Genomic DNA, 576,716 nt, shown 5'->3' with positions numbered 1-576,716 from the left:
ATATACATGCTTTTGTAAGTGATGTTTTTCCTCAGCAGACTGTATTTTGATGTTCTTTTTCATGTAAGCTTTGTTATTAATGCATAATTTTTAATTGTTTGTGAGAAGGGCTGGGGAAGAGGGGAAAAGGCTGCAAGGATCACCTAAAGCACCAGAATCGTATCCTCCAGATTCACCCATCTCTCACTTCCCTGGTGCACAGAAGCTGGGGAAACATGGAAGACAGGTGGTAGGGTTCCTGAGAGTGTGGCTGAGTTGCCAGATTCCTAGAAATAATATCACTGGACAGAGGGGGTAAGATGGCATCCTGAGTAGAGACATGTAGTGGAGTTGTTCTGACCATCGATCAAAGAATTTACCTCTTGAATACTATGCCACCGAAACGCAAGGGGAAAGTGAGGGTTTTTCCGTCAATCTCGACCCAATTCACTGAACAAGCTTTGATAACGAGCTTCATGTCAGCTGGAGGTGCAGAATTCGGGAGGGAGTTCCCCGCTGTGACAGCACCTGGAGGAGAGACGCCGTTGCCTGGGACAGAGGTTTCACTCAGCCTCCCTGATACAAGACCGCCGTCAGTTAGAGTTGAGCTGCCCACAAGTATACTGCAGCCATCATGGACTGATGAGGTCATCGAGCAGGCGGGTCAGGAAGAAGACTTACTTACTTACTTACTTACTTACTTATGTATTTATTTATTTATAGCTTTTCTATACCGAAGTTCAAATAACAGAGTTAATTATCACTCCGGTTTACATTGTAACCATAAAAAAATGTATTTATTTATTTATTTATTTATTTAATGTATTTATATACCGTTTACCAATACAAATATTGATCAAAACGGTTTACAGCGGTATATTTATAATCAAAAATCTCTAAAGATAAAGAACTAAAAATAAATAAATAAATAAAATAAAAATAACATAAAAAATAACATAAAATAAAATAAAGAAAGAACTAAACATCTAAACAAAGTTTGAATAAAAATACAATTAATGACATGATCAATAACATACAATTTTTAGTGACCTAAAATAGTATATAACTTGGCTGCTACATTACAGAACTAAAAGAAAGAAAAATACAACTATAGTGTTAAAGATATTAATAGCAAAAGCTAAGACTTTATATAGCTGTAAAATTGTTAATTCATACTTTCAATGCTCTCAAATGCTTCCTTAAACAAATGAGTTTTTAAAGCTTTCTTGAACTCTTTTCGAGAAATGCGGAGAGGATCAACAGGGGAGAATGTTGGAACCCCAAATTTACAGCCAGCTACAAGATCTTTGGAAGCAGAATCCGCTATACTGGGTGAGCAGCTTTTACTTCCGACAAAGCTTGCGGTTGTAACGTTGGAGAGCCTGTGGGAACTGGTGGCAGGTCTCTCAATTGCAGTGACAAGAAAATGGATAATTTAACTGTCTCATTTAATAATAAACTGCAAGACCACGAGAACGCTTTGGAAACAGTGAAGGTGTCTGTAGCTAAGGCAGAAATAGACATACAACAAATTAAGAACTTTAACATAGCTACAGTTAAAGATAGAACAGCTTTATCATGACGGTTAGAAATTCTTGAAAATTGTAACAGACGGTTAAATCTGAGATTGATTAACTTTATGTTAAGAATTATGTGAGAATTACCGGAAATAACTTTTAAAAGATATCTACATGAAATTCTTTTAATACCTGATGTTGAGTTTCCAATGATAAATAAAGTTTATTTTATTCCTAGGTGTACAGATGAGAAGTACTATAATGGAACCCACAGCTTTACCTTTAGATATGCAAAATTTAACTTCATTTCTTGAATCGTCGGATATTGAAATTATAGATCGTCCTACTCTCTTGGTTTCTTTAATAGTGGAGCAGGACATCAGTAAACTGATGTCCTGTTACTTTCATCATTTAAATTCCCAATTTCATGGCGCAAATGTAAGAATGTTTCCTGATATATCTAAAGTGACCCAAGAGAGATGTAAAGGATTTCTTTCAATGAGAAATGAAACAATTTCAATGGGGGCATCTTTTTTATTAAGATATTCCTGTAAATACTTGGTTAAAAAAAAAGATGGGGATTCATATATTTTTTTTGCCCCAATTAAGAGCTTTTCTTGATTCTCATAATTTGTAAAGACAAATCCCACAGACTCCAATAAATATGGTAAATATGCACCTTAATCAGGACTATACTTTTTCCTGAAACGTATTACCTAATACTCCTCAGTTATTCTGCCCTCTATGCCTCGTACTCTGATTAAGTAAAAAGCCTGAACTATCTACTGTTTTCCTTATTTTATGTTTTTCCTTTTGTAAACTAGAGATGTTAGGCTTATACGTGTTTCATGAAGATATAATACTTATATGTATTTGAAAATATGATAAATAAAAAAAAGAAATATTATCACTGATACTACCTGCCACTTTTCTGGGAACATGGATGTTTGAATGTTGAGGGAGCTGGCCAGACGGGGGACATTTTGCAGATGCCCCTTACAGTTTAGCTCCATGCCTGGCCTCAGGCCCTGCCTAATTGTAGAATTGCACGGATTGTAGGTATGGAGCATGGAGCTGGGAAATTTCTTTACACTTATTAATTTTAAGGTGTGTGTGTATGCATATATATGTAAATAATATATATGCAAATTATATTGCGTGTGTAATTGGGTACCCATGAGCCAGTATGGAAAAAATTTCCCCGGGCCAATACTTTCCTACAATCCAGCCCTGGAGTGGTATGAACACTCAAAAGCATTATGAGAGCCTGAAGACAGCCACCCATAGTGACAAGAACATCACAAGACTTTAAATGTTGAGACAAGAACACCCAACAAAATTGGTTCAAAGCCCTGGGCTGAGAGAATATAGAGGAAATCTCGGGAAGAGGTCTATTGTGGTCTTAATGAACAAATCAGACTTCAGACCTGCATCTATAAAGGCAAAAGGCTAATAGAACTATCTAGGAGCTTGGAAGATGGGGAACTTACTATCCTTAGGTGGAAGAAGCTAGAAGAAATCCCTGGAAGGAGGCCTGTTGTAGTTTTCCTATGGCATCATTTGGAGAAGAGGCTGGGGTTTCAGGCATGCAGTTGGTCTTCCCCTTTGCTATGGTATAATTCATCAAAGGCTAACTTCCAAATGAGACCAATGTTAGTAAAAACCGTAAGGGAAGAGAGTTTGAAGAAATAGTCCAAAAGGGTATTAAACTGTTAAAGGTAACTCGATAAGACCTGTGTGAAGCATTGGATTGTTACAGCAAGATAAAAAATCAACAATACCACAAGGTAATTTAAAAAGAACCTTGAAGACAGTTAGAGCAAAGGCAAAACCAACCAAAGGTGCCAAGAGAGGCTTGCAACAGTAGCAGCACTGGTGATGAAATCACAAAATATAGAGGCAGAACAACGTAGCTATTGCTATTGGTGATCCGTTTGCGGCTCCACAAACTGTTGCTCTTACCTCCGGGCCTGCCTGAGTTGCGGCAGGATGCCAGCAACACATGCAGCAGGGCACTGCCTCAATCTCAGCTGAACAGACCACCATTCCTTGCTGTAGTGAGATGCCGCTGATGATTCCCACGTGGGCAGCCCTCCCTATGAGCGCACACACTTCGCTTCTCCTTCCTGAAAGGAACCACGGTGGGAAAGTCTTCATGGCCCCTAGAGATAACGTCATTGAGTCTGTCCTATAAAAGGACAACTTCCACCAGCAGCTTTCCTTGGCAACAAGTTTCTACTGCTCAGTAGCATGAGTTGCTCTGTGGTCCTCATCTGCAGTTGCTTTTCCTTGTCTTCATCTTCAGTTCCAGTTCCTTGGCTTTGTCTTCAGTCCCAGTGGTCCTTTTCTTCGTCTTCAGTTCCAGTATCATCATCTTAAGGTCTTTAGTTCTTTTCCTCCTCTGCACACCTGCCTTGTTCCTTGCCTTCCTTCCCTGCCTATCCATCCTGCCTTCCCTTCAGATAGATACCTGGTATTGATCTCAGCCTGCCTCCTGGATATTCCTGAATGCTGCCTATCACTGACCACTGCCTGCCTTATGGATATTCAAAATGCTGCCTACCACTGGCCCCGCCTGCTTCCAAATTTACCTATACTACATTTACTCTGTCCAAGAAACCTCAACGGACCTCCCTACCATCTGCAGATCTCACACTAAGACTTGCTGGACCCACCACTCAAAAGCTCAACCAGAGAGGAACATAGACTGGTAAAGGCAAAGTTCCAGTTGGGCCTCTGTCTTGTCAAACTCCTCCCTACCAATGATGGGACCTGCAGGGCTCCTCCCTGCAAGTTGTTCCAACTTCACTTCGGTCCAAGGGTCCACAATTACAACAGATTGCCGAAGCCATGGTTCCGGTGGACTGGTCTATGCTGAAAGCTATCCCTGGCTTGGTCCATAGACTTCAGGAGCAACATGCGACCTTGGAGCTCATGGCCACTGATATCAATTGCCAAATGACTGGATACCTTGACTGCACCTATTGTTATATCCCTGCCAGTAGCGGTATCAGTTCCAACCCCAGTAACCAACCGGCTCATACCATAGTTACCAGCTCCACCCCAGTATGCTTAGGACCCCCAAAAAGGGTATTTTTGAATCAGTGCCATATGCACTTTTCCCTTCATTATTGGATGGAATGGCCCTAACCTCAGCCTACCCCCTCTGGAAGCATGTGGATTGAAGCTCCAGGGAGGAAGATTCAGAACCAATGTCAGGAAGTATTTCTTCACGGAGAGGGTGGTGGATGCCTGGAATGCCCTTCCGGAGGAAGTGGTGAAGACCAGAACTGTGAAGGACTTCAAAGGGGCGTGGGATAAACACTGTGGATCCATAAAGTCAAGAGGCCGCCAATGAAGAGTGGGTGACTCGCCAGAATGATGGCTACTGCCTGGAGACAATACCCTTATTCAATAAACATACACATGGTTACTGTGACTCCAACATCACTCTAAGCTTCAACAGCAAGAGGAAATGTGGAAAAAAGGATTTGCACTCACAAAGACGGGAGTAGCTGGCTTGTTACGGCGGTTACTACCCCAAACCAAATATCCAAATTACTACCTCCACCTTCCTCTATTCCTGATGCCTTTCAACTAGCTTGATCACTCCATTCTTATACTTCACTTTCAATGCATATCCAGCATAGTTCTCTGCTTCAACAGCAGGGGAAAAGAAAAACTGTTACTTCACACATCCAGCAGAGCTCTCTGCTTAAACGGCAGGGGAGAAGAAAAAAGGGTTCGCACTCACAAAGCGGGGAGTAGCTGGCTTGTTACGGCGGTTACTACCCCAAACCAAATGTACCTGATACTTCACTCTCGACGCATATCCAGCATGGCTCTCTGCTTCAACGGCATGGGAGAAAGACTGATACATCACGAATTTCCAGCATAGCTCTCTGCTTCAACGGCAGGGGAAAAGAAAAACTGATACTTCACGCATATCCAGCATAACTTCAATGGCAGAGGAGAAGAAAAAAGGATTCACACTCACAAAGCGGGGAGTAGCTGGCTTGTTACGGCGGTTACTACCCCAAACCAAATGTGCCTGATACTTCACTTTCGATGCATATCCAGCATAGCTCTCTGCTTCAACGGCAGGGGAGAAGAAAAAAACTGATACCTCACGCATATCCAGCATAGCTCCCTGCTTCAACGGCAGGGGAGAAGATAAACAACCAATAAGGGCTGTATAACATAATCTGGGTAAAAACAAATAAGCATGGGTGTAGCTTGCTTATTGCGGCGGTTACTACCCCTACTACCTCTAACTAATCAAGCTAGATATTTCACTTGGATGCAGCTCCATCACCGCTCTCTACATTAATGGCGGGGGTGGAAGGGAATTAGAACCAAGAGCTAAGAGAAACAGATAAGTATGGGAGAAGAAATGAGTGAAGCTTGCTGGGCAGACTGGATGGGCCATTTGGTCTTCTTCTGCCGTCATTTCTATGTTTCTATGTTTCTATGATCCCTTGCTGAATAATTTGCAGCAACTCACAAACTAGTTTAAGAAAATCTTTGATGAGCCTGGTCATACAACTACCATGGGTTCCAACTTTCTCCAACTCGAAAAAGGCTCCAGGACCCTGGCAAAGTATGCCATAGAATTTAGAACCCTGGAAACAGAGCTGAACTGGTGGGGAGATAGCTTGCTTGCTATATTCTTGAAAGGCCTATCACCAGAAATTAAAGAAAAGCTTGCCACCCGGGAGCTACCTACCTCATCAACCTCATGGGGAAAATAGACTGGTGCCTCCAAGAAAGAGCCCAAGATAGTCTCCCGACACGTAAGAATATCCTAGGGAAACCATATCTACAAATCTCTCTTATACCAGATACTGCTACACCGATGAGCTTTCCACCAGAAGAGTCCATGCAATTGGAACAATGTCTTCTGGCCCCTGAAGATAAGGATCAACACATAGAGAATTCAGAGGAACTCAAACCTCTCCACAGAGCTTCCCAGAGAGTACCCTTAAAGTGGTCTACAAGCAATTATAAGAATATTTGAGTCAAGAGAGATGTGAATGAGAAAGTCTGGAAAAGGAACACAATCACGCCAAGAAAAGGTTTGTCCCTTATGACAAAAAAAGATGAAGAGATACGGATCCTGCCCACCCAACTTCAGCAGAAAAGGGAAAGCAACCCTGTTTAGCCCTACCAGTCCAGATTCTGAAAAGGAGGTAGACATTTACACTCCTGTGCTGAGGGCTGCTCTCCACCAAAACCATCCTGAAGAGACCATCCTTTCACTTGCGACTCAGCTTCTGACTCAGTAATTGAATGAACTATGGGAGAAAACCATTCGTTTGGTTGCAGCAGCTACCACCCGAACCAAGAAATCTGTAGGGATCTGAAGGAATCCTCATTTTAGGTACCCCTGCAAACCCAAAGCCTCTTAAGAGGGGAAGTACTGTTGTGATTGGCTGTGAGTTGCTCCACGGACTTTTGATCTTATCTATGGGCTGGCCTGAGTTGTGGCAGAATGCTGTCAGCACATGCGGCAGGGTGCCAAAAACAATCTCGGCTGGGCAGATAGCGATTTTTTGCCATAGCAAGATGCCGCCAATGATTACTAGCAGGATACCCTTGCCATTTCTCCTTCCTTTAAGGGTCTGTGGCAGGAAAATCCCCATGGTCACTACAGATGATGTTGTCGAGTCTGCCTTATAAAAGGGCAGACTTCCAACAGCAGTTTGTCCCAGAAACAGGTCTCTACTACTCAGTACTGTGAGTTACTCTGTGGGCCTCATCTGCAGTTCCTGTTCCTTAGCTTCGTCTTTGGTCCCAGTGTTCCTTGTCTTCCTCTTCAGTTTCAGTTCCTTGGCTTCGTCTTCAGTTCCTCTTCATCTCCTCTTCATCTCTTCATTGTCTTCATTGTCTTCAGGTCTTCAGTTCTTCTTCATCTCCTCATCTGCCTGCCTGCCTATCTCCTTGCCTTCCTGCCCTGCCTATTCGTCCTGCCTTCCCTTCAAGCAGATAACTGGTATTGACCTCAGCCTACCACCTGGATATTCCGAATACCACCTGCCACTGATTGCTTCCAGATTCACCTGAACTACATCTACTCCGGCCCAATGACCTCAATGCACCTCCTGACCATCTGCAGAGTCTTCTACCTAAGATCTGTCAGCCCCTGCACCCAAAGGCTCAACCTGAGGGGAATGTTGGTCTCTTCTCTTCCTACTCTGCCAACCAACAGTGGAGACCTGCAGGGTTTCTCCATGCAGGTTGCACCAATTCCAACTCAGTCTAAGGGTCTACAACTCCAATAGCAGTAAAATAAGTGGTATCAATGGGTTGAGGTAGGAATGGCATCAAAAGCCCAATGCATCAAACGAGGACAAAGTAATGCCAAGAGAGGCATGAAGAGCCCATGAGTCTGTACAGGAATTGATACAAGCATCAAGTGTGCAAGGTATCGGCTTGCCATGGCAAGACCAAGAGTCAGCAAGTACTGTAAGGATATTTGAAAAGAACCTTGAATACAGTTAAAGCAAAAGCAGAACCACCCAAAGCTACTAAGAGATTCTTGGAGCAGCAGCCTCCAATACATTTAAAATCACAAATGATAGGTGCAGAGCAACACAGCAAGAAGAGGGACATCAAGGCCTTACAATATACAGTGAGGGCTGAGGTAGAAAGAAGAATAGTATCAAAAAACCAAAGCACAAAAAGAGAAGCAAAGCCCCTTTGTTGTAGCATAATATCATCCCCATCAGTATCATCTGCTTCCTGAAACCCCTCCCTGGAAACTGTCTACTGACAAAAGGCCTCAAATTCTCTTCAACTACTAGTTGTTCAATATCCTGTGGGTCATGGAATCCAGGATATGATTCTTTCTCTAAATCTGTTTTTGCAAATACATCTCCATTACCTGCAAAGCAGTAATCATGGAGAAGAGCAGTGCTGGTTTTGAGTGCTGTATTTCTGCTGCCCCTGCCCCTACCCTATTTATGCAACGTCCTATATTTCTGCTGTCTTTTGTCCCTTCTCCAAAGCAAGAGAGAGAGAGGAGCAGGTGGCAGTGGCATATGTAATTATTGTTTTTGTTTTATGTATTGATATATTTTATTATGATGTTTTTTATACTATTCTGTAAACCACTTTGTGTTGTTCAAGGAAGGCGGTATATAAATGTAGGCTAACATAAGATCCTATTTTGATAGTCCTTCTCTGAACTGCTTCTACTCTTTCTATATTCAAGGAAACAATATCTAGTGCATACCCCTAAACTAAATCTCTGATCACTCAACCAAAGAAAATATTCGGATTTAACAAAATCTCCCTCATCATTTTCTTTAATTGGGTGACCAGCAGATTAGATCAGGGACATATTCTAGATATGAGAGATGAGAAGAAATGACAAGGAAAGGAGTCAGGAATATCAGATAGAATAAAACAATCTTAAAGTTAGAAGGTTCAATATAGATATCCTTTAGATAATATGAATGTGTAGATATACGTAAATGTTTAATAGTACATCTATATTCAAACTTATGTGAGTACTTTTAAACTTGCACAACACAAGGTAAACATATGAATTGTGTTTGAATATCAGGTTATGTGGCTAAATGTATGCATATAACTTTACCTGTTATTGGCATGCAGATTATACATGTACCTTTTGTAAATTTATGACATGCATGAATATGCCCAAACCTTTGGGAGCAACCAAGGGTAACAGGTGAATGGGAGTGAGTAGGTGAGATGGAAGGATTTATGATAGTTTGAGTTGTGAAGTGGATCATAGTTAGTAGGAAAGTATGCTCTAAGTAGGTTGCTGTATTTTAAATTACCATTGCTACATGAATTATAGTTTTAAACTTACTGTGGTCCATTTTCAGCCACTGTGCGTCTCAGGTAATTAGCCACTGATGGTACCTTGTTATAAAGTCCATCAAGCTAGGGTGAGAGAACACAGTAGAAATTTCATCTTTTTGAGACTTTCCTCACTCCAAATGACATCAAATTTTCACCAAGATGTACTGTGCTGTTCGTACATCTCACTTTACATGCAAAACTGGCCTCTAAACTCTAAACCACCACCAGCACCTCACATCGACCTATTAGATTGCCCTTCGAAAGAGATATAAATACTTAACTACTATGAGGGTCTTGTAGGTAGTGTCTCTCTTTCTTTCTCTCTGTCCTTAGTGAAAATAGGGATTATCACAGGGTACACTAAGTGATAACATTTTTAAACATATTCATTTTTGTATTATTTATTGCATGTATTTGATGTTTTTCTGCCCATTTGTTTGGTAAGCTGAAGATTTTTAGTTATATTACAGTAGTTTAAGCTGGTTCCACTGTAAAAAAATTTAATAAATGGTCTTCAAGCTGCTGCACTGTAATATTAACATCATCATCATCTCATCATCAGGAGTTATCTTCTACTTTATGAAATCTACCTTGGGCCTACTTTAGGAAAAGGCATGACATGGGTACCCAGGATGTCTTCCTTCCTCCTGCCACCATCCTTAACAATGACATTCCAACAAAAAGATACACACAATTCCTTTTGAGATCAAAAGGCCATAGCTTTATTAACAAGATAACAAGCCAAAAAAACATCTAGATATATGTACCCAAGCTTGAACAGCAAAAACAGCCTCCGTGCTCATCCAACACCCCCCAGCAAGATGCAACCACCCCAAGCCCCACAGGCCTATAGGCTCAATGACAGCATCAGCTGTCCACAATACAGTCCTCACCACAGCCCAGCAAAAGAACCGCCCACCCCTGAGCAACTGAACTCAGTCGCAGCAAAGAAGCCAAACTTCATTTCTGACCAACCAACTATCCCAGCTGCTTGGTCTCTGCAACCCAATCATTAACCCAAGTTCGGGTAACCCGCTCTCCCACCAGCTGCGACATCCACCATCCCCACCCCCCCCCCCCCCATACAGTAACAAAAAACAATTAGAGGGTGGGAGGGTGGGATGTTGCCTGCCAACCCAAGAAATACAAGGGAATGACTGCCTTGCAAATGATAACTGGCCAAAACAAACCAATGTCCCATAATCCTCTGCGGCCCCAAGCCAATCGGTGTCAGCCACATGCATGATTCAAGCCCCAGAAGACCAACAGACAAACCTTGCTTTCCTCCCATGCAAAAATAACACTTTCCTCCCCCCTTTCCAATACAACACTAAATAAATAAACAAACAAACAAACAAATAAATAAATAAATAAACACTCCTATGATGGCAGTCAGGCTGATAGCATAAGTTGGCACCTGGCCCCCATGTCATCCAGACTGACTATGCTATGACTGATCTGCCCAGAATATCAAATGTTTATGAGTATTTATTTATTTCTCATTTCTTATATACTGCTCAACAGATATCAGATCTGGCCAGAGCGGTTTACAGCAATATGCAATGAATATATACAAATTCTAAAACAAATAAGAATAAATTAAACAAATAAAATGCATAATACTCAAAATAAAACAAAGTACTTTAACCCCAGATATCTATGCTGTTCACAAATTATATCCAGCCTGGGCTAAGATGGAAAGAGCCAGGTCTTAAACTTTTTTCCAAAGTTAAGAAAATTCTGCTGTAATCTCACCTCCAATATGAAGGTTGAAAATTCTCGTATGCCAATCTTTCTCTGTTTCCAGATCGTGACCATTTTTTATAATTATTGCATTGCTTTTTCTATCTTTCTCTTGTCCTCATTCTTACCCTTCAGTTCTGGACTAGCTAATTTTCCATCAGACTTTTGAGGAGAGGCTGAAGGATCTGAATATGATATATGTAGTACATATATCATGTACACCTCAGAGGAAAGGAGATGCAGGGGAGATATGATAGAGACCTTTAGATACCTGAAGGGTATTAATGATGCACAAACTTCAAACCTTTTCAGTTAGAAAGGAAACTGCAGATCTAAGGGTCATGATATGAAATATATGGGGAGATGACTCAGACCAACATCAGAAAATATTCACAGAGAGGTTGGTTGATGCCTGGAATGCCCTTCCAGAAGAAGCGGTGAAGATGAGAACAGTAATGGAATTCAAAAGGACATGGGATAAACACTGCAGAAATCCCTAGAGGCTAGAGGATGGAAATGAAGAACCAGGATAACCTATGTTAATTTTAGATGTAACATTTATGCATAGGGGTAACCTGCATGGAGCAGCAGTTACTACCCTCAGAAGGCATGCGGGTAACCTGCACAGAGCATCAATTATTACCATATGCAACTTGCTGGACAGAGTGGATGGATTATTTGGTTTTTATCGGCCATCACTCATTATGGTAATATGTTACTATCAGAACTAAATATTTCACCAGCAAATCTCATTTTCTTTTTGACCAGGTCTTCTACCAGGGTTTTTAGGTCCTATTATATAGTACACTCTATTATTTGAGCCCATGTGCTTCCACCTAATCTGCATTTTTATATAAAACTTATTTTAAATGAATGTTTTTTTTAATTTGTTAAACCTCTTACTATAAAACTGTTTTACTTCCATATACCACCATTGAGAAGATGCATGTACCCAATTGATAGTCTTTTCTTTAGCTTTCAATCTATGGCCCAGATTTATCAAAATGTGGTAAGTATCGCATTGATAGCAAAAGGGGCATGGTTTAATCTAATAGACAGTTTATTGCAACTTGTGCTAATTACCTATGTGAAGAGCTAAGTTAGTGGGGAGAGAGAGAGAGAGAGAAGCTGTAATGCCCTCTCCCTAGATAGGTATTTGTATCCCTATGGGAGGCCCACCTAGTAACGCAAGGTGAGGTTTAGGTATTAGTGTTGGGGGTTAGGGGCCACTTTGACATTCAAAGTGAGACGTACGAACAGAACAGTGCTCTCTTGTGAAGATTTGATGACCTTCGGAGTGAGGAAACTCACTCCAAGATGATATTTGTGCAAGGTCTCTCAACCTAGCTTGATGGACACGCTACCTGTGCATAAAGTCTGTGCGATAGCACTTCACAGACTGGCAAACCCAGCCCACTCCTCCTCTTTTTTGGATTTGCATCACACCATACGATATGGTGCTATTGCATGTGTTAAAGGCGTTTTCGCATGCGTTAAGGGCCTCTCACATGCATTAATGGGGCTTTTCGCATGCGTTAAGCCCTTAACGCATGCGAAAACGCCTTAGCGCATTTTGATAAATGACCCCCTATGTTCCTACTAAGAAACTACCTCCAGTCCCAAAAGGCATTTTTTTGTTTTGCATTCCCAATTCTTTTTAGTTTTGCTAGAAATTGTCCATCTTCTGTGATCCAGCTACCTAGATATATAGATATTATTTAAGTTTCAGTTTTGTTCTGTCAGCAAATACTTATATAACATTTCTACTCTTTTTGCTGATTATCAGAATTTTTGTCTTCTTGCTCATTCCACAGACCTTGCAGGTTATGGATAACCTATTTATCATCTCTAATATGTCTTCTTTCTTAGATATCAGTAATACTATATTACCAGCATACCAAATGTATTGTCAACTTATGCCACTGATGCTAATGTATTCCTGTTTCAAATCTTGCAAGATTAAAAATTCACTGTATAAATTGAATACAATTGTGGACAATATGTATCCTTGTCCAGCTTCTTTTTTTTTTTTTATCTATGGTCTTTTGATTTTCTGCTGATATTTTTTCTTTGGCTATTTGATTCCAGTATAAATGATTAAACTGATTTAGTGTTTACATATGCCAGTTCTGCACATTATTTCATTCAATTTGGTATAATATTTTCTATCAAATACCTTGGCATGGTCAATAAAGCAAAAATATAGCTCTTTCTTCTTTTGAATCATCACTTTCTTACCCGTCATTCCTATTAACTAAATTATATCTCTTGATCTTTTTCTTCTTCTAGATCCTAGTTACTTCTCAACTAAATGCTGTTCAACAATAATTGGTGTGATTCTCTTTTTAAGGGTCTGTAAAACTGTCTTAGGTGTATGTGATATCAAACTTTCTCGAATCTCTGTATTCTAATGATTTATTAATTTTGGGAATAAATATGAGGATATTGCCAAATAAGTCCTCTGTGAATTATTTAGTGATGTGTATTTGATTCATCAGATTTAGGAGAGATTATAATGCTTTCCTTCTTTATGAAGAAATTCTGCAGTTATATTGTCAGCTTCAGATGTTTTATTTTTCAATAAGGTCATACCACATATTTTACTTCCTCTTTACTGATCTTACTTATTCGTCTAAGGCAGGAAGGGTGAGATTCCATCCTGCCATCATTAACATGGAAACTTTCTGGCTCATCCCTACCACCTCCTCCTTTGAGACCATGTCATTGTGGTTCTGCCCATGTGAGGATTCAAATCAAGAACAACCATCAGTTGGTGGATCTCCATGTGGTCTACTGTCTTAGGAGGGGTGGGCTGTTTGCAGTTGTTGCTGGTTTGTGGTAATAGATTGCCCTGCAGCCAGATTAGAGGAAGGGGTTAGATTTTGCTTGAAGTTGTTTTGTTTGTGTGATGCCTTGGGTTATTGATGTTTACATATCAATAAACTGCAGCCTTTATAAATCCATTCATGGGTGTGGTATATGTTTTTTAAAAGGGGAAATGTAGGAGAGGATATTGAAGTTTCCCCCCTACCATATGCTCTATTAATAGTTATAAAGAACTTCAGTTTTCATTGCAGATTACTTTTACAATATACTCCTTTCATCTTTAATTTCTTCCTCTGCCTGTAACAAATTATCTTATTTATCATTCACTTCCAATTTACTCTTCAATACTTATGTTTCAGATTTTTACAGTTTATTTATTACAGTAGAATGTTATGCTTGTCCAGTTCTTGAAGTTATTCATATTTTTGTTGCAAGTATCTTTTGCCACTTTAACAGTCCTTCTGAATTTTATTCCGTTACATTTACTTTTGTTGATCTCATTATTTAACCATTGAAGATTCTTCATTGCCATTTTATTTAGAATTTCAGTGATTATCCACACTTTCTTCTTTCCCTTTCTACTTTTTAGACATTTTTATCTTGCTGCTTATTTTATGCTGGGTTTTTTTTTATCTGTAGCCAAATTTGGTTTGGTTTCTCTTCAAGACCACTTAATTTGAATCTAATTTTTAATTTGCTCTGGAACTCTGTATTTTTTGTTGGATCCCATGACTTACAGATTCCAGTTTATTTTATCATTTTTCTTAAACTATTTTTACTAAAATTAATATCTGTTTTGTACAGAAAATGTGATTTGATCCATAGTTTGTTCTATATATGTTTTTCATGTTCTTTAGAGTATTTCAAAATCTTTTATTAACAATTACTTTATATAACTAATTTGATTTTTAATTTTGCTGATGATAGATGTCCATATAAGTCTTTTTGATATTTTATGTTACAAAGCCATATATTAGTTATAAAAGCTGGTATGTGCAACAGAATACTCTTTCTTTATGATTTCTCTTTTCTAGTCCAACTGGAACTATAATTTCCTCATATTTTTGACTTATGTTGGTGAAAGCAAACTGCTTTTTGTTTCTCTGCATTCTTGTTTGCTTGCAAAGATCATGCCTGTCATTTTTTTAGTAATTTTATATGGACTGTTATGGAAATCGAGATAACTCATGCTTTTAACTAACTTTTACTGCTTCAGGCCCAAACATTTTACTTCTTAATAATGTATGTGGTGTGGTTCTTCTTTCACTTTTTTCACTGTTGACAAAATATTTGTTTTTCAGCTCACCTAAGAGAGAAAGCTCAGTGAAAACAGCCAATACACATTCACTGCATGATTAACAGATCTGATAGGGATATGTGATTTCAAAATGTTGGCACTCACACTTAATCCTTTCCCTTTTACTTGTGCTCCTAACTCTGAAAAACAATTAGGAAGAATTAGGAAGAAATTAACAAATTATTATGTCCTTCAATGCCTGAAAAAACTGATAAATCATGTTGAAAAACAATATAGTTTCTCTTTGGCTTTTGAATCTATGTAAATGTCAATGAGTATTTACCCGGGTAAAAGAGCTTTTTGAAAACTGCCTACCCTGGGTAAATGTTTACATGTTCATGTTGTACCAAAATAAGCATAATTCTACTCAAACTGAATGGAGGCATTCTGAGGACAAGATGAGGGCTGGAAATGAAACAACATGCTGTTTTGGAGGGGGGGAAAGTTATCTGCAGAAAAAAGGGTATCTCTGTGAGTACAAGTTTCCCTAAACATTTTCAAAGGGAAAGTATGTACGTACTTTCCCTTTGAGAACTGATGCAAAACCCAAAGGTAAAAGTTCTTGTAAACATTGAACAAAAATGCTCAGTTTTGAAATTGTTCCTTTAAAAATGTTATGGCTTGGAATATGAAACTCCTGAAAGTTTATCTGAATCATGAGAGATGTGCTTTCCATGTAAAAAAGAAAAAAAAAAAGTGAAGTAGTCTATGCAAACACTGGCTCTGGAACAGTCAGCATTAATAGGAGAAAATAAAGATATTGGGGTAGATTTTCAAAGGGTTACGCGCTTAACCCCCGAAAACCTACCCCTATTTTGCATAGACTCGGCAGCACGCGCAAGCCCCGGGATGCATGTATGTCCCGGGGCTTTGAAAAAGGGGCGGAAAGGGGCGGGGTGGCGGTCCGGGGCCAGGGGCATAGCGCTGATCCGGGGGCAGTCCCAAGTCCTCCAGTGCAGCGGTCGTGCTGGAGGTTCGTGTGCCGGCAGCTGGCCAGCTCGTAAGTTATGCCTGCCTCGGCAGCACGCATGTTATAAAATCGGGTGTACATTTGTGCGCGCCGGGTCTATGCAGTTTTTAAAATATACATATCTCCCTCTCCCTCCTAAAGTATGTGTGCACTGTTTGTGTGCATAAAAGTATGTGCATAGGTTTACATTGTAAAAAGTATGTGAATATTATCTGCACATACTTCCATTTCTGTAAGAGCAGACTGATCCTAAAATATTGTCCCCTGCCCACAAAGATGAATTTCAGCAGGAGGAAAATGGTCAGGCTGGCAGTGACAGACTTCATTGTGGCCAATGAGGATCTCCTGTTCCATACCCAAGGAGTCAGAAGAAATGTAAAGAAGCTAAGCCAGGCCCACTAGGGCTTTCAACTTGAATTTAACCATGGAGAGTCCTACCCCAGAGAGAAATGTGTCTAGAAAGAAGTAGGTGGTCTTGGTACTTATAAGAAAAGGGCATCCTAGGTGCATGTGCTAAATTATATGACCTACATGGACACTGGCACTTAGCATGCTGTTCAGCATAGAAGCAAGGGAAAAAGTCACATGTAAAAAGGAACTTCCTGCCAACTAGACAGATACCTGCAGACTGCATCCCCATATCCAGAGCTGAAGTAGCAACCAAAGTTGTGGTGATTTGCAATCTATTATTTAAAACGGCTACAGTACCTGAAAATTGGAGGGTGGCAAATGTGATGCCAGTTTTAGTAAGGGTTCCAGTGGTGATCTGGGAAACCATAGACCAGTGAGCCTGATGTCAGTGCTGGGCAAAATGGTAGAAGCTATTCTTAAAAACAAGATTACTGACCATATAGATAGACATGGATAAATGGAGGAGAGTCAATATGGTTTTTGCAAAGGCAAGTTTTGCCTTTCCAATTTAATAGATATTTTTGAATATGAAAAGTGTGCCTGTTGATATTTGGATTTTCAAAATACCTTATGAAAGACTCTTCAGAAAATTGAGAGTCAAGGGATAGGTATCAATGTTCTGTTATGGATTACTAACTGTATAAAAGACAGAAACAGAGGGTAGCACTAAATGGTCAGTTTTCCAAATGGAGAAAGGTTGTTAGTGGAGTGCTCAAGGGTTTGTATTGGGATCTTTGCTATTTAGCATATTTACAAAGGATCTGGTGAAAGGAACAATGTGTGAGATGGCCAAAATTGCAGAGTGCACAAAATTGAGTTGATTCATTAAAACAGCAGTGGATTATGAGGAACTATATAGAAGGTCCTTGTGAGACTAGGAGGCATCTAAACAGAAGATGCAGTTTAGTGTGGGAAAGTGCAAAGTAATGCACACAGTGAAAAAGAGATCCAACCACAGGTACACAATGCTGGGTTCTGTGTTAAGGTTCATCAGCCAGGAAAAGGACTTTGGAAACCTTGTGGACAATAACTTGAAATTTGCAACTCAGTGTGTGGTGGAGAATAGAATGTTAGGAATTATATGGAAATGAATAGAGAACAAAACTGAGAATATCATAATGCCTTTGCATAGATTCATGGTGCGATCATACCTTGAACATTGTGTGCAATTCTAGCTGCCCTATTTCCCAAAAGACATAGAAGATATAGAAAAGGTACGAGAAGGGCAACAAAAATGATAAAGGAGATAGAAAAGCTCCTTTGTGGAGAAAGACTAAACAGAGTAGGGCTCTTTACCTTGGAGGAGACATATGATTGAGATTTATAAAATCTTGAGCTGGATGGAATGGGTAAATAGGGAGCAGTAACTTATCCTTTCAAATAAGGGAAATCCATGAAACTAGCAACCAGCACATTTAAAACAAACTGTAGGAAATATTTTTTTCACTCAGCACACAATCAAACAATTGAATCTGTTGCCGGAAGATGTGGTCAAGGCAACTAACATGGTGGAACTCAAAAGAGTATTGAAGAAGGGGATCTAACAGGTACTTATGACCCAGACTGACCACTGCCAGAGACAGGATGCTGGGCTTGAAAGACCTTGGTCTGCCCCAGCATGGCACTTCTTATGTTCTTATGAAAGCCATAAAAAGAGCTTCAGAGAATATCTCCATTTCCCTTATGGCACTAGGACAAACCCTGTGGCACAGGTACAGTGACACATGCAATGACCTGGCTGTTAAAGGGTTTTTTTGGGTTTTTTTTTTGGGGGGGGAGGATCACATAGATTGTCTAAAGGGTCAGTGAAGAGCCACAGATAGGGAAGGGTCAAAATTAAGGTGCCACCTATGGAAACACACTATTGTGGATGCCACTGAACCAGCAACTTACATTTATTAGCATATCAACCAACATTCTATTCTTTACAGGTGGAAGACCTGAAGAAGAGGGCCCAAGAGCAGCATCACATAAAGGGGACTGGCTGTCACTTTCTGCACATGAGGCAGGAGCAGACCAGAGGTTAGTACACATCACTACCTCCTGGAAGGTTTCACCACTGTCTATCTATATGCAGCTTTCACCCCGTATCCCACTATTGTTCAGCCTGTCAACACCACTCTGTCCAAGTCTGAAGCTTGAACTTACCCTCCAGCCACACATTGGTACTGTACCCACAATCAAAAGGCCTCCATTCAGCAAAATGGTGGCTAAGGCGCAATGCCTGAGTCAATGGTAGTCTCGCCAAGAGGCATGACTCTACCACTAGTCATGAGCCAAGTCTAGCTGTAATCAGGGTGTAAATGAGAACTCTAAATACCTTTACCAGTGAATTGCTTTCCCTCCACTCTGGCAAGGTCCCTTTGTCAAGTGGTTGCATCATCACCATGGAGTTCAAGTAATCCAAGTCATCCTTCCAAAAAAGCAGCCTACCACCAGACCAACATCCAAGCCAAATACACTAAATTGTCACTATGCTGTATTGGTTAGCCTTACAGGAGCTTCCATTTCTGATTGAACTAATATCCTACCTTACAATCCCTCATTGCTGAAGGGTGCCCCACAGCTTCTGTCATATTCCTAGCCTTGAGCCATCCCATAAAATGAATTCATGCTTACAGCAAACTCATAGCCATTATGATGTGCCAGCTCACACCTCTATGCACACCAGTTGGTGGCTTTCCATATACTTTTATCTTTTTTTCACTAACACCATCAGCTCCACTTCCTCCTCCTCCTCTTCCAAGGAGTATGACGAGGAGGAGTAGGAGATTGACTAGGCCCCTCCTGCTGAAGCAGCTGCAGTGCCAGTTAGGGATGTGAATCGTTTTAGGACGATTAAAATTATCGTCCGATAATTTTAATATCGTCTTAAACCGTTATGGAACACAATACAATAGAGATTCTAACGATTTATCGTTATAAATCGTTAGAATCGTGAGCCGGCACACTAAAACCCCCTAAAACCCACCCCCAACCCTTTAAATTAAATCCCCCACCCTCCCGAACCCCCCCCAAATGACTTAAATAACCTGCGGGTCCAGCGGCGGTCCGGAACGGCAGCGGTCCGGAACGGGCTCCTGCTCCTGAATCTTGTTGTCTTCAGCCGGCGCCATTTTCCAAAATGGCGCCGAAAAATGGCGGCGGCCATAGACGAACACGATTGGACAGCAGGAGGTCCTTCCGGACCCCCGCTGGACTTTTGGCAAGTCTCGTGGGGGTCAGGAGGCCCCCCACAAGCTGGCCAAAAGTTCCTGGAGGTCCAGCGGGGGTCAGGGAGCGATTTCCCCGCCGCAAATCGTTTTCGTACGGAAAATGGCGCTGGCCATACGCGTATGGCCGGCGCCGGAAAATGGCGCCGGCAGGAGATCGACTGCAGGAGGTCGTTCAGCGAGGGTTCCGGCGCCTCGCTGAACAACCTCCTGCAGTCGATCTCCTGCCGGCGCCATTTTCCGTACGGAAACGATTCGCGGTGGGAAATCGCTCCCTGACCCCCGCTGGACCTCCAGGAACTTTTGGCCAGCTTGTGGGGGGCCTCCTGACCCCCACGAGACTTGCCAAAAGTCCAGCGGGGGTCCGGAAGGACCTCCTGCCGTCCAATCGTGTTCGTCTATGGCCGCCGCCATTTTTCGGCGCCATTTTGGAAAATGGCGCCGGCTGAAGACAACAAGATTCAGGAGCAGGAGCCCGTTCCGGACCGCTGCCGTTCCGGACCGCCGCTGGACCCGCAGGTTATTTAAGTCATTTGGGGGGGGTTCGGGAGGGTGGGGGATTTAATTTAAAGGGTCGGGGGTGGGTTTTAGGGGGTTTTAATGTGCCGGTTTTGCGATTTTTCGATTTTTTTACGATTTTTCACGATTTTTCACGATATTTTACCCCCCCAAACGGCAACAATACGATTCCCTCCCCCTCCCAGCCGAAATCGATCGTTAAGACGATCGAGGACACGATTCACATCCCTAGTGCCAGTGGTAGCTGGACAACATCCACCATCACCACCTACTGGAACCCAGCCAGACCCTATGCTCTGAAGGCAGGGTTACCAACTAGCTCCAGATTTTCAGGACATGTTGACCCAGACCTGGTTTTACTCCCCTGCATACAAGTATTTATAGTCTTGATTTTCTGAGGGAATAAAATAGTTGTCACATAAATACATCCCTCAGAAAAATGACTCAACCATGGATGGGTTTTGGCAGTAAACACCTGCTTTGTGGGTCTAATTTATCCCCAAAAGGGAAAGGGAAATATGAACATAAGAACATATGAAATGCCAGGCTGGTTGACAAATGGTTCATCAAGCCCCAGTATCCTATCTCTGACAGTGGCCACTCCAAGTCACTTGAAAGTATCTTATAGATCCCAATGAGAAAATCTATTCATTAATATGCACTCCTAAAAGTAAGAGGTAGAGGATGACTTAAATAAAAATTGCTCAGGAAAATAGAAACAGAATATGATGGTATATAAGAACTGTAAAGTACATCTAGTATGCAAAATTTAATTCCTGTTGCCATATACTAGGGATGTGCAGTCAGAAAATGTCCCCTTTTTTTTTTCCAGTTCATTTAGGGTTTTCCTGTTTATTTACACTGCACACTAAATTAAAATAGTGCAACCTAACCCATTTAGTGAGCATTATTTTGCTTGCACTTATTTTTTAATATACACCAAAAAATGAAAAAAAAAAAAAAGAATCCACATCCCTAACATAGACCAGTGTTTCTAACAAGCCTGTCTTGGAGGCACACCTAACTGGTCTGATTTTTAGGAAACCCATATTTAATTTGCATTAGCTAGATTTGCATACACTGTATAACCAGTCTATGCAAATCTATTTTATGTATATTCATTGTGGTAATCCTGAAAACCCAACTGGCTAGGTGTGCCTCCAGGACAGGGTTGGGAAACACTGTCATAGACCACAGTTAATCTCTAGATTTTCCCTCGTGTCTTCACGACTAAGGAGTCTCTGAATCCATTATCTGCACTTGAGAGATGATTCCATGCATCTACCATCCTATCAGGAAGAAATATTTCCTGATGTTGAGCCTGAGTCTAACCCCTTGGAACATCATACTGGGGTAGATTTTCAGACGAGCGCGAACAGCCTACTTTTGTTTGCGCTCCAGGCGCAAACAAAAGTACGCTGGATTTTAGTAGATACGTGCGTAGTCGCACGTATCGGCTAAAATCCTGGATCGGCGCGCGCAAGGCTATCGATTTCGTATAGCCTGCGCGCGCCGAGCCGCGCAGCCTACCCCTGTTCCCTCCTAGGCCGCTCCGAAATCGGAGCGGCCTAGAAGGGAACTTTCCTTTGCCCTCCCCTCACCTTCCCCTCCCTTCCCCTACCTAACCCACCCGCCCGGCCCTGTCTAAACCCCCATCCTACCTTTGTCGGGGGATTTACGCCTCCCAGAGGGAGGCGTAAATCCCCGCGCGCCAGCGGGCCTCCTGCGCGCCGGGCCGCGACCTGGGGGCGGGTACGGAGGGCGCGGCCACGCCCCCGGGCCGTAACCACGCCCCCATACCCGCCCCCAAAACGCTGCCGACACGCCCCTGCAACGCCGCGCGCTCCGGCCCCGCCCCCGACACGCCTCCCGACACGCCCACTCCGAAAACCCCGGGACTTACGCGAGTCCCGGGGTTCTGCGCGCGCCGGTGAGCCTATGTAAAATAGGCTCACCGGCGCGCAGGGCCCTGCTCGCGTAAATCCGCCCGGTTTTGGGCGGATTTACGCGAGCAGGGCTCTGAAAATCCGCCCCACTGTGATCTTTTTGTTCTTGAACATTATTTCCTCTGCAAGGTTTATTTTGCATGTATATCTTTGAAGTATTTGAATGAGTCTGTTATTTCTTTCTCTATTTCTCTTCTCCCCCAGAGTGTAAGTAGAGACACCATCAATTTCCTCCCCCCTCCCCCTCCCCTATTTTGGAGTAAGGAATATATAGGATGTTCACAGTATCAATGAAAAAGCAGTTTGCAGTCATTTTCTGATCCACCACACAGGACAGGTCTTTGGATCAGCTCTGGCAACATTCCAGGTCTGTTTTCAGCATATACTTAGACACCTTTTACTACATCCTTTCTGCTGCTTGCCATGCTAGCGTTCAGAGGAATATATCATTAGAATGGAAAAGCTTTCTGTACTTTTTCTGGGGTGTTAGAAGGTATGGTGTGAAGAATAATACAGCTGCAGTTTTCTGAAGAAAGGAAAGCATAGTACATGTTACATATTTTGTTGCATAGGCTGTATCCTAAAGGGCATAAAAGATGTTGTTTTGGGGGCTATCTCTTCTGCCATGTTGCCCAAGGGATAGGTAATTTATTTTGGGAGAAAGAGAATCTTCTATGCCAAGAACAGAGGTGACTCTAGTGTAGGGGTGTGCATTCGTTTTGAACTTAAATGTAAAACGCAACTTATTTTTGTTTTTTAACTTAAAAAAGTGATGAGGCGAAAACGATCGGATTTCCAACTTATTCAACATAGCTATGTTGAATACGTTGGAAATCGCGATTGTTGATCCTAAATAAAAATTTAAACCCCTCACCCTCCTTAATCCCCCACCCCCCAAGACTTACCAAAACTCCCTGGTGGTCCAGCGGGGAGTCAGGACGCCATTTCTGAACTCCTTTGCGAGGAGCACGTGACGTCGGTGTCACGTCGGAGTGACGCGGCGTCACGTGATTCCCCGCGCGTTCGCTCCGGGACCCTCGTTGCACCCAAAAGGAACTTTTGGCCAGCTTGGGGAGCCTCCTGATTAAGGAGGGTGAGGGGTTTAAATTTTTATTTGCACGTATGGACATAGACTCAACTTATGGAATTCTCCATATGTCCATATTGACCAAAATTGACCCCCCCTTTCGACTTATGGACTTATGAACATAAACTTTTGCTCTGCACATCCCTACTCTAGTGTATTTGTGTGTGTTATCATAGCTCTATGAGAAAGGAACCATTACAAAGGAGGCTGGATTCACTGGATAGGTATTTAAAACAAAAGAAAGAAATACATAAAATAGGTATCTAAAGACATACAGGGCCCCCAAATTTCACCAAGTCAGAGTGAGCTTCTTGGACCCAAGGAAGTGTAGTTGACCCAGCAGTGTACACTAATTCTGCCTCTACCCTAGAAATTGTGCTGAGCTGGGGGTGGCAACCTGTTCCTAGTTTCCTGCACAAATAGAGCAGAACACTGATCACTTTTGCCGCCCAGAGATGGCACAGCAGAGCTGAGTGTATTGGAGCTGCTTACCCAGAGACAGGATACTATAGCCACATGAGACAGATTTGGGTATTATGTGTTGTGACAATTGAGAAGACCATGAAGTCTAATGGCCAAGACTGAAGAGACATAAGTTATTGTCTGTTTGTCCCACTACTTCAGGCACTACTATATGTGTCAATTTCCTGGCCAAGTTGCTGCTTAGCATCCTGGCTTCCCACAATCTCCCCACCACCTCTGGTAACCACACTAGGGTGAGTGTGTGTGTGTGGGGGGGGGGGGGGGAGGTGCAAGAGAGTAAATGAGGGGATGGTCAGGGGAAGCAGAGATGCATTAAAGAAATTGGTGGACATAGGCAAAATATTGAGGGTGAGGGATTTTACTCCCAATGATGAAACAGCACTGAGCCTGTCCCATTTTGTAGTTGCCTTCAGGTACCTGCCTGTGTTACCTATGGCCACATATGATCCCGGGGGTGGGGGGGGGGGGGGGGGAGGAGTGAATAAAGGGATTGGAGTGAAGCAGAGTGAGGGTAAGGAGAAGACAAAGGGAGTTAATTTAGTGGTGGTGTGGTGTGGTGGGGGGGGGGGCTTGGCATAAAGAACAAGGTCCCCAGTGCAGAAAGGAGGAAGGAGGCTAGAGAAAGGGAGTCCCATATTCTATCTATCCTTCTTTTTACTTTGGTGACCCTACATCTGCAGCCTCCAGCAATTTACAATTAACCTTTGCCCTACAGTGCTTATTGAACTCTTCTAGAATTAGAATGGGTGAGGGTTGAGCACTGCAGGAGGCTGGAGGTGAAGGATCACTGGGATAAGTAAGCAGAAAAGTGTTTTGGCATCTATGTTGTGTATGAATCTGTGCATTTAGGAGGGTGCTCATTCCCTGCCTTCTCCCCAGCTCCACAGTTCCATTTCATTAGGAGCTACAAATTAAGTCCACATCTCATTTTCTTCTCTCCTTCCTTAAACATTCCTCATTACATCACTTCCCTCTGCTTAGGGGGGAAGAAAGCTACTGGTGTTCTTGGTATCTTCTTCAGTGTTCTTGGACATGGATGTGTAGCCTGGTATTGTACTGCATGATCTTCTCATATCCTCCTTTGGTGTGTAATAAAGGGAGCTACAGCTAATGCTGTATGAATTCCTCTCTCTCTACCCACCATCCCCAACTCTTTCAGCTGTTCTCCTTCTTTTCCTTAAAATTGTTAATTCAAAGACTTCCACACTACCCTAGGACTAAGGCACCATCTGCCTGCAGTACCTGGGCAAAGGTTGAGGATCTGACCTTCTAGTGCAAGTGTTTCAATCCCTGGTTATTTGGGGATTCCAGAGATTTCTCATCGTCAGAAGCTTGTGAGAGCTCTGGGTGTTACTTGGGTAGAGGTCATGGTGACCTTCTCCCTGGGAGGACCAGCATATTGAAGAAATGTTCCACTGTGACTTTTCTAGGAAGCAGAGGAATGGTGGGGAGCCACTGCAGCATCTTCTTGTTTTTCAGACATTTTTTTGGAAAGATAGTTTGGTTAGAAGACCCAGGAGTAAGAGTTTGGATGCCCCTTATTCCTGCCCTGACAGAGGAACATTGACGGCTGTGTTTACCAGGGGATCCCTTGCCAATTTGGGATAAGAGAGAGAGAGAGAGAGAGAGAGAGAGAGATTGCAAGACACATTGGAAAACTGTCAGTGGGATCTATATTTATTTACATCCGAGGCCCTTCACTTGCATGCCTTTGTAGAAAGTCATGTTCAGCTAACCACACCTTTCTGCATGCGCTACAACACACATTCTCTGCGGGCAAAGGTTCATGCCAATGCAGCAAGGATTTCTGCACACAGAAAATGTGTGTTTCTAAACAGGAGAACTGCTTAGCGCACTCGCAGGGAAATCCCATGCCAACGAGGACATTAAGCATTACTTCCTGATGCTGAAACATGGGCCCATGTCGTTCAGATACCTAGCAGTGAACACAGCTCTTATTATGATTTCACAGTGTTTTTCTGAGCTAAGTATATCAGTTCATTTTTTGGGAGGTTTTTCAAATCTGCATATAGGTTTTTTGCTGAACCAGATGAATGAGAGCATTCTGTGCCTTACATCTGACACCATTTGTAACCCATTGAGAAGCAGGAGATGGAAGATTGTATCTTGGCACTTTAGAGGCATCTGATGCTGTGTTTATATTGTAAATTTGTTTTTCATTCAAGTTATAAGTATTGAGGAAGTATTGTTCTGAACCTGTGTCTTTTTTTGTGATAGACATTTTACAGGCATATTTAATCAGGTGCTATATTTTAGACAAGTCTGGCACACTAGTGCCACCCACATGCACCACTTACCCACCCCATGTGGGTAGGAGACTACTCTATTAAAAGTGGCCTGCAGATTCTCACAAGCCTGCCTGCTCCTGTGCAGGTTGCGCCTCACACTAGTGTGCGGGAAAAGCCTGCTTTTATTCGTTACCACAAGCAGTCGACATCGCTGATGGTAAAATTTGGCTGGTGCACTAGTGGAGGCATCTTGTCACAGGAAGTTCTGCCCTCACGGAAATGAGCATTCGTGAGCGTGCATGCGCATATATGCACATACATATGCAATCAACTGCGTCCACATACGTGCATTTTACAAAGTGCCCATTTTTGCGTATGCGCATCCATGTATGCACGTACATGGGCGCAAAAATGTATATTTCAAAGTCGGCCTCAAAGTCTTTTAATTTCTTGGCATCACACTTCTTTACACTTGAAATCTTCTTTTCCCCAATTATTACAAATAGCTCAGATTACTCAGATTGAAGAGAGTTCAATCCTCTTTTATACTCTCAAATTTATCCCAAAATCTATCCATTCTAGGTGTAGAATAGAGTCCCAAGAAATTATTAGATCTTAATCCCAGTACTCATACTTTTCCTGAGGCCTTCAGTTATACTGGAGCTCTCCTGTTAAGTACCTGATGGGCAATCTCCTCTCAAGTACCTCTCACCTGAGTTAGCAACATACACATTTCTCAATACCTTAAACTCCTTTTGTTTTATTTTCTGCAATGGGTAGAACTCAGAATGATTCCTCCAATCTTCAGGTTCCTTCAAAGTGAAAGACTCCTCCCTTTCTCTCACTGTAAAAGATATTGAGTCCCTGATATCAAGGGCACTTAGCTCCAAGGAACAAAAATCATATTTAACTCCTACAGGAGAAAAATTAAAGCAGAGGCAGAAAGCATGGAAAAACGTCCTTGTCTACCAAACTAAGGAAATAGTCCAAAAAAACAGTTAAAATTGAAATTCCTCTGCATCGGGTTACTGTCAGGTCCATTCTCTGAAGGAGCGATAGCTCAATTCAGGTCTTTCCTACCCTGTGATTTAGCCTTGAACACAGAAACGCCCCAGTCCACTGCAACAAGGGGACCAGGCTATCACGTGTTATTCTCAAAAATGGATTAAAAGAGGAAAACAACCAGAACCAGGTCATATGGGAGGTTGACCCCACAAGGGGAAAAAACTCCCAACTCCTTTCCATAATTAAAAGAAAATAAAGGGGCAAGAGATAGCAAGCTCCTATCCTCTAGAAAGGCTAACTCAAAATCCATGAGGATAGATGATAAACAGCTTGAACACGCCATCTGCCACTCCCACATAGGGGAATAAAAACCCAAACCTCTATTCACTAAATTTACACTGGACCTCCCCTTGTTTGTAGTACTTTCCTTTTAGTAAGAGAAACCATAGGCTCCATATATCATCCCCTCAGTTTTTTCAAATTTGGCACTAAGATTAGTCACAAATTTACTGTACAGACAATACAAAATATAATATAATATACACATAAATGGAGAGCGTAATTATAATCCATTTCTATTGTAACTATGTACACTTAACACAACAGGCTCTACATCTGGTTTAGGCATGCTATTACAAGGATTCTTCTCCAAATATACTTTATAAAACTCTTAATGATAAATATTAGGGATGTGAATCGTTTTTTGACGATTTAAAATATCGTCCGATATATTTTAAATCATCAAAAATCGTTAGGGCCACGATACAATACCAATTCCCCCGATTTATCGTCAAAAAATCGTAAATCGGGGGAAGGGGGAGGGCAGGAAAACCGGCACACTAAAATACCCTAAAACCCACCCCCGACCCTTTAAATTAAATCCCCCACCCTCCCGAACCCCCCCCCCCAAATGCCTTAACTTACCTGGGGGTCCAGCGGCACACTAAAACACGGCACACTAAAACCCACTAAAACCCACCCCGACCCTTTAAATTAAATCCCCCCCAAATGCCTTAAATTACCTGGGGTCCGTAGCGGCGGTCCATAGCTTAAATTACCTCCGTAGCGGCGGTCTGTAGCTAAATCGGGGGAAGGGGGAGAGCAGGAAAACCGGCACACTAAATCGTGTAGTCTTCAGCCGGCGCCATTTTGCAAAATGGCCGCCGCAAAATGGCGGTGGCCATAGACCAAAACGATTCGACGCAGGAGGTCGTTCCGGACCCCCGCTGGACTTTTGGCAAGTCTTGTGGGGGGTCAGGAGGCCCCCCCAAGCTGGCCAAAAGTTCCTGGGGGTCCAGCGGGGGTCAAGGAGCGATTTCCTGCCGCGAATCGTTTTCCGTACGGAAAATGGCGCCGGCAGGAGATCGACTGCAGGAGGTCGTTCAGCGGGGGTCAACCTCGCTGAATGACCTCCTGCAGTCGATCTCCTGCCGGCGCCATTTTCCGTACGGAAAACGATTCGCGGGAGGAAATCGCTCCTTGACCCCTGCTGGACCCCCAGGAACTTTTGGCCAGCTTGGGGGGGCCTCCTGACCCCCACAAGACTTGCCAAAAGTCCAGCGGGGGTCCGGAACGACCTCCTGCGTTGAATCGTTTTGGTCTATGGCCGCCGCCATTTTGCGGTGGCCATTTTGCAAAATGGCGCCGGCTGAAGACTACACGATTTAGTGTGCCGGTTTTCCTGCTCTCCCCCTTCCCCTGATTTAGCTACGGACCGCCTCTACGGAGGTAATTTAATCTATGGACCGCCGCTACGGACCCCCAGGTAATTTAAGGCATTTGGGGGGGGGATTTAATTTAAAGGGTCGGGTGGGTTTTAGGGGGTTTTAGTTGCCGTGTTTTAGTGTGCCGCTGGACCCCCAGGTAATTTAAGGCATTTGGGGGGGGGGGGTTTGGGAGGGTGGGGGATTTAATTTAAAGGGTCGGGGGTGGGTTTTAAGGGGTTTTAGTGTGCCGGCTCACAATTTTAACGATTTTCACGATACTTTACACACCCAAACGGCAACAATACGATTCCCTCCCCCTCCCAGCCGAAATCAATCGTTAAGACGATCGAGGACACGATTCACATCTCTAATAAATATATAGATTAAAGAACTTTATTCTCCCTGTGTCAAAGAAATTCCAGTTCACCAATAGACTCTAGCATGCTGCACCCCTCAACATCCAAGTCTATCGTCACATCCTTAATGGAAAAGATTTATCTCATAGCCCTCTCCAAAAGTGTGTTACATTACTCTGCACAATGGACCTACACATCAATGGCACAGTTTTAACCAGACAGCCATCCAATAATACTGATACATAGAAAACTTGCCTTAATACAAAGCACTCCCACTGCTAGTCTATGACCAGATTTTGCCACAATCCAGTTGTATCAGGATTCTCTCACCATACTTTTGTTTAAGAAAATAGTTACACACATCACACTGTCCCACTTGTAGCCTGACGAGAGTCAAAGCAGATTAGACAGATGATCCTCCCCTTTCTTAAAAGAGGTTCACTTCACTATCAACTTCAATACAGAATTATACCTGAAATTTATCTTCAAACACACCAGGTTATACATAGAATACTTCACATTGTGTCCATTCAATGGAAACACTCCATACCTGGAACATAAAGAAAACCGAACACTTCACTTTGTAGCAGATGATCTCCATTCACTGATGCCATGGTGCTGTACTCCCATAGACAAATTAAATACTTACTATTGGATTATTTATCTGCTTTTGCTATGATCCTTTCTATTGATTTAAGCTATACTTTACCTGCTTCAAGCTGCTATTATGTTGGCAGGGGGACTCTACCAATATGAATTACCTTTAAATAAATAGCCAGTACTTTTTGAAGCCCTTACCTGTGATTTTGGAATATTTAAAGACTGAACAGTTTAATATCTTTTCAGACAATTTTGCCTTCTTTCACTGGTATATCTCTATCTCCAGAGGGCTCATAATCTCAGGGGAAGATTTACTAAACTGTGGTAAAGGTATAATGTGCGAAAAACATTTATTGCATGTAAAAAATTGTTTATTGTATGATATCCCAACATTGCAGTCATATCATGCAATATTTTGGCCAAATTCCATCCCCTAAAGAAATTAGCTGCTTTACAATGCATAAAATTTAAAAATGCATGCAAAACAGAAAATGGATATGTTATCCTATACTAATAAAATAATGTGGCTTGCTAAGAATAAGGGAAGCCTTGTTATTTTAATGAAAATTGAGGGAGTGTAGATATTTTCTGACTGAAGCCTCACAATGCTAGTGCACATTTCTATGCTCCCTGAAAACCTTCCCCCCCAAAGTGAAAAAATCCCCCCGGGGGGGGGGGGGGTCTAAGAACACTTCCACTGCCTCTAAAGGTGGCCAAGCAGGGACAAAATTTAAAATATGAATTTTAAAATCACATGGTGATACTCCACCACCCCTCTCCTTTCCATAAATATCAACCCCCCATTCTAAATCTCTCCAACCCGCACCCCAAAGGCATCCAACCCTCCTGACCCCCTAAACCTTCTCTCTTCCATAGATGAGATCCCTGGTCTCTAGTGGACCCCACCCATCCTAGCTACCCTGCCTAGATTTCCCCTTATATAAAAAAAACTCTCTGGTGTCTAGTGTGTCCCCACCTGTTGAAGGACCTGTTCAATAGATCCTCGGAGATGGAAATAGTGCTGCAGGATTGGGAAACACAGTTGTGGTCCCACTTTACAAAAGTAGTAGCAGGAAGGAGGCGGGAAACTACAGGCCAGTTAGCTTTATCTTAGTGTTGGGAAAATTAATGGAAAGACTGCTAAAGGAAATGATAATGAACTATATGCAGTCCAATGGGTTACAGGATCTGAGGCAGCATGGTTTTACTAGATAAATGGGTCAAAGATGAGAGCTCAATGTGGTTTATTTGGATTTCAGCAAGGCTTTTGATATGGTCTTATATAAAAAGCTCATAAATATAATAAGAAGCCTGGGAGTGGGTCCCAAGGTGATGGAATGGATTACAAATTGACTGTCAGATGTCAGTGAGTAATGGTGATTGCATCATATTCTGAAGAAAAAAGAATGATAAGTGGAGTTTGTGAAGGATCAGTTTTTGGACTGGTCTATTTATTTATTTTTAAAATCTTATATCCTGCACATTTCTGTGTATTCATGGTGGCTTACAAAAGTATACATTCATAAAATGTCATGACACATAAGAAAACAAAAAGCATAAAACAGCATAACTCCACAGCACGTGTTATCATAAGAAGTAGGCCTGTTTGAACAAATATGTCTTTAACTGATTTGACATAGGATAGGACAACCGATTAGCCATATCTGCTCCAGAAATGAGTTCCAAAAGATAGACCCTGTGATGAAGAAATCTTATTCAAAAGTTTCACCTAGTCATGCACCACAGAGTGATGGCACTTCTAGAAGGCCTTTGCTAGCAGATCATAGTGTCCTTCCAGGGTGGTAAATATATAATATAGAAATCAGGCTGGTTAAATCAGGAGTGTTCATTGCTTTGTGAATTATTGTAGCAACTTTAAATTTGATCCTATATTTAATAGGAAGCCAATGAGTGCATTGAGGATCATGGTGATATGTTGTCTAAAACCTGTATCAGATAGGACCAATGCTGCTGAATTTTGTAAGATTTGAAGAGGTTTAAGATATGAATCAGGTAAACTATGATATAGATTGCCACAATATTCAAAGCTAACAAGGACCAATGCCTGGAACACAGATCAAAAATCTTCAGCAGATAACGCTGGTTTTAAATGTGTCAGCATCTAGATCTTAAACAATGCAGAGTGAATTACATTTCTAATGTGGGATCCCATATTCAGATCTCCATCGAGAGTAAAACCAAGGTCCTGGACTTGCTGGACAATCAGTATTTTACCATCATCAACATCAGAAAAGTGGGAGAGTCAAACATGGGAGTTCTACTCAAAATGATTAAATTTGTCTTGTTGGTGTTTAAAGATAATCTATTATGGAATAGCCATAGTTTATCACAACAAAATAACCCACACCCACTGTACTCCGGTGTACCGAATAGTCTGCCAACAATATTCAAAACGAAAGGTATCACCAGTATATATTTTATCATTTAACACTATATGCAAAAGCCCAAATATATGTAGGCCCCTTACTTACAGAGTCTGTATTGTGTAACAGACACTATTTTTGTATAGGGTCACCTTGCTTTAATTTAAATCAACAATAGTCCATTTTTTGTTCGAAAATTTTTCATTATACTAAAAACTAATGTCACACACTCTGAGAAAGAGGACACAGATACTCATCTACTCCGTGGTAGTAGTGCACCCGACACAGCTGTGTTTCGGACGAAATCGTCCTGCTTCAGGGGGTGTCCTTCAAAATCTGCTTATTTGAGAGCGTCGTAGGGAAGCCTTGTAATTCCTTGGAAACGCATTTTCTTAATAATCCATGGCAGCCCCGTTGGACTGCATCTCCTTTTGAAAATGGCAACCGCCTCCAGTGATAGTTATATACCCTAAGAACGGAAGTCTTAAACCGGAACTTCAGTCTTCTTTCACGTCCGTGTATGACGTCACAAGCTACAGCACAAATCTCACTAACTGAATGAGAGCGCCATTCACGGCACTGAATCTTTACCCAGGCTCCTCCCCCTGGGCGTGGCAAAGGTAGATATGCTGAAAGAATGCAGTCCCATCTCACGGCAGCTACCCAACTATTCCTGACTTGTACATGTCAACAATCTCACATATCTGTAATCAATTCGCTCATTTTACCATTCATAGAGCGTGGGTACGGGCCCTTATTGTCCAGCAATTAGCTATTGGTAACCCTGCGGGTAACGCTACGGGCTCCCCTCTCAGGCAGAAGAAATGAAATGCCATCTAGATCAGCGAATACCAATTCACTCTCTCATTGAGTCCTGTCGGATCCACTGTATTTAAGTTGAAGATCCAAAATTGTTCTCGCATATTTAAACGGGATTGAATATCACCCCCCCGTGGATCTAGACGCACTTGTTCCAAAATCAGCCACCTTAAGTCCGTGAAGTCATGTTGGTGTCTAATGCAGTGTGGTACTATCGGCGCAGATACTTTCTTCGTTCTAATGCAACTTTGATGTTCTATAAGGTGGGTTCTTATCTTCCGTTTCGTGCGACCGATGTACAGCAGTTTACACGGACACTGAATTACATAGATTACTCGCTCGGACTCGCAGCTAGTAGATCCATTTAATTTCAAAATTCTGTCAGAATTGGGAATACGCCATTGGTTCCCTGGCAGGGACAGGGCGCACATGTCACAATGACCACACCCTTGTAGGCCATCGGCCGATCTCGATATAGTCGTGGATGCAAACGTGGATTTAACCACTATATCCCTAATGTTCTGTCCCCTGAAGAAGGCAAATCTTGGTTCAGTCTGAAAGGTGGGCTGAAGGGTCAAAACATGCCAATGCGTTTTGATTATGTCAACTACCCTGCCCACTTGTTTTGAATATTGCAAGGTACATGTAGTTTTTTGGGAAAAAGGGCGTTGCTGGTATTGTAGAAGGAGCTCCCGATTGGCATAGAGTGCCCTTTTGTATGCTTTCTTAATAATAGATTTTGGATATCCTCTTGTCGAGAACCTATTCATTAAATCAACTGCTTGCACGCGGAATTCTTGAGCTGATGAACAGATCCTTCGCAGTCTCAAAAATTGGGAAATGGGCAAGCCATTTTTTAATCCCAAAGGGTGAACACTTGAATATTTCAGATAGTTGACCCGATCCGACTTCTTCCTAAACAAGGTGGTGCTAATACCACATGCATTCCGTTGCACCAAAATGTCTAGAAACGCAATTGAATTGCGATCAAAATGTGCTGTGAACTTTAGATTATTGTTGACTATGTTTAACCACGTCAAAAAGGATTGTAAATTCTCTACTGATGATACCCAAATAAAAAATATATCATCGATATATCTTTTATAAATCCACATATATTGGTACCAATGTGATTTGTAGAGTGTTTGGGTCTCAAACTCACTCATATATAGGTTGGCAATGTCTGGGGCAACTGTAGCCCCCATTGCCACACCCTTGATTTGTAAATACAGAGACTTATCGAATTTGAAAATTTTTTTAAACAAGACCAAATGTAACATTTCAAGCAAAAAGTTCGTGGGGACCGCATGTGGACGTGGACGGGTGTGTAGAATTTTTTCCATTAGCTCAAAGGCCTCCTGTTGAGGTATGTTTGTATACAGCGCGGTGACATCTAGAGTAACCAGCCAGTAATCTTCAGGAAGATCTGGTAAGTCATCCAAAATCCGTAACATATGGGAAGTGTCTTGCAAAAATGATGCAGCTTCCACCACAGCTGGTTTCAAAAAATGATCTAGAAATCTTGATAAGGGTTCTAACAGCGAGCCTTTGCTAGATACAATAGGACGACCCGGAGGGGTTTTAATGTCCTTATGTATCTTAGGGAGGGTATATAAAACCGGAGTAACCGGCTGTCTAACCCTCAATGCCCGGGATTCTCTCGATGTAAGAAAGCCCGCTTGTAGCCCTTTTTCTACCAGGACCTCAATAGTTGCCTGCAGTTCTTCTGTCGGATCAACAGACAAAATTTGGTAATAATCAGTTTGGCTGAGTTGACGTTCTATTTCTGATAGATAGTCTTTGGTATCTTGGATGACAATAGCTCCTCCTTTGTCTGCCGGTTTTATTGTAACCTGTGGATCATCCGCCAGTTGTTTAATGGCCTCATATTGATCATTGGACCAGTCTACTGCCCTGGTTTGCTCATACATAAAGCCCTGTTCTTCCAATATGACCAAATCTCTCAGTACTAATTGTATGAACGTGGCGATGGCCGGATCCATAGGGCCAGGGGGAATCCACGTAGACCGTGGTGTGATGATCGAATTATCTGTTACTGAACAATCCTTGAAAAACAATTTCAATTGAAGTCTTCGAAAAAACCGATATAAATCAATTCTTGTTTTAAATGGATTGTACTTGCATACGGGTATGTAGGATAACCCTTTTTCAAGTGCTTTCAATGTGGACTCAGATAGTGCCATCTGGGAGATATTTATTATACCCGGGCCTTCCTGTTTCTCACTCACCCTCAAAAATTCTGCTGATTGCGATGTTGTGCGCGTGTTGTCGGACCTTGCCAGTTCGAACTTTTCCCGCCTCTGCGTCCTCTGTATGGTCTGGAATGAAAGGGTTCTTTGCCTGCCCCTAAAAAAGATTCTGATATAGTGGTGGACCTGTTGTTTCTATTCTCATTCTCGCTCCCACTATGGCTTGAATCATCTGAGGAGTCCTGGAAAGTGACATGTGGTCGTCTCCTGACCTCTGTATGGTCTGGAATGAAAGGGTTCTTTGCCTGCCCCTAAAAAAGATTCTGATATAGTGGTGGACCTGTTGTTTCTATTCTCATTCTCGCTCCCACTATGGCTTGAATCATCTGAGGAGTCCTGGAAAGTGACATGTGGTCGTCTCCTGACACTCTTTTTATGTTTCCAAAAATAGATATTATCATTTTTGTAATCTGTTTCGTCTCTCTGTAATTTCTGTATTTTAAACTGTTTAAGTTGGTTTTTAAATTGTAGTATGTCTTGTTCGAGTTTGATAGTAGAAGCTTCTATTGTTTCTATGTTTACTGTAGCGTTCAGTTGAGATCGTATTTCTTCCACCTCTTTATTACAATCTTTAACAGACATAGTCAGACGTTCTACGATCAAAACCATCAGATCAAGAGAGCATTTGTTCAGAATGGCTATCCACTGGGAGACAAATTCCTCCTCATCTTGGAACATCAAGGGACCTTTTTGCATTCTTAGGCCCCTTGGAATCATCTTCTGTTTTATGTATTCAACTATCGTGATCTGATGTAGCTCCGCTCTAACTAATTTTTTGGAGGCTGCAGTAAGATCTGCCCAGGTCTTCTGAGCATCAATTACCTCTCCCTTGTCAAAGAGTGACACTTGTTGTATAATTGCTGCTATTTGTGTATCAGAGAAATGGACTATTGTTGATTTAAATTAAAGCAAGGTGACCCTATACAAAAATAGTGTCTGTTACACAATACAGACTCTGTAAGTAAGGGGCCTACATATATTTGGGCTTTTGCATATAGTGTTAAATGATAAAATATATACTGGTGATACCTTTCGTTTTGAATATTGTTGATAGCCATAGTTTAACCATGTTTAAACATATTTCAGTAAAATTCAATGAGTGTTTCCAAGATGAATGGCCTGGAATGAAAAATTGGATGTCATCAACTTACATTTTGAGACACCCTGGCCTTTCAATATTGTACAAAGAGGAAATAAGTAAATATTAAAGACTATGATTAACTCACCCAACACCGATGTTCGTTCCCCTACCCAGGCTTGCTGCATATAGCCATGTGGATATGAGAGGAAACATTGGTAAACAGTGCTCCTGATGCCAATCTCATAAAGCTGGTTTAAAAGTATAGCGTGATTTAGTGTTTCAAACACAGAGGAAATATCTAATAGAACAAGGAGATAACTGGTACCATCCTCAAATCTATGATGAATAGTGTCAAACATTGATAATAATAAGACTTCACTACTCAAACCTTAGAATCCCATACTGCTGGTTATCAAGGCAATGATGTTCATCCAAGTAATCATAAGAACTGCCATCTCCACTATTTTTGCAAGAAAGGGTAACGATGAACCAGGCAATAATTATTAGGATTAGATGAGTCAAAATTAGATTTTTTGGAGAATTGGTCAAATGGATGCTAGTTTCAAAGATAGTGGAAGAACAAGGAAGAGCAAGGATAGATTTAACTATTGCAGTAATAGTAGGGGCTCTATCATCTCGCATGAGCTTGAGTAGCAGGATGACACATGCGTTTAATGGACATGATGAACTATTCATTCTTTGAATGTATTGAAGGATTTTGGTGTTAGATACCATCTGAAACTTGTCCCATTTCTGAGTGGCATTCTGTGAAGCAATTTGGGCATCCATACTTCGCTCAGGAGTGGTGGTATGCTTAATATCAATATCTTTCAGATGATTACATTGAGCATTTATAGTGAGAATTTTCTGGTAAAAAGCTGACACAAAATTGTCAGGATAATAATTTGCTGTTTGGGCCCACTTGGTATCTTGTATTTGGAAGATAGTCTAGCTAACTGTTTCACTATAGAAAAACGTTCTCTAGAGATGTTACCTGCAGAATGTATCTTTCTTAGTTTTACAAATCAAAGAGGAATATTGAGATTGTAGCTTTCTATATTCCATCAACAAATTTTGATTTTTACTTTCCACCATCACCCGTCAGCACTCCTGAGTCTGCATTTAAAAGTGCATAGCTCAGTGGTATACCATGGGTCCACTTAAGACTGTGAGGTTGGATACATTTTTTTGGTGCAATTATTATTGATAAAGAAGAGTCCCAATCATATGATGCTATTTGGACTGATTCAAAACATATTGATGGTAACAAATGTTGTATATGGTGACTCAATGTTTCAGGATCAATATATAGTTTAGTTTATAGAGAGTTTGATTAGTATCCCCAAATGAAAAGGACAACATGCATAAAGACCTCAAGGACAAGGATAGTAATGCATGGTCAGGTGACCGAATTTGAGTTATTTATAGTGACTGACTTATAGTATCAATAAATAAACCAGTTCTGTTTAATATCTTTGTGAGGGAAATTACAGAGGGTTTAGAACGTAAAATGTGTCTTTTTGTTGATGTTACTTCGATCTGCAGCAGAGTAGACGTCTGAAGAAATAGATAGCATGAAAAGTGAGCTAGAAAGGCTCAAGAAGTGGTCTAAGGTTTGGTAGTTAGGATTCAATTCCAAGAAGTGCAAAGTCATGTATTTGGTGTATAGCAATGAAGAAGTTGTATGTGTAGGGGGGCAAAAGGGCACGTACTAGAAGAGAGACCTCGGTGTGATAGTGTCTGATCTGAAGGGGGTGAAACAATTTGACAAGCAGGTAGCTAAGGAAAGGATGATGCTGGGATGCATTAAAAATAATACATCCAGCTGCAAAAAGGAGGCAATAATACCCCTATACATATGTTTGGTGAGGCCTTACATAGAATACTGTGTACCATTTTAGAGACCTCATTCAATAAAGATAAGGCTTAAATGTTTTGAATTTGAGGTTTGTTTGGTTTTTTTTGGGGGGGAGGAGTTATTGTTTTGGGGATGTCAAGCCTTCATCATTTTTTCTTGAACAGGGGAGGAAGTTGATAGTATTTTGGGGCTTCCAAGCCTTTGCTGTTTTTCTTATGGGAGATGGGTATTTTGTTGGTGCTGCCAAACTGCCATTTCTCTTGTGTAAGATGTTATGTAATATAACAGCCCTCACTCCCCACAAGCACAATATGATCACTTATTTTGTAATTGGTGAGGATCATTTCGCATGTGTATGGAAGGTAAGGTATTCTGCTAGCCATGAGTTTCTGTGAAGGCATCTGAAGCAGTTTTCCAATCTGCGCCTACCAATAGGAGGTGTTTTGGTGTTCTATGACATACTGCAATCGTTGCAGGGCTGTTCCACTTGACAGATCTCACTGTAATTTGGAAACAGACAGGCCGATGCAGAAAGGTCAATTCAGCCAAACACACTGTTCTACCTGCATGCAGAAAATGTACATTATAAAATGGAAGTATTGCTTAGCACCCTATCATGGAAACCCAAAGCAAATGAAGGCATTAGTTTGTATTTCTTGATGCTGAGAATAGTAGTTATCTGGCTATCTGGCCGCAGTTCGCTGCTACTTAGCCAGATAAGTCAGTACTGTCAGTCATAACCTTCCCTTTACTGAGTTAAAATGTTTATTTGGCACAGGTCAAGCACACATTTGCCTTTCAACATGCTTTTTTAAACTCCCGATATATTAGCATAGCATTAGATTACAGCATAGGGAGTTTTTAAAAAATGTAATCTGTGCATTAAAACCATACTCTGAAATATAGCACACAAGTTCTTAATACATAGTTTACGACATCGGCTTCAGAGTTTCTTGCCAAGGTGTTAGTAATGATATCAGATTTCACCAAGATTGTTCAAGTGGAAGAGCCTCTGAGGGGTGTTTCATATGGTGAGTTGCTGGGAAAAATGCTCTGTACTTATTGTTAAGAAGGGTTGGTTTCTGGATGCAGAGTATACATTTGCAGAATTGGAGATGCAGGGTTTATATTGTTTCTTATGATGGGCATTGTGTTATAATAATGATACTTTAATCATACTTTATATGGTTTACATGAAGAATGACACCATCCTGTTGAGCATCTCATGAGGGAACTTGTTAAACTCCTTCTGAAAATCCAGATACACTATTTCAACTGAATTACGCTTATCTCTATGTTTGTCTACCCTTATAGAGAAATCTCACAGATTTGTAAGGCAAGACTTCCTTTGCTGAATCCTGGCTGTTCTGCCCATTAGTCTGTGATTATCCAGTTTTGTTCTATAGAATTGTGTTGAGGGTCCCAGCCATGGCAGACCATGGCTGGCACCCCCTACCTTCCCGCTGTGAGCCGGTGCTCCTCCTGGTCGGCATGGTGCCCCCGGCTATGGGGCTGACCGACTGCGAACTCCCATGTGCCTTGAACACCGCTGGCTTGCTTCCTGCAGACAGAGTTCTCCCTAGGTTTGCGCACATGGGAGGCTCCAGCTCTTAAAGGGGCTGCAGTGGGAAACTTCAGCCCAGTCCCAATCGATGACATCATGATTGAGGGATATTTAAACCCTGCCTCAGTCCCCAATTCCTCGCCTTAGCAACAGGTTGTCTCCTCGGAGTGCTAGTTGCTGTGTTTCTTCGCCTCCTGGTTCCTGATCCAGTTCCTGTTCCAGCTTCTGATCCAGTTTCCGACCTTGCTCCAACCCGGTCCTTGCTCCTTCCTTCGTACTCCAGTTCCTGAGTTCCTCTTTGGTTTGATCTCCTGGTACCAACCCCTGGCTTGCTTCTCATATTTGCTCCTTTGCTGCCTGTCTCGACCCCTAGCTTGGATTCCTCGTCTCTTCCTGCCTGTTGCCTGCCCCGGATCCTCGGATTAGACTCTCGTTCTGCTTCTCTGCTGCCAGCCCAGACCCGGACTCCTGACCTCATCTTCATCTCTCTGCTCCTGCTTCGCCAAGGCAGCCTGCACCTGTCCTGCTGGTCCTGGTACCCAAGAGCTCAACCTGCAAGGAACGAGGGCTGGTATAGATGAAGCGCCAGCTGGGTTGACCTCAACTTCACCACCTACCGGTGACAGGAACCACTGAGGGATGTCCCTTTGTGGTAGCACTAACACCTGTCCCAGCCCAAGGGTCCACAACCATAACAACTGTCTCTACCATTTTGCCTGACATCAGGCTAACCAGTTTAGAGTTTCCTGGATTACCTCTGGAGTCCTTTTTATACATGTGCATTCCATTGGTCATCCTCTAGTCCTCATTTACCATTCCTTATTTGAATGAGATAGTAGAAGTTACTAGTAATAAGTCTACAATTTCATTTTTACATTTTTTCAGACAACTGGGGTGTATACCATCTTGTCCTGGTGATTTGCTATTTTTATTTTGTCAAACTATTCTATTACATCTTCCTGGTTCACCATGATTTACTTCAGTTTCTCTGAATCATCATCCTCAAATAATTTTTCCAGCATAGGTATCTCCCCAATGGCCATCTGAATAAAGACTGAAGCAAATAATTCATTTAATTTATTGGCTATGATCTTGTCATCCCTGATAGCACCCCCTTTTATCCCTTGGTCATCTAGTGGTCCGACCAGCTCTCTCACATGCATCTTACTTTGAGTACACCTCAAAAAGTATTTATATGGATTTTCTGCCTCTCTGGCAAATTTATTTTCAAATTCTATTTTGGACTTTCTTATTAATACTTTGCATCCAACTTGAAGTGCTTATGATCTCTTCTATTTTCATTTAGATTCACATTCTAGTTTTTAAAAGATGTTCTTTTGGCTTTAATTGCCTCCTTCACCTTTCCTTTTAACCATGCTAGCAGTCATGATCTTCCAAGATGCTGTTTATAAACAGTGTCCATACCACATATGGTCTTTTAATCTTTGCAACCACTCCACTTGATGCTTTTTATAATTTCCTCATATTTTATAGTTCCTTTTTTAAAGTTAAATGATATAGCAGTGATTCTTCGGTGATTAAGTTAAAATTGATTACTTTATGATCATTGTTGTCATGAGGTCCCACCACTGTTATGCCTCACACTAGATCTTAAATCACAAGGAGGATTAGCTCTAGAATAACCCCCGATCTCACCGGATCCAGAGTCAGCTTCTCCATAAAGCAATCATTTATGACATCTAGATACTTTATCTCCTTAGCATGTCCTGATGAAATATTTTCCGAATGAATATTGGGGTAATTGAAATCACTCATTTTTATTATGCTGCCTAATTTGTTACTTTTTCTAAATTCTGTTATCATTTCTCCATCTGTCCTTTGATTCTAGTCAGGTAGATTGTTAAATACCCCCACTGCTATATTCTTTCCTAACATTCAAGGGATTTTTAACCTTTGAGATTCCACAGTGCATTTTGTCTCCTGCAGGACATTTATCCTGTTTGACTCTGTCATCCTCAACATGTAGTACCACTCCTTCATCATTTTGATCTAGCCTATCATTTTTTTTATAATTGTAATCTTATATCACAGTGTACCATTAGTTATCCTCATTCTACCAGGTCTCTGAGATGTCTATTTTAACTCCATCTTTGTTTAGTGCTATACAGTCTATCTTAGGCCTAGATGCACTAAGCTGCAATGTTTTTCACTGGAGGGTTCCCACTATCATGGCAGGGTGTTGCTGTGATAGTGGGCCTTCCCCTGAAAAGATATTGTGGCTTGATGGCACATTGTTCTGTCTCACACCAAATAACTGCAAGGCTGAAAAAAGTGGCTAGTGGCCCTTTAGGTGCAATAGTGGCCCACGTTTCACAGGACTGTCATCACCTTAAAGGTCCTATGCCTTAAAAAAGAGCCCTAAAAAGAAAAGGTGTAGTGGGAGTCAACGCTGACCCCTGGCTCAACCCAAGGCTGCCACTTGAGGTGGCCCTGACATCCACAATTTTAGAAAAAGATTAAAGTCCTCGCATAGCAATGGACCCCCCAACCCTTACTTCAATAAAGGAAAGTTCCCCACCCCATTCCAAATACATAAGAGCTGTCAATGTACCCCCCACCACTAAGTTCAAAATTAATCATTAGGGGTATAATGGCCTCCCACTATCTCCTTGCCCACCCATCCCCCAAATTTAGGAAAAAATAATTTGTAGTTCATCAGACCCTGAACCACCCCATCCCCTGCACCCCCAAATCTTTAAAAGTAGTAGAGGATCCTGCGATGGGGCCCAAAGCATCCCCTAGCCTCAGATCCAGTTGGTGCCATTTTGAAAAATGGTGCTGAACTGACCTTTCCCCTGTCACATGTTAGGCACAAGGTTTGCAGATCTGACCTAGGCCACATAACTGGGACAAGGTTAGGGAACATCCAGGGCCTCATCGCAAGATCCTCTTCTACTTTTGGAAGTTTTTGGTGTGGGATGGGGTTAGGAGGGTCAGAGAGTCGGGGGGTGGGCCCACAAACTACCAATGATTTTTCCTACATTTGGGGGATGGGGGAGGGGGAGGTAGTGGGGGACCATTATATCCCAGACAATTGATTTTGAATATTGGGGTGGTAAGCAGTGACAGCGTTCATGTATTCAGAAACAGGGGATGAGGGAACTTTTCTTTATTGAAGACAGAGTTGGAGGGTGAGAACTTCAATCGTTGTTTAATTTGTGGGTGTCAGGTCCATCTCGAGTGATAGACCCAGGTTGAGCCAGAGGTCAGCCTTGATCACCACTACACTTTACTTTTTGTCCACAACATTTTTTGTTTAAGTATAGACCTTTAAATCTAATATGGGAGCCTCAGGACCCACATTAGGGTCCTGGAGCACCTAATTTAGATTCAACAATTCCCAGGGAGGTGCTGTTAATTTATCTCAGTCAGACCACTTTCTCAGTCAGCTTCAATAAATTATTAACACAGAATTGCCTATTAATAAGATGCGTTGAATGGATTCGCAAAATTCAAGCATGCATATTACATGCAAAGCAGCTAATTGTAATAGGGGATGGAATCTGGGCAGGGCCATGCAAAATATCACATGTATCATGCGATATATGCTGTTAACACATTCTAGATCCTATTGCAGCTTGATGCATCTCTCAGTTAGTTTTTAGACTTCTGGCATTTGCATAGAAACAATTGAAAGTATGTTTTTAAATTGTATTCACAGCCTGTTTAGCAGTTAAAACACTCCAAACTGTTTATTTTATCTCTGTATGCTCTTAGTTTAAATGTACCTGGGTTACTTCTGCTTCTATCACAAACTCTCTATTGCGATATTCTAATTTCTTTATTATGCCAGTATACTTTGAAGATTCCTCACTCTAAACCATGTGCTCCTGAGCGACTATCAGCTTTTCTTTGTAAACTAGTTGATTAGTAGTTATAGTAGAATAAAAAGATTTGAGATGTAAGTCTCTGGAAGTTGAATAAACACTTTTACTTTGTGGGTGATAAAACCCTAATGAGCCAAATCATGGGTAAAGAATGTTAGCAGCATAGTAATGACAGCAGAAAAAGACCAAGTGGGCCATTCAGTCTGCCCAGCAAGCTTTTTATGGTAGTAACATAGAAACATAGAAACATAGAAATGACGGCAGAAGAAGACCGAATGGCCCATCCAGTCTGCCCAGCAAGCCTCACACATTTTTTCTCTCATTCTTATCTGTTTCTCTTAGCTCCTTGTTCTATTCCCCTTCCACCCCCACCATTAATGTAGAGAGCAGTGATGGAGCTGCATCCAAGTGAAATATCTAGCTTGATTAGTTAGGGGTAGTAGGGGCAGTAACCGCCGCGATAAGCAAGCTACACCCATGCTTATTTGTTTTACCTAGACTATGTTGTACAGCCCTTGTTGGTTTTTTTTTCTTCTCCCCTGCCGTTGAAGCAGAGAGCCATGCTGGATATGCATTGAAAGTGAAGTATCAGGCACATTTGGTTTGGGGTAGTAACCGCCGTAACAAGCCAGCTACTCCTCGCTTTGTGATTGCAAATCCTTTTTTTCTTCACCCCTGTCGTTGAAGCTATGCAGGATATGCGTGAAGCATCAGTTTTTTGTTTTTGTTTTTGTTTTTTTTCCCCTGCCGTTGAAGCAGAGAGCTATGCTGGAAATGCGTGATGTATCAGTCTTTCTCCCATGCCGATGAAGCAGAGAACCATGCTGGATATGCATGGAAAGTGAAGTATCAGGCACATTTGGTTTGGGGTAGTAACCGCCGTAACAAGCCAGCTACTCCCTGCTTTTTGAGTGCGAACCCTTTTTCTTCTCCCTTGCCGTTGTAGCAGAGAGCTCTGCTGGATGTGTGAAGTATCAGTTATTCTTCTCCCCTGTCATTGAAGCAGAGAGCTATGCTGTATATGCATTGAAAGTGAAGTATCAGGCATATTTGGTTTGGGGTAGTAACCGCCGTAACAAGCCAGCTACTCCCCTCTTTGTGAGTGCAAATCCTTTTTTCCATTACCTCTTGCTGTTGAAGCTTTGAGCGATGTAGGAGTCACAGTAAGCATGTGTATGTTTATTTAATAAGGGTATTGTGTCAATAGCCATCATTCTGGCGAGTCACCCACTCTTCATTGGCGGCCTCTTGACTTTATGGATCCGCAGTGTTTATCCCACGCCCCTTTGAAGTCTTTCACAGTTCTGGTCTTCACCACTTCCTCCGGAAGGGCATTCCAGGCATCCACCACCCTCTCCGTGAAGAAATACTTCCTGACATTGGTTCTGAATCTTCCTCCCTGGAGCCTCAAATCGTGACTCCTGGTTCTGCTGATTATTTTCCTACGGAAGAGGTTTGTCGTTGTTTTTGGATCATTAAAACCTTTCAAGTATCTGAAAGTCTGTATCATATCACCTCTGCTCCTCCTTTCCTCCAGGGTGTACATATTTAGATTCTTCAATCTCTCCTCGTACGTCATCCGATGAAGATCCTCCACCTTCCTGGTCGCCCTTCTCTGTACCGCTTCCATCTTGTCTTTGTCTTTTTGTAGATACGGTCTCCAGAACTGAACACAGTACTCCAGGTGAGGCCTCACCAAGGACCTGTACAAGGGAATAATCACTTCCCTTTTCTTACTCGATATTCCTCTCTCTATGCAGCCCAGCATTCTTCTGGCTTTTGCTATCGCCTTGTCGCATTGTTTCGCTGTCTTCACATCATTAGACACTATCACCCCAAGGTCCCTCTCCTGCTCCGTGCACATCAGCCTTTCCCCCCCCCCCATCGAGTACAGTTCATTCGGATTTCCACTCCCCATATGCATGACTTTGCACTTCTTGGCATTGAATCTCAGCTGCCATATCTTCGACCACTCTTCCAGTTTCCTTAGATCCCGTCTCATTCTCTCCACTCCTTCCGGCGTGTCCACTCTGTTGCAGATCTTAGTGTCATCCGCAAAAAGACAAACCTTGCCTTCTATCCCGTCTGCAATGTCGCTCACAAAGATATTGAACAGGACCGGTCCCAACACCGATCCTTGCGGTACACCACTTAAAACCGCTCTCTCTTCAGAGAAGGCTCCATTTACCATCACACATTGTCTTCTGTCCGTCAACCAATTTGCAATCCAGGTCACCACCTCGGCACTCACTCCCAAGCTTCTCGTTTTATTCACCAGTCTCCTGTGCGGAACCGTATCAAAAGCTTTGCTGAAATCCAAGTAGATGACATCTAGTGCTCTTCCTTGATCCAATTCCTTGGTTACCCAGTCAAAAAAGTCAATCAAATTTGTCTGACAGGATCTTCCCCTGGTGAATCCATGCTGCCTCTGGTCCATCAATTCTCCAGACTGTAGATAGTTCACTATGGAGCAGTGGAGCAGTGACTCCATTACTTTTCCCACCACCGAAGTGAGGCTAACCGGTCTGTAGTTGCCTGCCTCTTCCCTGTTCCCACTCTTGTGAAGCGGGACCACCACCGCTCTTCTCCAATCACTCGGCACCACTCCCGTTTCTAGGGATCTATTGAACAGGTCACACAGCGGACCCGCCAGAACATCTCTGAGCTCCCTCAATATCCTTGGATGAATCCCATCAGGCCCCATGGCTTTGTCCACTTTCAGGTTCTTTAGTTCTTCCCACACATTTTCTACTGTAAAAGGATTTTCATCTATTCCCCTTCCCTCCAGTTTCTTGTTGTTTAGAGATGGTCCTTCTCCAGGGTCTTCTTTAGTGAACACAGAGCTGAAGTATTCGTTTAATATTTCTGCCATTTCTTCGTCTCTCTTCACACATTGATCATTACCACCTTTCAATTTCACTATACCACTTTGGACCTTTCTCTTTTCGCTGATGTATCTGAAAAATGTTTTGTCACCATTTTTTATCTCCTTGGCAGTCCTCTCTTCTGCTTGACTCTTTGCCAACTTGATTAATTTCTTTGTCTCCTTCAGTTGATACAAATATTCTTCTTTGTGCTCCTCCCTTTGGGATCCTTTATATTTCTTGAATGCTGTTCTTTTAGCTTTAATTTTGTCAGCCACCTCCTTTGAGAACCAGATAGGTTTCAGTTTTCTTTTGCTTTTCTTTACATTTCTAACATATAGAGCAGTTGCCTTGGTGATTGCTCCTTTTAGATTGGTCCACTGCTGATCCGCCGCTCTGTGCAGATTACCCCCAAACCAGCAAGAACTGAACTTCATAATCTGGGTAAACAAATAAGCGTGGGTGTAGCTTGCTTATTATGCCAGTTACTACCCTAAACCAATTAAGCCTGATACTTCACTTTGAATGCATATATAGTGCTGCTCTCTGCTTCTACAGCAGGGGAAAAGTGGAAAACAGGATTTACATTCAGGCAACAACCAACAAGGCATCGCTCTGAGCAATCTGGGTAAATAAGCATCGGGGTAACTTGCTTGATGCGGTGGTTACAACCTTTAACCATAAGCCTTATGCTCACCTTTGATGCAACTCCAACATTACTCTCTGCATCAATGGCAGGGGATGGCAGGAAATTTGAATCAAACAGTTACCAACAAGAGCCCTGAAGTTGGTGATTGGTGAAACAGATAAGTATGGGAAAATAAATATGGAAGCTTTCTGGACAGACTAGATGGGCCGATTGGTCTTTATCTGCCGTCATTTCTATGTTTCCATGTTTCTATAAGGGTAGAATTTAAAAATCAAAACCGAGCAACTGTCATACCCATAACAAAATTACTGCTAGCAACATTTTTACAGAGTAAACAGCCTTCCTGATTCATACAATGCTGTTGCTTGAAAGTGTTTTGCTTTTGGACTTGGCCACCGCCCCTAATGGGTCCTGCACTTCGCCCCTAATGGGTGCATATCACTACCCCAGACCATAAAAGTCAGGGCCCAGCTTTGGTTGTCATTTGAATCCAATTCCCCTTTTCTCCAATTGGTGTGTGTCTCGTGACTCCATTCCCTGCACATACCAATTTATTTTTTCTGTCTGTGTCTAATGTTTTTGCTTCAAACCCAAATAAACACGTATATGACAGTTAATATTCAGCAAGAACTCTAATATCTAGAAGTATTTGAGAAGTGTAAGCCAAAAATATTGGAGGTGAATGGAGCCCTTCATTGCAAGGGACTTTTGGTTGTGATATAAAGTATGAGGCATTTGCACAAAGGCTGACCCAAGTAAACCAGAATAGCTGTGCTTTTCAGATGCATTGCAAGTTGACTGAAGTCAATTTCCTGAAGGCAGGATGCAAGCAATGATTGCCCAGTCTGATTGAAAGAAAAAAAATAATCATTGCGGCTTTTTAATATGACAATGAATAGTAAAAATCTCAAGTTAGACAAGATAAAGCCTGAAACAAAAAGAAGACTGAATTACACCAAAAGCAGTTTAATGGCTGCAATTACCAATAGGCCTAGTGTCTGTAGCTTCACACCCATTAAAGCCTGAGGTAAAAGATATTGGGGGAAGGGGAATAAAAGCCCTGCCTGCAGATGCAAATCACAGTGCATTCATTTGCAAAAACAACAACAACAACAAAAAAGAATGGATGGCCCATCCACTTTACTTTTTGTAACCTTTTAAGCACAATCATCTAGTTCTCTTGGTGATGGTCACATAACCCCCCCCCCCCCCAAAAAAAAAAAAAAGCTTCTAGCATTCAATCCTCTGCTCAACTTAGTAGTAGGATAAAAAGAAAATAACCTAGCAGGCTTTTCAAATAACATTAAATATATGAGGGGGGGGGGGGGAAGCAAAATAGGTTATATTAAAGCACATTAGTTCAACTGCTGTAGGAATAATGGAAAATGATTCACTGGTTAAGAAAAAAAAGAACAGTTCTTTGAAAATGATATAAACTTGGAACATTAGATCTCAGTTTTTAAAATAATTTATCAATTTTAAATTACAATAAACTTTTGAAATAGGAGCCTTACATAATGATAAATGATTGTGATAAAAATTAGAATAATTTGTGATTTCAAGCTGCATTAAAGCATTGCTTCAGCACAGCTGATCTAAAACTGATTACTATGATATGCTAGCAACAACAATTTGGATTTTTAGCCCAGCCTTCCAAACGATGCTCAAGGAGGATTGCAGAATTTTAAGCAATTCAAGTACAATATGCACCCTAATAAATACTAAGATGGGTTTGGTACCTCTCCTGGGGGTGCCATGCAATATTAAAATTAGGGGTCACGCTGTCAAGGAGGTGCTAGGGTTGATTGAGCGACCCTAGCACCTTCTTGACAGCGGGCGCCCAGGAGAGGTCAGCTGTCTGCTGCTGTTCACCGGTTAAGAAAACGGACGTTGAATTTATCGGTGTCCATTTTCCTAATCGGTGCACAGCCAAGGGTTCGGAAAATGGACGCTGGTTAACTGTGCATCTGTTTCTCGAACTGACCACCGGCATGTTGTAAACAATTTTTTTTTTTTTAATCTTTCGGTCCTCCGACATAATATTGCCATGATATTAAGTCGGAGGATGTACAGAAAAGTAGTATTTTCAGCTTTACTGTACAACTCTTTGGCGGCCTTCAGAAATTAATACCTGCTCTGAGTGCAAAAATGTACGTTTGGATGCACATTTATTTTTTGCATTTGGAGTGACTAATTAATAGCCTCATCAACATGCCTACCCAACCCGCTTCCAACTGCAGGTTAAACAGTGCACTCGGCTGAGCACACTGCCTTGCATTGGTTCCTGGAGGGCTGCTATCTCCAAAAAACCCCCAAAAAACAAAAAAACAAACAAAAAAATAAAAACAGGGGTGGGTAAGAGAATGGGGTAAGGGTGTGGCCTGCTTGTTACAGCAGTTGCTACCCCTAATTGAGCTGGACGTTCACTTGGATGCAGATACGGCGCTGCTCTCTAAATTGGTGGTGGGGTGGAGGGGAATTAGGGCTGGAGGATACTGGAAGCCAATAGTAACAGGTGGGAGAGAAAAAAAGGGGAAAAAATGGATAAAGTGCGTAGCTTGCTGGGCAGACTAGATGGGCCATTTGGTCTTCTTCTGCCGTCATTTCTATGTTTCTATGTTTCTATTTGATCTTTGTACAAAAATATTGGACTCTGGAATATAAAACCGCCAAGACCTGCTCCCCAATCTCCTGGTCAGACCATTATCTGATCCAATGTGAACTGGATGTTGATGGTAAGGTGGTGGAGATTCCCTCCCTCCTACTAAGAGGATGAGACAGCCTTTTATTGAGTCAGAAGCATTACAAACAAACTGGCTTCCAAAGTTATCAAATCTCATGCAATCAGAAGTAGAGGAACTTGTCAAATTATGACAGTCATCTCTTCTGGATTCCCTAAATATTGTAGCCACTGGGAAAACCATGATTTCAGGTTAGCAGCACTCTGCTTCTTGAGTATCTAAAGAAGTTCTTGCCTCAAAAAGGCAGATGCAAAGAACTGAACATGCTTGGAGGAAGTGTAAATTGACAATCACTCAAGAGATATATCATTCTAAATTCAAGTCATATAAAGATAGGATAGATCAGGCTAAAAATGAATATTTCTCTAAGCAAATTGCTTAAGAGCCTTGCATCCAAGAGAATTATTTTCAGATAGTGCATTCATTGGTACATTTACCAGCTACTAGTCAAATAGATACTTCAATATGTGAATGCGATAGATTTGCTTTTTTTTTTTTTTTTTTTTTAGGATATAATCAGTCAATTAGTGTGAAGAAAAGATAAGGAAACCATTTTTTGCCTGCTATATTACTGAGGGTTCAACTATTGGATGAATTCTCTCTTCCATCATTAGTGGAAATTTCCAACATAATTGGACATTTGAAGGATACATTTTGCCCCTTAAATCAATATTCTACAGCCCTAATGAAGTTTCTATGCCCAGATTTGAGAGGCTTCATTCAGAAGTTATTCCACGCTTCATTAACACAAGGTATATACTTCCAACAAGGTTAAAAGCTGCAATAGTGTGCCTCTTTAAAAAAAAATTCCAGTCTTGATGCATCTGATCTAACACATTATTGCCCAGTTTCTTTTTTTTTTCTTTATTAACTTTTTCATTACAACCACAAAGTAATAATATTTTGTAACAAACATTTTGTAACATACAATTTTTCAAAATAATCAACCTAAAAGGAAAATATTCCCACACTCTATCATCATAGAGGAAATTTGAGAGGGGAGGAAAGAAAATAAAGGAGATCAATAAGACGCAATGTAAAACAAAAGGAAAATGGTAGCATGAGAGAAACCCCACAAACATATCTCAATTTGTGATCCACATTCGCTACAAATTAATAGCAGGTCCTGTCATCCTAGCATTCAGGAACTCCCGTATCTGTTCAACAGAAAAGAAAATATATGTGTTGCCATTTAATTTAACTATGCATTTGCATGGATATCTAAGGCGAAAACTTGCACCCAAAGAAACAACTTCGGTTTTCATATTAAAAAAAAAACCTTTCAGTGCATCTGGGTGGTCTTGGCTAAGTTTGGGAAGACACGAACCAAGCCACCCAAATATGGAATATTAATACTCTTGAAATAGGAAGGCATCACCAGGTTCAAATCTTGCTCAGAATAAAAAGTCACTAACAGAGTTATTCTGCCTGTAACTTCCACTGAAGGATTATCTAAGTATTCAGTTAAGTTGGAAAGATTCTCTTCAACATTACGCCGTGGTGGACTTTGCTTCTGAGATAGGAAAACAATCCTCTTAACAGCAGGAGCTACATCTGGGGATATCTTTAATATATCACCCAGATATTTTTTAAAGGTAATCAAGGGTAGTTCACCATACACCTTTGGAAAATTTAGCAGCTGCAAGTTCAAAAATCGAATGGAATTTTCCAAAAATTCCAATCTTCTTACAGAGGATAAACACTCCCGGATAATAACTGCATTTGTGTCCTTTAAATTTTTTACATCTTCCTCCAACTTCTGGAGAGAGGTAAAATGATCCAAAAGAATTGCTGATGATCTTGGGCAACTGTATCCAATTTTGAAGAAACAGTCTCTAAACGATGGGTCTGTTCCTCAAAAGTAGTAGACAGACTTGCTATTAAATCCCATAGGGAGCTTGACTCACTATCCCAGTTCCAGCAGCAAAAATATTCCTGCTAGTTGTAACCGGGAGGACATCTCCAGTATCGCCAACACTCTCCCTGGAAGTCTCCAGCTGCTGGTCAAGAGTAGCAGTCCACACCCAGTCAGGCATCACATTGATAGCTCCGTCCGACTGAGGGAAACTGGTACAGCTTCCTCCCAGCACCTCAGCAAGGGCAGCATCCCCTGAGGGAGAAGCCAACAGTTGCTGTTGTGGATCTGGAGGGCTCAGCGATATTTCCCCAGGTGAAAACAGAGCTCCTTTTTCTGTTTAACCAGCAGGGGTAAGAGCTCTCAATTTCGCTGTGGGGATTGTAAACTCCCAAATTAATCTCTGGTCAGTGGGAGGTCAGGGTTCAGATGGAAAAACCCTGACCTTCCCTTTCCTCTTAGGTGGCATAGCTGTAAAGTCCAAGAAACCAACACATGTAGGATTCTCAAAGGTAACGCTGAGCAGCAGAGAGTAGCTTCCTCTCAGACAGCCATCTTTGATCCACCCCCGTATTGCCCAGTTTCTTAACTTCCTTTCCTGTTGAAAGTGATTTGAAAATGTGGTTTTAAATCAAGTACAAGTTTTTGTGCTACATTTCAGAGAAATGTAGCACAAAGACTTTACTGCTTTAGATGCTTTGCTGGCCTTTTTAGACCTATCAGTGGCATTCAACACTTTAGATCATGGGATTCTGTTAGATAGGACTTTTTCAGTTTTTCATTTGTAGTATTGGCATGGTTTACATCTTTTCTCAGCAATTGCTCTTATAGGTTGATTATTGGGGATGCTATAATAAGAATAGTTTCCCTGGAGACAGGCGTCACACAAGGGTCAGCATTATTTCCTGTGCTATTTAAAATATATCAGCCACCTCTTTGTGGAGTTTTTTCTGAGTTAGGTGTCTCATTTAAAATATATGCTGATGACATCCAGTTTTATTTCCTGGTTGAGTCATCATGGGAAAAAACTCAGGAAAAATTAGCCATCTGTGTCTCCCAGATTAAATGTTGTGTTTCTAGGAATAAATTAGTTCTTAACATTTACAAAACAGAAGTCTTGCCATTGTCTTATCAGGAAACAACTAATATTCTAGCTAACTTTATCTTTGAAGGTACTGTGATTCCCTTTAAATCTCAAGTGAGAAATTTTGGGGTATCGGTAATAAACCTCTCCTTTGTTTTGGCCTTACATGCAGTCTCTGGTTCAGAAGTTGCTTTTTAATTTTCTGCCTTTATGAACCTTGAAGCCTTTCCTACAGATCTCTGATATCCATCTGGTCACTCAGTTGCTAGTGTTGACCTCCTTGGACTATTGTAATTCTCTTTTTCTGGGCCTTCCAAAGGTAATTTTGAAGGCCTTACAAATTATCCAAAATTTGGCAGCCTGTTTAATTTCAGGAGATTCAATACACAATCACATCTCCACAGTTATGATCAACTTGAACTGCCTGCCTATCTTTTGTAGGGTCCAATTTAAGGTCCTGATATTGATTTTCAAAGCTATCCATGGCTTTGTCCAACAGAGTTTTGCTTGTAATATATTTCACTAGCAGCCATCTTGTACTCTTTCATACTAAATATGGGGCTACTGGAAGTTCCATCTCTTAACAGTTTTCCCTGAAAACGTTAGGTGCACAGGCTTTTGCGGTAGCAGGACCAAGTCTCTGGAACGATCTCTCAGAGACTTTAAGAAAGGAAAACGATTTGCTAAGACATAGGAAAGCTCTTAAAACCCATCTTTTTTCCTTGGCCTTCAAGATAGATTAATGGGGCAATTACTTCCTGTTTTTCCCCTTACTTTCTGGATTTGTGTGGTCTGACTGATCGAGGTGGGTGTGTGTGTGTGTGGGGGGGGGGGGGGGGATGGGTTGAGCTCAGCTAAACAATATGTTTATGTTGTTTTTATGTTTGACAGTTATTATGTATATATTCTGTGTTCCTTGCTGAGAATGGCAGATTAGCAGGTTATAAATTTAATAAATAAATAAATAGGTAAGAAGAATTTGTGATGACTCACAGGCATCTGATTCAAAATGCTGACACCTACTTGAATTCTACTTATGTGATGCTGCAGAGCTTAGTTGAGCAGCAGTCACCCCTCCATGATTTGTCTTTGAAAACAGAAGATTGCATTTCTCCATGGAGCATCATGATTGGGTAGTAATGAGGCAGCTGACACAAATATTGAAGCCCTTCAAGGTTGCCATGGAGGATATGAGTTTCTGAAGCACCATGCTATCAGGGTCACCTTTATAGTAAATATTCTGGAGGAAAATTTGGAGGACATCCATGAGCAAGTGGGAATAGAAGCAGAGGTATTGTAGTTTCTGGACACTTTGCAGCAGCAAATGCAAGAGAGACTGAAAATTCTCACAGAAAAGAATATATATATGCTTACCATACTTTGTGATCCACAGTTGAAAAAGAGTATCATCCTCCAATCCCAGCATTTCACATTCACGAGGTGGCAGCTGAGGTGAATGAAAATGAGTGCTAGAGGCAAAGGCGCAATGAGGATATAAAATAGGTAACAGTAACCACTTCAGAGTAGTGCAAGATCAACACTCTGTCAGCTACCACAATTTCCCTCATGTTGCCTGCAAAGAATCCTGAAAAAGGCCACAGCTAAAGCAGATGGAAAGAGAGACCACAGCAGAAATGTCTATGAAAATGCTATCTCAAAGAGCCCATCAAGGACTTGGCATATTAAGCACAAAAGACCGCAGTCTGACCAACCCAAGCCAAGATAGCTCAGCAGCATGCCTAGTGAACAGTCTTCTCAATGGCATGGAATATTGTAAGCCCTCATTTCTCAAGCCGGGTGCCAGATTTGATGGAGATGTTAACCTTTTTGAAAATCATTCTGTCTTTGCTTGGGTTTCCAGAATTTCCTTGTAAAGAGCAAGAATACTGAAAGCACCTTGAAGGACTTACTGCCAATCTTTTTACCTGCCATGTTCCAGATGTACTACCTTAGGACCTGACTGCAACTATGCCTACCTGTCATGCCCCTTATATACCTCCTTAGGGATATTGTTGCCACATGCCTACCTGCCATGTCTCAGATGATTAACCTTAGGGGTCTTCCTGCTACTGCTCTACCTGCCTACCTTGTTCATGATATACCACCTTTGGGGTCATGCTTTTAATATGCCTACATGCCATGCCTATTATGTATCAGCATGGGAGTTTTGGTGCCTCCATGTGATTTGCTGTTTGGATCTCAGCCTATTTCTTCTAACTTGTTTGTTTGTTGGTTCTTCTAGGGTGTTTTGTCTCTGGAAAAACAATATGAAAAAGGAAAAATAGTTGCTATTCCCCTTATGTACCTCCTTGAGGGTCTTGCCACCAATCAGCCTGCCAGCCATACCCAAATCATTACACTTTTGGGGTCTTTCTTCCATTTACCCTTACTGCCAAACCTCATATATTACATCTTTGGGATCTTTCTGCCATTTAAGTTGCTGCTATACCCCTGATTTTATACCTCATGGATCTTGCTGCCAAACTATCTTGCTATCATACTTCACAACTCTTGCTGATACTCTGCAGATGATAAACCCCTCATGCACATCTTGGGGTCTTGCTGCCATTCTGCCTTGCTATCATACCCAGAATTTCTATCTTTGGGGTCTTGCTTCCAGTCTACCTTGCTCCCATACTTCTGACTCTTCACCTTGGTGTGTTCTTGCTAATGAGGATGTCTGCTTTGCACCTCTCATGGTTTCTTGGAGTCTTCATGCAACCTGTTACATGCTGTATAGTCCCTCTACCAATGCTTGGGTTTTAACGTTGCCACCTTTGCTGTTTTGTTCCCACTTCATGGTGACTTAAGGACGTTCATGCCACTGTTGCTGCAATTTTGCCCTTTTTGTGTTGCATTTGGAAGTTCATGCCACTGTTCTAGTGCAGTCTTTTTAAAATTTGGGGTATTCCTGATACTCTTTCAGCTGCTTTGCTCCTCTAATGGTGCCTTAGAGAACTTCTACCACTGATGGAACCCTTTTGCTCCTTTACGGTGCCTTAGGCTTTTAATGCCACTTTTGGTGCCAATTTGCCACAGTTTTGGTGCCTTGGAGTTGTCTTCCCCATTTGATATTGATGCCCCAAATGTTTTATTGGGATTAATTAGCTCAAAATAGGGTATGTTGCTTCCCCTTTGACTTTAATGGGAAAAAAAATGAATAAAAGATGTTTTTTTCATTTGAAAATAATGTAAAAATGGAGGTGAACTACAAAACAAATAAATGATCCAAAATGAAACGTTTGCCTGTGCACATCTCTAGATTAGTGCCAGATTAAGGCATACCAGGGGCTAGAACTAGAATTCAGATTATTTTGTCTTCCAACTACTGGAAATACATGGCTCTTCTCCAGAAGGAAGATTTTCCACCAGGAGAATCAGGTCCTGCTGGTTGAAATTTGACTTGCTCCTGGGGTGTGCGATCTTAGCCGTGTGCTCTATCCACATACAGGACCTGAAACTTGAAGGTATGCCTATAAAAAATGTAGCTATACAAACTACATAGCAACATATGTACAATATGTATCCTGATTTTTGACCAAACTTAGGGCCTCATTTTCTAAAGTATCGCAGGCCTGCACTAGCCGGCTGCACTAGCCGGCAGCGATCACACTGCCACGGTGCGATCGCTGCCGGTTTCACACCCAATAGCGCCACCATAGAAGGTGGAGTTATTGGGTGCGAAATAGGACGTGAAAAGACTCTTACCTTTTCATTGGCAGTGCCGTCTTCGCAGAGTCGGCCCTGGTGACGCCCCAACTCTTCCTCTTCTGGGGCCGACTCCGCCCCGATTTAGGTAGCGCAGGCGTGCGCTACCAGCGCAAGCTATCACAGGCTTGCGCTGTTAGCGCAAATCTGCGATAGCCTTAGAAAATAAGGCCCTTAGTCTGATTTTCAAAACAGTACAGATTACACAGCCCCTGTTTGAAAACCTGAAACATATTTTTGTGAGCTTTATTTATTTATTTATTTATTTATGTATTTACGATTTTTATATACCGATGTTCATTTCAAAAAGAGATATCACATCGGTTTACAATAAGGTACAATAGGTAATTCACTATCCCCTAAAAGGGCTTACAATCTAAAATGTTTGTACCTGAGGCTAAGAGATTACAAAAATAAAATCATCAAAATCAAAGTTCTTAACAATTAAGCAAAAGGTATAACAAGGAGCATATTAAACAGATAACACAAAGGGGTGAACATGGATGACTGCCTATTTAAACATTGTATTTAAAATTTATTTCTATACATGAATACCCAAGTCCAAAAAAAGATGCAAAGAAAAATAAATGGCAGAAATTTTTGAAGTGCTTGTTATAGAAAATATTATTGACCTCATTATAAAACAAACTCATAGATAGGACATTTATTCAGGGAATGGAATGAAAGCAATACTTCATTCTATTAGATCGAACCTTCAAAAGGATGTAACCCAGCTAGAATCAGTTCAGAGTGTGGCTATCAAAATGATTAGTGGTGTTTGTTCTAAAGCATATGGGACAGACTTAAAGATCTGAACATATATACCCGAGAGGAAAGATGAGCAAAAATTTCTATAAGCTACAATTATTGCACCTATTAAAATCATTTCTACTAGCTAATTTGTTTCAAATTTTACTCCAGTCCCTAGTACTTGGACACATTGTCTACTGTATCACTTTATGGATTGGTTTATTGGATAAACTATTGAGGTGTGGTAAAGCTTATACAATATGTTCTGCTCATTTACTGTTGGGATTATTATGATTTGACAATGTTACCCTCACATTAAAGATCCTGAATTGGCTCTCTATAAAAAGTGCATGTACATTTCATTTTATAGGTAAACAAGGGACTTGTTAACATATATTTGATAAGTATACATATTTTTAATGAGCGAAACAGCAACTAGAGAAAAGAAACTAACATTATATTAATAATTTCACAAATGTTTATTACAGTAATGGTGCTCAAATATATATATAATGTTCCAAATGTTACATCATTCGCACAATACAATTGTTGACCACAAAACTATATTGTTATAAACATACCTGACCAATAACTAGATAAGCAGAATATTACATTCCAATATCATACACTATCATAGATTTTAATAACCACACCTCAATACACTCATACAAAAAGGAATGCTATAATATCCCTTCTCAAAGGTACAATATAATATCCCTTCTTAAACATCTATGCCAGCAAACACACCTAATTCTCACACATACAAATCATTCCAATATCATACACAATCATGAGGCATCATCATATGCCATTGCCTCATGATTTGAATGAAGACAATGAGTAGGCAGCATTCATATAGTTTTTATGATTAACCTTTAAGAAAGTCATATGTGGCAATGTTTGACATTACCGGTTAGGAAATACTAGGGTTGAAGTAAAGTGATATTTTTGATTAATTATTTGATATGAAGGTTACCATGTTGAGATTTCATTAAAGGAAATTTATATATTTTGCATGGGTTATTAATTGGATGGTTTAGTATATATTAAAGATATAATGTTTTCTTAAGTGAGTTGATTGCTGGATCAGAGGGTTTACCACACTTTACAGATATCCATTTCGTAGGAGGAATGAGCTAGTCTTCTTTCAGGTCAGATGGTTTACTAATAGCATGCTATAGTTAAGTGTGAAAGAGATAGTGAGGCATCAGTTTCATTCACAGATGGGTGGATTTTTTGTTGTTTTTAGTTTTGACCAATGATATATTATGGATTTGTAGAACATGCTAAAGTTGGTAATGGAATTGGTCTGCTGTTAGTCAGGTAATACGTCATAGAATTTTGTGTTTAACATTGGTTGGAGGTTGGTTTAAAAATTTGGCTTTAAGAACGCCATGGTAGCCCGGCATTTTGTGTCATTTGAGTACGTATATGTGAAGCCTTGTTTTCCGGTAAGAAGAGGTTATTGCTCCTATTTATTGCAGTGGTTATTATTATATTTTGTATGACATTGTACTCCTTATATTTTAGGTTTATTTTATGTTGGTGCTGCTTTGGAAATTTGTATCAGCTTATTTTATAAAATAATTTGGAGGATTTACCATCTCTAAATAATTTATGAACCTGTTTTGTGAATATTCTATATGGCTTGGAGGTAATCAATTTTATTTGAGTAGATTTCTGGGGATGAGATCTGGAGAGTAGTGTTATGTGATATATTTTGTTTTTCCTGTTTTTTATATATAGTCGCTTCATTTCCCTGAAGAAGCCGTTTGGGTGAAACGAGGGTCCCTTGTCGGAATTTGGATGCATTACGAGGAATTTGGACACATTACAAATAGAAAAGTAGTGAATCTGGCTGTTGAAGTAGTTGGGATTGGAATGGAGCCGTGCATATAATAATAGCGGACATCAGAGTGATAATATTTGTGAGAATATTCATTTGGATTTCACCCACCAAAAGGTTAAACTGAGAAGCCTCTTCATCCTTGTTATGTGAGGGTGCCCTTGGGCCTCAGCCCGACCCCAGATGGATCCAGGACTGAATGAAGGTTGACGGCGTGTTCCAGCATGGCTGACATTCTTACCCTCTGCCAGGCCTTCAAGCTCCCAAGGCCAACAACATGATGTTGGAATGTGAATGGTCCTCCGACCATTCCGAGCCCTTTCGGACCTGCCACTTGGAACGGCATGGAGCAGCAGGCCTGGCCTGAGGATGAGGGTAGACGGAGGCCTTGACATGAAGACGTGACACTATGACGAAGATGAAGACATGACACCAAGGCTGAAGAGAAGGTGTGATACCAAGGCTGATGCAACGGCATCAGAGACGAGACGAATAACTTGGAAGGAAGTTCAGACGAGATGAGAAGCTGGGCAGGAAGACATTGGCACTGTCTCTCAGGGCATCCTACTCAGCCCACCTTCACGGGCAGACACAATGGGCTGGTCGCGGACCACACTGTCCTACTGCGTGCCCTACACAGACGGAGGAGGCTGGTCATGGACCATGCTGAGAATGGGATGAGTGCAGGGAAGAATCCAGCCAAGGCAGAACTTCGACGACGGAGCCATGAGTCATCCAGAGCTCCACAAAGGCTGGCAGGACAAGATGGCTCAGGAGCACAGGAACGAATTCCACCTTCAGGCCACTCCCCACTCGGAAAAGACGTCATCTGAGGGGCCAAGGCCTGACAGGACCAGAAGGCTCAGGAGCGCTGAAGACACAGGAGCAGGACACCAAGGAACCGGGAACATGAGGAAGCAGGACGTCCGAAGACAAGACACCAGGTCACCTGGATGAGGACCTCAGGCACGAAGAATTGGCAAGAAACAGATGTGACGAGACGAGGAGCTCCACGGAGAAGACAGAAGGACCTGTCAGAGCGCTGGACAGCAGGAGCTTCTAGAGACAAAGTAACTCCGATGCAAGGCCAGGAACAATGACGAGACCAGCCCTTTTGTAGGGCTGCACAGGAAATCAGTCCTTAGGTGGAGCCAGCACACTTCCTGTGTCTGGCCCTTTAAATCCTAGAGAGAGGCGCCGCCGCACGCTTAGAAGAAGGAAGCAGGGCTGTGCCCGACCGTGGACAGCGGTCCTGCACCGACGTCTGTAGCGTAGCAGCAGGGCTGGGCCTGAACACAGGCCCCGATGATGGCAGCGGCTCCAGTCGCTGCGTGAGGCCCCAGGGGCGGCTCCAGCTGCTAATTGAGCCCGGGGATTGCAGCCTCCTGCCACGAAGACAATGGCGACATCAGCGGCAGCTCTGTGTCGCGATGGGTGGCGGAGAAGTCTGCGGCTCCAGCCGTGGTGAAGAGGACACCCGATAGGCGGCCTCCGGGCCACAGGGAAAGGCAAGTCCGCGGCTCCAGCCGCACGGGAGGGCCTGACTCCGGCGGCATCCGTGCCATGTCAGGCAGGCAGCATGGGATGAGGTGAGCAGTGCCTGCTTGCGGGGGAACCCGCAGGCAGGGTTCCTAACAATCCTGTTATATGCTAAGCCATGAGGCTCCTTATTTATGATGGAGAGATTAGGGTTTTTGCAGCATTTACATATATTTTGGGTATTGAAGATTTCAGACTGTTGTGGTTCTATGAGTGAGGATTTTAAGGATGGTTTTTTTACATTTTAATATTGGTATGTATGAGATTTAAGTGTGCTTGTTGTTATTGTGAGTTATTAAAATTTATTATTGTGTAATGTGTATGATATTGGAATGATTGGTATGTGTAAGAATTAGGTGTGTTTGCTGGCATGAATGTTTAAGAAGGGATATTATACCGTACCTTTGAGAAGGGATATTATATCATTCCTTTTTATATGAGGGAATTTGGGATGTGGTTATTAAAATTTATGAAAGTGTATGATATTGGAATGTAATATTCTGCTTATCTAATTATTGGTCATTTGTTTATGACAATATAATTTTGTGGTTGACAATTGTATTATGTGGATGATGTAACATTTTGAACATTATATATTTTTTGATCACCATTACTGTAATAAACATTTGTGAAATTGTTAATACAATTTTTGTTTATTTTTCTAGCTGCATTTCATTTTATAGTTATCAGGCATAATCTTTTATATGGACAACATTTATGTTCCTTAAAAAAAAGGCCTGCAATTGTATACACCTTCTAGATCGCTCCAATCTATGGCCTCCCATTTACTGCAGTTACCTACATTGAGCCTTGATGCTTTTGATGTAACTGCTGTCCGCTTTGATTTCGCTCTCTACTTTGAAAGTGTGGGGAGGAAAGGGAAATTGGATTCAGAGGACAACTAACTTGGGCCCCCACTTTTATGGTCTGGGGTACCTTTACGCAGCCATAAGGTAAAAAGTACAGGACTTCTTCTATGGCCAAGTTTAAAAGTAGCATCTCAAGCAGCATGGTCTGAATTTTCAAGAAGACTCCTCACCCAATAAAAAGGTTGCTTTGTTAATATATAAGGCTTGGGCATAACCTGCATGGAGTAACAGTTACTATCCTTAACAGAAACATAGAGTAACCTGCATGGAGTTGAGGTTACTACCAAAAGAAACTTGCTGGGCAGATTGGATGGACCATTTGATCTTTTTCTGTCATCAATACTATCTTACTATGTTACAACAGATTTTCAAAGCCCTACGTGCGTAAGGCCTATTTTCAAAAAACCCGGCAGCGAGCGTAAAGCCCTGGGATACGTGTAAGTCCCGGGCCTTGAAAAAAGGGGTGTGGCATGGGGGGCATGGGTAGGATGGTCTGGGGGTGGGGCAGGGGTAGGGCCAGAGCCTCCAGGCACAGCAGCCATTTGGTGCTCTGCCAACGTGCACAACCTACGCCTGACCGGAGGCAAGCGCAACTTATAAAATAAATTTTAGGGGTGGTTTAGGTAGGGCTGGGGGGATGGGTTAGGTAGGGGAAGGGAGGAGTATTAAAATCCAGCCCTGTGTGAGTGCATAGTCTAGGACAGGAGCTTTCTTTATATTTGTCCAACAATATGGAATTTAGACAGCTATTTTATTTAGAGAGAAGTGTTTGGCTTTAATTACACAATTTATTTTGTTTTAATTATTTTAACTGTTGCAATATATAAATGTGTATTTTATTTATTGGTGTTTATTATGTATGTATTTTTGTATTCCTCACTGGACAGAATTGTTTTGGAAGAGGCAGTATCTAAGATTATGAAATACATAAATAAGAAGATATGGGACATATGATTGAAAAATTTCAATACATCCAATGTTTCCATGCACAAGGAGGCAGGTCTCTTTCAAGGGAATGGAGACATTAGAATGAGAGGGTCATAGGATGAGGGTGAAAGGGGAGAATCTAAGAAAAGTTTTCTTTACAGAGAGGGTAGTAGTTGCATGGAGTAGTCTTCCCATGGAGGTGGTAGAGACAAGAACAGTATTTGAATTCAAGAAAACACGTGATAAACCCAGTTGATCTTTGAAAGAGTGGTAGGGATTTTAAAAGGGGATATTTTAGTCTGGATTTGAATACTGGATTTGTCTAATCTGACAGAAAGACAGCTAAGTCAAGACTTGACATGTGTCGATACCATTAGTTAAAACAATACTGGCATTTCCAAAGAAATGAAATTAAATCATGGAAGACAGAAATTGCCATCCATCTTTAATCTTGATGGAAAGCTCACCTTGGATTCCTATGTGCTGAAAAGATCAAAAGCAGTAATGTTATTAATCATGCACACAACCTGGTGGGTAAAGTTCATAGGAAACGGACATCAATCATGGTTACAACAAAAAAAATTGTGGACTGGATTACCCTGCCTATTTATTCTGAATGACCATCCGCAAATATAAAATGAAGAGGTGATGCTGTTGTTCCATTGACATTCTCAGTGTTTGGCTAGGTCACAGCCCTACCTGGAAGCACAGATCTCTTTTCAAAAGATGGCATTTATTTTTGACTGACGTTGGAGAACAGTTCATTGACAGATAAAATGAAGGATGCTAGATTCCTGTTGGCTCAACAAGCAAGCTATAATTTCTGTGAATTATCACATCTCACAACCACTAGAGAGAAAAATAGTTCAATAATAAGTAAATGTTGTGATTTTTTTGCCCCAAATCAGCTTACTAGAAACAGCTTACTGTAAATTGAAGTCTGTTAGTGATTTGCTTGTGTACGTCACATTAAACAATGCAGTTGTGTGAAGAATGCATTTAGTGAAAAAGTTAGGAAAAGGATTTTGAAAATATAACTGAATTGGCAGCACTTTAAATTCTAGACTTGGCAAACTGCACTGTCTAGTTTTGGTACTTTTAAAAAACTTTAATTTAATTTTTTCAGAATTCTTATTGAGTTTGAGTTCAAGGCATCCTAAATAATTTTTAACCAGTAATCTGAATGTTTATTAAATATTTTTTTCATTCAATAATATAGTTGCTAATTTCTGATGGTGCAAGATAATGGGCTAGAAAGTTGCCCCATGATAGCAGCAGCATGGTTTTATGGTTACAAAACTATCCCATAACAACAAAATTAATTTTTTGGAACTCAAATGAAGGCAAAAAGGTTTATCTAATATGTTCAATAGTAGGAATTGCAGTCCCCAAAATTTTGGTTCAGTTTTTTTCATATCAGGGTTCTCTTTAACATCCAGATTTGGTTTGTTTAATTTTTTTGTTCAATCCAAATTGAAAAAAAAAATTTAAATTTAAAAAAACCCCAAACATAAATATATATAGACCCATTAATAAAGGGCCTCTGGCAGGAATGTCTGATCTGTCTCAGGCTAAATAAAGGCCTGGTCCTGGTGCCAAGGATAAGGTTAGGGCAAAGTCTACAGGTCTAGGCCTGGTGCTTGGGCCCTGCCTGGAGGCCTAGTCTGGACACTGGGACCCAACCTTGAGGCCTGGTCTTTGGGTCAGGCCCTGAGACTTAGTCTGAATACTGAGACTAGCCATGAAGCCTGTTTCCATTCCTGAGGCCTAGGTCTGGTACTGGGCCCCAGCCTTGAGGCCTAGTCTCATTTCTGAGGGCTGAGGCCAGTGCTGGGGCATCGCCCTGAGGCCTGGTCCTGTCTTTGAAGGCTAGGCTCAGCCTAAAGGCTAGAATTAGGTTTCCTACTGTTTTACTCTGTCTAGAATCTTCAAAAAATAATGCAGTCTGCTTAGAGGACAGAGCCACTGTGACATCACTGTGATGCCATCTGCCAAAGCAGATGGTGCTATTTATATATGGTCATTGAAATTCCAAACAAAAGTGCCTTTTCCTTAAGCTAACATACAGCTAATAATTAATAATCCATATTTTTTTTCTTTTCTGCAAAAAATCAAAAACCAATGTTAGCAAAAATGTTTTTTGTAATGTGACAAACAATATGTCAAATTACTCAATCCATAGCAGTGTATCGCTAAGTTCAGCATTGTCACTGGATTCAGCACCAAATTTGAAAACCAGAAGTGACAATAGCATGTGTGACATATTAATAAGGAAGTCACCTTGATGTCACAAATGAATGTTCTCCCAATACCAAGTATATTACTGTTTACCATTCTATTTCTAGACTGAATCCTCTTGGGGCTAATGTATTAAGATTAAAGATCCAGAATTGTTCACACAAATTAGGTCTGGTTTTAGAATCGTCTAGAGATGTGAATCGGAACCGGAATCGGTTCGGATTCTGGTTCAGATTCACATGTGGGTTTTTTCCCATCGGGCCCGTTCACGTTTTGTTTATCGGCTGCCCAGCCAATAAACAAAAAACCCACCCCGACTCTTTAAAAGTAACCTCTTAGCTTCCCCCACCCTCCCGACCCCCCCAAAACCTTTTTACAGTTACCTGGTGGTCCAGTGGGGGTCCCGGGAGCGATCTCCCGCGATCTCCCGCTCCGGGCCGTCCTCCGGCTACCGGGCCATCCTTTGCCCTTACCTTGTGACAGGGTATCCGTGCCATTGGACGGATCCTGTCACATGGTAGGAGCACTGGATGGCCAGCACCATCTTGTGCTCCTACCATGTGACAGGGGCTGACCAATGGCACCGGTAGCCCCTGTGACATAGTAAGGGCAAGGCTATCGTCTCCATTTTGGTTCCTGGCACCCGATGGCACGAGTGCAGGAGATCGCTCCTGGACCCCCACTGGACCTCCAGGGACTTTTGGCCAGCTTGGGGGGGCCTCCTGACCCCCACAAGACTTGCCAAAAGTGCAGCGGGGGTCCGGGAGTGACCTCCTGCACTCGGGCCGTATTTCCAGTATTCAAAATGGCGCCGGTGCTACCTTTCCCCACGAATACGAGTACCGAATGGGACAAATCCGTCCCTGCTGCACATCCCTACTTAAGCATTCAATAAATTCCAAAAGGTGATCTAGCGAAGATGTCCAAATAAAGAATATGTCATCAATATATCTGGAAAAAATCCAAAAAGCAACAAAAGGACACTGTGTGATATTTTCAGTGCTGTGACGAATAAGAAACAATCATATCTTGATAGCGATGAAACCGCATCAGCAAATTGCCGTCTGGTCAAATCGTCATTTGCGGTGTTGTTCTTTGAGTCAGAAGACTTTGTTTTAAAGTACTTCAAAATAGCATTTCAGAAATTGTATATATAATTCATCTATTCCCGTAAGCATAAATGAAATATTGGACCCGACAGCAGCCGGTGTTTCGCGACTTAACAGTCGCTTCTTCAGGAGCATATTTTCAGAACAGATGCTGCAATTCAAACCAAACATGCATAAAATGTAACTTTTCACGGAATAAAATAGTATTTAACTTTTGATGTCACAGCGAGACCAACCTTCATCCCAGACTCAAGCGTCTCCAATGATTGTGCTGTAATCAGGACAGAGACCACCCTGAACCGGTTGGCCCTTTAAATAGCCCGCCTGACATGCCTGAATATCTACAGAAGCAGAATCAAAGCATCCCATTACTATGGTAACGTTGCAATGCCAATCCAGAGATTTTCACAGAAAAACTTGCAGTTCTAGCACTGAGTTTAATCCATCGGGCTCCACCGTACCTAACAGGTGGATCCATCGTTGTTCTGCTTGTAATAATCGAGTATTATAGTCGCCACCTCTCCAATTGGGAGATAATTGTTCCAGAACACATACCTTTAATTCATCAAATGTGTGCTGATGTTGATTGCAGTGAGATGTCAGTGGAGCTGTGAGACGGCCCGTGGAAATACAAGATCGATGTTCAATAAGCCGGGTTTTAAGCGCCCGCTGAGTTTTTCCTATGTACCAGAGATTGCATGGGCATTGTATTAAATATATATCCCCTGTTGAACGACAATCTGTAAACTTTCTTAAAATGAAAGTAAAATCGTGCCTTGAAAAATATAGGGATGAAGTATGAATCATTACATGACAAACTGTGCAGGCACCACATGCTGTATGTGCTCCTAAATTGATTGATGGATTAATCATAGATGAATCAGAGTGTACCAAATGATCTTTTAAATAGGAACTCTGTGTAAAAGCAAATCTCGGTGTTTCTTGAAATTCATTATGAATCCGTAATATATGCCAATTTTGATGTATGATACGTTTCATTGTGTGGGTCATAGATGAAAAAAGAAGAACACAAGTTAAAATTTCTGTTGTTTCTATGGGACGTGGTAAAAATAACCAATCTCTGTGTTCATGAATTTTGCTTGAGTAAAAGCTCGTTTAATACAACGCTTAGGATAACTTCTCTTTATAAATCGATCACTCAATGAAATCGCCTGTTGATGAAATTCTTCAAGAGATGTGCACAACCGTCTCAACCGAAAAAATTGGCTGACTGGAAGATTTTCTTGAAGTGAGCGTAGATGTGCGCTAGAGAAGTGCAAAAATAGGTGGGCCCGAGCCGACTGGCCAGAGCCCACCCCCGTAACGGCGCGCCACCCACGATGTGCGGCGGCCGTCAGGGGGGTGGGGGGTGCTGGGCAAGAGGAATGGAGCGAGGAGGGCGAGAGTGGGGCGCATCATCGGCGGCGACACGGGCGCCGCTGATGATGCACCCCATTCAGGGGTGCCGCGTCATTGGCCGGCGACAGCGGTGCCGGCTGGTGACGCGGCGCCCCTGTTAAAGGGCCGCGGTGGGAGTAAGCCCGCCCTTTTTCCTGCGGGCAGCTGGCCGATAGAGACTCGCGACAGCCTGGGAGCAGACGGAGGCCACGAGGAGAGCCACGTGGTACGCGCCGGGTGCCGCTGCAAATCGGGCGCTGACTAAGGCCGCGATTAGAGACGCGTGGAGTGCTCCGGGTGCCGCCACGATCACAGCGGACAGCGAGAGGCGGCAGCAGAGGGAGCCACGCGGTGCCGGACAGTTGCAGAATGGAGCAGAGAGGAGAGCCGGGGCGAGAGGCTGAGCAGCGCGAAGAGTGGGGAGAGCAGGTGAGACCGCAGGACCGATCGGAGGCGGAGCAAGGAAAGCACATGGCCCAGCAGAGACCTCCAAGGCCCTTCGCAACAGCAAGTATTAAAAAAAAAAAAAAAACCCCAAAAAACGATGGGCTGGTCCGATGGTAGTGTTTGTTGCAACTAATTGAGTACAGTTGGTTACAGTTACAGATTTCTTGACTGGGGTCGAGGGACGCTAGGAGGCTTATACATTAGGAAGATTTAAAACTAGCCTAGTGATCAGAGCAGCAATCTGGGAGTCTGGGAAGTCCCAGTGCAAATCCCTCTGAAAATGGGGAGCGGGAGGGGGTAGATGAAGCAGTAAGAGAGGGAGGAGGAATAGCCTAGTGGTTAGAGTGGGGGACTGTAAACCACGAGTTGCCCCGCCGTTGCCCCCCATGACCCTGGGCAGGTCACTGTACCCACTCAGCGGGGCCTTCACACCCCAAGGGCCTGGATTTCTGAATCTCACATGGAGGGGGAGGTTGAAAGTGGGCACCAGTCAAGTTTTGGGGGAGGCATCGAGTGAGGCGCGCCCCTTTGAGTCGAGGCCTATTACTGTGATTTTCTTGTGCAGAACGGGGGCGGGAGAAAAAGGGGCCACTGGCCCCAGGAACTTGGGATCGTAGGGCCACAAGAGGGAGTTGAGGGCCTGGAAGGGGGGGTGCCGCCCCCCCCCCCCTGGCGGATTGGAGGCAGATAGGAGGGATTTATAGGAATGCATGGTGAACAAGATTAGGAGGCTGGATATTAAAAAACAAAAAGAGAAAGGGGCAAAAGGGAGGGGGGGGGGGAGGCCCAAGCACAGCAAGATTAATGATACGGCCTTACGGTCCACTGTTAGATAGGGGGACGGCGCCCATTGTACCTAATAAACAGGAGTTAGAACGACAGAAAAAAAAAAAAGAAAAAGGGGGGTTGCCTGTTGTAATTGCAAGCTGGTAGGGAATGTGTAATAAATGTTATGTTCAGCAGCAGATCAATAGTATGGACGGCGAGTAATAATCCACTGATTTCTTGCGGCAATCATTGGCAACATGTCATCCCGCAGAATGGCAAGAGCCTTGCCGAGGGCCAAGACATCAGGCCGAAAACAGATGGTGACCAGATCCTCAACAGCAGAGAAAGTCAATGGCAAAGGGAGGGCGACCCCCGAAACCACAACTACGAGACCGCACAATGCGAAGAGAACAAGAGGAGCAGGCAGCAGAGGAAGAAGGGGCACCATAAGGGTGCCGGACCAGAGAAGAGAGGAGCAGCAAGTGACAGAGATGGAAGAATCAACAGAATTGGAAGCAGTGGAACCAGTGAGGGAGGAGGAGACTGAGGAGAACATTCGCGACAGCAGGAATGCGAACGAGCCGCGGGCAGGACAAGTGCCCGCGCACATTCGCCGCGCCACGCCAACCGAAGGGACGAAGAATGGCACACATACAGAATGGGTTACCGAAACTTCCAGAACAATGACCCACGTCCACAAGAGCAACAGGGATACGGCAATCAAATGGATCACCGGTGGCAGAATCAGGACGGCACAGTATGGAGTAACAGATCAAAATGGGGCTGGGGTGATCAAGGTCCTTATCACAGCTGAGGTCCGATGAGACAACCATGGGAGGGCCCCCAAGGTGAAATGAACAGCCACCAATTCCGACCTTCGTGGGGACCCTGCTCGGCGCCACCGCTAGGGCCACCACAGTATCAAGAAGGGGAATAAGAACCATGGTCAGCACCTTGGCCCGTCAGAAATGCATATAGCAATGAAGTAAGAGCAGACACACCAGCACAGGCTTTGGATGCCGAAGGGACAGACGGGCAGACCGTACGGAGAGGGGCGCAAGAATATCGACGTGATGAGGAACAACCATCGACTAGTCAAGCAGCACATCAGACGCAGACTGAGCAGGGCAGTACAGGTGAGTACGGGGACAAAGAAGGAGACAACGGGCAAAAGTATATCATCGATATACAGTTTCCACACTTTTATATATTGATCAAAGGGATTGTTAGAAATCCAGCTATCCTCAAAATTAGCCATGTATAAATTGGCCAAATCTGGTGCCATAGTAGCACCCATGGCGGTGCCACAAACTTGTTGGTAAAAAGATCCTTCAAACGCAAACAAATTTTTGGTTAAAGCAATCTCCAATAATAACAGAAAAGTTGAAGGAATCCTTTGTGGACGAGGCCTATCTTCAAAAATCCCGTAGCGTGGTTTGATAAAAAGTAAAAATGACAAGATCAGCTGGACCTGGTGGGAGCATTTTAGATTTATTTCTTAAAATGGAAGTGTCTAAACTGGATGGTGTTTCCACAAAATAATGTTTTATGTATAATTTGTGAATAAATTTAAATAAGGCAATTTCCAATTGAAATAAATCCGCTTTCGGTGTAGGTATAAATGTTAAACCTTGTTTTTGTGTAGATGTCAACTGACAAGTAGAAAGATTCAAAATTAAAGATTCTGCTGGGTCTGTGATTGGGTCTGCCTGGTGTAATTGGGCCCTTCTGTCCATCGACCCCCTCCAGTCTGTGGGGGGCGCCGGAAGCCGTGACCTCAGCCTAAAAAACGATTCTCAGCTGGAAAATCTTTTAAGGCACTGTATTAGAAATGGGGACCGGCTCGTCCCCCGATGAATCATCACTCCCAGAATCGAATGTAACCTTGTTAGGCCTATTCTTTGCTTTTTCATTCATCCAGGGATAAACCCTGGATGAATGAAAACGTGATTATACCCAGGGCTATCATTCATTTATCCAGGGTTTATCCCTGGATGAATTTTTCAAATTTCATTTTTTTTCAAGTCTTCTTTAAATTTATCCAAGGAATCATTAAAGGTTTTAAGTTTCTCAGTGTACAAGTCCAATTCTAAAGAACCTGACAATTTATCTTGAAGAGATTGGATCTCTGTTTTTATTTCTATATCTTTAACTTGTGCAGTTTTGATAATCAAAACCATCAGGTCTAGGCTACATTTATTAAGAATAGCATTCCAATTAGTCAAAAAATCAGAATCTTCTCTATATAAATGTGGTTCTTTCAAAATATGTAATCCCCGTAATCCCCCCCGTAATCCCTGTAATCTCTGGATTGGCATTGCAACGCTACCATAGTAATGGGACGCTTTGATTCTGTTTCAGTAAATATTCAGGCATGTCATACGTCACCATGCTCAAAAAAATGCGGGCTATTTAAAGGGCCAACCGGTTCAGGGTGGTCTCTGTCCCGATTACAGCACAATCATTGGAGACGCTTGAGTCCAGGATGAAGGTTGGTCTCGCTGTGACATCAAAAGTTAAGTACTATTTTATTCCGTGAAAAATTACATTTTATGTATGTTTGGTTTGAAATGCAGCATCTGTTCTGAAAATATACTCCTGAAGAAGCGACTGTTAAGTCACGAAACACCGGCTGCTGTCGGGTCCAATATTTCATTTATGTTTACGGGAACAGATGAATTATATAAACAATTTCTGAATTGCTATTTTGAAGTACTTTGAAACAAAGTCTTCTGACTATAAGAACAACACCGCAAATGACGATTTGACCGGACGGCAGTTTGTTATACTGCCGTTGTCAGGCTTGCTGATGCGGTTTCATCGCTATCAAGATATGATTGTTTGTTATTCATCACAGCACTGAAAATATCACACAGTGTCCTTTTGTTGTTTTATGGATTATTTTGATAGGACTGTGAACTTGGGGCTCTTTATTTTTTTCGTATCAATATATCTGGACCAGTATTTAACATTTTCAAAAAATGGTGACAAATAAAAGAAAGTTTCTTCAAAAAGAGTTACATACTGTTGCGGTTCTGGCCGTGAGCACCGCGACCAGACCCTTACCTCCGTGTTCCTGGACCTGTTCCTGCTTTCATTGGCCTAGTTTCCGACCTGTTCAGCGACGTCCCTGAGAGGACCGCGCCACTGGGAAGCCTTCCATGGACGCCCTGTCTCTAGGCACACGCGCGCGCCACTTGGGCGCTTTTCTAGGCCATTTCCCACCAGTGGTGACTCCGCCCAATTCCTGACGTCAGACGCCGCAGCCTTGATAAGCCCGCCGGCTGGCAGAGCAGAGGTAGTCTGGTCCCTGTGGTTTTGATAGGGGAAAGACAGGCTAACAGAGCTGAGGAAGTCAGGTCCCTGTGGTTTTGATAGGGGTAAGACAGGCTGGCCCCGGGGAGAGTTCCCTTTCCTTTGTGCAGGAAAGGGCTCCCTAGAATGGGTTCGCCCCTAGAGTGTTGTGGTTCTGTTGGTGTCTAGTGAGCTCTCGCTGGTCTTTTAAAATCTGGTGGACGTAGCAGATATACAAATGAGAATTTTGAAGGCCAAGGCAGAGGAGGTTTCCATGTGAACAGTTGTTCTGGTTCAACATGGGTCAGCGAGGGTTGAGAGACAATCTGAGTTCAATAAAATAAGTGCAGTCAAAAAATGCCTGGCTGGCACAGCAGCAAAAACAAACAAATATATTTTTCAATGGAAAAGTCTATCAAAGTAGCTAGCAATTGAATAAATTTGAGACCCTCGGAGAGAGCTCAAAAGCAACAACCTTTTCAGGCAAAACCCTAAAAGAAAGTGCATGCCACGCCGCGTGCTTAAGGTATAAATAGTACAGTGTCATCAGGAACAGCGTCACAGAGCACTGAATGAGAGCGGCAATTGGCTGCATTAGAAAAATGCTTAGCTTGCATTCTCGTCTCCTTGCCAACCTGTCTGACCCATTCTATGACAGGGCTGTGAGGTCACTTATGACTCACAGGAAAGGGCTGGTTTTTGCAATGGATAGTCCCACATGGCCTTCTCCTATTTCAAATGGCCACTAAGAAATCACTGCAAACCAAAAGAATGAAACTAATATGATATGTTTCATTTGTGGGGGATCGCCATGCGTTTCGCGAACCCATGAATCAAACAGAGACTTATGCATTGCGGATTGCATATTCATTGAAAACAAATGCACATCCCTACTATTAGCAATATCAGGGGGCACAGTCAAATTGACTTAGACTCTTCTTTAGTACAATGGCACTATTTCACTGACTTTTGAAACACCAATGAAAAATTGTTAATTAATGAGGTAATTATGTGGAAATAAATTATAAATACTAGGGATGTGCATTCATCCTGTATTGGGAAGCCCAAAATCCGAAGGAATTTTTCCCGAAATTTCGTGAAAATTTTGTTTCTGGTTTAGTGCACACTAAACTGAAATTCGGGTCTCCCAGAATTTTAAAGGCCCGAACTGCGAACCGTGGCGGGCTGAAAACGAAGCCTGAACCAATAGGTTTGGGCTTTGCATATCCCTAATCAATACTATTTGGTTTGCTTGAGGGAAGGAATTTCTACTCATTTTGTTAGAAAATTACCAATCTGGCCCTTCTTTTGAAAACAGACTTCTACCTTTTGATTTGGATTTGGTAATAATCAAATGGAAAAGCACAGGAAACTTTGAATAGCACATCCATGTACTTCATGTATTACAGAAACCTTAGAATTAGTTACTAGTAGTTCATATATTGTTTTACCAATATGACCACTCTGGGCACTTTAAAGAAGAATTACATGGCTGACATTGTAAAAAAGAAAGGGAATCTTTTATGAGATGTCCAATTTTTCCATTATCCTGAAGTGCTAGTGTGAGTTTTATTTTATTTTTTCACTTAGTCAGTAGTTCCTTCGTTAAACATATTTGCATATGCATCTACAGAAAGTATGAACAATTGGAATTCCTGTTCATTGTGAATGTTTTTGTTTTTATATTCTTTTTAAGGGCTGTTTAATATTTATACTTATAGCAAGTAACTTAGGAAGAGTTTTATATAAAAAAAAACATATTTTATTTGAAAAATATATATTTCTGTTTGGCTCCCAAACTCAATATGATATGCAATCAGCAGTAGGTAGTGTATGCCAAGATCTGGTACTGATTATAGTTGTTAAAGTTGTTTGGTCTATGCATGTGAATAGACTTGAGCTGCTAAAGACTTGCCCCTTTGTAAATAGAAGCACTCTATTTTACTAAACATACTTTATATGTACTATTACATTTGAGGGAACTCTTATGCAGTATTAGTAGTGTAATTCTAGTAGCTATATTAGCTTTGCAGAAAGTTGGAATGTTAGTCATATTTTTGAAAGGACCAAAAATTAGATATTATAGTACATGTTTTTATGAGACCACATAGGCCTTTTCTTCCTTTCTATTAGGAAACTATGTCAGTAAGGTATATTATAAAATGAAATACAAAATGCATCCTTAATGCAGTGGTAATAAAGAATTTGATTTCTTCCGTTCCTTTTTAAACAAAGTGTTTGATTTATCATTTAGAGCCAAACTTCTCAAACTCTATGCCATGGCACACTAGTGTGCCTCAGCAAGATTGTTACTGTGCGTGGTGCCAGTGTAGTGGAGGGGGGGGGGCACGCCGGGGGGTAATATTCCCTACAAGCTGCGCACAGGTTTTACTCCCAGGAAGATCGGCAGGGCCATGGTGGAACTTATCCCGCCACAGCCAGGAAGCAAAGACTGGCTGTGAAGGGGGAGGCGGCATGACTGCTGAGACTGGGAGGTCTGGGACGGGAGAGGGGGCGGGGCCTAGGAGAGTAGGACTGCTATTTATTCTGTTTCTCTGAGTTGGGAAGTGGGAAAATTTGATTTTCTCTGTGTCATTTTAGGGAAATGTGCATCTGAATATTTCTATATCTGTACAATACAGTGAAAATGCAGTTGTTTTTATTTATCTGGTGTTTCACTGCAGGCAGAGTCTGGCTTTTTCGGGTTTCCAGTTCAGCTATGTTTCCATGTTTCTCTTTCTAATTTGTTTGTCAAATATTCTGTATTTGGAGAGGGGATAGGCAGTGAGCTGTAAGTAGGTTGCAGTGGTATGTGCAGGTCTGGGAAAAAGGACACATTTAGAATGTTTTTTCTTTCTTTTTCTCCTGATGGTCAGTGTGTGTGTGTGTGTGTGTGTGTGTGTGTGTGTGCGTGTACATGTGACTGAAGCTAATTAGAGAGTGCATCAAACTAGGTAGAGAGTACATTCTACAAATCATCTCCTCTTTTACCTTTCATCACTGCAAATGACAGAGAATCTTTACTGATGACAACTTTGCTGTTCATACCTCTGACTATGTATGTAAAACTGCCCCCAAACCTACCCTATCCCTCAAACCCCATCCAGTGTTAAAAGTGCCCCCTCTTACAGTGGTATAAATATTAACAAAGTTACATATTGGTTCTCTCACTCACTCTCTCTCTCTCTCTCTCATGTGATAAATTTATCACAGATTGCAGAAATTACCTGTGTAATGCAGGAGCAGGGACGTTAGCTTAACCACACCCCCTTTTTTTATCATGGGCGCTATTTTTGCTATATTATTATTTATTCTGTAACACGCTACATAACAAGGTAACTGCTCGTTATGAGGACATTTGTACGGGTTCCGACCCTGAAGCAGTCTTTGTGTTCTGACTGCTCCCCTCTGGACGGCTCCCGTGGTTTATTCTTTATTATGTGTTCAAACCAATTTTTCTTTTTTGCTTTTTTACTTGAAATTAAAAAGTCCACTACCCAATTCTCTCATCAGTATACCCGTATGGCAGACCGACCCTTTACCTTCAATTTCGTCAATACTTATGTGCACTTGCTGCATAAGTTTTGTTAGCTAAATCCAATGAGGCTTAGGTCTGGTCCGCCTGCCCGACACGGTCCATGTTTCGGCAGTTGCCTGCTTCAGGGGCTGCGGGAACTGGAATGGAATCGAGTTTACCTATGGACCTAAGAATACCACTCATATTACAACTTAATAAAAGAACTTGTGCACAATTATTTTAGTATTTCGGTACCTCAATCTAGAGCTGTAACTAATACTCACTGTTTTTCACCGTAATCTCATTCCTATGAGCGGCGCCTTCACTTACAAGTCCGGCGTCTCTCTCTACACAGCTGTTTAAGAACCCTTTTACGTCAACCTGTGGGCCAATCACGATGTCTCCCTGCGATCCTCAGAGGTAGCACCCTAGGGTGCTCTGTTACCATGGGGATGTGACGTCACCTATAGTGGAACTTAAAGTTTCTCATTTCTTCAAAACCCTCTGAATATGGACATGCATGGGTAGAGCCTGCTACTTCGGAACTCAACTATTTCTTATGTGTATTTCTAAATCTATTTTACCTTATGTTTGTTTCTGAATCTATTTTGCTGCTACTTCGATATCATTCTCACCCTGCTACTGACCATATCCTTGTTTTTCGCATTCTCTAGCCTGTGTGATCTGTAAAGACCATATTATCTGCCTATGGCCGGGGTTATGTATACATGAATTTCTATACTGTACGCAACACTATATTTTTTCTTATTCAATGTCACTTTTAACAAACCCCAGCCTTTTATAGGTGAGTCACTGTGGTCTCAAAAAAGGAAAGAGAGACCACCCCCCGTTTTGCTGTATTAAGTAAACCCCGTGGATATTTAATCTTTCAACTCTTTGTCGCCACCTTGTCCATTCGCACCTATTATTTACTTCACCCTAAAATGGACCAATTTATTTCTTTGTTTAATCCATGGGGGGCAACTGTACCCCACGTATGGATAAACCGCTGTTCCATCTGTTCCAATTTCAAATTAAGGTCCCCTCCCCTGGGATGCCTTTTAATTTGAAAGATGACTGCCACTTTGAAATCCTGTATAGAGTGACCAGTTTCCCGCCAGTGGTCTACTAGCGGTGCCCCTTCGGTCTGATGCCGTAGCCTGCTCAGATGCTCTTGGACTCTCGTCTTGATTTTTCTTGTGGTTTTTCCAATATACACTAGGTTACATGGACACCATAACGCGTAGACAACATTCATAGAGTCACATGTGAAATATTCCTTAAACCGAAACACCCTCCGTCCTGGAATATCTAATAGGCTGCCTTGATGCATATGGCAACATATATTACATCTTCTACATATGCCATGTCCCGCTTGGTCCAATGTGCTCACTTCTTCCTGTATTCGTAAGTTTGAGTGGACCACAATATCTTTGATGTTCTTAGCTCGTGTTAAGGCGAACATGGGTTTCTCCTGAAAAGTGGAATGCATCTGTAGGATATGCCAGTGTTTTAAAATGCTTTTCTTAAGAAAATTGGTTTGTGGCGTGTGTGGTAAAACACATACCAATCTAGTGTTTGGCTGTGGCTGTTTTGTGATTAACAAAAGTTCTCTGTTGGCCCATCTAGCTCGTTTGTATGCTTTGTTGATGATCGACATGGGGTATCCCCTTTGGAGAAATCTTTCCTTCATATGTATTGCTTGTTGTTGATATTCTTGTACTGTTGAACATAGCCTTCTGAGTCGTAGAAATTGACCCACCGGAAGATTGTTTTTTAAATGATCAGGATGATATGAGGTATAATGGAGCAACATATTCCTATCCGTAGGTTTACGAAAAATAGAAAAAAAGAACTTACCCTCCATGATTTGTATTTGAATGTCCAAATAGGACACCGTCTGTGTGTGACATTGATGTGTGAATTGCAAATGGGGATTGCGAGTATTCAACCATTGGAGGAATTCTTGTAATTGGTGTTCTTCCCCTTGCCAGATCATAAAGATATCGTCAATGTATCTCTTCCATAACTTTATCTTATCACTGTATTGGTTGTTATCAATCCATTTCTTTCAAATGAGGCTACGTATAAATTGGCCAAATCCGGGGCCATTGTGGCTCCCATGGCCGTACCTTTGGTCTGTAGAAAATACTGTCCATGGAACATGAAATAGTTCTGTTGTAAAGCTAACCCTTGCAATGTCAACAACAAAGTCATTAGGTATTCGCTGTCTAATTTGTTCTGTCGCTAGTACTTCAGCAATGGTAGTAAGTGCCTCTTCTTGCGGAATACTAGTATATAGTGCAGTAATGTCAATAGTGACTAAATATAAGGGTGGGGTCAACTGTGGATGATCTTGTAGGATGGTAATCAAATGGGCTGAATCCCTAACATATGAAGGAATAGTTGGAACAAATTTTCGCAATGCTCGATCCACAAAGCGAGAGAGGGGTTCTAACAAAGATCCCTTTGACGAAACTATAGGGCGACCTGGTGGCTGAATTAGTGACTTATGGACCTTTGGCACCATGTAAAACACTGGGCATACTGGATGATTTACTGTAAGAAAACGTGCCTCTTTTTGCGTGATCCACCCGGCTTGTTGTGCCTGTTCAATCAATTGGTCTATTTGTTGTTTAATACGCCATGTGGGATCTGCATCTATCTTTGTATAGAACGTAATGTCATTAAGTTGTCTATGTGCTTCCTGGATGTACTGTGTTGTGTCCTGGATGACTATGGAGCCACCTTTATCGGCGGGTTTTATGATGATACGTGGATCATCTCGTAGGCTCTCCAATGCTTCCCTTTCCTTGATGGAAAGGTTGGATGTGTGAGGATGTTTCATTTTTTTAGCAAAACTTTCTAAGCGGACTCGTTCAATGAACGTATGAATTACCGGATCTATGGGGCCGGGGGGTACCCATGTAGTTGGTGTTGACAATCTATCAGGTATGTCCCCCAGTGGGGGGGTATTTCCAAAAAGAGTCTGAGACGTAGTTGCCGCGAAAATCTATAGAGAAATTTTTTCTCCTTCAAAGACAGAATATTCATTGTATGGTGCAAAAGAGAGACCTTTATCGAGAAGTGATAGTTGGGCTTCTGTAAGCAAGACTGAAGATATATTAATAACACCTTCCCCAGGGCGTTTCACTACCTGTTCTTTGTTTGGCGGGTGCGTCCATAGGGTCGGCGTGTATTGCTTGCGCCGCCCCTGGTCCGGGTGTCGTCCTTGGGTTGGGCGTCTGGTCCTAAAAAATGCTGACCCTCGTCTTGTGTGGTTGCCGTATTTCCACCCGTTGCTTTTGGTCGTTTATTCTCCTCTCCGGAGGAGTCTTCCGATGATTCCGCAAAGGTGACCTTTGGTTTTTTACTTCTTTGACGTTGGAAAGACATCCAGTTGTAGACATTGCCCTTCTTATAATCCACTTCATCGCGGATAAATTTGGTCAATTTAAATTGTTTCAGTTCATCCTTGAACTTTTCCATTTTCTCTTGTAATCCTTGTAAAGATTGTTGGTAAATTTCTTCTGCTTCTTTTTGTTTAATATCCTGCAAGGTTGTCTCTATTTCTTCCCTTACCTGTACTGCGGTCGTCTGCGCTTTTTCTATAATAAGGATCATCAGATCTAAAGAACACTTGTTCAAGATTTTATTCCAGTTTTGAATGAACTCTGGATCCTCTCCATACAATCGCGGCTCCTTTTGTATCCTTAGCCCACGGGGGGATTCGTTGGATCCGGCAATATTCAATAAGTGTCCCAGCATGTAACTCTGTGCGAATTAATCTTTTATGTGTGGCTTCAATGGATTCCCATTGATCTTGCTGTTGTCCTTCTCGGGACGTAAAGATGGACGGCGCAGTCAATAATGCCTGTAATCTGGCTTCTGAGAAAGACAGGGTGTTATCCCACGACGTGACACTGGTCATATTGGAGGTTGTCTTATCACCAGTGTAAACTATATATCAACCAACCTCGTTGCCTTGTGCAAAAACTCTGTAACACGCTACATAACAAGGTAATAGGGATGTGAATCGTGTCCTCGATCGTCTTAACGATCGATTTCGGCTGGGAGGGGGAGGGAATCGTATTGTTGCCGTTTGGGGGGGTAAAATATCGTGAAAAATCGTTAAAAATCGTTAAAAATCGAAAAATCGAAAAACCGGCACATTAAAACCCCCTAAAACCCACCCCCTTTGTATAGAACGTACTGTCATTAAGTTGTCTATGTGCTTCCTGGATGTACTGTGTTGTGTCCTGGATGACTATGGAGCCACCTTTATCGGCGGGTTTTATGATGATACGTGGATCATCTCGTAGGCTCTCCAATGCTTCCCTTTCCTTGATGGAAAGGTTGGATGTGTGAGGATGTTTCATTTTTTTAGCAAAACTTTCTAAGCGGACTCGTTCAATGAACGTATGAATTACCGGATCTATGGGGCCGGGGGGTACCCATGTAGATGGTGTTGACAATCTATCAGGTATGTCCCCCAGTGGGGGGGTATTTCCAAAAAAGAGTCTGAGACGTAGTTGCCACGAAAATCTATAGAGAAATTTTTCTCCTTCAAAGACAGAATATTCATTGTATGGTGCAAAAGAGAGACCTTTATCGAGAAGTGATAGTTGGGCTTCTGTAAGCAAGACTGAAGATATATTAATAACACCTTCCCCAGGGCGTTTCACTACCTGTTCTTTGTTTGGCGGGTGCGTCCATAGGGTCGGCGTGTATTGCTTGCGCTGCCCCTGGTCCGGGTGTTGTCCTTGGGTTGGGCGTCAGGTTGACGTAAAAGGGTTCTTAAACAGCTGTGTAGAGAGAGACGCCGGACTTGTAAGTGAAGGTGCCGCTCACGGGAATGAGATTACAGAGAAAAACAGTGAGTATTAGTTACAGCTCTAGATTGAGGTACCGAAATACTAAAATAATTGTGCACAAGTTCTTTTATTAAGTTGTAATATGAGTGGTATTCTTAGGTCCATAGGTAAACTCGATTCCATTCCAGTTCCCGCAGCCCCTGAAGCAGGCAACCGCCGAAACATGGACCGTGTCGGGCAGGCGGACCGGACCTAAGCCTCATTGGATTTAGCTAACAAAACTTATGCAGCAAGTGCACATAAGTATTGACGAAATTGAAGGTAAAGGGTCGGTCTGCCATACGGGTATACTGATGAGAGAATTGGGTAGTGGACTTTTTAATTTCAAGTAAAAAAGCAAAAAAGAAAAATTGGTTTGAACACATAATAAAGAATAAACCACGGGAGCCGTCCAGAGGGGAGCAGTCAGAACACAAAGACTGCTTCAGGGTCGGAACCCGTACAAATGTCCTCATAACGAGCAGTTACCTTGTAGGGATGTGAATCGTTTTAGGACGATTAAAATTATCGTCCGATAATTTTAATATCGTCTTAAACTGTTATGGAACACAATACAATACAGATTCTAACGATTTATCGTTATAAATCGTTAGAATCGTGAGCCGGCACACTAAAACCCCCTAAAACCCACCCCCGACCCTTTAAATTAAATCCCCCACCCTCCCGAACCCCCCCCAAATAACTTAAATAACCTGCGGGTCCAGCGGCGGTCCGGAACGGCAGCGGTCCAGAACGGGCTCCTGCTCTGAATCTTGTCGTCTTCAGCCGGTGCCATTTTCCAAAATGGCGCCGAAAAATGGCGGCGGCCATAGACGAAAAAGATTGGACGGCAGGAGGTCCTTCCGGACCCCCGCTGGACTTTTGGCAAGTCTCGTGGGGGTCAGGAGGCCCCCCACAAGCTGGCCAAAAGTTCCTGGAGGTCCAGCGGGGGTCAGGGAGCGATTTCCCGCCGCGAATCGTTTTCATACGGAAAATGGCGCCGGCAGGAGATCGACTGCAGGAGGTCGTTCAGCGAGGGTTCCGGCGCCTCGCTGAACGACCTCCTGCAGTCGATCTCCTGCCGGCGCCATTTTCCGTACGAAAACGATTCGCGGCGGGAAATCGCTCCCTGACCCCCGCTGGACCTCCAGGAACATTTGGCCAGCTTGTGGGGGGCCTCCTGACCCCCACGAGACTTGCCAAAAGTCCAGCGGGGGTCCGGAAGGACCTCCTGCCGTCCAATCTTTTTCGTCTTTGGCCGCCGCCATTTTTTGGCGCCATTTTGGAAAATGGCGCCGGCTGAAGACGACAAGATTCAGAGCAGGAGCCCGTTCCGGACCGCTGCCGTTCCGGACCGCCGCTGGACCCGCAGGTTATTTAAGTTATTTGGGGGGGGGGGGGTTCGGGAGGGTGGGGGATTTAATTTAAAGGGTCGGGGGTGGGTTTTAGGGGGTTTTAATGTGCCGGTTTTTCGATTTTTTCGATTTTTAACGATTTTTAACGATTTTTCACGATATTTTACCCCCCCAAACGGCAACAATACGATTCCCTCCCCCTCCCAGCCGAAATCGATCGTTAAGACGATCGAGGACACGATTCACATCCCTATTACCTTGTTATGTAGCGTGTTACAGAGTTTTTGCACAAGGCAACGAGGTTGGTTGATATATAGTTTACACTGGTGATAAGACACCTCCAATATGACCAGTGTCACGTCGTGGGATAACACCCTGTCTTTCTCAGAAGCCAGATTACAGGCATTATTGACTGCGCCGTCCATCTTTACGTCCCGAGAAGGACAACAGCAAGATCAATGGGAATCCATTGAAGCCACACATAAAAGATTAATTCGCACAGAGTTACATGCTGGGACACTTATTGAATATTGCCGGATCCAACGAATCCCCCGTGGGCTAAGGATACAAAAGGAGCCGCGATTGTATGGAGAGGATCCAGAGTTCATTCAAAACTGGAATAAAATCTTGAACAAGTGTTCTTTAGATCTGATGATCCTTATTATAGAAAAAGCGCAGACGACCGCAGTACAGGTAAGGGAAGAAATAGAGACAACCTTGCAGGATATTAAACAAAAAGAAGCAGAAGAAATTTACCAACAATCTTTACAAGGATTACAAGAGAAAATGGAAAAGTTCAAGGATGAACTGAAACAATTTAAATTGACCAAATTTATCCGCGATGAAGTGGATTATAAGAAGGGCAATGTCTACAACTGGATGTCTTTCCAACGTCAAAGAAGTAAAAAACCAAAGGTCACCTTTGCGGAATCATCGGAAGACTCCTCCGGAGAGAATAAACGACCAAAAGCAACGGGTGGAAATACGGCAACCACACAAGACGAGGGTCAGCATTTTTTAGGACCAGACGCCCAACCCAAGGACGACACCCGGACCAGGGGCGGCGCAAGCAATACACGCCGACCCTATGGACGCACCCGCCAAACAAAGAACAGGTAGTGAAACGCCCTGGGGAAGGTGTTATTAATATATCTTCAGTCTTGCTTACAGAAGCCCAACTATCACTTCTCGATAAAGGTCTCTCTTTTGCACCATACAATGAATATTCTGTCTTTGAAGGAGAAAAATTTCTCTATAGATTTTCGCGGCAACTACGTCTCAGACTCTTTTTTGGAAATACCCCCCCACTGGGGGACATACCTGATAGATTGTCAACACCAACTACATGGGTACCCCCCGGCCCCATAGATCCGGTAATTCATACGTTCATTGAACGAGTCCGCTTAGAAAGTTTTGCTAAAAAAATGAAACATCCTCACACATCCAACCTTTCCATCAAGGAAAGGGAAGCATTGGAGAGCCTACGAGATGATCCACGTATCATCATAAAACCCGCCGATAAAGGTGGCTCCATAGTCATCCAGGACACAACACAGTACATCCAGGAAGCACATAGACAACTTAATGACATTACGTTCTATACAAAGATAGATGCAGATCCCACATGGCGTATTAAACAACAAATAGACCAATTGATTGAACAGGCACAACAAGCCGGGTGGATCACGCAAAAAGAGGCACGTTTTCTTACAGTAAATCATCCAGTATGCCCAGTGTTTTACATGGTGCCAAAGGTCCATAAGTCACTAATTCAGCCACCAGGTCGCCCTATAGTTTCGTCAAAGGGATCTTTGTTAGAACCCCTCTCTCGCTTTGTGGATCGAGCATTGCGAAAATTTGTTCCAACTATTCCTTCATATGTTAGGGATTCAGCCCATTTGATTACCATCCTACAAGATCATCCACAGTTGACCCCACCCTTATATTTAGTCACTATTGACATTACTGCACTATATACTAGTATTCCGCAAGAAGAGGCACTTACTACCATTGCTGAAGTACTAGCGACAGAACAAATTAGACAGCGAATACCTAATGACTTTGTTGTTGACATTGCAAGGGTAGCTTTACAACAGAACTATTTCATGTTCCATGGACAGTATTTTCTACAGACCAAAGGTACGGCCATGGGAGCCACAATGGCCCCGGATTTGGCCAATTTATACGTAGCCTCATTTGAAAAGAAATGGATTGATAACAACCAATACAGTGATAAGATAAAGTTATGGAAGAGATACATTGACGATATCTTTATGATCTGGCAAGGGGAAGAACACCAATTACAAGAATTCCTCCAATGGTTGAATACTCGCAATCCCCATTTGCAATTCACACATCAATGTCACACACAGACGGTGTCCTATTTGGACATTCAAATACAAATCATGGAGGGTAAGTTCTTTTTTTCTATTTTTCGTAAACCTACGGATAGGAATATGTTGCTCCATTATACCTCATATCATCCTGATCATTTAAAAAACAATCTTCCGGTGGGTCAATTTCTACGACTCAGAAGGCTATGTTCAACAGTACAAGAATATCAACAACAAGCAATACATATGAAGGAAAGATTTCTCCAAAGGGGATACCCCATGTCGATCATCAACAAAGCATACAAACGAGCTAGATGGGCCAACAGAGAACTTTTGTTAATCACAAAACAGCCACAGCCAAACACTAGATTGGTATGTGTTTTACCACACACGCCACAAACCAATTTTCTTAAGAAAAGCATTTTAAAAACACTGGCATATCCTACAGATGCATTCCACTTTTCAGGAGAAACCCATGTTCGCCTTAACACGAGCTAAGAACATCAAAGATATTGTGGTCCACTCAAACTTACGAATACAGGAAGAAGTGAGCACATTGGACCAAGCGGGACATGGCATATGTAGAAGATGTAATATATGTTGCCATATGCATCAAGGCAGCCTATTAGATATTCCAGGACGGAGGGTGTTTCGGTTTAAGGAATATTTCACATGTGACTCTATGAATGTTGTCTACGCGTTATGGTGTCCATGTAACCTAGTGTATATTGGAAAAACCACAAGAAAAATCAAGACGAGAGTCCAAGAGCATCTGAGCAGGCTACGGCATCAGACCGAAGGGGCACCGCTAGTAGACCACTGGCGGGAAACTGGTCACTCTATACAGGATTTCAAAGTGGCAGTCATCTTTCAAATTAAAAGGCATCCCAGGGGAGGGGACCTTAATTTGAAATTGGAACAGATGGAACAGCGGTTTATCCATACGTGGGGTACAGTTGCCCCCCATGGATTAAACAAAGAAATAAATTGGTCCATTTTAGGGTGAAGTAAATAATAGGTGCGAATGGACAAGGTGGCGACAAAGAGTTGAAAGATTAAATATCCACGGGGTTTACTTAATACAGCAAAACGGGGGGGTGGTCTCTCTTTCCTTTTTTGAGACCACAGTGACTCACCTATAAAAGGCTGGGGTTTGTTAAAAGTGACATTGAATAAGAAAAAATATAGTGTTGCGTACAGTATAGAAATTCATGTATACATAACCCCGGCCATAGGCAGATAATATGGTCTTTACAGATCACACAGGCTAGAGAATGCGAAAAACAAGGATATGGTCAGTAGCAGGGTGAGAATGATATCGAAGTAGCAGCAAAATAGATTCAGAAACAAACATAAGGTAAAATAGATTTAGAAATACACATAAGAAATAGTTGAGTTCCGAAGTAGCAGGCTCTACCCATGCATGTCCATATTCAGAGGGTTTGAAGAAATGAGAAACTTTAAGTTCCACTATAGGTGACGTCACATCCCCATGGTAACAGAGCACCCTAGGGTGCTACCTCTGAGGATCGCAGGGAGACATCGTGATTGGCCCACAGGTTGACGTAAAAGGGTCACTTGTAAGTGAAGGCGCCGCTCACGGGAATGAGATTACGGAGAAAAACAGTGAGTATTAGTTACAGCTCTAGATTGAGGTACCGAAATACTAAAATAATTGTGCACAAGTTCTTTTATTAAGTTGTAATATGAGTGGTATTCTTAGGTCCATAGGTAAACTCGATTCCATTCCAGTTCCCGCAGCCCCTGAAGCAGGCAACCGCCGAAACATGGACCGTGTCGGGCAGGCGGACCGGACCTAAGCCTCATTGGATTTAGCTAACAAAACTTATGCAGCAAGTGCACATAAGTATTGACGAAATTGAAGGTAAAGGGTCGGTCTGCCATACGGGTATACTGATGAGAGAATTGGGTAGTGGACTTTTTAATTTCAAGTAAAAAAGCAAAAAAGAAAAATTGGTTTGAACACATAATAAAGAATAAACCACGGGAGCCGTCCAGAGGGGAGCAGTCAGAACACAAAGACTGCTTCAGGGTCGGAACCCGTACAAATGTCCTCATAACGAGCAGTTACCTTGTTATGTAGCGTGTTACAGAGTTTTTGCACAAGGCAACGAGGTTGGTTGATATATATATTATTATTTATAGCTTTTTGATTAATCTAAGCCTATGTTTGCAACAAAAATAATGGCTTGGAGATTCTGAAGACCGCTGTTAGGAAATTAGAATATCAGTGGAGGTCTGCAGGGGAATGTGGAAACTGGCTTGGGGAATGAAGCTAAAATCACAAAAATACTGTAATTACATACATTGCCATTGAGTCTTCATGATCCCCATCCGATATTTTTAAACTTGTCTAATTATATTTTAGGCTTTTTAGATGGTTCAGTTTAGTTAAAAGTACATTTTCTGGCATTTTCATGGTCAAATGACCAGTCACCTGTGGATAATGAATATATGATACTTTAGAATTTTGTTCGATGTGCCATGAGGCTCAAACAAGTTTGAAAATGTGCCCAGATATAAAAAAAAGGTTGGCAAGCTCTGATTTAAGGGTTCTAAAGGAGGCCACACTGAGTAACTATTTGAGAGGGTCAGGTGAATTGTAAAAACGTAATTCTGAGCATAAGGTCAGTGAATAGGTCAGTTGCAAGCATATAAGGAGGCAGTTGAAGTTGGGCCAGATCTGAGGAATGGATTGCATTGCTGGCCTTAAAACAATATGCCGGAACCTCATTATGCCCATCTGGTCATGCCAGTCACTCTAATGACATCAATTCCCTACAGGAGAAAGTGGAGGAAGTTCATGGAATAAGCTTATGCCATGCAGTTAGTGTGAAGTAAGGGCAAGAAGTTAAAAATCTTAAGCCTGTCTCATTGGCATACTCTCTTCAGCACATGCCTGGAACCATAGGGAAAAAATAGTAATCAGACATATAAAAAGAAATCACTTTAACAGTGCCAAACCAATTGCCAATGCTTCATCTAATTTAAAAAATAAACTGCTACCATGGTAAATAAGCATATGTCAAATGTCCAGCAATACTTTTCTCCTCAGAAATCTTTGGTTTCATTTACTGAACAATAGCCGCTATCTTGCCATTCAGTCAGTATACAATTCTGGCATTACTCCGCCCAAATTCACTTTGCCCTTAAACTGACCATTCACTTATTAATCTGAAATGTTTTCAGTCTTACACTTCACCCATCCCAATGCAGATTAGTGATGCTGTAGACAATGAGCACTGGAACCTCTTCTGTCATATTCCAGGGCTCCATTTCTGCACCACCCGGACTGAATATGGAGTATCTCCAGCAGTTATGTAATAAAAACCTTGCCTTTTAGATGCATTTCCTGTCAAGACCATCTGAACTTCTCCATCATGATCATTACCCTGATTAAGAAAGTTAGGAAGCCTTTCCCACCACCCACTGTGTGAGATCTGAAAAGGCATACATGACATCAAACATGTTAATAACCATGCTATGTACAAACAAATGCTGGTGGAAAGGAATAAATGTTGGCATTTTTTTTCCTGCCACATATGGACAGGGGAGGTATTTCAGCTGTACCCAGTATGGTCACATATGGTCCTTTCAAAATTGATATAGGGGCAGATTTCAAAGCCCTACGCGCGTCGGGCCTATTTTCAAAAGGCCCAATGGCGCGTATAAAGCCCCGGGATGCTTGTAAGTCCCAGGGCTTGAAAAAATGGGTGGTTCAGGGGTGGGGCAGCCCAGGGGTGGGGTGGGGGCGTGGCCAGAGGCCTCTCCACGGCCTCTGGGCCGGGGGATCGCAAGCCAGCACTTGGCTGGCCCATGCAAGTTACACCTGTCTCTGGCAGGCATAACTTCCACAAGAAAGGTTTGGAGAGGGGGTTCAGACTGGGGGGCGGAACAGGTAGGGGAAGGGAGGGGAAGGTGGGGGGGAGGAAAGGAAAGTTCCCTCCGAGGCCGCTCCAATTTCAGTGCTGCATACTGGGTCTTCTCTTCTTCAGACTGGTCAGGGCTGGGGATGCTGTGAATAAAGCTTTCACAGTCTCTGAAGGGGGCGGAGGACCCAGTCATCACACAACACTGACACCTAGTGGCTAGATTTGGGGCTCATGATTTCAGAGCTCTGGAAGGAGCCCTGGTGCTTGGCCCTGGTTGAGGGCTGTTGCTGTACTATGTAAGTTGGAAGAGGATATAAAATAAGGAAAAATAGGCCTGGATAGTTTGAAATTAACTCAACTTTTTGACAGCATTTCCCAGCCCAGTTTGATTAAAATGGAAACTGAAAAGGATCAGCCAGAAACTGCTAGGATTCAAAAAATGAAAAAAAAAAAAAAAAACCTCATCCCCTCCCCCCAAAAATTTCCCAAAGTTATCATGTGCTAATATCCATTTCCTGACTGAGGCCAACAGAAACCATGACAAAATGAGAAATTTTAACAAAATCTTGTGTTTTATATTGTTCATTTGAAAACAAAATGAAAGAAAAACTAAATTTGTTTTTATTTTCTAAATGTAGCCACCAGCCTGGCCAAAAAACTCAAGTGTCTATGCTCCCATATGCACAGAACTGCTTCTAAGGCCAAGCCCATAAGCAAAACATATCAGCATTGTCTGAATTTTCAGTGCATGGAGTGGCAGTTGGTACCCTTAAGAGAAACATGGAGTAACCTGCATGATGTGGCAGACTGGATCGAACATTTGATCCTTTTCTGCCATCATTACTATGTTACAATGTAAAGCAAGTTGAAGAAGTACAGCAGGTTGGGGAAGGAGAATTAAAGATAACTCCATGCTGGGGCTTCAGCAGTGAGATAGAGAAGGACTAAAATTCTGTGAACAACAGCTGGAGGGAGAGAGCAAGGAGTGAATGTATGCTAGTTGAGCAAGCAGAGGTAGGAAACATCCATTTCTCATGGACATTAGTCTATCTGGGTTTTCAGGATGCATCTAATGAATATGCAAGAGATTTTTATGAATACTGCTTCAATTGTATACACATCTATCTCATACATATTCATTAGGGATATCCTAAAAACCCAGGTGGTTTGGTGCCCATGAAGACTGGAAGCTGTCTTCCACTGTGGGTGGGTGAAGAAGTCAAGGCAAGCAGGAAGGCATGAAAAGTAAAGACATTTATTTAATGATTTATTTAGCACTTCTATTGCTAGGCTGTCTGTGCAGTCAGAGGCTCTTAGTAGGCTACAATATATTCAACACAAAATATAATCAATGAAAACAAACACTACATCCAATATAATTAATAACAATAACAACATTTGTAAAATTCAATATAACTAAGAACATAACAATAAATAAAAAGTGGTATTGCCAAACCAAATACCACACCCGGTATCCAACAGAAGGCAGTCAGCAGAAAATGTAAATAAGATCAGTTAAAAGATGACGATAACAAAGTTTAAATAGTCCTTCCCCCCCCCCAAAAAAAAAAAAAAATGTCCTTTGGAATAGAATTCCCCAGAAAGAGCTCTATACAAGAAGCCTAACTTCCTTTAAGAGAGAAGTCTCTTGAAAGTCTAGAAAGGCATGCTGGAGAAGGGAAGAAGTGAAGACACATTAATGTGTGGGCAATAAAGGTGTGTATGTTGATCAGAAAGAAGACACCCATCACCTCAATCAATCTAAGATAAACATCTCTTTCCTATAGATGACTATTTTTGACTTTAAATTAGATTGGATGAGGGATCTCTTATTTTTCAGTGCCAGGGACCCAAAAAGCCTTTATTTTTTTCCAAAATCCTTCCTATAGAAGAGGATTGCACCAGCAGCTTTGAAGTCTTCAGAAGTGCCAGCTTTTTTTTTGATGCCACGGTTCAGCAATCATAATAGTGTGGCTGTCAGAATAACCCTCTTTTTCCTTGATGTCCCCTCTACATCTACAGGATCTCATTGATGCCTCATTTGTTGACCTACAGATCAGAGTTAAGGTATTTCAGTTTTTGGGGTTTTTTTTTTTTGCAATTTTCCCTTATTTCTTATAGTTTTGTACAAAAAATGTAGTTATTTACCTCTCTATTTGTTTTTCGTTTGACCTGCGGATTGCAATTATAGGCACTGAAATGGTTAATCCTTCTGTTGTCATGGAAATCAAATATAACAGATTGCAATTTTAAAATATCTAACTACAATGCAAAGCTATGTTATTTCATTAGACATACATTTAATGAGCTATCCTGCTATTTAATTATGGATCATGATATATTAATTATGGAGATAGCATCAATTATTTATTTATTTGTAAGCATTTGATATTCCAATATTTGTGTTATCAATTTACTTGTGTTTCATTAGTTTCTAAAAGAAACATATTACTTATCTGTAATATTCATTTTTAAAAAGAGATTTGAAAACAAAATAATAGCTATCAAGGAGTATTTTGACCTGTCTTCTTAATACTCTCTCTCTTAGTATTCTGAAATGTAAGGTTTTGCTCTTCTCCTTACCAAAATCAAGAGTGAAAACTCCAAAATGATTAGAGGTTGATGTTAGAATATATATATAAGCACATGTGCTACCTTGTCTGAGTTAAAAATAGCTAGGGATCATTTCACAATTTGGTGTGGCTGCTACAAATTGCCCATAAGAGGGGCTGTAGGGATTAAGATTGGAAAACTTGAATCATCCTGTCATTGATTTGAATTTTTTGCCCTTCAAAAGACCCTTCAGTAAAATATGGATGGTAGCAGGGATTGATAAAAATACTAAGATGTATATTATGAATTATATGGAGGAGTAAATTCCTGATGGAATTCACTGATTATGTATTTTTTTTTTAGCATGAAAGCAAATGCTGTGGACCAAATATTTTTGTTCATTTGTATAGCTCAGATATCCTGTAAATTTTGAGGCTTTAAAATTTTATAGGGACAATTTATCAAGCTGGAGTAAAAAGAGCTTCTGAAATGGGGATTTATCGTCATACTACTTTCCATTTCACAAATACCCAGCTGGTACATAATGGATGGGATAATAAATATGATAATATGTCTGTCCATCTGTTAATGCCATTTTAGTACAGGGCATCACATGGATGAAGGTTTCCATTTCATGGTATAATTAAGTGTTTAAGAAACACATTTTCTTTTTTAATTTCTTTTTTAACAAAAAAAAAAAAAAAAGAAAAGTTAGAGTTAATGTTAGTTACACTAATTATCCAATATCTATCAAATATGAAAAAATAAACAACCTTGAATGTCCATAAAAGATGACTTAATTAGTTGTGTTGTTATCTACTGCTAGGATGGAGTTGGCCATAGTTAATTAGTTAATTACACCACATGGAACATCATGCCTTGATTTCCAAGAAAGTGTATTAATTGTGTTGATTTGTCAACAAGGCCAATTCTTCCACAAAATCAGGACATCTGCATATATCAAGGACAATTTCTAGAAGGAAAAAGAAGCACTAATGTACAGAAAGAATATGCAGTATTACAAAATTAAAAATATTCTTTATTGACAGCTATCATGCTATTACATAAAATAAATGAGCTTCTGTGTGAAAACAATAACATGTATTCATCTAGTTATGTTCAATTACAAAAGCATTCCTTGACTAAAAAAACTAGAACATTTGCTCAATTCAATATAGGATACAAAAGTATCAGAAGCTTAATACAAAGAAACAATTACACATAACAATCAATCAGTTAAATGTAAAAAAACAACAGTGTCACAGACTTGATATAAGTCTAAAAAAAAAAAGTATTGTGGGCTTGATACAAATGAAACAAATACACACCAATCTCCATTCTATTATGAACAGATTTCCAAGGTGTAAAAATGTAGTCACCAACAAGGCCCTGTTTCGCCAAAAACTGGCTTCCTCAGGGGTAACCCTTGGAGTTACAGTGATCACACTCGTACCAATACAGTACAGTGCGCTCCGTGGAGCGCACTGTTAGCCCGGGTTTGCAGCACACACGTTTTCGATGCGCTAGCTTTACCCCGAAAACGCGCATCCAACCCCCCCGAAACTAATAGAGCCCGCAACATGCAAATGCATGTTGATGGCCCTATTAGTTATTCCCGCGCTATACAGAAAGTAAAATGTGCAGCCAAGCCGCACATTTTAATTTCTGCCGGCACTGGGAAAGTGTACAGAAAAGCAGAAAAAACTGCTTTTCTGTATACCCTCCGACTTAATATCATAGCGATATTAAGTCGGAGGCCCCAAAATTTAAAAAAAATCAAAAATTTAAAAAAAAAAATTTAAATCGGCCGGCGGCCTGAGTATCGGAAGACGGATGCTCAATTTAGCCGGCGTCCATTTTCCGAACTCGTGGCTGTCAGCGGGCTTGAAAACCGACACTGGCAAAATTGAGCATCGGCTGTCAAACCTGCTGACAGCCGCCACTCCTGTCATCCTGTCAAAAAGGAGGTGCTTGGGACGCGCTAGTGTCCCTAGCACCTCTTTTTACCTTGGGCCCTCATTTGCATGTGGGCCGATACTAAATCACGCGCACAGGAGAGTGGCCTGTGCACTCGTCGGGAGAGCGGGCACGCGCTGGCTCTCCCACACTTTTTTCTGTATCGGCCCGTTAATGTGTGGAATACATCTGGACTGTGCTTCTAGGATGGTATTTTTTAACAATGGCCATGCCTCTTGCAAACTTTTTACCTTTGTAGCTGCTCCTTTCAGTTTTTTTCTATTTTTCTCATTTTATCAAAGTTTCCCTTTTGAAAGTTTAGCACGAGAGCCATGGATTTGCTTACTGTTCCCCTTCCAGTCATCATTAATTCCTCAGAGGGAAGTTTTCTTCTGCTCCCCCCCCACCTTCCCCTACCTTCCCCTATCTAACTCACCCCCCAGCCCTACCTAAATGCCCCCCCCTTGTTTCAAGTACAGGCATATCTTGCACGCGCCGGCCAGCTGCTGGCGCGCCATTCCCTGACACAGCCGCTGTGCTGGAGGCCTCGGTCCTGCCCCCGGACTGGCGCCATGCCCCCTTCCCACCCTTCCCGACCCTTTTTCAAAGCCCCGGAACATACACACTTCCCGGGGCATGCGCGTACTGCCGAACCTATACAAAAGAGGCTCATCGCGCGCAGGAGCAGGTTTTCGGGGTTACACTCGTAAGTTATGCGCGTAGCCCTTTTAAAATCTGCCCCATTGCCCCTAGAGGAGTCAAATATAAATTAAATAAGGTGGATGACAATGAGGAGCCCTGAGATAACCCTACTATTATATCTCTCCAGGGAGATGAGACTGACCCTATCTGTACTCACTGAGTTCTGTTATTTAGAAGCAATGTAAACCATTTGATCATTGAACCCCCCCCCCCCCCCCAACACAACTCTTCCTGAAACTCCCCGTAATGCCTTTTTTATCTGGCTAGATTTTAGCCAGATGACTTATCCGGCTAAAATCTAGCCAGATAAAGGGCTGAATATATAAAACCTTGAAATTTAGATGTCTTGTTATCCATCTAAATGGTTATTAAATATTGACCTCCCAGTTATCAATGCTTGTTAGAGTTACCAATGTGCACTAGTTACAAATTGTGCTGCACTTATTGCAAATAGTGCACACAAAAAATGTTGGAAAATAAAACAAAATGTTGTGTATTTTTCTATCACTATCATTTAGACAATGTTGTTGATAATGTCTATGTTATTTAAATGATAGCTCATCCCTACTGCTAGATATTAATAGTGGTGTGCAAAACCTGAACATTTTGGTTCAGGCTTCGTTTTTGGCCCGCCGCAGGAAATATCATATTTCCCGTGGTTCGGGCCTTTGTAATTTGGGGGGACCCGCATTTTGGGTTAGTGCAAAATTTTGGGAAAATTAATTTGGGTTTTTGGGTCCTGAATGATAGCACATCCCTAGCTTATTAATGAAGGTTTATAGCATCTCAGCTTTGGAAACTATTCTCTATTATTTGGCAGTGAAAGGTCTTGGAACTGGATCTGAGTGACCTTGAATTTCAGATGTAAAGGAGGGCAAGACAGGTGATAGGGACATTCTTTCATTTGAAACAAATGGATAAAACACAACAAATGAGTTCATATTCATTTCCTTCATGGCCACCCAAAATTAATAGTGGATACCACAAATTAAATTAATAATCTTTTCTCATTCATTTATTTTTCCCCTTCCTTTTTATGGTTCATTGAAGGCTGAGTACTGCAGAGAAAAAAGTTCTGGTAACTATGACAACATCTCTTGCTTGTGTGACCTCACCACCTTGTCAGAACCAAACCAAGGCAAGTAAACAAAGAAACCACACAGAAGACAAATCACAGTGAAACATCTTTCTATTTTAGCCTATAGCTGCTATCTGCATCAAATAATGTTTATGCCCTCCCTCTGCAAACTTTCAGCATGTACGAGAAGCTCTGTATATACTCTCGCAGTTGGTAGGAATAGACTTATGCTGAGAAGCTCTCATAAAGTTTTTAAAAAGCTATGAAAGTTTGGGATTTGGCACTGGATTTTGGCTGTTTCTGATCTTTTCTGTGATGTAGTGGTCTCACTCACTGTACCAGAATGATGATTTTTCTCTGCACTTGGAGAAGGTTGGAATGGGATATAATGCAGAGACATTTGCAGCAGTGCTAATATAAGTGATTTTTTCATCTCTGTTTGGATACCAGTGAGGTGAGTAGCCAGTGCACATTCAGAGACTAAGGAGAAAAGTCATACCAGGCTGCCAGCATAGTTCCCTCTAAGCTGAGAGCATAAGCAATCACTTATACATTTTAGAGTGCCACTCACAGGTTTTACATGGTTGTTTAGATGCTTATTTTCTTTGTGCTACATACAGAAATGCAATACTAATACTCAGAAAATGGTTTAAAAAATTGTTGGTTACACAAAAAAAAAAATTCGTACTGGCTGCCAGTCATTTTGGTGGTGTTAGTGTTTAACAAGTTTTCTGTGTGGAGTTAGTCAACACTAGTGAACAGAGCACAGCACACAGAAACTATATATATGTCTGTGTATGTGTATGTGTGTGACCTAATTTTCTGCACAGTTAGTGATACTGTAAATGGAGGTAAAGTAACAGAATCACTTAATAAATTCAATTGACATATCTAAAAGCCCAGTAGGCAGTGCAGTTGAAACAATTTCATCATTTCAGGAAAAGGAAGAGGAGAGGATGTTGGCAGGGGTAGAACATGTGGTGCAGAGGCAGCTCAGCATAGTAGCAATGATAAAAAAAAAAAGTCAGCCCTGCCCAAAATTAGAGACTTTTCTGAACACAGAGTGGCAGATGTGGAAGATAGCTCAAGGCTGAAAAATTTGAAATTTGGAGAGCATGTGCCACTGACACCTGTTTCGCTCCATTTTGGAACAGAGGGAAAAAGCAGTAGAGCCATCCAAGGCAGAGAGTAGCAGAGCAGGGGCATGGACTGAGTCAGCAGAAGTGCAACAAATAAAACCAGCTGCATGCTCATCTACATTGGTTACTGTTTCTTAGGCATTGGCTGCAATATTTTCAACAACTGATTCTGATGAAGAATATAGTTTAGGATTCACTGATTCAGAACTTGAAGAGCTAGTAGTTGAAGAAAATTTGGAAGGATTAGTCAGTAGCACTTTAGCCTAGACTTTAATAATGTGATGATACTGATGGTGATGAGGGTAACCCTCAGAAAAAGCAGACAGTGCAGGTAGAGAGAGTGAGCAATGCCCCTGCAATTGTTCCTCTTGTTGTCCCTTGACCGCATCTCCATTGACAGTATCAGCCCCCAAGGATATAAAAAAGAGATCATGGAAGACTTCCCTGATCTGGAAGCAGAGGGATCTCCAGTACTTTGCAACAAACTGAGGACCACAGTCCGAGACGATCACCTGCGGCAGACCGAGGAGATGGAAGACGTGATTCAAGTAGAGTTGGGCAAGTTCAAGGCACAACATGGGCCATTTTTGTAGAAACGGTCTAGTATGACCCAGATTACGGTGTGCCCCTTGGAAGGGGGCAGGTCCACAATGAAGTCTGTAAAAAGACTAGTCCAGGTTTCTGTGGGAGTAGAAAGGGGCTGAAGAACCCCCCACGGACATCCGGTAGGAGGTTTGTGTTGAGCACAGACAGGACAAGAGTCTACATAGTCTCGGGAGTCTTTTACCATACTGGCCCACCAGTAGTGTCTGCGAAGCATCTTGAGGGTTCGGGCCCGGCCGGGATGAACAGCGAGCTGCGAGTCATGGGCCCAACGTAGTACACGCACACAGAGGCGTCGAGGCACCACCGGATTACCAGCTGGCACGGTGGTAGTGACTGTGATGGAGATACATGTGGGATCTATTATATGGGTTGGGGTCTCAGGAATATCTTCCAGCTCTACCAAGCGTGACAAGGCATCGGCATGGAGATTCTTCTCAGCCGGGTGGTAGCGCAGTTCAAAATTGAACCGTGCGAAAAAGAGAGCCCAGCGGGCCTGTTGTGCATTCAGAAGCTAAGCCTCTTTCAAATTTTAAGTTTTTGTGGTCCATGTAAATGGTGAATTTGTGCTGTGCTCCCTCTAGCTAGGGACGCCACTCCTGGAGGGCAAGCTTCATGGCCAGAAGTTCGCGGTCCCTGATGCTATAATTGCGTTCTGTGGGAGAGAACTTGTGGGAGTAAAACGAGCATGGGACAAGGGCTCCTTTTGTGGAGTACTGGCTGAGAACTGCTCTGGTGCCAATGGCGGATGTGTCAACCTCTACGATAAAGGGATGATTTGGGTCCAGATGGCAGAGACATGGGCCGGTACAGAAGGCCTCCTTAAGGACCTGGAATGTAGACTTGGTTTTGGGAGTCCAATCCCGGAGGGTCACATCCCTTCCTAGTCATAGTAGTAAGTGGAGCAGCCAGTGTGAAGTAGTCTGCGATAAAGTGACGGTAATAGTTCTTGAATCCCAAGCACTTTTGTGGAGCTCATGGGCCAACTGGCTGGGGCCAGTCATGAATAACTTGGAGCTTGTCCGGGTCCATAGTGAATTCTTGGCTGGAGATGATGTAGCCCAGGAATGGGAGGCTAGACTGCTCAAAAAGGCTTCTTTCAAGTTTGGCGTAGAGGTGATGGTCTCTAAGTGGCTGGAGAATGGTCTGGACATGAGAGCGATGGGATTCAAAGTGTCTGGAAAAAATCAAGATGTCGTCCAGATAAACTACAATGAAGGAGTATAGGAAGTCTTGAAAGATCTCATTCATCATCCTCTGGAAGATAGCAGGAGTGTTGCATATCCTGAAGGGTATGACTACATATTTGTAGTGTCCATCCCATGTATTGAACGCAGTTTTCCATATATTGTCTGGTTGAATGCGGACTTAGTTATAGGTCCTACATAGGTCTAACTTAGTAAAAATTAGGGCCCCCTGGAGCCGATTGAAAAGCTCAATGATGAGCGGAAGCGGGTACCAGTCCCTGCGGGTGACAGCGTTCAGGCCTCGGTAGTCAATACATGACCTTAAAGTACCATCCTTCTTCTTTACAAAAAAGAAACCAGCATCCACAGGGGAGGTAGAGGGCCATATAAAACCTTTGGTTAGGTTTTCCTTAATGTAGGTGGACATGGCCTGGGTCTTCGGAAGTAAGAGAGGTTACGTTTTGCCCTTTGGAGGTGTGGTACCGGGCAACAGTTCAATCAGGCAGTTAAACTTATGGAGAGGGAGTAAGATGTCGGCTTGCTGTTTATAAAATACATCTTGGTAGTCAGCGTAGGTCGAAGGTAACCCAGAAAGAGTAGTAGATGCTAGCACCAGTATGGATGGGGATACCCACCATAAACAACGTTCCTGGCACTTGGGTCCCCACTGGGTAAGCTGGAGTGACTCCCAGTCAAAATGTGGGGAGTGCAATTGTAGCCAGGGTAGACTGAGAGCAATGGGATGTACTGACTGTTTCAGGACCATGAGAGGGATTTTTTCTTCGTGGACAGTCCCTACGGTCAGTCGGATGGCTAGGGTATGATATGTGATGTGATCAGGTAAGGGTTCTCCATGGATGGAGGCGATTCACAATGGTACTTCAAGGGTTGAGTAGGAATTTGAAGTAAAGTCACCAATTCTTCAAGAATGAAGCTCCCACTGGCCCCAGTGTCCACGAGGGTGGTGGTCAAGAAGGAATATGTCTCCTTGAAAAGGAAGACAGCAGAAGTAGTTGTGGGCCGGTAACTATAGTGCCCTAGCTCGGGACCCCCGCTGGGCTTAGGCTCTGGAGTTTCCTGGATGCACCGGACAGGTCTGGATAAGGTAGCCAGGACTCCCACAGTAAAGGCAGAGACAGGACTTCCAACTTCGGGGGCATTCTTCAGGAGTAAGGCGACTGCAGTTTATTTGCATGGGTTCTTTTGGCAGGGCAATTGCCGGAAGTGCCCTTAATCTGGGGCTGATGGACTGAGGTGGTTCCGAGGTTGGTCATCGGACAGACTTTACTTCCAGGTGCTGTTCCTGGAGGCGGTGGTCAAACCGCCCAACCAATGAGATGAGGTCCTCCAAAGATGTAGGGATCTCTCGGGCTGCCAATTCATCCTTCCGAGCAGGTGACAGTCCCTCAAGATAGAGTGCCCGCAGGCAGTCTTCCTGCCATCCCAATTCCATTGCCAGGGTTCAGAGCTCTACGGTGTATTCTGAAAAGGAGTGGGATCCCTGGTGGAGGTGGAGGAGTTGTGTCCAGCAACCACCTGTCGGCCCGGATCATCGAAGATACGTCAGAATGTGCAAATGAATCAAGGGAGCTGCTGTAGTATGGAATTGGAATGCTCCCAAAGCAGGGAGGCACATGCCAGGGCTTTCCTCTCCAATTGCGATAAGATAAAGGTGATCTTTCATCACTTCATCTGGGAATAAGGAAGGTTGTTGCGCAAACTGCATGTGACTGGTTGATAAAACCTCTGCAGAGATGAGGATCCCCATTAGAAGAGGGAGGAGCTGGGAGGGTCAGCAGTGCCCATGAGGGTGATGAAGTGGAGGAAGCGCTGTTGGCGAGAGTCCTTGGGTTGGCCATGTTGGACTCTTCCAGTTGTGAGCATAGTCTCTCTACCGAGGTGGCCAATGTTTTGAGGAATTGCTGCTGCTCCCGGACACGAGTAACCAGGGATGGAATGGCCTGCAAGGTGGGGAGCTCCGCCAAGTCCATAGCCTTGGCAACTTGTTGTGCAGGATGAGGACCCTTGACCTGGCGCAGGATTGGTATGGCCCTCAGGGAGGTCCCAGAGGGCGCCTAGCGCCAGGAGGCAAAGCACATGAGGAGACAGAGGGAAGCTGGAGTTTCACCAATAACAGTCCAGGGGTTCCATAGGTTGAGCCCTGGGTACCCAGACCACTTGGGCTTAGGTGGGCCTCAGAGGGTCTCCCCGAGATGTAGTGGAGAGGTGTGCCCACCAAGAGCAAGGGTTCATGGCTAGTGGGGAACAGATGAGCTAAACCGGAACAGAGTGTACCGGAGACCACTAGAAGGGAACAGGAACTGAAGGTCCTCTGGGCTGGATTGGCAGTGCCTAGTGGTCTAGCTTGTAGAAGGACACGGGCAGCATCAGATCAGGCAGACCTGGTGGTCACAGGAGAAGCGAAGAGAGTGTCCGAGTGAAGCGCAAGGGTCAAAGCCAGGGTATCCGTCTGAAAGTGGTCAGCCAAAGCAAGGGTCTTTTCCAGATATCAGTCTGAGCGTGGTCAGTGTCAAGAAGAGGTCAGTTCCAGGCAGCAGTCCAAACATGGTCAGTGGTGAGCAGAGGTCAGTTCCAGGCAGTGGTCCAAACGTGGTCAGTAGTGAGCAGAGCTTAGTTCCAGGCAGCGGTCCAAACATGGTCAGTGGCGAGCAGAGGTCAATACCGGGTATCAGTCCAAACGTGGTCAGAGGCAAGCCGAGGTCAGTACCATGAATCAGTCCGAGAGGGTACAACCTGGGTAGCAGAACAGGAATCAGGAATAGACGCTGACACACAGGAAGGACCATGGGGACACAGATTCAGGAACAGTGGAACTAGCACAGGAACGCAGGAGCACTGGAACAAACACAGGAACACAGGAATGCAGGAACACTGGACCAAGCACAGGATCAAGGAAGCAGTAACACAGGACGGCAGCTAGCTTCACATAAATGTTTCGACCCATTTGCCAAGGCAAGGAACTGAGGAAAGGGCCTCGCCTTAAATAATGTGCTTATTTGAAGTCATTGGGAGGCGTCCAAGCCGAGGTTCCCACCCTAGGCCCTTTAAAAGAGGGAGCGCCGGCCGTGCGCATGCCTAGGGATGGGGCAGAGGATGGGGAGCCCCATGGGAACTCCATTAGGAGGAGGCCTGCAAAGCTGGAGGCATTCGGGACAGGCTCTGGGGACGCCGAGAGCTGGCTGCTGCAGCTAGGGAGGACGGAACAGAGCCCATGGAGGAAGGTCCAAAATGAGCAGTGCCGGTTGCAGCACCAGCGCGGCCAGGACGCGCAACAAAAATATGGTAAATGCAATAGAAGATGGGGGCTTAAAAGGTATTTATTCTTTTACACACTTGCTACACTTGGCAGTGAGGGTGCCCTGGAGCTGGGCCCAATGATGACAGGAATCCATTCCTGAAAGATCTGATAGAGAGCTGCAGGAAAATTACAATGCATCACTCATTGAAATCATGCTATCACACATTAATATGGAAACACCAACAATCATCGTAGGTGACTTCAACCTCCATATAGACTCTACCCCCCAGTCTCTCACATGCCAATTTGTACTTGACACCATGTCTGCCATTGGTTTCAAACAAATAGTAAACCCACCAACTCAAAAATCTGGTGACACCCTTGACATAATTTATTTATTTATTTATTTATTTATTAATTTTTCTATATCGGCGTTCATGTATCAAATACATATCACACCAGTTTACATTGAAACAGTGGATGCATAATAGCATTACATAGAACAGGGGTTACGCGGAACTTGGTTCCATGAAGATAATACCTGGGATTAAATACAAACTGCTAATATGATATTCGAGTATAGCACCAACAATAAATTGAATTAAAAATTAACAATAAATATTAAATTAAAGTTACCAATAAATATTAAATTAAAACTTAATATGAAATAAAGAACAAATAATTAATTAAACTAGAGCATACATTGAACTGTAGTCAAAATCAGGATGACAAATCTCGAAGTTATGACAGTGGTGTGAGGGGGAAACCGGTCAAAAGGGGAACCGGGGTAAGAAGGGGGTGGGAGGGGGGAATTTATTACAAGTGTCCTGTTATGAGAAAGGAGAACGATCATCCAATACGGGAGAGAAGAGCGAATATCCATAAAGGAGTGAAGCTCACTGGAGTAGCCAAAATGTTTCAGTCTTTGTATGTGGTAACGATCGTCAGATTAGGGAAATGCTTTGCTGAATAGCCACATTTTGAGCTTTTTTTTGAAGGTCAGTCGGCAAGGTTCTTGATGGAGGTCAGGGGGGGAGAGCATTCCACTGTGAGGGACCAACAGTTAATAGAGCGCGTTTCCTTAAGGAGGTCTTGGCTGGGGGGGGCGTAAAGAGTGCCTTTGTAGAAACTTCTAACAGGTCTGGACGAAGAGTAGGGCCGAAGGGGGATACTTAGATCGAGTGGGGAGAGATTGTGAAAGGCTTTGTGAATTATCGTTAGGACTTTGTAGAGAATTCTGAATTTGATGGGTAGCCAATGAAGGTTTCGAAGGATAGGGGTAATGTGATATCTTTTGTTGGTGTTGGTCAGAATCCTTGCAGCAGAGTTCTGTACCATCTGCAGGGGTCTGATGTTGTTAGCTGGGAGTCCGAGAAGGAGGGAGTTGCAATAGTCGATTTTTGAAAAGATGATGGATTGAAGTACCGTGCAGTAATCCTGAAAGTGGAGGAGGGGTCTCAACTTTTTTAGGACTTGTAATTTAAAGAAGCATTCATTTGTGGTGTTGTTGACAAATTTTTTAAGGTTTAGTTGGTTGTCCAGGATAACACCCAGGTCTCTCACTTGGTGGGAGAAACTTAATTGTGATGTGGGTGGAATGTGGGTTGGCCCGTGGTTGTCGTCCTGGGAGATGATGAGGATCTCTGTCTTGTTGGTGTTTAGGACTAAGTTGAGGCTGGAGAGAAGTTGGTTGATTGACTCAAGGCAGCTATTCCAGAAGCTGAGGGTCTTGGTGAGGGACTCCGTGATCGGGATGAGTATTTGAGCGTCGTCAGTGTAGATATAGTGAGTTAGCTTTAGATATGCAAGTAAATTACAGAGCGGTAGAAGGTAGATGTTGAAAAGAGTTGGGGAGAGAGATGATCCTTGAGGGACTCCCAGGGTGGAGCTGACCGGGTAGGATTCTTTGTTGTTAATTCTGACCTTGAAGAACCTGTTGCTTAGGAATGATTTAAACCAGTTGAGTACAGATCCAGTGATGCCTATTTCTGCTAGACGATCTAGGAGTATTGCGTGGTTCACTGTGTCAAAGGCCGCAGATAAATCTAAGAGAGCGAGAAGATAAGGTTGTCTATTTTCTAGGCTCAGGAGGATGGTATATGATAGTGAGATTAAGAGGGATTCAGTGTTCAATGATTTGCAGAAACTGAACTGAGAAGGGGCGAGGATCTTGTGTTCGTTGAGGTATTCTGTGAGTTGCTTGTTGACGATTTTTTCCAGGAGTTTGGCAATAAACAGTAAGTTAACCATAGGGCGGAAGTTTGAAGGATCAGCTGCCGACAGGTTTGGTTTTTTTAAAAGGGGTTTGAGAATGGCAAGCTTTAGAGAGTCTGGTACTAGACCTTGTGATAGGGAGCAATTTATGATTTCAGCAATGGGTTTAGCGATGGTTTTAGGGATGGATATGAGTAGATTTGATGGTATCGGGTCTGATGGGTGGGAAGATGGTTTGAGCTTCTTGAGGATGTTTTCTATCTCCAGAGATGACGTAGACTCAAAAGTTTTGAATATTGATTTTTGATGGATAGAAGAGGGGAGGGGGGAGGGGGGGCTGGCGATTGGTCGAGATGAGTGGGGCTATCAGGTTGGTAATTTTTTTCTTGAAGTAAATGGCAAGTTCTGCAGCTTTGCTTAGTGCTTGATCATCAGGTATAATTGATTGAGATGGTTTGGTGAGAGCCGAGACGTATGAGAATAGGGCTTTAGAGTCAAAGATAAAGTGATGGATGTTTTGGGCGAAGAAAACTCTCTTTGTTCTGAAGATAGTGTTCCTGTAATGATGCATGAGTGATTTATAGGCGGCCAGAGTCGTTGTGGTGGGGTTTTTTCGCCATCTGTGTTCTTTGCTTCTTAATTCTTGTTTGAGAGTCTTCAATTCCGGTGTGAACCAGGGTTTCCTGTTGTCAGGGTTGCGGTGTAGTACTTTCGTAGTTATGGGGCAGGTTTGCTCTGCCACTTTATTGGTGATATTGAATCAGGAGGTAGTGGCTACAGCTGCATCCGAGAGATCAAGCTGTGCTAGTTCTTTGGAGAGGTGGGAGCTGAGGTTTTACGTGGTACAGGGTTTCCTGAGTTGGACTGTTGTTTTTTGGGAAAGAAAGGGCTGGGAGCTCCGTGATCTCGAGGACTGTAGTGATCATCCAGTGGTCGGACCAAGGGACAGATGAGCATATAGGCTTGGAGGCTATGGTTAGGCCTTCATTTAAGAAGTTTAAGTCCAGAGTGTGTCCCGCTTTGTGCGTAGGACTATTGATAATTTGTTTGAAGCCCATGTAACTAAGGGTGGAGAGTAGTGTTTCACAGTTGGGGGATTGAGGAGTAGCGTCGACATGTAAGTTGAAGTCTCCCAGGATTATAGCTGGGGCATCGGTGTTGATGTGTTTTGCAATATGTTCAATAAGGGGAGAAGGGTCTGAATCTAGGAGTCCCGGAGGGGCGTAGATTAGACATATTTGAAGGTGTTTGGATTTGAAGATGGAGAATTCAAGTTTAGATGCTGAATTTGAAAGATGGAGGGTTAATCTTAGATCTTTCTTGGCAGCTAGAAGTAGGCCACCGCCCCTTTTTTTAGGTCTAGGGATCGAGAAAAGGTTATATAACTGTGTGGGAAGTTGGTTGGTTAAAGCTGTGTCGGTGGGTTTCAGCCACGATTCTGTGATTGTGCATATGTCAGGTTTGGCATCCAGAAGATAATCGTTGATGATGTGGGTTTTTTTCATGAGAGATTGGGCATTGAAAGGGTTAGTGAAAAAAGAGAGAGGCCAAGTAGTTGTGTGAGTGGAGATGTCATAATGGGAATCAGCCTCTTCTGTTGGATGGTATGAAAGGTGTTGGATTTAGTGCGGTTTCTGAAGAGGTTATTGATAATGGGGATGGGGAAGGTGTGCATCTTTATATAGTAGGGATAGGTAGGTTGATGTAGAGGCCCTGGAGATATCCTGTAAGCAGACGTTAGTGAAGGATACAGGCCTGTGCTGGGAGAGCCAGTGGTGTGTTGAGGGCCTAGGCCCAGATAGATGCTACTGCTGCCAATATATAGTTGCTTAAGGGATAGTGTCTGCTAACCCGGTCACATCTAAGGTTGCACTACAGTGATGCACGAAGGGGTGCTGGAGGGAGCTGGGTGAATGCTGGAAGAAGCTGGGTGAATGCTGGAGGAAGCTGGGTGAATGCTGGAGGAAGCTGGGTGAACGCTGGGAACACTGGGTGAATGGGAACACTGAGAGGAGAGGATCACCTTGCTGGTGGCTGAAAGGAATCAGTAAGTTTTTGCTTGGGACATTGTCTTTTTTAAAAGTATTGGGGCAAAGTTAACTATCTGGGAATATTATTTAGTGTGTTTGTGTGTTTGTGCCTTTAATAGTCAGAAAGGCAGTGAATAAACAAGTTAGACTGTATGTATTTTTAAATAGTCAGTCAATAAGGTAGTTAGTAAGCAGTAGGTAGTGTGCTTATTTTTAAAAGTCTGCAGAACTGAGTGTTCTGCAGACTTTTAAAGAATTTAGTGTTTGTATTTAATACAAACTGAGTGTTTGTATTGAAAAAAAAAAAACCCACAAAAAAAAAATCCAAAAGTAGCCAGAAGCTAGAAATAAGCTAGGAGCAGTGTATACCTAAGTAAAAAATAAAAAAGTTGAATAGTTCAGCTCAGTTACTCACCTTGGAAAGGTGTTGAGGTAGTGTGATTGGGTTTGAATAGGGACCAACATTTGTTAATCAAGAGAGCAGTGAGTCACTCTGGCTGACTAAGTGAAGTTAGACTGTTTGATTTTTACCCACCGGTGAGAAGTTGTACATGTGCATGCGATGCAAAGAGCTCCTGGCTCTCAGAGAATGAGTCCGATCTCTGGAGGCTAGAGTGGCAGACCTGGAGGAGCTGAGGCAGACAGAGAGGTATATAGATGAGACCTTCAAGGACATAGTAGTCAAGTCCCAACTTCAGACTGGCAGCCCTGGTGCTGCCTTGGAGGAAGAAGGTCTCATCATGGGAGAACACCAACCAGGTGCAGCAGGAAAGGATCGTGTAGCAAGGACCTGCTCTCCAGGTGATGCATTGTCCTTTTGCACTGAGGATATCTCCCCAAGGCCTACTGCTCAGGAGGGAAGGGTTAGGTCGGCCGTCATAGTTGGTGATTCGATTACTAGGAATGTAGATAGCTGGGTGGCTGGTGGGCATGAGGATCGCCTGGTAACATGCCTACCTGGTGCGAAGGTGGCAGACCTCACTCGTCACCTAGATAGGATTTTAGACAGTGCTGGGGAGGAGCCGGCTGTCGTGGTGCATGTGGGCACCAACGACATAGGAAAATGTGGGAGGGAGGTTCTGGAAGCCAAATTTAGGCTCTTAGGTAGAAAGATTAAATCCAGAACCTCCAGGGTAGCATTCTCTGAAATGCTCCCTGTTCCACGCGCAGGTCACCAGAGGCAGACAGAGCTCCAGAGTCTCAATGCGTAGATGAGTCAATGGTGCAAGGAAGAGGGATTCAGTTTTGTTAGGAACTGGGGATCCTTTTGGGGAAGGGGGAGTCTCTTCCGAAGGGATGGGCTCCATCTTAACCAGGGTGGAACCAGACTGCTGGCGCTAACCTTTAAAAAGGAGATAGAGCAGCTTTTAAACTAGAACAAAGGGGAAAGCCGACAGTCGTGAAAAATTGTTACTCCCGCTGGCCATCCAGTGCTCCTACCATGTGACAGGGGCCGGCCAATGGCACGGATACCCTGTCACATGGTAAGGGCAAAGGGCCATCGGCGCCATCTTTATGAGTGGCAGCCGACCGCCGAGAATGGGAGATCGCTCCCAGGACTACCACTAGACCACCAGGTAATTTTAAAATGTTTTGGGGGGATCGGGAGGGTGGGAGAAACTAAAGGGTCATCTTTAAAGGTCGGGTGGGGTTTTTTTTAATCGGGCCATCAGTGCCATTTTTGAGTGACAGTCAAAATGGCGCCGATGGCCCGAGAGCGGGAGATCGGTCCCCGCGCCCCCACTGGACCACCAGGTACTCATAAAAAGTTTTGGGGGGTTTCGGGGGTTTGGGGGAAGGTAAGGGGTCAATTTTAAAGGGTCAGGCCTCACTAAAAAAAAGTTAACGATGTGAATCGGAACCGATTCTGATTCACATCTCCAGCGATCAGATTTTTTTCTCCCTCCAGCCGAACCCAATCGTTAAGACGATCGGGCACACGATTCACATCTCTATCACAGTGAAGTATTTTGCTAGTCTGACCTATTGCTGACACGGATCTTGAAAAATGAGGGTGTCAGAGATTTGCTTTGCAGTGCTTCTCAAGACATTGTCTGTGCAAAAGCATAGCTTCTGAGTTCTTAGTAAAGTTTTTTGCTGTGTCATAATATATAGCCTCACTGTGCCAGCCCATCAACAACCCATCACACAAGAGAGGAAAGCAAAACAATGAAGCAGCACTGCATCGCAATATCTGTGTCTCTTTGCAGATTTGTTTTGCTTCACTTGCAATTGCTGTTCTGTTTTTCCTTTCTGGTGATTGAAGCCTTAGGTACACTTGAGATTAGTAATTTATTCTCTGTTTGCCTGGCAGTGTGCATAGTGTGGGCAGTGGGCACTAAACAGTTCCGGGCTTTCAGTAAGCAGGGAGGGCAGGGCAGAAAGTGCAGTATAACAAGTTGTATTGTGAAGCCTGTCTGTGTCAGAGAAATAGTTCAGACAGAGCAGATAGTGAGATACTCACTGTTTGCCTGGCAGCAGGCACAGAGTGGGCATTGGGTATTAGGGATGTGAATCATTTTTTGACGATTTAAAAAAATCATCCGATATTTTTTAAATCGTCAAAAATCGTTAGAGTGCACGATACAATATACATTTTCCCGATTTATCGTGAAAAATCGTTACTCCCGTTAGTGTCCACTAACGGGAGTTATTTGAGGGGAGGGTGGGAAAACCGGCACACCAAAACAACCCCTAAACCCACCCCGACCCTATAAAACTAATTCCTTACCTTCCCCCACTCTCCCGAACCCCCCTAAAACTTTTTACAAGTACCTGGTGGTCCAGTGGGGGCACGGGGACCGATCTCCTGCTCTCGGGCCATCGGCGCCATTTTGGCTGCCACTCAAAAATGGCGTTGATGGCCCGATAAAAAAAAAAAACCCACCCGACCCTTTAAAAATGACCCCTTAGCTTCCCCCACCCTCCCGATCCCCCCAAAACATTTTAAAATTACCTGGTGGTCCAGTGGTGGTCCCGGGAACGATCTCCCGTTCTCGGGCCGTTGGCTGCCACTCATAAAGATGGCGCCGGCCAGCCAGTGCTCCTACCATGTGACAGGGGCCAAGCAATGGCATGGATACCCTGTCACATGGTAAGGGTAAAGGGTCATCGGTGCCACCTTTATGAGTGGCAGCCGACGGCCTGAGAACGGGAGATCGTTCCCGGGACTACCACTGGACCACCAGGTAATTTTAAAATGTTTTGGGGGGATCGGGAGGGTGAGGGAAGCTAAGGGGTCATTTTTAAAGGGTCGGTGGGTTTTTTTTTTAATCGGGCCATCGGCGCCATTTTTGAGTGGCAGCCAAAATGGCGCCGATGGTCCGAGAGCGGGAGATCGGTCCCCGCGCCCCCACTGGACCACCAGGTACTCGTAAAAAGTTTTGGAAGGGTTCGGGAGGGTAGGGGAAGGTAAGGGATTAGTTTTATAGGGTCGGGGTGGGTTTAGGGGTTGTTTTGGGGTGCCAGTTTTCCCGCCCTCCCCACAAATAACTCCCGTTAGTGGACACTAATGGGAGTAACGATTTTTCACGATAAATCATGAAAATTTCTATTGTATCGCGCATTCTAACGATTTTTGACGATTTAAAAAATATCGGACGATTTTTTAAATCGTCAAAAAACGATTCACATCCCTAGTAATAACCTGTTCTGATGTCTTAGTATCATGGGCTTGAAAGAGTAGACCTTGGGACCATGGTAATGACTGACAAGGCCAAGGCATGGTAGAGAATCATGAGGCAGAGACATGGTCAGGCAGGCAAGGTCAAGGCAGGGAAAGTCCATTCAGAAGCAGGAGACAAGCAAGATCAGGGAAGGCAGCAGATGGAAGCAATTTCAGGAAGCAGGCACTGTCTCAATTGGAAGACAGAGCAAGAGACAACCAAGTGCAGAGGAACAAAGGATCAGCACCTGATGCTCAGGCATCTGTTGAGAGGAATGAGCTTCCTTTTATGTTAAAGCAGTGCTAATGTCATCAGTCTATGCCACAGGAAATCCTGGGCATTGATCCTATAAAATTGCTGAGTTACTAGTCTACAAGCCCTTACTGAGAGCAACAGGATGCAGCAGAGGAACAGGACACTGGGAGCCATGCCAGCAGGTCCCAGCAGTTTGCAGGGCACAGCGCTGGGCCCAGGACCATGAGGTACAGGATGCCGGCCATGATACAGTACCCTGTGATGCATGACACGTTACACTTTGCAATATGAAATTCATCAAGACAAGTCACATTCAATCAGGTTCATTCCTGAAACTGGGGATATTGATGTGAGGTGACCAGCAATCAAATAATTCAGGCTGACAGTTCTGGCTGCAGTACTCAATATCAAATAAGACCATTTTATAGTAGTTGTGGTCAGAGTAACCAGTTTCCTTTATAGCTTCAGTCAGTCTAAGTCAGTTTAGTTTCAATAATTTAGCTTATCCTTCCAGTTCGGCTAGTGACATCTATATTTCACACTCATTGCAGTGGCCACTTATTCAATTACCTTATTATGAAATTCTGTGATCGCTATCAATACACTGGTACATCTGAATGAAAACTGTATTCATTGAGCAATGTGTATTTAAGCTCCACTTTTGCCCTCAGCTAGCCGACTTGGCAACAAGTTCCGTACATCTCTCGACTACTGTCTTCGTGTTCCTGGGACTACACTATTGGGCATATACGTGAATCCTTTGTGTACCCGCTCCTCAGGGCCCAGTGCATGCATCAGGGACTTGCTCTCCTAGCCTACCTTGCTCCTTGGACTGGCCCCGCGCCTCCTTGATCCTGCCCTGCAAGGCCTCCCGCTCCTCAGGACCATCCCTGGAACACCTCTACAATCTGTGAGTTCTACAACAGGGCTTTCCCGCTCCTCAGGGTTGTGCCTGGGTCCTGTACAAGACTACTTGCACTTCCCCACTCCTCAGGGCCATGCCTACGTGTTACTCAAGTGACTGCCAGACTTCCCTGCTCCTCGGGCTAATGTTCTCCTGCTTCTCTGTGACTGTCAACACCTCCCCGCTCCTCGGGGTCGTGCCTACATACTGTATCAAGACTGCCAGCACTCCTCCACCCTTCAGGGCTGTACATACATCACCAGTAGAGGCTTGGCTCGCGCTTCCCTGTTCTGTAGGTTGGCCTACGGCATTGCATCATCATCCTCTATGCTGCACAGATCCTCCCCTCGGGATTGCCTCTCCAGAGTACCTCCTGCACGGCCAGTCTTGCGCCTCTCACTCTGCGGCCTGGCTAGCACCTCTCCTTTTGGGGTCCCTGCCCAGGTACTGCCTCTAGCCTGCCTCTCTGCTGGGGTATTCTCCTGTTTCCTCGGGACCTCTCCATAAGCTTCACCCAGATCTTCCCGCTGTGTCTGACCTCGCCTCCCGATAGTACGAACCTGTGGGTCCCCTCCCCACAGGTGGTAACAACTCACATCTCGGGACAAGGACCCACATACCCACAAACCTTAACATAAACAAATCCCCAAATTGTGGGAGGCCAATAAGAAAACATACCAGAAAAAACAACTGTAACAATTACAGCATAAGGATAGAAAATGAAAAATAAGAACCATATATACCCTACACATTCCATATAATAGCTACATATCAAATCTGCTTATCCACTAAAAATGTCTCTAGATGAGTAGGTTCTTGGAATATAAACTTGTTCTTCTGAAAAAATAACCATATACTTACAGGGGAATTTTAAAAAGAAAACTGCCCCCCCCCCCCCCGAGATAATACTCTTGGTTTTAACAAAATTAATTGTTTCCTCTTTTTATCCTGCTCACTACAAAAGGATACCAAGAGTGTAGCCCTTATGGGGATATCATCAATAGAAGCCTCCAAAAAGGAAATCAAATAAGGACTATCCCCCTGCAAAATGTCCATCTCCTCTTCCCGTCCTGCTAAACTCACCTTAAACTGAGGGATATAGTATATTTTTGATATAGCCATTTCTTTCGCTGATTAAATAGATAATACTTCACCTATATATTTTCTATACAATTCAAAAACCGACAATAATCTTGAAACTGGAACATTTAGAAAATGTAGATTCCTTATTTGGATCTCATTCTCCAAATTTTCCAGTTGTTTTTGTGACATTAGACTATCTTTAATAAAGGCAGTAGTTGATGATTGTAAAGACACAATTTGAGATGTTGTAGACCTAGAAGTAACTTCTAAGTTATTTAAACATGTTTCATGATCTTCCAAAGTATTTTTAATCTCACTGGAAAATTTACCAAATTGAGATGTTGAAAAAGATAATGATTTTTCCATATTTATAAGAAGAGTCCAAACATCAGCTAAGGTTACTTTCTGGGGGCAAAGAAGCTCTGAGCCAAAACTTCCAGTCTGAGAAGTAACACCTAACTCATGAGACCCAGGCTCCTCTGAAGCTCCCTGTTGCCCAGTTATCCCTTCCACATTGAATTGTGAAGTAACAGTCACCAATTCAGGATTATTTGCCAATATGTGAGTATTATCTTCAAAAGAGCCCATAGCGGGGTGGGTTAATGGTTGTTGGCTTGGACTCTCTGTGGACCCTGAAGAAAATGAAATTTCAGGAATAGAATCTCTCATAGCTTGACTCACCCTTCGAACCACGTGTGAATCCATTGAACCTCTCACAGCTGAAGGACCAGGAGATGATGATGTAAAAAATTTAGTTTTTCTCTTCCTGCCCATAAACCTAAAAGAAGAGAATTAAGCCAAAGAAATGAGTGAAAACCGTGATAACGGGCGCGCCCCTTTGGCGTGCTGCTTTGGCTGCACGCCAGCGGCTGCACGCTGCAACCTCGCTGGTTATATCAGGTCCTCAAGCCCCGATTGATGATGTCATCGGGGGTGGGAGCAACTTCGGAAAACAATGGGGCTCAAGTGAAACAAGACCTTGAGTTAAATCCTCCAACTTGCAGTCCTCTAGCCGGTCTCCCTTTCAGGAGGGCAGTCTCTCCGGATGGCCTCTGAATAATTGCTGCAGCCTCGCTGGTTATATCGGGTCCTCAGGCCCCAATTGATGATGTCATCGGGGGCAGGAGCAACTTCGGAGCACAATGGGGCTCAGATGAAACAAGCCCTTGAGTTAAATCCTCCAACTTGTAGTCTTCTAGCCAGTCTCTCTTTCGGCAGGGTAGTCTCTCCGGATGGCCTCCACAGACAATGGTTCTAAGATTGAAAATATATAAAAGAATATGTTAGACATCCTGATCCATGGTTGTCAACAAACCTTTTCCATTATAAACAATTTAGTAGAACTAGGGGTCACGATTTGAAACTCCATGGAGGAAGACTTAGAACCAATGTCAGGAAATATTTCTTCACTGAGAGGGTGGTGGATACCTGGAATGCCTTTCCAGAGGAAGTGGTGAAGACTAAAACTGTGAAGGATTTCAAAGTGACATGGGATAAACACTGTGGATCCCTAAAAGGCTAGAGGATGGGAATAAATAAAAAAGCTTAACCAGCATGGAGCGGCAGTTACTATCCTTAAGAGAAACATGGGGGTAATCTGCACGGAATGGCAGTTACTACCCTTAAGAGAAACATGGGGGTAACCTGCACGGAACGGCAGTTACTACCTTGGGAAGTTTGCTGGGCAGACTAGATGGACCATTTTGGTCTTTTTCTATGGTCATTACTATGTTACTATGTTACATGGAAACAACTGTATTCTTTCCAAAATTATAGTGGTGGATGTTAATCCTCTGATACAGTTAATTCGAAATGAATGTTGGGCAGGATACTTCCCTAATGAAATAGGAAATCATTTTTTCACATGTTTTTATCTGTAATACTATAAAATTATACATATAGGAGTAAACATTTAACTGCTGAGAGGCTACTTAAGTTAACCATTTAATATACCCAGATAAGTTAGAGTTAGCTAGATATGTGGTATTCGGTTAACTCTAGACATGCTCTATGGTGCGTCTACAGTTAACCGACTAACTCCACTCCTCCCTGGAAAGTCCATCTTCTGCCCTAGGAATGCCCTCAACTTGTCTGGTTAAATTCTAGCCGGATAATCCATTATCCGGCTAGAATTTAGATGGATAAGCCATTAAATATGCAGCTAAGCCATTTAGATGGAAAACTTTCCTGTTATCCATTTGAATGGCTTTTGAATATGTACCCCATTATGTTTATTTACTTATTTATTTATTTAAAAATATTTATAGCCCTCACCTTCTGAATAGTTCATGGGAGAGTACAAGTTACATACTTAATAAGACCTGAACATAATAAAATAAATAGTACAATAAAATTAAACAAATTCTCATGCTGCTTGGAAAGGTCCAAAAACAATGAGACTGAACATGGAAAAATTTTTAATCATAAATGTCAAAGGCCTGCTTGAATAATAGGGTATTTAAGGCTCGCTTAAACATTTTTGGATCAGAAGTAGTGCACAGTACAACAGGCAGGGAATTCCAGTAAAGTGAACCAGCTATTGGGAAGGCATGCTCGTGTATTTCTGCGAGGCAGGCCACCTTAGGGGAGTGAACAATGAGAAGATTTTGGCTTGATGAGCAGAGAGTGCAAGCAGAGGTTCAAATTTTAAATAATGTAATATTGTCTTTCATAGTAATAGACTAATGATTAAACTGTATATGACCCATATTTGCTATAAGGTAAATATGTAAAAGTAACCTGCATATGGGTGTTATGATGGCCCCTATTCATATTAACTATTTTTATCTGTGTTTGTCTGCTCATGATAAGAAGTAAAATTAAACGAGTATCAAGTGCTATTTTATTTGGTTTACATTAAAATATTTTACATATTATTACTGTTCAACAATATACTATATGTAAATACACACAAAGAGACTTACTGTCACTCCATTTTCTGTTGTCATTCCTACTAAACATCACCAGCATTGCAGGTACAAAGGTAAAGTTTCACTAGCGCTGGCAGTCACAGTTCACAGTACAAATGAATCAGACAGAGCATGGACAAACATGAAAATAACAATTTCAGAATTCTGTTCTCTGTGCAATAAGGTTATTACGACTGCAACACAAATTGACCAATTCATACATTACCCAAAATAATCGCTGGCAAAAACAGATGGAAAAAACATGCAATCATTCTCAGGAATGCATTCACATACATTCTCAGTGGATGTTCCAAATACTGCTACTTCTATAATAGACAACTAAAAAAAACTCTGATTCTGCCAAACATGAGAGCCTATTTTTTCATATTGATAAATGGCATCATATAGTGTATGCATTAACCAGATATATAAAAGCAATATAAACAAACACACAGCCATTTCCACATTTAAAAGCATGCACTGTTGCGGTTCTGGCTGCGAGCACCGCGGCCAGGCCCTTACCTCCGGGCTCCCGGACTGGCTCCCGCTTCCAGAGGCCGGGTTTGCAGCCTGTTTGGCGGCATCGCCACTGGGGCTGCGCCGCTGCGAGCTCTCCCATGGATGCCTGGCGCCTAGGCGTGTGCGCGCACCACTTGGGCGCTTTTCTAGGCCGTTTCCCACCAGTGGTGACTCCGCCCAACTCCTGACGTCAGACGCCGCAGCCTTGATAAGCCGGCCGCGACCATCCAGTCTTTGCCTTGCAACGGGTTAGCCTCCCGGTTTCCTGTTGCGCTGTGCCCCGGAGTGACTCGCCTTGCTTCGTCGCTCCATTCCTGCTACAGTACCTGCCTGGTTCCTGCCTACCTGCTACATTACCTGCTTGGTTCCTGCTTGCTTGCTACAGTACCTGCTTGGTTCCTGCCTGCCTGCTACAGTACCTGCTTAGTTCCTGCCTGGTTCCGGTACCCAAATCCTGCTACAGTTCCTGCCTGGTTCCAGTACCTGAATCCTGCTACAGTTCTTGCCTGGTTCCAGTACCCGAGTCTTGCTACAGTTCCTGCCTGGTTCCAGAACCCAAGCCCAGTTACAGTATTGCTACTGTCCTAGTCTGGTTCCAGTTACCTGTCCTGATCCACAACCCGCCTAAGTCCCAGTGGCAGGGCCCCTACGGGCTCCTCCCGGGGGGGCTTCGGCTTCCAAGGGTGAAGCCACCTAAGTCCCAGCGGTTGGGCTCCTACGGGCTCTTCCCGGGGGAGTACCAGCTTCCAGGGTGAAGAGCATCTATGTCCTGCCTGAACATCTGCCTCCCGGCCTGCTATTCATTAGAGACATTGATCACCTTACCCAGTCTCCAGCAGGTCGGTCCAAGGGTCCACTAAACAGAGACTACAATAACATGCACTAGTATAATTTGAGATCTCACACAACACTGTCCAGCACTGAAAAAATCATGGTTTTTTTTTTACCTGTCTGGGGGGGGGGGGGGTGGAGTGTCTTCTCAAGGTTGTAGTCTAGAGGTGACTATCACTGACCGAATCAATCAAGTGAAATTCCCATGCTCTAGATTATCTTGAGGTTCTACTCTAAATAAGCAAGAATACTAAACAAGTAAAGAAAACCTTATCCCAAATCGAACAGAAATTACTCTCACTTGCAGGAATACCCTAAATGCCCAAATCAGTGGGGTTCCCTATATGGGTCAGGGGAGTAAACAGATGGCCCCCACAAAGGAAAAGGCAGGGAACAACCTTTTACTCACCTCCAGGATGTGTTATTCCAGTATTTGCAAAACCTGCTTCAGAAGATGAATCATGTCCTGGATTCCATGAATCACAGAACATTAAACAAATAGTGGTAAAGAGCATTTGGTGTCCCTAGTCAGCAGCAGCTTGGCCTCCAGTGAAGACCAGCTTAGGAAATTACATCAAATCTCCTCCAAGGATTTCCTCTGACGTTTCCCTTCCTAGGACTTTGCAGATGTAAGGTTGGTTAGTGCTTATACAAAAACCATTTGTTTTTCAGTTGGCTTTAATCTGTGGATCTCCCTTACTAAAAAGATGAGATTAGTGGGATAACATTAGAATATTTTGCAAGACTTGGATTTTTATTAAGGTGCTTAATTGATTACTTAGTTACTTTATACCTGGGGCCCTTCCAGTACTTTTTGGGTGATGAAATCTTCCTCTCTGTTCCTCTAGTTCTCTTGTCTCTTAGTGGAGACTCTGGCTGCTGTATTTAGTCAGCAGCAACCTGGGGATTTTCCTGGGGCAGGTTGCTTCTTTCAGGAACCTCTCTACTGCATCTGAAGACATCCCTTCATTCTGGGGTTCCTCAGATGAAGTTTCTTCACATTACACTTCTCTTCTGGATTCTCTGGAGACCAAGGATATCACCCCTCCTGGACTCTTGAATTTCACTCTCCTTTTAGACACCTCCTTGCCCATAAGGACATCAATACTTCAGGCCCTGACCCTGGGGAGGAACATTCGTGCCAAGTGACCTCCATGAGGAGAGACACCTGCTCCCTCAGCCCTGTGCAAAGGCGATGCTGAGCTATTTGTATTTCTATGTCATATGGGCATGGGAGTTTTGTTACATTTCAGACTCATCCAAATGGGGACTGGTGCACTACACTAACATATTAACAATACATTGACCCCATACATAGGGGTGGGGTCCTGACAGAGACCTGTTACACAGCTGGCAGGATAACAGTTGAGACCACAATTGTCAATCTACTAAAAGGCAAACATTACCAGTAAGGGGCACATTTTGGGGTACCCTTACACATTCATGGGGAGAAGGGCCATTTTCAAACTGTGTCTATAGCCATTATGAACTTTTGAAAAATACCCCTAAATATTCTATTACCTATACAGTTTCAAAAGCACAGGATTTAGAGCAAATTTAGTGCATCAGTATTATGAAAAAAAAAAAAGGCAATCACACTGATACATTTGATTGAGTTCCTGTCTTTTTATTTTTATTTTTGTGGAATGTAGAAATAAAGGTAACCAAAAGTTTAGGTTGCTACCTTTTATTGGACTAACATTGCATTTCTAACTAGCTAGTAAGCTATTAAACAATTAAATTAGTCCAGTAAAAAGATAGCTACTACCAGGTTGTTTGGTGACTTTTATTTCTACTTAACTAAGTGGACGAACATGGGACACCACATTACTTTAGTTTTTGGGTAAATATTTGCATTCTAAATAGTCTAAAACTCCTTTATCTAGCAATAAATCCATGTAAATCAGGGTGTAGCTGTTCTGATCCTTATCACAATTCCAAGCAGACAGCACAGTGATGTATTTAAAGCCTGAACCAAAGTATGATCAACTGAAGAGTAAACACAGGGACAGAGACATTTCAAATAGGGTATAAAATCCTAAAAGGATACATTCCCATTGTTTCCAAATATGTACAAATTTAAGAAATAATGTGTATAGGGACATTTCTTATTGTTTTGAAAATGAAACAAAAGTCAAAAACAAATTTTGTACTCATTTTGTATACCATTTTTTTTATCTATTATTTTTGGGAAATCAATAGAGCAATATCTGCATTGTCACTGCTCACGTTAAATATTGGGTTTACATTGGCCACCTTCCTGTCTTCTGGTACAAAGGATGATTTTAATGATGAGTTACAAATTACTAGTAATAGATCTGAAATTTCATTTTTTAGTTCTTTCAGAACCCAGGGTTTATGCCTTCTGGTCTGGGCCATTTGCTACTCTTCAGTTTATCAATCTGGCCTACTACATTTTCCAGGTTCACTGTGATTTGGTTCAGTTCATCAATATCTTTGAAAAACATCTTTGGAACAGGTATCTCCCCAACATCTTCATTTGTAAACACCAAAGCAAAGAATTCATTTATAGTCTTTCCCTGGTGGCCTTATCTTCTCTAAGTGACCCTTTAACCCCTCAATCATCTAATAATCCAACCGACTCCCTCAGAGGTTTCCTGCTTTAGATGTATTTACAAAAGATTTTAATATGAGTTTTGCCTGTACAGCCAAGATCTTTCCTTTTCTTTCTTAGCCTGTCTTATCAGTGTTTTGCATGTAATTTGCCACTGCTTATGCTTTTTCATATTTTCTTCACAAGGATCCTTCTTCCAAAATTTGAAAAAACTTTTTTTGGCTAAAGTAGCCTCTTTTATTTCACTTTTCAAAAAGGCTGGCATGCATTTTCTTTCCTTTCATCTTTCTTAATGTTTGGAATAGATCTGGACTGCACTTCTAAGATAGTAGTTTTAAACAATGTCCACTCCTAATTTTCAAAACCATTTTCATGTTTAAAATTTGGGCTTTTGAAAATTGCTACAAATCATCCCATTGAATTGTCTGTAAGACTTATACACAATGTTAGGTTCCATATTAGGTGCTACTACCCAAGAAAGAGATCTAGGCGTCATAGTGGATAACACATTGAAATCATCAGTTCAGTGTGCTGTGGCAGTCAAAAAAGCAAACAGAATGTTGGGAATTATTAGAAAGGGAATGGTGAATAAAATGGAAAATGTCATAATGCCTCTGTATCGCTCCATGGTGAGACCGCACCTTGAATACTGTGTACAATTCTGGTCGCCGCATCTCAAAAAAGATATAATTGCAATGGAGAAGGTACAGAGAAGGGCTACCAAAATGATAAGGGGAATGGAACAGCTCCCCTATGAGAAAAGACTAAAGAGGTTAGGACTTTTCAGCTTGGAGAAGAGACGGCTGAGGGGGGATATGATAGAGGTGTTTAAAATCTTGAGAGGTCTAGAACGGGTAGATGTGAATTGGTTATTTACTCTTTCGGATAATAGAAAGACAAGGGGGCACTCCATGAAGTTAGCATGTGGCACATTTAAAACTAATCGGAGAAAGTTATTTTTCACTCAACGCACTAGGGATGTGCAGAAGGACGCCATATGTTGCATTCGGAATACATATTCGTCAGGGGGCAGATACGTTGCATACGTCCATATGGCACCCCGATACGGTTATACGTCTAATCCTATTCATTACCTGGCTAAAATTAAATTTACTACAACCACCCACCCTCCTGACCCCCCCAAGACTTACCAAAACTCCCTGGTGGTCCAGCGGGGGGTCTGGGACCCATCCCCTACACTCTCACACCCTCGGTACCAGTTCAAAATGGCGCTGATAGCCTTTGACCTACTATGTCACAGGGGCTACCGGTGCCATTGGTCAGCCCCTGTCACATGGCCATCAGGACCCCCACAAGACTTGCCAAAAGTCCAGCGGGGGTCCAGGAGCGACCTCCTGCACTCGGGCCATATTGCCAGTATTCAAAATGGCGCCGACGCTACCTTTGCCCTCACTATGTCACAGGGGCTGACGGTCGGCCCCTGTGACATAGTGAGGGAAAAGGTAGCGTTGGTGCCATTTTGAGTACTGGCAGCTGCTAGCCTTTGCCCTCACTATGTCACCGACCGTCGGCCCCTGTGGCATAGTGAGTGCAAAGGTATCGCCGGCGCCATTTTGAATACTGGCAATATGGCCCGAGTGCAGGAGGTCACTCCTGAACCCCCGCTGGACTTTTGGCAAGTCTTGTGGGGGTCAGGAGGCCCCCCCTAGCTGGCCAAAAGTCCCTGGGGGTCCGGGAGCGATCTCCTGCACTTGTGCCGTCGGTTGCCAGGAATAAAAATGGCACCGATAGCCTTGCCCTTACTATGTCTCAGGGGCTACCGGTGCCATTGGTCAGCCCCTGTCACATGGTAGGAGCACAAGATGGTGCCGATGGCCATATGACAGGGGCTGACCAATGGCACCAGTAGCCCCTGTGACATAGTAGGTCAAAGGCTATACTTTTGTCAAAGTTTTCAGAACTTTGACTGGCCCCTACTAGGCATGCCCAGCATGGCACTAACCCTGCAGCCAGCAGGGGTCCCCCTTCAGTCTTCTTTTTTCCACTCAGCAGTAGCCTCGCGGTTAAGGAGCTCTGTAGAGATTCCTGTCAGGAATTTTCCTCACGGAATTATAAAAAGTTACATTGCCCCACAGGGGTCCCCCTGTTAACGTTTTTCAAGCTGCGGTACTCCGGTAAGTTTCTACCCGATTTCCATCGATTACCGTCAAGTTTGGCATTCACGGCCTACTGGACGTCGACCGTACCGCGGCTCGATTTTTTCTATGGCCATGGCGTCGGGGTTTCGTCGTGCCCAGACTGTACTCATACCATGTCCATTACAGACCCCCATAAAGTCTGTGTAATGTGTCTTGGATGAGAGCACGATGTCTTGACCTGCACCAAATATGCCCTAATGACACCAAAAGGTCGCAAGGCCAGAATAGAGAAGATGGAACTTCTCTTCTGTGCTCAAACCCCGACTCCGTCCATTGCATCGACGTCGTCCGAATGGGCACCATCAACTTCGTGCCAGTGTCGACCACCGGCCGGTGACCGCCTGGCATCGTTGACTTCTCGGCCTTCGACACCCTCTACTCCCCCTCAAGACCGAGGGGATTGTAGGGAGAAACATCGCCATCGGCACCGAAAGACTCGTACCATTGAGGGAGCGAAATCATCGACCTCGCCATCGTCCGAGCCACCGTTGAAGAAACCCCGTCCAGAAAAGGCACCGTCCTTTTTGGCAATCGGGTCACCGAGCCAACCCTCCCCTGATGGGGCATCGGGAGCCACGACTCCGCCTTTAACAGTGGTCCCTCCGGCTATACCTCTGCCTTCTTCTTCTGTTCCGGAGCCGGGGCTGCTTGCTCCAGGTCTCCAAGAAGAACTGGACAGGATGGTTCAGGAGGCCATCGACAAGGCGATGCAATGACTCCAGGTTCCCCCGGCACTGACACCGGTACCGATAGTGGAACCGACCACGCGTATGGCCGGCGCCATTATCCGTACGGAAAACGATTCACGGCAGGAGATCGCTCCCGGACGCCCGCTGGACCCCCAGAGACTTTTGGCCAGCTTGGGGGGGCCTCCTGACCCCCACAAGACTTGCCAAAAGTCCAGCGGGGGTCCGGAAGCGACCTCCTGCGGTCGAATCGTGTTGGTCTATGGCCGCCGCCATTTTGCGGCGGCCATTTTGCAAAATGGCGCCGGCTGAAGACAACACGCTTCAACAGCAGGAGCCCGTTTCGGACCGCCGCTGGACCCCAGGGTACTTTAAGGCATTTGGGGGGATTTAATTTAAAGGGTCGGGGGTGGGTTTTAGGGGGATTTAGTGTGCCGGTTTTCCTGCCCTCCCCCTTCCCCCGATTTCATTTAAAGGGTCGGGGGTGGGTATTTAGGGGGATTTAGTGTGCCGGTTTTCCTGCCCTCCCCCTTCCCCCGATTTAGCTATGGACCGCCGCTGGACCCCAGGGTAATTTAAGGCATTGGGGGGGGGGGTCGGGAGGGTGGGGGATTTAATTTAAAGGGTCGGGGGTGGGTTTTAGGGGGTTTTAGTGTGCCGGTTTTCCTGCCCTCCCCCTTCCCCCGATTTACGATTTTTTGACGATAAATCGGGGGAATTGGTATTGTATCGTGGCCCTAACGATTTTTGACGATTTAAAATATATCGGACGATATTTTAAATCGTCAAAAAACGATTCACATCCCTAGTGGACAACATGTTGACAGACAAGTTGAGTTGCGCCTTCCAACTGCACGAGTGTTCTCTAAACCCTCAGTAGCGAACACCATCTTCCAAAAATGGGGTTATCCTCAAATAGACCTCTTTGCATCACCCCAGAATCGCAAAGTAGGCAATTTCTGCTCTCTCACTCGCAGCCAACATTATCCACCAAGAGACGCGTTCTCCCTATTATGGGTAACCGGTCTCCTATACGCATTCCCTCCACTTCCACATCTCTCGAAGACTCTCATGAAGTTACGTCAGGACAAGGGAACTATGATCCTGATAGCTCCCCACTGGCCCCGCCAGGTGTGGTTTCCAATACTTCAGGATCTCTCCATTTGCAGGCACATTCCTTTGGGAACAGACCCACTCCTAATCACTCAAAACGATGGGTGCCTTCGCCACTCCAATCTTCAAGTCTTGTCCCTGATGGCATTGCTGTTTAAAGCTTAATCCTTCAACCTCTTAACCTTTCTGATCCAGTTTCCCGTGTCTTGATTGCTTCACGGAAGCCTTCCACGAGAAAATCTTACAAATGGAACAGGTTCGCGTCATGGTGCTCTTCTCAGGCCCTTGATCACTTTACCTGTCTAATCCCGAAGTTTCTAGACTATCTCTGGCACTTCTCAGAGTCAGGTCTAAAAACTTCCTCTATCAGAATGCATGTCAGTGTGGTATCTGCCTTCCATAAAGGTGTTGGGGATGTCCCTATATCAGTGCAACCCTTGTCACATGATTTCTGAAGGGCTTGCTTCACCTCAAGCCTCCATTGCGTCCTCCAGCCCCTTCTTGGGACCTCAACCTAGTTTTGGGTCAGCTCATGAAACCACCATTTGAGCCTCTTCATTCCTGCGACCTTTGCTATCTAACATGGAAAGTGATTTTCCTCTTGGCTATCACTTCCGCTTCAAAGTTAGTGAGTTACAGGCACTAGTTATCTATCCGCCTTATACTAAACTTCTGCAGGACCAGGCAGTACTCCGCACTCACCCTAAATTCCTACCTAAGGTAGTTTTGGAGTTTCATCTCAATCAATTGATCATACTAACTACCTTTTTTCCCAGGCCCCATTCCAATCCAGGAGAGCAGGCTCTGCATTCCCTTGACTGTAAACAAGCTCTAGCTTTCTACCTAGACCGTACAGCTGCCCACAGAAAGAGAACTCAGTTGTTTGTCTCTTTCCATTCTAACAAATTGGGACAGCCTGTGGGTAAGCAGACTCTCTCCTCCTGGCTAGCGGACTTCATATCCTTTTGCTATCAGCAAGCGGGCATTCCACTTCAAGACCGTGTTAGAGCACACTCTGTAAGAGCCATGGCGACTTGAGTAGCACACCTATGATTGGTGCCTCTTCCTGACATTTGCAGGGCTGCCACCTGGAGTACTCTCCATACTTTTCAGCCCACTATTGCTTAGACAAAGCTGGAAGACAAGATTCCATCTTTGGCCAGTCTGTATTGCATAACCTATTTACGACATGACATACCAACACCCTTCCGCCTGCCTGGTGGAGTTCAGGATGCTCTCTCCCAAATTCCACCCCAGCTTTGTGCCTCTGGCACGTCCCAGGGTACATTTGGTGCATGTCTGGACATCCTCAGCTCGGTACTCACCCATATGTGAGGACTACCATCCTGCTTGTCCTGTGAGAAAGCAAATGTTGCTTACCTGTAACAGGTGTTCTCACAGGACAGCAGGATGTTAGTCCTCATGAAACCTGCCCGCCACCCCGCGGTGTTGGGTTCGTTTTCTTATTATATTTTTTGGCACTGCCTGTAGCTTTGTAATGAGACTGAAGGGGGACCCCTGCTGGCTGCAGGGTTAGTGCCATGTTGGGCATGCCCAGTAGGGGCCAGTCAAAGTTCTGGAAACTTTGACAAAAGTGTTCCATAATTGGGCTCCATCCTGTGATGTCACCCATATGTGAGGACTAACATCTTGCTGTCCTGTGAGAACACTTGTTACAGGTAAGCAACATTTGCTATATGTTTACTTCCATCATTGGTATGTGTGACATTGGAAAATACAGAGAAACACTTTAAAAGATCAAAATAATCAGTTATAAAAGAAATTTGGATTTAAAAGCAATTTTTTTTTACAGATTCAGACTCAAATCCATCTGATCCAATCCTGGTTCTTCTGGCAGCAGGCTCCATTTCACTGAAGTGCTGTGTAAAATTCCTATTAGTGTCTATGCAAATGAGCTAGATTCCACTATTTTGTGTGTCATAAGAACATAAGAAATTGCCATGCTGGGTCAGACCAAGGGTCCATCAAGCCCAGCATCCTGTTTCCAACAGAGACCAGAGCTGAAGAAGTGCTATGAAAAAGCTGGTGGACTTATACTTCTGAGTTCCCCACTGATTGATTAATTTAGACACTATCCAAGTCTCTAAGTAGGGTGAAAAATTCCCAAGGGTATATTTCTACAACTCCATACAAGGAAGAGGGGCATTCATTGGCTAAAAGTGGATCAAAACGTCCCCTAAAGTACCCTTGGGAACTATTTAAGCTGAGGTCAGCCCTAGAATACTAATCTCACTGAAGTGCAGCAGTTGAGATGTCAGTCAATCTGGTTTTGATCAAGTGAGAAAGAAGAAGGTGTCAGAACTTATCTATTCAAAGACTGCACTGAAATACCATAAAAACACAAAAATTAAGCAAAGGGAGAATAGGCATACCATTCTCAGAGAGAGAAAGTATGAATGTGAGTGGTTTAGAGAAAGTGTGTTTTTTAGTGGTGTGAACCAAAGGAAAGCAATAGGTTCAGGATAGTCAAGTAATTGTTAAATATTGTGATTGACATGCAGGATTAGAAGTCAACTATTACTAGACAGAGATAGAGTGACAGAAAGTAAGTTAGAAAGTGAGTTAGAGGTGTAATAGATCCACCAATATACGTTCATTCTCACTATAGTAAAAACTGAGCTGTAACGCTTTACTGTTAGGGTTGTAGGCCCTTGTGTTGGAGTGAGATTGACGCCGCCTACTGGGAAGGCCCAATAGATTCTCACTGACAACTGGCAGAGAATTTCCAAGACAAGAAAGAGCAGGGAAGGAGTCTCCTTTTTGGGCTGTGTGGACTGAGAAAAACCCAATCCCAAAGGAAGAGGCATCCATTTCGAGCATGGGGAAATGTCAGGATATCCGAGACAGGTCTCCTGCGTGAAAGCATGTTTAAGCTTCTGAAAAGCCTAAAGTGTTTCCAGAGGCCAATTTTTTGTATCTGCCCCTTTCCAGGTTTGTGCTATGAGTAGGGAAGCCAGAGTAGAATACCCATAAATACATTTCTGGTAATAGTTAGCGAATCCAAGGAACCTCTGAAGTGCTCGCAGACCAACCAGCCAGGGCAAGACCAGGATCACCTTCAGATTTGTTGGATCCATATTGAGCCTGGTACTGGAGATGATGTGTCCCAAGAAGGGCAGGGTCTCTTGCTCAAATACACATTTTTCAAGCTTGGCATATAAGTGGTTTTCATGTAAACACTGGTGACCTGTTTTATGTGTTACAAAAAAGAACCCTGCCCTGGCTGGTGAGGAAGAAGGACAAATGAAGCCTCGGGCAAGGTTAACTTGAATATAGTCACTGAGTCTCTGATTCCGAGAGTGAGTACACCCCTGCCTTAGTCTCTGGTCTTGAGAATGGGTACACCCCTGCCCCATAGAGAGTCCTTGCCTGTAAGAAGCTCAATTGTACAGTTGTAGGAACAGTGATGGGGTAGAGTCTCGGCTCGCTGTTTGGAGAACACATCTACATTATTTATTTATTTATTTATTTATTTATTTATTTATAGATTTTTCTATACCGGGGTACATAAATAACATCACCTCGGTTTACATTCAAACAGTAATTCAGCATTGCGCTTTACAATATAACATGGTAACTGAATGAATACAATACAGAATATAACTTTGTATTAATAGAATATAAGCAATATATGATAGATTGTGGAAGTTAGGAAGAGTAGTTGAGGATTCAGATCATTGATACTCTTCATATTGGGGCAGTTAGTTGATCTGAGCAGTTGCCATGGTAAGGGTGCTAGATAAAAAGTGTAGTAATGCAAGAGTCAAAGCAGGATGGTCCCCAGTGAGCCAGCTCAAGAGTAGACTAATTGATCTTTGGTTGATGCTTTTGCAACCATGGAAGTCCTGGGAAAATGGGGATGACTGCTCGAGGTAGAACGTAAAGTGTAATGGACTCTGAATGAAATAGTCCTCTGTGGAGGGAGAGTGGCATGGTATGGTGTGTAATACTCCCAGGAAGGTGTTCACCATAGACCCAGAAAACAACAAGTGGTGTATTGGTATCTGCTAGCATTTCACTAAGGCTTGGTCTATAACATTTTTTCCAACCCCAGAGTCCAAGAAGGCTTGGGTAGTAAGACAAGTGTCATCTTGGGTGATTGCTACAGGGAATAGGACTTGGGGATCAGAGGATGCCTTATTTAGGTTTATCTCCCCAGCTAATCCTAAGTGGGACAGTTTTCCAAGCCTGTATGGGCAATAGGCCAACAGGTGTCCTGGGGTGGTACAATATAGACACAAGCACTGTAATATACTGCAAGCTTTTACTTGAGCTGACAGTCAGCTGTGTCCCAGTGTCATGGGCTCCTCTTGGGTCTTGGGTTCAGAGGGTCGAGGCACTGATGGAGAACGAGGTCTCTGAAACCAGGATGCCAATGGGGTTGCATGTCAAGTTCTGCACTCCAGGATCCTCTCATGAAGTCTATGGTTAATGCATCCAGACAGGGCAATGAGACCTTCCAAAGAAGTGGGGATCTCCTGAGCTGCTAGCTCATCCTTAATGCAGCCAGCAAGGCCTTGTAGAAAAATGGCTCTTTGACTAGGCTCACTCCAGTACAACTTGGAGTTGAGCATCTTGAATTTGATGGTATATTACACAAGGGAGTGGGTATCTTGATGGATCTGGAGCATATCAGAGGCCCTGGCAATATTTCTTCCTGGTTCGTTGAAGACAAGATGAAACTCATGGAGGAAGGTTGCCAAATTTAGCAATATATGGTCCTCTCATTCCCACAGGGGAAGCCCAAAACAAAGCCTCCAAAGAGTAAAAGGATATATGTAATCTTTGTCTGATCATCTGGAAACTTAGTGGCCTGTAGCCTGAAGTGCTACCGGCACTGGTTTATGAAGCCAAAGCATTGTTTTGGATCCCCCGTGAAATGTAGAGGTGGTGAAAGCTGAGGTACAGGTCTATCAAGGGAGAGAGGCACATAGAGAGAAAGAGTTGTTGGTTTTGGTGTCGCCTCCTGCCTTAAGGCATCCACGGTGACAGCCAACTTTTCCAGGGCCTTGGTAACCTGATTGAGGACTTGTTGCTGTTCCTGAAACCATTCTGCCAAACCAGGAATTGCTTGGACGGAAGTTTCTGGGTTCATGGTCTCAGAAAACTGTTAGAGTTGTGGATCCTTGTATTGGAGTGATGTTGACACCACCTACTGGGAGGGCCCAGTAGGTCCTCACTTCCACCTAGCTACGAGCAGTGCAAAGACAGAAAGGAGCTTTGCCTTTACCAGCCCATTTTCCCACTAGTTGAACCTTTGAGTTCAAGGAGCTGGCAAGTCTTCGGAGAGCATCAAGTAGATGGGTTGACAGCGGCCTGAATCTGAAGATAAGGCTATGGCTATGGCTGTGGCTAAAGACAATGTTGAGGCTATGGCTGAGACAGAAGAAAAAGCTGCAGCTGTGGCTGAGGCTGAAGACAAGGCTGAAAAGATGGCTATGGCTGAAGACATGGCTATGGTTTAAGACATGGCTGTGGCTTGGCTGAAGCAATAGACATTACTGGAGGGTAGTCAGCCCATTATGAGACAGGAAGCATGGGGCAGAGAAGGCTGAATCTATAATGTCATCCGAGGACGCCACAAGTACTTTTCTACTACAGACCCTTTAAATATACCCACGTTCAGTGTGTGCATACCTAGAGGTGCACTAGAAGAGCGCGCTAGAGGAAGTAGGAGTGGTGGTGGCCTACCATGCATCGGTAGTATGCTGCTGCATCTTGAAATGCCTGATGTTTGGGTTGAGTGAACTGGATTTCAGGAAACGTAACAATTAAATATTTAACAGCTTTAAGTGTCCAAATAAAAATTTCCCTGGAAAAGAAAAATCATAGAGGTAAGGATTACATGTGGAGAGTATCACAGTAATTATATGGGTAGTTTCTCTACCTTGATAAACCCAAAAGCAGACTAAAACCTGAGAAATCTGAGAGCTGATAGTGCTGCACAGCCAGTAAGAATTAGGGATGTGAATCGTTTTTGAACGATTAAAATTATCTTCAGATAATTTTAAAATCATCCTAAATCGTCAGAGTGCACGATACAATACAAATGCCCCCGATTTATCGTCATAAATCGTCCTAAATCGTTAAATAGGGCACGGGAATTATTTGGGGGAGGGCGGGAAAACCGGCACACCAAAACAACCCCTAAACCCACCCCGACCCTTTAAAACCAATTCCTTACCCTCCCCCACCCTCCCGAACCCCCCCAAAATGTTAAATTACCTGGTAGTCCAATGGGGGGGGGGGCCCGGCGCAATCTCCCGCTCTCGGGCCATCGGCGCCATTTTGGCTGCCACTTATTAAAATGGTGCCGATGGCCCAATTAAAAAAAAACCCACCCGACCCTTTAAATTGACCCCCCTTAGCCTCCTCCACCCTCCCGACCCCCCCCCCAAAACCTTTTAACATTACCTGGTGGTCCAGGGAGGCCTCGGGGGACGATTTCCCGTTCCCAGGCATCAGCTGTGCTAAAAAAAATGGCGCCGATGCCCCTTTGCCCTTACCATGTGACACGGTATCCGTGCCATTGGCCGGCCCCTGTCACATGGTAGGAGCACTGGATGGCCAGCTCCATCTTTAAAGATGGCGCTGGCCATCATTACTCATCAGCCCCTATTATAGAGTATAGTATAATAGGGGCTGATGAGTAAAGATGGCCGGCGCCATCTTTAAAGTTGGCGCCGGCCATCCAGTGCTCCTACCATGTGACAGGGGCCGGCCAATGGCACGGATACCCTGTCACATGGTAAGGGCAAAGGGGCATCGGCACCATTTTATTTTAGCGCAGCTGATGCCTGGGAACGGGAAATCGTCCCTCGAGGCCCCCCTGGACCACCAGGTAATGTTAAAAAGTTTTGGGGGGGTCGATTTAAAGGGTCGGGTGGGTTGTTTTTTTAGCGGCGCGGGCCTCCCTAAAAAAAAAATTAGCGATGTGAATTGGAATCGGATACGATTCCAATTCACATATCTTAACGATCAGATTTCCCCGCCCCCCCCCCCCCCCCAGCCGAACTTGATCGTTAAGACGATCTGGCACACGATTCACATCTCTAGTAAGGGAGGAGGAATAGTCTAGTGGTTAGAGCAGTGGACTATGAACCAGGAGACCAGGGTTTGAGTCCAGCTGTCACTCCTTGTGACCTTGGGCAAGTCACTTTACCCTCCATTGCCTCAGGTACAAAAACTTAGATTGTAAACCCTCTGGGGATAGAAAAATACCTACAGTACCTGAATGTAAACTGGTGTGATATCTCAATTGAGATTGAATGTCGGTATATATAAATAAAATAAATAAATCGGCCTATTCTGTTAAAAAATAATCTCTGTTTAGAAATTAATATCTAACTTCACTGTAGTACTAATCTCAGAGAAGTATCTCATACATATCTGATGGTAAATGATATGTCAGAGATTTACTAGCTTTGAGGTATCATTGTTTAGGTAAACTTGGTGCATATTGAAAGCTAATCAAATATTGACAGTGCTTTCCATACTAGTATCTGCTGACAGAAAAGTGAACACTTACAAGGGAGATGGAGAGCTGAAAGCAGAATTCTGCTAATAATAGGACTCCTGAGAATAATAATTATACCTTACCTATGATACTGTATAATACATATTACCACTGGTAATATACAATTAAATATTGTGTCAGACAATGTAACCAGAGTAAAAGTGTGGGTGTGCAAGAGGTTTTTCTTTTCACAGCAGATTCTTCTATGCTCTAGCTAAAGTAGGGACACTTAATTATCTTTTTTTTTTCCTCAAACAACAAGCAAACGCTCAATAAGACCTCGTGGATGTACACTTAGGGGCGGATTTTAAAAGGGTTACACGCATATATTACGCGCGTAACCACGAATACCCTCTCCTGCGCACACCGAGCCTATTTTGCATAGGCCCAGCGATGCGCGCAAGCCCCGGGACGCGCGTATGTCCCTGGGCTTCAAAAAAGGAGTGGAGAGTGGGCGGGGAAGTCCAGGGGCAGGACCGAGGTGGTCCGGGGGCAGGACTGAGGCCTCCAACACATCGGCCATGTCGAGGGATCGTACGCCCGGCACTCGGCCGGCGCACACAACCTACGCCTGCCCAGAGGCAGGCGCAACTTACTAAACAAAGGTCGGGGGGGGGGGTTTAGATAGAGCTGGGGGGTGGGTTAGGGAGGGGAAGGTGGTGGGAGGGCGGAAGAAAAGTTCCCTCCGAGGCTACTCTGATTTCAAAGCGGCCTCAGAGAGAATGGGGAAAGCCATCGGGGCTCCCCTAGGGCTCGGCGCACGCAAGGTGCACAAGTGTGCACCCCCTTGCGTGTGCCGACCCCGGATTTCATAACATGCACGTGGCTGCACGCGCATGTTATAAAATTGGGCGTAGATTTGTGCGCGCCGGGTTGCGCACAGAAATTTACGCCCGCACGTATCTATTAAAATCGGGCCCTTAGGGAATATTCATTTAGAACACCTTCAGAAGATAAACGGGAATAGAATATTGGAGGGACATGCTATTATTTTAATTAAAGAATAGAGAGGTAGTTCATTATATATATGGAGACACCCTCAGACCAGTTCAGAGAAAGAACTACAGAGTGTTGCCTGAAACCCTCTAGCTATTCAAGCTATGTTCGCTAACAGCAATTTAGTTAACCATGCCCACTAGCCACAGTAGAGGAAACGGAGACTTCTTCCACAGACTGAATTATTCTAAGTGTACCCTCATCTCAAAGTCTAGCTACACAAAGCAAATCAGAACATTATGGAAAGCTCAAGAAAACACACAAAGAGAGTAGAGAGACACACACACACATTAAAACTGGAAAATATTTAAAAAAATAAAATGTGAGAAAGAGAAAAGAATAATAGAAAACATACAGAGACGGACAAAGAAATTAACCTTGTCTTTACCTGAAATTCCACCTGGAATGCATGCTCAGCTGCACCTAAAAGACAAAGTGTAATACAAAGACTCACATTTCTTAAAGAAACATTAGGCACAACAGGTTATAGTAAAACTGCACCAATTGTTAGCAGAACTGGTGCTCATCAGAGTCAGTGAATTCTGTAACTGAACAAAAATGTGTGTTAATTGTGAAAAACTCCTAGTGTGCATGTAATGTATTGTCACTTGCTATTAACTATATTAACTTGTTTAAATGCATTGGAAATTCAGTTTTAAAATTTGTATTGAATACATCTGAATCCATCTCTTTTTAAATTCTGCCTTTCCTCTCTACTCCAGAAGACTGTCTTAGTGGGTTCTGAGCCCCTCTTCCTTAAAGGAGACCAGACCAGAAAGATAATTTTATTTCTCAGCTCCTCTCTTTGAAGTATATTGGTGACTAAACCAAAATAGCAACTAAAATCCCATTATAGTAATTACCACCATAGTCACCAAGAATGGGAGAATCACCCAGCACCAGAGATGGGAAGGGTAATTTTGGGTTTCCAGATTTGCCATGCAAGTGGCTAGATGAATGAAAGCAATTTTAAGGTCTTGTAGCTGCTCTGCCTGTTTGCCTGCCATGACTCTAATATCTACCAATATTAATCCACAAACGTGGGGGTATATCCAAGGTTAAACCTATCCAAAAACCCGCATATAAAACCCAACTTTCTCTTATCTTAACATATAACAAACATATATTAAAGATAAGAGAAAGTTGGGTTTTATGTGTGACTCTAATATCAGCAATGGGGCCTACATCCCATATCCAGCAACATCCAGTAAATGACTGCATCTGCTTGCTGTGTCTCTAACAATGCCAGTTGGGCCACACTCCTGCAAACACATTATTGCTGCCTCCAAGGCCTGAGATGTCATTACGAGGGCCATAACACACCAAATGCTGGGTCCTACTGTGTCCCCAACACCACCAGTTGGGCCACACTTCTACTAACACACTACTGCTGCCTATCAGGTTCAAGACATAATCTGAGGGCCACAAAACACTAAACACTTAGCCTGTTGTGTTGGGCCACTGCCAGTTGGGCCACTCTTCTGCAAAAACACTGCTGCTGCCTTCTAGGCCTGAGACACTATTCTGAGGGCCACAATATACCATTGCTGAGTCCAGTTTTGTCCCCAACACTGCCAGTTAGGTAACACTTCTGCTAACTCATTACTGCTGCTTTCCAGGCCTGAGATGCCATTTCAATAGCCAGAACACACCCAATCAAGAATGCTGCTGTGTTCCCAACACCGTCAGTTGGGACACACTTCTGCAAGCAAACTGCTGCTCCTTCCCAGACCTGATATGCCATTGTGAAGGCTAGAACACATTGAATGCTAAGTCCTGCTGTGTCCCCAGCTCAGTCAGTTGGGCCACATATATCTAATTTCCTTCTGTCATGTCTTGACTGGTGCGCAGAACACACAAATAATAGAAACAAAAATTATAAATGTATGCTGAGTTAATGTTCAAAGTGGTTGCATGAAATCAATGAATCTTCAATCATTTCAAAGAGATAAGTATATCTCACTGTAAACTGTCCTTTTAATTAGAGATCCTGGATGAAACACAATTGGAAACAAACCCCCAATAATGAACTGGTGAAACAATTGCTCAATAGAAAATGTTTTTATCACTTTGAAATGATTGAAGATTCATTGATTTCATGCAACCACGCTGAACATTAACGTAGCACACATCCCAAACAATACCACTAGGGCCTGACCAATCCTGATTCCTCCTGACATGTCAACAACAACACTGGGCCTGACCCAGCATTCTACATCCTGTCAACTCCCCAACAATAGCACTGGGGTCTGACCATCCTGCTTCCTCCTGCTATCTCCTCAACAACAACCCTGGGGCCTAACTCAGTCTGTTGCCTCCTGTCATGTCATCAACACTGGGGTCTGACCAATCCTGCTGTCTCCTATCACATCCCAAGCAATAGCACTGGAGTCTGACAAATCCTGATTCCTCCTGCCATGTCCCCAACAACATTGTAGCCTGAATTATCCTGCTTCATCCTGACACGTCCCCAAAACAACATTGGGGCTTCATTCCTCATGGTTCTTCCTAACACGTTCCCAACAACAACAACAAGTCTTCACTACTCTTGCTTCTTCCTGACATGTCCTCAGCAATAAAACTGGGGCATGAGTCAGCTTGCTTACTCCTAACATGTCCCCACAAATAACACGGGGGTCTGAAACAAACTGCTTTCTCATAACATCCTAAACAAAAATACTAAGGCTTCACTCCTCCTGCTTCCTCCTGACAGTTCCCCAACATAAAAAATGGGGCCTGACTCAGCCTACTTCCTCCTAACACATCCTCAAAAACAACACTGGGGCCTAATTCTACTTGCTTCTGCCTAACATGTCCCCAATGATAACACTGTGGTTTTACACCTCCTGCATCCTCCCGACAGGTCCCAACAACAATGTGGCCTGACATTTCCCCAACAACACTGGGCCTTCACTCCTCCTGCTTCCTTTTAATACTTCCCCAACATCAAAACTGGGGCACGACTCAGCCTGCTTCCTCCAACATGTCACAACAAAAACATTGGGGCCCGACCCTACCTGCTTTCACCTAACACATCCACAAAAATAACACTTTGGTTTCACCTCTCCTGCTTCTTTCTTACATGTCCCCATGAACAATGTTGGTGCCTGACTCCTCCTGCTTCCTCCTGACAGTTCCCCAACAACAACACTTGACCATGACTCAGCCTGCTTCCTCATAACATGTCCAAACAACTACACTGTGGATTCATTCATCCTGCTTCCTCCTGACACATCCCCAACAACAACAACAACAACAACAACAACAACAACACTGGGGCTTCACTATTCCTGCTTCCTTCTGACACATCCAGAGCAACAACACTATATCCTCACACTACAGGGGCCTGTCAGCACATGCAGCAGAAGAAAATTTCAACTACCATACCCTAACAGCAAATGAAAAGGGATCTAACAGTACATCCGGCAGCAGACTTCCACTGCCATACCCCTAACACCTCCACAGGGGTATTCCTGCTTTCTCCCAATCAATCACCATCACTGAGATTCGTTGCCTGTCTTTCCACAAACACCACCACAGAGTGATGATTCCACTGTGTTCCTCTGTCTGCTTAGCTCCAATCACTACTGCAGGATCATGACTCCTCTGATTTCCTCTGCCTTCTTAGCCCCAAAAAATCACTATCTCAGTGTCATGACTCCACTGCCTACTTAGTCCCAATCAGTCACTACCACAGGTATTGGCTGTTTTTCTCTAATCATCACCACAAGGTCATAACTCCACTGAGTTCCTCTGCCTTCCTTTCCACAAACACCACCAGAGAATGATGGCTCCATTGAATTGTTATGCCTGAGTAGCTCCAAGCCCCACTGCAGGGTCATGATTCCATTGAGAACCTCTGCCTGACATTTTTCAAATACTTCAGCTGGAGCATGATTCTACTGAGTTTCTTTGCTTCCTTTTCCCAAACACCATCACTAATGTTACAGTTCTGGGTGCTCTGCAGCCTCCCCTCCACCAGGGGACCCGGATGAACCCTGCTCTGAATCATTTCTTCCAGTATGTCTCTGATCTCTGGCACCTGTCTGTCCTATAGCCTCCATGCCACCAGATGTCTTCCATGAGCTCTCAACCCTGGCTGACCAAACCACTCTTCTTTGCCTGTACCATAACAAGACTCCTGTCCTGTTTAACTCTCCCTCAATGCTTCAGCATTGAGTGGTAGTCTGCTCCTTACTCTAGCCGCCTCTGTCTAGTGACTTTCTAAGGCCTTTCTTTGTTTCTCTGCATAGACTCTGCACCTTCTGATTACTCTCTTGCTTTGTTTTGTCCTGTAGCCATTGGGCCTTTTGACCTTGGTCTTTCCCTGCCTTGTCTTGTGGACATCTGGCCTTCTGTCTTTAGCTCTGCCCTGCAGACGGCAGGCCTACTGAATCTCCCTTGCCTTGTGGCCTGCTACAGGCCTTTCATTGCCTCTGGCCTTATCAGGCCTGGCCTAGCCCTGAGACCTCCCAGAGTCTCTTCCTTGACTCTAGGCCTCGTTCTGCCTTGCTCTCAAGGCCTTCCTTGTTGCTTTCTGCCTCTGTGTTTTATATTCTGTGTTTGTCCTTTACGGTTCTGTCTGGTCTGAGTCCTGGGTTCCAGTCTGTCCTTGAGTTCCTAAATTTACTCCTACCTTCACTCAGCTCCAATGTGTTCCAGTTTATTCTTATCTCGACTAACTTTCAGTCTGTTCCGGTTTTCTCTTATCTCCATACAGCTCCAGTGTTACAATTCACCCTTACCTCCAAGCATCTCCAGTCTGTTCCTATGTTCCAGTTCACTTTCACCTCCATGGAGCTCTAGTGTTCCAGTCCATTCCTGAGCTCCAGCCCAGCCTGCACTTTGTTCTTTGCTCCAGTCTCATTGGACCGCCCACACCTACTTTCAGCCTTGACCGTCTGCACCACTTAAAGAGGTAGTGTCCACAATAACCCTTCCTATGTAAGACACAATAACCCCTCAGATGCAAGACAGCCAATAAATAGCTTGAAGATATTTATTGGCACATATATTGAAACAGAGCCCAACTCTAGCTGAGTTTTGCACAGCAGCTGCATCAGGGGCTATAAACCAAAAAGGAAAATATAGGAACACAATTAAAACCTTAATACCAAATAAAAAACAAAATTAAAATAACATAATAATAAATTGAAAACAGACATTGACCACAGGATGTCACATAAATAATAATGCAAAAATAAAATAAATTAAGTAGTAGGTAATCAAATAAAATGCTCATACATTTAAATACATGAATATCCATATAAAAACATAAATATGCACAAAAATGTATATAGTAAAATAGGAAAGAAAAGGAATTATGTATATATGTATTGCAACAAACAGAGAAAAACAAAAATATAGAGAGGAGGCAAAATGTTGTTCCTTGGTTTTTAGAAAATGTACCTTTTTTTAAAAAAATTATTATGAATCAATTTTACTAGATGAAATTTCTGATCTTTTTGTCACTAGAGTAACAAGAAATATAAAAAAATAATATGATTAGTTAATTTAAAACCGTTAAATAAAGGAAGACATTCTGTATAAGAAAAAACAAACAAACATAAAAAAGAAACAAAGAATGAAATAATTAAAGAAATATAATAGGGATACATTATACTGAAATCTACATAAAAAATGTAAACTAGCATTGGTTGATGTATCTTATACAAAAGAATGTATTTCTAAGAATCTATTACTCACTAGGTTTCCGGCAAGATTCAACTCCAAATATCATGCTATTTTCAACTCTGCCATTCAAAAGCTGTTAGATGAGAAACTAATTATTTTATCATTTCATTGTTTTATCAATGCCTCCATAGCAGCAGAAAAAAAGAAGAAGAAAAGAAGAATAACAAACTTGTATTTACCCTAGTTTATTGTTTTTAACCAAGAAAAGGGGGTGGGGGATAGTTGAGGACTAGTGAGTAACAACTTAAAAATTACTATTACCATGGTTAATATGAACATTATCAACTACTAAAACCAGCACTGTAGTTTTTTTTGTTAAAGACTAGTGAATGACAACTTGAAAATTATTAATAACACGGCTAACACAAATGGTATCAACCACTAACCTCGGCATGCAAATATTTAAAATACACTACACAAACTGGCACAAAGCTATATTAGAATATGGCTAAGAAAGATCGTGAGCTTACTATGAAAAAAATACATTTATTAAAAGGATGCATAATCCGGACTGATATACTTTAGGGATGTGCAGAAGGAAAAAACAATGTTGCTATTCGGTATTCATTTCGCCAGGACCCAAATGCATTGCATTTGTTTCATAGGGGGAAAAACAATTTGTTGATATGTTTTATTCGTTTTCTGATTTCCCATTAAAGTCAATGAGGGAAGTAATTGCAGCCTATTTTTTGGCTGCAGAATTGGAGTTTTCTTATCAATTCTGATGAAACGTCTGGGGAGTGATCATCAGAACTAGAAAAGAGCTGCAAGGTACATAGACTGTGGCAAAGTGGCACCAAAGGGGCATGAATAGCCTAAGGCACTTTAAAGGGGCAAAGGGGTACCAGGAGTGGAAAGAGTGCTTTAACAGAGGCGCAAATCAGCAGTGACAGTGTCAAAAAACACACCATAACTTCAAAAGAGAGCACCGATAACAGATGCATGAACCCTCAATGGCAGCACGACAGGCAAAGTGGCAAGACAAGTGGCATCAACATCCTACAGCACAATGAAGGGGGAACATAGCAAGCAGAAAGACTAGCACCAACACACTGAGGAACCATGATAGTGACAAGAACACCACAAGGAGTTGAATGAGTCATCTGATGTATGGCAGCAAGGCAGAGTGGCAGAAAGTTTATAGGGGCGTGTTATGGTTATTGATGTTTGGGAGGATCCTTGGGCACTGTGGCAGCTGACCATGCCCATGGGGGGGCAGTCCCATGAGGGACCACAGTGTCAGGCTAGACTCTGGACACACAAACACAGATTTGAATCTTTATATAAACAGTTTTCGAAACCACCAGAGGCTGGGCGAGTATCCCAAAGGACGCTAGAACAGCAAATCCTCTGCTTGGCTGTGCTGTAGTGGAAAGAGACTGAGAGTTATGAGTACACAGTGAGAAACATACAGAGTCCCAGGAAGATTAGGAAAAGCTCCGAAACAGGGAGAGCAGGCCCTCGAGGAGCGAGTAACTGATCCCTTAGAGTAGAGAGACTCAGTGTTATTGTACTCACACAGCGATTCCACTAGAAGAGAGGTCTGGCATTGGAACAGAGGGCAGGCCCTCGAGGAGTGAGTACCTGGTTCCAGGAAAGCAGTACTGTGGAATAGATGGTAGTTGTACTCACAGATGGAAACTGTTAGTGAAATCTTCCAAGTAGAAAGGGTTGTAGATGCAGGCAGTGACACAGGGAACATGGGCCCTCGAGGAGCGAGTACCGGTTTCCTGATAGCACCTGAAAGAAGCAGAAGAGGCCCCAAGGAGCGGGTATCCCGTTAGCAATAAGAGTTCCAGATAATGCTGGAGTGGCAGAGTAGCTTCGGTACAGAGAGCGAATCCCATCTGTTGTGTTCTGGGGTTGCTAACTCGATAGCTAACAAACGTTGTAGGCTTAAATATCCAGGCAGCGTGACATCATCTCAGGGGGACACCCATGAGGTTCGCGCCAACAAGGAAATAAAGATGAGTGTGGCGTGCGCGCGCATGCCCTATGGTACCTTGAAGGAGCATGGTGGGAAGCAGCACCAAAGCCGGTCCAAGGACACCGGAGAGGCAGCATACAGACACCGTGGCAGCCAGTACTCTGAGGTGAGCGGAAAGAGCCGCAAGAAGAGTGAGGTAGGCGGGGCGAAGCCGTCGCAGACTGACGGTCACAACAGCAAGACAGGCTGGCAGAGCTGAGGTAGTCAGGTCCCTGTGGTTTTCATAGGGGCAAGACAGGCAGGCCCCAGGGAGAGTTCCCTTTCCTTTGAGCAAGAAAGGGCTCCCTAGAATGGGTTGGCCCCTAGAGTGGAGCACGAGTCTTCAAAGCATGGCGTCGTGGAGGAGGTCTCACTGTGAACAGCACTTTAACAGGCCAGTTCTTGGGATCTGCGCCTTTTCGCATTAAGGCCTTTTCGCATTAAGGCCATCATGGGAGCGACAATGGACGCGTAGTGGGGAATAAAAGAACGGTAGTAGCTGGCGAAACCCAAAAAACATTGGAGTGCCTTCAGTCCAGACCATTGCGGCCATTCCCGAATGGCTTTCAGTTTCTGGGGTCCATGCGGAATCCTTCACTGGAGACAATATACCCCAAGAAAGGGAGAGACTCCCACTCGAATAGACATTTTTCAAGCTTGGCATAAAGTCTGTTTTCTCTTAAACGTTGAAGTACCTGGACAACGTGCTGACGGTGAGTGGCAAGGGAATCAGAGAAGATTAAAATGTCGTCAAGGTACACGACCACACACCGATACAAGAGGTCGCAGAGTATTTCGTTCATGGTGTTCTGAAATACCGCTGGGGCATTGCAGAACCCGAACGGAATCACTAGGTACTCATAGTGGCCGTCTCGGGTGTTGAAGGCTGTTTTCCATTCGTCTCCCTCCTTGATGCGAATCAGATTATAAGCCCCTTGGAGATCCAACTTGGTAAAGACCTTTGCACCTTGCAGACGATCGAAGAGCTCGGAAATGAGGGTCAAGGGGTACCGGTCCTTGACAGTTATGGCATTCAGGCCCCTGTAGTCGATGCAAGGGCGAAGGGTTCCGTCCTTCTTCGCAACGAAGAAGAACCCAGCCCCCGCTGGGGATGTTGACTTGCGAATGAAGCCCCTCTCCAGATTCTCTTTGATGTATTGAGTCATGGATTGCATCTCTGCAGGCAAAAGGGCATAGGTGCGCCCCCGAGGAGGTTCAGTGCCATGGAGGAGGTTGATGGCACAGTTGAATGGTCGGAGAGGTGGAAGTATCTCGGCCTTTTGCTTGGAAAAGACATCCGCGTACATGACATAAGAGGCCGGCAGGCCCTGAAGACTGGCGAGCGCAGTGGAGCATGAGACTGGAATTACCGGTTGGAGGCAATTGTCGTGACAATTCGGCTCCCATTGGGTTAACTGCAAGGTTTTCCAGTCAAACAGGGGACCGTGTTCCTGTAGCCAGGGAAGATCCAGGACGACAGGGTGTATGGAATGTTTCAAGATATGGAAGGGCATCCGCTCACTATGAAGGAGTCCAACTCTCAACTGGCGGGTTCAGTGATATGTGTCACTCGTCCCGGAAGGAGCTTGCCTTGAATCGATGAGATGACCAATGGAGCTGGAACACAGACCTGTGGAATCTTCAAGTGCTCCACCAGACTTTTCATAATAAAGTTGCCGCCGGCCCCGGAGTCCACCAGAACTAACGTGTGGAGCTCACCGTCTGTAGACGTTAGCGCCACTGGTAGGGTTAGTGGAGGTGCAGGCGAGGTTAGGCCTAGGAAGAGACCTCCTTCAGGTCCTAGGCCTGGGAGTTTCCCGGCCACGCCGGGCGTGCGGCTATTTGATGGCTCGCCGCACCACAGTAATAACAAAGTCCTTCTCTCATTTGCCACCGACGCTCTTGTGTGGAAAGTCTCCCACGACCCAATTGCATGGGCTCTTCGACTAGTGTTCGGGAGGCTCCCGATTCACCCTTGGGGGAAGGCGAGTGTCGAGGGTGTCTTGAAGGAGTCGAGGCTTTTGTAGGTGTTTGGGCCTCTTGGCGACGTTCTTGATGGTGCCTATCAATACGCCCTGCCAGGTCGATAAGGGCGTTCAAGGACCTAGGTAGTTCCTGGCCCGCGAGCTCGTCCTTGATTCAGGGGCTAAGGCCCTGAAGGAAGATGGTTCATAGGCAGTCGGGGCCCCAACCAAGCTCCGAAGAAAAGGTCCGGAAATCAATGGCGTATTCAGCCAGCGTCCTTGAACCTTGGCGTAGTTGAAGCAGCTTGGGCCTGGTGGAAACCTCCTGAGTGGGATCACTGAAGCTCATCTTAAAGAGCTCCCAGAACTCTCTCAAATTACTCAGAACGGGGTCATCCCATTCCCACAGGTTATGGGATGACCATTGAAGAGAGAGAGAATGAAGGTGGTCTTAGTAGCGTCGTTGGGAAAAAGGGCCAACTGCAGGCGGAAGTGCATATTGCACTGGTTAATGAAACCCCTGCAGGCCTGGGGTTCCCCAGAGAAATGTGGCAGTGTAGGCAGGTGGATTACTGAGTGGCCCCCGGAAGCCACAGGCGGGGACAGCAGAGTGGGGTTCGTGGACCCTAACGCCTCGAAGCATTGGTTCAGGCCCTCCTCTGCAGAGACAAGGGCATCCAGGGTCTTTTGCTGGTCCATCAGATGCTGGGCCATTCCCAGAATGGCCTGGTGGGCAGATGCCTCCGCCGGGTTCATGGACTTGGCAATCTGTTATGACCAGACTTGTGAACCCTTGGACCGATGGGAGGATGATGTACCTTAGGAGGTGGATCCTTAGGTTCTCCCGTCGGGTGGCGAGGCAGAACAGAAGATGTGACCGGCTGACCCTCAGCACTGGAGACTGAGGTGACCGTGGAGACAAGCGAAGAGTCATGATGTTGAAGAAGCCAACTGGGTCTTCGCCACAAGAAGCCCGCGGTCCCCCCGGAGGAATCCATAAGTACCAGGGCCACTGGGACTTAGGTGGACCTTTGAGAGGTCAAGGAGTCGAGAGGTTGGTGCAAGGGCCAACTGGAGCTTCACCCATGGAAGCCCGCGGTCCCCCCGGGAGGAGCCCGTAGGGACCCAGCCGCTGGGACTTAGGTGGGCCCTTGGAGACAATGGTCCAGAAGAAGTCCAAGGTCAAGTGCCAGAGGGTCGTCGCTTACCAGTCCGAGGTCATACAACGAGGGATCGCCGCTTGCCAGTCCGAAGTCACACACCAAGAATCACTGCTTGTCAATCTGAAGTCACACACCAGGAATCACCGCTTGCCAATCCGAAGTCAGATACCAGAAATCACAGAGACGAAACAGGAACCAGGAAGCAAGGATCCGAAGCACAAGAAGACTCACCAAAGCAAGCAGACTTGAGCAAGGTTATTGCCAAGTCAAGGAATGAGCAGGGGAAGTCTCCTTATATACTTCCCCTGGTCTGGAGTATTGGAAACAGGTGCAGGCAATTAAAGGGACGAGGTCCCTTTAAATTCAGTGAGGAGGCGCAGCCTCACGCCTAAGATGATGGCAGCCATCTTAGATTCCCGGCCGTGGAGGAGAGCTGCCCGACGCTGCGAGGGAGGATCAGGGACGGCTCCCAACCTGGCGTCCACTGCACGGGAGACGACAGATATCCGACACCCGCGGTTTCCCCGAGCTGCCGCAGCGGCTCGCCACCTCAGGTCAGGTAGGGGGCCACGACCGCGGCCGTCCATGGCCGCGGAACACAACAGAGGGGGTATATGATAGAGGTTTTTAAAATCTTGAGATGTTTAGAATTTGTAAATGTGAATCAATTATTTATTCTTTTGGATAACAGAAGAACTAGGGGGTACACCATGATGTTAGCAAGTTGCACATTTAAAACTAATCAGAGAAAATTCTTTTTCACTCAATACACAATTAAGCTCTGGAATTTGTTGCCAGAGGATGAGCTAAGTGCAGTTAGTATAGTTTGGTTTTAAAAAGATTTGGATAAGTTCTTGAAGGAGAAGTCCATTATCCATTATCTGCTATTAATCAAATTGACTTAGCAAATAACCACTGCTATTACTGGCATCAGTAGCATGGGATCTACGTAGTGTTTGGGTACTTGTAGCCTGGACTGGCCACTGTTGGAAACAAGATGCTGGGCTTGATGGACCCTTGGTCTGACCCTGTATGGCAATTTCTTATCTCCACTTCCGGGATGGAGGAGAGAGAAGTAGCAGCTGATGTTGGTGAGGGAGAGCAAGTCACACTGACAGTACAGGAACACAGGATGATTGAATCATCTGTCCCAGTTTCTCAGGCTCCATTTATTTCCACTACCACTTCAGTGCCAGTATCATCCATCCCCAAGGATGCAGACAGAGGCAAGGGATCGCAAAATAAATATATTTTCTGAAGCCATTTTCAAATCAGGGAGGACCCATGCTTTGCTGTTGTAACTATTGCACAAAGGAGATCAGCAGTGGGAGGCAAGTGGGCATTTAAGTAATTATGGGATGGAGCATCACCTGAAGAAGCAGCATCCTCTTCAATATGCACCTGGGGATGTTAGTAGCAGTAGCCAGGGGGCCCCTTCTGCAAAACAGAGGTCACTATTTGAAAAGGGGAAGAGTGTTCCTCAAGCTACTTCTAAACCTTCAGCTCCTTCTACCAGTCTGGTAGCAGGCCAGTAGTAGCATTCCCCAGCTATATTTAAAAAGTGTCAGCCCACAATGGAGGAAATGGGGTGCTGTTCGGTGACACTGTCACAGGAAAAGGGACAGGCGGTATCCAAAATGGTGACTAGGACTATTGGTGAGATGTTTGCTTTTGATGATCAGACCCTGCAGGTAGTGGAGAAACTGGGTCTCAGGCATTTGCTGCAGCTGTTAGCACCAAACTATAAAAGTGGCCCTCCAGGACCACTTTCAGCAGAAAGGTCATCCCCAGTTTGTACAAGGATTGACTTAGTTGCCTGCAGACACTGGTGCGAAGGAACAGGGGAGTAGTGTGCACTTCACAAGCAACATCTGTACATCTACAAATGCCTCACACTCCTTCCTCTCTCGGATAGCTCACTGGTGGGAACTGGCTGAGGTAGGGGCAGGCAGCAGCTCCACAGGGGCCAGAGCAATAGGATGCAGGTGGACTTTACTGCACACTCAACTGGCAGATGGTGCCCATACCTCTGCCAATATTTTAGCAACTATTAGAGAAATGCTGGAGGGCTGGAAGCTGAATGAGAGAGCCAGAAGTCTTAATGTAGGGTTCATTGTCATTGAGAATGGCTCTAATATGGTAAAGGTAGTATCTGATAGGGGATATTAGGGTGTACTATGCTTTGATCACAACCTGCACCTAGCAGTGAAAGAGTCCCTGCGGCTGAGATCCATAGACTCACAGCATGTATATGCATGGATTACTTGTCAAGTGTAGAAAAACAGCTGGGCAGGGGACCTCCTCTGTGAAAAGCAGGAGGAATTAGAGATACCTCACAAGCGTCTCATTCAAGATGAGGGCACCTACTGGAATTCTACTTACATGATGCTGCAAAGGGTAGTGGAGCAGCAGAAGAAATTCTTGCATGATCTGTCTCAGGAAATGGAGGTAAGTGTGCAGGCTCCCCTAGAACCTCATTATTAGTCAGTCATGAAACAGCTTGTGAAAACCCTGAAGCCCTTTAAGTATGCTACAGAGGAGCTGAGTACCACAAGTGCCACCATGGGAGATATCATCCTGTTAGAAAAGTTGGAGGGCTTTCAACAGAAAGAGGGAAAGTGAGCTGAGGTGCTGTGCTATCTGGCATCTTTGGAAAAGCAGGTAACAGAGAGACTAGGACCTCTGACCAGAAACCACACATAGATGCTTGCTACATTATGTGATCCACATTTGTAAGGGAGACCTGCACTGCAGGCCAACAATGTGGCACATATGAAAAGCTTGCTGACAGAGGAGGTCTGTCAACTAGAGCACCAGAGGTTGAGGTGGAGGATGGATGTTGCATGGAAGGAAACACTCGTTTAGTCATGGAAGTCAGAGCAGCACCCTGTCATCACCACCTAGCAGTCCCTTCTCCTCAGTAAAACAGAATCAATCCTCACTTCCATCTTAAGTGATCACAAAAGCAGCTGAGAAGAAAGACACACGTGTGACACTAGCAAAAGAGATGGCATCTTAAATCTCAGTGATACTCTATCTCGCAGAGCTCATTGAGGACATAGTCACAGATGTGCTGACATATTGTTCCCACAAGTCCAGAATCTGGCCAGGTCTAGCAAGATTGGCTCAGAGCTATCTCTCTTGCCTACCAACGAGTGTCCCCAGCAAAAGAGTGTTTTACCTGACAGAGGACATCATAAGCCCTCATTGCTCCAGGCTGTCACCACACTTGATGGAGAAGCTAGTGCTCCTGAAAATTAATCTGCTTTTGCTTGGGTTTCCAGATTTTCCATGCGAGTGGCAAGACGAATGAAAGGAATTTGAAGGTCCTGTAGCTGCTCTGCCTATCTGCCTGCTGTGCCTCAACACCAATAATGTGGCCTACATTCAGCAGTATCTAGTAACTGCCTGACGGCATCTGCCTGCTGTGACCCAATGCTGCCAGTTGGGCCACACTTCAATAATCTCACTCCTGCTGCAGCCCAGACCTTAGATGACAGATCAAGGGCTGGAACACATGCAATGCTGAGTCCTGCTGTGTCCCCAACACTGCCATTCGGTCCACACATCAACAACCACACTGCTGCTGCCTCCCCGGCCTGAAAAGCCTAAATGTTCTTTTATTTTTGTTTCAAAAGTATTTTCCTATCTTTGCTTTAAGCCCAAGAATTGATGCTTTGTAAAATTATTTTATCTTTCTGATACAAATATTAAAATCAGGATCTCTGAATTTCACCTTAAGGTAAGTATTATTTTTCTAAATATTCTTTTACCTTTTATTCTGTTCTATAACTCATTTTCTTATGTGTCTTTTCTATTTTTTTTCTCCTAGCTTACTTCTGCGTTAGTTTCAGTGTTTGAGTTCACAGTTGAATGTGGGTATGCATACACTTGGATTTTCTTCTCTTAGCTGAAGATGGGAGGCAGAGCTTGATGACATTGCTGCCTGTCATTGCTTAGGGATACCCAGATGATGAGGAGCTTTAAATGCTGTCAGTTCTATTCAGGTTAGCTTTGCTGGTTAGCATAGATAGTATCTGTTCTACTCTTGGGGGCGGATTTTCAGAGCCCTGCTCGCGTAAATCCGCCCAAAACCGGGCGGATTTACGCGAGCAGGGCCCTGCGCGCCTGGAAGCCTATTTTACATAGGCCTCCCGGCGCGCGCAGAGCCCCGGGACTCGCGTAAGTCCCGGGGTTCTCGGAGGGGGGCGTGTCGGGGGGCGGGCCCGGTCGTCGCGGCGTTCCGGGGGCGTGTCGGCAGCGTTTTGGGGGCGGGTACGGGGGCGTGGCTACGGCCCGGGGGCGTGGCCGCGCCCTCCGTACCCGCCCCCAGGTCGCGGCCCGGCGCGCAGCAGGCCCGCTGGCGCGCGGGGATTTACGTCTCCCTCCGGGAGGCGTAAATCCCCCGACAAAGGTAAGGGGGGGGTGTAGACAGGGCCGGGTGGGTGGGTTAGGTAGGGGAAGGGAGGGTAAGGTGAGGGGAGGGCAAAGGAAAGTTCCCTCCGAGGCCGCTCCGATTTCGGAGCGGCCTTGGAGGGAATGGGGGGAGGCAGCGCGGCTCGGCGCGCGCAGGCTATACAAAATCGATAGCCTTGCGCGCGCCGATCCAGGATTTTAGTGGATACGCGCGGCTCCGCGCGTATCTACTAAAATCCAGCGTACTTTTGCTTGAGTCTGATGCGCAAGCAAAAGTAGGCTGATCGCGCTTCTTTTAAAATCTACCCCTTGATTGCTTTGTCTGAAAGGCAGCACCTACTACCTAACTCCTACCAAATTAACAAGAGATACTGTTTCCTAGAGATGTGAATCAGAACCAGAATCGGTTCGGATTCCGGTTCCGATTCACATCGTGTGTTTTTTTTCATCCAGCCGATCGGCTGTGCCCGAGCCGATTAAAAATAAACCCACCCTGACCCTTTAAAAACTAATCCCTTAGCTTCCCCCACCCTCCCGACCCCCCCCCCCCCAAAAAAAAAAAAACATTTTACAGGTACCTGGTGGTCCAGTGGGGGTCCCAGGAGCGATCTCCTGCTCTCGGGCTGTCGGCTGCCACTAATAAAAATGGCACCGATGGCCTTTGCCCTTACCATGTGACAAGGTATCCGTGCCATTGGCCGGCCCCTGTCACATGGAGGGAGCACTGGATGGCCGGCGCCATCTTTAAAAGTTATTAATTATTGTGGAAACCAGTTCAGAGGTTCAGAGCTTAAAGATGTCAGCTTGGAACTCAGGGTACACTCTTAAGTAACTGAAATAAAATGTTTACTATTTCAAACAGTTCAAATTGGTGATTTAATGATTCTTGTAGCTGCAAGAAAAAATATAACCTCTAGCACTAACCAGTAACCAGGAATTTAACCACCAGTTTTCAAAAAGCAAGTAATGTGGCTTAAACAGTAGAGATGTGCCTTTATTTCAAATGCCATTATCTATATTGTTTTATGTTGTTTTTAATGAAAAATGACAAGGAAAACCCACTAAATTTTGGTTTTCCTTTTTCCTAGTTTTTTATTTTATATTTTAGTGTGCACTTTAGGGTTGCCAACTGCCTCTGGATTTTCAGGACAAGCTGATGCAGTCCTGGTTTTACTTCACTGCATGCAGGAACTTGTAATTTTGCTTTTCTAATGGACTGCAATAGGGATGTGAAAACTACAATTCCATGCAGACAGTGAGGTAAAACCAGGACTTGATCAATCTAACCTGAAAATCTGGAGCCAGGTGGAACCTTAGCATACTAAATTATTTCACATACTGTAACTCAAATACTGTATACTAACTCAAAACCATAAGCAGTATTTGGAGTTAGTGTGCATTATTTTGATTTAGTTTTTATTATTTGGATTTAATGCACACTAAAAATGAAATAAAGTTCTAAAAGAAAAATTTAAAAAACAAAACTAAAAAAATTGAAATAAAAGTGAAACAGAAATGAAAGGAAACAAAAATGTTGCCATGTATACCCCTATTAAATATTAGGTGTAAAATATATTTATTTATTTGGATTTCTTACCTACTTTTTTAAAGTACACAGTTCACCCAAAGCAATAAAAGCATGTTTGATGATATACGCAAGTATAGCATTTATAAATTTCTGCAATGTGTACAAACCTACAAAACTCAACCTGGAATGTTTCAAAATGTCCTATTTTGGTGTGCATATATGAAACAACATATGTGCATTTTACTGACATTTTCAAAATTGGCTCGACTCACATAATGGCCAATGATATGCATATGCTACTATTTTATGTGTATAAACTCCATGAGATTCTTGAAAAATTATTCTCAACAAAGCCTGATAATTCCAGTGACATACTCCTGTAGATTATCCTTTTAATACCCTTCTTTATATTCTCCCTTTTCTTCTGTGGCTATTGAATGATTTAGGTTTTAGCTATTTTAACCTTCCTTTAAACCTTTGACTGTATGGTCCTCATAGACTAGACCCAACTTCTCTCTCATTTGAAGAGATTTTATATTTTGGAAACATCACGAGTATACACTTAAATGTGGTGTTGCTCATATTTGTTATCAGGGGAAAAGGAGTGGGTTAGGGATGTACCCGAGGTTGGATTCAGAAGTACAGAAACAAGTTGATATTTTCTAAGTGATATACACCAATATATCTCCAGACTTGTCCATATGCTTTTACACCTGATAATTAAGTTGCAGAAGTGAAATTGTACTTGTTAGAAGGTATGATTAACTGATGGTGCACATTTTTTATGAAATATATGTCTCTGCATATATCTCAGAGTTTACATGCACTTGTTATATTTATTCATGCATGTAAAATATATGCATGTAATTTTATAAAATGGGTAGTGAAAGTATGTATTTTCCGGCATTACAAATATAGTATATACACATATTTTGGGGGCAGAAATACATGGTATTTTATAATCCATGCAGCTCCTGCCACACAATTTATAAAATACTACTATAAATCTATACAGGCCCACTTAAGTGCGTATTTGGGGATTTACGACAAAATTGGTTTCCCTAAGCACAAGGAATAGCAAAAATGAAAAGGAAAGAAACATGAAAGCAAGATACAAGAAAATGAGAGCTCCCTCTAAAATGTGACTGGAGGCAAAAACAAATATAGCAAAAGCTTCATTCTCTGGCACTCAGCTTGGGATTCTCAACTTGCAGGCAACTTTCCCAGGCAGCACCTGAGGGGGAGGGAGGGAGGAGGGAAAATGACAGGAGGGGAGTGCTTGAATTAGAGTAAAGGAGCTTTACTCTGCTGTGCTCTGTGCATCTCCCATTCCTCTTATGTATCTTTCAGGATACAGAAGGGGAATAGAAGGTAAATGATCAGAAGCAGAGTGGTTGGATTAGGTAGTAGAGTAGACTTTCTCTGTAGTGCTCAGTTTATTTCACAATCACCCCTTCCCCTCCTGTTTCTGTTACGCGTGCCGGCCGCAGCAGCCCAGCAGCCCGGCCCCTCACCTCTTTCAAAGTACTCCAGCATCTGTTCCCTTGTCTCTGGCGGCTGTGGGCCGCCGGCTCCATCCTCTGGCTGCCCCTGGTGCCTCTGGCTCTGCTACAGCTTCTGATGCTCCACATCGGGCCTCTCTGCATGGCCCGTGGAGAGACGCCATACCGACCAGTGCCGCCCCCCTCCCTAGGAGTGGGCGCGCACTCAGCAAGTCTTTAAATAGGGCCTGCGGCGGGAACCTGGCCGCTGCCCCCGATGGTGATGTCGGTGGAGCTCCAGTATATAAGCCCGGGCTCCGCTCTCTCAAATTGCCTTTGCAACAGGTCCCCTCACTAGTCGAGTACTCGTTACCTCTTCAGTTCCTGGTTCCTGATCCTGATTGCCTTCGATCCTGTTTCCTTGATCCTGTGTTCCTGTTCCTTCGTCTCTCCTTCGGATTGCTGGCCTGGTTTGATCTCTGCATCGCCTGACTACTCCATTGCCTCTCTCCAGCCCCAGACCTCTGCATTACTTGACTACGCTGTTGCTTCTCTCCAGCCCTGGACTTCTGCTTCGTCTGACCATCCTTTGACTCTCTCCTCATCTAGACCTCAGCCTTGCTTGCCACTGCTTCCAGATTGCAGCCAGTCCTGAGCCCAGCTTGCTCAAAGATGCCTCTTCAGCCTTTGTCCTGGATGTGGCTCATTCAGGCTTCGGCCTGCTCTTGCTCAGGTGCCCTCTGTCAGACTGTGTTCCTATTGGCACATGGGTCTCTGGGACTCCGCCTCGTCCAGTACAGACTGATACCTACACTAGTTGCTGCCTCTGGACTGACCTCGATCCACCCATTGACAATCACCGACGGAGGCCACCTAAGTCCAGCCAGGCCCAGCACCCAAAGGCTCAACCCATGGGGAACGAGGGGTGGTATTGGTGAAGCATCAGCTGGCCTCCGTCCATCAGCTCTCTCTGCCTGCCGATGGTGGGGACCCGTAGGATCCCTCCTATGGGTAGCGTCAACCCCACCTCGGCCCAAGGGTCCACGTCTGGCATAACAGTTCCTTGCAAGAGTCAGGAAAGGAGGTGAACAAAAATGACAAAAGGGAAAGGATTGAATTAGGAAGCAGAGTAGCTTTTCTCTGCTGTGCTCTGTGCTCCATCTGTTTTAGTATCAATCCCTCCCTTCCTGTTCCCTACAAGTGACAGGGGAGGAAAAGAGCCTATTCCACACATGCATGCTAGAAAATGGATTTTCCTATGTATACAGAGATCCATATTCAGTGCCATTTGTTGAGACTTAGCCAGTCAAATGGCATCAACTCAATATCTAGCTGCACTCATTACTCAGCACTTTGCTGGCTAACATTTTATTCTGCTAAAACAGGGTCATTCATCAAATTATTGTGTTATGATGTTGTTTGGGGGGGGGGGGTTAGGGCCCTAACACCTGCAGTAACACCATAATGCATACAATAAATAACTATGCAAATTTTAAAAATTTAGTCAAAATGGAGGAGTTTATGAAAATGAGGGGTGCTTAATGTTGTGTGCAATAGTGCAACACATGCTATTGTTGGAAATAACTACAGCTTTTTTCCTGACATTATGCCCAAAATTGGATTTGTGATATTTATTGCAAATCTCATTTTGGGAGAGAGAGAGAGTGAGAGAGAGAGAGAGAGCGAGAACATACCTCTGGGGAGGCACACATATCAGTCAGCTTATTATACCATTGTAAGAGGGGCCATTCTGAAATCAGTGTAAGGTTTTGGTGGTGGCCTAGGTTTCTACATGCACAGTCAAAGGTATGAACAGCATAGTAGACATCAGTGAAGATTTTATGTAATTTGGAGTGATGAAAGGTACACAAAAATGAAATTTATACAATGTACTCTCAACCTAGCTTGATGCATCTCACCTTTGTCTACTGTTCATCATTCCAAATCACATCAAATCTTCACTGGTGTCTACTGTGCTGTTCACATCTCTGATTGTGCATATAAAACTGCCCCACAAAACCTAGGCCACCACCAAAACCTCACTTCAAATTACTAGTTGCCCTTCTTAGAGTAGTATAAATACTTTCCTTGTATGAGAGCCTTATAAAGAGTCTCCCTCTCTCTCTCTCTCTCTCTCTCTCTCCAAAAGGCTGTCTGGGCACTTCTCAGTTTCTGATGTGTTTCAGTATCTGGAAAATTACTCTAACCATGCCCCCTTTTGTATTCTAGGCTCTATTCTCATGAAATTTATAGCAAAATGATAAATCTAGGTCTAAGTTGGGGGCATGACGGGAGTGCTTCAGGGCAGAGTCAGCTATATAGCTAATGATCAAAGTTATTGAGAAAAGCAACTCTAAAGTTATTTGGATAGCTATCTAGTTTGGAAATAGCCATGGATATTCAGTGCCATGGCCACACCATTCAATATCATACAAATTTGGCTGGATAGGTTTATCCAGCTAACTTTACAATTAGCTCATCAGCTGAATATGGATCTCTTAAAATCTGAGAAATGTTATATACCATGGCATAAATCCTAAAATATGTGAATGGTTGATTCCAGAGTTATATGTTAGTGGAAGGCAAAGCAAGGCAGTGGTTCTTCTGTCTTGAGACCAACATCAGTAATTCAGATTAATGAGCTTATATGGTTTCTTAGCTGGGAAAGGCACTCTTTATAAAACCAGACTATGCTGAATGTTCCTAAGGCCACATTGTAAACATCTAAAAATAAACTTGCAATCTTAGATGACTTCAATTACTCCAGTATTGACCTGGTAAATGTCATATCAGCACATGGTAAGGAGGTGAAGTTCCTAGATGAAATAGGTGACTGTTTCATGGAGTGGTAAAAAAAACACTAAGAAAGAAAAGCTATTTTAAACCTAGGCCTTACTGGAATGTGGGATTTGGTTCAAAAAGTAACAATTTTGGGGCCACTTGGCAATAGTGATAACATGATGAAATTTGACTTAATATCTGGAGGGAGGACACTAAAGAAATCTATTGTAAGAGCGTTTAACTATTCAAAAGGGAGACTGCTAAAATGAGGAAAATGTGTAGGTTAAACTGAAAAGAGGGTGGCGTGCGTTAATGCTATCCCGGGGTAGGAGGCAGGCAGCTTCAAAAGTTGTAACCAGGAGCATTGGGAAAATGATTGCCCTTGCTGATTAGCCCTTGCAGTTAGTGGAGAATGTGGGTTTCAAGCATTTTCTGAAGGTCATAGCTCCAAATTACAAAGTCCCCTCCAGAACCACATTTAGCAGAAAGGTCATTCCCAGCCTGTACAAGCAGTGTCGCAGTTGCATCCAAGTGCTGCTAGCTAAGGCACAGGGAAGTGTCCATTTTACCTGCGATATCTGGACCGCCATGAATGCTGCACACTCTTACCTCTCCCTGACAGCACACTGGTGGGACCTGGCTGAGGCAGGGGCAGACAGCAGCTCTATTAGTGAACAAGTATCAGGGTGGAGGTGGGCTTTACTACACACACACCTGACTGACCAGGCCCATACTGCAGCCAATATTCTAGCATACATCAGACAGATGATGGAGGGCTGGCAACTACACCAGCGAGACAGAGATCCTCAGGTAGGGTTCTTTGACACAGACAATGGTGCAAACATGGGTAAGGCAAAAACCGACGGGCACTTTAAGAACATCCGATGTTTTACACACACTCTGCACCTGATAGTGAAGTCAGCTCTGGGGTTGGAGTCCAATGATCAAGAGAATGAATACCTGCATAGCTTAATTCAGAAGTGAAGGAACATACAAACTGCCCGCATTAAAGAACCAAAGTCAAACAATCCATGGTACAGTGAACAAATCAAAGAAGTAAAACAGATGTTTAGAAAAAAAGAAAAAGAATGAAAAAACAACAAATCAACCGAGAATCTAACTAAGTACAGAAAACAACTAGCATACTACAAAAAAACAATCTTAAACACCAAAAAAAAATACTACAGCTCAAAAATAGAAAAATTTGCAAACAACGCCAGAACCCTATTTAATATAGTAAACAACCTAACATGTGACAACACTATCAATCATCTAACCCTACAAGAAAATCAATGCAATGATGGAGCCCAATTCTTTAATGACAAAATTGAGAATCTAAGGAAAAGAATCCCCGTAACAACAAAACAAGAGATTAGGATGCCCACTAGAGACGTCAGTATCTGGTCTGAATTTGAGGAGGTATCACACCCTGAAGTAGAAAAAATGATTAGACAATTAAACCCTGCTACCCACAAAAGCGACACCATTACAGAACTTAAAAAAATAGCCGACACAATAACCCCAACCTTAACTAAAATCATCAACCTCTCACTAGACGAAGGAGTAATGCCGGATACCTTGAAAGGAGCCATAATCAAGCCAATTATTAAGAAAAAGAACCTTGACCCCTTAAATCTTAGCAACTACAGACCAGTCTCCAACTTACCCCTAATAACCAAACTAATCGAAAAATCAGTTCAAAAACAACTATCTAACCACCTTGAAAATAACAACATACTATATCCAGCCCAACATGGATTCCGCAAACACTACAGTACAGAAACATTGCTATTAGCTCTATCAGACAATATCTTAAGAGGATTCGATACAGGAACACACTACATTCTGGTTCTATTAGATCTCTCTTTTTCACTCAACGCACAATAAAGCTCTGGAATTTGTTGCCAGAGAAGGTAGTTAGTGCAGTTAGTGTAGCTGGGTTCAAAAAAGGTTTGGATAAGTTCTTGGAGCAGAAGTCCATTAATGGCTATTAATGAATTATACTTAGGGAATAGCCCCTGCTATTAATTGCATCAGTAGCATGGGTTCTACTTAGTGTTTGGGTAATTGCCAGGTTCTTGTGGCCTGGTTTTTGGCCTCTGTTGGAAACAGGATGCTGGGCTTGATGGACCCTTGGTCTGTCCCAGCATGGCAATTTCTTATGTTCTTATGTTCTCTGCAGCATTTGTCACTGTAAATCACAGAATACTAATCAATAGACTGAAAGAAACAGGACTCACTAACAAAACACTAAAATGGTTCAAGTCATACTTAAACAATAGATGTTTTCAGTTACAAATAAAAAATGAACTTCCAGACAAAGTCAAACTGCTAACTGGAGTCCCACAGGGATCAGTCCTATCTGCAACACTCTTTAACATCTACCTCCTCCCAGTATGTCACTTACTAGCAGGACTGGGAATCATACATTACATTTACGCAGATGATATACAATTACTGTTACCCATTCCAAACACCATTGAAGAAACAATGAAACTAGCCAATATGTACCTAGAAATAATCAAACAGCTCCTAAACCAGATGGAATTGGTGATAAACATTGACAAAACTGAATTCTTACATCTTGAACGTAAAAACACTCACCACACACAACCAACATTCACAATCAAAAATATTCAAACCACCGAGTTAGCAACAAAAGTTAGGGATCTAGGAGTAATAATTGACCCTGAGCTAAACATGAAACAACACATCTCACAGAAAATAAAAGAAGGTTATGCAAAACTAATGATCCTAAGAAGACTAAAACCTCTATTAACGATTAACAATTTTCGCACAGTTCTACAAGCAATGATATTTGCTAGCACAGATTATTGTAACTCCCTGCTGTTAGGACTACCTCAATCTACAATTCGGCCTCTGCAAATATTGCAAAATTCCACTGCCAGAGTTTTGACAGGCAAAAAAAAGAGTGACCATATTACAGGAACACTTGCTGAACTCCACTGGCTTCCAATTGAACAAAGAATACAATATAAAGCACTTTGCATAATCCATAAACTAATCCACGATGATAAAGCCGACTGGCTTAACATGGCACTGCGCGTGCATGTACCACAAAGAAACCTGAGATCTGCAAATAAAGCTCTACTAACTGTCCCTCTGTCAAATCAGCACATCTCACACAAGTAAGGGAAAGAGCACTGTCACTGGCTGGTCCTGTACTCTGGAATACCATGCCACTCGAAATAAGACTACAGACAAATCTGAAACTATTCAAAACTAATCTGAAAACCTGGCTTTTTAAACAAGCATTTTATAAAGATAAAGAAAAGGAGAAAAATAGTTGAGCGATAAGGATGCACCAAGCTAGAAGCTTTTAGTAACCTACATAAGCATATTAATGTTAAAATCAAACTGCCTAATTTGTTCCTAACAATCAGTTTTAATTTACACACCTAGTTTATTATTTTAAATTGTTACCGTACTATGATGGCACACGAGTAATTTGTAATCTATACCACCCATATTTCTCTTTAACATCCCCTTCTGTAAACCGTTGTGATGGTATTTAACTTAACGACGGTATAGAAATTTTTTTTTAATAAATAAATAAAATAAAGGCGGGGCAGGTTCTCCGACAAAAGCAGACTGATTTGGACATGCCTCACAAGCATCTCATTCAAGACATTGCCACCTGGTGGAATTCCACCTTTATGATGCTCGAGAGGTTAGTGGAGCTGCAGGCACCCCTTCATGAACTTTCTGGTTCAATGGACATAGGTGTGCAGAATCCCCTCGGGCTTCATGATTGGTTGGTCATGAGTCAGCTGGTAAAAATACTGCAGCCCTTCAAGGATTTCACAGAGGAGCTGAGTTCCAGAAGTGCCACCTTGGCTGACATCATCCCTATAGTTAATTTCCTGGATGAAAATTTGGAGGCCTTTAAACAGGAAGAGGGAATGACAGTTAAGGTACTGCATTGTCTGGTCATTTTGCAGCAGTAGGTGGAAGAGAGATTAAGGCCTTTAACAGAACAGAACACATACATGCTTGCCACAGTCTGTGATCCCTATGTGAAAGGGAAACTCGCCCTACAGTACAATTGTCTCCGATTGGTGAAGGACCTGCTGTTAAAAAAATTCCATGAACAAGAGCACCATAGGCAGAGACAGATTAGGCGTGAAGCAGAGGAGGAAACAGCGGGCACTTCAGAGAGTTGTGCTAGCCCAAGCAGGAGCAGAACTCTGTCAGCAACAGCTAGTACCTCCTCCTCCTCCACTTCAGAACGCCAAAGGCATGTTGCCCATAAAAATTCATCTTTTGTGCTACGGGCTAGAGAGAAAGCAGCTGGCATGAGTGACTCTCAGCCCACCCAAGCAAAGGAGACACCAGCACAGCTGTTAGTGAAATGGTATCTCTCAGAGCCCACAGAGAACAGACATATCCGCTGGCATATTGGGCACACAAGACCACTTTCTGGCCACACCTAGCCAAAGTGGTTCAGCGATATCTGTTATATCCACCAACCAGTGTGCCCTGTGAATGTGTCTTTTCAATGACAGGGGATATCATGAGCCCTCACCGCTCAAGGCTGGCACCAGAGTTGATGGAAATGCTAGTGTTTTTGAAAATAAACCTGCCTTTGCTTGGGTTTCCAATTTTTCCCTGTGAATGGCAAGATGAATAAAAGCAATTGAAAGCCTTGCAGCAGCTCCAACTGCCTCCTATGCTCCAGTTAATATAAACACTGCAGCACATGTACCTGACCTGAAATGCTGCGCCTGTCCATCCACTGTCCAGGATGTACGTCCCTACAAGGGTCTGACCTGAAATGCTATGGCTGTCCATCCATTGTCCAGGCCATACGTCCCTACAAGGGTCTGACCTGTAACGCTGTGCCTGTCCGTCCACATTTGGAATGTATGAACATAAAAAGCTGACTTAAGATGCTTGGAGCCTGCATATTTCAAATGCTCAACATTTTTCATGACCTTGCCAACAGTAATGTTTCTAGTACTATCAAAAACTGGTGATAGTTGCACCCTAGTTCATCCTCTGTGTTCCCATTGTTTACAGAGGCACTGTGTAAACCACAAAGTCAACATAGGTTGATATTGTAGATTTGGACTTGAGTAGCAGTTTCCTTATATCTGAGAGCTCTTCATGTCCTCAAATGCTGTGGCTGTCCGTCCAGGCCTTATTTCCCTATGTGGGCTTGGCATCTGTCCTCAAATGCTGTGCCTGTCCGTCCAGACCTAATGTCCCTATGTGGGTTTCAATTTGACCTCTGTCCTCGAATGCTGTGCCTGTCCGTCCAGGATTTAGGTCCCTACGTGGGCTTGAACTCTGTCCCAAATGCTGTGCCTGTCCATCCAGGCCTAATGTCCCTACAAGGGTTTGACCTCTGTCCTCGGATGCTGTGCCTGTCCGTACAGGTCTTATGTCCCTACGTGGGTTTCTGTTTGACCTCTGTCCTCGAATGCTGTGCCTGTCCATCCAGTCCTTATGTCCCTACGTGGGCTTGACCTCTGTCCTCAAATGCTGTGCCTGTCCATCCAGGCCTAATGTCCCTACAAGGGCTTGACCTCTGTCCTCAAATGCTGTGTCTGTCCTTCCAGGCCTTATGTCTCTACGTGGGCTTGACCATTGTCCTCAAATGTGTGCCTGTCTGTCTAGGCCCTATGTCCCTACGTGGTCTTGACCTCTGTCCTCAAATGCTGTGCCTGTCCGTCCAGGCCTTATTTCCCTATGTGGGCTTGACCTCTGTCCTCGACTGCTGTGCCTGTCCATCCAGGCCTTATATCCCTACGTGGGCTTGACCTCTGTCCTCAAATGCTGTGCCTGTCCTTCCAGGCCTTATGTCCCTATGTGGGATTGACCTATGTCCTCGAGTGCTGTACCTGTTCGTCAAGGACCTATGTCCAATCCTAACGGCTGAACCCTCGTTGCAAAGGGAAACCTCAGTCTCTGGCAATTCAAACTAGTAATCCTTCACAGCATAGATCCTTAAATAAACAAACAATTTTCTTTAGATTCAGGGCAGAGAAGAGAACTTCCTCCATCTTGCTTATGAAGTCATGATCTGTTTGCAAATGCTTAAATCCTAAAAAATTGTACAATTATACACTCTAGGGGCCAACCCATTCCAGGGAGCCCTTTCCTGCTCAAAGGAAAGGGAACTCTCCCTGGATGTAGCAGCCTATCTCTTACCACATGTTGACCCATATTCAGAATGAGAAAAGATCTCCAAGGTACTTAGACTGTGGCAAACACAGTGAGACCATGCTCACAGTTAGACCCTGCTCCACGTCGCCACACTTTGAAGGCTCGTGCTCCACTCTAGGGGCCAACCCATTCCAAGGTAGTCCTTTCCTGCTCAAAGGAAAGGGAACTGTCCCCGGTGTTGCAGCCTATCTCTTAGTATCAGTTGACCCATGTGAACCACTGTTCACAGTGAGACCTCGTTCACGTCGCCATGCTTTGAGGCTCGATCTCCACTCTAGGGGCCAACCCATTCCAACGCCAGTAGCGCGCCCAATAGCACCACCTTTCACAGTGACGCTATTGGATGCGAAAGCCGACAGCGAAAACAACGCGGTGGTGCGAAGGCTGCCAGATTTCGTAGGCCCGCACACCCGCCTCCCGTTTTCACTGGATTCACTATTCTGCGTTAGAATGGTGAATCCAGGCCTAACTTTCAGGCTGATACAGTACAGTGCTCTCCGGTGGAGCGCACTGTTAACCCGCATTTGGATACGCATTTTCGATGTGCTAGCTTTACCCCTTATACAGTAAGGGATAATAGCGTGTCGAAAATGCGTGGCCAACCCCCCCCCAAAACCAATAGCGCCTGCAACATGCAAATGCATGTTGATGGCCCTATTAGTTATCCCCTCGTGATTCAGTAAGTAAAATGTGCAGCCAAGCCGCACATTTTACTCTCAGAAATTTGGCAGGCGTTAATTTCGGCCAGCACCGGGAAAGTGCACAGAAAAGCAGTAAAAACTGCTTTTCTGTTCACCCTCCGACTTAATATCATGGCGATATTAAGTCGGAGGCCCCAAAAATAAAAAAAAATTAAAAATTAAAAATCTGCCCATGGCCCGCGGGTTGGAAGATGGACGCTCAATTTTGCCGGTGCCCGGTTTCCGAACCCGTGGCTGTCAGCGGGTTTGAGAACCGATGCCGGCAAAATTGAGCGTCAACTGTCAAACTCACTGACAGCCGCCACTCCTGTCACTAGCGTGTCCCTAGCGCCTCTTTTTACCACGGGCCCTCATTTGAATACTGAATCGAGTGCACAGGAGAGTGGCCTGTGCGCGCACCGGGAGAGCGGGCGCTCGCCTGCTCTCCCGCGCCTTTTACTGTATCGGCCTGTTTGGAAGTATATTCAATAGTGAAACTGCACTATTGAACATAGCTGGCTATCTTAAAGTTAGCCAGATAACTATAGCTGTATAACTTTAGGACAGTTCTTTGACTTGACCAGACTTAGCCAGCTAAGTCATCCAGCTAACTCTGAATATTGGAGTTAGCTGGCTAACTAATAGGGGTCATTCATCAAAATGCATTAGGCGGTTATCGCAGGCATTAGGGCCCAAATGCCAGTGTTTAAGTGATAATGCATGCATTATGTTGGGTTTGTGGCATATTGTGGACTCTTGGTCAAAGTGGTGATGACACCTCCCATGGGGAGGGGCCCCGTGGGAAACCACAACGATAGGCTCGACTCTAGTAAGCAGACATTGAGGAAGGAAAGCTTTATTATACTGCTGTTAAAGAATTGAATCTTGTCAAAGGAATAGACAGTGCTGTAGTCCAGCGAGATCCCAGTAGCTCAACAGACTCTGTAGATGATAGTCTCACCCAGATGTAGCAAAGGTCCGGTAGTGTTCCGCAGCATGGGATAGGCCGTGAACCTGGGGGGTGGAATGAGAAGAGCTGGAGCATAGAGGTACTCACAGAGTAGCAGTGTTGATAACTTCCTTCCATAGTTGAATGAAGCAGGGGACCAGAGGTCCAAGGTGCAGGATACCCTGAGTAGAATAGGTCCTCGAGAAGCGAGTATCTAGGAGCGCCGAGGGTTCCTGAAAGAAATCAGACAAAACCCCTGAGGAGCGGGTGTCCTTAAGGTTAGGCAGATTAGCCCCGGAGGGCAAGTAGAAGTGAGATGCCCCCGAAGAGCGGGTACCTGGAACATCCGTAGGAGCGAGATACCCTGAAGGGTAGTGAGGGATCCAAAAGAGCAGCTTAGAAGCAGTCAGGGTAGCAAAACTGTAGTCCTTGCTAACTCAGTGAATTGGAGCGGAGCAGAGGTTTAAATACCCGGAGGTACTGACGTCATGTGGTGGGGCCTACCCCGAGGTTCCTGCCATGACGTATTCAAAAATGTAGCCAGTCTGCGCACACGTGCCCTAGGAGGCCTCAGGAAGAAGCATGGTGGACTGGGACGCCCTTGCTAGCTCGGAGACACCGAGGGTTTCGGCAGGCAGCAGCTGAGGTAGCCATCCTTCCAAGGAAGGAGAAAAAGGGTAGAAGAGAGGTGAGGCAGAGTGGTCGCAGCCGTCTGCGACTGATGGACGCAACACATTATCACATCACAAGAATGAAATATTGAAAATGTATTCAAAGGGAAGAGTTGGGGCATTAATGCAGCATGCAATTGCATAATGCACAGTTTTATTACTGGAAATAACTACACCGTATTTCCTGGTGTTAAGCTGTGTGATATCTCCAAAATAGAATTCCAAATAAATATTGTAAGAGAGAGAGAGAGAGAGACTTTATGAGGGTATCATAGTAGTCATCTATCTATACCTCTATAGGAGGGCAAGCTTGTAACTCAAGGTGACGTTTTGGTGGTGTTCTAGGGTTTTGGGGCCAGTTTTACATGCATAGTGAGATGTAAAAACAGGACATTATACATCAGTGAAGATTTGATGTGATTTTGAGTGAGGAAAGTCACACAAAGATGAGATTTCTACAATGTTCTCTTGCCCTAGCTTGATGGACTTTCTACCAGGGTAGAGTTTGGTATGGTAACTCTAAAATTATCATAGCCAAAGGCATTATTCATGCAAAATTTATAGTATTTTGATGGTTCTAGGCCTAAATTGGCTAACTCAATTCCTCCCAGTTATGCCTTCAGAAGACCTCACTTTAGGCTTAGATTCATCAAATTGCTATAAATCTAGAATAGCACCTGAAATACAAAATGGGCATTGTTATGTTAATTTCCTATCTACCATATCACATAGGCAATTTTCATGAAGCATGATACGTTATCGCGTCATGTGCAGCGTTGCTCATATTAGGGTAGATTTTAAAAAAGAGCGCGATCGCGTACTTTTGTTCACGCAGCAGGTGCAAACAAAAGTACGCTGGATTTTATAAGATACGCGCATAGCCGCGCGTATCTTAAAAAATCCTGGATCGGCACGTGCAGCCTGCCTCCGTTCCCTCCGAGGCCGCTCCGAAATCGGAGCGGCCTCGGAGGGAACTTTCTTTCGCCCTCCCCTCACCTTCCCCTCCCTTCCCCTACCTAACCCACCCCCCCAGCCCTATCTAAACCCCCCCTTACCTTTGTCCCTCGATTTACGCCTGCTAGAAACAGACGTAAATCTACGCACGCCAGTGGACTGCTGGTCCGGAGGCCTCGACCACGCCCCTGGGCCGGCGCCATGCCCCCGGTCCCGCCCCTGAAACGCCGCGTCCCGCCCCCGAAACGCCGCATCATTCGGCCCCGCCCCCTCGACACGCCCCCGTCACGCCCCCTTAAAAAAACCCCGGGACTTACACGCGTCCCGGGGCTCTGAGCACGCCAGCGGCCTATGCAAAATAGCGCGCCGGCGCGCGAGGGCCCTGCCCGGATTTACGCGAGCAGGGCATTTAAAATCCGCCCGTTTGTGTTGCTTTAAGCAAATCATTGATTTATGTGTGGCACATTCTTTTTTTTTGTTTATAAATACCAGCTTCTGGCAGCTGCCTCTTTGAGGGTGTGTCAGGTGTCAGAGAGAAGAGAAGAGAATTGGTGAGTTGGATAGTGGAAGTAGGAGCTTTTTCAGAATTGATTTCCTGAATGCATTGTTTGGTCTTCTGTTGTCACCTGTTTCCCTTTACTTTGTCTTTTGTCTTCTTATTGGAGTGAAAGTTTTTGTTAGTTTGTCCAGTTTGTCTGTCTGCCTTTTTGTAGAGAGGAGTGAGGAGGAGTGGTGGTGAGGAGGATTGGTGGTGGAGGTGTGGAGAGGAGTGGTGATGGTGGTGGTGTGGTTCTGGTGTAGAGGAGTGACAATGGAGGATGAGAGGTATGGGGAGAGAAGAGAGGAGAGGAAAGAGGAGGGGGAGGAGGGAAGAGAGGAGGTGGGAGGTCAAGAGCAGGATTGCTAGGAGGAAGAGTAGGAATAGGGACAGGGACAGAGTAGAGATATTTATTTATTTATTTATTTATGTATTTCTTTACTTAAGGCTTTTATATACCGGCATTCATAATACAATCACATCATGCTGGTTTACATTGAACAAGGGGGTGCAAAGTAAATAAAAAACTGGAACCTGTGCAAAGAAAGAATGCAGTTACAATGAACAAGGGTGATCAGACTGGGAGAAGAGAGAAATATTGTAGGAATTTAACATTATATATAATTATTTACAATGGTCTGCAATGGCTGTGTTTTAGATATTGACGTGGTGAATTTTAGGAGGAGTCCGGAAACGCTTGTTTTAACAGCCAAGTCTTAAGTCTTTTCCGGAAGGTTGGGAGGCAAGGCTCTTGTCGGAGATCAGGTGGAATGGAATTCCATAGTGATGGTCCAGCTGTTGAGAATGCCCGTTCTCTTTAAGTTATATGCCGAGTGGATTTTGTATGAGGTACCTGGAGGGATCCTCTGTATGCTTCTCTTGTCGGTCTAGTGGGGTTATGTTGCCTGAGCGGGAGATGTAGGTCTAAAGGGGCATGGTGATGGATGGCTTTATATATAATAGTGATGGACTTGAAGATGATTCTGAAATTAATTGGCAGCCAGTGTAGGTTTTTTAGGATTGGGGATATATGGTCTCTTCTCCTGGTATTAGTTAGAATTCTTGTTGATGCGTTTTGGACCATCTGTAGTGGTTTGGTGTAAGAGGCTGAGAGACCTAGTAAGATGGAATTACAGTAATCTAACTTTGAGAAGATAATTGCTTGTAGTATTGTTCTGAAATATTGAGAAAGGAAGAGAGGTTTTATCCTTTTCAACACTTGGAGTTTATAGAAACAGTCCTTAGTTGTGCGGTTGACAAATGATTTCAGATTCATCTGGTTATCAATTATAACTCCTAAATCTCTCGCTTGGGTGGAGAGTGGGTTAGCTGGAGGAGTTGTAGTGGAGTTGCAATTTTCTGGTGAGATGAGAAGGAGTTCGGTTTTAGAAGTATTTAATATGAGGTTTAGGCTGGCCAGGAGGTGGGTAATTTCTTGTAGGCATGTTTCCCAATGTTCGAGAGTTTTAGAGAAGGATTCTTTAAGGGGGATCACAATCTGGATGTCATCCGCATAGAGAAAATGTTTAGGGATAGGAGGAGGTGGAAGGGGGAAGGAGGTACTGGATATGCAAACAAGTATGAAGGGAGGAGGATGGATAACAGAGGGCAGAGGGGATGGGAGTTGGTAGGGTAGGTGCAGGAGGGGTGGAGGAAGGGAGAAGAGAGGGAAATGGAAGTGAGAATGAGGGGAGGGCACCTCTGGCAGCCAGACAGCAGGGCGTGCTTATCTGAAGGCTTTGAAGTTCAGCATGGAAGACAATTAAATGATCATCACAGGGGTGCTAGAGAATTATGCAATACTGTTCAGCAAAAATGCGCCCAAGACATTGAGGGTAGTCAAAAGCCATATTTTGCTCACAATCACCCAGGCTGTATCCAAGAGTAGCAGCAAGAAACAGAGTACAGAACAGGTGGCCCACAGGTGCCAATATAAGACCCAATAGCAAAGCAAGGTGGCTAACCACAACAAGTATATACATCTGACCAGAGGAGCAGCCCCTTGTCCCATTATACTGACACCAGTAGAGGAGCTCCTCATGCAATGGCTGGGATTGGATGTCTTTGAGGGCATGGATGAGCATTTGGACACCACACGAGTCGGAGCTGGTAAGTTCACCTCACCTATAAATGGCAAGGCTGCTACAGTTGTCCACCTAATTTGGCATAAGATGCTCACATTGATTGATGCAAAGTGTGCATCTGATTCCAAATAATACATGTATACTTCTTAGCATTGTTACTTATGTCTTCTTCTTTGTTTCAAGAACTCTCACCCAGGACTCCACCAGTCCCTGTCATCAAGCCCCAGAGACCAGCAGTCAAGCCCCAGGGACTAGCAGCACTGCAGCAGTTTTCTGTGACCTCTTACTGATGGATGCACAGACTCAGTTCAGTAAGGAGGAGGAGGATCAGCAGCAGCAGCCTCCTCAGCAGATGGGTATGATGAAACCCTTGGCTCAGCAAGCCCACTCAATATAAGCATCAACATATCAAGCTTCATGGATGACCCAAACCTGCAGTGAGAGGCAGTTGATCCAGCACAATCCACCTTCAGCACACCACATCACCAGCAGGAGACAGCAGGCACCAAGCTGGAGCAGCTCACCATCCCCATCATGTCACGTTTGGAGGCCAAAACAGCAGCTCATACCACACCCAGCACAGCACCAGTAACAACATCAACAGAGCCCTCGCTGCACAAGCAGGTGGACCAGCTGGAAGGGAGGCATGATGTATACCTCCACCACATGTGGGTAGAGCTAGTACACCTGAGGAGAGTTGTTAACAGTCAGGCCCAGGCCCTGCATGACCAGATGGAATCCAACATGCAAGCTCTCACCTCAGTGGCAATATCCATTAACCAAATGACCAGCATCTTAACCCTCTTTCTCCAATGTATGCTGGAGCCTCTATCTGTGCCTTCCCCAGCATCCCAGGACTCCACGCCCTGCAGCAGCTAATGGCTCTACACAAGTCCTTGGGGGAGGCATCCCAAAGATATGCCACCCCCAAGTGGCAAACAATAGCATGAAAAAAGGCCATGATGCTGCAGAAGTGGTGGCATATACTGGCAAGGAACAAGACTCGTGGAAACAAGCCTGGCCAGGTCTTAGTACAAAGTTCTGATGCCGGCTAGATGGAAGAAGCCTGCTGGGCCATCCTCCCTACAGAGATCCTTAGCCAGCTAGATGGAAAAAGCTTGATGGGCCTGTTCTCACTACAGAGTTCCTGTGCTGGCTAAATGGAAGAATACTATTGGGCTCGTCTTCACTTCAGTGTTCCTAGACCAGCTTGCTGATGGGAATGGTCTATTATCTGCCAGTGTTGTCTTTCTGCCTACTTCTAATGCCCTCTTTGATGCTTTGCCCATACTCCAGCCTCCTTGCTGTGGTCTCCAGTCAGGGTCATGCTACTGTCTCATCTCATCAGGTCTTATCTCCTGCTCCTGATGCTGCTATCTCATCTCATCTCATCTCATCTCATGTCATCCTGCTGTTGCCTCCTTGCTGGTATATCATCTTTTCTCTTGTCATCACATCCTGCTGCTTCCTCCATGCTGCTGTGTCTTATCCTGGGTCTCCTGCCTCCATGCTGCGCTCTTTGGTCCTGGTCCTGCTGCCATCTTGTTGAACTCTGCTACCATGGCTATTAGGTTGTCCCCTCTTTGAGTGTACTCTTTCAACACGGACTGTCTGTGCCTTCACTTGAACTCTTTTCCCTTTACTCTTAGGCTGTCCCCCCTTTAAATACACTCTTTCAACATGAACTGTCTGGGCCTTTTTCTTGCCATCACATAGTTATGCTGCTATCATCTTAATGGGAGATTTCAATTACCCCAATATTGACTGAAAAAAATGTAACATTAGGACTTGCTAGCAATATAAAGTTCCTGGATATAATAAAGGACTGCTTCATAGAGCAATTGGTTCAGGAACCAACAAGAGAGGGAGCTATTTAAGATTTAATTCTTAGTGGAACGCAGGATTTGGTGAGAGAGGTAACGGTGGTGGGGCCACTTGGCAATAGTAATCATAACATGATCAAATTTAAACTAATAACTGGAAGGGGGACAATAAGTAAATCTGCAGCTCTAACACTAAACGTTAAAAAGGGAAACTTTGATAAAATGAGGAAAATAGAAAAAAAAAAACCAAAAAGTGCAGCTGCAAAGGTTAAAAGTGTTCAACAAGCAAGGACATTGTTTAAAAATACAATCCTAGAGGTATCATCCATATGTATTCCACAAATTAAGAAAGGTGGGAGGAAGGCAAAACAATTACCGTCATGGTTAAAAGGTGAGGTGAAAGAGGCTATTTTAGCCAAAAAAGCATCCTTCAAAAATTAGAAGAATGATCCATCTGAAGAAAATAGGATAAACATAAGAACATAAGAAATTGCCATGCTGGGTCAGACCAAGGGTCCATCAAGCCCAGCATCTTGTTTCCAACAGAGGCCAAACCAGGACACAAGAACCTGGCAATAACCCAAACAATATAAAGCATAAGCATTGTCAAGTTAAGTTTAAAACATTGATAAGACAGGCGAAGAAAGAATTTGAAGTGAAGTTGGCCGTAGAGGCAAAAACTCATAATAAAAATTTTTTAAAATATATCCAAAGCAAGAAACCTCTGAGGGAGTCGGTTGGACTGTTAGTTGAACAAGGAGTTAAAGGGGCTCTTAGAGAAGATAAGGGCATTGCAGAAAGACTAAATTAATTCTTTGCTTCTGTGTTTACTAATGAGGATGTTGGGGAGATACCAGTTCCAGAGACAGTTTTCAAGGGTGATGAGTCAGATGAACTGAACCAAATCACTGTGAACCTGGAAGATGCAGTAGGCCAGATTGACAAACTAAAGAGTAGCAAATCACCTGGACCAGATGGCATGCATCTTAGGGTACTGAAGGAACTAAACAATTACATTTCTGATCTATTAGTTAAAATATGTAACACATCATTAAAAATCATCCATTGTACCTGAAGACTGGAGAGTGGCCAATGTATCCCCAATATTTAAAAAGGGCTCCAGGGCGATCTGAGAAACTATAGACCAGTGAGCCTGACTTCAGTGCTGGGAAAAATAGTGGAAACTATTCTAAAGATCAAAATCGTAGAGAATATAGAAAGACATGGTTCAATGGAACACAGCCAACATGGATTTACCCAAGGGAAGTCTTGCCTAACAAATCTGCTTCATTTTTTTGAAGGGGTTAATAAACATGTGGATAAAGGTGAACCAGTAGATGTAGTGTATTTGGATTTTCAGAAGGCATTTGACAAAGTCCCTCATGAGTGGCTTCTAAGAAAACTAAAAAGTCATGGGATAGGAGGCATTGTCCATTCATGGATTACAAACTGGTTAAAAGACAGGAAACAGAGAGTAGGGTTAAAAGGTCAATTTTTTCAGTGGAAAAGGATAAATGTGGAGTGCCTCAGGGATATGTTCTTGGACCATTGATTTTCAATATATTTATACATTATCTGGAAAGAAATACGATGAGTGAGGTTATCAAATTTGTGGATGATACAAAACTATTCAGAGTAGTTAAATCACATGCGGATTGTGATACATTACTGGAGGACCTTGCAAGACTGGAAGATTGGGCATCCAAATGCCAGATGACAAGTGCAAGTTTTGCATATGGAGAAAAATAATCCTTGCTGTAGTTACATGATGTTAGGTTCCATATTAGGGTCTACCACCCAGGAAAAGGATCTAGGCATCATAGTGGATAATACTTTTAAATCATCAGCTCAGTATGCTGCAGCAGTCAAAAAAGCAAACAGAATGTTAGGAATTATTAGGAAGGGAATGGTTAATAAAATGGAAATTGTCATAATGCCTCTGTATCGCTCCATGGTGAGACCACACCTTGAATACTGTGTACAATTCTGGTCGCCACATCTCAAAAATATATAGTTGCGATGGAAATGGTACAGAGAAGAGCAACCAAAATGATGATCAGCTCCCCTATGAGGAAAGGCTGAAGAGGTTAGGGCTGTTCAGCTTGGAGAAGAGACGGTTGAGGGGGGATATGATAGAGGTCTTTAAGATCATGAGAGGTCTTGAATGAATAGATGTGAATCAGTTATTTACATTTTCGGATAATAGAAGGACTAGGGGGCATTCCATGAGGTTAGCAAGTAGCACACTTAAGACTAATCGGAGAAAATTCTTTTTCACTCAATGCACAATTAAGCTCTGGAATTTGTTGCCAGAGGATGTGGTTAGTGCAGTTAGTGTATTGGATAAGTTCTTGGATGAGAAGTCCACTAATTGCTATTAATCAAGTTTACTTAGCTAATAGCCACTGCTATTAATTGCATCAGTAGCATGGGATCTGTTACACCAGTCTGTCGCAGATGGCTGTGACCGCGGTTGCTCATCTCTTGTTTTACTGCACTGATTCCACTAGGAAGACTGGTGGCCTCCGCCAGGTATCGCTGGCCTGCCTGCTCCGGTTCCTGGGCCTCCCTGCAGGGCGTGGACGCTGCCGACCGCCATCTTACCCTCGGAGCTCCTTAGGCACGTGAGCTCGCTTCCGGGTCAATCTTATGCATGTCATGGCAGGAACATCGGGGGCTTCCCCTTGGATGAAATCATTCTCCCTGGACTCTTAAGCTGGCTTGCCCTGCCTGCATATAACTTGGCAATGAGTTCCCTCATTGCTGAAACCGCTTCACTCACAATGGACCTTCCGTTCCAGTTCCTGCTTCCTTGGTGTGACACGTCCCGGGCACCCACTCCTCTGGGGCCCTTTCCTCATCTCTGGCTATCCACTCCTCGGGAGGCCTTTCACCTAGGCCTGCTGCCTACCCCATTCCTCGGGGCTCCTGCTGGAACTATCACAACTTCCACTGTGAGTACTTCGCTTGCGGACTATTACCGTATTCTCTCTACTGAGGAACCCTCATCGGTTTACCCTGCTCTGCGGACCACTACCGTATCATCTCTACTGAGGAACCCTCATCGGTGTACCCCGCCCTGCGGACCACTACCATATAATCTCCACTGAGGAACCCTCACTGGTGTACCCTGCTTTGCGGACCATTGCCATATCATCTCTACTGAGAACCCTCATCGGTGTACCCCGCTCTGCGGACCAAGACCATATCTCCTCTATTGAGGAATCCTCGCTCCTGGGTATACTTCACTCCACAGACTCTGTGGCACCTCTGTCTGTGTGACTTTCATGCTACACTTCCTGTTCCGTTGGCAGTGCCTCTCTCTACTCTTTCTCCAGTACCTGCTGTCCTGCATATCTAGCAGCTGAGACCTCGCCTCCCGACGGTGAGGCTCACGGGGCTCCTCTCATGGGTGGTACCATCTCTCACCTCGGCCCAGGGCCCACGAACCCACAAATCCTAACAGGATCTTCTTGGTGTTTGGGAACTTGCCAGGTTCTTGTGGCCTGGTTTGGCCTCTGTTGGAAACAGGATGCTGGGCTCGATGGACCCCTGGTCTGACCCAGCATGGCAACTTCTTATGTTCTTATGTCAGAGAGGGAATAAAGAAAAAAGAATGTGTCTTAACTATCAGCCAGCTGTCACCATAGAGACCATCCTCAAAATTTTCAAACAGACCAATTGCTTAAGTATAAAGGAATCATGCATGGCTCCTGGGTACCTGACCACCACATTAAGGATGTACAGTTGAGCATCACAGACCACTTGCACATTGATGGAGTGGAAGAGTTTTCTATTGCTGTAGATCTCCTCTCTATGATGGGAAGGGATGATGTCTACGTGAGTGCAGTCGATAGCTCCCAGAACATTTGGAAAGTTGGCAATGACATAAAAATCTTTCTTCAATTCCATCAGGTGCTGACTGTCATGAGAGAATGCTATGTAGGGATTAATTCAGTCGTACAGATGTTATGACCCTGGCCCAGACAGCGGGGAAAAAGAGGTCTGGGACATTCCCCCAACAACTTCCACTTTTGTTTGAAAGGAGCCAGATGCCATGAAATACAAACTGGACAATAGTTTGGAAAAGCCCGGTATAGCATGGGACCTTTCTGTGACCAGATCCAGATCCCTTTTGATTTCTTCATATAATTCCAGAAGAGCCTGAGAGCTGAGGCAATACCTGCTAATCACATATTCTTCTGGCAAGCCCAGCAATGTGGTTCTGGGAGTAAAGATGTGCTCCTTGTATCTTCACCATGCCTGCCTGTGAGGCAAATGCTGCTGTGGATCCCAACACTCTCCCTGCAGGATCAGTAGCTATAGCTTCAGTACAGGGACGTCTCTAGGAGGAGCTGTAATTTCCCCTTGCCTGTTGTTGCAGTTGTTGTTGTTTTTGTTTTTGTCTGTGTCGAGCATCTCAAAGCAACCAGCCTCCCACTGGAAGTAAACTTTTCCCAAACACAGTAGCTTTAGGAAGCAAGGCCAGGGGAAAAAATGTTTTATTGGCCCATTACAGATTGTTTGGTGCGCCTGATAGGTCTAATTTTATTACTCATAATAATAGCCACATACCGTGATATCGGCCACTGTTCCATGACAAAAACATTTGACCCCTCTGCTGCAAAAAAAAAGTGTTATTATTTCTGACGTGAAATGTCATATTACTGTGCACTAAATTGGCACAAATTTACATTAACTCCTCCCATCTGCATACTCAATTTAAAATTTGCATGCTAGCTTGCACTGCAACATTTATCATGCATCTAAGGTGCATTAGAACATGCGAGTTAGGCCCTCAACACAATTTGATAAATGACCCTGTTAGTTGGCTAAATTCTAGCTTCCTAACTTATTAGGTGGTTAGAATTTAGCCAGATATGTGCTCAAATATTAATTTAACTAGCTAACTTATGAGTTAGTCGACTAATTGCTTTTAAATATGGACCTCCTTATTTTTTGTAGAAACCATTTTTGTTATATGAATAAAATATAAACATTACAGAAGGTTTTTGGATTTTGAACATTGACATTTGTTGTGCGCCCCATCTGCGTTCGGCCCGCGCCCAGGCCTGCTCACCTCACTATTTCCTCCACAGGTCCCGGGTCATCCTCCCCAGTGGCAGCAGTGAGTGCAACCAGGCCTTGGCGTCCCGCAACGGCAGTCGCCGGGCCTTCCACTTCCAGCCAGGCCTCACGGTGGGGCTCGGCATCCTCCGTGGCATCAGTCCCACCCCTAGGCACACGCACGCGGACCGCCCAGTCCCTTAAAGGGCCAGGGGGCGGGTCCCAGCTCCGCGGCATGCCCTGATTGAACGCTGTATATCAGGAAGTCCCTGCCATCACTTCCTTGCCTTGGCAATTGTGTCAATCACGCTGTGATTTCTAGTTTGCCTCTGCATTTCCAGTCTTTGTTCCAGTCTCGTTCCAGCCTTGTTCAGTCCTGTTCCAGTCTCGTTCCAGTCCTGTTCCAGCATCCATCTGTTCCAGTGTCCTTCTGTTCCAGCGTCCTCCTGTTCCTTTGTCTCCCCAGGTAGTACGTTTCGGACTGTCTTCTCGGTACTGACCTCTGCCTGTTCCTGACTACGTTGATTGTCTCCTGGATTTGACTTCTGCCTGTTTACTGACCACATCTGCACACTGCCTGGAACCGACCTCTGCTTGATCCCTGACCACGTCTGCACGCTGCCTGGAACCTGACCCCCTGCTTTGGCTGACTACTCTCGGACTGACCACTGGTATTTGACCCCTCCTTTGGCTGACCACATTACCTTGACTCTGGCCTTGATCCTTGTCATACACTCACAGACTCTCTTCTGGCCTTCACTGGCACTCCGGACTTCTAGTCTGAACATCGATCATGCACCCTTGATCCTGGTGGGCACACCTCTGAACTTTCTCTCAAGGAGACCCTGCGAGGCCCACCTCAGACCAGGTGACCCAGGTAACCAAGGGCTCAACCCGAGGGAACCCCAGGTTGCTAGTGGCGAAGCACCAGCTAGCCTCTGTCTCCTCTTGTGCTCCGCCTCCTGGTGGCAGGCGCTCTCTAGGTCTGACCAGGGAGCCTACCAATCCTGCACTAGGTCAAGGGTCCACCTCCCGGCGCAACAGACATTAATGAAGTGTGTTATGATTAAATAATTTGCTCATCTGGATCACATCATAATCCCATTAGAGCGGGTCACTTTTAGCTGGTGTAAAGTCTGCTTTTACTTTTTATCCACATAATTTACAATAAATATCAAAATGAAAGTATGCACATATTTCACTTTGAAAATTATCCCACAAAATATATCCCCAAACATTTCCATTTGCAAATATGCACAGTTAGTTTCCCCAGCTGAATTTATGCACAGGGATGGTAACTTCCAGAGTGGAAGCTGGACGCTTACTGTTGCATGTGCGTCAGCATACCCAGAGATACATGACCATTTTATAACTCGCACATACGTTATAAAATAGCCAGGGCGCATGCACGTGCGCATTCGATTTTAAGTGCGCACATAATCATCCATGTAAATCGGATCTAGTGTGTTAGTCAGGGTATTTTAAATGGGCACACGTTCACACCATGACCTGTTTCACCAGTTCACCCAGTTTGTGCACCAGTATGCCCAGTCTCCAGTGAGGTCCTCCAACCCATCATGATTTACTAGCCTGCACTTCCCCTAGTTAACCAGACCCTTCAAACCTCTCTGAAATGGCTGTTCTTTATTTTGTTTTCTTTCCAACTTACACCTTTTCCATAGCAGAAGTAAACTTACACGGCAGTAGAACTGAGCGTGCATCAGGGCACAGAAGTATTTACATGCACGTCTCTTGATTTTGCCCTAAAATGCCCACACCCCGCCCATATCCTCCCCAGACCATGCCCCTTTTTGAAATAGAATGAGATGTGTGTTCTGCGGCAGAATCGCATGCATCTGGGTGGTTTTTAAAATTTGGTCGCTGCACGCAGTTGATGAGCATGCAGGCTTTTAAAATCTACCTCATATATACTGTAGTTTAAAATAAAAGCATAACATATTTGAATAAGTCCAATTACTGCCCAAACTTCCTGCGCCAGAACACTTCTCTGATAGGGGGGGAAATATACAGTATGGGCCGGATTTTAAATGCCCTGTGCGCGTAAATCCGGCCGGATTTATGCGCGCCGGTGCGCCTATTTTGCATAGGCCGCCGGCGTGCGCACAGCCACGGGACGCGCATAAGTCCTGGGGCTTCGTAAAAGGGGCGGGGACGTGTCTGGGGCGGGGCCGGGGTCAGGGGGCGGTTCGGGGCGGGACCGGGGGCGGGGTGCTGGCCCAGGGGCGTGGTCAAGGCCTCCGGACCAGCCCTCGGGTTGGGTGAAGGCGCTCCTCTGCCTTGCCTTGCAACGAGGTTGCTCCTTGTGAGTGTTAGTTGCTGATCCTGACGTTCCTGCCTTGCTCCAGATCCTGCTGTTCCTGCCTTGCTCCTGATCCTGCTGTTCCTGTCTTGCTCCTAATCCTGCTGTTCCTGACTTGCTCCTGATCCTGCTGACCCGGATCCGCTCCTGTTCTGCTGGTCCTGCTCCGCTCCAGTTCCTGCTCCTTCGGCTTGACTCTTCGGCTCCTGACCTCGGCTCACCTCGACTCTCCTTGTCTTCAGCCAGCCTCGACCACTGGTTCATTCCTATGTCTCTCCGCTGCCACGCTCCTAAGTCCCAGCGACCCGGACCCCTATGGGCTCCTCCTGGGGGGGTCTCGGGCCTCCAGGATGAAGCTCCTCTTCCTCCGCACCAGCTGTGTTCCACCTCCCGGCCTCCGTACCATCCTCGGAGCCGTCACTCCATCAGGCCAGCCCAAGGGTCCACTACCAGTCTCACCCCGCAACAGGATAGATGAAATCATTATTTTTCACTAAAGTATTATAATATTCTCATTCGTTAATATTATATATATTGTTATATGTGTGTGTGTGTATTGTTTTAGTTGTCTACTTTCATGGGATGTGCTTACCTATAGATGTCCATATTAGATACCATGGCGAGCTAATCATCTCTAAAACTGTCCCAGATATGTGGTAACGAATCTTTCATTTTCAAAGATAAATGCTTCATGGATTAAATAAGTCGTAGCTGAAATGTTTTAGGTTGATCTCACAAAGAAAATATAAAAATCAAATGCTTAAAACATGGATGGACCCTGTTTAATGAATTGTTGGCTCCATTCATATTTCTTATATCATTTAAAATTACTGTAGTTTAACTGAAACAATTAGCTTATAATAGTTTTTTTATTACGATTTTTCTCCAAGGGTTTTCTTTCTGGCTATGAGTACTTTGCAATCTTAGACAGTATGATGGATGCTACTTTTCTATGACAAGAATTTTAACAGCCCTTCCTCAGCTTTCAATGCACACCCAATTATGTGCCTGAGCTTGTAACCTTGAATTTATATTGCCATGGCAACAAACCGGTCATGCATTATGGATTATCATTGAAATTCTACACCCCTACCTAGCATAATGAGAGTTGGGGACTTAATCAAATCAGCCATTCTATGTGACACAAAGTGAAGAACTAGCTCTCATTGTTCAGTGTCTAGAAAGGAAGCAGGCCTGATGGAGTGGCAGCTGCACTGCTGCAGCCTGATAGATTGCCCTTATATAAATTTGTGAATGTATAGACAGATGGTTCTCAATGCCTGGAATTTCCAGCTTAGGAAGCAGCTGTTCGGATAACCTCTGCCGTCTCACCTTGTTGTCATGGAACATTGAACAGAGACGGGGAATGTGGATGGATACATTGACAACCTGACTGAATTTATCCCGCATGGCATCCTTCTTTTATCATAAGACTGCAGAGCTAAAATGAAGGAAGGGAGAGGGCTTGTTGGTATGATGTGTGCAGGGAAGAAAAGGTGATACAGCTAAAGCATAATATTTGAATACCTATCTCTTCCATGTTTTGGTTGCCCAACTCAAAAGAATCCAATAAAATTATTGTGATAAATCATTCCCTTGAATTCAAAGGTTTAATATCTTCTTCATAAACTGTATTTCATAGCCATGACAGATCAGTTTATTCTTATGTAGCTTATACAAAATATCAGCAAAGGAATCTATTGTAGCTATTAGCTTAACTGTAGGTGAAATTGTATCTGTGTTATGTCCTTTGTGTTCTCAGTGAGACAAAATAACAGCTTAATGAAGGTCAAAGCTGGGACAGGTTAAATTGTCAATAAAGAAAACAAATGCATTAAACAGATGTGCAAAATTTCAAATGGCAATGTAGTTCTATTGTATGCCACTATAATTGAGTATTTAAATTGTGTCAAGAGTCACTGTCAATAAAATAACTGGCAATGGAAATTGGAGAACTCATGAACTACTGCATTACAGTTACATTTTTACTATTATATTGCATAATAGATAACCAAGAGACCTATGTAAAAATTCATTAAAGTAGACATGGCAACACATATTACCTGCTTTTTATTTAAATAACACTTTTAATAATTGTTCAAATTAATACAATTACATTTTCAATGTCTTCAATAACATGCACGACTTTCATATTCTGTGTTTAAAAGGGGTATACACTGAATATTTTTTTAATTTTGGTTATTTTTCTTTAGGTTCTTTTTGTTAGATATTTCATTTTGTTTCCTTTATTTAATTTGAAATAAAGCACAAAAAAATTGAATAAAACAAATACAAAAGCAAAATAAAATAATAATGGTAGACCTAGGCAAGGTAAAAAAAAACAAAAAAGAAAAAACAGCTGTATCTCAGAGCCTCCCTCACAGCCCCCCACAGAAACTGATGCCACATCTTACTCAATTTGTGGGTCTCCCATGGGCAAGAACTATTCCTGGTCGCTTCCTTCCCTACATCTCTGTTTTTCAAAATATCCACTAGTCAAACTGAGGATTGCACCATTATGTTTATGGCTTTTTTTGTTTCTTTAATTAGATCACAAGCTCTGATGTACAGCTAGTGAGAGACGCAGTTTCTTCAGCCTCCCTGGCCTGTTATATATCACTGAAGTTGTGGTTCTATTTTCTGACAATGGATGCAGCCATTCAGAGCCCTAGCAACATCTCTGATGTACCTTCCCATTCTGATGAGATCAATGTGGTCCTGATGGGAGGGTGAGATACTGGAGTTGCAACCACTGTGGGAAGTATACCATGAGCAGCAGCTGCACAGAAAGAATTGGCTGAGATGGTAAGTGGCCCTGCTATGGTAGCCTCCTCAATATCAGGGCTTATTAGAGGGACTGGAGGTATCCCCAAGAATTCTATGGTGAGAATGGTAGCAATATATGTGTCCAGCATAAGCTGAATTTATGTTGGTAATAATTAAGGTTTTTTAAATTATTATTTTACTCAGAGAAGATTTACAAAGCAATCCTTATCAGACACCATCTGAGCAAATTACTCAATACTCTGGTCAGTTGTATGAGTTGTCTGAGATTGTAACTATACAGGGGAAAGAGACACTGAACTTCAAAATACGATTGGAGAAATTAGAAGACAGTGAAAAAATTGGGGAATGTTTGAGGGCCCCTCATTAAATATACCATCTTTCTGGCTAATAAGCTGTAAAATCTCAAGAACTCATCAAGATGCCAAAATTAGTGCTTTACTAATTTCCAGAGAGTGAAGATTACGCTACCCCTGGGTTGCTTTCAAAATATTTCTTAGAGATATGGAAGATCCCAATAGAGTCTCTTCCACCAATTTATAGGCTATTCTACCTCTTGACAGTTAAGGAGAAGGGGCTGGAACAAATGCAAGTGAAGGACTTCACAACTATCATTTGATATTGTGGAGCTGATTGCTTTATTACAGAACTCTGAGGATATTCACATTTCTATTGCAGTGCTAATAGTTAATTTTATCTTAGAATTTGATCAGGGCTGGGCTTTGAAATTGTTAATTTAAAAATAAGAATTTTCCTCCAGTCGCTAAACTCATGCTCAAAAAAAGTAAGTTATCTCTTCCATTGAGGCCAGAAATGTTATAACATTGGTCTTTGTACTTATTAAAATGCCCTTGCCAATTTTCCATAAGTTATCATTTAGTTCCATATGCTAAAAATTATCATAATTAATTATCATTATTTCTGAGTAATATGCAGGTCCCAGAATTGAATGTTGTTGTACCCTTGAGTTATTAGAGCCTACCTCATCTACTTGGTGGTAAGAAATGCCATACTAATTGACCTCTTTCTATCTTCTGGTTTTTTGTCTTCTTTTTTTGTATTAGGACTCAGGCTAATTACCTCTGCCTTTCCTTATACATGTATTTCTAAATTTGATTTGAATCCCTCTATAATTATGGACTGTTCATTTTCTAACTTTCATTTATTTATTTACAGGCCCATTCAATAAAGTGCATGAGAGAGCCAGCGCCCACTCTCCCAAGCACCTCTCCTGGACATGCGATTCTTTATTTAAAATCAGGCCCGTGCTAATAAGGAGGTGCTAGGGACACTAGTGCATCCCTAGCACCTCCTTATTGGTGGCTGTCAGCGGGCGCTTAATTTTACTGGTGTTGGTTGTTGAAACCGCTGACAGCCACAGAAAACAGACACTGGCAAGGTTGAGCATCTGTTTTCCAACCTATGGGGCTGTGTACAGAACAGCAGTTTCACTGGGAGGACCATTTCAAGCTCCTAGCTATCAGGGCCCTTCTACAATGAGAGAGAAAGAGAGAGAGAGAGAGAGACTGACTAGCCATAATGCCCTCATACTAGGTAGGTATTTATACCTCTATATGAGGCCTACCTAGTCACTCGAGGTGAGGTTTAGCTATTAGTGTAGGGGTTAGGGGTCACTTTGACATTTAACGTGACATGTACAAACAGAACAGTGCTTTCTGTGAAGATTTGATGACCAAATTTGATGAAATTTGTGCAATGTTCTCTCAGCCTAGCTTGATGTTACCCAGGTAGAGAGTCCATCAAGCTAGGTTGAGAGAACATTGCACAAATATCTCTCTCTCTCTCTCTCTCTTTCCCCCCAGTGGTTGAGAAGGGCCCTGGTAGCTAGGATGTATCTCCAGGAGCTTAAAACTACTAAAAATGGCATTTGAGAAAACATTGCCTAGCGCGATAAAGCCCTATTGCAAGGCTTTACGCAAATGAAAAAGGTATAGTAAAAATATGCATTAAAGCCGTGCAATATGGCTTCGCAAATTATGAAGCCACCCCACTTGGCCACAAATCCTGCCCCAAAATCCTCCCCTTTCTCTAATTTGCATCATATTGTCACATGCGTTAAAGGTGTTTTTTCACTTTCCAGTTTTCAGTAACCGGATAGGGTTTCTCACTTCTACAGGGCTTGCGATAACTTGGCCACTAAAATCTCTTTCAGTAATGTTATGAAGTCCGTTGATGTTACAACCATAGGGCTTGAAATTACTGATTGTAATCAGGGGCATCTTCCTTGTCCTATTGCCTCTGTTAATGGCTGCAATGTCACGCCTTTATTTCTGATCAATTTGACGTACCCTACCCTGCAGGTGTAAAGCATTATATCTCTCTGCCAATATTTTGTAGATGCCACTTTTCTCCTAACCTTTACCAGCCAATAGTGAAAGCTCCTTAAAAATGCCTCCTCAATCTTGTAGCACATTCTTTCCTATTTTTCCAGATATTCCCTCCTCATTTGCATAATACATTCAATTTATATCTGGAGCAATGAAGATACACTTTTGTTCAACTATTTGCCCAAGGTAGGTAACATCAGCCTCCATATATCTTTTAAATGACAAATCTAACCTGTTAATAGTGACATGTTTTTCCCAACTTGCATCAGCCAGATTCTGTGATTGTAGATACAGCGAATCCTGTATCCAGATAGCATTTAACTTTTGTATCTTTTATCAGTACTTCCAGAACCAGACTTTTGCCAGATGCTTTTTCCTTTTTGGGTGGCTGATATAGTGAGCTCTTCCAGGATGGTACTATTTATTATTTCTTAATATTGTTAGTGTACATGGCAGCCACTATCTGTGACATCTGTGCTGTGTTGTTGGAGCTCATTCCTGCCTGTACTCTTACTTGTGTGAGTTGTTGAGGCCTTTGTCTCCTATTGGGAGTGATCGGCTTCTTAGATCTACAGTACAGTGTTGAGTGATGTGCCACAGTTCCTGGCATCTGTAGCATATATATTATCCCTTCTCATTCCTTAGTGGAACTCAACATCTCAGCAAGGTAACCATGGTTTGCTCTGTACTATAACTAACCATGGCCAGTCATTGTACTATATCATAAGTAATAGAGATGTGCATTTGTTTTTGCTGAATTGGAAAATTTCAATGAAATTGTCTAATTCAGCATATCTCGGGGAGACCGAAAAACAATCAGGATTTTCCCGTTTCTTCACGAAAATTCATTTTTGGACTAGTGCTCACTAACGGGAGTTAGTGTGCACTAATCCGGGTCAGTTTTTAAAGATGGTGCCGGCCATCCAGTGCTCCCTCCATGTGACAGGGGCCGGCCAATAGTACGGATACCCTGTCACATGGTAAGGGCAAAGGGCCATCGGCGCCATTTTGATTAGTGGCAGCCAACGGCCCTGGAGTGGGAAAATGCTCCTGGGACCCCCACTGGACACCAGGTACCTGTAAAAAGTTTTTTGGGGGGTTGGGAGGGTGGGGGAAGCTAAGGGATTAGTTTTAAATGGTCGGGGTAGGTTTAGGGGTTATTTTTGTGTGCCATTATTCCCTCCCTCCCCCAAAACGATAACAGAACCCCCATGAACAATTTCATGGGGTTTTCCTATCATTTTGGGGGAGCCCCCGATTTCTGATGATTTTGAAAATATCGTATGATATTTTCAATCGTCCAAAGCCCGATTCACATCCCTATTATCTACTTCTACTTTCAATTTATTGACCTTCATCCAAGTTGCAATGAATGAATTATCAAATCTGAGTAATTAAGACTCAGTTCAGATTATCTACATGCATTACATAAAGCTATTCATATTGGCCACCTTTATCAGATCTTAAAGGGGAGACATACATATTAAAAAGTATTGTGCAAATCATTGTCCCTTATGGGACTCCCCATTTCAATTCCTAAGAACACAAAGATAATTCTTTAAGTAGCACTCTGTAAGCTATCACTAAGAAAGGAGGAGAACCTTTTAATGCCCTGCCTTAGACAGCAAGACCTAACAGTTGATCTAATAAAACAACGATATCCCAATGTCAAAAACTGCCAAAAGATGTAGAATGACCATAGCACAGTCATGTCCTCTGTCCATGCTATGTCATTCATTAATGCCAAAAGATGTGGAGGTCCATATTCAGTAATCTGGAGAGTAGCCAAGTTGTCTGGCTAAAGTTTGCAAGATAACTTTTAAACCTAATGGGATATATTCTGAATATAACTTGTTAGATCTAAAATTATCCAGGTAGGTGTACCCGAATGACTTTTACTTTAACTGGCTATACTCAAAATATAGCTGGTTAAGTAGCAAAAAAAACAAAACAAAACAAAGAAACCCCTTTCTGGCATGCAGGCCTGACCCCTCCCACTCTCCTATTCCTCAAAATTGTTAAAATGTTGTTGTGCATAACACTCAATCCTCCCCTTATCTCCCAAACAAGGACAAAATGTTGTGGGCCATGTCAGCCTGAGGAGCATCCATCTCTTCCTGAATTTGCTAAAAACAGACAAGCTCTGAGCCCTTTCTTACCCTTCCCCCTATCCTTTCCCACTGGAAACCTAAACCTGAACCCTCCCGCCCTACCTGAAAGCTATCAGTGTTGCAGTCAGTGTAACATTGGATGACACAGGAATGGTAGGAATGTACTATGTTCCCAGTAGCTTTGGGCCTTTTGGAGGAGTTCTGAATATGGTGGAAGGGTTTAGGTTGGGGTTGCAGGTAGGGAGAAGGTAGTGAGAAGGTAAAAGGTAGGAGAGGATTAGGAGACTGTTTGTTGTTAGCAAGTTGGGGTTAGGGGAGAGGCTTCTCATGCTGATATGGCCTACATCATATTGCCCTTAATCGGGAGGGTTTGGGGGAGGGGGATTGTGCCTGATATCCTGGATGGATTCTTTTTTTTTATGTTTTATTTGTTTGCTACTTAACAGGATAAATTCCACATGATCAGACTTAGCCAGCTAAATTTAGCCAGAGAGCACTGATATTCAGCATTAGCAGGCTAATGTTTTAGTCCCACCCTGGGATGCCCCTCTACTGCCTTTATTATCTAGCTACTTTTTAGAAAACTAATGACATACCAGATTAAAACTTATCCGGTCAGTGGAGGGACATATTTAAACCACAGCTGTCCAGCTAAGTCTAAAACTTAGCTGGATAAACCCTTTCGAATATTGATCTCTGACATGTTAATAACATTTAGAGTTCAGTTCTATTCAGAATTATTTAGTGAATGCATTGGTGAGCTTAGGTACTTCAGAAAAAGTCTGTGTAGTTTCAGCTCTTTGGTCCCTGAAGGTTTAGTCCAGAAATTTCACCTTTGCTGTCAATGAACATCAATAACTAAAGAAATACTTTTAGCTGTTCACTTACTCCAGTGCTTTCAGTCAGCTCAGCACAAACACATCACTGCCAACACAGAGAAACATACACATTTTAGTGTGCAAGGAGTCATTTGTAACATTTTCCACCTTTATAGGTAATACAATTTCATACACAGTTTCCCACATACAAAATTGTATTCAGGTTAATAGTTAATGATCTTTTGTGATGCAAAATCAAGCAAAGCAGCACATGTGCAAAATAGGGCTTGTAGACCCAGTTTCACAAAAGAGAAAAATGCATATAAGTGCAGGAAGAAAAATTGCAAGCATTATTTTGCAAATAATGCACACAGTTTTTCACACGTTAGTACATATGGCTCCTAGCCAGCTAGGTTTTCAGCTTAAAATCACCCTAAATCTTGCTGGCTCAGATTTAGCCAGCTAGAGTTAGGTTGCTTATGCTTATACTTATGATTCTTCCGGGCGGTCCAGAGAGGAAGATCGCTTTGGGGCACAACACATTGAGCTCAGGAGAAACCGTTGAGAAGAGGGTTGCAGACTCCGTGAAGTTGGTCTTGGGAAACATCGAACCCCCTGAGGAAAGGCATTTCTGTCTGAAACATGTTGGGATAACACAGAAGAAGATGGACACACCAACCACAAACGGGGAAGTCTGTTTTTATACCCTTTATTAACATTCTCGTTGAGTAGCACTGAGTAAACAGTTTGCAGCATTGCATTTAAAAATTACATTGCCACGGAAGAATCCTGTAGGTGTTTTCAGGGATAACACAAGCATATATAAAAAAATCTTTTTTAAAAAAATTATTGTTAAAAATCAATTGAGGAGGAGGAGGAAGGTTGATGATTATATGTTCACCTTACAGAGGTGCAGGGCACCTACACTCAGTATGAAACCTTTCTCTGACTCCATTAAATATTTTTTATAAATCACATCAACAAACAAAACTTTTCCATTTGATAGTGTAGGTATTTACTTTATTTAAAATCACTTGCAAAACATACATTACCCATTGAAAAGTTTATTCAATTGTTTAGCGACAGAGCTTGGCTCTTGATTGTTTTTGATTAACAGCAGTTCGCTATTTTGGTGTATTTTTGGATATTCATATGCTTATACTTAGCCAGGTAGAGATGAATATTATAATTAGTATAATGCCTCCAAAGAATAATATATTCATGAGGAGCGGAGCAAGATGGCATCTTGCTGAGAGGCTTGGATTGGAACCTCCTTGGTTTGATTCTTGATTTCTTTTCTACATGCCTCATACTAAACGGAAAGGTCAGGTTCGGGGGAGTTCTCCAGTTTCTCCCCCAACTTACCTGCTACAACTGAGGATTGAGCATTGTTTTACCTCCACATCTGAATCTTCAGGTGCCGGTTCCTTAGCAGCTGATGTCGGGGAGAAAGTCGTGCTGCTGCCAGACCTTCAGGCAACTTTAGGCCCTGGAGCACCTGTTGCTCCTCCTTCACCCCAGATGAGATCTGGGGAACAGGCTTTGCATACTTTTTGCCCTAATTCTCAATGGGGCCATGATATTTCTGGAGTTGCTTCTTCCGTTGTTATCGTGAGGTCTGTGATTAGGGAGACTGCACAGCATGACCCACTGCTACTGAATGAGGCGTCTGCACCTTCCAGTGAAGTAGTCTCATCAGATTCTAGCTTCAATGCTTCAATTCCAGTGGATTTGAGATAGGTGGTCGCATCTGGAGCCGCCACTGGAGATCCACTGGCTAGTGTTTCCACTAAAGTTATTCACTAAGCTATTCAGGATAAACTGCAAGTAATAACTTTAGAACCTGTATGGGTTGCTATTAAGTCTCTAGAGAAGTCAATTTCTTCTTTTGTGGATGCTTCCTCTGATATATTATAACGCACCCAGGATTTAGAAGTTGTTGATGCCTCTCAGGTTAAAAAATTTGAAGTTATGGATAATCAGATAACCTTGATCCAGAGTGTTCAATCCAATCTAGCTCAAGGTGGAATTATTCACGCTAAGAAACGTGAAAATGTGGAAAATGCCTTAAGGTATTTAAACCTCAGGCTGGTGAATTTTCCCAAAGTTTCTATTCTTACACCTGCTGAAGTGATTAAAAGATATGGGTTAGATTTTAAAAGCTTGCGCACGCACGTCCATGTGGGTGCACTACCCGGCATGCACACATGGACATGCAATTTTATAACATTCTCACGCAGGTGCGTACATGCTATAAAATCGGGGGTCAGTGCGTGCAAGGGGGTGCACAATTGTGCGCCTTGTGTGTGCCGAGCCGCGCTGCCTTCCTCCATTCCCTTCCCCCCTAACCTAACCTTCCCCCCCTTCCCCTAACCTTTCCCCCCCTAGCCCTACTATAACCCCCCCAAAATGTTTATCTTACCTCCAAGCAGGCGCAAGTTGAGAGCATCGGCAGCCTGCCGGCACGCGATCCTCCAACAGAGCGGCAATGGCCGCTCTGTTGGAGGTTTCTGGCCCCGCCCCCAGACCGCCCCTTTAGTAAAGCCCCAGGACTTAAATGCATCCCAGGGCTTTACGTGCATCCCCGGGCCTTTTTAAAATAGGCCCAGCATGTGTAACCCTTTGGAAATCTGACCCTATGCTTCTGAAATCTTAAAAGTTTTCTCCTGAAGCTATGTCACCTTTAGTTATGGTTTATTTTCCTCCTAATGAATTTCATGCTCAAGATATGGAAAGTGGCCAAGAAGAACCTGTTTCCACTATGCAAGTTTCATCCAGAGGGACACTTTTGGTCTCTTTTCTCCTCTCTCAGGACTGTGATTCTATATTAAGACTGTTTTTTTGCAATTGAACTACTTCTTTTTTTGGACAATAAGTTTGGATTTATCCTGATGTAACACATGTGACTCAAAAACACAGAAAGAAATTTCTTGCTACGTGCCAAGTGTTATGAATGTCGGCCACGGCCGCCCGCTGCCAACCCAACTCACATCATGTGCTGCCCTGCTCTCCTCTCCGGGCAAACTCGCAGCTGTGGCTAGCTGCTCCCGACGAATGCTGTCTATCTCCCGGGACTTCTCATGGTGGCTGGGATGCCACCGACCTCCATGCCTCCTCTGGGCCTTCCTAGGAGCGTGCATGCGCCACAGAGTCTACCTTTAACGACGCTATGGTGGGAACCTCAGGGGCGTCTCCTATTGATGACACCACCAGCTGGGATTTATAAGCACCGCCCTGGGCCTACACTAATCAACTGGTCAACGAGTTCCTTCGCTACTGGTGCTTGTGCCTGTCTGTCTAGACGTCTGTTCCTGCTTGGATCTCTACCTCCATTCCTGAACTCTGGCTCAGGTACCCGCTCCTCGGGGGCCTGTGTACACCTCTCAGGAGACTTGCCTCCAGACCTCCTCATTCCTCAGGGTGGTCCCTGCACATCTCCAGAGCTCCTGCCTGTTGGCCTCCCCGCTCCTTGGGGTTGCCCTGGAACTACCTTACAGAGACTCTTGCTCCACACTTCCCTGCTCCTCGGGGCTGTGTCTACATCTGTGCCTACGTCTCTATTCCAGCTACTTGCTCCACACTTCCCCGTTCCTCGGGGCAGTGCCTACATCTCCACAACAGCAACTTGCTCCACTCTTCCCCGCTCCTCGGGGTAGGGTCTATGTCGCTACATCAGCAACTTGCTCCATGCCTCCCCGCTCTGTGGGGTCGCATCTACACCTCTACTTGAGTGACTGTGCTCCTGCTTCCCCGCTTCTCGGGGCAGTCTCCATTGCTCCTGCTGAATCTGATTTGCGCTTCTCCACTCCTAGGGGCAGACTATGTCACTGCTGCTAGGACTGACTCTTCGCTTCTGCACTCCCTAGGGCAGCCCCTACGTCACCATACCAGAGACTCTATTACTACACTATACTAGAGTTGGGTCTCCTACTACTGCTGACCATGCCTCCCGATAGTGAGGACCTGTGGGGCTTCTTCCCTTAGGCTGAAACAACACTCACCTCAAGCCAAAGGTCCAATAAAAACCCACAAATCCTAACACCAAGAAGTTTTGGCTGCTCTTGCTCAATTTTTTCTTTATTAACGGTATAAATGTGTGATGAAATATTCTTCTAGGAAGTATTTATATTTTGAACCTTCTCAAAAAAATATTTTCTAGACTCCTGCAATGCTAGCAGCTAATTTTTGTTGACTTAGGTGTAAATTGTATAATGATGTGGTAACCTCACAGTTTAATTATTTTTATTGTATTCCTTTGTCTTGCTCCTAACTTTCTCTGCCTCCTCCATTTCCTGAATTATTTGAGGGTTATTTTCTTTATTTTTTTTCTTTTTATGGAATATATACCTTAATGCTATAATAGATCCCTCTCATTACTGTATAAGATTCTTCTTCTTCATTTAAAATGCATAAATTAAAAAAACCCCAAATAATATATTCAAAATAATGGTTCTTCAAAATTACCAACATATAAATTCACAAAAAAAAATTTGCCATACCTATTTTAATATATGATGACTTTAGACAACATAATATAATATGTACTCCTGTTCGATGTAAACCAGCAAGATATGTTTTCATGATTGCCGGTATATAAAAACTCTAAATAAATAAAAAAAATAAAATAAAAACATGGAGGGTCTCAATTTGTTTTAGAATGAGACAACTGTTGGGAAGGTGGACCCTTGAACCAAGACGCAGTTGTTGCTACCAACAGGAGAGGGCCCCTGTTAGTTCTCATTGTTGGGAGGCAGTACGGGCAAGGAAGACCCAACTGGACCTTCAACTATACCAGCCCTCGTTCCCTGCAGGTTAAGCCCTTGGGTACTGGGGCTGGCAGGACGTAGGCATGGGTCTCTCAAGGTGTGTAACCAGAAGATGAAGCTGAAGTGGAGTTAGATGAGCCAGGGGTCGAGGCAGGCAGTGAACAAGCAGAGTCAAGAGGTCAGGCAGAAGGTCAGGGCAGGAGGAGATCAAGCAGAGTTGAGATACCAGGCAAGAGTCAAAGCAGGTGAAGAACAAGCAGAGTCAGGCAGGCAGGGTCAGAAACAGTAGATCAATCTGTAGGGATGAGGAGCAAGGCAAGGACTGGAGACAAGGAAAAGAAACCTTAGAACCAGGAATCAGGAACAGGAAGCAAGGCAGGAACGCTGGAAACAAGGCAGGGATCAGGAATGCAGTCAACTTGCACTCACGAATGAACGGGACATGTTGCTGAGATGAAGTGGTGGTAGCAAGGCAGGTTATATATATCTATCTTGCCTGACATCATTATTGTGGGCTGCAGGGACATTTCCTGCTGTTGGCCCTTTAAATTTGCTACAGAGGCGCACACATGTGCCTTGGGAGCTGGGCGCGGAGCTCGGCATCGCAGGCATGTGAGGGTGCCACGTGAGCAGGCCTCACAGTCTCACTCGGCCATGAATCCCAACAATAACAGTCTCCATCAGATATCTTGATGTGGGAGACTAGGTCAGACTCAGTGTGGGTTTGTTATCCCTCAGTTTTTGTCAATTTTATCTTTGAGTTTATAATATCTAATCCAACAACCAGGCCTCTTTCCCATGTCTTACCACCAAACTTTGTAATACTTCAAAAAGCTTGTGAGGCTGTTACCCAAACATCCAGCTATCCCATGTTTGTTGATGTTGGGTATGTAACCATGGCTACTCTGTGCAGTTTACCCAAGCCTTCTCAAAAGCCTAATGCAGTTGTACTGCCTCTATCTGCCCAGGGTCAGGAGACCCTAATCTTTCGGTGAACTTCATCGAGGTAAGAGGCCCCCGAGCCGACCACGTCGCACCGAAGAACGGCCCATGCCACCTCCCGGCCGACTGAAACCCCTTACTGCGCCCCTTAGTGCGTCTCAATACGCTCTCCAATATTAAGCAGTTACAATTTCCCAACGGTTTCTCTCTCTGCACCTAAGCCTTGGACTTTCTAGGCAGCTGCCTAACAGAAGGATTGATGAAACAAGAGGGTAGGTTGTCTAAGAACGCTGTCAGGGCAACAAAGTGGATAGACACCGTGTAGTCCAAAAATAACCTTTTTATTGAGTGGAGACAATATAAATGGGTATAAATCTCCACCCATTTTTTGGTAAATGAAAGTTTAAAGTTATTCACACACTTTTCTAATACGTTTATTCATTTTTCATCCTATGGCGCATATAATTTTAGTTTTAAATCTTCTACAATTAAAACATTTTTAGCGTTGTTGCCACTCCCACTTTTTGATTGACAGCGGGTTTTGGCGCCTTTTTTTGAGTTATTTAATGCATGTCTCAAGTGATGTTCTTGTCCACTACCTGAGCGGAGAATGCGAGCGATCACGATTTTGCTACAGTAAGTAAGTGCCTTCCAGTTTGCTTTTCACTACCATTAAATTTTAAAACGCACATCAGTCACTTTTGTCATCCGGTCTTGAATGGTTTTGGGTCTATAAGGCAATGCCTACACAGGTCCGTTTCGCTCTTATGATTTAGTCTTTCAATATGTAATTTTTAGTTCCTGCGTTCATATCACCTTAAGCATTTAGTAAGCCCTTGTATATTATTTTTGATTGTCCCCCTCCTTTTTCAGTCTTAGCGTTTTATGACACTTTATTTGCAACACGTCTTTTTCATTATACCATATTTTTGTGGCCAACCACGATATTTTTTCAGCTAACAAAAAAATGTTTTTAGAATACTAATTATTTCTATGTTTAATATGCATCACATAGCTACGAATTGTTTCAGCCTCAAAATATACAGTGTTGAGCAAATCAGATTACATTATGTACCTTTCTTTCTTTGTAGAGTATAATTATTTGTTAATAATTTACCATATGGAAATTATTTTAATTGACAGATTTATTTGACATAGCCTTGTATTTTTTATGTAAGTGTTGTCATAAATTATATGTATATGTATGTGTGGTCATAAATTATACGTATTGTGTCTAAAAATATTTTTTTCACATAGGTCCTTCGGTTTTAATGAATTATTTTAATTATTGAATTACAGATGTTGAATGAAGTTTTTTCACATAAAGCATTTTCAAAAAGAATTTCTTCATACAGGTAGAAACAATTTTAATAATCAATTTTTTTAAACAATTATTTTATCTAGTGTGTTCATGGTTTTCAGTACCCTTTTTATGACATATTTTGTTATTTATTTATGTTTTATATTTATTTATTGATTGATTAATGTATTTATTGTTTTAGCCCCTGAGGCAGCCCCTGGTGGGGCGAAACTCGGCCGGAGTTGGGCGTTTGTTTGAATATATTGTCTCCACTCAATAAAAAGGTTATTTTTGGACTACACGGTGTCTATCCACTTTGTTGCCCTAACAGAAGGATCTACACACAGCTCAAGAATTGACGGATCTTAACTCACCATCCTTCCATCTCTCAGCTCTCCAGCAAACACACTACCTCTATCCAATTCACTTTAAGCTACTATTTGATCACATATGACGACAAGCATGACTCAAGGCTATTCAATCCCTATTTTACACCATAACCTCTGCACCAGTGAGAAATCTCCCATGCAGCTAAGGATTTGATCCAACAGAACCCTAATCCCAATCATGATCTGCCCATCTACCCAACTCCTAGGTCTCGCTCTTTTCACACTGAACCTCTTCAATGCCAAATCACTCACCAAAAAACCACATATCCTCAATGACTATCTCCTTGACTCTAAGCCAGACATCTGTGCTATAATGGAAACCTGGCTCAAACCAACGGATATAGCCTTGATAAATCAGCTTCCTACACATTTATATGATTTCTTCTCTCTTCCCAGACATAGAAAAAGAGGCAGAGGCATCCTAGCTGCCAAAAAAGAACTAAGTCTATCCCTACAACCAACCAAGGTGGCATCCAAGCTAGAGGTAGGCCTTTTTAAATCCAATTCGCTCCAAATCCTCCTTACATACGCTCCACCAGGAATTCTAGACTCAGACCCCTCCCCTATGGTTGAAACCATAGCTAAATATTTAAACTTGGACTCCCCAGCCATAATCTTAGGGGATTTCAACCTGCACATTGACTCGTCCCCCCTCACAACCAACTGCGAAGCATTCTTAACCTCCCTCACGGCCATGGGCTTCAAGCAAATTATAAACAAGCCCACACACAAGGCCGGACATACGCCGGACATGCGCCGGACCTCATCTTCATTAACTCCAGTTTCATAAAGTCCACACCCCCCATATGCCTTCCAGTCCCTTGGTCTGACCATGCACTGATCACCACCACCCTCAAGTTAAAAGGAAGCTCTGTATCTCACCCCCCTCCCAATCCACTTTTTTCTACAGGAAATCTTGCACTTCAGAGATCCTTAGCACACACCTGGCCAAAGAACTTCCTAAACTCGACGTATCAGACCCTAACTCAGCCATACTTTCATGGCACAGCATCACCGAAGCAATAGCTAACAACTTATGCCCCCTCTCGACAAAAAACATCAACCCAGCTCAAAAAAATAAACAACCATGGTTTTCTAAGGAACTTCGATCATTAAAGCAAGAACTTAGACAGAAAGAGAACAAATGGCAAAAGGCCCCCAATCCTTGCACTCTAACTACCTACAAATCTGCTCTACACTTCTACAGAAACTCAACACTACGAACAAAAAAAGATTTTTATGCTCTTAGAATCCACGACCTAAGATTTGACATGAAGGCAATATTCTCTTACATATCAGAGCTGACTAAAACCACCACCCCACCCATTCCGGATGACCAAGCACAATCAAAAGCTAGTGAACTCGCAATCTTCTTCCAGAGCAAAATTTCTAACCTACTAACACGTCTACCACCTAGCTCTAACCCCCCGCCCAGCCGCCCATCATCATCTTCACTCTCAACATGGAAGCTTCATTTGAATCATTTAATCTCACATCAGCTATGGAGATCGAAACCATTTTAAAGAGAATGAAACCCTCCACTCATCCGTATGATCAAATCCCGGCTAAACTACTCCTACTGGTGCCTGACTCTATTTCTAAATATCTGGCCGATATTATAAACTGCTCACTTTCACAAGGAATTTTCCCAGATGCTCTGAAACTTGCCACTCTCAAACCACTCCTCAAGAAACCAAACCTGGATCCCAGGGACCCCAATAATTTCCTCCCTATCTCCAACCTACCTTTTGTCGCCAAGATCATGGAAAAAGTGGTCAATAATCAACTATCGGAGTATCTTGAAGAACATAAAATACTCCACACCACACAATACGGATTCCGCAAATCACTTAGCACTGAAACCCTTCTCATTTCCCTCACAGACCACCTTATCATGAGCCTGGATAAAGGGCACTCATTTTTACTAGTGCTTCTCGATATCTCTGCGGCGTTTGACACAGTAAACCACTCCATCTTTCTAAATAGACTATCAGACATAGGGATAACAGGAACAGCCCTCAGATGGTTCGACTCCTTTCTCAGCAATAGAGGATATAAAGTCAAAGTCAACAATAAGGAGTCCCCACGCAGCAATTCTCCACTAGGAGTTCCACAGGGCTCCTCCTTATCTCCCACCCTCTTCAACATCTACCTCCTTCCCCTCTGCCAACTGCTTATAAACTTAAATCTGAAACACTACATTTCTGCCGACGATGTACAAATTCTGATCCCTATAACCGACTCCATTATTAATACACTCAAGCGCTGGGACAACTATCTGACAACTCATCTCCGTCAGGAACACTATTTCCAAACCCATCGCAGATATCATAAATATCTCCCTAACCCAGGGCTTAGTACCAAACCAGCTAAAACTTTCAATTCTTAAACCTCTATTAAAAAAACCAAACCTACCACCCATGGACCCAGCAAATTTCCGTCCCATAGCCAATCTACCGTTGATTGCCAAATTGATGGAGAAAATAGTGAACAAACAGCTCTCGGAATACCTGGAGGAAAACAACATACTGGCCCCGACGCAATACGGATTCCGCAAAACTCTGAACACTGAATCCCTCCTCCTATCACTCACAGACACCATTCTTCTGAACCTTAAAAACTGTCAATCCTACCTACTCGTTTTGTTAGATTTATCCGCAGCCTTTGACACGGTCAAACATGCAATTCTCTTGGAACGTCTAGCAAACATAGGCATCAAGGGTCCCGCCTTCAGCTGGTTCAGGTCCTTCTTAGACAACAGATTCTTCAAAGTGAGGATAAACTACAAAGACTCTCCACCTATACTCTCTGACCAAGGAGTCCCCCAAGGTTCCTCTCTCTCTCCAACTCTGTTCAATATATACCTTCTCCCGCTCTGTCAGTTACTTACCGATCTTAAGCTAACTCACTATCTTTATGCGGATGATGTCCAAATACTCATCCCTATCACAGAGTCCCTTAATAAAACCCTATCTCATTGGAATGTTTGTCCACAATCTATCAAGGACCTACTATCCAGTCTTAACCTAGTTCTTAACTCCAATAAAACTGAGATGCTCATCATATCACAGGATGACTCCGCTACCCGGCTCAACCCTCCAAGCTCCGTGCAAACTACAACTACTAACTTCAACCCTTCATCCGCCGTCAAGGACCTAGGAACCTGGCTAGATAACCAACTTAATCTAAAAAAATTTATAAACAACACCACAAAGGAATGCTTTCATAAATTGCAAGTCATCAGAAACCTTAAACCCCTGCTTCATTTCAACGATTTCCGCCTGGTGTTACAATCTATCATTCTAACAAAGATTGATTACTGTAACGCCCTACTGCTTGGTATCCCAGCTAACTCCATCAAACCACTTCAGATGGTACAGAATGCCGCTGCGAGAATCCTCACCAACTCTAAAAAAAGAGACCACATCACCCCGATCTTACGTTCCCTGCACTGGCTACCCGTCAAGTTTAGAATCCTTTTCAAAGTTCTCACAATCATTCACAAAGCGACGTACAACCTCGCCCCACTCTCGATAAGCATCCAATTAAGACCACACACATCAGCAAGACCCATCAGATCCACATACAAAGGCACACTGTATGCCCCTCCAGCGAAAACTTCAAGAAGGAGGCGAGCCCTATCTACAGCAGGTCCTCATCAATGGAATGCTCTCCCACCTGACCTTCATCTGGAACCATGCCACCCAACTTTCAAAAAAAAAACTGAAGACTTGGCTCTTCACCCAAGCTTTCCCTGATGCCTAATCTCCGCCTAATCTCCGCCTTGGCTTGGCTCTTCATCCAGCCTTCCCTGATACCTAATCTCCGCCTTGGACTGTTTTTTTTGCTAACTGCCGTCCCTGATACCTAATCTCCGCCTTGGACTGTTTTTTGCTAACTGCTGTGCCCCTTCCTGTCTCTTCCCTGCCCCCCTGCATATGAAGTTTCTCTACCGTTTTAGCCCATATTGCTCTATGTACAGCCCTTGAGTGAAGTTAATGTACCCGTTGTACCAGTTTGGGCCAAGTCCCGTTACCTCCACATTGGCATCGCCTACGAGCGAAGTTTTCTACTGTCCTTTTTTTAGCCATTGTTATCTATTGTTCTTGTTTTCCATTGTTATCTTGTTCCATGTATAGCCCATGAGCAATGTTCTATGTACAGCTCATGAGCAAAGTTTTTCCGTTCACTGTAAACTGAGGTGATTTGTATCTCATACAGGAACCCCGGTATATAAAACCCAATAAATAAATAAATAAATAAAATCTGCAAGCGATATACCTCCTCCTCGCAGGCCTTAACCTGATACTTAACTCGGCCAAGATGGAACTCCTTATGATTTCACTGGAATATTGTGACACCCATCAGCAGCCTCACTCTAACACTCTAATCACACAAGTAAGAGATCTGGGAGTAATAATCGACAACCAGTTGAATTTAAAGAAGTTCATCAATCACACAACCAAGGACTGCTTCTATAAACTACAGGTGCTGAAAAGACTCAAGCCTCTCCTGCACTTTCATGACTTCAGATCTGTTCTGCAGGCCATTCTGTTCTCAAAAGTAGACTACTGCAACGCTATTCTGCTCGGTCTCCCAGCTTCCACTACAAAACCCCTTCAGATGCTCCAAAATGCAGCCGCCAGAATCCTGACAAACACCAACAGGAGAGATCACATTACGCCCATCCTCAGAGATCTGTATTGGCTTCCAATAAGCTTCAGAATCCTTCACAAATCCCTATCATCCATAAAACCATTCACCACCAGGTCCCCATCGACCTTCAAATCCCTCTCAAACTACACACCTCATTCAGACCAATCAGAGAAGCCTACAAAGGTTCTCTACACCTCCCCCCCCCCCCCCCCCCCCCAACAAAGCCGCCCATCTGTCAACCACCAAAGAACGGGCCTTCTCGACAGCGGGACCCACCATCTGGAATGCCATACCCCGGACCTTAGACAGGAACCATCTCTACTGACTTTCAGAAAAAAACGTAAGACATGGCTGTTCAAACAAGCCTTCCCATGATCAAGGCCAGTAACAGCCATGTCACAAATCAGATTTAGGTCTATCAAGTATCTGCAATCATTGTATTTGTAATTAGTTTCTGAGTTAACTCTCTCCATCTGCTTTTCTCCTTCCCCAGTTCCATTACTCCTGTTTTATTGTAACTTCTCACTTCTTCAGGTTAAGGTTATTGTTATAATACCTCTGATCACTGTAAACCGATATGATATGATTTGTATCATGAATGTCGGTATAAAAAAGTAATAAATAAATAAAATAAAATGACCTTTTAAAGTTCTATACTATTGCTCACATACTCATTAACTTTCTCATTTCTTCTACCTGTTCACTTGTCCCACAGAACACACACACACAATTGCCATTACCTTTGCACTTTGTCTGTCCCACCCATGTTTAAATTCTGTCATGGTTTTGGTTGCTGCATAACTATTCCAGGCATCTACCACCCTATTAGTAAAAATGTATTTTCTCATGTTTCCTCTGAATTCCTCCCTGAAATTTCATATTATGATCCCTTGTCTTGCATTTCCTTTTCTTTGGAAAATTTTACCTTCCTGTACATTATTAAAGTCTAATGTAAATATCCTATACAGGCCACCCATTTGTCTTTACCCAGCTCACTAATCACCTTTTATCAGAATAAGTCACCTTTTTAGAGAAAGTACAAACTTTTATTTATTCCACAAATATTATCCTATAAAGGTTCTAACAAGCAATACACATTGCTCTCTCAACAAATAAAATCACTCAAAAAACATCCCTTAATTTCTCATTCACACCAATATACCTCATTCACAACTTTACCCCATTCATACATACCTTTACCCCATTCATACATACCCAATAAAATATATGCCCATGTCTACCCCCAAATTTGTGGAATAAATAAAAGTTTGTACTTTCTCTAAAAAGGTGACTTATTCTGATAAAAGGTGATTAGTGAGCTGGGTAAAGACAAGTGGGTGGCCTGTATAGGATATTTACATTGTAATTGACAACAGGCATTGGGCGGTTGTTTCATATAATTATTAAAGTCTATCAAACGTTTCTTTCATATCACCTCTGTCTCATTCTTTCCTCGTGAATACTTTTTAAGTGTCTAACATTTTTTATAGGGTTATGACCTTGGTTCTAATTATGACCTTGAAAGTAACTTTGCCTTCTAGCATTGGACTATAATAGAGCATTTAACAAGGAGCCAATAACTGTGATCTTCTGTACTGAAGCTCACTGTATACTGTGAGGAAAGCTGTAGATTATATTTTATGAGATACAGAACTCATAAACATTATAATCAGAGCATCTGTCAAATTTAAGAGGTTCTGCCAGTTTGTAGTTTGACAGGACCTTTATTTAATTTAGAATATACTATAAAAATCCTTTAAGAGCAGCTAAAATTGTTTAACATTATCAGAAGTATGTAAGTACAAGTTTAGTAGTGGCATTATAGCAATATTGAATATGCTTCATTTTTGCATAATCTATGCTATATAACATTCTGACCATATAAAATTATCTATATATTATTATACATATTACAAAGATCTTGTTACTAACAAATCATTGCAACATATGACCTCTAGGCTACCTACCAAATATGTGGGCTTTCATTGCTTTTTAGATATCTACTCACTTTAATAGTTAAAAACCATTTGTTATTTTTTTTCTTTTTGCATTCTTTGTGTTTGAAAATGCCTTATGGAATTCAAATTATACATTTATTTTTCAATTTTCTGGCATCAGAGTGGTCAACTAATTGCTTGATGAGAGCATAAAAAAGAATATCATAAGCCATACAATCTGTAAGGCAGTAACTGCAAGTTTGACACAGACCCAAGACTATTGAAGACCTTTCCAAGATGCATCAATTTTAGTCATCAAAGTCCACATTGATTTCTGGATTTCAGGATAAGCAATATATGAGAATTAATTAAGTTATGAGAGGCACAGCTCTGGTCTTTCTCAAGCACACTTTGAATGTTATAAAGAGATTGAAAAATTTGGATGACTGGAGCTAAAACTATTGAGATCCTCCAATTTTGCAAATGTTATATTTTGCCAACAACTTTGAAAAATGTAGAGTCAGAGGTAGGATAAGAAAGCATTTTTTTTCACACAGAGGGTAATGGTTGCACAGAATAAGAAAAATCAGTAGCAGAATTCAAGAAATATGAGATAAAGCCAGTCAATCATAGCTGAGAGTAAATCTGGAAATCAAATTTAGTTGGTGGTTTTATAACAAGAAAGGAATGGGCAGTCTAATGTTTTGTACTCTTTATCTTCTACCTTAGGCCTGGATTTATCAAAATGCAGTAAGTACCGCATGCGATAGCAAAAGGGGCGTGTTTTATGCCAATATAGCATTTATCACAATTTGCGCTAATTACTAGAGATGTGAATCGTGTCCTCGATCGTCTTAACGATCGATTTCATCTGGGAGGGGGAGGGAATCGTATTGTTGCCGTTTGGGTGGGTAAAGTATCGTGAAAATCGTTAAAATCGTGAGCCGGCACACTAAAACCCCCTAAAACCCACCCCGACCCTTTAAATTAAATCCCCCACCCTCCCGAACCCCCCCCCCCAAATGCTTTAAATTACCTGGGGATCCAGCGGCGGTCCGGAACGGCGGCGGTCTGAAACGGCCTCCTGCTATTGAATCGTGTTGTCTTCAGCCGGCGCCATTTTGCAAAATGGCCGCCGCAAAATGGCGGCGGCCATTGACCAACACGATTCGACTGCAGGAGGTCATTCCAGACCCCCGCTGGACTTTTGGCAAGTCTTGTGGGGGTCAGGAGGCCCCCCCAAGCTGGCCAAAAGTTCCTGGGGGTCCAGCGGGGGTCTGGGAGCGATTTTCTGCCGCAAATCGTTTTCCATATGGAAAATGGCACCGGCAGGAGATCGACTGCAGGAGGTTGTTCAGCGAGGGTTCCGGACCCCCGCTGAACGACCTCCTGCAGTCGATCTCCTGCCGGCGCCATTTTCCGTATCGAAAACGATTTGCGGCAGGAAATCGCTCCCAGACCCCCGCTGGACCCCCAGGAACTTTTGGCCAGCTTGGGGGGGCCTCCTGACCCCCACAAGACTTGCCAAAAGTCCAGCGGGGGTCTGGAACGACCTCCTGCAGTCGAATCGTGTTGGTCTATGGCCGCCGCCATTTTGCGGCGGCCATTTTGCAAAATGGCGCCAGCTGAAGACAACACGATTCAATAGCAGGAGGCCGTTTCGGACCGCCGCTCTACCCAGGGTAATTTAAGGCATGGGGGGGGGGTTCGGGAGGGTGGGGGATTTAATTTAAAGGGTCGGGGTGGGTATTAGGGGGTTTTAGTGTGCTGGTTTTCCTGCCCTCCCCCTTCCCCCGATTTAGCTATGGACCGCCGCTGGACCCCAGGGTAATTTAAGGCATTTGGGGGGGGGTTCAGGAGGGTGGGGGATTTAATTTAAAAGGTCGGGGGTGGGTTTTAGGGGGTTTTAGTGTGCCGGTTTTCCTGCCCTCCCCCTTCCCCCGATTTACGATTTTTTGACGATAAATCAGGGGAATTGGTATTGTATCGTGGCCCTAACGGTTTTTGACGATTTAAAATATATCGGACGATATTTTAAATCGTCAAAAAACGATTCACATCCCTACTAATTACCTGTGTGAAGAGCTTAGCGCAAATTGCGATACCCTTTTCAGAATCTGCGATAAGTGCCAACCTGTTGTATTTCCTGCATTCAACCAATGGGGGACCATTGATAATGGTCCCAGACAGACAGACACACACACACACACACACACGAGAGAGAGAGAGAGAGAGAGACTGAGACTGACTGGCCATAATGTCATGGCCCATAGGTAGGTATTTGTATCCCTATGGCATTCTACGTGACACCTACGAACAGAACAGTGGTCTGTTGTGAAGATTTGATGACCTTTGGAGTGAGGAAACTCACTCCAAGATGAGATTTGGGCAAGGTGAGTCCATCAAGCTAGGTTGAGAGAACCTTGCCCAAATCTCATCTTGGAGTGAGTTTCCTCACTCCAAAGGTCATCAAATCTTCATGAGACCACTGTTCTGTTCGTAGGTGTCATGTACAATGTCAAAGTGACCCCTAACACGCTATCGCATGCGTTAACAGGGCTTTATCACATTTTGAAAAATGACCCCCTTAGTCTATCATTTTGTGTAACATAAAGGACTTATTTTTAATTGTACTTTTCTCCATAAGAATATAACATGTGCCATGATGGGTCAGACCAAGGCCCATCAACCCAAGGTAGTGGAGCTGAATTGGAAAATATGGCTTGAAGTCGAAGAGTCTAAGAATGTTTAATTATTCTTCTGAATGGAAAAAGGTTTTGAATTTATTACATGATTCTATGAAACCTTTCCAGTTGTTAATAAGTGGTTTCAAGCACTATTATATTGCTAGCTATTTTTATTTCTACATGGCTTCTCCAGCAAACCTATCCAAAGCCTCTTCAAATGATCTGGGTGCTGCATTAACACTTAGGAGATGCATTACCAAAAGTATGCAAAATTTAAAATATATATTATAAAATATCAAATTGAACTAATGAATATACAAATTGAAAAACAATTGACTGTCTTGTAGGAGTTGGGTATGGAACACTTTTGCCCCTTATTTTTGGCCTCTGCCAATCTCCAGTACTGTCCTCTTCTGTCCTACCTCCTTTGCTTAAGTGAACGCTCTCCATTCTTCTTCTCTCGTAGCTTGTCTCCGTTTCCACCAGCTTCATCCACATGTTGTGGCTCTCTGTTCCTCCTTCATTCATCTCTATTCTACTTTTACTTATCTGCTCCACTCCTGCATCTACTCTTCTTCATTGCAAAATCCTATGGTGGAATCTAAGGGGTAAATTTTCAAAACAGAGAGCGGGCGTACATGGGTGCGTGCAACCTGGCGTGCACACATGTACACCCGATTTTATAACTTGCGCGTGCAGGCGCACACAAGTTATAAAATTGGTGGTTGGAGCGTGCAAAGGAGTGCACAATTGTGCAACTTGCGTGCACCAAGCCCCATTCCCCATTCCCTATCCCCCATCCCACATTCTCTTCCCTTCCCCTAACTTCCCTGCCCCCCAGCCCTAAGCTAACACCCCCCCCCCCAAAAAAAAATGTCCTACCCTGTTGCATCTGCCTTGGGCAGGTGCAAGTTTTGCGTGCTGGCCAACTGCCAGCACACGATCCCCCAGCACATCAGCAAATGGCTGCTGTGCTGGGAGCCTATGACCAAACCCCCAGACCACCCCGCCCCCACCCTGCCCCCTCCCCCACCCCTTTTTCAAAGCCCCGGGACTTAGATGCGTCCCGGGGCTTTACGCACGTCGCCGGGCATTTTTAAAATAGGCCCGGCACGCGTAGGTCCATTTACATGCATAGGGGCAGATTTTAAGAGCCCTGCTCGCCTAAATCCGCCCAAATCCGGGCGGATGTATGCGAGCAGGGCCCTGCGTGCCGGTGAACCTATTTTACATAGGCTCACCGGTGCGCGCAGACCCCGGGACTTGCGTAAGTCCCGGAGTTCTCCGAGGGGGCGTGTCGGGGGCGTGTCGGGGGCGGGCCCGGTCGTCGCGGCGTTTAGGGGGCGTGTCGGCAGCGTTTTGGGGGCGGGTCCGGGGGCGTGGTTACAGCCCGGGGCGGTCCGGGGGCGTGGCCGCACCCTCCGTACCCGCCCCCAGGTTGCATCCCGGCGCGCAACCGGCCCGCTGGCGCGCGGGGATTTACGTCTCCCTCCGGGAGGTGTAAATCCCCCGACAAAGGTAAGGGGGGGGGTTTAGACAGGGCCGGGCGTGTGGGTTAGGTAGGGGAAGGAAGGGGAAGGTGGGGGGACGCGGAAGGAAAGTTCCCTCCAAGGCCGCTCCGATTTCGGAGCGGCCTTGGAGGGAACGGGGGTAGGCTGCGCGGCTCGGCGCGCGCTGGCTATACGTAATTGATAGCCTTGCGCGCGCCGATCCAGGATTTTAGCGGATACGCGCGGCTCCGCGCGTATCTACTAAAATCCTGCGTACTTTTGTTGGCGCCTGGAGCGCCAACAAAAGTACGCCAACGCGCCTTGTTTGAAAATCTACCCCATAATGTTTTGAAATCCGGCTCTAATCGTAAAGGAACTTAGAGGAATGGGGGTCAGGAAAGCAGCTCCTGCTCATGTGAGGCTCACTTAGGGGGTTATTTTCCAACCTGCAAAAGGCCATTATGACATGCGTTAGGGCCTTATTGTACATGATAAGGCCCTAACGCACATTATAATGGCCTTATCACAGTGGTAGATTAGGTGGAGGGGAGGAGTCGAGGAGGCCAGTGATAATGTTTAGAACATTATCACTGGCCAATGGCCGTAGAACGTGAAATACCACCACCTTTTATGGTAGTGCTATGCCCGCGATAGTGTGCAGCATGGCCGCAACACGGCAGGTGAAATCACACCGTCGTGGTGCAGCCAGCTACAGGCTATCGCCCAACCGCCCCCTTCTTCGCCCCCCCCCCCCGCCCCCCCTTTACTACTGCATTTATCATTCCGCAAGGCTTGATGAATCCTGGCCTTAGACGGGTAGAAGAAGAGGTGTATAATGTTTGCACAAAAGAGAAAGAGCTACCTCTACTTCATGATGCTTCAGACTGAGAAAAGTTGCTGGATATGAAATACCTAAGAACCCTCTCTTTTGAATGTGATATCATATGACTCTTCTTCTTTAAAAGAAAGATTAGTGACAGTTTTGAAATAATTCAAAATCTCACAATACAATTCATTTGCTGTCTCAGGGGAAGGGTAGCAGACACTAAGATGGGCATTGTGATGTGCATTATGTGGTGAGCTATGAAGGATGAGAGGGTAAAGGAGTGACCGAGAAGGAGAGAGTTGTAGAGGGTGAGAAGGTGAATGAGTGACTGAGATGTAGCTCTGGAGAAGATAGTGAGTGAAGGGATTATAGAAATGGGAAAAGGTAGAATTAGTGAGTAGCTGTAGGATTATTGTTGATTTGGGTTATTATGTCAAAAAAGTCTAGTGTTAACGCTTTTGGAAGTTGGAGCAGAGTGGAATCATGTTAAATGAAAACTGACCTATAATTTTTGGAATCAATGGAAGTAATTTAGAAATTGCATTGCAACAAAATCAGCTGGTACTTTTAACCTGCAGACTATGTACAGATTTTAAAAACAAAAGTAATAAAGTAACATTTATTTTTATTTTTTTATACAATTTTCTATACCGGTGTTTGGAACCAGGACCTTCACATCAGTTTACATCTTATGCAACACACATATAGGAATAAATAATTAAAACACTCTTTACAGTACAAAACAATCTATTATAAAAAACACAATCAATAGTAATGTAAACAGTAACATTGTAAACAGTGGCAGATAAAGACCAAAATAGCCCGCCCAGTAGTGATTTGTTCATTTTAGGAAAATGTGTATACAAATAAAACTTGATAATTCCCCATTCACCCATGTCTCTTTTAGGATTGTAACTGTCATTCCATGCATATTGCCCCATTCCTTCTAGGAATCACGATGTAATCATATCATTACTCTTTTAAGCTGGAGCTTCTGTTCCTTGTAGATTACTCAATGTTTAACTACCATCGTCTTGTCATTAGAAATCATATGTTTATCCCTTGCTTTTTTGAATTGTGTTACCATTTTTATCTCCACCACCTCCTGTGGGAGGGCATTCCAGGCATCCATCATCCTTTCCATTTAAAAAAAAAAATACCCTAACCTTTTTCCTGAGTCTTCCCCTTTGGAGCTCCATATTATGACCTTAGTTCTACAATTTCCTTTCCATTGAAAAAGGTTTACTTTTTGTGTATTAACACTTTTCAGATTTACAAAAGTCTGTATTATATCTTCCCTATCTTTCCTCTCATCTAGGGTACATTTTGAAGCCCTTTAGTCTTATCTCACAGGGTGTAGGGTACAAACCCTACACAGTTTTCATTGCCTCTAGCCTGCCATCCATTCTGAGATATGTGCTGTGAGTACAAAGCTCCTATGGATATTTGCACATGCTTTTTTTGCAGTTAGATTTCTATTGGAAAGTGTGAGCGAAGGTCTGAAAATGCCATCTTTTTGCATACTTTTTCTTCCCCAACCTAAACACCTTTGCCCCACTCCCACCTCCCCACTCCCAACCCTGCATTGCCTACCCTCAATGCAACTAAAAGTAAAGTGAACATGTTGTGGAACAATGTACATATTATTAGCCACACCAAGGGAGGATTATTTTCAGATAGCTGATTTACATGGATAAAATATTTTTTTACTTGGGTACATTTATTTAAAAGTCCTCCTCTCATGTTGGAAATCTTAATCATAGCCTAATGGCCATAAAACAGACATCAAAAAGCAACCTGAAGATCACACAAAGCTATAAAGCAGTATAAAAATTATTTAGCCATAAGATATCCTTTAATCATAAGGTATCCTCTTTACTCATTTGTTCCAACCCTTTGAAGCATCTTTCAAGCTTGTGCAGGGTTATAGCTTTTATAGAATGTTTTCTAATTGTTATTTTTTTATACTTCATATGGCTCTTCTATTCCCTGTTAGTTCCCTGTCAGAAAGGAACTGAAGTAAGGGTGAAAATGTACATATTTGTTTTGGGTTTCATAAAGTGAAAAAGCTTCATAATAATTTTTTAGGACCGGCATTAATCATAACATCACTCCCCTTCTGCTAATTTGTTCACACTTTTAAAAATTTGCTTTCTCAATACATCAGGATTTCCCCTTTATCTTTCTTTTAAAGAGAAGGGTGATCTTATAATCTCCTCAGAGGGTCATTAATATTGCTTCAATACTGCTTGAATACAGCAGCTGACCAATTACTGGGGAGTGCAGCTCATCCACATACTTCTCCCAGCTGACTTGGTGGTTGATTGTAAAGGTCACAACAAACCACCTGGGCTTGTGCTGTTACCATCCCATGCTCTATCCAGCAGCTAGTCAGAAGGTGCATTATCTAAAGTCAGTAGAGTTTTCCTCTTTTTGTTTCCAGTGGCTCCACTATATTTTCTCTTTCTGATGCTAATCCTGCCCAGTCTAACTCATTACTGAAAACCACTATTAACATCAAGTCAACATCAAGACCCTTTCTTTACATTCTTCACCACACTAACCATTCTGCCTTCGCCTTCTGCCTTGTCCACTGCTCTCTTGAGCTTCAAAGTTTTCTTTCTCTCATCCAGCCATTTCCATTATCCCTGAGGGCATCTCATTGTTGTCACTGTCATCATACTTCTTCTGCTCCTTTCCATATTTGCCTGCTCCTTTTCCTCTTAGCAGGAGATATTATTCCCAATTCTCACCTTCTAAGGTAACTCTAACCCCAGCTGTGCACATCAAATCATTACTCCTTCAATCTTATCCACATCCCCCTTTTTCCTCCCTTCTCACTCCCTTTCATATGCCCCCTGTATTATGCCTAATTTATTTCCAGCAAGTTTACTTAGATAAGAACACAAGGTTTATCATACTAGGACAGACCAAGGTTCCATAAAGCCCAGTATCCTGTTTCTAGCAACAATCTATCTATGTCATAAGTACTTGTCAGGAGCCCAAATGGTAAATAGATTCCATGCTGCTTATCCCAGGGATAAGCAGTGATTTTCCCAAGTCCACCTTAATAATGGTTTATGGACTTTTCCTCCAAGAGTTTGTATACATCATTTTAAACCAAGCTATACTAATAGCTTTCACCACATCCTCTGACAATGAATTCCAGAGCTTACAGGGTCATTTATCATTTCACGATAGGGCCTTAATACATGCGATAATGCCCTAGCACACGTGATAAATAGTACAATGTAAATGCAACATTAAGTATTCCAGTGGGAGGAGTTTGAGCTGAATTAATGGAAATGAGGGTCTTCAGCATCCAATGAGATATAGCAATGCACGATTTAGCACCACATTTTTGAGACAAAGAGAGAGACTCTGTATAGAGTCAGTCTGCACTCTATATATATACCATTGTAGAAGATTAGGGTGGGTTTTGGAAGGTGGGGGGAGGTTAGGGTGTTGTTGAAACAGAAATATTCTGAGATATTCATAGTAATATTGACATCACTAAACATTTGTAGTAATTATTATTTATGTATTTATTAATTAATTTATTTGTATGTTTTTATATACCAAAGTTTGGCGCAGGCCTTGACTCTGGTTTACATATTACAGGTATAACCACAGTTTACATGAACAGTCAAACGATTTACATTAATAACTGTGGGAGAAGAGTATAATAACAGTTTACATGAACAGTCAAATGATTTACATTCATAACTATGGGAGAAAGGTTTAGTAATTATATCAGCTAATTTATAGGGGTTTAACAGTGAAGTGCTGCATTACATTGAATACATTTTAAAAGTGAAAAACTACTGGTTACAATGAAAACAACTGATTACAATGATAAGTATATAGGGTAGGTAGAGTTATAAGGTAATAAAGTGTTTAACGATAATTATTTTTTTTTTGGGTAGGCCAGGGTAAAATTGAATTGTTTACACTATCCCATCTTTGTAGGCTTGTTGGAATAACCAAGTTTTGAGTAGTTTTCTAAATATTTTTGTGTTGTTTTGTAGTCTTAGGTTTTCCGATAGGGTATTCCAGAGACATGGACCGGCTATCAAGATTGCTCTTTCTCTTACTATAGTAAGATTGGCGGATATGACTGATGGGATAGCTAGCAGGGCTTTGTTTGTTGATCTTGTGTTACCTTGAGGATTGTGTTTTTGTATTGTTGTGTATTGAATTGTGAAAGATGGAGATTGCTTTGTATTCAATTCTTTTTTCCACAGGTAGCCAGTGCAATCCTTTTAGTACAGGGGTGATGTGATCCATTTTTTTGTGGCCAGTGAGGATTCTAGCAGTAGCATTCTGTAATATTTGAAGTGGGCATGTGGTTGATTTGGGCAGTCCTTACAAAAGTGAATTGCAATAATTGAAGCTTGTAAAGATCAGGGATTGTAGAATGGTTCTGAATTCTGTTTGGTTTAGGAGAGGTTTGAGGTGTTTGAGAATTAATAATTTGTGGAAACCTTCTTTGATTTTCATTGCAATGTGCTTTTTGAAATTCATTTCTGAGTCAAGCCAGATTCCTAGATCTTCCACGTTTTCTTTTAGCTTGATGAAGGTGTTGTCAATTTGAATGGTGTGATTCGGGTGGTCTCTTGAGTTTTTTCTTTCAAGTAGAATACATTCTGTTTTATCCATATTAAGGCAGAATTTCATTTGATTTAGTAAGTTTTTTATGTTACTAAGGTAGGTGGGTGAGAGTTTCATTGCATTCTCCAAAGTGTTTGTTACTGGTATGATTAGTTGGATATCATCGGCATACATGAAGTATGTGACACCGAGATTCAAGAGTAGTTGACATAATGGCAGGAGGTATATGTTGAACAGAGTGACTGATTAGGGATGTGAATCATTTTTCAACGATTAAAATTATTGTCCGATAATTTTAAAATTGTCATAAATCGTTAAAGAACGTGATACAATAGGAATGCTAACGATTTATCGTTAAAAAATCATTAATCGGGTTAGTGCGCACTAACCAGGAGTTAGTGCGCACTAACCATTGTTAGTGCGCACTAACAGAAAATGATACAAATTGACACTTTTCAGGTCAGTTAGGAATGAATATGTATTCCTATTGGCTGGCTGCCCTCTTATTTATTGATGTTACCAAGGTTCCCACTGAGGTGATGGTTGGGGTGATGGGAAATGGAAACGGTTGGTAGACAAAAAAAGTAATGTGATCAGTCAATGTGACTAGAACTTGTGCCCTATCCCTGATATCGGGAGTGTTGTGATCCTCTTGCATGCAGTGCTGTATCTCTGATACCGGGAGTGTTGTGATCTTCCTGCACGCAGTGCCCTATCCCTGATACCGGGAGTGTTGTGATATTCCTGCATGCAGTGCCCTATCCCTGATACCGGGAGTGTTGTGATCTTCCTGCACTCAGTGCCCTATCTCTGATACCGGGAGTGTTGTGATCTTCCTGCACGCAGTGCCCTATCCCTGATACCGGGAGTGTTGTGATATTCCTGCATGCAGTGCCATATCCCTGATACCAGGAGTGTTGTGATCTTCCTGCACGCAGTGCCCTATCCCTGATACCGGGGGTGTTGTGATCTTCCTGCACGCAGTGCCCTATCCCTGATACCGGGAGTGTTGTGATCTTCCTGCACACAGTGCCCTAACCCTGATACCGGGAGTGTTGTGATCTTCCTGCATGCAGTGCCCTATCCCTGATACCGGGGGTGTTGTGATCTTCCTGCACGCAGTGCCCTATCCCTGATACCAGGGGTGTTGTGATCTTCCTGCACGCAGTGCCCTATCCCTGATACTGGGAGTGTTGTGATCTTCCTGCATGCAGTGCCCTAACCCTGATACCGGGAGTGTTGTGATCTTCCTGCATGCAGTGCCCTATCCCTGACACCGGGGGTGTTGTGATCTTCCTGCACGCAGTGCCCTATCCCTGATACCAGGGGTGTTGTGATCTTCCTGCACTCAGTGCCCTATCCCTGATACCGGGAGTGTTGTGGTCTTCCTGCACACAGTGCCCTAACCCTGATACCGGGAGTGTTGTGATCTTCCTGCACGCAGTGCCCTAACCCTGATACTGGGAGTGTTGTGATCTTCCTGCATGCAGTGCCCTATCCCTGATACCGGGGGTGTTGTGATCTTCCTGCATGCAGTGCCCTATCCCTAATATCAGGGGTGTTGTGATCTTCCTGCACTCAGTGCCCTATCCCTGATACCGGGAGTGTTGTGGTCTTCCTGCACACAGTGCCCTATCCCTGATACTGGGGGTGTTGTGATCTTCCTGCACGCAGTGCCCTATCCCTGATACCAGGGGTGTTGTGATCTTCCTGCACGCAGTGCCTATCCCTGATACCAGGAGTGTTGTGATCTTCCTGCACACAGTGCCCTATCCCTGATACCGGGAGTGTTGTGGTCTTCCTGCACACAGTGCCCTAACCCTGATACCGGGAGTGTTGTGATCTTCCTGCACGCAGTGCCCTAACCCTGATACTGGGAGTGTTGTGATCTTCCTGCATGCAGTGCCCTATCCCTGATACCGGGGGTGTTGTGATCTTCCTGCATGCAGTGCCCTATCCCTAATATCAGGGGTGTTGTGATCTTCCTGCACTCAGTGCCCTATCCCTGATACCGGGAGTGTTGTGGTCTTCCTGCACACAGTGCCCTATCCCTGATACTGGGGGTGTTGTGATCTTCCTGCACGCAGTGCCCTATCCCTGATACCAGGGGTGTTGTGATCTTCCTGCACGCAGTGCCTATCCCTGATACCAGGAGTGTTGTGATCTTCCTGCACACAGTGCCCTATCCCTGATACTGGGATGTGTGCAGGAAGATCACAACACCCCCGGTAACTGGGATAGGGTATCTATTAAACCATCACCTCAGTGGGAACCTTGGTAACATCAATAAATAAGAGGGCAGCCAGCCAATAGGAATACATATTCATTCCTAACTGACTTAACTGACCTTAACTTGACCTGAAAAGGGTCAAATTGTATCATTTTCTGTTAGTGCGCACTAACTCCCGTTAGTGCGCACTAACAAAAAACCTGATTTTTCACGATAAACTGGTAGAATTCCTATTGTATCGAGTCCCTTACCATTTAATGATGATTTTAAAATTATCGGACGATTATTTTAAATCGTTAAAAAACGATTCACATCCCTAGCAACTAGCAAGTCAGGAACACCTGAGGAACCTCGCTGCAAGGCAAGAAAGAACCAAGAAGCAGGGGTTAAATAAGCCATGGCATCTGACGTCATCCAGGGGCATTCCTGAGGTTTCCCGCGCTGGCCCCTTTAATTCTCCAGCCCTTGCACATGCGCACGTGCCTAGGGGGCGGGGCCAGCTGTGGCGAAATGCCGGCATCTCCCTCGAGGAGGGAGAGCCGCGGCAGAGGCCCAAGCAGGCCTAATCGGATCCACAGCGGCCCGGGCCTGCCTCGAGGTAGGTGGGGGATCAGGGGCATGGCCCTAATGAATCTGTTATCTTTTGTTCCTGCCACCACCCCTGCTCCAAAGCAAAAGCAGATGGCAGTAGCATACATTATCCCAGTCTTAATTTCTTATGGCTTGAACCTTTAGATACTTGCCAATTACTTATAACCTGGATTGGTCACTTTTATAAACAGGATGCTGGGCTTGATGGACCCTCGGTCTGACCCAGGAAGGCAATTTCTTATGTTCTTATGCTCAAATCCTGGCTTTATGTGGATAAACAAATATATATCCCTTTTGCTTGGAACTCCCTTTTTTCTCACTGCTGCTACTGCTAGTACTTGTGCTTCTGCCAGGCTTGGCTGACTCCATAGGGACACTCATTCCTCTGCCCCTGCCATTCTTCTTCCTTCAGATATTCCCTCTTCTCCCCTTTTCTTGCAGTGGCATTATGGAATTAAAAATAGTGGCACTGGAGTTTTAAATATCTCAATATAAATTATTACGATTCTGTTATATATTCACTAGTACCACTCTAATACTAACTGTCTGTTACACACACACCCCAGAAACTAAGTACATTGTAATGGTTAGTAAATATCAGAGTTACCAGCTTTGTAGTGACACAAAATTCTGATTGACTGTGCCTATATGTTGTGGAGCGCTAGGAGAGCGATCCCACTCCTGGGTGATGTGTGTCCTTGGGCCACGGCTCGACCCCAGAGGGCTCTGAAGAGGTGCCGCGGGAGGCGTGGCATGCCCGAGCATGGGCTGGACGGGAGCAGGGCTGGAGTGACATGGAAGACAGGCCCTCCACCAGACCTGCACGCTTCAGAAGACCCAACAACGCAATGTTGGTCTTGTGAACAGTCCTCCGACCGTTCCCAGCCCTTTCGGACCTGCCGCAGGGTACGGCACGAAGCAGCAGGCCGGATGGAGGCCAGGACAGCGATGACTGGAACATAGATTCAGACGAGACTCAGCAACGTGGTACTGGAAGTGCAGACGTAGACTCAGGAACGTGGTACTGGAAGTGCAGACGTAGACTCAGGAACGTGGTACTGGACGAAGAGACGTGGAGTCAGGAACGAGGTAAGATGCATACAGGAGACTCAAGGGCGAGGTACGAGACTGGCAACATGAAGCGCCCTACACAGCCCGCCCGTGGGGCTGGTTATGGACCACGACAGGGGTTGCCGCTGGATACCAGGCTTTCAGCAGGTTCAGGAACAAGGTAAGGCATTCTCACGGACTTAGAAACGAGGTGCATGGCTTGCATCATGAAGCGCCCTACTCAGCCCCGCCCGTGGGGCTGGTCATGGACCACGACATGGCTTGCCGCGAGGCACCAGGACATTTTGAAGATACAGGAACGAAGTGCTAGCTTTCAGGAGATTCAGGAACAAGGTAAATACTTCTCAGAGATTCAGAAACGAGGTACATGGCTTGCATCACGAAGCGCCCTACTCAGCCCGCCCCGAGGGCTGGTCACGGACCACAACATGGCTTGCCGCGAGGTACCAGGACATTAACCAATGCAGGAACAAGGTGCTAGCTTACAGGAGATTCAAGAACAAGGTACTTAGCTTTCAGGTGAATACAGGAACAAGGTTTGCATCATCTGGGCTGGAAACATCAGGAGAGGAACATCAGGACTGGAACAACTGGACAAGGAGCTCCGACAGAGAACATGAAACACGGGACCTTGCAGAAGTGCTGGAACACGGATGACTTCCTGGAGCGAAGGATCTCAGGAGTTACCAACTCCTTGCGAAGGCAAAGACAGACTGAAAGCTGAGCCCTTTTGTAAGGCTGAGGTGGACAACGCCCAGGGAGGGGTCAGCAGGGGTCCACACCTGGCTGGCCCTTGAAGAGGAGCAGAGAGACGCGCGCCCGCGCCCTAGGGAGCTGGAGAGAAGAGCTGGAAGCTGGTGGCGTCCTCAGCCACGTGGAAGGCCAGGGAAGCAGTGGAGCAGCCCTGGGCTGGAGCTGGGTGAAGGCAGGTCACTGGAGCAGCTCCCAGCCACATGGACAGAAGCAGGAAGAAGCAGAGAGAGGTAAGGCTGGCTGCAGACACCGGCAGAGAGAACAGAGAGCAGCAAGGACTGAAGCAGGAGAAGGGCTGACTGCAGGAATGGCTCCATGCCGTGAAGACAGCCCCAGGAGGAAAGGTAAGACTGCAGGCAGAGTAGAGAACTGTAGCAGGCTGCAGGCACTGGCAGGGACGGCTTCCCAGCCAGGCAAGGACCCGGGCTGTAGCAGGCACCAGCAGAGACGGCCTGCTGACTGAAGGGCCCGGGATCACAGCAGCACGTCGGGAGAAGGCAGGAACAGCTGCGGGGACAGCCCCAGCTGATTCAGGGAGGAAGCAAGCAGCGTCAAAAGCCCGACTGCCTGTGGCTGTGAGAAGGTAAGAGCCTGCCCACGCTCTTTGCGGGCAGGAGCGTAACACCTATATACAAGGACAGACATTCAGTAACCCTTTCAATGTGTGCAAAAATGTTTCATAGATGTGCTGAATGAGTGCTGCTGACATTTTTTTCATAAACAAAAAGTCTCAGAGAAGATGTAGACAAGGTTCAGGGCTCAAGTTGCTCTGAAGACTGGACAGCAATGCACTGCCTTGAGAAAGAGATTCTAACAATCACCCCTGTTCACTGATTTTCTCTACTACTCCACTTTACTGAACAAACATACAGAATTCCAGTACCACTGTCTCTCTGACAAAATAATCACTTCAACAGTAAAGATAAGAACAAAGCCCTTCCTTTGTCCAACTACATCTCTCTCTTTTTCTTTTTTTTTTAACTTTTTATTTCTCACAGAGCTCCAGAAAATACAAATTTCTCTGTGAAATCCACCTGAGAAGTGAATCTTAAAATAGAGTTGCACATGTTTAAACCTTTCAAAGGGAGGAAGTTAATGCCATTTGATACATGTGCTATCTATAGGCTGGTTAACCTTGATTGGTCCTTCTTCTGGTCTATTTGCCTATCTCTTCCTGCCTCTACTCCAGTCAGATTTTGACCTTATTGGTATTGCTTGATTGGTAAGTTACCTTACAGGGTCATTTATCATTTTGCGATAGGACCTTAATGTGTGCAATAAATAAATAACATTAAGTATTCCAGTGGGAAGAGTTTGGGTGGAGTTAATGGAAATGAGGGTCATTAGCATCCAATGTGATACAGCCATGCAATATTTAGCATCAGATTTTTGAGAGAGAGAGAGTGTCTGACTCTTTCTGTATATGTACCACTGAGAGGGCATTTTGAATCTGGGTGGGTTTCAGAAGGTGGGGAGAATTTAGGGGGGTGTTTTTATGCCCAGTAACACTAGAAAGATACCGCACACACCTAGCATACTATAAAAATATGATAAACAAAACTAAGTGAGAATATTATGGCAAGAAAATTCAAAACTTCTCAAATAACCCAAAATCTCTATTCAACATAGTAAATAACTTAATCTCAGACAACAACAACACCAGCACACCCCCAAACAAAACCCTAATCCAAGAATTTAGGAATACATATCCATTCCTAAACTGACCTTAACTGACCTGAAAAGTGTCAAATTGTATCATTTTCTGTTAGTGCGCACTAACTCCTTTAGTGCGCACTAACCAAAAAACCGATTTTTTTTTACAAAAAAAACCATGCCGATCAGATTCCACCCCCCCCCCCCCAGCCGAAATCGATCGTTAAAATGATTGGGCACACTATTCACATCCCTACTAGTTGCTGTTTGCGCTTGGATTGCTTCTGTCTTCGACCCGGCTTGCTTCTGACCTGTCTCCTGCTTCTGTCCCTTGGTTTTGGTTTCGACGTCCGACTTCTGGCTTCTGACCAGGCTCCGTCCCACGACTTTGGCTTCGGCTTCTGTTCCTGGCTTGGTATTGTCTTCTGACCTTCTGGCTTCTGACCCGGCTCCATCCCTGACTCCGTCTCCTGCTTCGTCTCTGGCTCTGGTGTGGATCTCGGACTCCTGGCTCCTGACCCGGCTTTGCTCCTGGACTTCAACTTCGGCTTCTGCCTCATCTCAGGTATCCAGTACTTACTGGCCCAGAGGTTGCTCCTAAGTCCCAGTGGCTCAGGCTATCATGGGCTCCTCCCGGGGGAGCTGCGGGCTTCCGAGGGTGAAGACTCTTCATCCACCTGGGTCCAGCCATCATCCATCTCTTCAGCCGCTGCCTGGGTCCTTGGTCGCATAGGACTCCACCTAAGTCCAAGAGGTCCGGGTCCCTATGGGCTCCTCCTGGGGGGACCTCAGACTTCCAGTGGTGAAGCCTCCTCTGAGTCTCTTCTGAGCCGCCTCCCAGCTGGGATGCTTGCTATGACCTTCCATAGCATACCATCCTCTGTCCCAACCTGCCCAAGGGTCTACAACCATAACAGCAGTACACAAAACCAGCATTGCACTCAACCATGATTATGCTTCTCAAGTAATTGAGGCAGTATTTGCAAAACCTGATTCAGAGAAAGAATTGAGTCTGATTCCCAGAATCATGAGAATATTGAACAGATTGAAGCTGAAAAGAATTTGAGTCCTCTACTCAGTAGCTTTTTAGCCTCCAGTAAAAAAGAGGAGGTGGAAGATGATACTGATGGGGTTAGGTTTGCCAACTTTCAACTGTGAAAATTCTGAACACTTGGACACACAGAATTGATGTTTTCTCCTTTGTTCTTCAACACATCTATTCATTTAAAAAAAAAAATATTACTTGCCTTATTACTAGAAAACTGCACAAAGCAAGCTACAACCAAATGATCCCAAATATAAAAATATCAGCAACAACCCATTAAAACAGGAAAATTACAATTTCTTAATAACTGTCACCCCCACCTTCAGGACCGGTGCAAGGGTATTATATGCCATGGTCAGAGCTTCCCAAATTTTTAGCTAATATAATGCCATCCCCCCCCCCCTCCCCTTTTTTTTTCCCTCTCTACAACCTCCTTCCTCCATTAGAAACTTATCAAATCAAATCACTATATTTTTGCTATTAAATAAGTTTTTTGTAATTTTAACCTATTATTGATCTTATAATTAATTATATTTACTTTGTTAAACTGTTACACTGTATTTTGTCTTCAAAAGATTAACTGGAGACACTTTTGTTATATGTAAACTGATGTGAAATACTGTATCGAATGTCAGTATAGAAAAATAAATAAATAAATTTTACTACTTCAAAATTTATATGAACCCAGAGGACAATCAAAACAAATCAGCAGGTGTGCAGACCCCCTCCAACAATCACTCTACTCTCATCATGCCCACACTCAATCTGATCCATTTTCTCAACCTCCATCCTCTCCAGAGGACCTCCTTTCTCAACCTCTGCCCCTCTAGCCAATCCCCTCTTATATCCTATAGCTCCTCTCACTTCTCAGATCACCCCCTTTCTAACCACCTCTAGCCATTTCCCATCTTCTTAGCTATACCTCTCTCATCTCCATTCCATTTTTAGAACTACCAATTGATCCTTTGTTATACCTTCCTCTCACCCAATCCTTCCCCCCTCTTGCTCACCCCATAGCCTCACCTCCAATTCTTTTTTCTCATCCCCCTGGTTGATCTCGTCTCACCCTACATTCCCCGTTTGATCTTCCGTCATTCCTCCCTCACCCTCCATAGCCAATTCCTCTCCAGGTGATCAAACCCTCAAACACCTTCTACATCTGATCAATTTCTTCAAAAAGTTCCTTCTCCAGACATTCCCCTGATCTGGGTCAGCAACATTTCCCTTTTGACCCTGGGCCAAAGGTGGATGACAGCTGTTGGGAAGGGAGAACACACTACTGACAGGGGCAACATTTTTTTCTCGGGTAGATTCAGTGATGGGTGAGGAAACAGGAGAAGTTGCAATTTCCACTGGACTGTGCACCTCTTCTCTTCATGGGTATCTCAAACCCAATTGTGATCTGCAAGCAGCAGCAATATTAGAGGTGGATTTACAAAGGCATTTCTCCCATTTTGTGTCTACATGAAAAATGCTTAGTAAATGACCCAATGAAAGTCAGCAAAGGTTCTTTGAGCCAGTGCAAGCTCACAGGCCCTATGGCAGCTAGGATCCCGTCTTGTTTAGGATTTCTTGTTACTACAGAAACTCATGCAAGGGCAGGGCCGCTAAAAAGGCTGCAAGTGTGTTCTGGCTCATGGTTTGTACACTGACTTCCACTCCTAATGCTGCTGCTGGTTCCTGAAAGATATATGCTAGGGGTGTGCATTCGTTTTGAACTGAAATGTAAAACGCAACTTATTTTTTTTTTTTAACTTAAAAAAGTGATGAGGCGAAAACGATCGGATTTCCAACATATTCAACATAGCTATGTTGAATAAGTTGAAATCGCGATTGTTGATCCTAAATAAAAATTTAAACCCCTCACCCTCCTTAATCCCCCCCCCCAAGACTTACCAAAACTCCCTGGTGGTACAGCAGGGAGTCAGGACGCCATTTCTGAACTCCTTTGCGAGGAGCACGTGACGTCGGCGTCACGTGATTCCCCGCGCGATCGCTCCGGGACCCTCGTTGCACCCAAAAGGAACTTTTGGGTGCAACGAGGGTCCCGGAGCGATCGCGCGGGGAATCACGTGACGCCGTGTCACTCCGACGTGACGCCGACGTCACGTGCTCCTCACAAAGGAGTTCAGAAATGGCGTCCTGACTCCCTGCTGTACCACCAGGGAGTTTTGGTAAGTCTTGGGGGGGGGGGATTAAGGAGGGTGAGGGGTTTAAATTTTTATTTGCACGTATGGACATAGACTCAACTTATGGAATTCTCCATTTGTCCATATTGACCGAAATTGACCCCCCCTTTCGACTTATGGACTTATGAACATAAACTTTTGCTCTGCACATCCCTAATATATGCTGCTCTTTGAGGCATTTGTGACCCCAGCTGAATATTGTGAGACCCCATTTGTGAACCCAAACCACAGTTTGGGAAGCCCTGCCCTAAGCAAAGTTTACAGCCTGATATGATCCCCTCTTTACACACAATAAAAATGATGCAGTTATTTTAACAGATTTTACATGGAAAAGGACATTCAAAGTACAGTCTTCTGAGGTAAAAATATCACTCACAACATACATATTATATTTCCATGCACTGCTGTGGTGCCAACCAGAAAATTCGGCAAAAAAAGATGTTTGGAACCCATATGGTATTATGTCTATTGTAACATGTGTTGGGTGTAGGCTTGAAACCAGAAAGCCATAAGTAAATTGAATTTTAATAACAATAAAATATCTGCCAAACCAAAACCACACTACCCTACCAGCACTCAAAAAATAAAAATCCTATCACAGAAAAGGCAGCACTGCAATTATTATACCAAGCCCTTAAACACCAATACACCTCCTATTAAGAAAGCAGAACAAGTCAAGTTGCTATAGATCCCAATACATAAACTATACGCAAGCACAATACCTCACCTAGGTCACACATACAGATCACAGACAACCCTCACCAAATGCAGAATAAAAGAAATTGAAATGTGCAGACAAAAACTGAACTGGAAACTTCAACAAACCAGTGTTACACCCGTCAGTCGCAGATGGCTGCGACCACTAATGCTCACCTCTTTCTTTGCTGCCTTGTCAGTATTGGGGAGAACGGCAACCTCTGCCAGTGGCTGCTGACCTGCCGGTGTTCCTGGGACTGCGTGAGCACTGCCAACCATCATCTTGCCCCAGGAATCACATAGGCGCATGCGCAAGGGCCACTCTTGTACACTTCATGGTGGGAATCTTGGGGGCGTCCCCTCCTGATGACGTCTTCACTCTGCTGTACTTAACCTGACTGGCCCTGCCTATCGAGAAGTTAGCAAGGAGTTCCCTGGATTTCTTTAAGAAAAATCAGATCTCCGGGGGCAAGATGGCAGCGTGAGCAGGTCATGGAAACACTGAGCTCTGCTTTAGATTCATTCAAAGATGCCTGCAAAGAGAAAAGGAAAACGCCGCGTCTTTCCTTCAGACCCAGAGCCTCCTACTACTCAGCGATTGATTACCTCCTTTGTACTTGCTAAGGCATTGGAACTGGGAGGAGAAGTCTTTGCTGCAGGAACCAGCGAGGGAGCGTCGGTCTCACCAGGAGAAATTACACTCAGCCCTCGCTTGACTGTGATAGCTACCTTCCCCGACTGCTCTCAGATGACTGGTTCACAGAACCGTGATGCAGCGAATGCAACATCAGCAGAAGGAGGTCAGAGAGTAGGAGATGCCACAGCTCAAACAAAGCCTCCAGAAAGCCTAGAACTTCCTGGAGTGGAAGCTTCAACTTTTGCGCCTCCCATATCAACCCCGATACGGGAGAGGGAAACAGAGGTATCGGAGGGAGCAGCGGCTATTGGAGGGAAGGATCCACTGGCTGGAATTTCTCCTGTGGTGGAAGCAGGTGAGTCTTTCCAGTGTCCCCGCTTTCAGATGCCCAGTAAACTGGCAACAGTCACACTGGATGCTATCTGGGATCTAGTGGCGGCATTAGGAAACTCGATGGGAGAATTTCAAAATAAATTACATTCTTTTGATTATAATCTTGAATCCCACGATGCCCAGATAAGAGGAATAAAACTGCGATTGGAAACTATGGAACTTGTTTTGATGAGATCTCAAAATTGCAACACTATCCCCCTCATTTATCAAAATGCGCTAAGGCATTTTCGCATGCGAAAAGCCCCGTTAATGCATGCGAACATGTCTTTAATGCATGTGGTGTGATGCAAATTTGAAAAACAGGAGGAGTTAGGGGTGGAGAGTGGGCTGGGTTAGCCAGTCTGTGAAGTGCTATTGCACAGGCTTAACAATCTTCGGAGAGCCTTAAGACCCATTGGTTGAGGCCATTCTCGAATGCTCTTAGTCTTCTGTGGATCCATCTGGAATCCCTGGCTAGAGACGACATATCCCAGAAAAGGTACAGACTCCTTGTGGAAAGAGCATTTTTCCAGCTTGGCATGGAACTGGTTTTCCCTTAAGTGTTGAAGAACGTTGGTGACGTCCTGTTAATGGCACTGGAGGTCTTGCGAAAATACCAGAATGTTGTCCAAATAGACCACAACACAACTGTAGAGCATGTCTCTGAAGATTGCATTCATCATATTCTGGAACACAGCTTGAGCATTGCAAAGGCCAAATGGCATGACCAGATATTCAAAATGGCCGTTGCTCGTGTTAAATGTGGTTTTCCATTCATCACCCTGGCATATCCTGATCAAATTGTAAGCTTCTCTGAGGTCCAATTTGGTAAATATCTTGGCCCCCTGGAACCTGTCAAACAGTTCGGAGATTAATGGCAGGGGGTAGCGATCCTTCAGTGTAATCTCATTTAAGCCACGGTAATCTATGCACAGCTGAAGGGAGCCGTCCTTTTTCCCCAAAAAAAATAATCCTGCTCCGGCGGGAAACCTGGAAGGCTGAATGAAGCCTTTAGCAAAATGTTCTTGTATATATTCATGCATGGCTTTCGTCTCGGTCAGGGAAAGTGGGTAGACTCTTCCTCAGGGAGACTCAGTGTTGGGCAACAAATTAATAGTGCAAACAAAAGAGCGATGCCAGGTAAGACATCTGCAGCTTTCTTCGAGAACACATCCTGGAAGGAGGAGTACTGGAGCAGAAGTCCCAAAATGGAAGGCAGTGTGGATAGCCAGGGCATCGGGGACACAGTCTCCAATTATTTTTTATGGCAGTAGTTACCCCAATGGGACAATTGGAGAATACTCCTATCAAATTACGGAGTATGTATCTTCTAGGGATGTGAATCGTTTTTGAACGATTAAAATTATTGTCAGATAATTTTAAAATCATCCTAAATCGTTAGAGTGCATGATACAATACAAATGCCCCCGATTTATCGTCAGGGGCATTTATATTGTATCATTAAATAGGGCACGGGAATTATTTGGGGGAGGGCGGGAAAACCGGCACACCAAAACAACCCCTAAACCCACCCCGACCCTTTAAAACCAATTCCTTACCCTCCCCCACCTTCCTGAACCCCCCCAAAATGTTAAGTTACCTGGTGGTCCAGTGGGGGGGTCCCGGTGCAATCTCCCGCTCTCGGGCCATCAGCGCCATTTGGCTGCCACTAATTAAAATGGCGCCGATAGCCCGATAAAAAAAAAACCCTCCCCACACTTTAAATTGACCCCCCTTAGCCTCCCCCACCCTCCCGACCCTTTTTTTTTAGGGAGGCCTGCGCCGCTAAAAAAAAACCCCACCCGACCCTTTAAATCGACCTCCCCCAAACCTTTTTAAATTACCTGGTGGTCCAGGGGGGCCTCGGGGGGCCTCGGGGAGAGATCCAGGGGGGCCTCGGGGAGAGGAGAGATCCAGGGGGGCCTCGGGGAGAGATTTCCCGTTCCCAGGCATCAGCTGTTCTAAAACAAAATGGCGCTGATGGCCCTTTGCCCTTACCATGTGACAGGGTATCTGTGCCATTGGCCGGCCCCTGTCACATGGTAGGAGCACTGGATGGCCGGCGCCATCTTTAAAGATGGCGCGGATACCCTGACACATGGTAAGGGCAAAGGGGCATCGGCGCCATCTTTCTGAGTGGCAGCCGATGGCCCGAGAACGGGAGATCACTCCCGGGACCACCACTAGACCACCAGGTAATTTTAAAATGTTTTGGGTGGCTCGAGAGGGTGGGGGAAGCTAAGGGGTCATTTTTAAAGGGTTGGGTGAGTTTTTTTTTTATCGGGTCATCGGCGCCATTTTTGAGTGGCAGCCAAAATAGCGCCGATGGCCCGAGAGCGAGAGACTGGTCCCTGCGCCCCCATTGGACCACCAGGTAATCGTAAAAAGTTTTGGGGGGTTCGGGAGGGTGGGGGAAGGTAAGGGGTTAATTTTAAAGGGTCAGGCCTCTCTAAAAAAAAAAAATAACGATGTGAATCGGAACCAATTCCGATTCACATCACCCACAATCAGATTTTTTCCCCCCTCTAGCCGAACCCAATCGTTAAGACGATCGGGCACACGATTCACATCTCTAGTTTCCATAGTCTCTGGTGAAATTGCAACATCTATTTTTAGGAAACCAATGGAATGTAACAATCTTTTGAGATATGAAAGTTTTCAACCGAGGCATTTGAAACAATATTTACCCATTAGTCAATTTTTACATCTTTGAGAACCGTGTTCTAGTGATGATGACTTTAAGAGACAAGCTGTGGAAATGAAGTTGAGATTTTTACATCATGGCTATCCTCCTTTGGTAGTGCTCTGTATGCAAATAGAACACTACTGCTTCAATATGAGAGAACTGAACAAGATGATTGTTTAAAATATGTTATGTGGTATTCGGAAAGGGTGCATCAAGTAATTTTTATTATTAAGACATTTTGGCATATTGTGCAATGCAGGAGGTCTTTAAAGAAATCCCATGTTTTTCCTTCTCTCGGAGTAGAATTTAAAATAAAGTATTATGTACTCAGTGTTATCCAAACATGACCCTGTCTCTTTAAATGAGGGTCATGCAGCATGTGAGAATTGTTCCCACTGTTTGAATACTATAATCTGTAGACAATGGACAGCACCTAACATGGGATATAAAAGCATTCTACATCAGACATCTTGTGTATCATCTTGGGTAATATATGTTTTGATTTGCCCAAGTGATTTATTACACCTTGGCCGTACAAAAAGATTAATGAGACAACATCTGAATGAACATCAAAGACGTATTACAACAGCTAAAGTTTCAGCCCCAATTGTACAACATTGCTTGGATAAACATCATACCTCTGATCGTCTGATTTCGGAGCAGCCTCGGAGGGAACAGGGAAAGCCATCGGGGCTCCCCTAGCTCTTGGCGCGCTAGGTGCACAAGTGTGCACCCCCTTGCACGTGCCAACCCCAGATTTTATAAAATGCACGTGGCTGCGCGCGTATTTCATAAAATTGGGTGTACATTTATGTTGCGCGCACAAATCTACACCCGCGTGTAAGTACTGAAATCTGGCCCTTATTTTTTTGAGGAAGTTTTCCTTAGCCAAGGGTTTTTAAATAGGGTCCTTGGAGAATAAGAAGGTTTCCTGAAGTAGATAAGTACTATTTTCTAGAGATGTGAATCGTGTGATCGATCGTCTTAACGATCGATTTTGGCTGGGGGGGGGAGGGAATCTGATCGTCGCGGTTTTGTTTTTTTTAAAATCGTTTAAATCGTAAATCGGGGGAGGGCGGGAAAACCGGCACACTAAAACAACCCTAACACCCACCCCGACCCTTTAAAATAAATCCCCCACCCTCCCGAACCCCCCCAAAATGTTTTAAATTACCTGGGGTCCAGTGGGGGGGTCCCAGTGTGATCTTCCACTCTCGGGCCACGGCTGCGTTAATAGAAAAGGCGCCGGCGCCATTTTGGTTCCTGTCCCCCGACGTCACGAGCACAGGAGATCGCTCCCAGATACGCCGGAGCCATTTTGCAATACGGCAATACGGCCATACGGCTGGCGCCATTTTGCAATTCGGCCCTAGTGCATGAGGTCGCTCCCGGACCCCCGCTGGACTTTTGGCAAGTCTTGTGGGGGTCAGGAGGCCCCCCCAAGCTGGCCAAAAGTCCCTGGGGGTCCAGCGGGGGTCCGGGAGCGATCTCCTGTGCTCGTGATGTCGGGGGACAGGAACCAAAATGGCGCCGGCGCTACCTTTGCCCTGTCATATGACAGGGCAAAGGTAGCGCTGGTGCCATTTCTATTAATGCAGCCATGGCCCGAGAGTGGAAGATCACACCGGGACCCCCCCACTGGACCCCAGGTAATTTAAAACATTTTGGGGGGGGTTCGGGAGGGTGGGGGATTTATTTTAAAGGGTTGGGGTGGGCTTTAGGGTTGTTTTAGTGTGCCGGTTTTCCCGCCCTCCCCCTTCCCCTCCCCCCTCCCCCGATTTACGATTTTTGACGATAAATCGGGGGAATTCCTATTGTATCGCGCCTCTAACGATTTTTGATGATTTAAAATATATTGGATGATATTTTAAATCATCAAAAAATGATTCACATCCCTACTATTTTCTAAAATGACATCAGAGGAGTAGGGATCTCTGTTTTAGATTTTCACTGAATGATCCTACATACAAAATCAGAAGTACTCGGCAAATTTATATGCCAATCATCTTTTATTATACAAAAATTTAACTATTACTTTTTAGCTGTCATATAACCTTTTATGCAGACCACATTGCACACATGCATATTATGTTACCTAAAAACTCCCCCGATGTCATACATTCATTACCCTCCACTCATATCAATCACACCAATCATACACATCCTTCATCACACAATACCCATATTAAAATATTGGTCTTATTCTCAAAAATGCACAATTCACTGAGCATATTGTGAAATTGCAGGCAGAGCTGAGCTGAAGACTGAAAGAGACCAGTTTATAGGTACTTGTCACAGTGTTAGACCCTGGTCGCTTACCTAGACTCACCAGCATTGGATGCTTAACTTGTGGTAAGGAGTTGCCATTAGACACTCTGATTCATGCACTACTGGGATGCAGTGGAACGATGCACAGGCGTGAATGCATGCCTACATACATAATTCATGTATGCACTGGAAGGAAAGTTGTTTAGTCACCTGATGGTGATGTCACATGCTCCAGGCTATAAATACCTGCTTGGACCTAGATTTCTTTCCTAGGCAACAGGTTCCTCTTGCCCTGTTCCTGGCCCTTGCCTTGCCCACTGTGGGGCAGATTTTAAAATCTGCGCACATGGGGTACATTTGTGCCCACTACCCGGTGCGCACAAATGTACACCCGATTTTATAACATGCGCGCGCTGTCATGCGCATGTTAAAAAATCCGGGGTTGGCGCGCAAGGGGGTGCACACACACCCCAGCCTCGGAGGTAACTTTTCTTCCACTTTTCTTCCGCTTTTCTTCCGCTCCCCCCCACCTTCCCCTCCCTTCCCCCAGCCCTACCTAAATCCCCCCAACCTTGTTTCAATTATTTATGCCTGTCTCTGGCAGGCATATCTTGCGCGCGCCGGCCGGCTGCCGGCGTGCCATCCCCTGGCACATCTGCTGTGCCAGAGGCCTCGTTCCTGCCCTCGGACCTCCCCTTTTTCAAAGCCCCGGGACATATGCACGTCCTGGGGCTTGCGCACACCGCCGAACCTACGCAAAATAGGCTCGGTACACACAGGAGCAGGTTTTCAGGGTTACGCGCGTAAGTTTGAAAATGTGCCCCTTTGTGTCTGGTTCTGGATCCTTCCTCTTCCTGTTCACTGCCAGCCCTGACCATGGATATTCTATAGGACTCTGTTGCTCACCACCTGCCTCGATCTGTACTTGGACCTGGATTCTCTCTGCCCATGTCAAGGTAGATGCTTGGGTTCTCTTGTGCAGCACCTCTGCCATCTTACCACAAAGAGATCCACACCACCTACAATCAGTACAAAAGGGCTTAAGGAGTGGCCAGAGGGCTGCTCCCTCAACATCGGCAAGAGCTGCACTTCTAACAGTTTGACGAGACCATGAACTCAGAAGAGATGGCCACACTCCATGTCATCTCTGGTATGGTGCGATATATCCAGCAGCAACAGAGTGTACTAGACCAGATTACAGAGGTCTTGGAAAGACCGGAGGTCTGGATGGATGCACTCTTTACACAGTCAGTGCCATCACTGGCCCCAGCACCCCCCATTCCAATGCTTCCATGATTACCTCCTCCGCTGAGGTATCAAGTGACCCATGGAAATGAGCTACATCAATGAGTGCCGTAAGCACTTTATCTTGCAGGCAACCTTCTTCCTTACCGATAAAGCTAGGGTAGCCTTCTTACTGTCTCTACTAGGAGGAACCACGTTTGCCTGGGCTTCCCTGCTGTGAGAGCAGGAATATCCAGTTTTGGAAAACCTAGATCAAATTCTCCATGACTTTCGCCTCATTTTTTATTTATCTTATTTATGTATTACTTTTTTATACCGAGGTTCAGGTAACAGAGTTACTTATCACTCCGGTTTACATTCTAACAGGCAATAAATAATGACAATAATATGTCTTACTATTTTTATGAATCAGAATGAACATCTTTGGTTGTGTCTGACCTTCTACTTATTAGCCAGAGTTCCCAAACCATGGGAGAATACATAGTCCAGTTTTGGACACTAGCCTTGGAGCTACATTGGCATAATGTCAGCTTTGTAGCTATATTTCAGCAAGGCCTATTGGGGCCATCAAGGATGAGCTACCAGGGCAAGAAATACCCGAGTCCCTAGAGGAACTCATTCACTTGGCCATTTCGTTAGACCTCCACTTCCATGAGCGTGCCTGAGAGTGAAGCCAGGCCCGTCATCTGATCCATCTACATCTCAGTTTCAGCAACCCATGGTCCTCTCTGGAGCTCAGGAACAACCTGATCCCATCGAGGAACCGATGCAGGTAGATCACATTAGAATCACCCCAGAGGAACATCAGAGATGGAGAAGTTTGAACCTGTTTTTATATTGTACTGGCCCGTCATTAGGTAATCAAGTGCTCTATCAACCCAGGTCACTCCTGGGCCTAGAGATGGTAGGGGAGGTCACCCTAGGTCAACAAAGTACCTCTCCACAGTTCCTGTTGCCAGTAAGCCTGACCATGAACAATACTATAATACATTTTCAGGCCCTCCTGGTCTCCAGTGTGATGAGTACAGAATTTTCATGGGATCATTGGAGACACCACTAGTGATGTCTTCCATCTCTGGCAAACCCCTGTCCGTGAGCATCACCAAGACCACAACCAGTCTTTATCATCAGGAGACCATTCATCTGTACATTCTACCCAATGTTTTGAATGCAGTAATCCTTAGCCTGCTCTGGCTGTCTCAACATCAGCCCCAGATTGAATATGGATCCTTACATTTCTCTAATTGGAGTCCCACCTGGCAGGAGCAATGTATAGACAGAATATTGGTCTCCTCTCTTGAAGTTTGTCAGTCTACTACCACATTGCCTGAGTTGCCTGTTCCTTATGGAGACTTTGCTGATGTCTTCAGTAAAAACAGACTGAGGTTTTACCCCCATATCATATCTATGACTGTCCAACTTACTTGATACCCATGAAGATGCCCCCCTGATACAGGATTTCTCCCCATCCTCTCCAGAGATTGGGGCTATGACACAATATATTCAAGGCAACGTGGAATGGCTCTTTATCCACCCTTCCTCCTTCCCAGCAGGGGATGGAATCTTCTTTGTGGGGAAGAAAGATGGCTCCCTGGTACTTTGTATCAGTTATCATGGTTTGAATGCTATCATGAAGAAGAATGGCTACCAGTTACTGCTCATTGTGGAATTATTTGATCAGGTGAAAGAGGCTCGTATCTTTATGAAGCTAGACCTGTGGTGCATACAATTTGATATGGATCCGGGAAGGAGATGAATGGAAGACCACATTTAATACCAGGGAAGGCCATTATAAATAGTTTGTCATACTGTTTGGGTTATATAACAGCCCCACGGTTTTCCAATTCATGGTCAACAAAATATTCAGAGACCTCCTTCAATCTCATTTCATGGTCAAATGGGACAACATCCTGCTATTTTCTCAGACACTTAACCAACACCGAGTACACATCCAATAAGTCTTGTGGCAGTTGAGGGAGCCCTAACTCTATGCAAAATTAGAATAATGCTCTTCTGAGTAAACAGAACTGTCATTTCTGGGCAGACTGCTCTACACATGGACCCAGCAAAATTAACAGCTATACTGGAGTGGCTCTGACCCACAAGCCTCAAGGTTCTACAGAGATTCTTAGGATTTACAAATTATTATCGACAATTTGTGCGTGGCTTCTCCTGCTTGGCAGCTCCCCTCACAGCTTTGACCAGGAAAGTGATGAACCCTTATGTATGGAATGAAGAAGTGCTACTGGATTTCCAGTGACTCAAACCAACATTTACTTGAGACACCTGTCTATATCACCTGGACCCCTTTTACCCATTCATGATTGAGGGAGATGCCTCCAGCCTTGGAGTGGGAGCTATCCTCCTGCAAAATGACCAACAAAGGGGTATTGGTAACCTGGGACATTGGTAACTTGTGCATATTTCTCTAAGAAATTCTCTTCTGCGAAGAGAAATTAAATGATCCGGGATCAAGATTGAATTGCCATCAAGCTGTCCCTGGACAGCCATTTGTTGGAGGGGGCCTCACATCAAATCAAGATATATACTGATTCTAAGAATTTAGAGTATTTGTCTCAAGCTCAATGCCTGAACTCTAGGCAGGTTTGATAATCACTCTTCTTTAATCATTTTGACTTTGAGCTGCGATACCGACCAGCTGAGAAAAAAGAATGAGCCAATGTCTTATCTTGCTCCTTCAACTCCAAGAATCCATCTGCTTTACCCAGCCATATCACTGACCCAACCAAGATCATACTGGCTATAACCATCATGGTACCCTGAGGGAAGATGGTAGTCCCTCGCCAACTCTAAAATGGACCCATGACTCATGGTTGGCAGAAGACCAAGGGTTTAATAGGATGCTAGAGTTGGCTACCCAATATTACTGGTGACCCCAGATTTAGAAGAACATAAAAAACTACATAAAATCTTGCCCAGTATGAGTGGAAAATAAGAGTCCCTGAAGTTGACCCCTGGGTTTGCTCCATCCTTTACCTACACCTACGGAACCCTGGAGACATCTAGCAACATATTTTATCACCAATCTCCCACCTTCTGCTGGCAGCACCACTGTGTGGGTAATTGTGGACCAATTTTAAAAAATGGCCCACTTTGTGTTTCTATCTGGAATACCCTCTGCTACAGGGTTGGCCGAATTATTCATTCAACACATCGTCCCTCTACACAGACTTCCCTGTCACATCCTTTATGACCATGTGATTCAATTTACTGCACAATATTAGTGATCGTTATACAAAAAAATTGGAATTATACTGGATATCTCATCTGCCTACCACCCCCAATCCAATAGACAGACCAAAGAGACAAATCAATCTCTAAAAGGATTCCTTTGATGTTATAACAACCAATACCAAGACAACTGGGCTTCCCTCCTTCCCTGGGCAGTGGCCTACCATAAAAATCACGTCAATAAATATCCTCTCCATTTTTTCTTGACTAGCTTAGGAACCCTTGGAAACCCATTCTGTTAGCTAAATCTGTAACATGTTCTGCTGCCAATCTGAAGAGTTAAGAACTAATCAACTTGTGGTAATCAACTCAATGACTGTTGGAACAAGCCACTACCTGCACCAAGATCCAAGCAGACAAAAAATGACGACCTGCCCCCAGTTACAACATGGCGATCTCATCTGGTTAAGCACCCGAAATCTAAGACTTCACTTGAACTCACTTAGATTTGCTCCTCACTTTGTAGGACCATTGCAGGTGGTATACCATGTTGGAATTGTGGCTTACAAGCTAAAAATATCACCCACACTTCACGCTCATGATGTATTCCATGTCTCTCTTTTAAAGTTGCTATTTTGTTTTGGCTGTCAAGACCTCCACCTCAACCTGTAGATATCATGGTAGAAGAGGATACTCAGTTTGAGGTTGCCAAAATTCTGGATTCCAGAAGGATAAAAAAGAATCTCCAGAATCTCATAGCCTGGAATAGCTATGGACCTGAGAAGAACTCCTGGGAACCAGCATCTAATCTACAGGCCCCTCTGTTAATCTGGGAGTTTCATTGCAGATTTCCCACTAAATCCAGGCCCAGAAGATTGGGAAGAGGCGCTTGGGGGGGAGGGTACTGTTAAACTCCGACTGCCTCCCCAGATTCACCAGCATTGAATGCTTACTGCATGGCAAGGAACTGCCATTAGATGCTATAATATGCGCACTACTGGGACCCTACAGATAGATGCAGAAGCTTGCATGCACGCCTACATGCACAATTCATGTGCGCATTAGTGAGAAAGCTGGCTAGTCACCGATGATGACGTCACATGCTCCTGACTATAGATACTAGAGATGTGCAGTCGTTTATCACGAATTAGGCAATTACATCGAAATTGCCTAATTTGTAGTGGTTTGGGGGCCCCGAAACCCGAAAAGGATTTTCCCCGAACTTCGGGGAAAGTTTGTTTTTCGGCTTTGCATGGGGAGAGGGGCACATTTTTTTTTAAATTAAAAACACCCCAAACCACCCCAAACATTTAAATTAACTATAATACAACCCCCTCCCCATCCCGATCCCTCACCAAGACTTACGAACATCCCTGGTGGTCCAGCGGGGTCCTGGGTGCCATTTGTTCCTCCGTGCCCATGTGTGCCATTGCCAGCCTTGCTCAAAATGGTGCCGAATAGCCTCTGAACTACTATGTCACAGGGGCTACCGGGGCCATTGGTCAGCCCCTGTCACATGGTAGGAGAACCGACCAATGGCACCGAAAGGCCCTGTGACATAGTATGGGCAAAGGCTATCGGCGCCATTTTGATTACTGGCAGCCGACAACGAAATCGCTCCTGGACCCCCACTGGACCCCCAGGGATTATTGGCAAGCCTTGGGGGGGGGTCAGGAGCCCCCTCCTGACCCCCCCTGACCCCCCCCCCCCCAAGGCTTGCCAATAATCCCTGGGGGTCCAGCGGGGATCCGGGAGCAATTTCGTTGTCGGCTGCCAGTAATCAAAATGGCGCCGATAGCCTTTGCCCATACTATGTCACAGGGGCTACCGGCGACATTGGTCAGCTCCTGTCACATGGTAGGAGCACAAGATGGCGCCGATGGCCATGTGACAGGGGCTGACCAATGGCGCCGGTAGCCCCTGTGACATGGTAGTTCAGAGGCTATTCGGCACCATTTTGAGCAAGGCTGGCAATGGCGCACATGGGCACGGAGGAACAAATGGCACCCGGGACCCCGTGGACCACCAGGGATGTTCGTAAGTCTTGGGGAGGTATCGGGATGGTGGGGGGAGTTTGTATGTATGTACGAAAATGATTTTAAATGCTTGGGGTGGGTTTTTTTTTTAGCTTCGTTTCCCGCTTCATTTTTTGGCCCGGTTTCGAGTTTCCTCGTTTCGTTTTTCAAAAAAACTAAACGAGAAAACCCGAATTCTACCACGAAGTATCTGAGTCAAAAAACGACCCGGTAGGAAAAAACGAAGCACATCTCTAGTTTGGACCTGGATTCCTTGCTTGGAAACAGGTTCCTCTTGGCCTATTCCTGGCACTTATCTTGTCTGCTGCATGTATGGTTCTGAACTCTTCCTCTGTCTGCTCACTGTCCATCTTGACCCTGGATAATTCTGGATTCACTTGTCTGCTGCCTGCCCTGACACTCGATCTTCTACTGGACTCTGTTGCTTGCTGCCTGCTTTGACCTATACTTGGACCTGGATTCTCTCTGCCCATGTCAAGGTAGACACTTGGGATCTCTTGTGCAGTACCTCTGCCATCTTACCATATAGAAGTCCATGCTACCTACAGTCAGTCTGAAAGAGCTTATGGAGTGGGCAAAGGGCTGCTCCCCTGACATCAGCAAGCGCTGCCCTCCTAATACACAGAAGCCTAGATTACGTGAAAAGCATCCAAACACCTTAAGAAACACTAGATTTGTGAATGACAATATGTGAAAGTGGTGTTGATGATAAATTTAATCCTATTTGAGGTTAGGAATTAGTTAAAATTAAGGATAATTCTCTATAGCTGACCCAGAGTATTTGTCAGTTGGATGTGAGAAGAGTGGATGATTGATGATCTGGTTCTGAGTTGATTTTACTGAAGTACATAGTACCGAATGCACTAGGGGTGTGCATTCGGATTGACCGCATTAGTAAAACGCAACTCATATTTTTTTTTTACTTAAAAAATTGATTCGACATAAACGATCGGATTTCCCACATATCGAACATAGATATGTTCGATATGTGGGAAATCGCGATTGTTGAGCCAAAATAAAAATATAAACCCCCTCACCCTCCTGAATCCCCCCCCCGACTTACCACAACTCCCTGGTGATGGAGCGAGGAGTGAGGACGCCATTTCTGCAATCCTTGGCGAGAAGCATGTGACGTCGGCGGCACGTCGAGTGACGCCGGCGTCACGTGATTCCCGGCTCGTTCGCGCCGGACGGCTCGTTCGGCCCAAAAAGAACTTTTGGCCAGCTTGGGGGGGCCTCCTGACCCCCCCAAGCTGGCCAAAAGTTCTTTTTGGGCCGAACGAGCCGTCCGGCGCGAACTCGCCGGGAATCACGTGGCGCCGCGTCACTCAGACGCGACGTCACGTGATTCCCGGCAAGTTCGCGCCGGACGGCTCGTTCGGCCCAAAAAGAACTTTTGGCCAGCTTGAGGGGGTCAGGAGGCCCCCCCAAGCTGGCCAAAAGTTCTTTTTGGGCCGAACGAGCCGTCCGGTGCGAACTTGCCGGGAATCACGTGACGTCGGCGTCACGTGATTCCCGGCTCGTTCGCGCCGGGAACGAGCCGGGAATCACGTGACGCCGCACATATGCACATATGTCCGGCGCGAACGAGCCGGGAATCACGTGACGCCGCGTCACTCGACGTGCCACCGACGTCACATGCTTCTCGCCAAGGATTGCAGAAATGACGTCCTCACTCCTCGCTCGATCACCAGGGAGTTGTGGTAAGTCTGGGGGGGGGGATTAAGGAGGGTGAGGGGGTTTAAATTTTTTTTTTGCACATATGTACATATACCCAACTCATTGGATTTTTTTTATGTCCATATTGGCCGCAAGTGGGACCCCCTTTCGGACATAAAAAATATGAACATAAAATTTTGCTCTGCACATCCCTACATTCTACCTCAGAGGAACAATATTTCAAAAAGTCCCAAATGTTTAAATTGTTTATATTCAACCTGTAGATAAATGTGTTGCATTATTGATCACAGTACCTGTAGATAAAGGTATTTCTATGTTGTTTCCTTAGAGGAAATATCTTGGGAATTTAGAATGTATAAAACCGATAAATTGATCCTTTCTTTACTGGCAAATTTATAAGTGTGTAATGTGAGAGAGAGAGTTATTGATTATTATCTTATTCTATAAGTTCTCACAAAGCCTTCAAAATTAGACAGGACTAATATAATTATCTTTTGATTTCTGTTAGTAAGAACTCCAGCCTCAATCAGACTTTGAGACACTAGCAACATTTTAGTCTGCTGAAGATTGGCAGTGTAAGAAAGTCAGTAATTAATTATTGTTGATTTGATTTGAGTTAGCATGGTAGGTAAAACACTGTATCCTGAGACTTCGTGATCAAGAGTGTTAGTCCAGGTTCAGTCTGCACTATAAAGCAGCGTATGCTATTCCTCTATAAAAAGCCATCAAAGCTTCACTTCATTCATGGGTCAGTGTTCTCTATCCACTGTTCATAATCTGCGCTCTCAAAATATAATACCCAGAAATAAAACAAAGATAAGTGTGTACAAACGAAGTGTGACAAAATTTGGTAAATTGCACTAGTGGAACACACACAGACAGACAAGAGATCATAGTTAGTCATTGAGAGGTAAACAAAACTGTTCATTCTTATATGAAGGGTCTCCTGAAAAATTCTAAAATATTGTGAAAAGACTGTAATGACAAAAAGTTTACACAAAGAATCAGATTTCTTGAATTAAAATTGAAATTCAACATTTGTTCTTGTTAAAAAAAACTAAAGAGAAATAGCTATCTGTATCTTGGTGAGAAATAATCCTTGTAAAGGAAGTAGTTACTATTCAAAAGTCTTTAACAATAAGAATAAGAGTCAAAATAAAAAATGGTTTTGCATATCAGAAGCAACATTTTCTTATTGAAAATATTGAAACAATTGAAATGTTTATTTTGTTCAATAATTAAGAACATAAGAAATTGCCATGCTGGGTCAGACCAAAGGTCCATCAAGCCCAGCATCCTGTTTCCAACAGTGGCCAATCCAGGCTACAAGTACCTGGCAAGTACCCAAAAACTAAGTCTATCCCATGCTACTGATGCAGGTAATAGCAATGGCTATTTTCTAAGTAAACCTGATTAATAGCAGGTAATGGACTTCTCCTCCAAGAATTTGCCCAAACCTTTTTTAAACCCAGCTATACTAATTGCACTAACCACATCCCCTGGCAACAAATTACAGAGCTTAATTGTGCGTGAGTGAAAATAATTTTCTCCGATTAGTTTTAAATATGCCACATGCTAATTCATGGCATGCCCCCTAGTCCTTCTATTACCTGAAAGAGTAAATAACCAATTCACATTTACCTGATCTAGGCCTCTCATGATTTTAAAGACCTCTATCATATCCGCCCCCCCCCCCCCCCCCCCCCCCCCGCCAAGGCATCTCTTTTCCAAGCTGAACAACCCTAACTTCTTTCCTCATAGGGGATTAGTTCCATCCCCTTTATCATTTTGGATGCTCTTCTCTGTACCTTCTCAATCGTAACTATATGTTTCTTGAGATGTGGCGACAAGAATTATACACGGTACTCAAGGTGCGGTGTCACCATGGAGCAATACAGAGGCATTATGACATCCTCTATTTTATATACCATTCCCATCCTAATAATTCCTAACATTCTGTTTGATTTTTTGACTGCCACAGCCATACTGAGCTGACAATTTCAAAGTTTTATCCACTATGAAGCCTAGATCTCTTTCCTGGGCGGTAGCTCCTAATATGGAACCTAACATCATGTAACTACATCAAGGTTTATTTTTCCCTATATGCATCACCTTGCACTTTTCCACAGTAGATTTCATCTGCCATTTGGATGCCCAATTTTCCAGTCTCACAAGGTCCTCCTGCATTTTATCACAATCCACTTGTGATTTTACTACTCTGAATAATGTTGTATCATCTGCAAATTTGATTACCTCTCTCATCATATTCCTTTACATATCATTTATAAATATATTTAAAAACATGGGTCCAAGTACAGATCCTTGAGGCACTCCACTATGTATCCTTTTCCACTGAGAAAATTGTCCATTTAATCCTACTCTCTTTTTCCTGTCTTTTAACCAGTTTGTAATCTACCAAAGGACATCGTCACCTATTCCATGACTTTTTGCTTTTCTTAGAAGCCTCTCATGAAATATCTGAAAAGTTATTAATTTTCCTGCAAAATAAAAATATTAATTTGTTTATCACATTGCCTCTGGGTGTGCACATTATTTCCATATGTGGTAGACCCTCCCAGTCTGGCCACTGGATGACACTATCCCTATCCTTTATACTTTTTTCATAGGAGCCATCCATAGCCTTCAATCCCTCCTACCTGGAGGCTCTAGATTGGATGTCTCACTGCTTATTTAGCTCAGCCGTTAAATCTCAAGGAATTCAGTTGGAGAAAGGAGTCAGAGAGTAAAGATGTACTTTTTCATATTCTGGTAGGGTTTCATTGCCCAAAGGAGCTTATTTTAAGAGAGATACCTCATAGTACAATCCCTGCCAGAGGGTCCCTCCCATTATAAGTTACAAGAGAAAGATTGCTAAGCCAGAAGTGCTCTTGGGGTGTGAGGGATCTCATCCTAGGGATTAAACCCTAGTGTCAGATGTCCAGCAGCCAGGCGTGGTCTCTGGGGGTAGCCATCTGGCCATTCCAAAAACCTTTTCAGACTTTAGACATATGTGAGTTCCTGTGCCAACAGCACAACCTTGAAGACAGAAACCATAAGGCCTGTGCCACTGGTGGGTGAATGTGTCCAAGCACAGGCAGGCAATGACAAAGATTGACTTAAGACAGGAACTAAGACTGCAGCAGCACCAAACTGGAACCAAATACAGAAATGGAGCCAAGCTGGAGACATGGAACCAAAAACCAGGCTGAAAATCATATCAGGATGAAGACAGGAGACCAGGCAATGATGAAAAACCAGATTAAGGCTGAAGACAAGAATCCAGACAAGGACAAAGAGCCAGACAAAGACCAAGATGAGGACCAGGTGGTCATTGAAGACCAGGACGAGCTACAGGCTGAAACAAGCTCTCAGAGGACTAGGAGCTCAAGAACTCGGAACTCTGGGACTAGGAACAAGACTCTACAACCAAGACAGTGAAGGCGGACCCGGCACAGAAGACCACCAAGGTCTTAGAACATTACAAGGACCACTGAATACCACAGGAATAAGAACCAGACTGAAGACTCCAAACAGGGGGCCAGGAAAAATGACCACAGCAGACCAGGAACAAAAGTCCTTGTGAAGGCCCTGATGCAGAACTGAAGATCCTTTTTATAAAGCAGCTGGAGGATGACATCATCGGAGGGCACCACAGCATTTCCCGCTGTGGGCCCTATAAAACTAGAGTAGAAGCGCGTGCCACATTGGAGATTGTGAGTGGTGTTTCTCCAGCCGTGGGACACAGTAACCAGTCAAAGGTGACATTGGGGAGGTCGGCGGCATTCTATGCCATATTGGAGAGCGTAGCAGTGTCCGGACAGCAGTGAGTGAGTGAATCTGCTTGGGGACCCTCCCACAAGCAATAAATCTAACAGTACCTCCTCCTCAAAGCCCCCTCCTCCAGCCTCCTTTCTTCTGAGGAGAAGAGTTAATGCATTACCAACTAGGGTCTCAAGGGTACCAAAACAGGATCCGAAGATAATTTGACTTTGGAAACTGAAGAGAATAACCAAATTGAACTGAAGGCTTAGACTAGACAATAGGGATGTGAATCGTGTCCTCGATCGTCTTAACGATCGATTTCGGCTGGGAGGGGGAGGGAATCGTATTGTTGCCGTTTGGGGGGGTAAAATATCGTGAAAAATCGTGAAAAATCGAAAAATCGAAAAATCGCAAAACCGGCACATTAAAACCCCCTAAAACCCACCCCCGACCCTTTAAATTAAATCCCCCACCCTCCCGAACCCCCCCCAAATGACTTAAATAACCTGCGGGTCCAGCGGCGGTCCGGGAACGGCAGCGGTCCGGAACGGGCTCCTGCTCCTCAATCTTGTTGTCTTCAGCCGGCGCCATTTTCCAAAATGGCGGCGAAAAATGGCGGCGGCCATAGACGAACACGATTGGACGGTAGGAGGTCCTTCCGGACCCCCGCTGGACTTTTGGCAAGTCTCGTGGGGGTCAGGAGGCCCCCCACAAGCTGGCCAAAAGTTCCTGGAGGTCCAGCGGGGGTCAGGGAGCGATTTCCCGCCGCGAATCGTTTTCGTACGGAAAATGGCGCCGGCAGGAGATCGACTGCAGGAGGTCGTTCAGCGAGGCGCCGGAACCCTCGCTGAACGACCTCCTGCAGTCGATCTCCTGCCGGCGCCATTTTCCGTACGAAAACGATTCGCGGCGGGAAATCGCTCCCTGACCCCCGCTGGACCTCCAGGAACTTTTGGCCAGCTTGTGGGGGGCCTCCTGACCCCCACGAGACTTGCCAAAAGTCCAGCGGGGGTCCGGAAGGACCTCCTGCCGTCCAATCGTGTTCGTCTATGGCCGCCGCCATTTTCGCCGCCATTTTGGAAAATGGCGCCGGCTGAAGACAACAAGATTGAGGAGCAGGAGCCCGTTCCGGACCGCTGCCGTTCCGGACCACCGCTGGACCCGCAGGTTATTTAACTCATTTGGGGGGGGTTCGGGAGGGTGGGGGATTTAATTTAAAGGGTCGGGGGTGGGTTTTAGGGGGTTTTAGTGTGCCGGCTCACGATTCTAACGATTTATAACGATAAATCGTTAGAATCTCTATTGTATTGTGTTCCATAACGGTTTAAGACGATATTAAAATTATCGGACGATAATTTTAATCGTCCTAAAACGATTCACATCCCTACTAGACAATGATTCTGGACTTGAAAACATAAGGAAGACTCTGGACTTGTAAACAAGACAAAGGCTCTGATAAAATCCAGCAATGCTGCATGTCCTACACAATCCCGGGGATGGTCGCAAACCATGACAATAGTAGCACCTGTACTGAACTCAAAGATCTGAGACAAGATACAAGCTCTAAAACTTGGATGAGAACAAAACTACGAAGGCCTATCATAAGGACATGTTCACTGAGCTCATGGCCTTTGCAAACTGTCAGAGAACCAGCAGCCAGGTCTCGTGACTTGGGGTAGCCCTCTGGCCACTCCAAAAGCCCTTTTGGATTATAGTCATACTTAAGCCCCTGTGCCACAGTGCAACCTTGAATACAGATTCCACAAGGCCTGCATCACTAGTGGGTGAATGTATCCACGTATAGGACATACTATGACAAGGATCCACTAAAGACAGGAACCAAGAATGTGGCAGCACCAAGCTGGAACTGAAGAGAGAAGTGGAGCCAAGCTGGAGACCTAGAACCAAGAACCAGGCTGAAAACCATAGTGGGCTGAAGACAGGAGACCAGGAAATGACGAAGAACCAGATGAAGGCTAAAAACCAGGATCCAGACAAGGACAAAGTGCAAGGCAAAGAATAAGACAAGGAACAGGTTGACTCTAAAGACCTGGATGGACTGCAAGCTGGAACAAGATCTCAGAAGACCAGGAACTCAATAACTCAATTACTTAGAACTCTGGGTCTAGGAATAAGACTCCACATCCAAGAGGACTCCTAAGACTCAGTCCAGTGAAGGCAGACTCAGCACATAAGATTACCAAGGATGTGAAACAGAACAAGGACCACTGAAGACCACAGGAATCACAAGACTGAAGACACAGAACAGGAGACTAGGAACAGATGACCACAGCAGACCAGGAACAAAAGACGTGGCAAAGGCCCTGACACTGTACTGAAAATCCCTTTTATAGGGCAGCTGGAGGATGACATCATCAGAGGGCACTGTAGCCATTCCTGCCATGGGCCCTTTAAAACTAGAGCAGAGGCCCGTGTGCTTGATTAGGACAGCAGTGTGCAATGTCAGGGATCGTCATCTGCATCTCTCCAGCCGTGGACACAGCAACCAGGCAAAGGTGGCATCAAGGAGGTCGACAGCATTCCAGACCATGTCAGAGAGTGGAACCAGGGTCTGGCCGGCAGTGGGTGACTGAATACAGTTGTGGGATCCTCCTGTGAACCGTAAATCTAACATCTAGGTAGGCAAACACCAGTGAAAAATCCTGCTGTGAGACTATGAAGGCTAGAAGAGTCTTATTTTTGGAAGGAACTGAGTTCACTCTGTTTCTTTGAGGAAAGTCATCCTCACTGGCATACTCAAAAGTACAGGGGCTGAAGACCAGTGAGCCCATTCACAACCTGAATGTGACAAGCACCTGTGACAGCATGAAAACCAGTTTAAGAAGAAGTGTACAGTTTAAGCTTTAAAGTATTTTTTGGACTTTGATTTAAGTGGGGAGGTTTTGGATCCCTCTTCCTAACTGGGATGGCAAGGCTATGGTAAAGGCTGATCCCGCTGACTTCTCCCTATCAGAAGTCCCCAGGATAAATAAACAATCAAGAATGAAGGAACAACTGAAGTAAAGGAGTGAAGAACCTAAATCAGGAGATCCCATCCAGATTTCCACCTACCAAGGGACCAGGACAGCTGGGTGGTCAAGATGGTGAAGATGAAGAAAGGTAAGGTTTTTTTCAGTGCAGAGGGGACCCTATCACTAGGATTCCAAGGGAGCAGCCACTATGCACATTTAAAATCATCATGGGCTTTACTCAGATGTCTGTAATAATGACACCTAACTACCAAGCAAGAAATCATTTATCAACCATCAGATGCACACACATTTTTTGGACCAATGGACTTCATTTAACTTTATGAATCAGTAAACTATTATTTTATAAGTCCTAGTCCTGTCTAATTATTACTGCATTTTACATCACACTTACACTTTTTAAAGACACATACTGGTGACCATTTTTATTGTATGGGCCATAAGCGAGAGCTTCCCCCTGTAAAAAGAATCCCCACCCCCAGGCATTGAGAGTCACAGTGGGATGTGACATGCTAGTCTGAGCAGCTCTGAAGAAATAAATTGTATTGTGTGCCCTGGGACTTAAACTACCCACAAGGGGTAACACATAACATCTTTTAAAGTGGCATCCTCAATAGCCTTACCATCTGGCTACACACATGACAGTGCCTGAAATAGTTTTGTGCCCAAGAGTGTTTACACTTCCGTGATGCTCTATGATGACATTGCACATTTGGCTCCATTTAAGCACTGCCAGTGTAGCAGCTTAAGGCCTCAACAACAGGTCATTCTGCCTAGCCTGCAGTTCCTGTTGCTACTCCTTGCCTGTTTCCTGATCTGCTTCTTGTCTGCCTGCCTGCCTTGTTCCAGTTCCTGATCCTTGCCTTGCCTTTTTCCAGTTCTTGATCATTGCCTTGCATTGCTCCAGTCTTGCATCCAGTATTGCATCCAGACCGATCTCCTGTGCTTGACCCTTGCTTGAATACCGATGCTGCCTAACCTCTGCCTGCCCTGATCTCTGCTTGGATTCCAACACCACCTGATCACTGCCTGCCCTGACCTTGGCCTGCTTTCTCACTCTGCCTGACCACTCTCTATGGGATGCTTGCCTAAGTCCTGCTGGCTCCCAGAACCCAAGGGCTCAACCTGTGGAGAAATGGGTTGGTATAGGTAAATATCAGAAGTGGTCTCCCTGGAGCATATCCAACTGCTCTCTGCGTGGGCCCAGCCAATCCACCTGTTGGGTTGCGTCAACCATGTCACTGCCACAGGGATCTCCCTCTATGACATATATTTTAACATGTGGGTTATAAAATACTATCATAGATCTATGTGTGATTACATATGTGCATATATTCCACTGCATGCATTTGTTTGAAAGTTATCTTCCTTGTATATTGTTGTGACTGGAAAAAAAAAACCTCACAGAAAAAAACAGTTGGAAATCTCTGCAGGTAATTTTTCCTTGCAAAAAGTTTCAAAGGGAAGGGCTTTGTACCTGCCTGAGCAGTTTTAAATATTTCCCTCATTATCATACAATTCACTGCTATTTAACCTTTCATAAAATCTCTGCTCAATCTTTGAATGTCTTTTTAATTTATTCATACTGTCTTCCCAAATAGCTATTCACCATAGCTTCTTTCTGGCCTCTAAATGAGGGAATCAGAATCACTAATAAATAATTTATAAATGGAAAGTATCCAGCAGATTATGCAATAAATAAAATCTTTTTTTTTTACTGTTATTTCATAGAGTACCAAAGAAAACTCTTTTATTCCCATAAATGAAGGAAGCTTTAGATTAGATCAGGGGTGGCCAACTCCGATCTTCAAGAGTCACAGACAGACCAGGTTTTCACAATATCCACAATGCACAGGCATGAAAAAGATTTGCATATAACGGTGACAGTGCATGCAAATCTATCTTATGCATATTCATTTTGGATATCCTGAAAATCTGGCCTGTTTGTGGCTCTTGAGGACCAGAGTTGGCCACCCAAGGATTAGATCATCACCTAAAAAACAATCTGAAATTAGTGACTATCCATGTACAGCATTTGGTAGGTCATTTTTTAAGAAGACCAGGCAGTCAGTGGTCTTGTACCAATCCTTCAATGGAGAGGATTTCTTTCAAGAACAAGTAGTCTAAGGCAGTGGTTCTCAATAGGGATGTGAATCGTTTTAGGACGATTAAAATTATCGTCCGATAATTTTAATATCGTCTTAAACCGTTATGGAACACAATACAATAGAGATTCTAATGATTTATCGTTATAAATCGTTAGAATCGTGAGCCGGCACACTAAAACCCGCTAAAACCCATCCCCGACCCTTTAAATTAAATCCCCCACCCTCCCGAACCCCCCCCAAATAACTTAAACATTTCCTTGCCAAATCCTACCTCCTTCAATCCCCCACCCTCCCGAACCCCCCCAAATGACTTAAATTACCTGGGGGTCCGGAACGGCAGCGGTCCGGAATGGGCTCCTGCTACTGAATCTTGTTGTCTTCGGCCGGCGCCATTTTCCAAAATGGCGCCAAAAAATGGCGGCGGCCATAGACCAACAGGATTCGACGGCAGGAGGTCCTTCCAGACCCCCGCTGGACTTTTGGCAAGTCTTGTGGGGGTCAGGAGGCCCCACCCAAGCTGGCCAAAAGTTCCTGGAGGTCCAGCGGGGGTCAGGGAGCGATTTCCCACCGCGAATCGTTTTCCGTACGGAAAATGGCGCCGGCAGGAGATCGACTGCCGGAGGTCGTTCAGCGAGGCGCCGGAACCCTCGCTGAACGACCTCCTGCAGTCGATCTCCTGCTGGCGCCATTTTCCGTACGGAAAACGATTCGCGGCGGGAAATCGCTCCCTGACCCCCGCTGGACCTCCAGGAACTTTTGGCCAGCTTGGGGGGGGCCTCCTGACCCCCACAAGACTTGCCAAAAGTCCAGTGGGGGTCCGGAAGGACCTCCTGCCGTCAAATCCTGTTGGTCTATGGCCGCCGCCATTTTTCGGCGCCATTTTGGAAAATGGCGCCGGCCGAAGACAACAAGATTCAGTAGCAGGAGCCCGTTCCGGACCGCTGCCGTTCCGGACCGCCGCTGGACCACCAGGTAATTTAAGTCATTTGGGGGGGGGGTTCGGGAGGGTGGGGGATTTAATTTAAAGGGTCGGGGGTGGGTTTTAGCGGGTTTTAACGATTTTAACGATATATCACGATATTTTACCCCCCCAAACGGCAACAATACGATTCCCTCCCCCTCCCAGCCGAAATCGATCGTTAAGACGATCGAGGACACGATTCACATCTCTAGTTCTCAACCTTTTTTTGGCCGGGACACACCTGACAGATGGTTCTCATATGCGTGACACACTGAACACGTGACCATCACGGGACTAAATGTAAACATGCACTCTGCATCCACAGGAATCCCCTCAACCCCCAGCAATGAGTGCAAAGCAGATCTAGGGCATTACCCTGTACAACTCACCATACAAAAAAGTTATTCTGGTTCTGATGACATCACAGTAAAAACAAAACAAACTCCCTTTACTACCAGGCACAATAGCCTTCCTTATGAAAAGACAGTAATTAACCACTAATGCATATCCTATTGAGAAAACACAACAAATAAGTTTGATACAAATGCCTACATGCTAGTAAAATATCTCACCTTGGTCACACACCCAGAACTGACCTTCATCAAGTACAGAAAACCCACAAATTATAAATATGGAGACAGAAACTGGAATGGAAAACCAAAAAAGCCACTCTGCATGCAGTGTGAACCTGGAGAAATGGAAAGAGAAATATAGCATCTAACAGACTCTCAGGATTTGCAATAATGCACACAAACTAACTCGCACAAAGTTACATCTCTATTATGGAACACACTCAAACAGTAACAACCCTATCTAAGAAATACAACTATTAAACCAGGCCCTAAACACTAATACATTTCCTATTTGGAAAACAGAATAAGCCAAGCTGCTATAGACACCCACACAGAAATAATTGTAAAGCTATACTAAAAATGTTACAAAACAGCTGCTGAACAGAATAATATCCAGCAATTAAAAACTCATAAAAATTATTAAAACATGTCCAAATATCAATAAAATATTTCAAAACATCAGATATCGCATAATACCCAATAATTAAAATGGCAGCCAATCAAGAAAAATAAATTTAAAAAGCCACCTTTACTTACCCTCTCCAGCAACTCTCCTACTCCTTTCCCTTCCAGGCCATTAGCACTCACCAAAAGCAGCAAGGGCTGCTGAAGCTCTGTCCTCACAGTTCTCTTCCTTAGCGCCCACAACCAGTCACTCACACACACACACACACACACACATACCCAATTAGACCCTATGACCAGTCTCGGTCTCTCTCATCTTCCTGAACAGCCTCTCTCTCTCACACAGAATCACATCACCTCCCTGACCAGTCTCTCTCTCAATCACACTCATGCTCTCTTATATACAAGTTCTAAATTACACACAAATGCTCTCGCATCCATGCATACCAGCTTTCACCCAGGCACCGATTCACACCCACCAGCTCTCACCCAGGCTTCCATTCACACCCACACACACAAGCTCTCACCCAAGCACCCATTCACACCATCTCTCACCCACACTCATAAGCTCTCACCAAGGCACCCACATACAAAAGCTCTTACCCATTCACACCCACAGACACAAGCTCTCACTTAGGCACCCATTCATACCCCCAAACACAAGCTCTCACCCAGACACCCATTCACACCCTCAGACACAAGCTCTTACCCAGGCACCCATTCACACCCTCAGACACAAGCTCTCACCCAGGCACCCATTCACACCCACAAACAAGCTCTCACCCATACATCCATTCACACCCATACATCCATTCACACCCATAGACACAACCTCTCACCCATGCATCCATTCACACCCACACACACACCATCTCTCACCCAGGTACCCATTCATACCCTCAGACACAAGCTCTCACCCATGCATCCATTCACATCCACACACACCATCTCTCACCCAGGCACTCATTCACACCCCCACACACCATCTCTCACCCAGGCACCCATTCACACCCTCAGATACAAGCTCTCACCCAGCACCTATTCACACACAGACACACAAGCTCTTACCCAGGCACCCATTCACACCCTCAGAAACAAGTTCTCACCCAGGCACTCATTCACACACAGACACACAAGCTCTCACCCAGGCACTCATTCACACCTACACAAACTCTCACCAAAAACTTCTTCTTCCTTCACTGCAGGGATTGGCTCCAGTTCTGCCGCGGCTTTACTCCAGTAGGCCTTTTTTTTCGCCACCACGGGGATGGGCTCCCATGGTGGCCTCGCTCGGGGTCGGGTTTCCTCTTCGCCACCACAGGAATTGACTCCTGTAGCGGCCTTGCTTCGTCGGTGTCGGGTTTTCCTCTTCACTGCCATGGGGATGGGCTCCTGTGGCAGCCTTGCTTCGTCAGGGTTTGACATTGCTATTCCTCCCACCCCCACCCCCAGGCTATGCGATGCCTGCCTCACCGGCCAATCAAAGGTTCCTCCCTTCTTCCTACTCTCACTGGCAGGCAGAAGGGAGGAGGCTTCCCATTGGGCATTGGGGGTAGGAAGAAAGGAGACTTCCAATTGGCCCGTGTGGGCTGGAAAAAGGGAGAAGGAAAGTATAACGAGGCAGTGGGTCGCGACACACTGGTTGAGAAGCGCTGGTCTAAGGGCCGCATTTACTAAACATTTTTCTCATATACTCAACATGGGAGAAGATCCTATCTAAATCAGGCCCAAAGTGAGCCCTGTGGAAACAAAGCAGCTAATGCAATAGGTTAAAAGAATGGACATATAAGGAAAATATTACTGTCAATTTCGTGTTTTTGAAGATGTTCATAATCTGATACTGAATCCAGCTGATTCTGCAGCATTTCCTAAGTGATGATTACAGTAAGAGCATATTTAAATTTAGTTCCTCACCTTTCCACATCCAGCTCGACTAGTTTGAAATTCAGATACAGTTGGAGGATTACTGTTCTAGAGCACTTTCAAACCAAGAGGGTTATTTACTAAGCTGTGGTAGTGCTTTGCCATATGGTAAACAAACAGTGTTTATCATATGGTAAATGATTCACAGCACAGTTAACACATAGAATTTGAAATTAAGTGTGTTATCTGTTGTTCCACAAACCTAGCACAACATGGATATGTTTATGAGCTGATTTACATGCAAATACATGCAAAACAGCTCAATAATATTTTAATGAATGCTGCTAACAGTAATTTTAGCAAACCACATTAATTGATGGCAAGTTAGCTAGCTATATCTCTAAAGATGTAGACAACTTCCCTCTGGGCTCATTATAATGGTAATGCATGACCAATGCTCCCTGGTTCTTTTTTTCAAAGTGTCAAGTGGCCCCAGAAACCCCAACTCCACCTGGCCAGAATGCTAAAATTTATGAGGGTCTATTTTGTCAACCCCTGCCATACATTGAGGTGACAAAAGCTAAAAAAAAAAAATGTCAAGTAGCTTAGGTCCCAGTGTGATCCTCACCCACCCCCATGTTAAATTACCCGGGTCCCCTCAAACTCCAGATCCCACCCCCTAATATCCTCAAAATCTTATTTTAGTTTCCTGGTGGTCCAGCAGTGGCCAGAGCACTCCCTAGAGCTCCTGCGCCAGTCAGTACCATTTTCAAATTGGAAGCAGCTAGCCTCAGGTGGACCTTTGCCTCTATCATATGCTGGGGCAAAGGTCCATCTGTGGCCCAACTGACACAGTTTTGAAAATGGTACCAGCTGGAGAGGGAGCTCTAGGGGTGGCTTCTGTAACCACAGGATCACCAAGGAGCTACAGTAAGATTTTGAGGGTATCAGGAGTGAGAGTCAGAGTCTGAGGGGGACCCAGATTATTTTGACCAAGGAAGTGAGGCTTGAACACTGCAGGGAGTGGGAGGACATTGGGAGAAGGGGGTCTGAATAGATCCCCAAGAATTTCAGCATACCAAATAGGGAGCAGAGTAAGAGTTGCATGGACCTTTGTAAAAATGTCAGTCCCAGGATGTGGGGCCTCCATCACCTGATGCCACTTTGCCATGGTATTTTTCCCTGTGGTATTTTATGCTTAGAAAACTTTCACAGCATTCATTAACCTGCAGGACCAAGCACCATAGACTTAAGAAACCCCCGGTATTTTTCCCTCTGTGGAAAATACCATGGTTTAGTAAATCTCCCCTTTAGTTTGTACCTAAGGCAATAGATAGTTATGTCATATGCTCAAGGAGTGTCCATGGGAGAAATAGGATTTAAACCCTGGTTTTCCTGTTCTCAGCCCACTGTTCTAATCAATAGGCTGCTCCTCTCTCTGAAAAAAAACAGGAAATTATTCTAACAATAATACCACAAAAAGCACAATGTCAAAAGAATAAAGGACAATAGCTCCTGAACCAAGACATGAAAATATTAAGCTGAAGATTGCTGCATATTATTCAAGGGATTAACTCAATCTACAGTACAAAGTGAATTAGTAGAAATCCAAAGAAGGACCCACCCAAGCCAAACTCAAACCTGTAGCCTGGATCATCAGCTACTCAATAGAGATGTGAATCGTGTGATGGATCGTCTTAACGATCAATTTCGGCTGGGAGGGGGAGGGAATCGGATCGTCGCAGTTTGGGTTTTTTAAATATCGTGTAAATCGTGTAAATCGAAAACCGGCACACTAAAACATCCCTAAAAACCCACCCCGACCCTTTAAAATAAATCCCCCACCCTCCCAAACCCCCCCAAATGCCTTAAATTACCTGGGGTCCAGTGGGGTGGAGGGGAAGGGGGAGGGCGGGAAAACCGGGACACTAAAACAACACTAAAACCCACCCCGACCCTTTAAAATAAATCCCCCACCCTCCCGAACCCCCCAAAATGCCTTAAATTACCTGGGGTCCAGAGGAAGGGTCCCGGTGTGATCTTTTACTCTCGGACCTCCGTGCGTTGTAGAAATGGAACCGGCGCTACCTTTGACCTGTCATATGACAGGTCAAAGGTAGCGCCGGCGCCATTTTGTTTTTTTGTCCCCCGACGTCAGGAGCGTAGGAGATCGCTCCCGGACCCCCGCTGGACCCCAGGGACTTTTGGCCAGCTTGGGGGGGTCTCCTGACCCCCACAAGACTTGCCAAAAGTCCAGCGGGGGTCCGTACGGAAAATGGTGCCGGCCATACGGTGTATGGCCGGCGCCATTTTCCGTACGGAAAAACGATTCGACTGCAGGAGGTCATTCCGGACCCCCGCTGGACTTTTGGCAAGTCTTGTGGGGGTCAGGAGGCCCTCCCAAGCTGGCCAAAAGTCCCTGGGGGTCCGGAACGACCTCCTGCAGTCGAATCGTTTTTCCGTACGGAAAAATGATTTGCGGTAGGAGATCGTTCCGGACCCCCGCTGGACTTTTGGCAAGTCTTGTGGGGGTCAGGAGGCCCCCCCAAGCTGGCCAAAAGTCTCTGTGGTTCCAGCGGGGGTCTGGGAGCGATCTCCTATGCTCCTGACGTCGGGGGACAAAAAAACAAAATGGCGCTGGCGCTACCTTTGACCTGTCATATGACAGGTCAAAGGTAGCGCCGGCGCCATTTCTACAACGCACGGAGGTCCGAGAGTAAAAGATCACACCGGGACCCTTCCTCTGGACCCCAGGTAATTTAAGGCATTTTGGGGGGGTTCGGGAGGGTGGGGGATTTATTTTAAAGGGTCGGGGTGGGTTTTAGGGTTGTTTTAGTGTGCCGGTTTTCCCGCCCTCCCCTTCCCCTCCCCCTTCCCCCGATTTACGATTTTTTGACGATAAATCGGGGGAATTGTTATTGTATCGCGGCTCTAACGATTTTTGACGATTTAAAATATATCGGACGATATTTTAAATCATCAAAAAACGATTCACATCCCTACTACTCAATGGCACCAACCATCGGGGCTGCAGCACAAGTGTACCACATCTGGCAGCATCAGGCATGGTCGTGAGAGCAATGCTAGTAGTATAGGCTGCCAGCATAACTATATTTCCTAAGACAACACTGGTAGCTTATGCTACAAATATTGTTCTCATGACAATGCATAATGCCACCAGGATCAGTACACTTCTACTACAGCCCCAGCAGCTGTGGCCATCGAGAAGCTGATGAGCCAGGATGCAGGTTTGATGTTGGTTTAAGGGAGTGGGGGGGGGGGGGGGGAGGGTGAGAGAGGAAGAGACCTTTCATTTTCTACTAAATTGGAACTGCCAAGGGGCAAGGCAGGGTCACATCTTCAGGCGTTTCAGCCAACCAATGGTTTGCTACGATTTTGGGGATTTTGGGGGTAGGGAGCACGGTCGCACCAATTTCAACATCTAGATCTCTCAAGTGGGGAGAAGGGCATGGGCAGATGGCACAAAATTGTTTTTTTTTTTAATTTGAATGGTGCTTACATGGCTATATCCTTTAAATATAGATGGATACGCTTTAAATTATCCAACTACCTTTAGCTGGAAAACTTTACACCTAATGAAGGATATTGAAAGATGGCTGGTTAGGTTTAAAGTTAACTGGCTACAGGTAGCTGGATAACTTTATTTCAGGATATTCAGCAGGATGTTTAAGCCCACTGATGAATATCCCTGACAACTTACTTGGCTAACTTTAGCCAGCTAAGTTATCCATTTGGTGCATTTTAAAATATGAACTTCTTGGTGTACTAAATTTAATAGTAAATAAATACATATTATCATATCCTCATTCATTCTCCTCTCTTCTGAGATATGCATATTTAGATCTTTAATTCTCATTGTATAGTTTATAGTACATTAAGCCAGACAAGGGAGGAGAGGGACTGACTCAGATTCATAGCCATATTTGAGGCTCTAGAATGGGGAAAGGACCATTAAAAGGGAAAAGAGGCATGCTTGGGAGGGGAATCAACTAGAAAAGAAGAAGAATGGGTACTAGAAGGGAAATCCTCAAGGTGAATGGAAGAAAAACCATAAATAGAAAACAAGTGCGAGAATGCAGAATGAGTACAAAATTGGTGGACAATAGTATCAAAGTAGGAATTCAGCTAAAAAGCTAGATACTTGAACTGTTAGGAGCCGCGCTCGCGGCACGCCGCGCCCGAGGGGCGCCGCTTACCAGCGCGGCAGACCGCCGCAGTTGCCCTGATGTGGTGCTGAGTCGTGGGTCCGGGGCCGCGGACCGCAGCACAACATGGCCGCGGCGTTTCGGCTCCTCTTCCTGGTTGCTGGCTCCGCCCCCCTTCAGGGACTAACATCGTTGCCTCTGATTGGCTGCTGGATACCTCCTGCAGCGGGATTGGCTCTCCCCTGGTATGCCAGCTGGAAGGAGCTATTTAAAGGCAGGTCTTGCACCTCAGACCTTGCCTTGACTTCCTCTGGGCTCCTGGCTTGTTCCTGTTTGTGGTTCCTGTACTTGATTCGTGGTTTTGACTCCTGGACCGGCTTTGGTGATTTCTCTGGCTTCTGACTCCTGGACCGGATTTGGCGAATTCTCTGGCTTCTGACCCCTGGACTGGATTTGGCGTATTCTCTGGCTTCTGACCCTTGGACCGGCTTTGGTGAATTCTCTGGCTTCCGACCCCTGGACTGGCTTTGGGGTATCCTGTGGCTTTCGACCATCGGACTGACTGTGGAGTTTCCTTCAACTCCCTTAATCCGAACTGTTCCACCTTTGAGTCCACGACCTGCTGGAGGCGCCAGCTCAGTTTCACTTTCCACAACCTGCTGAGGACATCCACCTTTGAGTCCACGACCTGCTGGAGGCGCCAGCTCAGCCTTACTTTCCACGACCTGCTGAGGACATCCACCTTCGAGTCCACGACCTGCTGGAGGCGCCAGCTCAGCTTTACTTTCCACGACCTGCTGAGGACATCCACCTTTGAGTCCACGACCTACTGGAAGTACCTGCATCCAGATCTCTGTGAGAGTCCTGGTCTAGGCCTCGCCAATCAGCGATCGAACATTCATTCCTCGCTGAACCAAGGGTCCACATCCCGAAAGCACAACAGTAAGTCAAGGCCATGGACCCGGCAGAGGCCTCGGCACTACGAGCAATTCCCGGCCTGGCACAGAAAATAGTCGAACAACAGGGTATGTTAGAAGCCATGGCCGCCTCCATGGAACGACTTAATGCTCGATTAGACGCTGTAGTTGCTACGCAAGCTACTTCACCCGCAGTCAGTCCGCCAACTGCACCTACTACACATATGTTGCAAGGATTTCCTCGTCCGGTTGTACCTTTACCGGTTCCACCTCGGTATGCTGGAGATCCACGCTTATGTTTAGGATTTCTGGACCAATGCAATATGCATTTCCGGCTACAATCTTCTCTCTTCCCGGACGATGTAACCAGAACCACCTACATATTGTCATTGTTAGATGGCAAAGCTCTAGCATGGGGTTCGGCCCTATGGCAGAGCGCTGATCCAGTACTACAGGACTTCTCTCGCTTCATGGAATTGTTCCGGTTGGTGTTCGAAGAACCAGGAAAAAAAGCCGCAGCAGGATCTACCCTCCTACACCTTCGTCAAGGAGGGCAAGCCCTCATGGATTATAATATTGAATTCCGAACCTTGGCGACAGAGCTTCGGTGGGAAGAGGCCACCCTTCGAACAATTTATTTGGAGGGCTTATCTACGAAAATCAAAGATGAACTGGCGGCCAGGGAACTTCCTGCTTCTTTAAATTCACTTATTGAATTAGCCACCAGAATTGACCGACGAATTCAAGAAAGAGTCCGGGAGGGTCTGGGAGGTAGACGACGCCTGACCTATTCCTCCACTCAACCTCCGCCTCTCACAAATACCCGAGAAATACATCCTAATGAAACCACTACTGAAGAGCCCATGCAACTCGGCAGAGGTCCCTTGTCGCCCGCTGAACGTCAGAGGCGACGTAGAGAAGGACTTTGTCTTTATTGTGGAGGTTCCGGTCATAGGATTGCAGGCTGTCCCATCCGACCGGGAAACTCCAAAGCCTAGGGTCCATGGGGGGAGTAACCCTAGGTCTTACATCTCCAGCTCCCCCACTTACGCTACCTGTCACCCTCACAGTTAAAGGACATGCATTTACCACCTTGGCCCTAGTGGATTCCGGGGCCGGCGGAGAATTTATCTTACAAGAAATAGTCGAGCAACTACAGATTCCTACCCAACCCTGTCCCAAACCATTAGTCGTCTCCTCTATTCATGGGGATCCTTTACCAGGGACCATTACACATCAGACGGAACCTCTGGAGTGTCATATTGCACCAGATCATCGGGAACAAATTACGTTCTACGTACTCAAGAAAGCCATTCATCCAGTGGTTCTGGGTATTCCGTGGCTACAGCGCCATAATCCCCAATTTGATTGGACTACATTAAAACTAAAGCAGTGGGGATCCAATTGTCTGGGAGAATGTTTAAATAAGACTTCTTGCACACAGAGTTTTATTTGTACCTCTGGCCTAGGGAAATTACCCTCCCAATATGAACAATTTGCGGATGTATTCTCCAAAGAGGCCGCGGACATCTTACCTCCTCACCGGGAGTTCGACTGTGCTATTAATTTGACTCCGGGATCCACACCGCCTCGAGGGAGAACGTATCCCTTATCCGTTTCAGAGACGCTAGCCATGTCCGAATATATCCAGGATAACCTGCAGAAAGGATTTATACGAAGATCTACCTCTCCGGCGGGAGCTGGATTTTTTTTTGTCAAGAAAAAAGATGGGACATTACGACCTTGCATTGATTTTAGGGGGCTCAATGCTATAACCATCAAGGACAGATACCCGCTACCTCTCATCACAGAGTTATTTGACCGGTTGCAGGGAGCTCGAATTTTTTCTAAGCTGGACTTACGTGGCGCCTATAATCTAGTTCGGATTCGTGAGGGTGACGAGTGGAAGACGGCTTTTAACACCAGGGACGGACACTATGAATATTTAGTTATGCCGTTTGGCTTAACTAATGCTCCTGCCGTCTTCCAAAACTTCATCAACGAAATCTTCCGGGATCTACTTTACGTCTGTGTGGTGGTTTATTTAGATGATATCTTAATTTTTTCTAACGATTTACCAGCTCACCGTCAACATGTTCTACTGATTTTGCAACGTCTACGGGAGAATCATTTATATGCTAAATTAGAAAAATGTGTTTTCGAGACTGCATCTGTTCCCTTCTTAGGGTATATCATATCTCACCGTGGATTTCAGATGGATCCGGCCAAATTACGATGTATACAGCACTGGCCTCAACCAACTGGTCTCCGCGCTCTGCAGCGGTTCCTTGGATTCGCCAACTATTACCGCAGTTTCATCAAAGATTTTTCCAAGCTCGCGGCACCACTTACTGCACTCACCCGTACTGGGGCTACTGTTAAATCCTGGCCTGTGGACGCTATTGCGGCATTCCAAACTCTTAAAGACTCCTTTTTACGACAGCCCTGCCTGCGTCACCCGGATCCCAGACGTCCCTTCATTGTCGAGGTTGATGCGTCCACTGTAGGAGTAGGTGCGGTCTTGAGCCAAATTTCTGTCTCTGGCAAGTCTCATCCCTGCTCTTACTTTTCGAAGAAGTTCTCACCCGCTGAGCGCAATTACTCAATAGGCGACCAAGAGTTGCTCGCCATTAAACTTGCTTTCGAGGAATGGCGCCAGTGGCTGGAGGGGTCTCCGCATACGATCACGGTTTTTACGGACCACAAAAACCTAATCTATTTACAGCAGGCTCAGCGGCTCAATCCACGTCAAGCCCGCTGGGCACTTTTTTTTACCCGTTTTGATTTTGAGATCCGATATCGACCCGCCAGCAGAAACATTAAAGCAGACGCGTTATCGCGCTCTTTTGTCAGCGAAGACATCTTGGAGCCCATTCAAAACATCATTGATCCTGCTCGCATCATTCTCTCTGCGTCTTTTACGGTTCCTGTTGGCAAGACAGTGGTACCTCGAAGACTCCGCACCAAGGTATTGAAATGGGGCCATGATTCCCAGGTCGCTGGGCATTCGGGGCAGAAACGTACGCTTGCCCTCCTGCAGAATCACTACTGGTGGCCTGGAATGCGTAAGGACATTCGCGCCTACGTACAGTCTTGTCCTACGTGCGCTCAACATAAGGATCCTACTGGACGGTCTTGGGGGCTGTTACAACCTCTTCCGGTGCCTGCCACACCTTGGTCTCACCTCTCCACGGACTTTATTGTTGATCTGCCGCCTTCTGAAGGTCATACGGTCATTTGGGTTGTGATAGACCGCTTCTCAAAAATGGCTCATTTTACCCCTCTACCAGCTCTTCCATCTGCTCCACGTCTGGCTCAGCTCTTCATGTTACACATTTTTCGTCTCCATGGCATTCCACAGCACATTACCTCTGACCGTGGACCTCAGTTCACTGCAAAATACTGGCGGAGTCTTTGCACTAAATTCCACATTGCTCTGGATTTCACCACGGCGTTCCACCCCCAGGCCAACGGGCAGTCCGAACGGACCAACCGGTCCTTAAAGCAGTTCCTACGAACTTATGTTAATTCTCAACAGGATGACTGGTCGGCCCTGCTGCCCTGGGCTGAGTTCTCTCACAATTTTCACACTTGCACGTCTACGGGGGCTTCTCCTTTTACGATCGTTTATGGCCAGCAACCCGCTCCACCCATACCCTTACCCTTGCCTGTTGCCTCTCCTGCGGCCCAGGTTACAGCTCTACAATTTCAACAACTATGGATCCATACGCAACAAATGTTAAGAAGGGCAGCCGCCACTTCCAAGAAATTTGCGGATCGGCACAGACGGCCAGCACCTCGATTCCTTCCCGGAGACAAAGTGTGGCTAAGTTCCAGACACATTCGTTTACGGGTTCCCTCCATGAGATTGGCTCCCCGGTACATTGGGCCCTTTCCAGTGATTAGACAAGTGGGTCCTGTGACTTATCAATTACGACTGCCTTCCTCACTTCGTATTCATAATTCCTTTCATGTATCCCTTTTGAAGCCCGTACTTCTCACTTGGCCCTCTCGTAAGACACCTGTTTCTCCGTTGGTACGGGCTGAGGAGGATACCGTTTATCGAGTCCATGACGTCCTGGATGTGCGCAAACGAGGACGTAAATGGGAATACCTTCTTGCCTGGGAGGGCTTCGGCCCGGAAGAGAATTCCTGGGAACCTGCTACCAATATCTTGGATAAAGATCTTCTCAGGACCTTTCATGCTCTTCATCCCGAGAAGCCCAAGCCTTCTAGAGGGAGGCCTAAAGGAGGGGGTACTGTTAGGAGCCGCGCTCGCGGCACGCCGCGCCCGAGGGGCGCCGCTTACCAGCGCGGCAGACCGCCGCAGTTGCCCTGATGTGGTGCTGAGTCGTGGGTCCGGGGCCGCGGACCGCAGCACAACATGGCCGCGGCGTTTCGGCTCCTCTTCCTGGTTGCTGGCTCCGCCCCCCTTCAGGGACTAACATCGTTGCCTCTGATTGGCTGCTGGATACCTCCTGCAGCGGGATTGGCTCTCCCCTGGTATGCCAGCTGGAAGGAGCTATTTAAAGGCAGGTCTTGCACCTCAGACCTTGCCTTGACTTCCTCTGGGCTCCTGGCTTGTTCCTGTTTGTGGTTCCTGTACTTGATTCGTGGTTTTGACTCCTGGACCGGCTTTGGTGATTTCTCTGGCTTCTGACTCCTGGACCGGATTTGGCGAATTCTCTGGCTTCTGACCCCTGGACTGGATTTGGCGTATTCTCTGGCTTCTGACCCTTGGACCGGCTTTGGTGAATTCTCTGGCTTCCGACCCCTGGACTGGCTTTGGGGTATCCTGTGGCTTTCGACCATCGGACTGACTGTGGAGTTTCCTTCAACTCCCTTAATCCGAACTGTTCCACCTTTGAGTCCACGACCTGCTGGAGGCGCCAGCTCAGTTTCACTTTCCACAACCTGCTGAGGACATCCACCTTTGAGTCCACGACCTGCTGGAGGCGCCAGCTCAGCCTTACTTTCCACGACCTGCTGAGGACATCCACCTTCGAGTCCACGACCTGCTGGAGGCGCCAGCTCAGCTTTACTTTCCACGACCTGCTGAGGACATCCACCTTTGAGTCCACGACCTACTGGAAGTACCTGCATCCAGATCTCTGTGAGAGTCCTGGTCTAGGCCTCGCCAATCAGCGATCGAACATTCATTCCTCGCTGAACCAAGGGTCCACATCCCGAAAGCACAACATGAACTATGTGGTTATAGGTTAGCTCCCCAGATATGTTTTTGTTTTTATCACTTTTTTACTTACAATCAGATATGGTCTATTTACATTTTCACATTCTAAAAATAGCATTTCCGAAGAATCAGATAAAACCGTGCCTAGTTTGCTCTTTCTAATGATGGCTGACTTTAAAACCAGAGCTCAAAAGATCTTTATGCATCTCTGAACATTTGTAAACAGTAAAGAAATTCTCATTTCTACCCACATTTTATGTAGCAATTACATGTAAAATTCATAAGAACTCGAGCTTTCATAAGAATCAGAAAATATCACCATTGTTTAAAATGTGCCCTTCGAAACCAAATTCTTTAGTACTTATCCTGTCCTGGTAGAAATGGAAAGAAAGTATACAGTGATCAAAATCTTATTGTTCGCAAAAGCTTGTAGCACAATTACATTCTCTGTGGTGTGTACTTAAGATTTTTTTTCCTTTCCTTTCCAAAAGCAGAGATAGCAGAGATCCTTGGTAAAAGCATTAACTATATATATATATATATATACAGAGAGAGAGATATAGGAGTTATGTTATCTATTTCTAATAATCTACCTACATATATGTTTATATTTCTATCTATCTAGGTAGCATAAAACCTATTTAAAATAGAAAATGAATAAGCCCATGGATTCAATCTCATATTCCAGATCATAAGCACCATCTTCCTATCAATGGCTCATTGTGACTTACTTCACTGTAATGATATCTCTCAGTTTCCTGTTACGGTAAAAGCTGTTGCCATGGTGAAATTCCATTTAATATTTACCCTCTCTGTTTCTTCTGATATGATGCAACCCCCTCCTTCTCTTAAGTGCATTATAGAACTCTGTCTATGAATCAGCATGATTAAATCAGCATGAGATCATCCATTAAATAAGGTAAAGCACATTCAGTCATATGGGAATTGGAACTGAAGCCTGAATGGCAACTTTCAGTGTATTCAAAGAAGGGATGGGAGGAACTGACCATGTCCTGGATTATGTTTCAGCTTTTATCAGGTCACCTTTACTGAATTTTCATCCATTTTTTAAGAAGAATCAAAATGAAAAGAAAATTGCCATAGATTGCACTGGTTTGTTTAATGTTCATGAATTTGCCAGGGATACTGACAGGAATAATTTGGCAAAAATAATATTACCCAGACACACTGGATAAATAGATGACAAACCATTAAACATACAATTATCTGCTTGATTCCTATTAATATTTATAAATGCCAACATCTATTTTATATTAATATTTTCCAATGGTAGCATAACCCTGTTGATTAAATTTAAGGATATGTCTGTATTCTTATAAGAAGCTTCAAATATGGGGCAGATGGCTCTTATTTTACCTGTGTGCCCTTAATATTATATGTCTTGTGTCCTAAGAGTCCTGAATACTCATCATTTAAAAAATAAATGTTATTACATTTGAGACACTGAGTTCATTTTCAAATATAATGAAAAAATAAATGGCAGATATTTGATATATTTTGGACCTGTGATTATAATACGTTTCACAGGCAAAACAAGGGTCATTTGCAGCATATATAAAGGTCCTTATAAGAACAGAGAGCTATTTTTGGATTTATTCATCAGGGTTGAGCTACCATTGGAATATATTCCTATGAAGTAGAGGTTGGCATTTATAAACATAGATAAGATTCAAGCAGATAATTTGTTTTATTGATTTAAGAATAATTTTCAAACATCTTTGTTACTAATTCTTCTTCTTTGTTTAGACTGAAAGTTTGGAAAAGAAAAGAAAGATGTTTTTTGTTCCAGCTGCCAGTGCAGTAGTTTGAGACCAAAAGGGGTAATTTTATAGTAGTCCTCCTAAATTATAAATCGATTACGCACACATGAATACATTTTCAAAGGCATTTTGCACATAAAAATGCCTTGTAGATGTGTAAGTTCAATGAACATGTATACAAGCAATTTTCCAAACATGCAGAGTACGGGCTTATTTAATACTTGTGCTGGAAGGTCTGTGCGAACTAACAGGGTCATTTTTCAAATCACGTTAGGGCCTTATCATGGGTGTTAGGGCCTTAACGCCCGTGATAATGTCCGCGATAAATAATGCATCCTGAGATGCATATGCAAATTTTAATTTTTTTCATGAATGGGAGGAGTTTGACCGTGGGATGTACCCAAGCTTCCCTAAACCGGGTGGGGTCCTGCGAGGCCTGCTTGGAGAACCTGCTCGCCAAAATGCCCAGAGACAGAAGAGGCGAGGTGTAGACGATAGTGTCTCGAGAATGTATGTAGCGACTTCCAGGCGGCCGCACGACAGATTTCCTGTGGGGAGACCGAACGAGTCTCCGCCCAGGAAGCCGCCTGCGAACGCGTAGAATGCGCCACGATGCCGGGCGGGGGAGTCCGCCTCGCCCCAATGTAAGAAGCGGCAATGCTGGCTTTCAGCCATCGGGCCACGGTCGTCTTTGAGGCCTGGGAACCCTTCCGAGGACCGGACCAAAGTACGAAGAGATGGTCGAAAGTCCGGAACTCATTCGTAGCCTCCAGATAGATACGCAGAGTGCGCTTGACATCCAGAAGTCGGAGAGCCCTTGGTTCAGACGACGAGAAAGACGGCAGTTCCACCGTCTGATTCACATGGAACGCAGACACCACCTTCGGAAGGAAGGAGGGAACAGTGCGGAGCGAAACTCCGGAGTCAGAGAAGCGGAGATAGGGTTCTCTACACGACAGGGCCTGCAGTTCCGAGATGCGTCGAGCGGAGCAAATGGCCACCAGAAACACTGTCTTGAGAGTGAGGTCCTTAATCGTCGCATTGCGCAATGGTTCAAACGGAGGTTCCGACATAGAGCGGAGCACGAGGTTAAGACTCCAAGCGGGACAAGGTTCCCGGACCGGAGGTCACAAGTGCTTGACACCCTTGAGGAAACGCATAATATCCGGGTGCTGAAGCAGGGAGCCCCCGTCGCGCAGGAGCGACCCAAGGGCGGCCACCTGAACTCGCAGTGAATTATAGGCGAGCCCCTTGTCTACCCCCGCTTGTAGAAACTGAAGCATCTGAGGAACCGAAGCCTTTGTGGGTCTCGTGTTCTGGTCGGTGCACCACAGTTCGAAAACCTTCCAGACCCGACCGTAGGTCGCCGACGTCGAAGTCTTCTTGGAACGCAAGAGCGTTGACACTACCGCCTCCTGGTAACCTCGGCGGCAGAGACATTGCCTCTCAAAAGCCAGGCCGCAAGACAGAAGAGTTCTGCCTGGTCGAAAAATACCGGGCCCTGATGCAGGAGGCGAGGGGGATGTCCCAGGTGGATGGGGCCGTCGATCACCAGTTGGAGAAGGTCCGCAAACCAGGGTCTCCGTGGCCATTCTGGTGCGACGAAGATCACGAGTCCCCGATGAGCTTCTATTCTGCGGAGTAGTCTTCCCACCAGAGGCCATGGCGGAAACGCATAGAGAAGAAGATGGTCCGGCCACGGGAGCACCAGGGCATCCACACCCTCTGCTCCTCGCTCTCTTCGACGACTGAAGAAACGGGGAGCCTTTGCGTTTTGCGCGGACGCCATTAGATCCATGTGGGAGTTCCCCACCGGCGAACAAGCAGCTGCATCGCCTCGTCGGAGAGGGACCATTCCCCGGGGTCCAGACGCTGGCGACTGAGGAAATCCGCCTGGACGTTGTCCCCGCCCGCGATGCGCGAGGCCGCCAGACGGACCAGATGTCGTTCCGCCCACTGCATCAGCATGGCTGCTTCGAGCGCGACCTGTGGACTGAGAGTGCCGCCCTGCCGGTTGATGTAGGCCACCGTGGTCGCGTTGTCCGATAGGACCCGAACCTCCCGATTCCGTAGGAGTGGTAGGAAGTGGCGCAAAGCTAGTCTGACCGCCCTGGTCTCCAGACGATTGATGGACCACTTTGTCTCCTCCGTGGACCACGTCCCCTGCGCAGAGCTGCGTTCGCAGACCGCCCCCCAGCCTACGAGACTGGCATCGGTGGTGACCACCACCCAATGTGGGAAATCGAGGGACACGCCGCGAGCCAGATTCTCCGGATCCATCCACCAGCAGAAGCTGTTCCTGGCCACCTGTGGAAGGGGAAGGAGCACCTGGTAGTCCTGCGAGAGAGGTTTCCAGCGGGATAGAAGCGCCCTTTGGAGGGGCCGGAGGTGAGCGAACGTCCACGGGACCATGTCGATGGTGGAGCCCATCACCCCCAGGAGCTGCAGGTAGTCCCATGAGGTGGGAACTGGTAACGCAGAGAACCGCTGTATGTGTTCCCGCAAGGCGAGCGCCTTGTCCTGTCGTAGAAAGACCGCGCTCAGACGAGTGTCGAAAGTCGCCCCCAAAAAATCCAAGCGCTGTGAGGGTACGAGGGAACTCTTGGAGAAGTTCACTACCCATCCCAGGGACTGCAGGAACTGTATTACCCTGGACACCGCCGCCTGACCAAGTGTGAAAGATTTCGCTCGAATGAGCCAATCGTCCAGGTAAGGATGAACCAGAATACCCTCCTTCCGAAGGGCGGCCGCCACGACCACCATGATCTTGGTGAAGGTGCGCGGTGCTGTCGCCAATCCGAACGGGAGCGCTACAAACTGGAAGTGTTGGTCCAGAATCTTGAACCGGAGAAGCCGATGATGCTCCCGACGGATGGGGATATGAAGGTAGGCCTCCGTCAGGTCCAAGGAGGCCAGGAACTCCATGGATAGTCCAGACCGTGGGTTATGTCCCCAATCCAGCAGATGGAGTCAGCCAAAGCTTTGAGGGGGCGTCACCATAAGTAGAACTACCCCCTCTGCAGGAGTTCAGTATCGAGTATATCAAAGCCCGAGTAGAAAAACCGAACCCCCTCATTGAATCAAGTTTATGGAAATTGGCAACAAACAGCCGTGTAACCGTAGTAACAAACGAACAGTGAGCGTCCTACAACGTGTAGGAGGCTACAAAGACAGTAAGTCAACTTGTGAGGAGCTGGGACAACAGTGAAAAACTGAAAGTGGTGAAAGACAGATACCATTACCGTTCCCTTGAGTAAGGTGGAGCAGGATTAGAACCCAAATGTGGAGGGCGTCTGGACTGATCCATGGTACTACAGGAACGAAAATTAGCAGGTAAGTAATAATTTTCTTTTCCCTGTACGTACCTGGATCAGTCCAGACCGTGGGATGTACCCAAGCTTCCCTAAATCGGGTGGGGTCCTGCGAGACCTGCTCGGAGAACCTGCTCACCAAAATGTCCCGTGGCTGGAGAAGCGAGGTGTAGGCGATAATGCCTAGCGAACGTGTGCAACGACTTCCAGGTAGCCGCCCTACAGATCTCCTGGGGAGAGACCGAGCGAACCTCCGCCCAGGAGGCCGCCTGAGAACGTGTAGAATGCGCTACAATGCCGGGCGGAGGCGTCCGCCCCGCCCCAACGTAGGAAGCGGCAATACTCGCCTTCAGCCATCTCGCAATGGTCGTCTTGGAGGCCTGGGAACCTTTCTTCGGCCCGGACCAAAGGACAAACAGATGGTCGGACGTCCGGAACTCGTTGGTAGCCTCCAGATAGAAACGCAGCGTGCGTTGGACATCCAAGAGTCGGAGAGACTTCGGCTCGGAGGAGGAGAAGGACGGCAACTCCACCGTCTGGTTCACATGGAAAGCCGACACCACCTTCGGTAGGAAGGAAGGGACGGTGCGGATCGAAACTCCAGAGTCGGAGAAGCGAAGGTAGAGCTCCCTGCACGACAGAGCCTGTAGCTCCGATATGCGACGAGCGGAACAGATTGCCACCAGGAATACCGCCTTGAGGGTGAGATCCTTAAGCGTCGAGCTGCGTAAAGGCTCGAACGGAGGCCCCGACAGGGCGCGGAGCACCAAGTTGAGACTCCAGGAGGGACAAGGATCCCGTAGCGGAGGCCGTAGATGTTTGACACCCTTGAGGAACCGAGCAACGTCCGTGTGCCGCAGGAGAGATCCCCCATCACGCAACAGCGAACCGAGGGCGGCCACTTGAACTCTCAACGAGTTATAGGCTAGCCCCTTGTCCACCCCGGCTTGAAGGAACTGAAGGATTTGAGGGATCGAAGCCGTTGTGGGACTGGTGTCCTGGCTGGCACACCACAGTTCGAACACCTTCCAGACTCGAACGTAGGCCACCGACGTGGACGTCTTGCGCGCCCGCAGCAGCGTGGATATTACTGCCTCCGGGTATCCCCTGCGCCGGAGGCGTCGCCTCTCAAAAGCCAGGCCGCAAGACAGAAGAGTTCTGCCTGCTCGAAAAATACCGGGCCCTGGTGTAGGAGGAAGGGAGGTGCCCCAGCCTGATCGGGCCGTCGACCACCAGCTGCAGCAGGTCCGCGAACCAGGGTCGCCTGGGCCATTCCGGCGCGACGAAAATCACAGCCCCCTGATGTTCTTCTATTCTGCGGAGCATCCGTCCCACTAAGGGCCACGGTGGAAAAGCGTAGAGCAGAAGATGTGTCGGCCATGGGAGCGCCAGGGCGTCCACCCCCTCCGCACCGTGTTCTCTTCGCCGACTGAAGAAGCGGGGAGCCTTGGCGTTTAGAGTGGATGCCATCAGGTCTAGGTGGGGGGCCCCCCACCGATGGACGAGGAGTTGCATCGCCTCGTCGGACAGAGACCACTCCCCGGGGTCCAGCAGCTGGCGACTGAGGAAGTCCGCTTGAACATTGTCCACTCCCGCGATGTGTGACACTGCCAGCCGGACGAGATGACGCTCCGCCCATTGCATGAGCAGCGCTGCTTCCAGCGCGACCTGTGGACTGCGCATGCCTCCTTGGCGATTGATGTAGGCCACGGTGGTCGCATTGTTCGATAGCACTCTGACTTCCCGGTTTCGAAGGAGCGGGAGAAAGTGCCGCAGGGCGAGCCTGACCGCCCTGGTCTCCAGACGGTTGATGGACCATGTCGCCTCCACCGCCGACCACGTTCCTTGCGTGGCGCTGCGATCGCAGACCGCGCCCCAGCCCGCTAGACTGGCATCGGTGGTTACCACCACCCAATCCGGTAAGTCGAGGGACACGCCTCGGGCTAGATTCGCCGGATCCAGCCACCAGCCCAGACTGTCCCTGGCCTTCTGAGGGAGCGGAAGGATCATCTGGTAGTCCTGCGAGACCGGCTTCCAACGGGAGAGGAGCGCCCACTGTAAGGGCCGGAAGTGCGCAAACGCCCAGGGGACCATGTCGATGGTGGAACCCATCACCCCCAGGAGCTGCAGGTAGTCCCAGGAGGTGGGCTCCGGTAACGCAGAGAACCATAGTATGTGATCCCGCAAAGAGAGCGCCTTGTCCTGCCGCAGGAAGACCTTGCCCAATCGGGTGTCGAAGGTCGCCCCCAAGAAGTCCAAACGCTGTGAGGGCACGAGGGAGCTCTTGGAAAAATTCACTACCCATCCCAGGGAACGCAGGAACTGTAACACTCTGGACACCGCTGCTTGGCCTTGGGCGAACGACTTCGCGCGAATAAGCCAATCGTCTAGATAGGGATGAACCAGGATGCCCTCCCTCCGGAGAGCCGCAGCCACGACTATCATGATCTTGGTGAAGGTGCGTGGTGCCGTCGCTAGCCCGAACGGCAGGGCTATGAACTGGAAGTGCTGGTCCAGGATCTTGAATCGAAGGAGACGATGATGATCCGGGCGGATGGGGATGTGTAAGTAAGCCTCCGTGAGGTCCAGGGAGGCAAGGAACTCCCCCCGATGCACCGCTGCGATCACCGACCGCAGCGTTTCCATGCGAAAGCGGAGCACTCGGAGGGACTTGTTGACCTCCTTGAGGTCCAGAATGGGCCGAAACGATCCGTCCTTCTTTGGCACAACGAAGTAGATGGAATAGTGGCCCAAGCCCACCTCTCCGAAGGGCAAGGGCGCAATTGCGCCTATCTCCTGAAGCCTGTCCAGCGTTGACTGCACTGCTCGCCGCTTGAGATCCGAGCCGCAGGGGGAAAATATGAAACGACTCTTTGGTGGTCGAACAAATTCCAATGCGTAACCGTGCCGTACGGTGTCCAAGACCCACTGGTCTGAGGTAATCCGCGCCCACTCCTTGTAGAAGAACTTCAGCCGTCCCCCGATCCTGGGGACGGCGGAGTGGGCGAACCTGGCATCATTGCGAGGACTTGGGGGAGGGGTTTCCTGCCCCGAGGGCGGTGCGCGCGGGTCTGCGGCCGCGAAAGGAGCGCGACCAGGGCTGGGGCCTGGAAGCGGCCGGCCTGGAGCCCCCCGGCCTGTAGGTCCTGTAACGCCGTTGCGCTCTGGCTCTAGTCCGGGACGAGGCAAACGCCCGGGAAGGGCGATATCTATCCTCCGGAAGGCGGTGAACCGCATTTTCCCCCAGCGACTTGATGAGCTGATCCAGATCCTCCCCAAAGAGGAACTTACCCCTGAAAGGCAGGGAGCCAAGACTCGATTTGGAAGACGTATCTGCCGCCCAGTTGCGAAGCCACAGCAGCCGTCTGGCCGCCACCACCGAGACCATAGACCGTGCCAGGACGCGAAACAGGTCATACGAGGCATCCGCCCCGTACGCCACCGCAGCCTCTAATCTGTCCGCCTGGGCAGCCTCCGCCGCAGGCAGATCCTGGGAGGTGAGAAGTTGTTGAACCCACAAGAGGCTTGCCCGCTGGGCGAGGGAACTGCACATCGCTGCTCTCATACCCAGCGCGGAGACCTCGAAGACTCTCTTCAGGAAGATCTCCAATTTGCGATCTTGCGTATCCCGCAAGGCCGTGCCTCCTGTCACCGGGATTGTCGTCCTCTTCGTAACCGCCGAGACTGCGGAGTCAACTCTCGGGACCTTAATGAGATCCAGGAAATCTTGCGGTAGCGGGTACAGCCGTTCCATGGCACGACCCACCTTCAGCGAAGCTTCAGTGGTATCCCATTCTCTCGTGAGGAGCTGCAGGAACGATTTGTGAATGGGAAAAGCCCGCGCTCTCGGGCGCAGGGCTGCCAGGACCGGGTCTCCTTTCTTCGAGGATGTGACCACCGCAGGCGCAACTGGAGCGGGTGGGTCCGGCGGTGGATCCAGATCCAGTTCCTGAATGATGCGTGGTATGAGCTCGTCCAGCTCTTCCCTCTGGAAGAGGCGCAGCGTCCGCGGATCGTCCCCCTCCGTCGCGGCGTCCCCCTGTCCCAGATCTGTAGAGTCAGGGTCAAGGTCCAATGGGTCCGGCGCCGCTCCCGCCGCCCCTGGCGAAGTCCGGGCACGGGCGGGAACACGAGGGGCCCCCGCTCCCGCCACAAACGGGGGGGGCCTGAGCCGAAGGCGAGGCCCGACATAGCTTGGCAGGGGGGGGGTTCCACCGGCGCATCCAGACCCTGCAGGTATGCCGTGTGCATAAGCAGGACAAACTCCGGGGAAAACCCCTGGTCTCTCGCCGAGGGGGCCCTGGCGGGAGGCACATCCGTGGACTCCTGCCCCTGCGGACCTTGCTCCGGCAGCAAGGCCGGGGGCGAATCCGAATCCGACTCTCAGCCATTCAGCCTCTCCTGAGGTTCCTCGGGGCGCCGAGCGTTCAAGATGGCCGCCGTTCCCGCCAGGACTGGGGGAGGGGCCCGCCCACGGCGTCCGGGCAGAGGGGCTAGGAAGGAAAAATCGGCGACGGGCTGTGAGGTGCCTTCCCCCCCGGGAAGGCACCGGGCACAGATGCCCTCACGAGAAATGCGGGACCCCGGTTCGCCGCAGGCCGCGCAGCGAGTCGGCCGCGGCATCGGGACGACGTGAAAACCGCGAAAAAATGAGCCGCGAAACAAAAATCAAAAAGGAGCCCTCGGGGTCCCGCGAGCCGAAACGCCGCCGCCGCGGGGGGGCCCGATGGCCTGCACTGCCCGCCGACGAACAAAAAATGCCGCGGGGGGGCCCTCCTGGCCGCACTACCCGCCGGAAAAATGCCTGCCTGCCTGCCTTCCCGAGCAGCCCACGAGGCGCCCAAGATGGCCGCGGTCAGGATCGTAAGCGCGGAGAGGCCGGCACTACCGGCATCCGCGAGGCACCAGAGGTGTTTGGGGATCTGCAAAGAAGAAAAGAACCACAATAAAACTTCAAGCGATAGGACTTACCCCGTCCGTCGAACAGCAAAGGAAAGGACACACACAGAGGGTGAGCCACGCCTCCCCAAAATTGAACCCCTTAATTACTTTCTTTTTTTTTTTTTAAACAAACTTGATTCAAAACCAATAGGCAGTCGCCCAAGAAAACAAGACAAAGATAAAGTCAGAAGCAGAGACTGAATTGGGAGCACTCCAAATTCCCTACTCGCATCTGCTGGAGTCAGAAAATACTGAACTCCTGCAGAGGGGGTAGTTCTACTTATGGTGACGCCCCCTCAAAGCTTTGGCTGACTCCATCTGCTGGATTGGGGACATAACCCACGGTCTGGACTGATCCAGGTACGTACAGGGAAACAAGCAATTTTCCAAACATGCAGAGTACGGGCTTATTTAATACTTGTGCTGGAAGGTCTGTGCGAACTAACAGGGTCATTTTTCAAATCACGTTAGGGCCTTATCATGGGCGTTAGGGCCTTAACGCCCGTGATAACGTCCGCGATAAATAATGCATCCTGAGATGCATATGCAAATTTTAATTTTTTTCATGAATGGGAGGAGTTTGGGTGGAGTTAGGACAGAGTAAATTAAAATGAGGGGGTGCTTGGTGTTCCATGCAATAGCGCATGTTATCATGGGTTTTAACACTGGAAATGACTACACCTTTTTTCTTGGCGTTATGCTGTGCAATATGCCTAAAATGGGATTTGCACTAAAAATCACAAATCCCATTTTGAGGGGGGAGGGAAGAGAGATGTGTACTGTGTTGTTCATACCTCTGACTGTGCATGTAAAACTGCCCCCCAAAATCTAGGACACCACCAAAACCTCTCTCCGAGTTACTAGTTGCCCTGCTACAGCAGTATAAATAAAATAACGCGTTGCGGTATCTAAAAAAAAATGACCCTAACCACACCCCTTTTTTATCGTGGACACTATTCATGTGAAATTTATAGAAAAATGATAAATCTAGGTCAAAGTAAGTGTATTTGGGGTATGTCAGAACATGGTTTGGATGCTCACATGTTCTTTGCAATTACTGTATATAAAGAACATTTGCACAAACATCATCAATAATTCACAAACACATGACACCTGTTATTAACATACCAATTTCAAATTTGCATTGTCTTTTTGAACTTGGTATTTGGTGTGGTGGACAGGGCAGCTTCTTAGGAGAAGGAATGGGGGTGGAGGGGATAACTTCAAAATCATTGCCCTTGCCAAAAAGTGGGTTTGTCTGTAATTTTTTTTTTTTTTTTTTTGGGGGGAGGGGGTTGTCCTTTTCTCTCATACTAGGTTTGCTTCTATTCTTTAGGGGAAGTTTAGAATGAATTGCACTGCATTTATAAGATTGTGTATGAGTCTGGTGGGTGTGACTGGAGGTGAGTTGGATTGATTGGGGATGATTGGAGCTGACTGGGGCCAACTATGAATGGATATGGGTATAATTGAGGCTGACTGGTGGGGTGGCTCTGTGTGTCACTGAGATTGACTTGGGTTGACTTGAGGTGGGTGTGTACATGTTATGGTTATGGACCCTTGGGCAGGCTGAGACTGCAGATGTTATACTGTGGGAACCCACAGGGAGCGTCAGAGCTGGGAGGTGGCGCTGAAGAGACTCCGGATAAGACTTTACCACTGGAAGTCCGAGGTCCCCCCAGGAGGAGCCCGTAGGAACCCGGACTTCTTGTACTTAGGAGGGACCCTATGCGACCAAGGATCTGGGCAGCGGCCGAAGAGATGAACGATGAGGAGGGCTGGGCCCAGGAGGCTGGAAGAATCTTCACCCTCGGAAGCCTGCAGCTCCCCCGGGAGGAGCCCATGAGAACCCGAGCCGCTGGGACTTAGGAGAATCCTCTGGGCCAGCAAACCGGATACCTGAGGTGGTGGAAGAGGCTGAAGTCGGAGTCCAAGAACAAAGCCGGGTCAGAAGCCAGAAGTCAGAGGTCCAAAGCCAGAGCCAGGGGCGGAAGCTGAAAACAGAGTCGTGGGATAGAGCCGGGTCAGAAGCCAGAAGTCAGAAGTCAAAACCAAAACAAAGAGACAAAGCCAGGTCAGAAGACAGAAGAGATGATCCAAGATTCAACGCAGCAACTAGCAACTCAGTTGACTGAGTGAACCACGTTGCAAGGCCCCATCCTAGTCAAGCTGCAGGATTTAAATACCCTGCAGCGTCTGACGTCATCCGGGGCATCCTCTTCGTATTTCCCGTGCTGGCCCCTTTAAGGCTCCAGCCCCCGGGTGTGCGCGTGCCAAGGGGGGCGGGGCCAAGCACATCGGGTCGACGGCGTCTCCCTTGCATAGGGAGAGCCGCGGCAGGATGCTGGTCGGGCCTACTGGGCCGAAGAAGAGTCCGTGCGTGCCGGGCCGGCCCCGAGGTAGGAGGAGGGACCGTGGCAAGGTGCAGTCCCGTAACAGTACATCACTTGGGCTGATGGAGGGGGCAGGGTTATAAGTGATGGTGAACTGATGTTGAACATGAGTGTTATAAATTCATGGATCAAAGTATGAGTAGGAGAAGAGAACAGAGAAAGAGGAGGAGGAGGAGGAGGAAGTATTCTTTACAGAGTATACAGGGTCCAGGGCAAAGGTTTAGGATCTATCTAAGAACCAAATCTTGTACAGGTTCAGATTCAACAAGAAAATCATACTATACCTGTGCCAGCAGCTAAAGTAGGACCCTTGCCCTTCCATTCAGAGAGTGCATGCCTTGCCACTAAACCTGAAGACCATTAGAGCCCTGTCCTTTTTTGCCACCAGTACCTTCCAGACAACTCTAGGAGTCATAGCTGGAATAAGCCAGTCACAGCTGGAATAACTCCATATATAGTAATCATTTTCTGGCTGCATTTCACAGGATAACATATCAATATGTATTTTTTCCCTCAGATAAGAGAGCAAGAACAATAAATAATGGCTAATTCTACCAAATTGTACATTGTCTCATGGTACTGGGGGCTATAAAAATATCTGTTAGAATAACTGGGGCATTTAGCCTTTCCATTCCCGGGATTCTGTTTATATGGCTGAAGGATTTGAGATGATATGCTATGATAATAAGTTTTATTTCAATGTTCTAACAACAGATATTTGAATATTCAACAGAACAGTACTGAGTTAAATTGCTATATGTTTTAAAATCTGAGATGACACACAATGACTAAATAATAAGGCATATTTTATAAACTTTTTTTACAATAAAAGAAAAAATACAGAACATTGAATTAATAAGATTTTTTGGAATCTGAGTTGCAATAAAAGAATTAAAAGTGGAGGATTTTTCAAGACCTGTGACTGAATTACCTATTGATATGCTCAATAAGTTCCATACAGAACAGTATATACATGGTTCTGAGATCATTTTAAAGGGTCGGGGTGGGTTTTTTGTTTATCGGCTCGGGCGCAGCCGATAAACAAAACCACGATCAGGCCCGATGAAAAAAAAAGCACATGTGAATCGGAACCGGAATCCGAACCGATTCCGGTTCCGATTCACATCTCTACTCTCTATCATCTTTCTTTGACTCACTGATTTGTTATTTGGGTCAGTATATAACAGAAACCAGGTATGCTTAGTTTTGCTTCTTCTTGACAATGGAGCAGTAGACTGTAGTTGAAAAATGTTAGTCAAATTAAAAATAACACCAAATACATGAGGTTGGCCTAATGTTTTCTGACTGATATTGAGTCTAAAAGAAGCATGTGTCACAATAGTGTTTGTATAGGACTGCGTACATATCTTGTGTAGGACAGTGTACATATCTTGGCCTATCTTGCTGAGTTTTGCTTGGTGGGCCTACCCCTAGGACCCTGTCCTAGCCATTACATGTGGGTGAGATAGCGCTATAGATGTGATGGAACTCCAGCTGGGCCTTGAACATGGAGAACAATAACTCTAGAAATCCTATAAATCACAAGTATGTCTGAAATTTAAAGGCACAGCCTAAAGTGGAATTCCTTACCCGCTGAGATTCGGACAGAGGAGGACATTAACAGCTTTAGGAAGCAGATAAAAACCTGGCTATTCGAACAGGCTTTTAGCCTGAATAGTTGACCCAGTTTTCCATAGTAGTACAGAGACACTAGGAGAGGAGGGAGAGGAGAGTCTAAGAGGAAGGAGGGGAGATGGGTGGGTGGAGGGGAGGAGGGTAGATGGATGGGTGGAGGGAAGGGGGGTACCTGGGAAGATGTGGCAGAATTGTTGGGATTTGAAAGGGTTTAGTTTAATATATTTTTAGTCAGCTAGCTTTTGGTTTTAATGTATTTTAGTCATGTACCATGTTTTGTTTTTAGTATATATGTGTTTGAAGGTTGCTACTGCAACTTCAATCAATGTAAACCGCCTTGAAATGAACTTGAAAGCCGGTATATAAGATTGAATAAATAAATAAATAAATAAATAAAGTTACAGGTTGACAGATAGCCTTTATCAAATATGGAGATATCACGATGCTGCAAGGACCTTAGTCAGTGCAGCTCAGGACTGGTCATGTGGTGCTGTATGTATGTACCTAGAAAATATGCAGAGTCGTTTGTTTTATGTGATAGCATCAGTTACACTCCTTATTAGGGATGTGCAGAGCAAAAGTTTATGTTCATAAGTCCATAAGTCGAAAGGGGGTCCCATTTGCGGTCAATATGGACATATGGAGAATTCCATAAGTTGAGTCTATGTCCATACGTGCAAATAAAAATTTAAACCCCTCACCCTCCTTAATCCCCCCCCCAAGACTTACCAAAACTCCCTGGTGGTACAGCAAAGAGTCAGGACGCCATTTCTGAACTCCTTTGCGAGGAGCACGTGACGTCGGCGTCACGTCGGAGTGACGCGGCGTCACGTGATTCCCCGCGCGATCGCTCCGGGACCCTCGTTGCACCCAAAAGTTCCTTTTGGCCAGCTTGGGGGGGTTGCTTGGGGGGGTCAGGAGGCCCCCCCCAAGCAACCCCCTCGTTGCACCCAAAAGGAACTTTTGGCCAGCTTGGGGGGGGGGTCAGGAGGCCCCCCCAAGCTGGCCAAAAGTTCCTTTTGGGTGCAACGAGGGTCCCAGAGCGATCACGCGGGGAATCACGTGACGCCGCGTCACTCCGTCGTGACGCCGACGTCACGTGCTCCTCGCAAAGGAGTTCAGAAATGGCGTCCTGACTCCCTGCTGTACCACCAGGGAGTTTTGGTAAGTCTTGGGGGGGGGGGATTAAGAAGGGTGAGGGATTTAAATTTTTATTTAGGATCAACAATCGCGATTTCCAACTTATTCAACATAGCTATGTTGAATAAGTTGGAAATCCGATCGTTTTCGCCTCATCACTTTTTTAATTAAAAAAAAAAAATAAGTTGCGTTTTACATTTAAGTTCAAAACGAATGCACACCCCTACTCCTTATGCTATCTGTGGCCACCCTTTAAGCACATAGGCTTGAGGATTCCTGGGGTGAACAGCTTGTAGAATGATCAGTTTCCAAGGTGAGATACAACCTTTCCAGTGTTTTAGGGTTGAAGGCCCTTGCTGGTCCACATAGTTGCTGTGACTTGTGGCCAAGGCAGAAGAGTTGCTGTTTTACAGGCTGTGTCTCATGTGCTGACCACAATTTATGGTCAGCAAGGCAGGTATGGTAAGAGACTCTTAATCATCAGCTCTGTGTATAGCATAGAGACTGCAGAAGGTGTTGTCAGTTGATGACCTCAAGAGCCTACATCCTGCCTCATTGTGAAACCTGTCACTGTGCTGATTGTATAGGCCAATTTTTCTCAGAGGTCTCATGTGTTTAACATGCTGGCTTAGGCAGTTTCTGTGTTTGTCTCTTGCAAGAGGGCTTCAGAGGCCCATGTCAGTACCTCAGACAAAATGGTTATCATATATGCTTCTCACCGATGTGTGTCATACTGGCAGGTATAGATAATCTTCTGTGCATAGTTAGGACTCTGACTCCCTCATTAGAAGTTATGGACCAGGTTGCCACAGACATCAATGATTAAAGATGTGAATCGGTACCGGACTCGTTTCGGTATCGGGTTCTGAACGCTTTTTTTTTTTCGGCTGTCCCGAGCCGAAAAAAACAAACCCCACCCCGCCCCTTTAAATTGAATTATTTAGAATCCCCCCCAAAAAAAACTTTTCTAAAGTACCTGGTGGTCAAGTGGGGGTCCTGGGAGCGATCTCCCGCTCTTGGGCCGTTGGCTGCTAGTAAACAAAATTGCGCCGATGGCCCTTTGCCCTTACCATATGACACAGGCTATCGGTGCCATTGGCCGGCCCCTGTCACATGGTAGGAGCAATGGATGGCCGGCGCCATCTTTCTTGATGTATTTTTCAAGTAGCTTTCTGACTAAAGACTTATGATAGCATTCTGTGCCAGTGCCAGAGCCAGAGAGAAGGACCATTGTTTGGTCAGAAATGATATATCTTCATAATGGAAGAGGCTATGATTTGTTATAGCTGCACTATGAGCTTCATATCAGGAAAGTGCAGGGAAAATTTTTTGTTTTCGTTATTTGGTTCATTTTCGGGAAGTTGTTTTTCCACAAATTTTGGTTCATGGATTGCTTGATTTGTTTAATTTCTGTGAAAAAAATGAATCAAGCCATAAAAAAAATAGCCAAAAAGCAGAATCTAGACCTCCCTTCTACTTCTCGTGAAAAAATACCGGGGCCAGGATCCCCCTGGCCCCCACTTACCCAAAGCAGTTGGGATCTGCCAGCAGTGACTAGGTCGATGCCTCAGACTTCCATAGGCCAAGGGAGGTCACCGTAGCCTTTATCTACTCAAGGATGATGCTTCGGCCTAGGCCAGACCCCAAACATAGGCCTGACACCGCACCCTGGTCCCAGAAACAGGGTCCCAACACCTAGGCCTCAGTATAGGCCAGGGCCCCTATCCAGGCCTGACCACAACCCAACTCAAAGATTGGTTCCCAACACCGGTTCCTCAGCCAGGACCCAAGACCATTGCTATAACCCAACCCAAAGGCCCAAGCCCAACCCCAATGCTGTGACCCGACTCAGATGCTGGGTCCTGGTCCTGGGGCCTAGGCCTGAACCCAGGCCCAATGCTGTGATGTGACCCGGAGGCTGGGTCCTGATGCCAGGGACTAGGCATTGACCCAAGCCCAATGCCGTAACCCAACCCGGAGGTTAGGTACTGATACCTGGGCCTTAGCCTAGCCCGTGACCCAAACCCAGGCCCCATGCAACAACCTGACCCAGAGGCCAGGTCCCATTGCTGGGGCCTTAGCCCAGAACCAGATCTGATGTTGTGACAAGACCCAGACGCTGGGTGCTAATGCCAGGGCCTAGACTCGGGCCCAGGCCCAATGTTAGGGCCTTGGCCAAGAGGCTGAGTCCTGATGCTGGACCTCAACCCTGGATCAGGCCCAGAAAAGGCCTGGGAGCTCTGTGATCCGTCTTCATTCTTTGGATCTTCAATACCAAATGGCAGACATTTGCGTTGGCTATGCCGAAATTAATTAACTCCATGTTATTCACTCCAGCAGACAGCAGCATTTTGATATAAGGCAATTCCATGCAATGCTGTACATCAAAGTGGTGCCATCTGCTGGGGTTAATTAACTCTGGTGTGACTCTAGTAGATGTCCATCACTTGGCATTGAAGAGCCAAAGAAAGAAGACAACAGACTGCGTTGTTCTCAGGCCTGGACATCGAGGCCTGGGCCTGACCATGGGCTGAGGCCCAGGTTTAAGGACCTGGCCTCCTGCTGGAGGCTGCAGGACTGGGCCTGGGTCCAGGCAAAGGCCCCCGGGTCAGAATCAGGACTCTGGGTCAGGTCATGGTAATGGGCCTCTGTATGGACTTAAGCCCTGGTGTCTGGACTGGCCTCTAGGTTAGGTCACTGCATCAGGCCTGAGCTTGGGCCCTGGCCTAGGCTGAGAACCCAATGTTGGAACCTGGCCTCTGGGTTGGGTCAGAGCATTGGGCCTGAGTCGGGCTGGGCTGCGGCATAGAGACCTGGGCTCTGGGGCAGGACATGGCATTGGACCTGGGTCAGGTCGTGACATTGGGACCCAGCCTTCTATGGATACCAGATGGATCAGGGAAGTTTTGGGGTTTTTGTTTTTCAGGTGTCTCAACCAAGGCCCCAGCATTGGCCTGTGCCTCTGCCAAGATCCCAGTGTCATGTTCAGGTCTAAACCACTGTTCCTGCTTTGGGCCTCAGCCTATGCCCAAATGTGATGCTCACCTTGGCCTAGGCCTGAAACCAGGGCCTCACCTAGGTCATAGACCTAGGCCCAATGCATTTGTTTAAAATGAAATGAGCAAATAAGTTTCATTTCATTTAGGGGGCCCCAAATGAAATGAATTATCCTTATTCATTGTGTTTTGCATTTTCTTTTAAATTGAATGCAGATCCTTACTTTACATAGCTGTACAACCTATTGGGCCCCTAACAGAGTAAATATATATAGCTACTGCACCTCTAGCCAAGCATTTCTATACCTATTCCACCAGACTGCGTATGGAGGTTAACACTAGCTAGCTAGTGCCCATCTCGCATAGAGGCCCATATATCCAAGAGTATGCTCTGTGTGGAAACTACCTGAAGACAATAGTGAAGCTCCACACTAAGGAACTTCCCATGTAGCTCTTGCTGTCTTCCTAGGGAACATACAAAGAGCTTTTGGTTGTAGGCCCTAGGACATAATGTCTTGCCTTCCAGAAAAGTGTCTTGTTGACATGGCCAATGGCACTGTAGAACGCAAAGTCATGTGGATCCCAAAACTTTGACCTAGGCAACCCTTACAACAATGAAAACAGATAACCAGAAAGTGTTTTTTTCCAACATGTGACCACTTTATTACACAACAAATGTTGTCAACAGATTGAAAGCAAATAAACATCTTTGGTAATCGCATTCTGCAATGTTGGTCCTACAAAATTTATTTGAGATGTTCCTGAAATATATGACCAGTAGACTATGTATTTAGTTTTGTTGTTAAGATACCAAATTGCACATGACATTGTATCTGAATTGAACAGCACATTGAGTGTAGACCTGTACATACATAGTACCAAATGGCAACATTATATATACAGTCTTCACATCTTATCCTTTTATACAATTGTTATTACAGCAAAGAACATAGAAAGCAGAAGTGGCACCCCAAGAGCTACAGTACAGCTCTTGTTAGAGCTGATAAAGGCACAAACATGTGATATTGATGTTACGAACATGCCTAGTGAGCCCTGGAAATGGCATAGAGGCACAATCGCTTGCTCCTGAGAGAGAGTGAGCCTTTGGGCCCTGAGGTGGCTCAGGGAGGAGCCCCAAAACACACCCTGAAGGAGGTGAGCAAGTACAGGCATGGGTGGAGCAAGAACACAGGAGGAGAACAAAGTGGGTCAACCCTCTGTTGAGCCAACACGTACTAGTGAGGATAGACGGAGGCAGAGAGCTGGAAACAATGAGGCAGGGTCCCAGAGACGGAGATTCCGGACCTGACAGAGTAAAAGAGTCAGAGTACATAGGGGAACGAGGACTCCTGGGACTTGGATGAGAAGAGGACTCCTAGACTGGGCGAGATGAGACGGGACAGTCAGAGAATTGGACAAGATGAAAACTCTTGGAGACTCGGACAAGACGAAAATTCTTGGAGACTTGGACAAGATGGAACTCTTGGAGACTTGGACAAGTCGGAACTCTTGAAGACTTGGCCAAGACGATATTCTTGAAGGCTTGGACAAGATGGGACTCTTGGAGACTTGGACAAGACAAGGCTCTAGAAGACTTGGACAAGATGGGACTCTTGAAGAGGAGGGAGAGTGCTGACTCTCAGGGTACCCTACACAGCCTAACATGGACTGGTCATGAACCACCCTGTCCCACTAGGCGCCCTACACAACCTGGAAGACTGGTCGTGGACCACGCAGAGAGCGGGGCATCCACAGGATGAAGAAGAGGGGATGCAAGAGGGGATGCCTCAAGCACAGGTCATCTGGACATCTGGACACATGGACATCTGGAACTTAGAACCAAAGGACATCTGAACATTGGGGTCTCTAGACATCTGGACAGATGGACCCGGAAAGAGTGGACTTCTGGATGAGAACAGATCAAAGGGTTATAGAGGAGAGGATGACAGCCATCAGGATGAAGGACGTCTGGTCACCTGGGCATCAGGATCACTAGAACCAGAGGACATCTGGACATTAGGACATCTGGGCATCAGCAATATCTGGGACATCTGGATATGGACGAGGAACCCTGAGGCTTATGGGAAGGGAAGCCAAGGGTTATACCACGAGGATGATCTGACGAGGAATGAAACCTGGAGCGCTGGACGGAGATATCAGGAACAAGAAGACATGGAACATGAAATCTTCCAGACAGGAGCAGCAAGATGAACCATGATGGAAGTAGTGGAACTCCATGGATGAAGGAGAAGCTGCATGGAGAGTGTAACTCTAACTGAAGCAGGGCCTTTATATAGGGCAGGACCAGGAAGAGCCCTGAAAATGTCATCTGAAGGGCACAGGAGTACTTCCTTTCTTTGGCCCTTTAAGAAGAGGAGAGATACACACAGTCAGCCCCTAGGGGAAGACCTGGAGGAAGATGGGCGGAGCTGAGGCCTGCAGCTGTGTCCTGGAAGCATGTAGGAAGAAGGAGAAGGCCGGAGGCAGCTCCTGCTGCTGAAGAGGAGCCACGCTGGGGCAAAGTCTGGCCCCGATGAAGAGGAGAAGGTGGCGGCAGCTCCCTGCCACAAAGAGGGACTCCAGCGGCAGCACTTGGACCGCGAAGGAGGGAGGAATCCCCATGAGGGGATTGCCCTGAAGGAGGAGTCAGCAGCATGGCTCCAGCCATGCAGGAGAGGAGCAGCAGCAATCTGAGAAGATGAGAAGAAGGCAACTTGGCAGCAGTCCGGGCTGCGAAGAAGATGGCAGCGCTGGGCCCGGCAGAGGAGGAAAGGTGAGGGCCTGTCTGCAGGATGGGGTCCGCAGACTGGATCGTAACAGTACCCCCCTCTGAATCCCCCCCCCCCCCAAAGCCTGTTCAATGGCTGAGGGTGGAGGCAACTCCAAAACAAGGTGGAATACTGGAGGTCTGACACCGGTCTTCAATGTTGTGAGAAGTGGAAGAAAAGGACGAAGCAACATGTTGCCGACTTGACGTAGACACAAAGAGTTATGAGTAGGATGATCCAAGTAAAACATAAACACTGCCCCAAGGAGTGGGGAGCATAGATAGTCTCTAGTGTAAAAAGTTGGCACTACCCCGAGGAGTGGGGAAGGGCAGGAAACAGTCTCTGAAGAGAGAACATGCAGCCCCCGAGGAGCGTGTACCTGAGCTAGAGGCCAGGGTGCTTGGTGAAACAAGAGTCCAAAGAATGTGGTACCAAGGGTGCAAAGCTTGTCATGGCGGTATGAAAATTGTTTGCTGAAAAGCCGATACAAGTAAAAAGGTCAAGTGAAAAGAAACTCAAAGTTACCAGTTCCAATTCTTTTAAGAGGACGAGCGGAAATAGCGACTCCTCTTAAGTCTGTGAAGGGAGAGAAATGTCTTTCAGGAAGACTATGTATAGATGCAGGCTCCCGTATGGTAAAGAAGCATTTCAAAAGGAGCGTGGAAGTTGACAGACATCAGTGCAGAACTTCAGGCAGGATATTGATTCAGCGTATTAGTTTCCAGATAGGCATTTGGATGACTATCTCTCAGGATAGAGACAATTGAGCTGGTGTAGGAAGATGAGGTTCAAGGGTAGTAAGGACTCCAGCAGGCAATGGGTAAACCAGGATGGCATTTATAGTCCTTTACTAAGCAGTGGATGAATACCAGAAGAGCAGAAGTAGCAAATTCATAAAGCCCAGTTCAGATTTACCAGCTCAGGGCGCTGCAGGAAAGGATGCTGGAGGTAAAATGTCAGTAAATGCTGGATTGTAGCAACTTACCTTGCACAACAAGGAACCAGAGAATACTGGTTTAGTAGCTTGCAATGGAGAAAAGGTAGAACATCTCACTTGTATGGACCAACGCAGGATTAAAAGCTGGATCCAAGGTGAACTAACTGGGTAGAAATTAAGGAGATGAGAAGCTCCATGGTAAACTTCAAACTTGAAGAAACGTTTGGCTAGAAATTACTCTGGCAAGGAACAAGGTGAGCAAGAAGAAGTGGAACCAGGTTTTAGGGTGCAGGTGCCTCCTGCAGGTCTTTTTAACCCTGGGAACCTGGAGTTGCTGTAGCGTATACTCTTTGAAGCCTGTAGATAATCGAAGAGAAGTCAAAGTTGATACTGGAGGTGGAAACCTGGGAACAGGCACCTCCTGCAGGTCATGAGGAACCCAGGAATCTGGAGGGCTGTGGAGTATACTCTGGTGACATATCCCTTAGGTGTTATTTGACGAAGGAGTCAAAGTTGGTACTGGATGTGGAATTCTGGTGTAGGCGCCTTCTTCAGGTTGAGTGAAACCCAGGGAGAATGAACATCACAGAGGGAAGGAACGAAGATGGTCCTTGGAATGGTGGCAGGCACTAGAGATGTGAATCGTGTCCTCGATCGTCTTAACGATCGATTTCGGCTGGGAGGGGGAGGGAATCGTATTGTTGCCGTTTGGGGGGGGGTAAAATATCGTGATAAATCGTTAAAATCGTTAAAACCCGCTAAAATCGTTAAAAACCCGCTAAAACCCACCCCGACCCTTTAAATTAAATCCCCCACCCTCCCGAACCCCCCCCCAAATAACTTAAATTACCTGGTGGTCCAGCGGCGGTCCGGAATGGCAGCGGTCCGGAACGGGCTCCTGCTATTGAATCTTGTTGTCTTCAGCCGGCGCCATTTTCCAAAATGGCGCCGAAAAATGGCGGCGGCCATAGACCAACAGGATTCGACGGCAGGAGGTCCTTCCGGACCCCCGCTGGACTTTTGGCAAGTCTTGTGGGGGTCAGGAGGCCCCCCCAAGCTGGCCAAAAGTTCCTGGAGGTCCAGCGGGGGTCAGGGAGCGATTTCCCGCCGCGAATCGTTTTCCGTACGGAAAATGGCGCCGGCAGGAGATCGACTGCAGGAGGTCATTCAGCGAGGGTTCCGGCGCCTCGCTGAACGACCTCCTGCAGTCGATCTCCTGCCGGCACCATTTTCCGTACGGAAAACGATTCGCGGCGGGAAATCACTCCCTGACCCCCGCTGGACCTCCAGGAACTTTTGGCCAGCTTGGGGGGGGCCTCCTGACCCCACAAGACTTGCCAAAAGTCCAGCGGGGGTCCGGAAGGACCTCCTGCCGTCGAATCCTGTTGGTCTATGGCCGCCGCCATTTTTCGGCGCCATTTTGGAAAATGGTGCCGGCTGAAGACAACAAGATTCAATAGCAGGAGCCCATTCCGGACCGCTGCCGTTCCGGACCGCCGCTGGACCACCAGGTAATTTAAGTTATTTGGGGGGGGGGTTCGGGAGGGTGGGGGATTTAATTTAAAGGGTCGGGGGTGGGTTTTAGCGGGTTTTAGTGTGCCGGCTCACGATTCTAACGATTTATAACGATAAATCGTTAGAATCTCTATTGTATTGTGTTTCATAACGGTTTAAGATGATATTAAAATTATCGGACGATAATTTTAATCGTCGTAAAACGATTCACATCCCTAGGCACCTCCTGCTGGTTGAGAAGGTTCCAGGACTGAAGGGAAACAAGAAAGTCTGGATTCAGGTGCCTCCTGCTGGTCGTAGGAAACCAGACATACTGAAAAAAGACAAGCAAGTTAGTACACAATTCTAAGTAAAAAAACAAAGAACATGAATCCAGGAATTTGGAAAGAAAATCCTGCTTAAGAACAGGAAATGTAAGTCCAAGAAAAGACAAAAATGTGTTTAAAAATTTAGGAAACTTCTGCTTGCAACCAGAAACGTAAGTTCGGAACTAGGGAAAAATATTTTCTGCTTAAATATAGGTCTTTTTTTTTCTATACCATCATTAAGGTGGGAACAAGAGAAGAATTTTGTTAGAAGAACAAGTAACATAAGTCCAGCAAACTTGAAAAATATGTTCTAGTAAAAGTTCTGACCAGACAAAAATATATATATATTTTTTTTTTAATTTATCCAGGAAATTTATAGAAAGCTCTCTGGTGAAAGTTAGGCCAGACACATATGAATAATTGTCCAGAACATTTTGTTGAAAAAATATCTGGTAAAAGTTAGACCAGACAAAAATTTTAAAAATTTGTCCAGGAAATTTTGTGCCCATCACAGGCACTGGCTCACCGAGTTCATGGCCTTCGGATACTGTTACGAACGCACCCAGTGAGCCCTGGGAAAAGCATAGAGGTGTGATCACTTGTCCTGAGAGAGAGTGAGCCCTTGGGCCCCAAGGTGGCTCAGGGAGGAGCCCCAAGACACACCCCGAGGAGGTGAGCAAGTACAGGCATGGGCGGAGCAAGAACACAGGAGGAGAACGAAGTGGGTCAACTCTCTGTTGAACCATCACGTACTAGTGAGGATAGACAGAGGCAGAGAGCTGGAAACAATGAGCCAGGGTACAGGAGTAGGAGATTCTGGACCCAAGAGAGTAAAAGAGTCAGAGTACATAGGGGAATGAGGGCTCCTGGAACTTGGACGAGAAGAGGACTCTGGACTGGACGAGATGAGATGGGACACTCGGAGAGTTGGACAAGACAAAATCTCTTGGAGACTCGGACAAAACAAAAACTCTTGGAGACTTGGACAAGAAGGAACTCTTGTAGACTTGGAAAAGACGATACTCTTGAAGACTTGGACAAGACGGAACTCTAGAAGACTGGACATCTGGACTTCTGGACATCAGGACATCTGGGTGTCAGGAAACAGAAGCAGCAAGATGGACCACAATGGAAGCAGTGGAAATCCATGGACGAAGGAGAAGCTCCATGGAGGGTGTAACTCCATCTGAAGGCACTGATGAACTGAAGAAGGGCCTTTATATAGGGCAGGACCAGGAAGAGCCCTGGAGATGTCATCTGGAGGGTACAGGAATACTTCCTGTCTCTGGACCTTTAAGAAGAGGAGAGAGACTCGAGGCCAGCCCCTAGGGGAAGCCCTGGAGGAAGATAGGTGGAGCTGAGGCCTGCAGCGGCATCCTTGAATGCATGGAGGTAGAAGGAGAAGGCCGGAGGCAGCTCCTGCTGCTGAAGAGAAGCCATGCTGGGGCAGAGTCTGGCCCCGATGAAGAGGAAAAGGCAGCGGCGGCTCCCTGCCATGAAGAGTGACTCTGCCAGAGGCACTCGGGCTGCGAAGGAGGGAGAAATCCCCGTGAGGGGATTCCCCTGAAGGAGGCGTCAGCGGCGCAGCTCCAACCGCATAGGAGAGGAGCAGCACCAGGCTGCGAAGATGAGAAGAAGCTCGGCTTGGTGGCAGTCCCGGCTGTGATGAAGACAGCAGCGCTGGGCCCGGCAGAGGAGGAAAGGTGAGGGCCTGTCCGCGGGATGGGGTCCGCGGACAGGATCGTAACAGTTGACAAGAAGGCCCATACAGTCTATGCTGAAAGAATGCACTCAAGGGGACATACTAAAGGCTAAGGAGACAGCCTAAGGGCCAATGCAGCAGAGTTTAAGAAGAAAGGCCCAGATATTTCATGTTGAAAGAGTGCAATAAAGGTGACAGCCTAAGCGCCAAGGCAGCAGAGTTCAAAAAGGCCCAGACAGTACAGGTTGAAAGAGTGCACTCAAGGTGACAGCCTGCCAAGGCAGCAGTTCAATAAGAAGGCAGCAGTACCAGGACCAAAGAATGCAGCATAGAAGCCGTGGATGAGGGAAGACAGTGCAGCATGCATTCAGGAGCCCCAGGAGAAGACACCACAGCGTGGAGGCAGGAGAACCCAGGAGAAAACACAGCAGCATAGAGGTAACAACAGAATGAGCTTAGAAGAGCTAAGACACCATCATGGAGAGGGCAACAGGATAAGATGAGATGAGATGAGACACCAGCATATAGGAAGAAAAAGATTGATAAGAGATGAGATGAGACAGGCATCAGCATCAGGAACAGAAGATGAGAGATGATGAGAAGGGGCAGCAGCTGGACCGTGACTGGAAACCATATCAAGGAGGTTGAAGTATGTGCAGAGCTTCGAGGAGGGCTTTAGAATTAGACACCCAGACAACAATGGCAGACAGTAGATCGTCCCCTTCTGTGTGCTGGCTCAGGAACTCTGTGATCAGGATGGGCCCACCAGTCTTCTTCCATCTAGCCAGCACAGGAACTCTTTAGTGAGAAGATGCCCAGCAGTCTTCTTCCATCTAGCTGGCACAGGAACTCTGTAGTGAGGTCTGGCCCAGCAGTCTACTTCCATCTAGCTGGCACAGGAACTCTGTAGAGAGTCTCAGCCAGGCTTCTTTGGACAAGTCACATTGTCATTCAATATAAGCAGTTCTGCTCCTTCATGGCCCTTTGCCATGGAGTAGCTTGCCACTTGGGGGTGGCATGTCTTTGGTCCAACTCCTGGGTTGTATCTTGGGCTGGGGTCTGTTGCAGGGCATGGAGTCTTGGGATGATGGGGAAACATTGTAATGTATGAGCATACGTTGTAATATCTAAGTCAAGATGCTGGTCATGTTGTTAAATGATGTCACCAACATTGTCAGAGCTTATGTGTGTGCTGCCGTCTGAACACTCAGGTCCTGAATTTGATTGTTAACAGCCCCCCTCAGGTGCACTAGCTCTGCTCATATGTGGTGGAGGTGTACCCCATGCCTCCTTTCCAGCTGGTCCAGCTGCTCATGCATTAAGGTGACTGTTGTTGCTGGTGTTGGTGCCCATGTTGGTACTGTGCTGGTGCCAGTGGTGGTGATGGCACATGAGCTGATGTTTTGGCCTCAAAAGTGATATGATGGGACTGGTGCCTGCTCCTTCTGAGCGCCTGCTGCTTCATGTTGTGCTTGACAGAGGTTGCGGGTGGCTCAACTGGCTCCCACTGCAGGCTGGGTTCTTCCATGAAGGCTGATATATTTAGGTTCACATTGAATGAATGGGCTTGCTGAGCCAAGGGGTATCTGCATAAAGCTATACTCAGGAGGCTGGTGCTGCTGCTCCTCTTCCTCCTCCTCCTCGCTGACCTGTGTCTGTGCGTCCATCAGCAAGAGGGCATGGTAAAGTGCTGCTGTACTGCTGGTCCCTGGGACTTGACTGCTGGTTCCTGGGGCTTGGCAGCTGGGACTGGCAGACTCCTGGGCAAGATATTTGGAAACAAAGAAGAAGACAAAAGTAACAAAGCCAAGAAGTACACATGACCATTTGGCATGAGATGCACACTTTGCATCCCAATCAACGTGAGTATCTCATGCCAAATGATGTGGACAACTGGAGAAGCCTTGCCATTTACAGGTGAGGTCAACTTACCGGCTCCAGCTCACATGGTGTCCAGCCACTCAGCCATTTCCTCAAATGCATCCGGTTCCAGCCATTGGATGAGGCACTCCTCCATCAGTGTCAGCACTATCAGACAAGGGGCTCTGCCTTCTCTGGTCTGCCACATATACTTGTTCCTGTTGGACACCTTGGCTTTCAATTGGGCCTTTATGCCACAGTATCTGTAGGCCACCTGCTCCCCACTTCACTTCATGCCACTGTGCCTGGATATAGCCTAGGCAATGGTACATGAGATCTGGCCCTTGGATGCCATTAAGGTCCTGGCTGCATCGTTCACAAAGAGCATGGTGTAATGTTTGAGAACCCCTATGATAATCATTTCATTGTCCTCCATGCTGAACTACAAAGCCCTCAGATGAGTATGCCCTGCTACCTGGCTGCCAGAACAGGGTGCCACTTCCACTTCTGGAGATGTATCTTTTCTTTCCTAACTCTTGCTCCCACTCTCCTTTCCTCTCCTTTTCTCTCCTCTTTCCTGCCACTTCCCTACAAACTCCCTTCCCTCTGTGCTCTCTGTCTATCCATAGCCTGCTGTCCTCCCTCCATACTCACCCACTTATCTCCTTCCCCCTCCTGCCTCCTTATTCCCTTCCCTCCTGCTTATCTCTACTCCTGTCCCTGTTCCCACTTCTACTCCTCCATCTAGCAATCTTGCACTGATTCTCCCTCCCGTCCCCTCTCCTCCCCTCCCCCTCCTGTCCTGACACCTGTCCTCTCCTCTCCTTTCATGCTCTATCCTCTCCACTTCTCAACACCACCATGCCTCACCACTCATCCTCGGCCTTACCATCATGCCTCACCACCACACCTCACCCAAACACAAAGACAGACAAACAGACAAACTAACAAACTATCATACACAAATCAAGACAACAGACAAAGGGAAAGCGAAACATGAGAAACAAGCCACAGGACACCTCACTCAGAACTCACTAAATACCTTCAACCAACTACCAACTACTACCAACTCATCTACTTTCCTTTTTTCTCTCCAAATGCCTGACTCATCTTGTAAGAGGTAGCTGCAGGAAGCTGGTCTCTATATACCAGAAAAATAATGCACCACGCATAAATCAAAGCGTGCTGTGTAAAATGACGAGCGACAAACTGATGCTACACGTGAGGTGCTGATACAATGCGCAATGTGATAACACAATGCACTTCGTAAAAATTGCCTTTGCGAGGCAGTACACAGGAAATTAGCCTAACCACACCCATTTTTTAATTGTGGCGCTATTTCTGTTATATTCATAGCATTTTAATGAATCTAGACCTAACTTTCTTAAAGTGACACAAGAAAAAAAATAAATAAATAAATGTAGTAATTTCAAGGAAATATTTGCTAGGGAGAAAACAGAAATGAAATATCCCGAGGGTGATATTTAAAAATGTTAGAGTTTATTAGAGATGGTAAAGCTGTCCAAACATAGTATTTTCAGATCTTGGCAATATATGAAAGTTAGCCCAGTAAAAAATGATTATATTTTTGGCCAGAAATAAGTTCCAAAAACAAGATGGAATATATTATAGAACTGCTTAGAGCAATGAGCTTGGACCTTTAATACACTGTTTGCTGGTGTGTTATCTTTTTTTGCATCAAAAGGAAATTTCAAATATTCTTCCTATTAATGGGAAAAATATATTATGAAACTGATTGTTTTTAAACTAAGTAAATCAGTTGTCTGCAAGGAAACTTTCTAGACTACAAAGCATTTTTGTATACTACTGAGAATATTTGTTTTTCTTTTATTTTGTGCTTATCCATAATTCCTAATTAAGTAAGGTTACCAAACATGTAGTATATGTGTGTGTGTGTGGGGGGGGGGGGGGGGGGGGGGGGGGTCAGGAAGAAGGGGGAAGTATTGCAAAACTTAAGTATTAACATTGCAATATATGCTGAGCAAATACTGTACATAAAACATCTACAGGGAAGAACGAATCCTATAGACATAAAAATATTATAAAACACACGGAGAGGTATATCTAGTGAAAAGAGAACATGGATTAAGTTTATCGCTAGTGAATTCTGGGTGAAACTTTCTTAAATATATTCATAGGTTGTTTTTTTTTTACTTTGAAGGGTAGGGTGTGGATTTTTTCTGCAAGAGTCAAAAGAAGATGGTGCTTGCTTCCAGGGACAACAACCATCTCTTTTATTGGTAGAAAGTGATACAGAAAGTCATGCTAGCAAATCAGAAACAATTCTATCAAGACAGATTTTTCATCAAAGTCTATTTTAGGAAGTAGAGCATATAAAGAGATAATAGATTAATGTGAGAAAGTATACATTCCTTCCCTGAAGTTATGGCATCCAGCTACTAGGAATCATGGGGAAAGAGAAGATAGTAGAAAGATTGTTCCAAAAAAAGGTCAGGACCTGGGAAGACAGGTTGGGCCAATCAGGTAACTGAGAGTAAATCAACAAAAAGCTGTTGCTAACAGACAGGATAATTTATCATTTTGCGTTAGGCCGTTATCGCGCATGTTAGGGCTTAATGGGGTAGATTTTCAAACCGCGCAATTTGGCCTACTTTTGCTGGCGCATCAGGCGCAAGCAAAAGTACGCTGGATTTTAGTAGATACGCGTGGAGCCGCGCGTATCCGCTAAAATCCGGGATCGGCGCGCGCAAGGCTATGGATTCTGTATAGCCGGCGCGCGCCGAGCCGCGCAGCCTACCTCCGTTCCCTCCGAGGCCGCTCCGAAATCGGAGCGGCCTCGGAGGGAACTTTCTTTTGCCCTCCCCTCACCTTCCCCTCCCTTCCCCTACCTAACCCACCCGCCCGGCCCTGTCTAAACCCCATCCTTACCTTTGTCGGGGGATTTACGCCTCCCTCTGGGAGGCATAAATCCCCACGTGCCAGCGGGCCGCTAGCGTGCCGGGACGCGACCTGGGGACGGGTACGGAGGGCGTGGCCACGCCCCCGGACCGCCCCGGGCCGTAACCACGCCCCCAGACCCGCCCCCAAAACGCTGCCGACACGCCCCCTAAACGCCGCGACGACCGGGCCCGCCCCCGACACGCCCCCCTCGGAGAACCCCGGGACTTACGCGAGTCCCGGGGTCTGCGCGCGCCGGTGAGCCTATGTAAAATAGGCTCACCGGCGAGCAGGGCTCTTAAAATCCGCCCCTATGTGTGGGATAATGGCCTAACATGTGTGATAAATACTGCATCACAAAATGCATATGAAAATTAAAAATTAGTATTTGAGTAGGAGGATTTTGGGTGGAGTAAAAGGAAATGAGGATCTGCTAGTGCGGCATGTGATAGAGTAACACACACTATTGCGGAATTTAGCACCAGAAATAACTAACTGTTTTTTGTGGTACAGTGAAAAAAGTACTTATAGCCAGCAATATCGCGGATTGCATGTATTATTGCAGCAATTATTGCATGCAATAAAAAGAGGATGATAATAGACACACCTCCCAGGCTTTCCGGACACAATAAAAACACCTGTTTTTACCTGGTCTAGCTTCCTAAAGCCATAAGGATTGATTTTTAGGGGTGTGCATTCAGTCCCTACGTATTGGAAATCCACAACGGATGTTGCCATATTCGTTGTATTTGCGGAGAAGTGAAACGTATCGCGATTCTCCACGAATACATGAATCTTCACCGAATTATTTGGCCACCTAAATAAATCAATTTAAACAAACCCCCCACCCTCCTGAACCCCCCAAGACTTAACAAAACTCCCTGGTGGTCCAGCGGGGTTCCAGGAGCCATCCCCTGCACTCTCACACCCTCGGTGCAGGTTTAATCATGGCGCCGATAGCCTTTGACCAGCTTGGGGGAGGCATCCTGACCCCCACAAGACTTGCCAAAAGTCCCTGGGGGTCCAACAGGGGTGCCGGAGCGATCTCCTGCCCTCGGGCCGTCAGATGCCAGTACTCAAAATGGCGCCGATAGCCTTTGCCCATACTATGTCACAGGGGCTACCGGTGCCATTGGTCAGCCCCTGTCACATGGTAGGAGCACAAGATGGCGCCGATGGCCATGTGACAGGGGCTGACCAATGGCACCGGTAGCCCCTGTGACATAGTAGGTCAAAGGCTATCCGCGCCATGACGAAACCAGCACCGAGGGTGTGAGAGTGCAGGGGATGGCTCCCAGACCCCCCGCTGGACCACCAGGGAGTTTTGGTAAGTCTTGGGGGGGTCAGGAGGGTGGGGAGCTGTAGTTAATTTTAATTTTAGCTAGAACACGAATAGAAATTGCCATAACGCATCGGGGCGCCATACGGCCGAATGCAACGTATCTGCTCCCCGACGAATCCAAATCCCGAATGCAATGTATGGCGTCCCTCTGCACATCCCTATTGATTTTAAGATCTGCGCATGGTTTCCGGCGCTTGCACATGGATGCACTGATTTTTAGCATGCATGCATCGTTGTGTGCATGTTATAAAATATGATATCCGTGAGCACATGCGTGCCCAATTTTATAATCGGTGCACACAAGTGCAGGCGAGTGCCCGATTCGTGTGCACAGAGGGGGAATTTTTCAATTATGCACGGCAATGCTATCGGCCTTTTTTCCAGGACTGGGAGGGAACTTTGCTAATCCTAACCCTAACTTTATCCTTCCTCCCTCTTCTCTTCTCTTCCCTGACCCCTAAACTAAACCTATCAATCCCCAATTTTATTTTAATACTTATTGCTCCTCTGAAGCAGAAGTAAACTCCATGTGCTGGCTGGCTGCCAGCACGTGCTTTCCCAGCACAGCTTCTAATGGCACTATACCAGCCCGCCCCGCCCCCCCCCCCACACCCCTTCCTGCCCAGACCATGCCCATGGCCTGCCCCTTTTAGTAGGCACAGCACTTCTGCCATCCCTGTAGTGGGCTGCCTTCAGGATCTGAATGCTACCTATAAGGTCATCCTTACATTACACATATTATACAGATCCCCAAGCCATGCCAGTACAGGGGTTCCAGCCAGTCTGTGGATGTCTACCAGATTCCAAGCAGCAGCAGCTCTCTAGGCCCTCTGCTCTTTGCCTGTGATCATTCTGGACAAGACACTACTCCCTCACTCCTCTTCCCTAATTGTCACACAGCAGCTGACACTCTGTTCCAACACTCAGCAAGTAGATGTCATATTTGGTTTAGTATGCAAGCTATAAATGTTGAGTTGATGATAAGCTTTCAGTCATGACACAAGTAAGGGGTCCAAGGATCAAGTCTAGTGTGATGATGACTCTAACTTCCCCTTTGCACCATGCAAGCTATACATGTTCACAATATACTGTGTATGCCAGCTAGCTACTCTTTTGCTCACATACAGACCCTTGTAAGCAGGAGTTAGCTAAACGTATGCAGTGAGAAAACGGCAACAAGAGGCAATCTTGATGGTCCCCAATAATGAGCTTCTTTTCTTCCACTTGCTATCTTCCTTAGGTGCATACACTGAGCTTTCTGTTGTATGACCTAGCCCATATGCTCTTGCCTGCTAGATAAGTGACTACTTGAAATGTGCCAGGGCATTCTAGCATGCTAACTCATGTGGAGGGCAAACCTTGTAACTAATGAACCCTTTAAACAAAAAACACAATGAAAGAAGCCAATCAGTAAGTGTATTTTGACAGAAAATCACTGCTACATGCAATTTATTTATTTATTATTTATCTATTTATTATTTATTTGTTTATTATTTATTTATTTATTTATTTAAAATATTTTCTATACCGTCATTCAGTGTATTACCGTCACAACGGTTTACATAGAGGCACATATAGTAAATTGTACATGTTTCTATTCCTAATAGTAGGGTGGTGCCTTATAAGTTCAGTGTTGTTTAATCTGACCTGTGACTACAATAAAGACTTATTTTATACAATTGTAATGGAGGAGTAGCCTAGTGGTTAGAGAACTGGGCTGAAAATCAGGAAAGCCACAGTTCACATTCCACTAATGCTCCTTGTGACTTTGGGCATGTTACTTCACCCTCCTGTGCCTCAGGTACAAACTTAGGCCTGGATTTATATCACATATGATAAGAAAAGGGGTGTGTTTTATGGTAATAGGCATTTTATCACAATTTGCACTAATATCTATGCAAATGGAGAGAGAGAGAGAGAGAGAGAGAGAGAGAGAGAGAGAGAGAGAGAGAGAGAGAGCACCTAGCTGTAATGCCCTCACACTAGATAGGTATTTGTATCTCTATGGGAGGCCCACCTAGTAATTTGAGGTGAGGTTTAGGTATTAGTGTAGGGGTTAGGGGCCACATTGACATTCAAAGTGAGACTTATGAACAGAACAGTGATCTCTTGTGAAGATTTGATAACCTTCGGAGTGAGGAAACTCACCCAAAGATGAGATTTGAGCAATGTTCTCTCTACCTAGCTTGATGGACGCTCTTCCTGGGTAACATCAAGCTAGGTTGAGAGAATATTGCACCTCTAGGGAAAGCAGCCCCAATTGGGCACACCTGTTCCCCATCCACCAAAGAACCCACCCAGGGAGCACTACTGGAAAGGAGGGAACTATCTGACCATGAGAGTCACCTATGCCAGCCTCAGCAGGAAACAATAGAGAAATCATAAACAAAAATTGCCAAACCACTTCTGCATCTCCATGGCGAGAATGCCACACACTTTTTTATATAAAGCCTTTGGAGCTTCCTGATTTAGGAAACTTGCCCATAATTCTTCTGTATAACACTTTAAGAAAAAATTTGTTTTCAAGACCATTAAAAGGAATATGAGATAGGAAAATAAATCATCTAAAATGGAATCAAATGTTTGTCATCAAATGTCAAATGGAATATAACAGTTATTTATGAGGTTTTTTTTTAAAGAAAATTTACTATTTTTATAAAAGATTTTCATATTTTATATGAATCACCCAACACAATATCCCAAAATAAATAGCATCAAAAATGCCATCTGTAAACTTTCATTATTTAGTGGAAACAGCAATATCATGCTCCAGCTTACAATGTATGAAATTATCACATCTTTGGGAGTGAGAAAAACAGAAATATAGTAACCCCAAACATCCAATAATCAGTAACATTCCACACTCACACGGGATCAAAATTAATGCCCCAGCAATTACAGAATAGCAGCATTTTCTTTCCATCATTCTTTTTGTCCGCTTCTTGACCAGGTGCCTCTTGATTGCAGGTTTGACTGAAGTACCGTACTTAATATTGAAAAATAGCAAAGAGAGAAAAGAACACTGGTATACAAAGTTTTAGAAGTCATCAGTTTTAGTGATAAAATGTGCCATTTATTATCGATGTTGATGTGCAGAATTCAAATATGACAATTAAATCAGCTGATTGGCTACAGTTTCCATGATATTTTACATTTTTCTTCTATGTCTCTTGCATAGATAGTATGTTGATAATAGAGTTTTAATCATAAATTATAAACTTAGTTCTTTTTGTATAATTATGGTTGCATAGCATTTCACCTGTCCTGTTTATGTATCACTTTAGAAATTAAGGGGGTTATTTTCTAAGGACTTATCACGTGCATTAGGGACTTATCACATGCGATAAGGCCCTAATGCATGCGAAAAGGCTCTTATTGCATGTGAAAAGGCTCTTATTGCATGTGAAAAGGGCCTTTTCGCGGTGGTAACATTAAAATTAGAGGGAGGGGAGTTTCAAACATTATCGCCGGCAGTAGTGCGGGAAATAGCACCACCTTTTACGGTGGCTCTATGCCCATGATAACCTGCAGCCGGCAATATCGCAGCAGGCAAAATCATACCACTGTGGTGCAATTGGCTATGGGTGATCGCCTACCCTCCCCCCACCCCCTTTAGCACAGGTTTCATCATTCCACTTGGAATGATGAATCCTGACTTAAATCAGCAAAAGGATCATAGAAATAAATTTACTATGAAATAAAAGACCCAAAACTATTATGTATATATACTGGATGACATAGTTTAGTCCTTATAGAGTGGCTATTTGGCTCTTCGGCTCTTCTTGGCTTGTCTATTGTATTCATTAAATGGAACATCTCTTGTCACTGTCCAGCAGGGCTGGTGCTTCTATTAAGCAAAATAAGTGTTTTCCTAAGAGCCAAAATTTTGTGGGCAGCAAATTCCCACCAGCAAGAGGCCCAGAGGGGGAAAGCCAAAGAAGGAAGTGCTGTGCGGGAGCTGCTACCAATAGGTAAGCTGAGATGAGGGATGCATGACCGAAAGTTTGCCTAGGGTGCCAAATACTCTTGCACTAGCCCTGCTGTCTAGCAATATCCTGCAAGCACTGATGGGCTCCATTTGCCCTGATACCATTTTTCTATTGCTGCAATGTCCCAGTGAAATTATTCACTATGCTTATTGCTCACTTTTCCACAGTTTGGTGGAAAAAAATCTAAATGAGAGTGCAAAAAATGCAAAAAAAAAAAAAAAAAAGGCAACAAAAAAAATTGGAAAATATAGAAAATTCTATTAGATATTTAAATCTTCGTATTCTAAATTTCCCATTATTTGAAAAGATATCTCCTTTAGAAATGTTTAAAAAGTATTTATTGGAAGTGTTAAAAATTCCTAAAGAGCTGATGCCTACATTAGCTAAAGTATATATGACTAAGATGGTTTCGACAGTATCTAAGGAATGTCTACCTGAACCAGAGCTAGATTTAACACAATTCTTAGAAACATCTATAGAAGCAAAGATTACCAAGAGAGGAACCTTGTTTATACAATGTGTATTTGCGCAAGACAGAGAAATGATACTTAAAGCTTTTTTCCGCAATAGGATGCTGCCTTTTTTGGGTCAGTCCATATGGGTCTTCCCAGATATTACACACTCCACTCAGGAGCGAAGGAAAAAGTTTCTTCTGATGCGAGACAAAGTAGTTGGTATGGGAGCAAAGTTTAGTCTTAGGTTCCCTTGCCAATGTTTAGTGAATAGACAGGGTGTTAAAAATGTATATTTTGAACCTGATCAATTACGGAATTGTTTAGACTCTAGATCATTGGAGAATTCAAGTTAGAACTATCTTGATTACGGTGTAATTAAGTGATATGTAACACTAATTTCTCTAGCTCTATTATTTTCTTTTATGTTATTATTTCTAATTCTTTCATCGCTCAGATTAGGAATTGTCTTTCGTTTCATTAATATTACATAGTAATTTTTGCAGTTTGATTTAGTTTGATTTGTAATAGAATTTGTTTCTTGTGCCATGTAACTGTGGTATAATGTGAAATTGAGGAAACTGCAAAATTTAACTGTATTTTTCAAAAATATACCTGTATTGACGGTTAAAATTCTATAAATAAACAATTTAAAAAAAAGGCAGGGAGGCTTGAGAGAGTTGGGTGGAGAGTGCAAAAAATGAGAGTGATATATTGCAGCCAAGGCTTTTGCATGCCTTGAGAAGGTTCTCCACCAACTCCTTGTAGTTGTTTTCTGAGAAAATGTGTTCTGCATTGTCTTTCCCTTACCACGCAAACACAGTCATAGATTTATTCATAGAGTCAATCAAAGTTGTATATTATCCATGTCTGGTTCAATTTGAGATCCTTTCCCTTCTTAACTCATTTATCCTTTTCAATTCCAAAGCCAAAGGTCATATATACTATACTAACCAGGAGCATATCTTGAAAATTTAAGCCAATTAACAATTTTAAACATCATTTTCATTGTCAGTGACCCAGATTTAGTAAAGTTTGACTACATTCATTTTGGAAGCATTTTGACTGTAGACCAGTGCAACTATTCCCCCATTTACCTATTCTATCCCATTCATCATTTTATAAATTTCAGTCATATCCCCTCAAAGTCATCTATTCTCCAAGCTAAGATGCCCGTTTGTTTAGCTTTTCTCCATAAGGGAGCTTTTCCATTCCCTTTGTCATTTTTGTCACTCTTTTTGTACCTTTCCTAGTTCTGCTATGGCTTTTTTTTGAGGTGGAGCTATCAGAACTGCACAAAATACTCACGATGTGGTCACATCATGGATCTAAATTAAGGCAGCTAGTCTCAGTTTTATTCTCCGTTCCGTTCCAAATAATTCTTAATTCTATTTGCCTTTTTGACCACTGCCATCAAAGATTTCAAGGTTTTGTCTATAAAGATTCTGAAATACATTTCCTAGGTGGTGACTTCTGACAAAGAAACCAGCATTGCGTATCTGTAGTTATGATTATTTTTTCCTTAAATGATTTACTTTGAGCTTGTTCACATTAATTTGCAACTGCCATTTAGATGCCTAGTCTCTTAGTCTCAATCGGTCCTTCTGAAGTTCCTCACAATTTGCTGATGTTTTGATGATTCTATACAATTTTGTGTCATCTGCAAATTTAATCATCTCATTCTATGTTCCTTTCTGAAAATAATATGTGAATATGCTAAATAGCATAACTCTCAGTACAAATTCCATGAGGCACTCCACAAATGACCATTATCCATTTGGAAACTGACCATTTACGCCTACCCTCTGTTTCTAGTCTTTTATCCTATGACCACTCGACAATAGGACACTGCCTCTGATTTCATGACCTCCCAATTTCATGAGAAGTTTCTCATGCGGGACTTTGTCAATTATTTTCTGAAAATCCAAATACTCTATATCAACAGTCTCACTTTTATTCACATGTTTATTTATACCTTCAAAGAAAATTTAATCATTTTTTTAAAACTCTTTATTTGCAACTTTTCCAAAACTTAACACCACTTTTGAACATTGAAAAAGAAAACAAGTGACACATCAAGCATTTCAAAGAAACAGCCACATACTCAGTGTAAAAAGAAAAAATAAAGCAAACTATCTACTCCCCCGCACCCACAATAAGGTCCCCATATATCAAGATATCTATCTGACTGATTATTTTAAGAAAGAGTAAGTTTCTCCATAAGAACAGATTCTTAAAATCTAGTAAATTGGTAAAGCAAGGCTACCCTTAGCAAAAACAATGTTGGGCTCCCCCCATTAAATCATATCTATCTATGTGGTCAGTAATTTTGTTTTTAAGATTAGCTTCCACCATTTTGACCAGTACCAATTTCAGGTTCACTGAGCTATAGTATTCTGTATAACCCCAGAGACCCTTTAAAAATTGATGTTATATTGTGTTCCGCGGCCGTGGTAGGCCACGACCGCGGTCCCCCTACATTGCTCACGACGGCGACCCACCGTGGGAGTCCCGGGGGAAGGCCCCGACCTGAGGCCCATCGCTCTGGCATGGGTCCCCATGCTGCTCGCCGCAGGGGGAGCTGTCCTTGCTCCCCCCTCGCGGCGTCCAGCAGCATTTTCCTCTGCGGGGGAAGTCCCAGCGGCCCGGGTCTCTACGGGCTCCTTCCGGGGGGACCGCGGGTCTCCAGGGGTGAAGCTCCAGTCAGCCCTTGCACCGAGTTCCTTGACCTCTCAAAGGTCCACCTAAGTCCCAGCGGTCTGGGTCCCTACAGGCTCCTTCTGGGGGACCACAGACTTCCAGTGGCGAAGACACAGCTTCTCTCTTCTCGTCTCTGCATTCGCCTCCGTCTCCAGTGCCGAGGGTCAGCTGGTCAAGTCTCCTTCTCTGCCTCGCCACCCGATGGGAGAACCTACGGATCTTCTCCTAAGGTATACCATCCTCCTGTCGATCCAAAGGTCCACAAGCCAAGCATAACAACAACCTCTCTTTTCAGGCACCATAGCTGTTTTAAATGATAGATTGCAAATGACCAGAAATAGGTCTGAAATTTCATGTTTGAGTTCCTTCAAAACTCTGGGTGAATACCATCCACTCTCGGTGATAAGTTATTCTTTAGTCTGTAAATATAGGGCCGGATTTTAAAAGGGTTCTGTGCATAAGGTACGCGCGTAACCCTTTTAAATCCCCCCTGCGTGCACCGAGCCTATTTTGCATAGGCTCGGCGGCGTGCGCAAGCCCCAGGACGCGCATAAGTCCCGGGGCTTGCAAAAAGGGGCGGTTGGGGGTGTGGCCAAGGGGGCCTGGTTTAGGATCGGGGCATGTTCGGGGGCGTGTGAGTGGTCCGGTGGCGTGGCCGAGAGCCCCGACACAGCGGCCTGTGTCAGGGCCTGCTGTGCAGGCGCGCGTAAGTTACTACACCCCGGAGGCAGTAGTAACTTTTAAGATAAAGGTAGGGAGGGGGTTTAGATAGGGCCGGGGGGGTGGGTTAGGTAGGGGAAGGGAGGGGAAGGTGCGGAGGGTGAATGGAAAGTTTCCTCTGAGGTCGCTCTGATTTCGGAGCTGCCTCGGAGGGAACGGGCAGCGCGCGCAGGGCAAAAAATGTTCTGGTGTAGCTATGACCCCAACATCCTCCTCAGTAAAGACAGAGTCAAAGAATTCATTTAGTTTTTTTTCTGTTATTCACTTGATTTCCCTGAGCACCCCTTATAACTCTTGGTCATCCAGTAGCCCAAGTTACTCCTTCACAGGCTTTTCTCTTCATATGTACTTGAAACAATTGTTAATACTTTTAAAAATATGTTATGCCTAGTTTGTTTTCAAATTCTCTCGTATCCTGGTTAATTACTTTTTAACATCTAACTTGCCATTGCTTATACTCTTCCCTATTTTCTTTATTTGATCAGATTCTGATTTTTTAAAAGATGCCCTTTATTGATTTAATTGCCTCACTATTATACTACACTGGCAGTCATTTGGTTTTCTTTTTACATTTTTTTTTAATGTCCAGGCCTCAATATCCATGCCTTCTGTAAGATTTTAACTTTGTGAATTGCTCCTTTTAGCTTTTTTCTAGCAAATTTCCTCATTTTACATAATAACATAGTCATCATATTCTTCATTTTTATAGTTAAAAGTTACTGCAGTAGTTTTCCTTAGTACTTGCCCTCCAGTGATTAAGTCACATTTCATTATATTATGAACTCTGTTGCCAAATGGATCCACCACTTTTATCTGTTACCTCAGGTCCTACATTCCACTGAGACCTAGATTTAATGTAGTTCTCCCTTGCATTGGTTCCACCAGCAGATGAAAGTTCCGCTGTCATCACTCCTTCTGGAAGCCAAGAGCAAGACAGGCAGACAGGGAGCCAAAGAAAATTAAACAGAAGCAGTATTCAAATTTGCTTAGTTAGTTATCACAAATCATTCTGTTAAAAACTTCAGCTTTATAAAGCAAGCTAGAACTGGTTCTTTACAGCTAAAATTTGATTCCTCTCTATTTTCAAAGTCAAAAAGAAAGTATTTCATTTGGAGGAGGAGAAATGGACATTAAGACAAACATAGGAATAGAGATAAATGTAAGAAATGTTTGTGCATGTATATGTGTCTTTATGTATGTGGTGTGTATCTGGTTTGCATTGTTGGGAGTATGTATGTGAGGTGTGCATCTCATAATAAAGCTATGTGAATATTTTTTAAAATGGTAAGTTTTCTCAAAATCTACCCCAATGTTTTTGGGCTACAACCCTGTATCCAAGATACTCTCAATTTCTTCCAGTAAGAAATGTTTGGTGACTTTCTTTGGAGAGTTATTTTTCCCCAGATGACTGGGGTTGTAAAGCATACAAAGAAATTAATTGAGTTGATGAAGAAAGAATCTAAGGTATCTCAGAATAGATTTCAGTATCGGTCAAGTCAGAATAATAAACAAGCCATTATGCTGCTGATTTGATAATGAATGTCTGCTTTTGGGTGTGTATATCTTTAAGGGAAGCTGTCACAAACATTGTGAACTCTGCTGTTTAGTGTTTGTGAGCTGTATAGATAAGTGGGAATTTCAGTCAGTCTGCATAGAGATAGAGGGCGTGAATAAATATGTGTGTCAGTGTAATTAACATTGTTATATTAAAGTTATATTTGTGTTAGCTTGAGGTCCTTTTTAATTGATTACTTGAATTTCCTGTCAGAAAACCCAGTTTAGACTAGAATCATGTGTTGTGAAATTCTATACAACAAATTTGTATCTATCTGCATATAACATGGATGCATATAAAATAACCTAGATAAGTCGTTACTTTTGCAGGCCTAGATTCACCAAAATGTGATAATTATTGCATGGATAACTATCTGTGATAAGGGGCATAGCTATGGTAATTTTAGAGTTACTGCATTAAAGTGCTTTGAGAGAGAGAGAGAGAGACTCTCTTTGAAAGCTTTCATAGTAGTCAACTATTTATATCAGTATAGGAGGTAAAAGGGCCAGCTAGTAACTCGAGGTGAGGATTTGGTGCTGCTCTAGGGTTTTGGGGCTAGTTTTAAATGCAGAGTGAGATGTATGAACAGCACAGTACACCTCAGTGAAGATTTGATGTGATTTGGAGTGAGGAAAGTCAGACTAAGATGAGATTATTTCAATAGTCTCTTGACCTAGCTTGAAAGTACCCTGGTAGAGAGTCCATCAAGCTAGGGCGAGAGAACATTGTAGAAATCTCATCTTTGTGTGACTTTCCTCACTCCAAATCACATCAAATCTTCACTGAGGTGTACTGTGCTGCTCATACGTCTCACTGCATGTAAAACCCTAGAGCATCACCAAATCCTCACATCGAGTTACTAAGCTGGCCCTCCTATAACAGTATAAATAGTTGATTACTATGTGTGCCACCCCAGAGGCTCTCCTACTCCTCTCCTCTCTGCCCAAAAATGTCCAAAACAGAACTTGTGATATTTCTTGCAAATTGCATTTCGGGCGTATTGCACAGCTTAATGCCAAGAAAAAAGGTGTAGTTATTTCCGGCATTAAACATGTGCGACAGTGTGCATTACACTTTTGCACGCTGTGATAATGGCCCTCATTTTCATTTATCCGGCCCAATCACTTCCCCAATCTCATCCCTTTCAATAAATTTGTAAAATTTGCATTCACATTGCGATAACTGTCGTCTGTGTATTGGCGTTATCGCGTGTGTTAATGCCATAACGCATTTTGATAAATGACCCTGTTAGAAATAAGAGCTCCATGTTTATATTGAGCAAGTGGACAAAGGTCAAGCTATCACTTATAATAGCACTCAGCAAAGTCCACTACTCATTTCATCAGTATGATTAAAAAATATCTAACTGTGTGTGTATGGGTTTGCTTTATTTACTTATTCTTTTGCAATGACAGTGCAATTAAGGCAATAGATTAATCAAACTACCTAATTGCATTTTAGTGCCAACACAAGTGTGCCCCAGTTGATCCATGGAACTTATCTTTCCATCTGTCTATTTATTTATTTTAATATTTCTATGTTTAGCAATCTCCTCTCCCACAAGGGTTACAGATTATGTGAACCCATATACAAGTTGTATGCATGTATATAGGTTCATGTACTGATGCACATGTATTTATATCATGCAAACAAATGTACATATACAATCTAAAATACATGTAACTTTGCACTCTATGTTGCGTGTGGTCTTTTGCATACATTTGTGCATGATTTTGCAATTCATTAGTACATTTGTGTGTACTGTCCACAATCATGCTACCGCATCATACAACTTCTGGTTTCTCAGAAGTGGGTTTATAGAGCCATTCTGCCATCAGCCAGGCAGATGAATTTCACCACTAGGGACATCGGCCGCCTGGATTTCCTAGTGGTGGAATCAGAGCGGGACCACTTCTCCATCAATGTATAATTTTCCTATCTATTTTAATTATATACATGTAATAATTAAGGAGGTAATTTTAAAAGGAGTTGATGTAAATATAACATATTATCGTAGCAATTTTAAACAGCTATTTACTCGCAAAAAGTACACTTACACATGAATATCCTATAGACAATTCAATGGCATATACTGTAGCAATTTCCAAAAGCCTTTCCATGAGTAATTACACATGCAAAACTCAATTTTAAGTGTTTAAATGCTTTTTAAAATCAGTCTCTAAATATGCAAACCACCAGGTCATATATGCACAAATATGGGGTAGATTTTAAAAGGTGCTCGCATGCATCCATGTGTACGTGGTTCCCAGTGTGCACACATGGACACAATCAGTTCTAAAATGTGGTGGCCACATGCACATGTGTGCCGGATTTTAACATTCACATGCACATGTGTGGTTGGCCCAGACTCACATGCGGGGAGGGGGGGAGGGATTTGACAACCTACGCGTGGTGACGCGATCGGATGGCTCCCAGTTGCCTCCCAGTCCACTCCAATTAAGGAGTGGACTGGGAGCATGAATAGCATGAATGTGGGCATTTATGTGCGTATGTGCAACATATCCCAGAAGACTGGACCACTCATCAAGAAGCCCAATTTCCTGCTGAGAAAAGTGGTCTTTCCGATCCAACAGGTGATGCAGGTCTAGAATCTCCTGTATGGCTCCAAGTGCAAGAGCATGGGGTTCTACGGAAAGGAGCAGATCTGGGAGAAAATCCGCCACAAGGTAAATTCAGTTTACCATAACAATCTCAGTATAAATGAGCTGTGCCACGAGTGTGGAACCTATGATGGGTGGTAAAGAGGATGCAGGCCAGAATGTTACAGATGCAAATTAACCATCATGCTTTGACACTTATCCCACTTTTTTTTCAGTCTACCCAGAAAATATCTGCATTACCAATGGTATATTTGAAACTTTACAGATAGATGGCTTGCAAATACATGTTTAGCCAGGAACATCTTCTGTATATGTTGCATCCAGATCTGTATGCACACAGTACTTATTAGAACCCACTTGACTGTCACCTTCTGACTCACCACACTGGACAGATGTTTGGGACAGGTACCATTTCCACTCTATGGCTACATTCCATGATGTGATGATCCTGTTCTCCACACCTTGAGTCAGTAAGCAACACTTTTCAAAACCTACTGCATTTAGAGAATTCTTTCTGCACATTGCATTTTGCTCTTTTACTTGTAACTCCAGGGAATATGTCAGCATTACAGGAATACTTTGTATAGATTTCGTTTTGCATCAGGAGGTGCTCAATGAGGGATCAGGGAGCTGTTCTGTTAGGCAGAAAGGAAGATTCACAGAAATGTACCCACATATTATGCCAACTTAAAGCAAGTACATTTTCTACTGTTGCATGGGAGCAGCATGCTGACCAACTAGATTGGCCTACAAAGGGCATGGCAGCACCAAAGGGTGCTAGATGATAGCTCTGAGGAGGATATCAAGACAGAGGGACCCACCAATGAGCTGTGCCAGACATTGTGGAAGAGGAGAAGGAGGAGAAGTTGGACTAACTGGCCAAGCCTCGTTCAGAGACACCTGTCATTGGACTGATTGAAGGTGGGCAGCAGGAAAACAGCTCATCTGAGGAGAAGCCTGTCTCTCCTCAAGAGGGAGAGATACCAGATTGTGGCTATCTACTCCAACTCCAGTAGATGTTTATATAGCCACAATCTAAGCAGTGATAGCTTCCAGGATACAATGAGGGAGGAAGGGCAGGGCCTCCAACAGGCTGTGAAGGAGGAGATGCAGGGTGAGCAGCATGATGTACAAGATATCCAGGATGATATATGAGACCTTTTCCTGTTCATTCATGAACAAATTGCAGTATGCCGCGAAATGCTGCAAATGATGCCTCCCTGACCCCCACAATCACCACCAGCTCCAATCTATGTTATAGGCCCTGGATGCAGCCCCCACCACCCTTTCAAAAACCAGGTCGAATGTCTACTTCACCATTGCCCACTCCACCAATTATTCCTCCATCCACTATAATGCTATCACCTCCAGTAATGCTGCCACCACCAGCACTAGCACCACTGTCCATGAAGACAGCTGCATCATCTCCTAAAGGACCCTCATGCAGCCATGATGATATGCTACTGCCTCCAAGTCCTGTGTCTTCTGTGGGCAGATTAAGAGAAGACAGGATCTCACTGAAAAGGAGCTCCCAAATAGGGAAGCCAAGGCAACAGAGTTTCCCCCACCCACTAATAAAGGACAGATAAGGAAGCATTAATATTTTTCTTTTCTTCACAGTGAGCACTGTTTATAAACAAAATGCACATTCTTAATAAAAAATGTCTTTATATCAGAGTGTTCCTTTCCTGTCTAGCCTGTCATTGACTCATGCACTATATGTCCTGCAATTTCTCCTGATTAAGCTCCATGTCCTCCTCTTCCTCTTCTTCATCTGTATTTTCTTCCAGTCCCTTTGGAGGAGGCAGGTATCTGGTTTTAGCCAGGTTATATAGCATACAGCAAACTAGAAAGATCTCAAAGATCTTAAAGATTAGGTGGGTTGTAGAGAAAGAATCCCCAAGATGTGTCCAGGCAGCAGAAATATATTTCGAGTTGACCAAAGGTTCTCTTGATGACTGCCCTGGTCTGCTGGTGGGTTCTGTTATAGTGAACTTCTGTAGCAGTCTGTAGGCAAGCCATTAAGATGAGAAGCCAGGTTTTGAGAGGATATTCTCTGTCACCTGTTAGGGAGAAGGCAGAGACGAGCAGAGTTAAATATAACTTAAGGTTTGGCAGCGGAACAGTTGACAGGAGAAGGTCAGAGTGGTCCTGCAGAGCAAATGCTGTCAATCACCTAGATATGAAGGGGACAATAAGAAGATGTTAGTTGGTGTTGATGGTAGTGAAAAGTGCATTATTACCTAGAAGCTAGTCCCCCAGTGATATATTCTTCCTGAAAGCGGTCATTAATTCAATAATGCAACAGGATGTAATAGAGATGTGAATCGAAACCAGAATTGGTTCGGATTCCGGTTCCAATTCACATCGTGTTTTTTTTTTGTCTGGCCCGATCGCGGTTTTGTTTATCGGCTGCGCCCGAGCCGATAAACAAAAACCCCCTCCGACCCTTTAAAACTAATTGCTTAGCTTCCCCCCCCCCCCCCCAAACATTTTACAGGTACCTGGTGGTCCAATGGGGTCCCGGGAGCGATCTCCTGCTCTCGGGCCGTCGGCTGCCACTAATAAAAATGGCGCCAATAGCCTTTGCCCTTACCATGTGACAGGGTATCCGTGCCATTGGCCAGCCCCTGTCACATGGAGGGAGCACTGGATGGCCGGCGCCATCTTTAAAAATATGCTATTTGATAGAAATCATGCATAATTTATTTGCTGCTTCTCCAAGAGAAGGATATATATTGGCATGTTCTCCTGAGCAAGGCAGCCACAACTTGATCTATACACACATATGTATGTGTGTCTTTTCTTTGTTTGCAATAGCTCCTGAGGCAGCTCGTTGAGTGAAACTCGGCCAGAGTCGGGCAAGATTCAATAAAGTCCATTTTTATACCGATTCAACTCCTTGTGTTTGTTGCTATCAGCCATCTTGGATCAGTTGCCGGTTTGTTTTCTTGGACCATCCCTTTTACCGGAAATGTCCTTCTCACCCTGGAAGGACGTACTCAGTTATGATGACGGTACTCTCAATGAAATGCTCCCTTCTGAACCCTTCTTCAAAGACAATGAGGTCTTTGATGATTTCTTACAAAGGTGGGAAGAGGCCATTAACCTTAACAAAGGTGTGGTAAGAAGTGGATTACATGCCTCTACTTTATTGGACTATTGTAGGTATAAGAGAATTCCGAGGGGTCTAAGGATTAACAAGCCCCCAAGCATGTATCAGGAGGATACTGTTTTTATGAACAATTGGGAGGCAATTTTAAATAAGTGCTCCCTTGACCTCATGATTTTAATCATAAAAACAGCTAAGAAAAGAGAGGATAAGCTGAAAGCTGAATTAGACCAACAACTTCAATATCTTAAGGAAAAGGACTTGTGCTTTGATGTGATTTATCAAGATTACAAAAACTAATTTAGAGAATTCACTAAAGAATTAAAAAATGATAAATACGAAAAATTTAAGAGGGATGAGAATGACTATAGGAATAATAGCATTTATTCATGGCATAGACAGGATAAGTTTAGAAATTATAAACATAATTATAGATTTAAGAATGATTTCCCGTTACAAGGTTATAAAAATAAACAACAACAACAAGATCCGGTTGAGCCCATGTGCATAAGCCCCAATGTAGATAGAGGTTCAAAACGTATACGCAGTGATAATTGTGAATATGTGGACCCATCGGCGCCGCTTTTCAGTACAGCACAAGATCCAGTCACATGGTAGGAGCAATGGACGGCCAGCACCATCTTAAAAAATGGCGCAGGCCATTCATTGCTCCTTCCATGTGACAGGGGCTGGCCAATGGCTCTGATAGCCCCTGTCACATGGTAAGGGCAAAGGGCCATTGGCGCCATTTTGTTTACTGGCAGCTGATGGCTCAAGAGCGGGAGATCGCTCCCGGGACCCCAACTGGACCTCCAGGGACTTTAGGCAAGCTTTTTTTTTTGGGGGGGGGGGTGAGTCGGGAGGGTGGGGGATTGTAAATAATTAGATCTGAAGGTTGGAATGGGTTTGGGTTTTTGTTTTTTTTTTGTAAATAATTAAATGTGAAGGATCAGGGTGCGTGCTAACGGGTTTCTGTTAGCGTGCACTAATGGGAGCTAGACACACTAATGTGAGCTTGCGCACACTAACTCCAGTTAGTGTGCGCTAAACCGGAAATGATTTTATATGGAAAAAAAAATGTCGATCTGCGGGAATACGATCATTTCCTGCGGCTACACGAAAGCAGAAACGATCGGGCACCCGATGCACATCTCTATTCTGGAATGCCCCTTACAGTACATGTGGAATCATTTCTACATGTACTTTTAATCTTACAACTGCTAGGCATTTTTCAAAAGTCCATTTACCTTCATAAAATTGTGTTTCATGCGCATTTAGGACTTGATTTTCTAAAGTATTTACATGCTTAAACATGGGTTTTACATGTGTAATTGCACTTTAACCTTGTAAGTGAGCTTTTGAAAACTGCTACAATATATGCCATTGAATTGTCCATAGGATTTACCCGCATAAGTGCACTTTACATAGGTAAATGTCTTTTGAGCATTACTACAATAGTAGTTACATTTACACATGTAAATCCTTTCAAAAATTACCCCACATCCTTTTGAAAATTCAGCACTAAGGGATCAATTTTAAAAGCATTGCTTGTGTAAAAATGCCCATATATGCAAATATGTGGGCCACGCACGAGCAACGAGGATTTTAAAAGTCACAATTTATCTGCATATATGCATGAGTGTGAGCACAAAATAAGAGGGTAGAAAAGGGGTGAGGCATGGGCATTCTGAGGCCGGGCGGGGCAAAATGTTCCGCACATAACTCCACATTTGAAAACCAGAGGCTGCAGGAGCAGTAGTAGCAATAACTTTACTGCTACTCCTCTTTAGGAGCAAGTCTGCAGATCTCACAGTTAAGGACTTACATGACAGGGAGAGAGATTAAGGTCAACGTGGGGGGTGTGCAGGATGAAGAACCAGAGTGGTCTGGATGACCTTCAGATTGACTGGGCAAACTGCTGGACTAATTGGAAAAACTAAGAATGTCCTTCATGCAAGCATATTTTAAAATCCACTTATCTGTACATGTGCACATTAAAACCAGCAAAGTCCAACGGAAGATAAGTGAAGTAGGTTTGCTCGAGTAACCTCTTAAAATTACGTGCATACTTACACATGTTAGACATATTTTAAATCATACATGTGCAAGTGTACACATGATTTAAAATGCCAGTGTATCTCCACTTGCAAGCCAATATTCTCATGTATGTGTGCACGTGCACTCGTTTTAAAATTAGCCTGTTGATAAACAGGCAAATAATCTGTGGAGAAGCACAGCTTTCAACTTGGAGTAAAAAGAAGATTTTACAGCTGAAATAATTAGTCAAGGGGCGGCCAATATTCAATATTATTTAGCCAGATAAATAGGACTTCTCCGGCTAAGTGGCAATCACTGAATATCCTGCTAAGTTTAGCATTGCCACATAAGAACATAAGAACATTCCATACTGGGTCAGACCAATGGTTTATCAAGCCCAGCATCCTGTCTCCAACAGTGGCCAATCCAGGCCATAAGAACCTGGCAAGTTCCTAAAACCTAAATCTATCCCATGTTACTGCTGCTAGTAATAGTAGTGGCTATTTTCTAAGTCAACTTAATTAATAGCAAGTAATGGACTTCTCCTCCAAGAACTTATCCAATCCTTTTTTAAACACAGCTACACTAACTGCACCAACCATTAGAGATGTGCATTCGTTTTTTACGAATTGGAAAATTGCAACGAAATTGTCCAATTCGGCATGTTTCAGGGAGCCCGAAAAAAATCAGGATTTTCCCGTTTTTTCGCAAAAATTCTTTTTTCCGATTAGTGCGCACTAACGGGTCAGTACGCGCTAACTCCCCGTTAGTGCGCACTAACTCCCGTTAGTGCGCACTAACAAAAACTAACAAAAAGTAACAAAAAGTAACAAAATCTAACGGTTTTTGTTAGTGCGCGCTAACAGGAGTTAGCGCGCACTAATGGGGAGTTAGCGCACACTAACTAAAAATCGATTTTTCGCGAAAAAAAGACCCGAACCAAAAAAAACCGACAATTTCCATGGCGGCTGAAAAACGAAGAACGACACGAACACAAAAAACGATGCAATCTCTACTAACCATATCCCCTGGCAATAAATTCCAGAGTTTAATTGTGCATTGAGTGAAAAAGAACTTTCTCTGATTAGTTTTAAATGTGCCACATGCCAACTTCATGGAGTGCCCCCGAGTCCTTCTATTATTTGAAAGAGTAAATAACTGATTTAAATTTACCCATTCTAGACCTCTCATGATTTTAACACCTCTATCATATCTCCCCTCAGCCATCTCTTCTCTAAGCTGAAAAGTCCTAACCGGAATCGGAACCGGAATCGGTTCAGATTCCGGTTCCGATTCACATGTGTTTTTTTTTTCATCGGGCCCGATCGCGGTTTTGTTTATCGGCTGCGTCCGAGCTGATAAACAAAAACCCACTCCAACCCTTTAAAACTAATACCTTAGCTTCCCCCACCCTCCCGACCCCCCAAAAAACTTTTTACAGGTCCAGTGGGGGTCCCTGGAGCGATCTCCTGTTCCCGGGCCGTCGGCTGCCACTAATCAAAATGGCACCGATGGCCCTTTGCTCTTACCATGTGACAGGGTATCCGTGCCCTGTCACATGGCCCTTGCCATCTTGTGCTCCTACCATGTGACAGGGACTGACCAATGGCACCGGTTGCCCCTGTGACATAGTAAGGGCAAAGGCTATCTGTGCCATTTTGATTACTGGCAGCCGATGGCCCAAGTGCAGGAGATCGCTCCTGGACCCCCGTTGGACCACCAGGGGCTTTTGGCAAGTCTTGGGTGACCCTCCTGACCCCCACAAGACTTGCCAAAAGTCCAGTGGGGGTCCGGGAGCGACCTCCTGCACTCCGGCCGTCGGATGCCAGTACTCAAAATGGCGCCGATCGCCTTTGCCCTTACTATGTCACAGGGGCTGACAGTGAGGGCAAAGTTAAGCCAAGGAATCAATCAGAAGACAAAGCAAAATTACAATCTGAAATCAAGCTGAGGAGTCAATCTGAAGGAAGTAGGGCAGGAACAAACAGCAGGAAGGCATGGAAGATGAATGAAAGGATGCTGAAGACAAAGGAACTTGAAGGAAAGGCACAGGAGCGGAGACAGGAACAGGAACCAGGAATGTGTGGCAAACAGCAACTCAGAGTGTTTGACCTACTGCCAAGGCATCTGTTACAGGGTAGATCAGGCCTTAAATAGGGGAAGGCCTCTGAATCATATCAGGGCGCCATGGGAGATTTCCCATCACGGGCCTTTTAAAAGGAGCATCAGTCGCGCGCACGCATGCCTAGGGACACCACACTCAACTGAGCGGCGGCCCTAGAACAATGCATCGAGCCTTCATGGTGACGAGCCGTGTTTTTGCCCTGTTGACATCGGCAGGCCCCCGGCAGCCTGAAGAGAGAGGTGAGAGTGTCTGGTGGTGGGTCAAACCCATGACCGGCTGAGTGCAACACTTATTAAGAGCTTAATTATCCCCTTGCAGGTCACCACCAGATTAACAGCGAGTACACAACATAAACTTAAAGGACTCTAACTAACTCACCCTATTCTTTTAGCAAGCTGGTGTAGCATGAAGTGATCCTATAGCAAGGACCTGCTCTCCAGTTGATGCGTTGTCTTCTCACACCGAGGATGAGTCTCCCTCTATCGGATAAGTTACAGACTGACATCCTTGAATGATCCAAAAATAATATGAATCAATTTGACAATAGGTAGACTTTAGATCTGAAACTAATTTAGAAATTTCTGCATGGAAAATTGGTTTGATTGAGACCACACAGCTGGAATAGGACTAGCCTCAAATTCAATAACCTCTATATTAGTTCTAGGCAATAATGCCTGCAAAGTTCTTGCCTTAACCTCAAAATATAGGCTCAATACCTACATAAGAGAAATCCAAGTTCTCTGGCTTTTTAACTTATTTATTTACTAAGAAAACAACTTCCTTGGTTGGATAATAGCATTCTGGATCTGATTAGAATAATAATCCTGTTTTTGCTTGAGAAATAAAATGTCTTTACATTTTTACAACTAACAAATAAATATCTTTTTTTCCTTTGCCTTCCTATCTTTGTGCCACTCTCAGCTCTGTGCACTACCTGTTAATTTCTCACAAAGGGAGGTCATTTATCGAGCCATGATATTTTATTGCAGAAGGGATGAAACATCATGGGGGAGGGGTGCTCCTGTGATATTTGGTCCTCCTCTGGGCCCAAAAAAACACCCATCTCCCAAAGTGCAAAAATCCCCTCTGTGGTCTGTTTAGACCCCTGCTGCCTTTTGAAGGGTTGCAGCTTTAGAAAAGTTGAAAAAATAGAAAAAGTAATTGAGCGGGAAAGCCAAGCCATGCCCTGTCCTAAACCCCTCACTTTTTGTGAAAGTTTTACCTTTCTCAAACAAAACCCCCCTCCTGATGCTAAACCTCCACATCCCGAGTAGCTGCTTCTCCACTCCTGGTCCCCCCTTACAGTCAACACATTTCCTGGTAGTCTAGTGGCCCCCTCCCACCCCCTTATATAGATCAATCTCCCTGTCCCTGGCTCCTCCCACCCCAAGACTCCCTTTACCTTTAAAAAATACCCTGATGGTTCAGTGGTTGCCTGAAACACCACCTAGGCCCTGGGTCATTGGGAGGGGGGGGGGGGGTTTGAGAGATGGCAAATTTTCACAAAAAATGAAGGGTTTAAGAAGGGGGACAGGTAGCATGACATACTTATTTATTCTATTTTTAATATTTCCTAAGGCTGTACTGCTTTATAGGGATATGCATCCGTTTTCCACGTATTTGTAATCCGCAACTTATTTTTTGCTATCTGTTAAATACGTGGGGAGGCGAAACGCATCGCGACTCCCCATGTATTAAACAGATTTCTGTTTTATTCGGCCTCCTAAATAAAAATTTGAACCCCCCACCCTCCTGACCCCCCCCAAGACTTACCAAAACTCCCTGGTGGTCCAGCGGGGAGTCCAGAAGCCATCCCTGCACTCGTTTGCCGGTTCATTATGGCGCCGATAGCCTGTGTCACAGGGGCTACCGGTGCCATTGGTCAGCCCCTGTCACATGGTCACCGGCGCCATCTTGTGCTCCTACCATGTGACAGGGGCTGACCAATGGCACCGGTAGCCCCTGTGACATAGTATGGGCAAAGGCTATTGGCGCCATTTTGAGTCCTGGCATCGACGGCTGGTGTGCAGGAGGTCGCTCCGGGACCCCCGTTAGACCCACAGGGACTTTTGGCCAGCTTGGGGGGCCTCCTGACCCCCACAAGACTTGCCAAAAGTCCAGCGGGGGTCCGGGAGCGACCTCCTGCATGCAGGCCGTCCGATGCCAATACTCAAAATGGTGCCGATCGCCTTTGCCCTCACTATGTCACACATAGTGAGGGCAAAGGTGATCGGCGCCATTTTGATTCCCAGACCCTCAAAATGATTCCCAGGCCCTCAAAATGGAGCCGATCGCCTTTGCCCTCACTATGTGTGACATAGTGAGGGCAAAGGTGATTGGCGCCATTTTGATTCCCGGACTCTCAAAATGGCACTGATCGCCTTTGCCCTCATTATGTGTGACATAGTGAGGGCAAAGGCGATCGGCGCCATTTTGAGTATTGGCATCGAACGGCCGGCATGCAGAAGGTCGCTCCCGGACCCCCGCTGGACTTTTGGCAAGTCTTGTGGGGGTCAGGAGGCCCCCCCAAGCTGGCCAAAAGTCCCTGTGGGTCCAACGGGGGTCCCGGAGCAACTTTCTGCACGCCGGCCTTCCGATGCCAGGACTCAAAATGGCGCCGATAGCCTTTGCCCATACTATGTCACAGGGACTACCGGTGCCATTGGTCAGCCCCTGTCACATGGTAGGAGCACAAGATGGCGCTGGTGACCATGTGACAGGGGCTGACCAATGGCACCGGTAGCCCCTGTGACACAGGCTATCGGCGCCATAATGAACCGGCAAACGAGTGCAGAGATGGCTTCTGGACTCCCCGCTGGACCACCAGGGAGTTTTGGTAAGTCTTTGGAGGGTCAGGAGGGTGGGGGGTTTAAATTTTTATTTAGGAAATCCTTTCCCCGTTGACTTTAATGGGAACCGGGAAACGTATTGACAGATCGACAAAGTATGGAATTCTCCATACTTCCGCATGAAACAGAATCGACCATCCACGAATACATATCACGAATGCAACAAAAACTTTTTGGCTGCACATCCCTACTGCTTTAACTAGTGATGTGGGCTGTGCAAGGGTTTAAACAGAACCATGGGAGGTGATTTTTGCATTTGAAAGGGGTGTATGTTTGGGCCATGTGGCCCTTTAAGAAGCATCCCAGGGATATCTAGATGCACATTAATGTGCCAGTGGCTCCAGAGCTGCAACTCCTGAGTTTGTAATAAAATAATGAGGTTAACTTTTTCTGAGACCACATTATTTTATTTGCATTGGATTGCCTGTACTTTAGTTGTTTTGCATGTATTTAGAAATTGTATGCATGCAAAGCAGCTAATTTCAAAAGTTGTGGATTTTTTGATGCAAATTTGATATGCGATAATTATGAGATAAACGCTATTTTACATATGATAAATGCTATTTTTGCTCATTAATCGCTTATCGTGTCTTATTAAATGTATCCCTAAGTCATACAAGAACTAGGGGGATGTAAAATTATTTCTTCAGATTGCAACATTTTAATAGCAGCTACTTTATCACATGCCTCAATCAAAGTGGAATACCGCCTATTGACTACTTCAGATGCATTATTTGCCTTTACTTCCTGGAATGAAGCCTGCCAGGTAAATTCATCAAAATCTAACCATAATCTGATAGATTTTTCAATTTTCCCATGAAAATGAGGCTGATCAACAAACTTCATCTCTAAAGAGAATAATAGTACAATATGATCAGACCAGGCTACTGGCAAAAAAACAATTGTTGTATAGAGCTAAGTTGAACAGCTGTTTCATGACAAAATAATAAATCAAAAGGATGCCTGGAATGCTGTGTAGGTAAATGAACTAGCTGAACTAATCCTATAGCGAACATTATTGCTAAAAATAACTTGGCACAAAAATAGTCAGTGCTATCAACATGTAAATTAAAATCCCCAATAACCAACAAATTATTCAAATTAAGTTGCAACATAGACAAAACTTCTACTTATTAAAGTATTTTTTCAATTTGTTGTCCTGGAGACTGATACAAGAGTGTAGGTGGACCCTTAGTGCTTTAGTGTGGTTGGCACAGTTTAGGGAGTGAATCTTCCAGGTTCACACCAACGGCTGGCAAACTTACCCTAGGATGGGACTGAGTTTGTAGCTTTATTTTTACCAATCTCTTTTCTCACAATTTGAACCCTTGGGTTCTGGGGGCTGGCAGGATTTAGGTAATAGTCCTATAGGGCAAGGAGGGGCAGAGGGTCTCGGGCCAGTCTAGGTTGAGGCAGGCAGCAAGTAATGAAGTCTGGGTCCAGACAAAGGTTAGAGGAAGGTGACAAACAAGAGTAATCAAGGACCATGCAATTTTGAGTGGCAAGTGGCAGGCAAGAGTAGTGAAGGTCTAGGCAATGGTCAGGGGCAGGCAGCAGGTGGCAAGCATGAGTAGCCAAGGTCCAAGCAATGGTCAGATCCAGAAAGACAATCTGAGATGAAGGCAGGGTCAAGTCAAGTATGACTGACAAGGCAAGGTTGACTGGACGAGACAAACCAGGGCAAGCTAGACAAGATGAGGCAAGGCAGGGCAGACTGGACAAGATGAGGCAAAAAGAATGCTGAGGCAACATGCATTGCACAGGATGCAGGAGACCCATTGCAGAGGTGAAGGGCAGGAAGTGCATGATGTCATTAAAGGGTGCACACAGAGAGGTTTCCTACCATGGGGCCTTTAAGAGGTGTCATGTGTCTAAGGAGATGGCATGGGCAGTGGCCTGGATACATTAGCAATGTTGAGAGGTGACCAGCAAATGTTACAGTACCCCCTCCTCTAAGCCGTTTCCCCAGGCTTCTACTTTTCAGCTTCTGGGGAAATCACTGATGGAAGATTCTCACCAACTGAGGGGCCTGAAGGTTAGCTGTGGGTTCCCAAGAGTTTTCTTCTGGTCCAAAATGTTTTCCAGAATATCAAATACACCACTTGGTTCTGCCGTCTCCTGATATCTATAATCTCTTGCACTTCAAATTCAGTGTCTGTCTGTAAGTTTGGGAGGTTGTCATGATGGCACAAAAAAATTATGGGCTTTATCAGCGAGAGATGGAACACGCTATGTATTGTCAGTATGGGAGGTACCTTAACCCAATACATTACAACTCCCAGCTGCTGTACAATGGGGAATGGTCCAATAAATCTAGATGCAAATCTTGTAAAGGGTTTTTCGAGCCATAGGTTTTGTGTACTTAACCATACTAGATCCCCTGATTTAAATTGCAGGGCTGGTCTTTGCTTTTTTATCTGTTTGCTTTTCAAACTAGTTGGCTGCCTTGTTGAGAAATTTGTTGGTCATTTGCCAGAGGTCCTTGAGTTCCTGACTTGTAAGGTGAGCTACTGGGCATATTACAGAGAGTGCTTTCTGAAGACAATCTGTAATGATGATGAGTCTGTGGAACTGCTTATGTGGCTTTTACGACAGAAATTCACCCAGAGAAGTAGTGTAGACTGTAGAGCAGTCATCCTGCCACTCATTGACACACATTCTCAGAAAGTTTTTGAGGACCTGATTGATTCTTTCTGTTTGCCTATTTCTTTGCAGGTGGTAAGCTGATGTGAAGTTCAGTGTGATTGCGGATTTTTTGCAGAGAGCCCTCCAATATCAGGCCACGAACTGAGCTCCTCTGTCTAAAAGAATACAAGAAGAAAGTACATGTAAACAGATAATATGTTGCACAAAGAGAAGGGCAAATTCCTTTGCAGAAGGCAAGCCAGGGAGTGGAGTGAAATGGGCTATCTTTGAAAATTGATCCAACATGACTCATATCATGGTATGCCGATAGAGAGGGGAGGTCCATGATGAGGTCCATGGACAGGTAAGTCCAGAGTTCCTGGGTGCTGGAAATGGCTGTAACAGCCCCCAAGTTGGGCACATGAAGTCTTGTGCTTGGCACAGGTAGAACAGGACTCTACATAGTGTTTCACATCTATCTATACTTGAGGCCACCAGTAGTGGCAGATGAGGAGTTAAAGGTTCTGGTGGCCCTGAGAAAATCATGGGTTTATTTGAGTACATTTCATGGAGTCATTTGGGCATGACCATCTTTCCAGGTGGGACTTGTATGACCATTATGGTGATTATCCTTGCTGGTTCTATAATATGGTGAGGAGGCTCTGGGACATCCTCAGCCTAGAAGGAGCATGAGAGAGCTGATTCTTCTCTACATGCAGGTAGCAAAGCTCAAAGTTGAAGCAGTTGAAGAACAGTGACCATCCGGCCTGCTGGGAGTTGAGGTGTTGTGTCTGTAGTAAATATTATAGATTTTTTATGAACAGTGTAATCAGATATTTGGCTCCTTCTAGGAGACAGTGCCATTCCTCATGCACAAGCTTCAGGGTGAGTAGTTTCTTATCCCTGATTGTATCATTTTTTTCTACTGGTGTGAACATCTTGGAGAAGAAAAAGCATGGTAGGAGAATCCATTGGTCATTGTGTTGGGTGAAAACAGCCCTACCCCATGGGTAGAGGCATCTACCTCTATGACAAAGGGTTGATCATGATTTGGATGTCTAAGATACGGTTCTTGGGAAAAGGCTCGCATGAGGGACTGAAAGGCCTGGTTAGCCTCTTTCAGCCAATGGTGAGTGTTAATACCCTTCTTAGTTAGGGCAGTAAAGGGTACTGTGAGAGATACATATCCAGGTATAAATTGTTTATAATATTTCACAAACTCTAGAAAATAATGAAGTTCCCTGAGACCCATGAGCTGGGTCTGATCCAGAATAGCCTTTACCTTTTTGGGATCAATGTGAAAGCCATATTGGGAGATAATATACCTCAAGGATGGAAGCTCTTCTTGTTCAACAATACATTTTTCCAGTTTAGTGTATAGATGATGCTCCCACAATTTCTGTGATACTTGTTTGACATGCTTTTGATGATTATTCAGAGAATGGGAGAATATGAGAGTATCGACAAGGTAGACTACCATGTGAGAGTACAAAATATCTCTAAAGATCTAAGTCACGATGTGTTGGAATACTGCAAGGGCATTACATAGTCCAAATGGCATGACTAAGTACTCATAGTGGCCATCCCTCTTATTAAACACTGTCTTCCACTCATCTCCATCACATATGTGAATTAGATTGTATGCTTCTTGTAGGTCAAGCTTGGTAAAAATCTTTGCGCCTTGCAGGTGATCAAATAACTTCAAGATTAAAGGCAAAGGATAATATTTTTTCTTAGTGATGATGTTGAGGTCCCTGTATTCTATACAGGTCCTAAGGGAGCTGTCATTTTTGCCAATAAAAAAAAAAAAACATTCCAACTGGTGAGGAGGAAGAGTGGATGAAACTTCTTTCCAGGTTCTCTTTTATGTATTGTGACTGTTACGTGCCCCGCTCTCGGCCGTCCCATGCTCGGGACCGCTCACCTGCATAGTTCCTCAGTGTGTCCCAGGACAGCGTCCCTCGTGGTCGTTACTAGCCCAGCTAGGCCCCGGAGTCCTGCGGCAGCGGTCGCCGGGCCTTCCACTGTGCGCCGGGTCTCACACTGAGGTTCAGCGTCTTCCTCCATGCTAGCCACACCCATATGCACATGTGGCCTGCCCCGATACATGTAGGGCTGAGGGTGAGCCTGGATTCTGCAGCGTGCCCTGATTGATCTACAATATATGGAAGTTCTTGACTTCACTCCCTTGCCTTGGCAATCAGGTCAGCTTGTATGCTAGATTGTCTCCGCGCTTGTTCCTAGTCTCGTTCCAGGATCCTGCTGTTCCAGTTCCATTCCTGTCTTGTTCCTGCATCCTCGTTCCTGAGTCCTGCCTGTTCCTGTATTTGTCTATCTGCCTTCCCAGGTAGTACCCTCGGACTGACTTCTGGTACTGACCTCAGCTTGTTCCTGACCTGCCTGCCTGTCTGCCGCCTGTCTACAACCCCAGCTAGTTCCTGACTCATCTGTCTGTCTGTCTGTCTGCCACCTACCTCAAAGACCTCAGCCTGTTCCAGTCCTGCTCATCTGTCTGCCGCCTGCCTCAAGACCTCAGCCTGTTCCAGATCTATTCGCCAGTCTGCCGCCTGCCTCAAGGACTTCAGCCTGTTCCAGACCTGCTCGCCTGTCTACTGCCTGCCTCTAGACCTCTGCTTGTCCCTGACTACATCTGACCTCCGGTATCTGACCCTTGCTTCAGTGACCACTCCTCGGACTGACCTATGGACATTGATCCTTCACCTGTCTGACCTCGCCTCCAGATTCTGGTTCTGTTCCTCGCCTTGTCATCACCAACTCTGTTCTGGTTCTCCCTGCTCCAGCTCGAACCCGACTGCACTCCTTCTGTGTCTGTGGGCACACTGGACTTCCACTCTCCCAGGAGACCCTGCAAGGCTCACCTAAGTCCAAGCGGCCCGGGTCCCTACAGGCTCCTCCCAGGGGGGCCTCGGACTTCCAGTGGTGAAGCTCTGCCTAGCCTCTGTCTCCTTCAGTGCTCCGCTCCCTGGGGCCAGTTACCTCCTATTCCTTTTCAGGAGCCATTCCATCCTTGCCCCAGGACAAGGGTCCACCCCCGAGCTCAACAATGACAGATAGATGGTATTAGGTATGTTCAGCAGAAAAAAATAATTTCATTTTAAAATTAGTTTTGTGGGGATCCTAATTCATTTCTTTAGTTTCAAAACAAAAAAAAATGTTTTTTAGTTTGATTTGTTTTTATTTGCCATTAAAATCAACGGGGGAAGCATTACAGGTAATTTTCAACCTATATTCAGCTTCAGAATAGAGGGTTTCTAATAAATTGTCTTAAAACTTATGGGATGAAATCAACGGAATGGGGAGAGAACTCCAAGATAAATAGAAAGACTGAGGAGACTGGAAAGGGGCACCAAAAGTGGCAGGAATAGCCTCTTTACAAAGAGGCAAAGGGGTACCATCATTGGTAGGATTTCATCAAGTCATTGTAATAGGAGCAAAGAAATAGAAAAATCAGGAAGAACACCCCAAGACTCCAAAGAGGGCATCAGTAACAGTGCCATAAACTCCTGAAGGCATCTTATGTGGTAAACTGTCACCGAAAGTGACATTAGCACATGCTAAAACAGAATGAAGGGGGACAAAGCAGAAAAGATAACAATAAAACCTAAGACTGTACTCTTTTGCAATAATATGGGTGTTAACCTGATCAAGTTAATGCAATAACATTTTCTTGCAGCAGGTAACCAACCTCTAGATGTGATAACCTATAAAAGTGTGATTTGTTTGAAGCCAGAATGTTTGCTTATGGATTTTTCTGCTATTGCTAGGTTGACGTTATATGGCTGCATGACCAGGTTATACCCATTGGAGCAGGAACATACACAGGATCAGGAGTAAATATAGGCTCTAGGGATGTGAATCGTTTTTTGACGATTTAAAAAATCGTCTGATATTTTTTAAATCGTCAAAAATCGTTAGAGTGTGCGATACAATACAAATTCCCCCGATTTATCGTGAAAAATCGTTAATCGGGTACGGGAGTTATTTGGGGGGAGGGCGGGAAAACCGGCACACCAAAACAACCCCTAAACCCACCCTGACTCTTTAAAACGAATCCTTTACCCTCCCGAACCCCCCCAAAATGTTTTAAATTACCTGGTGGTCCAGTGGGGGGATCCCGGCACGATCTCCCGCTCTCGGGCCATTGGCACCATTTTGGCTGCCACTAATTAAAATGGCGCCGATGGCCCGATAAAAAAAAAACCCACCCGACTCCTTAAAACCTACTCCTTAGCCTCCCCCACCCTCCCGAACCCTCAAAAAACGTTTTAAAATTACCTGGTGGTCCAGTGGGGGCGCGGGGAGCGATCTCCCGCTCTCGGGCCATCGGCTGCGTTAATAAAAATGGCGCCGATGGCCCTTTGCTCTTACCATGTGACAGGGAATCCGTGCCATTGGCTGGCCCCTGTCACATGGTAGGAGCACTGGATGGCCCCGCGCCCTCACTGGACCACCAGGTAATTTTAAAACGTTTTTTGAGGGTTCGGGAGGGTGGGGGGAGGGTTTTTTTGTTATTGGATCGGGCACAGCCGATAACAAAAAAAAAATCGAGCTGGACGATAAAAATTTTAAGATTTGAATCGGAACCGGAACCGATCAGATTCCGGTTCCGATTCACATCTCTAATAGGCTCAGTGCCACAGTGGAGTGTGTGTGAACACACTTTTTGTACTTACATCACACTGCTGGGCCTTCCAGAGGAGGAGGTGGTAAGAAGGTATCAATGGCCTTTATGGGTTTAAATAGCCCCAATCATCAGATAGCTTTGATGCCACAGCAAGCCTCGCCAAACTCAGCAAATACAAACATTTTTGTTCCCTGAATATGCAGGTAGTATGTAATGCATACATGAACACTATGAATGTGGCAAAAATGATTATTAATCTATCAGTTTTTGCATATATAGAGAGGTGCACACACTGATCCTTGAATATCTCTCTGCTACTCGGGTTGCTTAAACACTGCTGTTGTCACAATGCTATCCCCGCCCATTCAGCCAGGGTCTCTGCCTACAGCAAATACTATGGGCAGTGTCCCTGGTTGAGTGGAAGGGATTATCAAGTACTGTTAGAGCTACTAGAGGATCAATAAATATATTAAAACACAAGAAGACTGTTAAGTGCAGCTAATTTGTATTATGGAGCATGCATTTCTCCACCTTACTTATTCTAACTCTCTCCTCTTAACTAATCCACCCATTTTATCACCAATCCTAGCTAAGGGATAGGTACTAGGGGTGTGCATTCGTTTTCAACATATATGTAAAACGCAACGTAATTTTTTTTTTAACTTAAAAAAGTGATGAGGCGAAAACGATCGGATTTCCAACTTATTCAACATAGCTATGTTGAATACGTTGGAAATCGCGATTGTTGATCCTAAATAAAAATTTAAACCCCTCACCCTCCTTAATCCCCCCCCCCCAAGACTTACCAAAACTCCCCAAGCTGGCCAAAAGTTCCGTGAGGGTCCGGGAGCGGACGCGCGGGGAATCACGTGACGTCGCGTCACTCCGACGTGACGCCGACGTCACGTGGTCCACCGCGGTTCCGCTCCCGGACCCCTCGTTGGACCCAAACGGCACTTTTGGCCAGCTTGGGGGGGCCTCCTGACCCCCCCAAGCTGGCCAAAAGTGCCGTTTGGGTCCGGGAGCGGATGCGCGGTGGACCACGTGACGTCGGCGTCACGTCGGAAGTGACGCGACATCACGTGATTCCCCGCGCGTCCGCTCCCGGACCCTCGTTGGACCCAAACGGGAGCGGAACCGCGGTGGACCAAGTGACGTCGGCATCACGTCGGAGTGACGCGACGTCACGTGATTCCCCGCGCGTCCGCTCCCGGACCCTCGTTGGACCCAATCGGCACTTTTGGCCAGCTTGGGGGGGTCAGGAGGCCCCCCCAAGCTGGCCAAAAGTGCCGTTTGGGTCCAACGAGGGGTCCGGGAGTGGAACCGCGGTGGACCACGTGAAGTCACGTGACATCACGGGGAATCACGTGACGTCACGTGACGTCACGTGATTCCCCGCGCGTCTGCTCCCGGACCCTCGTTGGACCCAAACGGCACTTTTGGGCCAGCTTGGGGGGGTCAGGAGGCCCCCCCAAGCTAGCCAAAAGTGCCGTTTGGGTCCAACGAGGGGTCCGGGAGCGGAACCGCGGTGGACCACGTGACGTCGGCGTCACGTCGGAGTGACGCGACGTCACGTGATTCCCCGCGCGTCCGCTCCCGGACCCTCACGGAACTTTTGGCCAGCTTGGGGAGTTTTGGTAAGTCTTGGGGGGAGGATTAAGGAGGGTGAGGGGTTTAAATTTTTATTTAGGGAATCGGTGCACGTATGGACATAGACTCAACTTATGGAATTGTACATATGTCCATATTGACCGAAATTGACCCCCCCTTTCGACTTATGGACTTATGAACTTAAACTTTTGGTCTGCACATCCCTAATAGGTACCATCACTCCCTCTGGAGTCAAGCATGAGTATACTTTTGATCTACAAGTAGTAGCATTTTAAGTGATAACTGTGATTTCCTCCTACCATGGCATTATTAATCCAGCCTCAATAACAACCTGAGACCTAGATATCAGGATGAGTAGAAAATTGCTTCAAAAATCATACCTACTATCCCCATCACCATTGCTACCACCACCTCCACACCATCACTAACACCATCACCATTGCAGAATGAAGTGCTAAGTCTAGCCAATTGGGTTGACCCCAAAGAGAAGATAAGCTGAAAAACTAGAGCCATCAGAATAAATTGCAGGAAGGACCTCGGTTAATCTCATTTTGAATAGTTTTACCTCACACAAAACATCTAGAAACATTAAAAAATAACAAGTTTAAAAAGGATTTTTCCTAAATTATGTTATTCTTTAAAATAAGAGATATCATTAAGAATGCTTCAAAATTGAAATAGTGGGAATTTTGACTTTCAAGCATTGAAAAATGTGTCAGGGTGAGAGTTAAAGCTACCAAAGCTAAAGAGAAAAATCAAGTCTAAGAAATAAACCATACAAAAATAATTGAGATGAAACAAACTAGGAACGATGTAATCCTAGAATACTCAGTCTGAATGGCAGATGGGTGCATGCCTGGCAATAGGATTAAAAATCTTGCAGCCCGCTTTAGAATGTTTTCAGTTTTATTGTTGGCATAGCTTCCTTGGGCCTTCTTAAAATTTCCCTAATGAAGTGGTCTTTCTTAAAGTAAAATCATAGCTAAGAAGTTTAAAAGAACCTGGCATCCTGGGATACAGACAGTGTTGCTGCACAGATGGGGCTTGATAGATTCTAAAAAGAAGGCATTACCTGCTGAAGTCACAATTATTACAGGTCTCTGAGTTCATTGTCAATTAGAGTGGCAGTTAAAGCGAGCAGCAGCTGTGACAGATGGCTGGGCTCCAGCCACGTTTTGGTAATAGGATCGCAGCCAACTCAAACCTTTTCTTTCCTCTAGAAAACTACGGGCTTGTCAATTAGTCACAATGTATAGCAAAAGAAAGCAGCATATCTACAAAAGGATCATTTATCTGTACTCTGCTAATCCTCACTTTTAGCTTTCTAAAGTAGAGTTGTTATTTATTGCTTGCCTGAAACTTATTTCAGCAGGAGGTTAACCCCAGAAATCATTTTATGCTAAATGTTTATTCTGTGTGAACTTGCATATGTTTTCTTACAATTGTACGCTTTCAATGAAGTGGTTAGCATTTTTAATTAAGTTTTTCGAGTCCTGTTTGTACTGCATGTAAATGGAACAAATCCACACTCATTGTACTGCATGCAGTTTGTTCCTCTGAAAAAAAGCAGAGCTAAAACATGTCAAAGTGACATGGATTTTCTAAAAAAAAAAAAAAAAAAAAGGGGGGGGGGGAACTTTGCTAGTAGTCATGTTGCTCAGCAGACTTCCAAATTTAAAAAAATATATAAAGTTGCTGATTGGGCACATTTTCTTTTACACATCAATGTTGGATGAGGAATTAAATGGAACATTAATATTTTTTGCTTTTGTTTTTCTGTATTTTAGTTCTATGTAAGACAAGTAGCCCCCTTCTGTCTTTCTGTTTTGGTCTTTATCAGCAATCCTTCTCTTGCAGTCTTCAGGATTTTTTTCTCAGCTTTTTTGCTAAAATGAGTCTTCCAACAAGAAAGAGGAAGCAACTAAAATTAAAATTTTAAATACTTGACCAGGGCAATACAGCTTTTTAATATTCCATTTTGCCACTGTTATTTTGTTATTGCAAGTGTATAATTAAAAAAAAGTTGTTTTTATCAGTGAAAATAATTGAGGAGGTACATTGCCTCACTCGGTCGCATTAATAGCCACAGGCCTCATTATTTCCAAGGGAGCCAATTCACCAAATAAGGCTTGCATTTCCTATGTTAGCATAGCTTGCTGTGCTTTAGTGAATATCCCTCTGTATGAAAAGAGGAACATTTTCAAACTGTTCACTTTTCTGTAAAGTCAGCTCCCTTTTTTCTGGGACTTTCCACCAGACGTCAAAGGGAAAGCATGCACATACTTTCCCTTGTAAACTTATGTATTTATTTATTTCATTTATGATCCACAGCATCTATACAATGGGGCCGATTTTTTATTTTGCGCGCGCGGGGTACATTTGTGCGCGCTACCCGACATGCACAAATGTACACCCGATTATATAACATGCGTGCGCTGCAGCGAGCATGTTATAAAATTCGGGGTCAGCGCACGCAAGGGGGTGCACACTTGTGCACCTTGCATGCGCCGAGCCCTAAGTGAGGCCCGATGGCTTTCCCCGTTCCCTCCAAGGGCGCTCCGATTTCGAAATCGGAGCGCCCTTGGAGGGAAATTTTTTTTTGGTCCCCCCCACCTTTCCCCACCTTTCCCTCCCTTCTCCTATCTAACCCACTCCACAGCCCTACCTAAATCCCCCTACCTTGTTTTGTAGAGTTATGCCTGCCTATGGCGTAACTTGCGTGCGCTGGCTCGCTGCCGGCGTGCCAGGCCCCAACACAGGCCGCTATGTCGGGGCACTCGGCCACGCCCTGGACCGCCCCCAGACTGCCGCTATGCCCCCCGGACATGCCCATGGACCGCAGCACTGCCCACAGCCCTGCCCCCGGACCGCCCATTTTTCGAATCCCCGGGATATACGCGCGTCCTGGGGCTTGCGCACACTGCCGAGCTTATGCAAAATAGGCTTGGCGCGTGCAGGGGTAGGTTTTCGGGGGTTAATCCTTTGAAAATCTACCCCAATGCAACTTGTGCAGATCACAAGCTAACATTCATAAATAAATGTAAAAAATATATGAGTGGTTATTTTTCAAAGCTACGCGCGGGCGTACATGTGTGCACGCTACCCGGTGCACGCACATGTACGCCCTATTTTATAACATGCGCTTGCAGGCACGCGCATGTTATAAAATCGGGGGTTGGCGAGTGCAAGGGGGTGCACAATTGTGCACCTTGCGAGCGCTGCCTTCCCCCGTTCCCTTCCCCCTTAACTAACCTTCCCACCCATCTCCCTAACCTTTGTCCCCCCTAGCCCTACTCTAACCCCCCACAATTTCTTATCTCACCTTTTGTGCCTGCCTGGAGGCAGGCGCAGGTTGCACGCACCGGCAGCCTGCTGGCACGCGATCCTCCGACACAGTGGCAATGGCTGCTGTGTCGGAGGCATCTGGCCCTCCCCGGTCCACTCCACCCTTCCCACGCCCTGCCCCGGACCGCCCCTTTTTGCAAGCCCCGGACATACACGCATCCTGGGGCTTTACACGCGTTGCCGGGCCTTTTTAAAACAGGCCCGGTGCGTGTACCCTCCCTACACGCGTAAATCCTCTGGATAGTGTGGCTATGGAACAGACGTGCGTAAATCCTCTGGATTTACGCACGTAGGGCTTTTAAAACCCGGCCCATAATACATATACAATATAAATTAATTTCTTAAAACCTTTGATTAAAAATTTTAGGATGGTTCTTTTAAACAGGTGCACGGTTGCACATGTGCGTGCTTTCTTCAGCCCGCTCCCAAGGATGCAGCCATTTTATAACATACGCTCATATATTTGCACGTGTGTGCAATTTTAAGTCTACATGCACCTATGCATGCAAATGCTACTTCTACTGTCTAAGTGGGGGGATTTTAAAAGACACACATGCCAACACTATTTACAGTTTTCCCAGTTTGCCCAGGTAAGGGCTAGGACTTCCCAACCTCCCTAGTTTAACAGCCTCCCTTATTCCCTCTTAGACCCAATCTTTAGAATCCTGCTGCCAAGAATTTTTTGTTTTACAACTACATTTCATCCATAGCAGATGTTACGTGTTAGGGGCCCCCAGCGCGCACATGAATGTGTATTTATGTGCCAATTTCAAGTTAAAGTCCATGCCCAAGCCCCGCCTATTTTTTTGAACTTTTTGTTTGAGTGTGCAGTAACAAGTATGCACGTATCGGGTGGTTTTCAAAATCTGTTCCATAGCCACACTACCATTTTCTTCACATTTAAAACGAACATAACCATTTTATACCCCTCCAAGTAATCATTACATTTTTCTTGTGGTAATGAGCCATCTAAATTATGCCATAAATGCAACTGTAAATCATCTGCACACATTCTATATACAACATTTAAAGGTGAATTTTAAAAGTTGGTGCGCACCAAAATTGGAAGATATGCACACATCTAGGACTTGTGCATGCCCACCCCATTTTATAAGTTGCCCATATGTATGCACAAATACTGATGCACACATATTTTGCATCCTGAAAAAAGGGGTGAAATGTGGGCAGGGCATGGACATTCTGGAGTGCGGCCAAGAGAAATATATGTAAGTAGCTATGTGCCTGGGTACATACCCAGTTATATTTGAGTGCAAATTTACCTTTACTATGGAGGAGGTGCAAGTCTTTATAAAACTATTTTCAGGCATCCTTGAAGGCTTTGAGGGGTCTGGGTTAACTGGGTGGAGTGCAGGCTAAAGAACCAAGGGGGTTTTGGGGGTCTAGGTTTACACTGGGCAAACAGGTGGATGGACTGGTAAAATTGGAAATGGCCTGGATGAACATCTGTTATATAATTCCATCACTTGTACTTCCCAAAGCTGACTTACGCAGTGTGTACACAAGATTAAAATTAGGAGTACACATATGGGCTCCAGGGCTATTTTATAACATGCGTGCATATGTGTACACAGAATATAAAATTGCCATGTATCTGGCTGCATACCCATATTTACAAGTATATATGCACCTGTGCACCGGTTTCAAACTTATTGTCCCTGTGTGCTAAATAACAGAGCAATCTGTACCATATACATATTAAATAATATTGACAATAATGAAGTACTTTGTTAGGGCCCTTGAAAAAAGATATTGCCAACTCAATGCTTTATCTCCTATAGCCTCTCGTTGACTCCTAAATGATAAGAATGAGGTAAATCAATCTAAAACAACTGAAGAAAGTCCTGTAGACTGAACACAGAACCATAACATATTATAATCAACTGAAACAGAGGCAGTCACCACATCCAGCTGAATTAAATGTCCTTTATCAACTTCTTGCAACAGATAATCCATTAAAGAAAGAAGTAACATGTCAGTTCCACAGTGAGCCCTAAATCCCATTTGATATTGATCCAAGATATCATTCTCACATACATAATTCTCCACCTCATAGCCACCCATTTTTCTAAAATCTTTGTTGCTGTAGGCAAGTTTGAAATTGGCTGATAATTAGATAACTTTGCTCCTGACATATTACTATCCATTAATAGTGGCTTCACCTCTGCCTCTTATAACACTGGAGAAACTCTACCTTCAAAAAGAGTTATTCACTAAGGGGTAAATTTTTAAAGAAGGGTGTGTGCGTCCATGTGCGTGTGCTACCCGGCACACACATGGATGCGCCACTTTTATAACATGCACACTCCGGCGCGCGCATGTAATAAAATTGGCGGGCCGCGTTCAGATGCTCACGGGGCAGGGTATGGGTGTGTTCTGGGAAGGGTGTGGGCTTGTTGGGGGAAGACCAAGAGATGTGTGCATAAATGCTTACATGTGCAGGCTCCTATCGGATCCCCTGCTGCATAACTTTACTACTGCTAAGGATGTGGGCTAGTCAGTGGGCTTTTAATGGTTGGTGCTAACAGGGGAAAAGGGAGGCTATTAAACTAAGGGGGTCTTTAAATCCTATCCTTGCCTGGGCAAACTGTGAACAAATTGGTGAAATTGGTAACCGCGTAGATTTGTGCCTCTTTTAAAATCCCCCCACTTACATGGTAGAAGCGGGATTTATGCACGCACACCCACTTAAATTTGCAAGCATGCATTCATCCTATTTTATAACATGCGCCCATATACACATGCAAGTTATAACTGTGGCCATGGGCTCTAGGGAGCATCCTGGCCCTGATGTAGATCCCTCACCCTTAATTAAGGTTCAGAGGTTGAAGAGCTAAGAGGCACTTAGGGAAGATAAGGCCATTGCAGAAAGACTAAATGAATTATTTGCTTCTGTGTTTACTAATGAGGATGTTGGGGGGATACCAGCTCCGGAGATGGTTTTCAAGGGTGAACTAAATCAAATCACTGTGAACCTGGAAGATGAAATAGGTCAGATTGACAAACTAAAGAGTAGCACATCACCTGGACCGGATGGTATGCATCCTAGGGTACTAAAGGAACTCAAAAATGAAATTTCTGATCTATTAGTTAAAATTTGTAACCTATCATTAAAATTGTCCATTGTACCTGAAGATAGGAGGATGGCCAATGTAACCCTGATATTTAAAAAGGGCTCCAGGGGTGATCCGGGTAACAATAGATCAGTGAACCTGACTTCAGTGCAGGGAAAAATAGTAGAAACAATTCTAAAGATCAAAATCATAGAGCATATAGAAAGAAATGGTTTATTGGAACACAGTCAACATGGATTTACCCAAGGGAAGTCTTGTCTAACAAATCTGCTTCAAGTTTTTGAAGGGGTTAATAAACATGTGGATAAAAGTGAACCGGTAGATGTAGTGTATTTGGATTTTCAGAAGGCGTTTGACAAAGACCCTCATGAGAGGCTTCTAAGAAAACTAAAAAGTCATGGGATAGGAGGCAATGTCCTTTCGTCGATTACAAACTGGTTAAAAGACAGGAAACAGAGAGTAGGATTAAATGGTCAATTTTCTCAGTGGAAAAGGGTAAACAGAGGAGTGCCTCAGGGATCTGTACTTGGATTGGTGCTTTTCAATATATATATATATATATATATATATATATATATATATATATATATATATATATAAATGATCTGGAAAGGAATACGATGAGTGAGGTTATCAAATTTGCGGAAAATACAAAATTATTCAGAGTAGTTAAATCACAAGCGGATTATGATACATTACAGGAGGATCTTTCAAGACTGGAAGATTGGGCATCCAAATGGCAGATGAAATTTAATGTGGACAAATGCAAGGTGTTGCACATAGGGAAAAATAACCCTTGCTGTAGTTACACGATGTTAGGTTCCATATTAGGAACTCCACCCAGGAAAAAGATCTAGGCATCATAGTGGATAATAGAGATATGCTTCATTTTTATCTGCCGGGTCGGGCTTCGGGTCACTTTTTTTTTCTTGGCAATTTTCACTGAAATAAAATGAAAAAAAAAAATCCAACCCAACCCTTCAAATTTACTTAAATACAACCCCCCCCCATCCCAACCCCCCCCCATCCCGATCTCCCCCCCCCCCCCCCAATACCTAAAAGCCCTGGTGGTCCAGTGGGGTCCTGGGAGTTCAGAAATAGAGCCTCGTTGGTAATGTACACACGCAGCAATCTCTCAGTGTGGAGCACAGGAGCTGGAATAATGTCAGGCCCTCGAGGAGCGAGTACCTGGTTCCAGGGAATAGCTCTGAGAGGTAGAGATGGTAACTCACAGATGTTATAAGCAGCGGTGTCTTCCGTGCAGAAGTGAAGTCCAAGTAGCAAGTCCAGGAACATGGGCCCTCAAGGAGCAAGTACCAGTTTCAGACAGCGACCTGAAAGGTAAGAGAGTGAGGCCCCCGAGGAGCGGGTACCCCAAATAGAGTAGGTTAAAAGGAGACAGAGTTGCAAGGTATGGAGAGCGAATCCCATCCGTTAGGAAACCTTTGCTAACTCGACGGCTAGCAATCGCGTAGGCCCTTTGTATCCTGGATGCATGATTTCATCACAGGGGGACGCCCCTGAGGTTCGCGCCACTGAAGGTACTTGAAGCAGGGTTGTGCGGCGCATGCGCCCTAAGGCAGCTGAACAGCATGGCGGGAGGCAGCGCCCAAGCTGGTGCAGGGATGCCGGAGAGGATGGCAGGCAGACGCCGCGGCAGCCAAACGTCCATCAACAGCAGGAGGAGTTGCCAAAGAGGTAAGGAGTGTGGAGTGGAGACGTCGGGCAGCGACAATTGTAACAGTACCCCCTCTTCAAAGGGTGGTCTCCTCTTCGGGTACCAATCTTTGGTTTAGAAGGATGCGCAAGGTGAAATTGACGGAGCATCTCTTTATCAAGGATGATGGCTTGAGGCTCTCAAGCGTTTTCTTTAGGTCGAAACCTTCCCATGATGGAAGGTATTCAAGTGCTTTACCTCGTCTTCGGACATCAAGAATCTCTTCAACCTTGTATTCTAGGTTGTCTTCTGCATTGATAACAGGTGGTTCCTGAGTCTTGGAAATAAATTCACTGAGAATGAGTGGTTTTAAGAGTGAAACGTGGAATGCGTTATGGATGTTGAGTCCAGGTGGTAGTTTCAGACTATAGGTGATGTTGCCAAGATGTCGGAGGATTGAAAATGGTCCAAAGTAGCGAGGAGTGAACTGAGTGGAGGGTAACATCAGTCTGAGACTTGAAGACTGGTGCTTGAGAATGGTGAGCGTCATAGTACTTCTTAGCACGGTCACTCACTTTAGTCAGTATGTTCTTTGTCTGAACCCACAAGTTATGGATTTCATCAGCAGTAGCTTGAGCTACTGGGGACGTCACTGAGAGCTTCAGTGGAAGTGGCGGTGTTAGAGAGCATCCATATACCACTTCAAAAGGTGTTGATCCAGTTGATGATTCTGGATGAGAGTTGATGGTGAATTCAGCCCATGGTAGCAGTTCGGCCCAGTTATTCTGTCGAGAACTGACATAAGCACAAATGAACTGCTTCAAGGTTCTATTCATCCATTCTGTTTGGCCATTTGATTGCAGATGATAGGCTGAAGTGTAGTCTAGAGAGATGTCAACTTGCACAAGGCCCTCCAGAATTGTGCCGTGAATTGTGATCCACGGTCAGAGACAGTGACTAGGTAGGCCGTGAAGGTGAAATATGTGCAATATGAAGAGCTTCGCAAGCTCCAAGGCTGAGGGTAACCCAGAAAGCGCTACGAAGTGGGCCATCTTGCTGAAGTGATCAACTGTTACCTAGATGGTATTCATTCCTCCGGAAGGGGGTAAATCGACTACAAAATCAGTAGTGATATGTGACCAGGGCTGTTCCGGAACTGGCAGAGGTTGCAGCAGACCCTACGGCTGACCAGAAGCAGGTTTGTTCTTGGCACAATTAGTGCAGAATGCCACATAGGAATAGGTATCCTTCTTGATTGTAGGCTACCAATACAACTTCTGTATCTTGAGCAGGGTACAGAATTGACCAGGATGGCCAGCCAGCTTGGAATCGTGCTCCCAAAAGAGCACCTTCTTCCTGAGGTGTTTTGGTACGATGGTCTTACCATCGTACCAAAACACCTCAGGGTAGTCGCCAAGATGACTTTCTTTGGATCAATTATGTGCTGGGACTCTTCGGGTACATCCTCCAAGAGAAAGGAGCGTGATAAGGCGTCTGCTCTGGTATTTCTGTCTCCAGGGCGATACTTAAGCACAAAGTGAAAACAATTAAAAAATAAAGGCCATATGGCTTGTCTGTTGTTGAGACGTTGTGTGTGGCGGAGATACTCTAGATTTTCGTGGTCCGTGAATACGGTTATTTGATGTTGAGTGCCTTTGAGCCAAGGCCACCATTCCTCGAATGCAAGCTTTATTGCCAAGAGCTCTTTATCACCGATCCCATAGTTCTTCTCGGCCGGGGAGAATCGACATGAGAAGAAGGAACAGGGACGTAAGGCTTTCGAGTCTCCTGTCTGGCTCAATATGGCCCCCACGCCGACATCTGAAGTATCAACTTCAACTATAAAGGGTTTGTTGGGGTCAGGATGCCACAAGCATGGTTCTGTGGAAAAGGCAGTCTTCAGATTTTCAAACGTGGAAATGGCCTCCTCAGTCCATTTTGAAGCGTTGGCACCCTTGCGAGACATCGCGGTCAAAGGTACTGTTAAACAAGAGTAGTTCTTTATGAAGCTTCTATAATAGTTGGTGAACCCCAGGAATCTTCTCAGGGCCTTCAGGCTGGTAGGTTGGGACCAATTTTTGATACTATCAAGTTTGTGAGGGTCCATCTGGAAGCCTTCTTTAGACACAATATAGCCAAGGAAAGGCACTGAGTCTTTGTGGAATTCACACAGAGAGTTTGGTGTAGAGCCGGGGTTAACGGAGTTGGCCAAGTACTTGTTTGACAACTTCAATGTGAGTGGGCATGTCATGGGAGAAGATCAGGATATCATCCAGGTAGACCACAACATTCTTGTACAGCAGATCCCGCAAGATGTCGTTCATCATATTCTGAAATATGGCGGGTGCATTGCACAGGCCAAAGGGCATCACTAAGTACTCGAAGTGGCCGTCTCGAGTGTTGAAGACTGATTTCCATTTGTTGCCACTAGGAATGCGAACTAAGTTGTAGGCCCTATTCAGGTCGAGTTTTGAAAATATTTTGGCCCCTTGAAGCCGGTCAAATAGCTCCGAGATTAAAGGCAAGTGGTAGCGGTCTTTAATCGTGATCTCATTCTGACATCGGTAATCGATACATGGACGTAGGGTACCATCCTTCTTCCCCACAAAGAAAAAGTCTGCATCAGCTGGAGACTTCGATGGTCTGATAAACCCCTTCTGAAGGTTCTCTTCAATATATTCAGACATTGCCTTGTTCTCAATTGCTGAGAGAGGATAGACACGTCCTTTAGGAGGTTCAGTATTGGGTTTCAGTCTTATGGCACAGTCATAGGACCTATGCGGAGGAAGGATGTCAGCAGCTTCTTTGGAGAACACATCCCTATAGGATGTGTATTGGGGCGGCAGTCCTGGCATCGCTGGAGGTGTAGTCATGCAGATGACAGGAGCAATCTCCTTAAGGCACCTCCCATGACACTCTGGGCCCCAGCGGGAGAGTTCCACGGATGCCCAGTCAAATTGGGTTTGGTGCACTTGCAACCAGGGTAACCCCAGGACGATAGGGTGCATGGCCTTTTCCAACACAAACAAGGGAAGCAACGCCGTATGGAGAGCTTTGGTGCGGAGAGTCACTGGTATGATTTGGCAAGTCACGTCACTCAGTAAGGGCTCTCCATGGATGGAGGATAGAAGTAGCAGAACTTTCAAACTGACGTGGGGAATCCTCAGGTGTTCCACTAAACGTCGGAGAATAAAGTTGCCTCCTGCCCCTGAATCCACTAGGGCAAGAGTTTGAACCATAGACGGTCCGCAGCTCAAGAAGACTGGGAGAGAGAGTGGAGGAGAGGGCGTAGTGAGGCCTAAGAACTGTCCTCCTGCAGGACTTAGGCCTGTCCATTTCCCGGACTGACCACAGTACATGCAAAGACCGAGCCTCTTCCGAAGTCTTCTCTCTTTGGAAGTCAAATGTCTGCGACCGAGTTGCATCGGTTCATCTTCACTGGCAGCAGGAATTGCTGGAACCTTCCGAGGTGCAGGTTTAGCACTAGCCTGTTTCAGCTCAAGCACTCTCTTAGGCTGGAGTTCCTTCACCTTATCACGAAGCTGGTGATCGATCCGATTGGCCAAAGCCACCAGTTTGTCCAGCGAGTCAGGTGTTTCGCAAGCGGCCAGCTCGTCTTTTAAATGGGTATCCAGGCCTCTGAAGAAAAGGGTCTTCAGGCATTTAGGGTCCCAGCAGAGTTCTGTAGCAGGAGTTTTAAACTCTATCGCAAAATCAGCCAGTGGTCTGTTGCCTTTGCTTCAGGTCCACCAAAGCAGATCCGGCAACGGGAGATTGAGCAGGATCATCGAAAATGGATTTAAATAAGTCCAGAAACCCATCTATGTCCTGCAATATAGGATCCTTGTGTTCCCACAGTCTAGATGCCCACGACAGGGCCCTTTCATCCAGATATGAAAGGATGTAAGTAGTCCTGGAAAACACTGTAGGGAACTGAGAAAATGCTGTAGGGAACTGTAGAGCAAAATGCATGCAGCACTGGTTTAAAAAGCCCCTGGTCTTCTGAATCTCTCCCGAGAAATGAACTGGAGCCGCCAGCAGTACAGCAGTCTTTAAAGTTACCTCCTGTAACTGACCTTCATTGCTGGAAGCAGTGCCTTGGGTCTTTTGTGTGTGCAGCTGATGAAACGCTGAAGTGAGTTTCTCCAATGTGTCTTGCTGCTCCGAAATGCGCAAGGGCCAGGCCCAGTATGGCCTGCAGGGCATTGAGCTGTGCCGGATCCATGGAGTTAGCAATCTGTTATTATTTGTAAGGGTTTTGGGTGGATCCCTGGACCTGTGGCAGATGACCACACCCACGGGAAGAAGTCCCGTGAGGGGCCACAGGTCAGGCTCAGCTTAGGAGACACACACACATTAGTTCTTTTATTATACAGGATTGGTGAACTACCAGCGGTGGCAGTAGTGAACTGAAAAGTAGCCCAGTTGGGCTGTAGTCCCTCAGGCTCTGGAACAGCGATCCCACAGTGGTTGTGCTATAATAGAGAGAACTGATATAGTGAGTAGAAGCAGTATATGCAGAGTTCAGGAGTAGAGCCTCGTTGGTAATGTACACACGCAACGGTCTCTCAGTGTGGAGCACAGGAGCTGGAGTAATGTCAGGCCCTCAAGGAGCGAGTACCTGGTTCCAGGGAATAGCTCTGAGAGGTAGAGATGGTAACTCACAGATGTTATAGGCAGCGGTGTCTTCCGTGCAGAAGTGAAGTCCAAGTAGCAAGTCCAGGAACATGGGCCCTCGAGGAGCGAGTACCGGTTCCAGATAGCGACCTGAAAGGTAAGGAAGAGAGCGAGGCCCCCGAGGAGCAGGTACCCCAAATAGAGTAGGTTCAAAGGAGGCAGAGTTGCAAGGTATGGAGAGCGAATCCCATCCATTAGGAAACCTTTGCTAACTCGATGGCTAGCAATCGCGTAGGCCCTTTGTATCCTGGAGGCATGATTTCATCACAGGGGGACATAAGAACATGCCATACTGGGTCAGACCAAGGGTCCATCAAGCCCAGCATCCTGTTTCCAACAGCTGCCAATCCAGGTCATAAGAACCTGGCAAGTACCCAAAATCTAAGTCTATTCCATGTTACCATTGCTAGTAATAGCGGTGGTTATTATCTAAGTCAACTTAATTAATAGCAGGTAATGGACTTCTCCTCCAAGAACTTATCCAATCCTTTTTTAAACACAGCTATACTAACTGCACTAACCACATCTTCTGGCAACAAATTCCAGAGTTTAATTGTGCGTTGAGTGAAAAAGAACTTTCTCCAATTAGCTTTAAATGTGCCACATGCTAACTTCATGGAGTGCCCCCTAGTCTTTCTATTATCCGAAAGAGTAAATAACCAATTCACATCTACCTGTTCTAGACCTCTCATGATTTTAAACACCTCTATCATATCCCCCCTCAGCCAGCTCTTCTCCAAGCTGAAAGGTCCTAACCTCTTTAGTCTTTCCTCATAGGGGAGCTGTTCCATTCCCTTTATCATTTTGGTTGCCCTTCTCTGTACCTTCTCCATCGCAATTATATCTTTTTTGAGATGGGGTAACCAGAATTGTATACAGTATTCAAGGTGTGGTCTCACCATGGAGCGATACAGAGGCATTATGACATTTTCCATTTTATTCACCATTCCCTTTCTAATAATTCCCAACATTCTGTTTGCTTTTTTGACTGTTGCAGCACACTGAACCGACGATTTCAATGTGTTATCCACTATGACGCCTAGATCTCTTTCTTAGGTAGTAGTACCTAATATGGAACCTAACACTGTGTAACTATAGCATGGGCCATTTTTCCCTATATGCATCACCTTGCACTTGTCCACATTAAATTTCATCTGCCATTTTGATGCCCAATTTTCCAGCCTCACAAGGTCTTCCTGCAATTTATCACAATCTGCTTGTGATTTAACTACTCTGAACTGAAGGTACTTTAAGCAGGGCCTCGTGGCGTGTGCACCCTAAGGCAGCTGAACAGCATGGCTGGAGGCAGCGCCCAAGGCAGTCCAGGGACACCGGAGAGGACAGCAGGCAGACACCACGGCAGCCAAACGTCCGTCAACTGCAGGAGGAGTTGCCAAAGAGGTAAGGAGGGCAGAGTGGAGACGTTGGGCAGCGACAGTCATAACAGTACATGAGCTAATGGTGGTGGGGTTGCTTGTAATTGCAATCGCAATGTAACAAATTTACCATAATCACTAAAGGGAGAATATTAAGGAAAACTAATGCAATAGTAAATAAGTACATAATTATGATTGTTAGTCATATAAACACATAACACATAATTAAATATCAGGGGAGATATTTAGTAATATAGAAGATCTTTCAGGTGATTATTTTTAGTTCATCTGTTCTTTTGCACTTAAGGCAACAGGATTCTTTATAGACTACGGATCAGATGGATAAAAATATATTTTATAAATTAAAAGATAAGATACATTACTCATACCTCATAATTATTTGAGACCTGGAAAATAGCTCTGTGCAAAGGGAATCAGCGAGTAGTTGCTAGATTTCACAGAAATGAAGCTATCTGATTATACTTGCTGATGTGATGAGCAAACGGTAGATGATTTGGTAGGTTTCTTTTTTTCATTTCTTTCTAGTGGATTCATGGTCCTAAGTAGAACAGAAAGACAGCTGGAAAACAATGTGTCAAAATAGCTGCTGCCACAGTTACTACTTCTGCCTCCAATGAGATGAATATTATAGTCCACGGTGAGGAACTGGTTCAATGTGAAAAATGTCTGGACATCTGTTCAATCTGGTGAAACTTAAAAAGAAATGGCAAGGCTTAGAAGCATCTGTGCAATAAGGACTCCATCAATGGGATACATCTTAATGCATCTAAGATGGAAAATTCCAAAGGAAAAGAAGGAGAAACTGGACTGAAATATGACAGCTGGAGATAGACTACCTGTTATGACCGCCGGCCGCGGCAGACCGCGACCGGGGGTCGGTCACTCACTCGCGCAGCAGGGCTGACTCCGACACTTGGGGCCGGCATCGGCAGCCGCCTCAGCGGCAGTGCTGCTGCCACAAGATGGCCACGGCGTCTCTCCGGCACTATTAGCCACACCCCCTGATTTCTGCTAGGGCCGCGCGGGCAGATTGTTTCTGGCCTTAAAGGAACCCCTACAGGATGTAGGGGGTTCCTTCCTGTTTGACTCCATCTTCGGTCCACTATTTAAGGCAACGTCTGAGCCTTCAGACCATGCCTTGGCTTCGTGGCTCTAGTGGTGTTTGCTCTGGTTCTTGGTTTGCTTCTTCATTTGGATCCCTGGACTGGCTGTCGTTCCTGTTTGGCTTCTGACTCTTGGATTTGCTGCGGACTCTCTCTGATTCTCGACCCCTGGACTGGCTACAGATTCTTCTGGCTCTCGACCCCTGGACTGGCTGCGGATTCTTCTGGCTCTCGATCCTTGGACTGGCTGCGGAGTGTGCCGGCTCTTGTTCTCTGGACTGACTTCTGTTACCTCTTCAGTTTCCACGACCTGCTGGAGGCGCCAGCTTCTGTTTCCACGACCCGCCGGAGGTGCTAACCCCTGTTCTCTCGACCTGCTGGAGGCGCCAGCTATCTGGACTAAAACAACCTGCAGGAGGCGCCTGCATTCAGATCTTCTTCAAGTACCTCCGGTGTCCTTCGTGATTGGCCTCGCCCACCGACGAGAGGACTTCATTTCTCGTCGGACCAAGGGTCCACCTCTCAAGTCAGAACAGTAAGCCAAGGCCATGGACCCGGCCAAGGCCTCTGCCCTAAGCAGTTCCTGGTTTGGCTCAGAGGATCACAGAGCAACAGAGCATGTTAGAATCCATGGCTGCCTTAATAGAACGACTCAGCTCTTGGCTGGATGCTGTAGTCGCAATGCATTCTAGTCCTCCAGCTCCCATTCCTCTGCCAGTACCAGCTCCACCTGTTTCTCAAAGCTACCCATCCGCCTGTTCTTCCTCTACCCACGCCACCCTGATATGGCGGGGATCCTCGTCTATGTTTGGGGTTCCTGGATCAGTGCAGCATGCACTTTCGCCTTCAACAAACTCTGTTTCCGGATGATATAACAAAAACCACCTATATTCTCTCATTGCTTGAAGGTAAGGCTCTGACCTGGGCCTCTCCGCTCTGGCAGCGCTCAGATCCAGTACTACAGGATTTACCACGATTTCTTGAACTGTTCCGAATTGCCTTTGAGGAACCAGGGAAGCAAGCTGCTGCCAGTACGGATCTGTTGCATCTTCGACAAGGAAGTCGATCTATTTCAGATTACAACATCGAATTTCGGACTTTGGCAATGGAACTCCATTGGGAAGAATCTGTTCTACGATCTATTTATCTAGAAGGACTATCTGCCAGAATCAAGGACGAGCTAGCCGCTCGTGAACTTCCATCCTTCTTAAATACAGTAATTGAATTAGCTACCAGGATCGACCGATGGCTACAAGAAAGGGCACGGGAAACACTAGGATCATGGAGATGCCCAGCTAACCCTTACATGTTTTTGTTTTTGTTTTTGTTTATACTGCTTAATGAGACTTGTTAGCTAATATGTTTACATTACAATTACATTACAATGTTAATTTTGATCTAGTTTACCCTTTTACAAGTTCCACAACCTTGTTCTATGTAATGCCTCTAGGCAAAAATTTATGTTCAGTTTCAATGTAAACCGATGTGATCTGTATTTCATACAGGAACACCGGTATAAAAACATCTAAAAATAAATAAATACATAAATTCCACCTTTCACTTCTACCACATCGAGAGAAGCCTCCATTTCCGAGGGACCCATGGAAAAACCCATGCAATTGGGCCACGGACCTCTAACACCTGAGGAACGTCTGAGACGTCGCAAGGCGGGCCTTTGTCTTTACTGTGAGGGAGCTGGCCATCGTATTGCCACATGCCCTATTTGGCTGGGAAACTCCAAAGCCTAGGGTGCTCAGGGGGAGTCACTCTAGGTCTCGCCTCCCCATCTCCCCCACTCATGGTACAAGCCACTCTGGACATCAGTGGACATGTATTTAACACGTTGGCTTTAATAGACTCTGGTGAGGGGGGAGAATTCATATTACAGGAACTAGTGGATCAGCTCCGGATCCCCACTCAACTCTGCTCCACACCATTGATCATCTCTTCCATCCATGGGGAACCTTTACCTGGGAGAATCACACATCACACAGTACCTATAACCTGCCACATTGCACCCGACCATACCGTACAGATCACCTTCTACGTCATCAGCAATGCCATCCACCCAGTGGTACTCGGGATTCCCTGGCTTCAACGCCACAATCCACAATTCGACTGGACAGCTTTGGAATTTACCCAATGGGGACCCAGTTGCCATGGGGCTTGCTTACAGAGATCTACTCCTGATTCTAGCCTCATCTGCACTTCGGTACTACAGAAGCTACCCCCGCAATACGCACAATTCACAGACGTTTTTTCCAAAGAAGCCACGGATATTCTACCCCCGCATCAAGAATTTGACTGCGCTATTCGACTGGTTCCAGGATCCACTCCTCCGCGGGGTAGAATTTATCCTTTATCTGCCATGGAGACACGGGCAATGACTGAATACATCCAGGACAACCTACAGAAGGGGTTTATCCACCAATCCAACTCTCCTGCGGGGGCTGGTTTCTTTTTTGTAGAAAAGAAAGATGGGACTTTACGTCCTTGTATTGACTTCCGTGGTCTTAACGCTATCACCATCAAGGATCGTTACCCCCTACCACTTATTGCTGAACTGTTCTATCGTCTGCAAGGAGCTCAAATATTCTCCAAATTGGACCTGCGGGGGGCGTACAATCTAGTTCGGATCCGGGAGGGAGACGAGTGGAAAACAGCATTCAACACCAGAGATGGACACTATGAATATCTAGTTATGCCTTTCGGTTTAATTAATGCCCCTGCTGTTTTTCAACATTTTATTAATGAGATTTTTCGAGACTTATTATATATCTGTGTGATTGTTTATCTCGATGACATTTTGATTTTCTCCAGGGACCTATAGTCGCATCGCCAACATGTGATGCAAGTTCTACAACGTTTAAGGGAACATCAACTATATGCCAAACTGGAGAAATGCATTTTCGAAGCAGAATCCTTACCCTTTCTAGGATATATTGTTTTAAGTCAAGGCTTTGAAATGGATCCGACCAAAGTAAAGTATATAAAGGAATAGTCCCAACCCAATGGGCTATGAGCTCTTCAACGTTTTTTGGGTTTCGCTAATTATTATCATCACCTCATCAAGAAGTTTTCTAAACTGACTGCACCGTTATCTGCACTTACACGTAAGGGGGTCAACATCAAAACCTGGCCGGTAGAAGCGATTGAAGCATTCCAGACTCTCAAGGATGCTTTTCTGCGGCAACCCTGTCTCCGCCATCCAGATCCAAGACGTCTGTTCACGGTAGAGGTAGACACTTCTATGGAGGGGGTTGGAGCAGTGTTAAGTCAGAATGATGCTGGTGGGAAATTCCACCCTTGCTCCTATTTTTCAAAGAAGTTTTCACCTGCGGAACGCAATTATTCCATTGGCGATAAAGAACTGCTAGCCATCAAACTTGCATTTGAAGAATAGCGGCAGTGGCTAGAGGGAGCTCAACATCGGATAACAGTCTTTACGGACCATAAAAATCTGACATATATACAACAAGCCCATCGCCTGAATCCGCGTCAAGCTCGTTGGGCGTTATTTTTTACACGTTTTGACTTTGAATTAAGATACCGACCAGCAAGCAAGAATATCAAGGCCGACACATTATCACGATCATTTATCTCCGAAGACATAGAAGAACCTTTACAGTACATCATTGATCCTGCCCGTGTCATTCTTTCAGCCACCTTCACGGTTCCCGTTGGTAAGACCGTGGTACCCAAGAGGCTCCGTAATAAAGTTCTAAAGTGGGGACATGACTCTCAGTTGGCAGGGCATCCGGGTCGCAGACGTACTCAGGATCTACTTCAACAACACTATTGGTGGCCAGGGATGCGCAAGGACATTCAAGCGTATGTTGACTCCTGCCCTGTTTGTGCGCAGCACAAGAATCCTACTGGGAAACCTTGGGGGCAGTTGCAACCACTTCCTACACCCACAAGACCATGGACTCACATCTCCACTGATTTTATTGTAGACCTCCCAGCTTCTGAAGGACATACGGTAATATGGGTGGTAGTTGACAGATTCTCTAAAATAGCCCATTTTACACCATTGCCCACCCTTCCCTCCACTCCCCAATTGGCACAGCTCTTCATGGCACATATTTTTTGTCTCCACGGAATACCTCAGCACATCACGTCCGACAGTGGATCCCAATTTACGGCTCGATATTGGCGAGGTCTCTGTACCAAGTTTCAGATTGCTCTGGACTTCACCACGGCTTTCCACCCCCAGGCCAATGGGCAGGCAGAGAGAACGAATTGAGCTCTGAAACAATTCCTGCATTCCTACGTCAACTCCAGACTGGACGACTGGGCGGCTTTGCTGCCTTGGGCAGAATTTTCCCTCAATTTCCATTCCTGTACTTCCACTGGATCCTCTCCATTTCAAATCGTCTTCGGTCATCAACCGGCTCCACCAGTACCGCTACCTCTGCCTGTCTCCTCTCCGGCGGCCCAGCTCACCGCCATCCACTTTCAAAGACTTTGGACTCATGCACAACAAATGTTACAGAAAGCGGCTCGGACCGCTAAGAAATTTGCTGACCGACATCGGAGACCTGCACCATGTTTTCGCCCTGGAGATAAGGTCTGGCTCAGTACCAGATATAGCCATCTACGGGTTCCTTCGATGCGCCTGGCTCCTCGGTACATCGGTCCCTTCCCGGTAATCAAGCAATTGGGGCCAGTGACTTATCGATTACGTCTCCCGGCTACTCTACGCATTCACAACGCATTTCATGTTTCTCTCTTGAAGCCATTGGTCCTCAACTGGCCCTCCCGGAAGGTTCCTGTGTCTTCTTCAGTAAGGGCGGAAGACGACACTTATCAAGTTCGAGAGGTTCTTGATATTCGCAAGCGTGGTCGTAAGTGGGAGTATCTTCTGGCCTGGGAGGGATTTGGTCCAGAAGAGAATTCATGGGAGCCTGCTACGAACATCTTGGACAAGGATCTCCTAAAAAATTTCCACATCAGTCACCCTGGGAAGCCCAAGCCTTCTAGGGGGAGGCCTAAAGGAGGGGGTACTGTTATGACCGCCGGCCACGGCAGACCGCGACCGGGGGTCGGTCACTCACCCACGCGGCAGGGCTGACTCCGATGCTTGGGGCCGGCATCGGCAGCCGCCTCAGCGGCAGTGCTGCTGCCACAAGATGGCCGCGGTGTCTCTCCGGCACTATTAGCCACGCCCCTTGATTTCTGCTAGGGCCGCGTGGGTGGATTGTTTCTGGCCTTAAAGGAACCCCTACAGGATGTAGGGGGTTCCTTCCTGTTTGACTCCATCTTCGGTCCACTTGGCTTCATGGCTTCATCTCCATCTTCGGTCCACTTGGCTTCATGGCTCTAGTGGTATTTGCTCTGGTTCCTGGTTTGCTTCTTCGTTTGGATCCCTGGACTGGCTGTCATTCCTGTTTGGCTTCTGACTCTTGGATTGGCTGCGGACTCTCTCTGATTCTCGACCCCTGGACTGGCTACGGATTCTTCTGGCTCTCGATCCTTGGACTGGCTGCAGAGTGTGCCGGCTCTTGTTCTCTGGACTGACTTCTGTTACGTCTTCGGTTTCCATGACCTGCTGGAGGCGCCAGCTTCTGTTTCCACGACCCGCCGGAGGTGTTAACCCCTGTTCTCTCGACCTGCTGGAGGCGCCAGCTATCTGGACTAAAACAACCTGCAGGAGGCGCCTGCATCCAGATCTTCTTCAAGTACCTCCGGTGTCCTTCGTGATTGGCCTCGCCCACCGACGAGAGGACTTCATTTCTCGCTGGACCAAGGGTCCACCTCTCAAGTCATAAAACTACCAAAGCTCTCAGCATCCTCACCCTGACTTCACTCATGCTGAAGAACCAGTATGTAGTCCCAGAAATGGAAATGAAGAAATCATCCCAGGATGAGGAAGAACCTAAGCTCATGTGCCCTAAAGCAGGATCATTTGCAGGATCAGTAACCACTGTGGCTAGAGAATGAAGGGTGTACAATGGTATCTATCTGCCAACCAGACATACTGTCCCAGGAGGTATTCAGTCTCCCAGGTGCCAAGATCTGAGACATCACAGAGATATGTAAATAAAAAATGTAAATAATGTAAATATTGTGCTGTTCAATTTCTCCCCTTCCATCCCAAGTTTATTTTCCTTGTTTTTTGTAACTTTCCCTCTCCCTTTTTCTGATTCACTGTATTTAAAGTTCAAGGTTCTTATTGAAAATATTGTTTTTTACGTTACGTTATGCTTTACACTCCTTGTTATTTGTAAACCGGGTTGATGTGATGCCTATCATGAAACTCAGTATAACAAAAACAATAAATAAATAAATAAATAAATAAATAAATAAATATATATTGCTGAAAATCATGAAGTCTACTATTATCTGATGCTGCATCTCCATATTGGCATGAATAATACTGTTAAGTATTCCTTGGGATATATCAAAAGTGATTTCATGGCTCTGAGAAAGAGGGTGAAGCAGTTAGGTGAGTAGGTGACTGTTTCCTCATATCTCTTAGGACTAAAGGCTCAGATAGAGTAGCTCTCATTCTGCTCCTCCAAACAAGTCCTTCATTGAGATACACTTCAAAGATCTACAGACAAACAATAAATACATCTATCACACTCTCAAACAGCAACTAATACATTTCATAGCTCAATCACACACTCAAACAGAAAATAATGTAATTTACAGTTCAGTCAAACTCCCCTTGGCAGGCAAAAAAGTGTAGCAAGTTAGAAAGACCCCAGTTTTTAGCCAAAGCAAAGTCTTGCTCTTACCAATTCTTGCTTCAGCAAATATTTCCTCAGGACTGCAGCAATTTCCTCTGAAGCAATCTATATTCACTCCCCAAAAAAAGAAATTGATGAATCTCTCATAATCCTTGGCAGCTAAACTCATACTGCAGAATTAAACAAATTGATGTTATTGAAATGAATATTTAGTAGAATAAAATGTGTCTAAAAATAATTAGGAAGCTGAGCTGTTGCATTAGAGAAGGCTAACAGACAGGTATTTTTTTGAAAACTTGAACTCAATACTAGCAGACTGAGTGATCAAGATCTAACTACAAGCAGAGCTTGCACAACTTGATTTTGCTGTTCTCTGTTATGATTATGGAAGAATGTGAATCCTGGGCTGAGATAAGAGGTGTCTCCACCCACAGGGAGGAGCCCTGTGAGCCTCACCGTCAGCAGGCGCAGGCTCAGTGGCATGGAGCTCAGCTAGAAGTAGAGACTTTATTATAAATGGAGAAAACAATAATGTCTACAGAATAGTAGATGAAGTAGTACAGTGCTGAGCAATGGGGAATGCCCAGAGTGAGACCACAGGTGAGAAGATCCAGTAGTGGCCCGTGGAGCGGGTTATGCCGTGAATCTCCTCTGTCGAGTATAGGCCCCTCAGTAACACAGATCTGGTAGTGGTCCGTGGAGCGTGGTACACAGGTACTGTCAGTATAGTAGATGTTGAAACACTGGTAGAGATGCTGGAACCCGGAAATGGCTCCTGAAGTTGGTAAGCAGATATTCTGTAGTGCAGGAAAGCTGAATTACTTCTATTGAAGGAAGGCAGTAGTGGCCCAGGATACGGGGTACACCGCGTGGTATCCTTAGCACAGTTCGAATAGTACAAGTCAGTAGAGGTACTCACAGAAGATGGTTCCTGGAGAGAGAGAGGCTTGAGAAGCAAACCTTTGAGGAGCGGATAGCTGGGAACGCAGGGGAGCCCCCGAGGAGCGGGTACTCAGAGTGTCCAGATGCCAAGACCAAGTCAGGAACAGGAAGTCCTTGAAAAGGAGAATTCAGCAAGACGGAACTCCTTGCTATCTCAAGGAAGGCAAGGGCTGGATGTATTAAATACGCAAGCGGGTTGACGTCATCGTGAGGGGATGCCCCGAGGTTCCCGCCATGACGTCTTCAAGAGAGGCCCTTACGCGCGCGTGCCTATGTGATTCTGGGTCCAAGATGGTCAGCAGCGCCCACGCTGTCCCGGGAACACCAGAGAGGTCGGCGGGGATTGGCATAGGCCGCCATTCTTCCAAGACTTGATGGAGTGGGGAAAAAAGAGGTGAGCATGAGAGGTCGCAGCCATCTGCAACCGACAGGCCTAACATTCTCATGGGGGTCTTAACCATAAAGGTCCCTCTCCCATCTCCCCATCATGCTCACTCAAGGCACTCCTAGGGCTTAGGCCTGCCCTAGTCACAAAACTACAGGTGGCTCATAGAGGAAGGATTGTCAGATATGGGTGCCCTCCAGAGTCAGTACTGGCATATTTCCCTTCCTCGCATCAAGGTGATCAATGTGGAAGAACTGGGATGATTTGAGGAAGACAGATGGAGGAGATTTGGTAGCTGCACCAACAGAGTTATGGGAGATGTCAATTGAGGATAGGCAAGACATGGAGGAGACAAAAAGAACACCAAAGGAAAAGGAGGCGTTGAGACACTAAGACATACTTGAGCATTTCAAAAATATATATGCATTTATTTACAGAAAAAATAATCTCTATGCAACAGATTAACAGAAGACAATTGTCTTTGCTGTCATTTACATTTTTAAAGCGGTCAAAGACCACAGCTGGTATTATGAAGTTTGAGGGTAAGCAATGGTTTGAGCCTTAAAATCTTATAAGTTTATTTTAAAAGTGTTCCTCATGCAAAAAATGCCCATATATGCGCATATGTGGGCCACACGCAAGCAAAGCAGATTTTAAAAAGCTACTAAATATGCATGTATGTACCCATGCAATGTGAGGAATAAGTGGGTTGAAAAGGGGTAGGGCATGGGAATTTCAGCTCAGGGCCAAGACTTATGCCCGTACATTCACTAGATAGCCACATAACTTTACTTTTAAAAGCCACTGACATATGTGTGTAAAGCTGACAAAGTCCTATGGAAGACACAGGCATGCTAGTTATGTTTAAGTAACCTCCTTAAAATTAGGAGCACACTTAGGTGCAGTTGGTTAAAATTCCAGCATATATTCGCTCGTGCACCAAAATGCGCATATATGGGTGCACACATGCTCATTTTAAAACTGTGTCATCAAACTATTGCAGGGCTTAAACAACAGGGTACTTGTAGAAGGGGAATGTCCAAATAATAGTGCTCTTTTGAGTCACGGTGGCCAGATTCCATCCTGGTCACCCCATTCCACACTACCTTCTTTTACTAATGATGTCCTCTCATTGCACTGTCATGTTACTTACTGACACAGAAAACAGATGGGCCGAAGTGTGCATTCAGGCCTGATTTTTCCTCTCCTGGAGATCTCCGGGTTTTTTTTACCTCCTTTTCTGAAGTCCAGTAGCTCTTCCATTTCTCTGCTCAGAAAAGCAACCCAATATTCCACTTTCATTTTTGACTAGTTTTGAAGTTAGGATTTGGAGCGTAGACAAAAAGATAAATACGCACACTCAGTTTAATTTGTTGGAATGGTACCTAATGGGTTCATTTTCAGCTGTTATTCACCTCGTAAATTTAGAAGCTGATTTATTAAAGCTTTTCTCCATTCTGTGTCTGTGGGGAAACTGCTTAGTAAATGAGGCCTTCAGGCAGATAAACTTTTCTAAATAACTTTGCAGGGATATTCAGCAGCATGGGCATGCTGACCTAGATGCATCTATGACCTAGATTCATCATTTTGCTATAAATTTCACATGAATAGCAACTGCATGGTTAGGGAAATGTTTGAGATAATGCAACGCATGATAAATTTATTGCACCTGTGATATTTTCATATTCCAAGCTGAGAAGGCATTTCCATGGTTTGGGCTGAGAAAGAGAGAGAGAGATAGACTCTTTATAAGACTCTCATATAAGTAAACTATTTATACCACTGTAGGAGGCTCAACTAGGCTCAAGGACAGGTTTTGGTGATGGTCTAGGATTTGGGGGGCAGTTTTACATGTACATCAGAGGTATGAACAGCATACAACACATCAGTGAAGCTTTGATGTGATTTGGAGAGAGGAAAGGTACACAGAGATGAGATTTGTACATTGTACTCTCTACCTAGCTTGATAGATAGAAAGAGGACAGATAGGTGTTAGGTTTGCTGCTCGGAGTTAGCAATCTGTTAAGAGCTAGACTGTGGAGTTAGCAAACTGTTAGTGTTGCTCCTCCCTAGGGGAGGAGTTAGCAGTCTGTTAGGAATCTTCGTGAGGAGTTAGCAATCCTGTTGAGCTTTGCTCCCCCAGAGGGGAGGAGCTAGCAATCTGTTAGCGACTCTGCTAGGGTTAGCAGTCTGTTGGCAAACTGTTATAGAGTTGCTCCCCAGAGGGGAGAGGTCAGCAACCATATAAGATCTGCTCTTCCGGAGGGGAGGAGTTAGTATCTGTTATGGATCTCCGCAGAGTGGCAGCCTGATATACGAGAGTTCCCCTGAAGGGAGGTGTTGGCCATTTGTATGGTTCCTGCTAAGAAGTAGCAATTGGTTATGATACAGTTCCTGAGGAAGGAGATTTTAGCAACAGTTGAGGGTTAGACTGCAAGGTAGCAGTTTGTTGTACTCAGCTCTTGAAGTGTGAGAGATGAGCACTCTAATGTAGAATGGTGAATCCTTGGGCCGATGGCAGATGACAGCGCCGCCAGGAGGATATCATGAGAGGGACCACCGACTAGGCTGGAGTATGGAGACAGACACAGATAGTTCTTTATTAGACAGGTAGTAGAACCTCCAGAAGTGGCAGTAGTGAGTAGAGATGAGCTTCATTTTTTACTAACGGGTCATTTTTTGAGTTGGACGCTTCAGGGTAAAGCTTGTTTTATCTCGGTTAGTTTTTTTGAAAAACGAACAAAAACTAAACGGGGAAAAACAAACCGGCCCAAAAAACGGCGTGGGAAAACGAAGCTAAAAAAACCCCACCCCAAGCATTAAAATTCACCTTAATACATTAAATAGAACCCCCACCCCCACCATCCTGATCCCTCTCCAAGACTTACTAACATCCCTGGTGGTCCAGCGAGGTCCCGCGAGGGATTTCTCTCTCCCTGCTGTCTGGCCTGCCTCGCTCAAAATGGTGACAATAGCCTCTGACCTACTATGTCACAGGGGATACTGGTGCCATTGATCAGCCCCTGTCACATGGCCATCGGCGCCATCTTGTGCTCCTACCATGTGACAGGGGCTGACCAATGGCACCGGTAGCCCCTGTGACATAGTAGGTTAGAGGCTATTGGCACCATTTTGAGCGAGGCAGGCCAGACAGCCCGACAGCAGGGAGGGAAAAATCCCTTCGGGACCCCACTAGACCACCAGGGATGTTAGTAAGTCTTGGGGAGGGATCGGGATGGTGGGGAGGGGGGTTTGAATTATACAATGCTTGGGGGTGTTTTTTTATTTAAAAAAATAAAATGTGCCTGTCCCCCCATACAAACCCGAAAAACAAATTTTTCTCGGAGTTTGGGGAAAATCTGTTTCGGGGGGCGGGGCCCCCGAACCACGACGAGTTAGGCAATTTTGTTGAAATTGATTAATTCATCATAAACGAATGCACATCTCTAGTAGTGAGCTGATGTGCCCGGCAGGGCTGAAGTCCTTCAGATCCTGGAACTTCTATCTCCGGGTTTGCTGAGCTGTAGAGAGAGAGACTCATAGATAGTGAGTAGACAGCGTATGATGGATACATAACCAGAAGTAGATGATACACTCACATAGATTAATAAGAAGGCTCAGTAGCTGGAGAGAATTAGGCCCTCGAGGAGCGAGTACCTGGTTCCAGGGACAGCTCTGAGAGAGCGATGGTAACTCACAGTTATCTATCTCTGTAATGGTTTCTTAGGTAATAGAGAATAGTTAGTATATTCAGGAACAGGAGCCTCTAGGTGAGTACTGGTTCCTATGTGCAAACTGAAATAAGAACTCAAATTTCTGTATATGAAATAGCTTCTGAAATAGAAGAGAGTCTTCGGAGGGTTTTAGGAACATGGGCCCTCGAGGAGCAAGTACCAGTTCCTATCTGCAATCTGTAATAATAACTCACGATCTCCGTACCTGTGATAGCGTCTTAGACAGAAGAGAATCTTCAGAGTTCTAGGAACATGGGCCCTCGAGGAGTGAGTACCAGTTCCTATCTGCCACTGGAATAGAAACTCACAATGTTCACATCTGCGATCGCTTCCAGGCAATAGGGAGTCTTCTGAGTGTTCAGGGACATAGGCCCTCGAGGAGCGAGTACCGGATCCTGTCTTAGCAATCTGAAAACAAGAAAAGAGAGCGGGGCCCCCGAGGAGCGGGTACCCCTGGTAAGTTCGAAGAGGCAGAGCAGCGGAGAATGAAGTGAGTCGAGATGATCCCCACAATAATCCCTTCCTATCTCCATTCGTAAGCATAAGCAAAGACCTTTTATGTTGGAAGCGGATGACGCCACTACGGGGGGACGCCCCCGAGGTTCGTGCCCTTGCTGGTACAAACCTCAGAGCGTGCTTGCACACCCTATGTCATCATGAACATGGGGGATCCGCAGCGTCAGGCCAGCCCGGGGACTCCGGGAAGAAACGGTGAGGAGAAGCCATGGCAGCAACTGTCCATCAGACCTGAAGGGAGTTGCCTCAGAGGTAGAGAGGGTGGAGCGAGGGCAAGAGCAGGCACGAACGCAACAGGATGAGAAAGGGAAGAGAACCCTTAAGAGAAATAGTATGATGGGCAATCCTCTTCTAGTTATAGTCTTTATATAAAGGAGAAGAAAGAGAACTATAAAATGTCCATGCAATGGAACATAGGTGAAAGACATGGAAAAATATGTTATGTTTATTGAAAATGTGGGAATCACCAATACCGAGGCCTAAGGCAATGCACACTAAATCCCTCATAGTATTAACTTAAATAAAATAAAACAACAATAAAATCACAAATAAAATGAAATAAAACACAGAAATACAATAAGAACTTCAATCTAAAAAATACCTAGCAATCATAGGCTAGCTGGTATAAAAAAGTCTTCAGCACAAATGAAGGTGGAGAAGCAATGAGGTACGCACAATGGAGAAACCACAATATTTCAAAAGTGTAGTGCCAAAATGTGTACGGATCCTTGAACTTCAAAAGATGAATCAATCAATATAATAGGTAGGTACAAAGCTGCATCGAGCTTTAATAAGTAGATATATGCAGATGAAATACAGGTAGGTCCGCTGACATGGACTGTGTTTCGCCACTCCGGCTGCGTCAGAAGGGACAGAAGCCCAGAACTAGTAATTAAACACATGATAAAAGTAATAATAGCATAGCTTGGCATCTCCAGGTTGCATTGAGAAAGTCCAGGTGGCTCAAATGACCACTATTAGTCCCCAAATTCTCATGAACATGAAATAAGGAGTTCAAAGAGTTAATACTGGGACACGCAGGGATGCAAAACAGCAAAGCCTAGAGCTCCCCACAGCACAAGGAGCTGGAATGGCAGAACATGGTCCATGTCAGGGGATCAACCTGTATTTTATCTGCATATATCTACTTATATAAAGATTGATGTCACTTGGCACCTATTATATTGATTGATTCATCTTTTGAAGTTCAAGGATCCGTACGCATTTTGGCGCTACAATTTTGATATATTGTGATTAAAAGGTTTTCAACATTACCTTAAATGTCTTAGCACGGGTCCTGAAAGTCTTTTGGCAAAGAGTTCCTCAGCATCAGAGATACAACTGAAAAAATAATAAAGAAGCTGTAAACAAGAGGGAGATATGTAGGCATGATAAACAAGGAGAAGGTCCCAACTGTTGAAAAAAGCATGGGAAGGAAACCCTGTAGTGAAAGAAGTAGGACAAGACAGAAAAGAACAAAAGGTGTTAGGGGATAAGAGGGCAGTGGGATAAAATGTAATGGATCTAGGCAGACCATTCTTCCTGCACAGCTTGAATATATTCATGTGAAAAAAAGGCAAATATCATTAAAATTCAGTTAAATATCTGTGCAATAAATTAGTTAAACTTCAAATGTTCTCTATTTTCACTCACATACATGCCTCCCTATTTGAGCCTTAATGAATGATTCACCATGGAACAGACTCTGAGAAGTCTAAACAAACTCAATATTCACCGATCTAGTTCTAGATAAAGTTTAAACTACCTCAATCAGTGGAAAGAAGCAGTATGCCAGGCATGGGGTTAAAACATTAATATAAATGTGCTTATTTGGTGTCATAAAATAGTATTCAGCAGTGTGACATCTTGAAATGGAGTCCAGAGATGTAACAATACCATTTAAGATAAACATTAGCTGAAAACATAAATAGATTATTTCAATGTGAGTATAAAGACATGTTTTGATATGAAGAATTGCAAAGGCACATCAAAGTTAGAAGTAGATTATTATTATTATTATTTTGTCTGTGATAAGACAGGAACTAAAATAAACTATATTAACTCTCTGGGTGGTTTGAAACCATTTGCATATTTATATTTTTATAGGACAACTTAAGCACTAACTGCACTATAAGACTTTGAGTGTTCATCAAAAGGCAACACAATATACCGAAGCTGAAAATACACCCCAGTGTTTCAGAGTAAGAATCATTATAAAGAAAAAAAAACTTATATGTCCAACACATTTGACCAAAATCTCAATAAAATCTTTGCCTTAAATAGCAACGACACAAATTAAAGAGCAATCTTTCATCTTGGGGTTAATTTCCAAACCGTTAACCCATGGTTATTTGCATAAACATGGCATACATGTGCAGTATGCATGTGTACATAAGAACATGCCATACTGGGTCAGACCAAAGCTCCATCAAGTCCAGCATCCTGTTTCCAACAGTGGCCAATCCAGGCCATAAGAACCTGGCAAGTACCCAAAAACTAAGTCTATTCCATGTTACAGTTGCTAGTAATAGCAGTAGCTATTTTCTAAGTCAACTTAATTAATAGCAGGTAATGGACTTCTCCTCCAAGAACTTATCCAATCCTTTTTTAAACACAGCTATACTAACTGCACTAACCACATCTTCTGGCAACAAAATCCAGAGTTTAATTGTGGTTGAGTGAAAAAGAACTTTCTCCGATTAGTTTTAAATGTGCCACATGCTAATTTCATGGAGTGACCCCTAGTCTTTCTATTATCCGAAAGAGTAAATAACCGATTCACATCTACCCGTTCTAGACCTCTCATGATTTTAAACACGTCTATCATATCCCCCCTCAGCCATCTCTTCTCCAAGCTGAAAAGTCCTAACCTCTTTAGTCTTTCCTCATAGGGGAGCTGTTCCATTCCCTTTATCATTTTGGTCGCCCTTCTCTGTACCTTCTCCATCGCAATTATATCTTTTTTGAGATGCGGCGACCAGAATTGTACACAGTATTCAAGGTGCGGTCTCACCATGGAGCGATACAGAGGCATTATGACATTTTCCAGGAAGACCTTGTGAGACTGGAAAATTGGGCATCCAAATGGCAGATGAAATTTAATGTGGATAGTGCAAGGTGATGCATATAGGGAAAAATAACCCATGCTATAATTACACAATGTTGGGTTCCATATTAGGTGATACAACCCAAGAAAGAGATCTAGGCGTCATAGTGGATAACACATTGAAATCATCGGTTCAGTGTGCTTGCGGCAGTCAAAAAAGCAAACAGAATGTTGGGAATTATTAGAAAGGGAATGGTGAATAAAACGGAAAATGTCATAATGCCTCTGTATCACTCCATGGTGATATAAGCGTGCTCAAATAGCAGGCCTTGACTTATAGCCTTGTGTAAAGTGCCTCTGCTACCTGGTGCCATTCTCACAATGCTCACAGGCCCTTCCAAGCTAGCATACCTCGTGGTTGTTGCATGCAACCCTACATAGATACACCCTACTACACCTAGCTATTCAGTTTGTAAATGATAATGTGCAGAAGTTGAGGGTCTTGGCCATTGGAATGCTATGTAGGCTTGGTTAGCTTCTCGGGAAAACTACACAAGGATGCACGTCTGGCTCTGTGAAGGCAGGATTGGGAATCAGATGGTATTCTGCCTTCACTTGTATTTTTCAATGACCTCTGAGCTGTCACCATCACAGTATAGTTTCTATTGACTCTCCTAAGCAAAGGTTGATGACATAGAACCCAATGCTAAGGTGTGTTAGAGGCTCATGGCTTTGACTGAGTCATTGCAGGTAGACTTACATCAGAAGATTGTACTTTGAATGTCTATTTTCCATATACAATCTGCCTTTTTAGATTAGGGAAGTTAATACATTTTAAAATCGAAAAGAATGAATAAGTTTTAATTATGTGGGGAGGGGAGAAAAGGGGGCATGAAAGGCTGTAGGGTTTGTCTAGGGCATCTAATATCCTTTTATCAGCCCTAAGAGAGAGAATATCACACACACCAACTCACACAATTCACCAACCTCTCACACCTCCAGGGGGTAGATCCTGGAGAAGGATGGGAGGCAGGCAATTGGGAATGGAGGAGTCCTACATTTACACCCTGGGGATGGGGCAGCGAAAAGCCACCCATCCCATTAAACATTTCTCCGGTGTCCCCTAGTGCATACGCTGAAGACTGAGAACAAAAAAATAACAGGCCTAAAATCTGAGTGTTTAGAGCAGTGGGCTGAAAACAAGAGAAGCCAGGGTTCAAATCCTATTCCCATTCCTTGTGAGCTTGGGCAAGTCACCACTCTGCATTGCCTTTCCCCCACTCTGGCCCTCAGTGATTTCACCTGCACTGGGCCATGGAGAGTGGATGCCATTTTATCCTTTGTCTCAGGCAGCAAATTGCTTTGAGCCACCTCTGGGAGGTAACAAACAAAGGGGGTCATTTACCAAAGTGCTATATGGCATTTTTGCATGCGTTAATGCATTTTTGCATACAAAAAACACCTTTAACACATGTGAAAGCACCATAATGCATGGTGCGATGCAAATGAGAAAAAGGGAAGGATTTCTGGCCAAGTGGGCTAGGCACATGGTTTTGCAAACCCATATTGCATGACTTTAACTACACCTTTTCATTTGTGTAAAGCTGTGTGATAGGGCTTTATTGTGTGGTGTTTTGCAGATGCTGTTTTTAGTAGGGATGTGAATCGTTTTTGAACGATTAAAATTATCGTCAGATAATTTTAAAATCGTCCAAAATCGTTAGAGTGCACGATACAATACAAATGCCCCCGATTTATCTTCAGGGGCATTTGTATTGTATCGTTAAATAGGGCGCGGGAAAACCGGCACACCAAAAACCCCCTAAAACCCACCCCGAACCTTTAAAAAAATCCCCCACCCTCCCGAACCCCCCCAAAATGTTTTAAATTACCTGGGGTCCAGTGGGGGGGGGTCCCCACGCGATCTCCCTCTCTCTGGCCACGGCTGCGTTGAGAGAAATGGCGCCAGTGGCCCTTTGCCCTTATCATGTGACAGGGCAAAGGTAGTGCCGGCGCCATTTTGGTTCCTGGTTCCCGACGTCACGCGTCCAGGAGATCGCCCCCGGACCCCCACTGGACCCCCAGGGACTTTTGGCCAGCTTGGGGGGGCCTCCTGACCCCCACAAGACTTGCCAAAAGTCCAGCGGGGGTCCGGGAGCGACCTCCTGCACGCGGGCCATATTGCCAATCTTCAAAATGGCGCCGGCGCTACCTTTGCCCTCACTATGTCATACGGGATTTTTGGTGTGCCGGTTTTCCCGCCCTCCCCCGATTTACGATTTTTAACGATTTTAAAAAAAATAAAAACATGACGATAAGATTTCCCTCCCCCCCCAGCCAAAATCGATCATTAAGACGATCGATCACATGATTCACACCCCTAATTTTTAGTAGTTTTAAGCTTTGGGAGAGCCAGCCTAGCTATCAGGGCCCGAGAGAGACTGTAATGCAGGCATGAGGCTTCATTTTGGCCTGGATTTATCATAATGCACTAATAGGTTTAAGGAAGGGGAGGGGGGGAGGGAGAGAGAGAAAGAGAGAGAGAGAGAGAGGACTAGCCATAATGCTGCCTTCCTAGGTAGGTATTTATATCTCTATAGGAGGCCCACCTAGTAACGCGAGGTGAGGTTTAGGTATTAGTGTAGGGGTTAGGGGCCACTTTGACATTCAAAGTGAGACGTACGAGCAGAACAGTGCTTTCTTGTGAGGATTTGATGACCTTCGGAGTGAGGAAACTCACCCAAAGATGAGATTTGTGCAGTGTTCTCTCAACCAAGCTTGATGTTACCAGGTAGAAAGTCCATCAAGCTTGGTTGAGAGAACATTGCACAAATCTCATCTTTGGATGAGTTTCCTCACTCCGAAGGTCATCAAATCCTCACAAGAAAGCACTGTTTTCTTCGTACGTCTCACTTTGAATGTCAAAGTGTCCCCTAACCCCTACACTAATACCTAAACCTCACCTCGAGTTATTAGGTGGGCCTCCCTTAGAGATATAAATACCTACCTAGGATGAGGGGATTATGGCTAGTGTCTCTCTCTCTCTCTCCATCTCTCTCTCTTTCTCTCTCCTTCCTTAAACCTATTGGTGCATTTTGATGAAGCCTCATGCCCCCCCCCAGAAAAAAAATAAAACAAACAGAAATTTAAAAAAACTTGCCTCTGCACATGCCTAGAAGACAAGACAATCCTGCTTGCAGGAAATTTCTTTCCATTAAGCTGATGAAGTGCAGATTCTATCTCCATGTTTTGACCAGATAATGATATGTACATAAGATATGCCTTACTGAGTCAGACCAAGGGTCCATCAAGCCCAATATCCTGTTTCCAACAGTGGCCAATCCAAGTCGCAAGTACCCAAACATTAAATACATTTCAAGCTACTATTGCTTATTAATTACCATAATAGAAGTTTATGGATTTTTCCTCTAGGAATTATCTAAACCTTTTCTAAACCCATTTACACTAACTGCTGTAACCACATCCTCTGGCAATGAATTCCAGAGCTTAACTATGCGCTGAGTGAAAAATAATTTTCTTCAATTTATTTTTCAATGAGCTACTTCATGGAGTGCACCCTGTTTTTTTTCTATTATCTGAGAGAGTAAATAACTGATTTACATTAACTTGTTCAAGTTCTTTCATGATTTTGTAGACTTCTATCATATCATGAGGCTGCCTTTAACACTTATTTGTGGACTGTACTATGGATGTAATGGACCTTGTGAGCTGCATATCTACCCTATTTGGCATTTAACTGCTCTTAGTAAAGGTGTCTAATCGTTAATCAGCCAAAAGACTTGTCCTCACTCTATTTCCAGGTGTGGGAGGGGTGAGGGGAAGGGGAAGTTGAAGTGAGGTGTGAGATTAGGAAGAATGGTGTGTTTCCTATTGAGTTTTTCAGTGCCTTCTTGAATTAGATAATTTGAGATGAAAGGAACCTACTTTTATGGTTTTGAGGTGTTGGAGTGGATTCTTGGGTACTGTGGTGATGGTCACGCCCACATGGAGGAGTCCCGTGAAGAGCCGCAGTACTAGGCTAGACTCTATACATGCAACACAGGGAATTGTATTATTATATAGTTTGGTGATACTGCCCAGGAGGGGCAGCAGTGAGGTAAGTCAGTAGATGCAGTCCCGAGGTCCTCAGCAGAGGGGACCAGTCCCACCCTTGAGTTGATGGTAGGCAGCGCAGGGTAGTGAAGGAAAGTCCCAGATGCTGGCTCTGAGCATAGCAGCTGGAGATGAGACAGACTGAGAAGGTTAGTCACTCACAGAGTAGACAGCTGAATTAATGAAAATCCTGGCAGGCAGAAGTAGATCGGTAAGGCACCAGAGTAGGGAGAACAGGCCCTCGAGGAGCGAGTACCCAATATCTAGATAGGTACCTGTAAGAAAGAATAAGGGCCCCCGAGGAGCAAGTACCCTGGTTAGGGATGAATTACCCCGAAGGCAGATCGGAGACTTCCTGCGGCAGCAATGAAGCGGCAGAGCAGCTAGACCGGTGAAGGGGTCTTCAGCAGACGAGACCAGTCCCTAGCTCGGATAGATGGTAGACTGTAGTTGAACTGTAGGCATCAAGGTACACCAAGGTGGGGAGAGCAGGCCCTCAAGGAGCGAGTACCCAGATTAGAAATGACCCCGAAGGGTAGAGAAAGCTTCCTGCAGCAGCAAGGAAGCGACAGAGTAGCTCAGACTGAAGGCAACCAATCCTTGCTAACTCAAAGAGCAAAGGCGGAAAGAAGTTTAAATAACCCGCCCTTGATGACATCATCCATGGGGTGGAGTCTGAGTCTCCCACCCAAGTCTCTTCAAGTATCCTCCAACGGTGCATGCGTGCGTGCAGGGACATTCAGGAGCGGAACCTCGGGAGACGGCAGCGTCCTGGCTGAGTGCCCAGGTCTCTTGCCCGCGAAGCAGACCGCGGAGTGCTGTGGGATGCCAGCGGGAACTCTGCCCTCCCGCGGCAATGCAAGGAGTGCAGCCAGTTGGAAGGTTAGCCGTCTCGGCCACATCAGGCAGGGTCAACTGGCGCAACACCTACAGGCTACATTGTGGATTCTGATTGCAATGCTGGCTTACACTTTATGCATAGCTTTCTGGGATTACTGATGTGTAGGAAAGGATGCCCTTGGGAAGAAGAGGGCTCCAATCTTTGACCTTTTCAGGCACCTCATGCTTTAGGGTCATCCCCTTCTTTGGGTACTACCTATCTATAGATTTGTTCTTCCAAAAATCCCCTGTTTCTGGGTTGAGTGAGGGGTTACATAGCCCCATGTATCTATAGAAAAGACAACACATCAAAACTTTTTAATTGACAATAATAACATGTTTTTTAAAACTAAACTGGGGAAAGAGGGCTAGTAAGAACTATGGAACATAAATGATAATAGAAAAGGACACCAGTACTTGAAGAAAAGAGTGGTTATTAACTGTTCCTGGTTGGTAGCCAGGAAGCCAACTTTGGCACCCAGCTCCCCAAGGTCAGTCTAGTTGCCAGCTACATTTTGCTACACCCATTCCAGAGTTATGCCCACAGTGACATGAAAGCCAAATTTTAGCCAGAACAACATGTGATGACTTATCCACCTTAAAGCAGCAGAGAATAGCCAGCTTTTCCCCTCTGAGGTATGTAGAAGAAACACAAATGTATGTCCTGCTCCTGGTGGCTCTCCTTCACCAATTTAAGCATGGGATCTCCCTCCCCAGATAGGTAATAACTTTCAAACAATTAGACTCTGTAGCTATTCTGTATAGGCATGGGAAAGGTGAGTGCTAATGAGAACTAAGTAGTCAATTTGTAGGATCCTATACCAAACATGGTGAAGAACACAGAAGACAAAAAAACTCTCTTGATTAAGGAACAATCTGCAGATGGGTACAGTCTAGTGGGCTGATTGGAGATATCCTTAGCACTGGGAATAGTAGAGCTGGGCAGACTGCTAGTATCTACTATATACCTATAGGCATTGAAAGAGTGGTGGATGCATGTGATGTGCTCCCAAAGAAGGAGCTTGACAAAGAAATGATAACCAAGATCTAGAAAGCATGGGATCAGCACACAGAATCCATACGTACTGAAAAGATAATGAAAGTCCTACTATCAGAACCATAGCTAGCCTATGGCTCCTATGGTCTCAGCCATAGGGGGCTACTGCTCAAGGGTGTGAATAACTTATCCATCATGGGGCTTTGCATGCGCTTCCTCTTTCTCACCCTAAAATTGTCAGACATTTCTTCCACCCACGACTAAAACCTCAGCCCCACTATTTGAAGTACAGGGTTCTATTTCTACAGATCCCCACAGGGTTCAAACATCAGCAGTTTGACCCATGCAGTTCAAGCTGTTGTTGTTTGAATCACATGGGGCTCAACAGAGACAGGTTCAAATAACTGAACCGGAAGAAGAAAGAGAGGAGTTGGCTTTCCTGTCTTGGGGAACATTTTCCCAATACCCCCACATGTGGAAAGGAGCAGAAATGATAATAATGTATGAGTTTTCAGCAACTTCATTTGACTATATTTATTTATGTGTCCACTGATGTGATGTAAAACCAATCCTTAACCTGCAAATGAGACCAAAGGAAATGCAGGAAAAAACTTGCAGTTGATGAAGTTGTGAAGTGGTCCTTTCTTCTCTGTTACTTTTATTTTTGTGCTTGTCTGTGCTTGGTTTGCAAGTTATGGCTGGCCAAGTCACCAAGCTGTCTTTATCTGAGATCAACCCTACAAGCTGTCTTCATCTGACATCTACCCTACAAATTTTAAGGCTGTACTTGAGGATGTCTTTGAATCTGAGGTGTGGAATTCCCCATTGATATATGTCTACTTTTCAGTTGGCCAATTTTGATGTCCAATCTCCTTAAGACATTGACTGTTCAGTCAAGCTGAACTTTCATTGCCATTCCCTCATTGCTAAAAATCCAACACCTTTCAAAGGCTTCATTGTTTGAGATCCTATCTTATAACCTTATATAGCTCATGGATTTTAGGGAGTACTGATGGAATTGTTTGAGTTGTCTGAGGTGTCTATTGCATATAATCCAGGATTCCATTCATATAACTCTATGAACAGTATTATTGATTGGCACACTGATCTTTGTGAGTAGTTTCATCCCTCTCTTTCAGCCACTGACAGAGTTTTCCAAATGAAGAACTACCAATGTGTTGTATAATTAATTGTCAAGGTTGTTAGTTCTGCTTAGTTATGCCCTCAATGAAAATTGTAGCTTGTTGTATATTCTTCTACTCCTAAATATTTATATATACCTTCCTACTTAAGTTATTTCATGTTACAGTCTTCAGTCTCCTCCTCCTTTGCCCAATCTCAAAACAGGGACTACCAAGCCAGCCCAGATCTATTGAGAGAGCAGCTATACAGGATCCTCCCCCATCCACTCTTTAAGGATTATGATTCAGAGGAGCTGAAAGAAATCATGATGAACCAGAAAAATGTAATAAAGACAACTAAGAGCATTAGAATATAAGAATTTGCCATACTGGGTCAGATTATGGTCCAATAAGACCAATATCCTGTTTCAAACACTGGCCAATCCAGGTCATAAATACCTAGAAGGATCCCAAACAGTAAATAGATCCTATGCTGCTATCACACAGTGATAAGTAGTGGCTAAAGGCTATGTGATGAATAACATTTTATTGACTTTTCCTCCAGAGAGTTGTCCAACCCTTTTTTAAACCCAGCTATGCTAAGTATCTTCTTTGGCAATGAATTCCAAAGTTTATTTCTGCATTAAGTGAAAAAGAATTTTCTCCAGTTTGTTTTGAATGTGCTACTTACAAAGTTCATGGAGTGACCCCTAGTTTTTGTATGTTTTGAAAGAGTAAATAACCAATTTACATTTACCCATTCTATTCCATTCATGATTTTATAGACCTCTATCATATCCTCCCTCAGCCATCTTTTCTCCAAGCTGAACAACTCATAGGGGAGCCGTACAGTCCTCTTTATCATTTTGGCCACCCTTCTCTGTACCTTTTCCAATGTAAATATATCTTTTATGAGATGTGCTCAAAGTTCTCTCACTGTGGCCTCACAATGGAGCAATATAGAGGCATTATGACATTTGCCTTGTTATTCTCCATTTCCTTCCTATTAATTACTAACATTCTGTTTGCTGTATTGATTGCCACTGCACACTGATCCAAGGATTTTATCAGCTATATTACATGAAGATTGGAGAGTGGCCAACATAATGTCCATTTTTAAAAAAGGATTCCAAGAGTGATCCTGGAAACTACAGATTGGTGAGCTTGACATCTCTACTGGGCAACATGATAGAAGCTATTCAGAAAAAAAAAAATACTGGCCATCTGGATAGACATAGATTAATGGGGCAGATCAAATATGAATTTAGCAGAGGAAAGTCTTGTTTTATAAATCTGTTGAATTTTATTATGAAAGTAATTAAAAATATGGTCAAGGGTGAGCCAGGTGATATAGTGTATCTGGATTTTTATTAAGTACTTGACAAGTTCTTTCATGAAAGGCTCATCAGGAAATGAAAGAGTCATTGTAGCCCCAATAGCGACCACTTTCTGTTTCAAGGAAAGAAACTGTTTCCTTCTCATTTGAGTCTCATGAGAGACATCAGGAAACACCTGTATTTTATTTCCACAAAAAGGAAAATCTTTATTCAAGCAAAATGTATAGAATATACTAGCATCTCTATCTTTTTCTAAGCTGAACATTACAATTAAGGTAGCCCTAGTAGGGATTATGCCACTAGAGGATTCCAAAAAAGATGAAATATTGGGAATCCCTTGCTGAGGTTCACTTATTTCCTTAAATTCCCCTGTAAATGTATAGTTTCCATTCAGAAAAATAAATTTGTGTTTTATTATTTGCTTCATTTAGAAATATTCATTTTGGAAAAGGGTTAATTGCAGTTTCATTAGTGTTGGAGTTGTTGCTGGATGTTAATTTGTATGCCACTAAATTCCCTCTACCTCTCTGTTTCTTTGACGTTTCTTGTTTGCATTTCTTCCCCCTGCGAATATGGACTTGGTGAATGTTAGAAAAATTATCTGATTAATTGTTTGTAAGTACTAATGTACATTCTTATCACTTTCTTTAAATTCTTGTACAAAATATTCAGAAATGTAGTAAAGATTACAAAAAAGAGTAATTGTAGAGAAGGCAATGTCCTAATGTGAACCAGTAAATGGTGAAAAAACCGGAAACAAAGTATGACTGAATAGTCATTTTTATCAATGGAGAAAGGTAAATTGTGGAGTGTCCCAGGGATCTGTATTGGGATCGGTACTGTAATATATTTATAAATAATCTGAAAAGGGGAGTGATGAGTGAGGTTATTACATTTCCAGATGACACAAAATCAAAGTAGTTAAATCACATGCAGATTGTAATGAATTGCAAAAGGACCTTGAAACATTGTGTGATTGGGTGTCTTAACTGGCAAATGAAATTTAATGTATATAAGTGCAAAGTGATGAATACAGGGAACAATAATCCAAACTATAGTTACATGATGCCAAGTTCAATATTATGTGTTGCCACCTAGGAAAAGGATCTTGGAGTCATGTTGGACAAGACTTTGAAATCCTCAGCTCAGTGTGCACTGATGGTTAAAAAAGCAAATAGAAAGTTATTATAAAGAACGAAAAGGAAAATAAAATGAAAGATATAATGTCTCCATTGTGTGATCGCACCTTAAGAACTTTGTACAGGTCTCGTCTCCCCATCTCAAAAAAATACAGCAGAACTTGAAAATGTGCAGAGAAGAGTAACCAAAATGATAAAGGGGATGGAACAGCTCCCCTATGAGGAAAGAATAAAGATTAGGCTTCTTCAGCCTGGAGATGAGATGACTGAAAGGAGATATGATAGAGATTTATAAAATAATGAGCTGCACTCAAAGATGATATTTCTAACCAAGACAAGCCTGTCCTATATACAGAGTTCCTGTGCCAGCTAGATGGAAGAAGAATGCTGGGCCATCCTGTGTACATAGTACTTGTGTCGGCTTGCTGATATGGATGGTCTACTGTCTGCCAGAGTGGTTATGCTGCTTCCTTCTTATGCCCTCCTTTATTCTCTTCCCATAGTCCTGCCTCTTTGCTGTGGTTTCTAGTCATGGTTCTGCTGGTGTCTCCTCTCACCATGTTGCCTCTCATCATGTCTCATCTCATCATGCTGCTGATGTCTCATCTCATCATGTCTCCATGCTGCCTTCTCCAGTCCTGATCCTGCTGACTCCTATGACATCTTTGCTACCATGGCCGTTTGCTGTCCCCTTTGAGTGCACTCTTTCAACATGGATTGTCTGGGCCTTTTGTTGCCATCAGGTTCTTATATTAGAACTATACTGTAGAAATTGGGTTGCCACGTCCACTTCCTAGGTTCTTTGCTTTAATCATCATCATTTTGCTTAAGGATAAGATCATTATACTGTGTATGTAGTATTGCCATTTGTAACAATCTATGTATATGTATTCACAAAATGTGCTAATTATTTCAGTTACAATGTCATGTGCTATTTCATATCTTGTCCTTGCAGAATGTAATTACCAAAGTTGTTTAATTACTTTGAATATTGTGACTACAAATGTTGTTTAATAAAGTGGTCATACCTTCTGAAACTTAATTTTCTTCTTGTGTCTTTTTATTGTGTGGTTTTTTCTTAAAGTTTTAAATAGGTTAGAGGTTTAGGACACACCTGACCATGCATGCTAGAGTACCACTGGCCATTCCAAGTAGACAAATTTCTCATATGCAAGACCATGTGACCTAGGCCTCAAAATAGAAAGCTAATTGTATGCTCCCAAAAAAGATAGCAAGAGCAAAACATGAAACTCCTTACTGTATAGCTTCACATGTGACTCAGATTGCCTTCTCCAGGGAACATACTCTTTACTGAATATTGGGTACATGAGCATGTATGTGAGATGGGCACTATCAAGCTAGTGTTCACTAGAGATGTGAATCGGAACCGGAATCGGTTCGGATTCCAGTTCCGATTCACATGTGTTTTTTTTTTCATCAGGCCTGATCATGGTTTTGTTTATCGGCTGCGCCCAAGCCAATAAACAAAAAACCCACCCAACCCTTTAAAACTAATCCCTTTGCTTCCCCCACCCTCTCGACCCCCCCAAAAACATTTTACAGGTACCTGGTGGTCCAGTGGGGGTCCCAGGAGCGATCTCCCGCTCTCGGGCCCTCGGCTGCCACTAATAAAAATGTCGCCGATAGCCTTTGCCCTTACCATGTGACAGGGTATCCGTGCCATTGGCCGGCCCCTGTCACATAGAGGGAGCACTGGATGGCCAGCGCCATCTTTAAAAATGGCGTGGGCCATCCAGTGCTCCTACCATGTGACAGGGATCGGCCAATGGCATGGATACCCTGTCACATGGTAAGGGCAAAGGGCCATCGGCGCCATTTTGATTAGTGGCAGCCGATGGCCCAGGAGCAGGAGATCGCTTCCGGGACCCCCACTGGACCACCAGGTACCTGTAAAATGTTTTTTTGGGGGGTCGGGAGGGTGGGGGAAGCAAAGGGATTAATTTTAAAGGGTCGGGGTGGGTTTAGGGTTATTTTTGTGTGCTGTTTTTCCCTCCCTCTCCCAAAACGATAAAAGAACCCCCCATGAACAATATTGTGGTGTTTTCCTATCATTTTGGGGGAGGGGGGTCCATTTATCAAATTGCATTATGGTGTTTTTGCATGTGTTAAGTGCCTTTAATACATGTGAGAACCCCTTAATGCCTGTGATAGCACCATAACGCATGGTGCGATGCAATCTGAAAAAGAGGAGGAAGCTCACAGTTTTACAAAGCCCTATCACACAGCTTTAACTACACCTTTTTCAGCCAAAGATGAGATTGGTGCATTCTTCTCTCAACCTAGCTTGATGTTAATCAGGTAGAGAGTCCACCAAGCTAGGTTGAGAGAACATTGCACCAATCTCATCTTTGGGTGAGTTTCCTCACTCTGAAGGTCCTTAAATCTTCACAAGAGCAGCACTGTGCTGTTTGTACGTCTCACTTTGAATGTCATTTTTAAAGATGGTGCCGGCCATCCAGTGCTCCCAAAGTGGCCCCTATCCCCTACACTAATACCTAAACCTCACCTCGCGTTACTAGGTGGGCTTCCCATAGAGATATAAATACCTATCTACAGTGAGGGTATTATAGGATCTCTCTCTCATATTATATTTATTTATTTATTTATTTTTAGTTTTTATATACCGAAGTTCTTGTACAATATACAAATCAATCCGGTTTACATGTAACAGAGAAAACGCCAAGGCATTAGTGGACGCCCAAGGGCTTTACAAGGAACAGTAAACAGTTAAAACAATTAAAAATGAATTAAAACAATTTAAAACAATTGAAACAAATAAAAACAGTTGAAAACAATTAAAACAAAGGAAACAAAAAGAACCCCAAAAAAACAGTTAAGTAAAACTCTCTCAGGGTTATACATAAATCTCTCAGGGTTATACACAAATCTCTCCTGGTTGTACATAAATATAAGTATATTTATCAGGGTTATACATAAATCTCTAATGGTTATACATACATCTTTAAGGGTTATACATGATTGAAACAAGGGAGGGTGTTATAGCGAGGAACTAAATTGAGTAAGTTTCGCAAAGAGAGCTACTTATGGGAGGTTTGACTTGCTGCTTGACTAAGGATTCAAATTTATAGGGAGGGAGATAGAAAAAGGCGTGCCAAAGTATGGGGAGAGATCCAATTGGAATCTGCTTATGTGTCTGTGAATGCTTGGCTGAAGAGCCAAGTTTTTAACTTTTTTTTGAACACCGGATGGCTGGGTTCAAGTCTTAGGTCTGGGGGGAGAGCATTCCATTGATGGGGTCCTGCGGTAGATAGGGCTCGTTTCCTTAGTGAAGTTTTTGAAGGTGGGGCATACAGTGTGCCTTTGTAAGCGTTTCTGATGGGTCTGGAGGATGTGTGGGGTTGTAGTTGTATCATAAGTTTGATGGGAGAGATGTTGTGGATGGCTTTATGAATGATGGTAAGGACTTTGAAGAGAATCCTGAACTTGATAGGTAGCCAGTGTAGGTTGCAGAGAATGGGGGTGATATGTTCCCTTTTGTTGGAGTTTGTAAGGATTCTAGCGGCGGCGTTCTGTACCATCTGTAAGGGTTTTATTGTATTAGTAGGGAGACCGAGTAAGAGAGAGTTGCAATAGTCAATCTTGGTTAGGATAATGGATTGTAGTACTAGACGGAAGTCATTGAAATGAAGGAGAGGCTTTAGCTTTTTGAGGATTTGCAGTTTGTAAAAGCAGTCCTTTGTGGTGTTGTTTATGAATTTTTTAAGATTTAGTTGGTTGTTCAGCCATGCTCCTAGATTCCTGACGTCTGGTGAGAAGTTGATATTAGAACTTGAGGTTTGAGCAATGCTTGATAGGTTGATGCGGGAATCGTGGGAGATAATGAGCATCTCAGTTTTATTGGTGTTCAGCACTAAATTGAGGCTGGAGAGTAGTTGTTTAATTGGTTGGAGGCAGTTGTTCCAGTGGGCAATAGTTTTTTGCAGGGATTCTGTAATCGGTATGAGAATCTGTATGTCATCCGCATAAAGATAATGAGTGAGTTTGAGGTTTGAAAGAAGTTGACAGAGTGGGATGATACAGGAAATACAATTGTAAAGTGTGAAACATTTTGCATAGGTATTAGTGCACTTTGCCATAAACTGCCTTATTACCATAAACCGTGCCCCTTTTCCTATCGCATGAGATATTTTTCACATTTTGATAAATCCAGGCCTTAGATTGTAAGCCCTCTGGGGATAGGGAAATACCTACAGTACGAATGTAATCCACTTTGAATGTTGTGTTCCGTGCCCGTGGACAGCCACGGGTGTGGCCCCCTACCTCACCCGCGGCGGTGAGCCGCCGCGGCAGCTCCTAGAAATACACCTGGGCCGGTGCCCGTCGCTCTGGCGCAGATCCCCGGTCTGGCCGCCGGGTGGGGAGCCGTCCCTGCTCTTCCCTTGCGGCATCCTGCAGTCTTTCCTCTGCGGAGAAAATCCAAGATGGCCGCCACCATCTTTAGGCATGAGGCCGTGCCTCTTCATTAGAATTAAAGGGACCAGATCCCTTTAACCATCTACAGCTGTTCCCTATGAGCCAGAGCAGAGGAAGTTTAAAAGGAGACTTCCTCTGCTCATTCCTCGACTTGGCAATGTCCCATGTAGTCAGGTCTGCTTGCTTCGGTGAGTTCTTGTACTTCGGATCTTTGTTCCTGTCTCGTCTTGGTGTTCCTGGTTCCTGACTTCGGATTGGCTAGCAGTGATTCCTGGTGTATGACTTCGGACTGGCTAGCGGTGATTCCTGGTGTGTGACTTCGGACTGGCAAGAGGTGACTCCTGGTGTGTGACTTCAGACTGGCAAACGGCAATCCCTTGGTGTAAGACCTCGGACGGGTGAGCGATGACCCTCTGGCACTTGACCTCGGACTTCTTCTGGACCATCGTCTCCAAGGGCCCACCTAAGTCCCAGCGGCCCGGGTCCCTACGGGCTCCTCCCAGGGGTACCGCGGACTTCCAGGGGTGAAGCTCCAGTTAGCTCTTGCACCGAACTCTCAATTCTTTGACCTCTCAAAGGTCCACCTAAGTCCCAGTGGTCCAGGTCCCTACGGGCTCCTCCTGGGGGGACCGTGGACTTCCAGTGGTGAAGACTCTGTTCCTCTCCTTGACCTCATGACTCTTCACCTGCTTCCACAAGTCGCCTCAGTCTCCAGTGCCAAGGGTCAGCTGGTCGCATCTTCTGCTCTGCCTCGCTATCCAACGGGAGAAACTATGGATCCACTTCCTCAGGTATACCATCCTCCCGTCGGTCCAAGGGTTCACAACCTGAGCATAACATTGAAGCGCTGAAAAAAGTGCAAAAAGCAGAAATAAATACAAAATAAATACAAAAAAAGTAAATGTGGAGTCTATGATTGTAGTTGTCAACTTCTACCTTCAAGCTGTGCCTTTAAGCAGCTGAGCTAGTTGTGTTTTATTGTACAATTAGAGAATTTGTCTCCTTGCCTAGGCCCTGCTGGACTTCCATCATACCTATGCAACTATATTGCCAATAGAGTTGTGAATCGAAACCGGAATCGGTTCGGATTCCGGTTCCGATTCACATGGGGTTTTTTTTGCATCGGGCCTGATCGCCATTTTGTTTATCGGCTGCACCCGAGCCGATAAATAAAAAACCCACCCCGACCCTTTAAAACTAACCCCTTAGCTTCCCCCACCCTCCAGACCCCCCCAAAATTTTTTTACAGTTACTTAGTGGTCCAGTGGGGGTCCCGGGAGCGATCTCCTGCTCCGGACCATCCTCCTGCTCCCGGGCCGTCGGCTGCCACTAATCAAAATGGCACTGATGGACCTTTGCCCTTACCATGTGACAGGGTATCCGTGCCATTGGCTGGACCCTGTCACATGATAGGAGCACTGGATGGCCAGCGCCATCTTGTGCTCCTACCATGTGACAGGGGCTGACCAATGGCACTGGTTGCCCCTGTGACATAGTAAGGGCAAAGGCTATCGGTGCCATTTTGAATACTGGCAGCCGATGGTCCAAGTGCAGGAGGTCGCTTCCGGACCCCCGCTGGATTTTTGGCAAGTCTTGTGGGGGTCAGTAGGGTCCCCCAAGACTTGCCAAAAGCCCCTGGTGGTCCAGCGGGGGTCCGGGAGCGATTTCCTGCACTCGGGTCATTGGCTGCCAGTGACATCGGCTACCATGTGACAGGGTCCGGCCAATGGCACGGATACCCTGTTACATGGTAAGGGCAAAGGGCCATCGGCGCCATTTTGATTAGTGGCAGCCAACAGCCCGGGAGTGGGAGGATGGCCCGGAGCGGGAGATCACTCCCGGGACCTCCACTGGACCACCAGGCACCTGTAAAACGTTTTTGGGGGCGTCGGGAGGGTGGGGGAAGCTAAGGGGTTGGTTTTAAAGGGCCGGGGTGGGTTTAGGGGTTATTTTTGTGTGCCGTTTTTCCCGCCCTCCCCCAAAATGATAAGGGAACCCCCATGATCAATATCGTGGGGTTTTCCTATCATTTTGGGGGAGCCCCCGATTTTTGACGATTTTGAAAATATCGACGATATTTTTAATCGTCCGAAGCCTGATTCACATCCCTAATTGCCAATATGTGAGGGCTAGGACAGAGTCAAAAGTGTAGCTGAGGCTAGCAAGAAGGTGCTAGCTAAGCCTTGTTATGCACACTATTTTGAAATGGCAAGACTCTTTTTGACTGACATTCAACATGAATACATTAGGACAACCACTTTTCTTTGTTGTGAAGTTTATTTGGTGTCTTCTTTGTATACTATTATAAATTGCAGTTAATATTCTATTTTCATGAAATTGCTTAAGTGGTTTCTGTTACACACTGACCCAGATGGAGGACCAGTCAGTAAAATAAAGATATGGATGTGAGAAGCAAGAATCACTCTTCTAGAATCTCTTCCATTAATAGGAAGGACTAGATAAAAACTAACAAAGTAGCTTTGAATAACACTTTGCAGAAAGCTGATTTCCAGTCCATGTAGTCTTCCTGGCTTCTGCAGGGGAACATGGGGGATCCTGAGGTAGATCTCAAATAAGGTCAACTGTGATGCCATCACATACAGTAAGATTATGAAACATACAGCAGACAAGTACTATCTATGCTACTCTGGCTGGGCCATACATTAAAGCTTCACCACCCATGTTTTGTCCAAGTACCAAAACCTACTTTTTAGGACTCCAAAGGTGCATTAAATGACATAGCAGATAGAACATAAGGTCTCATTGTACCTTATCTTTGCTGATGTGTTGGGAATAGCAACAGGTATGAGAAGCCAAGTACTGCAACTATATCCAGAATCTCCTGCAGCAAAGAAACAATGGCTGCATCACTCACACCACCATTCCTTTGTTATATCACTGCCAACCCACAGCATGCTATTATACACTAGAAGCTAAGATATAGCTTAACATGTGCCTTAAATGGCTATTTTGGAACCCAAAGTCCATGTCGCCTTTTACTGTTATGTTATAAGTATGCTATAGCACTTTATTATGCTATGTCTGATCTTCATGAATGGAAAACTATATCTGGAGTTCCTATATGAGGTAGGGATGTGCATTCGTTTCATTTGTTTAATTTGTTTCATATGTTTCCCATTGCATGTCAATTAGATGTGCATTCATTTCATATGTTTCATACGTTTCATATTACATGCTTGTATAGGAAACGTATGAAACGGATGAAACAAATGCACATCCCTAATATGAGGTATACGTCACTCACAACCAAGCAATCTCTACCCATTTCTAGCATTCCTATAACACTGAAGCTGAACATCACAGCTGCCACACATTTCATTGCAGAAAGATATCACCCTTATGGTATGACTGTTCATGTTCCTGGCTGTTCTGAAGTATGTCCACTAGAGATACACATTTGTCAGGCATGACACAGTGAACAAGACTGGCCCAAAATGCAAATCCCACATCTTCAATTGAATCCATGTGCCCCTGTGATGGTCAAGATAAACTGTGGCTGACATCCTGGTTGTGAGAACACAAGTGCTGCAGGCTGGTTACCTATATGGACATCATTAACTGAGCACTGACAGAGCACTAACAGGGCACACCTTACTTAGTAAAGCCTGCACTGCAGACCCAAAAAGTTTTTTATTGACAAGTGACATTTCAATAGCTCCAAGAGAGATGATTTGAACAGCCACCTATTTAAAATTGACAAGTTGAAAGTCTGCAGTGCCTGGTCACACACAGTCCTTAGTAGAAACTGTATTGTATGGGCATGCAATATTAGCAGGACTCTACAACAATGAGAGAGAAATCTGGGCCTTGCTACTATGCTTGCTGACCTAAATGTACAAGCTACTAGCCATCTAACTGATGTAACCACATCCCTGACAGCCACCCATGCCACTGCTGTTTGCTGTAAACATAGAGGCTGTCTTCCAAATTGGACAAACAGGCCAGATTGCCTAAGTATAAAGGAATCATATGCAGCTCCTGGGAACCTGTTGACCACATCAAAGATGTGCAGTCAAGTATCACAGACCATTTGCACATTGATGGAGTGAAAAAGCTCTCTAGTGCAGAAGTCTCCTTCCTGCGACGGGCTAGGATAATGGCTATATGAGTGCAGTCAATAGATCCCAGAACATTTGGAAAGCTTTCTATGTCATAAAAACCTCTCCTCAAGTCCAGCAAGTTCTGCCTTTCATGAGTAAATCTTGTGTAATAATGAATGTGGATACATATATCTCCTAGGACCTGGCCGAGACAGTGGGGAAAATGATATTTGCAACATTCGCTTGATGACCTTAACTGTTGTTTGGAATGAGCCATAATCTATAAAATGCAGGGTGCACAATAGTTTGGTAAGGCATGGTATAGCATGGGACCTTGTATCACTGGATCCAGCTCCCCTCTGAGTTCTTGATATAATTCCATGATAGCCTGAGAGATCAGGTGACATAACTTAACCACAGGGTCCTCTAGCATTCCCATCAATGTAGTGCAGGGATGAAAGATGCACTCCCTGTACCACTTGCATGCCCTACTGCATGGCAAGCCCTGACGTGGGCCGTCCCAATCCACTAGCAGGGCTTGCAGCTCTGGCTCTGCTATGGGTCCTTCCCTAGGAGGCATTTGAACCTCCCTTCTCTGTTATTGTTGTTGTTGCTGTGCTTGTTGTTGTTGAGCAGCTGGAAGCATCCAGTGTTCCACTTCTAGTACATTTTAACCTAACATTCTGGCTTTAGGAAGACAGATCAGGTAACAAAAGTTGTTTTTATTGGCTCACCAGGGCTTTATAGGTGTGTCAGTGAGAAGGCTTTATTTTATTGCACTCAATAATTGCCAGAATAGTGTGATAAAATCTTTTTGCCACCCTACTGCAAATAAAAGAGGTGTTGCTAATTCCCACATTAAATTTGGCGTAAGTATACAATATTTTACCGCAAAATGCAGTAGAAGTTCTTCTTTTGCACATTTTTTTAATCTTTCATATCCATATCATACTTAAATATTAACTCACATTACAATAAGCATCACATGTTAGAATCATTTTATCAAGCACTAGATCCATTTAGCATGTGATGATGCCCTAACATGGCTTGATGAATGACCGAGTTAATTAGCCAGCTAACTCTTATGTTCAGAGTTAGCCAGATTAGTCTGGCCAGGCCAAAATGCTGTCATAAAGTTAACTGGATAAAGTTATCTGGATAACTTTATGATATCTGGCTATATTCAATAGTGTGGCTGCACTACTGAACATATCTCCAAAGTTAACTATAGTAGTTTATCCACTAATTTTGCTATCTGGTCAGTGACTGAATATGGACCTCCTTATTTATATTAGAAACTTGATATGCCAATGATATCTACATAAACAGTGCATATGATGAATGTATATTTGCACTGTGTTTAAATGTAAATGTATACTTGACTTAAAATGGAAAATTCCATTTTCTTCCTAAGATTTCTGTGTACTATAAAGTTGTAGGAGTTCTTTTATTGATTTTGGATAAAAAATGAAAGCAGTTGTTTAATCATATGGGTCTTAGAATCCCAGTACTAGAGAAAGATCCAATGCAAATATAAATAATTCCTGCCTAGTTTTCAGTTGAAAGCATAATAGTACCTGAAATAAGCATTCCAACTGCCATTCCCACAGGAGAACAGAGTTTCAACATTTCATCCTTTATATCACTTATGTCTGCTAGCACAGCCATGAAACTGAACTGTACCAAAACAATTCAGAAATGATTAATTTTTCCATTGCAATTATTAATGTTACCATAAGGGCAATGCAGAAGGAATATTGAAACTAAATATTCTCTGTTATCTGGCTAAATTGATGGAGTGTTAATAGCTTTCATTGCAAGGTTTGTCTCCTAACTCAAAACTGTTGTGATTCTTCTTAAGTCTTATGATTTGTGTGTTTTCAAGCTTATCAGCAGAAATGAGGCTTGATTTACCAATACTTTTTTCCTATTCTGTTTCTATGGGAATAAAGCTTATTAAATCCATCTCATGGTGAGGTAATATGTAGGTAATTTTAAATGAAGCTGTTTTTTTGACAACCAGGTTAAAAATAAAAATGTTGAATTGCGACTGAAATTATATTCTAGAGTATATCTTATGGCAGTCAATTCATACTTGGGAGTTAGGGAAATTTTTGGCAAGAAAAAGCATTCACTAGTAATATCATGGGTAATTAAAATAATTATATCCTCAATATGAAAAATGTGACTAAAATGCACTGCACATATTGCCTGGTTTTACTCACTGATTTGAATACATTATTCTTTCCATTACAAAATGCATGATAATATTTTTAGATATGCAAAGTTAACCTGATAACTTCATAAACATCTGGAATTGGGGGACAGAAGTGCAAGAAGCATGTTTTCTGCATGGCATCAGCACAAATGAAGGGCAAGAAGCCCCAAAATCACTTGTTCCAGTTCAATTATTGCTTGGTCTCATTTAAATGTGCTCTAAAACAGTTATGGACCTGGTTCCAAGGGAAACAATGGTGAAAAGCAACACCAATAAAGAAAAGAAAAAAAAAAGAGCTCTTATTTTCAGAAAAGTATGTTGATGATTTAGGAAGGCATAAATTATGAAAAACCACTGTATTTAACATCAAAATCGCTCCCCCCCAAAAAAAAAATAAAAATTCCATATATGCATTCTAGCTTTTTCTTAATTAATAAACAACCCTGATACTCATAAAATTGCAAAACTGGTTCCTCAGATGGCAATGTATATTATCCTTTACTCAAATGATTCAAAGCAAGTGGAGGGGTAGCCTAGTGACTGATTACAGCACTAGGTTGAGAGCCAGGGAAGCCAAGGTACAGATCCTATTTCTCCCACTGATGCTTGTTGTGACTTTAGGCATGTCACCTTGCCTGACATTGCCTCAGGTACAAACTAAGACTGTAAGCCTTCCAGAAGCATGGATATAGCTACTATATCTGAATATAGCATTCCTTTAGCTAACAATAGAAGTCATAAACTAAATGTAAACAAATACAAGTCAACCCCTGCAATGCTTTCATGCTGACAGTTTACAATAGTGTTGCCCACAAAAGAGAAGAGGTAAGACCAGTGGGGAATGGACCCTTTGTGGAATTCTTATTAAATTAGAATTTCTAAGATCCCTTTTTACTCCTTTAATTAAACTGAAAAAGTTACAGCCACACCAAGATTTGCTGCAGTCAAAACTTCCTCTTTTTATTAAGATTGTGTACACACAAGAACAGCATAAACATAGGGAAGCAGTTCTGACATACACAGCTAGCCATACATCTTATATATCCAATAGTACTTCTCCTTTTATGCCATCCAAGGTAAACTTCAGAAAACTAGCAAATAAAATGGCATTTTTACTTCCATATTTATGTTTACTCAACAAACTAATGAATATTAATAATTACTTGCTAAAGCCTTTTTTGTGTGATATAATGTTTTTTTTAGGAATGAACAATATCTAGTTATATCTGGTTTTATCTAGTTTTCATTTACAGCTCTTATATGCTTTGCCCAATAGCCCACTAAGTCCCATGTCCAGCCTTAAGCATTTTCTGTAATTTAGCATGAGCAACATATCCTAACTTTGAAATCTCAGTATTGCAAGCCATAATGCATCATTGCAAAAGGGAATTTAACTAGAAATTTTGGTTGGATTTGACAGTCCCTCCCTTCTAACAATTTTTACCATGTTCAACCTACATCCACTCTAGTACTGACTCGTGCACCCAGAAAACTTCTGTTTCAGAAATAAGGAAGGAATTATCTATTGGAATAGAAGATAATGGAGAGGTGTACAGAGTCATGGTCAAAACAGTGGCAGCAGCAGTGACGGCAGCAATCAATACATTTTTCCTGCAAAAAGACAAAAGCATTGTCCATAAAAGAAACATGCTAATATCAAAACTAAGCCTACTGCAATAATAATGATTTCATCAGTAATTGTCTTTCTCAATCCTCCAAAACATGAATCCAGAAAATCCTAATCCCAACATCTTCCACCCCACCACCCTTTGTACTCAAATCATGGGCCTTATCTCTGCCAGATCTTTCAATGATACAATAACATTTTGAATGACTCCTTAATTATCAATATATGTGAGCATGGTAAGTTAGTATTTGTTTGCCACTGTTAGTAATTGTGTGTGTTTAGAAATAGAACTTTGAGTTATTTTGTGAGTTGGTATAAATTAGTAGTTGTTTGTAAGTATTAAATTGTGAGTTTGCAAAGGTCACTTACTTTGATCTGAAAAGGAGAGCGTACTGGTTTCTGAGTCTGTAGTGTTTGATGTAAAAAAGTGTTAAAGAAAAGTGTTATTAAAAATATGAAGGGAGATTAGTTAAGAAGGACAATTGTTAATATGCTTGCAGTGAGAATCCCTCAGAGGAGATTATTTGACATACTTTTGTTTGACATAATTGCCTCAGAAATATAGACATATATAGGAAAGCAAAAACTAAGTAAACCTCAATCCAGAGGGATTGATGACTGCAGAACCTTCATCTAATGCTGGCAAATTGGAGTTGCTGGGAAAGAATTCCTAAAATCTAAAAAACAAATAAATAAACCATAAAGAGTTAAACTATTGCTGGCTGTGTTTATTGTGCATTATGCATTATTTTAAGGCTATAAGTTATTTGCAAGTGTTAGGAATTGTGTGTGTTTAGAAATAGGACTTTGGATTATTTTGTGAGCTTGCATGAGTTAGTATTTGACACTGTTAAGAATTGTTAGAGTTTAGAGAAAATAGGCTTTGAGCTAATTTTATGAGTTTGACAAATTAGTATTTATTTGCCATTGTTAAGAATTGTGTGTGGTTAGAAATAGGTCTTTGGGTTATTTTGTGACCTTGTATAATTTAGTATTTGTTTGTCAATGTTAAGAATTATGATAGTTTGAAGTTAATAGGCTTTAAATTGCTATTTTTACAAGCTTGTATAAGTTAGTATTTAAACTGTTAGTGTAATTTTATGAGAGAGCTTGTATAAGTTATTTATTTATTTATTTGTTGTAGGGAACATCACATCGGTTTATAATGTTTGTTTCTAATCTTAAGTCTTGTGGTAGAGAATTCCATAGGTGAGGACCTGCTAAAGATAGAGCTCGCTCTCTAACAGTGTTAAGATCTGTTATTTTTGTAGAAGGCATTGATAAAGTACCATTGCTGGCTGAGCACATGTTTCTCTGTGGCGTATGAAAATGGAAGGCATCATTATTGAGCCATTCTACTTTGTCATGGTATAACGTTTTATGAATTACCGTTAATATTTTGAAATGTATTCTGAATGACATTGGGAGCCAATGCAATTCCTTTAAAATAGGTGTTATATGGTCAGTTTTTCGGGTATCGATGAGAACTCTAGCAGCAGCGTTCTGTAATAATTGAAGGGGTCTGATGGTGGATGCTGGAAGGACTAAAAGTATGGCATTTCAGTAATCAATTTTTGGGAAAATTAGAGCTTGAAGTACAGTTTTAAAGTCGTTTGTATGGAGGAGAGGTCTTCATTTTTTTAAAACATGAAGTTTGTAGTAGTAATCTTTAATTTGTGTACTTATAAATTTATTTAAGTTTAATTCGCTGTCTAGGATTACACCTAGGTCCTTTACTTCATACGAGATGGACTATTTCGTTTGTACTGATTTCACGTCTGAGATAACTTTGTTGTTCAGTTTGTGACATATTATGAGGAATTCAATTTTAGATGGGTTTAGGGATAGACTCATCTGAGTTAGAAGTTGATTTTTTGCAGAGAGATAGACCTCCCATAATTTTAGCGCTTTTTCAGTTGAGTCAATGATTGAAATTAAAATTTGGACATCATCACCGTAAATAAAGTGTGTTAGCCCCAGGCCAGCTAATAGTTTGCACAATGGCAACATGTATATATTGAACAGTGTTGAGGATAGGAAGCTGAGGATAGGGAGGATCCTTGGGAGACTCCTTGGACCAAATCTATCGGCATTTGCTTGTAGGTATTAAAATGTAAGTTTGCAAAGATCACTTACTTGATCTGAAAATGTGAGAGTACTGGTTCCTGGGAAGCTAGTCACTAGTTGTTCCCACCAATCTCCCGCCATCTTCTCCCATCCTCCCTAGTCTCTTTTTCTGTTAAATAGATTCTCCCCACCTTCCAGTTAGGAGGAAAATCTTTAAAATATGAATCAAATAGTGATTTTGTATAACATACAATTAACCCTGATTTTAGTGATTAACTAATTTTAGTATTGTTGCTGATCATTCATAAACTAATAAGAGTCACCTAGAGGTCTATATTCAGACACAGTCTGGATAGCAAAGTTAGTTGGATAAACTTTTTTGGCTAACTTTGGAGGCATGCTCAATAGTTCAGCTACACTATTGAATATAGTCAGTTATCTTAAGTAGTCAGCAGGCTAACTTTAGCCAGATAACAACATTAGGACATCTCTTTGACCCTACCATACTTACCCCTAGATTTATCAAAATGCTATAAATATAGTGGAAATAGCACCCATAATAAAAAAAGGAGGCACGGTGGGTGACGTTGTCCAGGTCCATATACTCCTGAATACAGAGGCTGTACTGTAAGAAGAGAAGATGACAGACTTTTCTTATGGAAAGCATTACTGCAAGGTAAAAGAGTCATTTTAACAGCCTGGAGAGAGCCAGAGCCACCATCCTATTGGCAATGGTGGAATGTACTCTACAATATGGCATATATGGAATAACTTATAGCAATTAAATTTTCATCAACTAAAAAGAAATATCTTACTGTATGGGATAGCTACATTCAAAGCCTTTCAGAGAGGGCTAGGAGATTACTGTTAAATCACCTATAAGGATTAAATCATTGACTGCTGTTTCATTCTTAGGTTTTTTATTGTGTCCACGTTAAACTATAGTAATTTTTTATGCATCCTGGGGGTGAATGGGTTTAGGGGGGTGGGTATTTTTAATTAATCCATTATACCAGCTCTGCTGAACCTCTTTGGTCATGGCTGGACCAGAACAAGACAGCCAGGTCACATAACCTCATAGGGATAATGTGACACTAGCTGAAGTCCCAGTATATTATCTGTGTGAGTTGTTAGAGTTTGACTACCCTGGAATGGGGGTTAAAGTAAATGACTATATATATAAAGTTAAAAATATGCAAATTATTTTTTCTGTATGCATGCTACGGTGGTGGTCGCGCTTACAACCAAGCTAATATGCTTAGGGGCAGATTTTCAAAGGGATATGCGCATAACCCTGAAAACCTGCTTCTGCGCATGCCAAGCCTATTTTGCATAGGCCCGGTGACGTGCACAAGCCCCAGGACGCTTGTATGTCCCGGGGTTTGAAAAAAGGGGTGGGGAGTGGGCGGGGCAGGGTGGGGAATAGGCGGGCCCAGAGGCCTCACCACTGCTGCTGGGCCTGGGGATCACTTGCCAGCACTTGGCCGGCGCGCACAAGCTACGCCTGCCCAGAGGCATGTGTAAATAACAAAATAAAGGTGGGGGGGTTTAGGTAGGGCTGGGGGGCGGGTTAGATAGGGGAAGGGAGGGGAAGGTGGGGGGGGCTGAAAGAAAGTTCGAGGTCGCTCCGATTTCAGAGCGGCCTCAGACGGAACGGAGAAAGTCATCGGGGCTCCCCAAGGGCTCGGCGTGCACCCCTTTGCGTGCGCCGACCCTGGATTTTATAACATGCACGCAGCTGCACGCACATGTTATAAAATCGAGCATAGATTTGTGCACGCCGTGTTGCGCCCACAAATCTACACCCATGCTTAAGTTTTAAAATCTGGCCCTTTGTGTTCGTTTGTTTGCATTTGTAATTATCTGTGATAATGTTTGTTCCACTGTAACATCACTTTTATCCAATAAACAAATTTCAACTTAAAAAAGGAGGCGTGATTAGGCTAATTTCCCTGCTCCTGAATTGCAAAGGTTATTTCTGCAAGGCGAGCTACATTTATCGTGCCTGCACTATTTTTTGCTTCAGCGAATTGAGGGGGAGGGGTAGGTTTGGGGGTGGTTTTACATACACATTAGTCAGTATGAATAGCTATGTGCATATCACTGAATATTTTCTGTCATTTTAATTGATGAAAAGTACAAAAGGAATTGATTTGTTCAATGCACTCTCTACCTAGCTTCAAATAAGCTTGGAAGAAAGTGCAACAAGCTAGGTAGAGAGTGCAACAAGCTAGGTAGAGAGTGCATTGTCTTTTCAGTTATCTGTCTAAACGGCTTTTGAACATCGACCTCCTAGTTACCAGTTTAAAAGCTTAGATTTTAAAAAGACACCAATTAAATTGAGAGAAATACCTACTCCACAATCAGCTTTAAAACTTTAGGAATAATGCCACATGAGTGCTCTATGCTGTTAAATGCTCTCCAGTGTTTTCCTCTATTATTGCCTTTCAACTGGTTTCCTCTACCATGTCCCCTAAGAGGAAGGTGAAGGTTAGGTCTTACTTTACCAAGCCCAAGACCTTGACTGGACAGCATCAGATTCATGGATTCATGGCTTCTGTTTCTGTGGGGAATGTCTGCATTACCATCCCCGATAAAGGAGGACTGGGGTCAGCTGCAGAAGAGGCTTTTCTCAGACTCCTTGATGGCCAGCTCCCTCCGGCACCACCAAACTGCTCCTCTGATGTGCCGACGTCCCTGACTGATGACATCTATGAGGCTGCCATCGGTGGGGGTAATTTGAAGGAGACTGATCTTGGCATCTGCTCCTTGTTAACATCAAAAGAGAAGTTCTTGCCAGCCCCGACCAAACTTTCATTATTTTCTATCGGTGCCAGTTCTCCTGTAGCAGCTTCAGGTATGGCTTGTGGTAGAGTTTGTGTGTTGCCCTTAAAGCCAGAGATAGTGACTTTAGATGCTTTATGAGACTTAATGGGTCAGTTTGGCAATGCCTTTTCTCAATGCACATTAAATTGGACTCTATTGACACCCAATTAGAATCTTTATCTATTGAACATGGACAATTTCATCAGGATACTGTTGGGAAAATCAATGTATCGCAGGATGAAGTCAAATCTGTTAAAGCAGTTCAAGCTTCTTTGATTCAGGAGTGGGGACATTTGTCCTGAAGATACAAACTGATTGAAAATAGACTTAGATATATGAATCTTCATCTTATCAATGTTTCCTACGTAATAGGTGAAATGCCTCATTTTATTATTTCAAGATATTTCCAGGAGGTTATGAATAATCCCCCAAATATGGTTTCCTCTATTACAAAAGTCTATTTTCTAACTAATAGAGCAAATGATAAGGTTCCTTATAACATCAAGCTGATGGATTTTTTGGAATCTTTCCAATATGAGGTGTCAGAAAGATCAATGTTATTAGTCTCCTTTTTTGCTGATCAAGATTTGGGTATTGTTATGAAGGCATATTTTTCACATATGTCTGCACAGTTTATAGGGCAGAAGGTCAGAATTTTCCCACATATAGCCCATGTCACCAAGAAAGGAAGAAGTGTTTCTTGGCATAAGGAAAACCTTGCCCTCATTGCTACCTTATTATGATTTCCCTGTAAAGATGTGGTAAAGTTCCAACATAATTCATATGTGTTTTTCACTCCTGAGCAGCTTAGAACATTTATTGATTGAAAAAAAATTATTTTGGGGAAAACAAGATGGCCACCAATTGAGAAGGATGGGAATAGCTCTCTCTCCTTCTTTTTGTTCTTTCACTGTTTTCCTATTATTTTTGCTAATTTCAATGCCTCACATGAAACATAAGACTAAGATAAGGGAGATTGCACTATCTCTCTCTTATTAGATTGAGAGCTTTTTCGCTGCTGCAATGCCAGTAGTGACACCTAGTGTGGTAGCCATTGCGGGGATCAACGGTGAGCAAATGCTGTTACCACTGGCTGAAACCATATATCTCACCCCCAGTGCGCCATCCAATCCAACTCCTCCTCTTCATGGTTTACTACTGCTGGTTCATCATTCCTCAGCTCTCCATGAGGTGAAACAGGGAGCATGAGTACAGGAAAATGTGGCTATGGAGGAAACTGGGGAATTAACTGACATTGTTCCTGTGATACATTTCAATATCGCTGAGGGGATTAACATCACTCCTGAACCATCCAGGACATCAAGTTCCCTAGTACTGGCCTCTAAATCGGCCCCAAAGGAAGTTGGTTTTACTATGGGAGGTGGTGAGTCAAATGCTCTAGTTAGATTTGCAATATCTAAACCCCGCTGTGATGATAACTTTAGATGCATTGTGGAATGCTTAGATCATATTGGAAGCTACTATGGATACTAATAATCAAATTGCAACTAATGCTACTTTAGTTTCTACTCTTGGATCCAGATTGGATGCTATGGATACTCATGTTGCAGCTGTAGAGAAAATACAACAAGCTCTAGTTCAGTCTGAGCAAATAAACTCCAAGAAATTAGAAAATGTGGAAACTTCTCTGAGAAGCTTCAATCTTAGGGCCTCATTTACCAATATCGCATTAAGGGGCATGTCCCATGCAAATGAGGCTTTTTTCGTGCAGTGGGGAAACATCGCATGCGGCGATGTTTTCGCGATATATCTTCGCAGTGCGCGATAAAACCAACAAATCATTGCATGAAAGTGTCTGGACAGCCTATTTCTGCTCTTAGGTGCTGTAAGCAACATGTTTTATGAAACTGAGCAATTGTCTCACACCTCTGTTTAGTTTGAGAGAGAGAGAGAGAGAGAGAGAGAGAGAGAGAGAAGATTTGCTGGCCTTCGGAGTGAGGAAACTCACTCAAAGATTAGATTTGGGCAAGGGTCTCTCAACCTAGCTTGATGTTACCCAGGTAGAGAGTCCATCAAGCTAGGTTAAGAGACCCTTGCCCAAATCCCATCTTTGAGTGAGTTTCCTCACTCCGAAGGCCAGCAAATCTTCACAAGAGACCACTGTTCTGTTCGTATGTCTCATGTAGAATGTGAAAGCGGCCCCTAACCCCCTACACTCTTACCTAATCCCCACCTCAAGTTACTAGGTGGGCCTATCCTAGGGATACAAATACCTATGTATGGGACATGCTATTATGGCCAGTCTCTCTCTCTCTCTCTCTCTCTCTCTCTCTCTCTCTCTCTGGGATCATTGCAAAACAGGTCCCCCAATGGTTGCATGCAGGAAATACATCAGGTTTGGCACTTATCACAGAATATGAAATGGTATCACTAACTTAGCTCTTTGCACAGGTAATTATTGCAAAATGTGATAAATACTACATTAGCATAAAACACACCCCTTTTGCTATCGCATGCGGTACTTACCGCATTTTGATAAATCCAGGCCTTAGAGTGTTAAATTTTCCTATTATATAGCTAGTTTCTCCAATGGAACTTTTTAGAAAAATATTTCTTTAGATACCATCAGTTGGAATGCCTGTGAATATTAAGGCTTATTATTTACCACGTGCTCTTGATGAAACTCCTATATCCCAGTTGCAGGATTCTATGGTGGATCTTACAAATTTTCCAGAGGTTTTACAAAGAGGAACTCTTTAGGTGACTTTTGCATTTCAGTCCGATAGAAATAACATTCTCAAATTCTTTTTTCATAATCGCTTACTTTTGTTCTATGGACAAAACATATGAGTTTATTTATTATTTATTTATTTGAATTCTTTTGATATACCGATACTCAAGACTAGGGTCTTATCGTACCGGTTTACAGCAAAACAAGGGGTAACCAATTAATTAGTTTACCCAGATATTATAAGAGTAACTCAACTCCATCGGAAAAAGTTTCTATCCATGTGTGCTGAAGTGCTATCTAAGGTAAGGGGTCAATTTTCCTTACATTATCCTTGTAAATTTGTAAATGCCTCATCAAATATTCTAATGATAACTATGTTTTGTTTTGTTTTTTTAATCTCTCAACTTAGAGTGTTTTTAGACTCTCACGCCTAATTGCATCTTAGTGGTCAGATATATAAAGATTTCTTGTGTTTCTTCTCATTCTTTTTACCTTTTTTACCTTAAATTGTGCATTTACTTCTTAGTCTCTCTTTTACCCCCCACATTTCCTTTTTATTATTGAGAAAGTGTTTGACATTTCTTTTTTTTTTTTTCTTTGTGATTTATTTTTCTTTGTGATTTATTAGATTGTGTATGCCTCTCATTTCTGTAACAAGTTTTTCTTGTTGTTAACTTGAATGCATTAAAAAATAAAATAAATAAATAAATACATTGTTTAATGTACCTAGTCTTTTAACTTCAGTCATAGAATTCATCTAATTTGTTTAGTTAAAGGAAGTTTGTTTCAATCTCATGCAGGGCAGTTTCTTATGTTAATTTTTTTTCTGATGTTATCTCCTCTTTTCTGCCCCCTTTCATATTTGTAGACTGATTTTTTTTCTTTGTAATTTATTTTCAATCAAGTTTCCATATCAAAGTATTTCTTAAACATTTAAAACTTAATAAATATAAAGTTAAAAGGAAAACTTTAGCAACTTAATAACATGAAGATGCAGACAGAGGTCCAGCAGCAAGCTGGGGGCTATCCAGTCTTCTGGCCTGAGTGCTATATGTATGATTATCTGCTTGTTGATGAGATGTTGCATATGTGCATCCAGGGCAAAGAGCTCCTGACTCTAAAAGAACAGTTCCAATCTCTGGAGACCAGAGTGTCGGACCTGGAGGAGATGAGTCCGACAGAGAGGTAAGTAGAGGAGACCTTCAGGTATTTAGTAAAGCCATAACACTGAAGAGCAATATTTTTACATTTAATTTTGTAACTGACTTTGAATTTCCAGACGGTAACTTTAAAGCAAGCACGCAGGCACCCATATATGCTCATGCAAGCAGACATACACTAGAATTTTAAATCAGGTGTGTAGTTGCGTGTGCATAATTTAAAATACACCTACTGCATGTAAGAGTACTCCTAATTTTAAGCTGTTACTCGAGCAAATTAACTTCACGTATCTTTCTTAGGACTTTGTCGGCTTTAATGCATGCAGGTAAGTGGATTTTAAAACCTGCTCGCTCAAAGGACATTCCCGATTTTACAAAGTAGTCCACCAATTTGCCCAATCAATCTGGAGGGCATACAGAACCCTCTGGTTCTTCAGTCTGCACTCATCCACCAGTTCTCGGACCCCCAAACCTGTCATGTAGCGCTTGAAAAGCTATTTCTTCATACTTATACCTTATCAGGAACAGCAGTAAATATACATGGTAGGGGTGTGCATTCGTTTTGAACTTAAATGGAAAACGCAACTCTTTTTTTTTTTAACTTAAAAAAATGATGAGGCGTAAACGATCGGATTTCCAACTTATTCAACATAGCTATGTTGAATACGTTGGAAATCGCGATTGTTGATCTAAATAAAAATTTAAACCCCTCACCCTCCTTAATCCCCCCCCCCCAAGACTTACCAAAACTCCCCAAGCTGGCCAAAAGTTCCGTGAGGGTCCGGGAGCGGACTCGTGGGGAATCACGTGACGTCCGTGTCACTCCGACGTGATGCTGACGTCACGTGGTCCATCGCGGTTCCGCTCCCGGACCCCTCGTTGGACCCAAACGGCACTTTTGGCCAGCTTGGGGGGGTCAGGAGGCCCCCCAAGCTGGCCAAAAGTTCCTTTTGAGCCCAACGAGGGGTCCGTGAGCGAACCCGAGGGGAATCACTTGACGCCGCGTCACTCCGACGTGACACCGACGTCACGTGCTCCTTGCAAAGGAGATCAGGAATGGCGTCCTGACCCCGCTGGACCACCAGGGAGTTTTGGTAAGTCTTGGGGGGGGCGGGAGATTAAGGCAGGTGAGGGGTTTAAATTTTTATTTGCACATATGGACATAGACTCAACTTATGGAATTCTCCATATGTCCATATTGACCGCAAATGGGACCCCCTTTCGACTTATGGACTTATGAACTTAAACTTTTGGTCTGCACATCCCTAATACATGGCTATCAAGTTGCTGCATGCTGGGGCATCCGGTTTAAAAATATGGATTTACGCAAATAACTGTTGGCCCACCCCAGAACACTAATTACCTGCCTATTCCCCACCCCTTTTCCTCCTCCTTTTTTTTAGCTTGTGCACATAAGCATTCAATTATTAATGGCTTTTTAAATCTGTGTCACACATACATGGCCCACATACTTGCATATATGGAACTTTTGGCACAAACAAAGCATTTAAAATTCAGCCCTAAGGTTGTAAGCTACTTAGTGCTTTGAAAAGGCAGCATATACATTTTGGAATAAATTAAATAACATTCATACTTTGAAATGTCTGTATACAAATATTAAAAGTCTAAAAAAATAAGATGGGAAAAGTTAGAATGCATAGCACTGAATGAAGGGGTAGATATAAGTAGCCCTCCTATAGGGGAGGAGTAGCCTAATGGTTAGGGCAACAAGCTATAACCCAGGGTTCAAATCCCACTGTTAATCCTTATACAAGTCACTTTACCCTTTGTTGCCTCATGAACAAAATTAGATTGTAAGCCCTGTAGGGATAGAGAAATACCTATAGTACCTGAATAAATATAAGTATTGCTTTAGGTGATCTGTAAAGCAATTCATAAATATTGTAAAATAAATATATTTACATATAAATAAATATAATTGGCATCTCCGAGACCAGATAACCAATTGGATGGTTGAGAAACCAGCATACAAATTATATTCACAATGATAGGATGGATCAAATTGTTGGAGGGTTGGCACTATATGTTAGAGATGTGAATCATGTCCTCGATCGTCTTAACGATCGATTTCGGCTGGGAGGGGGAGGGAATCGTATTGTTGCCGTTTGGGTGTGTAAAGTATCATGAAAATCGTTAAAATCGTGAGCCGGCACACTAAAACCCCCTAAAACCCACCCCTGACCCTTTAAATTAAATCCCCCACCCTCCCGAACCCCCCCCCCCCAAATGCCTTAAATTACCTGGGGGTCCAGCGGCACACTAAAATACGGCACACTAAAACCCCCTAAAACCCACCCCGACCCTTTAAATTAAATCCCCCACCCTCCCGAACCCCCCCCCCCCAAATGCCTTAAATTACCTGGGGGTCCGTAGCGGCGGTCCGTAGCTTAAATTACCTCCGTAGCCTTAAATTACCTCCGTAGCGGCGGTCCGTAGCTAAATCGGGGGAAGGGGGAGAGCAGGAAAACCGGCACGCTAAATCGTGTAGTCTTCAGCCGGCGCCATTTTGCAAAATGGCCGCCGCAAAATGGTGGCGGCCATAGACCAAAACGATTCGACGCAGGAGGTTGTTCTGGACCCCCGCTGGACTTTTGGCAAGTCTTGTGGGGGTCAGGAGGCCCCCCCAAGCTGGCCAAAAGTTCCTGGGGGTCCAGCAGGGGTCCGGGAGCGATTTCCTGCCGCGAATCGTTTTCCGTATGGAAAATGGCGCCGGCAGGAGATCGACTGCAGGAGGTCATTCAGCGAGGGTTCCGGACCCCCGCTGAACGACCTCCTGCAGTCGATCTCCTGCCGGCGCCATTTTCCGTACGGAAAACGATTCGCGGCAGGAAATCGCTCCCGGACCCCCGCTGGACCCCCAGGAACTTTTGGCCAGCTTGGGGGGGCCTCCTGACCCCCACAAGACTTGCCAAAAGTCCAGCGGGGGTCCGGAACGACCTCCTGCGTCAAATCATTTCGGTCTATGGCCGCCGCCATTTTGCGGCAGCCATTTTGCAAAATGGCGCCGGCTGAAGACTACACGATTTAGCGTGCCGGTTTTCCTGCTCTCCCCCTTCCCCCGATTTAGCTACGGACCGCCGCTACGGAGGTAATTTAAGGCTATGGAGGTAATTTAAGCTACGGACCGCCGCTATGGACCCCCAGGTAATTTAAGGCATTTGGGGGGGGGTTCGGGAGGGTGGGGGATTTAATTTAAAGGGTCGGGGTGGGTTTTAGGGGGTTTTAGTGTGCCGTGTTTTAGTGTGCCGCTGGACCCCCAGGTAATTTAAGGCATTTGGGGGGGGGGGGTTCGGGAGGGTGGGGGATTTAATTTAAAGGGTCAGGGGTGGGTTTTAGGGTGTTTTAGTGTGCCGGTTTTCCTGCCCTCCCCCTTCCCCCGATTTACGATTTTTTGACGATAAATCGGGGGAATTGGTATTGTATCGTGGCCCTAACGATTTTTGACGATTTAAAATATATCGGACGATATTTTAAATCGTCAAAAAAACGATTCACATCCCTACTATATGTTAAAGAGTCAAATGGGATAAAAGTTCTACAAGAAACATAATCCACTGTAGAATCTTTAGGATTAGAAATTCCATGGGAAAAGGGGAGTAGAATAATATTAAGGGTATGCTACTGTCCACCTGGCCAAAATGAACAGACAAATGATAAAATGCTAACAAAAAATAGGGAAGCTAACTAAGGGCTAGATTCATCAAACTATCACATGCGATAGGAAGAGGGGCGTGTTTTATGGTAACAGTGCACATTGTGATAAATAGGCTATCTTAATGCAGGTATTACCCAGGTAGAGAGTCCATCAAGCTAGGTTGAGAGAACATTTTATAAATCCCATCCTTGTGTGAGTTTCCTCACTCTGAAGGACATCAAATCTTCACAAGAGTGTACTGTTCTGTTCATATGTCTTACTCTGCATGTGAAAGTGGGCCCTAACCCCTATACTACTACCTAAACCTCACCTAGAGTTACTAGGCGGGCCTCCTATAGTAGCATAAATAGCTTACTATGGTGCCACCCCCAGAGGATTTCTCTCTCTCGCTCTCTCTCTTTTTCCCTCCCATCTCAGGCCCTTCCCCCAATCCTCCCTAGCCTAAAAATACCCAAAACACAGCCTGCAAAAAAATCACAATTTGCGTTATGGGCATATCGCACAGCTTAATGCCAATGAAAAAGGTGTAGTTATATTTGGCATTAAAACTGTGCAATAAGCCCACTTTTACACAAATTCCACCCCTGACTCCTCCCCTTTTAAAAATTAGCATTGCACCATGCGTTATGGTGCTTTTTGCATGTGTTAAGGTGTTTCTCACATGCGAAAATGCCTTAAGGAATGCAAAAACACAATAACACAAGTTGGAAAATAACCCTCTAAACTAGTAACACAGTAATAATGGGTGATCTAAATTACCCCAGTATTAACTGGGTAAATACCACATCAGGATATGCTAAGGAGGTAAAGTTTCTAGATGAAATAAATGACTGCTTATTAGAGCAGTCGGTACAAGGACTGACATGAGAGAAATAAATTTAGTAGGGATGTGCAGCCAAAAAAATTTCGTTGCATTCGTGATACGTATACGTCAGGGGTCATTTCCGTTGCATTCGGACGTATGGAGAATCCGATACGTCGATATGTGAATACGTTTTCGGTTCCCATTAAAGTCAATGGGGGAAGGATTTCCAGCCTATTTTTGGCTGCAGAATTGGGGTTTTATTATCAATTTTCAATAAACTTCTGGGGAGCAATCATCACAACAACAAAAGAGCTCCAAGGTACTTAGACTGTGGCAAAGTGGCACCAAAGTGGTATGAATAGCCTGAAAAGGTGCAACGGGGTACCGGAAGTGGCAAGAGTGCTTTAACAGAGGCACAAAGCAGCAGTGAGAATGCCAAAACCACACCACAGCTTCAAAAGAGAGCACCGATAGCAGATGCATGAACCATCGAAGGCAGCACGACAGGCAAAGCGGCAAGACAAGTGGCATTGACATCCAACAGCACAATGAAGGGGGAACATAGCAAGCAGATAGACTAGCAACAACACACTGAGGAACCATGAGAGTGGCAAGAAATCCACAAGGAGTTAAGTGAGTCATCTGGTGTATGGCAGCAAAGCAGAGTGACAGAAAGCTGATAGGGGCAAGACAGGCTGGCAGAGTGGAGGTAGTCTGGTCCCTGTGGTTTTGATAGGGGAAAGACAGGCTGGCCCAGGAGAGAGTTTCCTTTCCTTTGTGCAGGAAAGGACTCCCTAGAACGGGTTCACCCCTACAGTGGGGTGTTTCAGTTGGCGTCTAGTGAATACCATTGGCGTCTAGTGTATACCATTGGCGTCTAGTGAATACCTTTGGCATCTAGTGAATACCGACTGTACTTACGCACTTCAGCTGATGACAAAGGAACTTGAAGAGCTCTCAGAAATAAGAATACTGCTACTCAAGTCCAAATCTGCAATATCAACCTATGTTGACTTTGTACCGTACAGTGCCTCTGTAAACAATGGGAACACAGAGGATGAACTAGAGTACAACTACCACCAGTTTTCTATAGCACTAGAAACATTAATGTAGCAACAAAGAAACAGCTTGGGAAAATGGCCCGTATTATGAAGGTCATGAAAACTATATCCTAGCTCCAAGCTGGACAGACAGGCACAGCGTTAGAGGTCGAGCCCTGGTAGGGACATAAGGCCTGGATGAACAGGCACAGCAATGGAGGTCAAACACTTGAAGGAACACAAGGCCCGGACTGACAGGCAAAGCAGTCAAGGACAGAGGTCAATCTCACCTAGGGACACAAGGCCTGGATGAACAGGCACAGCAATCGATGTCAAACACTTGAAGGAACACAAGGCCCGGACTGACAGGCAAAGCAGTCGAGGACAGAGGTCAATCCCACCTAGGGACACAAGGCCTGGATGAACAGGTACAGCAGTCGAGGTCAAACACTTGTAGGAACACAAGGCCTGGACTGACAGGCAAAGCTGTCGAGGACAGAGGTCAATCCCACCTAGGGACACAAGGCCTGGATGAACAGGCACAGCAATCGAGGTCAAACACTTGAAGGAACACAAGTCCCGGACTGACAGGCAAAGCAGTCGAGGACAGAGGTCAATCCCACCTAGGGACACAAGGCCTGGATGAACAGGCACAGCAATCGAGGTCAAACACTTGTAGGAACACAAGGCCTGGACAGTTGACAGTCAGGCACAGCGTTTCATGTCAGGTACATGTGCTGCAGTGCTTATATTATGTGGAGCATAGGAGGCAATTGTTGCTGCTGCAAGGCTTTGAATTGCTTTTATTCATCTTGCCATTCACAGGGAAAATTTGGAAACCCAAGCAAAGGCAGGTTTACTTTCAAAAACACTAGCATTTCCATCAACTCTGGTGCCAGCCTTGAGCGGTGAGGGCTCATGATATCCCCTGTCATTGAAAAGACACGTTCACTGGGCACACTGGTTGGTGGACATAATGATATTGCTGAGCCACTTTGGCTAGGTGTGGCCAGACAGTGGACTTGTGTGCCCAATATGCCAGCGGATCTGTCTGCATTTTCTCTATCGGCTCTGAGAGATACCGTGTCACTGACAGCTGTGCTGCTGTCTCCTGTGCTTGGGCAGGCTCAAAGTCCCTCAATCCAGCTGCTTTCTCTCTCGCCCATTGCACAACTGATGAATCTTTATGGGCAACATGCCTTGGGCGTTCTGACATGGAGGAGGAGGTACTATCTGTTGCTGACACAGTGCTGCTCCTGCTTGGGCTAGCAGCACAACTCTCTGACGTGCCTGCTGTTTCTACCTCTGCTTCAAGCCTAATCTGTCTCCGCCTATGGCGCTCCTGTTCACGGACCTTTGCTAACAGCAGCTCCTTCACAAATGACAGACAATTGGACTGTAGGGCGAGTTTACCTTTCACACGGGGATCACAGACAGAGGCGAGCATGTATGTGCGGTCATCTGTTAAAGGCCTTAATCTGTCTTTCACCTGCTGCTGCAAAATGTCCAGACACTGCAGCACCTCAGCAGTCATTCCCTCTTCCTGTTTAAAGGCCTCCAAATGTTCATCCAGGAAATTAACTATAGGGATGATGTCAGCCAAGGTGGCACTTCTGGAACTCAGCTCCTCCGTGACATCCTTGAAGGGCTGCAGGATTTTTACCAGCTGACTCATGACTAACCAATCATGATGCCCTAGGTGATTCTGCACACCTATGTCCATTGTACCAGAAAGTTCATGATGGGGTGTCTGCATCTCCAGTAACCTCTCCAGCATCATAAAGGTGGAATTCCACCAGGTGGCAATGTCTTGAATGAGACGCTTGTGAGGCATATCCAGATCAGTCTGCTTTTGTCGGAGAACCTGCCCCACCTTGACACTTCTGTGGAAGTGTGCTGCTATGTTCCTGCACTTCTGTATTAACCTATGCAGGTATTCATTCTCTTTGTCACTGGACTCCAAGCCCAGAGCTGACTTCACTACCAGGTGCAGAGTGTGTGCAAAACATTGGATGTTCTTAAACCGTACTATATAGAAACACGTGGTATTGAAAAATTAAGCAATCACAACGCTATGAACTTTTAGCTTATATGTTTAAGGACCATCATACCACCCACAGTGCTCACAAGTCAGACTTGCATCTCATGCACTTTCACGGGGTCACATTTAATCAATTGGTCCAGATGGAAGGCATCAAAGTTCAATTTTGTGTACTTTTTATGAATTTTTTACTATATATATTAAAAAGGCAACTTCCCTTGTTTCTGGGTTGTCGGGGTTACTTATCCCGTAGCTGTCGGGGTAACTTGTCCGACGCGCGCGTTTCGCCACACGAGCTGCTTCAGAGACATCCGTATTCAAACTCTCCTGATCCAGCACATCCCCGTATCTTTAGCGGGGGTACAAGCGAAAGAATTTCAAACAAGGTGCCGAAGGTCCATCAATTTTTCTAAAGTAAAAGAGCTTAAAATTATGAAAAAATTTCAGCGATTACAATTTTCTTAAAAATATTTAACGATGTATTTTAGCAAGTGGGAAAAAAAGTTAGGTTAGTCTGACTCACCGAACGCCGACACCATCTCCTGCCTAGTTGATTCTAGCAGTGAGGCGGCTCGGGTCAGTCTGATTTTAAATGCAGCGGTATTTTGTAACCACCTGATAGTCAAGTGATTCCTGATTTCGGCGGGCAATCACCAAAAATGAAACCATTCTGTCCTTGTTTAAACCACCAGGTGTCACTGATTTTAATTGAAAAATCCACTTTTGTTCGCATTGCCTAAGTGTCTGTACACGGTTTCCCCCTCTCCAATGTGGGTTAATGATTTCAAGTATTGTCCACTTGATATCATCAAATTCATGCTTGAATTCCTTAAAGTGAGAGACCAAAGGTTCCTCAACTCGATTAGTATTGATGCAACATTTATGTTCAGTGAGACGAATCTTAATTTTTCTTTTTGTCATGCCCACATATACTAAAGGGCATGGGCAGAATATTGCATAAACGGCATGAGTAGAGTGACACGAGAATTCAGGCAGTGCGATTGACCTCCCGGCTGCTGTAGTGATGTGTGTCTGAGACGATTTCAAAGGACAAAATTTGCATTTGTCACAAACTTGAATTGATTGCACACTCAAAATGGGCTTGGAGCAATTTGAACGCACAACATGATCGCAAATATTTTTACCTCGGGAATATGCGACTCGTAGCGGTTGATTGAACAAAGGGTGGATTTGCTGAATAATCCTCCAGTGTGTTCTCATGGCTCTGCTGATAGATGCAGACAGCACAGTATGCTTTAAAACAATGGTCTGTGGGTTCAATCCCAGCTCTGGATTTTTAGGCAAAAATAGATATTCTCTATTGGAATAGAGTGCTCGCCGGTATGCTCTCTTCACACATTGTGTGGGATAGCCACGTTGTAGAAATCGATTGGCCATCTCTTTTGCTTGAATTTTGAAATCATCCTGATCAGTGCACAGTCTCCTCAGTCTAAGGAACTGGCCCACGGGAAGGTTGGTTTTAAAGCTGGTTGGATGAAAACTGTCAAACCGGAGCAAGTTATTACGATCATTTGGTTTCCGGTATATGGAGGTGGCTAGGGTAGTGTCTTTTTTCTGGATCAGTATATCTAGATAGGCTATATGGTCATGGTGGAACTCCATAGTAAATTTCAAACAAGGTTCCAGGCCATTCAGCCATTGATGAAACTCCTGTAGCATGGATAGCGGTCCTTCCCATATGACGAACACGTTGTCAATATAGCGTTTCCAACACTTTAGATGAGGTGTCCAGTGACAATTTTCTATGTGCAAGGTCTCAAATCTGGCCACAAAAATGTTTGCCACGTCTGGAGCCATGGCTGCGCCCATGGCTGTTCCTCTGATCTGCAAATAGAAATCCCCCTCAAACATGAAGTAGTTCTTGCTTAGTGTCAAATCAAGTAGTTCAATAATGTAAGAGATGGGAATCCTTTTTGGATGTGAATGAACCTTCAAAGCCTCTGAAACTGCAACCAAAGCCTGATCCTGGGGAATGACTGTGTAAAGGGATTCAATATCAAATGTAACTAATAAGCATTCATCCGATAACTGTACAGTGTTGAGAAACTGTAACATGCTCGTGCTGTCTTTTACGTACGAGGAGGATTTTGAAACACAAGGCTGTAAAATTTTGTCTAAAAAAATTGAGATAGGTTCCAGCACAGAGTCATTTGCTGAAACTATTGGACGTCCCGGAGGGTCACAGAGCGTTTTGTGAATTTTGGGTAGTGTATACAGTACTGGTGTTCTGGGATTTTCATTTATCAGAAAGCGTCGTTCTGAAGTGGTCAAAAAGCCACATTCAAATCCTCTCTCCACAATTTCCTTAATTTCTAACAGAATCTCTTCTGTAGGATCTTTATCTAGACGGCAATAAAAATCTGTATTAGAGAGTTGACGGTTGACTTCTGTCAAATATGCTGATTTTTTCATTATGACCACGGCACCCCCCTTGTCCGCAGGCTTTATAACCAATTCTTCATTTGTTTGCAGTTGGTGTAAAGCCTCGGATTCTTGTCTGGTCATGTTATAATACATATGTTTATTTGCATTTTCTAGAATCTCTACATCATGTAATACCTGTTCCTTAAAAGTATTAACTGCAGGATCCCCAGGCGGCGGTGGGCTCCACTTGGATTTCAATTTTACCAATGATTCTATCATCGGAGATGGTTCAAATGGTTGTTGGGAAAAGAATATGGTTCGTTGTAGATTTCTAATAAATTTATGTAGGTCACATCTGAATTGAAAGGGGTCGTGTTTTTGGGAAACCACAAAATTTAATCCTTTATCCAAAACCTTCTGTCTGCCTTAGCTAGCAGTGCTTGCATGCGACTGTGACACTGCTTGTACAGGCTGGGGATGACCATACTACTAAATGTGGTTCTGCACGGGATTTTGTAATTTGGAAGTACGACCTTCAAAAAATGCTTGAAACCCACATTCTACACTAGCTGCAAGGGCTGGTCATCAAGGGCAATCATTTCCCCAATGGTCCTGGTTATAACTTTTAAGGCTGCCTGCCTCCTACCCCGTGATAGCATTACCGCACTCCACCCCATTTCCTCCATGGTGGATTGTCGCTTCTGCCACATGTTGGGCAGGCCTGCCGCCCAACATGGCCTGCCGCCTGATTGCTAGAAGGGGATTAGGGTGTGGGCTGACTCTGCTGCTTTCCTACCACTGCACACTGGTTGGAAGGGGTCCCCCGTCTGGAACTGCCACCTTCCCCAGATGGCAGTAATCTTGTTGGGTGTTGCCTCTTCATATGATGGTTCATGCCAAAGTTATAGATGTCCCATTTGCTTGCCTCTGCTAATATCCCTGGCACAGTAATTACACCGAGCATAACGCGGGTCTTCCATCACTTTAAAGTGTTTCCAGATCGGAGATGTCTTTCGTGATCCTCCCCTCTCTAACACCTTGGGGGTGGATGCTGGCACTGGAGTTGAGGTAGTGGGTGCACCCTGTGAAGCAATGCCAGAGGGGGCATCAGTCACTCTCTGTGCCTGTACTGACTGCTCTTCCTCCTCCTCGTTATCACTGTCATCTCTCCCCTGCTGCACATTTCTGGAGGCTAAGACAGGACTAACTGATTCTACCGAAGATTCGTCAGCTATTACTTCTTCCATTTCTGATGAGAATCCCACACAAGAAGATTCTTCATCTGAATCAGAAGCAAACAGTGACTGCGCTACCTTATCAACGCTAAGTGTTAGTCGAGACTTCTGTCCCCCTGCTGCTTTTGGGTGTCTACATTTTGTCTGGCATGACTCTGTATCCCCTTCCCTCACCTCCAAAACTACAGGGCCAGAAACAAGTGGTGGCAACGGCGATGTATCATGGTCAGATTTCATTTTTTTTGGCATGGAACTGCCATCTCCTACAAAGAGTTTAGATTGCGACAGTTGCCTTTTTAGCTGTACTGGTGGTGAAGCACTAGTGTCTTTTGAGGTGCCTCCTCTGCCAGTCCCAATCACTCGATTACATCTCTCTTTCCCTGACATTATGGATTTAATGTGACTGAGTAGTAACACTGCCCACTGTCACGGTGCCTGGCTGTGCACTAATGTGTGTGGCGTGCACACAGACGCTGCTTGCTTGTAAGCACAAAAGAGGCAGACTCCCTGGGCACTTGACTGCACAGACCCACCCAATAGTTAGGATCAATTTGTTAAAGCTACCCACTGCCCACTGTCACAGTGCCTGGCAGTGCACTAATGTGTGTGGCATGCACACAGACGCTGCTTGCTTGTAAGCACAAAAGAGGCAGACTCCCTGGGCACTTGACTGCACAGACCCACCCAATAGTTAGGATCAATTTGTTAAAGCTACCCACTGCCCACTATCACGGTGCCTGGCAGTGCACTAATGTGTGTGGCATGCACACAGATGCTGCTTGCTTGTAAGCACAAAAGAGGCAGACTCCCTGAGCACTTGACTGCACAGACCCACCCAATAGTTAGGATCAATCTGTTAAAGCTACCCACTGCCCACTGTCACGGTGCCTGGCAGTGCACTAATGTGTGTGGCATGCACACAGACGCTGCTTGCTTGTAAGTACAAAAGAGGCAGACTCCTTGGGTACTTGACTGCACAGACCCACCCAATAGTTAGGATCAATCTGTTAAAGCTACCCACTGCCCACTGTCACGGTGCCTGGCAGTGCACTAATGTGTGTGGCGTGCACACAGACGCTGCTTACTTGTAAACACAAAAGAGGCAGACTCCCTGGGCACTTGACTGCACAGACCCAGCCTGTTAAACTGCCCAGTGAAGCCCAGTGCACTGAGAGACTAAGTAATTGGAAGTAAAAAAAAGCAGGAATTTTTGTCACTCCAGAAAAATGGATGAAATTGAAAATAATATATCTCTCCAAGCCAGCCCAACACCCTAAATGGTGGGCAGTGCTAGCTGACCTAGCACAGCTTCTCTTCTCAGTCAGAGATGACCAAAATAAACAGCTTGAAAGAAACAGGACTGGTAGTAGCTGTAGCTGACCCTGGCACTGCAGCAAAACAAACAATAATTGTCTTTCCTTTACTAGTAGCCTATCTCTCTTAGTTCAGCCTCCTCCCTTTTCCACCCAGCCCACCTCCCCACAGCATCGCTGGAAATAAGTGCGTGGCTCCTCGTGCTGATGTTTATATACTGCTGGCTCATCAGTAAAATCAACAGAGAGCACTGAATGACAGTGCTATTGGCTGCATTCAGTGTAGCTCAGACAATGTCAGCGCGGATACGCTGCATTCCGGTATCCATGCCGACCTGTTCGACCCTTTCCTGTGAGTCACTGTGACTCACAGGAAAGGGTCAGTCAGGTTGGCATGGTTACCGTAGGGGCGCTGCCATTTTGTGCAAATCGTAGATAGTAAGTAGCTAATGGGGGCGAAGAAAAGCGCGCGCCACTGGGCGCACTGAGTTAAACAGAAAATCCGTTGAATACGTGGGGAGTCGCGATGCGTTTCGCCTCCCCACGTATTTAATGGATAGGACAAAATACGTTGCGGATCGCCAATACGTCGTAAACAGATGCACACCCCTATAATTTAGACCTAATCCTTAATGGAACACGCGACCTGATGAAAGAGGTAATGGTTATGGCCACTTGGCAGTAGTGATCAATTCATGATCAAATTTCATTTCATAACTAGAGGAAGGGTATTAAAGAAATCTAATGTGATTACAATTAACTTTCAAGAGGGTGATTATAATAAAATAGTTAGGAAAAGACTGAAAGGAGCAGCTGCAAAGATCAAGAGTTTACATCAGTCATAGATGTTGTTTAAAAATACTATCTTGAAATCCCAGACCATGCATTAAAAAAGGTGGAAAGAAGGCCAAATGACTGCCAGCATGGTTGAAAGGTAAGGTAAAAAAAGGCTATTCTCACCAAAAGAATATCTTTTAAAAAATGGAAAAGTGATCCAAATGAAGAAAAGAGGAAACTGCATAAACACTGGCAAGTTAGATGCCAAGCATTGATAGGGAAGTCAAAGAAAATATTTGAAAAAAAGCTTGCTGTGGAAGCAAAATCTCATAAAAAATTATTTCATGTACATTTGAAGCAAAAAGCCTGTGAGGGAGTCAGTTGGATCATTAGATGATCAAGGGGTAAAAGGGACACTAAAGAATATCAAGGCCATAATAGAGAGATTCAATTAATTATGTACTTCCATTTTTGCTAAGGAAGATATATTTAAGAAGTAATATTTAAATGTGTTGATTCAGAGGAACTGACACAAATTTTATTGAACCTGGAAGATGCACTAGGTCAAATTGACAAACTAAAAAGGATCAAATCACATGGTCCAGATGGTATATATCCCATAATGCTGAAAGAACTGTAAAATGAAATTGTATACTTACTGTTAGTAATATGGAAACTGTCATTAAAATTGGCTATGATATCTGAAGATTGGAGGGTGGTCAAAATAATGTTGGTTTTTAGAAAGGGTTCCAAGGATGATCCAGGAAACTACAGACCAGTGAATCTGATGTTAGTGCTGGGAAAAATGGTTGAAACTATTCTAAAGAATAACATTTCTGAACATATAGATAAGATATAGTTTAATAGGATTAAGTGAACATGGATTTAGCTACAGAAAATCTTTCCTCACCAATTTGTTATATTTTTTAAGGTGGAGTAAGGTAAGCCAGTTTTATAGTGAATCTGGATTTTCAGAAAAGCGTTTGACAAACTATCATATGAGAGGCTCTTGAAGTTATTAAAAAGTCAGCACAGGAGACAGTGTTCTATTGTGAATTGAGAATTGGTTAAATTACTGTAATAAGAGAGTAGAGCTAAATATAATTGATGTCTGGGTGTTTCCAAATTTTGTGTACAGCAAGGGGAAAGCTTTTGGCCAGAAGAATGCCCACTCCCCCCATTTTCCTCCTATTTAAGGCAAAGAAAACCCAATTGACAAATTTTGATGATAATGTTTTACAAAAGTGGGTTTCCTGCATAAATGTAGCTGAAGGTTTCCACATTGCTAGTTCTCTATATAACTTAATTCACTTGGAGGGGGCATTTAAGCTTTTAACATTTAGGGACAGAAAATTCACAATTTTTCTGTAACTCATGATATTACAGTAGGTGATGAATAGTGAACATCCTTAGAAAACTCTCAATCCTTAGAAAACTAATTCTAACTGCATTAAAACCCATCTTCATACTATCTTTTTCCATTAATGACCTATAGTCAATGTGTAAAAGCAAAAACATTTTTATGAAAGGACATATGATCCTTAACCTCCCAGAACCAAAAACAGTGAACCCCCCTTTCACCCCCCCCCCCTTGCCTTGATAGACCATGCATCCATGTGGTGCATAGCCCTTCCGTCTCCTCTAGGGGAGAGATAAGGCACCCCCTCCTTTCCCACTAATCAAAGAACATATAAGTAAAGCAAAAGAAAATGCAAAAAAATTGTCACCTTATTTTTTTTCTAGAAAAGGCTGTAATGAACTACCCCAAAGAAATTCCAAGATCCAAAAAGAAGAGAAGAGGAGAAAAGATGAGAAACATAAGCATTTGACTTGTCCTTTCTAGCAAGAAGTTTTCAATAAAGCAGTCATATCATTTGATGGTTAAGAAGATCCAGTAGATGGCTCAACTCTAGGCACATTCTTCTTCTCTCTAGGTTATGAGATAGATGGACATCTCCCCAATGCCACCCACTTCTGATTGCTGTAGGCCTCTCTCCACAAAAGAGAATACAAAATATCCTCATCATCTTTTCACCCATTAGAAAATCTATCAATTTCCAGTTCCTCCAGGGTATCAAGGAAGTCATGAACACAAGGTAAGTGGTATCTCTTATTATTGTAATCAAAATCCATTGCAAAAGAGAAGTCCCACCTGTACTTTATATTTCTTTCTCATAGCCACATAGTGAGGGGCTTGACCTCTCTTCTTTTAACCAATGTCTGGTGAGTTAAATATGGAAAGATTTTAAGTTGACTTCCTTTATACATAACAAAATCTTTGCTTCTGAATTTCATCATTATTTGCTGCTTATCATCAAGTGAGTGAAAGCATGTTATTACTCTAGGATGTTGAGTTGCATTCTCTCTATGCTTAGTAACATGATGCTATCTTTCTATTTTGATAGGACTGTGGTTTTCATTGCCAAGGATCAGATTAAAAATATCTACCACTAAGGGTACACGTCTTCCTTGTCTTTGTTGTCAAGAACTCCTAGAATCCTACAGCTCAATATTCAGTAAGCTGTTTAGTGTCCCATTCAATATACTTACCTAACATTATCTGGCTACCTATAGCCAGATAATTTAAAAACCTAACTAGCTATGTTAAAATATAGCCATAGGGCCAGATTTTATAACATGCACAATTGTGCAACTTGCACGCGCCAAGCCGAGCAGCCTTCCTCCGTTCCCTCCGAGGCTGCTCTGAAATCGGAGCGGCCTCAGAGGGAACTTTCCTTCTACCCCCCCCCCCCTGCACCTTCCCCTCCCTTCCCCTATCTAACCCGCCCCCCAGCCCTGACCTTTGTCAAAGAAGTTACACCTACCTCTGGGCAGGCATAACTTGCGCGCACTGGCTCTCCATCCCCCGGTCCGGTGGCTGTTCCAGAGGCCTCGGCCCCTCCCCTGGAATGCCCCCGGCCCAGCACTACGCCCACGGCCCTGCCCCCGGAACGCCCATTTTTTCAAGCCTCGGGACTTACGCGCGTCCCGAGGCTTGCGCGCGCCGCCGAGCCTATGCAAGATAGGCTTGGCACGCGCAGGAGGAGGCAGGGGTAGGTTTTCGGGGGTTACATGCGTATCTTACACGCGTAACCCTTTGAAAATCTACCCCATAATTTTTTTAACTTAGCCAGCCTTGTGTGACCGGATAACTTCTTACATATGCGGATATCTTAAAAAGATATTGTTAAGAAGTACTTTAATAAAAAAAGAAAGATGAAGTAAAAAAGCCTGTTGTCCAATTTTCTCCTTTCCCCTGCAATCTTGTATAGAGGTCTTGTCGGGCCATGCAACCTCTTCCCCAATCCCCTTTTAAATGTAAATTAAATGTTTCAGGGTCCATGCCCCCTTCCACACCCCACACACACTCTTTCCCAGATCTTGCATTATTTTAAAAGCAGCTCCAGTCCCTACCATCCCCACCTCTTCCCAGACTCAATGCTCAGGGTCACATCCCCATTCTCCCCAAACCCTCCTCTCATCCCCCCAAATCCTAACAATCCCTGCCAGGACCAGGATATAAACTTACCTGTTTCCTATGAAGTCTAGTGTAGCTTATGTCAATGGCTGCACTGGAAGCATAAACTACACACAGTTTACACGTTCAGCATTAGATGGTTACATTTTCACCAGTCATTAAATGTGTTAATAAAACTTCCTTCATTTTGGAACATTACATTTTGGTGTGGATAAAGGATTTTTTTCTGTAAGCTATATATATATATATATATATATATTTTTTTTTTAATGAAAACTGTGGGTCCCAAAGCTCCCCACTGAAGACCCCCAGGAGCTGTAGCAAGCTAGCCTATACCCTGCAGCACCCAAAGGTGCCCCTATAATACATTGTAGATGAGGACAAAGGGGTTACATTCATATTTCAGATCTCCTTGACTCAGGGAAATATAACTTACAGCTTCACTTTTACAGGCAATATCCTAGCAGCACTAGACTGAGATGATTATTTTTTCATAGTATAACTTGTTCTGGAGATTGAAGATCAGTGTAAGAGACATTTATAGTGATTTTTAAGTTAAAAATAAAAAATACCACAAGATTATAGAAAAAAATGTTATGTTGGTAATTTAACATTGGGGCATCTCTGCACTGGAAAACTCAGGTCTGATTATTAGTTTATCAGTCAGAAACACACACATAGAGAAATATTCATTAGAGTCCTACTGCAAGCTGTGATAAAGAAGCAGACAGCTGTATTATGGAGTCTCTGTCAGAGTCTTCACACCCGTTTTACATTAGCATGATAAAGAATGAGCAATCAGACATCTAAGATGTAATTTGCAGTCACTGGAACTAGATTTCATTTTGTTCTCTCTTTAGGAGGATAGTAAGTATTTCCTGACATGATATCATCAGCAAATGATAATCCACCATATAAAATACCACACAAAAATCTCAGTACTCTCCATTCACTTTATAGATATGAGTTTGAATTTATATGAGAGCTTCAAGGTATTCTCTTTAGTTCTGATTCCACTTATTTACTCCTAAAAATATTTTGTTTCTATTAAAATATACAAATGGCATTGGATTTTGCTAATTAGAATAGGCTAAAATGATGGAAAAATTTAAGTTTATATAGAACAGACATATGGGGCTCTAGGATCAAGGGGAGAAAGCAAAAAGACCACAGATCAGGAAATATCTACGACATCACAGTAAGCAAGAGCAAATCTGCAGACTAGGTGCCAATATCATCCATAGTTGAACTCCACCTCTAAGTTTTACACAGTTTTACTACAGAGAAAATCAGACTTAATGATCATTCTTTAAAATGAATAAGAACAAGTACATTTATAATACATATAAATGAATGAAATTATACATTTATTGGGAATGTCTTACTTGCATTGACTACAAACCCATACTATATAATGTTACCATAAGTCATCACAAATCAAATCTGTTAAATTCTCAAGATTAAGAATAAAGATTCTCATTCATTTGAAAGCATCATTAATTCCCACTTATCATAGTTCATTCAAATGGACCTATGCAACAATGATTAGTGTGCAAGGCAAGGGACCTTTGTACTGAACTAACAGTAGCATACTATTTTATTTTATATATTTATTTATTTAGATTTATATTTTGCTTTTTGCCCTTTTTTCAGCAGGTACTGTAGGTATTTCCCTATCCCCAGAGGGCTTACAATCTAAGGGGGTTATTTTCCAACCCTATTGCACGCGAAAAGGGACTTTTTGCGTGCGATACCTAGATCGGGGTGGAGTCGGGGTGGGGTCAGCACCGGAAGAGGAGGAGTTGGGGCGACGTCAGGGCAGACGCCACAGAAACCACTGACGGTGAAAAGGTAAGGCCCCTTATCGTCGCCAGTTGCGTGCCCAATAACACCACCTTTTACGATGGCGCTATTGGGTGCGAAAGCCGGCAGCAATTGCACCGCGGTGGTGCGATCACTGCAGGCTTTCGCAGGCCCGCTTCACCCACTGATCCCCGTTACAGCCAAATTCAGAGAGGCTTGTGCCATTGGAAAGTCCAGGCCTAAGTTTGCACCTGAGGCAATGGAGGGTAAAGTTGAGATGTGCTTCGGGTAAAGATTTTGTGTCGGGCTTCGTTTTGGGGGCCCCCATGGGAATTTCATTTTTCCCGTGGTTTGTGGTGCCGTTAGTACAGGCTAACTCTGTGTATATTTTATAACCTTCACACAGCCCTGCTAGCATTTTACATAATGGAGATATGTACATATTGAAAAGCATGGTTGAAAGTGCTGACCCTTGAGGCAAGCCAGTTGTAATTTCAATCCAATGGGAAAATTTATTGTCAAACTCAACATATTGGTGACAGTGTGAAAGAAAGGAGGTGAACCATTGCAAGACAGTACCAGAAATGCCACATTCATATAAACGATGAAGAAGAATAGCATGGTCAACTGTGTTGAATGCACCAATGATGTCTAAAGAAACAAGTATATATCTGTTGCCTAAACCTCTTCTAAGTGAGTCCAGAAGGGACAGAATTAATAATTCATCACTCATTGATTTTCTAAATCCTTACTGATCGGGATATAAAATTTGCATGGTCTCAATGTGATCTGTCAATTGATTGGGACCACTACTGCAATAAATTTTCCAAAAAAGGAAGAGAAGAGATTGGCCTATAATAATGAGGTGTTGCGCTTCACAGCCGCATCCACTCCACGGCCGGTCTTGCTCACATTTCTCTCCTGTCCACGAGCTCTAGGCTCTCCTGCTCTTCAGCTGCAGTCAGTTCATGGTGTCCGTGGCTTCCTGGCGCTCCGTCTCCTGTCCAGGACTCACGATGGGTCTGGCGTCCTCCATGGCGTCAGCCCCACCCTTAGGCAGCGCGTGCGAACCACCCAACCTCTTAAAGGGCCAGGGGCAGATCCCAGCTCTGAGGCACACCCTGATTGATGGCAGTACTTAAAGAAGTGGTCAGACACCACTTCCTTGCCTTGGCAATTGGGTCGAACACTCCGGTGTCTCTAGTTTGCCTGTTCCAGTGTCTCTTGTTTCAGTGTCTCCTGCTCCAGCGTCTTCTGTTCCTTCATCTCTCCACCCCTGGTAGTACCCTTCGGACTGATCTCACAGTACTGACCTTTGCTTGCTCCTGTCTACCCCTGTTTCCTGCCTGGATCTGACCTCTGCCTGTTCATTGACTACGCCTGATTGCTGCCTGGAACCAACCTCTGCCTGTCCACTGACTACTCTTGATTGCTGCCTGGAAACGACCTCTGCCTGTCCACTGACTACTCCTGATTGCTGCCTGGAACTTGACCCCTGCCTGACCTGACTACTTCTGGCCTCCATGGGAACCCTCCATGAAGAAGAGATATCTCTGTATGTCCTGAAGCGTTCTACGCATCCTGTAATCCTAGGACTTCCTTGGCTCCAGGTACATGGACCTCACTTTGACTGGCAATCCCTGCAGTTAATCCAGTGGGAACCCCAGTGCCAGAACCGCTGTCTGCGACAGGTGTCTCCAGTGGTCACCATTCTGAACTCTACAACCCTTACCGGGTAACCTGCTTCGTATTCTGACTTCAAGGATGTGTTCTCCAAACAGAATGCTGACATCCTGTCTCCACTTCGAGAATTTAATTGCCCCATTGTGCTCCTACTAGGTACCACGCCTCCCAAGAGCAGAACCTACCCTCTCTCGCTACCAGAAACTGAAGCAATGTCTGAGTATATTAAGGATAACCTGAATAAAGGATTCATAAGATCCTCCGATTCCCCGGCAGGAGCCGGATTCTTCTTCGTGAAGAAGAAAGATGGCAGTTTATGTCCTTGCATTGACTACTATGGGCTAAACGATGTGACAAGCAAGGATCGCTATCCTCTGCCACTCATTAGTGAACTCTTTGATCATTTACAAGGAGCCCAGATCTTTACAAAGCTAGATCTCCGAGGGGCATTCAATTTTGTATGGAACCAGCTGGAGAATATCTGGAAGACCGCTTTCAATACAAGGGACGGCCACTACACGTACATAGTGATGTCTTTTGGACTTTGTAATGCCCCTGCGGTCTTTCAGCGCTTGATCAATGAAATCTTCTGGGACCTACTATACTCATTTGTCATGGTGTATCTAGACGATATACTGATCTTTTCCAAGGACCTGAAGTCCCACCGCTCACATGTTCAAACAGTCCTCCAATGTCTCAGAGACAATTGTCTCTATGCAAAATTAGAGAAGTGCATCTTCGAACAGACTCGTCTTCCATTTCCGGGCTACATTATCTCCAATCGTGATTTCACCATGGACCCAGAGAAGCTCCAAGGAATTTGAGATTGGCCCCAACCAGAAGGCCTCCATGCCTTACAAAGATTCCTTGGATTTACAAACTATTACAGGAACTTCATCGCTAACTACTCCATGCTAGCTGCTCCACTCACAGCCATGACTAGGAAAGTTATTAACCTTCAAGTTTGGAGCTCCAAGGCTCAATCTGCTTTCCACGTCTTGAAAGAGGCCTTCTGCACCTGACCTTGTCTACGTCACCTCGGTCCTAATCATCCCTTCATCGTTGAAATTGACGCCTTCGCCATTGTAGCAGGGGTGATTCAGAGCCAATATTCCTCCAAGGGGGTCTTAATACCCTGCTCCTTCTACTCTCACACATTTTCCCTCGCAGAACAAAACTACACTTTTGGGGATCGCGAGCTCTTAGCTGTGAAATTGGCTCTTCAAGAATGGTGCCCCTGGTTAGAAGGAGCATAGCATAAATTCACGATCTTTACAGACCACAAGAACCTCAAATACTTAAAGGAAGCTCAGTTATTGAACCCCAGACAGGCCCACTGGGTGTTGTTCTTCGAGCGTTTTAACTTTGAACTCCGCTACCATCCTGCAGAAAAGAACACCTGAGCGGATGCTCTCTCTTGCTCTCTCAAGCCAGATGATATGCCCGACACTCCTAGACACATCATTGACCCAGCCTGCATAACCCTTGCAGTCACCAACACGGTGCCAGCCAGGAAGACAGTGGTCCCATGCTGTCTCCAAGAGTGCATCCTCTGCTGGGTCCTTGTCTCAAAGTTGGCCAGCCATCCTGGCCAGGCTCGGACCCTTGAGATGTTAAGGTGGTCTAACATGGTTAAGGACTCCCACAATTATGTGGACTCCTGCCCCATCTGTGCACAACAAAAACCTCTGACTGGCCGTCCTTGGGGACTCCTCCAACCTCTACCAGCTCCCACCGAACCCTGGTCAAGCATCTCTACTGACTTCATTGCCGATCTGCCTCCATTAAAGGGCAACACGGTCATCTGGGTTATTATCAACCACTTTTCAAAAATGGCCCACTTCGTTCCACTATAGAGCCTCCCTTCGACTCCTGCACTGGAAAAACTCTTTCTGAATAATGTATTCCTCTTACATGGATTACCCAAAGAGATCATTTCCAAATGTGGACCACAGTTCGCTGCCAAGTATTGGAAGTCTCTGTGTAGAAAATTTGATATCACTCTGAATCTGACTTCAGCCTACCACCCTCAAGCAAATGGCCAGGCCGAGAGGAAAAACTTCTCTCTGAAGACATTCCTAAGATCCTACATCAATGATCAGCAGGATAACTGGGCCGACATCTTGCCATGGGCCGTGTTATCCCACAATACCCATGTCGCCTCTGCCACCGATGTCGCTCCCTTCTCTGTAGTATTCGGTTGCCAGCCACGCCTGCCCCTACCAGTGCCGCTTTCTGTACCTTCGCCTGAAGCCCAGTCCATGGCACAGACAATTCACCGTCTATGGAATCAGGTTAAAGAGAGGCTGGGTCAGGCCACCAAGAAAGCCAAACACTTCACTGATGCTCACCGTCGCACTGCACCTCTGTTCCAGCCAGGCCAGAATGTTTGGCTCAGCAAGAGACATATTAAGTTATGTCTGCCCTCACAATGATTGGCTCCCAGGTTCATTGGACCATTCCCAATCATTTGACACATAGGAGCCATCACATACTAGCTGCAGCTTCCTACATCCATGGGAATCCACAACACATTCCATGTTTCCTTATTAAAACCATTGGTCGTAACCTGGCCTTCTCGAAGGTCTCCTGCTCCTTCCCAGCTCACCACTGAACCTGAAGAGTTCCTTCAGGTAAAGGAGGTTCTTGACGTCCGGCGTAGAAGAGGTCATTAGGGATACCTCCTGTCGTAGGTGGGCTTCAGTCCGGAAGAGAACTCCTGGGAGCCCTCCCACCACATCTATGACAAAGACCTCCTCGCGGAATTCCACAGGTCCCATCCTGACAAGCCCAGGTCGGTAAGGGGCAGGCCTAGAAGGGGGGCACTGTTACGTTTCCTGGCCGCGTCCGCTCCGTGGTCAGGCCTGCTCACCTTTCTCTCCCGTCCAGAAGATCTGGGCACTCCTGCTCTTCAGCCGCAGTTGGTTCACTGCATCCCCAGCTTCCCCGCGCTCCGTCTCCTATCCAGGCCTCACGGCAGGGCTCATCATCCTCCATGGCATCGGCCCCACCCGTAGGCATGTGCACGTGGACCGCCCGACCTCTTAAAGGGCCAGGGGTGAATACCTGCTCCGTGGCACGCCCTGATTGATGGCAGTAGTTAAGAAAGTGGTCAGACACCACTTCCTTGCCTTGGTAATCGGGTCATACACTCCGGTGTCTCTAGTTTGCCTGTTCCAGTGTCTCCTGTTCCAGCGTCTCCTGTTCCAGTGTCTCCTGTTCCATTGTCTCCTGTGTCTCCTGTTCCAGCGTCTTCTGTTCCTTCGTCTCTCCATCCCTGGTAGTATCCTTCAGACTGATCTCATGATAATGACCTTTGCTTGCTCCTGACTACTCCTGTTTGCTGCCCGGATCTGACCTCTGCCTGTTCACTGACTACTCCTGATCGCTGCCTGGAACCGACCTCTGCCTGTCCACTGACTACACCTGATTGCTGCCTGGAACCAACCTCTGCCTGTCCACTGACTACTCCAGATCGCTGCCTGAAACTTGACCCCTGCCTGACTTGACTACTTCTGGATTGACCACAGGTACTGACCCCTGCTTCACTTGACCATTCTGGACTAATTCTCTGGCCTTGATCCTCGCTATCCACTCGGACACTCTCTTCTGGTCTCCTGCGATCTCTGGACATTCCTACTTTGACATCGACCGCGCACCCTTGTTCGTGGCGGGCACTCCTCTGCGCTTCCTCTCTCGGAGACCCTGAGGGGCCCACCTAAGAGCAGGCGGCCCAGGTGACCAAGGGCTCAACCTGAGGGAACCCCGGGTTGCTATTGGCGAAGCTCCAGCTAGCCTCTGTCGCCACCTGTGCTCCGCCTCCTGGTGGCAGGCTCTCTCCAGGTCCGACCGGAGGGCCGTACCAATCCTGTACCAGGCCAAGGGTCCACCTCCAGTGCAACATGAGAATCTGACAGATCCAGATTAGGTTTCTTCAGAAGAGGTTTGACATAAGCTTTTTTAAGGCAAATAGGAAAATTACCTTGAGAAAATGAGAGATTGACTAGCAATTGGAGGGATGGTAGTTATATCTCTTTGATCCCTTTCAAGATTTAAGTATTACAGGGATTCAAAAACAGCATGTAGGATTCATTTTAGAAATAACCTGGCAGAGTTCCAGTGAAGAAATAGAATTAAATTCACTCCAAGTGGAATCTGCCTCATCTGTAGAAGAGGAAATCCAGTCTGGTACAGTGGAAAATGAAGCTGAGAGAGTAGTGACTTTGCTAGTAAAGTGATTCAAAAAATCATTTCAGTGAAGTCCTCTCAGAGTGACAGAGGGCTAGATGGATGAGACCAATAAGGTGTGAGTGAGGCTGATTTCCACCACCCCATGAGGCTATTCTAATTCTTGGAGACTCATATTATAATCTCTTCTTTTAGATAATTTTTCCTTCTGAAAAAAGTATTGCTTTTTGTGTATTTTTTATAACACTGAGGTGTCTTAATGTCTCTGTCATATACCTATGCTTCTCTTCTTCTTTAGATTATACAAATTTAGATCTTTAAGTCTCAGACCTGTAGGAGTTTTGGTGCAGACCCTGCAACATTTTGGTAGCTTTTTTTTTTTATTATGGACATCCATTTGGAGGTATGGCCTTCAGAACTGGACATAATATTTTAATGAGGGTCTCAACAACGATCTATACAGAGAAATTATCACTTTTCTTTTTCTACTGGGTTATATGTCTCCACCTATGCACCCTAGCATCCCTCTGGCTCTTGGCACTGCCTTTTCACACTGTTTCACTACACTGAGATCATCAGTAACAGTCAATCTGCAGGAGTAACCTGCACAGAGCAGCAGTTTCTACCCTTAACATAAAGCTTGAGGTGACCAGTATAGAGGTAGGGTGACCAGTCCGCACAATTCAGGCTACAAATTCATGACTAGATTGTGGCATAAAGCAATTCTTTATGAGACAAATTTGCAGCCCAATGAGGCTTGATGTTTCTGATGCAACTGCAACATCATTCTCCACTTTGATGATGGAGGAATTGGATTCAGATGACAGCCAATGCTGGACCCCCAACGTTTATGGTCCAGGGTACTGATATGCAGTAGGGATATGCAGGAGAACATATTCATTTTTTATTTAGGTTTCTTTTCAGGAGTTTTTTCGGTTCATGCATTGCTTGATTTATTTAATTTGTGAGAAAAAAGTGACTCAAGCAATTAAAAAAAAAAAAAAGAAAAAATGGCTAAAAATTAAAAACGGGGGCTCTGGCTTGTCCACCCAGAAAGATGCCGAGAACCTCCCCCCCCCCCCCCCCCAGCCACCACTTACCTGGTTTGGAGAAGATTTGCTGGCGAGGTGTAGGCCCAGGCTGAAGCCTCGGCTTGTGTAGACCATGGTCGCAGCGACCTACCATGCCCTCAGCCAACGCAAGACCGACACCTCAGCCAAACCCAGAACCAACATCGGGGCCTTGCCTGGAGTCTAGGTCCAGATGCCACGGCCTCAGCCTAAGCTGGAGCCCAGACCCAGGTCCTTCGCCGTGACCCAACCTGGAGGCAAGATCTGAATGCCGAGGCCTAGGTCTGGACCTAGAACCATTGCTGGGGTCTGGCCTGGAGGCCGAGTCCTGTTGGCTGGTCCTTGGCCTCGGGTCAGGCCCAGGCCTGGAGACCAGGCCTCGCGCTGCTCCCTGATCATCCTCTTCTTTTTTCTGATGTCATCTGCTGGGGTTGCACCAGCGATAATTAACACCAGTGCATTCACTCCACTGGACGGCACCATTTTTATGTACAGAATTGTCGGGCTGGGCGTCTGGCCTGGGTCCAGGCTTTAACCTAGGGTGAGGCATGGGCATCGGGACCCGGCCCCCAGGTCAGGTCATGGTGTTGAGCCTGGGTCCAAGCTGCATCCTAGGCTGAGGCTTAGGCATTGGGACCCCTGCTCTGGGCCAGGTTGCAGCATCAGGACTGGACCCAGGCTCTGGCTCTGGCCTTGGCTCAGACTTTGGGATCCAAGGCAATGCCTTGCCATCGGATACCCCTAATGGATCAGGTAAGAGACCCTGGCTTCAAGCTCAGCCTAGGCCAAGGCCCTTGCTTTTGATCTCAGTCTATGCCCTAGGTGAGGCCCTGACTTTGGGCCTAGATTGGGGCCCAATGCATTCATTTCAAATGAATGCAACAAATAAGGTTTATTTCATTCGGGGAATCCTCGGTTGGTTTCGGGGCCCCTGAATGAAACAAATTGCCCGTATTGTCACATTTTAAAAATTCATTTGAAACAAATGCACATGCCTAATACACAGACATTTTGGAGAAATCATTATGTAGCGTAGGACTGCTTCTATGACCAAGTCCAAAAGGAAATTATGTTTAAGCAGCATTGTTTGAATTATCAAGAAGTCTGGTCACTCCATGTAAAAATGTTGCTAACAATAATTTTGTTATGGGTTTGAAGTTGCTTGGTTTTGATTGTAAATACTACTCCCCTTAACATAAGGCTTAGGGGTAACCAGCACAGAGTGGCAGTTACTTTCCTTAACATAAGACTTGGGTAAATCTGCATGGACTGGCAGTTACTACCCTTGACTGAGGGCTTGAGGGTGCTCTGCACAGTGTGACAGTGGGACAGTGCTATACCGGGGTACAAATTATATCGCAATGACAGAGAGGAGCAGTCGGGGGGAGGTGTGGTGCTTTATGTCCGGGATGGCATAGAGTCCAACAGGATAAACATCCTGCATGAGACTAAATACAAAATTGAATCTTTATGGGTAGAAATCCCTTGTGTGTCAGGGAAGACTACAGTGATAGGGGTATACTACCGTCCACCTGGTCAAGATGGTGAGATGGACAGTGAAATGCTAAGAGAAATTAGGGAAGCTAACCAAATTGGTAGTGCAGTAATAATGGGAGACTTCAATTACCCCAATATAGACTGGGTAAATGTATCATTGGGTCACGCTAGAGAGATAACGTTCCTGGATGGAATAAATGATAGCTTTATGGAGCAATTGGTTCAGGAACCGACGAGAGAGGGAGCAATTTTAGATCTAATTCTCAGTGGAGCACAGGACTTGGTGAGAGAGGTAACGGTGGTGGGGCCGCTTGGCAGTAGTGATCATAATATGATCAAATTTGATTTAATGACTGGAAAAGGAACACTGTGCAAATCCAAGGCTCTCGTGCTAAACTTTCAAAAGGGAAACTTTGATAAAATGAGAAAAATTGTTAGAAAAAAACTGAAAGGAGCAGCTACAAAAGTAAAAAATGTCCAAGAGGCGTGGTCATTGTTAAAAAATACCATTCTAGAAGCACAGTCCAGATGTATTCCACACATTAAGAAAGGTGGAAAGAAGGCAAAACGATTACCGGCATGGTTAAAAGGGGAGGTGAAAGAAGCTATTTTAGCCAAAAGATCTTCATTCAAAAATTGGAAGAAGGATCCTACAGAAGAAAATAGGATAAAGCATAAACATTGGCAAGTTAAATGTAAGACATTGATAAGACAGGCTAAGAGAGAATTTGAAAAGAAGTTGGCTGGAGAGGCAAAAACTCACAGTAAAAACTATTTAAAATATATCCGAAGCAGAAAGCCTGTGAGGGAGTCAGTTGGACCGTTAGATGATCGAGGGGTTAAAGGGGCACTTAGAGAAGATAAGGCCATCGCGGAAAGATTAAATGATTTCTTTGCTTCGGTGTTTACTGAAGAGGATGTTGGGGAGGTACCCGTAATGGAGAAGGTTTTCATGGGTAATGATTCAGATGGACTGAATCAAATCACGGTGAACCTAGAAGATGTGGTAGGCCTGATTGACAAACTGAAGAGTAGTAAATTACCTGGACCGGATGGTATACACCTCAGAGTTCTGAAGGAACTAAAAAATGAAATTTCAGACCTATTAGTAAAAATTTGTAACTTATCATTAAAATCATCCATTGTACCTGAAGACTGGAGGATAGCAAATGTAACCCCAATATTTAAAAAGGGCTCCGGGGCGATCCGGGAAACTAAAGACTGGTTAGCCTGACTTCAGTGCCAGGAAAAATAGTGGAAAGTGTTCTAAACATCAAAATCACAGAACATATAGAAAGACATGGTTTAATGAAACAAAGTCAGCATGGCTTTACCCAGGGCAAGTCTTGCCTCACAAATCTGCTTCACTTTTTTGAAGGAGTTAATAAACATGTGGAAAAGGTGAACCGGTAGATATAGTATACTTGGATTTTCAGAAGGCGTTTGACAAAGTTCCTCATGAGAGGCTTCTAGGAAAAGTAAAAAGTCATGGGATAAGTGGCGATGTCCTTTCGTGGATTGCAAACAGGCTAAAAGACAGGAAACAGAGAGTAGGATTGAATGGGCAATTTTCTCAGTGGAAGGGAGTGGACAGTGGAGTGCCTCAGGGATCTGTATTGGGACCCTTACTGTTCAATATATTTATAAATGATCTGGAAAGAAATAGAACGAGTGAGATAATCAAATTTGCAGATGACACAAAATTGTTCAGAGTAGTTAAATCACAAGCAGATTGTGATAAATTGCAGGAAGACCTTGTGAGACTGGAAAATTGGGCATCCAAATGGCAGATGAAATTTAATGTGGATAAGTGCAAGGTGATGCATATAGGGAAAAATAACCCATGCTATAATTACACGATGTTGGGTTCCATATTAGGTGCTACAACCCAAGAAAGAGATCTAGGTGTCCTAGTGGATAACACATTGAAATCATCAGTTCAGTGTGCTGCGGCAGTCAAAAAAGCAAACAGAATGTTGGGAATTATTAGAAAAGGAATGATGAATAAAACGGAAAATGTCATAATGCCTCTGTATCGCTCCATGGTGAGACAGTACCTTGAATACTGTGTACAATTCTGGTCGCCGCATCTCAAAAAAGATATAATTGCGATGGAGAAGGTACAGAGAAGGGCTACCAAAATGATAAGGGGAATGGAACAACTCCCCTATGAGGAAAGACTAAAGAGGTTAGGACTTTTCAGCTTGGAGAAGAGACGACTGAGGGGGGATATGATAGAAGTGTTTAAAATCATGAGAGGTCTTGAACGGGTAGATGTGAATCGGTTATTTACTCTTTCGGATAGTAGAAAGACTAGGGGACACTCCATGAAGTTAGCATGGGGCACATTTAAAACTAATCGGAGAAAGTTCTTTTTTACTCAACGCACAATTAAACTCTGGAATTTGTTGCCAGAGAATGTGGTTCGTGCAGTTAGTATAGCTGTGTTTAAAAAAGGATTGGATAAGTTCTTAGAGGAGAAGTCCATTACCTGCTATTAAATTCACTTAGAGAATAGCCACTGCCATTAGCAATGGTTACATGGAATAGACTTAGTTTTTGGGTACTTGCCAGGTTCTTATGGCCTGGATTGGCCACTGTTGGAAACAGGATGCTGGGCTTGATGGACCCTTGGTCTGACCCAGTATGGCATTTTCTTATAAAACAAAATTTCCCGTGGCGGGCTGATAACAAAGGCCGAACCAAAAGGTTTGGCTGAATCACATCTCTAATATTCAGTACCATTTAAACAGGTAAGTTCAGACTTAACTAGCTATGTGGTGCTGTTTCAATATTCGGACAAGTTCAGTAACTGCCACTTAGCTGGATAACTGTTTGTATAGCTAAATAGTTATCAACTAGGAGTAGCAGAGGAGTAGGATAGGAACATTCTGAGGTGGGTCTACTTATCCAGCTAACTTAGACCTAGATTTATCATTTTGCCTGTGACTTAAATGGAGCATCATTAGAATTGCAAGCTAAGAAGTTCCCAGAGAAGCTTTTCCACATTTTGGGCTGGAGAGAGGGGGAGAGAGAGAGAGAGAGAACCTCTCTATAAGGCTCTCCTATAAGTAAACTATTTATACAATTGTAGGAGGGGTAATTATTAACTTGGGGTGAGGTTTGGGTGTGGTCTAGATTTTGGGGGCCAGTTTTACATGCACAGTCAGAGGTATGAAGACCCAAGTACACATCAGTGAAGATCTGATGTGAAGGTACACAAAGATTAGATTTGTACAATGTTCTCTCGACCTAGTTTGATGCACTCTCTATTTTAGGGATGTGCATTCGTTTTGAACGAATGCGCAATGCGTAACGTATAGGTCCCTATTCGTGGCATTCGTGGGTCTGCAAAACATATTGCGATCCCCCACGAATGCAACATATCATACGTTTCCATTCCTTTGGTTCACGCCACGGTGTTTGAGAAATAGAAGGCCATGTGATAAAGTAGGGGCGGATTGGCCTATCGGGGGATCGGGCTTCCCCTGGTGGTCTGGATTAGCAGATCACGTGGCCTCCTCTTTTCCGGGCCATTGAGGGTGCCAGGCCGAAGAAATGAAGGGACCAGGCCGGTGGGGCCAAAGAAAAGAAGATGGCCGCTGCCTGAGACTAGTCCGCCGATGGAGAGCAGGCCAGCGGGGCAAAATAAAACAAGATCAGTGCAGCCCGAGACTAGGCCGAAGAAAATAAGATGGCCGCCTCCAGCCGCTGCCAGAGAAATGAAGACCGGAGCAGCCCGAGACTTGGCCGAAGAAATGAAGATGTACGCTGCCAGCCGCCGCCGGAGACGAGCTGTTCAGCTGGGAGCCTTTGTGTGTATATGTGTTTGAGATCGAAAGGGTGCTTCTGCGTATGTGTATGTGAGAAAGGAATGATGCTTCTGTGTGTGTGTGTGTGTGTGTGTGTGTGTGTATGTGAGAAAGGAATGGTGCCTCTGTGTGTGTATGTGTGTGTATGTGAGAAAGGAATGGTGCTTCTGTGTGTATGTGTATGTGAGAAAGGAATGGTGCTTCTGTGTGTGAGTCAGGGAAGGTGCTTCATGTATGTGAGATGGGAGGGTGCTTCTGTGTGTGTGTGTGTGTGTATGTGGTGTGTATGTGAGAAAGGAATGGTGCTTCTGTGTGTGTATATGAGAAAGGAATGGTGCTTCTGTGTGTGAGACAGGGAAGGTGCTTCATGTATGTGAGATAGGAAGGGTGCTTCTGTATGTGTGTGGTGTATATGTGAGTCAGGGAGGGTGCTTGTGTGTGTCAATGTGTGTGTGCAAGAGAGAGATGGAGCATGTTTTTGGCTGGCTTGTGGCTGTGAGAGAGGGCATGTGTGTGATTGAGCCTATTTCCAAGTGAGATAGAACATGTGTGTGATTGAGAGCTTGTTTTTAAGTAAAATAGAGAGAGCCTGTGTATGATTGAAAGCCTGTGTGTAAGTAAGAGAGAGCAAGAGCATTGTGTGACTGAGAGAGACTGGCCAGAGAGGTTACGTGTGTATGTTTGAGAAAGACTGATCAGGGAGATGACTGGTATGTGTGTGTGTGTGGGTGTGTGTGTGTGAGAGAGAGAGAGAGAGAGAGACTGGTTGGGGAGATGACTGGTGTGTGTGTGTGTGTGTGTGTGTGTGTGTGAGAGAGAGAGAGAGATTGGTTGGGGAGATGATTGGTGTGCGAGAGACAGAAACTGGTCCTGAGGGTGTGTCTGGTGGTTGTGTGTGAGAGACAGAAGGTTGTGTCCCTAAGGAAGAGGACAGTGAGGACAGCTTCACAGCTACTGCTGATTCTGGTGTGGCCTGCAAGGGAAAGGAGTAGGAGAAATAAGTAAAGGTGGCTTTTTAAGTTAATTTTTGTTGATTGACTACCATTTTAATTATTGGGTAGTATGTGATGTGTCTGCTGTTTGAAATATTTTATTGGTATTTGGTAAAGCTTTCAAAATTTGCATGAGTCTTTAATTATTGGATATTCTATTCATCAGCTGTTTTGAAATTATTTTATTTGTATGATTTTATAATTATGATTAATGATTTATATATTTTGATTTTATTGATTTGTTTCACGAGGAATGGTGAAATTTTTGTTTTTCCATTGTTACACTGTATAGAGTCTGGCGTGATGCATTTTACAGTTCAGTTTTTTTCTGCACATTTCTATTTATACTTTATGTGGCTTTATTCTGTATTTGGTGAGGGTTTGTGTTCTGCATGCAAAGACTGAAGTGAAGCATTCTTTTAGCATGTGGTTTCTCTGTAGGTATCTGTAGTAGCTTGGCCTGTTCTGTTTTCCTGATAGGAGGTGTATTGATATTTTAGATTCTGGTGTAATATTTGTGGTATTCTTTTTCATAAGTAGGGTTGTTGTTCTTTGAGTGTTGGCAGATAGTACTGTGTTGTTACGGGGAGGACCATGCCAAAATATATCACAATAGGTATGATGGCATATGAATTCCAAGATGCAAAGTTTTCTTGTTGGCATCACAACAGTGCATGAAATTATCACAGTAATGTATATATTAATTTTACCTCAGAATGTCACTTTTCATGTAAAATATGTGTTAAATTTTAAAATTATGTATGGGGAAGTGGGGGTAGGGCGCCAGGCTGTAAGGTTTTCCTAGGGTGCCTAATACCCTTGCACCGGCCCTGTGCACAGCAGCAACGCTCCACCCCACCCAGGCATAGTTCATCATGTTTCAGGTCCTAGCACGCGTGTTAGACTCCTTGGTCCGTGTTTCAAGATGGGTTGGGTGGACAGTACACCCTGGTTGACAGTCACGCCGCAGGCTGAGCCTCGTCTTGTCTTGCCTCCTTGTCTTTCCCGACAGCGACCGAGTACCTCAGCTCTGCCAGCCTGTCTTTCCCCTATTAACTTTCTGCCACTCTACCTTGCTGCCATACACCAGATGACTCACTCAGCTCCTTGTGGTGTTCTTGCCACTATCATGGTTCCTCAGTGTGTTGGTGCTAGTCTTTCTGCTTGCTATGTTCCCCCTTCATTGTGCTGTAGGATGTTGATGCCACTTGTCTTGCCACTTTGCCTGTCATGCTGCCTTCGAGGGTTCATGCATCTGTTATCGGTGGTCTCTTTTGAAGCTGTGGTGTGTTTTTGACACTCTCGCTGCTGCTTTGCACCTTTGTTAAAGCACTCTTGCCACACCTGGTACCCCTTTGCCCCTTTAAAGTGCCTTAGGCTATTCATGCCACTTTGGTGCCACTTTGCCACAGTCTAAGTACCTTGGAGCTCTTTTCTTATTTTGATGATTGCTCCCCAGAAGTTTCATCAGAATTGATAAGAAAACCCAAATTTGTAGCCAAAAATAGGCTGCAAATACTTCCCCCATTGACTTTAATGGAAAACAAATCAAACAAATCAAACGAATTGGGATTTTTCCCAGACAACGAATGTAATGAATTTGGGTCATGGCAAAACAAGAATCAAAACAATTTTTTTCCTTCTGCACATCCCTACTTATTTAGCTGCTATCAAGAATTGAGGCTTATGTCAATTAAGAAGGAGAACTAAAAAAGAAAGAGCATGTTTGTCAAACAGTAAATAATTTGTACAGTAAATAATTTGCATTATGCATAAAGCATTTATCATATTTGTTAAGACAGATTCCAGGATAGGCAGCATGGTCAGACAGGAAGGTTCTTTGGGGATGACAACATGGGCAGAAAATTTCAGACGCAATACTTCAGTGAAGACAGTTATTAAAAAGTAAAGGGAAAACAAGACCCTAACTAAATTCTTCTTAAAACAACAGCGCAATCCTACAAAAGAGCAAAGAAAAAAAGGTTCAAGCTCAAAGACATGGGAAAACCATAGCCCTCTGATCTTCTTTCTGCAACTCAAATAATCAGAATCTTTATAAAGCTCATGTGGGAGAGAATTTCATATAACAGGCCTAGTGATGGAAAAAGCTTTCAGTCAAGTAACCTATAACCGAGCTTCATGAAAAGATGGAACTACAAAGAATGCTTTCCCAAATGAACACAATGGACGGTTGGTATGTAATGTGAACAATATCTTTTTTAAGTACTGAGGACCATCCCCTAATATGGACTTCTAGACAAATGTCAAAATCTTAAACTTAAGCCAGAAATATTTAAGAAAACTAAGAACACATACTGCCCTTTATCCAGATCATGATGTAGAATGTCTAATACAGACATGAACAGCTTCTCAGACCTATGTGAAATCCATAAAATCTATGCAAGAATTGATCAAGAACATCATGTTCCTCCAGGAAGCCCTTCAACTGCTGGAACATCCATTTCTTTATCAACTTAGTCAATAAAGCTGAAATATTTTAACCAACTTCAGGGTAGGCCTGGGGACTGGGTTAGGATGGTGGTGAGGTCTAGTTCAGATATTTAGTTCTAGTCACTTAACCTGTCAGGCCAAATCTAGGTGCAACAAAAGTAGACAAAAAATTGGCCATTCAACCAATATTTTTAAAAAAGAAATATTTGTCTACCACCCTAAAGCCCCCTTCCCAATCCCCTCCCAGCAATTAATTAACAAGTTTCTGGCATATGAACCCCCTACCTTCCAATCCTCTTCATTGTAAAACATAAATAATTAAATAGAACACCTGGGGGCCAATAACCCCCCCCCACACACACACACACACACAATATTTTAAAAATGAGTTCTGAATGAGGATTGCACTGGCTGTGCAGTGAATAAATAAACATTGCGTACTGATAGGCCCTGTGCGTTTTCAGCACTCAGTATTCAGCTAAGGGGAGGAGGCTAGTCATTGTCATCCATGCACTTGGCTTCAGTAAGTCCTTTTTTGTACTCTATTGATTTCTGGGGGAGAGTTCTTGAGAGTGCAAGGAGAAACGGCTTGTTATGGAAATATCGAGCTGGCACCATTGGGAGTGGGGACCACAGTAGGACAATTATTTTTTTTAAATATTGAAAGGTGAGCAGGGAGAGAGATGGAGGGGGTATTAGGATCTTCACCACACAATTTTTGCTTAAATAGTGGGTTCGTGAGAACACAGACATTGAGCCCTACACTATTTTTTTTTTTTTTACCCCATAAGGTGAGCAGATCCAGCATTGTTTAATGGGAGAATCAGGCAATCAGGCACCCCCACACCTTTTATACATCAGTTTTGGGAGAGGAAGATTGATCCCAACACAATCTCTTTTTTTTTTCACTTAACTGGTTAGCTTGGACTTTCAATACTAATCAGTTAAGTTTAGTAAGGAAACCCAATTTCAGCAAATCTAGTTGGTGACAATTTGACTGGATAGATTTAGGAATACATTTGGCTGAAAACACAATCATTTAGGTTTAACTGAATAGATTGTAAGCCCTCTGGGGATATGGAAATACTTACAGTACCTGAATGTAATCTGCTTTGCAAGTGCCTGAAAAGTGGAATATAAATATATTTCAGCTGCATATCAGGGATTTGCAGGACAAAAAACATTCTGTTTCATTTTGTTGGAAGGAGGATTTCATCTGAATTTAATTTCATTAGGCACCATTTATTTATTGTTGTTGTTTGTTTTATTCCTTTTTGCAAACAATACAGGCTATTTATAAATAGCATGCAATTTCCAAATTATTCACATTACTTGCAAGAACTATATGATATTTTACAAAAAGAAAAAATAAATTTGGCAGGAGTTTATTTTTTTCATTTGAAAACAAAACATAATTTGCCTTTTGTTGCATTTTTCATTTCATTTTCAAATGAATGTTCATTTCTATTCAATATTTGCCTAGAGATAACCAGCCAAAATTAGCCAATTTTCTTATCTGTTCAAAAGGTTTTTAATTTTAGACTAAGACTGCTTTAAATTGGACTATGGTAAAAAGTATACTTTAGTAAAAAATAAGGCAAAAAAGTTAAAAATAATCTTTCACTTTAGTTAGCTTAGACAATTTTTAAATAGTGCTTCTTTTGCACATTGATTTAGTTTCCTGCAACTTCAGAAAAGTAACATAATGAAAAGAAAAAGATACTCAAACAAAATCTTCTATAAAACTTTCTGCAGGACTATTGAAAAAGAGTGCTAAATTTAAGAGCAAGGCAATAGCTCTATAGCACTGTTTGCAGAGATATTTGTTGTTTTTTTTCAAAAGCTGAAGCATATAAAATCCATTCTTGTGCAAAACATGCTCTGTTTCAAGATTGGGTGAGACAATTGACTTGTGGACTACTTTCATTTTTCATGTGAATTGTGCTAAATTTAAATCCATCCCAATGCAAGCTATCTCCACACAATATTTTTTTCTTGAATACTTTATGTATTCTATCTTAAATATCACCATAGAAAAGACATCAGACAAATGGAAAAGAATGAGAGAAAGGAAGACATTACTAGGATTATCTCAACAATTTTAACTAAACTAGAAAACATTTTTTATTTATTTAAATTGATCTATAAAACATTGCCTGGTTGAAATAGCATAGGGATCCTGGGCAAATCTCTTCACCCTCCATATGATAGGGCTCTATTTACTAAGGGGCGGATTTTAAAAGCCCTGCCCGCGTAAATCCGCCCGGATTTACGCGAGCAGGGCCTTGCGCGCCGGTGCGCCTATGTTCCATAGGCCTACCGGCGTGCGCAGAGCCCTGAGACTCGCGTAAGTCCCAGGGTTTTTCGAGGGGGGCGTGTTGGGGGCGTGTCGGATCGGCACAGCGTTTTGGGGGCGGGGTGCGGCGTTTCGGGGGCGGGCCTGGGGGCCGTGGTTTCGGCCCGGGGCGGTCCGGGGGTGTGGCCGTGCCCTCCGGAACCGCCCCCAGGTCGCGTCTCGGCGTGCTAGAGGCCTACTGGCGCGCGGGAATTTACTTCTCCCTCCGGGAGGCGTAAATCCCCCGACAAAGGTAGGGGGGGGGTCTAGATAGGGCCGGGGGGGTGGGTTATATAGAGGAAGGGAGGGGAAGGTGAGGGGAGGGTGAAAGCGATTTCCCTCCGAGGCCGCTCCGATTTTGGAGCGGCCTTGGAGGGAACGGCGGAAGGCTGCGCGGCTCGGCGCGCGCCGGCTACACGACATCGGCAGCCTTGCGCGCGCCGATCCTGGATTTTAGCTGATACGCGCGGCTACGCGCGTATCTACTAAAATCAAGCGTACTTTTGTTAGCGCCTGGTGCGCCAACAAAAGTACGCGAAGGCGCACTTTCTTAAAATCTACCCCACAGCATTTTTCCCTTAGACACAAAATGGGAGAAAACGTTCAGTAAATGACCCTCTTAGATTATAAGGCCTTGAGGACAAGGAAATACCTACTGTATCTGAATGTAACTTATCTTGAGCTACCAATGAAAAGGTGTGAACTAAATAAATAAACACAGTAACATAACAACATAAGAACTTGCCATATTGGGTCAGATCAAGGATCCATCAAGCCCAGCATCCTGTTTCCAACAGTGGCTAAACCAGGCCACAAGAAAATGGCAAGTACTCAAACACTAAGTAGATCCCATAATACTGATGCCAGTAATAGCAGTGGCTATTCTCTAAGTCAGTTTGATTAATAGCAATTAATGGACTTCTCTAAGAACTAGGGATGTGAATCGGGCTTCGGATGATTGAAAATATCGTACGATAATTTCAAAATCGTCAGAAATCGGGGGCTCCCCCAAAACGATAGGAAAACACCACAATATTGATCATGGGGGTTCTCTTATTGTTTTGGGGGAGGGCGGGAAAAACGGCACACAAAAATAACCCGTAAACCCACCCCAACCCTTTAAAACTAATCCCTTAGCTTCCCCCACGCTCCTGACCCCCAAAAACATTTTACAGGTACCTGGTGGTCCAGTGGGGGTCCCAGGAGTGATCTCCCGCTCCCGGGCCGTTGGCTGCCACTAATCAAAATGGCGCCGATGGCCCTTTGCCCTTACCATGTGACAGGGTATCTGTGCCATTGGCCCGCCCCTGTCACATGGTAGGAGCACTGGATGGCCCGGTAACGCCCCAACTCCTCCTCTTCCGGGGCCGACTCCGCCCCGACTCCACCCCCATCCTGGTATTGCACGCGATAAGGGACTTTTCGCATGCGAAAGGTCCCTTATCGCATGTGAGCGGCATGGAAAATGAGGCCCTAGGAGTGCCCCCTAGTCCTTCTATTATCCGAAAGAGTAAATGACTGATTCACATTTACCCATTCTAGACTTCTCATGTTTTTAAAGACCTATATCATATCCTCCCCTCAGCTGTCTCTTTTCCAAGCTGAACAGCCCTAAACTCTTTAGCCTTTCCTTATAGGGGAGCTGTTCCATTCCCTTTATCATTTTGGTCACCATTCTCTGTACCTTCTCCAGTGCAATTATATCTTTATTGAGATGTGGAGTCCAGAACTGTGCACAGTACTCAAGGTGTGGTCTCAACATGGAGCAATACTGAAGCATTATGACATTTTCTGTTGTATTCACCATTCCCTTCCTAATAATTCCTAACATTATGTTTGCTTTTTAAGTGTTGCAGCACACTAAGCCAATGATTTCATAATTGTATTGAGAAAGATTATTTTTTAGCTGAAAATAAACAATTTGCTTTTGATAATCTTTAAATATCACTAAAATATCAGCAAAACCCAAACACTACACATTTCTTAAAATGCTTTTTTACAAGTATAAAATGTGTATTCATTTATCAGAACTAGTAGCACAGAGTTCCTTAATAGGTTGCATGCAGATAGAAACAAATGTCTATTTTTAATTACCAGCAAATGTTTTAAGATGTTTTGCATGGATAAATAGTTCAGTTACATATATTTCAGTCTTTGGTTTTGCAAATTCTCCTATTCACTTAGGATTCTATTCGATAACCTATCTGGCAGGTTGGTATGGGTGTGTAATCAGTGTTAACTGATGGGAGCTGCCCTCTGCACCTGCTGCCTGATTGAAAAAAATAATTAAACTTCCAAGGAATAAAGAAAATACAGTCACTGCTCCTTCCAGTTCTCCAGTTTAACACAAACAACAAGGAATCTTATGGGATTGAAGAAAAGTGTATAGGCATAAATTCACTAACAATATTTTTGGACATTGTTGGATGAATATTTGAAAAAAAAAAGTTAAATAGTAACTGTTGAAAAAACTAATATTCAGCACATAGTTATCCAAAAGAAAACAAATGGATGAAAAATAAATTTTCACAATGAAAATGAAGAGAAACAAGCACAGATTTCAATCGTAGGCCTGCTTAAAAACACCCATTTACCAAAATATTTAATTGCCTTTTTTTTTAATCTCAAACTGCTCAACCTCTGTTTGAGAAAGATGAAACTCAAGGCCAGAGTGTTCTCCTATTCATGCAGCTCCCTCTACTTCATATGTGAGTGATTTGGGCATATTTAGAGACCAATATTTAAAGGAATTTGCCCAGGTAACCAAGCTGTTAACGAGGTAAATTCTCCAGCCAGAAGAATGCCCTCCTCTCAGTAGTCAAAAATATGTGCACTGTGAAACAGCGCACACACACTGTTAACCACAGTAAAAAAAAAAAAAAAAAGGAGCAGAGGGAGGACAAGAAAGGTTAAGCATCCATAGGGATTTCAGTTTTAAATCCCCATGCATATTTTATTTTCTAAACTTTGTACCTGGTATAAAGCGGGTACAAGGTTCATGGGTACTTTTGAACCCACTGTCCCTATTCATTCCAGTTTTCCAAAGGAAACACCATGAGGAGTTTTCCTTTGAAAATGAGCTTACCACTATCTGAGGTGTTTGAAAGTTGTCCACTTAGGAGGTAATTTTCAAAGGAGTTACACGGGTAAATGTAATATACTGTCTTAGCAATTTTCAAAAGCCCATCTAAGTGCTTAATGTGCACTAACAAGAGTAAAACCTATGGACAATTCATTGGCAAATACTGTAGCAATTTTCAAAAGCATACTAAGGGGCGGATTTTAAAAGGAGCGCGAATAGCCTACTTTTGTTTGCGCTCCAGGCTCAAACAAAAGTACGCTGGATTTTAGTAGATGCGCGCGGAGCCGCGCGGATCTGCTAAAAACCTGGATCAGCGCGCGCAAGGCTATGGATTTTGTATAGCCGGCGCACGCCGAGCCGCGCAGCCTACCCCCGTTCCCTCCAAGGCCGCTCCGAAATCGGAGCGGCCTCGGAGGGAACTTTTCTTTGCCCTCCCCTCACCTTCCCCTCCCTTCCCCTACCTAACCCCCCCGCCCGGCCCTGTCTAAACCCCCCCTTACCTTTGTCGGGGGATTTACGCCTCCCGGAGGGAGGCGTAAATCCCCGCGCGTCAGCGGGCCTCCTGCGCGCCGGGACGCGACCTGGGGGCGGGTCCGGAGGGTGCAGCCACGCCCCCGGGCCGCCCCGGGCCGTAGCCACGCCCCCGGGCCCGCCCCCGGAGTGCTCCCGACACACCCCGAAAATGCCGCGCGGTTCGGGCCCGCCCCCGACACGCCCCCTCTGAAAACCCCGGGACTTACGCGAGTCCCGGGGCTCTGCGCGCGCCGGTAGGCCTATGTAAAATAGGCTTACCGGCGCGCAGGGCCCTGCTCGCGTAAATCCGCCCGGTTTTGGGCGGATTTAAGCGAGCAGGGCTCTGAAAATCCGCCCCTAAATGCGTGAAAAATACATTCTCAGAATCCCACTTACACGTATAAAACCCAATTTTACATGTCTAAATCCTCTGTAAAATTACCCCCTAAATTGTGTAGTACTTTTAGTAAAGAGGAAGCACAAGATGTTTTTCGCTATAGGCTATACATTATTTGTGACTTGGCAGCACTCACATCTTAGGCTCTTTGAGGAGGTAAGAGGTAAATACAGATTTATATGTCTAAAGTATTTTGCCCATTACTGGAAGGTCATTCAGGGGAGTTTAGTATAGTAACAACACTCAAATAATGAGAAGTTATACTTAGGCTTCTGCAAGGGTAGATGAGTGGAGGAAAGAGAATACAGGACAGAGCTATATGGCAAGCTACACGAATGGCAGTGTAGTGACATAGTGAGGGCAAAGGCGATCGGCGCCATTTTAAAACCAGTCCAGCAGCAGCGGCACCGAGGGTATGATTGAAGGGATGGCTCCCGGACCCCCCGCTAGACCACCAGGTACATGTAAAAGGTTTTTTGGGGGGTCGGGAGGGTGGGAGAAGCAAAGGGGTAATTTGTAAAGGGTCGGGGTGGGTTTTTTTTTATCGGGCCATCGGCGCCATTTTTATCAGTGGTAGCCAAAATGGCGCCGATGGCCCGAGAGCGGGAGATCGTGCTGGGACACCCCCACCCACTGGACCACCAGGTAATTTAACATTTTGGGGGGGGGTTCGGGAGGGTGGGAGAGCAAAGGGGTCATTTGTAAAGGGTCGGGGTGGGTTTTTTTTAATCTACTCAGGCCTCACTAAAAAATTAACGATGTGAATTGGAATTGGAACCGATTCCAATTCACATCTCTAACGATCCAATTTTTTTCTTCCTCCATCCGAATCTGATCGTTAAAACGATCGGGCACACGATTCACATCTCTAGAGGTCAGTACCAAGGGTCAGTCCAGAGAGGTACTACCTGGGAAAGATACAGGAACACGGAGACTCTGGAACAGGAGACACTGGAACACGAAGGCAAACTCACTACACCAACGATGTCAACCTGATTGCCAAGGTGAGGTCTTGGGGAAAGGGCCTCACCTTAAGTAGTGCAGCTATGTGACATCATCGGGAGGCGCTCCCGCGGGTTTTCCTGCCCTGGGTCCTTTAAGGGCTGCACGTTGACCACGCACATGACTAGGGGCGTGGTCGAGGATGCCAACGCCGCAGAGCCCCAACGGGAACTTCGCTGTGAGGCTGTGATGGTGATGGCGAACTGGGAGCCCGAGGACACCATGAACTGGCTGCGGTTGCGAAAGAGGGGTGCCCGGAGCTGGTTGACGGAAGCTCGAGGTGAGCAGGGCCGGCCACAGTGCCAATGAGGCCGGGACGTGCAACACAAATAAGATATGCTGTTCTTTTTCTTTAAAAAAAATAAATATAAAAAATAAATAATTAAAATTAAGGTATTTTTTTGGATTAAAGAAGGACTTTCTATTAAAACATAGGAAGGTGGTTGGCAAGTTAATGATTATAAAATATTAAATATTGGTGGGCTGCCAATTTAAAATGTACAAAATATGAAACCACAACCCCTTTCAAAACATTTTTTTCAAAAAAAAATTTTTTCAAATATTTTTATTTGCAGATCTAGAAATTGGACATCTTATTATTAAAAGTATGTTCTAAATACAATATAAGTATATGAAGTGCTTAAACTGTTGTTCAAGGTGACTATGGACCTAAACATGCATCAAATTCAAGAGTTACCCAGATAACTAAACATATTAACTGTTATAGAAAATGTAAAATATAAATTGCTTACAATAAAAAACAAAATTGGGAAAGGGGTGGGAAAAGTTAAGAAGTAAACTATTTACATAAAACAAAAATGGTCCAGGAAACTTGGGAGTCAGATCCTGAATGATCTAGGGGGCTGGAGGCTGTGGCAATTACCTCATGCCCATCAGCTCAGAAACTGCTGTGAAGTCTTCTTGAGCATGGGTTAATTGCTTCATCACCTCCACTAGCCCTGTGAAGCCGGTTCTGACCCTGCTCATTTCCTTCCTCATCCTCTGCATCGCCTGGCCCATAGCTGCCAGAAACCTGGCCTCCTAACACGGAGTGGGTGCTCCCGTCACTGAGGTGGCATCTGCAGCCAAGAAGTGCAATGACAATTCAGGTGGGAGGTCACCAGAATGCAATGGCTGGGCAGCCTCAAGATCAGCATCCTGAGGTTCCAGGGCAGGAAGGAGAGGAGGTCCTACTGGGAAGGGAAGATAGGGGGCCCAATTAGTCAGAAGCCTCCCATATGTGTGTGTGTGTGTATGTGTGTGAGGGGTTGTGCCACAGAAAGTTTCACCAGTGCTAGTTATTGTTGTGATGGTTTGCTGCAGTACCCATGCAGGCAGCAGGCTAGATAACAACATAAGAACATGCCATGCTGGGTGAGACCAAGGGTCCATCAAGCCCAGCATCCTGTCTCCAACAGTGGCCAACCCAGGCCATAAGAACCTGGCAAGTAACTAAAAAATAAGTCTATTCCATGTTACTATTGCTAGTTATAGCAGTGGTTATTTTCTAAGTCAACTTAATTAATAGCAGGTAATGGACTTCTCCTCCAAGAACTTATCCAATCCTTTTTTAAACACAGCTATACTAACTGCACTAACCACATCCTCTGGTAACAAATTCCAGAGTTTAATTGTGTGTTGAGTGAAAAATAACTTTCTCCGATTAGTTTTAAATGTGCCACAAGCCAACTTCCTGGAGTGCCCCCTAGTCTTTCTATTATCTGAAACAGTAAATAACCGATTCACATCTACCCATTCTAGACCTCACATGATTTTAAACACCTCTACCATATCCCCCCTCAGCCGACTCTTCTCCAAACTGAAAAGTCCTAACCTCTTTAGTCTTTCCTCATAGGGGAGCTGTTCCATTCCCCTTATCATTTTGGTCACCTTTCTCCGTACGTTCTCCATTGCAATTATATCTTTTTTGAGATGTGGCGACCAGAATTGTACACAGTATTCAAGGTGCGGTCTCACCATGGAGCGATACAGAGGCATTATGACATTTTCTGTTTTATTCACCATTCCCTTTCTAAAAGTTCCTAACATTCTGTTTGCTTTTTTTTACTGCCACAAAACAATGAACCGACGATTTCAATGTGTTATCCACTATGACGCCTAGATCTCTTTCTTGGGTGGTAGCACCTAATATGGAACCTAACATTGTGTAACTATAGCATGGGTTATTTTTCCCTATATGTATCACCTTGCACTTATCCACATTATCCAGGCGCCGGTGAGCGGGGAGGCCACCCTCCATCCTCGGGCCCCCGCAAGAAGTTAACAGCAACATGAAAACAAAAAAAAAAAAGGAAACTAACATCAGGAGGTGAGGGGAAATGGTGAGATGTGTGACTGAGATGAGTGACCACGCCCGCCCCCCGACGTCACTGAGAGTTCCGTCGGCAGTTGAAAAGCGCCTCACCACCAGGCGCCGCGCGACAAAGGGGTTCTGCCCTTTGTGCACCCCTTCGTGCAACCCTTTGTGCTTCATTTAAAATTCTTTCATTTATTTTTTTCTGTTAATTAACTTTTTTTCCAAGTTCTTACCTTATGGCTTGTTAACAATTTTTTATAAATGTTCATTGTATTTGACTACGGAAATATATTTCCTGCTTTTTCTGTTTTATGTAAACCGGTATGATTTGCATTTGATGTAAGAATGTTGGTATATAAAAATAAAAAATAAAATAAAATAAATAAATACATTTCATCTGCCATTTGGATGCCCAATTTTTCAGTCTCACAAGGTCTTCCTGCAATTTATCACAATCTGCTTGTGATTTAACTACTCTGAATATTTTTGTATCATCTGCAAATTTGATTACCTCACTCTTGTATTTCTTTCCAGATCATTTATAAATATATTGCAAAGTAAGGGTCCCAATACAGATCCCTGAGGCACTCCGCTGCCCACTCCCTTCCACTGAGAAAATTGTCCATTTAATCCAACCCTCTATTTCCTGTCTTTTAGCCAGTTTGTAATCCAAGAAAGGACATCACCACCTATCCCATGACATTTTACTTTTCCTAGAAGCCTCTCATGAGGAACTTTATCAAATGCCGTCAGAAAATTCAAGTACACTACATCTATCAGTTCAACTTTATCCACATGTTTATTAACTCCATCAAACAAGTGAAGCAGATTTGTGAGGCAAGACTTGCCTTGGGTAAAGCCATGCTGATTTTGTTCCATTAAACCATGTTTTTCTATATGTTCTGTGATTTTGATGTTTAGAACACTTTCCACTATTTTTCATGGCACTGAAGTCAGGCTAACCAGTCTGTAGTTTCCTGGATCGCCCCTGGAGCCCTTTTTAAATATTGGGGTTACATTAGCTATCCTCCAGTCTTCAGGCACAATGGATGATTTTAAGGATATGTTACAAATTTTTGCTAATAGGTCTGAAATTTCATTTTTTAGTTCCTTCAGAACTCTGGGGTGTATACCATCCTGTCCAGGTGATTTACCAGTCTAAAGTTTGTCAATCAGGTCTACCACATCTTCTAGGTTCACCGTGATTTGGTTCAGTCCATCTGAATCATTACCCATGAAAACCTTCTTCAGTACAGGTACCTCCCCAACATCCTCTTCAGTAAATACCAAAGCAAAGAAATCATTTAATCTTTCTGCAATGGCCTCATCTTCTCTAAGTGCCCATTTAACCCCTTGATCATCTAACGGTCCAACTGACTCCCTTACAGGCTTTCTGCTTCGGATATATTTTAAAAAGTTTTTACTGTGAGTTTTTGCCCCTATGGCCAACTTCTTTTCAAATTCTCTCTTAGCCTGTCTTATCAATGTCTTACATTTAACTTGCCATCGCTTATACATTATCCTATTTTCTTCTGTCGGATCCTTCTTCCAATTTTTGAATGAAGATCTTTTGGCTAAAATAGCTTCTTTCACCTCCGCTTTTAACCATGTCGGTAATCGTTTAGCCTTCTTTCCACCTTTCTTAATGTGTAGAATACATCTGGACTGTGCCTCTAGGATGGTATTTTTTAACAATGACCACGCCTCTTGCACACGTTTTACCTTTGTAGCTGCTCCTTTCATTTTTTTCCTAACAATTTTCTCATTTTATCAAAATTTCCCTTTTGAAAGTTTAGCACGAGAGCCGTGGATTTGCTTACTGTTCCCCTTCCAGCCATTAATTCAAATTTGATCATTTAATGATCACTATTGCCAAGCGGCCCCACCACTTAACTCTCTCACCAAATCCTGTGCTCCACTGAGAATTAGTTCTAAAATTGCTCCCTCTCTTGTCTGTTCCTGAACCAATTGCTCCATAAAGCTATCATTTATTCCATCCAGGAACTTTATATCTCTAACATGTACTGATGATACATTTACCCAGTCAATATTGGGGTAATTGAAGTCTCCCATTATTACCACACTACCAATTTGGTTAGCTTCCCTTATTTCTCTTAGCATTTCACAGTCAGTCTCACCATCTTGACCAGGTGGATGGTAGTATACTCCTATCACTATAGTCTTCCCCAACACACAAGGGATTTCTACCCATAAAGATTCAATTGTGCATTTAGTCTCATGCAGGATGTTTATCCTGTTGGACTTTATGCCATCCCGGACATAAAGCGCCACACCGCCTCCCGAGTGCTCCTCTCTGACATTGCGATATAATTTATAGGGATGTAAATCGTTTTTCAACGATTAAAGTTATCATCTGATAATGTTAATATCGTCTTAAATCGTTATAGAACACAATACAATAGAAATTCTAACGATTTATCGTTAAAAATTGTTAAATCGTGTTAGTGCGCACTAACGGGAGTTAGTGCGCACTAACAGAAAATGATACAAATTGACACTTTCCAGGTCACTGAAGGTCAGTTAGGAATGAATATGTATTCCTATTGGCTGGCTGCCCTCTTATCTATTGATGTTACCAAGGTTCACACTGAGGTGATGGTTGGGGGGATGGGAAATGGAACTGGAAACTCATGAACACCAACAGAAAATGATACAAATTGTTGACACTTCCCAGGTCAGTAAAGGTCAGTTAGGAATGAATATGTATTCCTATTGGCTGGCTGTGCTCTTATCTATTGATGTTACCAAGGTTCCCACTGAGGTAATGGTTGGGGGGATGTGAAATGGAAACGTAAGCTTGACAAAAAAAGTAACGTGATGATCATCACTCATGTACTAGAACTTGTTTGTTTATTATGTTAGCAGGCATGTGAAATGCTAGTGCATGTTGAATTTGCCAATCACTGTGCATTTTAGAAAGGTGGTCCTGGCTGGAACTACACAGTTCAAATATATGTGGTAATTGATTGTTGGTAAGTGTATTTTTTAAGTAGCCACACTGGCCACCAGATCACAGATCATGGAGAGCTTCATCCCTGCTCCCAGCCAGTCTGGGGCTGCCTGTCCCAGTAATCCATGCAGAGCTGCATCCCTGCTCCCAGCCAGTCTGGGGCTGTCTGTCCCTGTAATCCATGCAGAGCTGCATCCCTGCTCCCAGCCAGTCTGGGGCTGCCTGTCCCAGTAATCCATGCAGAGCTGCATCCCTGCTCCCAGCCAGTCTGGGGCTGCCTGTCCCAGTAATCCATGCAGAGCTGCATCCCTGCTCCCAGCCAGTCTGGAGATCACAACACTCCTGGTATTAATAGGGATAGGGCACTGTGTGCAGGAAGATCACAACACTCCTGGTATTGATAGGGATAGGGCACTGTGTGCAGGAAGATCACAACACCCCTGGTATCAGGGTTAGTGCACTGTGTGCAGGAAGATCACAACACTCATGGTATTAATAGGGATAGGGCACTGTGTGCAGGAAGATCACAACACCCCTGGTGCCAGGGTTAGGGCACTGTGTGCAGGAAGATCACAACACCCCTGGTATCAGGGTTAGGGCACTGTGTGCAGGAAGATCACAACACCCCTGGTGCCAGGGTTAGGGCACTGTGTGCAGGAAGATCACAACACTCCTGGTATTAATAGGGATAGGGCACTGTGTGTACATGAAGATCACAACACCCCTGGTGCCAGGGTTAGGGCACTGTGTACAGGAAGATCACAACACCACTGGTATCAGGGTTAGGGCACTGTGTGCAGGAAGATCACAACACCCCTGGTTTCAGGGTTAGGGCACTGTGTGCAGGAAGATCACAACACTCCTGGTATTAATAGGGATAGGGCACTGTTTGCAGGAAGATCACAACACCCCTGGTGCCAGGGTTAGGGCACTGTGTGCAGGAAGATCACAACACTCTTGGTATTAATAGGGATAGGGCACTGTGTGTACATGAAGATCACAACACCCCTGGTGCCAGGGTTAGGGCACTGTGTGCAGGAAGATCACAACACCACTGGTATCAGGGTTAGGGCACTGTGTGCAGGAAGATCACAACACCCCTGGTGCCAGGGTTAGGGCACTGTGTGCAGGAAGATCACAACACTCCTGGTATTAATAGGGATAGGGCACTGTGTGCAGGAAGATCACAACACCCCTGGTGCCAGGGTTAGGGCACTGTGTGCAGGAAGATCACAACACTCCTGGTATTAATAGGGATAGGGCACTGTGTGTACATGGAGATCACAACACCCCTGGTGCCAGGGTTAGGGCACTGTGTGCAGGAAGATCACAACACTCCTGGTATCAGGGTTAGGGCACAAGTTCTAGTCACATTGACTGATCACATTACTTTTTTTGTCAAGCTACCAACTGTTTCCATTTCCCATCCCCCATATACTGTCAGTGGGAACCTTGGTAACATGAATAAATAAGAGGGCAGCCAATAGGAATACATATTCATTCCTAAACTGACCTTAACTGACCTGAAAAGTGTCAAATTGTATCAATTTCTGTTAGTGCGCACTAACTCCCGTTAGTGCGCACTATTCGGAAAAAACGATTTTTAACGATTTTTCAACGAAATAATCGTGCCAAACACGATTTTCTTCTCCTGCCACACGATTTCAATCATTAAGACGATATGGCACATGATTCACATCCCTAATAATGTATACCCCGGTTTAGCACTGTTCCATTGGTTGTCCTCCTTCCACCATGTCTCTGAGATGCCAATTAAGTCTATGTCATCATTCACTGCTATACATTCTAATTCTCCCAGCTTACTTCTTAAGACTTCTGGCATTAGGATACAAACATTTCTGTTTGTTTTTTGTTTGTATTTTCATTCTGCTTTTTAATTGATAGGGATAAGTTAGAATTTTTTAGCTCAGGTGAGTTTTTATTTACAGACACTTGGACTACTTTTCTTATTGTTGGAACCTCACTGTCGTGATGCCCTAATTCTAATGCATCATTAGTATCCTTTGAAGATACCTCTCTGCGAACCATGTGCTGCTGAGTGACTGTTGGCTTTCCCCTTTGTTCTAGTTTAAAAACTGCTCTATCTCCTTTTTAAAGGACTCTATCTCAGCTTCTTCCTTTTCTTCCTCCTCCTCTTCCACCTCTGAGCTACTGTTTTCTGTAAACAGAGCAACCTTTGTATGTGAAGCCATCAGCTGGTATGCTCCAGGGTGTGATATACAGAATCATAAAAACTGTTAAAACGATTTTGCATTTCTGGGAGAGGTGCAGGTGATGTGACATTTTCCTATCAGTGGGATGCCCAAGTCATTTGGGGGTGATAAGGCCATAGATAGGCTCTCTGAGATATAGAAGCTTCTGTACAACAGTCCTTTACAACATGGTTACTAGCTAGTGATAGGGGCTTGGAGGTTGGCTCTGTGTCTGTGGTTTGGGTGTGGGTTTGCTCTAAATAGCAAGCCATCAAGGGCCACAATGCTGCCCCAAATCTATGGGTCTTGGTTGGATAGGAGGCATTGATTTTTCTTAGTAAGATTTTTATGAGTTGTTTCTAACACCCTCTAGAGTTCAATGCTAGGCCTGTGAGTACATTACAAGCAGTGCTTCATGACAGTGCTGCCCATGACACAAGGAACAGGCAAGGATGAAGTAAACATGCATGTGTTATATGCGCCAGCCACGGAAGGCCGCAGCCAGCCCCGCTTACCACTTCCGCAGGCCACTAAATGAACTGCCTCCAGCGGCAGCCCCCGGCTCCGTCTTCGTGGCTCAACACCACTAGCCGATGCCACCTACAGCCCTTTCAGGTTGCGCCATGTCTAGGCGCGCAGCCATGCCTCCTGGATACTTTTAAAGGGCCAGCACTGATTGAAGCAGCCCAGCCCCTTGGATGACGTCAGGAGCCTGGAACTATTTATTGGAGCCTCCTCTTCATGTTCCTCGACTTGGCAATGAGTCTGCTTCACTTCGGTGAGGTCTTCTGTGCTTCATTGGTGCCATGGTTCCTGTTCCTGCTTTCAGCGTCCTGTTCCTGCCTTCCAAGTCCTGGTCCTACCTTCCGAGTCCTGTCCCTGTCCCGGTTCCTATCCTCTGGTCCCTCCGGATGGATATTCTGGCTTCTGACCTCGGACTGGCTTTTGATGATTCTTCTGGCTTTGGACCTCGGACTGGCTTTTGGTGACTCTTCAGGCTTCTGACCTCAGACTGGCTTTCAGTGATTCTTCTGGCTTCGAACCTCGGACTGGATTTCGGTGATTCTCCTGGCTCCTACCTTGGACTGGCTATAAGTGATCCTCTGGCTCCTGATCTTGGACTGACTTCGGAGTATTCTTCCAGTTGCTATTCTGTAGTCTTCACAGGGGCCCTCCTAAGACCAGCTGGCCCCTGCACCCAAGGGCTCAACCTGTGGGGAACAGGGTTGGTATTGGCGAAGCTCCAGCCAGCCCCTGCAACAGCTCGGACTAGCCTTCCAACAGTGGGGACCTGTTGGCTTCGCCCTCTCAGGTAGCGCCAACTCCACCTCGGACAAGGGGTCCACATTCTTGCCAGTAACACAACAGCTTGCCAAGTCCATGGATCCAGTGGAGGCCTCTGCCCTCCAAGCCATTCCGGGCCTAGCTCAAAGGATTCTTGAGCAGCAGAAGGCCCTGGAGATGCTCGCCACTGCAGTGGAGAATTTAAACCGGTGTTTGGACTCCGCAGCTCCCATTGTCTCTACCCAACCGCCGATGCCTACCATCTCACTTCCGGCACCGGTTGGCTGCCCGGTGATCCCTCTACCTGCTCCTCCCTGCTTCGCTGAAGATCCACAGGCCTGTAGGGGCTTCATTAATCAGTGCAGTATGCACTTTTGTCTACAACCTACTCTCTTCCCAGAAGACATCATGAAGACTACGTACATTTTGTCCCTTCTTGATGGGAAAGCTCTGGCCTGGGCATCCCCCCTCTGGGAACATTTTGATCCAGTCCTGCGTGACCTAGATGGCTTCTTGACTCTCTTCTGCACTGCATTCGAAGACCCTACCAGGCAGGCGGCCTCCGGGACGAGTCTTCTCCACTTGGGCCAATGTTCTCGGACTCTATCGGAATTTTTAATCGAGTTCTGAACCTTGTCCTCTGAGCTGCCATTTTTCTGGAAGGCCTAAATCCTTGAATCAAGGATGAGCTCGCAGCCTGCGAGCTACCAGGATCATTAGATGCCTTGATTGAGTTGACCGGGCACATTAACCGGCACCTCCAAGAATGCTCCCGGGAGGTTCAATTCTCCAAAAAAATCTACTGCCAGCTTCAGACGCCCCCGGCGTTCACCTTCACCCACTGAGGCCACTACTGCCTCTGGGACATCCAGCGAAGAACCCATGCAACTGGGCCATGGGAAACTCTCGACCAAGGAACGCCTTCAACGTCGGCAGTCTGGCCTCTGCCTCTACTGCGGGGAGGCAGGCCACCTCCTAGCTACTTGTCCCATGAGGCCGGGAAACTCCCGTACCTAGGCTCTGCAGGAGGACTCATCCTAGGTCTCACTTCGCCTTCTCCTCCACTCACCATACCCATATCCCTCACATGAGGCGATCAGATATTCCATACTTTAGCCCTGGTGGACTCTGGGGCTGGAGGTAACTTCATTATGAAACCACTGGTCACCCGTGCCCCTGGTGCTACTCCATCCAAGGGGATCCTTTGCCCAGTCACATAACTTTGTCTACCGACCCACTCATAGTCTGGACTGATGTACTCCATGTCGAGCATCTCTCCTTCCATGTTCTGGACCGTGCCATACACCCTGTTGTCCTTGGGCTACTTTGGCTTCAGAAACACTCTCCGAGTTTTGATTGGTCCAAGATGCAGCTCTCCAGCTGGGGTCCTGCATGCCACTCCAGGTGTTTAGATCTAGTAACGCCTCTCTGTTGCGCCACCTTGGCTACCTGCCTCCCTGACTTACCGCCACAGTACGCTGCCTTCGCCGATGTCTTCTCCAAAGACACCGCAGACACACTGCCTCCGCACCGCACCTTCAATTGTGCCATCAATCTGCAACCAAAATCAGAGCCTCCTCGCAGGCATATCTACTCATTATCCCCAGCCGAGACTAAAGCCATCTCAGAATATATCTGCGAAAATCTCAACAAGGGCTTCATATGCCGCTCTACGTCTTCGGCGGGGGCAGGATTCTTTTTCGTTGGGAAGAAGGATGATAGCCTCTGACCATGTATTGATTACCGAAGCTTAAATTTATTTATTTATTTAAAATCTTTTCTATACTATCACTAAGTTATATACCATCGCAATGGTTTACATGTAAGCACATAAATTAAAGGAGATGAATGCATACAATAGTACATTCTAACAGGTGCCAAATACGTTCAGTTACAATATATCATAAAAGACAATCGATTGTTTAGTGATGTAGGTCCTGACCATGTGTACCTGTAAGGTACTACTCACAGGTAAAATTCACAGTCTGTGTTTTACTATTACTTTAGTTGTGAAATAGTTATTAGTATCATCGTGCACATTTTGAGAATAGTGCTGTGTGCTGGTGCTCTTCTACCTATTCCTATATATTTTCTATTCTCCGATCTCTTTAGAAAATGCTTGTTTAAAAAGCCATGTTTTTAAGCTTTTCTTAAAGGTTTTAAGATCTCTTTGTAATCTGATCTCTAGAGGCATTGTTTTCCATAGTGTAGGGTCTGCTAAAGATAAGGCCCTTTCTCTCACTTGGGTTAATCTCGCTGTCTTTACTGAAGGAATGGTTAAGAGTGCTTTGTTTGCTGATCGAAGGTTTCTATGTGGGATGTGTACTAGTAATCCTGTGTTTAGCCAGTCTGCTTTTTCATCATGTATTAGCTTATGTATGGTACATAAGGCTTTGTATTTTATTCTGTGTTCTTTGGGTAGCCAATGTAATTCCGCTAGAGTTTCAGTTATATGGTCCCTCCTTTTTCCAGTTAGTATTCTTGCTGCTGTGTTCTGTATATTTGAAGTGGTCTTAATGTTGTATTTGGGAGTCCTAGTAAAAGTGCATTGCAGTAGTCAGTGCTGGAAAAAACTAGTGCCTGAAGTACTGTTCTGAAATGAGCCGGCGTTAGTAGTGGTTTTAGTCTTCTGAGGATCATGAGTTTTGCATAGCCTTCTTTTACTTTTAGCAATATGTGCTGTTTTAGATTGATTTCTGGGTCCATTGTTATTCCAAGATTTTGTTCTTTTTCAGCTAGTTCAATTTTCTGGTTGTTTTTGAGTATTATTGGAGTTTGAATGATTTCAATATTTTTTCGCTCTGTGTAGAAATTCTGTTTTTTAAATGTTAATCACCAGTTCCATTCGGCTTAGCAGTTGTTTTATAATGTCTTGGTACATGTTAGCTAGGTTTCATGTTCTTTCTATTGTGTCATCAATTGGAAGAATTAGTTGAATATCATCTGCATAAATGTAATGTATGATTCCCAGTTCTGCTAGCAGATGGCATAAAGGCACCATGCATATGTTAAAGAGGGTTGCAGACAGGGCTGATCCCTGTGGTACTCCTGTTTCGAGATTGACTTTTTCTGATAATACGTTGTTGATCTGAACTTGAAAGAACCTATTGTTTAGATAAGAATTGAACCAGTTTATTGTTTTGCTGTGTAATCCAATTTCTTCTAGTCTTTTTAGTGGTATTTTATAGAGATGTGAATCGGAACCGGAATCGGTTCGGTTCCGGTTCCAATTCAAATCGTTCATTTTTTTTCGTCCGGCCCGATCGGGTTTTTTTTTATTGGCTGCGCCCGATCCAATAAACAAAAAACCCACCCTGACCCTTTAAAACTGCTCCCTTAGCCTCCACCACCCTCCCAACCCCCCCAAAAAAACCATTTTAAAACTACCCGGTGGTCCAGCGGGGGTCCCGGGAGTGTTCTCTCACACTCGGGCTGTCGGCCGATAAACAAAAAACCCACCCTGACCCTTTAAAACCACTCCCTTAGCCTCCACCACCCTCCCGACCCCCCCCCCCCCCCAAAAAAAAACATTTTAAAATTACCTGGTGGTCCAGTGGGCCCCGGGAGTGATCTCCCGCTCTCAGGCTGTCGGCTGCCACTAATAAAAATGGCGCAGATGGCCCTTTGCCCTTACCATGTGACAGGGTAACCGTGCCATTGGCTGGCCCCTGTCACAAGGTAGGAGCACTGGACAGCCGGCGCCATCTTTAAAAGTGCCTATGTTCCTAATCTCCAAAGACTCCCTTCTGTCTAAGATGTTATCACAGGTACGGAGATCGTGAGTTATTATTGCAGATTGCAGATAGGAACTGGTACTCACTCCACGAGGGCCCATGTTCCTAAAACCCTTCAAAACTTTCTTCTATCTCAGAAGCTATTGCATACCTATATCTGGTACATTACTATTTCATATTGCAAATAGAAACCGGTACTCACTCCATGAGGGTCCATGTTCCTAAACCCTTCACAGACTCTCTTCTATTTCAGAAGCTATCACATACCTATACCTTGTGAATTACTATTACAGATTACAGATGGGAACCGGTACTCGCTCCATGAGGGCCTATGTTCCTAAAACCCTCCAAAGACTCTCTTCTTTCCAAAAGCCAGCTCATACACAGATATTGTAAGTTCTTATTCCAGACTGCATATAGGAACCAGTACTCGCCTACGGCTCCCGTTCCTAAATATACTGAAGACTCTCTGTTGCATAGAAGCCATTACTGATATCTACAATTGTGAGTGTATCATCTGCTACTGGTTATGTATCCTAAGGGTGTGCATTCGTTTTGAACGGATTTTCAATCCACAACTTATTTTTTTCAAACTTAAAAAAAAGGGGGGATGCGCAACGCATCGCGACTTCCAACGTATTCAACATATTTCTGTGGAATACGTTGAACCGCGAGGTGCGCGCTTTTCCTCGCCGCCATTAGCTGTGAGCTCGGAGCCCCGGATTACCACAAAATGGTGGCGCCCCTGTGGTAACCATGCCAACCTGTCTGACCCTTTCCTGTGAGTCGCAGTGACTCACAGGAAAGGGTCGGACAGGTCGGCATGGATACCGGAACGCAGCCTATCCGCGTTCACGTTTTCAGAGCAGCACTGAATGCAGTGAATTGTGCTGTCATTCAGTGCTCTCTGAGGATTTTACTGATGAGCCAGCAGTATATAAAGAGCAGCACGAGGAGCCAGCACTTATTTCCAGCGATTCTGTGGGGAGGTGGGCTGGGTGGCAGGCAGGCAGGCAGAAGCAGAAGCAGAAGCAGAACTGATAGAGAACACAGAACAGATACTAGGCTAAGCTTAGGCTAGCAAAGGAAAGAAAAATATTCCTTGTCTTGCTTTAGTGCCAGAAGTCAGCAACAGTCACTAGTATTCCTGTTTCTTTCAAGCAGTCTAGTGGTCTAGTCAGCTAGCACTGACCACTATTTACCATTGAGGGTGTTGGACTGGCTTGGAGAGAGATATTATTTTCAATGTCATCCATGTTTCTGGAGAGACAAAAATTCCTGCTTTATTAAATTCCAATTACTTAGTCTGACAGTGGGCAGTGGGCATTTTTAACAGACTGAACATTGTTCTTGAGTGGGTCTGTTCATTTGGGCATTTTAAACAGACTGAACATTGTTCTTGAGTGAGTCTGTTCATTTGGGCATTTTAAACAGACTGAACATTGTCCTTGAGTGGGTCTGTGCTGGGAAGTGCCCGGGCCGGAGTACTCAGCCTCTTTTCTGCTTACAAGCAAGCTAGTTCTGTGTGCACTGCACACACATGAGTGCACTGCCAGGCAGGCTGTGAGACAGTGGGCAGTGGGCATTTTTAACAGACTGAACATTGTTCTTGAGTGGGTCTGTTCATTTGGGCATTTTAAACAGACTGAACATTGTCCTTGAGTGGGTCTGTGCTGGGAAGTGCCCGGGCCGGAGTACTCAGCCTCTTTTCTGCTTACAAGCAAGCTAGTTCTGTGTGCACTGCACACACATGAGTGCACTGCCAGGCAGGCTGTGAGACAGTGGGCAGTGGGCATTTTTTTTTTTTATTTTTTTTTTATGCATTTTCAACTACATTTAAGTAAACATTCTTACTTCCAGAAAAACTGAGGTTCACATAGTATATATCTTTTAACAAATTACAGAAAGAAAAAAGGAAAAAATATAATATCATGAAGTAACTCAAAATTTCATTATTCCATACAAATTCTTAATCTATGTGTCTCGACTATAAAGGTAATTAGGAATAAGGTGAGACAAAGGAAAACAAAATGGGAGTACTTATTGCGAAAGTAATTCAGTTTGCTGCGTGTCCGAACTTTACTAAACTATGCGCCTTTGGGATTAGATGTTGATTACAGAGGGTATAGTTATATTCCTAGCATTGATAAAGGATTTTAACTGCTCAGGAATGAAAAAGATGAAAGATTCATCCTTCGATCTAACCATGCACTTGCATGGATATCTTAATTGAAAAACATAACCCAATGTTGTTACTTGTACTTTCAACTTTAAGAATTCTCTCCGTCTCTCCTGAGTAACTCGAGTAAAGTCAGGATAAATCCTGACTTGTTGGGACAGGAAATTAATTGAGATATTTTTGAAGTATCTCTGCATAATCTGGCTTAAATCAGCCTCATTGAAGTAAGTTACTACTAAGGTTCCACGTTCGAGGATTTCTTCAGTTGAATTTTCAAGAAACTGTGTTAAGTTTTCTAAGGCCTCTGACTGAATTTGGTTATTTCTAGAATTAATCATTACTGGTAGGAAATTCAATTTATTTACTACAGGAATATTTCGTTCATCAAATTTTAAAACTTCCATCATATATTTTTTTAAAGTCACAAGAAAATCCTGTCCTAAAACATTGGGGAAATTAAGCATTCGTAAATTCAGTCTCCTATTATAATTTTCAAGATATTCTATCCTCCTATTCATATAATTATAGTCTTTAATAATTTTCAAAACACAGTCCGAGTTCTTAGCCACCGAAGTTTCCACTTTCTCAATCTGTTGTTTCATTTCGATAGGTTGTTTTTCCACCTTTTCCTTCAAGAGATTAACTTTTTCTTTTAGGCGTTTTAACTCTGCCCCCTGTTTCTTATGGCACTGACCGAGGTCCACCATTAGGTCCCACAACGCGTCAAGCGTTACCACTTCAGGTTTAGAAGGTATATGGTAAGACTCACCCAGTTCCATTTGGGCAATGTCTTCTCTCTCTGTTGCTTTCCCTAGGGTTCCGGCAGCCCCAGCCTGCGCTTCATAATCGCCGTCTGGTGTCGTAGTCAGGAAACCAGTCCCTGCTCTTTCTCCGTTCAGCTCCTCTGAGCATGGCTGTACGCTGCTTGACCCGGGCAAGTCCTCTCTCTGGCCCCCACCATCCGGGATCGCACGTCCGACGTCATCTTTCGGCATCCCGGGCAAGGGAGAGGAGCCAGTCAGTCCCGGGGCCTGATGTGGTTGAAGGCACGGAGGGCTCAGAGTAACCTCCCCTGGTAATTCCCTCGCTCCCTCGGGGGAAATTACAGCGGGGATTTCGCTCTCCTCTTGGCTCGGAGTCAATCGGTAAGCTGTTATCAGTTTCTGATTTGAGGGCATGGCGGCTTCGGAGGGGTATAGGCGCACCCTGCCCTTCCTTTTTGCAGGCATCTTCAAGAAATTTTCCCCCAGTACTGAGAGCGTTCCTCTGATCGACCTCACGCAGCGGCCATCTTGCTCACCAGGCAGTGGGCATTTTTAACAGACTGAACATTGTCCTTGAGTGGGTCTGTGCATCTGGGCATTTTAAACAGACTGAACATAGTCCTTGAGTGGGTCTGTGCATCTGGGCATTTTTAACAGACTGAACATTATTATTGTGGGACAGTGGGCAGTGTTACCACTCAGTGACATAAAATCCATAATGTCAGGGAAAGAGAGATGCAAGCCACTTATTGGGACTGGCAGCAGAGGCACCGCAAAAGACACTAGTGCAACACCACCAGTACAGCTAAAAAGGCAACTGTCACAATCTAAACTCTTTGTAGGGGATGGCAGTTCCATGGCAAAAAAACCGAAATCGGACCAGGATACTTCGCCATCGCCACCACTTGTTTCTGGCCCTGTAGTTTTGGAGGAGAGGGAAGGGGAGGCAGAGTCATGCCCAACAAAATTTAGACACCCAACAGCAGCAGGGGGACAGAAGTCTCGACTAAGACTTAGCGGTCACAAGGTAGCGCTGGCACTGTTAGCTTCTGATTCAGAAGAAGAATCTTCTTGGGTGGGATTCTCATCAGAAACGGAAGAAGTAATAGCTGACGAATCTTTCGTAGAATCAGTTAGTCCTGTCTTAGCCTCCACCTCCAGAATTGTGCAGCAGGGGCCCGGGAGAGATTACAGTGATATCGAGGAGGAGGAAGAGCTGTCAGAAGGGAGACAGAGGGTGACTGGTGCCCCCTCTGGCATTGCTTCTCAGGGTGCACGCACTAGAACCTCAACTCCAGTGCCAGCATCCACCCCAAAGGTGTCACAGAGAGGAGGATCACAAAAGAAATCTCCGATCTGGAAACATTTTAAAGTGACAGAAGACCCGCGTTATGCTCGGTGTAATTACTGTGCCAGGGATATTAGCAGAGGCAAGCAAATGGGACATCTATCAAATTTTGGCATGAACCATCATATGAAGAGGCAACACCCAACAAGATTACTGCCATCTGGGGATGGTGGCAGTTTCAGTCGGGGGACCCCTTCCAAGCAGTGTGCAGTGGTAGGAAAGCAGCAGAGTCAGCCCACGCCCTCATACCCTTCTAGCAGTCAAGCGGCAGGCCAGCAACCCGCTGACATGTGGCAGAAGCGACAATCCACCATGGAGGAAATGGGGTGGAGTGCGGTAACGCTATCCCGGGGTAGGAGGCAGACAGCCTCAAAAGTTGTAACCAGGAGCATTGGGGAAATGATTGCCCTTGATGACCAGCCCTTGCAGCTAGTGCAGAATGTGGGTTTCAAGCGTTTCTTGAAGGTTGTACTTCCAAATTACAAAATCCCGTGCAGAACCACATTTAGTAGAAAGGTCATCCCCAGCCTGTACAAGCAGTGTCGCAGTCGCTTGCAAGCACTGCTAGGTAAGGCAGACGGAAGAGAGCATTTCACCTGCGATATCTGGACCGCCATGAATGCTGCACACTCTTACCTCTCTCTGACAGCACACTGGTGGGACATGGCAGAGGCAGGGGCAGCCAGCAGCTCTATTACTGAAGAAGTATCAGGGTGGAGGTGGGCTTTACTGCACACCCACCTGACGGACCAGGCCCATACCGCTGCCAATATTCTAGCATGCATCAGAAAGATGCTGGAGGGCTGGCAACTACACCAGCGAGACAGGAAAACGCGGGCAGGGTTTTTTGTCACAGACAATAGATGTGAATCATGTGATCGATCGTCTTAACGATCGATTTTGGCTGGGGGGGGAGGGAATCTGATCGTCGCTTTTTTTTTTTTTTTAAATCGTTTAAATCGTAAATCGGGGGAGGGCGAGAAAACCGGCATACTAAAACAACCCTAAAACCCACCCCGACCCTTTAAAATAAATCCCCCACCCTCCCGAACCCCCCCAAAATGTTTTAAATTACCTGGGGTCCAGTGGGGGCGTCCTGCTGTGATCTTCCACTCTCGGGCCACAGCTGCGTTAATAGAAATGGCGCCATTTTGGTTCCTGTCCCCCGATGTCACGAGCGCAGATCGCTCCCGGACTCCCGCTGGACCCCCAGGGACTTTTGGCCAGCTTGGGGGGGCCTCCTGACCCCCACAAGACTTGCCAAAAGTCCAGCGGGGGTCCGGGAGCGACCTCCTGCACTCGCCGTATTGCAAAATGGCGCCGGCCGTATGGCCGTATTGCCGTATTGCAAAATGGCGCCGGCCGTATGGCCGTATGGATGGCGCCATTTTGCAATACGGCAATACGATTCGAGTGCAGGAGGTCGCTCCCGGACCCCCGCTGGACTTTTGGCAAGTCTTGTGGGGGTCAGAAGGCCCCCCCAAGCTGGCCAAAAGTCCCTGGGGGTCCAGCGGGGGTCCGGGAGCGATCTCCTGCGCTCGTGATGTCGGGGGACAGGAACCAAAATGGTGCCAGTGCTACCTTTGCCCTGTCATATGACAGGGCAAAGGTAGCACCGGCGCCATTTCTATTAATGCACCCATGGCCCGAGAGTGGAAGATCACACCGGGACCCCCCCACTGGACCCCAGGTAATTTAAGACATTTTGGGGGGGTTCGGGAGGGTGGGGGATTTATTTTAAAGGGTCGGGGTGGGTTTTAGGGTTGTTTTAGTGTGCCGGTTTTCCCACCCTCCCCCGATTTACAATTTACACGATTTAAAAAAAAAAAAAAAAACCGCGACGATCCGATTTCCTCCCCCCCCCCAGCCAAAATCGATCGTTAAGACGATCGATCACACGATTCACATCTCTATTAAATATGGTGGTATCAACTATTATTTCTTAATATTTATTAAATTTAAAGTAGTTACAAGAATTACTTCTTGACCAGAATCAGCAATTAACCAGAAAGAATAAAGTAATTCTTTAAAATTTTAGGAAAAATTATTCACTGCATTAAGTTCACAAAATAGGGGGAATCAACTACACCACTTCCACAAAAGAAGAAATTATTAAAGAAAAACAGAAAGCTAAATAACATGACAATGAGTGTAAGCAGGCATGTTATAAATGACACACCCTCAACTATCTAGGGGCCTGAAGGCTAACAGGTGTGACCTTATCAGGGAGGAAGCTGGAAAGCTGATGGTGCTCAAAGAAAACAAACCTGACACCTTGGTAATTAATTATACACTTACATGGATAATTCAAATAAAAAAGATTCCCAATTGCAACATTTTAGTTGCATATAACAAAAAATAACCCTCTCTTTTGCTACATTGGGAAAAACCCTAATTTTAGAATTATAGAACTGCGCTTCTCTATACCTAAGGAAAAACGTTAAAACCAATTCTGTATCTGATTCTAAAGCAAAATTCATAAGAAATTGCTTCCCCATCTGTTTTCATTAATAATGCTGAGACAAAACAACTATCAAAAGACAGTCCAGGAAGTTAAGACCTTTCAAATACTGGGCTGACCTTCTGACTAATTGGCAAATAATATATCATGTATATAGGTGGCAATGATTCAGAGGGTATAGACAGGACTACATAAATGTAATGGCAAAAAGCCATTATAGCTGATACAAAGTCTTTTTAGAAAAATTAATAAAATGCAAACCACATTTTCCAACTTCTTCACTTTCTTGTGCAAGGCCAAGTTATCTTTTATATTGGCCCTCTGTTCTTCCAGTTTCATGCACTTTTGTTCCACATTAGTAACTCAAATCCCATATTATTTAAGTCCAGTTTCAAAACCTCATGATTCCTATGACTGCATAGTTGCAAAATCTGTCCTGAAAGAGACTTCCCTAATGCTAACAGAGTCTTCCAAAGTTCATCCAGTGTAACAGTTGGGGGCTTTTTAAGTTTTAAAATCTCTTCTGTAGAATAAGAAAGTTTTAATATACCTGGTGTTGTGATTGTCCAATCCGAAAGTGGATCCTTGGGCCGACCGTCATGGAGTGACGAACGGGAGGCAGAACTCGATGGAACCGTAGGATCTTCACCTGGAAACCCGTGACCCCTCCAGAGGAGCTGTGGAGGCCCGGGTTGCTAGGACTTAGGGGTCTTCGCCCTGGAAGCCCGAGATCCCCCTGGGAGGAGCCCGTAGGGACCCGGACCGCTGGGACTTAGGTGAAGGCTAGGAGGATCCAGGAAGGAATACGAACCGGAGTCTGGCAGGCGGCAAGCAGGGGAGTAGAAGTCACGGCTGAAGTCAAGGCAGGCGGCAAGCAGGAGAGTAGAAGTCACGGCTGAAGTCTAGGCAGGCGGCAAGCAGGAGAGTAGAAGTCACGGGCTGAAGTCAAGGCAGGCGGCAAGCAGGCAAAGTTCAGGAACCAGGCAGGCAGGCAGAACCGGAGTCAGGCAGGCAGAGATCTGGAACCAGGCAGGCAGGCAGGCGAAACCAGAATCAGGCAGGCAGAGATCAGGAACCAGGCAGGCAGGCAGGCGAAACCAGAGTCAGGCAGGCAGAGATCAGGAACCAGGCAGGCGATCCGACGGCAACTAGCACTCCGAAGAGAGACCTCGTTGCAAGGCAAGTTGGAGTTTCCAGATCCCCGGTTTAAATACCCCGCTCAGCGTCTGACGTCGGAGGAGGCGTGTCTGCACATCTGGGTGCAGACGCCTCAAAACGCGCCCCTTCGCGCGCGCGCGCGTTCCCCTGCCGAGGGGAGGAGTCTCTGGCAGCGTCTCCATGAGGAGACGCCACTGCCACGCGGCCCTGGAGGCCAGGAACCCGGCGGTTCGCGGCGCCGCGGAGCCAGGTAAGAGCCCGGTCACTAGGCTAGTGACCGGGATCACAACAGTAACCCCCCCCTTTACGCCCCCTCCGTAGAGGGCCGGGCTTCCCAGGATTGTCCAAATCGAATTGAGTCAACAAAGACTTATCCAGGATGTTCCGTGCAGGTTCCCAGGAGTCCTCCTCGGGGCCACAGCCCTCCCAGGCCAGCAGATACTCCCAGCGACGATTGTGAAAACGGACATCCCGCACCTCTTGTACCTGATAGACCGGATCTCCAGGAACTGAAGCTGAGACATCATCAAGCGTGAGATGATGATAACGGGAATGCACCACCGGTTTGAGGAGAGACACATGGAACACATTATGAATGTGTAGCGAAGACGGAAGTCGAAGCCTGTAGGACACCAATCCAACACGTTCCGCCACAGGAAATGGACCGCAGAATTTAGGAGCCAACTTGCGAGAATAACCTGGAAGGTGTAGATTCTTGGTGCTTAGCCATACCTTAGTACCAGGCAGTAATGTTGGAGCAGGACGTCGATGACGATTCGCTGTTATACGAGCTTTCTGCGCTGCAGACGAGAGTCGATGTTGAAGCGTAGTCCAAAGATGATGGAATTGAGTAGCCACAGTCTGAGCCGCAGGAGAAGCGACCTCCACGGGGATCGGAACAGGAGGTCGGAGATGACGACCAAAGACTGTTTGAAAAGGCGATTGGCCAGTGACTGAATGTTCATGATTATTATATGCAAATTCAGCCCAAGGCAGCAATGCAACCCAATTATCTTTCTTCTCAGAAATGAAACTGCGGAGGTAGACCTTGAAGGTCCGATTTATTCTCTCAGTTTGACCATTACTTTGGGGGTGAAAAGCTGTAGAGAGATTCAATTGAACCCCAAATTTTTTACAGAGCGCTCGCCAATAGCGAGCTGTAAACTGGGGTCCACGGTCGGAAACTATGCTTTGGGGAAGACCATGGACTCGAAAGATGTGTTGTATAAAGAGATTCGCCAACTCAGGTGCTGTGGGAAGTTTATTCAGAGGGACCAAATGTACCATTTTAGAAAAACGGTCCACGATGACCCAAATTACAGTCTTTCCCTCGGAAGGAGGCAAATCTACCACAAAGTCAGTGGCAATATGAGTCCACGGTTCTGTGGCAATTGGCAAAGGTTGCAGAAGACCCCAGGGTTTCCCAGAAAGCGGCTTCTGTCTGGCACATATGGGGCAGGATGCCACATATTCCTGTACATCCTGTCGTACCCGAGGCCACCAGTAGAACCGATTTAAGAGAGTGAGAGTTCTTAACCGGCCAGCATGACCTCCAGTAAGTGAGTCGTGAGCCCACTCTAGAACCTTTCTTCGGGCTCGTCGCGGTATTACCACTCTTCCTTGTGCAGATATACTGGTGCTGGCGAGAGAGATTCTGGCCGGATCAATGATGTACTGAGGAGAGTCATCCTTTTCCTCGAGGATGGTATTCCGGGACAGAGCATCGGCCCGAATGTTCTTAGAGGCTGGTCGGTATTTGAGAAGGAAATCGAATCGGCTAAAGAACAAGGACCACCTTGCTTGTCTGGGATTGAGGCGTTGAGCCTGAGCGAGGAACTCTAAGTTTTTATGGTCGGTGTAGACTGTGATTTGATGCTGAGCTCCCTCTAGCCACTGCCTCCATGCCTCGAACACCAACTTGATGGCGAGAAGCTCTTTATCGCCAATTCCGTAATTGCCTTCCGCAGGAGTGAATTTCTTAGAGAAATATGAACATGGTAGTAATGTCCCCGAGCTGGAGTGCTGCGATAGCACTGCTCCTACTGCCACACTGGACGCATCTACTTCCACCACGAAGGGACGTGACGGGTCAGGGTGACGTAAGCAAGTGTCCAAAAGAAAAGCGTCTTTTAAATCTTGGAATGCTTTACAGGCTTCCGTAGTCCAGTGACGAGCATCTGCTCCCTTTCTTGTTAAGGCTGTTAACGGTGCCACTAGCCGGGAGTATCCTGGAATAAAATGCCTGTAAAAGTTTGCGAAGCCCAGAAAGCGTTGCAGTGCTTTTAATCCTGTAGGCTGAGGCCATTTCCTAATGGCAGAAACCTTCTCTGGATCCATGCTGAATCCCGTGGCAGAAACGATATACCCTAAGAAGGGCAAGGAGCTTTGTTCAAAAAGACATTTTTCAAGCTTGGCGAAGAGGTGCTGATCTTGGAGGATCTGGAGAACTTGCCGGACCTGTTGACGATGAGTATCCAGATCTCGCGAGAAGATGAGGACGTCATCCAGGTAAACTATGACACACGTGTTTAGCAGATCTCTCAGGATTTCATTCATAAGATGCTGGAAAACGGCGGGAGCATTACATAAGCCGAAAGGCATAACCAAATATTCATAGTGCCCGTCCCGGGTGTTGAAGGCCGTTTTCCATTCGTCTCCGGGATGGATGCGCACTAAGTTGTAGGCCCCCCTTAAGTCCAGCTTAGTGAAAACCCGAGCCCCTTGGAGTCTGTCCAACAATTCTGGAATTAGTGGTAACGGGTAGCGGTTCTTCTTGGTGATACTATTTAAGCCTCGGTAGTCGATGCAGGGACGTAGTGACCCGTCCTTTTTGGCCACAAAAAAGAACCCTGCCCCCGCGGACGACTTGGACTGTCGTATAAATCCTTTAGCGAGATTTTCTTTAATATATTCAGACATGGCTTTAGTCTCAGGTTGGGACAAGGGATATACCCTGCCCCGAGGTGGTGTTGTGCCAGGAAGCAGTTCAATGGCACAGTCGAAAGGACGGTGTTGAGGCAGTAACTCCGCCTTCTCTTTAGAGAAGACGTCGGCGTAGCTGCTGTACGCTGCCGGGAGTAAAGGCCCGACATGTGCCAAGGTAACAGGTGGAAATACTGGGGTCGTGATGCAAGACTGAAGACATTGTGGGCTCCATTGAGCAATTTGTAAATCATCCCAGCGGATTATAGGAGAATGTTGCTGTAACCAAGGCAAGCCAAGAACTACAGGATGTACGGATTTATCCAAAACGAGTAAGGAGATCGACTCCCTGTGAAACAGACCGGTCTGGAGTGTAATTGGGTCTGTAACCCTAGAAATACTTCCGGGCAATGGGGTTCCTTGAATGGAGGTGACTCGCAATGGAGGTTCACGGGGTCATGTGGTTATTTGTAGACATTCCACCAGGGCGCGAGTAATGAAGTTTCCCCCGGCCCCTGAGTCAATCAAAGCCCGTGTGTCGAAGGAACCTCCAGGATAAATTAAGGTTACAGGTACAGAACATTGAGGAGCAGCATTAAGACAGCCCAGGAGACACTCCTCCCTCACTCCTAGGCGTGAGCGTTTCCCGGTCGTTTTTTACAATGAGACAGGAAATGTCCTTTCCCACCGCAATACAAACACAGTCCTAGTGTCCGTCGGCGGCGTTTCTCTTCCTCAGTCAGAGAGGACCTTCCCAGCTGCATAGGCTCATCGGCGGAAGACTCCGCGGAAGCTCCCGTGGACCGGGGAGCCGGATTAAAGGGTCTGGAGAAAGCGGGCGCTAGGGGCGACATCCGCCGTGGCGGGCGTACCTCTTTGGCTCTTTGCTGCAATCGCAGATCAATGCGTCCAGCGAGCGCTATAAGCGCGTTGAGGTCTTCAGGAAGATCACGAGCAGCTAGTACGTCCTTAATCCGACCTGCTAACCCTTCAAGGAAAATCCCCCGAAGGGCATCATCACGCCACCCTACCTCGAGGGCCAGGGTACGAAATTCCAAAGCGTACTCCGCCAAGGAGCGTGCCCCCTGGCGAATTTGCAAAAGCTCCGAAGTTGCAGAAGTTTGGCGAGCGGGTTCGTCAAAAGCGGCCCGGAAATCAGCCACAAACAGATCCAGATTAGATAGAGCAACGTCATTCTTCTCCCACATAGGCGATGCCCAATGTAATGCCTTGCCATCCAGCAAGGAGAAGATGTAGGCCACCTTAACAGCGTCAGTAGGAAACTGGTTAGGAAGCAAGGCGAACCGTACATAGCATTGATTGAGAAATCCACGGCAAGCCTTGGCAACCCCAGCATATCGGGAAGGAGCAGGCAGCTGAGTAGGAGTCTGGAACGTGACTACCGGAGCCGGTACTGGGACCGGAGCCGGTGCAGGGGGTTCGTGGTCCATTCGCGTAGCCATGCGCTCTACCGTAGCTACTAATGAATCCAACACCTGCTGCTGTTGTACCAGGCGTTGAGCTAGGCCCGGAATGGCCTGGAGACCAGCGAGATCTGCCGGATCCATGGCCTTGCAAACTGTTGTGATTGTCCAATCCGAAAGTGGATCCTTGGGCCGACCGTCACGGAGAGACGAATGGGAGGCAGAACTCGATGGAACCGTAGGATCTTCACCTGGAAACCCGTGACCCCTCCAGAGGAGCTGTGGAGGCCCGGGTTGCTAGGACTTAGGGGTCTTCGCCCTGGAAGCCCGAGATCCCCCCGGGAGGAGCCCGTAGGGACCCGGACCGCTGGGACTTAGGTGAAGGCTAGGAGGATCCAGGAAGGAATACGAACCGGAGTCTGGCAGGCGGCAAGCAGGGGAGTAGAAGTCACGGCTGAAGTCAAGGCAGGCGGCAAGCAGGAGAGTAGAAGTCACGGCTGAAGTCTAGGCAGGCGGCAAGCAGGAGAGTAGAAGTCACGGGCTGAAGTCAAGGCAGGCGGCAAGCAGGCAAAGTTCAGGAACCAGGCAGGCAGGCAGAACCGGAGTCAGGCAGGCAGAGATCTGGAACCAGGCAGGCAGGCAGGCGAAACCAGAATCAGGCAGGCAGAGATCAGGAACCAGGCAGGCAGGCAGGCGAAACCAGAGTCAGGCAGGCAGAGATCAGGAACCAGGCAGGCGATCCGACGGCAACTAGCACTCCGAAGGCAAGTTGGAGTTTCCAGATCCCCGGTTTAAATACCCCGCTCAGCGTCTGACGTCGGAGGAGGCGTGTCTGCACATCCGGGTGCAGACGCCTCAAAACGCGCCCCTTCGCGCGTGCGCGTTCCCCTGCCGAGGGGAGGAGTCTCTGGCAGCGTCTCCACGAGGAGACGCCGCTGCCACGCGGCCCTGGAGGCCAGGAACCCGGCGGTTCGCGGCGCCGCGGAGCCAGGTAAGAGCCCGGTCACTAGGCTAGTGACCGGGATCACAACACCTGGGGGTAACATACCATCCAAAACACACCCATATCAGCTTCATTCTTACTCAGTAAAGCCATAGCTGCTCCCGTATCAATATCTGAAACATATAGTTTAATGGGACATGGCCAATCTGAATTTTACCAAGGGAAATATTGCCTTACTAATCTGCTACATTTTTTGATGGCATGAATACAAATGTAGATGAAGGTAAGCCAGTTGATATAATGTATCTGGATTTTCAGAAAGCATTAGACAAAGTACCTCTTGAGTGTTAAATCACAAGAAGATTGAGAACCTTGCATTAAGTGGAGACCCAGCATCCAAATGGCAGATGACATTTATATTTAATGTGGACAAGTACAAAATGATGCATGTAAAGAAGAACAATCCATGTTATAGCTACAAAATGCAAGGTTCCATATTGGGAGTCATCACCTAGGAAAAGGATCTAGGTGTCATCATGGATAATATATTGAAATTCTCTGCTCAGTGTGCCACAGTGGCCAAGAAAACAGATTGAATACTAGAAATTATTAGGAAAGGCATGGAGAATAAAACAGAGAATTTCGTAATTCCTCGGTATCACTCCATTGTGTAACTACACTTTGAGTATTATGTGCAGGTCAGGTCACTGCATCTCAAAAAACATATAGCAAAAATAAAAAATGTACAGAGAAGTGTGCCAAAATGATGAAGAGGATGGAATAGTTTCTCTGTGAGGAAAGGATAAAGAAGTTAGAGCTTCTCTAGCTATCTCCCGTCAGCTGAAGAGCTGATGGGAGATATGATAGAGGTCTATAAAACAATAAGTGGTGAGGAATGGCTATATGTGAATAGGTTATTTACTTTTCCAGAAAAGAACAAAGGTTCAATGAAGTTACTAGGTATTTTATTAAGGCAAATAGGAGAAAATATTTCTTTATGCAACACATAATTCAACTCTGAAATTTGTTGTCAGAGGATGTGGTGAAAGCTGAAGTGTAGCTCGGTTTAAAAAAGATTTGGACAAGATCCTGGAAGAAAATTCCACAAACTTTTATTAAGGTGGACATAGGGGAAAATCCACTGCTTATCCCTAGAATAAGTAGCATTAAATCTTTTGGGATTCTGCTGGGTACTTGTGACCTGGGGTTGATGGACCTTTGATCTGTTCCAGTATGGCAAATTTTATGTTCTTATTTCGTCTTCTGTCAAACTTCATGGAGGTGAGCCCTTGGGCTGCTGTTAGGTTGGAGCAGCCTAATTTGTGAAGCACAGACCAGGCTTCAAAGGTGGCAGTTGAGGTGTTACAAGCTGTGGTCAAGGCAGAAACTAGACAGAGACAAGGAGTGGGCTGAGGTCTGGGCTGGCAGAGTTCAGACAGAAACAAAAGCAGGCTATGGTTACAGCTGAATGAGTTCAGGCAGACATGGAGGCAGGTTATGGTCAGGGCTGGCAAAGTTCAGGCAGAGATAAAGGCAGGCTATGTTCAGAACTGGCAGAATTTAGGTAGGATGAAGGCAGGCTATGATCATGACTGAGTCAGCAACAAGAAGTCAGTCCAAGGCAGAGGAAAAGCAGGGCAGGCAAGGAATACAGGAAGCAGGCAAAGTCCGGAACAGAGGCAGGAACATAGCAGATATGGAGGCAGACAAGCAGGACCAGGAATCAGAATCAGGATAATAAGCAACAATAACACCTAGGCAGAGATATCCATAAGGACCTGTTGAAGAGGGATTGGCTCACTGCACTGAACTCATTTATATCCAGGGAGAGTGGTGATGTCATCATGCAGCACCCAGAGGAAGCCCTGAATGCAGAGTCTATAAAAGCTCAGGAGCTGCAATCTTCTTCCTAATCAGAGCTACTGGATGCATCACGGTGCCAGGAGCTATGTTGGAGGATCCTGCAATCAGGTAGCGCCACTGCAAAGGTAAATGGTGTTAGATCCTCCTTCAAGTGCAGAGCAAACACTCCCCTACCATCCTCTTGCTGGCATCACTTGAACCACATCATCAGTAACAGCAATGACACGGGGAACTATAGGAAGGCTCAGCATTAGTTGCAGAGGCATAGTGCATGCTAGAGATGTGTATCATTCCGGCAATCGTTCCCGGTTTCGTTTTCGTAGAACCACGGGAAATTTCGTTTCCCACGATTCTGACTGGTTTTTTTTTCGGCTGTCCCAATCTGAACCCCCCCCCCCAATCCTTCAGATTTAATTATTTACAATACCCCACCTTCCTGACCATCCCAAAACTTGCCTAAAGTCCCTGGTGGTCCAGCGGGGTCCCAGGAGCGATCTCCCACTCTCGGGCCGTCGGCTGCCAATAAACAAAATGGTACCAGTGTCCCTTTGCCCTTACCATATGACAGGGGCTATCGGTGCTATTGGCCGGCCCCTGTCAAATGGTTGGAGCAATGGATGGCTGGCACCATCTTAAAAAATGGCACAGGCCATCCATTGCTCCTACCATGTGACAGGGGCCAGCCAATGGCACTGATAGCCCCTGTCACATGGTAAGGGCAAAGGGCCATCGGCACCATTTTGATTAGTGGCAGCCGATGGCCCGAGAGGGGGACATCGCTCCCAGGACCTCCTCTGGACCACCAGGGACTTTAGACAAGTTTGGGGGGCGGGGGAGGGGGGGGAAGGTATGGGATGTAATTAATTAGATCTGAAGGGTTGGGGTGGGTTTTGGGGTTTTTTTTTCTGTGTGCCCTTTCTCCCCCCCCCCCCCCCCCCCCCCCCCCGCAAATGATAAGAAAACCACACAAAATTTTGTGGGGTTTTCCTATCATTTTCAGGGACCCCCGATACATGATGAATTAGGAAATATTGTAAGATATTTAAATTCATCAAAAAAAACAATGCACATCCCTAGTGCATGCCTCCAAAGACAGAGACACCTCTGAATCCAGAGATACTCCTCAATCCAAGCACATCAGGGATGATCCCTCTCTTACTGACCAAATGGATGACAATGGAATTGATGCATTTGCTCTGCAATTCTCAAGAAACAGTCCATCAGACTATTGTAGTCAGTGGCATGCTATCAGGAAGAAAGACCCATATCTTTGTGTAAAGCACCTGGCACAGAATTATTGAATGAAGCACAGTGTCATGTGTCGGTAGCCAAGTGTTTAAGAAAATTTCCACATTTAACAAAATATTAAATAACAATTCTCATGCCAGTTTTCTACATGAGAGAGAATAAGAAATTGCCAAAAGTCAAATTTATAATTAATTCACAATTTAGTATTTCTAAAGTGACCAATAAGTAAGAGAAGTTAGAGAGATATTTCAATAACAATATTCAACTTTTCACACTAAGACGATTTGTTCCCCCAAGCAACAATTGGAATTTCTTTCAGATTAGCAAATAATATTCACACACTCTATATCTTTCATACATATGTACACACTCTAGTATTTACTTTGACTCATATACAGTGGACCCTTGATTTACGAACTCAATTCGTTCCATAGGGCTGGTTGTAACTCAAGTTGGTTGTAAGTCAAGACTATTTTTTCCATAAGAAATAATGGTAATACCCATAATGCATTCTGAACTTCCCAAAGCACCCCTTACCAAACATTTTCATAATAAAAAAAGGTTGTATAATGTGTAATTACCAGAGACACCTATAATTTTCCTAGTGTACTCACCAAAAAGTTATAAAATGTGCCTAGTCTATCAAAAACAGCAATTTCATACTGTACTCACCATTCCAGTTGACATCTTTGGCTTGTAGGAAGGGAGGAGGGGGAGGATTTCCCCCTCCTCACCCCCTCAGAGCACATCTCTGGCCCCTAAACCTCATTTCCCCCTCCCAGCAGACTCATTCCTCCCCTCCTGATACCTTGCTGTAGCCAGCTGAGTGCTACACTCCCTTTCTGCTGCTTCACAGAAGCGTCCTTGGTCACCAGTGATACTGTTGCTTGCTGCAGTGCTGTGCCTGGTCTGCTATTGTGCTCCTGTGAACATTTGCAACTATGTGTGCGCCTGAAACGGACAGGCCTCATTGGCAGCAGCAGCAGCCAATCACTGCAACAGTAGAGCAGATGTCCCACCCACCAAGCCCCAAAAAATGCGATTGACAGGAAAAAACACCAAATTAGAAGCAACCGCACACACGAGCGGATACACATGGCCTTGGCCAGCATTCAGGACTTTGGTTGTAACTCACAACTAAAACTTTGGTTATAACCCAAGTTGTTCTTATGTCAAGCCGGTTGAACTTGAGGGTCCACTGTACCTTGAATATACTAAGCATGTACATAACATAACAAGAAATAAAATTCAAATAATCATGAATTTTCAATGGACAGGTAAAACTGTATAACCCTATATCTTGGATTCCTGTATCCTTGGTATCCTGTATCCCAAAAGAAATATATCTATTAACAGACTTTTTAAATAAAACTAATTCTTAGTTTGGTAGCAAACTTAAATTAACTTGCATGTATCAATGTCTCAAGTGACAATATGTAATAGGCTTAGCTTTAGTCCTTTCAGTAGATGATTGTGTATGAAGCTTGTGACCGCTGATGGCTAGCAATAGTTAACTTTATCCCAGACAGATGAGAAGCTGAAGATGCTTGAGACTGGATGCTGGCTTGCGATGCTGGCTAGTGCAGGCTGGAACTCTGCACCCACACAATTTGGAAAGCTGGTACTTGAAGTTAGTTTGGCACACCCAACTCTTGAATCGTAGTCTGATTTATTTTACCTACTATCCTTGCTTAATAAATCAATAAAGGAAAACCGGTCTCCCTATTCCCATTTCTTCTTTTCCATTGACTATAGTCTTGCTATGTGTATGTATTTAGGAACGTAATGGGTCGATTTTAAAAAAGGTCTGCGCGGGGAAAACGGGGGTTATGCGTGTGACTGGGCCTTGAGCGTGCCATGCACATTTTAGAAGGGGCCTGACAACACGCATAACCCCTGTTTTGCGCACAAGAGCCAGGCCTCTTCCAAGGGGTTTTCCAGGGGATGGGGAGGGGGTGGGGAGGGGGAGGGGGCGTGCCTGGACAGCGCCATTCATCATTGTCCCGGATCCTTGTGTGCTGGCTGGCTGCCGGCGTGCTTAACTTACTTCAGGTTGGGCCCTGAAATAAGAAGACAAAAGCTAAAAAAGGGAAAAGGTAAGCTTTAGGGGTTGGGGAGGAGAGGGGAAGGGGAAGGGAGGTTAGGGTAGGGGGTAAGGAAGTTCCCTCCCAGTCCGTTCCTTAATTGAAGCGGACTGGGAGAGAACTGGGGAAGGCTGGGATGCGTCACTATGTGAAATTGGCAAAACTCTACCCCTCCTTGGCGCACCACACGCATATGCATGCACCTATTATAAAATCTGGTGCACATGTGTGTGCGGCCCAATGATTTTATAACATGGGGGCACATGTTATAAAATTGCCGCATCCATGTGTGCACATCAAGACATGCGCACACATGGACGCGAGCATGCAGCTTTCAAAATCTATACACGTTAATGTACTAGAATTCTATCTATTAAATAAATATTTCCCTCACTCTCATTTGACCTAACTTATCTATCTTACACTTAGATTCATCAGAATGTGTTATTAACACCCATGTTTAGGGAAATTTTTGAATTTCTGCTTTAATCAGTAGTATTCTTAGCATGCCCTGTGATAATTGAGAGCAAGAGAGAGAGAAAGCGAGAGAGAGTCAGAGAGAGAGACACTGTCTACATGGTCTGCATAGTAGTGAAGTATTTATATCTCTATAGGAGGGCCGTCTAATAGGTCGAGGTGAGGTGTTGGTGGTGGTTTAGGGTTTAGGGGCCAGTTTCGTATGTAGAGTGAGATGTATGAACAGCACAGTACATCTTGGTGAAGATTTGACATCATTTTGATATAGCATCAAGTAAGGGTGAGATTACATAGTACAAAATTTCATCTTTCCTCACTCCAAATGATGTCAAAGGTGTACTGTACTGTTCGTATATCTCACTCTACATGTGAAACTGAATTGTAAACCTTAAACCACCACCAACACATTACCTTGTCCTATTAGATGGCCCTCCTATAGAGAGAGATCAAAGCAAGTTTGCTTACCGTAAACGATGTTTCCGTAGATAGCAGGATGAATTAGCCATGTTGTCATGGGACCTGCCAATCAGGCCCGGGAGGCGGAGCTTGTCAAAGCAGAGAGCAGAGCTTTGCTCTCTGCGGCTGTGCGTGTGTTCCCGCGCAGGAAAGTAACGGAATCTCCTCAGTCTGTGAATAAGCCTTAGTGTAGTCGAAGACTTGGTGACTTCCAGGGAGGAGGGTGGGTCAGCATGATTAATTCATGTTGCTATCTACGGAAACATCGTTTATGGTAAGCAAACTTGCTTTTTCCCGTCGATAGCAGGGCTGAATTAGCCATGCTGTCATGGGAGTCCCAAGCTCCCGATCACGTTGTTTATGATATATATGTTTGTACGTGATCTTTGACAGTGTGGCAGTCATTGTGGACAGGAGGATAGAGATTGCAGTATTGCTTGCCCTATCTTCGCATCAGTGGCTGCTTGTTGATCAAGGCAGTAGTGAGATGTGAAGATATGAAGCGATGACCATGTAGCTGCCTTGCAAATGTCTATGGGTTGTACATTCTTAAGGTGTGCCAAGGAGGCTGCTACTGCTCTGACTTGGTGAGCTTTAGGAGTAGAATGTAATTGTAAATTCTGTTTATCATAGCAGAATTTGATGCACTGTGCTATCCAGCTGGAGATGGTGTGTTTAGCCACTGGTAATCCAGGTGCCTTTGGGTCAAAGGAGACAAAGAATTGAGAAACACGGGAGTCTGAGTTTGTCCTTTCTTTGTAGTATGCTAAAGCTCTTTTACAATCTAGTGTGTGCAGTATTTTTTCCCTCTCATTTGCATGAGGTTTAGGGAAAAAGGTGGGTAATTCCATGGTCTGATTGAGATGGAATTGGGAAACCACTTTTGGTAGAAAGGATGGGTGAGTTCGGAGAACTACCTTTTGGTGATGAAATTGCAAATATGGAGGATAATGGACCAAGGCCTGCAACTCACTAACTCTTCGTGCTGATGTTACTGCAACCAGGAATACCTCTTTCCATGTGAGGTATTTAATGTGTGCCGAGTCAATGGGTTCAAATGGGGACAGCATGAGCTGTTCCAGAACTATGTTGAGGTTCCATGGAACTGGAGGTTTAGATACCGGAGGACGACTGTGAGTTAACCCCTTGATGAAACGAGACAGTAATGGGTGATTGGATATAGGAATATTGTTAACTGGTCTATGATGGGCGCCTATGGCACTGAGGTAAACTCTGATGGATGATGTTGCTAGACCAGCTACATATAGTGTATGAAGATAATCAATGAGAAATTCAGGTGAGCAGTCCAATGGTGGTACCCCTTTGGAAGTGCACCAGGTAGAGTAACATTTCCATTTATAGCTATAATTTTTCCTGGTTGAGAGTTTCCTGGATTCTAACAAAATGGATTGTTCTGAAGTGGAAACTTCATGTTCTGTTAACAGGAGCCTCTCAATCTCCACGCTGTCAAGTATAGAGATGAGTGTAGCGGGTGTAGAAGTGTCCCTTGATCTTGGCGGAGAAGATCTTGGCAATTCAGTAATCAAATTGGATCCATGATGGATAGTCGGAGAAGGAAACTGTACCATGGTTGCCTCGGCCAGGCCGGGGCTATGAGTATCAGTTTAGCTTTGTCCACTATGCACTTTTGAATTGTTCTTGTTATGAGTGGTATGGGAGGAAAGGCGTACAGGAGGCCTGTCATCCACGGAATGAGGAAGGCATCTTGAGTGATCCTGAATTGGCTTGGTCTTATCGAGCAGAATTTGGGAACTTGATCATTGATCTCCATTGCAAAGAGATCCATCGTAGGTGTCCCCCACTGTATGAATATGTCTTGGGCTATTTCTGCATTGAGTGCCCATTCGTGAGGATGAAAGATGTGGCTTAGCCTGTCCGCTCTTGTATTTGCAACTTCTGGTAGATACGTTGCTTGGATATGTATGCAATTCTGGTAAGCGTGTTTGAAAATTATCAGGGTCTCCTTGCAAAGGGACCATGAACCGGACCCTCCTTGTTTGTTGATGTAAAACATCGCCACTTGATTGTCCATGTAGAACTGTAGATCATTACCCTGCGTCCTTGCAGGTGGTCCTGGAACACTTGTAATGCATTCCGAATCGCTCTGAGTTCCAATAAATTTATTTGCAAGTTTTGTTCCGAGATTGTCCATAACCCTTGTGTTTCGTAAATCTCGAGGTGTGCACCCCAGCCCTTGCAAGACGCATCTATGGTTAAGACTGAGTTGTGAGGAGGGGGACTGAACAATGCTCCTTTGGACAGGGTGGGGTCTAGGAGCCACCATGTTATATCCTTTTTCATTTCGGCAGTCAGCGATACCTTCTGTGTCAATGGTTGTGAATGTTGTTTCCATTGGCATTTTAATCCCCATTGCAGGTGTCTCACGTGTAGCCTGGTGTTGGGAACCGTGAAAATCGCCGCCGCCATGTGGCCCAGGACTACCAACACCTGTCTTGCTGACGGTCTCTGAGTATGGTTCAAGGTATGTAGAAGGTGACGGAAGTGCGATATTCTGTCGCCTGGTAGGTATGCCCTGTTGCAAGTAGTGTCCAGGCATGCTCCTATGAACTGTAACTGCTGTGTTGATTGTAGGTATGATTTCTGGAAATTGATCACTAATCCTAATTCCTGTAAGCATTGTATCACCCGATGGAGGTGATCTACTAAGATGTTGGGAGTTGGGGCGATTATGAGCCAATCGTCCAAATATGGAAAGATGGTTATACCTTGTTGTCTGAGATGAGCCACCACCACCACCATGCATTTGGTGAATACCCTGGGTGCAGCCGATAGTCCAAAGGGGAGAACTTTGCACTGGTAGTGTTGATGCCTGTAGCGAAAGCATAGGTAACGCCACAAGGATGGATGGATTGGAATGTGTGTGTAAGCATTAGAGATGTGAATCGGAACCGGAATCGGTTCGGATTCCGGTTCCAATTCACATGTGGGTTTTTTTCCATCGGGCCCAATTGCGGTTTTGTTTATCGGCTGCGCCCCAGCCGATAAACAAAAAACCCACCCCGACACTTTAAAAGTAACCCCTTAGCTTCCCCCATCCTCCCAACCCTCCAAAAAACTTTTTACAGGTACCTGGTGGTCCAGTGGGGGTCCCGGGAGCGATCTCCCGCGATCTCCCTCTCCAGGCCATCGGCTGCCACTAATCAAAATGGTGCCGATGGCCCTTTGCCCTTACCATTTGACAGGGTATCCATGCCATTGGCCGAATCCTGTAACATGGTAGGAGCACTGGATGGCCGGTGCCATCTTGTGCTCCTACCATGTGACAGGGACTGACCAATGGCACTGGTAGCCCCTGTGACATAGTAAGGGCAAAGGCTATCGGCGCCATCTTGAATACTGGCAGCCGACGGTCCGAGTGCAGGAGGTCGCTCCCGGACCCCCGCTGGACTTTTGGCAAGTCTTGTGGGGGTCAGGAGGGTCCCTCAAGACTTGACAAAAGCCCCTGGTGGTCCAGCGGGGATCCGGGAGCGATCTTTTGCACGCGGGCCATCGGCTTCCAGTAATCAAATTGGCACAGAAAGCCTTTGCCCTTACTATGTCACAGGGGCTACTGGTGCCATTGGCCAGCCCCTGTCACATGGTAGGAGCACAAGATGGCGCTGGAAATCCAGTGCTCCTACCATGTGACAGGATCCTGCCAATGGCACGGATACCCTGTCACATGGTAAGGGCAAAGGGCCATCGGCGCCATTTTGATTAGTGGCAGCCGATGGCCCGGGAGCCGGAGGACGGCCGGGAGCAGGATATCGCAGGAGATAGCTCCCAGGACCTCCACTGGACCACCAGGTACCTGTAAAAAGTTTTTTGGGGGGTCGGGAGGGCGGGGGAAGCTAAGGGGTTACTTTTAAATGGTCGGGGTGGGTTTAGGGGTTATTTTTGTGTGCCGTTTTTCCCGCCCTCCCCCAAAATGATAAGGGAACCCCCACGATCAATATCATGGGGTTTTCCTATTGTTTTGGGGGAGCCCCCGATTTTTGATGATTTTGAAAATATCGACGATATTTTCAATCGTCCGAAGCCCGATTCACATCCCTACTAAGCATCCTTCAGGTCAATAGAACACAAACAATCGTTGGTTTGAATCAGAGGAAGGATTGATTTCAACGATAACATTTTGAATTTCTCCTTGGTGAGAAATTTGTTCGATTCCCTTAGGTCTAGTATGGGACGAAGGCCACCCAACTTCTTGGGTATGAGGAAGTATGGGGAATAAAATGCTTCTGATTTGGAGCCTGGGTGAATTTGTCGAATTGCTTGTTGTTTGCGAAGCAAAGCAATTTCCTCCCACAGTTGTGATTAGAGGTTGTGAATCTTGAGTGTGGAAAGATGAGGCAATATGGGTTTTGTGACAAATTGGAGTTGGTAACCGTGACGTACTATCTCCAAAGCCCATTGATCGGATGTTGTTCTCTCCCAGGCTTACAGGCAAGAACAAATCCTGCCGGGTGGAGCTTGATGTTGTGGTGGTGGCTGAGTAACTAAAAAGATGAAGTCGCTTTTGCTGCAGTAGCCGGCTGTTGTGCCTGCTGTCTCTGGTTACGTGGTTTACCTCTATGTTGGTTTGAGGTATTCTGTTGTTGAACAGGACACTGGTAGGAAGCGTATGCTAGTGTATGAAAAGACTGATAAGATCTGTAGGGTCTCCTGGCATATGATTGCCTACGAGTAGATCCAAGATAATGACATGTGGTCGAATAATTAGGATGTGATGTTAATGATTGTACTGCTAGAGCTTCTTCCTTCAGTTTACCTACTGTGTCCTGGATTCATTCTCCGAACATGGGAGGTTTGTTAGTTTCTCGTGCAAATCTTCACGTATTGAACTTGAATGTAACCATGCTAGTCTGCAGGCTGCAATGGCTGTTGCCGATACCCTGGAGGATGTTTCATATGTTTCATAGATCGACCTCAAATGGTGTCGAGAACACTCTTCTGTGTCATGAAGAGGTGGAGGTATCTGATCCGCCGTAGAGGAAAGCATACCCTTCATAGCTTGCATGCACTCATATAGATATTGAACCATGTAGAATTGATGGTGCATAATCCAAGCATTCAACATTGAGTTATGGTATATTTTCCTGCCAAACTCATCTAAATATTTGTTGTCCTTCCCTGGTGGGTATGAGGAATGTGACTTTGTTTTCTTAAATCTTTGCATCGCCGATTCCACCACAATTGAAGCATGAGGAAATTGTGGTAGAGAGTACGGTGATGTTTTCCTCATACGAAATTTTATGTCTGTGTCCTGGAAATGGCTGCAATTGCATAAGGCATTTCCCAGGCTTTCTGTAAGACTGAATGCAGGAGTTCTTGTGGTAGAAGAGATGTTGGTTCCCCTGGAGTATCAAAAATCTTTAGGAGGCCAAGGGTTTCTGCCCTAGGGTCTGCTTCTTTTTGGACCTCTAGATGCAGTATTGTACCCAATTTTTCTAGGAATTTTGGGTATGTAAGGTCTTCCGGAGGGGAGTACTGTTCCTGAGGTTGTTCCTGCGGATCCAATGGGAATCCCGTAGAAGATGATGGGGATGTTTGCAGTGAAGGAGAATCGAAAGATGTATCCTATCGGTTTGTTATGGGAGATGTCGGCGGCTCCACCGACGGTTCCCTATTAGTCTGCGTCTTGTGTTCCAGAGAACTGTCAGCAGCAATATTAGTCATTTTGAATGATGACTGAGGAGTTTCATAAAAACCTGTTAAGGATTGAGACAATTGATAAAATGCCTCTTTTGTACGACGGGGTATTGTTGTACGACCATCTGGTTCCTGTGAGACACCTGCTTTAGGGTGCATTGGAGTATTGTGAGGTGAAGTATTGGATACTCTATGGTCCTTTCATATTTTATCGCATGTTATGTCCCTCGAATCCTCTGAATCTGTAGAAGCGTTAGAGGAAACAACTTGTATTACCTCTCTGTGTGAGAAAGTATTGGAAGGTGGTATATGAGATGATTTTGAAGTTGAAGGGTTTATTTCCCATGTAGCACTCCTCTTTGCCGACCTTATATGGTGGGAGTGTCGTGAGTGCTTATGATAATAGTTTGACGACGAGTCTGTATGACATCTACGTAAAGACAGTGATCGTTTCCTACGTTTTATTGTAAATTCTTTGGAATCAGCTCTCGAAGAAAAGGAAATACCTGAACGAGGTGAAGTTATTGGTGGAAAAGCTGAAGAAGATCCTTGTGAAGGGCTACGTTGTCATTTTAACTCATTCTGTAATACATGAGATGAGTGTCATGTCTCTTATGCACGGATGTAGACTTATGCGCATATCCTTCTGTTTCCATGTGTGCAAGGGTTATCTGTGCCGATATCTTCGGCGCCGTGCACATAGACACAATTGGTGTCGAGCGCACACAGGTGATGTCAGCGCCGTATGCGCAGATGTCGGCGGCGCCATGTACGCAGAGTATTCCTTGGTTGTGCGGTCCGACGTCTTCAGCGCCTTGCGCACCTATGTCTTTGGTGCCCTGCGCACAGCATTCTTCTGCGCCGTGCGCGCAGGGTTCTTCAGTGTCTTGTGCACAAGTGTCTTCGGCGCCATGCACATAGAAATGTTGTGCGCCGATCCCTCTTCAGGCGCCAAAGTATTATGCGCCGATACTTTTTTATGCGCATAAGGCGCCTTAGGCACAGAAGGTGTAGGCGTCAAGTTTTTTGGTGCCAATGTGTCCTGCTGCAGCACTTCTGGCTCTGTGTATTTTTGAAAATCCATTGGCCTTTGTCGGTTTGACACCTCCTTACCTCCAAGAGTGGAGGATTGAGGATCCCACGAAGATGCTCTCTTTTTCAAGGGAGCCGATACAATTGGCAGGCCAGGCGACGAATGAGCCTCCGATGGTTCCGGTGATGCAAAAAGTTCCTGAAGCCTGTAGGCCCTTTGCTTCAGTGCTCTGGGTGACATCCTTGAGCAAATTTCACAATCTTCCCGATTGTGATCTGGTCCTAGGCATTGGTAACATCGGTCATGGCCGTCCGTGACCAACATTACGGTTGCCGCAATGACAGCGTTTAAACCCCAATTTTGACATGTTTATTATGTTAACACTGAGGAGAACAGCTCTGCGTGTGATCCCACTCATGGAAAAAACAGACTGAGGAGATTCCATTACTTTCCTGCGGGGGAACACACGCGCAGCCGCAGAGAGCAAAGCTCTGTTCTCTGCTTTGACAAGCTCTGCCTCCCAGGACTGATTGACATATCCCATGACAGCATGGCTAATTCAGTGCTGCTATCGACGGGAAAATAGGTGCACACAGGGATGCTCTCTCCAGAGGCTCTCTCTCTTCTCTCTCTCCCCTGTTGCACTTGGAGGTGGACCCTTGTCCTGGATCAATGGAGAACGGCTCACTGGTAGGGACCAGGAAGCACCTTCCCCCAGGGGGTGGAGCACAGGAGGAGACATAGGCTAGGATGAGCTTCACCACTGGAAGCCCGAGGAGCCCCCGGTGGAGCCCGTAGGGACCCAGGCCACTTGGACTTAGGTTGGCCTCGCAGGATCTCCTGGAGAGGTAGTAGAGAGGTGTGTCCAGGATCAGCCCCTGAAGAGGCAAGGAAGGCCCAATCAGCATAGGCGATGACAAGGCAAGGGACAGAGCCAGAATCAGAAGACGTGGTCAATGGCAGCCGAGGTCAGAATCCGAGGATCAGTCCGAGGAGTAGTCACCGAGGCAGAGGTCAGGTTCCGGAGGTCAGACAAAGTCACAAGGCAGGCAGAGGTCAGGATGCAGGCAGCAGACAGGAAGGTCAAGGAACAGGCCGGTCAGTATGAGAGAGACAGTCTGAGGGTGCTACCTGGGAGGACAGACAGACAGACGCAGGAACAGAAGGACGCTGAAACAAAAGTACGCTGGAAAAGGCTGGAACAAGACTGGAACAAGGCTGGAACAAGACTGTGAACGCTGAGGCAAACTAATACACTTACAGTGCCGACCTGATTGCCAAGGCAAGGAAGTGCAGGCAGGAACTTCCTTATATCATTCCATCAATCAGGGCACGTCGCAGAGCTAGGACCCCTACAAGAGGCTGGGTGGTCCACGCATGCATGTGTAGGGGCATGGCCAATGCCACTGGAGACGCCGAACTCCGGCGTGAGGTCTGGTGCGCAGTGGAAGGCCTGGCGACTGCCGCCACGGGATACCAAGGCCTAGAGGAGCTTGCGGCTGCTGCTGGGGAGGCCAACCCATGTCCTGCAGAGGAGCTAGTGAAGTAAGCAGGCCCTTGCATGGACGGGGTGCGCAACATCTCTCTCTCTCTCTCCTCCACTCCACTCTTCTTCTCTCCTCTTCTCTCCTCTCAACGTCTCCCCTCCTAAGCCCAGAAATGGACAAAATGCAATTCCAAAAATGTATCACAAATTGCGTTATGGCCATTTCAGGCATATCACACAGCCTAATGCAAGGAAAAAAGGTGTAGTTATTTCCGGCATTAAAACCATGTGATAGCATGTGTTATTCTATTGCACAATGCAATATTGCACCTCATTTTACTAAATCACACCCAAACTCCTCCCTGATCCCACCCCTCCAAAAAATTTGCATTTGCGCTGTATGTTATTGTTCATAACGCATTTTGATGAATGACCCTATTAGTGTTTTGTTGATTGTAGATCTTCTTCTTCAGGAATCAATAAAAATTCCAGGATTTCAGGAACCCACTCATTCACTCACACACTCCATGAAATCCCTCAAATTCAGTGTATCAGGTTATTACTATTGCTCTCAGGCAAAATTTTCAATTTGTAGATAGTTACAGCTGGGTAAAGATACTAAATTATCTACATTAATTTTACCCTTTCCTTTAAATTAGAATACTGGTTTATCTATACCAGCTTTATTTCCCAAAATGCCATTAAAATGATTGAGATACTGGTTTATCTATACCAGTTTTATTTCTCAATGTTATAATTCATCATTTAAAATGTTTACTAAATGTTTGTAAATTTTTCATAAAATTATTCTAGCAAACAATCATATATCACTCATTCACTCTCAGTACTGACAAAAGTTTCTGCGGGTCAGTCAAATCAAAGTTATTTTAAACTTCCACTCAACCTTCCTACCTCAGGATATTTAATAAATATGTTCACAAACTCTCCCGCAAACATTCACTGTGTTGCCTATCTTCAGTTAAAAGTGTTTTTCTACTAAGCCTTTGAAATCAGCAGCAGCACAGGTCCTTCTCTCTCATCAGTCAGCTCAGGAATCCCCCCAATATTCTAAACTGTAACCACTGTATTAGTTTCAAGAGATTATTACTCTGAATGAGGTCATTAGTTCCTTACCTCTTTATTTGAAGTAAATAAGGACATATATCTACAATTAACCATCCCATTAGTGAGCAATAAAATTAAATACATTTTTAATCTACCTTTACTTTTGTTTATCTTCACAAAGAAAAATATTTTAAAAGTGCTTTGACTTTTTTTTTTCAAAATAATTTTTATTATATATTTAAATAAATACAAAAATAAAAGACAACTTACAAAAATAAAACACAATACAATAAAAATAGAATATCAAATTAAATAATCCAATATATAAATCATAATATCAATCAAATATCCCCAATCACAATCATACATTATCTTTCATCCATTTAAAACCACACCACATTCAACACAACATTCATACATTTCTTATTACATAAACCTCCATTTAAGACCAGTAAGCGCTTGGAGATGGGTGCGACGTCATGCACATTTATCAGGAGAAGCTTCTCTTTTAAATCCCTTTCTTGGTAATGTTAATTTTCTTCCTGGAATTGAGAATAAAGGTATTTATTTATCATGGGCAAATCGTGGATTAAAGTTTCCAATTCATCTATATGATGCTGATTCTCATATCTTACTAGACTATGATACATTGGCACGTATGTATCAGCTTCCAACAAAACATTTTTTTGCTTACTTACAAGTCCGTCACTATTTACATTCTTTCTTATGGAATTCTGAAAAGTTAGCTGCTGAATCAAATTTTGCTATAAATATAATTGATACAGCATGTATGACAAACTCAATTACAGGTTGGGGAAAAGTAGTGAAGAAATTCATTAATGTTACTTGTTTGGTCTCTTTGGCATCTCGTTGGTCTAATATGATTGGAATACAAAGTACACCATCTTATTTGAAATATTGCTTTAGGACATTATACTTGTCTCTACCTGATTTAGGATTACGAGAAGTCCAATTTAAAATACTTCACTGTTTTTATTATGATGATATACGAAGAAATAGAATGAAGTTGACTTCTACTTCTTTGTGTAGTAAGTGTGGAACAATGGTTGGTACATTATATCATCGCTTGTTTACTTGTCCAAAATTAAATGCCTTTTGGGATTCAGTTTTTCATATGATTGCCAAATGTACAGATGTATTTATGAATCAAATTTTGCTATAAATATAATTGATACATCATACATGACAAACTCAATTACAGGTTGGGGAAAAGTAGTGAAGAAATTCATTAATGTTACTTGTTTGGTCTCTTTGGCATCTCGTTGGTCTAATATGATAGGAATACAAATTACACCATCTTATTTGAAATATTGCTTTAGGACATTATACATGTCTCTACCTGATTTAGGATTACGAGAAGTCCAATTTAAAATACTTCACTGTTTTTATTATGATGATATACGAAGAAATAGAATTAAGTTGACTTCTACTTCTTTGTGTAGTAAGTGTGGAACAATGGTTGGTACATTATATCATCTCCTCTTAGTATTATTCAATTACGCCCAGGCCATAGATGTATTGTATCATTTCCTAGAATATTATTGGCTCCATGTATATGCGCTTGGAGATGGGTGCGACGTTGTGCACATTTATCAGGAGAAGCTTCTCTTTTAAATCCCTTTCTTGGTAATGTTAATTTTCTTCCTGGAATTGAGAATAAAGGTATTTATTTATCATGGGCAAATCGTGGATTAAAGTTTCCAGTTCATCTATTTGATGCTGATTCTCATATCTTACTAGACTATGATACATTGGCACGTACGTATCAGCTTCCAACAAAACATTTTTTTGCTTACTTACAAGTCCGTCACTATTTACATTCTTTCTTATGGAATTCTGAAAAGTTAGCTGCTGAATCAAATTTTGCTATAACTATAATTGATACAGCATGTATGACAAACTCAATTACAGGTTGGGGAAAAGTAGTGAAGAAATTCATTAATGTTACTTGTTTGGTCTCTTTGGCATCTCGTTGGTCTAATATGATAGGAATACAAATTACACCATCTTATTTGAAATATTGCTTTAGGACATTATACATGTCTCTACCTGATTTAGGATTACGAGAAGTCCAATTTAAAATACTTCACTGTTTTTATTATGATGATATACGAAGAAATAGAATGAAGTTGACTTCTTCTTCTTTGTGTAGTAAGTGTGGAACAATGGTTGGTACATTATATCATCGCTTGTTTACTTGTCCAAAATTAAATGCCTTTTGACTTTAAAATAGTAACACTACGCTGACTTTTCACTTCAAGAATTTTCAATAAGACTCTGTTGTCAAGGAGACTCTATAGCAACAGCTTCCCCTGCCACAGCTGTTCTGAAATTTGAACTAATGGAACTCATTCTCTCCAACAAAGACTAAACTTTTAAATAAAATTTAAAATCTATAGTTTAAAAACAAAATGTTACCTCTCTCAAAATACAAAATAAGCACCTCAAATCCACTCTCTCATCACTCAAACATTACTGCAGCACTCATTTACTTAAAATCCCATGAAAACCCATCAGAACCCCCTTCAGTTCAATGTCTGAATTTAAAACATAGGGTCCATCTCATTCTGGAAAACATGCAATCACACAAGCTCCTCCTCTCGTAAACTCATTCACCACTGCACGTAGGTTCCCTCTCTCTCTCTCATACACACCCCTTTACACAGGCTGCCTCTCACACAAAAACACATACCCTCTCAAAATCCCTCTCTCACACACACACAGGCTGAAAATCATACACACGCCTTCCTGTGCCTGTCACTCTGCACGCACACACACACACACACACTCACACAGAAGCTGTGTCGATGTCATCAGCTGTTCATGGGGTTCTCCCTCCACTTTGGCTGTGAGCTGAATGGGCTCCACTCACAGCCCACGGGGCCTCCTTCATCATCAGCCTTGAGTGGATTGGGTTCTGCTCAAGACCCAACAGGCATCTTCAAATTTTGGGCAAAAATAAGAAAACTCTGTGCCAGATGGGATTTCTGCACAAATTCTATGCCCTACAGTAGCACAGAATTCGCCAAGGAATTCCACTTATAAGAGTACAAAAGGAATTCACATGGTGATAACAAGGACAAAACTTAAAATCAGTCAATATTTTTAGTGAAAATTCATCAGCAGCAAGAGTTTATAATCACTTATCTGCAAAGCGTTTTCTCAACTGGACTCGTACCATTTTTACAGAAGAAATCAGTGAGTCAGGAGCATCTGGGGGTTTCTCCTGCTCCTTTCTTGGATGAAGACCCCCAATAGCAGGTATTAGTGGGGACTTATGGAGGCCATGAACCTGGCTTAATGACATGGATGGGGAAACGGATCCTGGGGAGCTCAGCCCAGCTAGGGGAGGCCTCAACCCCAGCCCCAGCACCAGATTGTTGAGAGGTGTTGTGAAGGAGTAGAACATCCCAGAATGGACCCAGAACTTGAGGAAAGGGCTATGGAGGCTACATTTTTTTAAATTCTGGGTTTTTATTTGTTCAACATTTATTTCAGTTTGGCAAACAAAATGAACCAAAATAAACATTAAGCATAAAATAGAATGAGTGAAATAGAATGAGTAAACATGAATCGGTTGTTTACTCTTTCAAAAAGTACAAAAACAATGAAGTTACCAAGTTGCACATTAAAGCTAATGAGAGAAAACATTTTTTATTCAATGCATAATTAAGCTCTGGAATTTGTTGCCAGAGAATGTGGTGAAAGCTATTAGTGTAGCTGCATTTAAAAAACATTTTGGACAAGTTCCTGGAGGAAAAGTCGATAAACCATTATTAAGGTGGAGTTGCAGATATCCACTGTTATCCTTGGGAAAAGCAGCATTGAATATTTCTACCCCTTGGGATCCTGCCACCACTGTTGAAAACAGGATACTGAGCTTGATGGACCTTTGATCTGACCCAGTTTGGCAATCGTATATTCTTATGTATGTTCTAGCAACAAATTTAAAAACATCTCCAAAATGAAAAAAAAAAAAACCCAAACACAACAAAACAAATTGGAAAATGAATGTGTACGGATCCCTACAGGTTATGATACCTATTATTGAAGCAATAGATTAATGTTCTAGTTCATGAGTTTTAAAGGCCACAAAGCACTTTCTTTTAAGCTTCCAATAGTTCTTTGAATCCAGGAAAGTGTTATTATTATAACCAATAAGAATTTCAAAGACCATTTAGGCCTGGATTTTCTAAGGTCGCAGACCTTAGAAAATCCGGCGGTAACGGGGAGGGGTGGGGTGGTGAAGCTGGGCTTTCGCACCCAATAGCACCATCGTAAAAGGTGGTGCTATTGGGTGCGAAACTGGCGGCAAAAAGGGTCCTTACATTTTCACCATCAGCAACGTCTTTGCGGCGTCTGCCCTGGTGCCACCCCGACTCCTCCTCGTCCGGTGCGGATACCGCCCAGAACCCTCCCCGATCTAGGTATCGCATGTGAAAAGGGACTTTTTACGTGCGAAAAGTCCCTTTTCGCATGCGATCCCTTTTGAAAATGACCCCCTCAGTGATTTATTATTGTTATTTATTTAACATTGAACTCTTCAAACACTTCAAAGTAGATTGCATTCAGGTACAGTAGTTCAAACGATAGTTAATATTTTGTTAGTGATGCAAAAAAAAAAAAAAAGAATTTCAAACAGATTTAAACTTATTGATATTGAAGTTATTGCAGCCAAATTTTGGTATTCAAAACATTAGTGACACAAAGATATTAATCAGCAGAAAGTGGTTCTTGCAGATCTCATAGTTTTTGCTTGGTGTTGCAGTATAACTCCCAATCACAGTCAGTGATTATAGTCAAATTATTTTACTTCCTCTCCTCCTCCCTTCTTTTCATCAACCTTTTAAGGATAAGCATTCCTGTCCCTATTTCACCTGCCCATGACTCCATATATACCAGGATTAGGGATAGAGAAAACACACTGAGCATATGTAAACCATGACATTAGCACAAAGGAAGCCATAAACAGATGTCTATACTTTAAATTAAAAAAAAAAAAGTACCCATTTTAAAATCATTGTCAACCATTTAGCTCCATAGGTAATATCAAGAAAATTATCTTTAATGATATAAAATATAAAGACAATTTTAAAAATACAAATTTTTCTTAAACTATAAAAATAACACAAAAATGTCATGAACATGTTATTATCAAATTTAACATAATTTGTTTTTAAGAAAAAAGTGTATTGCTGTATGGATTATTCCAATAAATCATTAAGATGATGGATTATTGTTCAGATTTCATATATACACACTTTCATCTCAAAAAATGTTTCTCAACTGAGCATAGCTTGATAAAAAAAAACAAAACACATTATAGAAGTAAAATAATTATATTGTCTATAGCATTATTTGTTCTCTTTTGGTTGAAGTGATAGAAGTACAAAAAACCCAGGATCTCACTTTCAGAGATGAAAAACAGGCTTTTGAAACCCATCCCCACTACGTGGATTTAAGGACCATTGCTTTCCGTTGCATTTACATCGGTCTGTCTTGTGGCTCTCAGGATACCCACATCAAAGATGCAAGATGATCTGCACAGAAGCAGTGTTCTAAGTACAGCAAATGAGGAAACCCAGAAAGTCAAGCTTTCATTTTTGGGAGGCAGTGGTTTTGAAGCAGAATGTGACATCACTTTTCCCACAGCTTTACAGGCATGCGCTCAAGGACCACCTACAATGAAAAGAAATGGCAGATGTGAACACAAATCTACAATGCTTTGAACTGTAGTAGGGTGACACATGGGCAGATGAAGGAATTAAAACACAGGATTCAGTAGTATGCCAGAAGCACTGGAGTGGGAGCTGTAATGCCATAATAATTTGCACCCCTTGTAAAGTGATATTCAAACTAATCCTCAGCTTCCTGGCCCCCCAGCTTGGGAGCCAGGAAGCTGACGATTGGTTTGAATATCACTGCTTTTCAGCGTATCCTTAATGAACATGCTTGAAATAGATTTGCATACACAGGCTCTAAGGGGCGGATTTTAAAAGGCCCGCGTGCGTAAATCCTTCTGGATTTACGCGCACAGGGCCCTTGCGCGCCGGCGCGCCTATTTTGCATAGGCTGCCGGCGCGAGTAAAGCCCCAGGACGTGCGTAAGTCCCGGGGCTTTCGAAAAGGGGAGGGAGGGGGCGTGTCCGGGGGCGTTCCCGAAACGACGTGGCGTTTCGGGGGCGTGCCCCGGCATTTCGGGGGCGGGCCCGGGGGCATGGCGCCGGCCCGGGGGCATGGTCGAGGCCTCCGGACCAGCCCCCGGGACCGGAGGATGGAGCGGGGCTGCCAGCGACGCACGCAAAGTTAAGGGGGGTGTTTAGATAGGGCCGGGGGGTGTTGGGTTAGGTAGGGGAAGGGAGGGGAAGGTGGGGGGAGGGCGAAGAAAAGTTCCCTCTGAGGCCGCTTCGAAATCGGAGCGGCCTCAGAGGGAACATGCAGCTCACGCTGGGCTCGGCACGCGCAAGTTGCCCAGCATCCTGTTTCCAACAAGGGTCCATGTGCACCCCCTTGCGCGCGCCGACCCCAGATTTTATAAGATACGCGCGGCTACGCGCGTATCTTATAAAATTCGGGGTCAGCGCGCGCAAGGGGGTGCACATTTGTGCAACTTGCGCGCGCCGAGCCCGAAATCGGAGCGGCCTCAGAGGGAACTTTCTTTCCATTCCCCCGCACTTTCCCCTCCCTTCCCCTACCTAACCCACCCCCCGGCCCTATCTAAACCCCCCCTACCTTTGTTGCCAGATTTACGCCTGCCGAAAGCAAGTGTAAATCTGCGCGCGCCAGCGGGCTGCTGGCGTGCCATACCCGACCCGGGGGCTGGTCCGGAGGCCTCGACCACGCCCCCTGTAGCCGCGCATATCTTATAAAATCCGGGGTCGGCGTGCGCAAGGGGGTGCACATTTGTGCAACCTGCGCGCGCCGAGCCCAGCGCGCGCTGCCTGTTCCCTCCGAGACCGCTCTGATTTCAGAGCAGCCTCGGAGGGAACTTTCCTTCACCCTCCCCCCACCTTCCCCTACCTAACCCACCACCCCTACCTTTGTCAGCAAAGTTATGCCTGCTGAAAGCAGGCCGGCAGCCCCGCTCCATCCTCCGGTCCTCGACCACGCCCCCGGGCCCACCCCCGAAACGCCGCGGCACGCCCCCGAAACACCGCGTTGTTTCGGGAATGCCACTGGACACGCCCCTCCCGCCCCTTTTCGAAAGCCCCGAGACTTACGCGCGTCCCAGGGCTTTAGGCGTGCCGGCGGCCTATGCAAAATAGGCGCGCTGGTGCGCGAGGGCCCTGCGCGCGTAAATCCAGAAGGATTTACACACGTGGGCCTTTTAAAATCCGCCCCTAAGTGAATTTAATAGCAGGTAATAGACTTCTCCTCCAAGAACTTATCCAATCCTTTTTTAAACACAGCTATACTAACTGCACTAACCACATCCTCTGGCAACACATTCCAGAGTTTAATTGTGCGCTGAGTAAAAAAGAACTTTCTCCGATTAGTTTTAAATGTGCCCCACGCTAACTTCATGGAGTGCCCCCTAGTCTTTCTACTATCAGAAAGAGTAAATAACCGATTCACATTTACCCGTTCTAGACCTCTCATGATTTTAAACACCTCTATCATATCCTCCCTCAGTCCTCGCTTCTCCAAGCTGAAAAGTCCTAACCTCTTTAGTCTTTCCTCATAGGGGAGTTGTTCCATTCCCCTTATCATTTTGGTAGCCCTTCTCTGTACCTTCTCCATCGCAATTATATCTTTTTTGAGATGCGGCGACCAGAATTGTACTCAGTATTCAAGGTGCGGTCTCACCATGGAGCGATACAGAGGCATTATGCCATTTTTCGTTTTATTCACCATTCCCTTTCTAATAATTCCCAACATTCTGTTTGCATTTTTGACTGCCGAAGCATACTGAACCAACAATTTCAATGTTTTATCCACTATGACACCTAGATCTCTTTCTTGGGTTGTAGCACCTAATATGGAACCCAACATTGTGTAATTATAGCATGGGTTATTTTTCCCTATATGCATCACCTTGCACTTATCCACATTAAATTTCCTCTGCCATTTGGATGCCCAATTTTCCAGTCTCACAAGGTCTTCCTGCAATTTATCACAATCTGCTTTGATTTAACTACTCTGAACAATTTTGTGTCATCTGCAAATTTGATTATCTCACTCGTCGTATTTCTTTCCAGATCATTTATAGATATATTGAAAAGTAAGGGTCCCAATACGGCCCTTTGCCCTTACCATGTGACAGGGCAAAGGTAGCACCGGCGCCATTTTGAATTTTGGCAATACGGTCCGAGTGCAGGAGATTGTTCCCGGACCCCCACTGGCCCCCCAGGGACATTTGGCCAGCTTGGGGGGGCCTCCTGACCCCCACAAGACTTGCCAAAAGTCCAGCAGGGGTCCAGGAGCGACCTCCTGCACTCGGGCCGTATTGCCAGTATTCAAAATGGCGCCGGCGCTACCTTTGCCCTCACAATGTCACAGGGGCCGACCGTCGGCGGCCATCTTTATGACGGCGGCAGCCATCTTTAAATATGGCGGCGACCATCTTTAAAGATGGTGCCGGCCAGCCAGTGCTCCTACCATGTGACAGGGGCCGGCCAATGGCACGGATACCCTGTCATATGGTAAGGGCAAAGGGCCATCGGCGCCATCTTTATGAGTGGCAGCCGACGGCCTGAGAATGGGAGATCGCTCCCGGGACCACCAGGTAATTTTAAAATGTTTTGGGGGGATCAGGAGGGTGGGGGAAGCTAAGGGGTCGTTTTTAAAGGGTCGGGTGGGTATTTTTTTTATCGGGCCATCGGCGCCATTTTTGAGTGGCAGCCAAAATGGCGCCGATGGACCGAGAGCGGGAGATCGGTCCCCGTGCCCCCACTGGACCACCAGGTACTCGTAAAAAGCTTTGGGTGGGTTCGGGAGGGTGGGGGAAGGTAAGGGATTCGTTTTATAGGGTTGGGGTGGGTTTAGGGGCTTTTTTGGTGTGCCGGTTTTCTCCGCCCTCCCCCTTCCCCGATTTACGATTTTTCATGATAAATCGGGGGAATTTCTATTGTATCGCGACTCTTAACGATTTTTGATGATTTAAAATATATCTGACGATTGTTCTTTAAACTGTCATAACACAAAGCCAAATTGGTGCATTAAAACAAATACATGGAGTGAATCCAGACCAAGATTTGATCCAATTTTGATATTTTATTGCATGCAATTTCAAAATCTGACTTTTTATTGTTTTTGAAAATTGCTTAATGTTCTTGAAAGATTTTGCATGGAGTTCCCTAAATCTGGACCAGAGAAAGAACTGGTGCTGCTCTTATTATTTTATTTGTATTTATTTAAGAGATTTATAAGCCTCACGTTTCAATGTAGTTCATGGTGGTTTACATATTTAACATACATAATTATAAAAAGGTTACATTTAAAACGTAGAAATAAGAAAAAAAAGTAAAAAAAAAAAAAAAAAAGCCTACAAGGCTCTTTAAATCATGTTGAAACTCTGGAATCTCTAAAGGCAAAAGTGAAAAGATAACTTTTAGTGCCTTTTTTAATTATTTGATGTTAACGTGGGTCTCATAAGCTCTAATAGATTATTCCAAAGTCACAGGCCAGCAACAGAAAACGTCCTAATTCTGGTAAATATCAATCTTGCTAGCTTAAATGACGGCATGTTCAGTACATTTCTGTCTGCAGAACAAAGCTGTCTTGTTGGCTTGTATAAGCGGAGGGTAGAGGCCAACCATGTTGATGATTCATTGTTGAGAAGGTTGTAAATAAGGGTGAGTACCTTGTACTGAGTTCTCCATACCATCAGTAACCAGTGTAAGCTGGGTAAGAACAGGTGTGATATGATCTATCAGAATTCTAGAAACAGAGTTCTGAACAACTTGAAGGAAACATATTGTGGCAGCTGGAAGGCCCAAGTACAATGAGTTACAAAAATCCAATGAATTTAGAACAAGGTATCATAGCACAATTCAGATGTCTTTTGGCTCAAGTAGAGGTTTTAAGTTTTTTTAGGAGATGTAGTTTGCAGAAGGAAGATTTAAAGTACTGTGAAAATGTGATGTTTCATTGAGAGATTCTGATCTAAGGAGACATCCAAATTTTTAGCCTGTTTTTTTGAGGGTGAGTAGCTGGCCTTCAATAGAACTTGCAGAAGAAATTTGGCATGATGGAACCTTGATTTTAGAATGATACCTAACTGGTTTATCATTAGTTTATAATAAAGGCAAATGATACAGACTTGAAATTGGGACAAACCTTAGCAATAAAATGGAAAATCTACTTTCCTGGTATATCGCAGTGATATGATGGTATATTTTGTAGTATGTGATCGTTAAAAATGTTGATTATTTAAAGTTATTCATTTTCATACCCAGTGTAAAAAGGCATAATATTCTAGTAATCAAGAAATTACACACTTTCGGCTGAATTATCAAAAGCATTTCCATACATAAAACACACTTTTATGTGCATTAAAGGATTTTTGAAAATTGACCAGGGAGTTGCACACTGAATGTATGTGTAATTCCAAGAGAACTTTTACATACATAGAAAAGAGGATTTCTGCAGATGGAGTTGTACTGGGGATAAACATTTATGCATAGGGATAGAAACTTTTAAACGAGAGTGCACATGCCTATATACCCACATATGTAGGTACAAGCATACATGCGCTAGAATTGTATATTGTCCGTGCTAGTGCATGAGCATAATATAAAATATGCCTACCTTGCTCCTAATTTTAAGCAGTTATACAAGGAAATGTTATTTGCGTATTTTCCTTAGGACTTGCCAGCTTTTTCACACACAAGTGAGCATATTTTATAGCATACACATGTAAAGAAAATTACCAGTTTTATCAATTAGTCCACAAGTTTATCCAGACTGTCTCTAATTCATCCATATTCCTCTGCTTTTCAACCTGTACTCCTCCCAGTATACCCAGACCCCTCACCCAGTCAGTTTTAGGGTATGATGATTTATACCTGATAAAGAGCAGAAGTAACTGCCCTACATGCATTGGGGTAGATTTTCAAACCCCGGTGTGCATAAATCCCGGGGTTTATGTGCATGACCGAGCCTTATGCACGCCAAACCAATTTTCAAACTGCCCAGCCTCACGCATAAACCCAGGGACACGTGTAAATCCTGGGGCTTGAAAATGGGATGGTCCAGGGGGGCGGGGCAGGGTGGTTCGGGGGTGGGGTGGGACAGTCTGGGGGGAGGGGCTTGGCTAGAGGCATCCAGCACAGCGGCCATTTGCCGCTGTGCCTGGGGATCACACACAGGCAGGGTTTCTGCGCTTGCAACTTGCTCCTGCTCCATGGCAGGAGCAAAAGGTAAAACAGAAAAATAAGAGCTAGTTAGGATAGGGATAGGGATAGGGGGAGGGCAGGATAGGGGAAGGGGAAGGGAGGTTATGCTAAGGGGTTGGGAAGTTCCCTCCCAGTCCGCTCCTTAATTGGAGCAGACTGGGAGGGAACTGGGGAAGGCCCTGATGCATCACCGCATGTATTTGCTAAACTATACCCCCCTTGCACGCGCCAACCTGGCATTTTATAACATGTGTGTGTCCATATACGTGCGCACGTAAGTTTTGAAAATCTACCCTATTGTGTTTGCAGATTATAAAATCAGGATTTATGTGCGTAAATGTTGGCCCTACTCTGGAATGCCCCTAACCTGCCCCAAATCTGCCCCTTTTTTACATGAGCAAAATTATTTGCACACTGGTGCTTATGTGCTTATTCTTTATAAATTAGCAGTAGCGCAAATAAACACTGCTTGCATGTGCATCTTCTATTTTATGTGTGTGCATCTCTTTTAAAATTCACCTTACATTTTTGATTTTCAAAAGTATGTATGTAATCCACTTACATGATTTAAACCTGCTATTGAGCAACTGTATATGTATGGGCATGTCCCACCCTGTCTTCTGTGCTTACTGGCAAATTTTTAAAGTGGATTTATGCGTATAGGACCGCTTTGAAAATTCAGGCTAAAGCCTGCATACACTTTGTACACACAAACGTTAGCGCTCTGCAGACCACTGAAAATTACTCTTTATCATTAAACATAAAAGAGAAAATGCTGCCGAACTGAACTGCATGTGATGCTGCATGAGAACCATTCATTGTGTGACAGCAGGGTAGAGACATGCCTTTCAAATCATATGCTGGGGACCCGGCAGGGTGCACAATTGTGAAATCAGGGTTAACTCCATCTGCCACAGGGTGACCATGACATATTTGGTGCTGGAGTAAATTTTCATTCCAGCCCTATCCCAGCAAGGGCTGCAATGGCTGTGTGGGCAATCATGCTGAACAGAAAGAATATATAAGAGAAAAGGAGTGGATTAAATATTTATAAACTACAAAGTTTAAATTTGTCTTGTTCATTAAATTCTTACTGCAGTTAATTTCAATGCACTCCATGACATACAGTACCTTAATTTACTGAGAAAACAGAGAAATACAAAATAATGATTCATTACTCCATTTTTAAAACGTTTGCAATCAGCTCCACAAGGATTGGGCTGCAAAAGTTTACTGTTGATTCAGAACTGGAATGCTGAGGGAATTTCCAGGATTCAAAGCAGATGAGGCAATCAGCTCTCAGTAAGCACATTCATGCCTTAAGAATTAGTCACCATCAACTAATAATTCCATCATGGTGACAATAAGTTATTTGGTGGTTCTGATTTTCTTGCTTACATTGATACATGTTTCACCCAATACAATTTCAATAACATTTCACCCAAATGATAGGCACATACAAAGGAATTCATATCAGCAAAATGTTGTGGCATGTGACTATGCATTCACTTCATCATTTCACACTTCATAGGGAATTGCTCTGAGACTACAGACTATCAGGTCGATACAGTAAAGTGTGCTCCGTTGGAGCACACTGTCAGCCTGCTCTGGACGCGTGTTTTCCCTTACCCCTTATTCAGTAAGGGGAGGAAAACACGCGGCCCACCCGCGGCACCTAATAGCGCCCTCAACATGCAAATGCATGTTGATGGCCCTATTAGGTATGCGCGCGCGATTCAGTAAGTAAAATGTGCAGCCAAGCCGCACATTTTACTCTAAGAAATTAGCGCCGACCCAAAGGTCGGCGCTAATTTCTTCCGGCGCCAGGAAAGTGCACAGAAAAGCAGTAAAAACTGCTTTTCTGTGCACCCTCCGACTTAATATCATGGCGATATTAAGTCGGAGGTCCCCAAAAGTAAAAAAAAGTAAAAAAAAAAAAAATTGAATTCGGCCCGCGGCTGTCGGGCCGAAAACCGGACGCTCAATTTTGCCGGCGTCCGGTTTCCGAGCCCGTGGCTGTCAGCGGGCTCGAGAACCGACGCCTCCTTTTCCCCGTTTTTCCCGCGTCACCTCATTTAAATACTGAATCGCCCGCACCGGCGAAGGGCTGGTGCGCGCGCCGGGAGAGCGGGCGTTCGTCCGCTCTCCCACGGTCTTACAGTATCGACCTGTATATTTGGTGGAAATGAATACAAATGTTTTTGTAGTTCTAATGTACAAATGTAATGTCCATATGACAACACATGTGATTTCCACTTTTTCCTAATTCTTTTCTTTTTAGAGCTTAACTATATCTTCAACAAATATCACTGGCATTTTTCCTAGTCCAAACCTTTTACTTGCTTACTTAAACAGCAGAGGATTTAAATATATTCAAGATTATTTGCTCTAATCGGAACATTTTTCTCACTAGTTATATTCTAGAGAGCCTAACCTGAGACATAGTAAGAGTAGTTTCATAAATATGAGGGTAGGGATACAGTTTGCAAGAGATTTTTATACTCGGACTTCACCCCACATTTTCAATACAAATTTATGCATATACATTTCTTTAAAAATGCTCAGTTTAGTGACCTGGTACATGCATAAACTCACCCACCCAAAGTTACATCTGCTCTATTGGGGGCATAAATTTCATTGAAAACACGTGCATGCTTTTGAAAATAAAAACAAATATGATTCTAAGTCTCCTACATTGTCCCAAGAATCCTATCCCCAGTGCATGCAAAGTTCCGCATGAAATTGGTTTATGCGCACACTTTTACATGCACTGAACCCCAGCCTATTTTATAACTGCTGTTTATGGAGCCAATGTAATAATGTGCTTTGAAGCTGCTGTGGGTTTGTGCATGCCTATATGTGTGTTTGCATGTGTGTTTTCCTTCACAAAGCCCTATACGGGTATGTAATAGAGGTTTTGTGCATAGGAAAATGCGCATACAAGCGCACATAGACCTGTGTTTTTTCTGCACGAGCGCATGCAGAGGAGGTGATTATCTATTTATGGGCAATGCAGGAAGCCATTATAGCAGGGAAATTGGGTTAATGTATATTTTGTAAACTGGGTTTTAACGCCTGGGTCAGCGCAGGAGGTAAGTGAAAGCACTGGTGCGGAGACTGGTTTTTTAATGCTTTTGCAGGTCAGCCAAGTGGCAGGCGGAACGGGTAGAGAGAAGGCAGCTTCTCAATGAGGTAAAATCGCCGATCTGCATTTCACACTCTCGCCAGTGGTCAGAGTCCGATCATGAAGGGGTTAGATATTGCTCTATCCACCTTTGCATCAACTTCTGGAACATTAATTTATTCATGTTTTTGGAAACTGCATGCTTTACTACATGGGGCTGTTCACGTGTGTTACTGCAAACATTATGGCGTATATGTTTCATGTGCATGGATTTAATGCATGTATCTAATTAGCATATATGGCCGTTACTACATCCCGCGCTTCCACTGGTTTTTGCTGCATGTGCCAAAATTATTCGCGCAGAAAAATCAGCATGGATTTCAGCACAAGTGTTATTACATTGGCCCCTATGTGAATAAAACTGGGTATTGTGTGTGTATGTGACTTTGAAATTCAGACCCTTTATGTCGGGGGGGGGGGGGGGGGGGGTCCCTTACCATCTGTGTAAAAGGTTTGAAGGTGTGAGCAAACAAATAGGAAGACAGCAAAGAAAATTCATAAGTACTCCTATGTAATACAAAATCATTTGAGTTCAGTCCATTGCTACTGCCTTAAAGGGGTGGAGTTAGTTTGAGTCCAATTTATAATCAAAGGTAAAATCCAAATCTCTGCGAAGTAGCAAGCAGGGCATTCTAATCCATCTCATTGAAAGCCTTTTAAGGGGCTCACATTGAGTAAGTTGTCAGGCAGGAAAATAACATGAGGTAGTCAGGACTCCTGTTATTCCTCCCATTTACCCTTAAAGTGCACACCAACACATTAATGAAGTAAATAAACCCACGGATGCCTCAAGCTGACTCTCCAGAGGATTTACGCGCTTACGGGGAGTTACGCACGCCAGGCCTATTTCAAAAAGGCCCGGCAATGCATGTAAAGCCCCGAGACCCATGTATGTCCCGGGGCTTTAATAAAGGGGTGGGGAGGGGCGGGGGCGGGGCCAGAGGCAGGCAGGTGCAAAAGGTAAGACAAAGGTCGGGGGGGTTAGAGTAGGGCTAGGGGGGGTTAAAGGTTAGGGGAAGGGGTGGGAAGGTCAGGCTAGGGGGAAGGGAAGTTCCCTCACAGGCCGCTCCAATTTTGGAGCGGCCTGGGAGGGAATGGGGGAAGGCAGTGAGGCTCGGTGCATGCAAATAGTGGGCTGTTCCCACTATTTGCTCTAACTTGAGCAACACAGGATTTTTACGTTGAACATTTACCTGGCTGGGCTCAATGAAGAGATAGAATGTGCTGCCTTTTTCTGAATTTGTTTTTAAGTTATTTCTTTGTTTTTCTCCTGTTTTTGTATGAATAATATTATGTCCTTCTCATTTGGTATTCTACTGAAGTTTGGCTCATTTTGTATCTGAGTTTTGTTTTCTCATTGTTTTTTCCTCTTACTTACAAGTTTCTCTTAAGATATAGTTTTCTGGTTTCTTAATGTTTTCAGTTTGCTTTCAAGTTAAATCTTTAGACTCTGTGTTGCTCTACATTTTTAAATTGTTCCTGAGCTTTGTGGTTCTGAATTATTATTGGTTGGTTTTGCTTTTTTGTTTTTTCCATTGGCTGCCTTTGTTCATGTGATTTTTTTTAAATATCTTATTTGAAGCTCTTTTTAAATGCTTAGCATCTACTTTATGTTTTATATGTTGACAGAGTTCATTTTAAATGTTTAAAATATTTTCTTTTTGAGATTCTTACCTTCCCTTTAGGTAAGTTTAGTGATATCATGTTATCTCGCTTTTCTTGCTCTATGCCTTCTTTATGGACTAGTCCTTGTAAGTTAATTTACTTTTTGTTTTGTAGGTGTTCTCTCTCCTGATTTAACCCTAGTGAAACATGGTCCATGTCAGAGGATTCTAGTATTTGGCATTTACATTTTTTAATACATTATCATCAGTACAGATAAAGAGAGGTGACAACATTTTTCAGATACATCAGAGAAAGTAGAAAAGTTCAAAGTGGTATAGTGAAATTGAAAGGTGAAAAGGATCAATGTGTAGAGAGAGATGAAGAAATATTAAACAAATGCTTATTTATTATATACACTGACATTTGATCTCAATTGGGATATCACATTGGTTTATATTCAGGTACTGTAGGTATTCCTCTATCCCCAGAGGGCTTATAATCTGTTTTTGTACTGGAGGCAATTGAGGGTAAAGTGACTTACCCAAGGTCACAAGGAGTGACAGCAGGACTCAAACCCTGGTTCATAGTCCACTGCTCTAACCACTAGGCTATTCCTCCTCCCTTCAGTTTGGGGTTCACTAAAGAGGACCCAGGAGAAGGATCATTGCTAGTTAGCAAGAAACTGGAGGGGATTGGAGTAGATGTAACTCCGTTTACAGTGGAGAATGTGTGGGAAGAGCTGGGGAAACTGAAAATGGACAAAGCCATGGGGCCTGATGAGGTTCATCCCAGGATACTGAGGGAGCTCAGAGACATGCTGGTGGGACCGCTGTGTGATCTGTTCAATAGATCCCTAGAAACAGGAGTGGTGCCGAGTGATTGGAGAAGAGCAGTGGTGGTCCCGCTTCACAAGAGTGGGAGCAGAGAGGAGGCTGGTAACTATAGGCCGGTTAGCCTCACCTTGGTGGTGGGAAAAGTGATAGAGACACTGCTGAAAGAGCGAATAGTGAACTATCTACAGTCGGGAGAATTGCTGTACCAGAGGCAGCATGGATTCACCAGGGGAAGATCCTATCAGACAAATCTCATTGACTTTTTCGACTGGGTGACTAGGGAGTTGCATCAAAGAAGAGCGCTCGACGTCATCTACTTGGATTTCAGCAAGGCTTTTGATATGGTCCCGCACAGGAGGCTGGCGAATAAAATGAGAAGCTTAGGAGTGAGTGCCGAGGTGGTGGCCTGGACTGTAAACTGGTTGACGGACAGAAGACAATGTGTGATGATAAATGGAACTTACTCTGAAGAGAGAGCGGTGTTAAGCGGAGTGTTGCAAGGATCGGTGTTGGGACCGGTCCTGTTCAATATCTATGTGAGTGACATAGCAGACAGGATAGAAGGTAAGATTTGTCTGTTTGCGGATAACACTAAGATCTGCAACAGAGTGGACACGCCGGAAGGAGTGGAGAGAATGAGACGGGATTTAAGGAAGCTGGAAGACTGTTCGAAGATATGGCAGCTGAGATTCAATGCCAAGAAGTGCAGAGTCATGCATATGGGGTGTGGAAATCTGGAAGAACTGTATTCGATGGGGGGTGAAGGGCTGATGTGCATGGAGCAGGAGAGAGACCTTGGGGTGATAGTGTCTAATGATCTGAAGTCGGCGAACAATGTGACAAGGTGATAGCTAAAGCCAGAAGAATGCTGGGCTGCATAGAAAGAGGAATATCGAGTAAGAAAAGGGAAGTGATGATCCCCTTGTACAGGTCCTTGGTGAGGCCTCACCTGGAGTACTGCGCTCAGTTCTGGAGATCGTATCTCAGAAGAGACAGAGACAGGATGGAGGCGGTCCAGAGAAGGGCGACCAAAAAGGTGGATGGAGTTCATCGAATGACTTATGAGGAGAGATTGAAGAATCTAAATATGTACACCCTGGAGAAAAGGAGGAGCAGAGGTGATATGATACAGACTTTCAGATACTTGAAAGGTTTTAATGATCCAAAGATAATGACAAACCTTTTTCGTTGGAAAAAAATCAGCAGAACCAGGGGTCACAATTTAAAACTCCAGGGAGGAAGATTCAGAACCAATGTCAGGAAGTATTTCTTCACGGAGAGGGTGGTGGATGCCTGGAATGACCATCTGGAGGAATTGGTGAAGACCAAAACTGTAAAGGACTTCAAAGGGGCATGGGATAAACACTGTGGATCCATAAAGTCTAGAGGATGTGAATGAAGAGTGGGTGGCTCATGGGAACGACGGCTATTACCTGGTGATAATACCCTTATTCAATAAACATACACATGGTTAATGTGACTCCAACATTGCTCTAAGCTTCAGCGGCAATGAGGAAATGTGGAAAAAGGATTTGCTTTCACAAAAAAGCGGGGAGTAGCTTGCTTGTTACGGCATTTACTACCCCGAACCATACAGGCCTGATACCTCACTTTCAATGCATATCCAGCATAGCTCTCTGCTTCAACGGCAGGGGAGAAAGTTTGACACTTCACACATATCCAGCATAGCCCTCTGCTTCAACGGTGGGGAGCAAGACTGATACTTCACTTTCAATGCAAAGCCATCATAGCTCTCTGCTTCAACGGCAGGGGAGAAAGTTTGACACTTCACTTTCAATGCATAGCCAGCATGGCTCTCTGCTTCAACGGCAGGGGGGAATGAAGAAAGGTGGATCTATATTCAGGCAACAACCAACAAGGACTGAATTACATAGTCTGGATAAACAGATAAGCATGGGTGTAGCTTGCTTATTGCGGTGGTTAATACCCCTAACTAATTAAGCTATTTCACTTAGATGCAGTTCCTACACTTCTCTCTACATTAATGGTGGGGGTGGAAGGGAAATAGAATAAAAAAGGTAACTAAGAGCCAAGAGAAACAGATAAGTATGTGAGAGAAAAAAAAAGTGCAAAAGCTTACTGGGCAGACTGGATGGGCTGTTTGGTCTTCTTCTGCCATCATTTCTATGTTTCTATGTAAGTACATTTTCTACGCACTTGAACTACCTTTGAAAGTCCTTTTCTTTATTACCATGCCCTATAAACCCTTGGATTTATTTTGGCATGTGCTCTTTCACCCATAAACACTGGGGTAGATTTTCAAACCGCGCAATTTGGCGTACTTTTGCTGGCGCATCAGGCGCAAGCAAAAGTACGCGGGATTTTAGTAGATACGCGCGTAGCCGCGCGTATCCGCTAAAATCCTAGATCGGCGCGCGCAAGGCTATCAATTCCGTATAGCCGGCGCGCGCCGAGCTGTGCAGCCTACCCCCGTTCCCTCCGAGGCCGCTCCGAAATCGGAGCGGCCTCGGTGGGAACTTTCTTTTGTCCTCCCCTCACCTTCCCCTCCCTTCCCCTACCTAACTCACCCGCCCGGCCCTGTCTAAACCCCCCCCTTACCTTTGTCGGGGGATTTACGCCTCCCGGAGGGAGACGTAAATCCCCGCGCGTTAGCGGGCCGCTAGCGTGCCGGGACGTGACCTGGGGGCGGGTCCGGAGGGCACGGCCACGCCCCCGGACTGCCCCGGGCCGTAGCCACGCCCCCGGGCCCCCCCCCGGAACGCTCCCGACACGCCCCAAAAACGCCGCGCGGTTCGGGCCCGCCCCCGACACGCCCCCCTCAGAAAACCCCGGGACTTACGCGAGTCACGGGGCTCTGCGCACGCCGGTAGGCCTATGTAAAATAGGCTCACCGGCGCGCAGGGCCCTGCTCGCCTAAATCCGCCCAAATCCGGGCGGATTTAGGCGAGCAGGGCTCTTAAAATCCGCCCCACTGTGTTTGTGTTTTAACTTTCTACCATGTAGAGTATGTATTCTCTTCTGTTCACTTATAGATTCATTCAAACATACAATTTGACCTGGAGTGCCTAATTTTTTGCATATAGCTATATATATGATTAATATATGCTGTATACTTCCTAATCAATCGTGCACAGTTGGGCTGGGCTCAATGAGATACGGACAATATGTTTGAAAGCAGGGCCCATTTCAACATACAGAATAGTGGTAGTGTCAAATTACTGCTTGTATTCAACAATTGGTTTATCTTGCCAATGCCAATGAAACTATAAAAATACAAAATGTGATGTGAAAAGCCTCTGAAAATGCTTATCTGCAATTTTAGCCACCCATCTTGTGAAGTAAAAACTTCTCAGTTGTGAAATTTCTATCCCTGTTAAATATCAAGAGGGTAGAATTAAAATAAAAGCAGACCGAAGCATGAATCAGACTAAGATGAGCTAAGCTTTTATAAATAGCATATGCAGTCATCACTCAGTGTTATGCACCAGGAAATTTAACAGAGCTTCTATTTTAATTCACATATATGTTACCTATCTCAAAAATTATGCTATTTTCAGGTACTTTTTCAGTGATTATATTGTATTGGAATGTAAATAAAGTAAGCATTAATCAGTTTTATTTATTCTGGCAGAAGCACTGCCTTCCCCCTGTCTCTTGCCCATGATAAACCTACTGGAGAGTGCTGGATTTTACTGGATGCAGTATTATCCTACAGGAGATTAGTGTAATAGATTTTCTTTTACATAGTATATTAATAATGTTTCCATGAGAACCAAACTCAGCAAAGATATAAATTAATATTTTACTTATCTATACGATTATTACAAACAGATTTTGAACTGGTTAAGGGTTGGCTCTGACATCTCTCAGGAAAGGGTTGTTTCTTGCAAAAAGATAGATGTATACTCGAGAAAATATTTTTGGCCTGGAAACAGATTGGACAGACTGTCACTGGATTTAAGACCACAGCTGAGCAGCCAGCACAGGGGCCATGTAACTGGTGAATGCATGCTGTAACATTCCGCTGGGATACCTGAGGGTCAGCGCATTGATGATGTCAGGTTCATATGAGCCATGTGGAGAAGAACTTCCCTTTTCACCTAGGGACATCTATGTGGGCTCACCTTCCAAACTGGGTCACCAGTTCCGGCATTCCTTGCACTACAAGACTCATTCTGGGTTGGCCCCTCCTGGTTAGGGAACACAACCTAATTGTCTTAAGATGGGATGGAGAGTCCTGGTGGAAGATATGAAGCATCGGCAGTAGCTGATCCAGTCTCTTCTTCCATTTACTCATGATGAGTAGGGTAGGCTGAGCCCCTGTGCTGCTGAATATCCCAGCTAAATTACAGAGTCATCAAAATGCATTATGGTGTTAACTCACACGTTATTATTCATAACGCATGGCATTAATGCAAATTGTTTGGAGGGGTGGGATCAGTTGGGCAGGATTTAGTTAAACGAGGGGCAATATCTCACTGAGCGATAGCATAACATATGCTATTGCCTGGTTTTAACACTGGAAATAACTACACCTTTTTTCCTGGCATTAGACTGTGCAATATGCGCGAAATGGCCATAACACAATTTGTGCTAAATTTTGTCCATTTCTGGGCTGGGGGAGAGAGAAGGAAGGAGGGAAGGAGGGAGAGAAAAAGGAGAGAGAGAACATTTCTACAAGGCCCTCATAGTAGTGAAGTATTTATATCTCTATAGGAGGGCCATCTAATAAGTCGAGGTGAGGTGTTGATGGTGGTTTAGGGTTTAAGGGCCAGCTTTGCATGTAGAGTGAGATGTATGAACAGCACAGTACACCTTGGTGACGATTTGACCATCATTTGTAGTAAGGAAAGTCTCACAATGATGAAATTTCTACTACTATATTTTCTCACCCTAGCTTCGAGCATTGGCAGTAGCTGATTCAGCCTCTACCTCCTTTTACCCATGATGAGTAGGATAGGTTGAGCCCCTGTGATGCTGAATATCCCAGCTAAATTATAGAGTCATTCATCAAAATACTTCAAGCTAGGGTGAGAGAACATAGTAGAAATTTCATCTTTGTGAGACTTTCCTCACTCCAAATGATGACAAATCTTCACCAAGGTGTACTGGGGTGGATGGGAGAGTGGGAATCAAACCAGTAACTAGTTTCCCAGGAACCAGTACACTTTCCATCTCAGATGAAGTAAGTGATCCTATGCAAACTCACAATTCTAACACTGGCAAACAAATAACTTTTACTAGCTCACAGAATTAATCAGTCTATTTTCCCAGTGCAAACACAATTCTAACACTGTAAAACAAATACTAACCTTTAAACTAGCAATGAGGGACCTTCATTTTCAAGTTTTATTTTATTTTTCCTGAGAATTTATATTTTATAAAATAAAAAAATAATTGGAAAATGACTTTTCCTCTGATTTTTCTCCTGTGTGCTATAAAAAGTATTTTTTAGACTGATAGTTTTTGTTATAACATCAAAATTCCCAGGATAAATAAAATAAAATCTGAAAATAAAGTCCCTTTTATACAATATAAACAGCCTGTAAGTGCTTTTTCCCTGCTAGTCCAACTTACGAGCAGTAGATTAAGGTTCTGCTGTCAGTACTCTCTCTGAATAGTTCTAAACTGGCATTGCATTCTTTACTAGGAGAGGTGGTAGAAAAGAAGGGTTCAGTGTAGTAAAAAGCAGAGATGTGATATCTGTGAAGGGAACGTTCCATATACATATATATATATATATAATTGAAAACAAAACGGTATTGGGCAATGATGCAATTTAAAGTGCTCACTTTGTAATAGAAAAGAAAGAATCTCATACAGAATGAGACAGCAAAACAGAGCACTAGTATTAAGTATTCATTAAAAATAAATATACGCTTCCTTTATTAACAAAATATACTTAAAATAATTGAACACTCTTCAGTTGCAGCACCTAACTATACAAATAACATCCCTATACATCATAAAGTAGTAATGTGCCATGTTGCACAATTCACATAGACGTTACATAAAAAAAATGTAAAAATATATTCATATAGATTCATAAAATACACATTATTAGAATATACTCTAAGTACAACAAATTCAAAAGCTTATGCTAACCCACAAACATTTGTGAAACCCCATATCTGGATTCTAAAACATGAATAAGAATATCTATTGAATATCTAATGAATGTCTATGCCAGGAAATGTTGTGTTACTTCAAACACCATTTCTTTTCAACCCAATCGGTGCACTATATCTCTCAGGTGCAATGTTAGATCCCCATCAGCCACAGATTGATGTTGATTAATTGTGCTCTCAATGGCTTCCTTCTCTTGCCGAGATCCCTGTACACGATGTTGAGGGACTGATCAATCCATTCTGCCCTTGTATGAGATCCTATTAAACCTCTGGTTATTTGTCAAAACCATAGAGCCCCCTTGGTATCACCACTGATTTAAAGTCTTTAAAACATGGGCTTAGGTCCTCAGAATGCAGCTGGCATAAGGAGGGAGAAAACTAAATCTAACCTCACACTTGAGGGATACAAAAACCTCCTGGACCAAGCAAAACATGCCCGCAACTCTGTTAAGATCTTTAAAGCTGTTCTTGGCCTTGTGAACTATTCAGGTTAGTTCATTGGCATTTACTTACTGCCCCTCCAATGTGTCCTCCCTGTGGAGCTTCCTATCCCTTGTGTGAAACATTTGCATCTTTTCTCCATAATAAAACTGTTCAGATAGTTAACACTTTCGCTGCAATTACTCTTTTTCTCCTCTTCTCTCAAAAGTTGGCTGGCAGGATTTTGCACCTGCCTCATGTTCTGAGGTGTCTGCTATATTAGGGTGTTTGAAGGATAATTATTGTGCATTCAACTTGTGCTCCTCAGCCTTGATAAAAGTGTTGAGCCCTACAGTGAGCCCTTTTATCACCAAGTTTGTGAATGCATCTTTTCTCGAAGGTATGTTGCCTTCTTCATTAAAAACAGCTGTGGTTCTCCCCTTACTGAAAAAAGCCAACCTGCATTTTGTAGATCCTTCTATCAGCCAATCTCCTTCCTACCACTTCTCAGTAAAATATTAGAGAAAGTTGTACTTCTCAGCTGCAGGACTATCTAGAGGAAAATAATTTTCTCCATAATAATCAATTTAGCGTTTGCCCACGATATAATATGGAATCACTTTTACTTTCCAGTTTCAACAATATTCAGCAGGGCATTGACTCTGGAATTAGTTATTTCCTCATTCATTTAGACTTATCATCAGCTTTCGAAACTCTCAGTCATACTCTTTTGCTAGACCATCTGAAATCACTGGGCATTTTCTCCACCATTCACTCCCGGTTTACCTCCTTCCTTTCTAATTATTTTTTCCAAGTGGTCATTGTTGACTCTTCTTCCTAATCATACTACTTGAGCATTGGTGTTCCCCAAGAATCCTCCCTTTTCTCTACTCTTTTCGATATTTTCCTTGCTCCCTCTGCACAGCTCTGTCAGAACTATGTGTATCTTTTAGTTTTTATGCAGATGTCATACAGCTTTTTTATTCTCATGCTTCCAAAATTCACATTGGCAATGAATAAACTAGCCACCTGCATGACTGTCAATATGCTGGCCCTTAACCTCAGAAAAATGGAAATCATGCTCCTTTCCCTCTCCTCTTTTTTTAGATGACCCCCACAAACTTCTTATTTGAAGGCTAAACTATCCCTATTCTATAGAAGGCATAAAACTTGGGGGTTCTCATGAATTCCTCCTTGTCTCTACAGCCTCATATTTGGTCCCTGGTTCAATCTTCTTATTATAAGCTTTGCCTGCTGTGTATTTTAAACCATTTCTCTTATTCTAATTTTCATACCATCATTCATTTCCTAATCTTGGCACCCCTGGATTACTGTAATGGTCTGTTCTTGGATCTACCCAACACTCATCTTCATGCCCTTCAATTAATCTAAAATTCTATGGCTTGTCTAATTTCTGGCACCTCTCTAGATAATCTCAGTTCTCTAGTTCTCACTGTGTTTCACTGGTTGCCCATTATATGACACACACAATTCGCAACTCTCACCTGGATTTTTAAGGCTCTTCTTGGGTTAGTTCTGCCTTGCTTATCTTCCTCTATTTGAATATACCAGCCATCCTGTAGTTTCTGCTCTACCTCCCAGCATTTACTAGAAATCCCCTCTTTCAAACAAACATGGCTATAGACTCTTGCAAGCACAATTTTTTCTATTATGGGCCTTGCCAAAGCTTTGATAACATGACAAGGTCTCCAGGCTGGGCCCCAACTTTGGTCCTAGCCCTAAATTGAGGCTTTAGTTATGAGATTTGGCCTTGAGGTTGGTCCCCACTGTAGGGGCTGGGTCTGGGCCTGGTCCTCAGCTCTGGCGATGAAACCAGTCCTCCAAGATAGGCTCACTGTTGGGATTGGGCCTGGTCTGAATCAAAGGCTACAGAATTTGGCCTTCAGATGAGGTTTACATATTAGTGTAGGGGGTTAGGGGCCACTTTGACATTCAACGTGAGATGTACGAACAGAACAGTGGTCTCTTGTGAAGATTTGATGACCTTCGAAGAGAGGAAACTCACCCAAAGATGAGATATGTGCAATGTTCTCTCCACCTAGCTTGATGTTACCCAGGTAGAGAGTCCATCAAGCTATGTGGAGAGAACATTGCACCAATCTCATCTTTGAGTGAGTTTCCTCTCTCCAAAGGTCATCAAATCTTCACAAGAGACCACTGTTCTGTTCGTATGTCTCACGTTGAATGTCAAAGTGGCCCCTAACTCCCTACACTAATACCTAAACCTCACCTCATGTTACTAGGTGGGCTTCCCATAGGGATACAAATACCTATTTAGGGATAGGACATTATGGCTAGTCACTCTCTCTTTCTCTCTCTCTTTCTCTCTCTCTTAGCTAGGCAGGAGCTTCACACCTACTAAAACAGGCCTTTCAGGAGACATTGCAAAATGCACTAACACCTTACTGCTCCATTACACAAGCTATCACACAGCTTAACACTACTGAAAAAGGTGTAGCTAAAATCAGCATTAAGTCCATGCAATAGGACTTCACAAACTGGTAAATCCCACCCCTAACTCCTCCTCTTTTTCAGATTTGCATCACACCATACAATATGGTGCTATCGCATGTGTTAAAGGAGTTTTCGCAAGCGTTAACGGGGCTTTTCACATGCGATAAGCCCTTAATGCATGCAAAAATGCCTTAACGCATGTTGATAAATGATCTCCATATTTTGTTAATGATCTCTACTATATATATCAATTTATGACACTTTCTTATGTTACAAATGGATGTGAATGCATGTATAAAATAATAATGAATTCATAAGGTTTGTTGAATGCATATAAGAAATCAAAAGGGTATTTTTTTATTAGAATGAGAGAGATGGTGCATATATTGGCTATGAGTTATTAATTATTAAGATGGATCAAACCAGTTTTATAATGGTAGACTCCACTATTCAATGTGGTAAAAGCAGCAGTGGTGCTTTAATATAACTTTGCATAGAAATGATTGACTAGTATTTTTTACTGAGATATATTGCTTTTCATATTTACTGTTTTAGTTGGGGGGGGGTTTATGATTTTGACTCATATCATATGTTTTGTTTTAAAATTCTGTATTGTTTTTGTTTTTGCTTATGATTATATATGTTATTTTGTTCATTGCATAGGCCGTTTGGTTAGGTGATTCATAAATTTTAATAAATGTAAATGTAAAAAGAATTTCAAACAGGAAAAGATTCTTAACATTTTCTCTCAAAATCCTTTCTGGTCCATGACACACATTTTCTTTTCGTTGTCAAATATCTCTCAACTATCTTTTTTTGTAACAATTGCTATTTCAGTTTTGGACTCCTTTTGCCTTGAAGAGACCACAATGAATGTGTTTGCATTTGGGAGAGAGGAGTTTCACAGTTTTCTCCTTCTCCTTTGAACATCCAGCTCAATCTCTTCCAGCCTCTGTTTCAATCAGGCTCTGTGAGCCTTCATTTACAACTAACCATAGATTTTTTCCCTATTTAATATTCCCTCTAAATTCTTTTGGCATGTTCATTGCAGTGACAGCCCTTAGCTGGGGACATGCCCCATATGCTTCTAACTGTTACCTTGCAATCACAGGTCCTAAATTCTCCCACTAGGTCAGGGGTTGGGAACCTATGGCTCACGAGCCAGATATGGCTCTTTTGATGGCTGCATCTGGCTCGCAGACAAATCTTTAATAAAAAAGTAAAAATCTAACAAAACACCCCAACCTCCAGATGCCTCCCAAGACCTCCAAATTTAATTTACTACAACCCCCTACCCAACCCCCTACTCCAGCGACCCCCAAGACCTGCCAAATGAATTTACTACAACCCCCCACCCTCCTGACCCCCCAAGACCTGCCAAAAGTCCTTGGTGGTCCAGCAGGGGTCCAGGGCTCGCAGACAAAGTAAAAAAAGTAAAAATCTAACAAACCCCCCACCCTCCTGATGCCCCCCCAAGACCTCCAAAATTAATTTACTACAACCCCCCACCCTCCTGATGCCCCCCAAGACCTCCAAAATTAATTTACTACAACCCCCACCCTCCTGCCCCCCCCCCCCCCAAGACCTGCCAAAAGTCACTGGTGGTCCAGCGGGGGTCCGGGAGCGATCTCCTGGACTTGGGATGTCGGCTGCCAGTAATCAAAATGGCGTCGACGGCCCTTTGCCTTTACTATGTCACAGGGGCTACCGCTGCCATTGGTCGACCCTAGTGACATAGTGAGGGTAAAGGGCCGTCGGCGCCTTTTTGACTACTGGCAGCCGACAGCCCAAGTCCAGGAGATCGCTCCCGGACCCCCGCTGGACCACCAGTGACTTTTGGCAGGTCTTGGGGGGGGGGGGGGTCAGGAGGGTGGGGTTGTAGTAAATTAATTTTGGAGGTCTTGGGGGGCATCAGGAGGGTGGGGGGTTGTAGTAAATTAATTTTGGAGGTCTTGGGGGGGCATCAGGAGGGTGGGGGGTTTTGTTAGATTTTTACTTTTTTTACTTTGTCTGCGAGCCCTGGACCCCTGCTGGACCACCAGGGACTTTTGGCAGGTCTTGGGGGGGTCAGGAGGGTGGGGGGTTGTAGTAAATTAATTTGGCAGGTCTTGGGGGTTGTTGGAGAGTAGGGGGTTGTAGTAAATTCATGTGGTAGGTCTTGGGGGGGGGGGGGTCAGGAGGGTGGGGGGTTGTAGTTAGTATGGCTCTCATGGAATTACATTTTAAAATATGTGACATTCATGGCTCTCTCAGCCAAAAAGGTTCCCGACCCCTGCACTAGGTACTGCTATTGCAGTCTGGGACTACCTCCCTCCCTCTCACTGGCATCATCGCCAGCCTGATTAACATAGGGAATAAAGACCTGACCTGAGAAATGAACTCAGGTTATCCAGTGAACTACTTGGCCAGCTCCTGTTGCACATGTTTTAATTTTTTAATATCCAATCTACTGGTGGTTAATATTTCCAGACTTTTTTTTATTCTAAAAAGAGCAGTAGATTGTTAAGCGCCCTCAGGCACACATATCAAGATGTTTATATAGCATAAATAGAAACCTCAAAAGTTTCTAATGTTTGTGTTGAATCCTTCATGAACCAAGATCACGATTCACCTCTGAAGATTTGGATCTCCCCTAGACAAATAGCCACTGAATTTTGTTTTTTACCCAAATATCTACTGACATCTACCATCTAAAATTCATTCCAAGGCCTTCAACCCAAACAAATTTTCTCCTGCTCTGCATAGGAATAAGTTTGATCAATTTCCCTTTTGCCTTGTTTTGCTCCCAATATTTACATGAAAAGAACATTTTAAAAATATTTTTCCTCCCATGAAAAATAATGGAAACTGACCATCTACTTTCCTTGTACTCCAGCCCACTACAAACAAACAATTTTATTCTCTGCAATGTTGCAAATAAAAATTTTAAAAAGAACTGGCCCTAGAACAAAACCCCGAAGCACTTCACCGATCATTTTACCCTTATCAGAAAGAACTACAATGGCCATCAAACTCTGAATTCTATTGCTCAAAACTAAATCTTAGAAAAGTAAGTAATTCGTATGTTGTCACTAAAAGCAAATCCTTTACGATATCTATGAGCTCTGTTCCTGGAATTCATCCTGCATGCTTTTTCAGGTAGACACATGTCCTCTCTTTTCATTTGCTTCAGCATTAAGATGTCTCAGAAGAAAGGAAACACAGCTTCTCCTACCCCCCTAGGTTTATTCTAGCAGATAGATGGTATCTACCTTAGGAGTCACATGCACATTTGCAGGGAGTGAAAAAAGTTGGAAGAGGGGATAGATTATTTATTTTATTTATTTATTTAACACTTTTCTATACCGACCTTCATGGTGGAGACCATATCAGGTCGGTTCACATCGAATAGGGGAACTGAACCAAGAACAGTAACCAAAAACAAAAGGTTGAACATGAAAAAGCAGATTAGAGGGAAGTAAAAGGCAGAAGAAAGAAAAAGACAGGCAAAAAGATAAAGAAGAATAAGTCAAGGTTAGTAGAGACAAGGGGAGAAAAAGTCCAGGAGAGAAATAAGAAGTCACTCCTTGTTTTCTGGTAAACATGGAATGGCAGAAATCATTGTGTAGGTGTCAAAAGCAAGGTAAGCCAAAGGGAATAAAACAACACTGAAAAGTGTAGATATACAGATGGAGAGACAGTTATTAAGACATGCTCAATGAACATCCAGCCACAGGATGTTAGGCAGTTACTTTTAGCAATTACTTTAGTGTCATTATTTGGCCATGAAACAGAGATTTTATCACATTTTTCATTAAACAATATACAATAGACAAAGACAAACAAGCACAAAAGACTGGGCTTTCTTTTCCTATTTAGTGTCCATTGTAAAACTCTTTCGAAAACAGGGCCTCTGGAAGAGAACATTTCCTGCCAGTTCCTGTGGGAACTGCAGCTTTAGTGCTTTACTATTTGTCTCTCCTGAAATAAGAAAAGGCAAAATAAATATTTTATTGTTACAAGGCTATAAATGGTGCTAGATCAGATATTCCAGCAGAAAAAAAAAAGCTTGTTTAAAGGTTCAAGTCGACATTCAAAACATTAAAGAACATAATTTGTCAGCTTTAGCTTGTGAAATAGAAGCCTTCCTTTAAGAGATCCAATTTGGCTACATATTCTAAAAAGAGTTTCTTTTATGGGTCTCACTGAAACTTTAGAACCCAAAAGTACATATTTACGCAGCCAGAAGCCAGCCTAGGAAATGAGGAATTTCATAAATATATTACTTTGCTGGTGACATAATGGCACACTTGAACACCAGCACAATTACTCTATGTCAGATTCAGCCATTATCCTCTACACACACTTCAAGAGGTACACCACATTTGTGTTTATTATTCTGCAGACCACTCTGCCTTTTGACCTCAGAGCTGACAAGGATCAATTTAAGAATACACGAATCACTGCTCCGTACTGCCTTAGCACACATTTATACTGAAATACGAATGTGCAGAATGATTCACTGATTCATAGCACATTCGAGAAAGCAAAAGTATATTAGTCTTCATTAGACTAGAGAGCTGTTGTCCTGGACAACATATCCAATTGTTCTGCCTTTTTTTTTTTATGATGAGTGTAGAGTTCTAGCAGATGCAATAAAAACAGGTGAAACTGAATTCTTTGTAGACCCTGGCACCTTAATTGTAGCAATATCAGAATTCTCCAGACATATGAGGCTACATATGCCTCTTCTTCATGATGTGTCGGTGATAAGGCTGAGCACTCATTTTCTTGCCCAGATGAACTGACTTCTGCAAACTCACCATTAGTCTCTACAGTGCTGAGCTTCACTTAAAACAAGCTGGAGTTTGTTTGATATGAAGACCATGAGCTTACTCACTGTACATATGATAAGAAGTTCACAGATAAGAAATGTGAGTACCCAAAATAAATACTATATGAACCCTAAGATATGCAAGACCATTGGGAATTCATCAAATGAAATGCCTATTGGTCTTTTGACATAGCAGATGCTTCCTACAATTGACAGCTTCATGCTTCATTATACATGGATCAGCTATAAAGGTATGGCTTTATGCAGGCACCCTGATTTAATGGAGTGTTGATTGCCAGAGGAAGTAAATGTATTTCAGTCATACATTTCAAGAAAACTTTGAATGATAAAAACAACTTGAATTAATTATATATCTCTATCTATTTATTTATTTATTTATTTATCTATTCTATATGTATATATGTAACCCCACACATATATACATGCCCTCTAAGTTATAAGGTTTTGCTTGCTTTGTGTAAGATGCTATATTGTGTTAAATTTAAACTTTTGATTATTTCATGTATGTTCATAAGCAGTGTCCTGGATATTGCTTGGATTTGTACATTCCTTTCAGGGATTTAAGATCCGTCGACAAGGTTCTTCTGTGGATTCCAGAACTGTCGTAAACTAGATTGGTAACAATGCTAAATTCTGCTTTTAGCTGTGCTGTACCAGTGACCCTAGCCTCCTGTGATTCTGGTGCCATGGGAGAAACTACATAATTATCCTATTGCCCCATAGGCCTGGATTTATCAAAATGCGGTAAGTATCGCATGCGATAGCAAAAGGGATGTGGTTTATGCAAATATTCATTTTATTGCAATTTGTGCTAATTACCTATGTGAAGAGCTAAGTTAGTGCAAATTGTGATAAAATTATCAGACTTTGGGATAGGAGCCAGACCTGTTGTATTTCCCACATATATCCACTGGGGGACCATGTTTAGGAGAGAAAGCAAGAGAGAGAGCCTGGCCATAGTGTCATCTCCCTAGAAAGGTATTTGTATCCCTATGGTAGGCCCACCTAGTAACTCGAGGTGAGGGTTAGGTATCAGTGTAGGGGGTTAGGGGCCCCTTTGACATTCAATGTTAGATGTACGAACAGAACAGTGGTCTCTTGTGAACATTTGATGACCCTCAGAGTGAGGAAATTCACTCCAAGATGAGATTTGGGCAATGTTCTCTCAAACTAGCTTGATGGACTCTCTACCTGGGTAACATCAAGCTAGGTGGAGAGAACATTAAGGGGCAAATTTTAAAAGGCCCCGCGCGCGCTGGCGCACCTATTTTGCATAGGCTGCCGGCGCGCGTAAAGCCCCGGGACGCGCGTAAGTCCCAGGGCTTTCGAAAAGGGGAGGGAGGGGGGGTGTCCGGGGGCGTTCCCGAAACGACGCGGCGTTTCGGAGGCGGGCCCGGGGGCATGGTGCCGGCCCGGGGGCATGGTCGAGGCCTTCGGACCAGCCCCTGGGACCGGAGGACGGAGTGGGGCTGCCAGCCGACGCGTGCAAAGTTACGCCTGCTTTTAGCAGGCGTAACTTTGCCGACAAAGGTAGTGGGGATTTAGATAGGGCCGGGGGGGGGGGGGGGGGGGGGGGGGTTAGGTAGGGAAAGGGAGGGGAAGGTGGGGGGAAGGCGAAGAAAAGTTCCCTCCGAGGCTGCTCTGAAATTGGAGCGGCCTCGGAGGGAACAGGCAGGCCGTGCTGGGCTTGGCGCGCGCAGGTTGCACAAATGTGCACCCCCTTGCGCGCGCCGACCCCAGATTTTATAAGATACGCGCGTATCTTATAAAATCCAGTGTACTTTTGTTCGCGCCTGGTGCGCGAACAAAAGTACGCAATCGCGTAGTTTTTAAAGATCTACCCCTAAATGAATTTTCTATATAATCACCAGAGAATTTTGAAAAATCTGCCACAGAATGTGCTAACTCTTGGAAAATCTGCAGCAGGAAACTAGGGAATCTGGTGCTATACCCATTTTGTGAAAAATATGCGTTGATTAAATATTGGTTCTGTCAGGAAACATTTAGAGGCAAGTAAATACAGAGGGACAGAGTGGGTGGATTGATTGATCTCTGTAATAAAGAGTCTCATATGACATAAGCTGTCCTTGGTTTAAATATGGGGTTTTAGGGGTGATATTTTATGTAGGGGCAATTTGATGCCTTGGGGGTGCAGTCATTGAAGGAGTTGTTTTTTATTGTAAACCTCTTAGTCAGAATTTGAATTAGGCAGTTTATTAAGTTCAATGAATAAACAAATATCCTGGATGGATGGGAGGATGGCAGGATTCATGTGGATTATCAGAAGAGTTCGGGATGTTTTCTAAATTGGATATGTCTTTATGCACTTTCTAAGATAAATAGATAGGAGCACCTTAGGAAGATTGATACTGTATAGGATTTTGGAATTAATGGGATGGAAATGGGTAAGCTAGGAGTTGGTGAGGGGAGGATTTTTTTCTACGTTACAGGATTGTTATGTGTTGTGCAGATATTTTTACTTAGTATTGTGGGGTGATAGACATTGTTTATGTTTGTGTTGTAAAAATGGACTTATGATGTGAGGGGGTGGAGAGGATGAGGCATATGTTATTATGTTGTTGTTAATTTTACTTTGTCCTTTTAAAATATAATTCACTTTGGAATTTTGCAATAAAAAGAAGAATAGTGAATAATACATATAAGTAAATTACTGTATCCACAGACGTGAGAGAAGTGGAAGTTCCCTTCATTAGAGTAGATGGCTAAGGAATAATGTTAGCATTCAATGATTTATATTTTCCAGTGATTGCTTCGTGGGGCACACTTATATAAGTAACTACATCGCCCAGTTGTGATTTATTTATATTATTTAAAATTACTTGTATTCCTCACCGCCAAAATTAGAGCAGGTTACAAAAAAACATACATAATCATTGTTCACATACAATTTAACAATTCATATCAAACTAAAATAACACTTAATGAACCAATGGATCGTGCCAAGAAAGCTAAAGGCTGCCCTGGAAATAAGAAAGAGAGCTTGCAATAAAAAAACTTGCAAATCTAAATAAAACAGGTAAAGACAGCACATATAGACGGTAACTTTTAAACTGGTGCGCGGGTGCATATGTGTGAGTGCCTTTGTTGGTCCGTGCCCAGGGATGTGGCCATTCTATAGCATATGCATTTATTTTCATGCATGTTTTAAAACAGTCTGACCGCATGCACATCTATGCACAGCTTTATGTGGATGCCGACCTTTGAGCGCAAATGCCGCTTCTACTGCATAAGTGGGGAGATTTTAAAAGAGAAGCATGCCAATGCCATTAATGGTTTTCCCAGTTCACCCAGGAAAGGAATAGGACTTTCAAACCCCTCCAGTTTAATAGCCTCCCTTCTTCTCTGTTAGCCCCGACCTTTAAAACTCCACTGATCTGCCTAGAATGTTTTGCTTTACAACTTACACATCATCCATTGTAGAAGTAATGTTATGCAGCAGGGGACCTCGCCATTTGCCTGTGTATGTTAAGTATTTATGTGCAAATTTCAAGTTTGAATTCAGAAACACCCATGCCCAGACCAGAAAACAGCCAGCATGGAATTACCCTCACAAATCTTCATTTTTTGAAGGAGTTAATAAACAAATCTATAAAGATGAACTGGAAGATGTAGTGTATTTGGATTTTCAGAAGGCGTTTGACAAAGCCTCTCATGAAAGGCTTCTAAAAAAACTAAAAAGTCATAGGATAGGAGGTGATGTCCTTTTGTGGATTACAAACTGGTTAAAAGACAGGAAACAATAGGATTAAATGGTCAATTTTCTCAGTGGAAAAGGTAAACAGGGGAGTGCTTCAGGGATCTGTACTTGGACCGGTGCTTTCCAATATATTTATAAATGATCTAGAAAGGGGTATGATGAGTGAAATGATCAAATTTATTCAGAGCAGTGACATCACATGCGGATTGTGATAAATTGCAGGAGGACCTTCTGAGACTTGAAGATTTAGTGAAATTGAATGTGGACAAATGCAAGGTGTTGCATATAGGGAAAAATAACCCATGCTATAGTTAAATGACATTAGGTTCCATATCAGGAGCTACTACCCAGGAAAAAGATGTAGGTGACATAGTGGATAATGCACTGAAATCATCAGCTCAGTGTGCTGCAGCAGTCAAAAAAGCAAACAGAATGATAGGAATTATTAGGAAGAGAATGGTGAATAAAATGGAAAATGGCATAATGCCTCTGTATTGCTCCATGGTGAGACTGCATCCTTGAGTACTGTGTATAGTTCTGGTCACAACATATCAAAAAAGATATAGTTATACTGGAGAAGGTACAGAAAAGGGTGACCAAAATGATAAAGTGGATAAAATGGCTCCCCTATTAGGAAAGGCTAAAGAGGTTAGGGCTATTCAGCTTGGAGAAGGGACAACTGGGGGGGATATGATAGAGGTCTATAAAATCATGAGAGGTCTAGAATGGGTACATGTGAATAGGTTATTTACTCTTTCAGATAATAAAAGGACTAGGGGGCACTCCATGAAGTTAGCAAGTTAGCACATTTAAAACAAATCAAAGAAATTTCTTTTTCACTCAACGCACAATTAAGCTCTGGAATTTGTTGCCAGAGGATATCGATAGAGCAGATAGTGTAGTTGGGTTTGAAAAAGGTTTGGATAAGTTCCTGGAGGAGAAGTCCATTAACTGCTATTTATCAAGTTGACTTAGGGAATCGCCACTGCTATTACTGGCATTAGTAGCATAGAATCTAGTTAATGTTTGGGCACTTTCCAGGTACTTGTAACATGCATGGATCACTGTTGAAAACAGGATGCTGGGTTTGATGGACCCTTGGTTTGACCCAGTATGGCAACTTCTTAGTTATTATTTTCTTAACACCCCTGCCCCACCCCATGTTTCTAATTTTTCTTTTTTGTGCACAGTGGCAATTATGTGCATATCAGGCCAGCTTATAAAAACCGTTCAGTGCATCCCGGCCCGACATATTCGCACATCCTCTAATTTTGGTGTGTGTAGGACTTTTCATATTCACCGTATAGAGTGTAATTTTATTACAGCCCATATAACACTATATATGCACACTTTAGTGAATATTTTCAAAGTCAAATTATGTGACTTTGAACATCTTCTGGTAATTGGTCGGGGATGTATACAAATTATCTTGGATATCTGATCAAAGCAGGGCATAATTTGTCTGGAGTAACTTATATGCATACCTTTTGAGAAAACAGGGGTGGATATGCCTGGCAAAAGTGATCAAAACATAATAAAATTTGATATAATCTGTTGTGATTCTCCTTGTCATGCAGCCTCCCAACCACCAGAGGTCCTCCAGGATCTGCTCTTGCCCTCTTTCCAGCTCTAGTCTCAGTGACCTCATGACTCAGCAATGCCCTGTTTATTTAGCCCTGCCTTAGTCTACACACTGGGCCTTGTCATTGAGTCTGCGCAGCTCCTTTCTTGGCCACTCATCTCTGCTTTGTGGCTTTCCAAAGCTTTCTTGTCTTTTTATGCCTTGTGGCACTCTGTAGCCTACTGCCTTGTGGCTTTCTAAAGCCTTCTTGATTCTGTATTCCTTGTGGCTTCCCCAAGCCTTCCTTTTTCCAAGCTTGCCTTGTGGCTTCCCTATGCCTTCCTGTTTCCAAACTTGCCATGTGGCTTCCCTAAGCCTTCCTGTTTCCAAGTTTGCTTTATGGCTGTTATGCTTTGACACCTGAGGAAGGGAGGAGTTAGCAATCTGTTATGATCTACTCCTCAAGAAGGGAGGAGTTAGCAATCTGTAATGAATCTGCTCCTGTGGAAGGAGGAGGTAGCAATCTGATATGCTCAGCTCCTGTAGAGGGAGTAGTAAACAATCTGTTAGGGTTAGACTGCGGAGTAGCAATCTATTATGAATCGGTTGCTGAAGACTCCTGATGGAGAAGGAGTAGCAATCTGTTACCAGCAGTGTGCTTGGAGAGGGCACTCAGCTGTAGAGGAATGTAGATAGGTGGATCCTTGGGCCGATGGCAGATGACTGCGCCCCCAGGAGGATATCCTGAGAGGGACCACCGGCTAGGCTTGAGTACGGAGATAGACACAGATAATTCTTTTATTAGACAGGTTAGTAGAATCACCAGAGATGGCAGTAGTGAGCTGATATGCCCAGCAGGGCTGAAGTCCTTCAGGTACTGGAACAGCAATCCCAGGATTGCTGAGCTGTAGAGAAACTATAGATAGTGAGTAGACAGGGTATGCTGTGTTCATAGCCAGAACTGGATGACAAAACTCACATAAGGTATTTAGGAAACTCAGAAGCTGGAAAAGGTTAGGACCTCAAGGAGCAAGTACCTGGTTCCAGGGAAAGTTCTGAGAGAGCGATGGTAACTCACAAATGTCTGTATCTGTGATAGCTTCCAGGCAGTAGAGAATCTTCAGAGTGTTCAGGAACATGGGCCCTCGAGGAGCGAGTACCGGTTCCTATCTGCAATCTGAAATAAAGAAAAGAGAGCGAGGCCCCCGAGGAGCGAGTACCCCTGGTAAGTCCGAGGAGGCAGAGTAGCTTGGGAGTAATGCTGAAGCAATCCCCCTTTGCTAACTCGATTCGTTTAGCGAATACTGAGACCTTTTATATTGGAAGCGGATGACGTCATCTCAGGGGAAGTGCCTGAGGTTCGCGCCCTTGCTGGTACATCAATCGGAGTGCAAGCATGCGAGCACATGCCCTACGTCATCAGGAACATGTCGGATCTGTAGCATCGAGCCGGTCCGGGGACGCCAGAGGGAGACGGCAAGAAGACGCAGTGGCAGCTAACCGTCCATCAGACGCGGAGGAAGTCGCCACAGAGGTAAAGAGGGTGGAGTGAGGGCGTAGAGCAGCAACGGACGCAACAATGGCTTCCCTAAGCCTTTCTGTTTCCAAGCTTGCCTTGTGGCTTCCCTAGGTCTTCCTGTTATCAAGCTTGCCTTGTGGCTTCCCTAAGCTTTCCTGTTTCCAAGCTTGCCATGTGGCTTCCCTAAGTCTTCCTGTGTTCAAGCTTGACATGTGGCTTCCCTAAGCCTTCCTGATTACAAGCTTGCCTTGTGGCTTTCCTAAGCCTTCCTGTCTCAAGCCTTGTTCCCTGGCTCCCAAGCCTCCTGTCTCAAGCTTGCCAGTATTAGTAACGCCTGTCTTGTTCCAGTGTTCCATCCCAGAACTTGGTTCCTGCCTGAGAACCAGACCCACTAGATATCAGCCTCCAGCCCAGCAGCCTGCATCCCAAGTCTGTTCTGGCTTCTGTCTCCAGTCCTATCCAATGTCAGCCTACAGACCTGCAGCCTAAATCTTCAGTCCTGCCTGACTTCTGTCTCCACTCCGGATTCCAGCCCAGCTTTAGCCTTAGGTCTCCTCCCTTGTTCAAGTCCTGCTAGCCACCAGCACTCAAGGACTCAACCTATGGGGAAAGTGGCTAGTATAGGCCAAAGATCCCCTTGTCTAGTTTGCCCATCTAGTCCTGGACTGTTCCCATGGAGGTTCCCCAGCTCAGCTGGGTCCACAACCCCAACATAACTGGAGGATGAATACAGAGAAAATTATTGTAGTAGCATTTAACTTTAAAAAGGGAGATTATGATAAAATGAGGAAATTTGTTAGGAAAAAACTGAAAGGAGCTATCCACAAGGTTAAAACTTGAAGAACATATGGATATTGTTTAAAATTATGCTTTCCTTGAGGCCCAGATAAAATGTATTCCATGTAATAAAAAAGGGTGTAGGAAAAGCAAACTATAGTTGGTATGGCCTAATAGTGAGATGAAAATGGCAATGAAAGCTAAAAGGGCATCATTCAAAATTGGAAAACAGACCCAAATGAGGAAAATAGGGAAGGATATAAGTACTTGCAAGTTAGATCTAAATAAAGTAATTAAGCAGAGATAATTTGGAAAAAAAACAAAAACTAGCAATAGAGGTAAAAACAGGTAATACATTTTCAAGTACATTCAAAGCAAAAAGCCTCTGATGAAGTTAGTTGGTCCACTACATAACTGAGGGGTAAAAGGGATGGTCAGGAGGATATAGAAATAGGAGAAAAACTAATGAATTGTCTTTTTCTTTATTGAGGAGAATGTTTGGATCATACCCATACCATAAACATTTTTTTGATGATGATGACTCTGATCGACTAGATGGAATCATTGAGAAATTGAAGTATATTTTAACTCAGATTGACAGATTAAAGAATAACAAATTATCAGGACCAGATGGTATTTACTCTAGAATCCTGAAGAAACTAAAAAATGAAATTATAGACCTTTATTTGGTGATCTGCAACATATCATGTAAAATAGCCATTAAACCAGAAGATTGGAGGAGTACCAATGTGTTGCCAATGTGTAAAAGGGGCTCCAGGGGTGATCCAGGAAACTATGCATCAGTGAGTCCAATGTCTGTGCTGGGCATAATGTTGAAACTATTCTTAAACTCAAAATTACTGACCATAAAAAAATAGTTTAATGGAAGAAAGGCAACATGGTTTTGCAAAGGGAAGTTTTGACTTATCAATTTACTAGATTTTTTTGAGGGTATAAATAAACATGCAGATAAAGGTGAGACAGTTGATAATGGGGCAGATTTTAAAAGTTACGTGCGTGGCCTACATTTGTGCGTGCTACCCGGCGCACACAAATGTACGCCCAATTTTATAACATGCACACGCAGCCGCACACATGTTAAAAATCAGGGGTCAGCGCGCGCAAGGGGGTGCACATTAGTGCATCTTGTGCACATTGACCCTCAGGGAGACCAGCTGGCTTTCCCTGTTCCCTCCGAGGCCACTCCAAAATCAGAGTGGCCTCAGAGGGAAGTTTCCTTCCCCCCTTCCCCTCCCTTTCCCTCCCTTCCCCGCTCCCCAGCCTGAACACCCCCCCCCCCCCGTACCTTTGTTGTGGAAGTTACGCTTACCGGCCAAGTGCCGGCGCGCGATTTCCCGGCACAGTGGCATAGGGCTGCTGTGCCGGAGTCCTTGTCCATGCCCCCGGACCACCCCTGGACAACCCAGCCATGCTCCTGGACTGCAACACCATGCCCCTGTACCATCTGCCCTGCCCCCATCCTGCCACCTGCTTGCCCATTCAGAAAAGCCCTGGGACATATACGCATCCCGGGGCTTTTCGCGTACCACCAGGCCTTTTGAAAATAGGACTGGCGCACGTAACCCCCCTAAGTGTGGCTATTCCACCAAGCCTTTGATGATCCTCCAGACAACTCTTAGTCTTCTTTTTCCTCACTTGGATTTAGAAGATTAAAGTCCTACAACCTTCAAACGAAGAACTCTGGCACTTACTGATTAAAGCATCTTTTTGCTCTAATCCAAATTCCTTTTGGATTATGCTTCTTCAATTATTTTTGACCTTTATCTTCCTTCCAGCTCTTAAGCTTCCCAAGTTTTTACTCCTTGTTAAATGTAACTTTATCTTATTCTCTTCTCTAGTTAATTACTTTTATTTATTGCTTCTGTTATACCCTTGTTTTATGTAAACCGATCCGATATGGTTTAATTTACTATGAAGGTCAGTATAAAAAACTGTTAAATAATAAAAATAATAATAATAAATCCTCCTTGATTTACGTGTGTAGGGCTTTGAAAATCTGCCCCATAGTGTGCATTGAATTTCATAAGGCATTTGATAAAGCCCACATGAAAAACTCAGGAAATTGGAAGAATATAGTATAAGTTAGCATAGATAAAGGCCAGCATATATATATTTCTTTTTGCCCTATTTTTTATATTCCTTTTTTTATATAGATATTAGAGTTAATCATTTTTTTAGGTAGATCATCTAATCTTGTTTTTCACATTTCTTTCATTGAATTCTGATGACTTCTAGCAGAAGTCCTGGTTTCCTCTGTCCAGCTGACCTTCCATTTTTATTGTTATTATCTTAAGTTTCCTGCTACTGTTCTGCTCTGTACAATAAGGTAGGAGGGAAAGATTTGCAATCACAAGCTGAACTGTTATTTAGTCAAGAGCTGTGAAACTGTCAGAAGTATACTGTCAATGTGCATTCGTTTTAGACGAAATAGGAAATATAGATGATATTTCCTATTTTGTCGTGGTTCGGGAGGCCCTGAAATGATAGGAAAACCCACAAACTTTTGTGTGGTTTTCTTATTGTTTTGGGGAGGGGGGAGAAAGGGCATACAGAAAAAAAAAACCTCAAAACCACCCCAACCCTTCAGATCTAATTATTTACAATCCCCCTCCCAACCCTCCCAAAAAAACTTGCCTAAAGTCCCTGGTGGTCCCAGGAGTGATGTCCTCCTCTCAAGTCATCGGCTGCCCCTAATGAAAATGGAGCCAATGGCCCTTTCCCTTACCATGTGACAGGGGCTATCAGGGCCATTGGCTGGCCCCTGTCATATGATAGGAGCAATGGATGGCCCACGCCGGGAATCACGTGACGTCGCGTCTGAGTGACGCGGCGCCACGTGATTCCCGGCTCGTTCACGCCGGACGGCTCGTTCGGCCCAAAAAGAACTTTTGGCCAGCTTGGGGGGGTCAGGAGGCCCCCCCAAGCTGGCCAAAAGTTCTTTTTGGGCCGAACGAGCCGGGAATCACGTGACGCCGCGTCACTCGACGTGCCACCGACGTCACATGCTTCTCGCCAAGGATTGCAGAAATGACGTCCTCACTCCTCGCTCGATCACCAGGGAGTTGTGGTAAGTCTGGGGGGGGGATTAAGGAGGGTGAGGGGGTTTAAATTTTTTTTTTGCACATATGTACATATACCCAACTCATTGGATTTTTTTTATGTCCATATTGGCCGCAAGTGGGACCCCCTTTCGGACATAAAAAATATGAACATAAAATTTTGCTCTGCACATCCCTAATAATGACCTCTAATTCTACAACTTTTTTTTTCTTCAGAAGAGGTTTGATTCTTGAGATTAATTAATGTGTCACATTAATTTTAAAGCATGCAATTCTGGCCAAAGGGAGCTATACTGGCAAATTTACAAGAAATAATTATAATTTATTAAATATCAAACAAATCCTTAATAAATAATGAAGAAATCCTAAAAACGATATCAAAACATTTTCTAAACCTAAATATATGCCACTAGGACCAAAACCAACATTAAATTGAAACAAAAAATCAAAATACATCCAAAATGACAATTAAAAATTGACACCAATGGAAGCTCAAAATATTCTAGAAAAATAAACACAAGCATATACACAAGAGACAAAATAAAATGATTCTGTACTTCTTGGTATTAAATCCTGTCTGCCAAATTTACAATCACTCCTCATATTTTTGTTGATCACCTCTCTTTGTCTCTACTCCTTCAGGTGTGTCCATTCTGTTGCAGATCTTAGTGTCATCCACAAAAAGACAAACTTTTTCTTCTAGCCCTATAGCAATATTGTTCACAAAGATATTGAACAGAACAGATCCCAGAACTAATCCATGAGGTGCTCCACTTATCACACTGCTCTGTAGAGTATGAGGTTCATCTGGCACTCATGATGGTCACGTGAGATCAAACTGTAAAACCATACACACAAATCTGGCCAGAATTATATATTTTAAAATTAATGTGACACATTTTCTAAACTTGAACAGGTAATTTCAAAAGGTTAAGTGATCTTTCATAACCTACTATATACAATTTCTACTGTGTTCTATAGCGACACAGATTTCCACAGAGGAATTCTGTACAAATCTTCTTATTGCTATTATAATTATTTTGTCTCGTTGAAGGAGATGCTCTAGAATTCTTACCTGCAAATTTGGGGATTGTTCTCATGCTAATTCTGGGCAGTCTCTGTAAGATGAGAAACTGAATCTGAAACAAGAACTGCAGCCTTTCTTACAGGCCGATACAGTACAGTGCGCTCCGACGGAGCACACTGTTAGCCAGATGTTGATGGCCCTCAACATCCCCGGTAGAAACGGGGAAAAGGAGGCGCTAGGGACACTATCGCGTCCCTAGCTAACAGTGTGCTCCATCGGAGCGCACTGTACTGTATCGGCCTGTAAGCGTATGGCCTGTATCGCCGGCCATACGCTGTACGGCAAAACGATTCGAGTTTAGGAGGTCGTTCCCGGACCCCCGCTGGACTTTTGGCAAGTCTTGTGGGGGTCAGGAGGCCCCCCAAGCTGGCCAAAAGTCCCTGGGGGTCCAGCGGTGGTCCAGGAGCGATCTCCTACGCTCCTGACGTCGGGGGACAAAAAACAAAATGGCGCCGGCGCTACCTTTGCCCTGTCATATGACAGGGCAAAGGTAGCGCTGGCACCATTTCTACAACGCACCGCAGGCCCGAGAGTAAAAGATCACACCGGGACCCCCGCTCTGGACCCCAGGTAATTTAAGGCATTTTGGGGGGGTTCGGGAGGGTGAGGGATTTATTTTAAAGGGTCGGGGTGGGTTTTAGGGTTGTTTTAGTGTGCTGGTTTTTCCGCCCTCCCCCTTCCCCCGATTTACGATTTTTGACGATAAATCGGGGGAATTCCTATTGTATCGCGCTTCTAACGATTTTTGACGATTTAAAATATATCGGACGATATTTTAAATCGTGAAAAAATGATTCACATCTCTAATTAACAAATCTTCTTGACAATAAACAAAATATATTTCTTAATAGCAGACAAGATATATAATCACTCATCATTTTGACAAATTCAAGCAACCTTAGTCTGACTTAAAACCTGGCCAATAACAATTCACCATACTATAATCTTAGTGAACCCTGGTCTAAATCAAACCTATCCCTGAGAACATAAGCTAGCTTTTCATAGCCTGTTACCTTAAACTCCTTGTAATCACCCTTTAAATGTGTGATCACCTCTCTTTTAAAATAGGAAAACAACATTTCCAAATCCTATTCTTCATGGAAATTTCTAACCCAAAAACTGGAACTAGAAATTGCCATCTGCCATCTGTCTCTTCCCAGATGTCCTGAGATTCTTAAATGTAGGTCTCTCTCTTTGCTTCTGATGATGATGAGGCTGCTATGGATGCTGCAGCAGTTGTGTATGTACATTGTTGTTAGTCTTGTCATTAGTGCTGTTAATCTTTCTTACACCTGGTTGTTATTGCACTGTTATCTTATAGCAACTTGTTACAACATTTAAGCACAACTGTGTAAGTGTAAGTGAATTGGTTAGTAAATAAAAAGTTCTTCAAGAGTGAGTTCTTTCAACGATTCTTATACTTCTCCAAATCAATCAGTGAAAATCTTGCCATGACATCATGCTAACACTATTTATGCAATTCAGCAGAGTTTTGCTGCCATCTTATAGCTGGTGTTTCTAATGTCTGGGATTTGACACAGTTCACTTATTAAAGTCACACATTCTGCACTTTGTAAGACTAACAGGTTATTTTTGTAGACTTTGAAATTTCAAATATCCATTGACATATACTAGAGATATGTATTGTACTGGTAATCGTTTCCGGTTTCATTTTCGTAGAACAGCTGTCCAGATTTCTTCGGCTGTCCAGATAAAAAAAAAACACTCCGATCATTCAGATTTAATTATTTACAATCCCCCACCCCCCCGACCCCCCAAAAAACTTGCCTAAAGTCCCTGGTAGTCCAGCGGGGGTCACAGGAGTGATCTCCCACTTTCGGGCCATCGGCTGCCAGCAAACAAAATGGCGCCAGTGGCCCTTTGCCCTTACCATGTGACAGGGGCTATCAGTGCCATTGGCTGGCCCTTGTCACACGGTAGGAGCAATGGACGGCCTGCGCCCGCACCATCTTAAAAAATGGCGTGGGCCATCCATTGCTCCTATCATATGACAGGGGCCAGCCAATGGCCCTGATAGCCCCTGTCACATGGTAAGGGAAAGGGCCATTGGCTCCATTTTCATTAGGGGCAGCCGATGACTTGAGAGGAGGACATCACTCCTGGGACCACCAGGGACTTTAGGCAAGTTTTTTTGGGAGGGTTGGGAGGGGGATTGTAAATAATTAGATCTGAAGGGTTGGGGTGGTTTTGAGGTTTTTTTTTTCTGTATGCCCTTTCTCCCCCCTCCCCAAAACAATAAGAAAACCACACAAAAGTTTGTGGGTTTTCCTATCATTTCAGGGCCTCCCGAACCACGACAAAATAGGAAATATCATCTATATTTCCTATTTCGTCTAAAACGAATGCACATTGACAGTATACTTCTGACAGTTTCACAGCTCTTGACTAAATAACAGTTCAGCTTGTGATTGCAAATCTTTCCCTCCTACCTTATTGTACAGAGCAGAACAGTAGCAGGAAACTTAAGATAATAACAATAAAAATGGAAGGTCAGCTGGACAGAGGAAACCAGGACTTCTGCTAGAAGTCATCAGAATTCAATGAAAGAAATGTGAAAAACAAGATTAGATGATCTACCTAAAAAAATGATTAACTCTAATATCTATATAAAAAAAGGAATATAAAAAATAGGGCAAAAAGAAATATATATATGCTGGCCTTTATCTATGCTAACTTATACTATATTCTTCCAATTTCCTGAGTTTTTCATGTGGGCTTTATCAAATGCCTTATGAAATTCAATGCACACTATGGGGCAGATTTTCAAAGCCCTACACACGTAAATCAAGGAGGATTTATTATTATTATTTTTATTATTTAACAGTTTTTTATACTGACCTTCATAGTAAATTAAACCATATCGGATCGGTTTACATAAAACAAGGGTATAACAGAAGCAATAAATAAAAGTAATTAACTAGAGAAGAGAATAAGATAAAGTTACATTTAACAAGGAGTAAAAACTTGGGAAGCTTAAGAGCTGGAAGGAAGATAAAGGTCAAAAATAATTGAAGAAGCATAATCCAAAAGGAATTTGGATTAGAGCAAAAAGATGCTTTAATCAGTAAGTGCCAGAGTTCTTCGTTTGAAGGTTGTAGGACTTTAATCTTCTAAATCCAAGTGAGGAAAAAGAAGACTAAGAGTTGTCTGGAGGATCATCAAAGGCTTGGTGGAATAGCCACACTTAGGGGGGTTACGTGCGCCAGTCCTATTTTCAAAAGGCCTGGCGGTACGCGAAAAGCCCCGGGATGCGTATATGTCCCAGGGCTTTTCTGAATGGGCAAGCAGGTGGCAGGATGGGGGCAGGGCAGATGGTACAGGGGCATGGTGTTGCAGTCCAGGAGCATGGCTGGGTTGTCCAGGGGTGGTCCGGGGGCATGGACAAGGACTCCGGCACAGCAGCCCTATGCCACTGTGCCGGGAAATCGCGCGCCGGCACTTGGCCGGTAAGCGTAACTTCCACAACAAAGGTACGGGGGGGGGGGGGGTGTTCAGGCTGGGGAGCGGGGAAGGGAGGGAAAGGGAGGGGAAGGGGGGAAGGAAACTTCCCTCTGAGGCCACTCTGATTTTGGAGTGGCCTCGGAGGGAACAGGGAAAGCCAGCTGGTCTCCCTGAGGGTCAATGTGCACAAGATGCACTAATGTGCACCCCCTTGCGCGCGCTGACCCCTGATTTTTAACATGTGTGCGGCTGCGTGTGCATGTTCGAGCCGTCCGGCGCGAACGAGCCGGGAATCACGTGGCGCCGCGTCACTCAGACGCGACGTCACGTGATTTCCGGCTCTTTCGCGCCGGACGGCTCGTTCGGCCCAAAAAGAACTTTTGGCCAGCTTGAGGGGGTCAGGAGGCCCCCCCAAGCTGGCCAAAAGTTCTTTTTGGGCCGAACGAGCCGTCCGGCGCGAACGAGCCGGGAATCACGTGACGCCAGCGTCACTCGACGTGCCGCCGACGTCACATGCTTCTCGCCAAGGATTGCAGAAATGGCGTCCTCACTCCTCGCTCCATCACCAGGGAGTTGTGGTAAGTCGGGGGGGGGGGATTAAGGAGGGTGAGGGGGTTTATATTTTTATTTTGGCTCAACAATCGCGATTTCCCACATATCGAACATATCTATGTTCGATATGTGGGAAATCCGATCGTTTATGTCGAATCAATTTTTTAAGTAAAAAAAAAATATGAGTTGCGTTTTACTAATGCGGTCAATCCGAATGCACACCCCTAGTCATTATGTGAAACTCTAAGGGCCAGATTTTAAAAGCCCTGCGCGTGTAAATCCGGCCGGATTTACGCGCGCAGGGCACTCACGCGCCAGCGTGCCTATTTTGCATAGGCCACCGGTGAGCGCACAGCCCCGGGACGTGCGGAAGTCCCAGGGCTTCGTAAAAGGGACAGGGAGGGGGCATGTCCGGGGTCAGGTGGCGGTTTGGGGCGGGACCGGGGGCATGGCGCCAGCCCGGGGGCGTGGTCGAGGCCTCCGGACCAGCCCCCTGATTGGGTGATGGCGCGCCAGCAGCCCGCTGGCGCGTGCAGATTTACGCCTGCTCAAAGCAGGCGTAAATCTGCCAACAAAGGTAGGGGGGGTTTAGATAGGGCCAGGGGTGTGGGTTAGGTAGGGGAAGGGAGGGGAAGGTGCAGGGGGGTGGAAAGAAAGTTCCCTCCGAGGCCGCTCCGATTTCGGAGCGGCCTCGGAGGGAACAGGCAGCACGTGCCGGGCTCGGCGCATGCAAGTTGCACAAATGTGCACCCCCTTGCGTGCGCCGACCCCGGATTTTATAAGATATGCGCGGCTACGTGCGTATCTTATAAAATCCAGCGTACTTTTGTTCACGCCTGATGCGCGAACAAAAGTACGAGCTTGCGTAAATTTATAAAATCTACCCCTAAGTGAATGGACTCAAGAATGATGGTAGAAGCATGGAATGCCCTCCCAGAAGAGGTATTGAAGACAAGAACAGTAATGGATTTCAAAAGACTGTTGGATAAACACGGAGGATCCCTAATGGCTGAAGGATAAAAATGAAAAAAGCGGTAACCCATGTTAACTTTAGGTGTAATATTTCTGAGACAGTTATTTCCCTTAACCAAAGGCTTGAGAGTAACATGCAAGGAGCAGCGGTTTCTACACTTACGGTAATAGAAAGTATGGGGGTAACTTGCATGGAGTGGCAGTTACTACCCTAAATAAATTGCTGGGCAGATTAGATGGACTACTTGGGTACTTTTCTGCTATCATTTACTCTGTTACTAACACTCAGATGATGAGTGGTGATCCTGGATGCTTTGATGCTTTCTTGGTGTTTCCTGTCTCTTGGTTTAGGCCTTGGAAGCCTGTTTGATTCTCAGAGTACTACCAGCTGCTTTAAATATAAAAGGTAAATAAAATAACTCTCTAAACACACCTCAAATTTATTCTGCCAAGCCTCTTTAATACAGTGTCTCTGACATATGAATACACTATGCTAAACTGTGTTTAAGAAGTTAAAAATAAAAAAATAAACAAAACTGTAATTGAATAGATTACATCACTTAGATTTATATCAAATAGTTCAGATATATTCTAAACCTTGGATGTATTTCACAAAAGCTTAACCTCTTCTCTATATCTTCTAGCTAAAATTTCATACCCAACAATAAGCCTATTCAGAAAAGCACATTAACTTTCCATTAAACAAAATTATTAAAGCAATAGTGCACTGGATTCACTGCTTGTCTACTCAATGACTTTACTCTGTAGCCTGACCCACACAATTACTCAGTTACAGATACTATTCTCGTGGAAATGCAGTACATTTAAAACAGGCCATGCAACCTCTAACAAAGACCCCTTTCCATTTTTAATTTCCCTGCACAAATCACATGCATTCACTAGCCTGTATCTCTCTCCCAAGGATTCACATCTCAGAGTCCACCATCTGCTCTAAAATGTCAGGTGTTTATATTGCATTATTTAAAGGGAAAGCTTGATTAGCCTTTTAGTAGTCAATACCTGATCTCTCATTGGCCAAAGGAGATGAATAATTACCTAGAGGCCATGGGGAAAGTACTTGTCAAAGGGACTTCTCTTGGTAAAGTATTATTTTACCAACAGAAATAGACTTTAGAAAAATGGGTGACCGATACATACATAGTGCATGTGCATACTTTTACATGAAAAGAGGAGAAGTAAGGTAGGAAGTGGCGTATGGGTGATGTTGAGGCTTATAAGCATACCTTTTGATTTTTAAAAGTATGCATGTAAATTATCTTGGCAAAACTATGTGCACCAGAAAGCAGAAGTAATAATGGGTGCATATAGTTTTGCTGGGATCATTTTCAGAAAGGATTTTTTTGTACATAATTCCACTTTTAAAACTGATGTCACTTATTTGCAATGTTGCAAAATTACCTGTACTATCCTCAGCTCCAGCTCTCTTAGCTTTAGTGCCTACAGTCAGTTAAATCTTTTCCTTCCTCAGCTTCAAATACCAGAAAAATCAATTCCTGAATACCAAATTAGAAAGGTGAACAGTTCAGACTCACTGTGGATGCAAGGTATCAAGATTAGACTTATAGACAGTTCAGCCCAGATCAGCCAGTAAGTTTCTGGAAGTCCAATAGTCAGAGGAGAGACAACTGCAGCCATAATAGAAAGAAACAATAGACACTAGTGTGTAGTAGCGGGATAGGAATTAATAGGTGAAAAGGTGATGCTTTAAGGAGCCAGTAAATGAAGCCTTAGAGAAAGCTGTTAGCTTGCCAGGAGCTTCTTGTAACTGAAAGTCTCTAAAGGAAATGAACAGTCCCAGGCATTTCTTGGGGCAAGGAACCAATGAGAGCAGGGAAAAGAACATAGATGGTGAGACAAAGTAAAACAGGAAAGATAAAAAAAAAAAGGCGCAGAATCATAGAAAATATAGCCAATCAGGAGGCACAGCTCTACAATTTGTAGAGAACCCAAACTGTGCAATATAAATGAGACCACACAGGGTAGTAGCATAACAAGGAAACATATAAACATATATTTAAATACACTGCAAAGGCAGAACATTATTCCTTTAAATATGTAACTGAGCTCCAACCAATGAAATCATTTGAGTTTACTCTGTGTGCAGTGAGGAATTCCTGATATATTTATATAGAAAATGAAGATACAATGTTGTTTTTTTACTTATGATTCAAAATAAAAACTGTGTTCATGCCTCAATTATACATTAACTTTCTTGTCACAAAAATACTTCTCCTCCTTAACGTTCCAGACACATAAGTCAGTATGGTTTTGAAAAAATAGAACAAATTACTTCTGTATATCATCAAAATATTAATATATCAATTATTTCCACACTAGCTAATAAATCTTTTCTTCTGAATAAAGTTTTTTTCATCTTTGTAGCAATCATCTAATTAGATAACCCTCTGTCAATAAGGTTTCTATACATTCCTCTACTCTGAAAGTACTCAAATTTGGTTTTTTTGATACCTATAACCAATGCTCTGATCTAAAATGTCAGAAATGGAGAAAAAATACCAGAAGCACTTATATTTAAATTGTTGGCATCGGAACTCCTTAAGATGTAGTGGAGCCACTATTGCTGAACATGAAACAGAAAATTAGACATCTGATGTTTTTATAAGAAACACCAGCAGGAAGATTCATCTCTATCCTTTAAAAAGAGTCCACATTCATCTTCCTGTGAGTTTCTGGGGCTAAGATACAAAGAGAGAGAGGGAGAGAAGAGAGAGAGAGTATGTGTGTGGGTTTGTGTTTGTGGATTCTAAAAGGGGCTAGCCATCAGGAAAAAAAAAGGTAATTAAATAAATACATTATGTTCTCTAGCTCTTGAATATGTATCTGAAGCCCCTGCCCCAATCTGGACGGGGCACAAGGGCTGGCTAGGAAGGGCATGGACCATAGCAGTACCCATGCCTCCTGGGTCCTTCCTGCACACTTGTTTTCCTGAAATATTGTTTGTTACCAGCATCTCTATCACTGTTTGTGAATATATTGGAGTAGATTTTAAAAAGCCTACACGCGAAAATCCATTGGATTTACATGCGTAGGTGGGGTTACGCATGCCGGGCCTATTTTAGAAAGGCCCGGCGACATGTGTAAAGTCCAGGGATGCATGTATGTCCAGGGGCTTCAAAAAAGGGGCGGGGAGGGGGCAGGGCAGGGCCAGAGGCCTCTTGCACAGTGTCCAGAGGCCTCCAGCACAGCAGCCATTGGAGGATCACATGGCCGGCATGCGCAGCTTGAGTCTGCCTGGAGGCATTTCCATTAATAACTGGCAACATGGGTGTGTCCTTTACTATCTTTTTATATGCCACACATCAGCAGGTTTAAGGTAAATGACTTTTAAAGGATTTGGGTATTTTATACAGCACGGCCCATGTCAGGCCGTGGTGTATTTTATACAGCACGGCCTGACACGAGCCAGCGTGTTCCTGCTATTAAGCATCATATCTTTTGATCATAAGCATCATGTTCTAATTGATCCTTAGCATTGCACCTCCTTCTAACACTTCCCGTTTTAATCATCTTCAGCATCTTGCCATTAGGTGCCACCAATGTATATACTATCTGTCCCGGTAAATAACCAACCCGCATACATTTTAGACTTGCTATACACTGTTGTTCATTCTATAGTTATGCAATTGGTGAAAGATATTATCCTCATTCACCAATGTTCCTGCCTATCCCTGTTAGATGTCACCCTTATTCGATGTTTCCTTTGTTCGATGTATCCATTGTTCGATGTAATATATATTTTCTAACCTTGGTTCGATGTAAACCGATGTGATATGTCTATTCATGAACGTCGGTATAGAAAAGTTCTAAATAAATAAATAAATATTTTTCACTTCACATTTTTTTTTTATACTTATTTTATTCTTGTAGTTTTTTATGCAATTTTCAGAAGATTTTCTGTTTGATATCAGTGTTCTATCTTTTAACCATCACTATTTAGAGTATGGTATCTAAAACCTATCCTCAGGACCAAACTGCCAGTGAGGTTTTCAGGATATCCACAAAGAATACACATGTGATAAAATTGCATATATTAGAAACTGAGTATATGCTATGGTTCTGGAATCCCCAGGACAGGTTTGGAAAGCACTGTTCTAGAACTGCTGCAATTGTGAATAACAGGATTCTATGACACTGACATTATAGGACAAGTATTGGTGGAATACATTCACACTACAACAGAAGGTTTCGCATCCCGTGGAAGCCAACATCATTTGAATGAAACAATTTTGAGTATATCTAAATAGGGACTTCTCTCTAGCCCAGTGTTTCCCTACCTTTTCCTGGAGGATACATAACTAGTCTGGTTTTCAGGATATCTGTAATTAATATGTGTGAAATAGATTGCATACACTTTTTTTTTTGTTCTTGCATATGTATGTTTTGTGTTTGTTTGTTATGCATGTTTGATATAATAAGATTATTTTTCACTCTATGACAGAGTGAAAAATGCTATTTTACAGGCATTATACCAAAACACAACCTTGAAGGGTGTTTGCTATTATTTTACTTTATATATTTACCATTTGTTTACTGTTTATTGTTTTTATATTTTATGTTTGTTTATATTAAAATTATCTTTGAATTAAGGGATGCTTTAGCATTCTGTGATATTTATGATTATTTTATTATACTATTTTATTTTTCAGTTTGTATTTGCATTTCTAGTTTTCTACTTATTTATTTATTCTCTATATTTTTCTCTATTCATATGTATCTATATTATGTATATCTATTTTTACTATCTTCACATTTTTCAATTTAGCATTCATTTTTTTACATTGACATTTCTGTTGCCACCATTCACACCAACATTCCCTGTTGTGTTTAAAACCTGTCCATTTTTCAGGTCATGAGGCTGAATTCTCACACCCATTGTCACAGTTGTAAGTCCTTGTGCTGTGGCATATTTGACACATACTAATAAGTAAATTTATTAGGCCCATGCCGACAGCTGACAGATGCATTTTTGCTGGGATTGAGCAGGAGCTTTGCCTATACCATCCCCACTCCCTGCAGGTTGCCCTTGGGTTCCAGAGGCCAGCAGGTCTTAGGTGAGAGTCCCTTAAAAGAGAAAGAGTCCAGGTGTGGGCTGAAATCAGGGCAGGTAGTGACTGGGTCCAAGCAGAGAGTCAGGGCTGGCAGAGATCAAAGATTAGTTGAAGTTCGTAGCAGAGGTGAATACCAAGCAGCAGTCAGGAGAGTGGTCTGAGTTCATAGCAGAAGTCAATACCAGGCAAGAGGCAGGAGAGTGGTCTGGATCTGTAGCAGAGGTCAATACCAGGCAGGAGAATAGTCTGGGTCAGTAGCAGGGATCAACATTAGGAAGGCAACAGACAAGGACAAGATGGACAAGGAGGACTAAGACAAGGTGGATCAGAGAAAGGAAGGGATGCAGGGAGAAAAGGAGCAGGGCAGAAGGCACAAGACAACATGCCAAGGGTAGGCAAGCAAGGCATGGCAAGGAGACAAGCAAGACAAGCACAGGAAAATTAGCAACATGCACTGTGGGCTAGGAAGGAGATATGTTGCTGAGGTGCCAACTAGATGAAAAGCTGAAGCTTAAATCCCCCAGACTGGTTGATCTCATCATGAGGCACAGGTGGAAGTTTCCCAATGTGGGGCCTTCAAAAGGCACTGCATGTGTATGCTGGCATCAGCATGGCATCATCCCATCCACACCGGAGCAGTGTTGTTGGAGAAGGGCGAGCGGCATTGAGTGTTGGCAGTCATGGGGTATCTCATGGCTGGCTAAACGTTACAGTACCCCCTCTAAAGCCCCCTCCCCAGGTTTATTGGATTGGACTGCTGAGAAAAGCACTGATGAAACTAGTGAGTCAGAGGTTTTGAACATTGGTTGCTGGTTCCCAAGAATTTTCCTTGGGACCAAAATCCCTCCAAGATATGAAATAATGTAGTGTATTCCAAACTCTCCTGGAGTCTAGGATCTCCTGGACCTCATCCTTGGTATCTTCTGAAATTACCTCTATAGGTCTAAGAGGAGGTTGTGAGGGCTATGACAAGAGTACGGTCTTGAGAAGGGAAACATGAAACACCTTATATATCTTGAGCGTGAGTGGGAGTTTCAGTTGGTAGATCACCTGTCCTACCTGGTGGACAATGGAAAATGGCCCAATGAGCCTTGGTGCAAACTTGTCTGAGGGCATCTTGAGACACAGGTTCCAAGTGCTTAGCCACACCTCAGGCTAAAATCGAGGTTTTATTGCTCCTGATGATCTTGCCAATAATCTCACCCCTCTTCTCGATAAAAATTCAGATATCTCAGTTATAGGTTTAGTATCAACCTGGGACACTGCGCTAATTACTTCCTTAGACAAATTATGCCCTACAAAAACTTTTTAAAAAAAACATAATCACTATTCCCTATAGTACACTAATGATCTTAATATAAAAAAAGCGAAAATTAAGACAACTTGAACGGAATTGGTGACATCAACCTACTCAAATAAACTTATCCTTATATAAAGAGTAGCTTTTGACATATCAAAATGAAATCCTAAAAACTATAAAACAATATATCTATTCTAAAATTATGACTTCGTTGAATAAGCCGGCTGAACTTTTTCACTCTATAACTCAAATAATAAAACCATCCTTAAACCCTTTTTATTCTTCTTCAATTAACTCAAATGAATTGATAACTGACCAATTTGCAAACTTTTTCATTGAGAAAATTAATAACATCAGAAATACAATAACAGCTCCATCAACCACAATAGATGACACTTTTTGTTCAGATAATCCTCCTTGGTCTGATTTTGAAACAATTAGCAAAGAAGTGGTCCTCAATGCCATTACTACAATTAATTCCTCATCTTGTTCATTGAATCTTTGTTTGACAATATTACTAAAGTCAATTATACTTGACACCATTGTCTTTATCAAAAAGCAAATTAATGCTTCTTTAACTGAAGGCATTGTTCCAGACTGTCTTAAATGTGTGGTAATTTGCCCAATTATAAAAAAGCATAATGCTGACCCTTCAGTTTTTGCGAATTACTGCCCAATCTTATCTCTATCCTATATAGTAAAAATTTTAGAAACCTGTTTATTAAAACATCTTTCTTCATTTATTGACAAATTAAATGTGCTCGATCAATACCAAATTGGTTTTTGTAAATTACACAATACAGAATTTTTACTGTTTTCTTTTTTTGATTTGATCAGATGCGGTTTTGAACATGGTGTTGTGAGAAAGTCTGTTTAGTGGACCCTTGGCCCGGCTGTCTGGACAGCGGAGTCCAGACGATGGAAAAGGAGCCGGGAGGCGGCACGGATCTGGCGTGGATGTAGGAGCGTTCACCCTGGAAACCCGAGACCCCCCCAGGAGGAGCCCGTAGGGGTCCGGGTCGCTGGGACTTAGGAGGTCTGGTGATCAGGGCTGGCTGAGGACGAGAAGAGTCAAGCGGAAGTCCAATGGTCAAGGCTGGCGGAAGACGAGAAGAGTCAAGCGGAAGTCCAATGATCAAGGCTGGCGGAAGACGAGAAGAGTCAAGCAGAAGTCCAATGGTCAAGGCTGGCGGATGATGAGAAGATGAAAAGCCGGAGTGGATTCACTGGAGCGGGAACTGGAACCAGCAGGAACGGAGCAAGGCAGGAACCACAGACAGGAACAAGCAGGAACGAAGCACGGCTGGAAACACAGGAACAAAGACCGGAACAGGCAGGAACGGAGCAAGCTGGATCCAGAGAAGCAACTAAGTACTCACAGGAGCGACCTCGTTGCAAGGCAAGGCAGGAGAGACTGAAGCTGCCTTATATACCCAGCCAGGCTCTGTCGTCAGCAAAGGGGCGGTTCAGCACTTCCGGGTGCTGGACCTACAAGAGCCGTCCCTTCGCGCGCGCGCGCGTACCCGGCCGGGGAGAGGAGTCAGAATCGGCATCGACGGCGTCTCCATGAGGGAGACGCCGCTGCCATGCGGCCGAGAAGGCCCAAACCTCCGGCGGAGCGCGACGGGCCCAGGAGCCTCGGGAGGAAGGTAAGAGCCCGGTCGCTAGTCTGGCGACCGGGATAGCAACACATGGCACAAGATTTATCATGATATTACTAGACATTTCGGCAGCCTTCGACACGATCGACCACAACATCTTAAGAAATCTTCTGAAAGCATAAGAACATAAGAAATTGCCATGCTGGGTCAGACCAAGGGTCCATCAAGCCCAGCATCCTGTTTCCAAGAGAGGCCAAACCAGGCCACAAGAATCTGGCAATTACCCAAACACTAAGAAGATCCCATGCTACTGATGCAATTAATTCACCAACTTAAACGTGCAAGGGAATCCTTGTGTGGTGATAATCTTGTCCGGAGGTAATTGATAAGGATAACCGATTTTGCAGTTATCCTGTCTTTTGCCTCCGTCTATTATTCTTTTATTAAGGTCACAAAATGTTTTTTTGTTTTGTTTAATTTTTCTTAAAATCCCTTCTCCCCTGCTGCTTTTCCGACCCACTGCTAGTCTTACGTCATACTTATCAAGGTCGTCGCCTTTATTGATGTCTCATGGGTACGGAGCTGCTCGTCCTTTTGACACGGGCCATGTTTCGGCACAATGTGCCTGCTTCAGGGACTATGGGAGAATGAGCTGTGTCCTAAACAGGGTTCACAGCATGCTAAGGTCCTTTAACATAGAAAACAATTTAATTAAGCATCACAACTCTGTGTCACATTCATTCATAATTCTCAAATTTTCACCCACCTTTTCTTGAAAGGCTTACTTGTCAAAAGCTTCTGCTGTCTTCTCGTGCGACGCCTTCTGTGTCTGCCTGGGCGTCTACTCTATTCTCACTGCTTTTAAAGCCTGACTGGGAAGTCCACCGCCCTCTCTGGCCAGAAAGAGGCTACCTCAGGTGAATGCTATAGAACTCATTAGTTCCGTTCTAACTCATATATGTGATATTATATCTTCATTTAGGTCAAACTCGAGTATATAAACACCTTTACTACGTGTCTATTGTGATGTTAACTTATAACCGTGTTTTACTGATATTAATTCCGGGAGTTTCACATAATTACTGATGTGTAGCTTTAGGGGACCTGAAGGAGAACTTCATCTAATCTGCAACCCGTATCTTTCTTTTCTCGGGCGGACCTGGTAGTGGACTTGTGCGTGCCACGTCCGCTCCTACTGTTTCTGACGTAATAGGTATCAATGTCAGTGGGCGTGTCCTGGGCGGGGCACTTGTGCCGCGCCGCTTAGTAGATTAGCTATCCACAGTCTTCTTGTCTTTGACATTTGATCGGGTGCTATGTTGAATTGCTCAAATGAATCTTTGCAGCCTCATTAATGTATCAATTGACTTATTTCTTGTTCTCTTTAAAGTGCTCCGTTTATGCACTACCCTTAATATTTTAACATCTGAGTTTTAGATGATATAATCAACTCCTCCATTTTTTAAAATTGTTGCTAACCTAATAGGAAACTAATACCCACTAATCTTATGGACCTAAATTGATATTACGCTATAGTTAAATTTTTGGTTTCCTATTCTTTTTCACAGTGTAGGCGGTTGCTGATCATGTTCTCATGAATGATGGTGAACACCTCCTTCTTTACCAATGAAGATAGTCATCAATATACTGTCCAATCTATTTCTCGGTTAAGTCCTTTGGGAATCACTGTATCCCATGTGTATATGAATTTCTGTTCCATCTGTATGAGTTTTATGTTGAGGTCACCACCCCTAGGATGTTCCTGTAGTTGAAATAGTACTGCCACTTTGAACTCTTCTGGTGGATGTCCCATTTCTTGCCAGTGGTCAGTTAAGGGTGCACCTGCAATTTTATGTCTCAATCGGCTAACATGTTCTTGAATCCTATTTTTAACTTTCCGCATTGTTTTGCCAATATACACTTTATGGCAAGTACACCACAGTGCATATATGACTTTTGTGGATCCACATGTGTAATGGCCTCTGTAGATGTATTTCCTCCGTCCCGGTATATGTAACTCTGTGCCTACATGCATGAACTGGCATGCACTGCATTTCCCGCATGCTTCTTGACCTCTTTGTATGTCCCGTGTCTGTGTGGCTACTGGGAGTAAGTTCGAGTGAACTACCAAATCTTTTAGATTTTGAGCTTTTGTTAGTGCAAACGTGGGTTTCTCTTGGAAAATGGAATGAACTTGTAGTATAGACCAGTATTTCAAAATACTCTTTTTTAACATGTATGTTTGAGGTGTATGTGGCAATACACAAATTAATTTTTCATTTTCACTGCTTGTTTTTGGCTGAAGAAGCAATTCTCTATTGGCCCATCTGGCTCGTTTATATGCTTTTTTGACTATAGCTGCTGGATACCCTCTCTGTAAAAATCTTTCGGTCATGTCTTCTGCTTGTGTTTTAAATTCTGTAATTGTGGAGCACAACCTCCTTAGTCGGAGGAATTGCCCTACCGGGAGATTGTTTCTAAGGTGAACTGGATGAAAAGACGAGTAATGCAGAAGTGTATTCCTATCTGTGGGTTTCCGGTATATAGTGAACTGAAATCCTTCTTCTGTTAACATGACTTGGATATCTAAAAAAGAGACATCAATAAAGGCGACGACCTTGATAAGTATGACGTAAGACTAGCAGTGGGTCGGAAAAGCAGCAGGGGAGAAGGGATTTTAAGAAAAATTAAACAAAACAAAAAAACATTTTGTGACCTTAATAAAAGAATAATAGACGGAGACAAAAGACAGGATAACTGCAAAATCGGTTATCCTTATCAATTACCTCCGGACAAGATTATCACCACACAAGGATTCCCTTGCACGTTTAAGTTGGTGAATTGTTGAAGAGGGAAAGAGGTTGGTTAGCGATTACTGATGCAATTAATAGCAGTGGCTATTCCCTAAGTAAACTTGATTAATTGCCGTTAATGGACTTCTCCTCCAAGAACTTATCCAAACCTTTTTTGAACCCAGCTACACTAACTGCACTAACCACATCCTCTGGCAACAAATTCCAGAGTTTTATTGTGTGTTGAGTGATCGCCGCATCTCAAAAAAGATATAATTGCGATGGAGAAGGTACAGAGAAGGGCTACCAAAATGATGAGGAATGGAACAGTTCCCCTAGGAGGAAAGACTAAAGAGGTTAGGACTTTTCAGCTTGAGAAGAGATGGCTGAGGGGGATATGATAGAGATGTTTAAAATTATGAGAGGTCTAGAACGGGTAGATGTGAATCGGTTATTTACTCTTTCGGATAGTAGAAAGACTAGGGGGGCACTCCATGAAGTTAGCATGGGGCACATTTAAAACTAATCGGAGAAAGTTCTTTTTTACTCAACGCACAATTAAACTCTGGAATTTGTTGCCAGAGGATGTGGTTAGTGCAGTTAGTATAGCGGTGTTTAAAAAAGGATTGGATAAGTTCTTGGAGGAGAAGTCCATTACCTGCTATTAAGTTCACTTAGGGGCAGATTTTTAAAAAAAACGCGAGCACGTACTTTTGTTCGCCCACCAGGCGCGAACAAAAGTATGCTGGATTTTATAAGATACACGCGTAGTGACCGCACGTAACTTATAAAATCTGGGGTCGGCGCGCACAAGGGGGTGCACATTTGTGCAACCTGCGCGCGCCGAGCCCAGCACGAGCTGCATGTTCCCTCCGAGGCCGCTCCGAAATCGGAGCGGCCTTGGAGGGAACTTTTCTTCGCCCTCCCCCCACCTTCCCCTACATAACCCACCCCCCTGGCCCTATCTAAACCCCCCCTTACCTTTGTCGGCAAAGTTACGCCTGCTGAAAGCAGGCGTAACTTTGCGCACGTCGCCGACAGCCCCGCTCCATCCTCCGGTCCCAGGGGCTGGTCCGGAGGCCTCGACCACGCCCCCAGGCCGGCGCTTCGCCCCCGGACCCGCCCCTGAAACGCCGGGGCCCGCTCCGAAACGCCGCGTCGTTTCAGGGACACCCCCGGACACGCCCACAGACACGCCCCCTCCCACCCCTTTTCGAAAGCCCCGGGATTTACGCTCATCCCGGGGCTTTACGCGTGCCGGCGGCCTATGCAAAATAGGCGTGCCGGCGCGTGAGGACCCTGCGCGCGTAAATCTGGAAGGATTTATGCGCGCAGCCCTTTTAAAATCCGCCCCTTAGAGAATAGCCACTGCCATTATCAATGGTAACATGGAATAGACTTAGTTTTTGGGTACTTGCCAGGTTCTTATGGCCTGGATTGGCCACTGTTGGAAACAGGATGCTGGGCTTGATGGACCCTTGGTCTGACCCAGTATGGCATTTTCTTTTGTTCTCATGTTCTTATGTTCCGATTAGTCTTAAATGTGCTACTTGCTAATTTCATGGAATGCCACCTAGTCCTTCTATTATTCAAAAGTGTAAATAACCGAGTCACATCTTCTCATTCAAGAACTCTATCATATCCCCCCTCAGCCGTCTCTTCTACAAGCTGAACAGCCCTAACCTTTCAGCCTTTCCTCATAGGGGAGCTGTTCCATCCCCTTTATCATTTTGGTTGCCCTTCTCTGTACCTTCTCCATCGCAATTATATCTTTTTTGAGATGTGGAGACCAGAATTGTACACAGTATTCAAGGTGTGGTCTCACCATGGTGCGATATAGAGGCATTATGACATTATCCGTTTTATTAACCATTCCCTTCCTAATAATTCCTAAAATTCTGTTTGCTTTTTTGACTGCTGCAGCACACTGAGCCAACGATTTTAAAGTATTATCCACTATGATGCCTAGATCTTTATCCTGGGTGGTAGCTCCTAATATGGAACCTAACATCGTGTAACTACAGCAAGGGTTATTTTTCCCTATAGGCAACACCATGCACTTGTCCACATTAAATTTCATCTGCCATTTTGATGCCCAATCTTCCAGTCTTGCAAGGTCCTCCTGTAATGTATCACAGTCTGCTTGTGATTTAACTACTCTGAATAATTTTGTATCATCCGCAAGTTTGATAAACTCACTCGTCATATTTCTTTCCAGATCATTTATATATATATTGAAAAGCACCGCTCCAAGTACAGATCCCTGAGGCACTCCACTGTTTACCCTTTACCACTGAGAAAATTGACTATTTAATCCTAATCTTTGTTTCCTGTCTTTTAACCAGTTTGTAATCCATGAAAGGACATCACCTCCTATCCCATGACTTTTTAGTTTTCATAGAAGCCTCTCATGAGGGACTTTGTCAAATGCCTTCTGAAAATCCAAAGACACTACATCTACCGGTTCACCTTTATCCACATGTTTATTAACCCCTTCAAAAAAAATGAAGCAGATTTGTTAGGCAAGACTACCCTTGGGTAAATCCATGTTGACTGTGTTCCATTAAATCATGTCTTTCTATATACTCTAAGATTTTGATCTTGAGAATAGTTTCCACTATTTTTCCCGGCACTGAAGTCAGGCTCACTGGTCTATAGTTACCCGGATCACCCCTGGAGCCTTTTTTAAATATTGGGGTTACATTGGGCACCCTCCAGTCTTCAGGTACAATGGATGATTTTAATGATAGGTTACAAATTTTAACTAATAGATCAGAAATTTCATTTTTTAGTTCCTTCAGTACCCTAGTATGCATAACATCTGGTCCAGGTGATTTGCTACTCTTTAGTTTGTCAATCTGGCCTACTACATCTTCCAGGTTCACAGTGATTTTGTTCAGTTCGTCTGACTCATCACCCCTGAAAACCATCTCCGGAACTGGTATCTCTCCAACATCCTCATTAGTAAACACGGAAACAAAGAATTCATTTAGTCTTTCTGCAATGGCCTTATCTTCCCTAAGAGCCCCTTTAACCCCTCGGTCATCTAATTGTCCAACCGACTCCCTCACAGGTTTCTTGCTTCGGATATATTTAAAAAAGTTTTTATTATGAGTTTTTGCCTCTATGGCCAACCATTTCAAATTCTCTCTTCGCCTGTCTTATCAATGTTTTACACTTAATTTAACAATGCTTATGTTTTATCCTATTTTCTTCAGATGGATCCTTCTTCCAATTTTTGAAGGATTTTTTTTGGCTAAAATAGCCTCTTTCACCTCACCTTTTAACCATGACTGTAATCATTTTGCCTTCCTTCCACCTTTCTTAATGCGTGGAATATATCTGGACTGCGCCTCTAGTATTGTATTTTTAAACAATGTCCATGCCTGTTGAACACTTTTAACCTTTGCAGCTGCACCTTTCAGTTTTTTTCTATTTTCCTCATTTTATCAAAGTTTCCCTTTTGAAAGTTTAGTGTTAGGGCTGCAGATTTACTTATTGTCCCCCTTCCAGTTATTAGTTTAAATTTGATCATGTTATAATTCTGTTGCCAAGTGGCTCCACCACCGTTACCTCTCTCACCAAATCCTGCGTTCCACTATGAATTAAATCTAAAATTGCTCCCTCTATTGTTGGTTCCTGAACCAATTGCTCCATGAAGAGATCATTTATTACATCCAGGACCTTTATGTTTCTAGCAAGTCCTGATGTTACATTTAACCAGTCAATATTGGGATAATTTAAATCTCCCATTATGCACTGCCAAATTGGTTTGCTTCCCTGATTTCTCTTAGCATTTCATTATCTGTCTGACCATTTTGTCCAGGTGGATGGTAGTATACTCCTATCACTATACTCTTACCCAACACATGGGATTTCTACCCATATAGATTCTACTGAGCATTTAGTTTCTTGTATGATTTTTATCCTGTTGGACTCTATACCCTCCCAGACATAAAGTGCCATACCCCTTCCAAGTTGATCCTCCCTATCATTGTGATATAATTTGTACCCTGATATAGCATTGTCCCATTGGTTTTCCTCCTTCCATCAAGTTTCTGTGATGCCAATTATGTCAATCTCATCATTTGCTTCTATACACTCTAACTTTCCCATCTTATTTCTTAGACTTCTGGCATTGGCATACAGACATTTCAAAGTGTGTTTTTGTTTGTTTTAACAACCTGCTTTTCAGTTGTTTGGGATAATTCAGATATCATTAGCTTTGGTGATTTTTTACATATTGGCATATGGACTATGTTTGCTTTTAATGGAACCTCTCTGTTGGGATGCCCTAACTCTCCTGTTTCATTAGTATCCTTCAAGGATACATTTCTCCGAACCATGCACTGCTGAGTGACTGTCGGCTTTCCCCGTTGTTCTAGTTTTAAAGCTGCTCTATCTCCTTTATGAAAGTTAGTGCCAGCAGCTTGGTTCCACTCTGGTTAAGGTAGAGCCCATCCTTTTGGAAAAGTCTCCCCTTTCCCCAAATGTTTCCCCAGTTCCTTAGAAAGCTGAATCCCTCTTCCCTGCACCATCGTCTCATCCACACATTGAAGCTCTGGAGCTCTGCCTACCTCTGGGGACCTGCACGTGGAACAGGAAGCATTTCAGAGAATGCCACCCTGGAGGTTCTGGATTTCAGCATCCTACCTAAAATCCTAAATTTGGATTCCAGAACCTCTCTCCCACATTTTTCTATGTTGTTGGTGCCCACATGTACCATGACAGCCAGCTCCTCCCCAGCACTGTCTATAATCCTACCTAGGTGACGTGTGAGGTCTGCCACCTTTGCACCAGGCAGGCAAGTTACCAGGCGGTCCTCATGTCCACCAGGCACCCTGCTATCTACATTTCTAATAATTGAATCACCAACTATGATGGCTGGCCTAACCCTTCCCTCCTGGTCAGTAGCCCGGGGAGACTTGTCCTCAGTGCGACAGGACAATACATCACCTGGAGAGCAGGTCCTTGCTACAGGATCACTTCTTGCTACACCAGGGTGATGTTCTCCTACTGGGAGACCTTTCTGATCCAAGGCAGCACTGGGGCTGCCAGATTGGATTTGGGACTTGGCTACTATGTCCCTGAAGGTCTCATCAATGTACCTCTCTGTCTCCCTCAGCTCCTCCAAGTCTGCTAATCTAGCCTCCAGAGATCGGACTCATTCCCTGAGAGCCAGGAGCTCTTTGCACCGAGTGCACGCATACAATCTCTCACCTGCGGGTAAAAAATCATACATGTGACACTCAATGCAAAAGACTGGACAGCCCCCCTAACCGGTAATATCCTCAGTTGGTTTTCATCATTTCTCTCTAACCATACATTACAAGTTAAAGTAGAATCTTATACTTCTACATGAAAACCTATCACATCTGGAGTCCCTCAAAGCTCCGCGTTTATCAGCGGTATTGTTCAATATTTATCTTACTCCACTCTATCGAATCTTAGCTAGCTTCAACATTCATTACAGATTATACATTGATGATATACAGTTCTCTTTTCCAATCAAAACAACATGGCCTGAAACCGAACGATTCCTATCCCAGTTGTTATTGACAATACAAAATTGGTTTTAGGGATGTGAATCGTTTTTTGACGATTTAAAATATCGTCCGATATATTTTAAATCGTCAAAAATCGTTAGAGCCACGATACAATACCAATTCCCCCGATTTATCGTTAAAAAATCGTAAATCGGGGGAAGGGGGAGGGCAGGAACTTACTTACTTGCCCTAAACCAATGGCAGGAAAACCGGCACACTAAAACCCCCTAAAACCCACACTAAAACCCCCTAAAACCCACCCTCGACCCTTTAAATTAAATCCCCCACCCTCCCGAACCCCCCCCAAATGCCTTAAATTACCTGGGGGTCCAGCGGCGGTCCGGAACAGGCTCCTGCAATTGAATTGTTTTGTCTTCAGCCGGCGCCATTTTGCAAAATGGCGGCCGCAAAATGGCGGCGGCCATAGACCAACACGATTCGACTGCAGGAGGTCATTCCGGACCCCCGCTGGACTTTTGGCAAGTCTTGTGGGGGTCAGGAGGCCCCCCAAAGCTGGCCAAAAGTCCCTGGGGGTCCAGCGGGGGTCCGGGAGCGATCTCCTGCCGCGAATCGTTTTCCGTACGGAAAATGGCGCCGGCAGGAGATCGACTGCAGGAGGTCGTTCAGCGGTGGTCCAGAACCCCCGCTGAACGACCTCCTGCAGTCGATTTTTAGTGTGCCGGTTTTCCTGCCATTGGTTTAGGGCAAGTAAGTACTTCCCTCCCAAAGTTGATGAAGTATTAAGGCATTTGGGGTGGGGGATTTAATTTAAAGGGTCGGGGGTGGGTTTTAGGGGGTTTTAGTGTGCCGGCTCACGATTTTAACGATTTTCACGATATTATAAACACCCAAACGGCAACAATACGATTCCCTCCCCCTCCCAGCCGAAATTGATCGTTAAGATGATCGAGGACACAATTCACATCTCTAGTTACCATTTAATAAGCTAGCACTTAATAATCAAAAGACAGAAATAATTTGTCTATCAAGATTTCCATCAGATTCCACTCCATCTGAATTATTGTTAAACAACCAATCAATTAAACTTCTCGAAGTTGTCCATAACCTTGGTGTCCAAAGTGGTCAGTCATTAAACATGCAAACTCATTTAAAAAATGTAATTGAAATATCACATCATAAACTGCAACTCCTCCAGCATGTGAAACCATATCTTGAACCCAATGATTTTCGTACACTTTTACAAGCACTTCTGTTTTCCAATATGGATTACTGTAATTCTTTGCTCATTGGCAATAGTAAATATATAATTCAACCACTGCAAATCATCCAAAATTCTGCTGATCAATTACTAACCAACAAATCGAGCCGTGAACATATCATTTATTTTATTTATTTATTTAAAATTTTTATATACCGGCATTCATGTTGCAAACACATCATGCCGGTTTACATATAACAGGGGTGTACAGTAAACAATTCAATAACCTATTTGTGTAGAAGGAAGCAGTTACAAATAACAAGGTAATAGAACTGGGAGGAGAGAAGAAAAGAAAGAGAATAACATTAGGTATAGGTATTTACATTAGTAATAACATTTTTACATGTGGAAGTGGTAGAATCTGGCTGAATAGAATTAATCGGTGTCCGGGAAAGCTTTTTTAAACAGCCAGGTCTTAAGTCTCTTCCTGAAGGTTGGGAGGCTGGGCTCCTGTCTAAGGTCCGGTGGGATGGAGTTCCATAGAAGGGGGCCGGCTGTTGAAAAGGCCCGATCTCTCAAGGTAATGTGTTTGGTAGTTTTGGCTGGGGGCACTTGAAGAGATCCTCTGAGTGTGTCTCTTGTTGGTCTGGAGGAGTTATAAATTTGGAATGGGACTTGTAAGTCGAGTGGGGTGTGTTGATGGATGGTTTTGTATATTATGGAAAGAGATTTGTAGAGGATTCTAAAGTGAACAGGCAACCAGTGGAGATCTTTTAGGATTTTAGGATCTTTTAGGATCATGCCTATATTAAAACAACTACACTGGTTACCCATATCCTTCCGGATTCAGTATAAACTTGGCTTAATTGTTCATTCTTTAACTTCAATTTGCACTCTCCCTGGACAAATGCCATCATGAGGTTTTACTCTCCAGCTAGATCATGACACTCGCAAATCAATATCTTCTCGATATTCCGTCAGCCAAACTCGTACATCTGGATAAGACAAGCGAAAGAGCACTCTCAACAGCAGGGCCAATGTTTTGGAACACACTTCCTAAAGAACTAAGAAATTGTAATGATTCCAAAACATTTAGAAAGACTCTTAAAACATATCTTTTTAAAATTGCTTTTAATGAATGATAGTCTATGATATATGTGATTTTTATTTTGAAGATTATGAATGGTTTTTCTTGTAATCCACCTTGAATGTAAAAAGGGCAGAATAGAAATATTTTTAAAATAAATAAAATAAATAAATATCTTATCTCCTTATGTCTCATATCTGCGGGCAGCTGACATAAGGAGCTGCCATGTCTTCTGCCATACATCTTTGAGGTTCTGGCCCATAGGATTGGCAGCGGGGCAGGAAACTGACATTGGGACAGGAAGTGCTACCCTAGAATGTCTGAGAAACATGATCTGAAAAGGTGAGGATCTGGACAAACTCCTGACATCATTATTGGGGCAGAACTTTTCCCAGGGGAGGAGTGAGGTGAAGTTGTCTTGATGCTTGTTTACATAGACTCAGATGAATCCTGTAAGGATCTGGTTGATTCTCTCTGTCTAGTCATTTCTTTGGAGGTGATATGCAGATGTAACATCCAAGGAGATCATGTAATTTTTCAGAGACTTTTCTGTAAATTGCACTCGCTGATCATAAAGGATATGCATTGGTAGCTCATGTAGGGGAAACACATGCTGAACAAAGAAAGAGGTAGGCTAATTCTGGTTCAGATGGAAGTACTGGGAGAATTGTGAAGTGAGCCATTTTGGAGAAGATATCTACTATTACCCAGATGGTAGTACAGCCATTAGAGAAGGAAGGGTCAGTAACAAAGTTAGTGGCCAGAAGGGTCCAGGGTTCCTCAATGGCCAACCCACCACAGATCATTAACTCCGCCTACAGAGTATTACAATTGTTAGCTCTTCCCCTTGGCAGGGTGACCTATGACAGATTGCTACTTCCTGGTGGACTCATAACAGATTGCCACTCCTAGCAGCAAGGATTGATAACAAATTGTTAACTCCTCCCTCTCCAGGAGGAGATCCATAACAGACTGCTAACTCCTCCCCCTACAGGAGGAGCTCATTAACAGATTGCTATCTCTGAGCAGCAGAATTATAACAGATCTCTACTCCCCCCCTCTGGAGGAGCAGATCGATAACAGATTGCTAACTCCAAGCAGCAGATTTATAACAGTAGTGCTGCACATTTTGCTTCACTCGCGGCCACCAGTAATGGCAGAGCAGTAATTCCAGTGTTCTGGCAACCCCAGAATGTTTAGCAAGACGGGAGCCATGCATCCATTTAAACACTTTTTCACACAATTGTTTGTGGACAATCCTTGCTGAGTCAATAATGTGGTGAGGGATTTTTGAGTAGTCTTCTGTCCTGAAGGACCTAGAAAGGACATTGACCATTGTTTCATTTCTGCTGGATGGTATTTGAGCTTGATGTTGAAACGGTTGAAGAACAAAGACCATCTGGCTTGCGAAGGGTTCAGACGCTGGGCCTGCAGTAGGTATTCCAAATTGTTTTTGACCATATAGATTGTGATCAGGTGTCTAGCCCCTTCCAATATATGGCACCATTCTTCCAGCACTAATTTCACAGCCAGGAGCTTCCAGTCCCTGATTATATAATTATTTTCCACTGGGGTGAATTCCTTGGAAAAGAAAAAAGGTAGCAGCAGGGTCCCTTGATCATTGTGTTGAGAGAAGACAACCCCTACCCAAAGAGTAGAGGCATCTACTTCCATGATGAAGGGTTTCAATAGGTTTGGATAGCAGAGGCAGGGATCTTGGAGAAGCTCCCTTTTGAGGTTATTTAAGACTTGAATGGCTTTGTTGTTTTAGTTCCTGGTATCTGTGCCATTTTTGGTAAGGGTGGTGAGGGGAGCTGCTAAGGATGAGTACTCATGCACAAACCGCTGGTAGTAATTTGCAAAACCAAGAAAACATTGCAAAGCCTTAAGTGCCACGGGCTGCGGCCAGTCCTGAACAGCCCTAACCTTCTCCAGGTGCATTTGTAGTCTGTGCCAGGAGTTAATATAACCCAGAAATGGAAGCTCCTCTTGCTTGAAGATATATTTTTCTGGTTTTTCATATAAGTGGTTTCTTGGAATCTCTATAACACCAGTTTCACTTGTTCTCGGTACTGTGCCAGGGAATGTGAGAAGATAAGGATGTTGTCCAAGATTACCACCACATGGGAATACAGGAGGTCCTGGAAGCTCTCATTCACCATATTCTGGTAGATGGTAAGGGCATCACAAAGGCCTAAGAGCATGACCAAGTATTGAAGGTGGTCGTCTCGGATGTTAAAGACCATCTTCCACTAATCATCCTCTCAAATGAGAATAAGGTTGTAGACTTTTCTGAGATCATAAAGATTTGTGACCCTTATAGGTGGTCAAACAGCTCTGTGATGAGCAGTAAGCAGTAGCAGTTCTTCTGAGTGAAGGTGATGAGGCCCCGATATTCAACTGAGGGCCTTAGTGAGCAATCCTTTTTCACCACAAAGAAGAATCCTGCTCCAACTGGGAGGAAGATTGGCGAATGAAGTCCAATTTCAAGTTGTCATGGATTTGGAAGACATGGCTCATTCAGGGGACTGACAGTGGACAGACATGGCTCGAGGAAGGCATCTTTCCTGGGAGCAAATCAAAAGGGCAATCATACAGTCAATGCAGTTGGAGAGTCTCAGCCTGTTGTTTGTTGAATACAACAGTGAATGACATATACTGGGGTAGGAGACCCAGCAGAGTTAAGGTAGCTATCCAGGTGGCCATGGCCAGCAGATGGACCTGAGAGAGGCAGTGTTCATGCCGTATGAGCCAATGTAATTCCAGGATGATGAGGTTGATGGATCTGGGTAGCACATAGAAAGAGATGGTCTCCTGGTGAAGGATCCCTGTCTGGAGCGTTAGCAGTAAGGGAATGAGAGCTAGACATCCAAGAATAGGCTCTCTGTATATGAAAGATATGGTAACAGTGGTGGGCAATGTGGTGGTGGATAGGTTGTATTGGTGAACCAAGTCTTCCACAATGCAGTTGCCTGCTCTAGAATCCAGAAAGGCTTCAGTGTGGAGCACAATGTTCCCAGAATAAAGGTGACTTGGAAAAAGTAGTTGGGGAGAGGAGGATGGTCAACCTAGCATTGCCTTGCTGATCAAACCAGGCTTGGAAATTTCCCTGTTTTTCAGGGCAGTGACTGGCAAAATGCCCCTGGCCTGCACAGTAGAAGTAGAGATTAATCACCTACACCTCTGTTTCTTCTCATTGGAGAGGAAATACCTGCCCAGTTGCATGGGTTCTTCAGAGGACTATGACTGGAATGAGCTCAGGTGAAGTTATCAGAAGATGTTGAAATCTGAGGGCCAGTCAGAGAGATTGACGAGACGGCCCTCTCTCTCTGGCTTGTTCCTGGAACCACAAGTTGATCCATATGGCAAGGGTGATAAGATCTTCTAATGTGGGTGGAATTTCTTGGCCTGCCAACTCATCCTTTATATGTTCTGATAAACTCTGCAAAAATAGGAGACCAACTGGCTGTCCTCGCCCCAGCACAGTTCAGAAGCCAAAGTGTGAAATGTTATGGTGTAATTACCCATGATGTGATTATCTTATTGGATCCAGAGTAACTCTATGTCCTCAGAGAAAGTCCAACCAGGCCCATCAAAGATCAATCAGAACTGGTGTAGGAAGCTATTCAAATTCCCTATTAGCGGGTTGTCTCACTTCCAAAGAAGGAAAGCCCAAGCTAAGGCAGGATCACCCAGCTGTGAGTCCATATAGATCACTTTAGTAAAGTCTGATGAGAAATTGACCGCTTGAAGCTGAACGTCATCCTGCACTGATTAATGAATCCTTTGCATCCCTTGGGGTTTCCTTCATACCTGGGTGGCAGTAGAAGGTGCAGCATGGAGGAAGTTGGTTGGACAGGAGAAACCTTGGAAGGCACCGGAACTGTTGCCGGAAGGTACATGGAGTCAATATGAGCTGCCAGACCTTGGAGGATGCCAGCCAAATGTTTTAACTGGTCTTGTTGCTGCTATACCTGAAGTGCCAAGCCCAAGATAGCCTGAACCAAGGATGAATCTGCTGAGCTCATGGCCTCAGCAAACTCTCTTGGTTGTGAGCCCATGTACTATGGTGTGGTTGACATAGTTTAATAAGTGAACTTAACAGGCCCACACCAACAGTTGGCAGATGTACCCTTGCTGGGACTGAGTGGGAGCTTCACCTATATCAGCCCCTTTCCCTGCAGGTTGAGCCCTTAGGTTCCAAGGACCAGCAAATCTTAGGTGACTGTCCCTTAAAGAAAGTCCAGAGGGAAAGAATCCAGGTACAGGCTGAGATCAGGGCTGGTAGTGAGCAGTGACCAGGTCCAGGCAGAGAGTCAGGGCAGGCAGCGATCAAAGAGTAGTTGAGATCTGTAGCAGAGGTCAATACCAGGCGGCAGGCAGGAGAGTGGTCTGGGTCCATAACAACAGGCAGCTAGAAGCAGAGAGTGTCAGAGAAGTCAGATTCAGTCCAGGGCCGAGGAACCCTCAAGGAGAGGGGGAGAGAAGGCCTCAAGTGATGATATGCTACCGCAGTTCCAGAGACAGTAGAGCAGGACCACGGGGGCCAGGCCCCATGGGAAGGAAGCACAGGAGCAGAGGCCTGAGTAATAGTAAGTTGAAGCAGGCTCTGAGTGGGGAACCCGCTGTTACAGGTTCTAGTGAAGTAGAAGCACTGAGACACTGCCCGAGGTGTGGCAGCGCAGTAGCAGGAACTTGTGAAGTAGAAGCTCTGAGAGATACCCCAAAGAGCAGGGGCACAGAGACAGAGTCCTGTAATGTAGAGGTGCTGAGCCAGATCCTGAGCGGAAGAGTAGAGACAGAGTCTCATGACATAGAAGCTCTGACCCAGGTCCCGAGGGCTGGAAGTACCGAGCAGGGTCTTGTGATGTAACAGCGCTGAGTCAGGTCCTGAGGAGCGAAAGCGCTGAGGCAGGTCCCAGATGTAGAAGCGCTGAGGCAGGACCTGAGGCTCAGGATCATAGAAGCAGGGTCCTAGGTGTAGAAGTGCAGAGCCAGGCCCTGAGGAGTGGGGCGCTGAGGCAGGGTCCCAGATGTAGAAGCGCTGAGCCAGAACCCTGATGAGCGGGGCGCTGAGGCAGGGTCCCAGATGTAGAAACGCTGAGCCAGAACCCTGATGAGCAGGGCGCAGAGGTAGGGTTCCAGATGTAGAAGTGCTGAGCCAGTCCCCAAGGAGCAGGGTGCCGAGGCAGGGTCGCAGGTGTAGAAGTGCTGAAGCAGGACCCAAGGAGTGAGAACGCAGAGTCAGGAATCTGACGAGCAGAGCAGGATCCATAGAACAAGAACAACTGGTCCAGAGCACTGGAGCAAGCACCAGCTAGGAACAAAGGAACTCGTTGCCAAGTCAGTTAGAGGTGGATGGAGGTAGTCCTTAAATATTCTGAGCCAGTGATGACATCAGCCGGGGACAAGCCTGAAGTTCCCGGCATTGGCCCTTTAAAGAGAGGACAGATGGCGTGCGAGTTCTTAGGGAATGTTGCGTCCGTCGGTCCTAGACAGCTTCGCCCCATTTGCCTCACCTTGTTCACGGCTCCTCCCGCTTACCTTGGGAAAATGGCTACTGCCGCATGTGGAAGCTGCCCTCTCCGGCGTCCCCGGAACAGCTATGGTGCTGCCTCTTGCCATGCTCCTCCCAAGGACCTATTAGGGTATGCGCTACCCTCATCTTTATTCCAGCTATGGCGCGAACCTCGGGGGCGTCCCCCTCAAGTGACATCATGCCATCCAGGTATTTAGCATGCCCTTACTTGCTAGCTAACCGAGTTAGCAAGGACTGGATTCGGACATGGATTCATCCGATCTAAGCTACTCTGCCGCTTCCGAGTTGCCTCTGGAAGCTCTCTCTCTGCCCTTCGGGGTATTGACTAACCTACCCACTCCTCAGGGGCCCTTTGCTTTATTTCAGGTGCCTTACAGGATCAGGTACTCGCTCCTCGAGGGCCTGCTCTCCTTGCCTCAGTGCCAGTACCATCTACTTCAGCCTGGTGGAATCGCATACCTACAGCTACCATTTAGTGAGTAATCTAACTCTCAGTCTCATCTACAGCATTGCTTTGCTGGGAAACTTACACCGGAATTCCCCTATACCAATGGGGTGACAAAGGTTCCCTCTGCCGAGGGTCCCGAGACTGCTACATCCAGACTACCGCCCTGCTGCCACCTCTGGTGGTATACATCAAGCTGTACAATAAAAGATCTAATTCTGTGTTTGTGCATCCTGAGTCTAGCCCAATACTGTGGCTCTCCACAGGGCCCCTCTCCGTGGGTGTGGTCATCTGCCACAGTACCCAAGAATCCACCCAAATACCGCCTAACCATAACAGATTGCTAACACCGTGGATTTGGCTCAGCTCACCGCATTGCAGGCCATTCCAGGCCTGGCCCAGCAAATCTCCAAACAGCAGAACGCACTGGAGAATTTGACTGCTACATTTAACCAGCTGCACTCACAGATGAACTTACCCACCACCTCAGGTAAAGAAGTTACACCACCAGAAGTGATGGTCAAGACTATTGTATCTCTATCTGCTCCAAAATGCATGACCCGGGACCCTTAGCTTCCCCCACCCTCCCAAGCCCCCCAAAACATTTTAAAATTACCTGGTGGTCTAGTGGTGGTCCCAGGAGCAATCTCCCGTTCTCGGGCCGTCGACTGCCACTCATAAAGATGGTGCCGATAGCCCTTTGCCCTTACCATTTGACAGGGTATCCGTGCCATTGGCCGGACCCTGTCACATGGTAGGAGCACTGGCTGGCCGGCGCCATCTTTAAAGATGGGCGCCACTATCATAAAGATGGGTGCCGCCATCTTTAAAGATGGCCGTCGCCATCATAAAGATGGCGACGGCCATCTTTAAAGATGGCGCCGGCCATCCAGTGCTCCTACCATGTGACAGGGGCCAACCAATGACACGGATACCCTGTCACATGGTAAGGGCAAAGGGCCATCGGCGCCATCTTTATGAGTGGCAGCCGACGGCCCAAGAACGGGAGATCGCTCCCGGGACCACCACTAGACCACCAGGTAATTTTAAAATGTTTTGGGGGGCTTGGGAGGGTGGGGGAAGCTAAGAGGTCATTTTTAAAGGATCGGGTGGGTTGTTTTTTTTATCGGGCCATCGGCGCCATTTTTGAGTGGCAGCCAAAATGGCGCCGATGGCCCGAGAGTGGGAGATCGGTCCCCGTGCCCCCACTGGGCCACCATTCTACGTGACACCTACGAACAGAAAAGTGGTCTCTTGTGAAGATTTGCTGGACTTCGGAGTGAAGAAACTCACTCCAAGATGAGATTTGGGCAAGGTTCTCTCAACCTAGCTTGAGGTTCAAGCTAGGTTGAGGTTCAAGCTAGGTTGAGAGAACCTTGCCCAAATCTCATCTTGGAGTGAGTTTCCTCACTCTGAAGGCCAGCAAATCTTCACAAGAGACCACTGTTCTGTTCGTAGGTGTCACGTAGAATGTCAAAGTGGCCCCTAACCCCCTACACTCTTACCTAATCCCCACCTCGAGTTACTAGGTGGGCCTACCATAGGGATACAAATACCTGCCTATGAGCCATGATATTATGGCCAGTCTCTCTCTCTCTCGCTCTCTCTCTCTCTCTCTCAAAATGGTCCCCCAGTGGTTGAATGCAGGAAATACAACAGGTCTGGCACTTATCACAGAATCTGAAATGGTATCACAATTTGCACTAACTTAGCTCTTCACACAGGTAATTAGCATAAAACACACCCCTTTTGCTATCGCATGCAAGAATTTCCCATTCTGAAACTTGAATGCATGAAGTTTGCTCCGTTCTGAAGAATCTATTGGGCTTCTTAGTTAAATTCAAGTTGCCATGATTTGAATGATTTAAATCTAGCTGTCAATACTTAGTTGCTGGACATTTTATGAACTCAAACAAGTTCAATTCGGGCATCGCTAAGTTGCTTGGTAAATTATCACCACAATGTCAGACTTGTTCTGCAGCACATTTAAGTGATTTCTCAACACAATTAGAAGGAACAAAAAAAAACCTTTTTTAGTAAAGAGATAAAAAGACCAGTGACTGAAACAACTGGCTTATGAGCCAGTCCTGAAGTCTTTTCTCTCACCATAAAAATATGCAAAATACCTAAAATGATAAATTACTAAAACATTTTAAATAGTTTACAATATAATAAAGATCAACAATTTAACTTAGAAATTTTGTGAGAAGTTGGCAACAAAATATTTAACTCTAGCAGCTAGTTATTTGTTTGCATTTAAATTGGAAACTAGTTGTTCCCTTATTTGTTTATCTGTCATGATGTTTTTAAAACAAAATGAAAGAAAAACAGTTGAAATTTTATTGGTTTACTTCCGTTTTGTTTTGAAAATATAAAAAAAAAGGAAAAGCCTTCTGGGGAACACTGGAGACTTCTAAGAGGCTTCCCAGGCAACATGGGGCTGACTTGAAGCCCTCCTCGGGGCTCTCAAACCGAGATCTCCAATTTCCTCCCCCCCCCATCCAAAAGTATCTGGGGGCCAGGATCCACCCTGGCCCTCACTTATCCAGTCTGCTGATTCCAGAGGGGCAAGAGGGATGTCCACTCACCTCCTGCCCTGAGATCATCCATATGATAATGACACCAATCTACCATAATGTGATCTCAAAATGGTGCCGGCTGGTCTGACACCATAGTGTGTAATCATGGCACCTTCCCAGGACCAGCTTGTGCCATTTTCTTGTATGGCCCCATATTTTATGGCACCAAGTTGACTGCCACCATTTTAATATCACACTAAGGTGTCAGAATCATGGCTGCCTGGTGCCATTACTATGCAGCTGACCTTGGGGCAGGAGGTGAGTAGGCATTTTTCCTGGCCCTGTGAACCTCTGTGGATGTAGTGAGTGGGGGCCAGGGAGGTTCCCAGCCCAAAGCCTCTTTTTGGGAAGAGTAAGGAGGCACAGGAGGTGTGGGGAGGCCTTGTTCCATGTTTTTATTGGGGGGGATTTTTTAATGCTCTTCAACAGACAGGGTAGTAAGTCACATCTTATTGCAGAGGCAGCAACAAACATTCTATACTCATTAACAGAATTATGGAATACCTCAATGGATCCTAATTGTGAATTGTTAATACCCAAATTTAATAAAATCTGCAGTCATGCTATTCTCCATTGATAGAATTTTCTTGTCATTTTTGGTCTGTTCCAAATTATTTGAGGGACTAGGCAAGAGCGGTAGAAGATGTAAACTGCATACAGCATGGAAACTGAGGGTAGTGGAGGGAAGAAGGATGAAAAGGACCATAGAATACAGCTGGCATGGCTGAGCATTTTATGGTAAAAAGATGTGCAGTGCTTTATTCCTATTTTGGCATAAGATCTACTCTACTGTCAGAAAAGCCATTTTGATTGATTTTCCCTTCCCATCGTTAACTAGATGTTTGTTTAAATAGCAGACTTGATTACTGACATTCATCTTCTAATCTAAGCACAAAACCCATTCAATTAAAAACAATCAAAAAGCATATATTGACTTTCATCACAGTCTTCTTTTGTATAATATATGCTTTAAATTGAGTTTTTCCATTCTACGGTATCACTGCACCTATCAGATCTTGATTATATACTTGCATGTTGCTTTCTTGAGGGCAATTGAATGTTATCATCTATTAACAGGAGGACACCTTGCTAATGTACCTTCCCCACTTAGTGAACTCCCTTCCTAGGTTGTCCAGAAAATACAATTTATCATTCCATCCAACTAGTAGAGTTAAATTCTATTTACCCCACCCCCACCCTTTCACCCCCCAGTCATCTAAACAAAAGCCCATTACTCTGTATACTACTTAAATCAACGCACAGCTGATATGTTTTGTAGCTATGGCAAATATGCAGGCCCACAGCTAACAGTCCATGGATTACATTATTGTTTTTGTTCTGAATTAGAAGCAGTTGAAATGAAACCATCAGTTTTCCCTTAATAGAACAAAATTAACTTCAGGGGTTTGAAATCCTATTGCCTGAGTCTGAATTCCATCTAAGTTTTCCTAGAATATATATCAAACATTTTTCCCTTCAGATGTAACACCTTGAAAATTTCAAACAGCAAATGAAAAGCACACTTTTTAAACATAGAACAAATGTCTTCTATTGACTCCTAATTCTAGGATATCCCTATAAACAATATGACAAAAGTAAAAAATGCACATAAAAATGAGTTTGTAAGGTCCTTTCACAATCAGAAATATTAATACATTATTCAGCATCTGTAAAAACTGATGCTTACTATACATGGCCCAAAAACAATGATGAAAATATTAAAATATTACATATGAATAGGAATGTGGTAATCTTCACACTTAAAACATAAAGTTATGTATTGTTTTATGTTTGAAATTTCACTCTGCCTAGCATAATTTATTCTTATAGGCAGATAATACATTTTTTTTAAATAAATAAATGTTTGCTATATTTCCAGTAAAAGTCCCATTATTTGGTGCTCAACTAACTGGAAAGCTTAACTGTCATTTACTGATAGGGCTTATTTTGGTTTGTTTTTTTTACTACTGCTAAGAAGGTTTAAATAGAATGCTAACCAACATTAGAGATCATAGAAGTTTTTCTCTGCTCCTTACTATGCTCTTTCCACTCCTGCACCATCCCCTTTTGTCCTGTTCCCTGCAAGGGACAAGAGGTGAGGAGAGAGAAGGAGAGGGGTTAAATTAGGGAATAGGGTAGCTCATATCTATATATATAGAGAGAGAGAGACAGAGAGAGAGAGAGAAATATTTGATTAGATATATTGAAGTTACATTTCAGCATGCACATCCATTGAATTTAGATAACTGACATGCATGGTGATTAGTCCATGACATTTATTCACCCCCTCCTCTCCTGTTCCCTGCAGGCTGTTAGGTAGAGCAGGAAACAAGGGGATCTCAGATTACCAACATATTTGAATAAATGTCATGGATTAATCACCATGCATGCCAGTTATTTAAGTTCAACTGATGTGCATTCGGAAATGTAACTTCAATATAGCTAATCAAATCTTTCTCTCTTTTCAGATTTGTATGAATATATATTTTTTTATATGAAAAATATATTGATTAGCCACATTGAAATTACATTTTAGCATGCACATCAGGTGAAATAAATAACTGTATAGGAAACCAAGTTTGGATCAATTGTCCAGGTTTATCTTGATGAAGATACACAGGGGTGAGAATAGATTTTAATTCTTACACATTCTGTACTGATTCTGCCCATCCTTGCAATCTCACAATAAATGTTCCATGACCTTTAACATGAAAAAAATAAGCATTTCAGTAGCTATCTATCTACAATATTAGGTACATAAAAGGCTAATTATTCAAATAGCTAATTCAATTAGCTATTTCATTTAATTAATTTAATAAAGTAATTTTCCTGTGGATTTGCTTACTTTTGTCCTACCATGCCCTCAGTACCATTCAATAATGGCTACTAACATGCCAGATACAAGGGAAACAAGCAAGCTGATTTTGGCAGCTGTTTACAGAGCCAGTGAAAGGATATTAGGCACCCTAGATGAAACATTATGTTGTGTTTGTGGCATCGTGTGGACCCTTAATCGCTGTGGAGATGACTCCTCCCACAGGGAGGGGCCCCATGGGAAACCACAGTGATAGGCTAAACTCAGATAGCAGTCACGTGGAAAGCTTTATTGTACTGCTGTAGATAGATGGTATGAAGCAGGAAGGCAAAGCACTGAAGTCCACAAGGTGCCAATACGTTCAGACAGTCTCAGATGTAGAAGTCTCACCCAGATGTTCAAGATAGGTGGGAACCCGCAGTGCGGATAAGGCCGAGCCTAGTGGGTGGATTTGGAGCATCGGACCATAGATGTACACACAGGAGCGTAGTGCGGACGTCTTCCTGGCAATAGAGATGGTGGGACCAAAGGTCCAAGGTTCAGGATACACAGTATGTTAGGGCCCCGAGGAGCGAGTATCTGATAGTCCAGAAGATCCAGAAATAAAATAGAAAGAGAGAGACCCCCGAGGAGAGGTTGTCTAGTTGATAGAAACCCCAAAGGGTGGTTGGAAGTTTGAGGCCCCCGAAGAGTGGGTGCCTAGAGCTTAGTAAGGAGCGAAATCCTCAGATGGAAGCATGGTGTCTAAGCGTGCAGCTTAGAGCGGTGAAAGTAGGTAAACCGAAGTCCATGCTAACACAATGATGGTAGTGAAGTGGAGGCTTTAAATACCTGGAGGTATTGACATCATGCGGTGGGGACACCCCCGAGTTTCCCGCCATGACGTGTATTTGAGCGTAGCCCTAGGAGGCCACGGGAAGGAGCATGGCAGACTGGGATGCCCATGCTGAGCTGTAGAAGCCGAGGCCCTCAGCACTCGGCACTGGAGGAACCCATCTTGCCCAAGGAGGAGGAAAAGGGAAGAAAAGAGGTAAGGCAGAGTGATCACAGCTGTCTGCGACCGACGGATGCAACAGTACCCCCCTTCAAAGGGCCCCCTGCAAGACCTCTTCCAGGTGGTCTGGGTTTTTGTAGGTGTGCCAGGTGGAATTGATGTACCATCTCTTTATCTGTGATGTTGGCCAGTGGTTCCCAGGAGTTCTTTTCTGGTCCATAGTTCTCCCATGAAATGAGATACTCCCATGTCTTGCCTCTCTTATGAACATCCAGGATGTCATCCACGGCATATTCGATGTCGTCCTCAGTGTCCAGACTAGTAGGTTCTCGGGTCTTTTTGGAGAACTCGGAGAGCATCATGAATTTTAACAGAGAGACATGGAATGCATTGTGTATCTTCATTGATGGAGGTAGTTTTAGACTGTACGCCAGATTCCTTAATCACCGAAGGATAGCAAAGGGTCCAACATAGCGAGGTACAAATCGCACTGAAGGAAGTTTAAGGCAAAGGTATTTGGTACTTAACCAAACTGTCTCCAGGCTGAAACTGTGGTGCCTTTCGATGATGAGCATCGTACGTTCTTTTTGCCTTCTGTCCTGCTTTGAAGAGAAGCTCCTTCGTTTGCTTCCAAAGTTGAGATAAATCTTCTGCAGTAGCCTGTGCAGCAGGAGAAGCCACTGACAATGGAATTGTCAGAGGAGGCAGCGGTTGTCATCCGTAGACGAGTTGGAAGGGAGAAGACCCCGTCGAGGAAGCAGGATGCGAGTTAATAGCAAATTCTGCCCAAGGCAATAATTCAGCCCAGTCGTTCTGTCTAGAATTGACATAGGATTACAGAAATAATTTCATCGTGTTATTCATTCTCTCAGTCTGACCGTTAGACTGAGGATGGTAGGTGGAGGATAAATCCAAGGCAATGTCAAATTTTCAACATAAGGCTCTCCAAAACTTTGCAGTAAATTGCACTCCTCTGTCGGATAGGATATGCTTAGGCATCCCATGAAGGCGGATGATGTGTTTAATAAAGAGTTTTGCTAACTCTGTAGCAGAGGGTAATCCTGGTAATGCTACAAAATGTGCCATTTTGGAGAAGCGGTCAACAGTACGGTTGTGCATTCGTTTGCAACGTATTGGTAATCTGCAACGTATATGCCATATTCATTGTATTCATGGGGGTCGCAAAATGCATGGGGAACCCCTGAATACAACATATCACTAACGAATAAACCCCCACCCTCCTGCACCCCCAAGACTTGCCAAATGTCCCTGTTGGTCCAGCGGGGGTCCTGGAGCGATCTCCTGCACTCGGGCCATCGGCTGCCAATATTCAAAATGGCATCGATAGCCTTTGCCCTTACTATGTCACAGGGGCTACCGGTGCCATTGGTCGGCCCCTGTCACATGGTAGGAGCACAAGATGGTTCCAGCAGTCCATTGCTCCTACCATGTGACAGGGGTTGACCAATGGCAGTGGTAGCTCCTATGACATAGTAAGGGCAAAGGCTATCGGTGCCATTTTGAATACCGGCAGCCAACAGCCTGAGTGCAGGAGATCACTCCAGGACCCCCGCTGGACCACCAGGGACTTTTGGCAAGTCTTGGGGGGGGTCAGGAAGGTGGGAGGTTGTAGTTAATAAAATTTAAAGTGTTGGGATGGGGTTTTCTTTGGGAAATGAATACATATGTAACTAATGAACGGATCGGGGTCCCCCGAGAACAGATGCAATGGATTTGGGTCCCAAAAAATACGAATACCGAATGGGATGAGTCTGTCACTGCTGCACATCCCTAGTCAACAGTGACCCAAATGGTTTTGTTTCCGTTGGATGGTGGCAGGTCTACCATAAAATTGGTTGCTATATGTGTTCAGGGTTCATCTGGTGATGGTGGAGGCTGTAACAGATCCCAAGGACACCTGGGTGGTGGTTTTTGCTTGGCACAGACAGCACAGGAACTCACATAAGCTTGTACGCCCTTTTTCATGGTTGGCCACCAATAGTACCTTTGTAACATAGCTAGGGTATGACTCTGTCCCAGATGGCCTGCCAGACAGGAATCATGTGCCCACTACAACAGCTTCTTCCTTAGATTTCTTGCCACCACCGTCTTCCCAGTGGGTACTGCATGAGTGACTGCGAGGACCACTCTTTCAGGATCAATGATATGATGGGGTTCATCTGGCACATCCTGAGGGGAGAAGGATCGTGACAAGGCATCAGCCCGAGTGTTCTTCTCTCCTGGATGATACTTCAGAAGGAAGTCAAATCTGTTAAAGAACAGAGACCATCTTGCTTTATGGTGATTGAGTCGTTGAGCATGTCTGAGGTACTCCAAATTCTTGTGATCGGTGTACACTACTATTTGGTGTTGTTCTCCTTCCAGCAAAGGACACCACTCTTCAAAAGCCAGCTTGATAGTGAGTAGCTCTTTGTCTCCAATTCCATAATTTATTTTGGCAGGTGAGAATCGCCTTGAGAAGAAGGAGCAAGGATGGAGCACATTAGATTTGCTATACTGACTTAGAACCGCCTCCACACCAACGTCAGAATCGTCAACCTCGACGATGAATGGACGATGTGGGTCAGTATGGTGGAGGCATGACTTCTTTTGAAAAGCCTCTTTGAGCATCAGAAAGGCTGATATGATTTCTGGAGATCAATTGGCAGGATTGGCTCCCTCTTTGGTCATAGCAGTTAGAGAGATTGTCAATGATGAGTAGTTTTTAATAAAGGATCAATAGTAATTGGTGAAGCCCAAGAAGCGATGCAGTGCCTTCAGGCCTGTAGGTTGAGGCTAGTCCCAGATACTTTCTAATTTCTTGGGGTCCATCTGAAATCCATTCTTAGAAACAATGTATCCCAAAAGGGTACAGACTCCTTGTGGAATTCACACTTTTCAAGCTTTGCGTCTAGGTGGTACTCACGCAGGCGTCAAGACTTTCTTAACATCCTCCTGATGAGTTTGCAGATCTTGAGAGAAGATCAATATATCATCGAGATATACTACTGCGCATTGATTAAGTAAGTCCCGTCAGATGTCGTTTATCATATTTTGAAAGTCTGCAGGCGCATTACTCAAACCGAAGGGCATGACAAGATATTTGAAGTGTCGTTCATGGGTGTTAAAAGCAGTAGGAATGTGCAGAGGGACTGCATACGTTGCATTCGGTATTCGTATTCATCGGGGGGCAGATACGTTCCATTCGGCAAGGGGGGCCCCTGATACGTTCATGCGTTCATTCTTATTCGGCTAAAATTTAATTAACTACAACCTCCCACCCTCCTGACCCCCCCAAGACTTACCAAAACTCCCTGGTGGTCCGGGGGCGGGGGGGGGTCCGGGAGCCATCTACTGCACTCACGCCGTCGGCTGCCGATATTCAAAATGGCGCTGATAGCCTTTGACTTTACTATATCACAGGGGCTACCGGTGCCATTGGTCGGCCCCTGTCACATGCTAGGAGCAATGGATGGCTGGCACCATCTTGTGCTCCTACCATGTGACAGAGGCCGACCAATGGCACCGGTAGCCCCTGTGACATAGTGAGGGCAAAGGCTATCGGCGCAATTTTGAATACTGGCAGCCGACGGCCCGAGTGCAGGAGGTCACTCCCGGACCCCACTGGACCACCAGGGACTTTTGGCAAGTCTTCGGGGACCTTTCTGATCCCCACAAAATTTGCCAAAAGTCCCTGGTGGTCCAGCGGGGGTCCGGGAGCGACCTTCTGCACTCAGGCCATCGGCTGCCAGTATTCAAAATGGTGCCGATAGCCTTTGCCCTTATTATGTCACAGGGGCTACCAGTGCCATTGGTCAGGATAGGGGGTTTGTTTAAATTTGCTCCTTTAATCTCTTTACTAGCTAGCTCAATGAATAATTCACAAAACATGATACAACTTATGGAGCCGAAGGTAAATATTCATAAGGAATAAATTAAGGATATTCCTGACAAGTTAACATCATTTCAAGAGGTGAAGACTACACTGATTCAGTCAGATTATTAGTTGAGGAGGAGACTAGAAAATATGGAGAATAAATTGCGGTACCTAAATTTAAGAGTTCTCAATTTCCCTAGTATTAAATTGATTTCTCCCAAGGAACAATTTAAAGAATATCTTAATGATATTTTATTGTTGTCTCCTGATATCTTACCAAAGATATCAAAAATTTACTTCGTTCCAACATTAAAAAATGGGAATGAGGCAAGAACAGGTGTTCACAATGTAAATTTGGAAACAGATCTTACTGCATATTTAGAAGCCCCTACTGAAGAACAATTAGAACAATGGGAGAACTTTATTAGTTTCTTTTACTTAACCGGCAGATAGGGATTTAGTCCTAAGGATATTCTTAAAAAATCGTAATAAATTGTATTACGGTCAAAAACTCTGGATTTATCCAGATATTGTGAAGGATACTCAGATTCGTAGGAAAGCCTTTGTAGGGTTAAGCTAGGTAGCTAGAACTTTAGGAGCCCAGGTAAATATTAGGTATCCTTGTAAATGTTTAATGCAACATAAAGGGAAAAGTTATATCTTCTATGACCCTTTACAAATGAAAAATTATTTGGATAATTGTAAAGGGGAAGCCAGCAACGCCTAAACCATTTCAAGTGATATAAAGATAAAGGCTGATGATATTCTCCTAATTTGTTTATTGATTATATTTAGTGGGTTTGTTCCATTTTCTCTATCCAGAGACCCTTTTGTTTCTTTATATACTAAATAAGTGGGAAAACAAGTTTACTGATTTAATTAAGAATATGGAAGGTATAGATTTTTGTATTTGTTTCCTCCCCTTTGTGTGGAGGACTGAAGTGATGTAAACTTTCCGCTTTGTAAAATTGAAAAAAATAATAAATTTGCTCCTTTAAACGGCCGAATAATTTGGTGAAGATTCATTGTATTCGTGGGGAATCACGATACGTTTCACTTCCCCATGAATACAACGAATATGGTCCTATACGTTGCAGATTACCAATACATTGCAGACGAATGCACACCCCTAAAAAGCAGTCTTCCATTTGTATCCTTCACGAATACGCACCAAGTTGTAAGCTCCTTTAAGGTCTAATTTGAAGAATATCTTGGCTCCTTGGAGCCTGTCGAACAGTTCAGAAATTAGGGACAGGGGGCACCTGTCCTTTATGATAATCTCATTCAGACCCCTATAATCGATGCAGGGGCGTAAAGTGCCATCTTTCTTCCCTACAAAAAAGAAGTCTTCACCAGCAGCGGATTTGGAGGGTCTGATGAATCCCTTTTGTAGGTTTTCTTGTATGTAGGTAGACATAGCTTTAGTCTCAGCTACTGAAAGAGGATAAACTCTTCCTTTGGGAGGTTCTGAATTAGGCTTCAGATTTATGGCGCAGTCAAATACTCAGTGCGGTGGAAGTACATCAGCTGCTTGCATTGAGAAAACATCCTGGAAGGAGGCGTATTGTGGAGGCAAGCCAGGTAATGATTGTGTAGTGGGCATACAAATGAGCGGCGAAACTTCGGCAAGGCACCGACCATGACAGTCAGGACCCCACTGGGACAGTTCCAATGTGGCCCAATTAAATTATGGCATACAATCTTGAAGTCAATGCAGTCCCAGTACCACTGGATGCATAGCCTTTTCCAATACTAGAAATCAGATGGATTCAGAGTGTAAAGCTCCAGTGCGCAGGCCAATGGCCTGGGTAGTCAATGAAACTTGTCCAGGAAGTGGTTCTCCATGGATAGAGGACAATAGCAGTGGCTTAGCTATTGGTGTGGTAGGAATCCGTAGATGTTCAACTAAGCGCTTCAAAATAAAATTACCTCCGGCACCAGAGTCAATGAGAGCAAGAGTCTAAAATTCAAGGCCTCCGCAGAGCAGAGATACTGGTAAGGATAATGGAGGAATAGGAGAGGTGAGGTCCAGGAGAAGTCCTCCTGCAGATCCTAGGCCCGTCAGTTTCCCGGACAGATGGGACAGGTTTGGACTGCGTGGCCCGATTGGCCACAATACATGCATAACCCCATGCATTTGCGAAAATGTCTCTCCTTGGAAGTTAAATGGCTTCGGCCTAGTTGCATAGGCTCTTCCTTCTCTAAGGATACAGATGGTAAGCTGGAGACAATAGGCACAGGTTTAGGATGGCTAGCCCCCACCGTAGACTTTCGTGGACTCTTAGCCTCCTGAGTTCGGTCTCGGATGCGGTGCTCAATTCTCCCAGCCAGTTCCATCAGGGACTCAAGGGTATCAGACAAATCACAAGCCACTAATTCATCCTTTAAGTGAGAGTTGAGGCACTCCATGAATATGGCACATAGGCATCCAGTGCCCCAATGTAGTTTGGATGCTAAAGTTTTGAATTCGATTGCAAAGTCTGTAAGCGGCTTGTTACCTTGCTGGAGATTGAGCAAAGCAGATCCAGCAACAGTATGGAGAGCCAGGTCATCAAAGACAAACTTGAAAAGTTTTAGAAATTCTGGTAGGTCATTCAGGATAGGATCTTCACATTCCCATAACAGTGAAGCCCAAGCCAAGGCTCGTCCCTCTAGAAACTATAGGATGTAGGTGGTCTTGGAAGCTTCAGTGAGAAAGAGGGTAGGCTCACTGTAATGAAAAATGCATGCTGAATTGATTAACAAACCCTCTACACATCTTGGCTTCACCCATAAAGTGGGTAGGTGTGGATAATGGTACAGTGGTCTTGAGGGTTACCACTGGAGACAGCAATTCCTTCACAGGAGTAGCTGAAGAATTCAGTTGAGCATGTAACTGATTGAAGGCAGTAACTAGACTCTCCAAAGACTTTTGTTGTTCCATGATCCTCTGGGCTAGGCCAGGGATGGTCTGCAGGGCCGCAAGCTGAGCCGAGTGCATGGAGTTAGCAATCCGTTGTGTTTGTGGCATCGTGTGGACCCTTAGTTGCTGTGGAGATGACTCCACCCATGGGAAGGGGCCCCATGGGGAACCACAGCGATAGGCTAAACTCAGATAGCAGACATGTAGTAGGTGGAAAGATTTATTGTACTGCTGTAGATAGATGGTATGAAACAGGAAGGCAAGGCACTGAAGTCCACAAGGTGCCAATACGTTCAGACAGTCTCAGATGTAGAAGACTCACCCAGATGTTCAAGATAGGTGGGAACCCACAGGGCAGGTAAGGCGGAGCCTGGTAGGTGGAGTTGGAGCACCGGATCATAGAGGTACTCACAGAAGTGTAGTGCGGACGTCTTCCTGGCAATAGAGATGGTGGGACCAAAGGTACAAGGTGCAGGATACACAGACTGGTAGGCCCTTGAGGAGCGAGTACCTGATAGTCCATAAGATCCTGAAATAAAAATAGAAAGAGTGAGACCCCCAAGGAGCGGTTGTCTAGTTAGTAGAAACCCCGAAGGGTGGTTGGAAGTGAGAGGTCCCTGAGGAGCTGGTGCCTAGAGCTTAGTAAGGAGCGAGATCCCCGGAGGGTAGCGAGGCGTCTAAGCAAGCAGCTTAGAGCAGTCAGAGTAGCTAAACTGAAGTCCTTGCTAACACAATGATGGTAGCGAAGTGGAGGCTTTTAATACCCGGAGATATTGACGTCATATGATGGGGCCGCCCCCAAGGTTCCCGCCATGACGTTCTTTCGATTTAATCCCCTGCTTCTTTTCTATGCTCCAAGTTGTATTACTCCCTTGTTTTATTGTAACTGCATACCTTAGCCTTCTCTTGTTTAATGTTTTATTATTATCATTACTACGATTATTATTATTATTATTATTAAGATAAATATTAGTTTTTACCTTTTTTGTTACCTATCCACTTGTTAATTGTAAACCGACATGATGCGATATCTATTGTGAATGCCGGTATAGAAAAACTTAAAATAAATAAATAAATAAATAAATGACGTTATTTGAGCATAGGCAACGTGCGCACACGCACCATAGGAGACCACGGGAAGGAGCATGGCGTACTGGGACGCCCATGCTGAGCTGGAGATGTCGAGGCCCTCGGCACTCGGCATCGGAGGCAGCCATCTTGCGCAAGGAGGAGAAAAAGGGAAGAAAATAGATAAGGCAGAACGGTCGCAGCTGTCTGCGACCAACGGATGCAACACATTAGTTTTGTATCCTCCCTCTCATCTTCCTCAGAACCATTTAGGCCCATAGGTCCCCACTAAGATTTTGATAGTTAAACTCAATCATACTCATCCCATCACCACCCATTCCAGACCCAGAATGATTCTGAAGGCATCGACATACACACAAATACCCACACACTCACATACAGGTAGAGACACATACAGGTAGAGACACACACCCATCCAAGCCTCGACCACGCCCCCGGGCCGGCGCCACGCCCCCGGGCCCGCCCCACAATGGCGCGCCATGCCCCCAAAATGCAGCGTCATTTTAGGACACGCCCCTGAAATGCCCCCGACACGCCCCTTTTACAAAGCCCCGGGACTTACAAGCGTCCCGGGGCTCTGCACGCACCGGCGGCCTATGCAAAATAGGCGTGCCGGCTCGCGAGGGCCCTGCGCGCGTAAATCCGCAGGGCATTTAAAATCCGGCCGCTTCTTCTCAACAATTTAAATGGATGCAATTATGGCATTGCATAATGGCCAATGGGGGTCTTCTTTACAACTTTAGAAGAGAAGTCCAAAACTTTCAGGTTATGTGATGTTGTACTAGCCTCTAAGAAAAAGGCATTGAAATTTTATAATTTGATGAAGAAAGAAGGCAGTAGGTTTTATATAGTCGCCGAGAGGGTATGGGAAAAAGAACTTTCTATGGTTTTGGATGAAAAACAATATATTTTTTTCTGGAGCAATTTGATAAGAAGTTCTCTGCTTCAATCACTCAATCACAATTTTTCCTTGCACACTATGCTGCTTGGACCCTTGTAAGGGTGGGGAAAATCAAGAGACAAGCTGGGAACAAATGTTGGACCTGTAATATGAAAAGAAGTACACTTTCTCATCCATTATTCTCCTGTTCTGAATTGCAGTTGTTTTGGACTGTGATTTGAAACTACATTTATACTATCCTTCCTATTGGATTGTAATCTGGGAATCTGTTGGTCTTTCTGTTAGTTTATTTAGAAACCATGGAGCATTGTTAGACTTTTTCCAAGCTGTTGTTATGCATTTAATTATGTCACACTGGAAGAACACTGATATATTACATATTACCATGTGGTGGAATATGGTTTTACAATTTCACAATTATGAAATGTTGGTGGTTGAATGCTTCAATAGTTTAGCCTGGATAAAGAAAATATGGATGCCTGTATTTCAGTTTATTTCTAATGATACCTGTTGTTTGTATATCATTGTTTTGTTTAAGTTTACTGCGATCCTGTTTTGTAGTTTGATTATGTTTATTTTGTGTTTTTTCATAATAAAACATTCAGAACTTAAAAAATAAAAAGAGGGCGTCAGCTTCAGTGATGTCTGGGCTTTTACTGAACTCTTTCGTATGGGCTGTTGGTATTGTCAGCGTTGCTACTGGTACCTTCTACATGGCTAATAAAACTGCTTCCTGTAACGTTTTACTTGATATCTCCACTGAAATGACTGCAGATCTGACGCTGCTGCAGTGAGTGTTTGTAAGGTTGAACAATGTTATTTTATAATACTTATAGTTTCTTTAACTATACCCCCAAATAAATTATTGCCAGTAGAGGGGGCATCAGCTAATTTATCATGTACATCTTCTCTAAGTCCTAATGCTAATAGCCACAGTAATATTCTGGTACCTATGGCTTTGACAGACAATCCTGAGGCTGTGTCAAAACTGTCATATGCAGATCTGATTAGATGTTTATTTCATTTGTCAGCTTTGTTAAAATGTGGAATAAAGTTTTCCTTTATATCAACTGGAAATTAAGTGGCGGAGTCTTTTACATTTTATAAGTGAATTGGTGAGCAGATATTCTGTTTTCTTTCATACAAATTGGAAAATCTTCTTGCTAACACTACCCTGTTCCAATTGGCATGGAATGCAGATAATTCACTTCTTCTTTGATTAGGCAACACTGACCTCCTGAAACTGGGACCCATCATCAAAGCCTAGGCCAAGGCCCAGTCCTGTTCTCGAGGTCCAGGCCTGAAGCTGGAACCCAGCCTAAGGCAGGGTCATGACTGAGGCTGAGGTCTAGGCCCAGACCCAGACCAATCCCTGGGCCCTAGGCCTAAGCCTGCAGCCTAGAACTAGACTTCACCACACCATATCCTCTTTTGTTCAACGGCCACTTCAAAAAATGCCATCTCCTAAATGACATGCTACAGTGACATCACTGATGTGCCTTCCTCCCAAGTGGTTGGTACCATTTTGTTGTACGGCTATTGGAATTTACAACTACAAATTAATATGGCACCATCCACTCTGGAGGAAGGTGCTGCAGTGACATAAATGCAGTGCATATTTCATACAAATGGAGTCATTTGAAAAAAACAATGGATGGAAGAAAAATTCATGAGGACTATTTCTATGAACCAGGCTAGGGACCAGACCTATACTTGAGCCCCAGGACTGGATCTAGGCCTCAACTATGGGATCCAGACTCAACTAAGTTCCGGTACCAGGTTTGGGCCTAGGCTCAAGCCTTAGTGATAGGACCAGGTCTCAAGCTAGGCCCCAAAGTCAGGAATAGACCTAGGCCTTGGCCTCAGTAATGGGACCCTGCCTCATCTGAGCCTAGATATTGGGTCTGGGCCTAAGCCTGAACCTCATTGATGGGACCTAGTATCAATCAAGCTCTGCGTTGGGCATAGGCATGGGCCTAGGCCTAGACCTAGTCCTCAGTGATGAGACTCTGCCTTGGGCCAGACCCTGGAATTTGTGACTGGACCCTACCTCATCTGGGCCTTGGCTTTGGGCCTGGGCATAAGCCTGATCCTCAGTGACAGGAGCCAGCATCAGCTAGATCCTGGCATCAGGCTTGGGCTTTGGCAATGGGATATAGCCTTGAGACTAGGCCTAGCAATAGGACCCTGCCTCCAGCTGGGCCTCAGAGACAGGCCTTGGGCTGGTCCTACTAAAGACTTTATTTCTTTTAAATGCCAGAAAGCATAACTACCCCAAAATGTTGGCTGCATTCGGAGCAAACCAAACATAACCCATTTGTTGCATTTTACCCATTTATCTTAAATGAATGCACATCCCTAGGGCATTTATGTTCATTGCTTTCCAAATCTTCCCCCTCAACTTGCTGCTCTTCTTGGTCACCTTTTCAGTCCTTTTGCTTAAGAATATACTATTGAGCTGGTTAATTTTGTTACTATATCCATCCATTTCCTATATTTGTTGGGGCAACATTCCAATTCACTTGGCTTCTTTCTGTAACCCTGATCTTCTTATTTAAACGTAGGATCCTTTTTCCTAGCATAGACCGATGTAAGTCATTTTTATCTTATAGTCTGTTACTGTTCCATACATGCCCTTAGTCCCCAAGAAATCCCAAACCTTCTTCTTTACTGCACATTTTGATGCTGTCCACATGGCAAAATCTTGTCTTTCCCTTTTCATGAACAGGTAACACTTTCTGACAAGGCAATGGATTTTGCCTTGTACTTAAGCTGCTTCTCCAGAGTCTGGGAATCTTTCTGTGCTGTTTCCACTGAAGGAAAAAGAAGGCAATGTATGTTTTCCCTCCCAAAGAAGATAAAGGGAGCTGTGTGGGAAAATGGGAGGTCCGGAAAGATAATCTTGCCCTAAAGCTGGAATAAATGTATTCATAATGGAGGGAACACAGAGATTAATAAAAGCCTGATGATTTACCCCTTGAAAGCAGATCCATGGGCAAAACACAGGCTTTTAAAAGAGTGTCTTTGTTGGCCCTGTTTCTTGCATACCACAATTTATTTTTTTCTGCTGTGCTGAGCAATGCTTTGTTAACATTGAATATCTCCCAAATTGACTCTTTTATGACAGTTAATATTTGGTAAAACCCAAATATCAACTGCTTTTCTCCAAGTGGAGGCCTAAAACACAGGTGATGAATTGTGCCAATAGTATCTTTCAGAAAGAGAGTCATTATGTTTCAATTGTTAAAAGCACCATGGAAATCCTTTTTTTTTTTCTGTTCTAAAAGCAGAGCTTTACTCTTGCCAAGATTGTCTTATTCCAAAAAGTGCATGTGTTACTTCAGAAAGAGATTTAATAAGGTTGGTAGATAAGCAGCACAGACTGCATTCTGGGCAGACTTTCACTTGGCAGAGTGGTTTGACATTTTTGCTTGTGTCAGCTGCCATGGTAGGCCCTTGTCATTCTTACAGAATAACAATCCTTCATTACCAGGGTTATAATTTTCCCTGTTTTTCTCCCTTTCATCTTGCTAATTATATCTTGAGTTACAGTTTAGTGTCATTGAATTTGAATATATTCTATTATACTGGCTTGGATCATATGTCCATTGAATTTGAACTACATCTAGGATAATGGCAAAAATATTTTAGTATGTTATATATTAAGAGAAAAGAATTAATTTACTGCAAATGAACATTTTAACACTTAATGTAATAAAAGATCTTCTTTTACAGTCAATAAGAAGCTACCAGAATAATATGTCCATTTATCAATTAGATGATAGGAGGGGAGCATTGCGGAGAGACTTACTCCCTGTTCGCAAGTGGAACCAGCCAGAGGACAGAGTCTAAGGGTCCCGGATCATCGCAGAAAGACTAAACAAATTCTTTGCTTTGGTATTTACTGAAGAGGGTATTGGGGAGATACCTGTTCCAAAGATGGTTTTCAAGGGTTGCGATTCAGATGAACTGAACCAAATCACAGTAAACCTGGAAAATGTGGTAGGCCAGATTGACAACTGAAGAGTAGTAAATTAACTTGACCAGATGGTATACACTCCAGGGTTGTCAAAGAACTAAAAAATGAAATGACAGACTTATTTCAATTAATTTGTAACCTATAATTAATTGTATCTGTTGAACCTGAAGACTGGAAGGTGGTCAATGTAATGCTGATATTTAAAAGGGGATTCAGGGGTGATCCAGGTGAACCTGACTTCAGTGCTGGGAAAAATTGTGGAAACTGTTATAAAGAATAAAATAAAAAATATTTAGATATACATGGTTGAGTGGGACACAGCCAGCATGGATTTACCCAAGGGAAGTCTTGCCTCATAAATCTCCTACATTTTATTTGAAGGGGTGAATAAACAAGTGGACAAAGGTGAGCCAGTAGATGTGGTGTATTTGAATTTTCAGAAGGCATTCGATAAAGTTCCTCATTAGATGTTTCTACGGAAATTAAAAACTCATGGGATAAAAGGTGATGTCTTTTTGTGGATTACAAACTAGTTAAAAATCAGGAAACAGAATAGGATTAAATGGTCTGTTGTCACAGTACAAAAAGCTGAACAATGGAGTGTTTTTGTTAATGTATTTATAAATGATGTAGAAAGGGGTACGAGTGAGGTGATCAAATTTGTGGGTGACACAAAATTATGCAGAGTAGTTAAATCTCAAGCAGATTGTGCAGGAGGATCTTGTGAGACAGGTAGATTGGACTTCCAAATGGCAGATGAAGTTTAATGTGTGCAACTGCAGGGTGATGCATATAGGAAAAAGGAACACTTGCTGTTAGGGATATGCAGAGGGACACCATATATTGCATTCGAGATTCGTATTTGTTGGGGGGCAGATACGTTGCATTTGGCAAGGGAGGCCCCCGATACATATATGTGTTAATTCTTATTCGTTTCCCAGCTAAAATTGAATTAAGTAAAACCTCCCACCCTCCTGACCCCCCCAAGACTTACCAAACCTCCCTGGTGGTCCAGCGGGGGGTCTGGGAGCCATCTCCTGCACTCACACACTCGGCTGCCAGTATTCAAAATGTCGTCGATAGCCTTTGACCTTCTATGTCACGGGGCTACTGGTGCCATTGGTCAGCCCCTGTCACATGGTAGGAGCAATGGATGGCTGGCACCATTTTGAATACCGGCAGCCGAGGGTGTGAGTGCAGGAGATGGCTCCCGCACCCCCCGCTGGACTACCAGGGAGTTTTGTCACAGGGGCCGACCTTTGCCCTCACTATGACATAGGCCAGCCCTCACTGTGACATAGTGAGGGCAAAGGCTTTCGGCGCCATTTTGAATACTGGCAGCCGACGGCCCGAGTGCAGGAGGTCGCTCTCGGACCCCCGCTGGACTTTTGGCAAGTCTTGTGGGAGTCAGGAGGGTCCCCCAAGACTTGCCAAAATTCCCTGGTGGTCCAGCGGGGGTCCAGGAGCGATCTCCTACACTTGGGCCGTTGGCTGCCAGTAATCAAAATGGCTCTGATAGCCTTAGCACTTACTATGTCACAGGGGCTACCAGTGCCATTGGTCAGCCCCTGTCACATGGTAGGAGTACAAGATGGTCCCGGCCATCCATTGCTCCTACCATGTGATGGAGCTGACCAATGGCACCAGTAGCCCCTGTGACATAGTAGGTCAAAGGCTATCGGCGCCATTTTGAATACCGGCAGCCGAGGGTGTGAGTGCAGGAGATGGCTCCCAGACCCTCCTCTGGACCACCAGGGAGGTTTGGTAAGTCTTGGGGGGGGGGGGGTCAGTAGGGTGGGGGTTTTGTTTAAATTGGCTCTTTTAGACGGCCAAATAATTTGGTGAAGATTCGTTGTATTTGTGTGGAATTGCGATACGTTTCGCTTCCCCATGAATACAATGAATATGGCCCTATACGTTGTGGATTACAAATACATAGGAAATATATACACACCCCTACTTGCTGTATTTATACAGTGCTAGGTTCTATCTTAGGAGTTACCACCCAGGAAAGAGATCTAGACATCATAGTGGATAATACATTGAAATTGTTGGTTCAGTGTGCTGTGGCAATCAAAAAAGCAAACAGAATGTTAGGAATTATTAGGAAGGGAATGACAAATAAAATGGTGGATGTCATGATCTCCACATCTCAAAAAAGCTATAGTTGCACTGGAGAAAGTGCAGAGAAGGGCAACAAAAATGATAAGATGCATGGAACAGCTCCCCTATGAGGAAAGGCTAAAGAAATTAGGGCTGTTCAGTTTGGAGAAGAGATGACTGAGGGTGTATATGATAGAGGTCTACGAAATGATGAAAGGACTTGAACAGGTTAATGTAAATTGGTTATTTACTCTCTCAGATAATAGAAGGACTAGGGACAATCCATGAAATTAGCAAGTAGCTCATTTAAAACAAATTGAAGAACATACTTTTTCTCTCAGCGCATAGTTAAGCTCTGGAATTCATTGGCAGAGGATGTGGTTATGGCAGTTAGTGTAACTGCGTTTAAAAAAGGTTTAAATAAGTTCCTAGAATAAAAATCCATAAACTGCTATTAATTAATAAGCAACAGTAGTTTGAGATCTATTTAATGTTTGGGTATTTGCCAGGAACTTGTGACTTGGATTGGCCACTGTTGGAAACAGGATGCTGGGCTTGATGGAACTTTGGTCTGACCCAGTACAGCATATCTTAAGTTATATTCCCAAGCACCCTGTGATGTTATCAGCCTGCACCTGGTGAGGCCATATAAGTCACGAGGCAGCAGCGTGTAGTGGGAGCATTGCAGAGAGACTTACCACCTGTTACAGGTGAGCCCAGCCAAAAGACTGAGTTTGAGGGTCCCAGATCATCACTTTTTCCCCCTGAGCTCCCTTTAATGTCATCAGCCGGCACCTGATAAACCCATATAAGCCATGAGACAGCAATGCGTAGGCAAAGCCGTGCACCAAAGGGGCATACCTCTTTTTGAAATTATGGGAAGCTTCCTTTTGAAGATTCATGGGAAGGAAAAGGAAAGCTAAAATAATAACCTCCATGCCAGGCTCAATCAAACGAGTATTGCAAAATGGTGCCGGCCGTATGGCCATATTGCCGTATTGCAAAATGGCGCCGGCCATATGGCCGTATGGCCGGTGCCATTTTGCAATACGGCAACACGATTCGAGTGCAGGAGGTCGTTCCCGGACCCCCGCTGGACTTTTGGCAAGTCTTGTGGGGGTCAGGAGGCTCCCCCAAGCTGGCCAAAAGCCCCTGGGGGTCCAGCGGGGGTCCGGGAGTGATCTCCTACGCTCGTGACGTCGGGGGACAGGAACCAAAATGGCGCCAGTGCTACCTTTACCCTGTCATATGACAGGGCAAAGGTAGCGCCGGCGCCATTTCTATCAACGCACCTGTGACCCGAGAGTGGAAGATCACACTGGGACCCCCCCACTGGACCCCAAGTAATTTAAGACATTTTGGGGGGTTCGGGAGGGTGGGGGATTTATTTTAAAGGGTCGGGGTGGGTTTTAGGGTTGTTTTAGTGTGCCGGTTTTCCCGCCCTCCCCCTTCCCCTCCCCGTCCCCCGATTTACGATTTTTGACAATAAATCGGGGGAATTCCTATTATATATCGCCTCTAACGATTTTTGACGATTTAAAATATATTGGACGATATTTTAAATCGTCAAAAAACGATTCACATCCCTAGTAATAATGTGAGATTTCAGTTTCCCAATATAGACTGGGTAAATGTAACATCAGGACATGCTAAAGACATAAAGTTCCTGGATTGAATAAACAACTGCTTCATAGAGCAATTGGTTCAAGAGCCAAAGAGAGGGAGCTATTTTAGATCAGCAGCATTCGATACTGTAAATCATAACATCCTACTAAATAGATTAGAAGAAATAGGATTAAGTAACAAAACAATCCAATGGTTCCAATCATACCTAAGCAATAGATACTACCAAGTACAGATAAAAGATGTAATGTAAAAAAAAATAAACCTTCAAACAGGAGTCCCACAGGGATCAGCTTTATCAGCCACCCTATTTAACATATACCTACTACCACTATGTCACCTACTAGCTGGTCTAGGCATCTCACACTACATATATGCTGATGATATTCAAATAATCTTACCCATTGATGACACAATTGAAAAGACACTGAATATAGCCAGATGTATCTGGATATCATCAAACAATTACTAAACCAGATGGAATTAGTTATTAACATAGAGAAAACAGAATTCCTACACTTGGAATGTAAAACATTGAAATCATCCAAAACCCAATCATACTCAAAAACTACCAAAATTAGAACTAGCAGAGAAAGTAAGAAACCTTGGAGTGATAATTGACACAGAATTTAAAATGAAACAACATATATCGTTAAAAGTAAGGGAAGCATACGCCAAACTCATGACTCTTAGAAGACTAAAACCTCTACTTACAACTAATAACTTCCATTCAGTGTTACAAGCTCTAATTTTCACTAGCACTGATTACTGTAATGCCCTCCTACTTGGCTTACCCTACACCACAATTAGACCACTCCAAATACTGCAGAACACGGCCGCTAGAATTCTGACTGGTAAAAGTAAAAGAAACCATATCACTGAAACCCTAACTGAATTACACTGGTTATCTTTCCAGCAAAGAATACAATACAAAACCCTATGTACCACACATAAATTTATACATAATGAAAAAGCTGAATGGCTGAACACAGCCCTTTGTGTACACGTCCCTCACAGAAACCTGAGATCAGCAAATAAAGCTTTACTGACTATTCCCTCAATTAAAACAGCAAGACTAACTCAAGTAAGGGAAAGAGTGCTTTCCTTAGCAGGACCTATGCTATGGAACTCCATGCCTGTCGAGATCCGCTTACAAAGAGACATCAAAACCTTCACGAAAAAATTAAAAACATGGTTATTTAAACAAGTGTACAACAAAGAGAAAGGAGAGTAGAACACAAGGAAAATGGGAGGCGATGTGCAGAACACCCAAATACACTACCCCAATCTACACGGGTATGCATTTTTATTTTTATATATTTTCACTTACTACCAAAGAATAAAATAATATAAGTTCTCTATTCTAAATCTGTCACTAAAAAGAATGGACATGATGTATCACACCCACCTATGAGTAATTATAACAATGTTACCGTAAATTGTTGGCACCTGTTTAGTGGATAGAATTCATTATTTTTCCAACATTGTTTGTGCCTTATTGTAAACCGTTGTGATGGTACCTAACTTAACGATGGTATAGAAAAGTTTTTAAATAAAATAAATTGTTAATGGAACACAGGATTTGGTGAGAGAGGTAACAGTGGTGGGGCCACTTGGCAATAGTGATCATAACATGATCAAATTTGAACTAATAACTGGAAGGGGGACAATAAATAAAAATACAGCTCTAACATTAAATTTTCAAAAGGGAAACTTTGATAAAATCAGGAAAATAGGAAAAAACTGAAAGGTGCACCTGCAAAGGTTAAAAGTGTTCAACAGGCCTTGACATTGTTTAAAAATGCAATCTTAGAAGTGCAGTCCAGATGTATTCCATGCATTAAGAAAGGTGGAAGGAAGGCAAAATGATTACTGGCATGGTTAAAAGGTGATATGAAAGATTATTTTAGCCAAAAAAATCCTTCAAAAATTGGAAGAAGGATCCATCTGAAGAAAATAGGAAAAAGCATAAGCATTGTTAAGTGTGAAACATTGATAAGGTAGGCTAAGAGAGAATTTGAAACTAAGTTGCCCGTAGAGGCAAAAACTCATAATAAAAATGTTTTTAAAGCTATTCAAAGCAAGAAAACTGTGAGGGAGTCGGTTGGACTGTTAGATGACTGAGGGGTTAAAGGGGCTCATAGGGAAGATAAGGCCATTGTATAAAGACTAAATGAATTCTTTGCTTCAGTGTTTACTAATGAGGATGTTGGAGAGATACATGTTCTCGAGATGGTTTTTCAAGAGTGATGAGTCAGATGAACTGAACCAAATCACTGTGAACCTGGAAGATGTAATAGGCCAGATTGACAAACTAAAGAGTAGCAAATCACCTCGACCAGATGGTATGCATCCCAGGGTTCTGAAGGAACTTAAAAATGAAATTTAAGATCTATTAGTTAAAATTTGTAACCTATCATTAAAATCATCCATTGTACCTGAAGACTGGAGGGTGGCCAATGTAACCCGAATATTTAAAAAGGACTTGAGAGGCAATCCAGGAAACTATAGACCAGTGAGCCAGACTTCAGTGCAGGAAAAATAGTGGAAACTATTCTAAAGGTCAAAATCACAGAGCATATAGATAGACATGATTTAATGGAACACAGTCAACATGGATTTACCCAAGAGAAGTCTTGCCTCACAAATTTGCTTAAGTTTTTTGAAGGGGTTAATAAACATGTGGCTAAAGGTGAACCAGTAGATGCAGTGTATTTGGATTTTCAGAAGGCGTTTGACAGTCCCTCATAAGAGGCTTCTAAGAAAACGAAAAAATCATAGGCTAGGATGTAATGTCCTTTTGTGGATTAAAAACTGGTTAAAAGACAGGAAACAGAGTGTTAGGGAGTCTCAGTTTAGTGGACCCTTGGGCCGACCTGCAGGAGACTTGGAAAGGTATTCAAAAGTCTCTAGTATACCACAGGCTGGGAGGCAGATGTTCAGGCTGGACGTAGAGATGCTCTTCACCCTGGAAGCTGGTACTCCCCCGGGAAAAGCCCGTAGGAGCCCAACCACTGGGACTTAGGTGGCTTCACCCTTGGAAGCCGAAGCCCCCCCCCCCCCCCCCCCCCGGGAGGAGTACGTAGGGACCCGGCCGCTGGGACTTAGGCGGTGGTGGATCAGGACTAGGAACTGGATCCAGACTAAGACAGTAGGTCAGTACTGTAACGGGGCTCGGGTTCTGGAACCAGGCAGGAACTGTAGCAAGACTCGGGTACTGGAACCAGGCAGGAACTGTAGCAAGATTCGGGTACTGGAACCAGGCAGGAACTGTAGCAGGTAAACAGGAACAAGGCAGGTACTGTAGCAGGCAAGCAGGAACCAAGCAGGTACTGTAGCAGGCAAGGAGGAACGGAGCGATTAGCAAAGCAGGACGCTCCGGGGCCAGCTCAACAGGGATCAAGTAGGTAAGCCCGTTGCAAGGCAAAGACTGGGTGGCCGCGGCTGGCTTATCAAGGCTGCGGCATCTGACATCAGGAATTGGGCGGAGTCACCACTGGTGGGAAACACCCTAGAAAAGCGCCCAAGTGGAGCGCGCGTGCGCCTAGAGACAGGGCATCCTTGGAAGGCCTCCCGGCGGCCTGGCCCTCGCCGGGACGCCGCCGAGCAGGTCAGGAACTAGGCCAGTGAAAGCGGGAACAGGTCCAGAAACACGGAGGTAAGGGTCTGGTCGCGGCACTCGCGGCCAGAACCACAACAGTACCTCCCCTCTTACGTCCCCTCTTAGCCGGTCTGGGTTTACTCGGGTGGTCCAGATAGAACTGCCGTAATAAGTCCTTGTCAAGGATGTTACGGGCTGGTTCCCAAGAATTATCCTCAGGTCCGCAACCCTCCCAGGCAAGCAGGTACTCCCATCGGCATTGGTGAAACCGGACATCCAAGACCTCACGTACTTGATACGTAACGTCGTCCGGTACTGAAGGGTCCGAAGGTTCAGGAGCCTGGGAGTGCTACCTGGATAAAACAAGAGGCTTCAGCAATGACACATGGAACACGTCGTGTATGCGCATGGAGGAGGGTAGGAGTAGTCGGTACGAGATTGCTCCCACTCGTTCGGTGACTCGAAAAGGCCCACAGAATCTTGGAGCTAGTCTTCAAGACGGAATACGTAGCTGAAGATTTTTGGTAATGTGCCTATCACAGATAGGTGCTGGCTGACGATGCCTATCCGCCCATTTCTTGGCGGACTGTGTGGCTTTACAGATCTTTCCCTGGATAGACATCCACAAGGAAAGAAGCTGGCGGGCTGAAAGTTGCACTGCCGGGAGTGCACTAGGTTCAGGTGAAGGCAAGGGCAGTCAAAGTTGCTTCCCATAGACGACCAGGAAAGGCAAACTTCCAGTAGCAGCATGCATGTGATTATTGTATGAGAACTCCACTCATGGGAGGAGCTTGGTCCAATTATCTTGGCATTCATTCATGAGCGAATGGAGAAAAGTCTTCAGGGTTCGGTTAGTTCGTTCCGTTTGCCCATTACTTTGAGGATGGAACACAGACGAAAGACTAAGTTGCACATTGAAGCATTTGATATGATAAAGAAGCAGACTGGCTAAACACAGCCCTATGAGTCCATGTCCCACAAAGAAACCTTCGCTCAGCTAACAAAGCACTACTAACAGTCCCTTCAGTAAAATCAGCAAAACTAACCCAAGTAAGAGAAAGGGCCCTATCACTGGCAGGGCCCAATCTATGGAACACATTGCCCACTGAAATCAGATTTCAGAGTGATATCAAATTTTTTAAGAAAACCTTAAAGACATGGCTCTTTAAACAAGCCTTTCCTAAAGAAACGGGAGGGTAGAGAGGAAGAGAGAAAACAAGTCAGAGAAATGCAATTGAGAATGAAGAATTTAACAGTTTTTAAAAATGCATGTTAATATAACTAAGAAGAGTAACTCAATAATACACCTGGACTTGACCATCACTACTCAAACATTGATTTTATTAATGAGTTTGTAACCGTACTTAATTGGCACCTGTTAGAATGTACGATAACCTACCTATACATACATTATTTTGTGCCTGTTTGTAAACCGTTGCGATGGTACCTAACTTAGCGATGGTATAGAAAAAGTTTTAAATAAATAAATAAATTTGCTAAGTGCCTTCTAATAACGAGCAGTAAACTGTGGTCCTCAGTCAGAGACTATATCCTGTGGGAGACCGTGAAGTCTGAAGATATGCTGGGCGAAAAGGTTAGCTAGGTCAGGTGCAGAAGGCAACTTTGGCAGGGGTACAAAGTGTGCCATCTTGGAGAATAGGTCTACGGTTACCCAAATGACCGAATTACCTGCTGAGACAGGAAGATCCACGATGAAGTCGGTGGAGATGTGTGTCCAAGGCTCCACCGGGATGGGCAATGGTTGCAACAGGCCTCTGGGCTTCCCGATGAGTGGCTCTTGCACAGCGCAGGTTGGGCACGAGCTCACAAAAGCTTGGACGTCCTGTCTCACCGTAGGCCACCAGTAGAATCTGTTCAACAAGTCTAAGGTCCCTTTGCAGCCAGCATGGCCCCCCCGTGATGGAGTCATGGGCCCAAGTGAGAACTGCTCTCCAGGAGCAACGTGGACCGACGATCTTCCCTTGGGAGGACACCAAGGTTGATGCTAGACTGACTTTCACAGGATCCAAAATAAAATGAGGCATGTCAGGGGTCTCTTCAACCTCAGAAGAGCGCGAGAGCGCATCGGCTCGAACATTCTTAGAGCCGTGTCGATAGCGTAAGGTAAAGTCGAACCGGTCAAAAAACAGCAACCACTGGGATTGTCTTGGGTTCAGGTGTTGGGCTTGCTTCAAGAATGCTAGGTTTTGTGATCGGTGTAAATCATAACCGGATGGTTGGCTCCTTCCAATCACTGTCTCCATTCCTCCAGGGCAAGTTTCACTGCTAGCAACTCTTTATCTCCAACACAGTAGTTGCTCTCTGCCGGAGAGAATTTCTTCAAGAAATATGAACAGGGTAGCAATTGTCCAGAATCTGAGTACTAGCTCAGCACGGCCCCAATGGCCACGTTGGAGGCATCCACTTCCACCACAAAGGGCCAGCTGGATTCCGGATGACGAAGGCAGGTGTCTAACAAGAAGGCTTCCTTAAGGGCCTCGACGGCTTGGCAGGCAGGAACAGACCAATCCACCGCGTTGGCCCCCTTTCGGGTGAGGGCAGTCAATGGGGCCACAATATGAGAGTAGTTAGGAATAAAGTGACGGTAGAAATTGGAAAAACCAAGGAAGCGTTGCAACACTTTAAGGCCTTTAGGCCGAGGTCAATTCTTAATTGCCACCACTTTCTCAGGATCCATTTGAAAACCTGTTGCAGAGACAATGTAGCCCAGGAACAGCAGGGACATCTTCTCAAAGCTGCATTTTTCCAGTTTCGCGTACAGACCATGCTCCCTAAGTATTTGGAGCACTTGGCGGACATGCTGACGATGCGAAGGCAGGCCCTGGGAGTAGATTAACACATCGTTGAGGTAAACGATTATGCAGGTGTTCAGAAGGTCCTGCAACACCTCATTCATAAGGTGCTGAAACACTGCCGGGGCATTACATAAGCCAAAAGGCATCACAAGATACTCGTAATGCCCATCTCTGGTATTAAACGCGGTTTTACACTCATCTCCGGGACGGATTCTGACTAAGTTGTACGCTCCTCGTAAGTCCAACTTTGTGAAAATCTTCGCTCCCTGGAGGCGATCGAGGAGCTCCGGGATTAACGGGAGCGGGTAACGGTCTTGCTTAGTAATGGAATTTAGGCCTCGATAGTCTATGCATGATCTCAGTGAGCCGCCCTTCTTGCTGACAAAAAAGAAGCCTGCCCCTGCAGGCGACTTAGACGGGCGAATAAACCCCTTGGCCAAATTCTCTGAAATGTACTCAGACATGGCCCAGGTCTCAGGTAAGGATAAGGGATACACCCTTCCTCTGGGAGGCATAGTACCAGGTAACAAGTCTATAGCGCAGTCATATGGACGGTGCTGTGGAAGGATCTCTGCCTTGGTCTTGGAAAATACATCCGTAAAGTCCTCATAAGGTGCAGGAAGACCTAAGGAAGAGTGCGTCAACGGAAGTGTGGGCATCTTAGGCACTTTCATACAATTAGCTAAACAGAAAGGACTCCACTTGACAATCTGTAACGTATCCCACTGAATCGTGGGGGAGTGCTTCTGTAACTATGGCAACCCTAGCACCACAGGGTGGACAGCCTTATCCAAGACTAGGAAGGCTATCTCCTCCGAATGGATCACCCCGGTGCGAACAGTAACGTGGACATCAGGTCAGGTCCTGGAAGGAGCGTCCCCTGGATAGAGGTAATTAGTAACGAGATCTCCCGTCTTTGCGAAGGGATGCGCAACTGAGAGACTAGGCCCTGCAGATTGAAATTACCTCCGGCTCCCGAGTCTAGGAACGCCATCGTCTCAAACGATCCTCCAGGATATTCCAGGGTAACAGGGACGGTACATTGAGGAGCTGTAGCACAGCCTAGGAGGAGCTCCTCCGGACCTCCTAGGCTTTAGCGTTTTCCGCATGCTCCTGGCAGTGTGCCAAGAAGTGGCCCTTCTGACCACAATATAAACACAACTTCAACAAACGGCAACGTTGCCTTTCTTCAGCAGAAAGCGGGGCCCGTCCCAGCTGCATAGGTTCGCAGGTGGTAGCATCTGGACGAGAAATCTTGGGAGAGGATACAGGTCTCACTGGCACACGGGCAGGACTATGATGAGAGGAGCGCTCCTCCTTGGCCTGTTGTTGTAGGCGGTGGTCAATGCGAGCAGCCATCTCTATCAAGGTGTTGAGGTCCTCTGGCAGATCTCGAGCGGCAATCTCATCCTTTATGCATCCGGACAGACCTTCCAAGAAGATGACCTTAAGACTACCATCCTGCCAACCTACTTCTTGGGCTAAAGTTCGAAACTCCATAGCATAATCTGCCAAGGAGCAAGCCCCCTGTCGGAGTTGCAGCAGATCAGATGTAGCCGTGGCTACTCGGGCGGGCTCATCAAAGGCCTGACGAAAGTTTGAGATGAACTGTTGTAAGTTCGTTAGCGAAGGATCATTGTTTTCCCAAAGGGGAGAAGCCCATATTAAGACTTTCCCATAAAGCAGGGACAGGATGTACGCCACTTTCACCGCATCCAAGGGGAACTGCAGAGGCAGCAGAGAGAACCGTACAAAACATTGGTTCAGAAAGCCGCAGCAGGTCCTTAAATCTCCAGCGTAGCGGGAGGGTGCAGGTAGCTGAGTCACAGAAGAGCTGTGTCCCTCAGGGACCCTGCCAGGAGGAGGCAGGGACTCCAGGCATGAGGATAGCCATTCCACCATGGCTGCCAGTGTATCAATGCAGCTCTGGTGTGGTAGCATCTGCCGGGCCATTCCGGGCAGGTCCGAGGGAGCGGACACATCCACCGAGTCCATGGCCTTGCAATCTGTTAGGGAGTGTCAGTTTAGTGGACCCTTGGGCTGACCTGCAGGAGACTGGGAAAGGTATTCAAAGGTCTCTAGTATACCATAGGCTGGGAGGCAGATGTTCAGGCTGGACGAAGAGGTGCTCTTCACCCTGGAAGCTGGTACTCCCCTGGGAGAAGCCCGTAGGAGCCCAACCGCTGGGACTTAGGTGGCTTCACCCTTGGAAGCCAAAGCCCCCCCGGGAGGAGCCCGTAGGGACCCGGCCACTGGGACTTAGGCGGTGGTGGATCAGGACTGGGAACTGGATCCAGACTAAGACAGTAGGTCAGTACTGTAAAGGGACTCGAGTTCTGGAACCAGGCAGGAACTGTAGCAAGACTTGGGTACTGGAACCAGGCAGGAACTATAGCAAGACTCGAGTACTGGAACCAGGCAGGAACTGTAGCAGATAAACAGGAACCAGGCAGGTACTGTAGCAGGCAAGCGGGAATCAAGCAGGTACTGTAGCAGGCAAGCAGGAACGGAGCGATTAGCAAAGCAGGATGCTCCGGGGCACAGCACAACAGGGATCCGGTAGGTAAGCCCATTGCAAGGCAAAGACTGGGTGGCCACGGCCGGCTTATCAAGGCTGCGGTGTCTGATGTCAGGAATGGGGCGGAGTCACCACTGGTGGGAAGCGGCCTAGAAAAGCGCCCATGTGGCGCGCACGCGTGCCTAGAGACAGGGAGTCCATGGAAGGCCTCCCGGCGGCATGGCCCTCACCGGGACGCCGCCGAACAGGACAGGAACTAGGCCAGTGAAAGTGGGAACAGGTCCAGAAACACAGAGGTAAGGGTCTGGTTGCGGCGCTCGCGGCCAGAACCGCAACACAGAGAGTAGGATTAAATGACCAATTTTCTCAGTGGAAAAGGATAAACAGTGGAGTGCCTCAAGGATCTGTACTTGGACCGTTGCTTTTCAATATATCTATAAATGATCTGGAAAGGAATATGACAAGTGAAGTTATCAAATTTGCAGATGATACAAAATTATTCAGAGTAGTTAAATCACAAGTGGCTTGTGATAAATTGCAGGAGGACCTTATGAGACTAGAAGATTCGGCATCCAAAAGACAAATGAAATTTAATGTGGACAAGTGCAAGGTATTGCATATAGGGAAAAATAACCCTTGCTGTAGTTACACAATGTTAGATTCCATATTAGGAGTTACTACCCAGGTATCATAGTGTATAATACATTGAAATTGTTAGCTCAGTGTGCTGCGGCAGTCAAAAAAGCAAACAGAATATTAGGAATTATTAGGTAGGGAATGGTGAATAAAATGGAAAATGTCATAATGCCTCTGTATCGCTCCATAGTGAGACTACACCTTGAGTACTGTGTACAGTTCTGGTCACCACATCTCAAAAAAGATTTAGTTGCATTGGAGAAGGTACAGAGAATGGAAACCAAAATTATAAAGGGAATGGAACAACTCTTTTATGAGGAAAGGCTAAAAAGGTTAAGGTTGTTTAGCTTGGAGAAGAGACGGCTGAGGGGGGATATGATAGAGGACTTTAAAATCATGAGAGGTCTAGAACGGGTAGTGATTCGGTTATTTACTCTTTCAGATAATAGAAGGACAAGGGAGCATTCCATGAAGTTAGCAAGTACACATGTAAAACTAATTGAAGAAAAATATTTTTCACTCAATGCACAATTAAGCTCTTAAATTTGTTGCCAGAGGATATGGTTAGTGCAGTTAGTGTAGCTGGGTTTAAAAATGGTTTGGCTAAGTTTGTGGAGAAGTCCATTAACTGCTTTTAATCAGATTGACTTAGGGAATAGCCTCTGCTATTACTGGCATCAGTAGCATGGGATCTACTTAGTTTTTGGGTACTCGCCAGGTACTTGTAGCTTAATTTGGCCACTGTTGGAAACAGGATGCTATGCTTGATGGACTCTTGGTCTGACCCAGAATGGCAATTTCTTATGTTCTTATGACCATCACTTTGGTGTGGCAGGAAGTGATCCTGTAGCTAGGAGCTGTCCACCAGATGATGCTTAATACTTTTGCACCAAGGATCTGTCTCCAAGGCCATGTGCCTAGGAGGGAAGGGTTAGAACAACTATTATAGTAGGGTAAAACCCCTTCTTGAACCCTTTGCGTTTAGAATTATACTACAACAATTGATTTTCCTAGAATTGATTATTACAACTCTTTAATGTTAGTCATCCCTGAATATGCAATAAGAGGCCTCCAATTGTTACAAAATTCTGCTATCCATACACTGACTGGTACTTCTAGAAACAATCATATCACTCCCACCCAGTCTTCACAGGTGTCTACTATGCTATTTGTACCTGTGACAATGTATTTAAAACTGCCCTCCAAGCCTTCCCCATCCCTGACCCCTCACCTCGAGTTTTAAATCCACCCTATTATAGTCCTATAAATTGCAAAGTGACACCATTTTGTTATAGTGAGATGTGCTCTCTCTCTCTCTCTCAGTAAATGAGCTGTATAGCATGCAGTTCACTGCAGAAATTCCCTCAATTTTCTGCTTAGATAGTTATGTCACATTTTCTTTGTGCATTTGTAGAATATATTTCACAAGGCTAAAAATTCACTCACATAAAAATTATTGCTCTTCTTTTGCATGCATTAAAAGTGATCTTTTTAGTATCTACTGATGGCACTGACAGCATTTTTACAAAGATCATCAAACAATCTTTCTGCTATGAAAAATGAAGTCTGAAATACTATTTTTTTTTCTGTTTCTACAGTATTTTGGTATTGAATTTCTATAATGCCTCTGTTTCAAAATATGCTTGTGTAGTGTGCCTCACTGATGCCTCCTTATTTTCTAGTTTTAATTGAAAGGGATCAACAGTAATTAGCTCTTCATTCTTTTGTTTTCTACAGTTTTGCCTTACATTTTTTTCATTGTTTTGCATTCATTAGATGTTTACAGATCTTTTTAATTTGAATCATGGAAGCTACAATATCAAGCTGACAATTTTTTCTGTCATTTTCTTTTCAGAATCCATTGAAGCAATTTGAAAACACAGTTTATAATTGTTCATGCCAATTAACAGAACAAATATGTTGATAAGCCTTGATGTGGAATATGAATTTGGGTATTCAAATATTCATGAACATTTTATACAAGTTTAGAATGCATTTTATGAAGTTGAAAAACTGAGCTGCCCATGTTATTTTAAAATATTAAGGAACTGATTCACTAATGTGAATTATTTTTGTGAGATTAGACTGGCTATCGCACCTACATCATAATGCTAAGTATATGTGGAGTACTGCTATGTTCTACATATTACTTGGTTCACAATTTACCTCAAAGTAACAGGGTTGTTTATCCTTCAGTTACACCCCCCACCACACATTATCTTCCTGCACAGCAGCTTAAAACAAAGATGATTTAAATGTAGATAAATAAATAATAAATTGGAAGAAGAAGAAGGGTATGTAAGGCTTGTATCTCTTCATCTTTCCTGATAACCAGATTCAAACCTTTTCATGGCAAGGTTATTTTCTTTTTCCAGACTTTCACGTTCAGCCCTTTCTTGACCCAACTGTTCCTTAAATTGTCTGAAGATTATTTTAAGAGTATTCTCCCAGTGATACTATAGAGAGGTTTGAGTTCCGCAGGACTCTCTACCAGAGGTTGGAAATGTCAGGAGAGCAGAGGCCATGATTACCAGGTGAGCCATATCATCAGAGGGAATACAGGATTCACTGCAACCGGGGCCCCAGTAGAGAAGTTCTGCTGTGGTTCAGCCAAACTGTGGATGATGTTGCCAGAGCCAGGGCAGGCTTATGATAATCAGGTTTATGGATTGGGAGAGTTTATGGAAACTGATAATCTCCAAATATGAAGATTCCACTCATAGTGTTAGTGGCATAGTGGATCGAGTCACCAGTCCTGTGAGAGGTTCCGCATATATGGAGGACAGTGCCAGCAGAGGTCATCAGGACCATGGGAATCTGGAAGGACTCCAACAAATCTTGCCAAATAAATCCCCCATCCCCAGAGCCAGAGTATACCAGTGCTCTTGTCGATAAATGTATGGCAGAGTGTTCTATGGATACCAGTAAGAGGAATTGTGGAACTGAAGTAGTCAGACCTAGAGTTAGATGTCTCAAGGCACAGAGAAGTGTTCCTTCTCTCTGGGCACTGGGCTAATAGATTACCAGGAGCATACATTATAAGCAGAAGCCAACCTTTTGATGTCGGTCATTTTCCTCAGAATAAAAATGACATTGACGTAACTGCATGGGCTCTTCTGGTGACAGTTTTACAGGGATGGATGCTTCAAATGGACTTGGTTTGAAGAAATGGTACCTAGGTCCAGTCTTTTTTTGCCACATGATACTCACAGGCCTTCCCTTGGAGGTGTTTATCACTCCTCCCTGTAAGGTCAATAAGATCTTCCAGGGAAGATGGCAACTCTGGGACATCTCATGGAAGCAGAAGTCTAGTCGAATGGCCAAATGAATGAGCTCCTTTAGTGACTTGGGTATTTATCGCCCTGCTAGTAGGGGTGTGCATTCGTTTTTGCCGTATTGGCGATCTACAACGTATATTGCACTATTCATAGTATTTGTGGGAAAGCAAAACGTATCGCAATTTCCCATGAATACACGAATCTTCGCCGAATTATACGGCCACCTAAATAAAAATTTAAACAAACCCCCCACCCTCCTGAACCCCCCCAAGACTTACCAAAATTCCCTGGTGGTCCAGTGGGGGGTCCGGGAGCCATCTCCTGCACTCACACCCTCGATGCCAGTTTCATCATGGCGCCGATAGCCTTTGTCACAGGGGCTACCAGTGCCATTGGTCAGCCCCTGTCACATGGTTGGAGCACAAGATGGCGCCAATGGCCATGTGACAGGGACTGACCAATGGCACCGGTAGCCCCTGTGACATAATATGGGCAAAGGCTATCGGCGCCATTTTGAGTACTGGCATCGGACGGCCGGAGTGCAGGAGGTCGCTCCAGGACCCCCGTTGGACCCCCAGGGACTTTTGGCCAGCTTGGGGGGCCTTATCACCCCCATAAGACTTGCCAAAAGTCCAGCGGGGGTCCAGGAGCGACCTCCTGCATGCCAGCCGTCCGATGCCAGTACTCAAAATGGCGCCGATCGCTTTTGCCCTCACTATGTCACAGGTACCAACAGTCGGCCCCTGTGACATGGTGAGGGCAAAGGTGATCGGCGCCATTTTGAATACTGGCAGCAGATCGCCTTTGCCCTCACTATGTCACAGGGGCCGACCGTCGGTACCTGTGACATAGTGAGGGCAAAGGCGATTGATGCCATTTTGAGTACTGGCATCGGAGGGCCGGCATGCAGGAGGTCCCTCCCGGACCCCCGCTGGACTTTTGGCAAGTCTTGTGGGGGTCAGGAGGCCCCCACCCCAAGCTGGCCAAAAGTCCCTGGGGGTCCAATGGGGGTCCTGGAGCGACCTCCTGCACTCCGGCCGTCCGATGCCAGTACTCAAAATGGCGCCGATAGCCTTTGCCCATACTATGTCACAGGGGCTACCAGTGCCATTGGTCAGCCCCTGTCACATGGTAGGAGCACAAGATGGCGCCGATGACCATGTGACAGGGGCTGACCAATGGCACCGGTAGCCCCTGTGACAAAGGCTATTGGCGCCATGATGAAACCGGCACTGAGGGTGTGAGAGTGCAGGGGATGGTTCCCGGACTCCCCGCTGGACCACTAGGGAGTTTTGGTAAGTCTTGGGGGGATCAGGAGGGTGGGGGGTTGTAGTTAATTTTAATTTTAGCTGGGACACGAATAGAAATCACCGTATTAACACATCAGGGAGCCATACGGCCGAATGCAACGTATCTGCTCCCCGACGAATCCGAATCACGAATGCAACATATGGCGTCCCTCTCCACATCCCTACCTGCTAACTCATCCTTGATGGTCTCTGATAGACCTTGCTGAAAGATAGCTACCAGGCTGTTGTCACGCCACTGCAGTTCTGAGGCCAGTGTCTAAAACTGAACTACATACTACCCCGATGTTCAAGGACCCTGAAAAATCTGTAAAAGGTCAGATACAGCTGAAAATGTTCTCCCTGGTACATAAAAAATGATACAAAAGTCATGGAGGAATAAATCTAGGTCTTCCATAATTGGATCTTCCTGATCCCACAGTGGGAGAGGCCCTGGCAAGAGCAGCCCCTCCCACAGAGATAATATAAAGATTATCTGGACTTTGATGGTAGGGAAGAGGGTCACCTGCAGGGTGAAATGCATATGGCACTGATTGATGAAGCCTTACATTCTCATGGGTCACTGTGATTACCTCAGTGGAGGAGATAATCACAGAAGCAATGAAATAGTGAGTGCTGGGGCTGGTAATGGAGGTGCTATGGCTGGTGTTGCCAATAGGGAAAGTGTATCCAGGTCTCCAGTTTTTCTGAAAACCCCATGATCTGGTCCAGTACAGACTGTTGCTGCTAGATTCATTGTGCCATACTGAAAATGGCTTGGAGCATGGCTAGCACTACAGGGTCCATGGCTTTGCCAAACTGTAAGGAGAATAACTCTTGCTGATGTCAGGGAGGTAGCCCTCCAGCCACTCCATAAGCCCCTTCAGATGGACTGTTGGTGGTGGGGAACCCTGTGTAGTAAGATAGCTGAAATACTGCATGGGAAGCCCAGAGTATCTATCTTAACCATGGGCAGAACAAATCCAGGTACAAACATTGAATGGAACAGGTGGCGAGCAACAGAGTCCAACAGAAGATACAAGGTCAGGGCAAGTGGCAGGCAGGTAAAATCAAACACAGTCTGGGGTCGAGGCATGCAGCATCCAGAATGGTCTGAGGTCAAGATGGTCAGCAAGTGGGCAGAATACAGAATGGTCCAAGGTCGAGGAGGCAGAGAGCAAGAAGAAGCAGCGTCCAGAACCAGGCATACAGCGAGCAAGGCAGGGACCAGAAACAGGCCAAGGAACCTGTAGCCAAGGCAAGGAGTCTAGGTCTAGGCAAGCTAAGTAGTCTTGAGTGAATGACATCATCATCAGAGCAACTTCCCAACTCTCTCGCCAGAGTGCACCGACTCAAGTGCAGTGATGTGCACGCATGCGCTATGCATCTCTTAGCTTGGTCTTAGTAATACATGCATCAGAGCAATCAATGATGGCTTCTTGCCATACAGTGAATGTCTGAAACCACGGAGTCTGGGAAGGCAGTTGGATTCTAATAGAACAAATGACCTGTGATCCATACCATCCATCGTCACTGGCAAAGACTTAGAACGAAACTACAACAAATAGATAGGTCAAGCATGTAAGCCCTCTCATGGGCTAGGTTGCTAGGGCTCGCAATGAACTGGCATCCCATCTGACTGCCTAATGTAAGCTAGGTAAGCTAAGGATTGCCAACTGCCAATGCACTGTATTGCTTTACCGAGAAAGCTGTACACGGTCACACTTGATGCAGCCCTGATTCTGAAGGGGTGCATCCTAAACTGCTCTTCCTACATCCCTGCTGCATATAGCACATGCCTGAAAATGGCACTAAATTGATATTGGCTCAGTGGGAGTAAATTAGAGTGTATCAAGAACTGCACCCCACCGGATTGCCTAATGGAGGAGTAGTGTGCAGCACTTGCCATGAGGCATGTGGGAAGTCCCCGCACCACAGCCAGTGTGATCATTGTACGACACCCAACTGGTCTGCCTTTGAACTACTGATTTTGAGCATCAGAAGTCCATTGGAGACTGAGACATCTGATGCCCAAAGACCAGACATATCACATGCATAGCTTAATGCTGCCACTATCTCACTCACCCTGAGTGTGCCAAAGAATGCAATGGAGAATGCTGTGCTGAATAGGACAAGCTCAAAAGAGCATGACATTACTGCTGGCATACCATGACATAACTGCAGGAGATGCTCATGTAGTATTGATTAGGGATGTGCATTCGTTTTCAACAAACGTGCAATCCGCAATGCATATGTCCCTGTTTGTTTGATTCATGAGCTCGTGAAACACATGGCAATCCCCCACGAATAAAACATATCATATTAGTTTCATTGTTTTGGTTTGCAGTGATTTCTTAGCGGCCATTGAAATAGGAGAAGGCCATGTGGAGTATCCAAAGCAAAAACCAGCCCATTCCTGTGAGTCATCAGTGACCTCACAGCCCTGTCATAGAGTGGGTCAGACAGGTTGGCAAGGAGACGAGAATGCAGCCTATCAGAGGTAAGCATTTTTCTAATGCAGCCAATCGCCGCTTTAACTCAGTGCTCTGTGATGCTGTTCCTGATGGTGCTGTACTATTTATACCTTAAGCATGCTGTGTGCCATGCTCTTTCTTTCTGGGTGTTGTCCGGGGAGGTGGTTTTACTCAGAGCTATTCTGAGTGTCTCAAATCTGTATTTAATTGCTAGCTACTTTGATAGAATTTTCCATTGAAAAAGATATTTGTTCGTTTTTGCTGCTGTGCCGGCCAGGATTTTTTTGACCACACTTTTTTTTTTTATTGAACTCATACTGTCTCTTCCACTGAGACAAGCTGCCAGCATTTTGCTGCTTATCTTACCCCCCTGGGGTAGGTTGGTGCAGGCACAGGCAGGGTGTGGGTGGGAGATAGTGTGAGTTGGTATTTTCAACAAGAAGCAGCATCAATAGGAATTGTGCTTGCTCAGGCTTCCAGTCAAGTCTTTTCTCTGCTGTTTCATTTTTTTGTGCACACAGAGCAGTCTCAGTTGTAGTGTACATCAAGGCACTGCACTGCATCTGTGGGCAGTTTTCCAGACTCACATATATTGGTACAGCAGTGCTCTTATAAGCCAAATCCCCCAGTAGGTCTCTTTTGGAGTTAAAAGTTTGTTGTGTGCACATACAGAAGTCTCAGTTGTAGTGTATATCAAGGCACTGCACTGTGCATCTGTGGGCAGTTTTCCAGACTCACATATATTGGTACAGCAGTGCTCTTATAAGCCAAATCCCCCAGTAGGTCTCTTTTGGAGATAAACGTTTGTTGTGTGCACATACAGAAGTCTCAGTTGTAGTGTATATCAAGGCACTGCACTGTGCATCTGTGGGCAGTTTTCCAGACTTACATATATTGGTACAGCAGTGCTCTTATAAGCCAAATCCCCCAGTAGGTCTCTTTTGGAGTTAAAAGTTTGTTGTGTGCACATACAGAGGTCTCGCTACAAGGGCCTGACCTCAAATGCTGTGCCTGTCCATCCAGCCTTTCATCACTACAAGGGCCTGATCTCAAATGCTGTGCCTGTCTGTCCATTGTCCAGCCCCTACAACACTACAAGGGCCTGACCTCAAACATTAATGTTTCTAGTACTATAGAAAACTGGTGGTAGTTGTACTCTAGCTCATCCTCTGTGTTCCCATAGTTTACAGAGGCACTGTGTAGAGTACAAAGTCAACATAGGTTGATATTGTAGATTTGAGCGGGACATAGTGTCAGTACTTCTTTTGGTCCTAACAGCTGAACCCTCGTTGCAAAGGGAAGCCTCAGTCTCTGGCAATTCAAACTACTAATCCTTCATTGCATGGATCCTTAATTAAAACAAACAATTTTCTTTTAGTTTCAGGGAAGAGCAGAGAACTTCCTCTGTCTTACTGAGGAAGTCATGATCTGTTTGAACATGCTTAAATCCTAACAATTTGTACCATTATACAGGCAAAATAATAATGAAACTCCATTACAAGGCTCCTAAATAATCATAGCTAACTACAATACAATTCACATCAATGTACATATGAATGGAGTTTCTTAATTTACCTTAATTAAAACAAATGTTGGCCTCCTCCACGTCAACTCTCCACACTTGCCCAGGCTCGTGCCCCACTCTCGGGGCCAACAACCCATCCTAGGGAGCCCTTTCCTGCGTAAAGGAAAGGGAAATCTCCCCAGGTGTAGCCAGCCTACCTCTTAGTGCCCGCCGACCCATATTGAACCAGAACCTCTGTTCACATGTACACCTCCTCCACGTCGACTCACCACACTGAAGGCTCATGCTCCACTCTAGGGGCCAACCCATTCTAGGGAGCCCTTTCCTGCACAAAGAAAAGGGAACTCTCCCCGGGTGTAGCCAGCCTCTCTCTTAGTACCTACCAAACCATGCTGAACCAGAACCGCTGTTCACATGGAAACTTCCTCCACGTTGACTTGCCACACATTGAAGGCATGTGCTCCACTCTAGGGGCCCACAACCCATTCTAGGTAGCCATTTCCTGTGCAAAGGAAAGGGAACTCTCCCTGGGTGTAGCCAGCCTATCTCTTAGTGCCCGCCGACCCATGTTGAACCAGAACTGCTTTTCACATGGAAACCTCCTCCAAGTCGACTCGCCACACTTTGAAGGCTCATGCTCCACTCTAGGGGGCCAATCCATTCTAGGGAGCCCTTTCCTGCGCAAAGAAAAGGGAACACTCCCCGGGTGTAGCCAGCCTCTCTCTTAACACCCACTGACCCATGTTGAGCTGCTGTTCATATGGAAACCTCCTCCGCCTCGGCCTTCAAAATTCTCATTTGTATATCTGCTACGTCCACCAGATTTTAAAAGACCAGCGAGAGCTCACTAGTCACCAATGGAAATACCCCACTCTAGGGGCAAACCCATTCTAGGGAGCCCTTTCCTGCACAAAGGAATCCCCGGGGCCAGCCTGTCTTGCCCCTATCAACTTTCTTCCACTCTGCCTTGCTGCCTTACACCAGATGACTCACTCTACTCCTTGTGGTGTTCTTGCCACTATCATGGTTCCTCAGTGTGTTGGTGCTAGTCTTTCTGCACCAGATTGTGATAAATTGCAAGAAGACCTTGTGAGGCTGGAAAATTGGGCATCAAAATGGCAGATGAATTTTAATGTGGACAAGTGCAAGGTGATGCATATAGGGAAAAATAACCCATGCTATAGTTACACAATGTTAGGTTCCATATTAGGTGCTACTACCCAAGAAAGAGATCTAGGCGTCATAGTGGATAACACATTGAAATCGTCGGTTCAGTGTGCTGCGGCAGTCAAAAAAGCAAACAGAATGTTGTGAATTATTAGAAAGGGAATGGTGAATAAAACGGAAAAGGTCATAATGCCTCTGTATCGCTCCATGGTGAGACCGCACCTTGAATGAATACTGTGTACAATTCTGGTCACCGCATCTCAAAAAAGATATAATTGCGATGGAGAAGGTACAGAGAAGGGCGACCAAAATGATAAAGGGAATGGAACAGCTCCCCTATGAGGAAAGACTAAAGAGGTTAGGACTTTTCAGCTTGGAGAAGAGACAGCTGAGGGGGGATATGATAGAGGTGTTTAAAATCATGAGAGGTCTGGAATGGGTAGATATGAATCAGTTTTTTACTCTTTCGGATAGTAGAAAGACTAGGGGGCACTCCATGAAGTTAGCATGTGGCATATTTAAAACTAATCGGAGAAAGTTCTTTTTCACTCAATGCACAATTAAACTCTGGAATTTGTTGCCAGAAGATGTGGTTAGTGCAGTTAATATAGCTGTGTTTAAAAAAGGATTGGATAAGTTCTTGGAGGAGAAGTCCATTACCTGCTATTAATTAAGTTGACTTAGATAACCACCGCTATTACTAGCAACGGTAACATGGAATAGACTTAGTTTTTGGGTACTTGCCAGGTTCTTATGGCCTGGATTGGCCTATGTTGGAAACAGGATGCTGGGCTTGATGGACCCTTGGTCTGACCCAGTATGGCATGTTTTTAAGTTCTTATGCTGCTTTGTCCCTTTATCGGTGCCTTGTGGTTTTTTCTGACACTCTTTCTGCTTGCCTTGTTCCCCCTTCATTGTACTGTAGGATGTTGATGCCACTTGTCTTACCACTTTGCCTGTTGTGCTGCCTTCGAGGGTTAATGCAACTGTTATTTGTGCTCTCTTTTGAAGCTGTGATGTGTTTTTGATACTCTCGCTGCTGCTTTGCACCTCTGTTAAAGCCCTCTTGCCACTCCTGGTACCCCTTTGCTCCTTTACAGTGCCTTAGGCTATTCATGCCACTTTGGTGCCACTTTGCCACATTCTAAGTACCTTGGACTCTTTTCTCGTTCTGATGATTGCTCCCAGGAAGTTTCATCAGAATTGATAAGAAAACCCCAATTCTGCAGCCAAAAATAGACTGCAAATACTTCCCCCATTGACTTTAATGGTAAATGTAAAATGAATAAAACTAATCAACGAATTGGTTTTTCCCGCTATGAAAATAATACAACAAATTTGGGTCCCGGCGAAATGAAAAACAAATCGAAACAAATGTTTTCCTTTTTCACATCCCTAGTATTCATCTGCGATCATTGGGAGCCACTGGTTTGGATCTGGCCCAGACCACCAGGACTCTTTTAATATCAAAGTCCTTAACAATGTTAGGCCAGCCCTGTACCATGGTGAAGAATGCAAAGCCTGCTAGATTAGCCTGCACAGTGCCTCTAGATATCCATCCCTTCAAGTCTGGATCATTTATTTCACTATCCGATGGAATGAGACTGGGCCTTGTAGTTGGTGTGAGGCAGCCAACCACTGCACGATAGCCTTGTAGCCCCTCACATAGGCTCACTGAGTAAAAGCTGCAACAAATTTGTGCAGCAAATCTAGTGCTTCCTCACACTAATGGTCCAAAGGGGTTTCAGCACCGGTGCTCCCAACTTCTCTGAGTGCAGTGCCAGCCTTCAGAACTCTTCGCATTTGCAGTGAGAAATACAATCAGCAATCTCATTGTGCAGACTGAGAATGGGCCATGCACACACTATTATGTTTAACTGTAGTCACCTCAAGACCATCTCCCTCAAATGTTTGGAGACAGGGGTACACTTAGCGGATTGGCAATTATTGATGTGGAATGCCACCCTTTTATTAGCTAAACAGTCACCCCAAATGTGCAATGCTACCATGATTGGGAAAAGCTCCAGTAGGTGATATTCAATGTGATGCCAGAGTGGGTCTAATCCTTCATCCATGCTTCCATGCACCTTGATTCCTGGAAGTTCAGGCCAAACTCGACACCCCCAGAAGCATCAGAGAATAGTTGCAGGTCAGAAGCAGGTGGGGGCAGCCAGACCATGGCACCATTAAAGTCAGCCAGGAACTGCTCCCATACTGCCATATCCTCCCATAAAAAGTGTTTTTCTTCGTTATCCTGGATGCCTCTTCCTGACTGATTCATAGATGCCATTATCAAACTGTGCAGGAACACCCACCCCATGGGAATGACCCTGCATGCAAAAGCAAGATTCCCTATGGGAGACTGAGTGCATGCCATGGTGATCTTATGGCTCTGGTCCATGTTGTGGACCTGTAAGGACAGCTTCAACAGTTTATCATCAGGGAGTCTGGAGACCATCAGCATAGAGTCCAGCTCAATGTTGAGAAATGTCTAAACAGTAGTTGCTGGCTCAGAAATGTTGGTGGCATGATCCCAAGGGAGCATGCCAGCTTGGAATAGCTGGAATAGCTTGGAATAGCTGGAAACACACACCTGAATTGCAGGGGCCAACAAATAGGAAGTTGTCAAGGTAGTGGACGACACTCAAACTCTTACATCATGACAGCTCCCAGTGCAGGAAGGTGCTGAATGCCTCAAAATAAGTGCAAGATATGGAGCAGCACATCAGCATGCACTTAATAAAGTAGAAGGCACCATCGGAAGAGAAGCCACATCCACCCACCTACACATACCATGCCCGTTTTGGAATCGGAGAGAGTTGTGTATGCACAGAAGATATGTGCACATCTGGGCAGCTTCTAAATTATGGTGGATGCGCACCACCCAACTTGTGTGTGTATTTCCCAATTTTGGTGCACACTGGGCTTTTAAAATTCACCTTAAATTGTCTAACAAAGGCCACACTTGAAATCCACTATGGGAGACAAACCAGTCTCCCATAGTAGTGACCATCTATTCAAGCAGTTCCACATTTTTATCTTGATTCTCAAATTTGGCTGCAACTTCAACAAAAAAATGATGTAGACTAATAGCTACAGGCAGTAAATACCTTTCATCCTAGTAACAACAGTTCAGATGTCTTCCAATATGATTTTCCTCTCAGGGGTAGAGATGTCAGCAATACCTCCCCTTCCCACAGACATTATCATTGCTACCAGCAAAGGAATCTCAGAGGAGATAAACTCTTGCCCCTCCATGATATTTTCTGCAGCTGCCTCCTGGGAAACCAATCCATACTGTTGCTGACTGTTGTCTTGCAATATGAGGTCCTGCCCCATCAATAAGATCTGCACTCGTGAACTCTCCCTGCCTTTAAAAACAACCAGCATGGCACTTGCTTCTATGCTGAGCTACCTTAGGGAACGAAGCAGGGAAGTATCAGCTCACTCCCGCTGTTGTTACCTGCACAAACTGTGGCATAGCCCATTGGATGCTACAGCCCATCAGTATGAAGGATTCAATCGGCCCCCTGGCATGTGGTGGCGGCAAAGCTGGGCAAGCATTCAAGTGGGTGTCTCTTTTCCCTGTCATAACAGCAAACGAGGTAAACGGGTGGGAGCTAAATCTCAGCATCCAAGCCAGACGTTATCATAACTCCTCCTCCTAGTGTGCACTATTTTGATTTAGTTCACACTATTTTTTTAGCATGCACTAATTTGATTTAGTGTGCACAAAAAATAATGTATAGAAAAAATAATGAATAAAACAAACAAATACACATCCCCTTGTTATTATTATGTAACATTTGTAAGCTACCTTGATTGTACTCAAAAAGATGCATACTGCAAATAAATGTCAATTTACTAAGGAAGCCAAACTAATGTTTGAGAGGCAGGATTAGAGGTTGGATGACAAGAGAGCAACTGCTGGCAAAAGAAAGCCAATTTTCAGCACTAAATTCATCATAACGTGGCAATTATTAAGAATAATTTAAGGCTATTTAATAAGATTGAATAGTAAGAAAATGCCATTAGGGACTGTTCTGCCCTGCAAGAATTATTTAAGAAATACTCAAAGGAAGTTTGAACATCCTTTTTGATTCTATTACAACAACATCCAAAATGAATTATCTGCCAACACCTAGACCAGGGGTAAGCAACTCCGTTCCTCCAGGGCAGTTAACCTGTCAGGTTTTCAGGACATCCCTAATGAATATTCATGAGAGAGATTTGCATGCACACCGCCTCAGCTGTGTGCAAATCTTTCATACATATTCATTAGGATTAGCCTAAAAAGAGTCTGTTTTTTAGAATTGTCCAATGTCCACTCCTGATCTAGATGGACTGTGAGTTTTGAAGCAGATGGAATGGACACTATTTTTGAAGATAGACATTCTGAACCTTTCTGCAGTTTTAGAGATTTTGCAGGATGAGATTCTTTCATATGTCATCTTACTGGTTACTTTTAATCTTGATCCTGATAAAGACTTGGTGCAGAAATAATTTTTCCGAAATTATACATTTTGGATGTTGGTGGATTAGACCCTAGAAGACTGCATTATTTAAACTGTTCACTGACCTGATGAAAACATGCTAACTCTCAAATGCTTGTAACAGATGTATTAAGTTAGTCCAATAAAATAGAATCACCTACAACTGTTTTATTGACCCTTAATTCCATGTTTAGGAAACATAGATTTTTCCTTTTAGGGTCAAATCTTTATAATTTTTCCAGATGTGTCTCATACCACTCAGTTTATTTCTTTTTTCTGCAAATCATGTCATTGGTATTGGTGCTATTTCATCTTTGAAATGCCCATATAAGTGTGTAGTGAAGTTTAAAGGGGCTTTATTATTATTATTATTATTATTATTATTTTTATCCAGTCCATTTTGAAGTTTTCCTTGCTGATAAAATGGTGATTAAATGAGGTTCCTATTTCTTCCCCACTAAATATTTTTGCTTAGTTGCTCTGAGAAATAAGGGAGATAGATTATCTTTAGTACTGTTGTAGCCAATTGAAAACAATGCCTGTGTAGTTTTTCTTTGTTTCCTATAGACATTGTTTCTAATATCCCCTGCACCCCTTTTTCATAGACTTGATACAAATTATATTAGGGGTGTGGGTTTTTTTTTAT

The sequence above is a fragment of the Rhinatrema bivittatum genome, chromosome 3, assembly GCF_901001135.1.
Source record: "Rhinatrema bivittatum chromosome 3, aRhiBiv1.1, whole genome shotgun sequence".
In the NCBI taxonomy this organism is placed as follows: Eukaryota; Metazoa; Chordata; class Amphibia; order Gymnophiona; family Rhinatrematidae; genus Rhinatrema; species Rhinatrema bivittatum.
This window is presented reverse-complemented; position numbering follows the sequence as displayed.